The sequence below is a fragment of the Sciurus carolinensis genome, chromosome 4 (assembly GCF_902686445.1).
Source record: "Sciurus carolinensis chromosome 4, mSciCar1.2, whole genome shotgun sequence".
NCBI lineage: Eukaryota > Metazoa > Chordata > Mammalia > Rodentia > Sciuridae > Sciurus > Sciurus carolinensis.
In genome coordinates this window covers 95,602,694-96,179,409 of record NC_062216.1, presented here as the reverse complement: position 1 = coordinate 96,179,409, position 576,716 = coordinate 95,602,694, and the positions used below count along the sequence as shown (strand labels likewise).

General features: G+C 38.3%; 1 protein-coding gene, 1 long non-coding RNA gene and 1 other non-coding gene across 3 annotated transcripts; 2 read left to right on the top strand and 1 right to left on the bottom strand.

Annotated features, from left to right (window-relative positions):
- The first annotated feature begins 22,466 nt into the window (after window positions 1-22,466).
- Window positions 22,467-22,539, top strand: Trnaa-agc (transfer RNA alanine (anticodon AGC)). Its single transcript has one exon. It is a non-coding gene; the product is annotated as a tRNA-Ala (tRNA).
- A 299,520-nt stretch (window positions 22,540-322,059) lies between these two features.
- Tmtc1 (transmembrane O-mannosyltransferase targeting cadherins 1) lies at window positions 322,060-575,639 on the top strand. Its single transcript, XM_047550906.1, is given in 21 exon segments — window positions 322,060-322,563; window positions 337,305-337,482; window positions 347,598-347,671; window positions 350,145-350,321; window positions 353,838-354,041; window positions 431,860-431,941; window positions 432,683-432,786; window positions 453,027-453,216; window positions 483,245-483,366; window positions 499,117-499,284; window positions 511,355-511,468; window positions 528,853-528,996; window positions 545,502-545,554; window positions 545,557-545,609; window positions 559,006-559,108; window positions 561,503-561,638; window positions 562,194-562,338; window positions 563,327-563,464; window positions 564,791-564,913; window positions 567,422-567,499; window positions 573,006-575,639. Coding segments are annotated over 21 exon segments (2,826 nt in total). The 5' UTR covers window positions 322,060-322,264; the 3' UTR covers window positions 573,147-575,639.
- On the bottom strand, window positions 499,099-508,146 carry LOC124983544 (uncharacterized). Its single transcript, XR_007108461.1, has 4 exons — window positions 508,022-508,146; window positions 505,219-505,334; window positions 504,120-504,174; window positions 499,099-500,533 (listed from the first exon to the last, which is right to left on the bottom strand). It is a non-coding gene; the product is annotated as an uncharacterized LOC124983544 (long non-coding RNA).
- Window positions 575,640-576,716: the final 1,077 nt, after the last annotated feature.

Sequence of the window (576,716 nt, the reverse complement as noted above, 5' to 3'; positions counted from 1 at the left end):
GACTTTTCTTGGATGGTAGGTTTTTAATGGCTTCTTTTATTTCATTGCTTGATATTGATCTGTTTAAATTGTGTATGTCCTCCTGGTTCAGTTTGGGAGGAGCATATGTCTCTAGAAATTTGTCAGTGTCTTCAGTAGTTTCTATTTTGTTGAAATACAGATTTTCAAAGTAGCTTCTCATTATGTTAGGTATCTCAGTGGTGTCTGTTGTGATATTTCCTTTTTCATTACAAATTTTAGTAATTTGAGTTTTCTTTCTCCTCTTTATTAGTGTGGCTAAGGGTTTGTCTATTTTGTTTACTTTCTTAAAGAACCAACTTTTTGTTTTGTCAATTTTTTGAATTGTTTCTTTTGTTTCAATTTCATTGATTTCAACTCTGATTTTAATTATTTCCTGCCTTCTACTACTTTTGCTGTTATTCTGTTCTTCTTTTTCTAGGACTTGGAGCTGTAATGTTAGGTCATTTAGTTGTTGACTTTTCATTCTTTTTCGGAATGCGCTCCATGCAATGAATTTTCCTCTTAGTACTGCTTTCATAGTGTCCCAGAGATTTTGACATGTTGTATCGCTGTTCTCATTGACCTCTAAGAATTTTTTTATCTCCTCCCTGATGTTTTCTGTTATTCATGTTTCATTCAATAGCATATTATTTAGTCTCCAGATGTTAGAGTAATTTCTGTTTTTTATTTCGTCATTGATTTCTACTCTCAGTCCATTATGATCTGATAGAACACAAGGCAGTATCTCAATTTTTTTGCATTTCCTGCGGCATAACATATGGTCTATTTTCGAGAAGGTTCCATGTGCTGCTGAGAAGAAAGTGAGTCTGCTCGTTGATGAATGGAATATTTTATATATGTCTATTAAGTCTAGGTTATTGATTGTGTTATTAAGTTCTATGGTTTCTTTGGTTGGTTTTTGTTTGGAAGGTCTATCTAGTGGTGACAGTGGTGCGTTAAAGTCACCCAGAAGTATTGTGTTGTGGTCTATGTGATTCCCGAAATTGAGAAGGATTTGTTTGATGTACAGGGATGCACCATTGTTTGGGGCATAAATATTTACTACCATTATGTCTTCCTGATTTATGGTTCCCTTAAGCAGTATGAAATGTCCTTCTTTATCCCTTCTGACTAACTTTGGCTTGAAGTCCACTTTATCTGATATAAGGATGGAAACCCCCATGTTTTTACTGAGTCCATGTGCATGGTAGGTTTTTTCCCATCCTTTCACCTTTAGTCTGTGGATGTTTTTTTCTATGAGATGAGTCTCTTGCAGGCAGCATATTGTTGGGTCTTTCTTTTTAATCCATTCTGTCAGTCTATGTCTTTTGATTATTAAGTTTAGACCATTGACATTCTGGGTTATTACTGTGATATGATTTGTATTCCCAGTCATTTGGCTTATTTTTGGTTTTTAAGTTGGCTTGGTTTCTCCTTTGAGTGGTTTTTCTCTAAGGTAGTTCTTCCCTTTGCTGACCTACATTGTTGATTTTCATTTCCTCCTCATGGAATATTTTGTTGAGAACATTCTGTAGCTTTGGCTTTGTATTTGTAAATTCTTTTAACTTTTGTTCATCATGAAAGGATTTTATTTCATCTTCAAATCTGAAGGTTAGTTTTGCTGGGCATAGGATTCTTGGTTGGCAACCATGTTCTTTCAGAGCTTGAAATATGTTGGTCCAGGCCCTTCTAGCTTTTAGAGTCTGGGTGGAAAAGTCGGCTACTATCTGTATTGGTCTCCCCCTATATGTAATCTGATGCTTTTCTCTTGGGGCCTTCAAAATCCTATCTTTATTTTGAAAGTTAGGCATTTTCATTATAATGTGCCTTGGTGTGGACCTGTTGTAATTTTGTGCATTTGATGTTCTGTAAGCCTCTTGTATTTGATTTTCCATTTCATTCTTCAGGTTTGGGAAATTTTCTGATATTATTTCATTGAATAAGTTGTTCATTCCTTTGGTTTGTATCTCTGTGCCTTCCTCAATCCCAATAATTCTTAAATTTGGTCTTTGCATGATGTCCCATAGTTCTTAGAGATTCTGTTCATGATTTCTTACCATCTTCTCTGTTTGGGCAACTTTATTTTCAAGATTAAATATTTTGTCTTCATTGTCTGAGGTTCTGTCTTCCAAGTGGTCTAGTCTTTTGGTGATGCTTTCCATTGAGTCTTTTTATTTGGTTTATTGTTTCCTTCATTTCAAGGATTTCCGTTTGGTTTTTTTTTTTTTTTTTTTTGAGAATCTCTCTCTCTTTGTTGAAATGATCTTTTGCTTCCTGCAGTTGCTCTTTCAGCTTATAGGTATTATCATTCATTGCCTGCATTTGCTCTCTTATCTCATCCTTTGCTTCACGAATCATCTTAATCATGTATAATCTGAAGTCCTTTTCTGACATTTATTCTAACATACTGTCATTGGATTCTATTAACATAGAATCTAGATTTGTTTGGATCATTTTCTTCCCTTGTTTTTTCATGTTGTTCATGTATCTTCCCCTCTAGCAGTGCAGATCTGGGGTATTGGAGATTTCCCCTATAGGCTTATAGTGACCCTATAGGTTTCCAAAACCCTTTCTTTAAGGGGAGATCAATATTGGCAGTGCCCAATTCAGACTGCAGTCCTAGACCAAATAGCCCCGATGAGGACAATAACAAAATTGTCATAATAAACAGAATGAGTTCAAATATTATCTTCAGTAAAACAAACAGATAAGGTCTGCAGTTTTTAATGGAGGACAAAGAGGATGCAGAGGGATGTAGAATGTGGCTGTTAATGGGATAAGAAAAGAACATACAGAAGTTCTAGATAATAGAAAGGGTGAGAGTGTAATCAAAAGAAATTGGATGTTAGCATGCAAAAAAGGAAGAAAGAGACTCTGAGGGAACAGGTAAACAAAAGGAAAAGAGAGCAAGAAAAGTAAAGAAATAAAAACTTAAATTTTTTCAATAAGGAGAAAAAAGAAAATCTACAGTATAACAGTCATATAGTAATGAAACCTCCCAGTTTTCAGTAGCCTGATGCATGAGAGGTACCTGACAATGAGCTTGAAGTCTCCAGCAGGCGCCTCAGGATGGGATTTGCCCCACCTAAAGATTGGAGCTACAGCTTCCAGGATTATCCAATATGGCCGCCCTGGCTTGGAAATGTGTTGGCAAATGGGGAGGTGCACCTCAGGGTGTGGCCGTGGTCAGCAGGAGGTCCTGGAGGCGGGACGCAGTTGGTCAGGCAGGGGTCCTGGAGGTGGGGTGTGTTTGGTGTGGTTGTGGGATCCTGGAGGCCAGGTACAATCAGTTGGTCTGGGGTCCCAGTGATAGGGCGCAATCAGTTGGTCTGAGGGTCCTGGCAACAGGGAGCAGTCAGTTGATGTAAGGGCCCCAGAGGCAGGGAGTTATTGGTCGGGCTGAGGGATCCTGGAGACGGGCTCAGTCAGTCAGCCAGGAGTCCTACGTGGCCTGGCTGTTGTGTCAAAATGGCAGCAGCCACGTGTAAGCAAACCTGCAGGTACTGTAACAGTGAACTTCCAGGCAACAGCAGACAACTGGTGCTCCACTGGCCATCAGTTTGCAGACTGTTGTTGGACCATCAGGAGGTGAACTTGGTGTGTTGGGTGATGGATAGGTGTAAGGCAGGTGATGGACAGGGGAGAGGCAGGCAAATGGCGGATGATAGGCGCCTGACAGTGAGCAATCTGCACTCAAAAAAGGCATCAATGTGCTGGCCGACCGCAGGTCATCACAGCAGACAAATGAGGTAAATAGCAGGGGATCGATAAGCAGCAAAAACTGCCTCACCAAGAAACAGATATCCTCTGTGTGAAACTGGAGTTACGGAGCGACAAGGAACGCAGCCTCCCTCTAGTCTGCCATCTGGGGTCCCCCTACACACATATTTTTTTTTTTCCCCTGAAAAATGGTTCTGGAATTTCCTTTCATTTTTATTTAACCATGATGGAGGAGCATAGCGTAGGTATTGGGCACCTAGTTGCCTTTGGAGTCAGAAATACTGGGTTTGAGCCTTAGTTGTTGTTTTTTTTTTTAATTTTTACAGACTGCTTTTTGATTCACTGTACACAAATTGTGTACAACTTTTCATACATGATGTAGATTCACATGATTCATGTAATCATACATGTACACAGAGTAATGATGTCTGTGTCATTCCACCATCTTTCATACCCCTGCCCCTTCCCCCCTCATTTCCCTCTATGTAATCTAAACTTCCTCCATTCTTTTCCTACCACCCCCCAACCTCCATTATGTATCATCATTCACTTATCAGAGAAAACATCATTATCATTCAGCCTTTGGATTTTGGGGAATGGCTTATTTCACTTAGCATAATATTCCCCAATTCCATTCATTTACCAGGAAATGCCATAATTTTATTCTTCTTTATGGTTGAATAATATTCCGTTGTGTATATGTACCACAGCTTCTTTATCCATTGATCTGTTGAAGGGCATCTACGTTCATTTCACAATCTAGATATTGTGAATTGAGCTGCTATAAACATTGATGTGGCTGTGTTACTGTCGTATGCTGATTTTAAGTCCTTTGGGTATAAATCGAGGAGTGCGATAACTGGGTCAAAAGGTGGGTCTATTCCAAGTTTTCTGAGAAATCTCCATACTGCTTTCCAGAGTGGGTGCACCAATTTGCAACTCCACCAGCAATGTACTAGTGTGCCTTTTCCCCACATCCATGCCAACACCTATTATTGCTTGTGTTCTAATTGGAGTAAGATGAAATCTTAGATTTGTTTTAATTTGTATTTCTCTAATTACTAGAGATGCTGAACACTTTTTCATATATTTGTTAATTGCTTGTATATTTTCTGTGAAGTGTCTGTCCATATCCTTGGCCCATTTATTGATTGGGTTCTTTGTATTTTTGGTATAAAGTTTTGTAAGTTCTTTATAAATTTCAGAGATTAGTGCTCTATCTGAAGTGCGTGTGGAAGAGATTTTCTTCCACTCTGTAGAGCCTCAGTTTTACCAATTAGTGTAGTGTGATCTTAGGTGATTTCCTCACTCCAAAAATAAGAATAATGGAACACAGCTTCATAATGTAGCTATAAGATTTAAATGGAATAAAGTATATAAATTGTTTTAAAAGACTCAGCATAACTTAAAGCATTCAATAGACATTTATTGGTATTGTTGTTGCTATTATTATTATTCTGCACTAATCCTCATGGGTCTGACTGCTTTTTCCAGAATTGGAAATGGGAAAACAGAGCATTGGATGTGGTTCCTGCCTAATAAATCTATGAGAGTTATGAGGTTATTCTTCAATTTTTTGAGAACTTTGGATTAATGTTTCATTACCCTTAGCCATTGGGAAGGAAAAGAAATTACTACAGAGTGTCTACTTTGAGCCAGGAAATTAATTAATTTAGTTGTTACTAAGTCTTTAAAAAGACGGTCTTTTTTTCCCACATAGTTGTCTGACTTGCATAGCCTTGCATAGCTAGAAAGTGGCCCATTTAGGATTTGAACGCAGATCCTGAGACCACCATGCAGTCTGCCCATGATCTTGAGATTAAGCCCCTTGCCCTCTTCTTTGACAGTGGGCAGTGCTCCCAGTGTGTGGAGACAATTGTTCTGATATATTTTTCTCCTTATCCTTTGGGTCCCAAGTGGCTTTAGCCATTTCACACATGTTGGACATTGATAATTTGCTCTGGTGTTATCCATGTCATCAGCATGCTGGAGATAAATGAGATTTCAGTCTAGGACCTTAGGTTCAGTACTTTTCTGAAGCACCTTATTCACCTGAAATAAAATGTGAAACGTGTCACACCCCATCTCTAAGAAGCACTCTAATATGTTTTTGAACTGTAAAGTGATGACCAGCTCACTGACAATTAAAACCTGGGTCCTGATATTTTATCTGATGGGTTTTTTGTTGGATTTTGTGTCCCTTAGGTGAAATAAATTTATGGATAATATTTATGGAGGATGAAAATTTGTTTCAAGGTTATAATTGCTTTATGGGCTTTTGGCCAGGACCTTTCAAAGTGAATTCATGCCTATGCAGGCATTGTCTGTGGGCATGAAAAAGTGATGTTTCACTGTAATTGGTCATAGTTGTGCACTAAGTTTTTTAGAAAGTGTGGCAGTTACTTTAAGTAAGAGGAAAAGGTACATGTGGTCTATCATGCCTCCTTCATGAAATGAAATGTCCTGTAATCCTAATTTTGCATTTATTCCTTTATTTTTAAGTTCTTTAACCTAGAACATACTATTTCTTTTCCAATCGTATTTTAAAAATAGTTCATGCATAAAATTCTTTTCCTGAAAAGTCAAAAAATAGGTAAAAGGACATGTAGAAAAATAAAACTAACACCTGTATTCCTTCTACCCCCAAAGAATAACTTTGAGCATTTGGAATTCTTCCAGTTTTTATAGGATGAAGCAATGGAGAGAGATACATTTGTTTTCCTTAAATACATTTGAAATATTTCTATTCCTCTTTCCTTTTCTCCTGGGCAAGTATTAGGGTGAGTCCAGTGTCTCCACCTCCACTCGGAATTGTTTTTGAGACCTTGCCTATCTTCTCTAATTTACCCAAAAAACTGATTACCTTTAGGTAATCAGGTTAAGTAATCAATTTCCTCTCAGAAAGATGTGGAAGAAAACACAGTACAGGACTCCCCAGGTTTTGTCTTTTCTTGGTCTCCTAATTCTTTACGGCATTACATGGCCTAGTTTCTCTGGATCATAAACTACTCAGAGAGATCTATGCAGGAATAGCCCTAAATTCTTAATGACTGACTCAGAGTATTTTTCTCAGGTGACACTGAGATTATAAGAGTCTCAGAGTCTTTAACCTCATCCCTGAACTTCTAGTCTCTCTCAGCATCTTCCTGCAAGTATGGATGGAAGCGATTCCTAGATTTCATCTTGTCAGAGTCCCTAACGCCTAATCACCTGAGAGTCTTCCCTGGTTCCTCATCATCGTGCCGGTGGGAACCGCAGGGGAGAAGAGTTCCTGTGTCTTCTTGTGCTCCACAGGGAGACCTGTGCACTTCCACTTACATAGAATAACAGGGCCCGTGCCTCACGCACCTCATTCTGATTGGCCTCCATTGCTACAGGAAGCCCAAGCCTCCCAGGTTTTGCTGGTGCTAAGATTCTCGTCCTTATTCTGGACGTCCCCTAATCTGACATCATAGACCCATCTCAGCCTGTGGATATGCACTGGGCCTCCTCCATGTGCATCTCATTGTCTCTCCTTTGTCTTCCTTCACAAAGGGAGCACCACACAAAGCTTATTTCTGTTGCCGTCACCGTCTGCCCATGCGTCCAGTCACTGTGGCAGACTGGTTAGTTAAGAGAACATACTCTGGAGACAGAATGCCTGGGACTGAATTTCAGACTCCATACTTGTGGATGTGCCTGCTTGCTAAAGTGTTTTTGTAATGTCCGAATCAATACTCCTGGTACTTTAATGGGCAACTATGGTTATACCAGAGCAGAGAAACTTCTGAGTTGACTGGCTCGCATCTTCCCACAGGAGGTTGAGTGTGGTGACACTCTGCCTTCTGATTCCCACTCTTAAGTTTCAACAAGTGTCCTTTTCACTCTCTGTTTAGTGCCATTATTTTCTTCTCATTTTTGTGTTTTGATGTTTTCACTTGTGTTGAAGCTCTGCCTGGTGCTCCTAAATTTAAGAAGGCTGCACTGGGTGCTATGGTGCATGCCTGTAATTCCAGTGGCTCAGGGAGGCTGAAACAGGAGGATCTCAAGTTAGAGGTCAGTCTCAGCAACTTTTAGCAAGGCTCTAAGCAACTTGGCGAGACCCTGTCTCAAAATAAAAAACAAAAAAACCTGGGGATATAACTCAATGGTTAAGTGCCCCTGGATTCAATCTCCAGTACCAAATAAAAAAAAGGAAGTCTTCAAACAATAAGAAAGAAGACACTCACTGCTCACTGCTCTGAACATGAGGCCATGCAGGAAAGTACAAAAATAACATCTATGTGTTTTGAGGAAACTACAGAAAAATTAAAATGTGGTTCAATTTGAGAATTCACAAGATAATGACAGACTGGAAAAAAAAAAAGTATAGTGCACAGCAGTTTTGTGAACTGGAAATCCAAGAAATTAAAAGTACGGTCATGTTACCCAGAATCAGACAAATGTTAAGCCCTTTTTGACCAGTGCTGGCTGGCTCGCACATTTCAAAAGGCCATGTAGCATGAAAAATATGTTAACCTCCCAGGCAGGCAGGTTCTGCAAATCAGGAGACTGTAGGAAAAAATTAAATGATATCTGGCAAGGGTTACACAGAAGGGTTATGAGGAGGAGCAGCTTTTCACTGCAGATGAGACTGAATTCTTTCATAAGCACATTGGCAAATTAACCTATCCAACACAAATGGCCTCAAAGCCCCTGCTTTAAATAATTCAAAGACTGCACAATTATTTGTAATAAATATATATTAAATCAGGTGTCAAACACATATAACACAGGCATGTGTCTATCAGTTGATGAAGAGATGTGATCAGAGGATTGTTGGAACTCGGCCTTTCATCTCCCCTTGAAGCAATGGCTCTCTGTTCACTAATTCAGTGTTTTGATGATTTCATGAAACTTATGCACAGCAAAAAACGAAAATAAATTTCTTGTCAAAGAATTGAAGAGGTTTGCACAATTATAGGGTCAGGCTAGGCAAGTTGAAAATCTGTAAGGCAGACCAGCTGGCTAGAAATTCTTGGTCAAGGACTGGCAATGCAGTCTAGAGGCAAATCTCTTGTTCCTAAGGGAAGCTTCAGTTTTGCACTTGAGGCCTTTCAACTGATTGGAACAGGCTTATCCAGATTATCAAGAATAATTCCCCCAAATGACCATACTTGTACATTCCCACCAACACTGAATTCCTATCATTGGGCTTTCTCAGCAGCAACCAACATTGTCAATCTTGTAACTTTCAGCCATCATCATACATATGTAATGGTATCTCACTGGGGTTGTGATCTGCATCCCTGATGATACTGAGCATATTTTCAAATGCTTTTTCGCAAAAGAGCCTGCTAACAAATGTGACCATTTAAAATTTTTTCAGGTTTATATTTTGTAAACAATTTCTTTATTTGCTGGCTTGTCTTTTTATTCTCTTAACATTGCCTTTGGAATTCTATAAGTTTTTAAATGTGAAAAAGAATAATCTCCTTTACTTGAAGTCAACTAATTACAGGTGTTAGCCACATCTACAAAACAACTCATAGCAACACTAGAGTAATGTCTGATTGATAAGTAGGCTCTGTCGTCTGTATTAAACTAACCACAGCACTAGCTAACATTTATAGGGTCTTTATGGTGTTCAGGCACTGGTATCAAGACCTCCATGCTCTTTTAACCCTAACAACAATCTAATGTGGTTGATACTACTATTATCTGCATTTTATAGGCAATAAAACAAGACACAGTAAGCAGAAGTAACTTGCTGAGGTTGGCAGCTGGTGTGTGGTAAAGCTGTAAATCAACCCTCTGTTAATCTTCACTTTCGATCAGTTCCTTCACTTACCTTTTATAAAGACAAACTAGCTATGGCAGGAAACCTCACAACTTCAAGGATGGACAAAATTTCTACCTTAAGTACAGCATGTCCTGACCGATGTTGAAGGTTGATGTCAGGCGTCTTGAGAAGGTATCACTTTCTCCTTGTGTCACAGGCTTTACCTCTAATTTAGGCTCAGCCTGGGTGTCAGGAAACCATAGTTATTATGATATAATAGGTTATCTAATAAGTACACATTTTTTACTAGCCTGAAATAAGCTAATATGTGTGACAGAAGTAAAATATTTTCAATAAACCACATTCACACAAACAGATCCACAATATTATGTTCTGACAATGTTTACACAGGATTGAAAGAACCCTTGGGGTCTCAGGTAATCCCCATAATCACAGTACGGCTTAAAGTGGTTGTAATGAAGCCATTGCATACCCCTAAGCAGCAGGATCTATGATTGCTAGGAACAGCTATTATAACTGTTTCAGTTGTAGAAAGCAAAACAAGTCAAAAGAGAAATGCTAATCACCAACTATTGAAGTTGAAGTCAAATAAATTTAAATAAAATTGAGCTTCATAAAAAATTTGATAATGGCAGTCCAATATGAATATCACAAAGTGTCACAGCCCAAAAGATTAATTCTTCAGCTATTGACATGATGCAATTTAGAATATTTTGTTTGTTTTGTTTTGTTTGATTTGTAGAACTCCAAAAAGAAATTGTGATCTTCTAGCATTTGGATGCAGGTCACCCGTCTGCTGACTGATTCACCCACAAGAAAGAATTTGGAAATGGTGAGGGAAGTTGAAAAGGCACTGTTATCCTAGGTGGATGTGAGGGGTTCATTCATATGGAATATATACTGTGTGTGAGATGCACAGGTAAAATCAGATCAGACCACTCTGCTTCAGGTCAGCGTGTGAGCTTCAGGTCTGTCAGAAGAGCTGACCTCGCTAGATGTTGGAGAAGATACACTTCATCCCGGTGGGAATTGTACTCCCTCTCTCCCAAAGAACAGGAGGCACCTGGAAGAATAAAACAGAATGTCATCCTGGATCAGCAAAGAGTGAATCATGGTTTAAACAGATAGCTTTTGGCTGCTCAGTGAGGCAGCAGATGTTTCAACATATATTTTAAGACATGTCATATACTTAAGAGAGTAGTTGATCGTCGTACTATAAAAAAAGGTGCAAGTACTTGAGCCCTATTCTCAGAAGTAAGCTATATTTATTTTCCCCAGTAAAGTGCTGAATGCAGGTCTTCAAAGAAATGTAAGTGAGCAGTTTCAGGTACGTTAATGTTCAGTGGAAATTGCCATAAAAAGGTTAGGCCTTGTGTTGTCAACGCAGAGAAATGGGAAGCACCCAAGATAAGCAATGGAGAGAGCACAGCAAAACAGAAACAGGTGAAGAAAAGTGGAAGGTGTTGAGGATAGAAAAATCACTGTTGGCACAGACTCTGAGAGAAAGACTGATGGGGTGAAGGCTCGAATAGAAAAATAGCGCCTACTCAGTTCAGGCTCACACGGAGGCACATGGCCAAGCTGATCGCAAATTTTGTCAGATCATGCCTAGAAGGAGGCAGAATGTATTCAGAAGATGGGAATTTTAACCAAAAATGTGATTCCCTAGAAGGAAAAGGGGCATGAGGGGGGTGAACAGCTGGGACCTTATCTGACCAATGTGGCCTCTCTATACCAGTAGCAATGACTGGCAACTTCTTAAGAGTAAAACATGGAATAGTAAGTAAACAACTCCTGGGGAACACAGGATTTCCTTTTGATTGTGGCTTTTTGTCAACCAAAGGCACTGAGGTCAGAGATACCCTGGGCCTGGGGTCTTACTCCAGTCCACACCGTTACCCTCTTGGGGTTCTGAGAAGGTAGGAATGGAGAGGGTGCTGAAGAGTCTTGGAGTTAGACTGCTGGTTCAGATGCAGCTCTGCCACCCTCCCCAGGTTGACTCTGCAAGTCCCTTAACTTTTCTGTCTTGGTTTTCTCATGTATATAATGGGAATGATAACAACATCTCTCTCATAGCATTGCTATAACAATTAAACTAGCTATGTCACATTATGTTGTGCTGGTTTTTGTTATGTTATAGTTAAACTAACTCCCAAGGCCTGCCAAGAAGTGGGACTCTTAAAGTGTAGTGTGCACCACTCTCTTTTGGCTATTTCATTTAAGCCTCACAGCAGCCTATATAAGTTATATTTATTATTTATACTTTTTTCTATGTAAGAAAACTGAATTGAGAGAAAATAACTTGTTGAAATTATCACATGTAGTTACTATTTGAATCCAGGATTTTCTTGACCCAAATCTGTGTTCACATACTGTGAAGATCAACATATGTAAGAGTGGACACTGAGACATTATTGGGAACCGATAGCTGAGAACAGAAGCAAGAGTCTTAGTTCTGGAGGCCAACATGGGATGGGATGCTGTGGCTGTGTTAGAAACCATTTCAAATCCGTGGTGTTACACTAACTTCAAATGGTACCGAGAAGACTGCACAGAGAGGGTTTGGGATAAGGGACCTCCTCCCTCTGGAGAGGGCGATGGGAGTTTTTCCAGGTGAGTGATTCATTATGTAACTCTACACTGAGACCCTTCAAGAAGACCCAGACCCCTCTGTGTGGCTGATAATAAAAATTACTATATTTTGATTCCTTGATAGGTGCTCTGTGAGAGGAGTTATCTCATTTAATACTAATAGGAATCTTGGAGGAGGTTGCTATTATCATTTCTGTTTTACAGGTGAGGAAACTGAGACTTGAAGATGGCAGATCCAGAATTAGAAAGGGAATCAGTCTGGCCTCAGAGCTATGAGCTTAGTGGCTCCTATACTCTTTCTTGGGCATCCATAGACTGCCTGGTTTCATCTCCCACTGCTCCTCTGCAGTGTTTCCTCTTACCAAGTATCTCTCCTTACTGCCGTGTAAGGCACCTGTGCTTTCTGGTTGTTCTGGTTTTCATCCACCTCCATGCCTTCTGCTCCATAATTTCTTTTGGCACAAAGCAATTCATCTTTGTACTTTTTCTTGAACCACTTGCCCAGTTCATTGCAACTTCACTGAAAATCTGTGGCAGGTACTATTCACTTATTCAGCAATCCCCATTTGCTAGTTTGTATTCGTGTATCACCAAGGCCTTGAGATTCATGTCTTCTTTTTTAACTTTCAATAATCCTTACTTTGTATTTGTCCTGCATAGTAAGTAACAATTAATTGACTAATTTTAGAAAAAGAATAAACTCATCAAGAGAGATAATTTAAAAACATGAAAGAAAACAAAATTGTAAAATTATAGCACAAGTCACAGATTTTGGATATTAGAATAAAGAGTCTTTATCACTTTGATCATTTCTAAAGAAAGTGAATTTATGCAGATTGTGTAGTTAAAGAAAAAGATATTACTAGAAGACATAAAAATTGGGTGGAACGTAACAGAGTTGTATAGGACTTAGACCTCCAAATCCTTGAATGTACAACAAAATGTAGCAGTTAGACGGACAGGAAAAATATGTACCATATATATTTATTAGATATCATTTCATTTCTCTTATGTGTCTTTCTAATAACTTTCATACTGCATAAAAACTTAAAATATCATCATATTATTTGATTACCTGACTTTATTCAACTAAATAAAAGAAAATTGAGAAGTAAAATTGATATTAGATTTAGAAAGTTTTATTGTCTTCTTCCTGTTGATTGGTTACACAAGGAGTAAGCATTTTGGAAGAGTCATGTAGGTTTAAATGTTTACATAGTTTTTTAAAAATATTTTTTACAAACTTAAATTTTTTCCTTGATAATTTACCATCATGTTGTTTAGTCAGCTTTCCATTACTACAACAAAAACCTGAGACTGCCAACTTAAAAAGAGAAAACGTTTATTTTGACGTATAGTTTCAGATGTTTTAGTTCATGGTTACATTGACCCTGTTATTTGGTGCCTAAGGTAAGGCAGTACATCATGGTGGAAGCTTGTGGTGGAGCAAAAGTTCATCTCATGTCAGGGAAACAAAAGAGAAAGGAAAAGGAAGGGGTCAGGGTCTTAGAATCCACTTTGAGGACATGCCTCCCATGACCTAAGCTCTACCTCTTCCAGTTTCTGCCACCTTCCAATAACACCATGCTGGAGACCAAGCCTTTCAACCTTTGGGGAGCATTCCAGATCTAAACTATGAGGGTGTGTTTGTGTGTGTGTGACATATATATGTCCCTTGCTAGACATTTAGGCTTCTATTCACCCCATTTCTGTATTCGTTGAATTAAATCTCTTAGTAGTACATATAGTTTGCTGATAGGATATAAAAAAAAAAAAACATTTTCATTATTAGTTTTAATTCACTCTTTTAGGAATATATAGAATTCTGTTCCTATTTCATAAACAAACAGAGATGAATATTTCTTAGAAAATGTGAGATCTTCAAATGAACCATGACTTTCCTCTTTTTAAAAAATCTTTTCCCCTTTTGCTTTCAAATGTCTTTTGAGGACAGAATGTAGCATTTTGTAGCATTATTGTATCATCTTGCATAAAAGGGGGAACTTAAAAGATATTATCAGACTTTTCCCACTTTTTGAGTCAATTAAGTGGAATTTCTCAATGTGCTACCCACCTTGTTTAAACTCCAGATAGCTCTGTACAAAGTTGGTTATTAAGATGTGAGAGCATATGAATCATTATTACCCTGTTTACCAGCTCTTTTAAATGTCTACAATTTATTTTAATATGGAACAGCTGGAGAACAATCAGGTGAAACCACTGTTGGCATGGAGAAATGATTAAATCATCTTCGTGCTAATACCGTCCCCGGCTGCAGATGCCAACACTGTCACCCTCCAGTGATCTTTCTTAGAGACGGTTCTAAATGTAGAATCTCTGTTTGCAGCTAACCTGACTGTTGTAAAGGAGATGAGGAGGAAAAGACATAGTAGCATATCCTTGTCTCAGGTATGAGCATTGTTTTGTTGAAATTGAAGTGAGATGTGAAAGGATGATTTTGCAAGGTGCTTGAGTGGCCTAGGTTCCTAATAATATATTTAGCATTATCCTCTGCTGCTTAGGTGAAGAAATGTGGCTGCTTTGTACAAAATGCTTTTTGAAAAAGCACATTGGAACTTTGCATGTGGGATAATTCTTGGGACGATGAAGCTGTGTGCTGTATACCTTGGTCTGCCAGGCAAACCCCTAAAAGCCCTTTTCTGTACCCATTTAAAAAATCTCATTCAGATAAAATATTTTTAATGCCTTTGGATTTATTAGATTAGAATAAGTGAATTTAGATAGAAATATCATTTCTGTTTCAATAGTGCCCCCTTCCTGGTCCCCCTGCCACCTAGCCACTTATTCTAGGAAATCCCCCACTCTGTGACTTAGTCCCCATACTACCATTTCTTTCAAGAGGATCTGCCAATCACTTTCCATTCTGCCTGGAAAGCACTCTTAATACAGAAAAAAGAAAAAAGAAATATGAAGAATAAATTTATCTATTCGTTCAAATTGAGTAGATGCCTGCAAGGTCAAGGTCTTTTTATTTCCCCAGCAACCAAAATCATGCCTGCCACAGAAGTCACATAACTAGATAGAAACCTAGTATGTGAAACACATTGATGACAAGAAAAAGAAGGCACACTTAAACTTGGGTAATTAGAGGGAGGTTTGTTTATAAATGCATGTATAAGCTCCTCTGCAGGGTTGGTTTATTACATACCCAGGTTAGTGAGAAAGGAGTTGCTGTTACCACGCGGAGACCTGAGGAGTAGGGGGAAGAGAATAGTATCTAGACTCAGAAGGGGAAAATCTTGTGGAACTGTCCCCTGGAGAGGTACAAGGAACAACACATCTATCTTAGGGCAACCTTACAGAGGGGGCACTACAGGAATAATACCCTGACCTTCCATTCCACCCTTCCTCCCCTCTCTCAGCAGAGCTGCCCATTGAAATCACGCTGCAAGCCAGAGAACATGGGAGCAAGTTGTTGACCACCTAGGACAAGCATCTGGGCAGAAAGAACAATGAATCAGAGTGAAGAAAAGACTTTGAGGGGAAACAGATGACACCCAGCAAACCCAGATAAAATGTCCTGCCAACAAGAGCGCCCCATCTGACAGGAGACAGAGTAGTAAACATACATGGTCAACCTGGCTTGACAAATACTCCACATACTCTCAGCATGTGACTGGAGGTCTAAACACAGATACCTAACGTGGAGGGACAGGAGCTGGAGGGGTTTACAGGAAATATCACTTACTTTCGAATGATGGAGAGTTTTCCTGATGAGCAAACAAGCCCATTACAGTAAGGAATTTACCTGGCATGTACAGGTAGGCCTTGGCCTTGTACTGCACAAAAACAACCTTCCAGTACTTCAACTACAAACAATGTTGATGAATTTACGCGCTGATGCTTCAAGTAAAAAGCAATACTCTGTAATTACATCTGAATATAAATGAAAGCACGAAAATTGTCAAAACCACAAATATGGCCAAATGTTCTTCTATCTTGGATAATGACTATCTGCTTCACCTGTCGTTACAAATATTTTCCCACCCACATTCACCCAGTACCACCCCAATCCTGTAATAAGTCCTTCCTAACATTTAAACCTAGATGCCCTGGGGTTCCCCATGGTGTGTTCTTTTCTGGGCTGAATAGTAAGAGAATCAGCTGGATCAACCATAGATGAGTGCCTGCTGGTTTTTGGACATAGGATATTGACACTGGCTACAACTGAGAAAGGACATTTTAGGCTAATTGTACAGCATGTAAAAATGCACAGGATGAAGGAAAAACTGGCAAAAAGACAAGGAATTCACAGTGGTTGGACCTATTTAAGTCTATTAAAGGCTGTAAACATACCTTCATGCATATAATTAAAATACTTTTTCCTTGCTTGTTTAATTAGGTGAGGAAAAGAAATAACATATAAAATCATAAGAGAATTTTACATTTTGAAATAATCCAGAATTTACCTGTAGTTAAAATAGTTTCTTTCTAGATTTACTGATTGCAAAATTACAGTAGATTTATGGAGTTGTATTTTTCTAATTTTTTTTGTGAGGTGAGATGGAAATGTGGCTTGATTTGTGGGTATCCTAAACATACTTAATTTACCTACTGGGTGATCCAAAACCCTGTGGGCATATGGCGAAATATGAGACGAGTAGGAAGCAGGGACCAGACAATAAGTGGCCTTTTATAAAGAGCCAAGAAGTTTCTGTTGTTCTTTGCAGATGCAAGGAAATCACTAAATCAAGTCTTAAAAGCCTTGCATAATTTAATCCATTTAAAGCACACACACACACGCACACACACACACACACATATCGCGCTCCCTCTGCCCACAGAGAGAGACACGACAAACGTCTGAAGCTTTGGAAGTTTATTATGTACAGTCCCTTTCCTACACTTCCCTTACTCCTAGCTTCCGCGCACTCCCGGCTTCTCTTCTCTCAGCTTCTCCCAGCTTCCGCGCATTCTCAGCTTCCAGCTCAGCTTCAGCCTCCGCCTCCGCCTCCGCCTCCGCCTCCGCCTCCGCCTCCGCCTCCGCCTCCGCCTCCGCCTCCGCCTCCGCCTCCGCCTCCGCCTCCGCTGCTTCTTCCGCTTCTGCCCTCTCTACTCTCCCACCCACCAGGCTTATATACACTTCAACCAATCAGGGGAGAGTACACGAGGTAAACGCGGACAGCTGCAAGCATAGGATAGGTATACGAGGGGGGCATGCTCTAGTCACATCGTTAACTAGCCAATCATTGGAATTCGCTGGTTGTTTACTGTATAGCTGGCCACTTTTGGCTCAGCGTCAGGCGCCATCTTGACCATGCCCAAGGCTGGGGGTCCTGGAAACCCCGACACACACACACACACACACACACACACACACATGCTTAAAGTTAGTAACTTAATTTTATGTCTTATAAGAAAAATAAGAAAACTTATTTTGTCTTCAGATCATCATAAATAAAAGCATTAAAATAATAATGGCTAAAACATATAGAAATTTACTTTATGTCAAGCATCATGCTCATCACTTCACATACATCTATTTGTCTAAACCTGTCAAGAACCCCTTGAGGTTGGTATTCTGATGGTTTTGCAGAAGGATTGCGAGAGCGATTAGGGAATTTGCCTACACTCACCAGTTAGTAAGTAAAGGAGAGTTTGAACCCAGGAGGTCTGTCTCCAGAGTCTGCTCTGCTTGATTGGAAGAGTGACAACTGAGGGTGAAGTCGAGCTTTTTAGACCTTCATGTGCTTGGGAATCTTCTAGGTATCAAATTGAAAAGTAGTGCCTTATTCACTCCTCCCGAGATGAGTCCCCAGAGTCTGTGTTGCTGGCAACCACTGCTGCTCTGGTCTGTGTGGCAAGGGAAGGAGGGTTTGTAATTTGAAAAGTGGGGTTCAAGCCCTGAGGATGAGACTCCAGGTAGCTCAGTGCAACCAGTTGCCCAGTCTCTGTCCTTTCTTCCCTGATTTGTGACATGAGCAGAGTGGATGATTTCTGAAGTCCAGCCATGCTTGCAACCCCTGCTCTCCCCTGACTCAAGAGGAGTGGGAGGCTCCCTTTGGAGGTTGACGTTGAAGTTTTCCTGTGCAGGACATTCCAGGAGGCCCCGGGGAGGGAAGCTGGCGCAGCCCCCTCCTGGAGCCACGGGACTGGCAGGATCTGCCCTGCTGTCGGTTGTCTCCTTCCAGGTCTGAGATGTCTCCCAGCATCTGGCGCTGCTCCCTGTTGCCTCATGAATTCTCATTCCCTGTCACAGCTGATTAGAGAGCTGGGTCTAAAAGCGGAGCCCCACACTTACGGTGCCACATTGTGTCATTTATTTTGTGCTTTGAAATTTCAGCCTACAATTGTAAAATCACTGTGAAGAACCTTCTAGCATCTTACTAAAACTCTCATTTTAAAGCGTTCCTACCGCTGGATTAACAAAATAAACTTAATGCTGTGTGGCCAGTTGGTGCTGTGCTTAAATTCCTAATTTTCAAACTGCTTTGCTTTCCTAATAGCTGTGGGCCTCTATGAATAGAAAGTGATAAGCCCTCTTATTACCAAGCTTCAGAAAAAGTTTCATTATTTTTGTTCCCTAAATCTCCAAGCTTTTCTCCTCTGATTTAAGGGCTCCATCTCACTGGAATTCACAGTTCTATTCACTATGCAAATCCCAGGATTTGTGTTTCAGGTGACTGGTCTGGGTTCACAATAATGGACTCTTTTCCTTTTTCTTCCTTTCCTTTGATCATGCAAAGCTCTAGCACATGCTCAATAAATTATGCAAAGAATTTCTGCAGATGCAGTGTGCCGGTGGCATGATGTGATAAGATTTCCTTGCTCTGTTTTGACATTTTGTGCAATTTACTTGCATTTGGCAATGCTCTCAGCCTAAGCACGTGACATATGGTAGTGTGATCCCCTGCTAAGTCAGCAGTTCCTCCTGGAAGATTGTGGAGAAGGTTGTTTGCTGTCCTGACACCCTGTTTATGTAATTCATTAGCTTTTAACTACACCGAAGGCTAATTCTAAGTCATGAAGATGTTTGGAAAGGATACTCTTTTAAGTGTACATTTAATTTTCAAGTAGAAACAAATTTTTCCACCTTTGGAATGATCTCTCTATTAGGCTTTTTGAATGGCTTGGCTACCTAATTTTTCCCTATCCTGTGTTCAGGGATGTTTTTATTATGAGCTATTGATGCTCAATCTTTATGTCAGTTGTGATTTAGGGTTAGTATGTCCAAAACTTAACCTGGAATGGGACTTTTAGGATAATTAGAGATTTAAGGTGCCTCGTACCACAAATTGTTAGAAAACTGCCGATGGATGTTATAAGGGAAAAGGGTTCCAAAAGCCCTCATAAAGAACAGTCCATATCTCTCTGTTCTTATGTCTGTCTTGGCTAAGTGGTCTCCATTCCCACTTGAGCTACAGATCTAGAATAGATGAAAGGGGCTATTAAAAATCCAGGAAGCATATCTCTGATGTCGTCTTAAGATTGGGAAGATGATGGAACCTTTGTTACTAACAAAGTAAAACATTTACATATCCTGTGTGACTTTGAAAGCAGCTTTCATATTAATTGCTTTTAAATTATGGTAAAAATATCAAAGACATCTATTGAACAGGCAAAGGTCAGGACAGAATTGTGAGGTGATTTCCCTCAGGCAGGCTGCTTCTCCCCTCCCAGACTGCACCTCTTATGTTCAGCCGCCCCTTCCGTGGCAGATCCAGATAGCAGGCAGCAGCTCTCCCAGGCTGGTGGGGTCTGGTGTCCTCTGAGAACGCACTGTGTGTTTTTATGGATCAGTGTTAGATGAACCAGAACACAGTGCATGATTTTTCTCTTCCTTTTGGGCCAATAGTTGGCAGCTCAGTCAGGCTGTGGAATCCCGAGTTGGCACGGGGAAGTGTTGGGTCTTGCAAAAAGCTAAGAGGCCGCAATGGAATTTGTCTCTCTGCCAGACAGCCTGTTATTTGAATTCAGATTCCTTCCTTTGAAATATCACTTGCATGTTTAAATATGTGCATGCATTTTTGAACTTGAATATTTGCTTTAAAAAATTGGGACCCATTTATGTTGTCTCTTTCCATCAAAGTCTACCCCAGTGTACTTCTGACAACTTTGAAGTATTGTACATGGAAGATGAGGTATCTTGTTGTAGAGTAGGCTATTGTATAATAAATCAAATAAACACCTTTTCAGAAATTACAAAAATTTTAATACTGTAGCATCCAGTCTTCACAGAGCATTCAAATAATTTAAATTTGTGGGAAAATAATCATTTTATAGTACCTTGAAATTTATTTGAATGTGGTGTTTTACAAAATAGGTTATTTACTAAGAGTCTTCCTATTGTGCCTTTATTAGAAGTGTTCTTATGATTTTAAACATAAAATGATAATATTTCAACTTGGCAGAGATACCGCTGAGTTATAAAGATTTTTAGAGTTTATTTCTAATAAAAAGACATCTATAGCATTGTTTTGGGGGGTGGGATTAAACGCAGGGGCACTTAACCACTCAGTCACAGCCCCAGCCTGCTTTGTTTTATTTTGTTTATTATTCAGCCATAAAGAAGAATAATATTATGGCATTTTCAGATAAATGGATGGAATTGGAGAATATCATGTAAGTGAAATAAGCCAATCCCAAAAAACCAAAGGTCGAATGTTTTCCTTGATAAGTAGATGACGATATATAATGGGGGTGGGAATGGAGGGGTAAGAGAAGAATGGAGAACTTTAGATTACATAGAGGGAAATGGGGGGGTATGAAAGATGGTGGAATGAGACAGACATCATTACCCTACGTACATGTATGATTACACAAATGGTATGAATGTACATCGTGCACAACCATAGATATGAAAAGATGTACCCCATTCCTGTACAATGAATCAAAATACAGTCTGTAAAAATAAAAAAAAAAAAATTGAGACAGGTTCTCGCTAAGTTGCTTAGGGCCTGGCTAACTTGCTGAAACTGGCTTTGAACTTGAGATCATCCTGCCTCAGCCTCTCAAGCTGCTGGGATTATAGGCATGAACCACCACACTGGCTCTGTAGCATTTTATCTCACATGCATTCATGTGCCATTATGTATTCCAATTTCTTTCACTTAAAATATTCTGAAGTATTGAATATATAACAAAATTATGCTGGAACGCTTGATAAATTTTACATGGTCTAGAATTAATTAATGTATATCTCTATATTATATATCTCTCTTCCAATCTATTCTTTTTCAATTCCTACAGTAAAACCATAATCCTGAATTTTATGTGTATCTTTCCTCCTTTTTTCTTTATGATTTTATCATGTATGTATCTCTAACAATACATTTTTAAGTTTTATATGTTTTTGAAATTTAAGTAAATCATTATTCTGTGGGATAATTTTTGTAATTGCCTTTTTCACTCACCTTTATGTTCCTGACATTCATTCACATTTTTGACCTTAGTTATGTTAGTTTTCTTTCAATGCTCTATTTAATTATAAGATTATGCATTATGTATCTATGATGCTGTACTTATGCTACAGATATTTAGTTTTCCACTATTTATCTATCACAAGCATTTCTGTTATGAACAATTTTTGTGCTTATTGATATAAATGTATAAGAGTTTTTCTTGTTGATATTCCTAGGATTGACATTTCTATGTTGTAGGGAATGGACACCACCACAATTATTAAATGAACTACAATTTTTTTCTAAGGTCGTTATATGAATGTTTAATACTGTCAGCTGAGTATATGTAACACAGTTTATCCATATATCTTCACACTGTCAGACTTTAAAATTCTGACCAATCTGGGGTATATAAATTGTGTGTCACTATAGCTTTTCACTTATCTTTCTATGAAAACTATGAATATTCATGAGATTCAGCATATTTTCATAGTTTACTATTGATCATTTGGGTTTCCTTTGCTGTGAAGTGTCATTTTAAGCTTTTTGCTCATTTTTCTCTTGGATGGTTGTTAGAGACCGTGTGTTTCCCTAAAATTCATATATTGAAGTCTTAACCTCTAGTACTCAGAATGTGACCAAATTCGTAGGTAGGCTCTTTAAGGGGGTAATTAAATTAAAATGAGGTCAGTAGCATGAGCCCTAATCCAATATGACTGGTGTTCTTATAAAAAGGGGAGATTGGACATGGAGGGGTACAGAGGGAAGATGATTTGAAGACCAGGGGAGAAGATGAATACCTGCAAGCCAAGGAGGGACGCTTCAGATGAAGGCAACCGGGCCAGCGCCTTGATTGTGGACTTCTATCCTACAAAACTGTCAGAAAATAACTTTCCTGTTTTTTAAGCCAGCTCATCTGTACCCAGTGGTACTTTGCTATGACCCCCTGAGTAGACTAACATAGTTGTTATTTTTAACAACTTTCTCTATAATAGGTACTTATTGTGCTTATTTAAGGAACCTTCCAGGCTGGGGATATAGCTCAGTTGGTAGAGTGCTTGCCTAGCATGCACAAGGCCCTGGGTTCAATCCCCAGCACCACCAAAAAAAAAAAAAAAACTTCTCCATTCCAAAGTCATGAAAATGTCTCCCATATACTACTTCTAAAAGTTTTCAGGGGCTGGGAGTGTGGCAGTTAGGGGTATGGCTTAGTGATGGAGTGCTTCCCTAGGGTTCAATACCTATCCCCACACACAAAAAACTAATAATAGTAGTAATTTTGTTTTTCATAGCTAATTCTTTAAATCAATTGTAGTCAATTTGTGTGGGTGGGGTGTCAGTGTGTGTATTTTTCTTACTGTGAGAACAACCAATTATTAGAATATGAGAATATGATTTTAAAAAGTCCATCCTTTCCTCAACGATATTTTCATTTATTTATGAGTTTAATGCTACTTTGTTTGCTAATACCATATGGTTTTAAGCAGTATAGCCTAATTCTTAATATTTGATACAATAGCTACTCTCACCTAGTATATTTTTTATGGACTCTAAGCTATTCTTGAATGTTTATTGTTCCAAATTTAACATATTTTAATTAAAATCATATTGAACTTATAGATCCATTTTCGAGAAGAAACAGTATCCAAGCTTTCCACAGCTACTCCGTGACCTCAGACTTTCACCACTTTAAATGACAGAAGTCAATGGTTCTTGAATCAGGATGTGTGTCTTAAGCAATCATCTCATTTTGGTGACTCAGCAGGATGATTGCTTGCCAGAAAGTAAATCCTAAGTAATGTGCTCTGGCCATTCACATGTATTTCAAGATCACCTTTCATGGTGAAATAAGAGCTGTCCCATTGAGTTTTCATCCATCTTGAATTTTTAATGCTCTTTTCCTTAGATACGCCATGTGTATTTATTGTCTTAGGCTTTTGATTTAGGCACATTGGATATGTACCTGGGCACCACAGCAAGGTCGTTTCTTTTTTCCCTAAGAAGTATATCATAAATATTCTAAAATCTACCAATTTTAGATCTTAACAAGTTATTTGTATTTGTCAAGTCTAATAAAACACAAATAAATGTTACTAAAACAGTAGAATGTTTTTTGCATAGTGACAAAGGGTTTCACTGGTTTTTAAGCCTGGAGATTCATATAAGAACTGTCGCTAACACAGTGATAGCAAGCATCTCTTAACTGATTCTTATGTACCAGGGCCGTTTTGCATTTTATATATGCAAAAATCTCATTCAATTCTTTCAGTTTTTTTCAGTTCAAAAACTGTATTAGGTCTTTGACTCAGGTATTTAAAAAAAAAAAAACCATAAACTGGGTGACTTTAAACAACAGAAATGTATTGCTTACAGTTGTGGAAGCTGGTAAGTCTAAGATGAGGATGCTGGCACGCTCAGGTTCTGGTGAGGCCTTTCTGGCCTGCAGATCATTGTCTTCTGGCTGTGTTCTCAATTGGCAGAAAGAAGAGACCAAAAACTCTCTGGTGTTTCTTCTAATAAGGATACTAATCCCATGTTGAGGGCCTCACCTTCATGACCTCATCTAAACCTGGTTACCTCCCAAAGACCCATCTCCAAATACCATCACATTGAGGATTTTGGGGAGACACAAGTCAATCCATAGCTGATGGTTTCTATGTTATGGGTCAAATACTCATACCCAAGGTTACATGTCAGTAAGGGACAGAAGCCTCATTTTAGTCCAGGTCATCTGCCTCCAAACCTACCATTCTTTACCTCTATGAGATGATGCTTCATTTATAAAATAATCATATGGGCATAATCAACAATATAAAGAATTTAATTGTGTCTTTTGACTCTGAAATCTCCAAATGTTTCTAACCAGTTTGCCATATGCCTTAAAAGCAGTAAGTATTGTAAATAATAAAGAGAAACCTAGTTTCCCCCCTGAATTCTACATTTCCCCTTCTGGTAGTACTTACTGTTTCTACCCTAAAGTTGTCCTTCTTTTCCTACCTGCTCTTCCCACCATCCTTGTTTTCTCTTTGGCATTTCTGACCATTGACTACCTCTTTCTTCCCTATATTTGACTGACTTACTGATGGGTATTGAAAAAACATTGAGAAATTTCACTATAAATGTAATAGCAAGTAAATAAGAAATGTGATTTACATAATTAGTATATATTTTATTTTCCACTTTTTCATTTTATTTTTCATTTATTTTCTGGAATAGGTGATACAGGCATATGAGATTAGAAGTCAAATTCTAAGAACATTAAGTGAAAAATGAGTCTCCCTCTTGTCCTCTGTCTCCCAACTACTTAATCACGCTATGAAAGGAACCACTTAGACTATACTATGGAATATACTGGAATGCAAAAGGATTAAATTTACCATTTTGTGAAATATGTTTTTTACTTTCAAATGCTTAAGTTTTGGGTTGCTTTAAATTTTATTTTCTATTTGTTCTGATGTTTTTACAAATCTCATGCACAGTAAATATCACAACAAATGTTTATTTTTAAAGTTTTAAATCATCATAGGTTATCTGCATAGTATTATATTTATTTTGGTAAGTGCCTGTCATTGTTTCATCATAAATCTCTTGTAAAATGAAGAGGCAAATTTTGCAACTAAGGTGTAATTATTGGTCTATTAGATTATAATATAATGTGCATTTTGTGGAACTAACTATAAAATCCCCAAATAAGTTTTAGAGAATCTGAGAATAATAATTAAATGACAATACAGGTAGTCTATAAAATTCTCTAGTAGTATAATTTTCTATTTTCAAATTACAAGGGGATGTTGCACAACCATATATATATATATATATAATGAAGCTCTTTTATAACTGAACATAATTGATAGCCTAATATTAACTCTTAGAAATTGTTGAATATATTAAACATATTTAATACTTATTTATTCAGAAATTCAAGTGTGTTAAACTTTGTAAGTATTAAAACTTAAGATGGATGTAATTGGGTTGAGAACCAATGAACCGCAGTTAGAGAGAGATCTATACCTAGACACATCTTACTCAAACAGTTGAAAGCCTAAGCAAGAGAAAAATGCTCATTAGATACAGAGTAACAATGCCACCATTAGCAACTGACTTCTCATCAGAAGCAAAGGTGACCAGAAAGTACTGGAAAGATGTAATCAAAGTGCCAACAGGGGCAAAGAAAAACTATCAATGAAGAATTCTATATCCTGTGATTTTTTTAAGTGAAAATAAGATGAGATTAATTCTCAGTAAAAACTATGCTGATATTGCTCTGACCTCTGGATGGCAACTGCCTCTGATCAACATTGTTACCTTCAGCAGAAGCCCACCAGATCCCAGGAATTCTAGCAACTTAAGGCCACCCAAGATTGAGCTGGGGCAAGGGAGGTACTCTGTCAGGGAAAATGAAATTGATACATCTGGCCTGTTGTGACAGTAATTAAAAAAAAAAAAGTTTCCTCGTAAACTGAAAAGATAAGGCAAGATTAAGACATCTCCAGATGAATAGAAACAGAGACTTACCCTACAAGTGATACTATAGAAGTTAGTCCTGGTGGTGCATGCCTGTAATCCCAGCAACTCAGGAGACTGAGGGAGGAGAATTGCAAGGTCAAGACCAACCTGGGCAAATTAGAGGGACTCTGTTTCAAAATAAAAAATAAAAAATGACTGCAGATGCAACTTCGTGGTAGAGTGCCCCTGGGTTCAATCTCCAGTACAAAAAAGAAAAAAAAAAAAAAGAAAGAAAAGCAAAGAAATACTAAGGGAAGTACTTCAGGCTGAAAGGAACTTATACTATATAGTAACTATAACTAGGAATCACAATATGCAATGAAGAGGACAAGTACAGACAACGTTTTTAAGGAAAAAAGATTCATTGTGATGAAGAATGACATTTTAGACAGAAAAAGACAAAAAGATATAGTGGGATATTTTTAATTTAAAAAATAGCTAGACAGAGTTAGTAAGGATATAAAAGACTTGAACTATTCTCTTAACCTACTAGACACAACTGACATATATAGAAGACTTCACCCAACAAAGCAGAATATACTGTATTTCCAAGCACACTTTCATTACCCAGGATAGACCACATGTTAGTTCACAAAACAAATCTCAATAATTGTATCAGGAATGGCTTATAAAAAGTAAGCTCTCTGACCATAATGGAATTAAACTAATAAGCAACAATAGGAAAATACTTGTGAAATTCCTAAATATTTAGAAATTAAACAAAACATTCTCAAATAACCTATAGATCAAAGAAGAAGAAAAATAAAGGAAAGTAATGAGATCTTGAACTTAATTCAAATAAAAATATAACATTTCAAAAAATACAGGACTTGGTTAAAGAAGTGATCCGAGAGAATTTTATAGATTTAAACTATATTGGGAAGGAAGATAGATGTAAAGTCAGTAATCTAAGTAAACATCTCAAGACACTAAAAAAGGAAGAGCAATACAAACCCTACTTAAGTGGCAGGGAAGAAATACAAAAGATTAGAGTAGAAATAAATGAAATGGAAAACAAAAATATTTGTCAGTGAAAAAAAATTTTAATGAAGCTCAACAAATTTAATAAGCTTAGAATGATCAAGAAGAAAAAGAAATAGAATACAAATTTCTAAAACCAAGAATTAAAATGACATCATTGCAAAACCTAAAGAAATTAAAAGACTATAAATTCTATTAAGTATAACTTCATGCCAAAAATTAGAGAATGGAGATAAAAGGGACAAATTGCTGAAATGCACACATTATTGAAATTGACTAAACAAGAAACAGAAAACCTAAATTGGTCTCTAATAATAAAACAAATTAGATGTTACCTAAAAATCTTCTCACACAAAGAAAAGTCCAGGCATTTTATCAAACATTTAAGAGAGAGTAATAATCTTACACAAATTCTTTCAGATAATAGAAGAAATATTTTCTGAGTGACTTAAGTTCAATATCAAACTAGACCAATGAATCCTAGAAAAAGGAACTATAGATCAATATCCCTCATGAATACAAACACAGACTATTTTCATTATGAATATGTACATAAAAGGTATTAACAAAACATTCAGTTGTGTGTTGATAGAAACATCAAGGGTGGACCTTCTTATTTGTTTTTGTTGTCACTGTTGTTCTAATTAGTTATACATGACAGTAGAATGCATTTTGACACATCATACATAAATGGAGTATAACTTCTCATTCTTCTGGTCCTATGTACATGATGTAGAATCACACTAGCTGTATAATCACATATGCACATAGGGTAATAGTGTCCAATTCATTCTACTATCTTCCTACCCCCATGCCCCTTCCCCGCTTCACTTCCCTCTGTCTAATCCAAAGTACCTCTATTCTTCCCTAGCACCCCCCTTATTGTGAATTAACATCTGCATATCAGAGAAAAAATTCGGCCTTTGGTTGTTTGGTATTGGCTTATTTCACTTAGCATGATATCCTTCAGCTTCATTCATTGATCAGCAAATGCCATAATTTCATTCTTCTTTATGGTTCAGTAATATTCCATTGTGTGTATGTACCACATTTTCTTTATCCATTCATCTATTGAAGGGCACCTACGTTGGTTCCATAGTTTAGCTATTGTGAGTTGAGCTGCTATAAACATTGATGTGGCTGTGTCACTGTAGTATACTGATTTTAAGTCCCTTGGGTATATGCCATGGAGTGGGATAACTGGGTCAAATGGTGGTTCCAGTTCAGGTTTTCTGAGGAATCTCCATACTGCTTTCCATAGTGGTTGCACCAATTTGAAGTCCCACCAGCAATGTATGAGTGCACATTTTCCCCACATCCTCATCAACAGTTAGTGTTCCTTGTATTCTTGATAATTGCCATTCGGACTGGAGTGAAGTGAAATCTTAGAGTACTCTTGATTTGCCTTTCCCTAATTGCTAGAGATGTTAAACATTTTTTCATATATTTGTTGATTGATTGCATTTCTTCTTCTGTGAAGTGTCTTCTCAGTACCTTAACCCATTTATTGACTGTGTTTTGGCCATTTTGACAATATTAATTCTGCCTATCCAAGAGCATGGGAGATCTTTCCATCTTCTAAGGTCTTCTTCAGTTTTTTCTTTAGTGTTCTGTAGTTTTTTATTGTAGAGGCCCTTCAACCATTTGGTTCGAGTGATTCTCAAGGGTTTTTTGTTTGTTTGTTTGTTTTTTGCTATTTTGAATGGGGTAGTTTTCCTAATTTCTCTTTCAAAGGATTCATCACTGATGTATAGAAAAGCATTTGATTTATGAGTGTTAGTTTTATGTCCTGCTTCTTTGCTTATTTCATTTATCAGTTCTAGAAGTTTTCTGGTGGAATTTTTTGGATCTTCTAAATATAGAATCATGTCATCAGCAAATAATGATAGTTTGAGTTCTTCTTGTCCTATTTGTATTCCCTTAATTTCTTTCATTTGTCTAAATGCTCTGGCTAGAATTTCCAAGACTATGTTGAATAGAAGTGGTGAAAGAGGGCATCCCTAACTTGTTCCAGTTTTCAGAGGGTCATGGAGATCTAAGGGCATTTAATGAGTTAAAATATGTACAACAGTAGGATCCATAGTAAACAACATATATAAGTCTGCTATTATTCTCATATTGATACTTATGCACAGAAGTTAAAGTTTTATTCAAAATATCATGAATATTAGTTATTGCTAGACCGAGGTCAGCCTCCATGCTATCCCTGTTTCCATTGTGACACTGCAGAGAGAGTTTAAAGAAAAAAATAGATGAGAATGAAAGAATTATTTCCTTACTATATAACAAAATCACTTAATTTGAGTGACATGCCAAAAAATCACTTAGCAGTTTTACATCATCTATTTTTAATAGTAGATGGGGTCGCCTGACTCAATTTTATTGGAAGCAAGGACTTAGTGACCACCTTACCTGCTTAAGGTATTTTTTTTCTGCTCAGTTTTTGCAGTCATTTTCCTTTACAACCATGATACCAATTTTTTGAGTTTTTGTCTGTTTAGTGCCTCAGGAGGTGTTCTGCCCTCCAAGACAGTGGATCTTTGTGATTTTCTGGAAGAAGAAAAATCTGCCTTCCTTTTATGTGGTAGAGATAACTATTGGGGAAGGGAAACAGTACAATGCTTGGACCACTGACCTTCTCAGGAAAACTGACTTCAGAAAACAACACAGGTAGAAAGTCTCTGTGTGGGGCCTGAGGACAAGGACTCTGCTTTAGAGAACTGGCTTTAGGGGTTCTCTTTTCTCTCTGGTGTTTGAACCAGGAATAATATGTCATGCCCAGTCTTAGTTCTCTATTCTTGTCCGCATTGTGTAGGGTGCTCAGAGTGGTCCTGCTAACAAACAGAAAAAAAAAATAATATTGGGAAGACAATAATTGTTATTATGAGTGGACATATATTGTAGATTGAATTTTCTCTTCAGGGTTTAACTTGTTTGGATACTTTTATAACAAAGTAGTTTTCATACAAAGTGATATTTCAGTGGGTTTCTGTTATAAGATGAATGATCTCTTCATGTTTAGGATTCCCTCCCACATAGTTTATCTTGTTTTGTTCTGTTTTGTATCTTCATAGAAGGCATTTCTTTCTCATGAAAGAAAACTGTAGCTGTGAAAAGCGCTAGAAACAGGGCAGGTTTGTAGTGACTGTGGAAGCACCTTGCTGAGTACTTGTTGAAATTTGACAGTATTTTTTCCATGCCTCACATTTAGACCCGAAATTGCTGAGTATTAACCATATAAGCTCCAACTCTTCCATTAGTCTCCCTCATCATAGCTGTGTTATAAATATGCTCTCATTTGTAATTTACAGCATGGGTTTGAAAAAAGTTACAACTATCTTAATGCACTTAATTTTTTGGCAGAAGAACTTACAGTACAATACAAAATATTTCAATATGTTTGCGGGAATAGAAAAGCAACACGTTGAACTAAAAAACAAAAATCTGTTTGCTCTGGATGCTCCTTCATTTCCTCCCCCTCCAAATCAACCCATAAAACTAATTTCCATGTAAATTCTTTCCCCCCTTACCTTGTGAAGTATTTAACCTTTATATATTGTGCTCTGAAAATGATCTTCAAAGGGCGCCGGTAGGTTATGCCAAGGACCCTGGAGGTCCAGGTTGCAGACAAATGTTGGGCATCAGCATCATTTGGTCTCAGTCAAACGGATCCTGAAAGAGGAGTGTGGCTGTAGCCATTAGAAAGAGCAACGGGCAGGCTAATTGGTCCTCAGCAGGGAGCACTTCCTAGTGCCAAATGATTTACAAGGGATCCGCTGTGTCCTTACAGCCTTGAGGATTTTCTACAGACCCTGGCAAGGTGGTGCAGGCTGCATTTGGAGGAGCTGAGTCTGGAAGCCAGCAAGCTTTGCAGCAGCTGCTGATTGAAGAATGCTGTTGAGTAGAATCAGTGGGAATAGAAATCAAATTGAAGTCTGTCTGCTTCTCTTTAGGGGAGAAAGTATATTTGAGCACACTACACCAGTGCAGGGCCTGTCCTGTTTGATGCATGATTGCCCAAACAACCTCTTTTGGCTGATCATGTTCTACTATTGGTCTTTTTCATAGCAAATTTCATACTTGCTCAAGATAATGTGCCTCATACAGTGAGTGTCTATTTTTCTGTGCATAATTTTCTTTACATATATTTTCGTAGGATGGTGAAGCACTTGGGTAGTATTTTATGCTTTTCATTGTTATATTTTCTGTAAGTTATATCACATATCTCAGCAACCTGAAGAAACCTTTCTTACAGGTCAACATGATAAACACTGAGTTACTGTTTTTTTTTTTTTTTTTAAATAAGAAACTTAACAGCATTAAAAAAAAGGTAAAGCAACATTTATAAAGCAGACATAAAACTGGAAAGTATCATCCATGTCATCTAATCATGCCTGGTTCCATTGGTAGCAGGGAGTTGAATTCAAAATGAAGGGTAGAGAGTAACAGGTTCAGCCAGGGTGTGTAGGGGGAGGATGTTTCTGATTTTTTTTTTTTTTTTCTGTTTTGCCTTCTCCCTTTGGACATTTAGAAATCCTTCCTTTTCCATTTCAGAACATTTATTCTGATATATTGTATTTTAAAAGTATTTCAAAACAAGAGAGTTGTGCATGGAAATGCATTGTTCTGTCTTCATTCAACTTTCTTTAATGTGGAAATATTTCCTCCTTTTTTCTTTCCATATTTTTAACTTTCTTTTTTTTTCTTAAAGTGCCAATTATTCTAAATAACTTATTTAATGTTTACACAGTTCTATGAGGTTACTACTATTATCATTATTATTAGATTTTCTTCCATTTATAGAAGAGAAAGAGGCAAAAAGGTAAACATGTCAAAGGTCACTCAGTTCAGAAAGGGTTCTGACTCTTTGGAGACCAGGTGTTTTGACTCCACAGAGCATTGTCACATATTCCTGAAACCACGCTATAAAAGTCGTCCCTAAACTCTGAAACTTTTCTCTGAATTTGTAACTGCACACTTGTACTTTCTCTTCATAGATGGAATAGAAAGTGATAGTCTTTGTTATATTATGTAAAAAGCACCACAGTGTTTCTTCTCTTCCTCCCTCTGCAGTTCAAGACTTGCTTCTTTCTTGCTGATTTTCCTTCCAGTTCTCCACTAGACTGGAAGAATGAGTACATGGCAGAAACAGCACTCCATTTCATCCCCCTGTTTAAAGGAGAAATAAAATGACTTACTTTATTCGGAAGAAAACTAAAATAGCATTTTGTTTTGACTTCATCCCTGTTTAAAATACTGATTTGATTTGCAAAGATTCTAAAACATCTTGGATGTGTCTTTTTTTAAAAAAATGATTACTTCTCTTTTCATATGTCTCACAAGAAACAGGTATAGGAGAGTGTCTTCTGGATTTATCTTTGGATTCTTGGGAATTTTTTTCCAATCAAAATATCTTTTCTTTATTGAATTTATTGAATAAATTGAAATCCTTCAGAGGACCTGCTATGTCTGAAAAGCTGTGACTCTGGTTGGAAAATTCTTACATGCCTTCCCTGTACATTTTACTGTGCATTTTATATAATGTATCTAAAAGAATTGTGGGGAAAATGCTTTTAGAGCATGAATCCTTATCATCGCAATCATCTGCAATATTTGTTTGTTTGCCTAAGTTCCAGGGAATCTCTGAAATGTTAAGGGTACTGCCTTGGGGATCTCTAAAGTTCTTACAGCAAAGTTATTTATATTGTAATTTTCATTGATCACGATTGGTAGTTTCTCCATATTTCGTGTGGAGAAATATTTACTTTTAGTAAAATAAAGTATTTTCAGTTTGTCAAGTGCTTCCTTGTACAATATTTCCTCTTGGCCTTATTCCTTCACTTTACTTTATAAATTAAATTCACACTGTGTCAAAGCCAAACCATGTTCCCTCAGACTAAGTACGATGGATCAATTATAAGCTCATTGTGGTCCTCTATAGTTGCCTGTGGTAACCTCACTGCTCTACAGATAATGTATTTGTATCGTGTCGCCCTCACTGGACTAAGAGCTGTGGGAGGCCAGGGTCCTGCAGTGTTAGGAACACTGCTGGACCCATCATAGGATCTTAAAATGGAGTTATTGGATAAACACATCTCTAGGTCCCCTTAGAGTGTGTCCTACCTAAATGAGGTGAATTTTACATCTGTTGCAAACAAGCAAATATTATGGATTCAAGTACTGCAGGGAGTTACCAGTACAGCAGAGGAAAAAGAAGTACCCAGCCTAGCACTTCAGCATGAAGTGCTGTGGGAGATGGAAAAGAGGAGAAAGGAGTGGGTAGCAAAAAAGGAAGACTTCTCAGGGAAGATAGGACTTAAGGGAGGATTTCTGGGGAGAGAACATTTCAAGGGCAGCTGGAGAGCAAGACCAAAAAGAAATGTGAGGAAGACCATATGATGCAGACACCAATCCAAAGATAACATAGGTTCTGGGAAATTTTTCCAATTGCTGTGCATGCTTCTACTGCTTTTTTCTTTGGCACTAAAAACAGGTACTTTGCCTAATGTCAGCATGTGAAGGACTGGAGCTATGTCCAGGTTAGAGGGCTATTGGAAACTTTTGATAGGGAAAGGATTTTCAAAAAGAGTAAGGACAGCACTGGGAGCTATAGTAGAGATCTGAACCATGGCCTGCAGCACAGGATGCCCAAGCTGAAGAGCAGAGGAGGGTAAGACTTATGCAGAGGACACCAGGGGGAGATGCTAAAAGAAATTGCATAATGACAACAAGGCCTGTTCTTCTTGTTAACAAGAAGTCAAGAATTCCTATGAGCCAAGTAGTAACTGTGTTTTCCATGGACCTCACCATGAAATTGAGGCTGGCTAGGGCAAAAGCCAAGGAAGACCACTGCCATGCCTGTTATGGGAAAACCCTCAGGGTTTGTGTGATGTACTTATGTAGCCAGCGTTGCAGCACTTTGTAAAACCAAGAAATCCCAAAATAATTCCAAGATCCACTTTATTTTGGAGAATTTAGCCTTCTTCCCAGTAATTGTTTTCCCTGATCCCTCAGCATGTCTACCTCATAGGACCCAAGATGGCCCTAGGTGTAGCTGTGATATCTCTTTACAAATAGAAACAGGATAATCTTCAGCCAACCACTACTCCCAATCCCAGGCTTTCTCTCTTCATTGCTCCTCACAAATCGTAAATAAAGCCTGTCCTTTCATTTCCATTTCCCTGACTCTATTCTTTACTTGGCACAATTTAAAAAAAAAATAGCAGAACTAACAAAAACAATGCACCATCAATTTAAAAAAAAGGAGACACAGAGAGAGAGAGAGAGAGAGAGAGAGAGAGAGAGAGAGAGAAGAGAGAGACTTTTTAGAATGAGAAACCAAAGCATAAATACTGAAGTTTACCAAAAATGCCCTTAGACAGTGTCACCAATAGGGATTCAAGATGGTGGCTTAGAGGAAAACTTCATTTCTAGTTGCTCCATGTTCAGGATTCAAATAGTGGGAATATGCTTCTCAGTGAGGTGGGTAAATGAGAGATTTCACTAAAATTCAATATTGAACAGTGAAAGTGTCTTAGAGACTCAGAAATTTGGATACATTAAACAAAGAAGAAAGAGTACATTGGAGCTGAGCTGGTTGCAGCATTGGCAGCAGTAGTGGTATTGGTTCACCACAGAGGAAAGGAGAAGACAGAGAAGATATAGCAGACAGATTTGTTATGGAAAAACCCGAGATCAGAAAAGCAACCTGAACTTAATGAATCCAGATCTGCACTGTGAACTGATGTTTGAAAAGTGCTCCCTGTTTCTCCATTGGCCATGGAGACCAGAGGTGGGAGTCATCTTGTGGCAACCACACTGAGCTGCCACTGTGGAAGCTGAGACGTCATAGCAAACACTGCCAGACTGTCTTGGCAAGGTTCTACTGTGCAGTCCAGGATATACCTAGAAGAACATGAATGAAACAGGCTCAGAGAAGACTGTACTCAAGAAAATTCAAGTCAGAAAGGCAAAGGGGGCCCAACTAGCATTTCCTCTGAGTATGATGGCTCATTTGACCAGAATCTGAAGATGCAGTTGTGAATACACTCAGGAACTAAGCCTTGCAAGGTTATGTTCATGGACAGCAGAGTGTATGGAGGATTGACTCACCTACCCCATGAGTAGAATTCTTGGAAAATTCCCGAGATCCAGACTCCTGACAGATATCAGCAACTTCCAGGCCCTAGTGGTGCATTGATCTAATCTTTTCAGAGCAAATGCCACCCAACAAAGTCCCTGAGACCTAGTTAGACCTCAGTTCTAGCCACTGGAACTCCCCTTATAGAACTGTGCAGTAGCTCTGCTCTGGGAGTACAGACAAAACTCCAACTGAGAGCACTGCCCATTCCATTTTACCTTATACTGGTGAAAAGGGAAGCTGAGACTTATTTCAACCAGATTCAGTCTTAGGTCACTCCACTGGCAGCTCTGAGAGCAACACAAAAATAGAAAGGGCTTAACAACTTCTAGCACTTGTGTTCTCTCTCTCTCCATCTCTCTCAGTGCATAGCTCAAGAAGAAACGGAAAGGAAGACAGTAGTGCATACATGGTGACCATCCATCACCATTGACTATTTTGACAATCTCAGTGGAATGAGTGCTTCACTTTTCATTAAGAATCTTTTTCTATGTGTGTGTGTTTGTGTGTGTGTGTGTGTGTGTGTGTGTGTACACACAGGAGTACTCGTGCTGACTGGTTCATGGACATTTATACATATGCATATTTGTTTCTTTTTTCTTATTTTTAGCATTTTTTAATGTAGTTATTTTTCCCTGTCTTTGGAGGGTTAGGGTTTTTGGTTTGTATATTTTGAGTTTGTTTTGTTCTTTCTCTTGTTTCTTTTCTCTCTTCTTCTGCTAATGGCCAAATTCTATTATTCTCTCTCTCTCTCCCTTTACTTTGTTTCTCCTAATTTTTCTCCTCCTTCCTTATAATTATCACCTGATACTTCTCTTCTGCTCTTTGTTCCTCTTTTTGAAATTGTAAACACTTTTCTACCTTCCTATCACATTTTCTTTTCTCTTAATTAGCTCTACTTTTGCCATCTTTTAGAACTAATTGGTTTATATAATTCCTGCCCACACCATTTATGCTGCTGCAATTATTACTGCTGTAGATGACATAGTTGACACCTATTGTTTACTTTAATGCCAGATCTAGTTTATGGTTACTTTTTTTTATTATTGACAATTGCTGATCCCACCTGTGTGTGTGTGTGTGACAATTAATGTTCAAGATGTCATAGTAGGAACAGAGTATTTACTTTAATGCTGTACATTATTTGCATTGATTGTTACTATTGCTATTTTGCCCTATTCTATAAGATACTGAGAACCCACAGGGACACTAAGAGTTCACTGAACTAAACTCAATCAAAAGACAGCACATCTTGCTTCACACACAGATTAATGATACTTAATCTTCATGTATATTTTAATACAAAGAATAGAAGAGACAAAAACCCAAACTAATGACCAAGTTCCTGCTAGGGGTGGGCATCTAGGTCCCATCTGAAGACATCCACTGATAGAGCAAAAGCAGAGAGAATTAACACAAGGGCTGTGGACACTAAACCTATGAGGGGATCTCAATCCAGATCACTCTAGGAAACTTTGGAAAGTGAAGAATGTGCCCTAAAAAGGACCACACATTAGAGTAGAAGAGAAATCCCTTCAAATAGACACACATGAATACAAGAAATATGAAAAATCAAGTTAACACAATACCTCCTAAAGGTCATAATCCACCAGCAACTGACCCCAAAGATATTGAAATAGATGAAATATCAGATAAAATAATTCTAAAGAATCATTATATAAATGATCAATGAATTCCAAGAGAACACAGAGAAACAACTGAGTTAATTAAGGAAGTCAGTATAGGGTGTAAATGAGAAATTCAGTAAGATGATAGAAATATTGAAAAAAGAACCAAACAAATCTTGGAGATGAAAGACACAATAAATCAAATAAAATGTTCAGTTGAAAGGCTCTCTAATAGAATAGCCATGCCAAAGACAGAATCTCAGAGCTGTAAGACAAAGTAGCTACCCTTGAGCATCTGGACGCATTAAAGAAAAGAAAATAAGTAACCATGGTCAGAATAAACAAGAACTCTGGGACAACATTAAGAGACCAAACTGAAGAATCATTGGAATTGAGAAAGGTTGTGAGATGCAGGTTCATAAAATGGATAACCTCTTCAGGAAAATAATAATAGGAAAATTTCCAAAACTTTAAAATGAAATGGACATTCAGACACAGGAGGCATTCAGAACCTCAAATAGCAAAATCAAAAAAGAATTTCTCATGATAGTATACTTAAAATGACTAATATATGACAAGGATAGAATTTTAAAAGTCTCAAGAGAAAAAAGTCATTTTTACCCTTCTATACCACTCCTCAGTGTTTGTTATGAAGAATTAAGGTCATTTTACTACAGTATTACATGTATACCCATGTTCCTAACAGCACAATTCATAATAGTCAAACTATGGAACCAGCCTAGATGTGCATCAGTGGATGAATGGATAAAGAAAATGTTGTCTATATGAACAATGGAGGTTTATTCAGTCATAAATAAGAATGAAATTACATCATTTTCAGGAAAGCGAACGGAACTAGACCATCCTGTAATGTGAAATAAATCAAACTCAGAAGGTTAAGGGTCATGTGTTTTCTTCTCTTATATGTGGAAACTAGAGGGTAAAAAGGAAAATAAAGGTTGGGGGATCTCATGAAAATAAAGGGAGATCAGTAGAGGAAAGGGACTACCTCCTGGGTGGGAGGCCAGGAGGGAGAAGGAAAGTGGTAGAGAGTGATATTGGCCAAATTATATTTTTATATTGTGTGCATGTACAAATTTGTAACAATAAATTCCTTCAATATGTGCAACTATAATGCACCAATTTTAAAAAAGGTGGAAAGTGGGGAAAAAGAGCAAAAAGAAAGTGTCACAAATAGTGTCACCAATAAAATTCTAGGAAGTAGGAAACTAGTTATTTATTTGAAGAGAAATAATTGTTTTTATGGATGACTGTTCCCAAGTGGTTGACGATTCCTGGAGCCAGTGTTCCAAATGAAAGCATCTGTTTTAAAGCCTGTTAAAATACTTCCAGAATCGCTTTTTCACATTCCCACATCTCAGTGAAGAAGCCAAAATGTGGCTAGAAGTAATTACTTCAGACTAAGCCCTAATGCTAATAGTGCTACCTCATTAGTGTTGTGGCTCAGAGAGGAGCTGGAGTATATTTTTAATGGGTTTAGAATGGTGATAAAATTGAAGTGGAATTGTTGGGCAGAAGGAATATGAAATCCTATTATACTAATGTCCCAACATAAAGAGAATAGCAATGGGGATTATATTACTTATGCTTTAGTTTCTGCCTTCAATGATCCTGGCTGCTCAAGCTCTTGCCCTTTGGGAAATGCACAGCTCCCTCCCATCTAAATCATTCCTTCCTGCAGGAGCCAAAACAGATTTCAGTCTGTCCATTATGCTCTTCCCCACTACCAGATGCATCTTTCCCTGAAAGCTGGTGGTAGTGTTTGGGCACCTTAGACTCAGTTATGTGTCTCATGTTACAATTCTATCTCCCATGGCAGTGCCATACATAAAAACAACCTTAATAGATTTGTTTTATTTCTAGAAGGCACAGGAAGATGACATGTAGAGTAGAGAAGCAACCCTAAGTTTTGTTCAATAAACAGTTTTTGAGTAATTATGTAGGCCATGTTATTATTGCTTGCCAGCATCCTGTTCAGAATTATGCCATAATTTTCACAAACATCATGTGAACTCTTTATAATGAGAGACCATCAGGGAAGGAAGACCTGCAAGACATAATATCATTCGTTCATCTATTTAGTGACAGTAGATGCTGGTAGTAAGTTTGGGAACACAGAAATAAAAGATATCATACAAGGAAATCCTGTTCTCTGGAGATTCCTGCCTCCATAAATGTTGGAGACAGAAATGGGCTTAGAACCAAATAATAAAGAACTGCTATAGAAGTTATTTGAATTTTATTCAGAATTCTAAGGGGAAATGTTGAGGATGTTAATCAAAGAGTTAGTGGGAATGATTTATGCTTTAGAAAGTTCTTTCTGGAAACACGGTAGAAGATAATAGTGAACTAGTGATGTGGCAGAGTAAATTTAGATACAGGAAGAGCAGAAAAAAAGACAATCAGACATTCAAGAGAATCATTTCAAACAGAATCCTTCAAGAACAGGGATATCAACCACCAAACTGGGAATAGGAAATATTTTTGACTTAATACAATACCAGTTTAAATTTTTAAATTTGGTCACTCCCACTAAATATGAATTAAAACAAGTAGGGCTTACTTAGCTTTTGAAAAAGAATCACTTTTGAAACAAAATTTTGGTTATAATTCTATGCATTTTGTTTAGCTTAGGTTCAATGAGAAGCTTTATTTATCTATTTTTTCAATTATACATGGAACCTTTTAAAGTAAAATTCAAGGATATTCATTGAAAATATTTTATGGTTTAATGGAACTCTTTTTCCTCTCATGTAAGATTTTATTTATTAATAAGACACATCAAAGTTCAACTTAAATTGCCTTCATCTTTACTGTGTGCTCTTCTAAGAGTTGAAGTACCATTTACGTATAAAAGAATGTAACCAACTCATAAAACTCAATGAAAGCAATAAAATCTTGTCAAGACATGTAAAGGGAAGAAGTTGACACAAGCAAAGATTCTTCAGTTGACATTTGAGAGAAATTCATGGATCTTGCTCTGTGCAGCTGTTACCTGCCCTGCTGTGGAATTTTTAAAGAAAAGTAATTTCTTAATCCACTTTCATTTCCTCCATCTCCTCCTACTCCTGTGTTGGAACAAATAGAACATTCCTAGAACGAGCATCTTGTGGGGTCCATAGTTAAAGATCCTGCGTGTGCACATAAACCCAGCTGGTCCTCTCCCAGGCTTGATGGTAGATTTATAACCCCACCTATCAAAAAGTCAAAATTCTGTTGCCTATTAGTCCTAATAAAGCTGCAGGAGTTTCCTGAAAGGAATGCTGGCAATATAACTGTTCACAGCTGGAGAATATAGGGTTGCTTCCATGAGATTTTAACCCTCTTCTTGCCTTTTTCTCTTAACATTACCAATAGGACTTGGGCTCAAAGGATCTATAACAGAGATAATCAGATTTACATAAGAGTGAAGGGTTTCCAATGTCTTGATAAGACTGTGAGATGTTGGTTTCGGTTTGATGATATAGTGATGGTTAGTATCAAAGGTTTGTACAAGAGTGTCGGTATAATAGACCACAGTGTCAGTGCAGAAGTGGGTGGAGGGATCAACCAAATGAGATACTGGAATAGCCACAGACTGCATCTTTCTGGTTGACCCATGATGTTTACCTATAAAGGATTATGATAAAGAGAGTTCATTTTCAAATGTCACCAGAAAAAAATATAAGTTGTTTGTAAAAAACCAAACCCCTCAGAAATATTACAGTGGAAAAATTCATTCTTACTGTCATCCATAAATATTTTAATGTTATCTGTTGTGAGAGTGTGTCACAGTGGAGGCTGGTAATGCAAAAAGAGACTTGCAAAAGAAGCCAGGGAAGCAGTCATGTTCATGTAGAGCAAAAGGTAAGGTAGCTGCCATGTCAGGTGCTAAAAGAGTGGGAGAAAAGAGGAGAATCCATGGTAGCATTAGAGGGAATGACAGAGTACAGATCTGGAAAGCAAAGACTGACCAAAAGTACTGGTTGTTACAGTGAAGTTGAGACTAAGGATGAAAAATAAGAAAGCTAAGTGCGTTTTGCTATTTGGAGGTCATCAGTGACTGAAACATTTGGTTTCAGTTGATTGGGGAGATGAATGAGATGTGAACACAACCTGAAGTGGGACAAACTCAAGAGAATTAAATTCAGGTGTGTGTGTGTGTGTGTGTGTGTGTGTGTGTGTGTGTGTGTACGCGCACGCGTGTGTGGAGAGAGAGAAAGAGAGAGTGAGAGAGAGAGAGAGAGAGAGAGAGAGAGAGAGGGAGGGAGAGAGAGAGAGAACTCACCATGATCTTGTGATGTTTATTTCATCAAGGCAAGGCAAGTTTGTTGGTAAACACACACACACGCAAAACCCAACCATACAAAATACATATACATAGTTGGTTTATTAATCAATATAGCGCCATATTTAGAATAATTTTTAAAAATTTTTTATTTGTTCTAATTAGTTGTACATGACAGTAGAATGCATGTAGACATTTTGATAGATCATTCATAAATGGAGTATAATTCCTCATTTTTCTGATTATATATATTGTAGGATCATATTGTCATGCAGCATAATGCTTTAAAATAAAGAAAATACACATGTGTCATCTCAGATTCATAAAAACATTTGGAAAAATGCTATATCCTTTCATAATTTTTAAAAATTTTCAGCAAACTATAAATTAAAGGAAACTAACATTTTTAATGGTGAAGGCCTAAACAAAGTTGGGCAAAAGATACAAATGATGCTCTCACCATTTATATAAAGTGCTAGACTGGCAGCCCTACAAAGTATAATAAGTCAAGAAAAATACATACAATTTCATAAAAGAAGTAAAACTGAATTTACTCACAGATAACATGATCATGAACCTAAATATTCTGAAAGATTCTGTATAAAAAGTCTATGGTTAACAGGTGAGTTTAAAAAATCATGGTTATCAACTGAATGGAGAGATGTGTAGAAAATTGATAAAGGACACTTCTAGGTGTGTTTGTGAGGGTGTTTCCAGAGATGATTGGCATGTGGATCAGTGAATTGAGGAGGAAGACTCACCATAAATATGGGCAGCACTGTCCAACAGGCTGGAGGCTCGAATGGAGCAAAGAGCAGCACAAAGAAACTTGCCCACATGTGTACGCTCAACTCATCTTCAGTGGGTGTGTTTTTTGCTCTCGTCATCACTTGTGGACTCCAGATTCTAAAACAGACTTGCACCAGTAACTCTCCAAGGAGCTCTCAGGCCTTCAGCTACAGATAAGGACTGCATCATTGATCTCTTGTTCTGAGGTTTTCAGTTTCTTGGACAGAGAAATTACTGATTTCCCCGCCTCTCTAGCCTGAGGACAACCATCATGAGATTATTCAGCTTCTGATTGTGCAAGTCAGTCTAATAAATCTCCTCTTTTAATTATATATACATTCTATTGGTTCTGTTCCTCTGGTGAAACCTGACTAATGTAGAAGGTAACAGATATAAAGTTAGTATGCAAAGACTAATAGTATTTTCATATATAAGTAATGAACAAAAACTGCAAAATGAAATTAAAAGAATATGATTTGTAATAGACAAAACCACAAAAAATACTTATGATAATTTTATCTAAATATGTGCCAGGACTTTACCCTGAAAATTACAAAATACTGCTGAGAAAAACCAATAAAGACAAAATAAATGGAAAGATTTATTGCATGGTGGTATTTATGATTCCAAATATTCAATATGGTTAAGATGCTGACTCAATTCATTTTGGTCTAAAGATTCAACATCATTCTAATACATATCCAGAAGCCTTGTTTACAAACATTTCTTTTTAACATTTAAAATTGTTACTGTTTAGATATGTTGTATCCCCCAAAAGCTCGTGTGTGAGACAATGCAAGAACTTTCAGAGGCAAAAAAAATTAGATTATAATAACTGTAACCTAATCGATGGCTTAATTCCCCCCAATATGGATTAACTGTGTGACAACTGCAGGAAGGTAGGGTATGACTGGAAGAAGTAGGTCACTGGTGACGTAACTTTGATGTTTGTATTTTGTTCCTGGTGAGGGGAGCTCTCTCTCTGCTTCGTGATTGCCATGTCATGAGCTTCTCTCCTCCTCTACACCCTTGCACCATGATGTTCTGCTTCGCCTCAGGCACAGAGCAATGGGTTAGTCTTCTGTGAACTAGAAGACCTCTGAAACTATGAGTCTCAAATAAACTTTTCCTCTATATTGTTCTTGTCAGGTCTTTTGGTCACAATGACAAAAAAGCTGACTAAAACAGAAAAGTTGGAAAAACTCAAAGGACCTTAAGTAGGAAAAATGTTTTGATAAGAAGAAAAAAATCATAAACCTTATATAATTGTGATTTCAAAAGTTACCATAAAGGAACCAATGCAGTGTGATTTTGGGCACATGATACACATATAAAGCAATGCAGTGAAATAAAGAGTCTAGAAAGAGATTCACACATGATTTATCTATCGATATACCAAGATCATTTCCTGAGGGAAGGATAGATTAGTTCACAAATAGCATTGGGAGAATTGGATATCATTATAAGGGAAGAAAAATTAAGTTCAACTCTTCCCTCACATCATACTCAGAAATTAATTCTCAATGGATCATAGGCATACATGTAAAAGTAAAACCTATACAACTTTTAGAAAAATAATCTCTCTGTGACTTTAGGTAGATAAAGTTTTGTTGAACGGGACAAAGCATTGACTATGAAAAGAAATGATGATAAATTGTACTTCATCAAAATGTGAAGCACAAGAAAATAAAAATAAAAAGACAAAATTCAGACTGGAAGAAAATACCTATAGTATGTGTATCTGACATAGGACCTGCATTCAGAATTTATGAAGGAAACTTACAGTGCAATAAGTCAAACAACTAACTTGAAAAAAATGGATATAAGATTCAAATAAGCTTTTCGTAAAACTGGATCATAAATGACCAATGAGCACACAAAAGATGACATAATAAGTCATCAAGGAAACACAAGTTGAGTCCTCACAGAGAACACAGTTAATTTCTACAATGGTAAAAATTCAGGACTCATAATACCAAGAATGAGGGCATGAGATAACTGGAACTCTGACACATTTCCAGCAAAGTGTCCAATAGTGTAACTCTTTGAAAAAGAATTAGTAGTCTTTAATAAAGTTAAACACTTACCTCAAGACTCTGTAATGCCACTCCTAAATATTTATCCAAGATAAATGAAAACAGATGTTCACAAAAAAATTTGCTCATGAATGTTTACAGGAGATTTATTCAAAATACCTAAGATGGAGACAACCCAAATGACTACCCACAAGTGAGTGTATGAATAAATTATATCATATCCATACAATAAAATGGTGCTCAGCAATAAAAACCTACAGATTACTGATACACTCAATAACATGAATTAATCCTAAAGACCTAATTCTGAAAGCCAGACACAAAAGAATATATACTGTATGAATTTCTAGAACAGTCAAACCTAATCTTAAGTCATGAAAAGCAGATCTGTGTTTGCTCACTGAGGGGGAGGTTGAGAATGACTATGTAGGACCCAGGGAAATTTTGAGGGACATGAAGCTGTATCCATCTGTCAAAATTAATCTGAATGAGCACTTAAAATGTGTGTATTTTATTTTATGTAAATTATATCCAACAAAGATGATTCAAAAAGTAAAATATTGGGATATATATACAGATTTTATGGTTTTATTTTGCTTTGTCTTCTTAAATAGACAATGTTATGGGAGGCTCTGTTTCTTGTATAGTTGTAGATGGTGTAACTAAAAATTAGTGGTGGAATTATTTCAGCCAAAGTTGTAAGCTATATTTGAATTTAGTTCTTAAAATATGAACCTCTGTTGTAAATAACCAGCTGCTTTTCAGTCTACTAAATCAAATCTTGGAAACCTATTAGATCGTACACACTAGTTTATTTTGAATAGCTTCAGAAGTTATTAAATGCTGTTCCTCTCATCTCTTTTTTCTTCTTCTTGTAATTCTAATAAAATGAAAGTGTAAAAAATGTTATATTGACTGATTTCAATCTGATGAAAGAATTTGAAAGCCATAAAGGGTGAATGAGAAACTTATAGTTCTGTTTTCAGAATGAATGAGCAGAAACCAGTTAATCTTTATTTTCCACTGGAGGAACACTTGCCTTTGATTAAACTTTTTATACACAATAGATGAGTGATGGATCCTAGAGACGTTCAGAATGAGATAAAGTGGTGCCTTTTTCTTTGAATTTTTAGTTAGTCCTTATTTTTGTTTGTTTGTTTGGTGTTTTTTTTGTTTTTTGTTTTTTGTTTTTTTTTTTTTTTTGCTTTGTACCAGCTTATTGGAGAATGACAAGTTAGCCTCATATTTGTAAACCCTTTAGAACAACTTATGATGAAAATTTTTCAGAGGAGTTTGATATGGGCATGAGTTTGGGTTTAGTGTTTAGTTTAAAATATGATCGTTGTCATTAATCGGATTTTTAGAAGACAGGGCAAGATTTAAATTTTTCTTCCATAAATTCAATCTGCTGAATTAAATACACACTGTGCAAAGCCCTGTGTTGGCGATGGAGAGGAAATACAAACAAAAAAGGCACAATCCTTACATACTTAGAAAACCCAGTGACTTTCTTCATTTGAGCATTAATTTACACCTGCTTTTGTGTTTGGAAATAGAACACTATTGTGATAATACATCAATGAGAAAATGAAATTTGTTACAAATAAATTGGAAACATTAGATTAATCAAGAGCCCCTGTGAAAATGTAAGCAACATAAAACTGTCTAGTCTTTAAATGCTAAATGAAAGGAGTCAGGCACTGGTGTGTGAATGAGGCATGAGTTGGCGGGAGGGGTACTTTTGTACATCAGTACCAAGGACAGGTGCAGTCTCTAGCAAGGGCACAAGGATGGGATTTCTGATTCTATTTGTCATTTTAGCTGGGTCTCTCGGACTACCTCCTGGTGGTGGTCTGACCTCAGCATGTCAGCAGAATTAACAAGGAACATGTTGAAGGCCAAGTTAAAGTATGATCTTTCAGAAAAATACTGTTACATTTCCTTTATCTTCCAGGAAGGAGATTGACCGACATTAGATGGACTGTCCTATATCTGTACTTGTCCAGGTTGGATTCCTTCACTCCTGGGCTGAGGAAGGCAATCTTTCCCTCTCTGTGTTTTGCCCCAGGAGGCACAGAGCATAGGAGATTCGGTAAATTTACAGAGCCACAGTAATTTTACTAATAACGGTACCTTGGGTGCCTTGATGTGCTGGGCACTTTGTTGAACCACTTTATATGTCATATCATTTAATTCCTTATGATCACCTTTAAGGAAGAAATTGTGATGACCATTTACAACTGAGTCAGTTGAGATGGGGAGGTTAAATGGCTTGCCCCGTTTCTGGCTTGTCTGTAGCTGGCCATGCCAGGATGCACGGTCTATCTCCTTTCCTGGGTTGTGTGGATTCGCTACATCTAGCTGATTTTGTAGTAAGGAGGCCATCTTTTTTGACAGCTTAGAATGAGAAGATCATGAGACCACTCTGGCAACAGAGGCTCAGAAGCATCAAAAACCTTCCCAGTCACAGAGCTAAAACTAAAGGATTGGCAAGAGGAAAATGTCCTGATTCAAGTATGTTACAATCAGAACAGCCACCTCAGGAAGCCAGGCCAGTGAGCAGCTGGGACCAGTTTTTATTAGAAGCTACAAAGAGGCACCTCAGTACCTGGAATAAAGGCTTGTGCCTGAGGAGGTCATCTGGGCCTGAATGACATCCTGTGTCTGACACTTGCTCACTATGTGATTGTGGGCCGTGTGAACACCTGTTTCCCAGGCTGGAGAATGAAGATGATGCTAACAAAAGGAAAGGTCATGTGGGCTCGTCAGTATGTGATCACTACTATTATATATAGTCTGAGTAATACCGTGACCCCAAGACAATGTCTGGATGAAAAAGCAAACAGCCAAGAACAAACAAAAACCCTGTTTTTATAAGGACAGAAAAGACATTTGGGGCTCCATCTTGCCACTTTCTCCCTGCACTGTCTCCCAGAAACTTTCTCCAGGCCAGTAAGCTAGTGCAATTGCTGCCTGTCTTGTAGGGTCACTGTCCTCCATTGCCAGGTGTTTTTCATTTTGGCTTTGGTTTTGTTTATTCTTGTTCACATATTTTTCTTTAGTGTCTTGCCCTGTCTGTAGCCGCTGTACTGTTCACTCCTACCTAAGGGCCAGGGTAGATGGTCTGCAGTGGACTTTCTCATTCTCAGGGATACACTGTGGATGTGGATCAACTTAAGCTGTAGTTTTTTTTTAATTGAAATAATGATTTTTACATTGCAAATATCCTATGCTTTGGTTGAATTGATGAAAAATATAAAATAATCGGCAAATATGCATACATGTTGAATAATAAGATAGACCATAGTTTCTAGTTTTTAAAGCAACTTTCCAACTTAAACTTCCTTTATGTTTCTTTGCTACAGATGCCTAGGTTTACAGAGATATTAGAAGGTTTCAGAATTTACATAATCAAAAGAAGCATTTATTTCACTTCCGTGTAAACCATGATTATGATATACACAATGTTTCTGTAATACACAGTAATCAAACTTTAGTATCCTATAAAGAAAAAAATTTTATGTGTGTTTTGAATACACTGTGTCAGGGTCAATGTAGTTCTTATCTCTACTATAAAATCTTAGATATGGGGCTGGGGATATAGCTCAGTTGGTAGAATGCTTGCCTCACATGCACAAGGCCCCAGGTTCAATCCCAGCACCAAAAAAAAAAAAACAAAAAAAAAAACCTTAGATATGACTTTTTCCTAAAAGATTTCTCTGTGACTGAAATTCAAAATAAAACATAAAATACACATTAAATCTTTTAGAAGTAAAAGTTTAAAAAAAAATCTACAAGCTGTTTTCAACATAGCAAGACCTTTGTCCTCAAAGTAAAAATAATCAGTTCCAATTGCAGATCTACACAGTTCTTTCTCCACACTGCTCTCTCCTCTCTGTGCCCTTTGATCTCCAGTCACTGATGCCTCCCAGGACGCCCAGTGAAAGTCCAGTCAGGGACAGCATGCTCCATCTTGCTACCTTCTCTCTGCACTGTTTCCCAGAAACTTTCTCTAGACCAGTAAGCTAGTGCCATTGTTGCCTGTCATAATCCTTCATTGTTTGGTGTTTTTTTGTTTTTGTTTTGTTTTGGGTAGAAAAAGTGAATTTTAAAGGTATTTGACAAGAATATGCATGGAGTGACTTATTTCCCATTTTCTGCAGTGACAGAATTATTGACCCAATTGTAAGCACAAAACTGGGGTAAAAAGAAAGAGAGCTAGTGTTGGGAGTGTGGGCTCAGGAACCAGCCTGCACAGGTTCCAGTCTCAGTCCTCAAATACAAAGCCACTCTGGGAGCAGGAGGGAAGGATGTGACCTGCTGTTTGGATGAGTATTGTTTGGGCTAAGAAAAGATTTCTTTTGGTTTATACCACCACTGTTTACAGCCTTTAAATTTGCTGTGTTTTATTACAAGCACCTCCTATGCTGAAGAGCTTAGGCCACCACTGTGAGGTGATGTCTGTGAGGAGGAGCTGTGCTCTGCAGGAAGCCAAGGCTGCAAAACATCTTCTGGAGCTCCTGTGTGAACTCGGCATGTGAAATCTATGTATTTAAAGTTTTTAAAACTCTTTATTTTGAAATTATTTTAGACTGAGAGAAAAATTGCAAAGATCATACTAACTACAAAGTTAACCTGGATGCAATACTATCCACTAATCTAGAGATCTTATTCAAAATTTACTGGTGTTCCCACGAATGCCCTTTTTTCTGGTTCAGAATCCAATGCAGAATCCCACATAAAACACACCCATCCTATGTGTTACATTTCAGTGCATTTTGGCAAAACCACACACCAAAACTACTATCGAAATCAATATACACAACATTTTTGCCACCCCACAGGAACCCTTACATTTCAACACTCCAAAGTTTGTCACATATCTTCCTAGTGAGTCTTCCCACCCACTTCCATCTTCTACAACCACTGATCTGCTTCCTACCACTATAGACGAGCTCTTTCTTTTGTCTAGAATCAGGGTGTGCACAGTCCTTTACATCTGGCTTCTTTTATTTAACATAATTACTTAGACATTCATTCGTGCTGCATCAGTAGGGTTTTTATTTAAATTTCTGAAGAGTGTTTCATTGTATGAAAATATCTCACAGTTTATTTGTTCATCTGTTGATGAAGTCCAAGTCTGAGGTCTCCAGAGGAGGATCACAGGAAGATAAACCCATCCCTGCCTGTCTACTTATTCTTTGTCCACTTAGGGTTTTTGGCTGTGGGATGTGAATACAAGGAACAGTGGTAGAGTGGGAATCAGAATGCCATTGCAAATCCCTGGTTTGGGACCCTCCATGGAGAGTTGCACTGGTGGAATTAATTGGGGTTTAGGTGAGATTTCCTCTTTCCCCTGCATTAAGTCTGAAGTGTCTGGAACTGTAGATTTCAGCTCCAACCTAAATTATTCACTCCATTTTAAGCACAAAATTTGGATAGACAGAGCTACTGTTGAGAGGGTAGGCACAGGAAGCAGACTACACAGCTTTAAGTCTTAATTCTGCTAGATACCGGACATGTGACCCCGGACAAATTGATTGGCCTTTCTGTGCCTCAGTTATCCTCCTATAAAAAGGGGTTAATAATAGCACCTGTTTCCTAAGGTTATTATCAGGATTTGAAAAGTTTCTACATATGTTCAGAACAGTGTCTGACCCTGGTGTGTATTCACTCCTTTCTAGTATTGTTATGTAAATATTCCTGATGAGCATGTTTTTCAAGTATCCTGAATTTTCCTTGGGTCAGAGATTCACAGATATACTTTCTGTCTTTCTTTAGGTCCACCACTGAACTGGGACCAAAGTGACTGCCTAATGGTTACTTTTTAAATGGAATATTGACATCTGGATTGTTCATTGTTTTCATAGCAATGAAATCATAGACATCCTTTTGTTGATTTCCCAAATTGGGCCACAATATCCTATTATCTTAGTTACCATTCTTTCTAACGTGTCATTAAGGCATGTGTATTTCTAGGAATATTATTTGAAGTTCAAGTATCCTCCTGGGAGGATGAAGGCAGAGTTTGCTGACAGTAGTGGGAGAGGTAGCAAGAATCAGTACTTCAGAGCAAGGGTTCTGTTCAGCGTGACCTACTTTTAAATCTGACTCTACTACATAGTTACTAGTTTTGTAACCCTGGGCAAGTTACTGATCATTCAGTGCCTCAATTTTTCCTCTGTAAAATATCAAAAATAATAGTATCTGGATCATTAGAGTTATACTGAGGATTCATGTATTAATGGAAGCAAAGTCCTTCAAAAATTCCCCTGTACAATGTAAGCATTCGATAAATGTTATTTATTATTATTGTTATTATAAGGTGATATGTCCCCACTTTTCTGACACTGTCCTGATATCTAATATTCTGCTTCTAGCTTAATTGTACTATAATATATTGGCCCCTATATCCCAATTAGGAAGTCATAAAATATGATTACACCAACATTGGCTCTTTTTAATCATAGCACTAAGTTTTCTTATGCACCTTAGAATAGCAATGATATTATTTGCATGGATTCCTTGGAGTTTCTGGTATGCAATAAGTTTAGACAGATGGAGATAGAAGGAAAAAGCACACAGAGTTCTATGTTCTTATGATCATGCAGCTAAAAGAACATCAAACTTCAGAAGATTCAAATTTTGGTTTGCTATTCTTTGTCTCTGGCTGCTTTACCTCTGTGAGCCTCATCTGTAACATAGGGACAGTACTTGCTCTCCTGCTACCTTCACAAAGAACTCTCAAGGGTAAAATAAGAAAATGTACAGAAAAGTTTTATAACCTACAAAATAATATGTAAATATCTAATATGTATATTTACATGTAGTTCATGATCTAGCAAATTAAATTTTTTCTTTTATTTTGATTCATCGTACACAAATGGGGTACAACTATCGTTTCTCTGGTTGTACACGAAGTAGAGTCACATCATTTGCATAATCATACATGTACATAGGTAATGATGTTTGTCTCATTCTATTATTTTTCCTCCCTCTCACCCCCTCCCCACCCCTCTTTTTCCTCTATACAATCCATCCTTCCTCCATTCTTGCCTCCCTCCCACCCCCGGTATGTATCATCATCCATTTATCAGAGAAACCATTCGGCCTTTGGTTTTTTGGGATTGGCTTATCTCACTTAGCATGAGATTCTCCAACTCCATCCATTTACCTGCAAATGCCATAATTTTATTCATCGTTATGGGTGAATAATATTCCACCGTGTATATATACCACAGTTTCTTTATCCATTCAACTATAGAAGGGCATCTAGGTTAGTTCCACAATCTAGCTATTGTGAATTGAGCTGCTATAAACATTAATGTAGCTGTGGCACTGTAGTATGCTGATTTTAAGTCCTTTGGGTATAGGCCAAGTAGTGGGATAACTGGGTCAAATGGGTCCATTCCAAGTTTTCTAAGGAATCTCCATACTGCTTTCCAGAGTGGCTACACTAATTGCAATCCCACCAGCAATGTATAAGTGTGCCTTTTTCCCCACATCCTCAACAACACCTATTGTTAGCAAATTAAATAATAAATAGGCCATTCTCATAAGAATCTAATGACCAATTAATATGAATTAAAATACATTGAGAAATCACTTAAGTCCTATTGATAAACACATATAACATGTTTTTCTCACTTATCCTTCACCATGATTAGAGTCTCTACTTCTTCTAGAAACTTCTCAATAATTCTAGAAGTTCCTCTGACTATATCTCAGATGTTTTCCCATCTAGGTACTATTATCCACCTCTTAATCTGGGTCCTGTTACTGATGTTGCCCTCTGGTCCTTGGAGTTGATTCTATACCTAGTGATTCTCTCTGCTGTGGACCCCAGAGTGGCACCATATACATGTTATGTTCTGCCAATGCCTTTATGCTTGGAATCTGATCATGTCAGCTGTCTGCCTGAGATTCTTCCATGGATCCCCACTGCCCTCAGAAAAAAGGTCTGACTCCCTAACATTCTTCAAAAGCCCAGCTTCTGGTTGTTCCTTATTTCTCATCTAATGACAGTAGTGGAAGCTCCTGCCATGTTGAATTTCTTTCAGTTCCTCTCACATGCTTTGCCTTCTTTTAGGACTAGGCTTTTGTATATTTTCTTTCCTCTGAGTTATCTTCTGATCCTCTTGTGAAATCTTCATCTTCCTTAATGCACCTGCTGCAATTCACTCTCACTGGACATCTGTCTCTGATGCATCTCAGCTTCTGCTTGCAGCTCCTCTCTGCCTGGGATGGAGATCTACGTCCTTGGCGCTGAGTGACTGGTCCGTCTCAGAAACCACAGTGCAATGAACTGGTCTAGGGTTCATCCTCTCAGGGGTATGCACCCATGTCCTATGGTCATCTGTCTTTTGTTTAAAATTACTGAATTACTCTGCCTTACATGGTCCTCTGTTTTACCTTGCAGTACCCAATATATACATGTATCTTTAAAAACTTTGTTTTTCACAAAGTCTTCAGGATTGCATACTGCCTCAGTTCACTCTTAATTTTACAGCTATGTTTTGTGTACTGATTGTATGTTGGGGATTATTGGGAGAAACATCAAAGTTATATAAAATGATTCTTTTTTAGTAAAAATCAATAATCATTGTTTTAAAGACACAGAAAGTCCAGTAAAGAAAATATGTTATGCTGAAAACATGCTGGATAAACTGATTTTTATTTAACTTTTTTAGGGTACAGATTAGTGAATGACTCTGGATTTGGGTTGAGGTTCTACCTTTGCCACTTTCCATCTCCTAGATTAGAACCTTGCTGTGGGTGATCTGAGATGGCAAGAGTTCCCGACTCACAGGGCTATTGTGAGAATTATATGAGACAAAACACAGGATGTGTTTTACACAGGCTTCAATACATATGAAACACACTAAATGGCAGATGTTGTTCTTAAATTGAAACTTCCCTATTTATGACTGAAGTAGCTGATATCACCAAAACTAATTAAGTCTGTTAACTGTGGAGGGAATAAAAATTGCTAGTCTGGCTTTTCTCACTAATGGTTCTGTTGTGTTGAGAGAAATGCTGAACTGGCCATAAAGAATATAATCAAGTTTGATATCTGACACTTTGGCACTAAATGACTGTGTAAAGTCATTCAATACCTCTAGCTTCATTTCTCTCATACTCTACAGGAGCTTTATTGATCCCTTTTATTTATAATATACTATTCTTATTGATCCCTTTTGTTTATAACATACTAGAACTTTGACTGTTTTTTCTTTAATGATTTTCAAACATATTTGGAGAACAGAAATGATACTGCCATGTGCCTCCCATATCCTCTATTTCTATATTCCCTGCTATGATAACAGGAGATATTTTCTTTTGCACAACACTTTCTTTGTAAGTTACATGTTGGGATGAGAGTTTAATGTTTCAGGAAGAAAACCTCACTGTAGTCACGGAACAGGACATGGAAGGTTAACTTGGGCCTAGGAGGGGACATGGTGAGTGCCTTCTTTGACTGGTTGGAAGCTTCCTCCCTTCAGAATCTGCTTTTGAATATCAAAGAGACATCAAAACTTGTTCCATTCCTCTGTAGAATGCCATAGGTTATTAAGGTTTAGATGAGACACTATTTCTTCAAGGGTGTGCATTCCAGAGAAAACCCACAGACCCTCACATTCTCTTTGTTGTTTTTGTTAAGCTGTAGTCTCTCCTAACGTGAGCTGTGTCTTTGCTATTTTGTCCAGCTGAGAAGTCTTTCTTCCTACTTTTAAAAAAAGGAAATGGGTTTTGGAATTTTTTTATTCTAAAAGCTCTTAATTCCAATTCTTGTTTATTAGAAGATATTACTTTATTTTTCTCCTTTCTTGCTTTCTCTTAGGATAGCTTTAATATGATTAACATTAATACAATTAATGTTCTCAAAGAAATTTTATATAAAGCTCATTGCAATTTAAGGTATAATATATACAATACTAACAACTCTTTCAAATGAGATTTTGGTTACCAGAGCCAATATTTAGGCAAAAATTATGAAGTATTTTTACACACTGTCAAGGACTTAAGGCTCCATTAGAATATTTTCATTTGAAACAAAAGGAATTCAACAAATCATCCAAGTGATTCCTCCAGCTGTCTGTATCCCAAATTGTGAGCATTCTTTCTTTTCACTGTGGTTTAACACTGGCTAGTATGTAAAAGAACGGTGTTGGGGGGCAGGTGTGAGGGGAGAAACAGTAAAGGTATTCTAAGTTCATTTTTTTTTTATTTTTTATTTGTTCCAATTAGTTATACATGACAGTAGAATGCATTTTGATACAACATACATAAATGGAGTATAACTTCTCATTCTTCTGACTGTACATGGTGTAGAGTTACACAACTCTGTAATCATATATGCACATAGGATAATAGTGTCCTATTCATTTTACTATCCTTTCTACACCTATACCCCATCCCCTCCCTTCACTCCCCTCTGTCTAACCCAAAATACCTCTATTCTTCCCCAGCCCCCACACCCTTGTTCTGAATTAGCATCTACATATCACAGAAAACTTTGGCCTTTGGTTCTTTGGTATTGGCTTATTTCACTTAGCATGATATTCTCCAGCTACATCCATATACCAGCAAATGCCATAATTTCATTCTTTAAGGTCGAGAAATATTCCATTGTGTATATAAATACCATATTTTCTTTATCTATTCATCTGTTGAAGGGCACCTAGGTTGGTTCCAAAGTTTAGTTACTGTGAATTGAGCTGCTATAAACACTGATGTGGACGAATCACTGTAGTATGCTGATTATAAGTCCTTTGGTTATAAACCAAAGAGTGGAATAACTGAGTCAAAAGGTGGATCCATTCCAAATTTTCTGAGGAATCTCCATACTGCTTTCAAGACTGGCTGCACCAATTTTCAGTCCTACCAGCAATGTATGAGTGTACCTTTTCCCCCTCATCTCCATGAACATTTATTGTTGCTTGTATTCTTGATAACTCCCATTCTGATTGGAGTGAGATGAAATCTTAGGGTGGTTTTGATTTGCATTTCTCTAATTACAAGAGATGTTGAACATTTTTTCATATATTTGTTGTTTGATTATATATCTTCTGTGAAGTGTCTGTCCAGTTCCTTAGCCCATTTATTAATTGGGTTCTTTGTATTTTTGGTGTTGAGTTTTTTGAGTTCCTTATAAATTCTGGAGATTAGTGCTCTATCTGAAGTGTTTGTAGTAAAGATTTTCTCCCACTCTGTAGGCTCTCCCTTAACATCATTGATTGTTTCCCTTGTGGAGAAAAAGTCTTTTTAGTTTGAATCCATCCCATTTATTGATTCTTCCTTTTATTCCTTGTGCTTTGGGAGTCATGTTAAGGAAGTCTGATCCTAAGCCAACATGATATAGATTTGGGCCTACTTTGTCTTCTATTTGGTGCAAGATCTGTGGTCTAATTCCTAGGTCCTTGATCCATTTTGAGTTTTGTGCAGGGTGAGAGATAGAGGTTTAATTTCATATTGTGCCATATGGATTTCCAGTCTTCCTAGCCCCATTTGCTGAAGAAGCCGTCTTTTCTCCATTGTATGTTTTTGGCACCTTTGTCTAGTATGAGATAACTGTATTTATGTAGGTTTGTCTCTGTGTCTTCTATTCTGTACCATTGGTCTACCTGTCTATTTTGGTGCCAATACCATGACACTTTTGTTACTATAACTCTGTAGTATAATTGAAGGTCTGGTATTGTGATACCTTCTGCTTCACTCTTCCTGCTAAGGATTGCTTTGGCTATTCTGGGTATCTTATTTTTCCAAATGAATTTCAAGATTGCTTTCTCTATTTCTATGAGGTGTGTCATTGGGATTTTAATTGGAATTGCATTGAATTTGTATAGTGCTTTTGGTAGTATGGCCATTTTAATGATATTAATTCTCCTTATCCAAGAATATGGGAGATCTTTCCATCTTCTAAAGTTTTCTTTAATTTCTTCCTTTAGTGTTCTGTAGTTTTCATTGTACAGGTTTTTCACCTCTTTTGTTAGATTGATTCCCAAGTATTTTTTTTGAGTTATTGTGAATTGGATAGTTTTCCTAAATTCTCTTTCAGAGAATTCATCACTTATGAATAGAAATGCATTAGATTTATGAGTGTGGACCTTATATCCTGCTACTTTGCTGAATTCCTTTATTAGTTCTATAAATTTTCTGGTGGAACTTTTTGGATCCTCTAAATATAGAATCATGTGGTTAGCAAATAGTGCTAGTATGAGTTCTTCTTTTCCTATTTGTATCCTTTTAATTTCTTTGGTCTGTCTAATTTCTCTGGCTAGAGTTTCAAGGACGATGTTGAAGAGAAGTAGTGAAAGAGGACATCCCTTTCTTGTTTCAGTTGTTAGAGGGGATTCTCTGAAATTTTCTTCATTTAGAATGATGTTGGCCTTGGACTTAGCATAGATAGCCTTTACAATGTAGAGGTATGTCCTACTATCCCTATTTTTTTTAGTGTTTTGAGCATGAAGGGGTGCTTTTTTTTTAATCAAATGCTTTATTTGTTTTTGTTTCAATTTAATTGATTTCAGTTCTGACTTTAATTATTTCTTGTCCTCTACTGATTTGGGTTTTGATTTGTTCTTCTTTTTCTAGCTTTGAGATATAATGTTAGGTTATTTATTCATTGATTTTCTATTCTTTTAAGGGATGAACTTCAATGCAATGAACTTTCCTCTTAGCACTGCCTTCATAGTGTCCCAGAGATTTTGATATGTTGTATCACTATTCTCATATACCTCTAAGAATTTTTTATTTCATTCCTGATTTCTTCTGCTATCCATTGGTCATTAAATAGCATATTATTTAGTCTGCAGGTGTTAGAGTGGCTTCTATTTTTTATTTTATCATTGATTTCTAATTTCAATTCATTATGATCTTATAGAAGTCAGGGTATTATCTCTATATTTTGTATTTGCTAAGAATTGCTTTGTGGCATAAGATGTGATCTATTTTAGAGAATTATCCCTGTGCTACTGAAAAGAAAGTGTATTTGCTCATTGATGAATGGAATCTTCTATATATGTCCATTAAGTCTATTATTGATTGTATTATTTAGTTCTATAGTTTCTTTATTTAATTTTAGTTTGGAGGATCTATCTAATGGTGAGAGAGGTGTGTAAAAGTTACCCAGTATTATTTTGTTTGGTCTATTTGATTCTTGAAATTGAGAAAGGTTTGTTTGATGTACATAAATGCTCCATTATTCATTGTTTGGGGCATAAAAATTTATGATTGTTATGTGTTGTTGATGTATGGTTCCCTTAAGTAGTATGAAATGTCCTTCTTGTCTCTTCTGATTAACTTTGGCTTGAACGTTATCTGATATGAGGATAGAAACCCCTGCTTGTTTATTCAGTCCCTGTGAGTGATGTTTTTTTCCCATGTTTCACCTTCAGTCTGTGGATGTCTTGGTTTATGAGGTAAGTGTCTTGGAAACAGCATACTGTTGGGTCTTGGTTTTCAGTCCTATCTGCCAGTATGTGTTTTTTGATTGATGAGTTTAGGCTATTAACATTGAAGGTTATTATTGAGATCTGATTTGTATTCCCAGTCGTTTGGTTTATTTCTAGTTTTTAATTTGAATTAGCTTTTCCTTTGATTGACTATTCCTTTAGTGTAGTTCCTCCCTTTAATGCTTTTTACTTTTTTTCAACTTTCATCCTATGGAATAGTTTGTTGAGAATGTTCTGTAGTACAGTTAACTCTGAATACATTTAACTTTAGTGTTTCATGGAAGGTTTTTATTTTATCTTCAAATCTGAAACTTAATTTTGCTAGATATAGAATTCTTGGTTGGTAGCCATTTTCTTTCAGACCTTGGTGTATGTTATTCTAGGACCTCCTGGCTATGAGAGTCTGGGTTGAAAAATCAGCTGAGATTCAAATTGGTTTCCCCTAAATGTAATCTGATATTTTTCTCTCATGTCCTTTAAAATTCTATCCTTATTCTGTATAGCGAGGCATTTTCATTATAATGTGAGTTGGTGAGGATCTGTTGTAATTTTGTACACTTGGGGTCCTTTAAGCCTATTGTATTTGATTTTCTGTTTTATTCTTTAGGTTTAGGAAATTTTCTGATTTTTTTCATTGAAAAGATTGTGCATTCCTTTGTTTTGTATCTCTGCACCTTCGTCTATCTCTATAAATCTTAAATTTGGTCTTTTCATGTTATCTCATAATTCTTGGAAGTTCTGTTCCTGGTTTCTTAACATCTTCTCCCTGTGTTCAAGTCTATTTTCAAGATCATATATTTTGTCTTCATTGCCTGAGATTATGCCTTCCAAGTGGTCTAGTCTATTGGTGATGCTTTCCTTTGAGTTTTTAATTTGGTTTATTGATTCCTTCATTTCACAAATTTCTTCTTGTTTTGTTTTTCAGAATTTCTGCTTCTTTTTTGAAGTGATCTTTCACTTCTCTGATTTCACTCCCTATACCATCCTTTACTTTGCAGATCAGTTTAACTTTTTGCATTCTAAACTCCTTCTCAGACACTTATTCCACTGTCTTGTCAATGGATTCTGTCATTGGAGTATCTTGGTTTGTTTGGGGCAATTTGTTCCCTTGCACCTCATGTTATTTGTGTGTCTACTTATCTAACAGTGTGGATCTGAGGCAGTAGAGTTTCTACCCTGTGGACTTATAGTGTCCCTGAAGGTTTCCAGTACTTCACTATTTAGGGGGAGACAAATTATTACAACAACCAATGCAAATAATGTACAGCATTAAAACAAATATTTCCTATACAATGTCTATCATGTTAATTATCACAATAAACAGAAATGATATATTCAGTTATTGCCTATAATAAAAGCAGCAAGTTTGCAAAAGGGTTTATAATTTCAAGTGGCGGACAGAGAGAAAACAAAAGTGATATAAGATGTAAAGATTATGAGGGAGAAGGAGAGAAGATAGAAATAAAAGATTAAAGGAAGAGTGAAAAAGAGAACAACAGAGATTGGTTGTTAGCAGAAGAAAGAGAGAATCAAGGGAAACAGGTAGGAGAAAAAAATATATGTATAAATTAAAAACTTTAAAAATTAAAAATAAAAAGGAATATAAAACAAAAGTAAAATATACTAATCAAACATCCTAGTTCACAAAAAACTAATCCATGAAAAATAACTGACTTCAAAAATGCCAGAAAAAAGAAATAAATATGAATATGTATAAATGTCCATGTACCATTAAGCTCACAATTAAACAGAGAAAAAGAATTTTAAAAACTTGATGAAGTTAATTGTTTTTGTTGGAATTCAGAAGACTCTCAGCTTCCCTTCTCAGCAATTTCAGGCAGGGTCTTCTGGATTGCTGGAATGAGTGAGGTAAGCCTGTAGGTAGAGTTCCCAGAGGTGAGGTTTAGGCTTAGATGGGCTCCAGGCTCTTTGCTGAATGCCAGATGGTCTGGAGATTTTAAATCAGAGCACCTCCAGTGCCGGGTACTTGTTGGTCCATGCCGGAAGACTATGCCCCAGAGATCTTCCCTGGGTTCCACTTGTATGTTGGGGAGCCAATTATTAGTTCCCTATATCACCTGTGGACCCCTCCCCCCATTTCCTGGTCTCAGGTTCAGTCTCCAGACAATCTCTCCCGCCCTTGCCCTTCCAAGTTCCTGGCCAGATGTATCTCTCCAAACTGGTCCTACAAGCAGCCCAATTGGAGAGGAAGGGGTAGAACCAAGCGGTTTACACAACCAGTTGTTGCCTGTGTAAACCTCTCTCCATGTTTGATTTTCTCCTGATCATTTAAGCACACTCTATGTTGTGTAGTGTGTTTACTGGGCCTGTATTTTGAGACAAACTTGGGTTTGCCAGGAATCAGCTCCCTCAGCTGCCAGCCCCTGCACCACAGCTGCAAAATTTTTCCTTCCTTTGTCCTCTGCATGCTCCCTGGAGAGATGGTGATTTCTCCCAACACACATACATGGGTATTGTGTAGATTGTCTTTCAGGTTTATTGGGCAATGTCCTTTATCTCTAAATGCTCCATACCCAGACACACCTTGGGCCTCCCAAAAATGTGGATTCCTTTAATTCCCTCATCCCTCTACTGTGCTCATGGAGAGACCACTCTGGCTTGTGCTTCCAGCCTGACTGCAGCGGTGGCTATGCCGCTGTAGGTTTTATATTTATTTTATTATATCCAACTTCCTCCATCCCCAATCTGCTTAGAATGTCTAATTTTAAATATCAGTGAAGTCCCCCCCACATTTTTTTATTCACCCACCTTGCAGAGAAGTTGCCTGCTTGCTTTCTTGGTTTCATACCAAGGAGCAGCTAGGAAAGTGACCTCCTCTATCCAGCCATCTTGAAAAACGTTCTTTCAGTTTATTTTAGTTCAGTAAACATTTATTGGCCATCTGGTTTTATGTAAAGCATATACTATTCACTTTGTGGTAAAATGAATAAGGAATGACTTTAGTCTTCAGGAGGGCACAAATGTGAGAGAGAAAGATAAATGAATTTCTGACTACTCTGAGACTGTTTGGGGCAAGGGCTCTTATATAGACACTAAGGAGGAGTTAAGATCGAAAGCTCCTATGTGAAGTAGACTTGGCCAAGACAAGCCTTGCTCTTTACATTTTGTGTACCCTTGGGAAAGGGACTGAAGATACAGTTTCTTCTCTGTAAACAGAAGTAATGATATCTACCTACAAGGTCACTGTGAGGATTATATATATACAATTATATAATCATATGCAAAGAGAATTGTACAGTTGTGTGCATAAATAGATGTAGGCATTGACAAAATGCTTGAAATAGAGTAAAAGTCACAGACAGTAACTAAGTGATGTGAACATTCAGGAAAGTAAGAGATTAAGTTCAATTGGGTGATTGTGGGCACCTTGTGAAAGAAAGTGGGATTTTATACTGGTTTTTCTAACTAGGTCTCTAAGAGGGCCATGAAAGGGAAAGGCATTCTCATGGGAAGAGGTTATATGGTCTGAGGTTGAGAAGCACAGAAGAGGAGGACCTAGAGAACAGTATGTGTGGGGGAGGGGAGGGTTTAGGGTTTGGGGAATGTCTGAGGCAGGGGATCACATGGATACAAAGACCATGGTCATATTTTTGAGGCGTGGAATGCCAGATCAAGAAATCTGGACTTTAGTAAGAGGTACATATTCGAAGTGAATTTTATAGTTTCAAAGAAACTTTTTGTACATTATTTTTTAAGACTTCATGAAATATGAAGTAAGTCAGGCAAATATTTCATAATCTCCTTACATGCATGTAGAAATTCAGCTACAAAGAGGTTAAATAACATGTTCAAAAATCAGTAAGTAGTTAGAAAGTAAAATTGGAACTGGATTTCAAAACCTTTGACCTGGACAAATGTCCAGCCCATTATGCTACCTCCAGTTGCAGTTGTTAGCTATTACTGAAAACAGTGGCCGGGTAGGAGCTGGTTAGATCTGATTTTTAAAAAGGAGTCTCTCCTTGTGGTGCATGGAATTGAGGAAAGAGACTAAGGTTGAGAGGTCCCGTGGGGGAAACATGCAAAGTAATCAAGGTGAGAAAAAACAGGAATCCAAATTGAAGAACTTCTGTGAAAACAGTAAACAGCAACAGTCTTGGTGAGGGAGGAGTCTCAGGATTGGAGACAGAGAGTGAACTTTAAGAAGCAGCAGTGTATGGCTCTAAGGTTTGGATCCCAAGGAACTAAGAGCTCACAGAATTTGAGATGTTTTCATTGTTGAAAAATTGGTTATCTTTGAACAGCAAACCTTGGGAAACAGGAATAAAATTGCAAAGTAACTAATGACACCTAAATAGTACCTTATGTTTACACAGCACATTTGGGTTATCTCATGGTTGAATTAAGTAGTTAGGAACATATGACATAACAATTAAGTGTTTTTTCTAGTTTGTTTTTCTCATTTATAAAATGAGGATTATAAGGATTTGTTCCCTGGAATTAAATTATATAAATAAATGTATTTAAATTATCTGGCACATATAAATTATTTTTCCGCCCCTCCTCTTCCTCCTCCTCCTTCCTCTTCTTTTTCTTCTTCTTCTTCTTCTGTTGCTGTTAAATTATAGCTCTACAGACCATATATGATAGACCAATGAGGAAATTTCCACCAATTTTATAGGGATGGGTGGTGATAAGGACAGAGATTGATTTAGAGAACTCAGTCCTTGGATTTGAGTTAGCAAAGAGAAATAGAAATCTTGAAACAGAGATCATTTCTTTGGCCACAAATTTTCCCATCATAACAGTCTTCATTGGTAGGGGGAGCTAACTTTTAATTAAGAGCAAATTGTTTGGTCGTTTTAGATTTATTTCTTGAGGAATGGAATTTCAAAGCAAACATTGCAAACAAGAGAGAACCCCATACACAAAACTTATTGAAAGAGCAAACCCAATAAGCTGCCAGGAAGGCAGAATAAGAAGTTTAATTCAATTGAATATTTTAAAAGAAATCCCCAGACATGAAGTTTATTGTTGTATTACCTGGCACTTTTTTTTCATTGCTGTGATCAAAATACCCAAAAAGAATATCTTAACAGAAGAAAAGATGTCTTTTGGCTCAGTTTTGGAGAATTCAGTCTATGGTTGATTGGCTCTAGGATAGAAACATCATGGCAGAAGGGCAGAGGAAAGCGGGTCAGCTTGTGGCAAAAAGGAAGCAGAGACAGAGAGGCAGTGGTGGATACAGTCTCCAAAGCCACACCCCTGACTTACTTCCTTCACCATGACCCACCTGCCTACATTTACCACCCTGTAAAAATCATTAAGTCATCAAATGGATTAATCCACTAATGAGGTCAGAGTTCTCCTAATTAAATGTTTTCACCTCTGAACATTGCTGTATTTCCTAATATATAAGCTTTTGGGAGAACATTCCAGATTTGAACCATAAAAAGGGGAAACTCATTTTAATTTACTATGTTAAAGAAATGAGTAAAGAAGTTGAGAAAATAACCTTTCAAAGGCATTTTTCCATGCAACTGCATCCTTCCTAAGTGCCTCTTCACACAGTTATTCTCTTTCTCTTTCTTCTTTTGTTTATTTTGATCCTGTGACCAAATTTTAGAAGGACTAAGAGATTGGTCCTTTTGGTATGGAGCTCAGAAAGATCACATAGAAGAGCTAGGGCTGAGAGGAAGAAAGTACTTAATGGAGCTTTAGCATTTTAGAATAACAGATAATATTGAGACTGAAGATCAAAACTAGACTTTTACCTCAAAAAAGAAAAAATAAGGATGCAAATACATGCAAAATGTTACAATTGTAGAGGCTGAGATAGTACCTGTACCTATTTCATGAGAGCTGTAAATATCTCTGGGCTCTCTTCTTGCTAACCCATTGTTGGGAGATAACAGAGAACAGAGGGAGATGAATAATAAATATGATGCTTGGGGATGAATCAAGTTCAGAACTTGCTAAAATGTACTCGGTTTAGTGTTTCTCAGATTCTCCTCATTTTCTCCATTCCTTACGTAATCAAATAATCAGCTTTTTAGGCATGTACCTCTACTATTTGTATTGTTGATACGATTACAGGGGGCCTGATATCAGGAGTGAGAGGAAGTAGGAATGGGGAAAGAAACACAAGATCTGAGCAAGTTGGTATATCATCCTTAAAGAAAAGAGAGATAGTTAAATATCATGTCTCTGAATACCCTCTTTTTTCCCAAAAAATATTAGCCAAATTAAGGAAAAATTGAGAGTAAGGCTGGGCCAGAATGTCCAGATACATATTATCTTGAAGGACATTAACATTATCTTATACACCCTGGGAACAAGGACAAGTGTTATAGTTTGGATATGAGGTGTTCCCCCAAAAGCTTATGTGAATGTATAGGAATATCCAGAGGTGAAATGATTAAATTATGAGAGTAGTAGTCTAATCAGTGGATTAATCCCATTGATGGATGTATTAGTCAGCCTTTTCATCATTGTGAACAAAAGACCTGACAAGAAAAATTTTAGAGGAGAAAAAAATTGGCAGTTGACAGTTTTAGAGGTCTCAGTCCATACAGGGTCAACTCCATTGCTCTGCGCTTGATGTGAGACAGAATGTCATGGTAGAAGGACGTGGTGGAGGAAAACATCTGGAACATGGCACCAGGAAGCAGAGAGAGAGTTGGGGAGAAAGAGGGAGAGAGAGTGAGTTCCCCTAAACAAGGACAAAATATGTACCGCAAAGGCATTCCCCAGGGACCCACCCACCTTCTCTAGCCATACCCTACCTGCCAATTGTTATACCCAGTTAAGTCTTATCAGTGGATTAATGCACTGATTAGGTGAGAACTCTCATAACCCAATCATTTCACATCTAAACGTTCATGCATTGTCTCTCACATGAGCTTTGGATAGACACCTAATATCTAAACCATAGCATTTTGCCCTGATCCCTAAAAGTTTATGCACATCTCACAATGCAAAATATATTTAGTTCATTTTCGAGAATCCCCATAGTCTCAACAATTTCAGGATTTCCCATACAAGTCCAAAGTCTCCTCTGAGACTCAAGAGAAACTCTTCGCATGAGCCCTTGTGAAAATCAAAAGTAAGTTACATATATTCAATATAAAAAGGCACAGGGTGAATATTTCTACATAGAGAAATAGGGGCATAGAAAGAAGGAATGGAACCAAAGCAAGACTGAAATCCAGCTGGGCAAACACATCCCGTAGCTCCACTTCCAGCATCCAGGGCACAGTATTGTGATGTTCTCTCCAAAGGGTGGTGTAGATCCACCCTTACAGCTTTACCGGTTGCAACATGGTCTCTCTTGGCTTGATTCTGCTTGAGTCCTGGGGAAAAATCCTGTAGACATACTATGATACTAGCATATCTTAACCTTGGGTGTATCCACTGCAGCTTTGGCTTCCTTCTCTTATTTTCACACATTGCCCTCTTGGGGGCTGCCTGAAGGAACTCTTGCCCTGCTGCACTTTGCCTGCCTCCCAGGCCTTCCTTTGAAATCTTGGTGGAAGCCTCCATGACTTAGAAAACTCTGGCATCCTGCAATCCTTCAGAATCAGCACCATGTGGTTGATGCCAAGGTCTGTCACCATCTGGAGCAGTAGGCAAACCTCTAGGGACCATGGTTGCAGCAGACTCCCTGAGTGACTGATCATGGTGAAACAACTTCCTAGGCTACCCTTTGCAAGACCCATAGTCTCTGCTCAAAGGAATTTTTACTTTTACACCGTTAAGTGTGAGATAGGTGTAGTCTTACCAATTCCTGAGATGCCCTCCAGTCATCTTTCCTATTTTTTTCTGGGTGAAGTAATTGAATTTTCTTTAGTGGCTATAATCCCTTTAACAACCACACCTTCCTGAGCTCCAGTTTTACTTGTAGTTTTCTGGTTAAACCTCAAGTTTTTCAAATTTTTCTGCTTTGCTGTCTGCTCCTGATTATGTTGGCTAAAAGCTGCCAGCAATATCCATGCCACCACCTGAAGACTATTCTGCCTAGAAATTTCTCCCACCAAATTAAGAAGTCCATGCAGCCTCAGAAGAAAGTCTCAGGACACGGGCAAAATGTAGACAACTTCTTAGCCAGAACATCACATGGAATGCCCGATTTCCAATAGAGTCCTCCTTTTCCTCTGAAACCTCATAAGCCCGGTCTTTATCGTCCACAATCCTATCAGCATTCTAGTCTTTTGAACTCCCAGAATTGCCCATTAAGATCCAGTCAATACTCTAAAACTTTTATAGCTTACATCACTAAACTTTCCAAAGTTCTTCCTACAAATTTCCCAAAACACCAAAAGCTTCTGAACCATGTGGTCAGGTTAGTCACAGCAACAACCCCACTTCTTGGTGTCAATTTTGGTTTTAGTCAGCTTTTTCACTGCTGTGGCCGAAAGATATGACAAGAACAATTTTAGAGGAGGAATAGCTTATTTGCAGGCTCATGGTTTCAGAGGTCTCAGTTCATAGATAGCCAGTTCCATTGCTCTGGGTCCAAGGTGAGGCAGAACATCAGGGCAGAAGAGTGTGATGAAGGAAAGTGGCTCAGGATAGGGACACCAGGCAGCAGAGAGAGAACTCTGACAAGGACAAAGTATATAACCCATAGGCATACCCCCAGGGACCCATGTCCTCCAGCCACATTCCACATACCTACAGTTACCACCCAGTTAGTCACTATCAGTAGATTAATGCACAGATTAGTTTAAGACTTTGATAATTCAATCATTTAAACTCAAACTTGCTTGCATTGTTTCACACATGAGCTTTTGGAGGACAGCTAATATCTAAGCCATAACAACATAATAATAATTTGAATGGAATACTGAGTGGTAACCACAAGCAGGTAGGATGCTGCTGGAGGAAACAGGTCACTGGGGGTGTGTTCTTGAACTGTTTTGCACCTCACTCTTTCTCTGCTTCCTGGCTGCCAAGAACTGAGCAGCTTTCGTCTGCCATGCCCCTTCCACCATAATGTTCTGCCTTACCTCATGTCCAGAGCATTGGAGTCACCTACCATGAACTGAAAACTCTGAAACCATGAGCCAAAATAAACTTTTCCTCCTCTAAGTTGTTTTTGTCAGGAATTTTGGTCATAGTGATGAAACATTGACCAACACAGCATGTTAGTGTTATCTGTAGAAAGCTACTTTCTTGCACATATCCCAGAACAGTTGTTCCTTAAAATGGAGAGTAAATTTTGCCAAAATGCTGATGATGTCACTGTTTCTGCCACCTAACATAAAACCCTTCTCTCAGAGGTGATCAGGGAGAAGCTGAGTGCATTCACTGAATGAGTGACACATATCCTTTGTTTTGTCTGGCTGTCACTGGACAAAACACCATGAAGGAGAAGGGGCACTGCTTGGCAAAGCACAGTGATAATGTAGGTCCAGCTGATCAATACTGGACCTTCCCCATAAGCTTTTCTCATGAAAGCCTTATGTCTCATATGTCATCTCTTGGTATTTTCTTTGGTCTCTTAGCATTTTATCCCACTGCCCTGGAATAATTGAGCTGTGAATGTGACAGTCTGTCATCTCCTTTCAGTGCCATCTGGGTACATTTAACTGTCATAAAATACGGAAGGCCACATCTATTTTATAAACACCAAAATAGAAGTTTTATTTGGAGGTACTAACACATTCTTGCAGTGAGGTCTTATAGAAGCGTTTTCCCAGAGCTTTCATGCAACTACAAAGTTTTTGGAGAAATAAGTAGAAATCCTTGAAGGAAAAGTTGGTTGATGACTGTTGGGTTAATGTCTACCATATTTGTTAGAGAAAAATAAAACAGTAAAAGTGGTGATGGGGGAATTAAAGTGTGTGGACACTAAAAGTGAGGTGGGACATGGTTGCAGGCTTTTATGATTAGATACAACTCTCCTCTCTGCCCTTTAATATGCAGTTAATTTGATGTAGTTTGTCAATAGTAATCACCTTTGGATATAATCAAAGAATTTATGAAAAATTTGACACTGACTAAAAAGTAAACAATCACCTAATCTAAAACTTTTTATAGCCTCCTGTGTCTTCTCTTTAATTGTCCTTATTCAGTTGGCAAGCCCATGCATTGAATATGAACCAAGCTTGAGTGTATTATAGCAGACCAGGATCCAGACTTTCTACCCCTCTGGAAGGTCACATTATGGGAACAAAGTGTCATCTTGAATATCATTGCGAAAGTAAGATCACAGGATGGAAACAGGTGTGTGCTCAGCCCATCGCTGATGCTTACTCGAACTATGACTTCAGGGAAATCATGCAACCTCACTCTACCATGGGTCCTTTTTATTTAAGCATAAGAGATAGGTCTGTTTGGGTAGCATACAATAATATCAAATAATTTGTTCTTCAAGGAAGAACTATGAAATGAATACTTTTATTGTACCCATTTAGAATTGATAAACACACAGAGGTACAGAAAGGTTAAACTTGTCCAAGTTCGGCCCAGACAGTAAGGAACAGAGCGGGGCCCTGAGAGCCAGGTGGTCTGGCTCCAGAAGCCATACTTCAGCCTCAGTCCTTCACAGAAGCCCGCAATTAAAATGAGCTGAGTAAAACACTTTTCAAGGCGAGAATGTATTCCTTATGAAGGAATTATGTTATTTGTGTGGTAGATTCTTAGCACCAGTTAGAGAAATAATTTTTTCTTTCCTGTTTTAGATTTATGGCTGCAAACAGCAAAGACATTTCTACTTGCATGATGCTGTTTTTAAAAAGGAATATTTTGGTTATAAACTCTGCTAGTACATATAAGTTTCTGAGCTGTCTGGTAAGGAATATTTTTACTTCAATTTGGTTCAGAGACGTGACTTGGGGTATTTAACAGACTCTTCAATGGAGTCTAATTACATGATCTGAGAATGAATATTTGCTCAGTCACTTTGACATGCTGAATATCAATGAATAGCCTCAGAAATGTGGGCATTCTCTGGTGTTTGTTTGAGTCTGCTGATCAGCCTGTTTAGGAAGCCAGGCTTGAGTGATGTTGTTTTTGTTCTCATAAATTTCCTATCCAAAGTTACATATAAAAATGTTTTTCTTTTGATTTGTAATTTCAGCCACTAAGATAATGATGATTATTTACTCAATATTTTTCAAAAGAGCCAGCTTTTGGTTTCATTGATTTTCTCTATTGATTTCCTGTTTTAAATTCATTGATTTCTGCTCTAATTTTTATTATTTTCTTTCTTTCTTTTTTTTTTTTTTTCCTGCTGACTTTGGATTTAATTTGCTCTTCTTATTCTGGTTTCCTAAGGTAGGAGCTAGAATAATCGATTTTCAATTTCTCTTCTTTTCTACTGTATACATTTGATGTTATAAATTTCCCTTTAAACATTGCCTTTATTGTATCCCATGGAGTTTTAAGTTGTGTTTTCATTTTTATTTAGTTCCAAATATTTTTAAATTGTCTTGAAGTTTATTCTTTGACCCCTGTGTTATTTAGGAGTGTGGTGTTGACTCTCCCAGTCTTTTGAGATTTTTTTCCCACCTAGCTTTCTGCTAATTGATTTGTAACTAAATTGCATTGTGATCTTAGGGCAGGCATTATATGATCTCTACTTTCTTGATTAATTAAGGTATATTTATGATGCAAAGTATGGTTTATTTTAATGAATGGTTCATGTGAGCTTGAGAAGAATGTGTGTCCTCCTGTTATTGGGTAGTCTATACATGTCCATTATATTCAGGTGATGATGACATTGTTTTCTTCATCTTGCTATACCTTGTTAACATTCTGCCTGTTGGGTCTGTCCATTTTTGATAGATAGGGAATGAAGTCTTCAGTTCTAATGGTGGCTTCATCTGTTTCTCCTTGCAGTTCTATCAATTTTGCATACTCTATTTTGATGTTCATTGTTAGGCATATACATGTTAAGGATGTAAGATCTTTGAGAACTGAACCTCATCATTATGAAATGCCCTCTTTTTCCTAATACTTTCCTTGCTCTGAAGTCAGTTCTGTCTGAAATTAACATAGCTACTCCTGCTTTCTTTTGATTAATGTTAGCTGGTATATCTTCTATCTACTTTCTTTTCATCTTAAGGATTTCTTGTCAATAACATATGTTTGGTTCTCATTTTTCTTATAGATTCTGATAATATCTTTTAATTAGTGCTTTTAAACCATTAACAATCAGAGTGATGACTGTTGGATTAATATCTACCGTATTTGTTACTGTTTTTATCTGTCATCTGTGTTCTTTGTTCTTATTTATAACTTAGTGTTTGAATCAGTGGAGTCAGTAAAGCAGATTGTCTACACCTCAATGTGAGTGGGCATCGTCCACTCACAGAGGAAGGAGGAATTTACCCTTTTTTTCTTCTTGCCTACATGCTTGAGCCAAAACATTGGTCTTCTGCTCTTGGACAGGTTCTCAGCCTTCAAACTCAGACTGAATTACACTGTTGGTGTTCTTAAGTCTCCAATTCGCAGATGACTAATTGTGGAATTTAACCTCTGAAATTGTAAGTCAGTTCTTCAGAATAAATCTGAATCTCTTTCTCTCAACACACACACACACACACGCACACACACACACACTCACAAACATGCAATTCTTATTTTTCCTCCTCACTCTAATAGCATATTTTTGTGTGTGTGTGTGGCCTCTCACAATTTTGTCATTTTTCTTTGACTTTCTATAGCTTGAAAGTGCTACACCTAGGTATATATATATGCTGCTTGGTGTTCTCTGAGCTTCCAGCTGTGATCTGGTGTCTGAATCTAATTTGGGAAAATTCTTAAATATTATCCTCTCCAGTATTTCTTCTGTTCCTCTCTTTCTCCTCCCATAATGGTATTCCCATTCTCTGTGTGTTACACATTCTGTAGTTGTACCAGAGTTCTTGGATTTTCTGTTCTGTTTTTTATTTATTTATTTTTGTCTTGTTTCTGTCAGTTTTTCAGTTTTGGAAGTTTCTATGGAGATATCTTCAAGCTCAGGGATTCTTTCCTAAGCTGCCCAGTCTGCTAATAAGCCCATCAAAGAAAGGCATTCTTCCTTTCTGGTATAGTGCTTTTGGTCTCTGTCATTACTTTCTGATTCTTTTAAACATTTTCCCTCTCTCCGCTTACATTGTCTGTCTCTTCTTGTATGTTGTCTACTTTGACTGTGAGAACCCTTAGTATAGTAATCATAGATGTTTTAAATTCCCAGATCCAATAATTCCAACATCCTTGTCATGTCTGAGTCTGATTCTTATATTTTCTGTGTCTCTTCAAACTGTGCTGTTTTGTCTTTTGTCTGGTGATTTTTTTTTTCCTTGACAGCCTTTCAAAGTGTACGGGGTAGAATAAACTGCAATAAATAGGCCTTTAATAATGTTCTGGTAATATGGGGTAGAGGAAGTGTTCCATAGCATTATGATTAGGCCTTAGTTTTTAGCAAAGCTGTGCCTCTGGCTGTGATTTTTCACAAGTGCTTCTCAATCTATGTCCTCTCAGGTGAGACAGGTGAGTTGGTTATTTTCCTCCCCCAGGTCAGGTGAGCACAGATCAAACCCCAGCAGGTTGGGTAATGGTTTAAATAGTTTCCCTGAGGACACAATTGTTAAGAAAAGCAGTGTTCTGGCACACTTGAAAATGGTGCCTTCTTCCCTCTTAAGGGGATTTTCTCCAGTGTCCTCTGTGAAAATCTGGCACCGCTCCAAGAGGTGAGACTCAGATGTGTGGGGCCCTCTGGAGAGAAGACTCCCTGGAGTTTTTAACTCTGCATGGTTCATCCTGGGATGTTGGAATTTTGTAAATCACAGTTCAGCCCACCATTGTTCTTCCAATTTTCCACAGGGCAATAGTTTATTATAGATCTAAGAAGACCTGTTGATTTTCAGTCTGTTCAGATTTTTACTTGTTAGAACAGAGTGGCAACTTCCAAACTTTTAATGTCAGACCAGCAACTAAAAGTCTTTTTGAGTGATTTTTTAAAAGAAGCAGAAGTGTTTGTCAGGACAGTTCTGCAACACGTTGCATAGAATTAAGGTCACTGTCTTCTAGAAGTATTCCCTTGTGTGCATTAGTTGATAAATTTCAATCCATCCATTCTTTGAATAGTTAAAGGCCCATGTTACTATTTTTCTCTTCATTATTTTTATTTTTATTATCCAATTTCTTTCACACTCTTTTCAGTGGAATTATAGTCTTTCAATGTACTTTTCCTACCAGTTTTGTACTTAACAAACCACTAATATGTCTTTAAGAATTTAAATGTAGTCTGAAAATTGCCAACTACCTTGATCCCCTAAGGAAAGCTTTGTATAAGTGTGAAAATAAGATGGTGCCCAGTTGTTGATGTCCGGCATCACACTGAGGGCCTGCACTGGACTGAGGCTGTTGTGCACCAAATTGTGTAGCCTCTCAAATTCATATGTTGGGGCCCTAACCCCCATATTTAGCTTTTAAGTAGGTAATTAAGATTAAATAAGCCATAAGGGTGGGACCCTAATCCAATATGACTACTGTCCTTGTAAGAAGAGGAAGACACACAGGGATGTACACATAATGAAAAGGTCATCTATAAGACAAGGAGAGAGGCCTCAGGAGAAACCAGACCTGCTGAAACCATGTACTTGGACTTCCGATTTCCCGAGTCATGAGTAATAAACATCTATTGTTTAAGAGACTCAGTCCACGTTATTTTATTATGTCAACAATAGCAGACTAACATAGATGCACATGTTTATTGCACTTTTTGGATTTGGGTCTCTTATACAAATAAGACTGTGATAATCATTGTTAATAGTCCATCTATGACTACCTCAAAATATAATCCTTTTTCTTCGGTCAAGTAAAGAACTCCCAGTCACTTTAACAGGAACAATAGAATTGGTCCCCATTACTTTAAAAAAAAAAATATATATATATATATATACCAGACTTGTCTGTGAACAAAATTCATCACAGCAACAGTGCCACCTTGCCCTCTGCAGGTCTTTTGTCCAAGATAGCTGCAGGGTCCCAGTGGTCAACAGGACAGGGGGGAAAAAGTGCTTTCCTTAGAATCTCTTGAAATAAACCTTTGCCAGTGCTTTGTCTCAAGGCATTCAAGAATTGTCATCATTCCAGCTGTTTTCACACAAGAAACAATAGTATTATGAATCACATTAAAAATTGAGGAGCCTGCATGAGCAGAATAGGTAAGAGTTTGGGTTTGGGGCGGTAAAGACTGGTGCTTCCAACTCCCAAGCTGCATGACCCTGGACACTCAACTTGCTAAGTCTTGATGTGACGGTCAAGGGGAGGGGCGGGCAATGACATCTGCCTCCTACAGCTGTTAGGAGGATGTGCACAGCACACAGCGCTGAGCGCAGGCCCCAGTGAGGGCATGGTTACTTGTGTTCTGCTTTGCCTCTGCCTCGTGGCCTTTGTTTCTTGCTCTTCTCTCACTCCGCTGCTTCTGCTCTCCCTGCTCAGCTGGGTTAGAGCTAAATGGGTTAGAAATGTTCACCCTAAGAAGTGTGTGAAGTGCCTTGAGGTGTCCTCCAGAAGGTGGGTCACCCTGAGGAGGGGGTGCATACTCACCAAGTTCTCTGTCCTCTGAAGGTGATTGCACTTCTGCTGTATTTCTGCCTGTGGATAATGGAGGTGTCCATGCTGCTCTGATCAGAGCAAGAGAAGCAAATTTCATTTTTTTCTTACATTTTTGCAAGGTCAGTGGAAACAACATTTTGAAAACTCATCTAGGTATTTGTTGGATAGTTTTTGATAATCCTACTGTTATATTTTAGTTTTGTACTTAAAAAATCACATTCCATTCAAGGTATGGATAGGTTAGGGTAGCAAACAGAAATGAAAAGCTATTTTTACAAAGATATATTCAATTATGGTTACCATCTGTCCTCCAGAATTCTAGCAGTGATAAGAGTAGAACTAGAGATCAGCGAATCTGCTCAAATGGTAAGGTTTTCCTAGAAAGTTATGGTATTGTTATTTTGGTTAAAGGGCTGCTTAAACATTCTGATACCATAACACATATGTACATGATGCTAAATGGAATATTATGAGGACTGTGTTAAGTCATGCTACATTAGTTTATTTGGGAACACTTTTTCTTCCTTTCCATTTCTGTTCATCTTGAAGTCTACCTTTTAAAAATAAGAACACAATTTGCAGAAGGGAATTTGTGGATAATATTTAATTGTCACCATGCTATCGATAGTAATTGTTACAATAATCATAAAATGGTATTTATAAGCATTCAATAAATTCTCTTTTATATCCTTTTACAACCTCTATAACCAATTCTGAACAGCATATGGAGAGCTAGAGGCAGTTATTTGAACATGAGACGAAAGCAATGTTAGATTTCATTTGAGAAAGTGAAATATTAATGAATATCAGCATCTTAATTTCTACATCATTGAAACTATTTATTAAAATACCTGATGTCTCATGTTATATTTATAAAGTAAAAAATATGATGTCTGTCATATATAATAAAATGTTCGCACTTTAGATTCTTTCCCTTTTATCTCAAAACCAGTCAGTAGTAACAACTTCTTTTGATATTTGCTTTAGTTGCTTTAGAATGAGTTCAATGAAGTTTTCTATTTTGTCATAAAAATTTATTTACAAATTAGGCCTTTTAACAACCACCCCTGGCAGCCTTATGCCAGCTTCCAGCCTGCCCTTCTCCTATTTAGTGGGCCACCCAGTTTCTACCACTTATGACTTGGAAGCTGAGGGTAGGAAGTTGCAAAGAAGTGGAGAGTTGGCTGTCAGTGAGCTAAAACATGGCAAGTAGTGAACGCTTGCTGGTCTAGAATAAATGTTTGATTTGTGATGGAACACTTCTTATTTGTCATTTTTCTTTCTTTCTTTCTTTTTGGTCTCCAGGGAGTGTAGTTCATTTACCTTATACATTTTAACTGATGGGTTTCTACTACTGCTTTCTTTGCACTCAAAGTTTTTCTTTATTTCATTGTTTTTTTAAATTGCATTTTAGTATGATGTCACTGTAGCTGATTTTATGCTTTTCATTTCCCATTGAAAAGATTATCTATCAGTTTGATTACATATTTTTAACAATAACATGTTTTAACATAGTCAATATATTTTTAATATATTTCAATTCAATAAATTAATCTTGAATAATATAACCTTTCTGAGGTGATATGGAACTCAAATTCTCTGCTGCCATTCTCCTTTGACATAGTTTGGAACACTATAAAATATTCTTTGTATCATGTACTTCTCAAAATGTGGTCTAATTAACTATTCTATTTGGTATTTCTAATTATTCCCCTCTTTGTAGTTTAAAGATGTGTTACTCTGAGCAAATCACTCTCATACAGGTTGTTTCTTCATTTAATTATTCCTCTTACTAATCTAGCAATCTACCCGGTCCTTAAAATTTTCTTTCAATCTCCATTTATTCTCTTTGGGAAATGTGTAGCTGTGAGATATTATTGATAACATGTTCAAGTTTTATAGTTTTGGGTTTCTTTTCCACTTTAAAAAGTTACTTTTAGTCTTCAGAGGGAAAAGTTATCCCTGCTGGATTTTGTTTCTTTTCTCTTGCCTTCAGATAGATTTTCCTGGGAAATCCTGTACCTTAAGTCTGAGCGTGAGATACAGTAAGATGCAGCCTGTTCCCCAAGGCTTCCGGCATTCACGGAAACAAGGCATCAGAAAGGACAGACCCATGAGAACAAGTGTAATCTGCCACATAGACTGCACTCAGTTGACCAATTATTTCTACTCAACATTTACATATTGTCAGTAAGAAAGTGACCGCCACATGTTTTTTTGATCTCTGACTCACTGTTTTCCAAACTGTGACATTTCAGCTGCCGGAGAGTTTTTGATCGTGGTTTCTTCCCTTCCAGTGGCTTGAAAGAATAATTCTTCCCTCTCTTTGGGCAAAATTGGTAACTGGAGTCATTCATTTGCCAGGCCCTAAATTTGACTCCTAAGAATTTAGACTTATATACATTTTAGAAGTTGTAATATGACTTAACCTAGGGCTGTGGTGGAAATTTTATCCACAACCTCTCTGTAAGCCTATTTGTCTGTACTCCAGTAATACATTCTGTAGAGAGCAATCCAGATATCCCATTAAGCACACCCTCATCCACTTTTCAAGACCTCACATTATCCCAACCTTTTGTTCTTTTGTTTCCAACTTTTAAAATGTGACAAGTAGGTACTGGGATATATTTTGGTGAGCTTTGTTCCAAAATGGCTTTTCATATTTTTTCAAGATATGTGTATTAAAATTTGATATCTTGATAGTCCATAAAATTATCTTTAATTTATTCCCTAGGTAAAATTTCCATATTATTTGCATTTTTATTTCCTTTGGTACACTGCTATTCTCTATTTCCTTGTTTTCTTACCTAATTGCACAGATTTTACTCTTTATCATCAGCTGTGTAACTTCATTTGTGTGACTTCAGTTGTGTGACTTTCATTTGTTCTGTGAGTCTGTTTTTACTATCTCAGATTCATGATCTGGCTGTCAGTCTTGTTTCTATTGGTCTTATCTATTGCTTGACTTCTTTTATAGGGTTATAAATTTCATGCTTTATTTTGTTTTTTTAATTGACACAGAAATTGTACCTATTTATGGAGTACAGAGTGACATTTCAATACATGTACACGACATGTGTTATGCTTTCATTATTTCATTTAATATAATGTCCTTCAGTTCCATCATATTGCTGAAAATGTCAGGATTTCATTCTTTTTTTATGACGGAATAAAATTCTATTGTGTATATATACTACATTTTCTTTATCTATTCATCCATCTGTGGACAACTTGGTTGATTCCTTATTTTGGCTATTATGAACAGCATTGCAGTAAGCATTTGAATGCAGATGTCTCTTGGACATATTGATTTCCTTTCTTTTGTGCATATACTCCATAGTGGGATTGCTGGAAGACGGGGTCGCTGTATTTCTAGTTTTTTGAGGAAGCTCCGTACTGTTTTCTAATAATGGCTGCACTAGTTTACATTCTTACTAGCAGTGTGCAATCGTTCCCTTTTCACCACTTCCTCATCAGCACAGGTCATCTTTTTTTCCCTTTTTGATGAGAGCCATTCCAACTGGGGTGAGGTGGCATCTCATTTTGGTTTTGATTTGCATTTTTCTGATGCATTTTTTCATGTACCAGTTGGCATTTGCATGCCTTCTTTTGAGAAATGCCTATTTAAATCATTTGCCTATTTTTAAAATCAGATTGGTTTTCTTGCTGTTGTTGTTTGAATTCCTTATATGTTTTGAATATTAGTTTCTTGTTAGGTGAATAGTTTGCAAATATTTTCTCCCTTTCTGTAGGTTGTCTCAACTCTATTGAGTGTTTCCTTTGTTGTGCAGAAGGTTTTTAGTAGTTGTAGAAAACATCAATACACAGAGCGCAAATAAGATTTCTGAAAACCCAGGTTTTAGTTCAGTACTAAAGAGATAAAAGTTATAAAAAAATCTATCATCCAAAAACTATTTACATGTCTCTAGAGTAAATTACTCTGATTACTTCAAGAGATTAACAAGACAAGGTGCAAAAAATGTTTTTAATAGTATTTAAAATATAAAAGTATTAAAGGTAATAGTATGGTTTGGTAATCTCTTCTTTTAAAATAGACTAAATTATAATTATGTAAAGAAAATTTTAAATTACAAATACTTCTCGCTCTCTGTCTCTATAGTTGTTGCCCTTCTCCTAAAAATTTTCAAAAATCTTATTTGTGTTTCATGATGCTTGTGATTGGCAGTGTTTTCTTCTTTCAGACAGTATCTTCTTGTTTCTCTCTGAATTTCCTTCTCTTTTGGAGTATCTCTTTTTCTGAGTTTAGCTAAAAGGAAGTGTCCTGTCATTTGTTTGTCTAGATTACCAGAAGTTTCTTTTTCTTTTGTTTTAACTACACTGGGGTGGAGGGAGTCATTGAGATATGCTTATGTGAGAAGGCAGAAAGTACCCCCAATCTCAATTCATCTGCCCCTTATTTTCATCTCAGAAGCATTCACAGTAGCTTCCAGAATAATCCCTTGTTCCATATTAATTAACCAGAAGGATTGTAATTGTAGTAGTCATGGTAAATAGGGCATTTTGTCAACAATTAAGAGTTCTGTAACTGTAGAGTACTTTGTTGACTGTTACCCATCTGATAACTTTACAAAGACTTGGGTGGTGGTAGAATGAGCAAAAGGTTTTCAAGATTATGGGCCAGGGCACTAGGGAAGGATAGAGTTATTTTAGATTAGGTAGAGGGAAGTGAAGAAAGGGGAAGGAGTATGGGAATAGAAGGGATAGTAGAGTGAAACAGACATTAATACCTCATGTACATATATGACCACTTGACCAATGTGATCCTTCAATATGTACAATCAGATAAAGGAGAAATCATACTCCATTTATGTATGATTTATCGAAATGCATTCTACTGTCTTCTATAACTAATTAGAACAAATGAAAATATAATTAAGATTAGAGATGAGTAAACTTAGTCTGATAAGTTCAATGATTTGATCTTGGCTTTACATACAGTATGACCAGATCTTGAATTTAGGTACTCTAGCTATAAAGCTTGAAATCTTTCTACTTTGACATTCTAGTTTTTAAGTGCATTTTAGGGCTTTCATTGAAATAGAAAATATTCCACTTTATAATATAGAGATTATGCTAGTTCATCTTTCTGACCCCCAGATGTCATGCCGAGTTCCTCTCGGAGGTGCTGTGAGTTGGATGCTCTGGAGATCAGCACCATGAGCAGTAACTAAAGAGAGCTCACAGCATCACTGAGGGGTTTCTGTTCCCAAAAGTTTGGGTGACTTTTGAAACTTGACTTCTTAATTTTGATCAGTTGACCTGTCAAACCATACAGGGATCATTATTCAGGGTATGCTAGTGACAAGAACTATTTAATCTTTCACATTTCTTTTTTTATCTCAAGAAGCCAGTTGGGGAATGTCAGCATTTCTTGGTCTGATCAATAACTTTTCCAACCTGTGGTGAACAGAGTGTGCTAATCAATCGAAGGACATGACATTGAATTGTAAATGCGTCTATTTTCAAGTTGTGTAGAAAGCTGTAATTAAAAGTTAAAGGATAAAGGAGTCATTGTATTTGGATTAAAGCGAAAGCGAAAGGCAGCTTATGAGTTGGCTAGCTGTCAGGAGTGAGTGCAATCGCTGGACAACTTCCTCCTACATATCGACACCCTGGGGTTCAATCATCTTACTATTTGTACAGGTGAAAATTCTTGGCAATCATTTTGACACTTCCTGTCCTTCATGTGTCACAGTCAAGCCTGTAGTTTTGATTTTTTAATTTCTCAAGAATTTCACAACTTACCTCTTTCCCTACTGCGACCATCTTAGTGAAGGCCCTCATCTTGTGCTACCCAAGTTGCTGAAAATGACCTCCTAGCTGCCCCCATTCTCAATACCATTGTCATTTGATCCTTCCAATTAGCTCATAAAATCAATCATGTCCTATGCCCTTTAGTGTGGAAATGAATATTCCTTGATAATAGTGAAAATAGTGATCTGGACCTTGCTGATCTTCTCAGTCCCAAGTCCCCATGACTCCCCTTGCTCTTCCTCTTTAGTGTTAAACACTATTCATACCAAATTACTCAGTTCCCCAAATATACCAAACTTCATTAGGCTCAAAGCCTTTTCACTAGTTTTTTTCCTTTCCCTGAAATGTTCTTTCTTTTTGTCTTAGCAACTGTCGCTTCCTTGTTGCTTCTTGGACTTTTTGCCTGAATTTTCTTATCCCCATCTTACTTAAGTCTGCTGCCCTGGAAATTTACATATACTTACATCCGTCTTATTACATCACATATTATTATTGTTTACTTGCTAATCATTCTGCTTTACTTTGATGTGAGTCCCTTGAGGGCTGGGTCATGCCTGCCTTATATCTCCTGTGGGTTGTACAATGTTTGGCCTAGAATAGACCTACACTAAGTATTTATTGAATAAGTGAATGGATGAATTTGTTCTCATAAACCCACAACTTATATGATATCTATATTTACTTCTCTAAATTTTAATGCCATCCCTAACCATCACTATTATATCCATCTTGCTTTGTGTTCTCTTTCCAACATTTCTAGCCGGACTTCCTCTTGTTTATTCTAATATGGAGAAAGTAGTATAGATATTCGTTTCCTCATCAGAACCACCATGAGATTATCACAGTTCTATCATGAGCCCAGCCTGTACAATGTAAAACAAATGCATTTGATGATATATAATAACTGGATCTCCAAGTTCTCTGAGATCTAAATTAAGTTATCCAATTTCCCCTAATCTTGTGGGGTATTCATTATCCTCCCTAACATTTTCTGAACACTTCACAGACACAATATTCTTGTGAGCTTCTACCATTTTAATACATTTTTCCCAATGAGCTCTAGATCTCATCTAAAGCTTTCCTCTCAAAGCTCTTCATTTTCATTGTCTTGTACATATGTCCATATATCCACACATGTACATATATCAGAGTCCTGTATTCTTTCAGTTCCAGCAGGAATTTCTATAGGAAATTGTTAGAAAGTGTTCTATAGGAAAGTGTTAGAAGTTTTCACCAAAAAATAAAGGAATTAAGTAGATACAAAAACAATGAAGCAAAGTTGAAAGACAAAAAGCCAAGAAATTGACTTGGGAACTATTGAGAGTGGACAGGGTTGCAATCCACATGTGAAGGGATTAGGAATAGACTTAGGAATCCTGAACCAAAAAGATGAAACTAAATACATGTGAGCAAAGACAAAGTTGAAGGATGAACTTGAAGGTTGGGGGGTATTTAGAACAAACACTGGAGTTCTTGACTTGAAATTGGATGGGTTGGCTGGGTGGAAAGACCAGGTGGAGAGACACAGTGTACTTTATAGCCTGTCTTTCTCTGGTTTAGATGTTCTGTAATCTGCTGTCTTTTTTGTTTGCTCAGTTTATTCTGAGTAGTGAGAGTTTTCATTTCACTTCTATTTTTGTTTGAAAAATAACTTAGAAATGAGTTTCATTTGAAGGTATCTCCACCATGACCAGAAACATGATACTATGACTCTTCCTGAGTGTCACTACGTATCATGCCCTGACTGGAGCAATGCAAGACGGTATGGTTCACTTTATAGTCTCTGTAGTAGAGAGAGCTATTCTTGAACCTGCAAGGACATTGTGGGCGCATGTTAGGAATACTAGTTTTGGGGTGCTCTGCCCAGAATTCTGATTTAATATACTCAGTAGATTTGAATTTGAGGACTGATACAGATTCATATATAACTTGTTCTTTCGGAGTAATATTATTTGTATTTATGTGAATGTTGATCTTCAGAAACTAGCTACTTAGACACTTAACTATGGAAATCTGAGAAAATAATAAGTAAAAAGTTCTAGTTCATTATGACTCTGCAAAGTATTGGAGCCTGCAGCAGATAACATAAACGTGGCAGTTTCAGAGACAAACCTGGGTGTTTTTCCTGATGTGACCAACATCTACCTCCTGGTAATCGAAAGGAGAAAGTAACACAGTGTATTCTTGATGGGAGATAGAAAACCTTTATGATTCTGAAAATGTTGACTTTCATATCTAAATAAATGAATACAAGCAGACCCATAGGGAAGGCACATAAAGACCCCCTCCAAACATGATGTTATTTTCATGAGATATGGCATGAGTGGAGGAGATGAAATTGATTTGCTTAGGTGGATGAATCTGTATTTGCTACAGAGAAATATAAGAAGAGTCTTGTGTTACTTTGTAGGAAAACAACAGGATACATATGACAGAAAACACTATTTATTTCAGGCAGAATTCAACACTTTTCTTTCCAAAAAAGGTTCTTCCTGACTTTTCAATTTCTATTGATGACATCCTAGGAGCCAAAATTCTTAGATTGTTGTAACTGACCTGATTTGACTCTGGAATAGAACACTACTCACAGGACAGTGGCCTTACCTGCTTTTGTAAGGTTTCCAAAATTGTCTTTCCATTTTTAAATGGCTGAAAAATTCCAAAGAAGAATATTTTATGACATGTGAAAACTATCAAATCTAAATATTAGTACCTGAAAATGAAGTGTTTTTAGAGCACAGTCATGCGGGCTCATTTGCATCTTTTCTATGCCTGCTTCTATGATTCAGTGGCAGAGCTGAGTAGTTACAACAGAAACCACGTGCCTACAAAAAAGAAAATTTCTATTATCTGACTCTTTATAGGAAAATTTGCCAGTTTAGTAGATTATAAGCTCCTTGAGTCCCAGGAACAGTAGTTTTCTAATAATTATATCTTAAGAAAGCTCTAATAGAGTACTTAGCACATGGTAAATTCTCAATAAACGTTTGAAGAAAAGTACGTTTAAAAAAAAACATAGAGCAAAATGAGCTACTTCTTTGGCCTACATCAACTTTCACTTGGTGAGTTTCACTACATATTTTTTTTAATTGAAATTTAACTATTCTCTTGTTTAAATTGGTATTCTCAAACTTCACCATGCATCAGAATCACCCAGAGGACCTGATAAAGAACAGATTTCTGACACTTACTCTTAGGTTTTCTGTTTCAGTGGGTCTGGAGAACACTGGGAACTTGCATTTCCAAAATGGCCCCAGCTAACAGTGATGCTGCTGGTCCAGGGACTACACTTGGAAAACCACTGATTTAAGTATAAGTCCTAAACCCAAGAGAACACTGCAGTCCTTCAAGGGTTCATGTTCAAAGTACAGATTCTATACATCACTGCAGAAGTTCTGACATAGTAGGTCTGGAATTGGGAATGTGTGTGCCTAACAAGATGCCTAAATGTTTCTGGGATTTCTGGGGTCACCTCTTTGGGTATTTGTAGGTATAACTGCATTCTCTGAACTGTGAGTGCTGTTCTGTATTTATGCAGTTAGTCCTATCTTCAGAATAATAGACTCCTGGGTTTGGAGGAAGAGATCTTCTGGTTTGCTTGTTTAGTGTTCAAAATTCAAGTGATACAGTGGTTGGGCAAATCATGTAGTGTTATTATCTTGGACCCTAGAAATGACAGGAAATATAAAATAAGGTAAAGAAGAGATCAGTTGCCTCTGAGGATGGTGTCTGAGTTGGTAACTTTGGAGGTGACAAAATTTACCTCTAAACAACCAACAGTTGGAAAGTACTGACCCAATGTAATTGGTCTTAAACTTCTTGAAGAAAACTACATAATACTACATACTGTGTTTCCATTAAAATCTTCAATTACTAAGAAGCTCATGGAAGTTAAGGAAACAATCCTTTTCTTCAATTATTGGAATATAATGGCAAAAATAGTTTTCACAATGACAAAAATGCCAAGCTCCAGTGAACCTTGTATAAAGCTTTTAATTTAAAATTTTATTTCTTGCTGTGTGAGGTGATAAGTTTTTCAGCAGCATAATCATCTATTGGCTGTGCTGGTAGCAGGGATTCTACACTCCTTGTAAGCTCTTGTCAGCCCTGATTTTGTCACATGGAAGTTCAAGTTCACCTGGACTGCATTGCTGAACAAACAGCCCCAGTGCAGGCAGGTGCTCCCACAGAGGCAACATTCAATGGCAATATTTGACATAACATATCCCCCTGTCTGTTCTCCATATGAATCTAGGAATGGGAACAGTGCAGCAGAGAGAGAACCGGATTTGGAGCCAAGCAACTTAGTACCACATAGATACCTGCTGTGTGCTTGGAGTGACCTTGAGAGAATCACAATCACCTCTTTAGGCTGATTCTTTCATTGTAAAGTGAAGAGGTTTCATTGGTGTCAGATAATTCTTATATGAAAGTGCTTTGCAAACCAGGAAGAATTGAACTCTTTTATGGAATTATTCATGTGCTCATTAATAGATAAACAAGATTCATGTCTCCGAGTCTGGAAGCCCGTGCCTGGTGTAGAATGTGCAATCAGTACATGGTTGCTGAATAAAAACTGAGAGACTAAAATGAGAGAAAGAAAATGTATTAGTTTAAATATGTTGAATACTTTATAGAGCAAAACGAGACTATAGGTAAGAAATGAAACAAGGATATGTTTTGCAGAAGGACTCATTATTTTTCTCATGGCTTAGATGTGTTGCTTAGATGTAGAAATTTACTGTTTTACCTCTATGAATCTGTCTCTATTCATAATATATCTGTACTAATACCATATTACAAAATTCATAGAGTGTTAATGGCATTTCAAATTCACTTTATATTTATTCAGGGTAAGAAAAGACCTCATTTAAACTGAATTATTGTTCAATGCAAAATAAAAAACAATCTGATACAGCTTTATTTACTTATTGGCATTTCTGTGGCCTGTAAAGGGGACGTCATTCTCATTTATTTCTCACTAGCTGATTTCACTCAGAGCAGAGGGATTATCTAATGGATTTGTACACACTGATCTTCAGCATGTGCCCTCAACTAGATGCCTGAACAACTGGAAGGAGAGCAGGTGTTTTTACAGAAATCTATGCATTTATAAGGTGGCCTCAGCACAAGCAAAAAGTATGAACTTGAAATATTTCCATACTTGAAGATGTTGTTTTAATATAGGATTGATTTATTGAAGCCCATTGAGTTCATGTTCATTTATTTAAAGAGGTCTGTACTGGAAAAACAATCAATATGAAGAACTAACATGGGGGAGCTTCTGTTTTAGTGGAGAGGACAGGCACGTTAAGGGTCAGTCACAGGGTGATGTATTAAGTCCTGATGCTGCAGGTGCCAGCCTGACCTGGGGAGGAACCGTGAAAAGAGAATCTTGTCAGAGCAAGTGACTTCACTGCTGGGACCTGAAAAATCAAAGGAGAGGAGCTGGAGGCCAATGACCTGTGAGAGCTGATTCCAGAAGAGGAGGTGAGCCACTTAGGTGCTGCTCTTAAGAATGTGAAACCTTAGGGGAGGCAACTGGCCTTGAAGATGGAAGTGACAGGTATGTGAAGACAAGTGAAAAGGAGAGGGTGGATACAACCTGTGACCACTCTCCAGCCTCAGTTTAATAAGCACGAGAAGGCTATGGAGCAGAGAAAGATATACCAAGTGAAGCAAGATGGCCTGAAGGAGGTGCAGAGAGAGATGCTGTCTTGCCTCCCAGTGGCCATAGTCTGAGTCCCAAGGTCATCACTATCATTACTATTACTTCTTGTCCTTGACTTCTGTGAAATTCCTCTATTCTCAAATCGAACTCATCTTTACCTGGACTAGTCTGAAGAAATCTCTGTGCCTTCCAAGGCAGAAGATCTCTCAATGGGAGGCCAACCAGTCAATCTACCTGCACCTCTTCAGAAACAGGTTTGCCTTCAGGGCTTTAGCTCCTATTGAGTGGAAACCCTAGAATTCTCCTCTGGGTCCACCTTTTGTCTGGACATTCTACTCTGCTCCCATGGACTCCAGAGACTTCTGTGCCCTCCTGTGTTGGGGGGACAACAGATGACTGAGGAGTGACACTTTCTGGCCTATCAACTTGGCTGGTAATTGGCTGTGGTTTACTACCTCCAGCCTTGTGGTCTGGGGTTTTTAACCAGTTCCCGATCAGCCCATCCTTAGTTTTATAATACTTTCCTTAAAATGAACTTCCATTGTATCACATTCTCAACCTTTGCTCCCAGTACCTGTCAAGAGCCTTGACCTGAGCCCTTGGTCAGATCAAGAGATTGCTGGACTCTTCCATGACTCCACATGAACTTGAACTATGATTGTCAAACCCCCTCACAACATTGTTGCAGCAGTATTACCATTAGACCCTTACAAAGTCACGAGGAGGCTAAAATGAGTACCACTGTTTTCTGAGTTTAACCTTTGGATGTCAGTTGGTTGAAGTCATCAGAATAAAAATTCCCAAATATACAAAGTGCTACTTTATTTATTTATTTTTTTTCTAAAAGTAGAATTGAGTCAAAAGGTAAAAGTTTTGATGTCCATGAGTGGGATATGGATGATTGAATAGAGGTGATGCTAGCCAGTATGAGGGCTAATGGGAAACCACCAGTGGGTTCAAGATTCAAATAAAATCCTATTGTTTTCAAGAAGGGGGAACTCCTGCCCAACTGAAAATTGTAATTTGGTTCCATATTTAACTGATTTTGAAGAGTAAAGGTGACAAAAGTTAACCAGACCAGATCTCAGCTCCTCTGACTATGGAAGTGACCCAAACTCCCAAGACAATCAGGAAAAAAACTTCCTGACTCCACATAACCATCTTTCTTTATTAGAAATACAGACATTAGGCAGGACCCTAGGGCTCATTTAGTCTATTCCACCCTATGATCTGATGAAATATTCTCTGTACATCATGCTTGAGTTGCAGACTCCTTTCCAAAATCCCAAACTTAATTTACCAAAAAGTTTATTCTCTCTTTCCACAACTTGAATGCTCCTTCCGAATGTTCAGTTCTGGTAATGCACTACTAATTTTCAGTCACCTAGGTCAGGAATAGGAGCATTCTTGACAGTTCCCTTTCTGTTAGTATGAGGATCCTGGTCTGGTTTTGGAGTAGTCCTTCTTCAGTTACCACTGTATACCTCATCACGACCATCAGTATTTTGTGCTCTATTCTTAAGTTTCATACTAGATCAATCTTCTTATCTCACTGACTTTGACAGGACTCTTCTCTTCTGTCTAATATGTCCTCCATAGAACACAAAAAAGTTTTATTGTACCACTTGGGATTTAAGGTTTTCTACAGCTTGCTGCAACTGGACACCTCTCCAGCCTCATTTCATAATTATTTAACCTCTAAAGTACACAGTCTGAACTGTACTTTTATTGTTCTCTGGACATGTCATATTTGTTCATAATCCAAAGGCACTTTTATCCAGGGGCCCCTGATAGGTCTCTTTCTTACTCTTCCATCTATCTACATTCTGCCTAGATAATTGACACATCTTCCTATATTCTCATATCCTTGGTTATTCCTTATTCATTGCTCAAACTCCATTGCTGCTTGCTTTTGGCGATACAGAAACTATTCAAAACATGCAATATGAGTTTGTATGTGTGGTTATTACTGTGGAGGGTAATATACATTCTACTTCTCTTTCGAATTTAAGTTGGGGTTGTGGTTTTATTAAGAGAAGTATTAATAGTAACTCCCTTTGGTTGGTCCTAGATAAGGTTATCAATGAGAGATTGAGATGCTGCTGATGTTTATGAGCAGAGAGCAGGTGACACCTGCATTGCTAAGTAAGACCTGGAGGACTTTGAAGCACCTGTGCTACCTCTGCAGTGATGGGGGCAGAAACGGACAGCCCAGGCAGGAAGGTCAGATGGCCAACAATTGGTTATAACAGCAGAAGGAGCAGAGGCAGGAAGAACAACTATCTGCTGGTCTTAAAGCCATTCAATATTGAGGCTTGTATTCTTAACAAAGTAGGCAATGTTGTTTCACACAAAGGAGAACAGATCTTATGAAACAGATCCGTTTATTATGTCTATATAGGAACAGAGGGTTTTTGATAGAATTATAATATCTTAAAAAGAGACTATTTACTTCATCAAATACCCATCAAAATCAGAGGGATCCTTTGACTTTAATCAGTTGCATTCCAATATATGACAAACAATTGCTGCTTGATTCTGATTATTGTTTTAGGTTTCTTTTTCAACGTATGGATCACAGGAATATTCTTATGACAAGGAAGTGTTTTTGGCTCATGTTATTTTTCCACTAAAAAGTTTTCTTAAAAGCAAAGAACAGAGCTCTGATTTTCTTTTTGAACTTAATACATTCTGGGATTTTTTTTTAATCTAAATTTCTTGCCTAAATGATGATTTGAATTTAAAGGGCCAGACAATTTAGTTAAGTGCCAGCTGATGAAAGCCAACTGCCCAGCAGTCTCATCTCTCCCTTTCCTTTTCATGTATTTTTGTTATGGATCTTTTTGCTTTTTGTTGATTAACCAATGGAAATATATGACTCAATGTTTAAGCTTAATTCCTGACTTAGTTTTGCTGTATAGCCTGTTTTGTTGGCAAGATATTTTAATGGCTTTCCTCCCAGTAGTAAGATTTGTACTAGAAAATTGCTTTTGATTTTTTTAAGAGACCTGGCAGGGTAAAAATTTTAAACTGATCATTTAGTTTCTGAAATTTTAGCAAAAATAAACAAGATTATTAGTTTGAAACGTGATTTATAGTCAATGAGTTAAAAAGAAATGTTTAAGTTGCTGAATACAGCTAGTTCAAATAGACCCCCTAACATGTAACTCACTTTTGGAGTGATTCCAAATGTCTTCTGTGTTAGTCTGGGTTCTCCGGAAAAACAGAACCACTAGTTCTCTCTCTCTCTCTCTCTCTCTCTCTCTCTCTCTCTCTCTCTCTCTCTCTCTTTCTCTGTGCGTGTGTGTGTGCATGTGCATGTGTATGTGTGTGTATAGAGAAAGAAAACCATGTAAGAGGAAATTCATTCATTTATTATTTTTTGTGACTCATGCGATTTTGAGGCTGAGTTCTTCAATACACTGTCTGCAAACTGAAGAATTAGGAAAGTCAGTCTTGTACTTAAGTCCTAGTCTTAAGTCCTGAGAACTGGTGGGGGATGAGGGAGGATGCTAGGGTAAGTCTTGGAGTCTGAAGGCCTATAAACCTGGAGCAATGTCCAAAGAAGGAGAGATGATGTCCCAACTCTGAAAGAGAGTAAACTTGTCCTCCCTTTGCTATTTGGTTCTATTCAGGCCCTTAACAGATTGGACGATGCCTAGCCACATTGGTGAGGATGGATCTGATTTAAGTGCTAATATCTCTCAGAAACTCACTCACAGAAACAGAAATAATGTTTCCCAGGTAACTGGGCATCCCTTAGCCTAGTCAAGTTTACACATAAAATTAACCATTACGCTTTCTTTCTGCTTACCTTTTCAAAGATTTCCAAATGCTGTGGTAGTATTTCAAATACAAATTTGAAAGAGTGTATTGGCAACATTGACCCAATTTCAAATGCACTGAACAGTAGGTGGTGTCTTGAATTGTCTGGGCATGATACCTATAGATTGAAACGAGACACTGATTTGGATAAAAATATAGTCCTGATTCTTCCTAATGTATTTGCATGTCTATCTACCCTTTATTCTTGATTTTTTTTCTTTTTCCTTTTGGAATATTTCATTATGATAATTTCAAAGATATACAAAAGAGAGCAATACTTAGTTTTAAGAATTATGAACACACAGACAACTTTGTTTTATCTCTATTCCTGCCTAATTTCTCTTTTCCCCTACACTTGATTGTTTTGAAGCAAATTTCAGATGCTGAAGCTATTTCATGTGTAGATATTTTAGCATGATTTCTAAATTATAAGAATTCCTTTAAAATATAATTTTAGTGATATTACCATATCTGAACAATTGAGACTATTTACTTCATCAAATATCCAACTCAAATTTTCTGTTTTGTCTCATATAGTTTTTATAGATGTTTATTCAAATCAAGATGTAAACAAGGTCTGCATTATTTTATTTGGTCAACATGTCACTTAATTCTCTCTCCATCACTTGTGTAGATGTTCGGAGACAGGGGTCCACTGAGGGTGAGGACGTTGATGTCTACTTCAGTGGACTCAGACATCGGAGATCGGGCTCTGAAGGCACGGATCTGATTTTACTTAGGATTGTACAGGACATATCCAATCAGGTTAACATGCTTACTAAAGCTTAACAGAATCAGCCTATAGGCGAACTATATGTCGAGGTAATGTAAACAAACCAAGTATGCCTATGTAATTCTGCCCAGTGGCAGGTCTGAGACAAAGGACTGGGGGGGATGGTAAGCTCCTGCACACAGCATGAGGCAAGGCAGTGCGGGTGGGGCGAGCTCACATCACAGCTTGCTGGGATGCTTGACAGAGCAAGGCCTCCCTTCAGCTCCTAACTCAGCCTCAACAGCTGCAAAGACCTTCACTCCATGGCGAGTCTTTACCATTACCTCAGTTTCTCTGTCCAGACTGTTTGGCTTACTTAGACCTTGGTGTCAGTGACTGCTGTCAGATAAGCTTGAGGAATGTTCCCCACACACTTGCTTCTTCTTCTAATTAGAGAATTTTATTTGAAACACGGGGTAAACAGAGTCCACCATCCTTGTGGTCCTAGTTGCAGTGCTGACCTCAGGCTGGGGGAGACCTGGCTTCCTGGTAGAGAGAAAGCACCTCATTCCCAGGTCATCTGAGACGATTTACTTCTCTTTTAATTATAGTTTCTGCTTTCTATCACTTTTTTTTTCTCCTTACAGCACAGTTATTGGGTAAAATGGTCGTTTATTCTTTAGATTCCACTATGATCTGGATTTTGTTAATTATAGTCCTATGGTTTTATTTAGCGTGGTGCTCTCTCTTTTGTATTTCTTGAATAATCTGATAAGTAGATCAAATTCTGGTTTGATTTTGTAGATGTTGTTGTTAGCAAGACTTCTTCCTCGGTGCTGTTCTGAACTCCCACCAGTGGGTATATATACCTGGTTCTCTGTCTCACTTCCTATAATGTTAAGAATGGTCACTGAGTTCAAATATTGTCAGCCTTCTCCATCTATTTTATATCCCCCCTAAGCTTTTCACCTTAAAAATTCAGTAGCCATTAATAAAAATATTAATAGAGCTATTATTTTAAAGGAGAGATTATTTTTAAAATATAAGTTTTACAGTCATGCTATGATTTGATGACAAATTAAGTGGGTTTCCTGCAAGCTTACTAAGGTTCCCATCTTATCTTTGTGTATTTTAATGCATAGTTAAAAGGAATCTTGGATTAGCTAGTAGGCACCCAGCATTAGTATAGACACTTTGCCAAAGCGTGCCTAGGTCACCCATAAGTCAGTGAGAAAAACAGGACTAAGTCTAAAAAGGGGAAAGATAATACTTAAAAAGTAATAATAGAGCTGGAATTCATATATATTTTCCTGATCACCTAATTTTAAAATTAAACATTTAACTTAATATAGTGATAAATAACATAATTTTAAGTACTTAAATAGATGCAACTAGAGTAAAATCAGGGATTAATTTAGAACTAAGATTTGAATACAGAACATTATGTATTTCTAAAACATTTTACAAAATACTTAGATATTCTTACCAAAAAGGAACCACTGTATAAATATTTCTGCAATAAATTTTTAAATAGAATTTTACAAAAAAAAAAAAAAAAAAACCCTCTCTTCTAACAAACTCTGTCATAGGAGTTAGTTATATGACCCAAAGTCCAAGTTTTACCTTCTGGGTAATGCAGACCTTGACCAGTTTATTTAAAATACATTGTGTTCCCATCTCCCTAACTCCCCACCTTCCTTTCACAACACTTAGCATTATGAAATACCAAGTGACGCGTGTGTTGACTGCTGTCTGCTTCCTTCAGCAGGAGCCTAAGCTCTGTGAGGTCAGGATTTGTGTCTCTTTTGTTTATTTCCAAATCTCTGTCCTTTAGAACTGTACTTACCTCCCAACAAGCACTCAATATGCATTAGTTAAACAAATAAAAACATTAGTCACAAATGGATAATTCTTTCCAATTGGATTTTGACAGTCAGATCTTTTTGTTTTCATGTAACTAAATATAGGTTATAAAGCAGTGCATCAGAATCCCCTGGAAGACTCCTTAGAATATAGATTGTTGAATGACACCCCCCAATTTTCTGATTCTGTACCTCTGGAGTGGGGCTTGGGAATATGCATTTCTAACAAGTCAAATCATGCTGATGCTAATGGTAAAGGAACCACACTTTGAAATACACTGCTTTATAGAAACCCAAACTCAACAGTATCACAAAATGTTAGGGATAAGTATGAATTTTTGTCATTTGGCCTTAGCTCATGGCTTTGTACATCCATTATATTATAATTAACCTGTAGGAGCAAATGCAGTGCAGCCTGGATTGGTGTGTTTTAACTGGTTTCTTTTACTTCCTTCCAACTAGTTAAGGAGAGTGGAGACCCTCCAGAGGCTGTCCTCTTTATTCAGGTTTAAATATGGCCCTTTGAGGTGACAGGAAATTTGGGCATGACTTGACCCTTGAGAGTCCTTGTTAACATGATGGATGAATGGAAATTCCTCACTGGAGAGCTGGTAATGCTTTTCTCTTGGTAGAATCTTTTAAAAGAATCTCTAATACAGCATGAAAAAAAGAGAGAAAGAGGGAAAGAGAAAGAAAGAAAGAAAGAAAGAAAGAAAGAAAGAAAGAAAGAAAGAAAGAAAGAAAGAAAGGAAGGAAGGAAGGAAGAAGGAAGGAAGAAGGAAGGAAGGAAGGAAAAAAGTGAAGCATTCTAGTTTCTGATATGGTAAGATTTAGCCTTTCTGTGGTGACTTTCATCCTGAAAATTCTTTGCAAACATTAATGCCTCAAGCAATCCTGGAAGGCAATTTACACTGTCTTACATTTTGTTCTTTCAGAGATTGGAGACAGAGGTTTGGCTTCTATCACATGTTTTTGTGGCTTGGCCTCTCTTTCGTGATCTATTTATAAGCAGGAAAAGCAATGGGAATTAGCCCTTAAAAATCAGATTTTCCTACTAGTTAATAACCCCTTGCAGAAGGTTATTTCCTGCTCAATTGTTATGTCTGATAATTCTACTTTTTATGTTCCATGATTAGTTACTAAGGCAAAGATCTTAAGTACTCTGACTCTATTTATCATCTAGTAGGACTGGACTTAGGAGAAAACAGAGGTGCTGCCAATTGAACATTCTTCTGTGCTGGGAGAATACATACAAAATTGTCAGTGAAATAAGTACAACTCTGTTGACCTAGAAATTTTTTCAATAACATGCTCACTTTATTCAATGTGTTGGTTTAAATTTATTTTGGAACTCCTTTGTCTTTATATTCTAAGAGAGAATAAAATCCAATCACCACAGAGAATATCCTTTTTTCAATGAGAAAGCACATAAATAGAATCCTGAGGATCAAACAAGATGATTTTCATTCTTCATCCTACTGTGACCAATGAAGCAATGCTAGCCTCTCTTACCTTCTTCCTCCCTCATTGTCCTAATATTTGTTGAGTGCCTACTGTGGTCTGGGTACTTGTCCAGTTGTTAGGATTACAGCAGTGATCATGTCACAAGGACTTAGATGCTTTGCTTTTGCCTGTGAATGTCCAAAAGCAGGTATGTTACTCAGTTTTTTGTCACTGTAACCAAAATACCTGAAATAAACAACTTGGAGGAGGAGAGGTTTATTTAGGTTCACTAGTCTGTCTACATCAGGTGGTCCCAAAGCAGAAACATGGACGAGCATGGTAAAGGAAAGCTTCTCAGCTCATGGTAGCTGGGAACAGGGAGAAAGAGAACTAGGGGCCTGGGAGGAGATAAACCCTTCTAGGGAAATGCCTCTGGTGGCCTACTTCCTCCAATTAGATCCCACCTTTGAATAATCCAAATTATTAATCCATCAAATGGAGGTTAGAGCATTCGTGATCCAATCATTTTCTACAATCCTTACCTCTGGACATTATTGCATCAGGAACCAAGACTTTAAATCCAGGAGCCTTTGGAGAACATTCCAGATCTAAACAATAGTATTTTTAAAAATTGTTATATCTGCCTCCATTTTGTATCTGTCTCTCTTGCTTGGATTCCAGGAATAGCAGATCTGATTGATGACTATCTTGTGATGAATCAAAACTACCCTTCAGGCAACAGGGACTTTCTTACCACTGACAAAGCCCCACCTGACCAGGTCTCATCAAGACCACAGACTTTGCCAGCTCTGCAACATCCCCACGACCCTTGCTCTCCTCTCATTTCCCTTTCAATAAAATGTGAAAGTCATTGTCAGCCCCTCAAAGACAGGATTAAGGACCTGAGTCCCTTCCCTGCTTTTCACATTTTTTTTTATCTGCTATAGTTTAGATATAAGGTGTCCCTCAAAAGTTCACACATGAAGAAATGCAATAAAGTTTAGAGGTGAATGATTGAGTTATGACAGCCTTAACCCAATCAGTGAATTAATCCCGTGGTCGGGATTAACTGGACAGTAACTATAGTCAAGTAGGGTGTAGCTGGAGGAGGTGGCTCATTGGGGGCTCGTCTTTGGGATATATATTTTGTATGTGGTAAGTGGAGACTCTTTCTACCTCCTAGTGTATATCTTGAGCCCCTTCTTTCTGCCATACTCTTCTGCCATGATGTTTTGCCTCACCTAAGCCCTAAGGAATGGAGACAGTTATCTATGGGTTGAGACCTCTGAAACTGTGAGTCCCAAAATAAACTCTTCCTCCTAAAATTGTTCTTGTCAGGTCTTCCTGACTAAAATACCATCTGTTTGGGGTCAGGAGCTAGAGCTGATTTGTTGGACACCCCCAGAGTCAGGTCTCTGGCCTTGTACTCCAGTAATAAACAGAACAATGTTTCTGACCTGAAAGGTTATAACAGAGGAGAATAATCAATAAACAAATTCTATGTGTGTATCAGAATTTAGTGCTATCTTGATAATACTGAGTATGTGTCAAGACAGAACTACCAAGTAAGATGACACTGTCACAAGTCCAGGAGGTGACAAGGGAATGAACTGCATGGGTATTTGAGGGAAGAGATTCTAAGAAAAGGGAAAATAGGTTTCAGGATCCAAAGGAAGGAACATGGTCAATATATTCAAGGACCAATAGGGAGATGGGCAGAGGCAGAGAGTCAGGGTACCATGATATTAAAAGAAAGCAGAAAGACACAAGAGTATACAGAAAAATATATATCAGTTTGCCTCATTATCTCCCCAACTTTTCCCAAACCAGTAGGAGGATTAGCATAGGTAGGAGACTCAAAAAAATTTTAGAAGATATTGTCTATGATTGGGTAGAAGAATTTTTTTCTGGAAATAATTACAGATTAAATATAGGGATGATTTCTAATTTATATTATTTTCCATAACATTAGAAAATTAAGACCTCAAGCTTTGCTTCTTATTAACCACAAAAGAGTTCATGTTGCTCCTCTAGGGATTGTGCTCCTTAATGGGAACCACAGTGAGAATTTGTGTGTAGAACCTGGCTCATTCTATACCTCTACATCTTAACCTCCTACTGCTCCCATTCTAAATGCACCAACACTGAATTTGAGTATATATTACATCATGTAAACAGTAATTTAGGAATTAGTATTGGGTTGATACCTTTGTTAGCAATAAATTTTAAAATGAACTAATTTGCTGTTGACCATAGTGATTAGAATAATCACCCCACTGGAATGTATGTACAGTAGAGATAAAGGGAATTACAGCTCCAAAGGCTGATCATTCCATTTTCTTCTATGAATAGTTAATGTTTATATCCCAGGAGGACCATAGTCTGAACATGTACCAGGATTTCCTTTATGACTCTTGTAGATTTAAGCTGGACTCAGCATGTTGGTTTGCAATAAATAGTAACATAAATCAAGAAAATAGTCATTCTAATTTTGATTGTTTGGGAGAATTAATGTCATTGGATCTATTTTTTATAGTTAGCTATTTCCCATTTCTTCTGATGTGGTTTCCTTGCACAACAAGAAGAAACTTCATTTAATTTTATTTATGAGTAATTTATTTGGTATTGGTTTTTCACTGCAGTCTCACAGGCTGTCTTGAGGTTTGGGGGCTTTTTATTATGCATTTTACAATCACATGGCATACTTGTAAATGGAGAGCTTTGGGTGGATTTGGGGAATAGGAGAGATGACTCATCTTGCCTAATAATGACCCAAACAATGATTTGTCTTTTACTCATGGTATGAGGCAGTGGAGCCTTCTTTGGAAAGGTGATTTGAAGCCTTTTCTCCCCACTAAACATAAAAGTGACCTTCTGTCCCACACTATTCTTCCATCTATGTCCATTTTTCCCCCCATATCATTCTTCTCATAACCAGCACAAATCACAGGCTATTGGTCTGGGACCAGGGAAACAAGAACAATTTTCAGGTCCACATGGGATGAATCTGCAGCTGGCCAGTGCAGCTAACTACCCTTGACAGCTTGGTGGAAATAGAAAGGTAGAGGTGAAGCCAATGCAGCTCCTCACTTAAGGAGGTGGCTTTATTCATCTCAAGGTTGTCCTTTTGTTCCTGTTCTCGGACCTGCTCTTTTTTAGAGGTGTGTGGGGTACTGGGGATTGAACTCAGGGACACTCAATTGCTGAGTCACATCCCCAGCCCTTTTTTTGTACTTGTATTGGTCTCACTGAGTTGCTTAGCCATTGCTGAGGTTGGCTTTTAACTTGTGATCCTCCCACCTCAACCTCCTGAGCCACTGGGATTACAGGCATGTGCCACCATGCCTGGCCTCAGTCCTGATCTTAATTTGCCTCCATTCTTGTCTGTATCACTTCATCTCAGGATTCTCCTCATGAAAAGAACAGATATTTGACCAACATACAGAGATTGTCAGATAAACATCTCTCTTAACATATGCATGGATGAACAGACACCCTGCACAAGTAATGTAGTGAAATTATTTACCTTTGTATTTATAGCCCCATCTCATCACAAAATGGATTTGGAGAAGATTAGAAAAATGCCTATAGAACAATAAAATCGACCATCATATGTCCAAAAAAAACAGACATGCAGAATGAAATTGGTCATGCTTGATGTTGTCAAGAAGAAACCTTATGGAACTGAGGATGTGGCTCAGTGGTAGAGTGCTGACCTAGCATGCCTGGGATCCTGGGTTCAATCTCCTATACCACCAAAAGGGAGACAAAAAAGGCATCTTTTATCTGGTATGTTTAAGGTTTGTAAATTTTTATGGCACGTAGGCTTCTCTGGAATACTTTTGAATTCCAGAAGCAGCTGTTGTGAAACCTGATAGAATAAATACCATATTTTAAGAAAAAAAAAGTCTACCTAGAGAAAGGATAAATACATTTGATAGGATGGTTTTTTGATAAAGTTGATTATGTCCCCACCTTTCTGTCCTACATTCCTCTCCAACTCCCTTGCTATCTAGGAACCACACTTTTTATTCTGTGACATTAGTTAAGAAAAGTTATTTCCATGCTATTATATGTGGGGCTTTTATAGTCCCTATACCACTCATGTTGGTATGTTCTGCAATCAGAGCACTGCAGTAGTATAGAAGGCATGTCATGGTCAATTTATCCATGACTGCCATGCATTGGGAATGGTCACTGTCACTGTATGTCCAGATGAACTTTCAGTGAGGTCTCTCGGTTTTATACTTAGCTGGCTCACTATTGTTTTTGTCTACCTGGTCCAGATTCAGTTGACTTGTCCACTCGCCAATCTATCACTCACGTGAAGACCTTCTACTATTTCACTGTGTTCTCCTATTCATCGCTGTGGCAGACTCCAAAGCTGAGTTGATTTTTTTTTTCCCTATGTGTAGTCAACTTAGTGTTGGAAACTAGAGAACCTGAACTTGCAGCATATCCTAGAACATACTTGAAGATCTCACTGTATTGCCCTATTCCAGATAATGTCTAGGTCATGGCTTTGCTATATGATGCAAATCATCATTCTATTTTCCTTTGGTAGTTTCACTTAAAATTCATGATGCCGAGTTCAACTGGGCATGGTACTACCATGATATCCTACCCCATTAACCTGGTCTGTTCAGTCTCCCTTATTCTTAGGCAAACATTTCACACTTTCTCTCTCTGTCACATCCAATGCCTTGTACTCTTAGCTAACAATTTTTCTTTCGTTTTTAACTGAAAAATATGAACAACCAGAATAGAGTTTTCTTGCTCTCACCTCCACATCTCCCACTCACCTGCATCTGCACCACACACTCCCTCTTCTCTTTTGTGATCAAGAGTTTATTTCCTCTCACTTATTCTAATGTCATGTGTGATCACTTTTTTTTTGCACTTTGATGAATCAGTATGCAAGCAATCTGTAATATTTTACACTTGTAAAAAAACATTCCCATAACCACACATCTCCTTTCAAGTACTGCCTAATTTCTAATTTCCTTTTACAGAAAAACTTCACGTTTATTGTATATCCACATTACCTTTACACCTTTCATTTCCTTCTCTCTTGAATGTTCTGTGGGCAGGCTTCTGTTGCAGCGCTCCTCGAAACTAACTGTACTGAGGTGACCACCCATCTCATTTTCAAATCCCAAGGCCAATTCTCAGTCTCATCAGGCCCCTTCAGCATCATTTGGCTCAGTTTGTTTCTCCTTCCTCTTGGAGACACTGCTTACCCCTGTCTTACTCTATGTTTAGATTTACCTTTGCCTCTCTGGACACCTATCCTCAGTTATCTCCTCATATTCCTGACTTGTAAATGTCGAAGCACTGCAGGGCTCATTCATGAACTTTCTCTAGCTTCTCCTATCTTTGTGAAGACCTCAGGCGGCTTCATGGCTTTAGATAGCAGGTACACAGCATCAGCCTCAACATTTACTGTCTTTAGCTTATACTTCTTACCCAAACTCATATCTAACTGTCCACATTACATCTCCTGTTCATAGTACATATCTCAAATTGATAATCCAGGACAAAACTGTTGTTGTTGTTGTTGTTGTTGGACTGGAGATTGAACCCAGGACCTTCTGCATGCGGAGCAAGCACTCTACCAACTGAGCTATATCCCCAGCCCCTAGGACAAAACTTTTGATTCCATTACCCCAACCTGCACTTCCTCAACTCTTCCTTAGCTAGTAAGCACCAAACCATTGTTTCAGTTTTTCAGGCCAAAAATCTTGGATTGCCATAGACTCCTGTTGCTCTTACTTAATATATGTAATCCATCATAAATTCTGCTGATTCTTTCCTTAAAATACATTCTGTCTTTCAACCTCCATCACTGTCTCCCTAATTCAAGTCACTATTATTTCTTGTCTGAGAGTTTTCAAAGTGGTTGATTCATTTACATTTTCATGGCAATTGTAAGAATTTCTGTAAGTCCTAACCAGTGTTTACTTTCATCAGTAGTTTGTATTTTAGCTGAATTAGTGGGTATGAAGTGATCATATTATCATTTTAATTTTAACTTCCACTGTCATTATTGATGCTGATTATTGGTCATCATGTTTAACTTGCTCTTGACTGTGAAACTTCCTGTTACTGTTTATCTGTTCTACCTTTTAAAATAACACTTACTACCTTCTATTGTGAAATACATTTCAGTTGCATTTATTGTTTATCATCTGACTTCCTGATGATCTCTCTTCCAGACTGGAATTTCATCAAGGCATTTTTCTCTATCTTGCTTGTTGATCTATCATAGAGAAACTTGAAATCCAACATTTATTTGGCATTGGATGTATATTTGTTGGAAAAATGAATAACCAGAAGCTCTTTATTATTAGGAGCACCATGGTTTAGAGTGAAAAAGTTTACAAGAGGATTCACACCAAAGAAGTAAGGTGTGAGGGCTTTGTCCTTTACTGTCTTGGTCATCCATCTCCCCCTTATACTTTCTGTGTGTCTCATGGGTAGTGTGTCTGTTTCACTTAAAATTCATGATGCCAAGTTCTAGCATGACAAGCTGCAGTTAGCATCTACATCTATAGCTGTATCTGTTGAATCATACAGTGATCCTTACTACTTTGATAGCAATGAAAAATCACCTAAATCCAGTGAAGAATTCAAGTCAAACAGAACAGCTTTTATGGGAGTGGGAGAGATACATATGCAGGGCAATGCCTCTGCAGGGAAAAAAAAAAAAAAAAAACAGTGATAAAGTATAAGAAAAAATACTAGATATACTGAGTGTGGCAAATATTGATAGACTGAGATCTGATTTATGCCTTCCAGAGTTCGACTTTCTCTACTTCCATTTTATCCACCCTCCATGAATATGACCTAAACATGCCACTGTCCTGTCAAGAGCTTGTCCTGGCCTCTGCTCTAAGTCCACATCTCCTAGCAGAGCATTCAGGATCCTCTACATTCTGGCCCCAGCCATCTTTCCAGTTCCAGTTCTCGTTTCCCATCACTTGTCTGATCTTCCAGCAACACAAAGAGCTAAGTTCTGGATTGCAGGCTCATTATCATACAGACTTTTCATTCCAGGTCTGCTTGTCTTTTGTCTTGCTCCATTGGCACAAATCTTTTTCTACTTTATACGTTTACACACACACACACACACACACACACACACACACACATACACACACTTTTGTATTTAGTAAAATTCTACTGGTTTTACAAGACATGATTCAGATATCACTTCTCTGCAAAATTCTTCTATGACTTAAGCAGAATGAATTTCTTCCCTTCCTATCATACTACGATATTTAATAGAATTCTACTGGAATTTTAGCTTTGTTTATGCATGTCCCCATCAAATATAAAGTCAAAGCCCAGGAGTAGGGTCATGTTCATCTTTTTCCTAACAGTTCTTCCACTCTTTGTGCATATAGTGCTTATTTGTTTATTGAAGTGAGATAAAATAAGCTAAATAGAAAATAATGATCCCTCTTGCTTTATGCCTAGGAGTTGTTGAGTAGATTTTTTAAAAAGTCTAACTATGATGATAATAAATACATTGTGGCATATAGTGATTTCCATCATAGGCACATTTATCCGAATTCAACTGTATTAGGCCATTTGTAAGAATTAAGAGAGAGGGAGAGAGAAAGAGAGAAAGAGAGAGAAATTACAACTTAAGTAGTATGGGTAAATTTCTTGCTATTGTTCTCAGTGAGTGCAGTCTCAGAGGAGGGCAGGAAATGAGATGTGGATTTGTCCTTCTGTATGATTACACAAATGGTGTGACTCTACATCATGTACAACCAGAGAAATGAAAAGTCGTACTCCATTTATGTACAATGAATCAAAATATGTTCAGCTGCCATGTATAACTAAATAGAACAAACAATAAAAAAAGAAAAAGAAAAAGAAATTTTCAGATCCTGTGAGCCCTCATGGTGAGAGCATCTTGCTCGACCAACGAGAGTCTAACATTTAAAGAAATGCATTTTTCATATAAGACAGCCTCTGAGAAGAAAGCCATTTACTTTTTTGGTAGAGCCATCTGCCTCAGAACTGGAAGGCAAGCTATCTACTTCTTTTAGGCATCTTTAGAGATGAGAGGCTCCTCTCCACCATCCAGACTTTCTAATAGGTTTTCCAGAATAATTTTGACCCTATATGATTTTGCTTCTTTTTCTGAATTTTGAACCCAGTTCCCATACAAGGCATCACAGTTATCTGTAAGCATCATGGTACTAAATACAGGTCCAATTTCTAGTAGCATATCTAAATGTGTGGTCTATCTAACTCACAGAAAGTCAAATACTGTATGATCTCACTTATATGTGGAATCTGAAACAGTTGAGCTCAGAAACAGGGTAACAAGGTGGTTAGCAGAAGCTGAGTGAGAGGAAGGGGACAGGAGGTGGAAAGGGGAGCTGTGGATTGAAGGGTACAGAGTTTCATTAGACTTCAGGATAAGTTTTAGTGTTAGTGATTGACTGCCTGTGACCACAGTTAATAATAATGTATTGTATTTTTGAAAATTGCTAACAGATTTTGAATGTTATCACTACCAATAAATGATGAATTAGCAAAGTGATGGCAGTGCTAATTAGGGTCGATTGGCTCTTACTATGATGTATACATAAATTGAAACTTCACACTGTACTCCATGAAAACACACAGTTATTATTTGTCAATTATAAATAAATTTCTTTTAAAGAGGAAGAGTAGATGATTCCAAGTAGAGCAAAGAGATAGCTAATGCTTATGGGAGATGAATATCTAAAAAAGACTCCAACATTGCGCTTATTCCTGTTGCAGTGAAGTAGGTAGATGGATGTCCTAATAAAGGTCTCTAAATGAATAGTGATTTCTTACACAGAAAATGGTGAACGGCTGTTCTTCTTCACTAAGAACAAAACAGCAGGGAATGTTTAAAATGTAGCATGAAAGATTTATCTCAGACACAGAAAAGATTTTCTGTCTGCCAGACACTGAGCTGACTTCTTGAGAGAAGTTATAGAATCCCCTAATGTGGAAACTTTTCTTTTTAACCTCATTCTCTCTGGAATAGTTTATGTCAACATTTTTCAAAGTATGTTCTAGCAATTTATGGACTGTTAAGGCAAGTATCTCAAAACAAAGATTCTGTTATCAAATACATTTCAGAACCTCAGGGTTTAACAAAATTACACAGATTTCTTTACCAAAGACTTCAAAGGTCTTTTCTATCTCTGTGCTTCATGAGGGAGGGGCATGGATAGTGAAAGCATTTAAAAAAATTTTTATTTAGTTTTTGCAGTGTGGCAGTTGAACCCAGGGATGCTATACCACTGAGATGCATCCCCAGCCATTTTATTTTGTATTTTGAAACAGATGCTCATTAAGTTACCCAGTGTGGTCTTAAACTTGAAATCCTGTCTCAGCCTCCCAAGTCATGGGATTATAGGCATGTACCACCATGCCCAGGGCATTTATAAATTTTTTTTGATTATATAACCTTTTCTTTTAAAGACACTTCTTTTAAAATTGGTATTTTGTGTGACTTATCTGTTGAGACATGTCGTCCCAGATATTTGAAGGTGGGCTATAAATTAGTGAACTTTAGTACAGTATTTTAAAATGTGGGAGATAAATAAGTGAACTTAAGTGCAATGTTAAAAAAGTTCTCACTTGCATATTCCTACTTTCAAAAGCAACAGTACAAAACTCCACAGAGCTATCCCTTTTTAATTTTTTAAAAACAACTTCCTAAGTAAAGATTCCTTTGCAACCATTTACTTTATAGTTTTATAGAAATGTTTTCCAGTGAGCCACAGGGGAAGGACAGCAATGAGTGTCAGGAACAGAAACTAGAGGAACTGTAATCCTTTTTCTGTTTTCTGATACTTTGTCTTTGATACCATTGGTAGAGGCAGAAGCTGTCATTATGAGCAAGTGTGTTGGTTTTACTGTAGTGATGAGCGTGGTTCTGCATGCTCATAATAAAAAGACTGACAATGCCAAGGACATTCACCAGTGCTGAGATGGGAGGAGAAATGGCTTACAATACACAGTAAAGCCCAAGTATCACTTATGTAAGTGTACCTCACATACTTGTGAAGGGTTCTTGAGTGAATCTTTTGGGGCTAAATAAATATAACTGGAAAGATGTATTGGGGAGAAGTTATCTCTGCATCTGCTTAACTGTTGGTTGGAAGTGAGGCCAAAAAACAAAAACAAAAACCTAAAAAGGGACATGAGGAAAGGGACCCACAGGAGATGTGATGTATTGTCTGTGTGGTAATTTATTTAAGCATGTGTTTATGAACTCACTTGAATGCACACTTCAGTTAGCTAGCAGGTGAAGTGCTAAATCAGGAGTTCTGTGCTCTGTGTGGATACATGCTAGTCTTGGTAATTCAGAAAAAAATAGACCAATGTGTGTATGTACTTGCAATAGTTGCTTGGTAGCCATGGAGGGTTGGTGCCAGGATCCTCCTCAAACACCAAAATCAACAGATCTTCACGTTCGTTATATAAAATGATGGAGTACCGGTTCAAAACAGGGTCTTCGAACTTGTGATCTCCTGCCTCAGCCTCCTGAGTCACTGGGATAACATGGTGCAACACTGTGCTGGTGCATTTCTAAGATATATTTGATCATGTAACCCATTTTTTTAAAAGATGCTATATTTGAATATATCCTAAGCCCATTCTCCCAAGTACTTTAAATCATCTGTAGATTACTTATAATATTTTATGCAATACAAATGCTATAGAAATAGTTGTTATACTGTATTGTTTAGGGGGTAGTGACAAGAAAAAAAAAAGACCATACATGTTCAGTACAGGTGCAGAGTTTTTCAATAATATTCAATGCATGGTTGGTTGAATTTATGGAGGCAGAACCTATGGATGTGGAGGGCCAGTGTACATATGGGGGGAGGGGAGGAAAAAAGAGATTGGTTTTAAGGAAGTGGCGTGTATAATTGTGGGACTGGCAAGAATGAAATTTGTAGGATGGACTAGAAAACCAGAGGCAGGGTTTCTACACTGCAGTCTTGAGGCAGAACTACTTCTTCCTCTAGGAACTCAGGCTTTCCCTTCAAGGCTTTCAGCTGATTGGATGAGGCCCACCCACGTTATGGAGGATAATGGCCTTTCCTTAAAGTCCACTGTAAATGTTATTCACAGCTAAAAAAATAACTTCAGAGCAACATAGACTGGTGTTTGACTAAACAACCAGCACTAGCCTTGCTAAAATGAACCATGTGCACAAGCACTGCCTGTAGAGTTGTCAAAAATCCTCACTCTAGGTTTGCTCTTTATTGTGAGGGCTGCCTAACAATTCTATGTCTTTGAAATCACGTGGTTGGCTACAGAGCGTGTAAAGGCATGGTTCCGCCTACAAAGGCCCAGCTCCAGCAAGCCCAGCAGCCTCTTGGAGCCAGAACCCATGCTCTGTTTTGTTGTATATTCATGCAGGAAAGACTGTCAGCTGAACTGACTGGAAGGTGAGCCAACCTGCCTCAGTATTAATTAAGCTCCTCAGAGTGAATCTGTCATGTAGGGTTCCTGAAGCCAGAGCAGGGACTTCCTGAGCTTACAAGAGCCTGTAGGAGAAGACTCTTTTTTTATACCTACTTACCAATTAATGTTTGCATTTTAGCAGAATTTTGTCAAAGATGTGTTTTTGTTGCCACATCCCACCATCTGGCTCTCATTGTCAGAGGCTACAAGTTTTACAAAGACTCTGACCCTTTTTAGATGGCCAGATTGGCTTTTTGAGAGCAAACTAGGATTTCCTTTCTATTCCAGTTGACTACAGTCCTTTTTGATTTGGGTGACTTGGGTCAGCCTTCTGGCTCCTGTAGATTTATATCCTCACTGTGAAATAAACATTTTCACATAAGAATAACTGAATGCCAAGAGCTGTTAGAGGGACAAATTTACCTCCTGTCCCTTTCTAGTCTTAAACTCTTAAGGAATATTCCAGGAAGGAAGTAATTCTCAATTACTGTGTTGACTTTTAATTAATTAATAATTAATGTGTTGACATTTCACTCTTATCTTTACTGCAGTTTTAATATGAATTGTACAAAGCTTTCTTTGTCTTTGGACACTCAAGAGATGAACATTGATGCCATCTGATGGAAAGCGATCTTTTTAGGAAACATTTTCATGTCCTGAACCCGTGAAGATAGGTGTTATGAATTCCGAATTCAGAAAAGTTCACATATTGAGGCATTTTTAAATGCAAGACCTTTACTACATTTTAAGGCCATTAACATTTTCCTTTTAGGCTAAGGAAGGTAGGTGTTAGTTCAGTTAATAGTGGAAAAAGAGGACTATTCAATCCAGTGAGTTTTCCCTGAAAATAGTTTTTTAGTCACCTCTTAAGAAACTAAATAATCTATCATGCTTTATCACCACACACTCAGAAGTAGGAAAGTGGATCTTGTCCAAAGAGATATATTATATTTTGATTTAAAAGATATTTTGCTTTGGGATGAATACATTGATTGATAACAGGAACCAAGTACACTATTAATAGTAGCTCCCCCCAAAGCTCAGTTATACAAATAAATCTCTCACAGCTTTTCTAACTGCTAAGATAGATGCTGACTAGATTTATTATTCCTCTCATAGAATGTGGCCTTGAAGTAAGCCAGCGATCTCCCTGAAAGTTTGTTTGATAAACTATGTAGCACATTCTCATCTGTCTTTAGTAAATGCTGCCCTCAATTTTACTTGGATCTTCACTAAGGACTAAAACTAGTATTTAGGCTCTAAGTTCTGGTGAATTTTTAGAGGTTAGAATGGACACATTTTCTTTGTGCCAAAATTTAGTCACAGATGAATGAAAAATCATTCCTTAAGTTAGGTGACTAAAAATTTTGGTGACAGATGTTTTCCTAAAGCTGTGCTGAGCAGTGGTAAAAGGCTGCTTGTGCCAGGCGTGTGTGCACATTTCCATAGGAACGAAGCCATTAGTGCACACATATAATTTACACAGATATGCAATAATTTACAAGATATGCATTAGCTAGCATCTCCTTCTCTTCATTTTCTCCACTTTATTGTCACTAACTTTCCTGATGGCTTCACTTGCAAGCTGAAGCATTCTGGTCCTAGGACTCCACCACCCAGGTCTTTCTTGAGTCACACTCATCTCTTTTGCTGCCAACCAGGACTGAGGTATAGGGAATGAGGAGCAAGGCTCAAGCCTCTAAGCAGCCTCTGAACTGTGCTCTTTCTTCTTCCCATTGGGCTCTGGGTTGACTCTGAGCACAAGACTAGAATGTTGCTGCCCTATCTAATGCATGTTCCCAAGCTATAGCCCGCCCTACAGCCGGGTGGGTCTGAAGGAGGTCCTGGGACATCATCTGCTGTGGTTTAGATAAGTGTCCTCCAGAGGCCCTTGTGTTAAAGGTTTGGTGCCCAAGGTATGCTACTGGGAGGTGATGTAGCCTAGTTTGAGGTGCTTAGGTGAATGGGGGGACTGTGGGACGCTGGTCTCTTCCTTTTTATCTCCTTTTCTACCTGGTCCTGAGGCGAGTGATTTTTACTTCACCAAATTTGCTGCCTCACCATAGGCCCAAAGCAAAGGGGCCAATTAATCCTGGACTGGAACCTTTAGTGCTGTGTGGCAAAATAAATCCTTTCTAAGTTATTTATCTCAGGTATTTCATTATAGTGACAAAAAACTGACTAATGATTCTCCCATCTCCTGCTTGACCCTTAGTTTATACAGCTGCCTTTGGTCCTGCCACATATGAATGCATCTCTCTTAGAGCAATGCCACTATTTAGATTTTCCAGCTCCACCCACCTTAGTGATTACGCAGCATTGAGAAGTTCTAAAGTGGGACTGAGCACACAGCTGCCCTCACCCAAGTGTGTCTGAGGGGCTATCCCTCCCCATATCTACCTGGTTCCACTTGGGCTCCCCTCCTGTTACCTCAAAAGTCATTCTGTCTGTGGTGTTTAATTGTATATCAACTTGGAGGGTGTTTTTGAATAAGATTAACACTTAAATCAGTGAACTTTGAGTAAACCAGATTGTTCTCCATAATATGCATGTGTGTGGGGGGTCCTCATCCAATCAATTGGAGGTCTGAATAGAACAAAAAGACCAGTCTCACAGGCAAGAGGCAGTTTTCCAGAAAATACCTCCAGACTTCATATAAATCATTGGCTCTTCTGGTCTCAAGCCTGTTGGCCACACAGCAGATTTATACTTGCCAGCCTCCATAAGCACATGAACCAATTCCTTATCATCTTTCTTTCTAGTCTCTGTCTCTTTCTCTCTGTCTCTCTGTCTCTCTGTCTCTCTCTCTCTTTCTCTCTCTTTCTTTCTCTCTATCTCTCTATCTGTCTATAAATATTTCTCTGGAGATTTTGACTGACATACTGCTTTATGTTCTAGTCCCCCAGACTGCAGCAATATTATAAATGTGTGTGTTTGTATTTGCCTTTGTATATATACATGTATCCACTGTGGGAGAAGGAGGCTTCCTGTTGCCTTTGGATAAGAGCCTGAATGGGTGTTCTATTTGTACAGTCATGGGAGAGAGTTGACCAAATTGCTATCTAACAAAGAACCTCAAGCCTTTTCAGCTGTTGTTCCCTTTGCCTGGAATGCTTCTTTCTCTGATACTTGCATGAATTATTCCTACATTTTGACTGAGGTCTATACTCAATTTCCCTTCTCAAAAAAGACTCCCCCAAGCTCTTCCTAGAAAAACTCCCTCTGTCATCCTGCAGAGATTTGTCTGGATTGATGTTTCTTCATAGTACTTACCACTGCCTGACATTTTATGCAGGTGTTAGTCTGTTCTCTAGCTTCTTACCAGTATGTAAAGCCCATAGACGTTGCTTTGTTAGCCACTGTATCCCTGGTACCAGGTCAAGGACTTGCACAGACTAGATGTTTGGAAAATATTTAATGAATAAATGAATGAATGAATGATTGACACAACATTCATAAGTCAAGAGTACTGCTTAATTTTTAGCAAACTCAGAATCCTATAAAAAATGTTGTACATTTTAGTGAAAAATGCAGTTTCCTATGACAAATATGTTACCAGGTTGTAAGATCATAAGATTACATTACTGGGAAATTAATAGAAATGTTACGGTGTAAGTAACTGGGTAATCAAGAGAAACATTGTGGCTATGATGACAAGGAAGGAGAAGGTATGGACCTTTTGTTTAGGAAGCCCTCCCCCCAGCTAGCAGGTTTCCAACTGTGTTGTTGTTCCTGGGGCCTCTGGGAGGGCTGGGATGCGAATGTTTTCCAGTCTTCTCTTGTTTTCTTAATGAGAAGAGCAATTTGAACAGCATTTGAACACTTACAAACCAGTCTCACTGGTATGTAAGGAAAGGATATTGTTATGGTTTGGATGTGAGGTATCCCCCAAAAGCTCATGTGTGAAATGATGCAGGAAGGTTTGGAGGAGAAGTGATTGGGTTATAGCCTTAACCTAATCAGTGAATTAATTCCCTGATGGGATTAACTGAGTGGTGACTGGAGGCATTTGTGGTGTGGTGGGTGGAAGTGATTCATTGGGGCATGGCTATAGGGTATATATTTGTATCTGGAGCATGGGTTCTCTTTCTCTGCCTTTTGATCACCATGTGAGCTGTTTCCCTCTGCCACACTCTTCTGCCATGATGTTCTACCTCACTTCAAGCCCCAAGTAATGGAGCCTGCTGTCTATGAATTGAGACCTCTGAAACCGTAAGCCTCCAAATAAACTTTTCTTCCTCTACAATTATTTTGGTTGGGTCCTTTAGTCACAGCAGTGAAAAGCTGACTAAAACAGATATTGAGTAGGCCATTTTTTATTCTCAAAGTAAGATACCGCTAGGGCACACATATGCATCCATTCTTGTAGATGCTAGGGGTGAGCATAAGCAGGTGGTCCACATCAAATAAGGGGACAGTCTCACTGGTAAGGCTCTCTCTCATCTTCTCAACAGTCTACAGGTTATAGGGTAGCTGGGTCTGCATCATGCCCCATGTCAGAGACCCACAGAGTTAAGATGATCCTAAGACACTAGGACTGATATTTACCTGTCAGCCTCTGTGTTGTTGTGTTTCACCTGTTGGCAGAGTGCATTTCAGCTCTGTAACAGTCAGCAGTGGATGAAATGAAATTGCTTCCCGTATTTGAGAAGGGCTTTGGGGTCCATAGCCTTATGAATGTTGGGAAGAGGACTGGCCGTGGAGCCAAAGTCAAATTGAAATTGGCCTTGCCTCTCGCTATTTGGCTGAACCTGGCTAAATTATTCAGTCTTTGAGCTGTAGTTTCTTTGTCTTTAAACTAGGAATAGTTGTGTTTACCTGGTAAGTTTACCAAGAGGTTCATAATAGACATTTTGGGAGATGATTGTTTTCCTTCTTTCCACCAGTTGCAGCTTACTGGGTTTTTGTTTTGATTGTTTCTTGTCTGATTTGGTTTTTCTCGTTTGACATGTGTAACCCTCACAGTACACACAGAATTTATCATTTGGAAGGAATCTTTTATGTGCTCTAAGCCAAGCCCTTTCTGCCATCTCTTTTTTTCTATATTACTCTTAAAATACACAGATACACATCATGACAAGCACATATACACACACAAACGTACATCAACACGCACACACACACACACAAGTGTTTTCTATTTCCTTTCCCATTTCTGGCCATAACCATAGAAAACAACAATAAAAAAATTCCTTATTGTTGGACACCCCCCTGATCTTCACAAAGCCCTGACATGGTTTATTTCCAATTGGAAATAGATTTATTCATGTTTGTAATTCACTAAATCTCTCCTTCTTTCTAGGAATTGCTTAACCAACTGAGTGGAGCTGTGTGCTTGAGTTTTCTTCCCCTCCTACCTGCCCTAGAGAGGTGGAAGGGCTTCCCTTGGAACATTTGAAAACACAACACAACAGTCCTTGACTTACAATGGTTTAGCTTGTGATTGTTTTACTTTCTGATGGTGTGAAAACAATATGTATTCAGCAGAAACCATACCTCAGATTTTACATTTTGATCTTGTCCCATGATATGGTACTTTGCTGTGACACTAGGTAGTGGCAGCAAGTCACAGTTCCCAGGTCATGCAATCATGAGATGAACAACCCAAACTCTACAGAATACTATTACTAAGTTGTGGCCTCAGTAGTTGGATGTATTATATGCATTTTTGGCTTATGATATATCCAACTTAGGATGAGTTTATCAGGATGTAACCTCAACCGAAAATCAAAGAGCATCTCACATCAGAACGTACCTCACATTTCTAAATAGAACTGTTATTTTCATTATTTAGGTTTGTAGTTAAAAAAGAAAAACAAAATCCTTAGAGCTGAAGTATCCCACCCCAGTTAACACCATAAAAGTAATTATTTTTGTGCTTGTGAGATAAGAAGTTCTGTTTTTTAATCGAGGTATAATTTACTGACAATTAAATGCACTAATCATAATTTTCATGAGGAGATGAATAGTTTAATCTCATAAACCCAGTTTATGAGAAGTTCAAGACTACTGATTAAAAACTGAACCAAATCAAAAGAGTGCTATAGCGAGATCTAGTTTTGACACCTCACACCTGAAATGTATGTACATTCTGCATTTTCATCTGCCTTCAGAATACTAATCATTACTGCATGTGGTAACTTTGGAAGAAGAAATTTTGCCTCTGGAAAGGCCAAATTACAAAACTTATAAAAGTGCAAAATCTCTAAGACTGTAAAAGCTAAATGCAGTGCTAATTCACATCCTCATTGGTAGTATTAACAAGAAAGAGGATCATGGCTTCAAAGCTTTGTGATCTTTAAAATAAACCTGACCCTCTGATTTACTCAATTACAAATTCCCTTTTTAATTTCTATAAACAACAGCAAAGGCATTGGTGTGACTTTCAAATGAGAAGTGCCTGGCATATATTTACATTGCTGTGCTGCAAGATTCATGTGGAAAGTCATTTAGATAATGCCCTGAAGGTCCAGTCTCTGCCCCTCATCTCATGGAACTGGAATTCCAACCATATTTTTCATAAATGTTAAAAAAGTGTACAATCAGATGACTCATGATGGGTTCCCATTGATTAAAAATACTTAGCATTCTCTGTTTAAAAGTTCTTTAATAATGAAAACAGGAAATATCTCTGAAATACCTTGACTTCTTCTAAGCAAGTAAGTTATTATGGTCATTAGATAATTAGTACCAAAGAACAATGAATACAATTAAGAATCCAAGACAAAAACAGAGTATCCTGATTAAAAAAAAAAAAAAACTGTCACAAATGTCAATTCTTTCAGACCAAGGTATGAGAACTTGCCACCTCAACTTCATGTCTGTGCATCAGTGTGTTATTAGAGATGGAAGATGACCTTGGTGGGAATTCCTCTAAAGTTGCACTAGTGCCTAAAAACCCTAGTGAAAATATACAGCCAAACTTGTTAATTTTTCCTAGCATCACGTTTTCATTTGAGTACCTGTTACCATGTATGTGTTCCTGAGATGACAAATTTGAATATTTTCTGCATGGCACCAAAGGAATGCACAGTGTAATGAGAAAAACAGCTACATAACCAAATGATATGAAACAGTGAGTTAAAGGCAGAAGTAGAAGTTTGTGCAGGGTGTTGGAAGTACCCAGCAGAGATCGATGGTGGAGAGGAAGGTGTGTATGGACTTGTCAAGCACAGTTCCTTGGAGAAGAGAATCTCCTATGTACAGGATACATAGGGGATTCAATATGCCCTTGATCTATTTGTTCAGAGTCACCAACTCTTGTCCTATAGTATAAAAACACAAACACAGTGATGTGAACTGACTGCTCATTTAGTTCTGTATCTCCAAGCTTCATTCTTGGATTATAATTAAAGGGAAGGAGAGAAGAAGCAGCACTTGTGTAGCAGGAGAAGCAGGACGGAGGGCGCACCCCCAGGGGGACACTTGACCCCCCTCACGGCAGGCTGGGCTTGTCCTGGGGTATATTTTATGCCTGCTTGGTACCCCAATTCTGCATGGCTATGTCTAATACATGTGGGTTGGACATATTATAAATTTTTCAGAAGATATGGACTTTGATGTGAATCCAGAGGGAGACTAAGTAAGCAGAGAGTCAGCCATACCAGTTGTCAGCTTGGCAAGTATCTTAATCCAGGGCTGAGGGGGGAGCTTTACTGTCAACAGCTTCCCACAAGATTGATAAATTGGATGCAGACAGCTAGAGTCTAGAGCTGCCAAATAAATCTTTAGGATTGAAATATAACTAGGCTCTGCGTAGAACTAGGAGAAACACCCATGTGCCCAAAACACATCAGGATCCCCTGTAGAGTCTGAGCATGTCATATTAGAAATGATAATAATTAAAATTATGAGGCTTATTTTCTACCTTTATGGGAAGGCAACAGCTTGCAGGGGATGGAGTCTACATTGCGTGGGGCAGGGAGCCCCCTTCCTTTTTGCTTATTCACCCCCAACCTCTGGACATGATTCAGGTAACTGGGGAGAGTATAGGTGTGGGGGAATTGTGGATTTTTATCTGTTTCTGTCTTTGTGTAGGGGTGTGTGTGTGTGTGTGTGTGTGTGTGTGTGTGTGTGTCTTCGTGTATTTGGGTGTGTTGTGTATATCTGACCATGTCTGTCTATCTCTGTATTTTTGTGTGCATGTCTATCCTTGCATACACATGTGGGCATGTACAGGTATCTGTGTGGTGGTATGTGTGCATTTGTGAATGTGTCCCCATGTCTTTATTGTCTGTATATGTGTAGAGGGGTTGTACATGTGTGTAGATATTTGGGCCTTTGTACCTGTATGAACATATGGTGTCTGTGTTTGCCTCTGTGTGTGTGTGTGTGTATGTGAATATGTGTGCATTTCCACTGCTGTAGCCTGAGCTCTGGAAACTGGTTACACTTAAGCCTTGGGCTGGATTTCTTCTACCGTGATTTATAGCGTGAGCAGGGCTGCTGTTCGCTCAGCTGCTTGGCCAGATGTGTGGCTGTGCTGATGGCAGTTGAGCAATGCTCTGGGCTTATACCCTGTCACTTCAGAGAGTCTAACAGAAGTGTTGAGAAAAGGTATTTATCTCCCCTGCAGCTGAAGAGGACCCACCCAAGCTAGAAAATGAAATTCAAGTTCAGTAATACCTGCCACAGGCCATCTTCCGGTATTACACCACTTATTTTCACAGGATTGCTTGAGGTAAGATAGGTTGCAATTATCACCTTTTAAAATATACAGGAAATTGCCATTTGAGAAGTCTAAAATCACAGTTACCCAGAGGCAGAAATACTGTGTGTCAATGTTCATTCTATCATTAGCTGTTTTAATTCTTGTGTCTCTTCCCTTCCTAGTATAATTAGGAATTTGTACATTTCCACTGGCCTCTTTTCTCAGAAATGAATGCACTGTGTTTATTTTGGAAAATGCCACAAATGCCTTCTTTCTGGGCTCTCACATTGTGTTTGAATTTCATCTGAATTTAGTTGGCTGAAATAAGCTATAATTTTTTAGACAGTTTTGTCAAATAAGCTATAAAAATGTTTAGCCAATTTTTGATCCCCAGTTTCAAAATTGGGCTCTCCTCCCAGTCTTTCTTATCCTTGGAAATGCAGACATATCTCAGTGACATATTTTTGCCTCATTTTCCAACTTTCTCCTTGGCAGATGCATGTGCGATTTAAAGAACTATCTTAAATAACATTAAATGCAACTCGGCTGATTGGGGAGGAAGAAAGGAAAACAGTGTTATGAAAAGTAGAATTTGGTTCTAAAGAAGCATTCATGACTATTATTGTTTTCAAAGTGGTTTGCATGGAGTTTGAATATTTTGTCATGGTCTTTAATTGATATTTTAAAAGTAAAGAGAAACCTGGATCTGCTCCCTGCCTCTTCAGGCAGGTGCCCAGGAAGAAGCAGAGAGTTACCTGCACAGCTCACAGCTCACGCTGTGAATTCTACCAATCTCGTCCTACCATGGCCTCGCGTTATGGGGCGGCTTAACTGTGATGTCATGGACTTTCAGAACTGGGGAATTTTTTATCACTCAGCCCCATTGTGCCCTGAGCCTCCTCAGGTGTCTAAAGAGAGAACCGGCAAACGTCTAAAGCAGGCGCTTGGTTCTGGAGCTACTCACTCCTGACCAGCACATCTCCCTCCTTCAGCAGAGTCTCTGTGGCTTCTAGATGAAGGTCAGCTCCCACCCCCCCGACCAGGGTGTGCAAAATCCTCATTTTCTCCACTGCCCACACATCTGCTTTAATTTCCTACCATTCCTCCCTTGTCACTTTGCCCCCTCTCCCCCAACACAAAACGACCCTTAAGCACGCTGTGGCCTTTTACATCTTCTCTTGGTACCTTCTGTGCCTTCTTCCCAGAGTGCTCCCACCTGCTGGTGTCCTTGAGAGGCACTATCTTAGTTCATTTGGAATGTGATAACGAACTACCACAGGCAGGGTGACTTGAACATAGAAATTAATTTGCACAGTTCTAGAGGTTGAAATTCCGAGATCAGAGGTCTAACATGGTTGGGTTCTGGTGAGGGTCCTCTTCCAGGTGGCCGATTGTCAACTTCTCCTTATTTCTTTACAAAGTAAAAAGAGGGCAAGTGCACACTCTGAGAACTCTCTCCTAAGGACACTAATCCCATTCATGGGGATGCCTCCCTCCTGATCTAATTACCTCCCCAAGTCTTGGGGATTAGGATTTTAACATATGAAACTTAGAGGAATACAAGCATTCCGTCCATAACATAAACTCTCTACTTCCAGCAATCTCCCACACTGGCACCTATGATACCACCATTCCTATGAATTCCCTTTATGCTCAGCTTTACTTCTCCAGGGGCTTCTCCCCTTTCTCCCATATTCATCTGAGGAGACGACTTAAATATTCCAAGTCGCTTTACTACTATTGAGTTTTCTAGCTACTTTGATGCTAGGGAGAAGGTGGTACCTTGGGGACAGCAATGCTGAAAGGAGCAGCAAGTAAAGAACAATGCTGTTGAAGGCAGGGCTCCTTTGATTGGGGTTTTGTTTAGGCCCAACCCAGGGACTGCACTGCATGTATCTCAGATGTTCCTGGATGGCTCTGGCAACCTCTTGCAGAGGTACAGCATGTGAACCTTTGGTGTGCCAGGCTCTTACCCGAGGATTTTCTCTGTTAAATTCAGCACGCTGATCGAAAGGTTTACACTGGTCTAACTTATTTTTTCCTTCAATGAGAAATTTAAAAGGGCCAGAGATAGTTAGAAGCCAATAAAGTGGAATTCAGTGAAAATTAATTTATCCTAAATTCAGCAATTATAACTTTCCCAAAAATTGGATGTCCTGGTTATCTGCTGCTGACGAGCAAACTACAAATAATGGCTTTCAATGATATTATTTTGCTCATGAATCTGCAACTTAAGCTGAACTCAGTGGTGGCAGCTCTTCTCTCTTCACTTGGTGTCAACCTGGCCGGTCCAAAGACGGGATTGGGTTTGCCTCAAGGCTTCCACACTCACCTGTTAGGCAACTGATGCTGGCTGTTGGCCGAGCACTTAGCAGGAGCTGTCAGCTCATTTACAGGTGGTCTCTTCCTGAGTCTTCTACTTCCTCACTCCCTTGAGGCTGAGTCCCAGTGGTGAGCATCCTGAGAAAGAGAGTCAGAAGAAAAAGTATGTCTCTTTTAGGACCTCGCTAAAGAAACCAGGCAGAATCAGTTCTGTGACTTTCCATCAGCTGGGCACAAAGCCCCACTCAAATTCAAGAAGGAACATGTGGTACAGAAATAATGCCACGGCCATTTTTAGAAAATACAATCTGCTATACTGGAGCATAAAGAAATCTTAATTGACTTGTTAGTCCTGGTTTTCCCTTTCATTCCAGTCAACAAACTCTTCGGGGTGAGTTTGTGGTGGCCATGAGAGTCCTTTACATACCTAGGGAATTACTGCACATGATTTCCTTTTTAATGAGACCTGCCCTCCATCATCAACATTTATGCATCTGAAGAGAAAAGCTTATGTACATAAAAATTAGATCCATGTGGATTTGAGGTTTTTATTACAACAGCTTTAAAAACAACCCCACAGACTATTGTACAAGATTAAATTCAGACCCATTCACTTTAGTTTATAATGGTTTGTGCAGGAAATTTGGAATATTGATTTGAGACCATGTAGGTTCTTAGTAGCAACTGTTTTTTTTTTGCAGTCTTTGATCAAATATCTACATATGCTGGTATATAATTAAAGCAGATGTCTAGAAATGCGTTGATTTACATAAGACCATTAAGTGAGCTGAATTAAGCAGTGTGGTTTTAACTTAACTTTTCCTTTAAAAATTAAAATGTGGGAAAGGCACATTAATTTGGCCTTGAGAATAATATCATAAGAAGTTAAAATAATAAACAGCATTCAGATATTTGTGATTACACAATGCCTCTTAAGTTTTTGGTTATTTGCACTGTTTTGAAGCTTCTCTTGTTTCCATTTTGTCTACCTGAAATCATTCCAAGGCCATGTTTCTCTTCAGATGTCTGGAAAATTCCTAAATCAGGAGACAGGGCTCAGTTCTAACACTAATCATAAGGTCATAAGGAAGACACAGCTCTTCTTTGTACCTCAGTTTTAGAATGGGGTCATTTGACTATCCAGAGATGGCTAAAAACCAAAATTACAATAAGCAGAAATATCTTCCTTCGGATTTTGAATTAGAAATTATCAAAACTATATATTTTACTTAGAAATGGATTTCAAATCTTTTATTTCCCACTAAGCAGTTATTCAAACTCTCTTGAGAGATTTCAGTGTCTTATTTAAATGACTTGATTAAGGGAGTGGTTGGCCCTTACCTTGCTTTATATGACTTCATTGCAATTTGAAAAGCAAATACTATTGTTAAATACTATTCAGTGAGGGCAAAAATAGGACAAAGTTCTTGGCATCTTGAATGTCTTATGAAGCCTTGCCAATAATGAGGCCTGCACCCATAATTCTCATAGGCAAAAGGAAGCAGGAACTTTTGGTTTAAGTTGATTACTGATACCAAGGACTTCTTCGAGAGTTTTAATGATTGTGATGAATTCAATGTGGACTTCATTAAATATTCATGACCATTCTGAACACCTTTGAATTCACCTTCTATTTATAGAAGCTACTCGAAAGCAGGCACTCAGTGTTAGAATCTCAGGCTACAAAAGCAGCACTCAGTGGCTGTCCTCAAGGCATCTTATCAAAGTGTCATTGCTTGACCAGAACACTTAATAAGATATAGTGTCCTTTCAAATGTTATTATATCAGTTCTTTTTTTTTTTATTAACCAAAATGTTCTTTTAGTAGGAACAAAAATTATTAGCAAACCTTTAGTGAGCCCTTTTAAGGACTCTTCCACATATTAAATACTTTAAATATTACCCATTTTGGGTGGTGTTTGTAAAGCATGACTTCTACAGTTGGAGATTCTGAATTCAAATTCCAGTTTAACGGCTAGCTGGGAGAACCTCAGGTCTCTTTGTTTTGAAGTGTTTTGCAGATTAAATGAGATAATGTAAAATTCTTAGCACAGTGTCTGAAATAGTAAATATTGCTATGTTAATTATTTATAATAATTACTACTATGAGTTAGAGCTGATAAAACAGGTAGATAACACAGAAAAGGGTGACTTGGAATAGACCAGCCACACAGCTCTTACATAGCAGATTTGAAATTATTTAATGCCAATTTTTTAAATTTCCTAATTATTTTACAGTTGTTACATAGTCAATACATATGTGTGTGTGTGTTAATATTATAAAACTTTGTAAAATATTTTGGTTCTTTCAACTCTATTAAGCAATCAAAACTTGATCCTTCCAAGAATCCTGCAATCCAAATCTTGTTTTGTCTCATTTTTTGTGGCAAAGTTTTGCAAGTGAATAAACTCAGTTTTCTTATCTATAGTTGTGTGTGTATTCCTAAAAACAGAAAAAATATTTGTGAATGGGAAAAAAGAAAAGAGAGCAGGAATAGTTACGGGTGTTCTTTCTGAGCAGCAGTCTTTGTGGCTTGGATTATTCCTTCCAGAACTTTTGATCTCTTATTCTTAAACTAAGATTATACGTGTATAATCCTTTTTGGTCTTTTTTAAAACCCACATTAGAGTGAATCCAATGTCTAAAATTTCTTAAGATTAATGAAGTAGTAGATGAGAGCTCTCAGAGGAAAGTCTTAAAATACAGTCAGATACTCACCCACATGCCAGATGAAGGGTGATTTATGCACTTCAGTGCCAAGGAGCAAATTCCTAAGCTGTTTTAGGAAAACGAAGGAGAGGAATGGAAAACTAGGCTGGGATGAGAAAAGCTAACATAATATTTCAGGATAGGACTAACAAAAATAGCACAGAGCAGAAATTGATAATATTATAGAGAAAGAGGAAAATTTAAAATAGTTCTAAACTCAGAAAGAGGTGCTGTTTGCTCAGTTCCTAAGTTTATGTACATATGAGACATGGAAAATTATGATTTTCAGTTTTGAGTAACATCTTCAAGTCTTAGCAATCAATTTAAAAAGCAAATTAGAATTTCTGTGAAAACAATGCTGCAGTATTTATTTCTTGCAATATAAAATCAGGAGTGTTACCATTGAAGTTGTAGTACTTTTGTTATCTGATACGTGGGTCTATTTCTAGTGAGAAATCTATAGATGTGAACCTCTGATTGTTCAGAGTCATTGGAGGAGAGAGATGGCTGAGATTAAATATAGTTATTGTCAATATCACCACCACAAAGATATCATTTAACGTGACTAGAAATATAATTCATCAAATATAGTAAAAGGAGCATTGAACTAGAAATCAGTATGTACCAGTAGGCCATTGACTGGTTAGTAATCTTGGGTAAATGAGTCATTTTTTCATCTGTAAAATAAGAGGCTTGGCCTTGCTCAATGTCTCCCCAGTGCTGATTACAGAAAAACTGGGCTATGAGATTTCAGGGCTGCATGGTCAGGTTAAATAGAAGAAAAAGGACAAGGAGGAGGAAGAGGAGGAGGAAGAAGATCACAGCAGTATAGTGAGTTTTTTCCACACCATGTTTAAATTCTGAGATTATATATCCTATATCATTGTTGGGAGCAATGTCCTTTCTCTTATTAAATAATGCTGAAAGTAGATGTCCCTTGCAAAACAAATCCCCTTTTTTCCCACTTCCCTATTCCATTTGTATGGAAAATTTCAGTATCTGGGAGCCACTACTCTGTATAATTTCTCAGGCCCCTTCCATCACAGAAGTTCAATGTTATTTGAGTGTGAGTGATTCAGAATAGCACAGTAGAGATTATGTAGAAGATCTCCTCCCCTCTCTAATACTTTAGACATGCCTGCCTGTGACTGCTCAGATTCAGCAGGAGGGGCTCAGCAGGGAAGGGCAGATGGTGCCCTGAGTGAAGCAAGAAAGGTAGGAAGTCCAGGTACCATGAGAACAGGTTCTCTAAAGGGCCTGCTGGTGGCACAAGGAAGCATCAGGAGGTGTTGTGTGGGCTCCAAAAGCAGGTGAAGCTTGGGCATTCACCTGGGCAAGCAGCAAAAGGAATAGGTGTCAGGAGGAATAGAGGTCCCTGCCACCCAGGAAGGTGACATGAGCATCTCCAGCAGAGGCAGCTTGAGAACAGATCAAATGTTTGCCTGCCCATGAGAAATTCAGCAAGACCTGGAAACTGGGCTGCAGCCCAAGCATAAAGAGGGACTTCAGAGCAAGATTGTATGCAACTAGGAGCAGAGAGTTGAATTAATTCAAGTCTCTCTGCAAGCACACTTGGTGGGGACCAGGCAAGCATGAGCCTACTGATGATATGATTTCTATAAATAGCTCCAGATTTAAAAGAATTGAGTATTCTCTGGGAATAGTAGAGAGCCCAGTAATCAAGTAGATACTCCTAGCTGAATGTGTTGACATCTTGCAGTGACATTCACTAGAGGGGCAGGAAAAGCAACCTGAGTTTATCAAAGAGCCATTCTATTGAAAACACAAAGAAACAACTTGATGCACAACTTCATCGTTCTGAGTCCACCACAGTGCCCTCTGTGTCTTGCGTGCCTGCATGGATGTTTATGGCTAAATTGTAAAAGTATCCAACCATTTCCTGGTCCTCGGTCCATTTGCTATGCATTCCTTTCTGCTCAGTCTTCACCTCTGAAATTCTTCTGCATTTTATGTCATCAGACCCCTCCCTCATTGTTTCTCTTTGCTTTCTCCTACATAGAGGCTGCTACCACTGTCTTATGGCTACACATGTAGAACCACTTCAGACAGTGTTACCATTTTTGCTTCAACTGTCAAACGTAATTTAGAAAACTCCAGAAGAGTCTGGGAAATTTATTTTTGCTTTTTTTTTTTCTCCTCCCTCCCTCCCTCCCTCCCTCCCTCCCTCCCTCCCTCCCTCCCTCCCTCCCTCCCTCCCTTCCTTCCTTCCTTCCTTCCTTCCTTCCTTCCTTCCTTCCTTCCTTCCTTCCTTCCTTCCTTCCTTCCTTCCTTCCTTCCTCCCTTTCTCTTTCTTTCTTTCTTCTCAATGTTCCAGTTTTCCTTCTTCAGTCATTTTCTTCTTGTTGAGGGAACTTCCTTTAGCTATCCAGAGAGGTCAGCTGGTGACAGATTCTTAGTTTTCCTTCGTCTGGGAGTGTCTTGATTTCTATGATATCCCTGAAGGGTGGAATTTGTGCTGACAGAATTCAGACGCCCTTCTTTTTAGCACTTAAAACATATTTTGCCATTTCCTTCTCACCTATGTGGATCCTTATGACAAATCCACTGTCATTCAAATGATTTTTTTTTTCTTCAGGTAATAAATCATTTCTTTCTAGTTGGTTTCAAGATTTTTAAATTTGTTTTTAATGTTCTGAAGTTTATAATATATCTTGAGGTGAATTTCTTTGGATTTACCCTGTTTGGGATTTGCTCAGTTTCTTGAATCTATAGATTTATACCTTTTGACAAATTTGGAAAAATTCCAGCCGTACTTTCTTTCAAACCTTTTCAGTCCTACACTTTTCTTCCTCTCCTTTTGAGAATCCATTGACATAAAGTTAGATTTTTTTCCTATAATCCCACTTACCCCAAATGTCTGTCTACTTTTCAGTCTAGACCTGATGTTCAAATTTGAAAATTTATATTGTTCTATTCTCCAGTTCTCTGATGGTTTCCTGTCCCTTCCATTCTGGGGTTGAGCCCATCAGTTACAATTTATTTCTTCCTGTGAGCTATTGTATTTTTCAGTTCTAAACCTTCCACTCGGTTCTTCTTTGTATTTTTAATTTTCTAACAGAAATTTTTATTTCTTCACTGGGATTTTGTTCATTTATTTTGAGAATGTATAATTAACACATTGACACATTTTCATGATGCCTGCTTAAAAATCATTGTCAGCTACTTCTACCATTATTTCAGTGTTGTCATCTACTGATTATCATTAAGATCACTCTGATCCTTGATATGATAGATGATTTTTGATTGAAATTAATGTCTTTAGTATTTGGGGTGTTTTGTAATGAGACCCTGGATCTTATTTCAGCCTTCAGAGTTAGGTGTCTTCTTTAGTCACCTTTCCGGTAGGGGAAGCGGAGGTCCATCTTGTTAATGCCAGGTGGGATTAGAATTTCAGATATACCTGTTAGTCTGTTGACACTCAAGGTGGTGATGGTGGAAAGCCTCCTTGTTATTGCTGGGCAGGGTGGGACTTCTTTTATTCTTCATAATTAGGAAGACCCCATGACCACTCAGGGATGGTAAAAGTCTAACTCTTCATTCAGCCTCCTCTGACAACCCCCAGGGCACTGAGGGAGGGCTTCTGGGTTGGGGTGGGTGTCCAGGCTCCCTGTGGGGACTCCCCTGGCTATCAGGGTTAGAAGGAGATACAGGATTTGTTAACACCCGGTGGGGATAAAGGTCGTAAGTCCTTACTTGTACACACAGGCAAAAGTATGCCTGTTTTGTTTTCCCAGGAGTGGGAAATTTTACATGAAACTATTAGAGATTCCTCATTCTTCTTGCAGTTGTTCATCTGTGTGCTCACACACACACACACACATCCGTAGCAGCACTGGTAAGTGCCAGCCACTCACCACCTCAGTACAGACCAACTCAGAACTTCCAATGATTCATGCTGGGAGAAGAGGATCTAGCTTCTCCTTGGTGCCAGCTCTCCTCGGCCTCCTGCTAACACCTTGTCCTCCTAGTCAGGCTTCCCCAGACTCAGCTGGAACCAAGAAAGATAATAAGAAAGCAAGGAAAGTAAATATTAAGTATTTATAGGCACATAGTTCAGTTTTTGAATGCATAAAGGAATTTTTCAGAGGGTAGGATGATTCTTTTATAACATGCTATTTTAAAATGTTTCATTAGGAAATAACCCCTAATTTACCAAAAAGTTGCAAAAATAAAAATAGTAAAATGAAATCCCACATACCCCTTTATCTGGATTCACCTCTTACTAAAAGTTGACTTCACTTCTTTATCATTCATTCTCCTCTGTGTTTGCACATGTGTACACACAAACACATGTGCATGATAATTTAAAATGCCATCTACACTCCAGTTCTGTCCATTGACCCAATAATGTTCTTTAGCATTTTTTATTCTTTCCAGTACAGAATCCATTCTTGGATCAAAAATTGCATATATTTGAAGTATCTCTTTAAAGTCTCTTTAATCAGGAACAGTTCTTATGATTTTTTTTAAATAACAAAATGACAAAATAGTATCTGATTCATATCATCAATGTTCATAGGTACTTTAAGCAGATTGTGAACTCATTAACATGCAGTAAGGTAGAATGGTAGTACTCTGTAGTAGAAAAATATCTTTAGTTGCATGTAATTAAATCAGAAAGTGAAGCCAAAGCAAAACCATAAATACATAAAATGCTGAACCCAAAATTAGAAAATTGTTTATGTAAATTAGAATGGGAATATTGTTCTTTTATTACTTAGAGGCTTTGGGAGTGATTAATAAAAGCACATTTGTGTAATTTACACAGTAATTAAATGCTCACAAGTTCTAAAATGATAGGTTTTAAAGCTTAGCTAAGAAAATTAGTTTTATTCTAACTCGAATAGTCAAATATGGCTAATTTGGTAAGTCCCTTTTGGCCAGCCATGTATCATAAAAGTGTGAGTCAGAGATGCAGTCTCCTTATTTAAGTGATGTATTTTAAGTACTCTTGTCAATAAAATCATGTTCAAAATTAGATGTACCATTAGCCTGTAGATGAATGATCACCTTTGTGTTTCAAGACTCAGCTGCATTCCCTGAGGCCCAATGGTGTTTCCCAAACATGCCTTGAAAATGAATGTGAAATGTATGTTCACAGCATGGGGCAAACCAAACATTTGGCAGCTAGTGTCTGTTTTTGGATTTTGCATGTCAGTGGCTCCTTGCCCTGTGCAGAAATCTCTGGTCAGCATCCTACAGTTTTCCTCACAACCAGGACCAGCTGAATGCTGGCTTCATCTCCTTGGTGGCTGGAAAAGCAGATGTTTCTTATGGATTTGAATTTCCACTTACAAAAGGAGATCCTGCCCTGCCCCTTGAAAGGGAAAGAGATGCTTCTTTCAATACCTTGAACTAATGAAGTCTGGAATAACTCCGATATTGGAAGAGTCTTTGCATTGAGGATGCATCTTAATCTCCAGAATACTTAAGGATTTGAAATAATGTGACACTTGCCTAGATATTTTCAAATCAGAGTAGAGATTATCTGAGTTATAAACTCTTTAAACCATTTTTGATTCAGTGGTTTTGAAAAAAATTATCTCATATTTTGTTTTATAGCAATGTCTTTGAGTTACAGCATATTAGGAACATGCTCTGGAAACGGACTGCCCTGATTGGATTCACCACAGTGGACAAGTTACTGAACCCCTGTAGGTCTCAGTTTCCTCATCTGTAAAAGAAAACATTTTCTTGCCAACTCTCCACTATTCCTGGACTCCTCCTTTAGGAAACACATGAGAAAATAATTCTACTACAGGAGGGCCAGAATGGTGTCCTCTGAAGTCCAGGACCCAGTATGGGAACCTGGTGACTGGTTCTGAATTATACTAGCTTCACATACATCACCTAATTTAAAATTTTACTACTTCTGCCTGGCATGGTGGTGCACAACTGTAATTCAGTGGTTTGGGGGCTGAGACAGGAGGATTGCAAGTTCAAAGCCAGCCTCAGCAAAAGTGAGGCACTAAGCAACTCAGTGAGACCCTGTCTCTAAATGAAATAAAAATAGGGCTGGGGTTGTGGCTCAGTGGTTGAGTGCCCCTGAATTCAATCTCCAGTACCCTGCCCCCCAAATTTTATTACTCCTAAAATTGCATGAAGTTGTTAGTATTCCTGATGTCCACTTAGGCGTTTGCAGGCTCCTGTTCTGCATCTGTGCTCTGGAGGTTGAGCATACTATCAGCAGGAACATCACCCTTCCTGAGGGGTAGCCATGGAGTAACCGTTAGCAAGGGTATGGAGGAAGCTTGGATTTATAGACTTGGATGTCCATGTGTGCACATCTATGTGCCTTGAACAGTTGTACTGAGGGAGTGAGAAGGGCAGGTGCAAGCTGGGTCTGCCTTTTCCTGTACTTCTACATCCCCACACAGAACTTCAAGGGGTCTGAGAATGCTCAACTCTCAAATCTGCCACCTTCTGGTTAGTTGTGAAGGAATGTTTGTCAAATGGGAAAATGGAGCATATGCTACTTAAATCATTAGCCTACTAATGATTTTTAAATACACAGACATAGGTCATGTGTCCTCCATTCATCCTCTTGTCCCAGACCTCACAAATGCTGGGGTGAAGTGTTAAAGCAGAGAGTGACACAGAGTAAGAACTCAGTAAACGCTTGCTGCCTTCTTTCTTGTGACTGTTGGGTGTCTTCTGTCATGTGTGGCAGGCAGCCATTGCTCTGAAGTGGGCTAAAAATCAGCTTCTTCCTTGGCGTTGTCAGAGGTGGCAAATGACTGTTGAGATTTTATGGATGGAGTCTTTAGGGATGCAGTGGGGGAAGCAGAATGCTGGGGCTGGACGGTGCAGATCATTCAAGGCAACTCACCATCCCGTTGCTGTGGGCCCTGTTGAGTCTCCATCATACTGCAGGTCTCCATTCACCACAGTTCTCAAAGTCAACTCTACAGTTCCAAGGTCCTTCAGTGTGCTGACATTCAGCACTTCATCCTCCTATTTGCATCTGTTTAATTTTTTTCTTTCATTTTTAAAATGTTGGTACTTTCTTAAGAAATTTTTTGAAAGTTCTGCTTAACCAGGTTCTTATCTGATTAAAGGAACCTAGAGTCTAACCCCAGGCATGACTTGGGGACTGGATATTTGGCAAAACACAGTTTATATTAAAGATTAAAAGTTAGTGTCCACACTCTCCAAAGATGATGCCATCAATGTAAAGAAATCTTAGACGCTGCAGCTGGGATGGTTCTGTTCTTTGTGATGGAGATCATACAGCGATTCCAGAATTATTGGCAAAACCCAACCACTACATATGTGTGATTAAAGGGTATGTGTAAACTATGAGGCTATTGATGACCAAGTGGAAGAATGTTGTGCAATCAAAAAGCAAGATTATCAGCATGTTTAGACACTGGACTTAGCTTTTCTCACTCTACATTCCAGACTTGAAGTAAATTCTTATTCTCTCAAGTCGTCTGTCTATGCAGGAGGAATTACATAAGGTTCATTATACCGAGGCAGTGAAATATAATGCAGTGTGGCTTATGTGGGGAATAGAGTCAAACCTCTTGCTCTTCTAGCTTAACCAAAGTGCCTTGGTTTCTTCATCTGTAAATTGGAGTCAAATTGGCTACCTTACATAATGACAAGGTAAAATAATGCTTGGAAACTGCTACATGATAAAAATAGTGGAAGCTATTATTATTTCTATGAATTAACTACTATGACAAAAATACAAGTGAGCCATTGTTTCTGCCCTGTGGGAGCTAGAACTATGTGACATAGACCTTTGAACACATCTCAGGTAACACAACAGCAGGTCAGACGACAGGGGCAGCACAGGGTTTATGAAAGGCAGGCAGGGCCTACCAGGGTTTTTGAAGGTTATTCGTTTGCAAGCTTGAATTAAGATTTGAAGGACAAAGTAAACCTCAAATTAGCCATAATCAATAAAACCCAAGAACTCTCTGTACTATGTCGGTAATTTCATTCACTTGAATGTTTAAGATCTACCTGCCAATTTCTTCATGATTTGCTTCAGAAAAGTAGCAGAAACATCAATAGTTTGGGTGACTATAATGCTTGGCAGAGGTCTGCTTCAGCTTTCTCTTCTGTTCCAAACTATAAACCTACTCAGCCATCCCTGGGACATAAGGCTCCACCAAGGCCTCTCTAATTATGTGTGTGGGTTTGCTTGACAGCACTAGAGGCAATCTTATGGGATGCCTTAGCATAGGCTTCTGTCTTGGAGAAAGTCTAAATTTGGGCAAAGGTTCAACCTTTTTAAATAAGTTTCTTTGCGTGCGTGCACATGCACGCACACACACAAATCCCACCGTCTGATATATTTTCAGGAGAGATACCCACAAAATCCCACCTCCGCATTGTGGGGGATGTGACTCCATTGGCAAGAACTTCAAGGACCACAAGAACATGGCACTTGGGTTCATCAAGTTGTATAACGCTAATGACAGAGAGTGTTTCTGGGGATGCTTACTGTGGGCCAGCATTGTACTTGGGGATTTATTCCTATTGTAAAGTTAAACTGCAAAACCCCATAAAGAATAAGAGGCCCAATGAGGGCAACTCGTACAAATTAACACACTTAGTAAAAGATGGAGTCAAGATCAAGAATATTAAGTTTTGTTACCTCTTGTTTGGGAAAAGAAGGTACTTTTGCAACCTAAGCTCTGCCCAATGCAAATGAAAATTCATGTTAATCATCATCACTGCAAGAAGCTTTAATTTCTATTAGTAAAAATTGAATTTTGTTATGTCCCCGGAACAGTGGAGACTGCCAACTCCAGCTGGGCAAAGTTATGGTTTATATTGCCTTGCCTTTGTTTGGAGTAAAATAACAATGTAACAACATCAGTCCACACACTTTTCTCCAATCTTCCAAATACCAGGTAAACAAAACCCTCAATTTTCCTCTTTCTTATCACCTGTCCTTCTCTCATGCCTGCCTTTTTCTGCCTCGCTCCCTAAAATCTCATCAACAGCAGTTCCAAACTGTTTCCTCCCAATCGTTCTCCAAATTATCTACTTTTATATTTCCCACTATCATTACCTCAGTCCAGGATAAGGAGTCTTAATCAAATAACTCAACCTCTCTGTGCTCAGTGGTTAATCTGTTATATATGAGAGATAATACATAATTCACAGAGATGTAAAGATTAAAGAAGATAATAAATGACACAGATGAGGAACTACTGTTCTTAACCTATTATAAATTGTTTAAGAAATACAATGTTATTGAACTAACTACCATGATAATTTTATATGCCACATAAGTGGGCTAAGGGATTCTTAGATAGCTGGTAAAGCATTATTCTCTGTAGATCTATATTAATCAGCTTTCCATTGCTAGGACAAAATACCTGAGAAAGCCAACTTAGAGGAGGAATAGTTTATTTTCACTCACAATTTAGATGTTTTAAATGCTGCTCACTTGGCCCTCTTGCTTTGACCTTTGCTGAGGCAGAACGTCATTGTAGGGAAGGTGTGGTAGAGTAAAGCTGCTCACCCCAGTCAGTCAGGAAATGAGGAGGGGGGGAGTAGAAGGGAGAGGGGGAGGGGTAGGAAGAGGGAGAGAAGGAGAAAAAGAGAAGCCAGGGATCCCCAAATCCCCTTCAAGGGTATATCTCCAGTGACCTAACTTCCTTTTACTAGGTCCCATCTCCTAAAAGTTTCATCATCTCCCAATGAAGCCATAGACTGGTGACCAAGCCTTTACATATGAGCTTTTGGGGAACACTTAAGATCCAAATCATAGCAGTATCTGGGATGTCTCCAGAAGAGATTAGCAATTGAATTAGTGAGCTGAGTGAAGCATATGGCCCTCCTCACTGTCAGTGGGCATCTTCCAATCCATTGAGGGCCTGAATAGAAAAAGGGCTGGAAGGGTAACTCCTGTCTCTCTTCTTGAGCTGGGACAACCATCTTCTCTTCTTCGGTCATTGGAGCTCCTCGTTCTTCGACCTCTGGATTCTGGAGTTTGCATCAGTGCCCCCCCCACCACCACATCAGCCCAGTTCTCAGGCCTTCAGACTTGGACTGGATTATACCACCAGCTCTTTTCTCCCGTTTTCAGACAGATCATGGAATTTTTGCCTCTATATTTACATAATCCAGTTCCCATACCCATAATCATGTCTCTCCCTCCTCCTCCTTCTTCTCTCTCTCTCCACCACCACCCACCAGGTCCTTGAATCCCATGACTATGGAGAACACCTCATTCTTTGCACCAAACCAACCCACCCCAAGATGCTGGTTTTAATAGCAATTTGTGACCTGAATCTTCCCTGATCTATAGCCCCACCCTGTTTCATAAAATAAGATGAACCCAGTTCTGATTCCTTAGTTCCTTGAAACCTCAATAACTGATAACAGTTAATATGAGTCATTCATTCAAGAAAGATTATTCATTGAACTCCTGCTAAGTGTCAGGCACTGTGGTGCTTGAGATAGAAGAGTGAAGAAGACAGAGTTCATGCCCCCAAGAGTTTCCAGTCTGTTAAGGGTAATCAACAAACTAATGGTTTAGATACAGTGTGTATAGAGTCCAGCTAGGGTCAGGGCAGGAAGCTAGGGGGGTGAAAGGAGCAGTTCATAGAGGTGACAATGAGAGGATGGGAGGCATCCAGGGAAGCACAGATTCTATGGGTTGATACCCAGGATGAGGCAAGCAGGATTTCTCAAGCTGAAGAAGCTGCCATGTCCAGCCAGCTACTCTTCTCTTGCCTTCCAGGATGAAGGCCTCTGCCTGGAGGAGCAGAGCAGAAAACTTCAGCCTACTCTTTTTGTTCCTAACTCTTGTGTGCTTCCTGATAAAATTTCCATTAGAAACAGGATGAAGTGAAACACTTGCTTCTGCGAGACTTGAAGAAGGCCTGGAGAAGAGAAGTTCCTTTACTTGGACAAAGTTTTGTGTTGGCCCCACTTCCAGGAGCAGTGGGGCTGGCATTTGGGTGGCCTTTGGGTGGTTGTGTCCCATGCACCTCATCAGAGAACAGGATGCTCTTCCTAGTAATTAAGTACATGGACTTTAAAGTCTGTCAGATGAAGATTCAAGGGCTGGTTTCCAAAGGATGATGAACTTGAAAAAGTCCCTCAAACTCTCAGAAAGAAGCCTTCCTTCCTTACAGCTCAAGGGACAATTAGATCTGCATTTATCTGAGGGCTTGGCACAGTGCCTAGCACCTGAGAAGTGGTATAAGAGGCAGCAAGATTCAACCTTCTAAGAAAATCTTGTCAAGAGTCTGCAATGTCTATGATGTGTGCTGTGGCTAGTAAAGTTTTGCCTAAGCAAGCATGCAGGACCATTTTCGTATCTGCAAGTTTGTAAATATGAGGATGTTAAGTTCAAAACCATCCATCTTTGCACGGATGACAGATTCAAATGCGGTGAAGAATTTAGTGATACTGAAATATTCATGTATTGCTCCATTCAGGAGCTTTATGTCCCTTTGAAAAGTAATCATTTCTGTGGCCTCATGGGTATCTCAGCCCAGTGTACTCCTGGCGCATAGTAGAGACCATCCAGCTTGCAGCTTTCTCTAGTGCTCTTGTCAGGACTTAATCTAAAGGATAGAAGCAAAACTGTTGCAGGGCTTATATAGTTTCTTTAGGTAGAATTGTGTGGCACCTTTGTCTTTCTCTGTTTATAACTTTCCCCAACCCAAAAGGCATCACATTTTGGAATTATGCAATGTGATGATCCCCAGAGGCTATATTTACCATTTCCTGGGAATTATGAACAACTTACATGCCTTTGTAGCAATATGCCTATTCATATATTCTTGTATTTAGGAAATTCAGTTTAACCAAGTAGTGTCAGCAGCAGTGTCAGAAACAGAAAATATAAAAATGAAGAAGATATCATGTCTCTGCTCCTCCACTCCCAGAATAAAATGTTGAATAATGATCTACCCATACAGACTAATCACATGAGGATTTATTGGGAGCATTAACACTGGATCAGAGTCCAGGATGACCAATCTTCCCTGACAGGATGAGCAGGAAAGAGACATTATTGTAGTACTCACAAAAGAAACAATGTTTGGGTTGTTCCATTTGGGTTTTTTTGAGAATCTCTATCTCTTTGTTGAAATGATCTTTTGCTTCCTGCAGTTGCTCTTTCAGCTTATTGGTATTATCATTCATTGCCTGCATTTGCTCTCTTATCTCATCCTTTGCTTCGTAAATCATCTTAATCATGTATAATCTGAAGTCCTTTTCTGACATTTCTTCTAACATACTGTCATTGGATTCTATTAATATAGAATCTAGATTTGTTTGGATCATTTCCTTCCCTTGTTTTTTCATGTTGTTCATGTATCTTCCCCTCTAGCAGTGCAGATCTGGGGTATTACAGATTTTCCCCTATAGGCTTATAGTGACCCTATAGGTTTCCAAAACCCTTTATTTAAGGGGAGATCAATATTAGCAGTGCCCAATTCAGACACTATGCAATCCTAGACCAAATAGCCCCTATGAGGACAATAACAAAATTGTCATAATAAACAGAATGAGTTCAAATATTATCTTCAGTAAAACAAACAAATTTGCAATAAGGTCTGCAGTTACTAATGGAGGACAAAGAGGATGCAGAGGGATGAAGAATGTGGCTGTTAATGGGATAAGAAAAGAATATACAGAAGTTCTAGATAATAGAAAGGGTGAGAGTGTAATCAAAAGAAATTGGATGTTAGCATGCAAAAAGGGAGAAAGAGACTCTGAGGGAATAGGTAAACAAAAGGAAAAGAGAGCAAGAAAAGTAAAGAAATAAAACTTAATTTTTTTCAATAAGGAGAAAAAAGAAAATCTACAGTATAACAGTCGTATAGTAATGAAACCTCCCAGAGTTCAGTAGCCTGATGCATGAGAGGTACCTGACAATAAGCTTCAAGCCTCCAGCAGGCGACTCAGGATGGGTTTTACTCCACCTAAAGATCGGAGCTACGCCTTCCAGGATTATCCAAGATGGCCGCTCTGGCTTCCAAATGTGTTGGCAAATGGGGAGCTGCAGCTCAGGGTGTGGCCGTGGTCAGCAGGAGGTCCTGGAGGCAGGATGCGGTTGGTCAGGCAGGGGTCCTAGAGGTCGGGTGTGTTTGGTGTGGTTGTGGGATCCTGGAGGCTGGTTGCAATCAGTCGGTCTAGGGTTCCAGAGATAGGGCACAGTCAGTTGGTCCGGGGATCCTGGCGGCAGGGAGCAGTCAGTCAATGTGAGGGCCCCAGAGGCAGGGAGTGATCGGTCGGGCTGAGGGCTCCTGGAGACAGGGCTCAGTCAGTCTGGCCAGGGGTCCTATGGGGCCTGGCTGTTGTCTCAAAATGGCCTGGGTTGTTCTTTGAACAGAGAATCATTGAATGGAGATAGAGGAAGATAGTATTATCTATCATGGTGATGTTGAGACTAATAATTCCAGTAGCATTCAGAGGAGGAGCAGTAATTGAGAGTTGATTCTGGGAAAGGTAACTACTGCAGAGGGGGTTAGGGAGAAGGAAAAATAGGAGGAGTATTCCCAAGTTAGGAATCATGTACAAAATTCGTGATTCTTGCCTTCCTCTTGTAACTCTCAATAAAAAACTGTGGACACCTGTTATTATTTACTTAGCATAGCTAAGAGTATTTCCAACATAGTAGTCAGGAATGTTTCTATACATATACAAGGTTATAGACAGTCACACCCACACATAGGTTCTTATTATCGAAGATGTAAGGGAGGGGCTGACCTGATTCTCTCAGTGCCCTCATCCATGCCTCAGCTCCACCTTCCCAATGCAGTCAGGGAGAAGTCATACATTCCTATGTTTGTCTGAGATTTGCAAGACAGAAAATTCTGATTTGGCTATGTCAGTGCTTTACCTGCTACTCCCAGCCATTCCTACTTCAATTTTCCTCATTTCTAAATCCACAATAATATAGAATAAAGGGAGAAAAATCAATATTTGGATGAGGGGAAGAGCTATTAATGAGTTTAGATTTTCCTTGTTAGTGCACAGACCCAGGAGAATATCAGATATGGGACTAATAGACAACCTTTTGTGGTGAATGAGAGATAGAGGGCCGGGTGCAGCTGAACCAGGTGTAATCAATCCCTGAGTGAGCAAGGAGGATGGGTGGAGTAGTTGAGGGGATATGTGGAGGTAGATGTCCCATCTCAGTCACAGGTAAGCAGTCTCCCACTGAGAGCAGGAACATGACCGAGGTTAGGGAATTAAAGGAAAGCAATACATATTTGGAATTACTGTCCTGGAGAATTCAGTGAGAGCCGGTAAGTAGCAATTGAAGGAATAACTGAGCAGCACTCATGACTGAAAGGAAGTAGGAAACCCTGGGTGATGGAGCGTCTTGCCATTCAATTACATAGTTTTCACCAACAATGTTTGACAACCCACGAAAAAGCAAAAGGTTGGGCTGATTCACTGCTGGGGACAAGTCAGACTTGTGCTGCAGAAAATGAGGCAGGGGAGTCCACCTGCCCACACACTGAGGTCAGACACGGGTAGGTCGCTGAGTCTGCCTGCCTGCCCCCCTACTGCTGAGGGACACTGCACCTGCCTCCGTGCTGACTCATCACACCCTTGCTGGGGCCCCCTGGCTTCTTTGGAGGCTGGTGCAGGTATTTTGAATTATTCCTGAGGGCGTGGTCATCATTATTGGAAGAGTGGTTCCCTTCCTGAGATACCTACAGGAGACTGGAGGCCCTTTGACATGTACCTCTATTTACTTACTTACATCCTACACCCTTCCCCATCCTCTTGTTCACAACTAGAAATACCGTAAACAGTAATCAAACTGATCCTGTTCATTACAATAATGTTAAAATCTTTATAGGGGCTATCTGGTTCAGGGCTGCATTTTCTCTGTATTGGGTGCTACTGGTATTGATTTCTCCTTCAAAGAAGAGGTAGTGGAAAACTGCAGGGTCATAATAAACCTGCAAGGGGAGAACTTCAGTATTTCTGATCTTCACTGCTAGAGGGGAATATACAGAAACAATATGAAAAAACAAGGGAAGAAACTGTCTCTAACAAACCAAGATGCTATTGTGATAGACTCCAATGACATGATGGCAGTAGAAATGACAGAAAAAGAGTTTAGAATCTGCATACTTAAAATGGTCTTTGAAGCAAAAGATGAGATGAGAGTAAATGCAGGCAATGCATGACCATTCCAGTAAACAGTTAAAAGAGCAAATGCAGGAACCAAAAGAACACTTCAATAAAGAGATAGAGGGCTGGGGATATAGCTCAGTTGGTAGAGTGCTTGCCTTGCAAGCACAAAACCCTGGGTTCAATCCCCAGTACCGCAGAAATAAATAAATAAATATTCTAAAAAAAAAAAAAAAAAAACAGAAATACTTGAAATGAAATAAATGATAAGCCAAATTAAAAACTCAATAGAAAGCATCACCAAGAGAATAGATCTCGTGGAAGACAGAATCTCAGACAATAAAGACAATATATTTAATCTTGAAAATAAAGTTGAACAAACTGAGAAGATGTTAAGAAGTCATAAACAGAACCTCCAAGAATTATGGGATATCATGAAAAGACTGAATTTAGGAATTAGTGGGATTGAGGAAGGCACAGAGATATAAACCAAAGGCATGAACAACCTGTTCAATGAAATAATATCAGAAAATTTCCCAAACCTGAAAAATGAAATGGAAAATCAAATACAAGAGGCTTACAGAACACCAGGTGCACAAAGTTACAACAGATCCACACCAAGACACATTATAATGAAAATACCTCACATACAAAATAAAGATAGAATTTTAAAGGCTGAGAGAGAAAAGCATCAGATTGTGTATAAGGGGAAACCAATATGGATATCATCAGATTTCTCAGCCCAGACTCTAAAAGCAAGAAGGGCCTGGAACAATATATTTCAAGCTCTGAAAGTACATGGATGCCAACCAAGAATCCTATACCCAGCAAAACTAACCTTCAGATTTGACAATGAAAATCTTTCCATGATAAACAAAAGTTAAAAGAATTTACAAGTAGAAAGCCTGCCCTACAGAACATTCTCAGCAAAATATTTCATGAGGAGAAAGTGAAAAGCAACAATACAAGTCAGCATAGGGAGGAACTACCCTAAAGGAAAAGCCAATCAAAGAAGAAACCAAGTCAATTTAAAAACCAAAAATAAGCCAAAATGACCAGGAATACAAATCATATCACAATAATAACCTGGAATGTCAATGGTCTAGACTTAATAATCAAAAGACACATACTGGCAGATTGGATTAAAAAGAAAGATCCAACAATATGCTGTCTTCAAGAGACTCATCTCATAGAAAAAGACATCCACAGACTAAAGGTGAAAGGATGGGGAAAAACATACCATGCACATGGACCCAGTAAAAAAGCAGGGGTCTCCAACCTCAGATCAGATAAAGTGGACTTCAAACCTAAGTTAGTCGAAAGGGATAAAGAAGGACATTTCATACTGCTTAAGGGAAGCATAAAACAGCAAGATATAACAATTTTAAATATTTATGCCCCAAACAATGGATCATCAATGTATATCAAATGAACCCTTCTCAATTTTAAAAATCAAATAGACCAAAACACATTAATTGTGGTGGCCTTTAACACACTGTTCTCACTGGATAGATTCTCCAAACAAAAACTGAACAAAAAAACTATAGAACTAAATAATACAATCAATGATATAGACTTAATGGATATTTACAGAGTATTTCATCCATCAACAAGTGAATATACTTTCTTCTCAGCAGCTCATGGATACTTCTCCAAAATAGACCATATGCTATGCCACAAAGAAGCCATTAGTAAATACAAAAAAATAGATACTACCCTGTATCCTATCAGACAATAATGGAATGTAATTAGAAATGAACAATAAAATAACAAACAAAAACTACTCATATTCCTGGAGACTAAATAATATGCTGTTGAATGATGCAATGATAACAGAAGACATCAGGGAAGAAATAAAAAAATTCTCGAGGTAAATGAGAACAATGACACAGCATATCAAAATCTCTGGGATACTCTGAAAGCAGTACTAAGAGGAAAGTTCATTGCATTGAGCTCATACATTAAAAAGTAAAAAGCCAACAACTAAATGAGATATAACAGTATATCTCAAGGCCCTAGAAAAAGAACAGATCAACACCAAAAATAGAAGACAGAAAATAATTAAAATCAGAGCTGAAATCAATGAAATTGAAATAAGCAAAACAATTCAAAAAATCGAAAAAACAAAAAGTTGGTTCTTTGAAAATTGATAAACCCCTAGCCACACTAATGAAGAGAAAGAGAGAGAAAACTCAAATTATGAGAATTCATGATGAAAAAGGAAAGATCACGACAGACACCATTGAAATTCATAGCATAATTAGAAGCTACTTTGAAAATCTATACTCCAACACAATAGAAAATATCAAAGACATTGACAAATTTTTAAAGATGTATGATCCTCCCAAACTGAATCAGGAAGATGTACACAATCTAAACAGATCAATTTCAAGCACTGAAATAGAAGAAGCCACCAAAAGCCTACCAACAAAGAAAAGCCCAGGACCTGATGGATTTTCAGTTGAATTCTACAAGACCTTTAAAGAAGAACTGATACCAATACTCCTCAAAGTATTTCAGGAAATAGAAAAGGAGGGAACCCTTCCAAATTCATTCTATGAGGTTAGTGTCACTCTGATACCAAAACCAGACAAAGACACATCAAAGAAAGAAAACTTTAGACCAATAACCCTGATGAACATAGATGCAAAAATCCTCAACAAAATACTGGCAAATTGCGTACAAAAATGTATTAAAAAGATAGTGCACCATGATCAAGTGGGGTTTATCCCAGGGATGCAAGATTGGGTCAACATCCAGAAATCAATTAATGTAGTTCATCACATCAATAGGCTTAAAATTAAGAATCACATGATTATTTCCAAACCAAAGAAATTAAAGGGATACAAATTGGAAAAGAAGAACTCAAACTATCCCTGTTCACTGACGACATGATTATATATTTAGAGGAACCTGGAAATTCCACCAGAAAACTTTTAGAACTCATAAGTGAATTCAGTAAAGTAGCAGGTTACAAGATCAATGCTCATAAATCCAATGCATTTTTATACATAAGTGATGAATCTTCAGAAAGAGAAATTAGGAAAACTACTCCATTCACAATAGCTTCGAAAAAATAAAGTATTTGGGAATCAATCTCACAAAAGAGGTGAAAGACCTCTACAATGAGAACTACAGAACACTAAAGAAAGAAATTCAAGAAAACCTTAGAAGATGGAAAGATCTCCCATGTTCCTGGATAGGCAGAATTAATATTGTCAAAATGGCCATACTACCTAAAGTGCTATACAGATTCAATGCAATTCCAATTAAAATCCCAATGATGTACATTACAGATATAGACCAAGCAATTATGAAATTCATCTGGAAGAATAAAAAACCTAGAATAGCTAAAGCAATCCTTGGCAGAAAGAGTGAAGCAGGGGGTATCGCAATACCAGATCTTCAACTCTACTACAAAGCAATAGTAACAAAAACGGCATGGTATTGGTACCAAAATAGAAAGGTGGATCAATGGTACAGAATAGAGGACACGGACACAAACCCAAATAAATACAATTTTCTCATACTAGACAAAGGTGCCAAAAATATGCAATGGAGAAAAGATAGCCTCTTCAACAAATGGTGCTGGGAAAACTAGAAAACCATATGCAACAGAATGAAATTAAACCCCTATCTCTCACCCTACACAAAACTCAACTCAAAATGGATCAAGGACCTCAGAATCAGACCAGAGACCCTGCATCTTATAGAAGAAAAAGTAGGTCCAAATCTTCAACCTGTTGGCTTAGGATCAGACTTCCTTAACAGGACTCCCATAGCACAAGAAATAAAAGCAAGAATCAACAACTGGGATAGATTCAAACTAAAAAGCTTCCTCTCAGCAAAGGAAACTATCAGCAATGTGAAGAGAGAGCCTACAGAGTGGGAGAATATCTTTGTCAATCATACTTCAGATAGAGCGCTAATTTCCAGAATCTATAAAGAACTCAAAAAACTCTACACGAAGAATACAAATAATCCAATCAACAAATGGGCTAAGGAAATGAACAGACACTTCACAGAAGAAGATGTACAAGCAATCAACAGATAAATGAAAAAATGTTCAACATCCCTAGTAATAAGGAAAATGCAAATCAAAACTACCCTAAGATTTCATCTCACCCCTATTAGAATGGCGATAATCAAGAACACAAGCAACAATAGGTGTTGGCGAGGATGTGGTGAAAAAGGAACACTCATACATTGCTGGTGGGGTTGCAAATTAGTGCAGCCACTCTGGAAAGCAGTATGGAGATTCCTCAGAAAGCTTGGAATGGAAACACCATTTGACCCAGTTATACCACTCCTTGGCCTATACCCAAAGGACTTAAAATCAGCATACTACAGAGATACAGCCACATCAATGTTCATTGCTGCTCAATTCACCATAGCCAGATTGTGGAACCAACCTAGATGCCCTTCAGTTGATGAATGGATAAAGAAACTGTGGCATATATATACAATGGAATATTACTCCGCAATGAAGAATGATAAAATTATGGCATTTGCAGGCAAATGGATGAAATTGGAGAATATCATGCTAAGTGAGATAAGCCAATCTCAAAAAACTAAAGGACGAATGATCTCGCTGATAAGCAGATGAGGACATATATTGGGGGGTGGGAGGGGTTAGCATTAGGTTTAGGGTTAGGTTTAGGGTTAGGGATAAGGAGTGTGGTAAGAATGAAGGAAAGAAGGACTGTATAGAGGGAAAAGAGGGGTGGGAAGGGTGGGGGGGAAGGGAAAAAATAGTGAATCAAACATCATAGCCCTATGTAAACATATGATTACACAAATGGTATGCCTTGACTCCATGTACAAATAGAGAAACAACATGCATCCCATTTGTATACAATAATAATAAAAATAAAAAAAAAGAAAAAGAATCACATGATTATTTCAATAGATGCTGAGAAAGCATTTGATAAAATACAGCACTCCTTCATGCTTAAAACACTAGAATAGTAGGAACATGCCTCAACATTGTAAGGGCTGTCTATGATAAGTCTATGACCAACATCATTCTTAATGGAGAAAAACTGAAAGCATTCCCTCTAAAAACTGGAAAAAGACAGAAATGCTCTCCTTCAACACTTGCCAGAGAAATTAGACAGACCAAAGAAACTAAAGGGATACAAATAGGAAAAGAAGAACTAAAGCTGTCACTATTTGCTGAATGACATGATCCTATATTTAGAAGATCCAAAAAACTCCACTAGAAAACTTCTAGAACTAACAAATGAATTCAGCAAAGTAGTAGGATATAAAATCAATACATGTAAATCTAATGTATTTCTATTCATAAGTGATGAATCCTCTAAAAGAGAAATTAGGAAAACCACTCCATTCACAATAGCCTCAAAAAAACTAAAATATTTTGGAATTAATCTAACAAAAGAGGTGAAAGACCCCTACAATGAAAACTACAGAACATTAAAGAAAGAAATTGAAGAAAATTTTCAAAGATGGAAAGATCTCCCATGTTTTTGGATAGGAAGAACTAACATTGTCAAAATGGCCATTCTACCAAAGGCGCTATACAGATTCAATGCAATTCCTATTAAAATCCCAATGACATTCCTCATAGAAATAGAGAAAGCAATCATGAACTTCATTTGGAAGAACAAAAGACCCCGAATAGCCAAAACAATCCTGAGTAGAAAAAGTGAAAAAGGAGGTTTCACAATACCAGACATTAAACTATACTACAGAGCAATAGTAACATAAACAGCATGGTATTGGTACCAAAATAGGCAGACCAATGGTACAGAATAGAAGATACAGAGACAAAACCACATAAATATAGTCACCTCATACTAGACTAAGGAGCCAAAAACATACAATGGAGAAAAGTTAGCCTGTTCAACAAATGGTGCTGGTAAAATTGGAAATCCATATGCAGTAAAATGAAATTAAACCTCTAGCTCTCACCCTGTACAAAACTCAACTCAAAATGGATCAAGGACAAAGGAATTAGACCAGAGACCCTGCACCTAATAGAAGACAAAGTAGGCCCAAATCTTCATCGTGTTGACTTAGGATCAGACTTCCTCAACAAGACTCCCAAAGCACAAGAAATCAAGGCAAGAATCAATAAATGGGTTGGACTCAAACTAAAAAGTTTTTTTCTCAGCAAAGGATACAATCAAGAATTTGAAGAGAGAGCCTACAGAGTGGGAGAAAACCTTTTCCACACTGCACTTTAGATAGAGCACTTATCTTCAAAATTTATAAAGAACTTATAAAACTTTACACCAAAAATACAAAGAACCCAATCAATAAATGGCCAAGGAAATGGACAGGCATTTTACAGAAGACATACAGGCAGTTTATAAATATATGAAAAAGTGTTCAACATCTCTAGTAATTAGAGAAATTCAAATTAAAACAACTCTAAGATTTCATCTTACTCTAATTAGAATAGCTATTATCAAGGACACAAACAATAATAGATGTTGATGTGGATGTGGGGGAAAAGGCACACTTTTACATTGCCGGTGGGGTTGCAAATTGGTATCGCCACTCTGGAAAGCAGTGTGGAGAATCCTCAGAAAACTTGGAATGGACCCACCTTTTGACCCAGTTATCCCACTCCCAGAGGACTTAAAATGAGCATACTACAGAAACAGCCACATCAATGTTTATAGCAGCTCAATTCACAAAAGCTAGATTGTGGAACCAACCTAGATGCCCTTCAACAGATGAATGGATAAAGAAACTGTGGTATATATACACAATTGAATATTATTCAGTCATAAAGAATAATAATATTAAGGCATTTGCAAATAAATGGATGGAATTGGAGAATGTCATGCTATGTAAAATAAGCCAATCCCAAAAAAACAAAGGCTGAATGTTCTCCCTGATAATTGGAGAATGATATATAATGGGGATGGTAGGGTGGGGAGTGAGAGAAGAATGGTGGAACTTTAGATTATGTAGAAGGAAATGAGAGGGAGGGGGGTATGAAAAATGGTGGAATGAGAAGGACATCATTACCCTATATACATGTATGATTACACGAATGGTATGAATCTACGTCGTGTACAACCATACAAACGAAATGATGTACCCCATTTGTGTACAATGAATCAAAATGCAGTCTGTAAAAAATTAAAAGATAAATTTTAAAAATGATACACACACACACACACACACACACACACACAAAGAAAATGAGGCAGGGGGTTTCTGCTCATGGGACAGTGTGATCACAGTGCTTGGTGGTTTCAGGCATATCTCTCTCCACCCCCATCCCCATCCCAGATAAAGCTGTCTGGTTATGTCAGTGTGGATGTACGCGATTATAGTGACAAACAACTCCAACCAACCTGAATCAATAGAGGAATTTCATTGGTTATTGGATTCACTATTGCTAACATACTTCAAAGGACTCTTATGGAGATTAAATAAGTTAATCACATAAAGTGCATAAACTAGCTTCTGACACATGATAGGTGTTCAATGAACAATCTGGTATCTCAACATGACATGGAAATCCCTTATCTTCACGTGTCTCCTACCATGTCCTCAGTTTCTTCCTCGTTCGTATCTAGTGGGAAAAGGCCTGCCTTACAGTCTCTCTTGCAGAAGGGCAAGAAAACATTTTTTCTCAAACGTCTCACAGCTCATTTGACTGGTTTGGGTCACATTCTATACTGACATCTATGACCAAATGAAGGTCATTTGTTTATTAACGCTGTCTTAATGGGGACAGTCATTGTGGTTAGACAAATGGGTTTTACCTGGGTAAATAAGGCAGAGCTTGTTGTTGAGTTGGGGCTGAGGAGGAGGACCATTTTCCCGCCTGGATCACATGCTTTCTACATTATGAAGGTGGAGGCTGGCAGTGGAATATTGCCAGAGAGAATAGCACAGAGTTCGCTGTGATTGCTAGATTCAAAGGCGAAGAATACAAGTTACTTAACTCAAATTGAACGAAGAACAAACATTCGGGCTTCTGAATTGTTTCCTTGTCAGAAGTCAGGAAGGTCCTACTGCGTAAGTACTGTCAGGGAAACTGTCATATTAGTTTCTGTATCTGCTGTAACAAATCACCCTATGCTTGGTGGCTTAAAACAACAATATATTCTCTTATAGTTCTGTCAACCAGAAGTTTAAAATCCAAGCCTCTGGGTCAAAATCAAGGTGTAGTCAGGGTTGCACCCTCTTTGGAGTCTCAGAAGGAGACTCTGTTCTTTGCTTCTTTGAACTTCTAGTGGTTGTTGGCATTCCTTGGCTGATGGCCCCATCACTCCTCTCCTCAAGGTTGTCATCTTCAAATCTTTCCCTGCTCTGTCTTCACCTCACCTTCTCTGCATATATCAACTCTTGCTTTTATAAGGACACATAGAATTGCATTCCTAAATCCACCCTGATAATCTCCTTGCCTCAGGGCCCTGAACCCCATCACATATGTAAAGTTTTGTCACATAAACTAACAGTCACAGATTTTAGGCTGGGGGACCTGATCTCTTTGGGGTCTAGAATTCAGCTTGTTATAAGTCTATTTAGATCACTTCTAAAATAACGGTGTTTAGCTTTGGCAGAAACCCTTATATAGCCAATAGGCCAGTTCAACAGGAAAGCTTGTTAGTTAATTAGAAGTACATTTCATAATTACTATATTCTTTTGATTTCAAGATTTCATAAGCTAAAAACAACTTTTGGGAGGGAAAAAAGGACCAAACACTACATTAAATGTTCATTTCAATCCTGATTTCAGAAACATAATGTGGAGGAAATGAATGTTTAAGAATTGAAGAATTATGGTAATTTATCTTGAGGGGATCACCAGGAAGCTATACTATTTAAAATGAGATGTTTTATGGGTAATGGATTTTTACAGGAGCTTTCCAATGTGAGTGATCGTGCTGCCCTGAAAGCTTTCCAGGGTGAAATCATCATAGCTCTGTGTGAGCCACAGAGGTCACTCTCCTGCCAGAGGGCAGGCGACCTCAGAACAGTTTCTAGAGGTTAATCTTGACCGTTTCTTCAGGTGTTCACATGAGCCCCTTCTGTCCTGATCTTTTTACTTGCATTTGCCCACTTACAATTGATTTTTGTTAGCTGCCTAGATTTTTTTAATAAGAATACAAGTGAATAAAGGAAAGAAGAGGAAAAAAAAAACTGAATTTACTGAACATGCAGGGTTGTTTTCCAAGAAATTGTATATTATCAAATTTTGTTACCTCTGATTCCAGAATGTTTCCTGAATTTTTCTGTTTTTCTTTGTATCCACAGTGGGAGGCAGCATAATGATCCCCCAAAGCTGCCAGCAACTTCATCCCCAATCTGTGAACATGTTCTGTTGCATGGTAAGGGAAATTAAGGCTGAAGATGAGTTTATAGTTGCCAATAAGCTGACCCTAAAATAAGATCAGTCTCTGCACAGCACAAGAAGCACTCAGTCGAGTGGAGAGACAGCCTGAAGAATTGGAGGAAATATTTGCCAACTGTTCTTCTGACAGAGGGTTAGCATGCAGAATATGTAAGGAACTCAAAAACCTTCATCAAGGAATCCAATTTTAAAAAACGAGCAGATGATGTGAGCAGACCCTTCTAAAAAGAAGAAATACAAATGCCTGTCAAATGTATGAAAAAATGCCCAATATCATTAGTCATCAGGGAAATGCAAATCAAAAACACAATGAGATATCATCTCACCCCAGTTAGAAAGGCTATTATTAAAACAAACAAACAAATGAACAAACAAAGCAAATGCCAGTAAGGATGTGGAAAGAAAGGAACTCTAACACCCTGTGGGTGGAAATGTAAATTAGTAAAGACTTTATGGAGAACAGTGCAGAGGTTCCTCACAAAACTGAAGTACCATATGATCTCACTGTCCCATTTCTGGATATATCCAAAGTAAATGAAATAAGCATACTAAAGGATACCTGCATGACCATGTTTATTGTGGCACTATTCATAGTAGCTAAGATATGAACTCAGCCTAGATACCTGTCAACAGATGAGTGGAGTGGGTAAGAAAAAGTTATAATATATACACAATAGAGTATTATTCAACCATAAAGAAGAATGAAATCATGTCATCTGTAGTAAAATGGAAGGAACTGGAAGACATTGTGTTAAGTGACATAAGCCAGACACAGAAAGATGAGTATCATATGCCACATATTCTCTTTCATATGCAGAAGCTTTAAAAAAAACCTAGAAATAGAACAGTGATTACTAGAGATTGAGAAGCAGAAGGTAGATGGGTTTGATCAGTGCACACTATAATCCTGTATGGAAATATCACATTGTGTTCCTTTATTATGTGCAATTAACATTTGCTAATAAAATAAATACATAAAATAAAAACAAAGATTACCCTGGTTTATCCAGGTGGGCCCAGTGAAATTTTAAGGTTCCTTAAATGGGAAATAGATGAAGCAGGACCAGTCATTGAGAAAAAGTGTTGCCCAGCATTGCTGGCTTTAGGAAGGAGCCAGGAGACAAGGAATACTGCAGCCTTCAGAAGCTGGAAATGACAAGGACACAGATTCTTCCTTAGAGCTTCCATAAGGAAAGCAGCCTTGGGCTGACTTAGACCTCTGGCATAGTAGATAGTAGATTAGTAGATAGTAAATATGTGTTGTTTTTGGTCACTGAGACTGTGGTAATTCTTTACAGCAGCATTGCTGGGGTTCTGGACATCTTTCTTTCCTAGGTTACTGAAATAAGCCTTGATATAGTTTCCAGACTCGTCTTCCTCTGACCCTGTTCCACTCTGCAGTCAGAACTGACTTTCTAAAATCATATATAGTTGGTGTTGCTCATCAGCTTAACATAATCCAGCAGATCTCCTCAGCAATAAACCCCAAAGTCTTGAATGTGAGCCATAGGGCCCCTCAGGGCTGCTCTACTCCAGCCCTCTCTCTGTGATTCAGTCACCCTGAATTTCTTTTACTTCCTCAAAAGCCCCACACTTTCTTCTATCTGGACTCGGCTGAACACCCTCCTGCCTCCCAGGGTGTTCCTCCTCCTCTAGAGGCTGACTTATATTCTTGAAGTCTCAGCAGTCACTGCCTCCTGGAAGCCTTCTCTGATGCCCACTTTTGGGTTACTTATCCCCTTCTATGCTCCAGTGAGACCTGGATTACTTGCCCTCATAAACCACATCGTAGTTATCTAGGTAAGCTCCTCCAGGACAGGAACTCTCCTGATCCCAGCTCTTAGCCAGCCCTTGGTACATGTGTGGATACGGAATGGTGACTGTAACCATCACTTCAAATCAAAGAAATTAATGTCACTAAACTATCTCAGTTCAGAAATTTCCCCCTTTTACTAGTTCAGTGAGGGCTTACAGGTACCTTTACCTTTTCCCCTCTTCCTCTGACACTTAGAACTGTACTCTTCACCGGGTTCCCAGGCCAGGCATGTGACAATTACCTCACCCAGCCCTTCTCTACCACCATGATTGATCCTTGAGGTGTCTTCACAAGCCTCTAGGCCTGGAATGTGTTTTATTTTCAAACTTGAAATCTCTGAGATTTGTGCAAATCAAAGCAAAAACACAGAGGAAAGAGCTCTGGAACCTTCATATATGGCAACCAAATGGGTTCTAGTTGACAGATGAAACTAGAATGGGGGAAATGATGAAGTTAAGAAAGAAGAAAATGAAAGAGCTCTGTGTATCTGTTAGTTGCAGATGAGGTGATTACAGGCTACTCTCCTTTATAAAAATAACTTAATCCTTTGATTTGTTTTGCTTACATTTATCAACTGAGGCTAGTTCCTCAAATCCCTATGATTAAAAAGCCTACCTCATTGTTTTAGTTCACTTTTGTTCACTGTGACCAAAAGACCTGATGAGTACAATGAAGAGGAGGAAAGTTTATTTTGGCTCACAGTTTCAGGGGTTCAGTCCATGGTTAGCTGACTCTGTAGCTCTGGGCAGCACATCATGGCAGAAGGGCATGGCAGAGGAAGGTAGCTCAGGAAGTGGAACCAGGAAGCAGAGAGAGATTCGCTCCCCAGGAACAAAATATAAACCAGCAACTTACCTCCTGCAGTCACACCCTACCTGCCTACTGTTATTACCCAGTTAATCCATTTAAGTAGATTAATTCACTGATTAAGTTATAGATCTCATGATCCAATCATTTCATTTCTACACATGTCTCACACAGGAGCTTTTGGAGGACATCTCATATTCAAACCACAATACACTTTTAGATAGAAAGGCATGAAAGGAAGAAAGGAGGCACCTAACAGTGGAATTCCCTCTAGAGGGAGTGTTCACAATTATCCTCTGCAGATTCTGGCTTTGCAGCAGTGTATCTTCTACCCATCACACCCTAAATGACAGAAGCCAAAATGGCCTATTACTTAGAGAGTTCTGTGATTCCCTAATTGTTTCACGTGTCCTTAGGACAATAATTGGACCTTCTGTGCTCCTGGACATCTTTGGCTCAGTGTTCAATTTGTCATTAAATGTGGTAACTTTAGCTTGTATTTTAGTTCTTTATACATATAAGTGTCAGTAGTTATATCTTAAGAAACAAAGAAATAGCAGTCAGTTATAAACAGGAGGTAGTTGTCAAAAATATTTTGGCAAGTTCTTAGGATATTTTTAAAATAACTAATGACACAAGCTAGTGTACTCTAGGTTCCCATGGCCTGAGAAAGTCTTATCTGGAGACGTTGTGTAGCAGATAGAATGTTTATTCTTTCTCATTAGTTATATTAGATGGAAAATAAAATGAATGGTTCTTTTTTACCAGTGAAAATGTGACGCTTAAAAATTCATTGCATATTGACATTTATTAAAAATCAATTGATCTTGCCATCTTCTCATATTCTTTCACAGTAAGAAAATAAACATCCATTGCAGGGGTTGGGGGAAGCAGGCCAAAACCCTAACAGACACCTCACCAAAGAAAATACACTGAGGGAAAATAAGCTTATGAAAGGATGTGTCAAGTCATGTCCTCTCAGCAATGTGATTTAGAATATCAATGGGATAATACTATGCACCCATTAGGCTAAAATCAAGAAACTGAGGACACCAAATACTGGAGAGAATGTGGAGCAACAGGAATTCTCATTCATTACTGAGGGGAATGCAAAATGGTGCAGAGAAGTTAGTCTAGTTGGTTTCTTACAAAACTAAATACACTCAATATTCAATCTAGCATCCATGGATGCTCAAGTTCTTCAAGTCATTGTGCTACTTGATATTTACCCAAAGGAGTTGAAAAAATTATGTTCACAAAAATAAATCTGCACACAGATATTTTGAGCTGTTTTATTAATAATAGCTCATATTTGGAAGCAGTCAAGATATCTTTTAATAGGTAAATGAAAACCCAAATGGTGATACATTCAAACAATGGAATATTATATACAGCTAAAAAGAAATGGGTTATCAAGCCATGAAAAAACATGGAGGAAATTAAAATGCATATTTAAAGAAAGAAGTTAGTCTTCATAAGTTGTATGATTCTAACTGTGTACCATTCTGGAAAAGGCAAAACTATAGAGACAGTAAAAAGATGTGTGATTACCAAGGGTTAAGGGAAGGAAGGGATAAGGCTTGAGGGCAAGGAAGGTAGAACATAGACGATTTATAGGACAGTGAAACTATCCCACCATCCCTTGGTATCTGTTTGGGATTGGTTCCCCAAAGGCACCAAAATCCATGGATACTCAAGTCCCTTAAGTCAACCTGCCACTCTCTGGCTCAGTGGATTCTTATGCTCTCTATCAGAGAATCTGCTGGAGGCAGTGTAGCAGGAACAGCCTCTTTATTGACAGTTTCTGCTTGAACCAGAAGGGAGACAGCACTGATGGAGAATTTTATTGCTTTTATGCATCTGCAGAGTACAGAGTCCCAGTCTCTAGATCTCATCACTTGAGGAGGTGGAATTTTAGTTGTGCTTGGCTCTTCTCTATCCTGCTTCTTCGTGCACCCTGTGTCTCATTGTCATCTTAAATCTTCACTAGTGGTGTGTATCTTACTACACTAATAAGGTAAAGCTAACTGTGGGTTACTCCAGTCACTATTGTGTGCTTGTGTTGCCCCTTGCCACTTGGAGCCTTTCCTTATCACCTGGGAAAGACTCTACTACCATTTTTCAGATTGATCTCTCTCAGTGGCCTTGTCATGCCGATCTTGCTTTGTCTGGCTCCGGTTCTTGCCAATGCTGCTGACCCATAATATGAAAGCCTGAGCTCACTTCTCAGACTCCCATCTCTTGGGATGTCATCTTAAAACTAGCCTTGACGATTGGTTCATTTTTAACTCTGGGTGTGGCTGTTAACCCCATACGACTAAGAGCTAGTGTTTCTGTTTTACTACCCATGAGGGGTCTTTATACCTTAATTCTAAGGGGTCCTGTCTTTCAAGGGTCCCTAACTTTGTCAGGCCCTCCATAGGTGCAGGTTCTGCATCCTTGGTTTCAACCAACTGTGGATCAAAACTATGGTTTCAACTACAGGAAAAGACATTGAAGAAGACCTTAGAAGATGCAAAGATCTCCCATGTACTTGGAAAAGCAGAATAAATACTGTCAAAATGACCATACTACCAAAAGAAGCTATTCATATTCAGTGTAATTCCCATTAAAATTCCAAAGACTTTCTTCATAGAAAAAAAGAAAACAGCAGTCATGAAATTCTTTTGGAAAAATAAGAGGCCCAGAATAGGCAAAGCAATCCTTAGCAAGAAAAGCAAAGCAGGAGGTATCACAATACCAGATCTTAAATAGTATAATACTATAGAGCTATGGTAACTAAAACAGCATGGTATTGGCACCAAAATAGGCATGAAGACCAATAGAATATAATAGGAGATACAGAGACAAACCCACATAAATACAGTTATTTCTTACTAGACAAAAGCACCAAAAACTTGCACTGGAGAAAAGATAGCCTCTTCAGCAAATGGTGCTGGGAAAACTGGAAATCCACATGTAGCTGAGTGAAATTTAACCCCTATCTCTCTCCTTGCATAAAACACAACTCACAGTATATCAAGGACCTAGGAATTAGACAAGAAACTCTGCACCTACTAGAAAAAATTGTAGGCCCAACACTCCATCATGTTGACCTAGAAACTGACTTCCTCAATAAGATAGCCAAAAGCACAAGAAGTAAAATAAAAAATCAAGATATGGCTATAGCATCAAACTAAAAACCTTCTTCACAGCAAAGGAAAAACAATTGAGAACATGAAGAGAGCATACATAATGGGAAAAAAATATTTCAACCTTCACCTCAGGGCATTAATTTCTGGGATATATAAAGAACTCAAAACACTTAACACCAAAAAACAAATAACCCAATCAATAAATGGGTAAAGAAATAAAACAGACACTTCACAGAAGAAATATGAACAGTCAACACATATATGAAAAAATGTTCAACGTCTCTAGCAATTAGAGAAATGCAAATTAAAACTACACATATTTTATTTCACTTCAGCTGCAATTATTAAGAATACAAGTAACAACAAATGTTGGCAACGATGTGGGGGAAAGAGTACACTCATACATTATTGGTGGGACTACAAATTGGTGCAACCACAATGAAAAAAGTGTGGAGATTCCTCAGAAAACCTGGATTGGAACCACAATTTGACCCAGGTATCTCATTCCTTGGTGTATATTCAAAGGATTTAAAATCAGCATATTGCAGTGACACAGCCACATCAATGTTTATAGCAGCTCAATTCACAGTAACTAAGCTATGGAGTCACGTAGGTGCCTTTCAACAGATGAACAGCTTAAGAAATTTTAGTATATATACACAATGGAATATTACTCAGCCATAAAGAAGAATGACTTCATGATATTTGCTATTCAGTGGATGGATCTGGAGACTATTATGCTAAGTGAAATAAGCCAATCCCCAAAAACCAAATGTCAAATGTTTTCTCTGATATGTAGAAACTAGCCCACAGTATTAAGGGTGGGGAGAATAGAAGTTCAATGGACTAGACAAAGGAATGAAGCGGGGATAGGAAAAGGAAAGAGTGGAGTTAATCTGACATATCTTTACTATGTACATGAATGAATATACCCCAGTGAATCTCACCATCGTGTACATCCATAAGACTGGGGGCCTACTTAGAATAAGATATAGTACATGCTTGTATAATTATATCAAAATGGACTCTACTGTCATGTATAGCTTAAAAAACAATAAAAATATGTTTCATATAGACCATGTACAATTGTGTGAGGACTGTTGATATTGGGGAAGCCTATGCAAATGGTGGGGCAGGGCATATGGGGAGACCTCTGTACTTTCTGCCCAATTTTACTTCAAATTTACTCTAAAAAAATGGACTGTTTAAGAAAATAATGTCCATCAAGAAGTTTCCCAATAGTCAAAAGGAATATAAAGGGAAAATCAGATCAAAATGTTATGTTTTACTATGAAGTAGAAGATATGGTTTGGATTTATTAAAGATTCATATTCCTTCACTGGGAGACATTTTAGCAGAATTTAGAGTGACTATCTCTGTGTCATGAGATTATTCTTGATTTTTTTCCCTCTTAAGATTTTTAAATTTACTTTGCACTACTCAGGATTGAAACCGGGAGTTCTTTACTACTGAACTTGCGCTCCCAGTCCTTTTTTTTTTAACTTTTTGATTTTGAGACAGGGTCTCACTAATTTTCCCTGCCTTGCCTCAAACTCAAGATCCTCCGGCCTCAACCTCCTGAGCCACTGGGATTACAGGCATGCACAACAGCGCCTGGCTTCTTCAGATGTTCTTGTTTGCAGATGTCCTAAAGGAATGTTTTAGTTCTTTAGCTATAAAAGTCATTTTAAGTGAAGAGGACACAGATTAGATGGTGTTGACTTTAACAATTAATTAACATTTAGTAATTTTAAATGGCATTCTAAAGTGAAGAAGAAGAGCACTAGGTTTATCTGAAAACCCTAGGCTGAAAAGAAATGTTTTGACAATTTTTTTTTTTAAATCTAATCCTATTTTTCTATCAGATTCAAACAGAAAAATAAAGCAGCCCTTGAAGCAAAGCTCAGAATTAGGATATAAAATGAGCAAAAAACACTGGCAGTTAATTTTACAGTATTATTGAAGCTGGTTAGGTACTCTTAGCTTTTTTCTGCAAAAATTATAAAAATAAATCATATTTTATCAACTGTGCTTCTGGAAGAAACATGTCTCTTGAGAAATGAAAAAAAATAAAGCTCTAAATATACCGCATAGTAATTTTTGAAATATTTTATCTTCTCATACCAGGCTGAAAATATGTTCCTGCTTTGAAAATATCATTCTTCTGTGAAACTCCTTCTTGCAAATATTCAAATAATGTTGGTCAATTTGAAATAAATTGTCACTTTTCAGTTCTTTCGAGAGAGGAAAACACAAGGGCTGTTCATCATTTTGATGGTTATTTACTCAAGTAATTAGAAGACTGTCTTCACTCTGATATTGTAGGTTGTCCAAGTTCTCAGGGAGGGAGTCCTCCCCTATTCTTTTTCCCATTCCCACCCTGACTTGCAGCATTTGTGATGTTCCCCGTATTTGCACATAGCAGGGAGGAGAATAATTGGGGAGATGCAGGGCTAAGGTGAGAGTATCAGAAATAAGTTCTAACAAATGTCTGTTGTTGCTATGATGAACACATCAATTCCAAAGACAGCAGCTATTTTTCATCAGGGTTATATTTATCTATACAACCAATCTGTTTTGTCTCACTTATAAGATGGCACAATATTAAATTGGTATTCAAAGGATGTCTGAACATTCTGCTTCTTTAACTTTTTATTTTAAAATATTGCAGAATTATTGCTGCCTCTTCTCTTTTTTAGCATAGAATATTTTATTTCTGCAATATGAGCAAAAATCTCTCCTGGCAAATGCTGCTTCTAAGGGTGTAGGTTTAATTTAAAACCCGAATCAAAGAAAAAGGTCAGAATCCTTTTCTTAAAGCTTCAACAAACATGAGTGTTAGCTTTCCTTTTGTGTGTGGGACAAATTTTCTTATTTTTACTATGGCTGGTGCATTATAGCTTGTAATTACATATTTCAGGAAATCAGAGAACTGCTAGAACATGTGCCAGAGGTTTCCAAAGCTTTCTAATCATTTCATTTTATGAAAGTTACTTACTGTTGTGTGGAAAACTACCCCTCAAAATGAATGGCTTAAAATAACAACAATCATGCATTTGCTCAGAATTCTGCCGTCGGCTGGGCTTCACTGGGTGGCTCGTCTCTGCTCCCTGAGGTGTCACATGGGCACTCATGGGTCTGCAGTCAGCTGGTGTGTGTTGGAGCATCCAGATGGACTTGCTATTGTGTTTGGCACCTTGCCTGCTATGGCTGGGAAAATGGTGCTGGGTGACCTCTCTTTAAAGTGGTCTGGTCTTTTTTCCTCCATCTCTTCTCTCCTTGCACAGCATCTCAGGGCAGCAACTGAGCAAAAGCAGAAGGTCCTAGACTTCTTAAGGCCTAGGCTAGTCATTATGGAGCTTCACTTTTGCCATAGTTTGTCAGTCTAAGAAGTAAGTATTAAAAGTAGTAACCAAGGACATGAAATTAAGGAGAAGTGACTCATTTGGAGCCATTCTGTAACAACAACAACAAAAAATTCCAGTTATCCCAATAAATGTTTTTATCATTCTATCATAGCAATGCAAGTGACCATACTTTCCTCCTCCAGTGACCATTTAAAATTAGCTCACTGTACCCACAAAAGAACTTTGAAATAGTCATTCGATAAAACTGCTAGAAAAATACAATGAAACCTGCTGGAATAAAGTACAAGAGAGCCCTTCGGTGAATATATTCTTGGCTAGTAATTGGTTGATTAGTTTTCAAGTCAGTTAAAAGTGAGGGATCATCATGAGTCATGTGATCCTACAATATGTACAATCAGAAAAATGAGAAATTACACTCCATTTATGTATGATTTATCAAAATGTATAACTAAGTAGAACAAATAAAAAAATCTTTAAAAATTTTTTAAAAGTGAGGGATTATAAAATGGATTATGTGTGGTTTAAACATTTTGTTTTAACTTAAAAGTTAGAAAACATACATTCTTTCACCAATATTTTAATGTCAGGTCAAGGGTTTTTTTTAAAAAGAAGTATGAGTTTTATTTATTGCAAAGATAAATTAGGACAAACTGAGTTTACTATGGTTCAAATGTTCTGCATGACTCAATTATTGGTTGATTAATGTGGGTTGGTCATCCATAACTTTGCATCTGAGAATGTAAAAGAAAAGTCTCTATAGCCTAGTGGCAGGAAGGTCTCAGCCCCTTCCTAACAAATTGCCCACCTTCCATCGAACATTTATTTATCTAGATGCCTTTCCTCAACTTCACTGCCTTAAGTCCCTGCTCTTCCTAGTGTTCCAGGTATTTGGTTATTAGCCATGTGCAGCTTGATAAAATGTGTATGGTCCTCAGTCAACCTCGACCACCATTTTCTTCTGTGAAACTATTAGTTGCATAAAAATATAAAAATTAAAGTTGTTTGTTGTAGACAAATAAAGCATATGTACCTTATTCCAAAGGAAACCCAAATATACTTGCATATTTATGGGACTTTTGGAATTGTCTGGTCAATTCCCAATGTATTCACTAGTGACTTTTTGAACAAAACACACAAACTGAAAGAAAAATGTGTTCAAAGAGTTTGAAGTCCTTCACTTCCTAGTGGTAAACTAAAAGGAAGGACTATCCTTTTGATTAAAGAATCCTTACTCAATTTTTAATTTCTGACACATGGAAAAGGAAAGGATTGAAAATGTTTTGATTAAAATTAATTTAACATATAAGGTAGAGATTTGTCATAAGAATAGTGCCCAATAATATAGGACTTTGTCATCCTCCTGTAAGAAAATTTCATTAGGCTCAGACAAAAGGAATTAACAAGTGAATGGAAATTGAACAGGCACCATATTGTTTATATTGTAATAAAATCCAGAAAAGATAATATCTCAGTTATAAATTAACCTATTGTTCAATGATATACTGTGATAGTTAATAAGATTATTTTATTATACTCTGAAAAGTGGTCATCAATAACATTAGTAGTTTGTAAAAAAAGCTAGAATTCATTTATAATTTTTTAAAAGCCTCCATATTACTAATTTGGAAGAACATTTAAAGTAGCTCCTTCATATCCACAAGTGGCTTTGAATACCAGCTGCAGTTTATTTATGGAGGAATTAAAAAGAATATCAATGCTTTGTGTTACCTGGGCTTAAGAAGCAGAAAGAAGCTCTTCTGGAACGATGCTACTATTCTGGTACTTGCCTACAGAGCCCCCAAATATACTTTACAACATCACAGTTCAAAATGAAATTATGTCTTCCTCTTGTTGATAAAATTTACTATCCTATGGTAAATCTGGCAAAGTAACAAGTGTATGTTCCTTAAAGAGAGATTATTTTACTTTAAAATGAACTGGGACCACGTATCGTGGTGCACATCTGTAATCCCAGCAACTCAGGAAACTGAGGCAGGAGGATCGCAAATTTGAAGCTAGCCTTGGTAACTTAGTGAGACCCTATCTCAAATTTTTAAAAAAGGACTGGGGATGTAGTTCAATCCCCAATGCCAAAACAAAAACAACAACAACTGGAGATTTGGGGTTCATAATGGTCAACCTTCTAAATAAATTTCAAAATCAGAGCTCTATGTATTTTATTCAGAGTTTGTTCTGGTTTTGACCTCATATCTCTCCCACACTTCAAAAATAGTAGAGTTCATAATCCATTATATGCCCCAATCAGTAGTTGGGGAAGGACAGTCTAGATGGAAGACTAAAATGGAGTTGGTAGTGGTAACTGTTACAGGAATGAGCCATGCTACCAAGCTGAGGCAGCGGCTGCAGTCCTTTATCACCCCATTCTTGAAATCACACCAGAAAGATTTCAGACATATCACTCAAATCAGTGGCATGAGTTTTCTAAAGGAACAGAAAAAGGGAAAAGGGGACACTCTGAAGGGAGAGAGTGAGTCTTTTCAGAGAGGAGAAGGATGATGTGCCTCTCCTGCTCTTCAGTGTTGTCAGGGGTCCCAAGGAAGAGAGTCCCACCTAGTCCAACCTTTGGACTTTTGACAGCACAATGACATCCAACTTTCAAGTCTTCATTGTGCATGACAACTCTAGGTCACTTTGGCCCATGCTGACTGGTTCTAATTGGAGCCTGTTCTTATAGATTTTATGGTTAGAGGGAATTATTCTTATCTCCCGAGTTCTGGGATCTGGTCTATGTAAGGGTCTCAGGAGTCCCCCAAGCCTTCAGAGTAACTTGCATTCTTTTACTGGCATTTTGAGCCTGCATTTCTCCTTCAGATAACAGGTTGTTTGCTGAGTAATGTAACATATCCTGTCAATTTAAGCCAGATAGTGCTGCTAGTAGAGGACTTTTTTTTTTTTAAGAAAGCATGGGGGGTCAGCATGGTGAGCTCACTTTTTAGAATCATTCCATTAAGCTCAATGTCCCACAGCTCACATCTGTATGTAGCCTATTAGTAACTACCTAGCACACTTTTTGTGAGAGTTAAATGAGTTTACTCTCATACAGGGAAACTAAACGTTGAGAATAAATAACACGTTGTTGCGGTATAAAGTTTTTATACTTTGCTTGATTAAATATACTAAGATTTCACTTAGAATTTTTGTATCTACATTCAGAAGGAATTCAAGTCTTTGATTTTCTTTTCTTGTAATAACTGTGTCTGATTTTGGTATCCAGATAAAGATCTATAAAATGTGTTGGGAAAATATTCCCTTATTTTCAATTTTCTGAAAGAGCTTCTATGAAATTAGAAATATTTCTTCCTTAAATGTTTGATGGAGTATACCAGTAAAACCATCAAGGCCTGGAGTTTTCTTTGTGAGACTTTTAAATATAACTTCAAATTTGGGGTATAGATATAAAACATTTTAGGCTGTCTACTATTGAGTAAGCTTTACTAGTTTGTCTTTCAGTACTTGAATTTAAGAGAAACTTGAATTAATAATCATCCACAAATAGATTCACTTCAAAATTTTTGTCCTTTATGTTCTAGCAAAGATGTAAACATTTTTATTTGACTTGTTTCGACTATTGGATAAAGTGGAAATGGGGGGGTGTATGAAAAATGGTGGAATGAGATAGACATCATTACCCTATGTACATGTATGATTACACAAATGGTATGAATCCACATCATGCACAACCATAGAAATGAAAAGATGTACCCCATTTGTGTACAATGAATCAAAATGCAGTCTGTAAAAATAAAAATTAATTTTAAAAAACATGCTGTAATATCCACTCATGGTAGCACCTTGGGTTAAACAAAAAAGGGAAAGAAAATTTGATCTGAATATTAACAAAAAAAATGGACTTTAAACTTTGTTGCCTAAAATAATGTCACACCTATTTGATGTTTTGGTCAACATTGTACAAAATTTGTGAAAAGTTACAAAAAAAGAAGAAAGAAATTTGTACATTTCCTTTAAGTTTAAAAAATTTTTATTTTCATAAAAGTGTTTGTAATACTCCTTTATTATACTTCAAATAACTTGAGAATTACAGTAATGTCACACTATTTTTATTCCTGGTATTGGTGATTTCTGTCTTTCTTCATTTTTGTACACCAGTCTGACTAAAGGCTATTACTTTTACTGATCTCAAAGAAGCAAGTTTAGCTTCATGGATCTCCTACACTGATTTTCTTTTCCCTCAGTTTCTTTGATTTCCTTTCTGATACTTATATTTTCTTTCTTCTACTGACTTTATGTTTAATTTGTTCTCTTAAGAAGTAGAGCGAAACAGACATTATTGCCTCATGTATGTACATGACTGCATGACCAATGTGATCCTACAATATGTATTATCAGAAAAATGAAGATTACACTCCATTTATGTATGATCTATCAAAATGTATAAATGCATTCTGTCATGCACAACTAATTAGAACAAATAAAAAATTGAAAAAAACTTTCTTAAGGCAAAAGCTAAGTTCATTGATTTGAGATTTTCTTTTCTAATATTAGCATTTTGTGCTCTAAATTTCCTCCTATGTATGGATTTACTTGCATCCTACCAATTTTGGACATATTATGTTTATATTATCATTTAGTTCAAAAGATTTTCTTTTGATTTCTTCTTGATCTGTGGGTGATTTAGAAACCTGCTGTTTAATTTCCAAATATTCAGTTTTTTTTTCAGAAATATTTGTTATTGATTTTTAATTTCATTGGGGTTAGTGCACATATTTTGTACCGGTCCTTTTAAATGTATTGAGATTTATCACATAAGGATCTGGCAAACCTAGGTACCCATTCCAGGTGCACTTGAGAAGGGTGTATCTGCTGCCATTGGTTGGAGTGTCAACCAGGTGAAGCTGGTCAATAGCATTGTTCAAGATTTCTACATTTTTAGTGATTTCTGTCTGTTTGCTTAATTTAGTATTGAAAGAGGGATGTTGTGGACTTGTGTATACCTCCTTGCTGTCCTATGAATTTTATTTTAACATCTGCTACAGATTTAGGCTTGTCCTTTTTCTTTTCATGAATACTTCCCTTAATGATCATAGAATGACCTTCATTATTACTGGTATTATTCTGAATATCTCTGAAATCTACTTTATCTGCTATTAATATAGCCATTCTGGCTTTCTTTTGATTAGTGTTAATGTGACATATTTTTCCATCCTTTTACTTTTAACCTGTTTTAATTTTAATTTAGAGAGTGGCTCTGGTAGGCAGTATAATGTGGCAATTAAAATGAATTAAGGTTAAATCTACTTTTTTCCCCTTTCTGTCCCATTGGCTCTTTGTTTCATTTTCCCTCTTTTCTTCCTTCTTTTAGATCATTTGAATATTTTTATATTTTTAATATCTAGATATTTTATTTGGCTATAGAAGCAGGTATAATGACTATTTTAATGGGGTTTTCTGCTAATTCTAGAATTAATATCTAGAATAAGTTTTGGGTCAGTTTTGAATAATTTTCTTTGTGTATGGATCCTGTTTTCTTGCTTTTCATGCCCAAAAATTTTTCACTGGATTGCAGACATTGTAAATTTTGCCTTGACAGGTATTTTTGTATTCCTCTAAATCCTCTTGAGCTTTGTCACAGGGAGGTCATGTGCAAATAGTCTGATTCTTTAGGGTCTTGATTTCAAAATTGGCAGATGTGACCCAAGCTGTGCTCAGTTTATGGTGAACCATTTCCTATTACTAGGATAAAACTTTCAGAATACTTAGTCAATAGCCTATAAACTATAAGATTTCCCAGGCTGACTGGTGAGTCCATCTGTGATTTCAGGCATTGTGTTATCTCTAATTTCTTTTGGATAGCTGATCCAAAATATTCCCTACCTCAGACAGTTTTTTTCCTTTTTTTTTTATTTGATCTAATTAGCTATACATAATAGTAGAATGGATTTTGACATATTGTACATATGAAGAATGTAACTTCTTATTCTTCTGGTTGTACATGATGTAGAATTACATTGGTCATGTAATCATATATGTACATAGGATAGTAATGTCCAATTCATTCTACTATCTTTCCTGTTCCCATCCTGCCTCCTTTCCTTTACTTCCCCTTTGTCTAATCCAAAGTACTTCTAGTCTTCTCTGCAGAAAACATTTGGCCTTTGGTTCCTTGGAATTGGTTTATTTCACTTAGCTTGATATTCCCCAGCTCCATCCATTTACCGGCAAATGCTATGATTTCATCCTCCTTTCTGACTGAATAATATTCCATTGTGTTTATATACCACATTTTCTTTATTCATTCATCTGTCAAAGGGCACCTAGGTTGGTTCTATAGCTTAGCTATTGTGAATTGAGCTGCTATAAACGTTGAAGTGCTGTGTCACTATAGTGTACTGTTTTTAAGTCCTTTGGATATAAACTGAGGAGTGAGATAGCTGGGTCAAATGGTGTTTCCATTCCAAGTTTTTTGAGGAATCTCCATACTATTTTACATAGTGGTTGCATCAATGTGCAGTCCCACCAATAATGTATGAGTGTACTCTTTTCCCCACATCCTTGCCAATATTTATTGTTGCTTGTATTCTTGATAATCGCCATTCTGCCTGGAGTGAGATGAAATCTCAGTGTAATTTTAATCTGCATTTCTCTAATTACTAGAGATGTTGAACATTTTTTCATATATTTCTTCTTCTGTGAAGTGTCAGTTTTTTTCACATGCATGTGCTGATCAGTACTGTTTCAAGGTACCTCTTGCTACCTGGTCTTCCCAGACTGAGTCCCGGTCCCTCAACTCAGCATGTTTCCTGGGCTCAGCCTGGCTTCCTACTCCCTGGGTGGCAGCCTGGACACTCCCAAAGTAGATGCTGGGCAAATGGTAGTGATCACCTTGTTTATTTCCCACCTAGCAGGGAGTTCTCTCCTGTGTTGCCTGATGCCCAGCGTCTTGCAAACTTGTTCTATGAGTTTGTCCATTTGTGGAGATTTCAGGTATCCCATCCATTAGAGGCCTGATTTTGAACACCACATAGCTTTTGTTCTCCAGGCATTTTAGGCAACCCTGGGGATCCTTACTCGATACCATACTACAAACAGCGAATCTTTGTACCTGCCCCTCCTCCACATCCCCAGAATGCACAATTCACCTTTCTGCTGAGTAAATGAAGTGGGAGGGGGTTGGAGGTCTTTTCAGAGATAAGAAACTGTATCATGCCTCTTTGCAGTAGATTGATATTAAAATTTGACATCAACATTGGCATGATCTAGGTGAACTTGAAGCACAGTGGTAACACGCTGTATGCCTGACCAGTTGACCCTATTCACATCTGTCTGACTAGAGAAATGGGAGCAGGAGAGGAAATGCTAGAGGAACCAGACTGCCTAGTCAGGAGTCCTGTCAGTGCCTCTCACTCTAACCTAGCTGCCTCACATGCCTGGATTCAGACAGCGTCCCTGGTAGAGACAGGTAGAGTCAGCAAGAAACTAACCTTCTCTTGGTGTGGAATGTCTCAGGCAGTGGTGATGAGTGCCCTATCCATGGGAGGATGCACTGAATGATCCCTTAACAGGAATAGCATTGAGGGAGCCGAACAAGATTATCCTCTCTGCCCCTTCCACGTGTCATGGATTCTTTTATTATTATTATTATTATTTTGCACCAGGGATAGAACCCAGGGGCCCTCAACCACTGGGCCACATTCCCAGCACTTTTTACATTTTTATCTAGAGATAGGATCTCACTTTGAACTCGCAATTCTCCTGCCTCAGTCTCCCAAGCTGCTGGGATTGCCACCACACCTGGCTTGTGACATGGATTCTTGACCACCCTCTGCAAATGAGAGTTCAACATAGTTAATTCATAAACCTCGTTATTTTCTGGGAATAAGTTTCCATAGAAATATCAATGAAACAGAACAGGAACAAAGCAATCCTTCAGCATCTCATTGCACTGGCCCTTGAGGTACTGGGGTGGCCCTTGAAGTCCTGAATGTCCTCAGATGACACAGTTGTCCTGCAGCATCTCTCAGAATCCTCTACAGTATCAAGCCACCAAGAATTTGCCTGGGGAAGGTTATCTGAAGGTGGGTACAGCAGAAAGGGTAACTGGGGTCGGGGAGTCAGTCTCTTTTTCTCAGTTCCCCAAGACTATGTGAAGGACTAGGAGAAGAGACTCCAGACCCCATGTCCCTGGGTCCATTTGTACTCTAGTAGTACTGTGGGCACTTGGTAAAAACTCATTCTGAAAAGAGGACACCCAGCGAGAGGCATGCCCCTGCCACCTGTACTTCACACCCAGAGCTCCCCGCCAGCTTATCATGGTGTGCACAAACAACATCCTCCACTTCTCACTGGCAAAGGTGCTAAGACAAGAGTGTTCAGAGGTTCCCTTTGGTCCCAGCTGCTTCTGAAATTATGTTATTTCAAGCCTTGGAAATATTGTGCACCCTGAATCCTTGCTGTACAGTCTCCACCCCGCCCAGCAACTCCCCACCTGGACGACCCCAACTCCCCCTTCAAAACCACCCAGGTACTCCTTCTTCCTGGTAGTCTCCCAGGCCTTCCCTCTGCCTGGCATGTCCATACTCATTACCTGCTATAATGGGGACAGTGGGTTCAAATGCTGCTGCTGGTGTGTCTCCCCAGTCATGAGATGGGCTTGTGGTAGCAGGGTTCGTGGCTGACCCACGCATATCACTAGCTCCTCAGCGTGGGATTTGACACATAGTGGGGATGGAGCAGGGTCTCAAAAATGTGTCAACTAACTCCCTGGTCACTGTATTTATGAAACTTGTTTTTTATGGAAAGATGTGTAATAACAGTGAAAGTGAATTCCAGGTACCTTGAACACAGGTCAGACAATGCTTTCCTGAGTACTTCACACTTTAGCTGAGATCTCACTGGTGAGTATAGTGAACTGAGCAAGAAAGGAAAAATTGCCAAGAAAGAATCACAGGCAAATGTTCTCAGGCAGAAAGGACAATATGGATAATTTCTGAAAGGTCAGTGGACCCAAAGAGAGATAAGGCAATGAACAAGAGCTCGTAGACCATGTGTCTGCCAGTCAGCCAGAAAGTTCCTTATATTGAGGAACAAATGACCCCACATCCCATTGGTCAATAAGCAAGTAGTCTGTCTCTAATGCTACTACTACCTACTGTGGCTCTTCCCCACAGCATCTTCACCCTGGACTCAGGCCAATGAAGCAGTTTCTCCCTGGAACAGGCAGAAAACACAAGGAAAAGAAAAGCACGGCACGTGTCCACATTTTCTTCTCTTGCCCTCAGTCAATCCTTTGCCAGGTTAGAGTGTAATAAGGGGAAGGGATATATAACCCTCTGATGGTACTTCACACCCCAGAGCACTGCATGGGTGGGCAGTAGTCCACCAGCACACTGTGTTTAGATTTGGATGCTTATCTCTGGCAGCACCTGTTTCTGAATATATTCCCGGTGTCTGCAAATTCCTCTGGCCACCATGAAGAGAACAACAGGTGGTAAATAGGTAGGAGTGGGTTTGTGGAGCAAAATTAGGAGGCCATTTCAGTTTTCCTAGCAAAACAGAAAGTACTTTAAGCTAGGGTCAAGCAGTGGTCATGGAGAAGAACTAATAGATTGATAGATTGGAGGATGAGGTATGTTCAATGACAAACAGATGAGGGACTGTGTGACCCAGGGTGGTGGGAGAAATGGAGTGGATCTGACATCTGGTGCCTTGCCTTGTGTTGGTTCTAGACTTCTGGGAAGAACAGCTACTCTCTTCTCTGTTTGCTCTTCCTTTTGCTTAAAGTAGATGGAAAAAGAATGCACTAAATAAAGGAGGGAGAAAATGAATTAATAAGAAAATGAACAGTCTAGTGGACTGATGAATGAGTGACAGAATGACCAGGGAAATTGAGTCATGTTTGCAAAGGTTCAAATAGGAAGAGGAACAGGGCTTACCCAGGAGAGAATGACAGTCTTCCCTACTGGACATGCCTCAGAAGGATCCTTCACTCTATACCAATGTGTCAGAGTTCTCTGTTCCTGTGAGCCACTGCCTATTTCAACTGGGACAGAGAAAGAAGGGTGGAAGAAAGGAAGAGAAGGAGGGGAACAAGAAGGAGTTGGATTGTGGATGGGCTCAGGTGAGCATCACCTCATTCTCTTCTCCCCTCCATGGGGTCTCCCTACCTCCCACTCAGGCCCAAGCTTCACAGTGGGGAGTCTGGGATTCACAAACAACCCAATGGCAATTTTATGGGCAGTAGAAGCAGCGTTTGGCAAACCCACAGGAAACACTGTCTTGAGGGGAAAGTTCATAAACACAGAAAGCCTTGACCTCTGCCCTGGGTGCTCTGGGTAGACAACCAGGAGGAAGGACTGAGATGCATAGTGGTGTGATTATGGTCTCAGGTCAGTCCCATCCTGGGAGCATCATGTTCTCTGTCCATGGTGCTGAAGGTCAGATTCACAGCTAGAAAGATGTGTTCAAAGACCAGTAACAGCAGGTCAGAGCTGAGCAACTTCTGGGGGATCATTTCCCCTAGTGCCTCCTTTTCCTGATGAGGAAACAGAAACCCACAGAGGTGAACTTTTTTGCTAAGGTCTACACAGGGAGTGTCTGATTAGGACTAGAAGCATCCTCCAGATGCTTGCTCCCACACAGCTCATTTTCTAGAAGTATCCCTGGGTGACATTCACTACCCAGAAGCACCATAGCCCTGAAACTCCAGGAATGCTGAAGCTCACAAAGCTGGAGGATGGCCCCCAAGGCAGAGTGGGAAGTCCCCTTATTCTCTGGTCTCTTCTCTGCTTTCTTCCTCACTGTCCTGCTCCCTCTCCAGCTGCTTTTCCAATCTTCTCCAGACAGGGGTGTGCACACTGCAGCTTGTGGGCCAAATTTGACCTTCCACCTGTTTCTGAAGGGCCATCCAGGTAAGTTTTAATACATAAAATTATGGAAAAAATCAAAAGAAGAGGTCTTCTTCATGACAAATGAAAATGTATGAAATTCCTATTTCAGTGTTCATCAACCAAGTATTATTGGAGCATATCCACAACCTATCCTTTAGATGTTTTTGAGTGATGATAACAGAGTTGAGCATTGTGACAAAGGCATATGGCCTCAAAGGTCAAAACACTCACTATCTGGCTGTTGACAAGATAGGAACCGTTCACTAGCAACTCCATTCTTGTTCATACCTCAGGAGTTTTGCACATGCTACCCCCTGTCTATGACACTGTTGCTCTGAGGGCTTCATGACCTGCCCCTTACTTTCTTCTAGACTCTGCCAAACTGTCACCCCTTCATAGGGTGACAGTCCCTGCCCATCTGCCTGTATCTCCATGGATCCTCTCAGATCCATTTACCCCATTTGATTATTTCCATGTGAACTTTCCCAATTGCCTTGTTCTTCCCTATTTCTCAGTACTCTCTTTAGAGTCTCAGCACCTTGAGGACAATCATGTCATCATTCCTGATTATGCCTGGATCCAGCACCTTGCATGGACCTAGCATATAGTAGGTGTTCAGTGAGAGTTCAGTGACTGAATAACCACAGCATCAGACAAACAACAGGTCTAGAAGCTGGGAATAAAGCCCAAATCTGATCTTCACACAGGAAGTCTTGCTAATTTTTTATAGTAAAATAAGGCCTGGAAAGGGAAGAAGTGCTTCCATGATTCTTCTGTGAACAGAAGAGAGTGAGGTGTGGGAGGAGGGTATGAACAGGAACAATCCAGGAAATAAGAAATGGAGGATACAGTCACTCCACCTTGAACCCTGCTCTCAGGCATCACAGGAGCCCCCCATCTGGAAGCAGGTTGAGCAGCCCCAAGGAGAAGGGTTTCTCATTACTATAATCTGGCCAATGAACAGGGACCATCCTCCCTGGCCACACTGATTGGTTAAGGTTAGGCCTATGACCAGTTGGCTTGCAGAGGTCAGGTCTCAGAGTTGGAATCATGGAGGAGGTTGCTTAGATGGTTGGTGGCCATCTTGCCACCTTGAAGACAGCTCTCTGAATGACAGCTAAGAGGGCAGTAAGCAGTTCAGGAAATCTGATTCCTGCTGACAGCATCCAGCCCCCAGGTTTAGCCTTACCTGTTGTCCTCTGCTATTAGATGTCTTAGTTTCTTTTATCATTCTTCTTTCTTTGTTTGCATGTCTATGGAATTCAGTTCTGTTACTGTTCATCCAAAAAGTTCCAACCCAACCACTGCTACTAGCTGGCATGAAGAATTCTGAAGCTGCAAGAACAGATTTAGGCTACATTTCAGGATAAATGTCCTGGTACCTAATGAGGCTTCTAAATAGATTCCCACAGTATTCAAATCTGTAAATCCAATGGATTCAAGCAATATCTGTCATGGAAGACACAGACAAAAACACTCATGGTACTTGATCCACATCCCCACTGTAAAGAACAAAACTGAGGTTCAAAGAAAGAAGAAACAAGACCAGAGTGAGCAAGTGTGGAGCAGGAGTACCAACCCAGACATCCATACTGATGGGAGGCAGGAGGAGAGTGCCCAAGTTTCTTCCATGCATTCTTTCTTGACTTCCCTTCATGACTACCCACACCCAGCATGCTTTTCTCTTACTTTGCTTGACAATGACAGAGTTATCTCTCATATGACCTCAGAGACAGTTCCCCACTCACTGGGGAGGAAAGAGCCTTTACCTCCACCACACCTCAGGACATCTATTCCCACTGGAACTTGGAAACCCTACTTCCCACTGGTATAGCAGAGGCCTGTTCCAAACTGACCAGAGAATCTACTTGGAAAGGGGATATGCCCTCCTTGCCCTTCCAGATCTCCTTTGATAGTCAGCTTATAACTCAGGAGGAACTAAACTCCAGGTGAAGGACAGGCCTGGCCTGAGGGAAGACTCAAAACCAGCAGGGAAGAGTAGGGCTGTGAATCCTCACCAGAATCCAGAGGCCTGGCTTCCTTTTCTCGAGGCCATCAATGAAGCACAGCATCCTTTAGCAGGGCAGCATAAAAAGTATTGGTACCCTTTGTGACTTTGAGGCCACCCTTATGCACCCCAGGTAGGATGTGTGCTGACTGAGGGGTGCCCAGCCACCTGAAGGGGGAAAGAGGGACTTTATACAGGGCAATGCTCACCCATATAAAGGGATATGGGTGTGAACCTAGAGAGATGTCCTTTATCATGTTCTGGGAAACTTTGGGTGGAAAAAAGTAGTTCCCTATTGTCACCAAGATCCACACACCTCTCCCAATGCCATCACCATGGCATGTACATATGAGCAGGGGTTTAGTTGATGGACGGAGGACAGTGACCACTGTAGTGGTGCCAGGCTAGCTCAGACACAGGATAAGGATGCAGAATCAAGATTCCCAGACTCTGGGAGTTGGGTGAAAGCAGGCTTGTGGCGGACAGCCTGCAAACCCGTTTATTGCAGGAATAGCCGTACAATTTATAGGTTTCTTGCCCAATCACAATACGCCATGGGGGATCAGACCACCAGGCTCCTACACAGGTTCCCTTGGTCATCTTGGGGCAGTTGTTTACTTTCCTAGGTAGAAGTGGAACGCTCCTCCCTGCAAGTTTACACACTTGAGACATTAACTGCTGCCAGCCAAAAACTAGAATTTGTCCCAAAAGACCACCAGTTAAGGCCTCCCAGACCGACAAAATTGCCTTCTGGAATTGAGGTCAGGTTTGGCAATTCTGGTCTTAAAGGGCAAAATTATTATCCTGGGGTGAACTTGCTGTATTAAATGACATGTTTACTTCCAAACAGTTAACCCTCTCCTCTGTTCCCCTCCTGTCCTCTGTCTCTCAGCTTTCATTTCTCTCTTGGACCAAGTTCTTAGTCCCATGACATGAAGTCATCCCCTCATGGACATAAATACTCTCCTGTCATGTGTCAACCTTACCATAAGAGTTCACCCCAGACACTCTCCCAACTTCCTGTTGTGGGGGCCTCTGCATGAAGTGAGCAGGGTTTTCACTGCCGTTCTGTAGATTTAGGAGCCAATGATTAAAACAGTCAGGTTATGAGGTACCAGGAAAGGTGGCCAGGGATTGTCACAAAACCTGAGCTGGCTGAAATGTCTGGCAGCAAGGAAAACTGCAGCCGAGGGCAAGGGACACATCAGGGCAACTCCATGTCTTAGTCTACCTGCCTCTGGAATGCAGGCACCTGGAGCCTTGGCTATATGAAAAAAGCCCAAGTGTGGAAGACACAGGGACCCAGGGCCCAGACCCCCAGAAAGCAGGGTTCAGAGCAAGCTTTGAAGTTGAAGCCCTGTCATTCAGTTCTGGCTCCACCACGTGGCAAATTGCCAAAAGCAAAACAAATCAGTTTTCTCATCTGTAGTTGAGAGTACTGACACCTCCATGAGAGGAATTAATTCAAATAAATGGGGTGACACTGGGAAAGCCCAGGGACTGACTGGAGATGAGCACCCTGCGTAGGGTAGGTTATCACTACTATTATGATCACTGACTTCTAGGTCAGGGCTCCCTACTTTTCCTGGAAAGGATCAGAGAGTGACCACTTCAGGTTTTGAGGGACGCTTGGTCTCTGTCCCCACCACCGGACTCTTCTGTCAAAGGGTAAGAGAGCCAGGGAGCACAGTATTCAAGTTCATGGGGCACTTGACCCTGGACCACAGAGGGCTCACCCCTGTCTCAGGAGGTACATAGGTAGGGGTAGACACCATCTTCTGAAGTCAGGTAGCAGATGGTCCTTCAATATACACTAGCCCAAGAGGAATGAAGCAATTTGTACATGCTGTACCTATGGGTCCTTGGAGCTAAGCACAGTTAAGCAGGTATTCTGTTCCTCACTGGAAAGACCTGGAAATGGAGCTGTAAGAGGGAATTCCCCCAAGTTGGGAAGTTTAACTATGACTTCCTGGGGGTTTAAGGAGAAGTCCTCTAGACACGGGCTTGGATGCATTGTGTGATTGTTGCCTGGTGCCTCAAGGACAGCTCTAAGAGCATGGGGCCTGGAGTTTTGCTTTCCCTACCTAAGGCATATATGGATGAGCAGGTGCTTTGGGGAGGAAGCTCCTTCTGCCTACAGGCTGACTATGTACCTAGCACAGTGGCCTATGAGATGGTTGGGCAGGCTGGCACAGAGAGGTCAGGGAATTTTCCAGGAACTGGTCTGTGATTTGAGGTGGGTGTGCACCCAATGAGTATAGAGAGAGGAGAGAGAGAACACAAGGAACTCCACTGGTGGAATCATGGATTGCACATGCTTTGGAGTACTGGGATGGGGAAAGGGACTGTGCCTTGGGATTTGGATCTGGCAACTACTGGCTCCCCTCATGGAAGGTCCTGTCTGCCTCAACTCCCTCCTGTATTGGGCTCTGAGACTGGGGTCACTCTCCCTGATCATCCAAGAAATAGGACCAGATAACCAGGGACAGCCCATACACCAGGCCCATCAAAATCATTCGAACTGGCCCATCCATTTCCACTTACCCCACTTCAGGTGTTCCTTCCTAAGAGAACACAATAAAGACTCTTGCCCAAGTTTCCATTTATCTCTGTGCCTCCTGACTAATCCTGGTGCTTTGTGTGGTCCTGTGAGGCATGCTGTGTCCCCTCTTGGAACTGTGAGAAACTATGTTTCAGTGGCATCCATCTCCTGCCATGTTGGCTTAGGGAGAGCTAAATCACACCAGAATGTGACTCAGAGGAGGTGGGAAGGTCTCTAGTCTTGGACAGCTACCTGTCTGCTACAATCAGGTGGTGGGTATTTACTCTAGTTTGACCCTGAAATGTCCCTCAAAGACTCATGTGCCAAAGATGACCTCAGCTTATGGTGCTATTGGGAGATGGAGAAACTTACTGGAAGGAAATGAGGTCATTGGTGGCATTCCCCTGAAGAGTCCATTGGGACTCCAGTCCCTTTCTCTCTCTTTCTTAGCTTCCTGAAAGCTCTGAAAATGTGAGCCAAAATAAACCTGTCCTCCTCATAAGTTGTTTCTCTAAGTTATTTGTCATAGTGAGGGAAAGTTGACTAGCATGATGCTATAAGGGAGAAATGGACAATACTCTTGGGAACAGAAAGAATGTTCCCCTGGCACCCCTTTAATGTTCCCTCCCACTCTCAGTCACACTATACCAAGTTCACATTCCATGAATTTGTCCAACAGATAGATTGCATTAATTAATTTATCATTCTAAGGCCTGCTGAAAATAACAGACAAGAGAATGCCAATCATTTCAAATGTCCAGTAGAAATCCATCCCCAGTCCCAAGGTTCTGTGGCAGGAGGAGGTGACAGGTCAGAAACCTGGAGGAATAAGAGCCAAGTTTAGAATAGGAGCAAGAGGGGCCAGAGGAAGACTCCACACAGGAGACAGGTACAGTCTTGGTGGCCTCCATTCCTTTGTTCTTCCCCAAGGTAATACTCCGGGGAAGAATGTATCCACAGTTCAGGGAAATCACATTAAAGTTCATTGAGAAAATTCTCCCCATCTGTTCTTCACTAGTTAAATCCCCATGGGTACTGCATCTGATTTGGGCATTAAATAATGCTTCCTGCTTATCCACCTCCAAGGATTCAGACCAAGTTCGATAGTCCAGGTGGTGAAGATAAAACGAGATCAGCACCCTTCCACACAGCTCTTTGATGAGTATATGTGGTACCACTTTTCTGTAGTATCATTTTGTAAGAGACACTAAGAAATTGTAAAACATACATAGCATTTACCCTGGAATGCTATTAAAGGTAAAATATTCTACCCCTGGAATATTATGAAGAAAATAATCAGAGATGCTGACAAAGAATTATGTACCAAGTATTCACTGCAGCATTATTTATAGTGAACCCAAACTGGAAGCAACTTAAATGCCCCATCAGGAGGAAAGCAGTAAAAAGAAAGGCAGGTATACTATCCCATAAATCTCACATTGTTTTAAAAGTAACATGTTGAAAGGAGTTTGGATGACATGAGGAAAGGACGGAACTTTCTGCTGAGTCTCGCAGGTTTCCTGGTCCCAAGTGCCGTCCTGGTTTTCACTCTCGCAGCTGCTTCTTCCATCCTCCCCTGCTCAGTGAGAAGAAGGGCTGCCCTAACCCTCCCAGCCCTCCATGCCTCCAGTTCTTCAAGTCAAAACTCCAGAATACGTTCTGCATTGTATCCTTCCTCTCCTCTGAGGCAGCTACTCCCTTTGCCAGTCCTGCAGGGGCTTCTTTCCAGCCACTGTCCCTGGGCCATCCCACCCCATCTGCTCCCCATCCTCCCCACCTCCTCTGTACGCCTTTCCCTCTTTTCCCTAGGCTTCTCCTCTCCCTCCTTCCTCCATTGGTCCCTTATTTACCCTGTTCCTTGCCTCTCCTGCTCCCTCACCTCCCCGCTTTCCCTCTTCCTTCCCTTCCTACTGCCTCCTCTCCCTTCTCTGCCCCTCCCTTCTGCCCTCTTACCTTCCCCTCCAACCTGAGCAGCAGTCAAAGGACGCTTCAGTCACTCTGGGAACCACATCTTGCAATTTCCTGACTCCCAACACAGTCTGCTTCATGGGACTTTCTTATGCTGTTGTGGATGTCTCAGCAGAATGAAGAGGGCCACACATTCCTCTTGATCTTCTGAAAAGGATAACCAGGTACCTTCACTGTCAGGTCACACACGGGGTCTCCTTTCTGCCCCACAGGCAGCTTAGAGCCTGTCCCTTCAGAAGCACTTTGAATCATTTTTTGCTGGTGGGGTGACTTCCATAGGCCTCAGAAATCCCCTTTAGGGTTTTGGCTTAACTCCCAGGGCTACATTATCACCCACTGCTCAAACAAAGTGCACCAGATCTGACTCTATAAGGAGGAGCAAAAGAGCAAAATATCTGTGATCACCTTTGGAGCATCCATTTTACTTTAAGATTCAAGGGAAACAGGAACTTATTAAGAACCATCTCTGTTGCCCCAGAAACATGGGAGGAAGGACAGAGAAGTGCAGGGCAGGGGGAAGTGTCCAAGGAAAAACAGTCTCTGATGTCTGTTGAGACAGAAGCTTACTTATCTCCAGGTGGCTCCAGGGGCATTTGTGACTGGAATCCATGCAGTGAAGTCTGAAGGAGTGTGTACACCTCCCTCCTGCAGTCATTTGGATTCATGCCTGACCAATGCCATACCCCGATGTCAGGGTCCAAAGGGCTCAGGGTCCTCTGGTCCACTTAAGATGCAGGGAGACATATGAAGTGGACTCTTCATGATCTGAACTTCACATTGTACCACCAAAATGTCCTCAGTTATGATTCATCAGTTGAAAATAACATTAATAAAAGCATACATAAAATAAAAAGCTGGACCACCTCACCTACATGCTTTTGTCTATATCAGCTGTCCCTTTCTCTTTAATGCCACATGTATTTTATTTTATGTATTTTATTAAATGATTTTAAATGCAAGAAATATTAGCTCCTACTGACTTTAAAAATAAGGAAATTGCAGATCTTGCATAACAAAGCCAACAGACAAGGTCCCATTCAGGGTTGGTTTAGTCAGCACTTCAACCACGTCATGGGGCCCACGGTTTTCTCATCATCTCTGAACTGCCATGCACAGTGCCACATTCACCCTAAGGCTGTTCCAGGCCATGGTGCTGTAGTGATGGCTGTCAGTTATGACTGGAAAAACTTCCCTGTTCAAGTCCAGGAGGAAAGGGAACTCAAGCAGAGGCATGGAACAGTCAGTTTTATTTTTCTTTCTTTCTTTTTTTTTTTTTTTGTGATAGGAGTTAAGGTTTATTTCACAATTTACTAGGAAAGTTTATTTTCTATTTATGCTAAGCAAAATTTTCTAACTTACATGTACTTCCAATTGTAAATAGATAGGGAGAATAAAATTCTTTTTTTTTTTTTTTTTTTTTTTTTTTGTATTTTGATTCATTGTACACAAATGGGGTACCGCTCTCATTTCTCTGGTTGCACATGAAGTAGAGTCACACCATTTGCGTAATCATACATGTACATAGGGTAATGATGTCTGTCTCACTCCATTATTTTTCTTTCCCCCCACCCCCTCCCCACCCCTCATTTTCCTCTATGTAATCCATCCTTCTTGTCTCTCTCCACCCCCAAAAAAAATTTACACCAAGAATACAAATAACCCAGTCAATAAATGGGCTAAGAAATGAGCAGACACTTCACAGAGAAGATCTACAAGCAATCAACAGGTATATGAAAAAATGTTCAACATCCCTAGTAATAAGAGAAATGCAATTCAAAAATACCCTAAGATTTCATCTCACCCCAATTAAAATGTCTATTATCAAGAATACAAGCAATAATAGGGGTTGGCGTGGATGTGGGGAAAAAGGCACACTCATGCATTGATGGTGGAGTTGCAAATTGGTGCAGCCACTCTGGAAAGCAGTGTGGAGATTCCTCAGAACCCTTGGAATGGAAACACCATTTGACCCAGCTATGCCACTCCTTGCTCTATATCCAGTTGTCACTTTCATTGAAGCCTCTTTGTTTCTGAATTCAGGGCCTGTCTTTGGGGCTGGCATGTGGCAACATGGCATGCAGCAGCTATTCATAGAACACAAGGGGCACTCCTCCTAGGCACCCCTTCCAACCCTTGCTATTGTTGTGGGTACAGGCTGAGGCTCCACCATGCTGTCACCCAGGGGAGAGGGCAGATGATTCCTCATTTTAACACCAAAACCTCTGACCTCATCACAGGCTACACTGTCTCAGCAAGTTATATTAGCTTTGAACCAAAGCATTAATAATAGTGATGGCAACAAAAAATAGCAGTGCACTGAGTCCTGACCAGAAAAGCATTTTGGGTCCATCATACATGATCATCTCTTCTTCCCCAAAACTCGACCACCTGGTCATCTTACTTGCATGGCTCCTCCCCACTTCACAAATGGGAGAAGGGAGGCTTCTGAGGGGAAGGCAGTGGTTCTGCCACACAGCTAGAAGCAGCCCCAGATGCAGAATCACAGTCCTCTGTTAACAAGGTCAGTCCAGGAAGGTGGAGAGGCAAGACAGGGCAGAATGGCCATTGTCTGCTTCTTAAACTCACATGGGTTTCTTACTGCCTCAAACTGGCCACCACAAGGCCTTTGTATAGCAGGTCCTCCCCTGCTGTCATCTCCCTATAGCCTAGAGGGGCCTGCTCCTCTTCAGCCCTCAACTTAGTGAAGAATCATGGGGGCCCTGGAGACCCTGGATAAATTTCAGGACCCTCTGTTAGATTCCTGAAACCCAGTTGGGCTGTCAGTATCCAGTGCATGTGTGCTAAGCATGTGCAGGCCCATCAGGACAGCCCCTGAAGAAAAGAGGGTGGTGTGTTGGGGAGGGAGGCTGACTCAACAGGTGAGAACCCCAGAGAGTCTCCAGGGAGGGCTGGGGAGTGTGGCAGGGGAGGAAGGGCCCTTGGGATGCGCATCCATGGAAGAAACAACTGCAAGCAGTGTCACCTGAGAGAATTTCCAGACCTTGCCATTCCAAACAAGACAGAGGCAGGGAATACCGCTTCCGGTGCACAACCAAACCCACCTCTGTGACTATGCTATTTCCTGCTTCCCAGGAAACTGATGTGGGGGATACCCTGGGGAACAGTCATCACTGTGCACCTGCCAGGGATGGCTTGGGCCTGTTGATTGTCATGTCCCTTGACAGGAGTTTTAGAATCCCTCACCTTTTGGTTGCTGTGGGACTTTACGCAAATCCTACCCAGTCTGAGCAAATCTCCATTTCTGGTAAAATAAATATTTTTTGGTGAAGAAGTTGAGAGAAAGAGAATGGTCCCATTTTTCTCCTTTCTTCTTATTCTGTGAAACATTGCTCTTATGCTGTGAGACCTGACAGCCTCTGCAGCCTTTATTGACAATCATCCCCAAAGAGCTTCCTTCCTGATATCAGGGAGAAGGGAACCAGGAGCGTTGAGATCAGGAGAACACCTGTGAGAAGGATTCTTCTATACCCCACCACCAGGCTGCCTTGGCATGGGACCAGGACCACCACATGTCCTTCGGGGCAGCTGCACCTTCCCTGGAACAGCGAGGATCCTGCCCCGGATGAGAGCTCACATGGTTTCTTCTGTAAATGCTCAGGAGCTAAAGGTATTTGTGACAAATCCATCCATCCACTCTGGATCCAGCCAAAGATGGAGAGAGAAAACCCGAGAAAGAATCTGAAGTTGCCTGCCCTCTTTAAATGCATCTGGTGTCTCACTGGCAGAAATTTCAAGCTCTTTAAGACAGATGATTTTCAGAAATGGAGGATGGCTTGAGAGTGAGGACTACACATCCAACAGGATCCATCACATCCTGAGCCAGCCTCGTCTCTCCAATGGAGCAATGGCATTTGGCCTGAGGCCTCAGGGCACATCTGGGGATTCACAGTCTGGAAACTCCCTCTGCACCATGCCCGATCCAAGCAGCTGGAGTGGCCATGGTGAGGGGCACCTTGATCAATGACATCTGGAGGTTTCCTTTCCACAAGTCATATTCTTTGTCACCAAAATCAGCCCAGCACAGAGCAAATTATCTTACCTACCTGAATGAGGAGACTGGTCAGGTCTCAGGCATAGTGGTGAGGACACCATCCCAGGGGACACCCTCAGCCCATAAGGTGTAGCTGCCCCATAGCAGGGAGTGCAGGTAGAGTCAGAACCCAAGAAAGGAGTCCCCTCATGATTAGGGAAGGGACGCAGGGATTGCAGCTTAGTCACAAAAGCATTTTTCCCTTTTTCTTTTTTTGGCAGTGCTTTTTTTGAATGATATCCTGGTGGAGGGGAGCGAGTAGAAGGTGCACAGCCCCAGGGAAGAAAATCATCTTGGGGGAGACAGAAAAGGGATAGGAGAGAAGCAGAAAAGGGATAGGAGAGAAGCAGAACACCTGGCATGGGTTTCTGAGGGCTGATAAGGTAGCTGCACACCACCATCCAGAGCCCTTGCAATTTGCCTGGGCTTTGTTCCATCTCCAGGTGACAGAGCCAAGATCCACTGGCCCCCCAGGGGTCGGGTCAGAATGGAAACAACCACAACCACATTAAATGCACATATTGTAAACGTGTAGTAATGGGTGGTTTACACAAATCATTTCTTTTGTTCATATAGCAGCCCAATGAGATTTTATTGGCTGCATTTTCAGCAAAAGAGGACTAAAACACAAGATATAAATCCAGAATTATGTCAGAGTAAGAAAAGTCACCTAGGGATGTTGAATCTAAATCCAATTCTCTTTCATTTTCACCAGAGAGGTTCATTTTCCTCTCCCAAAGCCACCAAAACCAACCAAACAAACAAACAAAACACCAATTAAATTATGGCTGCCATCTTCTTTTTAAAAGAGCAGAGAAGCAATTTAGAATTAGATTCAATAACAACCCTACCCACTGGTATTTAAAGGGTTAAACCCTCAGCCATCAGGCCAATTCAGTTTTGTTGCCAAAACTCATTTTGAGAGAAACAGATAGCAATGGCCTGTCTGTAAATTGTCTTAGAAAATAAATGGAGCAGAGTCCTTCTAGGTCATTCCTCAAGGTCATCTATATCATCGTGTGAGGTCAGGTTGTTTAGAGAACCTCTCATTTGAGAATGTGTCACATTTTCCTAAACCAACACAGAGTGTTTTTTAGATCTCTCCATTATAAAGTAGAAGGTGTGCAATTAGAGCAGAAAGTGACTATCTGAAATGTTCATACCAATTCCAGATAATGAAAGATGCAGACCAGCAGGATTACCTACTTTCATGAGAAATTTGTTGGCCTAATAATTTAAGTGTTATGACAGGAACTAAGTTCAAGTTGGGATCACAGACTCAGTGCTCCCAAAAGTGAGGGTGGGTGATCTGAGCACTTGATGATGCAGAGCCTAATGTGAATATGATCATTTGTTTGGATATTTTTGAGTCTTGTGAAAGTCAGGTTTATGAATTTTCAATCTTATTTTCCCTGTGACTTTTTCCTTAAACACCTCAACTTAAACATAGTTAATTTCAAATTAGTTAATTTTAAAATGGCGATTATAAATCATGGTGTGTATACTCAGAAATTTGCAAACAGGAATGGGTGCTATAATATTATTGAAAAAAATGGCCCAAACATTTGCATGTTGTATAGATTATACAAAAATCTAAAAGAAATTACTGAAATCAAATATAAAATTAAGCTTTAATCATATGAGTTTCATCAGTGAGTTGTCTTTGTTTATTGTCTGGTATATGGTCCCATGTTAGTTTCCACATTTCAGACTGAGGACTTTTATTTGAAGTTGAGAAGAACAGAGCTGAGTACATGTTATAGTCTAATTTATATTTTCTAAAATGCTGAGGAAGCCAAGTTTTGTACACTTTCTAAATGTCATCTATTCCAAGTTGACTTTCCATAGTGCCATATTTTTCATGAATATAATGTTCATATCATTTAAGAAACAAATTTTCTACTTAAAAACTGAAATTTTGGTTTTCTGAAAATTGTGTTTGTTTGAATTCTTAAAATTCTATCTTTGAGAATTAATCCCCAAAAGTTGAATAGGTTGGCCAGGGAAACAAAATGGAGTAATCAACCCAGTGGAAAATTTAATTAGGAGGACACATTTACCATTTCCTTAGTGGAATATTATCCCTGAAATTTTAATTGAATTGTCTCTTTTGAAAACTCAGATTTACTGGAGAAATTCTCCTCTTGGTACTTTCTTTAAAAAAATTACTTCTGAATAATATGATTCATGTAATAATTATTTATAATTTTTAAATGATCCATAGTCTACCTAATTTCTTCCAGTCATAGTTTCCTCGACTGTAAACTAAGGACAATAATCATGTATTTAACTAAAGATTACATGATCTAATGAATGCAGAAAAAAAGTTCTGTAAACTATAAAATATAATACAAAGTTTCAACCTCACTACCACAGCTTCCTTGGGACCATTTTGGTGGTGGTTGTTTCTGTATCTGTCCCTTAGACACATCCTCCCAAGGACTCCATCCTATTCAGGTCTCATCGGTGCAATGAATGACCAGGGTGATAGGGAGTAACAATGTCCTTGTCTACCGTTTTCCTATTTCTGTTTAAGGAAATGACGCTACACGAAAATTATGAGCCCCTTAGGGGACCAGTTGTTTTGTTTATTAAACATTTAAGTTTTTTAATGTTTTAATTAAGAAGACTAAAATTCTCAGTGGGTTAGAGATTATTTCCATGACTACAAATATATTTCTTTTCTGATCAGCACAATGAACTACATTTTTGTATTGATTTTTGTCTTTTAAATGAAAATAAACTTCCTTTCCACCTTAGAACTATTTAAAACATTAAATATAGTATTTTATAGTAATTTTTTAAAAATTTGTATGAATTTCAATTCTGGTGAGAAGGAAAATATCGTGGCTGTCCAAGAGGATCTCCAAAAGAGAGCTTAGAAGTCAACATTCTGTTTCAGTTCAGTGAAGCATTCACTGAGTTATATCAATAGGACTCTCTCCTTTTCTTTGGGTGAATTAGGGAATAATTACTAACAGGATTTTGCATGACATTTCTGTGGAAGTCAAAATCAAAATGAACTTAAATTTGTGCTGACAGATACCTCTTGAATTATTTATCTTTTCAACATAAAATACCCTCCTTGACTCTTCTGAATGCTTCAAATCCCAATCTTGTTCAAATTCATGTTAAAAGAAGGAAAATATTGTTTCTGCATGTGTCTACAGTAAATTTAAAAAAATAAGAAACATAGAAAATCAAAATACATAGTTTTTTATTCTTTGTATTGTTTTGCCTGACTGTCAAAGAATCCTTTAAAGAAGTTGAGCTTTGTCTCCTAACTAATGCAATGCTGGCACATGATTAGGTGAAATACCTAGTGAGAGAGGATATTGCTTCCAGACATTTACCATTGCAAGGAATAAAAAATATCTACACGTTATCCAGATGGAGGGCTAGTCATGTTTGGCCACAGAATCATTATGTTGCTGTAAATAACTGGTCATCCCATTCTTTGATAAGTTGGGGACTCTTTGTTAAAGTCAATATTTGCTCTGAGTGTGACCAACCTCTCTTTGCAATTCTGCAACTGCACACACCCTGCTCATAGAGTTTATATTTCTTTCCTCTGTCTTAAGTAAAGGGTCATGCTTTAAGAAATTACCTTTCCTGTGACGAAGGGTGTAAAAGGTCCCAAGTATGCTCTGTATTACTGCATGTCACGAGAGAATCAAACAGCATGGGAATTGCTTCACCGTGTTCACTGGACACCAGTCAGATCTGTTGGTGCTAAGAGAACAGAGCTTAGCATCAATACATTCATAAATAAATAAATCAGACTTTGAATTACAGTCTTGCTGTAATGTGTTTCTATAACTACTTCCAAGAGTCAGCAAAGTAATTCTTCCACCCAACTGTTCAGAAGCCATTCTAGGGCAGGGCGTGAGAGGGCTACTATAGCGTAGCTATGATTGATACCCACCCATCTGCCTCTTAGAGATGGTTGGGATTTGCTGTCCTTTGGTCACAGCCTGCAGTGTGGTTGGAGACTAAGGAGATCCTTCAGTCAACCGTCTTGGCCAATCAAATATGTCCAGAGAGAAGCAATGGGACACTGAGGCTGCATGTTTTCTCTCTTGCCATCTCTTGTGTGTTCCTTGAAACAGCTTCCTACGCTCTTGAAAGGTCTTTTAAACTAATGCAGCTTGTCTTCACTGACCCTTCAATAGAAACTTCTTCTGCCCCCACATTAAACTGATCTTAGATGGGACAGAACGGGGAGTGCATGGCATTTATTTGTCCAGCAACTTGATGAGCATTGATCCTGTTTTTATTACTTGGGCATTAGCTTGCTTTTTCTCCATTAAAAGCCATTCCCAGAGGCTTATGTACATTGTTTGACAGAGATGTAAAGCACTTATTAAATGCCAAAAAATGTCCTCTTTAGATGCAGCAAAAACAGATAAGTCATATAGCAGTGCTGACTGGGCTGTTTTATAGTTTTGAGGGAGGTAAGAAAGCTACTTTCCTGCTTCCTCAACTGGCACAAACCTACTAAAGTACCGGCAGCCTGTCTTCCTTTGCATCTGCTCCTGAACATTGAGAGGTTTGGCCTATTTGAAGTTTGTTTCTCCTACACAGTTACATATTGTTTAAATATTTTAAACATGTTTTTCCAGGATTTCAGTGCTGAAAAAAATATGATACCAGGCGGAGAGTAGTGACCTAGAGAAATGCTACAAAAAAACCAAGAGTAAGAAGCAGACTCTTTGCACATTTTCCTTACTCTATAATGTAACTTCTTTACCCATAGAACTTCTTCCATCTTATGCAAACAGAGAGCATTATAGGAGCAGATGGTCAGTACCACCAGGCCAAAGACACAGCACCAGGGACAAGAAGGATTTTCTAATGCAAGCATTTGAAATGTATTCAATGCTAGCAGTGTGTGCCTGGAAACAATATTGCAAATCATGCAATATTAGGTAGTTATTTATTTTAATGCTTTGTGTTAATGATTTTCTTATTGAGGCCAAATTCACCAGTGTTTGAATTGGATAATGAAATATTCAGGATCAAAGAACAAGCCAGGTGTGCTTACCTTAGAGCTTTCTATACAAATGGCTTAACATTTCACTTTTTCTTCACCATTCAAGGGCCCTAAACAATATACACAATAGGAGAAAAGATGTTATCAGAGCGTTTTTCAGCTAGACCTACAATGTAAATGGCCCATTCTAAATCATGGAAATATCTTTAAGGAAGTGAAATGTCAAGAGTGTGTTAATTCCACCAGTTTTAGTTATGGTGCCACAGTCTCTTTCTTAGCAGAATAATTAGGGTTTCAAGCTTTGGAGAGGATATAGCATCCATCTGAATTAATTCTTTCCCTCGTCATTCAACTTTTCTCAAAGTGTCTTCCTGAAAATAATATTTCTGAGGGATGCCCATGACTATTCTTAAGTAAGCAAGGAGAAGATGCTGGGTTAGGCAAAGATAAGTGGATTTCTTTATTGCAGGAAACTTGATATGCTAATGTGCCTGTGAATCCTTAAAAAGGAAATGTGGGTATAGCACTGGCCAAGGAATGGCTTTTTCAGGGAAAACATTCCTCAAGACCAGGATCCTAAGAAGTATAATTTGCAGAAAAACATAAGATTAACTCAGTTGTAATACCCACTTTTCTCTCAGTAAGGAATAACTGAGATCAGTAGCAGTAGCTTTGTTTTGTATTTGGTACTTGCTTATTACTATACTGTGAGTTGATAATGCAATTAGATTGTTGGATATGAATTGGAGTCTTGCATCTTGTGTATTTATTAATATACATCTTCGACATGTGGGTGATGTCATTAGTGATAGTAGTAGTAAGAATTATACTTTACTTTTTCATATATTTATTAATCGCCTACATATCTTCTTCTGTAAAGTGTCTGTCCAGTTCCTTAGCCCATTTTTTGATTGGATTCTTTGTATTTTTGGTGTAAAGTTTTGTAAGTTCTTTATAAGTTTTGGAGATTAGTGCTCTATCTGAAATGCGTGTGGAAAAGATTTTCTCCCACTCTGTAGGCTCTCTTTTCACATTATTGATTGTATCCTTTGCTGAGAAAAAACTTTTTAGTTTGAGTCCATCCCATTTATTGATTCTTGCTTTGATTTCTTGTGCTTTGGGAGTCTTGTTAAGGAAGACTGATCCTAATCCAACATGATAAAGATTTGGGCCTATTTGTCTTCTGTTTGGTGGAGTCTGTGGTCTAATTCCTAAGTCCTTGATCCACTTTGAGTTGAGTTTTGTGCAGGGTGAGAGATGGAGGTCTAATTTCATTTTACTGCATATGGATTTCCAGTTTTCCCAGGACCATTTGTTGAACAGGCTATCTTTTCTCCATTGTATGTTTTTGGCTCCTTTGTCTAGTATGAGATAACTGTATTTATGTGGGTTTGTCTCTGTATTTCATCTTACTCCAATTAGAATGACTATTATCAAGAACACAATCATAATAGGTGTTGGTGTGAATGTGGGGAAAAAGGCACACTTGTACATTGCTGGTGGAGTTGCAACTCTGGAAAGGAGTGTGGAGATTCCTCAGAAAACTTGGAATGGACCCACCTTTTGACCCAGTTATCCCACTCTTCATTTTATACCCAAAGGACTTAAAATTAGCATACTACAGTAACGCAGCTACATCAATGTTTATAGCAGCTCAATTCACAATAGGTAGATTGTGGAACCAACTGAGATGCCCTTCAACAGATGAATGAATAAAGAAATTGTGGTATATATACACAATGGAATATTATTCAGCCATAAATAAGAATAATATTATGGCATTTGCAGATAAATGGATTGAATTGGAGAATATTTTGCTAAGTGAAATAAACCAATCCCAAAAAACCAAAGGCTGAATGTTTTCCCTGATAAGTGGATGATGATACATAATGGGAATGGGAGGGTGGGAGTGAGAGAAGAATAGAGGAACTTTATATTACGTAGAGGGAAATGAGAGGGAGGAGAGGGCAGGGGTATGAAAGATGGTGGAATGAGACAGACATCATTACCCTGTGTATATGTATGATTACATGAATGGTGTGAATCTACATTGTGCACAACCATAGAAACAAAAAAGATGTACCCCATTTGTGTACGATGAATCAAAATGCAGTCTGTAAAAATAAAATAATAATAATAAAGAATTATACTTTACTTCCAAACTATTCAGAATGAAAATAGTAACCACAAAAATAGAAACATTAAAAAATGCACTTGGAATCAAAGAACAGCAAGGGAACATTTACATATGTCTTTTCAGAAGTTGAGAGTTCACATAAATAATGAAAAAGCTTCTGTATTTATAAATTTCTTGAGAGCAAGGAATGTGCTTATTCATTTTTTTGCATCTCCTAGTACCTTCCCAGGTCCCTTGTATTTGCTAGGTAATTAACGATTGCATTCCACTGAATTAAAGTAACAACGAAATTTCAGTCACCATATATCACGCTATTGTAATGCCCTGCTTTATTCACAAAGATAAAAACCTAAAGTTACCAATAAAGTGGTCCCTAAAAATATTTCGAATGTGAAACTTCAGAAATAAAATTTAAATACTTCAAAATGTTTTCTTTTAAAATTAGAAGTTTAATAAACTAACTTTAATATAACTAACAATGATTTTTGCTTATAGTTTATAAATGTTTTTGTCCCAGAATTAACAAGTTTTCTAGAAATTCTGATTATTCTAAACACACTTAATCTTATCTCAGTCCATTTCTGTGAAGTCCTGATTGCCTTGCTGAACGTGCATAAACATTGACTGACATAGTTGCCTTCATTTCTAGCTTTCATTAATTGTTTGTCAAGGGCTCTTTCTGTGTCTCCCGTAAAGCCAGTGGGTTAACCTCTCCATTAGCGAGTGACATGATTGCCTTGGTAAAGTCATTACAGTGTACCTTCCCTATCTGTCTGATTATCCCTCATCGTTGGGTTATGTTCACAGAGAGGCCTGTGCTTGGTACTGATTATCTATGTGTGTGTTCAGGTTTTTCTTCAATTCCATTGAAGTGGAATGTTGTTGGTTAACCTCAGAATAATTTTACTATAGTTAACATTCATCATGGGTTTGAAATAAGTTATATTTTGAAAACTAGTCTCAGTTTTCATAATGGAATACAGAATGAAGGGGATGCGTGCACACATACACTTACGCACACATGCAATAAATGCCATTACCATACTATTAAAGGTTTAAAAGTATGGATCAGTAATTTTTTAAAAAAAAAGATTGAATCTGAAAACCCGCACTAGTAGAAATTAAGAAGGATAAACACCAAGGATGAATGAAGAAATACCTACTAAGTAGACATGCCATTTCAGCAGCAGAAATAAAAGGAAATTAAAAGATGAAGGAAACATGAGAGCAGTTATTGTAGTATTTATTTAGATGGTAGGACTATACAGTGTTTATTATTTTATTCTACTACTATTGGGTTTTATGACCACTTATTTCTTCATGTATAATTCTAAGGACTCATTCGTTAAAGTTATTGCTATTTCTCAACATGTTCTACTTACAGCCCAAATAACAGAAAGACTGGAAAATTTTCTTTTCATGCCTTTTTATCCCCCTTTGTCCCTGCATCAAATAATACAGTGAAAAACTGATCTTGAGTATCATGTTGATATGTGGGGTTTCTTTCTGGGCTAACTTTTTCCCAAAGAAAGCCAGTTTTAATGGCCTGGCTAAGTGATGACGTTTCACCCTTATGAAAGAGGTCCTGCAGTTATATCAGAACTTTGTGCTAAACGTGGCTTCCACAGGAGGAGGACGGCAGAGATTATTTAAAATTTCATTTTGCAAAGACCCAAAAGAGAGATCAATACTCTAATCTTCTCTTTTCAATTCATATATGTTGCTGGTAAATTTTCTTGCATTATATATGTGAGTCTAATTTAGAAAAACATTACATTTTGAAGAGTGGAAATGGCTCCTTTTGACAATAAAAGAAGTTCAAGCAAAACCAACATAAGGAATTCTTTTCTCTGATTCCATTGTGCTATAGTCAACTCTCGAAGATGATCACAGTTAATGACTGTGACTGATGTGTGTAGTACTTCATTGTTTTCAAAATGAAGTCTTGGTCTTTATCTCATGAGAACTTTACAAGTTTATAAAATAGACCAAGATGGAGAGAGGCTGAGACCTTGAGAAATGAAATGTCCCACATACATTCACATTACTAATTGTTGACAAGACATGGACTGCTACCCTGGTCATTGTTGGGTTGGTACTGTCTGTTTTTGTTTTTTGTTTTTTCAAGTAGAATGACTGCATTTCAATGTGGAAATTTCAATCCAGTAGATTAGAATAATTATAATCATTAACATCAGTATAATGTTTTCATCTTCCAAATCTCATTTCATGTCCTTTCTGTTATTTAGTTGTTAGAGTAATGTTTGTCATAGCTACAATCATCAACCTCATCCTCATTTTACAGATTTGGAAACCAAGGTTCACAGATCTCCTGTGACCTTGGCTTAGGTTGTGACTGACCCAGGATTGAATCCCTGCCCTTGAACTCCTTGTCCTGTTCACTTTCCATTACCATGAGACCCAGTAGCTTTCCAACCTGAAACTTGTTTGTGTTCAAATTTAATGATTTGATTTCCTCTTTGCAGAAAATCACCCTCATATGTCTCTCTGAAGGAAATATTAAATTTCATTTATATTCCCTTGAGCCAGCATCTCTGACAGAGAGAGGTGACCCAGAAAACAGCAGGGCTAATCCACATTTAGATAAACTCTGAGCTTTATTTCTACTTTCCTTAAGCTATTTGTACTTCCATGTAGCAGTTTGGTCAAAGACTAGAAGCAAAGAATAATATTTTAAATGGATTTTTGACTTGCTTTGTTTTTGACTTGTTCTGTCTTTCTGCCTCACAATAGAATGTTGTTTCTTTTACAATTCTGTCTTTTAAAATTATTGTGCTTTAAAAAGAAAAATGTAACCTTGGTGTTTATTCCAAAAACCAGAGCTAGCTCTTTTGATGTGAGCGGTTTAGATCAGTTTGAGCACCCCTGCAAGATTGGGACTATCATTTTTTTGTTTTGTAAGTAAGGAGACCTGCACTGAGTTCCCAGGAGAAGACCTGGTACTAGAACCCATATCCATAGCTGCTGTGTTCAAACAGCTCCACTGCTTCCCTGGGGCCACCTCAAAGCTGGGAGACCTCCCAGAACACTTGATTAATGCTTTGACTGAAATAAATATGAGGTGTTGATCAGTCCAGGAGTTCTAAGATTGTGCACTACAGACAGAGGAGTTGTGTTCCATGTGAATTATATCTCAAAAAAGCTTGTTTTTTTTTTTTTTTTAAAGAAAGAAAAAACACAAGCCATTTGCAACCTCCATTTTAGGGAGGCAGGTGAGCTTCTTAGAGGGTTAGTTTTTATTTAAATGTAAAAAGAGAAATATTTTTAAAATACAGAAAATATAAATAAATATAATGCAATTTCTTAATGTGAATGACCTATTTACTCTGACAATATAGACAACCCTGAGATGGCATCAAATAGTATTAAAACTTCCTAATTCATTTATTTTGGCTATGTAGTAAATGAATAATTTAGGGTAAACCGAAGCCAAATATTGATTTAAGTCCCATCATGTTAACCAATTTCAACTGGACTGACAGGTGTATTCAGAAGGAAAAAAATAATTATTAAAATAAAACTTCCTCTGAATTGGCCAAGTAAATGTTACAGGTAACTAAGTCCACAAGTTTTTTGTTTTGTTTTGTTTTTTTAGTATCATATTGATAAAGCCTAAAATTTCTAAGAAATACATGTTGACATAAAAGGATAAAATGAAAATGATTGAAAAAGCTGCACAGATCCTAACGCTTCAGTACCTATCCTACCTGAGAAAGTCAGGAAAGAATGACCAGAGTCCCTGATGAAACAAACCCACTAGTGAATACCTTTCATCTGTGAAAGGTATTCAGTTGGCACTAGATGGAACCAAATTATTCTGGTTAAATGAGACAATCAGTTAAAAGGGGGAAAGCTACAGGATAAAGAGATGTGATTTCCCTCCGGAAACCTGCATTTCCTTACCTATTAGATAATATGTATAAGTAAGGAACTATAATCATCTGACTTTACCCTAGATCAGCAATTATCAGGCTTTAGTGCCATACATATTACTCGCAGCACTTGTTATAAGGTGTGTCCCTGGGCTCTTTGATGCCCCAAGCTCTTTGATGCCCCAATAGGCCTGGGGCAGGGGCCCAGGCATCAGTATTCATAAGCCTGGGAGAGCCTGATGTAATTAGGCTACCCTTGAGAAATGATGTAGGATTCTCCCCATCACTTGCTGCTTTATATCAGACTGAATGTGTCACGTTGCTAAGGGCTGGCAATGATAAAAAAGACTTGTGTTGGCCAGCTTGAGCACGGGCACAGTGACTGGCTGGCTTTCCATGATATTTAACATGGTTGCCTTGGTGATGGGAGGAGGCTGGGCCGAGATGGCTCAGGGAATTGTTTCAGTGGCAACAGAAATATTTTTTTTTTCCTGTAAATATTGTGCTCTGATTGTCCACTTTGAGTTGGATGAGAAACAGCCATACCTTTGGTCTCATGAATCCAAACATTGATCACAGTGTGAATAAAATCTCCCAATTTTCCATCAGCAATGCCCCACATCCCACATTCTCATCTCCACAGGGACCTCCAAAATATCCCATCTCCAAAAAAAGAATTCTGGGACCTGGTACAGCTTCATCATAGATTTGATTTACTAGAAATTAGATCATGATCACAGGGTATAGATTTTCCCAGTAAACATTTCCTGCTGCTGGGGAATCCTCGCCTTTATTTATCAATAGTGATGCTTCTTTTCTCATGTGTCGAGTACAAACACTCACATCATCTCAGTTTCCTGGTTCTGTCTGGAGGATAAGGCATTCAGCAAAAGTAAATAAAACCTCCCCACATTTGCTCTCAGTGATTAAGGACTGATTATTGCAGATAAACTTTTTTTAGCTTTCTATTTAAAGTTTTTAACACATTTATGTAAAGTGACAGCACACACTTGTTTTGTAAAAAAATTTAAAAAATAAAAAAATAATAAAAAAATTTAACGTTGAAATTTAGGGAAATATAGGAAATGCCAGTAGCAGAAATGAGAACATTTAGGGATCCACTTGGCAGCCCCAGTCCTAGAGTGCCCTTAATCACTAGGCCCTGGTTATATCTCTTCTGTGGGGTCGGCTGGGGGCGGGGTGCAGGGGCGGAGGGTTGGATTTCAAACCAAAGTCTTTCTCAATCAAAAAAGATTACTAGGTTTAGAGTTAGGCTAAGGAGAGCGGTAAGAATGAAGGAAAGAAGGACTGTGTAGAGGGAAAAGAGGGGTGGGAGGGGTGGGAGGGGTGGGGGGGAGGGGAAAAATAAATAAACATCATTACCCTATGTAAACGTAAAAAAATAAAAAAAAATAAATAAAAAAAATATATAAAAAAAAACAATACATTTAATTTTTTTCTAAAACAATTTGCTATATTTATTAAAGTTTCTTTTAAATCTCATAAAAAAAAAGATTACTGCTTTCTTTTGTCTGACAGATGAAGTTATATAGAAAATTAGATATTACCACTTTTCTACAATACCAAGTTTTGAAATTTAAATCTAAACAGTCTGATGAAGAGCGTATATTTTTAAAGCATTCATTTTTTTTCTATGATTGTATAATGTGTGAAATCTGAGTGTGTCCTACCTTACAAAAGCAGGAAAACTGGATCATGCACTTTGTCACTTTCTTTAGGTTCAGCATTTACCAAGCACATGTCTGTCTGGGCAATACAATGGAAAGATGGTGTCTAGTTTCCTGGTTTTCTTTCTTTTTTTTTTTTTAATCTACAGAGAATTATAAGGAGAACAGATTCATATTATGTGGTGGTAAAGAATGGTCTTTTTTTCTCTCCTTAATCCAAAAATCACACTCATCATAGTTACTATCCTATGAGTAGACCACCTGCAACCACTTCCACCCCCACCTGCAGTGGGTTTGCAACATGAGAATCAGGTCACTGTCACAACAATTGGAAACAGTTGGCATGCTCACCCCAGGTGGGGTGAATGGCCAGACTTGGCTTTCCTGCTCTTCCCCAGCTGGAAGCTGAGGAGTGGACAGATGGAAAGTTCTGGCTTGTCTAGATACAGAGCTGCAGAAATGAGGACAGGCTCACATGAAGACTTTACACAGGGGCTGGCACAGAGTGGGTCCCCAGGAAATGTCCCCACTTCACTCCTTTGGAACAGACCTTGATCTCTTCATTATCAGCTTTGTGACAACACTGCTCTGCACCTAGGCTGACAGTCCTACTGTGGACTTACTCTTGCATACGTAGGGCCAGTATTGAGCCACAAGTACATGAAGGTGAACTGGGGGAAACTAGCCCTAAGATAGCGTCAATTCAAAGCACCTGAATATGTATTTGCTAAACCCTTTAGGGGCATGAAGAAAGTATTAAAAGAATTCTTCTAGGTTGGGGCCTAGAAAGCAGCTGAGAATACACTGGATTTAACCAAGATTCATTTACCCCAGTGCAAAAGGGACATTTGATGATGCAGTTTAATGCATGTCCCTAATTTTAGGCTTGGGCTGATGTCTAAGTTCCAGTTCTACCTTTTCCAGCCAAGTGGCTCAATTTAGATGGTTCACCTGTAGAAGCCTCACTGTGAAAGCTGTGAAATGTGTGCATTAGCCTTCACCTTTCCAGGTTCCTGTAAGGGTGGAATAAACCAACATGGGTGGTGTGCTTGACAATGTTTGACACCTAGGAAGATGCGATAAATGTTAGTTCTACTTGTTCCTTCCCACTTCAGTTTAGAATTTCTACCAGAAGCTCCACCAGCTGATTTCTCACCAAAAGGAAGAGGTTATTATGAGTATATGTTGCATGTGAAGAGAAATGAGGTGGATCTTCCTGTTCTTATTGTTCCTGGGCTGATAATAAAAATAAATAACAATGTTTTATTGGATCTTACCCATGTTTCTCTCCTTGTGTCAAACACTTAACATGCATTCTTTTTTTAATACAACATTTTTAGGATGCAGGAGTTATTATTCTATCTACTTTCTTTGGACTTGATTTGTTGTATCATTTTCATTTTCTTAAGATGGAATTTAAAGTAACCATTTTTCAGTCTTTTGCCTTTTCTAACATGCATTTAAAACAGAAAACTCCCACACTTCTTTAGCTGCATCTTAAGAATGTTAATATATTTTCACTTTCATTTGCTTTATAATATTTCTTGATTTCTAGTATGATCTTTATTTAAACCAATGGTGAAATTTAGATGTGTTTGCCTAATTTCTAATTGTTTGGGAATTTTTTAGTTATTAATGATATCTAGTTAAAACATAATCTGAATGGTTTTGATTTTCTAAAATTTATTAAGCTTTGCATTAAAGCCAGGCATATACACAGTTTTTCCAAGTATTTTACCCTGCACTTGTAAAGAGGATTTTCAGTCATTCTTCTTCACAGTGTTCTAAAATTTTAATAGGCAAGTTTATTATTTGTGTTTTTCCTATTACCTATATTCTTTTTTTAACCTTTATATAGTATTCCTTTTATTTGCATTTCCATAAACTCTCTTCTTTTCTCCATAGATCAATATATTATTAAAAGGAGTGACCTTTTTTTTTTTTATATTTATAGACTGCATTTTGATTCATTGTACACAAATGGGGTACAACTTTTTTGTTTCTATGGTTGTACACAATGTAGATTCACACCATTCATGTACACAGGGTAATGACGTCTGTCTCATTCCACCATCTTTCATATCCTTGCCTCCTCCTCCCTCTCAATTCCCTCTACGTAATATAAATTTCCTCCATTCTTCTCTCACTCCCACCCTCTCATTCCCATTATGTATCATCATCCACTTACTAGAGAAAACATTCAGTCTTTAGTTTTTTGGACTTGACTTATTTCACTTAGCATGATATTCTCCAATTCCATCCATTTATCTGCAAATGCCATAATATTATTCTTATTTATGGCTGAATAATATTCCACTGTGTATATATACCACAATTTCTTTATCCATTCATCTATTGAAGAGCAACTAGGTTGGTTCCACAATCTAGCTATTGTGAATTGAACTACTATAAACATTGATGTGGCTACATTACTACAGTATGCTCATTTTAAGATCTTTGGGTATAAACCAAGGAGTGGGATAGCTGGGTCAAATGCTGAGTCCATTCCAAGTTTTCTGAGGATTCTCCACACTGCTTTCCAGAGTGGCTGCACCAATTTGCAACTCCACCATCAATGTATAAGTGTGCCTTTTCACCCACATCCACGCCAACACCTATTATTGCTTGTGTTCTTGATAATAGCCATTCTAATTGGAGTAAGATGAAATCTTAGAGTTTTTTTTAATTTGCATTTCTCTAATTACTAGAGATGTTGAACACTTTTTCATATATTTATTAATTGCCTACATATCTTCTTTTTTTTTTTGTGAAAGTAAAAGGGATGATTGTTCCTTTATTTTTTTTATTTTTTTTTTTTCATTTACATAGGGTAATGATGTTTATTTTATTTTTCCCCTCCCCCCAACCCCTCCCACCCCTCTTTTCCCTCTACACAGTCCTTCTTTCCTTCATTCTTGCCGCTCTCCTTAGCCTAACTCTAAACCTAACCCTAAACCTAATGCTAGCCCCTCCCACCCCCCATTATATGTCCTCATCCACTTATCAGCGAGATCATTCGACCTTTAGTTTTTTGAGATTGGCTTATCTCACTTAGCATGATATTCTCCAATTTCGACCATTTGCCTACAAATGCCATAATTTTATCATTCTTCATTGCGGAGTAATATTCCATTGTATAAATATGCCACAGTTTCTTTATCCATTCATCAACTGAAGGGCATCTAGGTTGGTTCCACAATCTGGCTATGGTGAATTGAGCAGCAATGAACATTGATGTGGCTGTATCTCTGTAGTATGCTGATTTTAAGTCCTTTGGGTATAGGCCAAGGAGTGGGATAGCTGGGTCAAATGGTGTTTCCATTCCAAGCTTTCTGAGGAATCTCCACACTGCTTTCCAGAGTGGCTGCACTAATTTGCAACCCCACCAGCAATGTACGAGTGTTCCTTTTTCCCACATCCTCGCCAACACCTATTGTTGCTTGTATTCTTGATAATCGCCATTCTAATTGGGGTGAGATGAAATCTTAGGGTAGTTTTGATTTGCATTTCCCTTATTACTAGGAATGTTGAACATTTTTTCATATATCTGTTGATTACTTGTACATCTTCTTCTGTGAAGTGTCTGTTCATTTCCTTAGCCCATTTGTTGATTGGATTATTTGTATTCTTCGTGTAGAGTTTTTTGAGTTCTTTATAGATTCTGGAAATTAGCGCTCTATCTGAGGTATGGTTGGCAAAGATATTCTCCCACTCTGTAGGCTCTCTCTTCACATTGCTGATAGTTTCCTTTGCTGAGAGAAAGCTTTTTAGTTTGAATCTACCCAGTTGTTGATTCTTGCTTTTATTTCTTGTGCTATGGGTGTCCTGTTAAGGAAGTCTGATCCTAAGCCAACAAGTTGAAGATTTGGACCTACTTTTTCTTCTATAAGATGCAGGGTCTCTGGTCTGATTCCGAGGTCCTTGATCCATTTTGACTTGAGTTTTGTGTAGGGTGAGAAATAGGGTTTTAATTTCATTCTGTTGCATATGGTTTTCCAGTTTTCCCAGCACCATTTGTTGAAGAGGCTATCTTTTCTCCATTGCATATTTTTGGAACCTTTGTCTAGTATGAGAAAATTGTATTTATTTGGGTTTGTGTCCATGTCCTCTATTCTGTACCATTGATCTACCTGTCTATTTTGGTACCAATACCATGCCGTTTTTGTTACTATTGCTTTGTAGTAGAGTTGAAGATCTGGTATTGCGATACCAGCTGCTTCGCTCTTGCTACTGAGGATTGCTTTAGCTATTCTAGGTTTTTTATTCTTCCAGATGAATTTCATAATTGCTTACTCTATTTCTGCAAGGTACATCATTGAGATTTTAATTGGAATTGCATTGAATCTGTATAGCACTTTAGGTAGTATAGCCATTTTGACGATATTAATTCTGCCTATCCAGGAACATGGGAGATCTTTCCATCTTCTAAGGTTTTCTTGAATTTCTTTCTTTAGTGTTCTGTAGTTCTCATTGTAGAGGTCTTTCACCTCTTTTGTGAGATTGATTCCCAAGTATTTTATTTTTTTCGATGCTATTGTGAATGGGGAAGTTTTCCTAATTTCTCTTTCTGAAGATTCATCACTTATGTATAAAAATGCATTGGATTTATGAGCATTGATCTTGTAACCTGCTACTTTACTGAATTCACTTATGAGTTCTAAAAGTTTTCTGGTGGAATTTCCAGGTTCCTCTAAATATATAATCATGTCATCAGCGAACAGGGATAGTTTGAGTTCTTCTTTTCCTATTCGTATCCCTTTAATTTCTTTGGTTTGTCTGATTGCTCTGGCTAGAGTCTCAAGGACAATGTTGAATAGAAGTGGTGAAAGAGGGCATCCCTGCCTTGTTCCAGTTTTTAGGGGGAACGCTTTCAGTTTTTCACCATTTAGAATGATATTAGCCATGGGCTTAGCGTAGATTGCCTTTATAATGTTTAGGAATGTTCCCACTACCCCAATTTTTTCTAGTGTTTTGAGCATGAAGGGATGCTGTATTTTATCAAATGCTTTTTCTGCATCTATTGAAATAATCATGTGATTCTTAACTTTAAGTCTGTTGATATGGTGAATGACATTTATTGATTTCCGAATGTTGAACCAACTTTGCATCCCTGGGATAAAACCCACTTGATCGTGGTGCACTATCTTTTTAATATGTATTTGTATGCGATTTGCTAAAATTTTTTTGAGAATTTTTGCATCGATATTCATTAAGGATATTGGTCTGAAATTTTCTTTCCTCGATGTGTCTCTGTCTGGTTTAGGTATCAGGGTGATATTGGCTTCATAGAACGAGTTTGGTAGGGTTCCCTCCTCTTCTATTTCATGGAATAGTTTGAGAAGTATTGGAATGAGCTCTTCTTTAAAGGTTTTGTAGAACTCGGCTGAGAACCCATCTGGTCCTGGACTTTTCTTTATTGGTAGGTTTTTGATGACCTCTTCTATTTCATTGCTTGAAATTGGTTTATTTAAGTTGTGTATGTCCTCCTCGTTCAGTTTAGGTAGTTCATATGTCTCTAGAAATTTGTTGATGTCTTCGAGGTTTTCTGTTTTGTTGGAGTATAGATTTTCGAAATAGCTTCTAATTATGTTTTGTATTTCACTCGTGTCTGTTGTGATATTTCCTTGTTCATTCCGAATTTTAGTAATTTGAGTTTTCTCCCTCTTTCTCTTTGTTAGTGTGGCTAAGGGTTTATCAATTTTATTTATTTTTTCAAAGAACCAACTATTTATTTTGTTAATTTTTCCAATTGTTTCTTTTGTTTCGATTTCGTTGATTTCGGCTCTGATTTTAACTATTTCCTGTCTTCTACTACTTTTGGTATTGGTCTGCTCTTCTTTTTCTAGTGCTTTGAGCTGTAGTGTTAAGTCATTTATTTGTTGATTTCTACTTCTTTTTTTGAATGCACCCCATGAAATAAATCTTCCTCTAAGTACTGCTTTCATAGTGTCCCAGAGATTTTGATATGATGTGTCTTTGTTCTCGTTTACTTCTAAGAATTTTTTTATTTCCCTCCTGATGTCTTCTGTTATCCATTCATCATATAATAGTGTATTATTTAATCTCCAGGTATTGGAGAAGTTTCTGTTTTTTATTCTGTCATTTATTTCTAATTTCAATCCATTATGATCTGATAGAGTACAAGGTAGTATCTCTATCTTCTTGTATTTGCTAACAGTAGCTTTGTGGCATAAAATATGGTCTATTTTAGAGAAGGATCCATGTGCTGCTGAGAAGAAAGTGTATTCGTTCTTTGTTGGATGGTATATTCTATATATGTCCGTTAAGTCTAAATTGCTGATTGTGTTGTTGAGATCTGTAGTTTCTTTATTCAATTTTTGTTTGGACGATCTATCCAGTGGTGAGAGAGGTGTGTTAAAATCGCCTAGTATTATTGTGTTGTGGTCTATTTGATTTCTGGAATTGAGAAGGATTTGTTTGACGTGCGTGGATGAGCCAATGTTCGGGGCATAGATACTTATGATTGTTATGTCTTGCTGATTTATGCTTCCCTTAAGCAGCATGTAATGTCCTTCTTTATCCCTTCTGACTAGTTTTGGTTTGAAGTCCACATTATCTGAGATGAGGATGGATACTCCAGCTTTTTTGCTGTGTCCGTGTGCATGGTATGTTTTTCCCCATCCTTTCACCTTTAGTCTATGGGTGTCTCTTTCTATGAGGTGAGTCTCTTGCAGGCAGCATATTGTTGGATTTTTCTTTTTAATCCAATCTGCCAGTCTATGTCTTTTGATTGATGAATTCAGGCCATTAACATTCAGGGTTATTATTGTGATAGGATTTGTATTCCCAGTCAATTGACTCATATTTGTTTTTGACATGATTTGGTTTCTCCTTTATTTGGCTATTCCTTTAGGCTAGCGCCTCCTGTTGCTGATTTGCATCGTTGTTTTTCATCTCTTCCTCATGGAATATTTTGCTGAGAATGTTCTGTAATGCTGGCTTTCTTTTTGTAAATTCCTTTAGCTTTTGTTTATCATGGAAGGATCTTATTTCATCGTCAAATTTGAAGGTAAGTTTTGCTGGGTATAAGATTCTTGGTTGGCATCCATTTTCTTTCAGGGCTTGGTAAATGTTGTTCCAGGCCCTTCTAGCTTTTAGGGTCTGGATTGAAAAATCTGCTGATATTCTTATTGGCTTCTCTCTGAATGTAATTTGATTCTTTTCTCTCGCGGCCTTTAAAATTCTGTCTTTATTTTGTATGTTAGGTATTTTCATAATAATGTGCCTTGGTGTGGGTCTGTTGTAATTTTGTATGTTTGGATTCTATAAGCCTCTTGTACTTGGTTTTCCATTTCATTCTTCAGATTTGGGAAATTTTCTGATATTATTTCATTGAATAGATTGTTCATTCCTTTGGTTTGTTTCTCTAAGCCTTCCTCAATCCCAATAATTCTTAAATTTGGCTTTTTCATGATATCCCATAATTCTTGTAGATTCTGTTCATGATTTCTTACCATCTTTTCTGTTTGGCCAACTTTGCTTTCAAGATTAAATAATTTGTCTTCAATGTCTGAGGTTCTGTCTTCCAGGTGTTCTATCCTATTAGTTATGCTTTCTATGGAGTTTTTAACTTGGTTTATTGTTTCCTTCATTTCAAGTATTTCAGTTTGGTTTTTTTTTCAGTATCTCTAACTCTTTATTGAAATGATCTCTTGTTTCCCGTATTTGGTCTTTTAACTGTTGATTGGTGCGATCATTTATTGCCTGCATTTGCTCTTTCATCTCCTCCTTCAATGCCTGCATTTGCTCTTTCATCTCCTCATTAGCTTCCCTGATCGTTTTAATTACGTACATTCTGAACTCCCTTTCTGACATTTCTTCTGCTGTGCTGTCATTGGGTTTTATTGATGTAGTATCTAGGTTTGTTTGGGACATTTTCTTCCCTTGTTTTCTCATATTGGTCAGTTGTCAGTGGGACCCTGAGATATTGCAGTTTTCCGCTACTGGCTTATAGTGTTCCGGTAGATTTCCAGTGTATCACCTCCCAGCCTTCAGTAGCCTGATGTCTTGGAGGAATCTGATAAAGCAGCTCATCCGAAGAAAACTGCCCCTAGCCCCCTACTGGTTCCACAGTTTGGAACTGGCTCTGTGCTGAAATGCTCTCACTGTGGGCCTGCGCCGTGCAGCTGGCCGTGTGGGAGGAGCCCACTGCCGGAGTTTGGAAGGCTACCTTGGGAAGACTCTAGCGGCCCTGACCGGCTCCAATAAGCCACCTCTATCTGGGCCTGCCACCCGGGCCGAGCTTTACCCAGTGGGCAGACTCACCCGTGGCTCTATTTCAGTCCAAGTCTCTCAATGCCTCCCCTTCTTAACTCCAGGGTTCTGGAGCGACTGGGGGTGCAGTCTCCCTCTAGGCCGCCATCTTGGATCGCCCCGTGAAGAGAGCCTGCAGCCGGAGTGGGCAGAGCCGCCTGAAGAGGTCTCTGGCTGCCCTGCCCTAATCCCAGAGGCTGTTTGTGGATCGCGGCTCTCCGCTGGTTCGTTGCTGGAGTACGCTGCGCTGCAGGGGCTCCGGGACTCAGAGCTTGTTCTGGTCAGAAAGGCTTTCACTAGCGGGCCAGTTCCGTCCGAGAACCTGGAGAAGCTGGCTGTGTGGGCGGGGCCCACCGCCAGAGTGCGCAGGGCTGCCTGTGAATGACTCTAGCTGCCCTGCCCGGCTCCGATAAGCCACCTCTATCTGGGCCTGCCACCCGGGCCAAGCTTTACCCAGTGGGCAGACTCACCCGTGGCTCTATTTCAGTCCGAGTCTCTCAATGCCTCCCCTTCTTAACTCCAGGGTTCTGGAGCGACTGGGGGTGCAGTCTCCCTCTAGGCCGCCATCTTGGATCGCTCACCGGGACCGGGCCTATATATCTTCTTATGTAAAGTGTCTGTCCAGTTCCTTGGTCCATTTATTGATTGGGTTTTTTGTATTTTTGGTGTAAAGTTTTGTAAGTTCTTTATAAATTTTGGAGATTATTGCTGTATCTGAAGTACATGGGGAAAAGATTTTCTCCCACTCTGTAGGCTCTCTTTTCACATTATTGGTTGTATCCTTTGCTGATTAAAAACTTTTTAGTTTGAATCCATCCCAGTTATTGATTCTTGCTTTGATTTCTTATGCTTTGGGGGTCTTGTTAAGGAAGTCTGGTCCTGAGTCTACATGATAAGGATTTGTCCTACTTTTTTCTCCTATTTGGTGCAGGGTCTCTGGTCTAATTCTTAGGTCCTTGATTCTTCCTGACTCTGTGTGTGTGTGTGTGTGTGTGTGTGTGTGTGTGTGTTTACACGCGTGTGTATGATTATTCTATAAGTCATTGAAAGGAGAGTGTTAACATTTCTCATGTGAATTTAGAATATCATTTTTCCTTTCATTTTTGCCAGTTTTTCTTTTATAAATTTTGAAATTGTATTGCTATTTGCACAGAAATTAAAAGAGTGATATCATCAGGTAGATAGATCCCTTTATTATACTTAAATATCCCTCTTTCTCTCTGGTAATGATCTTGCTTTAAAGTTTATTTTGCCTGATTTCAATATAGTTATACCACCTTGATTTTGGTTCAGACTTGATATCTGTCTATCTATCTACATACTTATCTTTCCATCTATCTATACAGACAGACACACATACATGTGGTGTCTTCTTCCACTTTCTAACTTTTTGTATCCTTACATTTTTTTCTGGAATTTTTAGAAGTTTGTTGAGATACAATTTTCACACTATAAATTCTTCCATTTAAATCTATAAAGTCAATAACTTTGGCACATCTACAAAGTCGTACAGCTCTTGTCACAATTTTAGGATATTTTCATCACTTCATGAACTCCATGCCTGTGAGCTATCACTCCCCACAGTCCCCATCCCCCTAAGTCTTAGGCAACCACTGATCTTCTTTCTCTATGGATGTGTCTATTCTAGACATTTCACATGAATAGAATCTTACAATATTTGATTCTCTGTGATTGGCTCTGTAACTTGGCATCATTTGTGTTGTAGCATATGTACTGAGACTCCATTTCTTTGTGTTGCCCAATTTTATTTCATCTTACAGATACACTGGATATTTGTGTTGTTTCTATCTTTTGATCATTATAAAGACTGTTTCCACGTGCATTCATGGACCAGGTTTTATGTGGATGTATGTTTTCATTTCTCTTGTCTATGTGCCTGGGAGTATAATTGTTGGGTCAAATGATAACTTTCTATTTAACATTTTGAGGAATTGTCACACTGTTTTCCAAAGTAGGCACGTCATTTTACATTCTTAGCAAGAGTATATGAGGGTTCAATTTCTCCAATTCCTTAACAACACTTGTCATTTCCTTACCTTTGCATTGTAATTGTCTGCATGGTTATGAAGAGGTATCTCATCATAGTTTTGATTGGCATTTCCCATTGACAAATGATGCTGGGCATCCTTTTATGTGTCTGACTACTCTCTGTATATGTCCTTTGGAGAAATATCTATTCAGATCCTTTGCCTATTCAGCATCCAATTCAGATTTTTTTTAATTTATTTTTTAATTTAATAAATGGGATACATATTGTTTCTTGGTTTGTACATGAAGTAAAGGCATACCATTTGTGCAATTATACATTCACATAAGGTAATAGTGTTTGATTCATTCTGTTATTTTTTCCTTCCCTCCCACATCCCTCCTACCCCTCTGTTCCCTCTACACAGTCCCTCCTTCCTCCATTCTTGCCACCCTCCCACCCCCTACTATGTGTCATAATCCTCTTATCAGGGAGATCATTTGTCCTTTGGTTTTTTAGGATTGGCTTATCTCACTTAGCATGATATTCTCCAATTTCATCCATTTGCATGCAAATGCCATAATTTTATTTTTCTTTATGGCCGAGTAATATTCCATTGTATATATATATGCCACAGTTTCTTTATCCATTCATAAATTGAAGGACATCTAGTTTGGTTCCTCAATCTGGCAATTGTGAATTGAGCAGCTATGAACATTGATGTGGGCTGCATCTCTGTAGTTTGCTGATTTTAAGACCTTTGGGTATAGGCCAAGGAGTGGGATAGTTGGGTCAATTGTGGGTCCATTCCAAGTTTTCTAAGGAATCTCCACACTGCTTTCCAGAGTGGCTGCACTAATTTGCAACCCCACCAGCAATGTATGAGTGTACCTTTTTCCCCACATCCTCGCCAACACCTATTGTTGCTTGTGTTCTTGATAATCGCCTTTCTAATTGGGGTGAGACGGAATCTTAGGGTGGTTTTGATTTACATTTCTCTTATTACTAGAGAAGTTGAACATTTTTTCATATATCTGTTGATTGCTTGTACATCTTCTTCTGTGAAGTGTCTGTTCATTTCCTTAGCCCATTTGTTGATTGGGTTATTTGTATTCTTGGTGTAGAGTTTTTTGAGTTCTTTATATATTTTGGAAATTAGTGCTCTATCTGAAGTATAAGTGGCAAAGATTTTCTCCCACTTTGTAGGCTCTCTCTTCACATTGCTGATAGCTTAGTAAAGACTAAGAGAAAGCTTTTTAGTTTGAATCTATCCCAGTTATTGATTCTTGCTTTTATTTCTTGTGCTATGGGAGTCCTGTTAAGGAAGTCTAATCCTAAGCCGACATGAACATTGCTACAAAAATTTTCAACAAAATTTTAGCAAATCACATGCAAAAATAAATTAAAAAGATAGTGCACCACGATCAAGTGGGTTTTAATCCCAGGGATGCAAGGTCAGTTCAACATCTGGAAATCAATAAATGTAATTCACCATATCAACAGACTTAAAGTCAAGAATCACATGATTATTTCGATAGATGCAGAAAAAGCATTTGATAAAGTACAGCATCCCTTCATGCTCAAAACACTAGAAAAAACAGGGATAGTGGGAATATTCCTTAACATTGTAAAAGCCATCTATGCTAAGCCCATGGCCAATATCATTCTAAATGGTGAAAAACTGAAAGCATTCCCCCTAAAAACTGAAACAAGGCAGGGATGCCCTCTTTCACCACTTCTATTCAACATTGTCCTTGAAACTCTAGCCAGAGCAATTAGACAGACCAAAGAAATTAAAGGGATACAAATAGGAAAAGAAGAACTCAAACTATCCCTATTTGCTGATGACATCCTTATATATTGAGAGGAACCTGGAAATTCCACCAGAAAACTTTTAGAACTCAAAAGTGAATTCAGTAAAGTAACAGGATAGAAGATCAATGCTCATAAATCTAATGCATTTTTATACATAAGTGATGAATCCTCAGAAAGAGAAGTTAGGAAAACTACCCCATTCACAATAGCCTCGACAAAAAATAAAATACTTGGGAATCAATCTCACAAAAGAGGTGAAAGATCTCTACAATGAGAACTACAGAACACTAAAGAAAGAAATTCAAGAAAACCTTAGAAGATGGAAAGATCCCCCATGTTCTTGGATAGGCAGAATTAATATTGTCAAAATGGCCATACTACCAAAAGTGCTATACAGATTTAATGCAATTCCAATTAAAATCCCAAGGACGTACCTTACAGAAATAGAGCAAGCAATCATGAAATTCATCTGGAAGAATAAGAAACCCAGAATAGCTAAAGCAATCCTTAGCAGAAAGAGTGAAGCAGGGGGTATCGCAATACCAGGACTTCAACTATATTACAAAGCAATAGTAACAAAAACGGCATGGTATTGGTACCAAAATAGACAGGTAGATCAATGTACACAATAGAGGACACAGACACAAACCCAAATAAATACAATTTTCTCATACTAGACAAAGGTTCCAAAAATATGCAATGGAGAAAAGATAGCCTCTTCAACAAATGGTGCTGGGAAAACTGGAAATCCATATGCAACAGAATGAAACTAAACCCCTATCTCTCACCCTGCACAAAACTCAAGTCAAAATGGATCAAGGACCTTGGAATCAGACCAGAGACCCTTCATCTTATAGAAGAAAAAGTAGGTCCTATTCAGATATTTTAATTGTATTCTTTATCTTTTTATTGTTGCATTATAAGGTATATTTTATATGCTAGATACAAGCCCCTTATTCAATATATTATTTTTAAAAATCTTTCTTCCATTCTGTAAATTTTACTCTCTTGATAGTATTTTTTTAAGCACAAAAGTTTTAATTTTGATAAGGTCCATGATTCTTTGTATGTTTGTGTTGTTGGTATTATGTCTAAGAAACCATTGCCAAATCAAAGATCATAAAGACATGTGTTTTCTGTTTTGTAGATACAGCTTTTATATTTAAGCCTTGATCCATTTTGAGTTAATTTTTGTATTTAGTGTAAGGTAAGAGTCCGGCTTCAATCCATTTTAAGTTAAGTTTTGTATTTAGTGTAAGGTAAGCTTCATTCTTTTGCTTGTGGCTATCCAGTTGTCCTAGCACAACTTGTGGGAAAGATTATTCTTTCCATATTTAATTGTCTTGGTATCATTGTCAAACATCAATAAACTGTAAATGTGAACATTTGTTGCAGGATTCCCTATTCTATTCCTGTGATCTACATATCTATTCTTATGCCAGTCCTAGATTGTCTTGATTACTGTTGCTTTCCAGTAAGAATTGAAATTGGAAAGGGAAGAATCCTCAAACTTTGTTCTTCCTATTCATGATTGTTTTGGCTACCTTGGGTCTCTTGAATTTCCATATAAATTTTAGGTTTAGCTTTTTAGTTCCCATAAAGATTTAGCAGAAATTATGATAGAGATTATGTTGAATTTTTGATGAATTTGGGAGTATTTGCCATCTTAACAATGTGTAGTCTTATGATATATGAATATAGAGTATCTTTTCATTTATATAATTTTTTAATTTCTTTCAAGAACTTTTTGGAATTTTCAGACTATAAGTTTAGTACTTCTTTTGTTAAGTTTATTCCTAAGTTTTTTATTATTTCTGCTAGCATTTTAAATGGTGCTGTTGTCTTAATTTTGTTTTAAGTTTGATTATTGTTACTGAATAGAAATATAATTCATTTTTGTGCATTGACTTTTGTATACAGCAAAACTGTTGAACTCCTTTTATTAGTTCAAATATTTTTAGTAGTTTCCTTAAGACTTTTTTAATCTCAAGATCTTGTCATCTTAGAACAGAGATAGTTTTACTTCTTCCTTTCTCATCTGTGTACATTTTATTTTATTTTATTGCCTAATTGCCCTGATTGTCACCTTCCATAAAATGTTGAATAAGTGCTGAGAGCAAATACTAAGGGGAAGGTACTTCATTTTTTATTGGATTTTTGTTGTTGTTCTTAGTTAAATATTCACCTTTTGTAGTAATCTTACAAAGTGTAGATCTTTTCCTTAACTCTAATGTCAGCAGAATAGATTTTGGACTATTGGTTTCTCATAAACTTTCCTCACCCCAGTTTTTGCTTAGAATGAGGTTTCCAGAGATTTGACACTGTTGTTAATGATGTTATTTTACATTTAATGCAATTCTGGGATTTAGATATGTATTTTACACATAAATATATTAAGGAGATTCTGTCAAAAGTTTGTTCAGATTTCTCAAAATTCCTACACAGGGTAAAATCATCCAGAAGTCTTACCTAAATTTTCGGCAAGTCAATGTGAACCACAATATTTATCTTGATTTCAGAAAGTAATTAAGAGAAAGAAAAGATTGGTTTCAACTGGTGATTTTAAAAAGATAAACAAGGTCACAACAAAAACACCTTGTAGGGGCCAAGTCCTTGTCTAAACATGACCAAATGTTTAACTCCTATGAATTATATAGGCACTGTTGCCCCATTGCAAAGATTAAGAAATCGAAGCACAGACATCTAAAATGATTTGCCCAAGAAATACAGCTCAAAAGAAGTAGAGGTTGGATTTGAACCAAGAAGTCTATTTTTAGAGATTGTGCTTTTGACCACAATGGGATAAGGGGAATACATTATTTAGCAGAACCTGTTAAGTAGAAAAAACTCAATAATTGGAGGTTCTAACATATTTTCTTGCTATTCCAAGTGAGGATGAGATTATTTGTTTTCTGCAGGAGCAAGTCTCAGCAGTGTTCTGCCAATTCAGACCCATGAAAAGACCACTGAAATGTTTTTCCATATCACTCGAAAAGAGGAAAACTTACATAGGAAGATTTTTTTAAAAATTTAGAAAATCACAAAATTATAACACTGTGTTTTATCTCTATAGCAAACATTTATCGAATTACCACTATGTACAGATCACTGGAACAGTCTCTGGGACAAGGAGGTAAGAAATAATGATAAGTTATTGACCTCTCCCTCATCAGAGTTTATAACCTTGTAAAGATCACAGACGAGCACATACCCACCGAAGAGAGTAGATGGAAGGAAGAGAACACTGAGTGTGTTCTTCCCGTGAAAACTTGCAAATGATTCCCTGTTGCACGTGAAGTTCCTGATGCTACAGTATTGAAGACCTGACACTCTACAGTGGTTAAGGAACTGGAGTCAGACATGCCAGGTTTGAATCCCATCATTATCACTGAGTTAGCAGTTTGGTGAGTAAGCAAATGTTATGATCTCCCTAAGCATTTCCCTTTAAAAAAAAAAAAATTCAACTGAAAATACTGTTGCCTACTTCAAAATGTCTATGGAGAACAAAAACACATTATGCATCCGTGTGATACCTGGAAGAAGGAAATGGTCAATAAACAGGGACCTTTCTGGGGAGATGAAAATGATTGAGGTGATGTTCATGGGTATTATGTTTATCAAAGCTTGTTGAACTGTACATGTAACTGTGTGCATTCAACTCTCTGTAAATATTCTTAAAAGTATTTGATTAAAAAATTATCAGTTACTCCCTAGAATCTTCTGGGCTTTTGGACCTTCTTTTAAAAAAAATTTAAAACAACTTTCAAAATAGCATGAATCAAACCCATTAGCCTGAGTAATCAGTATCTAATGACTTCCCAAAAGCTTCCAATCAAAGGTACAGTCATCCTACAGTGCAGAGTTAACAGGAAGTATTCTCTGTGCCTGAAGGCTTTGCATCTTGTAATATCCCTAGACTAAGTGAAATTATGTGACAGGTTGCTTCTCTTTGTAGTGGGAGTTTTAGAAGCATAGCTTCTCATAAAGAAATCAGTTTTCAGTGAATGGCTTTGATGATACTTCTTGATATGACACATTAATTGTAAAGGAGGACCTGAAATATTTAAATTTATGATCCCTGTTAAGTGCCAGATACTCCAACAGAGGTGCTATATAAAAAGTTAATCCTGAGATAAAAATCAAGTAAACTAAATACTCTTAAATCTTTAGTATCAAATCTCTGTCTTTTTCTTTTTTTCTGCTGATTTTAAAAGTCAAATAAGTTTAATTGTTACAGAGACTTCGAATCCAAAGAATTTCCAACTTTTGTTTCCCAAGCTCCCCCACCCCCTCTCCCCTCAGGAGCTGGGGGTCAAACCTCAGGGTTTTACACATTCTAGGCAAGTGGTCTGCCACTGAGCTTCACACCCAGCCCCTAAGTCCTCTTCTCTTTGAGACAGATTTCCAAAGAAGATGTTGGTTAAACAGTTTTTGAATCCTTTAAGTGGAACAATTCTATTAACCATAAAATCCAAGATGAAATTGCCAGTGTTTAAACTGTAACAACAAAAAACTTCATTTAAAAATGTGTGCCCATTGAAGAATTACTTCAGGGTATGCTTTTGTATAAAAGCTGACTATGTGTAAACATAAAAGGCTTCTGCAGTGCCTTGTACACACTTTTTAAATGTTTGTTGACTAAATGAATGAATCAACAAAAAGCAGCAATAACAGAAGTGCAGATGCGATTTTTATCATAAACATGCAACTTAAAACCAAGAATGGAATGAATCACAATAAGCAGGGAAGAGCAGGGACAACCACTTCCCATGGGAAATCACTGCTGGTCACACAGTGCCTGGCACATGAAAGACAATGATAAATGTCTGCTAAACCAAATCATTAGATGTAAGGTCATTGGGGGAAATACAATTTTTAAAGGTCTGTTATAGCCAACTGCCTTCCAGATGAAATTGCCTGGCAACAAGCTGCTTTGGGACATTTTTAAAATGAAAACTTACGGAGTCTAAATGAGTTTTCCCTCAATGGAACTTCATCCTGCAGAGACTGAAGCTGTGGACTTTGTAGCAGGTGCTGCTCTCAGCTGCCTTTGATACTTCATGGTGCAGTTTTGCTGAAACCCAGTGTGCAAATGGCCTCTGGGGACCTTGTGGAAATGTGGGGTCTAATTTATTAGGTCTGAATGCAGCCTGCATTTGTAATGAGCTCCAGGTGATGATGAATTGGGCATCAATGGGTCACACTCTGGGCAACCAGGTCCTAGGGGAGGAAGTTGGTTTCTTAAGGATGAGCAGGTATGGGGGGATGCAGGCACTGCACCTGGAGCCAGGGGACTGCTATAAGAGCACATGAGTCACTTCACAGTTCTGAGTCCAAACTGTCACACAGGGGATGGGGCATAATAATAATGATGATAATAGAGGATAATACTCAGTTCATGAGATCCTTGTGAGAATTAAAGGAGTGTACTTTGTAGGTAGTGGTACTCAGTAATGTTGACTGTAAATAGCAAGCATAGGTTAGATGCTCTCTGTGGTTCAAAGTGCTGCACCCCTTGTTCCTTTATGTGCCAAGCACAGTGTTCAGCACTGAGCAGAGGTTCTAGCAGTATTTGTGGAGGTCAGTTAGTAACACAGCAGATCAATTCTTGTATATTTGGCTGCAACAACATTAATACCTGTACGATGATTCCCTGTGACACCAAGAGACAATCTTTTTAACAAGAGAATAGTAACTTCCAGGCACCTCTGAGACAGAACCAACTCCTCCCCATAGAAATATGCTATTAGAATAGCTGACATTTCTTTTCTACTGATGTTGCACATTCCTCACAATTATTCCATAAATTGTATATGATATCCTTCCATCATTGATGTATGGCCAGACCTGTCCTTAGAAGGGGCCTCAACCTTCCTTGGGGCACAGCCTGCAGTGAGATGGCATGTACCCACAGTCCCAACCATCCACTGAAGGATGGCAAAACCAGCTCCCAGGCCACGAACATTGTCCTAGAATCTTCTAGGACCTCTGCTGAAGGTCAAATGAAGGTCTTGTAAACAACTTGTGTACTGTTGAATAAAATGCCCAAGCAGTGTAGTAAGTGTGCAGGTAAAAAAACAGAGATTTACCTGCAGATCCACTTATGTCAAACATCCCTTTCTACTGAGGATTCAGCAGCAGAAAATCTTTAGCACCTTGACAGAGTCTAGTTTATTGAACTTTCAGTGAAAATCCATAGTAAATCACTTAGTCTTTGCAAAAGGCAAGAAGATATTGAAATCAAATCAATAAGTATTTAGATAAAGTGTTATTAATAATCTATAGATCTCAGAAGGAAAAGAAGATGCTGTCCTCTTACAGAAGGATTCCAGTAAATATGTTCCAGCATCTGCAGATGAGTGTTCAAGCTTTGCTGCTTCATTGGCTGAGCAGGTTATTGTTTCCATTTAATTCCACATAATGTTTTCTAATTCACTGTCAATTGTATCAGTCATGAAGTATAAAATTTATAATTAAGATTGTCAACTTCATAAATTAAGATTCTATATACAGATTTTCATATGTCTTTAATTTTTAAGCTCATAGTTAATGTTAATCTCCACCATCATTTTCTTTTGATAAAAAAATGTTTACCACTCCATAGTAGATAGGTTTCAGGTCAGGATAATCCATTCCGTTGATAGGTTCTCCATCACCTTGCAGAATAAATATTTCATAAACTATATAAGATTGCTTGAAGTTTTTATTAATTTTATTCAGGCCTTGCATAGGAATGAATTATATCATGATTCTAATGAATCCTATTACTGATATTCTTTAGAATTTGCAGCCCGAAACCTCTTAGAAGATCAAAGACAGTTGTGGTGACTTCTTGTGAGATATTTCTAATGACCTAAAACACAGATGTAATTTTCTCCTCCTTTCTTGCTTTTCTATAAATGAGTTGATACTGTTGTTCCATGTTCTGGATTCATAGTCTCTGCTATTGAGATTAAAAATAAAAATTGTCTTCTCAAGAATATTTTGGCAATAGCGGGAAGGGCCCCTAATGAACAATAGGCTCTCTATGTACATTTTTTTCTTTTGTTTGTTTTTGCTGAAAAGAACACCTGCAAAATCGAACTCAGTATTTTTGACTAATATCCAGTAAATGGCTTTATATTGTAGGTCAGTTACCTAAGGCTATAATTTGTAGTCAGTTAATCCGGGAAGGTTCCCTAGGAAGCAAAATTAAGGTTGTGTCTTTTGGATGTTTCAGATATTTCTATGACTCTGGTATGTGATATAAAAACATGAGAGGTGTTTTGTTTTGTTTTTTTTTTAATCTTGACTAAAATCATGTTGGCTGTGTTCTGTGGTACACAGAACTTGGTTTCCTTCACCCATTTGTTGGTGTATTGAAGTAGACATGCAACTTCTCTTTAAGGATATTGGTTCTGTCAAGTACTTAGGTCATCTGGCCTTCACTCTGTGTCCAAAAGAGGACCTCGCTCTGCCCTCCAACTGGCAGATTATCAAGAACATGAAATGTTCTTCAACTTTCAACTGAGCACATTTCCATTACAAGTCCTCACCAGAATATAACATTGGAATTCTCTTCTACCAAATTTTCTTCAGAGCCTAGTTTTGAGAAATAATTTTTACAAAGAGGTTAACCTATCGGTCTTCCTACTGTTATTTAAAGAGGCCATTATTTTAGGTTTTTGTAGTTTCATAACCTTACTTTTCTTCCAGCAAGCCCTACAGCTTCCTTCCTCATTTCACTGATGTCTCTACTCAAACATTGTGATATCTGAAAAGAGCTTTCATGAGGACTCTTTCTGGCATAGCGACACCCACCCCCATCATGTCCTCCATCGCCTTTGCTGGTTTAGATTTTGCAATGTCATGTATCATGTAACATTTATTTGCTTGTTTATTTATTTGCTATCTATATCCCCTCAGGAGATTAGCCACTGTTAGCTGTGTAGTGACTGTGGCATACTAGATGACTCAACTAAACTCAAGTGATTAATGAGTCAACATGGACTGAAGAACGTGTAGCGTACTCCTGTATATAGTGCAATTTTTACTCTTATATAGTGATATCCAGATCATCAGAGCTCTGCAGCATTTGAGACACACTATTGGGGTTCCTCATAACATTACTTTTGGGGGTTGTGCCTCAGAATAATGTTCTTGTCCTACACTGAGGGACATGGTAAGAAACACCTGTATGACTTATTCTTTATAGCCATAGGTTTGGAGATGGAACCAAGGCCACCGGCCAGTATATCATTAGGTAACTTCCTTTTGTAAAGATAAGGACAAAATTTTTCTCCCAAATTGGAGATTTGTTTTTCACTGATTCCTGAGTGTCTTTGGTAGTCACCTTTGTGCCCCTCATGGCTGGTCTTATGCACCACACTTTTCTAATGGCTGGCCCTCCATGTACTCCTGGGTTTACTATTTTCCCTCAGTGATTTATCTGGTTTATATATATATGTATATTTCACATCCTGCCTCAAGTCCTTTGCGCAAAGGAAGGACATAAGTGTAAAAGTATAGATAACTAAAGTGTTGAATTAATGGTTCCCAGTTTGTTTTCCCCTGCACTCAAGCAGAACATAAATGTGTAATTGCTTTCACTATAAATGAAAATTACTCTTATGTAATAGAAATGATAACATTTTCATGTATTTGTATTTTACAGACATGAATATGATTTATATTTATTCATACAGTTCCATCTTCCCTTGACTTTCCTGTTTTTCTCTGCTAAATCCCACCCATTCTTCAAATCCAATTCAATTTCCACTTTCTCCAAAGAACATTCTGACACCTCCCCATCTTTGCTCAGTATTCCTGAAACATTCATGGTCTACGCATCAACAAGCAACCAGTCAAGTACTTTTACTTCCTGTATTAGTATCTTGATCTGTGATTTGAGTTTCCATTGATTTTTAGGTTTGCTGACTTGCCTCCTGAGCTCCCACAGCCCATTTCTGTAAGAGAAGCACTGTACATTTTGGTTTTCCCACGTCTCCCTAGAAATTCCAGAAAGATAGCTGTATGAAATCATGGGCAAATGAGGGATCCACTGAAAAAAAATTAGGGTGTCTGGCTTTGAAAAGTCATGGTTAGAGAAGCAGTGTGACAGTCAGGCTCATATGTTCAACAGGCTGTCAAGTGGAAGGAGGACAGGGCTTCACATAGCTCACTGTGTAAACCAAGCACTCTTACCACTTCAGACTTTGTTTACTTCCCGTCTCACATACCCTCTGTATATAAAAGCATAAAAAATATAAAGACACTTGATGGTGACAGTGTCCTGGGTTCCAGACCTCAACCCCGAGGCCAGGAACTTGGATCTGGCAGGAGTTTGACCTCTGTGAGTCTCAGTTTCCAAACCTAAAGGCTAAAAAGTATTCTAAATTAATCTTTTATCTTCCAGTTCCAAAATTTCATGAATTTCTAGTGCTATTCCCTTCAGTATGAACCAACTAACCAATGTTATAATGAATGACAAATTTATATTATAATTAGTACTATCTTTTCAAATAAAGCATTACTATTTTAAGATAGCAATTATGTTTTCATTAACACCCTGATGTTCTAATTGAACCTCTTTAGAGTACAAAACTGAACCTTAACCTTGGCATGATTATGATTCAAAGTTGGTGAACTCCAGATTCCTAAAAAGTCATTATTTAAAAATGTTTCAGATGTTTAGTGACCTTAAAATTGATTTTAGTCTCTTGCTGCTGAACTTTGCATACATCATTGCTATGTATAATTTTTACAGAAGTTGGAAATTTTAAAAAGATAACAAATATATAATTTCTCTTATGTTTTGGAAATGACATGTCATTTTTTTCAAATGTCATATTTTAGAATCAATAGTATGATAGATTTAATTTGAGTGAAGTTCAAGGATAAATTGATATGAAGTTATTGAATCTCACATATTTGAAATTGTAAGCAATTTTAAAGACAAAGACAGTATTAGTTAGGCCAGGATCTGTTCTACATCCGAAGGTTGCATCCTTTGTCAGTCTTTCTTATATTAAATGAAACTCTAAAATGCTATGAGATGTGAGAAATAAATTGAAAGTTTGAAAGATGCCTTTTTAAGTTTTTTGGGCAATGAATTTTAGCACCAATCCTGGGCATAACTCAGATTCCTGGCCCCTCTTTGATTTTCATGTTTTGAATTTGATAATAACTACAATATGCTCCTGTAGCCATGCAAAGCAGAGAGAATCTGTTAATGACAAACACACAATGTTCAACATTCTTCAGCAAAATCCAGTTCTTTTTGTGACAATATCACTTTATCATCCTAGCATTTCAGGCTCCTGCACTGTATGAAATCATTGTTTTCAAACCTTCATCAATTGCTCACAACTTGTGAAATACTTTGTCAAACCACCTGTCATTTTTCAGTAACACTATCTGTCCACATGCAGCCCACGCTTACTAGATGTGTATATCCAGTTATGGGGAGGAAAGAGAATTATAAGGACAGCAGCTGTTATTTCTCTTATCTTAATCCACACTCCTACAAATTGCAGGCATCCCCATGTATAATAAACCTCAAAGGATATGATCCACTATTTGCCTGAAAACTTCCAGGAAGATGCATCTTGCTATTATTCAAAGTACCACATTCTATGTGGGATCAATTGAATGATTAGAATGCTCTTCCCTGTACTCAGCTGAAACCAGTCTCCCTATAATTTTCACTTGGTTGGTCCTGTTTCCTTCTGCCTGAAAGCCTGTTAAGCATATGGCTATAACTACTTTTTTAATTGTGTTTTTCCTAAGGTGTTATGGTTTGTATTTAAGGTGTTCCTGGAAAATTTGTATGAGACAACGCAAGAATGTTCATAGGTGAAATGATTATATTATTAGAGGTGTAACCTAATTGGTGGCTTAATAATTTAAATAGATTAAGGAGCTATAGGCAGGTAGGGTGTAGTTGGAGGAAATAGGTCACTGGGGGTGTGCACTTAACAGATTATCCCTGGCTCTTGCATTCAAACTCTGTCTGCTTCCTGGTTGTTCTCAGCAGCTATCCTCTGCCCTTCTGCCATCATGTTCTGACTCATCTCAGATCCAGAGCAACGGAGCCACTCAACCATGGACTGAAGCTCTGAATTCATGAGCTCCAAATAAACTTTTCCTCTTCTAGATTGTTCTTGTTGGGTATATTGGTCACAATGACAAAAAGCTAATGCATAAGGCAAACACCTCGTTTTTTTCAATATGTCCCTCCTTTGCCTAGGTTTCCATACATTTACATTTTTGGTAACAGTTCCTTGCCTAGCCTTCAGATAATTTAGTCCCATCAACTCCTGGTACCTGGAAAATAAAATGCCTTTCAAACTGTAATCCAGTAAGCTCAAGAAAAAAAGAAAATATTAACTTACCTGACACTCAAATGGTCTGTAAATTACCCTGAAAAACGTGCTTTTGCATTCTCATGACTATATGATTCTGATTGGTAGTGCAGCCAACATAAATGTCTGCTCTTATTTTTGTTTTAATGTTAAATGTTGTTCAGCTATGTCTCACCAGCTACTTATAAACCTAAGTGAAAGGGTTTGTATTTATTTGTTCAGATACTCTTTGATTATCATCCTGATAAACCCTTTGTAACTTGAAAATATTATAGTTGAAAATGCATTTGTATAATAAACCTCTGCTAAAACATCATGTTTTAGCCTAGCCTACCTTAAACAAGTTCCGAGGACTTACATTAGCCTATGTAAGCTAAATCATTTCACACAAAGCCTACTTTATATAATAGAGTGTTGAATAGCTCATGTAATTTATCAAAGATGATAGAGTGAGAAAGCACAGTATCCTAAAGACACAGACAGCACAGTACACTGTGGTAGTGGTTGTTTTCTTCGTGATCACGTGGGTGACTGGGAGCTCAGCTCACTGCTGCTACCTAGCATCACAAGAGAGTATCTTACTGCATATCATGCTAGCCTGGAAGAGGATCAAAATTCAAAACTCAAAGTACAGTTTCTACTGTATGCATGTTGCTTTTATACCATCTTATAGTAAATAGGTCATAAACTGAGGCCTGCTTACTTTGACTTTCTTGACTGAGAAAGTTTTCTTAGGTTTTCTGAGACTTCTTGATTTCATCTGCTATTCATAACCTTCATAAAAATTTCCAGCTATTTTAATTGACAAGTTTAATTGGAATGTCTTCTGAATATTTTTTTAAGTCATTGATGAAAGTGTTAAAGAGTGCAGTAAAGCGTATGGCATGACTGTTGAACCTTCACTTCAATTTGGCCTCTATTTTAATCCAGATGCTTGGATGCAGCTATTCAACCGCTTGAGGAGGATTTGCCTTCTGTGTTCACATTCAGCTCAGAGTTCTTAGTCCCATCTAGGATGGTGCCTTGAGACTTTTGTCAGGTGCATTGCTGAAAGCAGTTCTCTGACCTAGGCTAAAAAAGACTATCAAAAATATGATTCATTTGGAATGAACTGTTCTTATTGCTTCTACTCATCATATTTCCTATCTTAGCAGCCAAACACATCATGGGTATCATAGTCCTTTTTAGAATTTTTCCTATGACTGGTATTGTTTTCACTAATCTGTTTTTTCTAGAACTCACCCTTCTAATTTTTTAATATTGAAAAACTATGAGTTTAAGTGTTCTGGGACCTTTTCATTAACCATAATTATTTAATGATTATGCCATCCTATAATAATAGCATTACCTAATATTTGCACAATATTTTCCAGTTCCTTCTCACATTGATCCTTACTAATATCTATAGAAATTCTGTGGAAACATGTACCAAGAAGACCTGGAGTAAGTCATCAACAAATTAATAGACTTGAACAAAAGTCAGACAGTCAGACAGAAGAATGGGTACAGAGTTCTACTGGGTCAAACAGTAGTTCATTTCTAATTTTGGGGGGTTATATTTTTATTAGTGCATTCTAGTTAAGCATAATATTGGGGTTTATTTTGACATAATTGCATAAGCATGGAATATAATTTGCTACACTTCAGTCCCCAATACTTCCCCTTTCCCTCTATACCTCCCTCCCAGTTTCCCTTCCTCTACTCTACTGGTCTTCCTTCTATTTATTTATAGCTTTTTAAAAAATTAATGCTTTATAGTATACATAAAGGTGAAATTCACTGTAGTGTATTTGTATATGAATACAGCATAACTGTTCAGTTTCCTTCCACCATGTCCCTCTTTCCCTGTCCCTCCTCCCTCCCCGATTCCCCTTTCTCTGCTCCTTCTCTCTTCATGGGATTCCCCTGCTCTTTTCCCCCCTTTGTCTAGCTTTCATTTCTAATGTTTGAGGAACCTTCTCACTATTTTCCACAATGGCAATCTAATTTACATTTCCACCAACATTGTACTTATGTTTTCTTTTCTCAGAACCTTCATTGACACTCATTACCCCTTGTCTTTTTCATAATAGTTACCCTAGTAGGTGTTTGATAATATCTCTATTAGTGACATTGACACGTGTTTAAGTAACTGTTGACCTAAATGTCTTGTTTGGAAAGAAGAGAAAAGGTCTATTTTGTTCCTTCTGTCCATTTTTTAAAACATATTTATTTTGCTTTGTTTTTAATTATGTTACTGCTCTAATTAGTATTTAAATAGTTCATTATTTGTATCATACATCAGATTTAGAATAGCTGATATTTTTAGAAATGAGTTACCCCAGGAAAAAATAAAAAAGACTGGGTCTTCACATAAGGATAGAATATTTTTCAATTTAAAAATTAATGCACATGTCTAAAGGGCAGTGTTATGTTATTCCTGTTTCTTCTGCCAATTTTTTAATCAGGTTATTTTCTTTCTTTCTTTTTTCTTTTTTTTTTTTCTTTTTTTTTTTTTTTTGGTTTTTGCTATTGAGTTGCATGAGTTTCTTACACATGGTTTTACATTATATATATTTTTCCTTTCCATTATTTAGACTGACTTTTCTTTTCATTGATTATTTTCTTTTCTGTGCACATCTGAACCAAATTTTGCATGAAAAATCCATCCTCTTTTATGTCGCTTCATTGATTTCATACAGTCTCAGTGTGTACTTAGTAGTTACTGAATTCCTGTGTTAGAAGAGATTATTTAATAAGTTCCCTGTTGTTGATCCTGTAGCTTCCTTTCTATTTTTTGTGGAAACGAATACCTCCATGCATGTGACTTCTTAAAGATGGATTTTTGGTAATCAACTAAAAACATCCAGAAAATACAATTCCTGGGCCAAAAAGTAAGAGGTACTTTTTCAGAGTCACTCATATTCTGTTATATGAATAACCAAGTCAATTTAAAATAAATCTTAGCTTAAAACAAACAAACAAAAAATAAATTTTAGCTAAAGGCTGCAAGAGTACAAAGAGTTATTATGTCTGCAAGTATAGAAAATGGCGTGAGGTGAGACTGCAGAAGTAGGAAACTGTGTACAAATGCAAACTATAGGAAGTTGCTTTTGTTTTTTCCCTTTTCATGTTCTTCTGACATGTAGTCCTGTGGCTGCTGGCTTATGTCACATCTTTTCTTCAGCTTTTATTTGATAATGTTTGGCATTTCCTCTTTAAAGTGATGTTTCTCTGTTACTTAAATTGTCACAGTTTGGTATTGATCACACTCTCTTAGCTGCTGAGAAAACCTCAGATTAGAAAGAGCCAGCATTTGCTGAGCAGGGGGGTGGGAGAATGCCAGACCAAATGATTCACTTCAGCCCTATGTGAAAGATGAACAGGGGAACAGACACCGGAACTAAGTTTCTTATGGAATGTCCACATTGACAATAGATGAGTGAGAGGACGCTTTTCTAGAGGAAATAAGTGCCAAGGTAGAGGATAAGAGATTTCAGTTCTACTGGAGTTTTTGAATTATTACGTCTTGGAATAGCATGTGTCTTAAAGAAATAATTAGAATAAATCTGAATTCCCTTGGTTCCTAGTCCTAATTTCCTATGTCTGCCATAACAAATTGCTATATTCTGGTGAATTAGAACAACTGAATTTTTTATATATTTCCGAGGTCAGAATTAAAAATATAATGTTGTCAGATTCATATTCCCTCTGTGCACCATGAAAGAAACCTTCCCTTCAGGCATGGCTCAGCTTCCTGGCTTGGAACTGCACCTCTCCAGCCTGCCTTCATCCTCACATTGCCTTCTCCTCTGAGTCTGTCTTCTACTTTGTATTCCAAGAGCATTCATTATTGGATTTAGGGTTCACCCAGGTAATCCAGGATGCTCTCATTCCAAATTCTTTAACCAATTACGTCTATAAAGATTCTTTTCCAAATAAATACACATTCAAAGATTCCAGGGATTTGCAGATGACCATATATATATTTTTTGAGATTATCTCAGAAATTTTTTTTGTTTATGAGAGATCATTTATGACTCATTGTGAACTGAGGTGAAAATATTTTCAGAAAGTAGTTAAGCACATAGATAAGGTGGAGGAACAACTTTCTAGTTGCAATACTCCCTAAGTTCACCTTGATAGCTTCTTCATGAATTTAGAACTCCACCCTTACCCTTTCCTGCAGTAAGCATATGTCATTAGGGATTATTCACTAGGCAATGTTTGCATTAACATTTCTGAATGTAGCATCTGCTAATTTCCATGGTATCTATGCTCCCCTATAGTTGATTTCAAGATACCAACATGTGAAGTGTGACTGCTGATCCAGCACACTGTGAACAGGAGACAAATTGTATTACATCAGAATCATTCCTGATGTCATGTGCATTTTTAATTAAAGTTGCCCTTTAGGGGCCAGGCATGATGGTACATGCCTGTAATCTCAGCTTCTTGGGAGGCTAAGGCAGGAGGATCTCAAGTTCAAGGCCAACCAGGGAAACTTAGCAAGACCCTGTCTCAAAACAAAACAAAAAAGGTTGGTGTTAGGGGCAGTTGTGGCTCGCGATAGCTCTCAGAAAAAATGCTCTGCAGACACGAGATCTCACGCAAGAGACTTTACGCGGAAGATCTGTGTGTCCGCTCAGGGTGAAAAGAAGGGGCAAAAGAGTAAGATGGCGTGTGGCTTTTCCCAGTTATTGGAATCTCCCAGGCTGGAAGGAACCAATAGCAGAGGAGAATTCTTGCAAGCTAACGATGAACCAATAGCATGTTAGGACGTAAAGTGGGAAGCAGGAAAATGGCGGCAGCACAAGCCGGAAATTCCTGTAATGTAAGAGGCGGGCAGAGCGCAGATTGACAGGTGGTGGGGAGGCCGGAAATTCCTCTAAGGAAGAGGCAGGCGGAGTGCAGGTTGACAAGCAGTTGGGAGGCGGGAAATTCCTCTAACAGGAGAGGCGGGCGGCTTTATACCTTATAGTTGGGACTATAGCTCAGAGGTAGGGTGTTTTCTTAGCATGCTCAAAGTCTGGGTTCAATCCTTAACACTGCACAGTAAAATAAAATTTTGAAAGTGACTTATAAGTATTTAATCTTCTTTTCCTTTTGAACTCAATGCCTGTGAACACCAAGAATGCCAAGTTTAATTCAGGAACTTCTGACTTGTTAAATTAAATGGAAGAGCAACTGCCTGAAATTAACCTTCAGTACATAAATAATGCTATTATTTGGGATAAATTCCCTAAATATATTAAGAACAAAAAAAACAATAAATTGACTTTAAATATCACATATGTCATGTATTTTCTTCCTTTGGTGATTTTTTTCTTCATATTTTTAAAAGTGCAGTCTTAATTCTTCCTTGAAATTCAGAGTCATGAGTGAAAGGAAAATAAATATAAAGGACATTTTCCTCTGAACCACAATCTTAAAATGCTCTTGGGTGGATAAGGGTGCTAATTTGAACTCCCCTGTTAAGATTTTGGGCTTCAAAATCGCATTTGTAGTTGAAATCTAGCTAAGTAATCCAGTAGAGGAGGGAGAGGTTTTAGATTAAAAAAAAAAAAAAATGCTATCTGTGCTGGTTTTAGAGCAGCTAAAAAAGAGAGAGAGAGAGAGAGAGAGAGAGAGAGAGAGAGAGAGAGTGGTGAGTAAGATTAATTCCAGTACAATAATTGTCAAATTGTTATTGCTACATTTTGTTTCAGAAAGTTCCTTTGTGAGAGAGTTGATTTAATTCTTTCAGAAAAATACTTCCCTGAGTTTTCTCATAAGGGTGCTTTTGAGAGCTAAAGTATGCTTGGACTTTTAAAAGCACACATTTACACTACAAACAATGCTGGGATTTATGCAGGGGAGAAAGGAGAGATGGGTCTTGGAGGAGTTTGGGTGGTATCCTGTCCCTTCCCCTCATTGGTCTGGGCAGATATTGGCAATGGCTGCTGGATTTCCCAGGCAACAATTGTTAGGTTAGAAACTTCCTTAGGTTTCTCCACAAGCTTGTCTAGGTAATAAAACTGAAAATCCCACATCCCATGATCCCTTTCAATCCCAGTTAAATTGGAACCTGGAGTTTGGTAATCCTAGAGACTGATGGGGCTCCAGGACAATCCAGCAAGGACATGGTCCCCAGGGACTTTGCCCTCTCCTGGCTGGTTTACACTCAGTCTTTAGCAATTTATTAACATTCCTGACTCAATCTTCCTGCTAGTTTATAAGGCCTCTGGTAGCTACTGCCCAGTAAGCAAATGCTCAGGTTCTGTTTCTCCCTGTGGGCATCTTTGTCTGGAGCTGGTTGTTTGCCCTGTGACCTTAATTATCTGATGGAATCAAAAGAATTAATGGGCAGTTTTCCCAGCTTTGTTCCCATTGTAAGAATGGAAGCAATGTTCCTTCCAGTTCTCCAGGTCTTCCATCTGAACCCGGAAGTCATCCTAACCTGAAGCTAAAGTAAATAAACATGAATAGGAATTGTAGATATACTGCCTGGTTGATATCAACATTAAGCATTCAACATATTTGAAGAGTACCTGGCATATAGTGGATGAGTGGACACTGAGCAAATTTTGTTCTTTTTCCATTTTACCCTTCTGCCCACAGTATATTGTGGTGTTGATTTTCTTTTCTTTCATGTATTTCCTTTTTCATTCTTATTAATGAAGTAATTTAAGGGAGATGAAGAAATAAATTAGGGTAGAATAAATACTTTTCTCCAGCATTCACTCTTACATAACTGTGATGAATTTTCTCAGCTGACCCTGCAGGGGAGACTAAGGAGAAGCTGTTTTCTTGAGATTGGATAATACTGATCAGGTCTGTCTATCAAACAAATGGCAATGACCCAAATAATGCCTCAGAAATAAAATCCCCAGGGTTTGTAGGAAACTCAGGATGTTGACAGGGATATTGTACCTTGGGCTATGATTTCCTAGCTCTCCAAACTGAGCTTAGTAAATTTTCCCCCTTCTTATAATCAGATCTCTAAGGAAAACTCTCCAAACTAAAGGAAGTAGTATGGATGGTTTACTGAGAAGTAGACATTTTTACATAATTTATGCAAGATTTTATAAATCCACAATTCAATAATGTTTTTCTAATTGATTCAGAAACTTCATTGAAATCTAGACACAGTTGCAGAGGACAGGGTAGATACTAACCTTCTCCAAATGACACAGACTTCTGGTATGGTTCTTATTTTCCTCACTTAATCTGCATTATAGAACTATATTTATCTTAAAATTGATAAATGCTCCTATATATCAGGCATTCTATAAAATGCTCTTATTGCCTTTTATTTAAAGCAATATGAGATGGGAAGAGATTCTACTTTCCTTGTGATCTAGGAAGAACCACACATACTCTTGGCACATAATGAATACTTATAAATAATGAAAAGAAAAATTCAGGTTTGATGCAAAAATATCACATCATTCTCATGGCCCAGTAGGTTACCTGCCCAGTAAAATTCTACTTTAATTATTTTTCCAAACTGAAATGCACACAAGTATTTTTATTATCTGGTAATTTTGAAGGTCTTGTTTTTGAGACTATGTATTTATATTTTGAATTTATTTATTATTGATCTGCCCAAGAAGTTTGATTAATTTACATTTTTAATTGCTGTATATTCCTATGTGCTGTTCTGTTAGCAACACAATACAAATTGGGAGTAACACTATGAAGAAATAAAAAACCAGGAATCAAGGAAATTACTAACTGAGGCTTCTATTTCAATAACAAACAAACCCCTAAGGCAGCTCACTAACTGCTCTATTTATCTTTCAACAATATGCTTTCTCTCTGCCTTTGTGGTTTCACACTCAGAAGTTCTCCCAAGCTCCTCCCCTTCCACCTGCTGCATATCTGTATGTCGAGCTGTCTTTTGTCACCGTCCATTCAAACCTGCATTATAAAATAGCATGCCTGAAAAGATTACTGTGCAGAAAATGCTCATCCCAAGGAGAAAATGTATACCAGCTTCAGTTATCTACACATAATCTCACCAGAAAGCTACTTGGGAGAAAGTAATCTAGACTAGAGAGAAATGATTCTCTTTCTCTCACTGAACCTTATTGCCCTGAGATCTTTGTCAAGGCTTTTAAACTCCTTGTGCTTTAGCTTCTGTGATTATAAAATGGTATTTTTGTCTATTTCTTTGTATCTCTTACATTCCCAGAGAATTTCAGGCAGCTAAGTGATATTTTTTAAAAAGATCATTAGGATTGTATGAGATCATGCAAGTGGAAGTTTTCTAATCTATTTACTTTTCTAGATAAATGCAAGGTAGCCCTATTATATGGTTAAAAGTCCTAATTAAATTAAATAGCGGTTTTCTATCTTGGTGATAATGAGGAAGAAAATCAGACACCATTCTATATTTCATTTCCATTCATTTTTTTTTTTGCATCCTTAACAAAAAAATAGCATTTTTTTTAAATGGCAGTATGTAAAAGACTGCATTATTAGCAGCAAGAGAACATAATGAGAACAACCCTGGGACTTTGGTTCCACGTTGGTAACTCAGTAGAGGAGGCTGTCCTTATATCCAGAAAGTAGTGATATCATTATAATTTTTTTACTCTTTGCTAGATATAATCTCAAATATCCTATTAAAACATAGTTTCAGTCTAAAGACAGTCCTCCTCAAATGGTTAAATGTCCTGTAGGAATAAAAAAGTATTGGTGGTCCTTTCTGAAAACTTAGTGCACTGCAGGTGACATGAAGTGGGCAGCATTGTCTTTGGGAGTGAATGCTACATTTCAACACAAACAATATGTGGAAGCTTTGCAGATTTACTGAGAGTCTGCAGCACACACAGAATTTCATCTGGTCCTGGTAAGCAGCCACTGCAAAAAATGAAGCTGGGCAGATGAGTACAATGTGCAATATAGAGAGACTTTGATGAACTTCAGAACCGGAACGAGAATGTGGGTATTTTATGTATTTTATAAACACTAATGGGAAGGTTACACTAGCATAAGATTCTTTCATGAAAAACATAGATATCAAAATTGCTTTTTATCTCAACTTTCAGTTGCATTTACTTCCTTCTCATTAAATATGCAATCAATGAATTTTTTTTCCTACAAATATGCTCTTCTTTTTAAGCTGTATGAAAAATTAAACATTGCTACTCTGGGTCATGTTTTAACATGCTTAATCAACTTATTTTTTAAAAGCACAAATAACCTGTCTGGACCTCTTTGGGCATCCTTGTGGGTCACATTTACACACGAAATAACACATATGCATAGGCACAATATACAGCCCTTTCTGGGAGTCAGGAAATGCATACTGACCCTTTTTTTCAGAAATATTTTTTGAGTGCTTCTATTCAGGATTGCTTCAGATGATAATGTAATGACTGACTTTCTAAGCCAAGGTCAGTGTGGTTTTGCAGGCTCAGTTTTGATCATGATGGTTCAGACAAAAGAAGCTGAAAAGAGGACAAATCATTGTGTCAGGATACCTTGAATGTTACCTCCCTTGACCAACAGGCTACAGCAGGCAGGCAACCACTGCAAGGTGGAGAAGGGAATTGTTGGGAGTAATTTGGATTCATGCATAGAAAGTGGTGAGCACCCAAATGATCCTCCAATTTGCATATTTACAACGCTGAGAAGTCTTTATTATCATTAGTTGGTGCATCCTATCTTACAGGCACGTTTCAGAGACACAAACTTATTCCTTAGATTTCCATCTTGAAATAAAATTTCCTAGGCTCATACTTGGTGTAAACATGTTATGGGTTATTATTTCAGTTTGTTTTTAGCTGTTTCTATTCTGAGGAATACTCATATTTCTGTGCTTTATTGTTTGTCATGTTCCTCCTAATATATTGTCTCATATTTTCCTTGTAAAAGACTTGTAAAAATGCTGGGAGGCAGCTGAACCATCCCATGTGGCAGCTATTATCATTATCTCCATTTAAAAGTTATACCATCATTAAATTTATGAACTAATTCACCCAATATCTGTTGAATGCCTGTTATGTGCTAGATATTGTGGGAGTCGATAGGAATAGAGGCGTGGTAATAGAAACCACAAACAAAAGTCCCCGTATTGGGCTTCACAGAACGTGCAGCCCAGATGGGGGCAGGTATTCATCAAACACTCACACCATAACTTAGGGAAAATTGAAACCACTCAATCGTGACTTGAAGGCTGACGGGGTCTGAAAAGAAAACTCTAGGCAAAAAAGCACACATGCAAAATTCCTATAAAGGTGAGGATATAGCCCATTGAAGGACCTGAGACGGAAGGAATAGGATGTGAGAAGCCAATGTAGGGCCCAGCCAGTTAATTTGTTATCCTGAGAACAATGGAGTGTTTGGGAATTTTAAGCAGAAGAAAAATGTGGTCAGATTTGTGCTTTGTGCTTAGAAGGGATCTCTGGCTCTGGGGGGCAGTGGGTGCTGAGGACAGAGCAGCACCAGAACCTGACAAGAGGCAACCAGATGGTGCAAATGGATGAGTGGTCCAGGTAGACACATGGCCCCGGAAAACAGCTGACCCCAAATCTTGTTTTCTTCCCAGTGTAACACTTGACTTCCCTGAAAAGTGATCAGGGACATTTCATTGTCACTCTTTCATAGATGGGAAATTTGTAAATTTGTCATAATCACATTATTTCTTCATGAGAAAGTTAGGAATAATATGGATGTTTTCATTCTCACCGCTGCATTTGTGTCTTACCCATACCAGCTAACACAAGAAATCTAACTTTTACTATTGAAGCAAGATTTTCATTACTGAATCTGCTTTCATTCTGTCATAATTTTAAGCCTCTTCAGATTCTTTATGCTAGAAGAAAAACAAAGAACCTGAAAGTCATACATGAATTTTTTCATGCTCACATACAAAAATAAACTAAGAAAATAGAACCTTCTTTGTAAAGCTTTTGAGATATAAAAGATCAATAAAATCAAGACTTTAAGCTTAAACAAAATTAGTATTCTATTAGTCTTTATGTACATTTATACAGTAGAATCTAAGACTGTTGGCATGTCTGTGGATGAATCTTTTGAAACTGAGATCATTTAATTTTATAAATGAGCCTCTTATTTATTTTTGTTTTGTTTTTCCTTGTTTTACCTTTAACTTAGTATTCACAGCATCCTACATTCTGGCCTTGAATCAGTCACTCTGTCTCTCTCTGCCTGTCTGCAAGAAGGCTCTATTCCAACTGAACTATTCCTGAGTAGCTATGGACGTTTCCACATCTGCTTGCATGAGTGTCCTTGGAATTGCCAACCTCACCCTGGTCTGATTCCCATTCATCCAGCCTCAGGATAACACAGTTGGATCCTCAACACTCAGGAAGCCCTCTTGAGCATTCCTGTTTTCTGAATGACTCCCGTACTTGTAAAACACTTTCTGTCTACACGTTTTTGAAGGCCATCATGATTGTTTATAATTGGACAGGACTGATGTTCCTCGAGCACTGGGACTGTTTCTTCTGCGATGGCATCACTGCCTCTAGCATCTAGTAGCTTAGGCCCAACATGGACAGCGTTCAAATAAAGTCCACACAGTCTGCACATTAATAAGGCATTTACGAATAAATATAAATGTAGAAACTTCTTATCTTTTCCATTTTCCTACTAAAGCATCTCTTGAAGGTATTAAAGCCATGAGAACACACAATTATATTATGAGCAAAATTCCAAATTAAAAAACTGTATCAAAAATTAGATACTGAGATACTTTTAAAATAATACTAATATTATTAATAATAATATTTAAAAAATAAGTACAAAGACATGGTGAACTGTATTTTTAAAATTTATTTATTTTGATTCACTGTACACAAATGGGGTACAACTGTTGTTTCTCTGGTTGTACACAAAGTAGAGTCGCACCATTTGTGTAATCAAGCATGTACATAGGGTAATGATGTTTGTCTCATTCTGTTATTTTCCCTTCCCACCACCCCCTCCCCACCCCTCATTTTCCTCTATACAATCCATCCTTCGTCCATTCTTGCCTCCCTCTCACCCTCCGTTATGTATCATCATCTGCTTATCAGAGAGATCATTCGGCCTTTGGTTTTTTGGGATTGGCTTATCTCACTTAGCATGATATTCTCTAACTACATCTATTTACCTGCAAATGCCATGATTTTATTCTTCTTTATGACTGAGTAATATTCCATTGTGTATATATACCATAATTTCTCTATCCATTCACCTATTGAAGGGCATCTAGGTTGGTTCCACAATCTAGCTATTGTGAATTGAGCAGCTATGAACATTGATGTGGCTGCATCAGTGTAGTATGCTGATTTTAATCCTTTGGGTATAGGGCAAGGAGTGGGATAGCTGGGTCAAATGGTGGTTCCATTCCAAGCTTTCTAAGGAATCTCCACACTGCTTTCCAGAGTGGCTGCACTAATTTGCAATCCCACCAGCAATGTATGAGGGTGCCTTTTCCCCCACATCCTCGCCAACACCTATCGTTGCTTGTATTCTTAATGATCACCATTCTAATTGGGGTGAGATGGAATCTTAGGGTGGTTTTGATTTACATTTCTCTTATTAATAGAGATGTTTAACATTTGGTAAACTGTATTTCAACTAGAATCCCCAACACAAAACATGACAAATTTGAATCAGAAATTATCTGAATATTAATTACCTGAAATATGTTTTTTTAATGGTATATTTTTAATTAATATTACTTCTAGGTGAAAAATAATGACCGTATACATTTATGGGTATATTGTGATATTTTGATATATGTACTCAATGTGGAATGGTGAAGCTAATTAACATAAGCTTCGTCTCACTTATCATTCTGTGATGAAACACTTGACGTTTACTCTCTTGGTTATTCTGAGGTATATAATACATTATTGTTGATTATAGTCACCCTGCTGTGCAATAAATCCCAAAACTTATTCCTCCTGTCTAACTGAAGTTTCATGCCCTTTGGCTAACAATTCCCAAACCTTCCCCCTTCCTACCCGCAGCCTCTGGTAGCCTTCATACTGCTCTCTGCTTCTTTGAGTTCAACTTTCTTAAATGAGTAACATCATGTGATATTTGTCTTTCATTTAGCACAATGGCTTTCAGGTACATCCACATCATCACAAATGAAAAGATCCCTTTCGTTTTTAAGGCAAAATAGTATTTTATTGTGTACATATATACCACATTTGAAAAATGTTTTTTAACACCTGCTTGTTTGTGTTTGTTCTGATTTTTGAGTTTTGGTGGTGGGAGGACGCATGGGCACAGTATTTGAGATTAAGCCCAGGGTTGCTGTACCACTGAGTTATACCCTCAACCATTTTTATTTTTGTATAGGATCCTACTGAGTTGCCCCAACTGACCTTGAACTTGCAATCCCCTTGTCTTAGCCTCCTGGGTAATTGGGTATATGCCATTGCATAACACCTGCCTCCTTAAGTGATTTGTATAATCAATAACATAATTTTCTTTATAAACATATATACATATACATATATATATATACTCATATTACTAAACACATGAATACATTACTTTGAAAAATAAAGGTATTAATGATCATTGGGAACATCATAGGTACATAAAGAGTTAGCATATTGTTCTTTAGGCAAAAAACATCAGAAAAAGAAATAATGCACATTTCAAACATCTAAGTATCTTTCATATTGCAGGAGAAAATTATCCTGTGTTGCCCAAGACAGCAAATTATTATCTTAAAATAAAGATAGTCTAGTCATTAAAACTCTTCGCCAGTGAAATAGGCTTCCTTAAGGAGTAAAGAGCATCTGGACCTGGAGATATTTAAACTCAGAATGGATATCCATGTCGGTAATTTTGTAAAAGGCATGACTGCAGTGAGTGTTGGGCTGGGTTAGGCAGCTACTCTGAGAGTCTATGGTAATAAGAAAATTTTATTACAAACCCCCCATTTATACTGAAAACAGCTGAAAACCACAATTTTCTTACAGGTCATAGCCAGTGGGAAATGATGCTCTATAATAGAAATCCCCTGGATCCCCTGCAGACATCTGCAGCCCCTTTTCATCCACAAGGTTAGCTCTGCAGGGAAATTACACAGTGCAGTTTCCTCCACTTTGGAATCAGCAACTTACGCCCTGTGCGAAACTTTAAAAAATAATAGGAAATGGGTCATTGGTGGGCTAGTCCTGGCTGGTTCCTGATGTTGAATATTGCATATAACATTTAAACTCTTAAATATGAAGAGAATGCTTTCCACCAACCTGGTGGGATCTAGTTTTGTGACATGAAGATACATATGTTTTTAAATTTTTATTTATTTAGAGCTATGGAACAGTCTTGGAAATAAACTAAAATCAACAAAGACCTGGACACCAACACAAAATGGCCTGGGAAGTAAATAATTTTTGTATGGACTGCGCTTTCTTGGTTTTTCTCCTTATATTTTTCTTCTCCCCCATAATTGAACACCTGTAGATTATTTTGTTTGAGTTATGTGAAGATAAAAAACTGAATTCACAATTAAGTGCAATTGCTGCAATGTATGCTTTGCCATGTTTGTTAGACATGGAATAGCAAGAAACTCTTGTCTTGGTTTGTTTCATTTTTAATATGCCTGTGTAAATTGGATACTAGGATTTCACTGATCATAAAGAGAACCATATGTACTTATGGGAAGTATCATTTAACATCAACGTAGATCTTTTTTGATGAACTAAGGTACTGTTAGGGCAATAGCTCTCAACTGAGATTTTGTCCCTTGCAGGAACATTTGGCAATATTTTAAAAATCAATTTATTGAAGTATAATTGAGATTAAAAAGCTGTACATATTTAATGTATATAACTGTTTTCTTCACAACCTTACTTAAATCAAGACTAAAGTATTACCTCAAATATTAGGTTCTTATTTCTTCTGTACAGAATACTCATTCTTACTGGCAAACAAACTCATTTTGTTCTATATTAAAAACTACTCTTAATGAATTGTCTTATTCAGAACTGAAAATAGGGGGATCCTATTGGTTATATTTAATAAAAGCAAAGATTCACCATACTTCATCTATTTATCTATTTATTAAACCAAAGGTATTCTGTGTGTCAGGTACTTTTCATGAGAATACAGCAATGAACAAAATTCTGCCTTCATGGGGCCTTCATAGTAAGGAAGGGTCCATCAATTAATACATACGTGTGCATAGGTAGACATACGCAGAGAAGCATAAATGAATGTTACAGGGAAACACAGGAAAGGTAGGAACGAGGTGCTAGAGGTAGAAATTGTCATTATAAATTAGTGTGGTCAGAGCAGCCTTGTGAAAAGCACATTTGAGTGAAGACCATGAGGGAGCAAGCCACCTAGCAATCTAGGAGAAGAGCATCCCAGCCGAAGCAGGCAGTAAGTGCAAAGGCCCTTTTACAGTCAGGCGCCTGAACTAAAGCAGAGCAGTTCCCACTTACTCAGGATTGTGTTAATCTTCCTCATCAGAGTTAGTGTTTATAACAAACATAATGTGGGGGCTGAGGATGTTGCTTAGTGGTAGAGCTGTTGCCTAGCATGCATATGACCTTGGATTTGATCCCCAGCACTGCAGATAACAATCATCATCATCGCAATTTTAAAAGAACTTTGCTACTTGGGTTTGTGCATGTGGAGAGCCTGAACATTTCACCCATCCACAAGACACAGTTCTTTTTTCATTCTTCATTCCAATTTTCCTTCTTCAACTTCCTAATGAATGTCGCTATATGGAACAGAAAGTTTATACCGTTCCTGGGTAGTAGTAACAGAAACCACAACCACAGCAGAACATTCAGTGTTCACTGGGGGTCGGGCTCTGTTCTGGCTTTCACCCAGGTGCAACTTTGGAACACAGTAAGCAGTCAATTAATGTGAGTGATTACTTGTACCCAACAGTCACCCCTTGGCATCTGCAAGGCATTGACTCCAGCACTACTCACAGATAATGAAATGCATGGATGCTCATGTTCTTTATATAAAATGGCATAGCATTTGCATAAATCTCTGTACATCCTCCTCAACATTTTCAATAATCCCTATATTACTTATAGTATCTAATAAAATGTAGACACTATGTAAATATTGTGATGCTATATAGTTTATGAAATAATAGCAAGAAAGGTGTCTGTGCATGTTCAGTACAGATGTGAGTTTTTTCCCGAATATTTTCAGTGTGCAGTTGGCTGAATCAACAGATGCAGAAACCATGGATATGAGGGGCAGTTGTGCTTGCTTTCCAAGAAATACTGTTTTAGTTTATTATTGAAAACTAAGGGATAACAATTCCTCAACTATACATGAGATTTAAACAGAGTAATGGAGAAAACTCATGCTTTTTGGAAGAGGGGAAAACTGAACAACTTTGCTCTGAGACTGATAGGAAATTGATTCAAAAGTAAGGTGTATCAGATAAAGAAGAAAAAGGATTTCTAGCTGGAAAGGGTCAGGAGGAAGTTGGTAGCTGTGACTGAATGGCAATGACCTAGAATGAGGCAGCTCTAAGGATGCCTAGTTAGGAGTGTGAAGTAGAACACAATCTGGTCATCAGGTCCTTCCCTCCTGCATTAAGGTGTCCAGCAGGTAGGTGCTGCCACACATCATGGGGGCTGGGTAAATTTGAAACTGGTACCTGTTCTTTTCATTTTAAAACATTTATATTTTTAATTTAGCCTATGCTATGTAAAAACTATTTAAGTGCATATATTTTTAAGTTAAAAATTAGAATAACTCCAATTAGAAACAAACAAACTCTGGGAAACAAACTCTGTTATCATTTCTCTTGCAGTTTCAGAAAGCTATTTTCTTCCTCTCTCACTCCCTTCCTTACTTTCTTCCTTTCCTCTTTCCTTCCTTCCCATAACATGGACTCCAGCCAAGACTCTAATTGATGGGAGCACTATGAAATGATGATATCCCAGCCATTACTTCCACAAGGTTCAAATGATGTCCTCAGACCTTTCATTAGCTGAATTGAAAAATCTGCTTTTTTGCTGCTTAACCCTGTGTTATGATACTTTTCCTTCACATTCTTCAGCTGGACAAGTACTTAAAGATAACAATGAGTTCTTGAAGGCATGACACAACAAGGAAAACGTTACACACGCAAGTAGTGTTGGCTCAGTTTCCTTCTGAGAGCAGTCTGATGGATCAAAATATAACTGTTCTCTTTTCTTCCACAAAGGGACTGGGTATCTGCAAGGGATTAGTATGAGAAAAATCTTACCACTGGTTTCAACTAGCAAAGAAAGGAAAACCTATCCAAACTAGAATGTCTGCAAAAAATAATTGTAGAAAGTACAAGAAAAGGCTCAGACATAGCAGTGCTTGTACCAACCCCATGAGGGCATGATGCTGGTGCCTCCAGGAGAGAAGAGAGGGGTGGGAGGCCTAGTCTCATGGTAGATGGAAGAGCCCAGTGATCACTCCTCCTCACTCTGAATTCAGGATGCCATATTTTTGAACACGTGTATGTCACTCTTGGCGCAGGGTGGTATATTTTGGACCCTTGGTGCTGAGAGCTTTACATTTCCACAGAAGAATATACAAAAGGCAAAAAAAGACAAGGAGGGAGAAAGGGGAGAAAATCAAAACTGATCATTCCAATTTATGCTTGATTAAGCTCCAAATCTACCTTGGTATGTTGCTTTGTACTTGTGAATGGCAGAGGTATTGCCTTTCTTAATCATCTACCTGCAAAAACCTAGAGGACTATGGAAGCAGAGCCTTTGTTCTTTACGAAGGGAGAGATTTCAAAAATGGCAAATCCTTCAGGAGTGAGTCACTTGAGGAATGCTATCAGAAGAAGCCTCCTGTGATCCTCCAGAGCTGAAAGTAAAGCAACCCAGTCTTTGTAACACCACAGATGCAGGTATTTCTGCAGCTTCTGTACTTGCCCTCCTGTAATCATAGGAGGAATCTGAGGCCTTTTCTGCAGTAGAGACATAAAGCTGGTAGAAACTGACTTAGAAACTTGTCTTACTTCTGTTCATTTTTAGTCAATTTTTCCACATTCAACACTGAAATATGCCAGTAAGACATTCATTTCTACTTTAGAGTATTGCCACTTTGGTAGGAACAGGGAAATTTTTTATTTCACCTATTAAATAAGAGTTATATTTGAAAATATGAGTTAACTAACAGTGTATTTCCAAAGTGAAGATAAAAATAACCTTTAGACTCTTTTCTTATTAGTACCTTGGCCACTCCCCAGTTGGCCAGACTTTTAATTTGTCTGTAATTGACCCTTTAAACTCTCCATCATTAAGAGGTAGCAGAGCATTTCTGAAGGCAGAAAAAAGTAAGTGAACCCAGTATAAACACACATTAAAAAGCAAGTGTCTCCTCTTTTTACCCATAAAATGAGATCTCCTAAACCAGCAGTACCTAAAGGAGATGCTGTCTCACTCACTCAATCCCAGGACTCGCTGCTTCTCACTGGTGGTGTCCTTTGTCTGCTGTTGTGCTGTAGACCTTGGCAAGGTAGGACATTGTACCTTTAAATAAAATCTGAAGCATTGGCTAATATTGGACCAGATTTCTTATTTATGAATCAGGATTATGTTTTTCAAATTAAAGGATTGGCTACTACATTAAGAATGACCCGTTTTTTTTCAAGATGGCGGACTAGAGGGCGGCTGCATTTCACGTTGCTCCAGGACGCAGGATTCAAAAGAGGAGATAGTGAGAGGCTTGGGACCAACTCAAAGCCGCCGGGTGAGTCTCTCCAGTTGGGGAAGCGTCCCGGATGGGGCGGTAGCCCCGGAACGCAGGGAACTTTGTGAAGTAGAGTTGCTCGGTGAGACGCCCCTCCCCCCTAGGAGCGGTAAACACGGACAACTGAGATCATCGTAGAGGAGGCGGCTCAGCACAGCGCTTGGACTCGGAGCAACCACTGGGGCTCCGGGCGGCTGCCTGAGGAGGAGCTGCGTGGTGAACTGTTTAGACCCAGAACGACTGCTTCTGAACACCGGGGAGTTGCCCGGAGGAAGAGGAGGAGCGTGGCGGGTCGCTTGGTCTAGGAGTGACTGCATCAGAGCCACAGGCGGTTGCCAGAGGAGGAGCTGCGTGACGAGCTGTTTGAACTCAGAGCAAGTGCTCCTGAACACCGGGAGGTTGCCTGGAGGAAGAGGAGGAGCCCGGCGGGTTGCTTGACCTAGGAGTGACTGCATCAGAGCCACAGGCAGTTCCCAGAGGAGGAAGCGAGTGGTGAGTTGATTGGACTCAAAGCGACCGCTCCTGAACACCGGTGGCCTGCCTGGAGGAGGAGCATGGTGGGTCACTTGGTCTCGGAGCCATCGCTTCTGAACACCCGGGGGGCTACCCCGAGGAGGAGGAGGAGGAACAGAGCGGGTCACCTGGACTCGGAGTGACTGCCTAGGGCTACGGGCGGTTGGCAGGAGGAGGAGACGCAAAATGAGTTGCTTGGACTCCTAGTGACTGCGTCGGAAACCGGGCCACTGTCCAGAGGAGGAGGTGTGTGGCGGGTCTCTGGGTATCAGAGCTATTGTACAGGGCTCCAGGTGGCGTCTCAGAGGAGGGGCCGCATAGCCAGGCGATTAGGTGCAGAGCAGGGTCCCAGGAGCTAGGTGGCTTCTTGCTGGAAGAGCCACACAGAGACACGCCTAGGGGTGGAGCGAAGATTCCAGGACTGCAGGCAGATTCTCTGGGAGAGGCAGCCTAAGGAGACTCGCCTGCGAAGGTTGAGGCTCCCAGGCCCAGGAGGTAGGCCCGGGCCCCTGGGAACGTTGCAGAGGAAGACAGCCCAGCCCAGGCGGTAGTTGTAGATTGAGGGGAACCTCTAGGAGGGCAACTGACCAGCGAGACATCCCCACCGAATGACTCTTCCCTGCCGGGGGAGGTTTTCCCACAGGGACGGTAAAACCAGAGACACAGGCACAAACAGGACTTGCCTCAGCCAACAGCCTAGTTCCCCATTGGATGACCATTGATCAACAAGTGGAGGCACCTCTGCCCACTACCAGGGAATATACACCACCTGAGGGTCACCACCCCTAGAGAGGCAGCTTCTTCGTGGAGCTCTGCATTATCAACTTCCTCCAAGACTTCAGGCTACTGAAGGATAAGAGGGGATATACTAGCAATCTTCAGGGACATTATAAGTTGATAGAGGAAATCTGCAATATCTTAATGACCCACTGATTCCTGAACAATATGAGAAAACAAGGGAAGAAAATGCCCCAAACAAATCTAGATGTTACATCAATAAAATCCAGCGACAGCATGGCAGAAGAAATGACAGAAAGGGAGTTCAGAATGTACATAATTATAATGATCAGGGAAGCAAACGATGAGATGAAAGAGCAAATGCAGGCATTGAATGATCGCACCAATCAACAGTTAACAGAGCAAATTCAGGAAGCAAAGGATCATTTCAATAAAGAGTTAGAGATATTGAAAAAAAACCAAACAGAAATCCTTGAAATGAAGGAAACAATAAACCAAATTAAGAACTCCATAGGAAGCATAACCAATAGGATAGAACACCTGGAAGACAGAACTTCAGATATTGAAGACAAAATATTTAACCTCGAAAACAAAGTTGAACAAACAGAGAAGATGGTAAGAAATCATGAACAGAATCTCCAAGAACTATGGGATATCATGAAAAGGCCAAATTTGAGAATTATTGGGATTGAGGAAGGCTTAGAGAAACAAACCAAAGGAATGAACAATCTATTTGGTGAAATAATATCAGAAAATTTCCCAAATCTGAAGAATGAAATGGAAAATCAAGTTCAAGAGGCTTATAGGACTCCAAATACACAAAATTACAACAGACCCACACCAAGGCACATTATAATGAAAATACCTAACATACAAAATAAAGACAGAATTTTAAAGGCTGTGAGAGAAAAGAACCAAATTACATTCAGGGGGAAACCAATACAGATATCAGCAGATTTTTCAATTCAGACCCTAAAAGCTAGAAGGGCCTGGAACAACATTTTTCAAGCTCTGAAAGAAAATGGATGCCAACCAAGAATCTTAAACCCAGCAAAACTTACCTTCAAATTTGACGATGAAATAAAATCATTCCATGATAAACAAAAGCTAAAAGAATTTACAAAAAGATAGCCAGCATTACAGAACATTCTCAGCAAAATATTCCATGAGGAAGAGATAAAAAACAAAGAAGCAAATCAGCAAAGGGAAGAATTATCCTAAAGGAACTGTCAAATAAAGGAGGAACCAAGATGTGTCAAAAATTTTAAATATGAACCAAATGACCGGGAATACAAATCATATCTCAATAATAACCCTGAATGTTAATGGCCTGAATTCATCAATCAAAAGACATTGACTGGCAGATTGGATTAAAAAGAAAGATTCAACAATATGTTGCCTGCAAGAGACTCACCTCATAGAAAGAGATACCCATAGACTAAAGGTGAAAGGATGGGGAAAAACATACCATGCACATGGACTCAGCAAAAAAGCTGGAATATCCATCCTCATTTCAGATAATGTGGACTTCAAGCCAATGTTAGTCAGAAGGGATAAAGAAGGACATTTCATACTGCTTAAGGGAAGCATAAATCAGCAAGATATAACAATCATAAACATCTATGCCCCAAACAGTGGCTCATCCATGTATGTTAAACAAATCCTTCTCAATTTTAGAAACCAAATAGACCATAACACAATAATACTAGGTGATTTTAACACGTCTCTCTCACCACTGGACAGATCTTCCAAACAAAAATTGAACAAAGAAACCATAGATCTCAATAACACAATCAATAATTTAGACTTAACAGACATTTATAGAATATACCATCCAACCAAGAGCGAATACACTTTCTTCTCAGCAGCACATGGATCCTTCTCTAAAATAGACCATATATTATGCCACAAAGCTAATGTCAGCAAATACAAGAAGATAGAGACACTACCTTGTATTCTATCAGATCATAATGGATTGAAGTTACAAATTAATGAAAGAGTAAAAAACAGAAACTACTCCAACACCTGGAGATTAAACAATATGCTATTATATGATGAATGGGTAACAGAAGATATTAGGAAGGAAATTAAAAAATTCTTAGAGGTAAACGAGAACAAAGAAACATCATATCAAAATCTGTGGGACACTATGAAAGCAGTACTTAGAGGAAGATTTATTTCATGGAGCGCATTTAATAAAAGAAGTAAAACTCAAAAAATAAATGACCTAACACTACAGCTCAAAGCCTTAGAAAAAGAAGAACAGACCAACACCAAAAGTAGTAGAAGACAGGAAATAGTTAAACTCAGAGCTGAAATCAACGAAATTGAAACGAAAGAAACAATACAAAAAATTGACAAAATAAATAGTTGGTTCTTCGAAAAAATAAACAAAATTGATAAACCTTTAGCCACACTAACAAAGAGAAGACGAGAGAAAACCCAAATCACTAAAATTCAGAATGAACAAGGAAATATCACAACAGACACGACTGAAATATAAAACATAATTAGAAGCTATTTTGAAAATCTATACTCCAACAAAATAGAAAATTTCGAAGACATCAACAGGTTTCTAGAGACATATGAATTGCCTAAACTGAACGAGGAGGACATACACAATTTAAATAGACCAATTTCAAGTAATGAAATAGAAGAAGTCATCAAAAGCCTACCAACAAAGAAAAGTCCAGGACCAGATGGGTTCTCAGCCAAGTTCTACAAAACCTTTAAAGAAGAGCTCATTCCAATACTTCTCAAAGTATTCCATAGAATAGAAGAGGAGGGAACCCTCCCAAACTCATTCTATGAAGCCAATATTACCCTGATACCTAAACCGGACAGAGACACATCAAGGAAAGAAAATTTCAGACCAATATCCTTAATGAACATCGACACAAAAATTCTCAACAAAATTTTAGCAAATCGCATACAAAAACATATTAAAAAGATAGTGCACCATGATCAAGTGGGTTTCATCCCAGGGATGCAAAGTTGGTTCAACATCTGGAAATCAATAAATGTAATTCACCATATCAATAGACTTAAAGTCAAGAATCACATGATTATTTCGATAGATGCAGAAAAAGCATTTGATAAAATACAGCACCCCTTCATGCTCAAAACACTAGAAAAAATAGGGATAGTGGGAACATTCCTTAACATTGTAAAGTCCATCTACGCTAAGCCCATGGCTAATATCATTCTAAATGGTGAAAAACTGAAAGCATTCCCTCTAAAAACTGGAACAAGGCAGGGATGCCCTCTTTCACCACTTCTATTCAATATCGTCCTTGAAACTCTAGCCAGAGCAATTAGACAGACCAAAGAAATTAAAGGGATACGAATAGGAAAAGAAGAACTCAAACTATCCCTATTTGCTGATGATATGATTGTATACTTAGAGGAACCAGGAAATTCCACCAGAAAACTTTTAGATCTCATAAGTGAATTCAGTAAAGTAGCGGGATATAAGATCAATGCACATAAATCTAAGGCATTTTTATACATAAGCGATGAATCTTCAGAAAGAGAAATTAGGAAAACTACCCCATTCACAATAGCTTCGAAAAAAATAAAGTATTTGGGAATCAATCTCACAAAAGAGGTGAAAGACCTCTACAATGAGAACTACAGAACACTAAAGAAAGAAATTCAAGAAAACCTTAGAAGATGGAAAGATCTCCCATGTTCTTGGATAGGCAGAATTAATATTGTCAATATGGCCATACTACCAAAAGTGCTATACAGATTCAATGAAATTCCAATGAAAATCCCAATGATGTACCTTACAGAAATAGAGCAAGCAATTATGAAATTCATCTGGAAGAATAAAAAACCCAGAATAGCTAAAGCAATCCTTGGCAGAAAGAGTGAAGCAGGGGGTATCGCAATACCTGAACTTCAACTCTACTACAAAGCAATAGTAACAAAAACGGCATGGTATTGGTACCAAAATAGAAAGGTGGATCAATGGTACAGAATAGAGGACACGGACACAAACCCAAATAAATACAATTTTCTCATACTAGACAAAGGTGCCAAAAATATGCAATGGAGAAAAGATAGCCTCTTCAACAAATGGTGCTGGGAGAATTGGAAATCCATATGCAACAGAATGAAACTAAACCCATATCTCTCACCATGCACGAAACTAAACTCAAAATGGATTAAGGATCTCGGAATCAGATCAGAGACCTTGCATCTTATAGAAGAAAAAGTAGGTCCAGAGCTTCAACATGTCGGCTTAGGACCAGACTTCCTCAACAGGACTCCAATAGCACAAGAAATAAAAGCAAGAATTAATAACTGGGATAGATTCAAACTAAAAAGTTTTCTCTCAGCAAAGGAAACTATCAGCAATGCGAAGAAAGAGCCTACAGAGTGGGAGAAAATCTTTGCCAATCATACTTCAGATAGAGCACTAATCTCCAGAATCTATAAAGAACTCAAAAAACTCTACACCAAGAATTCAAATAATCCAATCGACAAATGGGCTAAGGAAATGAATAGACACTTCACAGAAGAAGATCTACAAGCAATCAACAAACATATGGAAAAATGTTCAACATCTCTAGTAATAAGAGAAATGCAAATCGAAACCACCCTAAGATTCCATCTCACCCCAATTAGAATGGCGATTATCAAGAATACAAGCAACAACAGGTGTTGGCGAGGATGTGGGGAGAAAGGTACACTCATACATTGCTGGTGGGGCTGCAAATTAGTGCAGCCACTCTGGAAAGCAGTATGGAGACTCCTTAGAAAACTTGGAATGGAACCACCATTTGACCCAGCTACAAAGGACTTAAAATCAGCATATTACAGAGATACAGTCACATTAATGTTCATAGCTGCTCAGTTCACAATAGCCAGATTGTGGAACCAACCTAGATGTCCTTCAATTGATGAATGGATAAAGAAAATGTGGTATATATATACAATGGAATATTACTCAGCCATAAAAATGATAAAATTATGGCATTTGCAGGCAAATGGATGAAACTGGAGAATATCATGCTAAGTGAGATAAGCCAATCTCAAAAAAACAAAGGAAGAGTGATGTCTCTAATAAGTGGATGATGACACATAATGGGGGGTGGGAGGGGTTAGTGTTGGGGTTGGAGTTGGGTTTAGGGAGGGGGGCAGGAATGGAGGAAGGAAGGACTGTATAGAGGGAAAAGAGGGGTGGGAAGGGTGGGGGAGAAGGGAAAAAAATGGCAGAATGAATCAAACAACATTACCCTATGTAAATTTATGATTACACAAATGGTATGCCTTTACACCATGTACAGGCAGAGAAACAACATGTATCCCATTTGTTTACAATAAAAAAAAAAAAGAAAAAGAAAAAAAGAATAACCCGCATAGGCGATGAGCCTGCCAGGGATTTTATCCAATAGAAAAGGGAAAAAATAATTCCAGTAAGTAAATATTAATCAGAAGATAAAACTTAAGTTGCATGTTGAATACATCCCAGGAGTTGTACTTGTCTAATGTGCCCTTTCATGACAATATCTATTGCAAAACTACAAGTTGTTATTTCAATTAGTGTATTATTCAACAAATATGTACTGCTCTTTGCTTAGTACTACGTTAGAAACTGAAGGTACCATTTTGAACTAAACAGACATTGTGCCTACCTTGAAGTATTTTATGTGTTCAGAGTTGACACCTAGGTGTGCTGCCACCTAAGAAAATTTGAGAATCACCATGCTCAGATAAAAAGGGTATTGTTCACAAGTCCCACTTGTCTAGACTTGGGACATGAATGAGAACAGAAGTGGTCATTCTAGTCCAAGAGTTCAGAGAGAGCTGACTGTCTAAATACTGATGACCTGTCATCTCTAGAGGAGACAGTAATAACTGCAGTTTTCTCCTATTCAGGGAGGTTTCCTTAAAACTAGTATTTCCTCACTTAGTTATTTATTATGTGAAAGTCATCGAGGGGAAGCAGATGTCATTTGCCATTTTCATAACCAAAAAATCTGAACCCAAAGGGAATGTATCAAGAATTCAAGCCTCATTAGAAGTTATCCATGGCAGCAGCATCGAGAATCAAGCAGGGGGATCTAGAGAAGGTGGCATCCACTGCAGGGTAGTATCAAGTGCCCTGTGGCAAAGGTGATTGATGGCAGCAGGGGAGACTCTAACCCTAGCAGTTTCCAGTGGCACAAGTTCAGGGCTGGTTCCTGCACCTAGCTCTCTTATTTCCTGTATTTCCCAAGCCTGGTTTCCCACCTTCCTTTTAGTTCTGTAAGCAATCTAGAATATTTCTAATAAATTCCTGAAGTTGGTTTCTTTTACTTGCAATCAAGAAGACCAGGTGATACAGGGAACACGCTGGCTCTTTGCTCCTAGATAGATGAGTGGCATCCAGATGCATTATTATTTTCTGTCCTTAAACCCAATTTGGATTGAGATAGATGGAAGCATTTTCTCCTTTTCGTACTTTTGAGGGGCAATTTGTTAGGTATGCTGAGCTTAAAGAGAACAGAGTTGAACCATTCACTCTCATTTAGGGTACATTATTACAGAGACTGGTCTATCTGACCATTTAAGAAGGGCACCTGGAATTTTTTGAGCACCATCTTAAAGGAAGAACTTTATTACATATTATCTCACATCTGCTAAATTCCTGACATCTTTATACACTAAGCATAGTTATACCCATTTTACAAAGGCTTTGAGAGATTAAGGTACTTAAGTAAAATCATGTAACTAGCATGTAATGGAGAATAACTACCAAGTTCATTTTTCACTCCGCCTGTGTATCTTGGGTACAGGGAACCAGGCTTGCTTAATGCAGAAACTGATGTGATCGGATGCATCAGAGCTACTGCTCCAAAGTTAATGTTCCAGCTGCTGCTGAGTTGGAATTTCAGGGAAGGAAGGGTGGGGTTGGGAACCGAGGAAACAGTTTTCATGATCTGCTAAAAATCACAATATCATACCTATATAGTACAGAAATCATATTATGGATGATTATAGCAGCTAACCTAGGAGGATCTGGTCCTTAGAACCTGTAAATAACTGTGGTCTACTTCACCTTTCGAATATAGCCCTTTGTGCTTATTTTAAAAGGGACATGTCTTTCTTTTCCTCTTCTCCCTCTTCCCCTCCCTAACCTGGTGTGGGGGGAACAAGATTACTTTGAGTTATCCATCCTTGAGCACACACTCCACAGGAAGGAGATATCACTGGAAGACATAGGAAGTAACTATCTCCTAGATTAACAAGTGAATTTCAATACACTATGAAGGTACACCTGGGACCCCCTGTCAGGGCACACCTGGAGTGTAGCACTTAAAGAACTGCTGCTCCTCTTTTTTCTTTCTTTTTCTTTTCTTTCTTTCTTTTCTTTTCTTTTTTTTTTTTTTTTTGTTGTTGTTGTAGGTAGACACAATGCCTTTATTTTATTTATTAATTTTTATGTGGTGCTAAGGATTGAACCCAGTGCCTCACATATGCTAGGCAAGCACTCAAACACTGAGCTACAACCTCAGCCCTGAAGAGTTTTTTTAAAAGCCCTCTGTTCTCCGTGATAGGGAGTATCACAACCTCTGGGACAGGAGTCCCCTGTGCTTCTCCTTTGCTAGCAAAGCATAAACCTTCTTTTTCCTTTTTCTCAAAACCATGTTCTCCTTATTAAATTTCTATTGGGGACAAGGCCTAAGCTTTTAGTAACAAACCTACATTTAGGACAACCTCCTTCCCTGCTCCCCTTCCCATTTCCTGGGGTATAATTCTGTAGTTAAACAAAAGTTCTGGTATTTTTCTGCCTCTGTCCTTGCTATTTATTTTCTTGTGGAATATGACCTACTATAAGGGTTCCTATTCAGTGTTAATGAGCTGTGACATTGATTAAAATGTCCTATAAAATTCTAAAATATTCAACATTCTTCAGTAACTTGTGAATGTGTGGTGATCTGGGAGAAATATGGAGGTGTGAATACTGAAAACATAATGAGTCAGATTATTTTCTTCTGAAAGAGGGAAGTTGTGACAAAGATCATTTGGAACAGAAGGTGAATGGGAAAATGATGAATTATACATTCTATGCATGCCTAGTGTGATTTTCATTTCGATAAGTCAGAGAGGAGTGTTACCTTTCATTTTGTTTATTGAGAACTACAGAATGGTTTACTTACACTGCTTGAAATTGTGTCACCCTTCTAAATGAGGGTCACCAAACCTCTCCTACACCTTGTAACATAAATGAAGTCATCCAGACCCTGAGCTATGAATAAAACGACAGATATTACCCAAATGGCATCATTAAAGAAGAAAAGTCAGCCCTGGGATGAGGAGAAAATAGATAATATAGGTATCTAGGGATTCTCCTCTCCCCACGATTCTAGGACAGGCTGAAATTGAAGAGTAATATGATAACTAAATCTTCCTGAAATGGTGTAACATTTATTTTCAGACTATTAGGTCTAAAAATAGGTATGACATGAACTCAATAACTTAGATTTACATGTGTTAGGCATTTGTTCTTAGGTACATCCTCCCACCCCCTTTTGTTTATTAAATCATGTGTATTCTTAATATGCAAAACTTTCTGCAAGTGAGAGGCCAAATCTGAATTTGTGGGTTACATTACTTGACCACAGAGCCCTCTTTAGAACTATGAGTGATTCTTTTTAAACATATTCAGACATTATCCTGAGTTAATCCTTGTTGATACATTCATTCACAGTCATAAATGTGTATGTTGTTTTCTTGATGGGTCGCTTTCACCACAAGGGATTGACTTTGTTAACTGCAAAAGTTTATAAATGCAGAGTAAAGAGAGATCCTCAATAAGTCAGTTTGATGTGCATGGGGGACTTAAAATACTGCAGAACTGTTCCTCCGAGTCATGCAAGAGTGTTTTTTTATTTCTGGACATGTCTCTCTGCCCTTGGGTTCTATTTTCAATATTTCATGTTTATAGTCAACTTGAAATCCAATTTTTTAGAAATGCAGGTTTGAAATAGACTATGGAGTAGAAAAACAAACCCAGAATTGTTCCTATAACATCATACACAGGTTTTGGATCCCCAGGTCTTTTGTTGAGCTGTCACTTCATGTTAGTTATTTAGTGACATTTCTAATTTTATTCCGTCATGCAAAGAACCACTAAATTAGAATAATGGATCATGCTTTCAATTTGACTCCAAATACTCTTACATACCTCAATAACTGAATAGATGAGAAAATGCTATAAAGTGCAGTTCTTTATAATGGATCTATTTTCCCACTATATGCTTTCATAATAGTAAATGTGATCCCAGGGGAACATATTTAACTCCATGATATTAGTAGCATTATACTTTTATGTGTTGGACTTTTAAATATTTCTTATTAACAAAAATATAAAATCATGAGGGAAGATCTTGGGGTGTTTGTATTTTTGTTGAACTCTGTCTTTTGTAATGTATAACCAAGAACAAAGTCACTAGACACAAAGATTCATTATTAAAGAATAATGTACAAAAGTTATAGGTAAGAATATGGAAGGGTTCTTGGCCAGCTCCAGATTCTGTTCCTTTCCCATGTATAGGAGGTGGGCCAAGAAGAGGCTGACAAGCCTTTATCTTCGACCTTCCCCAACCCAGGGCAGAAGAAGACAGCTTCCTTGTACCCAGAATGGACATAAAGTATTTTTTACTGGCACATATTTCTTGTTACTCTGTAAAATTTTAGATGGGTCTTTAAAATTTTATTATATTCAGTCATCTATAAAAATACATTAAAATGAGACAGCATGTCATTGTAAAGGCTGTTCACACTAGTTCAAAGTTCATCATGATCATTCATTTCCCCTCAAATTTCCAAGGCATTTTCAACTTCCTTCACTATTTGAAAATTCAGTCATATTAACAGACTTGCTATTCATTACAAACTAATTAAACACCAATTTAGACTTTTGGAGATGGAAATCTGATGCATTCTAAATATTAGCACTTTTGAGGCAAAATGAGGACAAATCAAGTGGGAAAAGTTAAATGTGTAAACAAAGATGTTATGGTGATAGATATGAACACACAGTTAGTCAGCTTTCCATTGCTATAAAAAATGCCTGAGATAAATCAACTTAGAAGGAGAAAAGGTGTATTTCAGGTAAGTTTTGGAGGCTTCAGCCCATGGTTACTTTGCCCTGTTGTTTGGGGCTTCTGGTAGCCCAGTGCATCCTGATGGGAGCTCTAGCAGAGGAGGACTGCTGACCTCACGATCAATGGGAAGCAAAAAGAGACAGGAAGTGTGTGGGGTCCAAGTGACCTACCTTCCTCCCACTAAGCACCACCTCCCAATGCTTCCTCCTTCTCCTAATAGAGCTGTGGGCTGGTGACCAAGCCTTTAGCACATATAGATCTTTGGGGGACACTTCAGATAATACATACTTTTAGGAGACCAAGACTTTGATTTAGATTAAGCTATGATGATAATGATGATGATGGTGATGATGACAAATTATTTTGAAGGTTCTTCACTGTAGGGGGCTCTAAACAAGCATGCTCTATAATCACATTAAATTTTATATGTAAGGGGGAAATGACCTTGATGCTCAAATGTAATAGTAAAGGACCATAAAGATATATAGATGATTAAATACAGATACATAATCTTTGTGCCTGTTCCTAATTCCTCCCTCCACTCCAATATTTAACACTGAACTGGACACATAATCTCAGAATTTAGTCAGTACTTGCTGATTTCTGAGTTATTGATGCTCTTCTTACTCTTCTCAGTAGTAGAGAGCACAGCCAAGAAAATGATAATTCCTATTTCCCTAAAGGGCATGAAATGTAACTGACTTCATCATCCATTCCTTATGCACCCTACTCTTTTTGAAGCTGAAAATAAACCAGAGGGAATGGAAGAGTTTTGTCCATGGTGAACATACTAGAAATGCTACAGGTTTTCTTTTTTATTATTATTTATTTAACTATTTCAGATGACAAAAATACTGAAGGTGACAGATTGTAAAGAGTAATCAGACTTCTCATATTCCTTTAAAAGATCAACCTCCTCTTATTTCAACCCTTCTCAGCAGGAATCGACAGAATATGTGTGGTGCCAAACTTCAGGTAGACACTGAAAACTCAGTTATTAACCAATGACACGATTGCCAAAAATTAAATATTTTTAAAAGTAATTTATATGTAAAGTAAAAATTAAAAGTCACTATTAACTTTGTGTAATTACACTACAAAACGTAACTTTTTCCATTTTAAGTTCAGAATTAAGTTTTCTTGTGTCCTACATTAGGTCCCGTATACCTTTTACAGAAAGAGTTGGTCCCAGGAGATGAAAACTTGAATATGAATTTGAAATGATATTCCCTCTAAGCATGCTGGTCTTATTTTGTTTTCTTCATTCTGCAATTCCTTATGTATCCTATCTATGGGTTCTTAATAAGCACTAATTGAGTCTACCAAAATCATGATGTTAAAAGCAGCAATTAAAAGAATCAGGCTAAAAATTGCACCCCAATCTTTGTGGGGTAAGTGCTATTTTGAGTAGGTGATAGTTTGACAATAAAATCAAGTCAGAAGACATCACACCAAGTCAATTTTATTTGCTGTCTTCTGACATTAGAAAATTTCCAGTGATTCATCTGAACAATATTTCTCCTTTTTTCACAGCTCTGATGATTGACAGTTTCTATTTATAACTGGTTTTGATCTCCTCACTTAAGCAGTAGTGTGTTCTCAGATAGAATGTTATCAAAGGTGTACAATTTCACAGTGTAGTACTTTCATCCACCCATCAGCATTACGACAATTTTTCTGACTCCTATTATCAATTTTAAAAGACATGAATGGAAATTGTCTAATTCAGAATAAAATCCCCTAGGGAACTAAAGAAAGAGTCCTGTGTTTTTGCAAATTTTATAAAGAAAAAATAACTCAGGGCAGGGAAGATTCATTTATTCATTCATTCATTCAACATAGTTTCACAGAGGTTATGAAGAACCTAACAGAAAGATGATTCATTATTCTAACTCAAGGATTCTTAGCACAGCATAATAAATGAATGACTATGTGCCAAGGATTGTACTAAGCACTGGGGCTATAGTAGTGATCAAAACAAACAAAAATCCTGCCTTATTTAAGCTTGCATTTTCATTTAGGGAGACAAGTAATAAACAAGTAACCAAATTCCCTAATTCATTCATTCTGAGATACACATTTTTGCACATCTTAAGACCTCAGAGACTTGCACATGTCTTTTAGTGCTATTGGCCAGGTACTAGTCAAGAGACAGACTATGCAAAACACAAGACCTATACATGCACATTAATACCTGTACAGAGATGTCAGCAGTTTGGAGAAAATTCTGGAGACACCACCAGAGTGCTCTTGGAAAAGGCTACATCGCTACAGCTCTTGATGACACTATGCTTGGTGGCAGGTAGAACAACACCCAAGTCAACAAATTCAAACCTCGTGATCTACACAGTGAATTCCAAACATGATGAATTTTTAGTATTAACTTAAGCAATTTATTTTGCTGATATTTTCCTCTTGGGTTTGTACAATAGTGACATAAAATAAAAACCAATGTTGAAATAAATCTAAAATAGCTCTTTCAATGAGTACAAAATAATTTCAGAGTAATGAGAAAGCAATATGTCAGTCTTATTGGCAGAAATTCTTAATTGATTTCTTAGTGGTGCATAAAATGATAGTGTTTTCTATAATTGATGGTTTCTTAAATTTGATGAAATACAATACCTGAATATTAGATGGAATAAGTACTTTAGAGAACACTAAAACATTGAAGTATGAATAAAGAATGAAACTGAATAAGACATAGAAGGGTGAATAAGGCTTCCAATTTAAATCAGGGTAGGAAGGGAAGTTCACTGAGAATGTGACATTCACATTAAAATGAAGAAAGACTAAGGTGTGCAGACAACTGAGAGTATTCTGTGCAGAGTATACTTGTTTTTCTGCACCTGGATTATTTCACTTAATATAATGACCTCTAGTTCCATTCATGTTGCTAGAAATGACAGTTTTTCATTTCTTTTTAATGGTCGAATAGTATTCCATTGTGTATATGAACCACTTTTTCTTTATCCATTCATCAATTGATGGACACTTAGCTATTTCCATTTCTGGGCTGTTGTGAAGAGTGCTGCAATGAACATGGGTGTGCCAATGTCTCCTTGACATACTGATTTCATCATATATATATATATGTATATATATATATATGAATAATGAATAATGCATATATAGATAACACGTGTGTGTGTGAGAGTAAGTTTCTTGATCATATGGCAGCTCTATTAGTTTTTTGAGGAACTTCCATACCATTTTCCCTCATGGCTGTGCTAATTTACATCCCCACCAACAGTGTACAAGGGCTCCTGTTTCTCCATATTCTCAGCAGCACTTGTTGTCTTTAGTCTCTTTGATATTAACCATTTTTAATGGGGTGAGTTAATACTTCATTGTGGTTTTGATCTGCATTTCCCTGATGATTAACAATGCTGAAAAGTTTTTCATTTATCTGTTGACCAATTTTTTTTAATTGGCTCTTTGTGGTCTATATTTTGCTGTTGAGTTGTTGGAGTTCCTTATGTGTTGTGGATATCAACCCCTTGCCTGAGGTATGACTCACATTTTTAAAGGATCATCTCAGTTATTAGATGAAGAAAAAGACTGATGGGCAACAAAGAGAGAATCATGGAGTATGGTTAGGAGGTTGTCATCATAATGCAGGTGGAAAATGACGGTGACCTGAACCATCGTGTTGTGAACTTCATGAGAAGTGATTGGATTGTGACTCACTGGATTGGATCATGACTCTCGAAGGACACTCCAGGTGATTCCCAGCTTTTTCATCTTAGCTATTCAGGAGATAAAAATGGCATTAACTGAAATGGGAAGAACCAGAGTACAGATTTAATGGGATTATCAGGAATTCATTTTCACATTGGTTAAGTTTGAAATGTCTGGAAGACATCCAGAGAGAGAAGCTATGGAGATCATTGGACACATGAAACTGGAGTTCTTACAGCCAGTCCTTTGCCAAAACTGCCCCAGAAATTTGATGGAGTGTGTCCTTTTGTAGTTTCCTCAAAGGAGAAACTTTCCACTGGGTTCCATGTTCGTGAACAATGTTCCCTATGTTCTTACGTGTCCAAAGTGATCTAAGAATACCAAGCCCTGGAAAGAAAGCCTTCAACAGACTATCAATTATAGGTTGCCATATAAATTGGTACAACTACCATGGAAAAATAGTTTTGCAACATATTTTAGAGCTCAACATTTATAAACCCTGTGAGCCAGCAATTCCACACCTACATTTATATTCAAGAAAATCTTAACAAATATATCAGAGGACATGAACAAGAATATTCACAACAGCATTGTTATGGGAACAAAAACTGGAAATAATCCAAAAGCATTTCAGCAAAAGAATAGATAAATTGAGGTATACTCCCACAATGGAATTTTATATAGCAATCAAAATGAATGTTTTACAGCTAAATCCAACAATAAAAACCAATCAACAATGTACCATATTTCATCTATTCTAAAATGCAACTTTTCATATAACATCTCAGAAATCTCAGCTTCCTTGTCCAAACTCTTTGTTATTAGTGGTTATGCCAGTTATTAAGATACTGCCTCTCGGCTACAAGTTCACACTTCCGTAATGTGCTTCGTAATATAGGGAGGGAGACCGCAAATCACACTGGGTTTTGCCAGCTGGCTCCATGGAAAGTCCACCCCACCCCAGGAGGCTGCAGTGCAAGAGGAAGTAGGACTGGCACCTCCTGTTGGCTGCCTGGCTGTTCCTGTGGTCCCACCCTTTCTCTACAACAGCAGTGGCAGCACATTCCTGCAGTAGTAACTAAAGGCAGCTTGTCATTTTTCCATCCCGGTTTGCACACCAGTTTGGTAACACCCTTCCCCACAGATAGCCACCCACTCCTCAGAGGCCAGGTTGTAGCCCCAGGTCTTAAGTCCCCTCCTCTGGGTTCAGAGACACCAGCACCAACTGGGTGTGCCTCCTCCTCAGAGGTCCCACAGAATCCCATTTTCAAGTCTGTTCCTTAGTTTTCTTTGTTCTGTGAGACACAGGGAATGACAGCTTTTCTAGCAGTTTCTACTGCCGTGATAACTTAAGAGTTGTCTCTTTCCCCTTCCAGTGGAAAACAACACCATAGCTGGCACCAGAGCTTTATATCAAATTCTTCTGGACAAGTAACTTGTTTCTGTCTGATTAATACAATGGTACACAAGACAATTGTGCCACTTATAATTCATGGAGTTTTAGATTTGAAGTCTCAGAAGGTCATGTACAGCAAAATACTATTCCCACAAAGTTGAAAATTTAAAAACCAAAGAATATTTTAATAATACACATTCATGTGCGTACATGCACACACATACACAATTCAGGATATTGCTTATTCCTGTTTCAGGGAGATAAAGATGTGGCATGACAGCGAAACCCACAAGTGGGCATGTTACCTACTATAATGTTCTTGTTCTCATAGTTGGGTTCATGAGTTTATTATGTTACTGCATTAATAACATCTAAACACCTGCATAGAAATATTGCAAATTATATTCATTTTTCACACACAAATATATACATGTGTATATGCATACATGTATCCATAAAATAAGACAATGTGTTGAACAATGATAAGACTATAAAAAGAACTCTAATTAATCTAATTCTCTAAACATAACATCAAAACAAAATGTTTTCCTTGTTTATTTAAAGTAAGGTTTCAACAAATAAAAAATTCTAGACTTTCTTATCCTGTGTGTACTGTGGCTGTTTCTTTACTGTCTTTTGGTACTGAATGTTTTTGTGTGTGCTGCAATCCTGATTTTCTTTTCCTTAAAAATGAGTTCATGATCCAGGGCAGTAGACACCTATAATCCCAGCTACTTAATAGTACCACTATTTCAAAGTCAGCCTCAGCAACTTAGTGAGACCCTGTCTCAAAATAAAAGGGAAAATGGACCAATAATGCTAAGTGGAGGAGTTTCACTGGATTTAACTGCCAGTATCAAAAAAGAAAAAAAGAAAATGAGTTCATTCTATTGCTTCTCTACATCTTTAAAGGACCCCAAAAAGAATTTGTTCTACATTTTCAAAGGAAGCAACTCTACCAAAATGTGACTCAGGATGGATGTCCCTGGGACCAATTCTGTTGCTTCCTGTCCCGAGTATTCTTTACTTACATGTGAAAATATTTTTCTCTTTCTTGCATTTTTTTCTTTTGAAATTTCAATTAAGCATATATGGGCTATGCTTTGTCTATAATCCTCTCTATTTCCCTTTTATTTTGTTTTGTCTTTATTTCAATCCTCTATGTCCTTTACTGAGGTCTCCATGGTGTCCAATCTCCCTTAAGAGCTTTCTAATTTTTTTTAATCTCTGTAATTTTTTCCCTTGATTTCTTTCCTGAGTTCTGCCATTATCTTCTGTTTTGTTTTCTTCTCCTCCCTGAGTTTATTTGTCTTGGTTTTCATATTTGGGACTCAAATTGTTTTCAATCAATAATAGACTATTTGATTAGAGTTTTCATCTGCACTATGGCAATTTTTCCTTAAAACTTTTCTGTGTAGAAATGTCTTGCTGTTCTTTCCTACATACTAGAATATTTTGGGGGCTAAAACTATATATTTGATACATGGCATAACATGTGCCTCTCTGAACTCACCCTAGTTCAAGGTAACTTCTCCAGACGCCCCCACACTCCCCTCCTTCATTCACCTGTTACTAGAACCAGGGGATAGAACTGATCTCCCAGGGTGATTCCGTGATTTTGGATGGTGTATTTTGTGGGTACTTTCCAAGCTGTGCCCCTCCAGATGCCCTGAAACCTTGCCCCCATTTTTTTCTCATCCTTCCCATCCTTCCAACTTCTTTGATCTAACCCTTGCTTGCAGCAGTTCTCTGAGGGGTGGAACATTCCCCTTCTGAGAAAATAATTTTCTGGAGGTTTCTGAAATGCAGCTCCTTGGATACTCTTAAAAGTTCCTACAGGTAAATGAAGCTAGCAGAATTTCTGTTTCCTGGTTTCACTGTAAACAAGTTATGCACTCCTTTAAAAATTCTCTGTGTTTCTCTCTGTTCTCTCCAAGAGGAATAGAGGCAAGTTTCAGAATTAAGCAGGCATCAAATCCCTACTAGAAGTCCTACAAGTGTGTTTAAAGAAAAAGAAGAAAAACTGCCATTGTATTGTCCTCAAAATCTCTTTTCAATCTTTCAAAGGAAAGAGGTGAGAAATGAGGTTGGCCTGAGATTTGAGACAGATGTTTTGAGGGATGGGTGTTCATCTTAGTCGACTGTTTTCTCCAGGATTTGGGGAGCAGCAGAGTGTAGCGTGAAGGGAACACACATGGCAAGCTGGATATTGAGGATGAATGGGCACAGGGTTTCACAGGACCAGATGTGGTACATAATTATCTTGATTTCTTGGTGGATTTCTTCATTATTTAGGGCAAGAAAAGTCAAAGGGGCAGAGAAAGAGAAGAAAGGACACTGGAACTTGGTCATTAAGCTTGTGAAAATGAATAGAAGGTGCCAAGGGAGACTGAGTTCTAAGCCTAAGTAGAGCCAGAAATTAAAAAAAAAAAAAAAAAAAAAACTCCCTCTGCCAAGAAAAGCAAGGACATAAAAGTTGGTTCAGAAATACAGCTTCAGAGTGGTGCAATAGGAAGAAAAATTTTGCTATAATTTTGGGAGCCAAGCTTAAATAAAACTATAATTGATAAGAAATCTTACTGTAGAGAAGTGTCATGTCATTCATTTATATCTTGCTAAATGTAGTAGCTCTTGCATTTGGCTAGAAAGTAGTTTTCAAAAATATGATTATGGAAAAGGGTTAACTGCTGGGAGTGTTCATGTCATCACATCTCTGGGTTGTTTTTGCTTAACTGAGTCTCCAAATGTCTAGTGACAGTGGCCAGAACTGCAAGTCTAATGCTTGAAAAGAATCAACATGTCTCTTTGGCAACAGATAGGTCAGGAAGTCTGGGAAAACCTTAAGGTCTATAGCCATGGTGGCTAGATTTCAGACATCCTGACAGAGTACAGACAATATTATATTATTTTGGACAAGATCTTTTCAGAATCCCTCAAATTCCACTGTGGTTAGGTGATCATTCACTTGCTTTGTGCCACTAAGTATGGCCACACTGATCTTGAGGTCCTTGGCCAGAAGTGTTATTAACACATTTTCCAGAGTACCTGAGTTTTGTGGTATCAACTCCACAAGAAAGTGCACCAGAATTGGAACTCCCCGGTCCTGGGATCTTGTTCTGCTTTGCAAACACAGAATACTTGACTTTATTCTAGGGCTTAAGACCTATGGTTTAAATGATGTAACACCAACAATCCTCTATTAATCCGATAATGATGCAAAAACTGCTCTTTACATCCTTTGACTTAGTGAAATGTACTGGAGTAGTTTTTGGATTCCTGGATTCAAACCACATTAATTGCTATACTTAGAGTGCAGCTGTCAAGCCTTTAATCCCTCTTTACTGCAGCAATATTTAATTGAATAGAATTATATTAAATTACTCTGAATGTAGTAGTAACTGTTCACTCGCTTGTACTGTATTAATTTTAGAGTGTTTTTTCTTTAATTTTGAAAGCAGTTAAACTTTGAGGTACAGACCAGATTGATTTCTGTTTTCTCACAAAAACTTAAAATATAGGAAATAAAGTAACACTCTGGCGAGGTCAATAGTGGCAGTTTCTAGCATTTTTCTTTCAGGGGCATTTGTTACTCCTAAATGGTGATACAGTTGTATGTGTGCTGCTTTTTAATTGCATCCATAATAATTTAAAATTAAAGAGCATATTGTTCGTTCATTACTAAGTGGAATCTATAGCAACGCATGTAAGCAAAGCAGAGGGACAGAAAAATGGAAATAATGACTAAAAATAAATGCTGCTTGGAAGGGGAAAATGGAAGAGAACACGAAGTAGCGAGCTTCTATTGTGACTAGAAAACACTAAGGATAATACATTTATTATTTCTTATAGCATAGCAGAAAGGCAGGCCCTGGGCTGCCCCTCCACCTCTGAGTCACAGGGTTTCCTTCCCTGCATCTCATTAGTCAGCCCTTAGAGAATTTTACATGAGGCCACCTGCGTGGCGTGTGCCAAGCCCTCTTCTTAAGAAAAGAGCTCTAGGAATTCTTCATGTGCCAAGTTGTTATTTCTTGAGCTACATTCAGGGAATGAAACCCCCACTGAGTGACCAGGAACTGCTGCCTAAACCAGCATCACCTATGGGACAGTTGGACACAAGGAAAAGAGGCCAAAACCCTCCACTGGGTTTTAATCAAACTTTGCCCCATAGAGGAGATCCTCAAGGAATGGCAACAGCCTGGCTCCGTCAGAGCCCCTTGCTTATAAGGAAGGTGTGCCCAGCTTCACAGGAATGCAAATTATAACCCACAGCTGGTAGAAGTTCTCCACTGGTCCTGTTCTCTAGCCCAGTGCTGACGAATGTGCCTCCAAGAATGACTATATATCCAAGAAAGAGACTATAAGCTCTGTGACCCAGCCTGGTTCCAAATCACGAATCTTTATCACAAAGATAACCTAGGCACATCTCCTTCATTTAATCTTTTTTTGATTTTTTAAAAGTTTTGTGTTTTTATTGTAAATTGACCTTTCATCATGGTATAAATTTATGGGATGCAAAATGATGTAATGGTTTATGACCTTCACTTAATCTTAAAAACCCCATCTTATACAACAGAATTTGAATCTCTGCATTGGGGTCTTGGTCTGCTGACCTGTTTTGCCTCTCAGGCCATAGGTAGCATGAGAAAGCATAAAGAGGACAAGGGTTGGAGGTCCAGGGAGCAGCGTGGTGGTAGAACCCTTGCCTAGAATGTACAAGGCCATGGGTTCAATGCCCAGTGCGGCAGGGTGGGGAAAAGAAGTGTTGTTCTCCACAGACACGGGCTCACCTACCTCGACTACTTACTAGTTGACAGCCCACTTTCAAATCCTCTCTGAGTTCCTTATTTCTAAGATGGGAATAACCTATATTTAACCAGCGCTACCTGGTTCCCCATCCACATTCCTCAATGTAATGAACAATTTTGTAGGTATTAACTAAAGTACAAGTATTACCTTTTTATCCCTTAGCTAAACTACAAGTGTTCCCAATATAGTCTTTTTTTTTTAAATTTTTTTAGTGGTAGATGGACACAATATCTTTATTTTATTTATTAACTTTTGTGTGTTGCTGAGGATTGAATCATGGGCCTCACACGTGCTAGACCAACTCTCTACCGCTGAATTATAACCCCAGCCCTGTCATTTATTTTTATCCCCTGAGTTGCATGATAAGGTTTGGAACCACTAGGCAAGTTAGATAAATGCTTGTTGCATATGTGACTACATTAAAACTATGACCCACAGTCATTTGGGAATGTGCCACATTCAGAGGAGGAGAATCCAATAGGAATTCAAACCTTCTTAAAGAAAGTAAAACACAAAGGCAACACTTGATAAAATTCCCTTCCTCTCATACTACTTACATAACGCCCCACTCCTCTCCTTTCATTCAACCCCTGACCTTTCCCAGTCACCTCTCCTTTTCTCCCTTCCCAACCCCTCAGCCCCTCAGCCCTTCACACCCTCCAAGGGCCAGCTTCTTCCCCAAAAGCCTCTGGGAGAGAAAGTTCCACACTTCTCTTCACTACTGTTTGTAGGACTGGGACTTTTACTCCTTGGACCATTTTCCTGATTCTGACTCACAGCAACTCATAGCACCAACCAATAAATTCTTCTTGTGCCTGTGTGTTGGGGGTGCGGGGAGAAATGAACAGTGGTAAAAAACAAACAAACAAACAAAAAAAAAACAGTATTTAATTTATTGGCAGAAAGAAAAATTGGGAACCCACCATATGTTTGTCATTTTTATCCTGTCCCACATAGACTGATGGGATGAAGAAAAGGAAAGTCACAAGTATGTATTATGTTCCTACTGGGAGCAAGGCTCTGGTAACACTATGACAGAATCAAGCTACTTTGTTCCTGTCCTTGAAAGCTTTGAACTTCAGCGATCTGCAGCGTGCCTCATACATGGCCCAGAAGGTGTTGCAGATGCTCAAAGGAGTCATGATAATGAGGTGATTTTGCAATCTGTAAAGGGTAACAGGGGACAGGAATTGCTGAGTTCACAATGATCTCAGGGTGTCTTTAGGGAATTGACGATGCTTGTAACAATAAAGTTTACATTGGGGTAAAGAGAATCTGCCTTATGTTTGGCAAGCAGAGGTAAGAGAAACTAATTTGATGGGACTAAAAAATCTATAAAAGGTTGGCATCTGGCCCTCTACAATTTGATGGGTGGAGAAATGTAAATTTTTTGGACTAAAACCTGCTGAACTATCATTTCTTTTTTATTCTATTTAAATCAGTGTTGCAGTTTCCTGATAGGTAGTGTTCATGGAGACAACTTTCAGAATTAAAGAAGAAAGTGCTAAGTGAACAAAGGCCATAGGCTGGGTACCTGTGTGGAACCTTCCTTCAAGCCAATCATTCTTGTAACATGTTCAAATCATGTTAATTCCACTAGAATTCATGGAGATTTCACTTTATCCCCAGCACTATGGGAGATTCTGAAAAAGTATTTTTTCATGTTAATTGGGTATAATTATGCCATAATAAGGCAATTAGGAGCATTAAAAAGGATAATGAGTGGGAAATGATAAACCCAGTACCTGATGGTGCTGGAGTAGGAAGGAGCTCAATGAATATTTGGGGATGAGTAAATGAATGAACAATCTCTAGAAGTGGGTCAGTGCTGATGCTAAGCTATATAATAATTGTTTTTATATTATTGTCATTATTTTCTCTCTAAAATAAACATGGGAGACACGAGTCAAGGAAATTAGTTCTAAGCTGTGATGAGGTCCTGAGACTGAGTTGTCAAAAGAAGGGCCCCAAACTCAGGTGGTCTGGCCTGAATCTAGGACCCAATACTTATGAGTTTTATGATCTGGGGCAAATTACCTTATCCCTTTATTGTCACCCCAAAATAGCGATGAGAACAGAGTCCACCTGATAGGTGTTATTAAAAGCATTTGGAATTTCCATCATCATCAAAAATCCTCTCCACTTGGAGGAATTGCAGTTCCACCTAATCAGGTTGCTTTCTTTTCCCTCTCAGGTCCACTTACCTGCCCTTCCATCATCAAAGTGCCATGTTCATAGTCCTAGCCGGTCCCCTCTCCTGCCGTCATATTTGGCCTTTCATCAGAGGTTTGAACCAGTGGCCTGGCCTCATGGTCCCTGGTCTCTTCCACTCTACTCCCTTGGCTTCATGTCAGCCGTCCATTGCTGAGTCATAACGTGCACATTTTTATTTCCCAAACCCTTTCCTCTGAAGCTTTGAATTCCCACAGTGCCCCTTAGTCTATAGCACATTACTTTCCCAGATCTTTTTTGTTTTTTTAATGTGTTCATTTTTTTAATTATTTTTTTATTTTTACAAACTGCATTTTGACTCATTGTACACAAATGGGGTACATGATTTTGTTTCTATGGTTGTATACAATGTAGATTCATACCATTCATAATCATACATGTACATGTCTGTCTCACTCCACCATCTTACATACCCCCACTCCCTCCTCCCTCTCATTTCCCTCTACATAATCTAAAGTTCCTCTGTCATTCTCTCACCCCCAACCCCCATCCCCATTATATATCATCATCCACTTATCAGGAAAAATATTCAGCCTTTGGTTTTTTGGGATTGACTTATTTCACTTAGCATGATATTCTCCAATTCCATCCATTTATTTGTAAATGCCATAATATTATTATTCTTTATGGCTGAATAATATTCCATTGTGTATATATACCACATTTTCTTTATCCATTCATCTGTTGAAGAGGATCTAGGTTGGTTCCACAATCTAGCTATTGTGAACTGAGCTGCTATAAACATTGATGTGGCTGTGTTTCTATAGTATGCTGATTTTAAATCCCTTGGGTATAAACCAAGGAGTGGGATAACTGGGCCAAAAAGTGGGTCTGTTCCAAGTTTTCTGAGGATTCTCCACACTGCTTTCCAGAGTGGTTGCACCAATTTGTACCAGCAATGTAAAAGTGTGCCTTTTCACCCACATCCACACCAACACCTATTATTGCTTACGTTCTTGATAATAGCCATTCTAATTGGAGTAAGATGAAATCTTAGAGTTGTTTTAGTTTGCATTTCTCTAATTACTAAAGATGTTTAACACTTTTTCATATATTTTTTAATTGACTGTATATCTTCTGTAAAGTGTCTGTCCAGTTCCTTGGCCCATTTATTGATTGGGTTCTTTGTATTTTTGCTGTAAAGTTTTGAAAGTTCTTTATAAATTTTGGAGATTATTGCTCTATCTGAAGTGCATATGGAAAAGATTTTCTCCCATTCTGTAGGCTCTCTTTTTCACATTATTGATTGTATCCTTTGCTGAGAAAACACTTTTTAGTTTGAATCCATCCCATTACTTGGGAATCAATCTAACAAAAGAGGTGAAAGACCTCTACAATGAAAACTACAAAACACTAAAGAAAGAAATTAAAAGAAACCATAGAAGATGGAAAGACCTCCCGTGTTCTTGGATTGTCAAAATGGCCAAACTACCAAATGTCCTATACAGATTCAATGCAATTCCTATTAAAATCACAGTGACATTCCTCATAGAAATAGAGAAAGCAATCATGAACTTCATCTAGAAGAACAAGAGACCTCGAATAGCCAAAAATTTCTGAGCAGAAAAAGTGAAGCAGGAGGTATCACAATACTAGACCTTAAACTATACAACAGAGCAATAGTAACAAAAACGTCATGGTATTGGTACCAAAATAGACAGGCAGACCAATGGTACAGAATAGAAGACACAGAGACAAACCCACATAAATACAGTCACCTCATATTAGACAAAGGAATCAAAAACATACAATGGAGAAAATATATCCTGTTCAACAAATTGTACTGGGAAAACTGGAAATCCATATGCAGTAAAGTAAAATTGAACCTCTATCTCTCACCCTGCACAAAACTCAACTCAAAATGGATCAAGGACTTAGGAATTAGACCAGAGACCCTGCACCTAATAGAAGACAAAGTAGTCCCAAATCTTCATTATGTTGGCTTAGAATCAGACTTCCTTAACAAGACTCCCAAAGCACAAGAAATCAAAGCAAGAATCAATAAATGGGATGTGTTCATCTTTTTATTTCCCTTTTAACCGCTCTCTTTTAAAATTTGTTCTAATTAGTTATACATGACAGTAGAATGCATTTTGACACATTGTACACAAATGGAATACAGCTTCTCATTCTTTTGGTTGTACATGGTACAGAATTACACTGGTAATGTAATCATACATGCATATAGGGTAATAATGTGCATCTCATTTCACTGTCCTTCCATTCAAACACCCTCTCCCCTCCCCTCACTCCCTTCTGCACAATCCAAAGTTCTTTCATTCTTCCCTATCCCCCACCCTCTGTCACATTATGGATCAGCATCTACTTATCAGAGAAAATATTTAGTCTTTGGTTTTGGGGGATTGGCTTATTTTGCTTAGCATGATATTCTCTAGCTCCATCCATTTACCTGCAAATACTATCATTTCATTCTTCCTTGTGGCTGAGTAATATTCCACTGTGTATAAGTACCAGAGTTTCTCTAACCATTCATCTGTTGAAGGGCATCTAGGTTGGTTCCATAGTTAGGCTATTGTGAATTGAGCTGCTATAAACATTGATGTGACTGTGTCACTGTAGTATGCTGATTTTAAGTCTTTTGGGTATAAACTAAGGAGTGGGGAGAAAAGATAGCATATTCAAAAAATAATGCTGGGAAAACTGGAAATCTTTAAGTAGCAAAATGAAATTAACCCCATATCTCTCACCCGGCACAAAAATCAACTCAAAGTGGATCAAAGACTTAGGCACTAGAACAGAGATGCTCCCAGATCTTTTACATGCTCACTCCACTTCACTTGCCATCTGACCACTGAGATACCTCACTACCTTGGTGCTTCATTTGTTTTAGTCAATCACTCAACCTAACGCATTGGATCCTTACTACAAATCATTGTTCTTGGCCCTGGGCTTACAGAGAGGACAACACACACACGCACAAAAAAAAAGGGGCTCTGGACTCAAAGAGTTTAAATCACTAACAAGGAAAAATAACCCAAGTAAACCAGTAATGCAATATCCAGATAAGTCTGGCTAGTGATAAGTGGTATGTGGTATGGTGGAGAACAGTAAGACCCAAGAGAGGAACAGCAGGTAGCCATGAGGTTTCTAGGAATGGTTTCCAAGAGGATTCTAGGAATGAGAGCAGCAAGTGAAAGGCTGTGAAGTGGAATAAATTTGATGTGTCCTAGATGTAGATGTAAGGAGAGGTAATTAGAGTGGAGTGGATCAGGGGCAGAGAGCTACAAGAGGAGCCCAGCCTGTCAGTCCTGGGGAGTCACCTTTGGCTAGTCTGTCTTCCCCACCACCAGCAATGAATCAACAAATCCTGCCAAGTGTACCAAAATACCCAGTTTTTCTTATATGTCCCCTCCACTCCAGCCTTTATATCATTGTCCTACTTCAGTCCCTCTTCATATCTCATCTGGACTCTCCTAACTGGGCAGGTTGATGCTTATAATCTGAGCTACTAGGGAGGTTGAGGCAGGAGAATCACAAGTTTAAAGCCAAATTGAGAAATTTAGCAAGAGCCCATCTAAATAATTTAAGACTTTAATTTTTGAATTCAATTGTTTATATATTTGGTACTGGGGTTTGAAGCCAGGGATACTTTACCACTGAGCTACATCCCCAGTATGTTTTTTATTTTTATCTTGAGACAAGGTCTTGCTAAGCTGCTGAGGGTCTCATTGAGTTGCTAAGACTGAATTCAGACTTGTGATCCTTCTGCCTCAACCTTTCAAGTTGCTGAGATTGCAAGTATGCACCACAGTGCCTAGTTCAAAATTTTTGTATTTTTTATATTTATATATGGTGCTGAGAATCAAACTCAGTGCCTCATACATGTTAGGCAACTGCTCTACCACTGAGCTATAACCCCAGCCCAAAATTTTTAATTTTTAAAAAGGACTGGGATGTAGCTCAGTGGTAGAGCATCCCTGGGTTCAATCTCCAGTACTGAAAAAAAAAAATGCCTTCGAAATTACCTTTTATCTTTAGTCTTACCTTTTCAAATCCAATTCAAATATTCAGTTGATCTATCAAACAAGAAAATGTGATTCTGTTACTTCCAACCAACCACAAAATATAAAATCTAACCTTCTTATCACAACTACAACTTTGTAGTCTGGTAGTACAGTGTAATGGTTTAAAATACAGATTTTAAAATAAAATGAACCAGAATTCCAGTTTTATTCCTCGTTTGTTGTAAGGTTTTAGACAAATCATTCATCTCCCTTTTCCCCAATTTTCTTTTTTGAAAAATAGGGATGTAATAATAGTACTGTGGTGAACAGAGTCTAAGATCACTCCCAACTGTCCCTATCTTCTGATACTCCCAACCTTGTATTAGCCCCTTCCCCTGAATGTGGGCAAGATCTGTAATTTACTTCTAATCAACAGAACATGGCAAAGATGATGGGCTATGATCACCATGATTACATTACATAAGACTGTGACATTGGTCTTGCTTGGAGATAATCCTTTGCTTGACTTGAAAAAGGAAAGAAAGCTACCATTTTAAAAGGGCTCATGTGAGAAGACACTACTGGTGACTGCCAGTAGATAGTCAGCAAGAAATTGAGGATCTCAGCCTAACAGCTCACAAACAACAAAATGCTGCCAACAACAGCTGAGCTTGGAAACAGATCTTACTGCAATCGGAAGTTCCATGAGATCACTATCTCAGCCAAGTCCTTGACGGCAGACTTCCAATACTCAGCAATAGGATCCAGGTCAGCTGTTCCTGACTCCTGACCCATAGAAAGTGAGATGGTAAATGTGGGTTGTTTTAAACCACTAAGTTTGTGATACTATTATTATGCAGGAATAAATAACTAGTGCAAGTACCTATGCAGAACAGAGATTGGTACTGCTCACCAAACATGCCTGTGCTTCCCTGCATTTTCTGGTCTGTCTTGCAATGAAGTTGGAACATGTGATGAGTTCAGGCCCATATATAGGCTGCCTGACTCTTACCAGACATTATGAGATGGAAATTATACCTTTGTTGGGATAAGCAACTGAAAACTCAGGGTCTGTGTCTTAACCTCACATTAAAAATCTTGATTAACAAGACTGCTCCCGCCAGGGTTATTACAGGATTAACCAACGATTACATACAAAAGCAAATAGCCCAAGTCATAAAGATAAAAATTCAATAAATGATGCTATTCTAACTGTATCCATTCTCATATTCTACACACCTGCACTTTTGAGCTATTTTTCAGTTCTCCAATCTCAGGCTTCATGCTGTTCCCTCTGCTGGACATGCTTTTCCCTGGCTCATACTTCCTTTAAACTTGGACGAAGCCCCTTTCCTGGGTTAGGTGTATTTGCCTTTTCTTTCCACAGCACAAAGTTTGTTCCCCCTGCTCCCCAGATCCCCTCCGCTGGAGAGACTGTGAGCACCTTAAAGGAGGGATCAGAGGCAAGGTCACATTTTAGGTACTTGATAAATGATAAATGTTTATTATTTACCATAGCAGATTTACATCTTTCCTTATTTGTCGTTGATTTTCATTTTTTTTAAATTTAAAATAAGTTTCTTTCAAGGATTTCCCTTAAAAACCCCCAGGCACTATTCTCAGGACAAGAGTTCTTTACTCATGTGAAGAGTATTAACTTTCCATTATCTTCCATTGCTCTCTGGTTCAGTCCAAGTCCCTGTATTCTTTTTAATCTTTTTGTCAAAGGGTCCCATCATGTCCAGGGGGAATGACTGACCTTGTAGTCTCTGCTCTGTGACATTTTGTTCTTGAACTCCTGACGTTGCTTATCTCTGGGACACCAGCACCTATCCATTTGTGTACTCTTTTATCTCTTCTCCCTCTAACTTCCCAAGGAACTTGTGGAGAGAAGCCTGCCTTAGTCTCTGCCTTTTCTCTAGTCGAAATTTGTAATTCAAAATTCTACTTTCAAACATTAGTGTGTTCCTTACATATTTTAATGGAACCTGACAGAAACAGAATTGCTCTTCTAGACTAAAAAAGTAAAAAAAAGTAAAAAAAAGATTTACCAAGCTAAGCTCAGCAACCTCTTTGTATCTGACTTTGCACCTCTGATTCCCAGGCACAGTAGTAATTATGAACCCCTGTATATAAAACAAAGTGTTGTCAGGTTCTTGAGAGATTTGCAAATGAACCATATGAGCTTATGCATGTGTTTGCTACAGAGTCACAGGCAGAAATATCAGACAGCTATTCTAATTTTCTTTCTTTTTTTTTGCTGCATTTCATTTTGGCCTTCAACGTGTCAGTAGTTTTTTCCTTAAGATGTATTCATTTTCTTAGGTACTATTTACATCAGCTGTGCATTTGGAATAGAGTTCTCTGTAGACATCTCATAATCAGTGACCAGGGAAGACAGAAAGTATCTCTCATTTAGAAAACTGCTCTTGAGATATGATAAATGTTTCCCAAGTATCCATTATCCCAAGAGCTCCCAAGTTTTTAAAAGCATCTACATCATTCCCCAGGAGGTTAATAATGGTATGAAATTATCTTTAATAATATTAATGAAAACCATACCTTGAAATAGTCCTTTCCAATTTGCCAAGCATTTTCACATATATTATTGCATTATATCATTGCAGAAATTCTGTGCTTAGGTGTATAGCGTAATTCCTCTTTTAAGATGGGACCTCAGAGAGGACTTTCTTATGTTCTCAGGGACAGAGCAAAGAGCAGAGTTGGAAAGAGTTCTTACCCACCCCAAACCACTGCTCTTTTCACACAGTATAGTATTTTGTTCACTATCTTCTCTACAGTCTTGTTACTCATGAGTCTTAAAATCCTTTCCAAGTTGTGTTTAATTTTATTGTTCTAGATTCTGGCCACATAAACATCTCAGTATTGATATCTCATTAACCAGTTGTTCATTTGGGAACAAATCCTCCTAGCTTCAGATTGTCTGAAAAAAGACTTTATTTCACTCATTTTTGAAAGACGTTTTCTTTGTATATGGAACTCCAGGATAGCTTTTTTTTTTCTTTCAGTACTTTACAGATGTTATTCCATTGTCTTCTGGTGCACATTGTTTTAATAAATTTCATTTCTTTTTAAACTATGCTTATGCCTTTCTTTAGTCATTTGATGATATTTATAAACACTATTTCAAACTCTTTCTTCACCAATCCTATAATCTGTGTTATTTCAGGACCTCTTTGTATTGACTGGTGATTTTCTTATTGGTTAAAGATTACAATTTGCTGCTTTTTACCTAAGAAGCTTTTATTGTATTCTGTGAACTGTGTGTTAAGCCATATATATATATATATATATATATATATATATATATATATATATGTATGTATATATGTGTGTTTGTGTGTGTTGAATTTAGTTTTTCTTCTTCAAATCACCCTGAATTTGTTTTGGCAATCTCAGGTTTGCCAACAGTCACTTATGGGTCAGTTCAATCTTTTTGAGACTTGTTTTTTTCATTTTATTGGGACCAGCCTGGGGTAACTTTGACTCTAGAACTCGCATAACCTTTTGTTTTGATGGGGTGACTGTCGAACTGATTGCCCCAAGCTTTCCGTGATGAACAGAATTTGAATGTTTAGCAGTCTTGTGGGAGCATTGGAATTTGTTCAATTTTTAGCCTCCGGTATTTGTTTTCAGCCCTTGGTCTCATGGATTCTCACCCTATTCATATGTTGATGTAAGATAACGACTTTGCCTTAAAGGCTATAAGAAAATAGCTTATTCTGAGCCAAATATGAGTAACCATAATTCAGGAACACAGAGTCAGGTTACCTTAAATAGTATGCTCCACCATGGAAGATGTTACATAAACTTAAATGGTCATAGAACAAAAGAAAGTCATAAATCAATACATTCACCAAATACATCAGTGGGGCATCAGACAGGGGAGCTACAGCAGAGCTGGGACATTTCTTGTGTAGATTTCAGGTCTATAGAATAGTATTCTTAGCTTCAGGGTTGGAGGAGGCTGGAGGTATTTGCTCAGCATAGTGATACATTCTTAGAGTTTTATCCAAACATCATAGAAAGTTAGGGCAGATACAACGTTAAAAGTAAATGACTCTTCAAGGGACTGAGATAGCCTAAAATCATGTCAGCTCTCAATCTACATTTTCCATCTTATGCATAATCACAACATTCTAGTCAGCCAAGGTGGAAGAGTCCACAGGATCTTTGATACAGATGCAGCTTCTTCACACAGCCTTAGTTCACACATGCAAAGATTAGGTTGAGTGTGAGATTCAGTGTAACTACTATGCAGATTTCAGGAATTTTTTCTTTCCTTGCTGCTGCTTTGCCAATATTCTTCCCTTCAAATTCCAATGTATTTACCAGATGTGTACCTGAGGCTCCCATACCCTGATCTCTGTCTCCCCTCAATTTAACAAAACCACTAGGATGTACCTGTCTTGGGTTTCAGAAATGGCCTCCATGTAGGAAGTTTTGGTGATGATGAGGCTCACCTTGCTTGTTTTCCTTCTCTTAGGAACACCATCCCGTACATCCTGTGGTGCTGAGGTTTGGGAAAAATTGTTTCTTACATTTTTCCACTTTCTAGATATTTAGTGAGGGAGTTCCCTATAGTTCCTCCTCCAGGGTTGCAAAAATTCTGCCTACTTACCTAGCTAAGTTACCTTTCATCTCCTCAATGTGCCGAGTCATTTACACATGCTTTCCCCTCTGCCTAGAATATATCTCTCCTCTTCTTTTCCACCTGGTAAACGCCTACCTATCCAGTCATTTCACATCTGTAAAAGATCAACTCTTGAATTGCCTTAATCTTTCCTTTGTAGGACTTCTTTGTGGCCTTATTATCCCATTCAACACAATTTATGATTTTCGTTTAATTACAAATCGTCAGGGTCTCCCACTGAACCTAAAGATGTGTGACACAGTGCTCCCTGGTGTCTCTGGTACTGTCACAGTGCCCTTCCATGGTAGTGATCATCAACGATTGCTGATGAATCAACATGGCCACCTGGACTTTAAAGAAAGGACCACCCTTTTCTTTAGAAATGCATGTAAATAGATTCATGGCACACCTGGTAAATACGTTGCAAACAACTCATGGATCTGAAAGTTTTTAGCCTATAAAAAGAAACGACTTTGCAATATGAATAATATGATTGACAAAGGAGAGTAAAGTTTATTGCTCTGGTACCATGTATGAAGGAGTTTCTTATACGTATGAACATATAGCCCCAAAATAGCCAACCTTTAGTAACCACTTACTCTGAGTCAGGTACTGTGCTCATTATCACAGTTTCAGTACACATTGTGTATCCCTGATTGGGAATGCTTGGGATCAGAAGTTTCTCAAATTTTGGAATATTCACGTTTACATAATGAGATATCTTGGGGATGGGGCCTAAGTCTAAACACGAAATGCATTTACGTTTTATAAACATATCTATAGTCTGAACGTAATTTAATATAATATTTTTGGCACATCTGCATTTTGACTAAGAACAGCATGTAAGGTTAGGTGTGGGATTTTCCATTTGTGGTATCATGTTGTGGCTCAAAAAGTTATGAATCTTTGAAGAATTTTGGATTTCAGATTAAGGATGCTTAATTTTTATTCTAAATTCTCATAAAAATATTTTGGATAAATATCCTAATCGCTATTTAACAGATAGGAAAGTTAAGTTTGGAAAGTTTAGTAATTGGCCTGTGGTCATACAGCTTAACAGCAGAACTGAAATCTGAACACACATGATCTGGCCACGAGTTCACAAGTGTCTGTGCTCTTAACTGTATGACACACTAGCTTTCCCACTATCTCATTTAATGCCTACAAATGCCCTGTGTGTTATTATATCGTTTTTATTTAATGATAATAGAAAACACTCAAGTGGTGATCTTTGACTTGCCAGGCAGTATTTTAAACACTGAACAGGGTTTGAATCATTTCATCTTCAAACAACCCTAAGAAGTAGGTAATGTGGTTACTTTACAATTAAGGAAGTTGAAGCACATGGAGGTTAAGTAACTTTCTCAAGATCATACAGCATGGAGGTGGCAAAGGAAGACTTTGTTGTCTAGGTCCAGAGGCTGTGATCTGAAGTACCGCTCTGTTCCTCTTACAGCTGAGGCTAAATAACTTGGCCAAAGTCATACTACTGGGATAGGACAACACTGAGATTTGAACGTGGGTCCCTCTGACTGAGGTCTTCACATGTCCCCTCTATGCCAGCACTCTGCCCCATCCACCTATACCTTACCCATACTTTGTTTATCTGCACGTAGTTGGTAATGTAAACAGGTCTCCAGTTTGTAATTCTGAAAAAACAAGGACTGGGGAGTGCTATTTTGCAATGCTATTGAAGTAAACTCTGTTTTTCCTTAGATTGATTAGCTGCAGGTTTAAAATTTCCAAACATAATTGCCTTTAAAAATTGGTTAAATCTGGAAGGCGGTGGGAGTTTTCAGCAGGCTGGCAGTTGTGTGCAGATTATTTGAGTTTAATATATTTATAGAAGTTGTGTCTGTCACCAGCCCTCTGGGAATACTTGAACTATTTAAAATATAAATTAAAAAAATATGCTGATGTAATTGTCTGCCCTAAGGAATTTTCCCCTAATCATAGCCTTAATGCCAAAGTAAAAATTCCCATTTGGCTATCCCTCCCTAGGCAGAAGTTAGAGTATGCAGACGAAACTTAGGCATTAACATTAAAATTGCTTTAAAGTTAGCAAGAAATGCTTTGTATCAACACAAATTCATTTCAGACCAGGATTCTCCATAGACACCATCCATATATATAAATATATATATATATATATTTTTTTTTTTTTTTTTCTGGAGAGTCAAGAGTCTGGATATGAGACATAGCAGTGGTATGGAACCTGTTAAAATGTAAATCAGATCATGATTAATTTTAACCTGAGAACTAGCCAGTGGCTCCACATTCTCACAGTGCCTACAGGTCCTGCATGGTCCAGACCCCAACCTCCAACCTCATCTCCTGCTGCCACACTCTGTCAGTTCTTGAGATTCCCTCAACATGGTAGGCATGGTTCTGCTTCAGGGCCCCTGCACATTCTGCTCTGTCTGGAGTACTCTCCCCTAACAAGGCTATATGGCTCTTTCCCTGCTCTCATTCAAGTCTCTCAACCTCATTCTCTCAGTGAGGTCTTTCTTGACTATCCCATTTTAAATTGTGCATATACACCAAGTCTTTATCCCTCCTTCCAGGCTCCTTCTCCCAAAGCCATTATTACCTTCTAATGTACTATACTATATATTATATTTTTTTCTCTACTTTCCCTCTAGTACTATGAAAGCTTTCTGAGAGCATTGACTTTTTCCCCCCATTTTATTATTTTCTGTATCTCTTGTCTAGACCAGTGCTTAGAATATAGCAGGTCTTCCTTCACATATATTTATTGCACTAATTAATGAAAGCAATCAATTGGTGAGATATCAATTTCCTCTAGTTCTCTAAGGAGACCCCCTTTCATTTATGGCCTTCTCTGTGTGGCTACAGTAGTCTCCAAATTACATTGACTAATAAGCTGAGTTTACACTGCATTAAAAGAAATACTTTCTCTGTTTGCCTGTGTCTAAAACATTGTTACTGAATTTTATCATTATAATAATAACTGCTGAGATAGAAAGCTGGAAAATTTTTACTGACTTTGTGTAAATAGTTAATAATTCAAGGGAGGTCATGAGGACATAAAGTCAATGAAATTTATATTATTTAAAAAACACTCTTGGGCTGGGGATATAGCTCAGCTGGTAGAGTGCTTGCCTTGCAAGCACAAGGCCCTGGGTTCAAATCCCCAGCACCACACACACACACACACACACATACACACACACAAAAAAAAACCTCTTATTCATTCTTTTTACTTATTTATTTTAATTTTCTGAGAATCCATCAAGTTCCAGGCCCAGTTCTAAGAACTGGAGTCACTATGGTAAACAAAAGCAATCTCTGTCTTCATGGACTATATCCACAGACAATTAACCAATGAACACACAATTCAGGTTAAGGTAAAGGTTGAAAGTAAAATCAATGTGATGTAGGTAGATGGAAAGCGATGGGCTCTATTTACACAGGGAAGACAGGAGAGACAAAGTAGGGAGAATTTGAGCAGTGATCTATCTAAAGGAAGTAAGGGAGAACGTTGTATGACTCTAAAGACAGCATTTTTGGGTAAAGAAGCAAGGAGTACAAGGTCCTTGAGATAAAAATGACCTTGGTGCATTTGCCAACCTCATCTCATTCAATGCTACTAATAGTTTTCTGAGGTAGACACAAAAGGTTAAGTGAATCTGTACTTGTTCAGGGTAGAAATGAGGAAAAGCAGCAGAAGTCTGAGCAGGTCTCAGTCCCTCATCTTTAAAATGGATGAAATCCGTGCCTTTCAAATGGAGTTCTGGTATTCAAAGCATCAGGATCCCCTGTGCATTTGTTAGAATGCAGATTCTTGGACTTTACTCCAGACCTACCAAATCAGGTATTCTGGGGATAGACCTTCACAGTTTGCAACTGTGCAGCAAGTCTTCCAAGTGATTTTGTTGCCCAAAAGTTTGAGAAGTATTGTAATAAATGATCTCAAATATCTACTCTTTAGTTTTTTATTAAAATTGATTAAAGATGATAAACTAGATTGAGGCAACCTACAGACTGAGATGACAAAAAACAGAAAACAGAAAGCATAATGGATTCCATTCCTCTTTAGCATTTCTCCCCTTTTCTTCTTAAGAAACATTCTTTAAATCATTCAATAGGCAGCGCACCTCTAGTGGTATACTTCCAGGAACCCTCTCTAAAATGCACGAAATATGCAAAGATCTATAAATGCTTAGAAGCAGAGTTAGAATTTTTTTTTTTTTAATTTAAAGGGTCATGGAAAATGGTATCAGTGGAATTAGATGTTCTGTTGAATAACCCAGTGCATCTGCTTTGGCATCTCAGAACCTAGAGTTTTCATTTTGTTTTGTTTTGTTAATTTGAGTCCATGGCAGATCAGGGACCTGATAAACTCCTTGAAGTTTTATGCAAAAAATTAAGCTTTATATAAAAATTAAGTTTTATACAAAATTTGTGTGTATACATTCACTCCTTGGAGCAGTCAGTAGTTTTCATAAAATATTGCACAAGGTCCATGACTCTGAAAAGATTAAGAACTACTGCATAAAAAGGATGGGTGTCCAACTCTGGCCAAATGTTAAATACAATCTGAAAACCAACAAGATTGTCTTTCTTGCCCTAGAGCTTCTCAGTCTAAATTCAGACATGGAAAAGAATTAGCTTAGTGGGTGGCATTTTTCTTTGTATATATAAAATACTCTTTTAGGTCTTAGAACCTCATAAATAGCAATTTTATGCCTGTCAGTATTATTTCGTCTTGAGAGGGTGGGGTTATAGACTCTGCTGGCCTCACTCCAGACTGATCATCTTACTTCTCTGGGCTCTGCTGATGACAATGGGCCTTTAGATTCTAACACCACCACAAAAAATCTACAAAAGTCTATATAAGGATGTATGTATACATACGAAGTACAAGTTACTTTAGTCCTAAATGCTCTTTTCTTTCTCTTTTCTTCGTATACTAAAGCCCCATCTTCTTTTATTTCATTGACTTCCCAACTGTTCTAATTCTGTTTACAGTGTGGCTGTTTTCACCCTAAAAAAGTCCAGGAGTCATAAGCAGCCTTGGTGCTACATTGTGGTCATTTAAAAATTCTATTTGAGGTCCTAGAGTCAGGCTGCCTGAGAGGACTTAACTAGGGAAGTAGTAATGAATATATTTTTTTTAGCTTTTAATTTTTTACAGATTGCATTTTGATTCATTGTACACAATGGGGTACATAATTTCGTTTCTATGGTTGTACACAATGTAGATTCATACCATTCATTTAATCACACATGTACATAGGGTAATGATGTCTGTCTCATTCCACCATTTTAGTAGTAATGAACTTTTAAGAGGAACGATCTGTACTGTTCGGGGAAGACCTAGGTGTCTCTCATCTTATGCCTTCCCATTGTGTCAGATTGCTGAGAAGAGAGACATGGTTAGGTTATCTCAGCTAATGGGGATTTGTGGCAGGAATAGATGAAAAGAAGAAGGAAAAGAAAGCTGAGCAGTTTCATGCATGCCTAGTTAACCAGTTCTCCATTGTACTAGTTCAGTTGCAATGGTAGATCTAACAGTTCAACAACAGTCACTGGCCTGGCTATGGATGAAGTGAGGAGCTACAATACCGTTCCTTGGTGGAGTCCAGAGTGGTCTCCCTGGTGCTTGCAGCAGCCTATTACCTGGACTTCTGCTTCTGCCATTGCCCCTCTTCACTCTACTCTCAGTCCAGCAGCCAGATGATACTCTCCAAATGAATCTCTGATCACATTACTCCTCCTTGATCTCACCATTTTACTCAGAGTAAAACCAAACCCTTTGTAGTGTTCCATGGGGCCCCATGTCATTGACCCTCCCTGGACTTCACACCCTCCTCTTACCACCTGGACTTCACACCCTCCACATCTTCTCTCAGTTGTCATCTATTCAGGGAGACCTTCTCTAGATGTTCGTTCTGCCTCCTGCTGGGTCTTTCCTCCCAGTCCTGTCATGACCTAATATGCTCTGTATTTTGTTCTATGTCCTTTGAACTGCCTGTCACCACATTTGGTGTTTTACCACAAGTTACAAAACAGTGCCCTCTCCTCTAGGCTATCAGTGCTGCTCACTGGGACTTGATGCTTGGTTGTGGAGTTCAGATCTGATCCCAGCCCCTGTGGACCTTCTCATGTGGATGCTTGCTATTGAGCTTTGCACAGACTATAATCCATGCATATGGTAGCACTGTATTACCCCCCAGAATATACACTCTATGAGGTCACAGATTTTTTTTTCTATTTTGTGAACTGCTGTATCCTCAGTATCTAGGATACTACATAATAGGAGCTCAAAAAAATGTTTGTGAAAATAATTTTGTAATTTACCTTTTTTGCTTCAGTTAGCATGAGTTTTGTTGTTGTTACAATCACACAAGTCCCAATATACCCAAAAAATGCTCAAAAAGTTAAGTTGAATAGGACTAGTGACATAAGTTTCTATCCTCCTGGATAATTCATCTTGCGTTTGGATATTCATGTATCTTTGAAAATTCTTTGTGATATCAAGCAGAAAATTCCATAAATTCCACCTCCCTGAAAATTCTATATATTTCTCAGTTTTAATTTATGCAACACAGATGATTTTTAATTCTACCAATGATCACTTCTCAAATATTTGAAGGCAGTTGTTATTTCCCTCAAATCTTCTCTTAAAATTCCCCAATTTTGTTTTATTTCTCATGCAATGCTGTTTTAAGAAATCTCACTGGTTTGGGTACCCTCCTCTAAATGTTTCAGGTTTTTTTTTTTTTTTTTTTTTCATGTTTCTCCAAAATCAGAACTGAATACTTAGAGCAGACATTAAGCAAAATTATCATCTCTGCTCTTTAAGGTATTCATTGATGTAAACCATGGTTGAATTCACGGTTTTGGAAAGTCAAAATATAGTATTGATTTATGGTGAGCCTGTCATTGGTGGAATCCCAAAAGTCTTTATCATGAAGGCTCTTATATTACATCAAACTGCATCATATAAAGGGGCTAACTGGCACATGGACCAAAATTGCCAAACTCAGATACTTGAGCTTTATATGTGTCTTTGTTCTTTATAGCTTTATATTGGCTTCAGATTTTATAAAAATTTTTCTGTTATCTTCATCCACATATCTCCCTCCCATTGTCTCTTACCTGGGTTTCTGAGTTAGAAGATGCCAAAGCTGTTCTGAATGTGTCTGGCAAGTCCCTCTTGCCCATTCTGGTGCCCATCACATGTCTAAAGTCCAGTGTGCTTCAGACACCAGAAGACATTTGATTTCCTACCTTACTATATTTCCTATTCCAGAATCCTCCTAGAGTCCCAGTCTTATCCTGATTCTGGCTCTGGCTCTGACCTTTCTAGGCTATTAGAGCTTTTTCACTGATGCCTCTCCAGTGAAAGAAACCTAGTCCACAGTGGTAAATCAGGAGATGCCAATGCCTGCTTGCCAAGACCTCCTAACATTAGCTAGTCCTAGTGGTCCATAACAATATTCTGCCTTCCTATTGATATATTCACTATTTCTACTGAGAATCACATTTAAAACCATAATCTGACATTTTCTCATTTATTACAACACGCTAAGTGCATGAATAAATGGAAAATACAGAGAAGACCCAACCAGAAAAGTAGAAGAAGGGTATGTTAGGCTGGGTGTGGTGGCATACACCTGTACTCCCAGCTGAAGCAGGAGGATCGAGAGTTCAAAGCCAGCCTCAGCAACAGTGAGGTACTAAGCAACTCAGTGAGACCCTGTCTCTAAATAAAATACAAAATAGGACTGGGGATGTAGTTCAGTGGTTGAATACCCCTAAGTTCAATCCCCAATACAAAAGGAAAAAAAAAAGCAAGACTATGTTAGGACCAGGAAGGAAAAAAAGTTTCAAACAGAAAAATTGGCAACACTTCCAAATGTTGCAGAGGTCAAAGAATGTGAGCCCCCAAAAAAACTACTGTATTTGGCAGATTGTCTCTGATAATTTCAGAGAGAAGCTTTTAATCCCTATTTTCAGTCCATTAGCACACAACTGCTGCACATCCTGAATACCAATTCAAAGCTGTTACCTTTATCTTGTTGAGTGGATCTGTCCTTGTTATACAACTGCATTGACCTAACCTAGAGCATCACATGCATGCCTCTCAAAGCAAGAGAATGCACTAAAAAGTTAGAAATATTTATTTGTGCTAGCTACCAATAAATGACAGAATGAGTAGATTCCACTGCTTGCAGGAGAAAAAAATTCAGACTTTTACTCCTTATTTCACAGAACCAGGACAGTCATGGGATTGCAAGAGATACAAAGGGTCCTCAGGACATCTCAGATTTACGTGCAGAGGAAAAGTCAGAGTAGGAGCCCCTACCTGAACATCGAGCATCATGGGCTCTGGTCTCTGGAAGGTGCCTCTGGGAATAGCAACTCCAGATTGAGTCATCAGGGGAACTAGGCAGGAGATAGGAGGTAGTTGATATTTATCACTTTCCTATTGGGCAGCGTCTGTTCTCTTTTTATGATAGCAATGATGGTTTTTGTTTGCTTATTTTTGTTTTTGTTTGCGGTCCTCCCTGGGCTGGGCCTCTTGTATGATAAGCAAGGGCTCTACCTATGAGCCATACCCCAGCCCATGATTGTCTTTTAAATAAAAGTACCCTGTTCTCACATAGCAAAGGGTACAAGAGTAACTCAAATGGAACAATATGACTTTTTCGTAGCATATAAAATCTTGAGCCCCCACTATTGTAAAGACAGAAAAACAAAAAGCAGCTGAAGTTAAATCATTGCTGTGTTAGACTCAGGGTCATCTTTACTTCTGTCCCTTTCTATGGTTCCCTCTTTAGTTCTCTGTTTATTCCAGGAGCTTCCCACTGTTCTATCAATATACTTGTGCATGATTTCTGCATGATAGTCAGAGTTGGTTCTGTTGATTGCAACCAAACAACCCTGATGGCAAACACCTGTCCAAGAAGTGGACAAGCTCCTTATTCACCCCACCGCCCACAACAACAATCCTACATTTCTTAAGGACATCCGGGGAATTCCTAAGCGGACAGCCTTCTTTTCTGTGGTGCCAGGATTACGGTAATTGCTTCTCCTCTGATGCTGAATCTCTTTAAGCCCTCCTCACCCTCTTCTCTCACATGTCAAGGCCAATGCCACAGCAGAAAAGGGAAAATTTGAAAATTATTTGTGTGTAAATTGAACTGAATTTGTAATGAGACAAAATTAGACATATGCATGCTATCTACGAAGTTTGGTAACAAAGTAAGATTAGATCTCATGAATCAAAAAACAACATAATGTGTTCCAGAAAGAAATGTGGTGACATATTTGCCAGAAAGTCTGGCTATAATGAACTCCTCTTCATTGTCATTTTTCTGGCCATCACTGAAACAAACTCTGAGTAAATGCTGGGATATATTACATTACTTTCTTTTTGGATTGTAGTTGGACATTGTTTCTGTTTACAATTATATATTTTGGCAGACTGTATTAATTAACACTGCCAAAACCAATCATCTAACCCCAAATCTGATCAAGTTGCAGTCTACAATTGTGGTAGGTCCTGGGGCATACTGACTTTCCATCCAAGCTTTGCCCTAAACTCAAATGGTATCTGTTTGATCAGTGAACATCCAGAGGGCATAACCAATTCTTGAGTTAATTAATGTTTGTATGTTTCATCCTCCCAACAAATTTGTAAGCTTTGAGAAGACAGAACCATGGATTGGTGGAAGAAGCACGGACTTAGGAGCCAGATAAGACCTGAGTGTGAGAACATGCTCCATGCTCATCCGTTGACCACGCGTGTAAACTCTTACTGAACGATCTGAACCTTTGCTTCTTCGTCAGAAAATAAAGAAATTAGCCACTCCCTGGTTATCAAACATGTTACTATATGTAGTTCCCATCTCCATGCCTTCTGTTGCTTTCTCATAAGGCCTGCCAGGATCGCATGCAATGAACATTAAATAAATATCAGGCACCTTCTAGCCAACAAATATTTCTGACTATGATCTGCCAGGAGCTATAATTGATCCTGGGGATGCTCTCATAAAAATAGCTGTCTTGATCAGTCTGCATTCTCCATCATGAAAAAATGTGGCTGCTGAAGGCTCTTTATGCAAGGCCTTACATACACAATGTTTCCACCAGAATTAACTAAAACTTGTTCTCTGAGGTGAGACTCCAATCATCCAAGAAGGACCCCAACTGATCACACTTGAGGGAGATGTGCACCCTGTCACAATTAACTGTAGGATTTAAATTTGCTTACTGTGATTGTCTCATCTTCAATCTGGGCTGTACCCTATGACCTGTCAGAGCTTATAATATAGGAAATAATCAGACACATTGGTTATACTACCAAGGCATTGACAGGAATGCCGTATGTTCAGATATGACCAGACTTTTTTCAAAAACTAAGGTTGACTCTACAGAGACAGTAAAGTCCCTTGAGAAATAGGTCTAATATCTGGCTGTAAGGGTTTCTTGGCCTTGCAATGGGGACCCAAAAAGAGGCCCTGAAAGAGTACATTAGACAGAAATTATTGGTTTTGTGGTGGATTAGATATAGAAACACTATTATTTCAGCAATGAGAAATTTTAGAGTAACATTGAGGTTTTTATAATAATGGTGATACAACTGGAATATATTGGATGGCAGGGAAGGTAGCCAGATTGATTTGGGCTTGTGAGAGAGAGAAAATTCATTTTGGCATGTTTTCTCAGAGATGGCAGAATATCTAAGTGGAGATGATAAGTAGACAGTTAGAAGTACCACTCTGAATTTTAGGTAAAAATCTCAATTATATTGATTCTTTTCATTTTAAAAGATGTGTTGAGTCTTCACTAAATGGAAAATCTGAATTTGTCAATACAAAGGATATATTCTCTGCCTTTTAGCCCCTTGCCTTTAGTTGGGGGACGTAACAAGAAAAGGCAAGACTATAAAAATAATCAGTATTCAACTTGCTTCTCTTTAACTTTTTCAAAGCGGAAAGTGGAATTTTACACCAAAAATGACATTAGAAAGTGTTCTTTAAAATTATGGGGTAGCTGGGAGTGATAGCACATGCTTATCATCCCAGCAACTCACAAAACTGAGGCAGGGGGATCACAAGTTCGAGGCTAGCCGCAGCAATTTAACAAGGTTCTCAAAAACCTACTGAGACCCTGTCTCCAAAGTAAAAAATTAAAAGGACTGGGAATGTAGCTCAGTGGTAAGCATTCATGGGTTCAGTCCCCAGTACTAAACAAACAAACAAACAAAAAGTCAAAAAAAAAAAACAACAAAACTCTGGGGTAGCAACATTTGTTTTCTTTGTTTGTCATGACAATTGAACTTGGCAAATCCTGGAGAAATGTGTACTAAAGACTCTGTGAGTTTGGCATTTTGAAGTGGCCCCTGTTTGGCTCCAACAGCATCTTAGATTTGCTATAATTTTTCATATCATGGCCCAAAATGTACGTATTTCTCCAATAAAGATAGCTTCCATTCATGAAGATCCTAAGTTTTAGAATTAAACGTTCTATGTACATCATCTCTTAATTCATAGGGGAGCCTACATGAAGTAAGTCTCAAAGTGATGAACCACTAGGCTTAGATGACACCAAGAGCCATGCATTCATCCATTCATTCAGCAGATACTGCGTTCCAGGCACCATACTATGGCTTAGGGATCAAAGGTTCAAAGCCCACACAGGCTTACAACCTGATAGGTAAAGACTTTAAAGAAATTAATTATAATACAATATTATATTTGTTTTTGTAGGACAGGGAAGTATGAAAATACATATCAGAGGAATCTAATCTAGTGGGCACAGGAAGCCTCACCTAAGAGGCAAATGACCTTTAAGACTGGAAGGACAGGCAGTACTACTTCAGCTCAAAGGGCACAGAGTGTTCTAGGCAAGTAAGCAAGATACAGGCCTGCAAGACTAGAAGGGAGCAGGAAAATGGGAAGAGTTCTGTGAATTTGGACTGTGGTTTTGAAGGAAAGAGTGGGCCAGCCAACAAGTTACTGAGCCAGGATTAGAATTTAGGCCTGTCGGATGCCAATGCCTGCTCCTGACACCTCTCTCCAAAGCCTGTTGAAGCTTGTGAAAAAGAAATCCAGACTGGTTTGGTTTTTGGATGTTTCAAACGCCAGAAAGACTGAGTTTTTCCTTCCAGGATGACAGTGTAGTCCCACTCCTTAGAGGTGTAGTTTTGAAGAGTAAGAATGAGTTTTTGAATATTGCTATTCTGAAAAGTTAAGACTTTCCATCAGCAACTAGACATTAAGATTCAGAGAAGTGAATTCCAGTGGTTATAAGGAAATTCTGAGGGAAATTGTCCGGTGGTTTCTCAGGTTGATTATTCAAAAAAAACTTACTGTCAATGTTTGCCATCTAAACAATTAAAGATTAGAGTTCTAATTTGTATTTTTCTACCTTGTGAACATTATTCTCATTTTCAGAAGTAGCTTAAGAATTGTGGGTACATATAAGTAGAAAGATAATATTCAGCCATTCTGGCATCTTTTATTTAGATTAAAAAATCTAATGGTCACTTACTTCAGAAAGATTCTCTACCCAGTAGATTACACTTCTCTGAAATTCCCATAGCCCCCCTCCCTATAAAAACAAGCATAATTTTAATTTTTTATTAATTTGTAATATTAATCTTATATTTTTCACAAACAGTATTTTTATCACAAAAGTATATGTACAAATCATATATACCATGTATATTTGTTCTATACATTATCATCAAAAAAGATTAAAACATCATTAATGATGAATATCTGTGCTTTTTAAATAAAGAGCAATATTCACATTCAAGATTGCATCTTTGTTTTGTATTGATTGTAAGTGAATAAATCTAATATTTTAAGTTCTCAAGGCAACTCTGGGGAAGACATGGAAAGTTCAGTCATTAATCATATTGTGGAACTAGACACAGCAGAAAAAGAATTGAAACAAAACTCAGTGAACCAAAAATAATCCATATGGGAAAGTGTAGATTTGCCTAGTCAGATGTAAGATTGAAGTAATATTTGTTTTTCTGAGTTGTTTCTTGACCTAAAATAGATAGTAGTATTGAACAAAACATTATGTATCTCCTTTCTGGGTCAAGTAAATTGGAAATTAAAAGAATATGCTTCATGTATTAGAAGCACTTTTCCAAAAATTCTTACATAAATCAAGAATTTAAAGTGAAGTGATTGTTCCTATAGGCATAAATACTTCATTTTGAGGATTAAAGGCAATGATTTATACTGAGGATATGTAGAATATAAAATAAAATAATATATAACCTGAGATTATTGGAATAATAAAACATGTGATAAATGGATTTTTCAAAGATTTTCACCACTAATCAGCTCTAGAAAATTTATCTTTAAAGTTTCTTTTGTTTCCAAGAAAAGAATTTCCAGTTGAATATTTGGGTTATGTTAGAAAAATCATAAATATGGAAGAGCTTGATATAATAGAGACCTGCCACAAATAGATTTCCTTTGCAGTTTCTAAGAGTTACACCGTTGAAGGAATAACGCACCAAGACCACTTGACTTTCTTCTCCCATCTGTGATGGTTCCCAAGATTTATGAACTCATGGTTAATCTTTTCACTCCTTTCCCTCCATTGAGCCTTTCCCCAGTTCGTGGATCTTCTACCCAGGAGTGTTTCCCTGCTGTAGCCCTCTGCCTGGCTGGGACCCCCTCCCAGCTCTCTCATCAACCCCACCCTGTAGGTGAACTCCCCACCTCTGCTCTCCATGCTCCATGTGCAAGGCTTCTGAGTCCAGAGGTTTTTATAATGTCATTTCCTTCACCATTCTCATTCTCTCTCTTTGATCCCCTTCTCCCTCCCTCTCCCACAATCTCCCTTCTTCCCTCCCACCTTTTTACCAACAATCAATCCTCCAACATAAATGGATTCCATTGTATCTTTCCTGTTGTCATTTATCAAACATTTATCAAAAAAATTGGCAAAAATTGCATGACTTTTCAAAAGACCATCTGGAAGGTCACAGTGTGATCAATGGATGTGGGCATGGCAAGAGACCCTTCTCCCCCCAAGCTTCTTTTAGAGTTAGTGCAGCAAAAGATGGAGGGAAATAAATGGTCTTGCAATCCAAGGGATGTGTGTGCATCCTCCACTCCAATCTTTTCCCAGACTTTCGATAATCATCTTCGCCTTCTAAAATACCTCAGAGTGTTTAGAAAACACCCCTACTAGATACAGAAACCACTACTCTAGCTCTATAACATGTGGAAAGGACTTAAACATACCAGCCTTAGTTTTTTCTGTGAAGTGAGTCTACGGATATGATTTGCTTAATAGGATTGTTTTAAGGATTAAATGAAATATGATTTAAAGTTTTAAGTGCAACGCTTGGTCCCAGTAAGGGTACAATAAATGTTCATCACTGTACTGCTGCTACTGTGGATTCTATGACTGAGTTTTTCCTGATTCATCCACAGTTCTGAACACCGTTTTTATGCCTTCAGCTCTATTTACTCTGCCTTCTGGAATTCCTTTTTACTTTTTCAGTCTTACCTAATCTTTGCTTCGTTGTCTTTTTTTTCTAATCACATAAAACAAAGCATCCCTCTACATTGGAAGGAAGCAAAATCAGTATCTTGAAGGTACATCTGTATTCCCATGTTCATTGCAGCATTATGCATAATTGCAGAGATATGGAATCAAACAGATGAACAGTTAAAGCGGGGGTTGGGGGGAAGGTGTGTTGGATATACACAATGGGATATTCCCAGACTTGAAAAGGAGGAAATCCTGTTCTTTGCAACGACATCATGGATGACCTCTAGAATATTCTGCCTAGTAAAATAAATGAGAAAGACAAATATTTTAAGATCTAACATGTGGAATCTAAAATAATTGAAACAGAAACTGAGTAGAACAGATGTTGCCAGGGGCTGGAATATGAGGAGAATTAAGGGCATTGGTTGCAGGATAAAGTTTCAGTTGTAAGTTGAGTAAGCTGTAAGGATCTAATGTATAGCATGATGACTATTGTTAATAATGCTGTAATGTATACTTGAGATATGCTCAGGGAGTACATCTCAAATGTCCTCACCACAAACAAAGGCATGTGAGGTGATTCTCCAAAAGGAGGTATGCTACCTAGCTAACTTGATCAATTGCGGCAATCATTACTATATATATATGCATATATATACCGTATATATATATATGTATATATATACATGTGCATCTCTATGTACATGTATGATTACACAAATGGTATATATATATATTACTCCAATCATCACATTGGACTCCTTAAATTTATATAATTTTGTTTATCAATCATACCTTAATAAGACTGGGAAATTTTTTAAAATGAAAATTTAAAACTTTTAAGATATAAGGATTCATCTCAAGTAACTCAGTTGGAATCTTGAAATATTTACTTTCCCACTTATCCCAGTCAAGAAGGTGAAGTTTGCTGCTTTTAACTTAGGACCCTGCAACACTGAGTTGATAGTGTTGAGATTCTCAGTAAGGAAGTAAACATATCATGGTGTCTACTTAGCCCACTTGGGACCACAGCCTACTGTGTGATTTTTTTAAAGTATTACCAGTATATCTAACCCTTGACATCTGTCTTTCTCATTTACATGTTCTCCATTTTTAATTTAATTCTTCTTTATTTCTTTTTATCACCTGTTTTTAATAATTTCCCTGATAAAATATTTATTGATTTATTTTTGTGCAGTTTTGGGATTTTTTTTTTTTTGAGCTAGGGTCTCTGCAAGTTGCCAAGCTGAGATCTAAGTTGCAATTCTCTGCCTCACACTCTCAGTATCTGAAAGTATAGGTGTGTACCACCATGCTAGGCTTCTCCTAATATACAATTTTGTTAAAAATTTCCCCCTTGAACCCCAAAATTATAATACCAACTAAAACAGGAAAATAAAGTTACTACCATCTTAGTCTTACCAAATCTTACTCATAGAATATTCTATTTTTTTAGGATCATAGAAATTCAGAATAGGAAATATCCTTAGTTTAATCCTGATCAGTTTTAAGTACCTAAGACCTTTTATGAATAGCTTATTTTAATTCAATAAATGGATGGAATCAGAGAATATCATGGTAAGTGAAATAAGCCAATCCCAAAAAACCAAAGGATGAATGTTTTCCCTGATAAGTGGAGGATGATATATAATGGGGGTGGGGAGTGAGAGAAGAATGGAGGAACTTTAGATTATGCAGAAGGAAATGAGAGGGAAGGGGGTATGAAAAATCGTGGAATGAGACAGTCATCATTACCCTATGTACATGTATGATTACACAAATGGTATGAATCTACATCATGCATAACCATAGAAATGAAAAGATGTACCCCATTTGTGTACAATGAATTAAAATGCTATCTGTAAAAAATTTTTTAAAAATAATTTTTTAAAAAAGAAATTTTATTTTATTTTATTTGTTGGAAAAAGTTGTTGAAGTCTTGAAATGAGCAAAAACGATCACTGAGTGTTCATTAAATCAATACTTGAATTGTCTAGCAGAATTCCAGGAAATCATCTGATTCTAATGGGGTGTACACACTTGATCTTTGAGAAGGCCATTTTATAAGTCTGTAGCAATAGAGTTTTACTCTTGTAGAAAACTGATGATAATGCAAATGTTTCTTTTCCACAGCAAAGCAAATGATTCCTGTTCATGATGATTGCAAACGAATTTGTCCAGTAGAAAATGTAAATATCTATAAGTCCATTTCTCATTTGTATCAGTATTAATATCTTATTGATACCCTTATTAATCAATGAATTAAAATTTATTACAGGTATTCATTTTGCGTTTTTGTGGGAATTAGCATTTTGCCGTTTTGAAAAACATGCTTTAACACAACTTCATTCTGAAAAATCTGTTTTAACATTATCGTTTGTTATTTTACCTTTATTAAATAGAATTTAGTATACTGTATCAGATTTCAAAGGACTTTTCAGTGTTTTAGGGTTTTTATTATGCACAGCAGTTTACAGCTATATAACTATCTAGGAGAAGCAGTAGCATAAGAGTTAAACACAAGAGTTTAGAACCAGATGCTTAGGTTAAAATCCCAGTTCTGTATTCTGTCAGCTGTGTGCTCTGGGACTGGTTACTTAACTCCTTTGTATTACAGTTTCTTCATGTTTAATATAAGTGTGATGTGAGAATTAAGTGTAAAGCATTTGGGACAATTATATACTATTTTATTGTGATTTATATTGTCATTTTCAAAAGCAATGTCTTATCACACACCATAGATGCTTTAATTTCTGAACACTCTGCTTGCCATGTAGAAAGACAAAATTATTTAAACCATGTGAGCAATTTTTTCTATCCAGGGCTGGGTGAGCAATCTGCTTAAATCAGAGGTTCTGTAAGCAGGCAACCCATTGGGTTCTCACCTTGTGCCAGATTCCAACATGGCCTCTGTGACAGCTTTGCAATGTGTCACCTTAGCTAGTCTGAACTTCATTTCCAAAGTTTCTTGTATATTTTTGATTAGGATGGTTCAAAGGGAGATTTTTGCAAGTTTGGGAAGGCAAAGGGAGATCACATCCTTTTGGCAATTGACACACACTGTTGCTGATCTGCTGACTCACCTTTTTATCCTGAGGCAGCGGCTAGCCTGCAGACCCTCTGCCTCCCCTGAATCATCCTTTAGTCTTTCTGAAGACACATGCATTCATCTCTGTGACAAAGGACCCAGCTTTTACAGGATACCCTCATCACCAAGAACAGTCACAGGTTGCAGTCCATCCTAGTGGGGTTCCAGCCTGTTTGCGTGAGTTTTCCTTCCTGCCTGTCTACCCTGTGAGTGTCAAGATCCAGCATCACAGATACATAAACTACAGAGACTTGCCTACCCATTCCTTTTAACTGCATACACCAATCCCCTGTAACAAATACCTTCATGTACATGTAGCATGGGTGTGTATGTGTATGCGTGTGTGTGCGCACGCACGTGTGTGTATGTGTGTAAAATCTCTTACCAGTTCCTACTTCTCACGTTGGACTGTACAAAGTTTGGTGCCAGGAGAACGGAAGTAAAGAAGAATACTTATATATCCCCCCAACTCAATTTGACTCATACTACACATATAATTACATAATCTGCCTTTATCACCTAAAAATGTATCACAAACATCTTGGTGTTCATGTGAGCACCTCGTCCATTTGTAATGACTGGAGAGTCCCTTTTAATTATGTGCCATAACTTATTTAGTAAAATACCTAATATGAACGTTCAGTTTGCTTCCAGTGATAGTACTACAACAAACACTTCTATACATAGGTGTCTGCATACTTTTTTGATTATACTTTTAAGAAAAATTCCCAAAAGAGAAATTGTTTAATCAAATGATACACACAATTAATTTTTTGGTATTTTAAATCACTTAGGGCATATCCTCTGTATTTCAGTGCTTTGTTCTGGAAACAGATTTAGGTTTATGGTTGCCCTTAGAGATTTTTAGTAGCCAAAGTCTCTCTCTTAAGCCATTTGGCTGCTTTCTACTTCAAGTGACATTTCCGTAACTGACCTATGAATTCTGGGTCATGAACTGAAGTCAAAACTACTTTAATTCCATTTCCCCTGCTCACTTCCTTGAAGCACCCTTGGCCCATCATTAACCCATCAAGACCATACTTCACTGAGGAAGGAGCCCAATGCTGGTTGGGGAGGTTTTCTGCAAGCAGCTTGCTTGTGGGCAGTGCGGATGTGCTTCATTCACCACTGTTTGCTAAGTGCTAAAGTAATTGGAGATCTTCAGCAGAAATTTCCTGCTAACTGAGAAGATTAGTTACTGAAATCCTTGGAATTCCCACCACACTTACTCAGAACTATCTCAATGCATTTAAACTATCTTTCAGAGGAGGCAAAGGGGAGTTTGGAAATTGTTACCCAAGCCTATGCAGATGACAGTTCTCCCATATTGATTCCTTTTCATCCTGTTGAAAATGTTGTCCTCACAATGCAGGTTTAAAAGTTATAAGGGGTCTTAGTAGGACATAGTCCATTTTAATTATAAATCATAAATATCCATGATAATCTTATCTCACCCATATTCTCCTTGTCTTTTCAAATGTAAAAAAACAACTCTCCTCTTTCAAGTAACTATTACATTTATTCTACTGCAAGTGTAACAGTTGAATGGCTTTGATTGATAACCCATGGCCCTTTTCTCTTAATCTATATGTTTTGATTCATGGTTCAGGTGAAGAAACTAACTCCTTTCCACAGATACTCTCATACATGAGAAACTTAGAGTTGATAGAATTTCAGAGAGTGGGGAACTCGGGAGGTACTGGTTTACCCCTGAGTACAGTGAAGCAGTGCACTGCAGTTCCACTGCTAATATCACCTCAACAGGTTTAGGAGGTTTTATGTCTGACTTAGAGATCACAAAGCCTACAAGAACTGGTGAACTAGAAGACTGGAAGTTAATTAAAATAATCAATATATGACAAGTAACTTTATTTCAGAATTGTGAAACAGAGGTTTTGCAAATGAGACATTTAAAAGACTTGGGAAATGCACAGTTTTGAGTAATATTTTGGATGCGAGGTTACTGTCTAATTAGTAAAATAAATTTTAGGACATTCAACTGTGTGGAAGTGTTTGTGTGCTGGCAGCCAGTTAGGTGAAAGTGCCTCTTCTTATTAATAAGAAAAGCTTCTCTCTCATCCAGAGTCACTCATAACACTCTTTGGTTTCCTGAAAATTTTCTGGTTGCTAGTATCCAAATGATCTAGAAATGAAGTGCTGTTTATCCCTAATTGCTTTCCCACTAAGCAGAGGCATTACAAGTTGCAGTCTGTCAACAATAGCTAGCAATTATTTTTAAGAGAGAAAAACATTGTCCATAGAAATAAAGAGTACCTCTCATTTTCAGACATACTGTGCCAGGCAGCTGGTGGTCAGCTCTGGTGACAAAGCAGGTTCTCTGTCACATTGCTTTGGTTTCTTGGATGCTTGTGGGTGCTGTTGTTTGGATTTCGAGTGTCCCCAGAGGTCTGTGTGTTAAAGGCCAGTTCCCCAGAGTGGCCTTACTAGAAGTTGGTGGAATCTTAGGAGGCAGACCTAGTGGGAGGTCTTCCAGTAACTGGGGATGTGCTCTTGAAGGTGATTGTGGCACCCAGGTCTCTTTCTCTCTCTTTTCTTTCATGTTATGTCCATGAAAGTGAATGGCTCTACTCTGCTATGCATTCCCCACCATGATTAAACTTCCTCACCTCAGATCCCAAAGCAACTGACCAAATGACCATGGACTAAAACCTCCAAAACTGTGTGAACTGAGATAAACCTTTCCTATTTTATAAGTTAGGTATCTCAGGTATTTATTAAAATAAGTGAAAGCTAGCTAACACAATAGGTAATGATCAGTTAAACTCTTCAGAATCTGGAGCCAATAACTTTTTTAAAAAGGGAGACTTGATCAGTAATAAAGGATTGGGTAGAGAGGAAGGAGGCTTTAGATTTTTATATTTGAGAGATTAGGATCAATGTTAGAAAGGCAACTCTGGATGCTTAGGGTGCATTACTTAATACAGACTAATTCTATTAAAGAGATTTCAGAGGTCATGGTTCAGTTCCATCATTTTGTAAATAAGAAAGGTGAGGACTTTGACATTTTCTTCATCTGTCTCTTTGCTGAGTCTGTTCACTTTATATGTGTTCAGTAAATACATGGGCAGTGAAATAGGACACAGATAGAGGAATCAGAGGGTTGATTAAACAAAAGAATACAATAACTATTTGTTGTCAGGCCTGGCCAAAGAAGTACTGAAGTCAGTAAAATATTTTTTTTTTTCTAATGGAATTCCACCAAGAATACACAAAACTGAGCATAAATTATAGTCTTCTAGGTTGATTGGGGGAAGTATACTATCCTTGTATAATCCTTCAGAACTTGTGTGATCATCAGTTGTCATTATTTTGGGGATCTCTGAAGTGTTGTTTGTAGACATTTCCACTACACAGAACATGGGAATTAAAGTGAGCTATAAGCTGACTAGGTCAATGCCCTAGGAGTCTATTGACTAAGCTCAGTGAACTAAATAGATGCATAAGCACTGGCTTCCAGATATGATACCAATGGTGGGTATTCATCATTTAAGTAGAAGGTGTAGTCTACAAGGCACCTCAATTTCAGATCTGGTGCCATATGCAAGATGGTACTGAATGTATGAGGGGGCATGGCCTGTGACTTTGGAATAGAGAGGCCCCTTTGCAAAACTCAGTAGCCCATACATAGGTAGCAAAACTATATCTCTGATCTCTAGAACTTTATGCTCTAACCTCTTATTCTTCAAATGGTTTTTGGTCATGTATCCCCATTATGCTTTTTTAGCTTGCACTCCTGATGTATGGCTATTTATCTATGCATAAATTATTTGTGTGTTCTACCAGTATATAACATGCTTGCAAAATAGACATTTAAAATATAGATAAAAACACATATAAATTGGTATCTGATGGTTTCTTCCTTCCCAAAATGAGGTTGGTAAAACCCACACCATAAAATATTTCTAGCTGTCTCCAGACTATTAATTATACCCCACTTTCAAATCCAGTCCCATCTGAATGTTATGTTTCCTAACTACTAAAATATAGAACTAACATTCAATAAAACATGTTAAATAATAAGGGAAAGAGAATTAAAAATAATAAAATAGATCATTTAAACACATACACTGGTATACACACAGATGAACAACAGCAGATGCCAACAAGAAACTGTGGCAGTACATGTTTCTGCAACCTGTCACAGGACGGTGGCTGGTATTTATAATTTACTCCTTCCATTACACATTACATGTGTCCTTTTCCATCAACCAAACCTTTAGCCAGCCAGAGTTCTTTATGTGAAAAGTCTAAATCTTTAGTGGCTCTTTCCTTTATCTGTTGCTGTCAGTTTCAGTTAATTTTTACTATTGGAAAAGGAGCTAGTAAGAGTCATCTCAAAGAATCCCTTGTCCCAGAAATAGTCCTCCCTGTCTACATTTTCGGGCACCAATCTCATTTACTCTAGGTAACAGAATCAACTACTCCATTAGCAGAGTATCCCTCCTTCTTCGCCTCTGTTTTAGTAATATAAAGAACCCAATAATGACTTGGTAGCAGTCTCAAACACCAGTCCCATGGAATAATTGTTGTAAGGACTTTTCTTTTGTGAACAAGATCTCCAAACATCAGAACTTAATGTGTTAGAGATAGATTCAAAACCTCTGCAGGTAGATTATTGGGTGTGATTATGAGAGGAGCTACATCCACTGCAACCTGCACTTTCTCAGACCATGTATTCTGGCTGCAGAAGAGACAATGCCATATATTATTCTCTGAATATATACTAAATCCTGGACAACAGAACCATATCTTCTCAGGTTTTAATATTTTTTGATGCTTTTATATATGGAAATGTTTTAGTCAGTTTTGTCACTGCTGTGACTAAAGGACCTGACCAGCACAACTGTCGAGGAGGAACGATTTTTCAGAGGGCTCATGGTGTCAGAGGTCTTAGTCCATAGAAGGGTGACTCCATTCTTTGAGGCTTGAGGTGAAGCTGAACATCATGGTGGAGTGTTTTGGCAGAGGGAAGCAGCTCACATGAGATCAGGAAGCAGACTCCACTCACCAGATATAAATATATACCCTAAAACCACGACCCAATTCCACCTCTTCTAGCCACATCCTACCACTTCAGTTACCACTCAGTTAATCCCTATCAGGGGATTAAATCACTGATTGGGTTAAAACTCCCACAACCCAATCATTTCTCCTCCAGTCCTTCTTGCATTTTCTCACACATGAGCTTTGGGGGACACCTCACATACAAACCATAACAGGAAGTTCAAAATTTTCATTTTCATGTTGTCTGCTGTGGAAAATAATATGAAGCTGATTTCCTTATTTCCTATATTCCTTATTGAAATGCTTTGGACCAGAGTGCTTCAGACTTTGGTTTTATTTTTTTCTTTTATTTTGGAATATTTACACATACATAATGAGATCTCTTGGGAATGGGATCTGAGTTTAAACACAAAATTCATTTATGTTTCATTTATTTCTTATACACATAGCCTGAGTATTAGTTTATGTAGCATTTTCAGCACATCTACATTTTGACTGAAACCCATCACATGAGGTCAGGTGTGGAATTTTCCACTTGTAATGTGTTGGCTTTTACAAAGGCTTGAGTTTGGAGCATTTCAGATTTAAGATTTTTGGATTAGTGACACTCAACCTGTATTAACCTCCATCCTGTGACATTGATAATTTCATTTATTAGTTCTAGCAGTTTCTTTATGAAATTCTTAGAAATTTCTATGTAAATAATCATGCTCTCTGCAAAGAGTAAACATTTTACTTCTTGCTTCCTGATGTTTTAAAATTTCTTTTTCTATCTTTGCATTACCACAATGGCCAAGACCTGTATCACAGTGTTGAAGAGAAGTTGTGGGAACATCCTCTAAGGAGGGCACACTGGACAGCACTCAGCTGGTTCTGGGCCCTTGAGCTGGCAGACCCTAAGGAGGATGGGATATTGGCTAACTGGAGCAGGTGTCTCCTAAACTTGGATCTACAAGTCTTAGAGAAATCTCAATCCACATTTCATTTAACTGATGCTACAAGAAAGAAAAGTCACAGCAAAGGTGAAGAAGTATTGCTAGGGTGAGAAGCAAAGGAATAAGACAACAGACAGGAAGTCCATGGGAAGCAAACAGGGAGGAGCCCTATTTTCTTCCTTCTCAATCTTCCAGTTTCTCTGTAGTGTTCCTGTGGCAAACAGAGTCTACTATAGAATCAGTTGGCAAAAGAGAAATGCAGTTTGCATAATCCCATACACAACATCACAAGGCTGAGTACTGAAGGGTGGTTTGGAACCAAGAGACAGCAGCTTAATAACAGACACTCCAGAAGTAAACGTTATGGACTTAAATTAGACTCAGGCATGTCTTTGCTTGGATGCTGGAGTGAGTCCTAGAAGTCATTAGAACTTTACCTCTGTTTGGTTTTGTTTTGTTTTCTTAATTTGGAGATTTGTTTGGCAAAGACCATCATGCTCAAAGATCTGAAGTCAACTGAGATGCTGGGAGCCCAGCTCTAGGGATCCAAGTTGGCTTCTAGAAATTTCTTTCCAGTTTCACTTCTATCCAAACTCAGCCCATTCCAGATTTTCTTTTACTCTATTTCCCACTTTCCTTATTCATTGTAACTTTCCTCCACAAAAGTATTTAATTCTTGGCCCTAAGAAATGAAAACTTTCTTCATAGTGTCTTCTAAGTTAAATGGTATTTTGGTCAGTTATTCCATCACTGTGATCAAAGGACCTGACAAGAGCAATTTTAGGAGCAAAAGTTTATTTGGTGATCATAGTTTCAGAAGCCTCAGTTCATAGATGACAAACTCCATTGTTCTAGACCCAAGGTGAGGCAGAACATCTTGGTGAAAGCATGTGGCAGAGGAAACCAGGTCAGGATGTGGTACCAGGAAGCAGAGAGAGAGTGAGAGCTCTGCCCACCAGGAACAAAATAAAAACCCCAAAGGCACACCCCCAGTGACCCACCTCCTCCAGCTACATCCTACCTGCCTATAGTTACCACCCAGTTAATCCATTCAAGTGGATTGATAACCTAATCGTTTCAGCTCTAAACTTTCTTACAATGTCTCACACATGAGCCTTTGGGGGACACCTTATATCTAAACCATAACAAACAGCATGCTTCGGTTCAAGGTACCATGAAGTGTAGAAATTTCATATCCACCTTCCTCTTACATATTGCACACACACACATGCACACATAAACACACACACACACACACACAATTGTACAGACACCTGGAAACTTCAGTATGAAAAACCTGACATTTTGTGTTGTTGTTGTTGTTGTTCAAGGAAGGTAAGGGGATTTCTTGCAATCACAAAAAGAAAGAAGAGGCAGAATTGCTATTCAGCCTTCACACTGGCTTATTCAGAAGTTCTTAGCTTTCCTGTTTTCCCACACTGTCACTCTTCCCTCCTTTTTAATACTAACAATAATGACTCCACTTATATCACTTCATTTTTCAAAGTGTTTTCACATATGGAGGCTGTATGTGTTAAAAGCAACTCCTCTAAAGAGCAGACAGATCATTATTACTTTTTCTGTGTTACAAGACAGGAAGTTGGCTTAGAATATTTTCTAATAGAAGGAGGAAAACATTTCCAAAGGGAGCAACCGATGAGTAGATGATTGTCACCATTATCAGTGTACTTTCCATTAAAGTTCATTTTTAAAAACATTTTAAAACTAATTCTTCATGTATAATACCTGGAGTCTCTTTCATTTCCATAGCCTGTGTACTATGAAGCATTATTTGTATTTTTATGGATAGTTTTATTTTCCAGGAGGACAGTGTAAGGATAAGCTGTCTTTGTTGAGAACTTGTAAGTCTGAGACATATCAGATCCAGGCAAGGTCATGATTAGTAATTAAGTCAGAATAAAAGTTGTGTTGAATATACACGTAGGAAACTTTTTAAAAAAAATTGTTCCCCACAGTATTTATCAGTACATTTATGTTTTATTCTGTCTCTACTTATTTGGGGAGTGCTGTGGTTTGTGTATTTGTTCCTTCCAAAATTCACTTGTTGAATTTGACCTTTGACATGAGGACTCCAGCCCCATGAATCAATCACACCAGTGTCCTTCTAAAAAGAGATTTGAAGACGCTGTCTTACCCTTCTTCATGAGAGACCACATCTAGAAGCCACAGTCTTTGAAGCAGAGAGCAAGCCTTCCACGGATATTAGATCTCCTGGAACCTTAATCTTGGACTTTTCAGTCTCCAGAAGTGTGAGCAACAAGTCTCTAGTTTTTATAGATTACCCAGCTGTTACAGTTTGGATATAAGCTCACATGTGAGACAATATAAGGAAGTTTAGTATTGAAATGACTGGGTTATGAGAACCTTCATCTAATCAGTGTAGTAATTCATCGATGTGGATCACCTGAGTGGTAACTATAGGCAGGTATGGCATGGCTAGAGGAGTGGTCCCTGGGGGGCATGCCTTTGGGGTATACATCTTGTCTCTGGTAAGCAGAGTCTCCCTGCCCCCCACCTTCCTGGTGCCACATCCTGAGCTGCCTTCCTCTGCCATGCCTTTCTGCCATGATATTCTACCTCATCTTAGGCTCGGAGCAATGGAGCCATCCATCTACAGACTGAGGCCTCTAAACCACGAGTGCCAAATTTTCTTCCTCTAAAATTGTTCTTTTCAGGTCTCTTTATCATAGTGGTGAAAAGCTGACTAAAACGCCAGTCTATGGTATTTTGTTATAACAGCCTGAACAAACTAAATAGGTGGCATATCTTTTAGAACAATATATTTCTGCAAGTTGGTATGGTTTAGAAGAGAACAATTAAAAATGAAGTGTTTGTGCTTATTTCTTACTACAATGTTGGTCTTGCATTACCCAAGAGCAAGGAGAGTGCAGCTATTTATCATTTATTAATCACCCTAAAAATATCCTCTGGTTTACATCAGTGGTGTGAGTTTGTAGCTCCATATTTTTCCAGGGTCTTCTTTATTTGGGAAGTAGAGTAGCCAATTTGCAGGGTCATTTATGACTCTAGTCTTGAACCAGAATTGACAATTATCCACCACTCCTTAGCTACGTTGCAGTTAATCCTTATCAGAAACTTTCAGCAAAAAACAACTTAAAACCAACAACTTCATCCTCATCCCCAGTGCCTCTAGAATGCATAATGGAATAAGAAGTTTTTATTGAATGCTTCCTGCTCTTAGCTTCTTTCTCTTTACATACTTTATCTCACTGTGATGGTTAATTTTACATGTCAACTTGACTTAGCCACAGCATCCCCAGATAATTGGTCAGACTGTGTTCTAGATATTTCTATTGATGATATCTTTGAATGAGACTAATGTTTAAATGGGTGGATTTTGAGTAAAGTTACTCTCTGTAATGTGACAGGCTTTGACAGAATAAAGACTGACCTCTGAGAAAGAAGGAATTCTGACAGCAAACTGACTTTGGACTAGAACTACAACTCTTCTCTGGGGAATTCTGACAAAAATACATACTTAATCCTCACAATTCATAGTTATTATTATCATATTTTTAGATGGTGATACCAGTGTTCACAGAGATTAAATAATAGTCCCACAATCACATAGTTAATATATGACAGGATCAGGATTTGAACCTGTGCAGTTTCCACAGTGTTCTCACCACTGTGCTATATGTTTGTCTACAGAGCTGTGCTGTGCCATACTATATTACCAGATAATCCTCACTAAAACTTGGAAGAGCATGCAAAGACCCCAGTGGCATTGTACCTTCCAGAATAGTTTTTGAGTTATATGTTATACCTCATATGATATTTGGCATGAAGTCATGTATTAGTAATACCAAAGATCCCTTTGCCTGGGAAATGTAGAAAAACTGTTGCTCACGAAATGCCACATCACTTGGTAAATGGGAGATCCACTTTCATCTTGGACTCCAAGCAAAGAGAAACTGCTTTCCTCAAGGCTTTTAACATTTCTTTTCTTCACAGCTTTGAATCAACACTTATAACCAGACTTATAAAAAAGTATAATGCAGATTACATTATGTTAATCATGTGAGACAAAATTATAATAAAATGCAGAAAAATTTATCTTCGATTTTGCCATTCTAACTATCCAAAGGCTTTGCTTTTTAGTTTTCTTTTCAGTATGCCTCAGTATTTTATTTGCAGTTGTAATTATAGTAGAGATACCATTTTACATTTTATCTTCTTTTTTTTTTAAGTATTTTAATACAGAGAAGAAAAAATGCTTTTCCTTTCTGAATTTCAAAGAAAAATTCCAGGGCAAAGAGGAAAAAGTTGGCTTTGAGGCATACCTGAATTTGAATATTCTGTTTAACCAGGCACCTAAGGATAAAAATAAAAACAAATTGTCTTGATCAACTAGATCATTTTCTTTGATTCAGTTCACATAATTAGAACCTGGTTTGTACTGGAAGTGGGTAAAAGAAGGTCAGGGAAACAATACCTGCTCTCCACTCCACTGAGAATATCATCTTCTCTAAACTTAAATGTTAACCACCTGTGTGAGCTTCCCAGCCAACCAGTAACCTGCGGATTTGCATAAGCACCCAAAGAGTAATGAGAGGAACTGAAATTAAATTTTCTGTCAAAGAGAAGAGGCAAATCAATATAAAAGTGAGATTCTGGAAAGGCATAAAAAGTGAGGATTGTAGCAGAAGAATATAATCCTTTTTTGGTTCTTCCGCTGACAAAAATGAATGAATGAGCCTGCATTATCTGGCTAGCAGAGGCTGAGATTTCATGGCTGCTTAGAGTGTGCTGTATCGTGTGGCCATCTGTTCTGGTCCTGTGAAAATTAGGAGTTCCTGGGGAAAGCATTAATTTTCATAACTTCCTAGGAAGTGTTTCTGGCAAAATAGGTTAAAATTGGTTTGGAATAATGAAGGCACATGTGAGAGAATGATGAATGCCTCCTTCAGGAGATGTCAAGGCAGCCAGCAGCAAGCCATGGGAACTGGTATTATGTCTGGTCAGAATCTGACATCTTCACTAACGATCTGGAAGAGGGCATCCATGGCCCATTAATGAAATCCACAGATGAAGTGGAATGATTGATTGGATGCAAGAAAGCAAAGAAATTAGTGATATTAGTAAAATGAGATGCAACTTGTGGAAATGCTCACTCATCCTTGAAACAGAAAATTACCATCTGAAAGTCATTTAATGGGACCAATCAGTCCAGAAAGCACCAGTGCCAGCAGAGACCTGGAGGTGGTACAGGGGAGAAGATTAGAGAGAGATGGGAGGCTGAGCCAGAACAATTGGAGCTTCTCTCTGGAAAGATCTCTCAACGTTTGGCCAGTGTTCATGTGCTTCCCCCAGCTCTTGACACCTAGCCAGAGTCCCTGAAATCCATTCTGCTTCTGCCTGGTGGTCAGCCTGTCCTCTCACTTCTAGCTCTGGCTGGGGAAGAAGGCTCCAGATGGCCTTCCCATTAGTGTTTCAACAAGGCAAAGTTGATGATGTTCAACACTGCTCCTTTGAGGCCAATAACTGGGTGAAGGAGAGAAGCATTGTTCTAACATCCTTTTGGAGGATTGGATAGTGGTCCATCTTGGGTCAGGAAGTATCATCTTCGTCTTTGACCTACACCTCCATTCTACTACAGGTGTGTGCTCTATTTAAAGTTGCTCTGGCCATGTTACCACACAGCTTGGCCACTTGGCTTGCTGAAGCTGTCAAGGCAGCAGTATTTTGAATTCCTTTCCCCAGCATCCATGTGCCACCCTTTCAATGTCAATGTCCCATGTCCTTTTGAGGCACCTGGGTGGAACTGAAAAATTTAAGTGTCCACCAGTGAAAACTTGTGTCTTAGAAATGCCATGCTTTTCAAACATCTGTTTCCTCCAGTCTCAGGAAAACCCAATTCTCCCCTCAAGGTCTGACTGAACTCTTCCCTCTCATCTCTGATCTCTGCTACCATCTTGACTGTGAGCTTAACCAAACTTCCTAAGCTCCCTCCAAGAGAAAAGGAGCTCAGGGTCTCTGGGACTGATAATCCTCTTTCCATCTTTAGTGGTGCGCCTATCCTGTGTAAGGAATTAAGACACAGTCAATGTCTCTATCACTTCATATCATATAAGGTAGTGCTACATTAGGTTTCTAAACTTGGGGTAATGAGGATTGTTTTTTTTTTTTTTTTCTTCTTCCTTTTTTTTTTTTTTTTTTTTTTTTTGTGAGAGCCCAAAAGACCAATAAATGAAACTTTTGCAATATTATTTTCTTATGTCTAGAGAACTTATTTTAAGTTTATGGGGATTTAATAAAGAGTTATGGGAGTGAACTGCTACATGATTCTTAGGTTACCAGAAGAAATGGCTTTGGTAGGCAGAATTGACACTGTTTTGTGTATTTTAAATAACAATGTGTCCTGTGGACTGGGGACTGGGATGAGCACATTAGGCCAAGGCTAAACAATCACTATTTCACGGCTGACTTGCAGACCCAGGATTCAAATGGTACCCTCTCACATCCTTCAGTCCAGATCTCCTTACTCCAAAGCTCTCTTGCAGGCACCAGTTCTAGGACACTCATTCCATCCTCATCTGTGACATGAAGACCCAGTTTCAAGACACGGCCTGAGGATGCAGTGGGGTGGGCTGTATCCAATGTGAATTTTAGACCATTTGGCCCAGCCCTGATGGACTCCGCTGAGGAAAAGTCTTCCCTTGGTCCACAACCACTGCTGGAGCCTGAACCATGACTTGTCAAATGTCAACTGGATGTCTCGAGCATTCAAGAGAAAAGATCTGACATCTCCTAACCCCTGTGGCCTTTGCCTCTGCTGTTCCTGACGTGAAGCCTCCACCTGCTCCACTGGTCTTTTCCTTGGAGCCATTACAGCAGCCGCTGCTGAGATTACATTTAATGTCACCCTCAATTAACCTGACAGGATACAGTCCTCCCAAACCCCTCCCGGGAATAGGAGAAAAGAACAGGCTCAGGGTGGGAAACTGAAAAAGGCTTTTATGTTCCTGGCTCTTCTGCAGGTAAATCTCTCAGAAAATTGCTGTTTTATTGTTTCCAGGCACTGAGCTCACATTACCCCAGCCCAGGCCTGGAAGCTCTGTCAGTCCATCCATCAGCTTTTACAGGGTGAAAACCTCTGGGAAGCATGGAAACCACTCAGCAAACTGGAAACATTAATGACATGGTCCAAGTAAACACCAAATCTTCATGCCTGGATATTACCTTCCAATTTCTTCTCTCAGATAAAAATAGCATGGAACTTGATCGCAACAGAAATCAACAGAACATGTGTGTGTGTGTGTGTGTGTACACACACATGCACAAGATGGTATCAGAGCCAAGTGCATGAGGAATTTTTCAGAGGAAATTAAAATGTAATTCCTGTCAACCTTTCTCAGAGAAACCATTATTTTCTCTCTGGCAGTTGGACTATACACAATCCAGAAGTTTATAGTCTACTGACGTAATTGGGTATTGACTATTCTCTTTATATACATATGGTGTTATAATTAATTATTTTATCCATACATTTGAGTAGCATTAATTATTTTAAAAAACAGTATTGGCAGTTTAATTGAAAGATAAGAAAGGAATCTTCCAGTTAGTTCAATCCCTTTTTAATTTTGGAATATTCCAAGTATATTTTATAAAACATAATGGATTATGGGCTATTATTTCACTGAATTATATTAATCATTACATGATCAAGAATTGACAGATTAGCAAATAAAAATACCAGACACTCAGTTCATTTTGATTTTCAGATAAAAACCAAATATTACCTGGAACATACTTAAGTAAAAAGAATCATCTGAAATTTGAATTCAACTAGCCATACCTTACTCCGTCTGTCTTACCACAAGACCGGTTTCACTCTGGGTACACTGGCATGCACCTGTCATCCAACCACTGAGCAGGCTGAGGTAGGAGGACACTTGAGTCTGGGAGTTTGGGGTCAGCCTGGGCATCATAGGGAGATCCCATTCCAAACACACAAAAAGAACCATTTCACCTAAAATGTTTCCAACATATGTGGCACATCAAAACAAACTGACTTGTCCTTTGAAGACCAACTACTACCAGACAGTTGTAACCATTCAGATATCAGCAGAGTACATGTTAAGAAAAAACTGAGGCAGGATGAAGACTGACTATGCTGTGGTTGCTGTTCCAAGTGCTACTCATTATTCTTTATTCTATTTTTGCAATAACATGCCTTAATAGGTTTTTTCTAAGTCTCTGTTACCACAGCCAATTTCTTAATTATTCAGAAGCAAAAACATGAACATATCTGAAAAAACTACATAGAAAAAAAAAAAAGAAAAATGGTTATTAGAACCTGGGGAAGGAGAGAAGGAGAGGGAGATGTTAGTGGGTACAGGGGTACAGCTGGGCTGGAGGTACGAGTTCTAATCTTCTATAGCACAGTAACTCGGTAATGCCTGGCAACAATTAATTGAATATTTCAAAATAGCTGTAAGGATTTTGAATGATCCCAACACAAAGAAATGAAAAATGTCAGAAGAGGCAGACAGGACCTTGATCTAAGCATTACACATTGTGTATATGCATTGAAAAGTCACACTGTACCCCATAAATATGTATAATTACTATGTATCAATTAAAAATTAAAATATATAAAATAAAATTATCAAGAAGGAAAATGAGAATTTAATTGATTATATTATTCTAATTTTGTCTGGAAATTTGTTGCTTTTAAAAAATAAGCTTCTTGGGCTGGGTTGTGGCTCAGTGGTAGAGTGCTTGCCTAGCATGTGTCAGATACTGGGTTTGATTCTCAGCACCACATATAAATAAATAAAAATAAAGGTCCATTGACAACTAAAAAAAAAAAAAAAAAAGAATACGGGTGAAGATGGGGCCTCTGTGGCTGCCTCAGTTAAATAAAAAAAAAAAAAGTTAAAAAATAAGCTTCTTGAATCAGGCAAGTGACATTGCTCCACTTAATATTAAGGTGAGCATCTTGAATTTGGTTTTTAATTTTTTTTCACTCTTGTTAATTTTTCTAAAGATTGCCTTCATTCAAAGAAATTAGTATTTCTAGCGTCCCATTAAGAAGGAAAGAAAAATGCAATTTTGACTTGTAAAAATTTTATCATTTTTAAAAAGCGACTTCCAAAATTTTCCTAATAGTATTATGCTTCACAGAGTGAAATCTGAGGTGGATAGGGCTTTAGCACTCTTAATTATGGTTAATCAACTTGATATAGGAGATCCTATAATTTACAATGAAAATAGCACTCAATGATGTTTTTATTCTAGCCAGTTCCAATTATGCATCAACAATAGTGGCCCTCTATTGGTGATTTATAAAGGGGAAGGGATGTATATGTTTTTCATTTTTTTAAGGTACACCCCTTATGAATCAAGTATAATTCATGGTGAAAGCATCTTTCAAAATTCAATTCGAGTTAATTACAGTAATGGCTTTGCTTATTTATAAAATATTAAACTGTAAAATGTATGTTTTTATGTGTCAAAATTGGCTGAATATCTGCAATTTTCCCTGGTTCAACCAAGTAATTAATTATTTTTCAAACTAGTTTTATTGAGCTACATATAAGTTACATACTATAAAATGCTCCCATTTCAAGAGTACAGTTCCAAGACCAGTTTATATGTCCTATAATTACCACGTGATCAAGACAGCATTTGCAGCTCCTGAAACCTTCATTTTTAAAAAATTTTTATTTGTCCTTTTTAGTTATACATGACAATAGAATGTATTTTGATGTATTATACATTCATGGAGTAAAATTTCCTATCCTTGTAGTTGTACATGATTGTTTTGGTTACACTGGTCATATATTCATATATGAACATAGGAAAGTAATGTCCAATTAAGTCTAATGTCTTTCCTATTCCCATCCACCCCTCCCTTCCCTTTCATTCCCCTTTGTCTAATTCAAAATACTTCTATTCTTCCCTACTCCCCGATTATTGTGCGTTAGCATCTGCATATCAGAGAGTACACTCAGACTTAGGTTTTGGGGGGGATTAGCTTATTTCACTTAGCATGATGGTCTCCAGTTCTATCCATTTACTGGCAAATGCCATAATTTTATTTTTCTTTATGATTGAGTAATAGTCCATTGTGTATATGTACCAAATTTTCTTTATTCATTCATTTGTTGAAGGGCTCCTAGGTTAGTTCCATAGTTTAGCTATTGTGAATCCAGCTGCTATAAACATCGATGTGGCCATGTCACTATAGTTATGCTGATTTTAAGTCCTTGGAGTATACACTAATGAGTGGAACGACTGGGTCAAATGGTTGTTCCATTCCAAGTTCTGAAACATTTCTTTATATCCCTTCCCAGTCAATCTCTGCTTCCCATTCCCTTGCCCTAAGCAACCATCCACTGATTGCCTTTTTAATCACTATACACTAGCTTTGTCTTCTCTAAAATTTTATGTAATTTAAGTAACGACATGTATTTTTTGGTGTCTTGCTTGTTTTACTCAGAATAGTGTGTCCAGTATTCACCCATGTTGTTACATTCATCAGTGATTTATTTCTCTTTATCGCTGAGTGGTATGAATATATGACATTTTGTTTACCCATTAGATGTTTGGATTGCTTTCACTTGTGGTGTATTACAAAGAAGAATATTTGTGCACAAATCTTTGTGTGAATATATGATTTCATTTCATTTGAGTAAATACCTAGGAGTGGAATTGCTAGATCATATTTAAATTCATAAGAAACTGACAAACTATTTTACAATGTGTTTTTACCATTTCACATTGCAATCAGCAATGTATGAGAGTCCTACATGCTCTACCCTTGCCATACTTAATAAAACACTTTTTAATTTTAGCTTTTCTAGTGAGTATACACTAATGAGTGGAATGTAGTACCTCATTATGGTTTTGATTTACATTTTCTGATGAATCAGATACTTAGTACTTTTCCATGTTCTTACTGGTCATGCAAACCTTTGGTGACGTATACATTCAAATATTTTTCCAAATTTTAATTGCATTAGTTGTATTATTATGAGTAATAGTAGTATTAATATTATATATTTTATAAAGGAACACTTGGTCAATATATGTATTCAAAATATTTTCTTCAAGTCCGCAACTGGTCTTCTCATTTTTTAAGAGATGTTTTCCAAAGACCAGGAGTTAATGTTGATAAAGTCCATATACCAAACTTTTTATTTTATAATTCATGCTTTTCATGTTATAAGAAAGCTTTACACAGCCAGAGTCAGAAAATTGTTCTCCCTTGTTTTCTTGTAGACTTTCAAAGTTTCAGTTTTATGGTTAAGTCTCTGATCAATTTGAAATTATTTTTGTTATGGTATCATTTTTATTCTATATGTGTATCAAGTTATTCCAGCACTATTTGTTGAAAAGACAACCTGTTCCTATTAAATTATTTTGGCACCTTTTTCAAAGATCAATTGCCCATCTGTATGGATTTATTTCAGGACTCTTTATTTTGCTTCATTGATCTACAGGTTTATCTTTAAGCCAACACCACCTGTATGTTAATAACTATTGCTTTATGGCAAGTCTTGAATTCAAGTAGTAGAATTCCTGCAACTTTGTTCATTATTTTCAAAATTGTTTGATTTTTCTTGATTTTTATATATCTGCATACATTTTAAAATCAGTTTGTCAAATTCTACCCTTTCATCTCAAAAGGAAAGTCTTCTAATAGTTTAATTAGAGTCATGTGAAAACTATTGGTCAGGGCTAGGGTTGTGGTTCCGTGGTAGAGGACTTGCCTAGTATGTGTGAGGCCCTGAGTTTGAGTCCCAGCACTGGGGGAAAAAAAGAAAAGGTAAAATAAAAAGGAAAAACACTAGTGGTCAATTTGTGAAGATTACTATCTTACCATTAATGAATCTGCCAGTTCATGAACATAATTTATGTCTCCATTTTTTTATTTATATCTTTAGTTTCTCTCCACAATGTTTTCTGGGTGTTTTTTATTTGTTTGTTTGTTTTGGTATAGATTTAGAATACATTGTGTTAAATTTATCACTATTTTGTGTCATTTGATGTCATTGTAACTGTTATCTTTTCTCTTAATTACTTTTCCAATTTTTTTGCTACTAGTATTTAGAAATAATCTTTTTAGGTTGGTTCAACATTCGGAAATCAATAAATGTCATTCACCATATCAATAGACTTAAAGTTAAGAATCACATGATTATTTCAATAGATGCAGAAAAAGCATTCGATAAAATACAGCACCCCTTCATGCTCAAAACACTAGAAAAAATAGGGATAGTGGGAACATTCCTTAACATTGTAAAGGCAATCTACGCTAAGCCCATGGCCAATATCATTCTAAATGGTGAAAAACTGAAAGTGTTCCCCCTAAAAACTGGAACAAGGCAGGGATGCCCTCTTTCACCACTTCTATTCAACATCGTCCTTGAGACTCTAGACAGAGCAATTAGACAAACCAAAGAAATTAAAGGGATATGAATTGGAAAAGAAGAACTCAAACTATTCCTGTTCACTGATGATATGATTATATATTTAGAGGAACCTGGAAATTCCACCAGAAAACTTTTAGAACTCATAAGTGAATTCAGTAAAGTAGCAGGTTACAAGATCAATGCTCATAAATCCAATGCATTTTTGTACATAAGTGATGAATCCTCAGAAAGAGAATTTAGGAAAACTACCCCATTCACAATAGCATTGAAAAAAATAAAATACTTGGGAATCAATCTCACAAAAGAGGTGAAAGACCTCTACAATGAGAACTACAGAAAACTAAAGAAAGAAATTAAAGAAAACCTTAGAAGATGGAAAGATCTCCCATGTTCCTGGATAGGCAGAATTAATATTGTCAAAATGGCCATACCACCTAAAGTGCTATACAGATTCAATGCAATTCCAATTAAAATCTCAATGATGTACCTTGCAGAAATAGAGTAAGCAATTATGAAATTCATCTGGAAGAATAAAAAACCTAGAATAGCTAAAGCAATCCTAAGTAGCAAGAACGAAGCAGGGGGTATTGCAATACCAGATCTTCAACTCTACTACAAAGCAATAGTAACAAAAACGGCATGGTATTGGTACCAAAATAGACAGGTAGATCAATGGTACAGAATAGAGGACATGGACACAAACCCAAATATACAATTTTCTCATACTAGACAAAGGTTCCAAAAATATGCAATGGAGAAAAGATAGCCTCTTCAACAAATGGTGCTGGGAAAACTAGAAAACCATATGCAACAGAATGAAATTAAACCCCTATCTCTCACCCTACACAAAACGCAACTCAAAATGGATCAAGGACCTCGGAATCAGACCAGAGACCCTGCATCTTATAGAAGAAAAAGTAGGTCCAAATCTTCAACTTGTTGGCTTAGGATCAGACTTCCTTAACAGGACTCCCATAGCACAAGAAATAAAAGCAAGAATCAACAACTGGGATAGATTCAAACTAAAAAGCTTTCTCTCAGCAAAGGAAACTATCAGCAATGTGAAGAGAGAGCCTACAGAGTGGGAGAATATCTTTGCTAACCATACTTCAGATAGAGCGCTAATTTCCAGAATCTATAAAGAACTCAAAAAATTCTACACGAAGAATACAAATAATCCAATCAACAAATGGGCTAAGGAAATGAACAGACACTTCACAGAAGAAGATGTACAAGCAATCAACAGATATATGAAAAAATGTTCAACATCCCTAGTAATAAGGGAAATGCAAATCAAAACTACCCTAAGATTTCATCTCACCCCAATTAGAATGGCGATTATCAAGAACACAAGCAACAATAGGTGTTGGAGAGGATGTGGTGAAAAATGAACACTCATACATTGCTGGTGGGGTTGCAAATTAGTGCAGCCACTCTGGAAAGCAGTATGGAGATTCCTCAGAAAGCTCGGAATGGAAACGCCATTTGACCCAGCTATCCCACTCCTTGGCCTATATACCCAAAGGACTTAAAATCAGCATACTATAGAGATACAGCCACATCAATGTTCATTGCTGCTCAATTCACCATAGCCAGATTGTGGAACCAACCTAGATGCCCATCAGTTGATGAATGGATAAAGAAACTGTGGCATATATATACAATGGAATATTACTCCGCAATGAAGAATGATAAAATTATGGCATTTGCAGGCAAATGGATGAAATTGGAGAATATCATGCTAAGTGAGATAAGCCAATCTCAAAAAACTAAAGGTCGAATGATCTCGCTGATAAGCGGATGAGGACATATATTGGGGGGTGGGAAGGGATAGCATTAGGTTTAGGGTTAGGTTTAGTGTTAGGGATAAGGAGTGTGGTAAGAATGAAGGAAAGAAGGACTGTATAGAGGGAAAAGAGGGGTGGGAGGGGTGGGGGGGAAGGGAAAAAAAATAATGAATCAAACATCATTGCCCTATGTAAACGTATGATTACACAAATGGTATGCCTTGACTCCATGTACAAATAGAGAAACAACATGTATCCCATTTGTATACAATAATAATAAAAATAAATAAATAAATAAATAAATAAATAAATAAATAAAAAAGAAATAATCTTTTTAAAAAAAATTGGCCTGTAGAATGTTATCTTGCTAAATTCACTTATTTTTTTAACAGCTTTTTGAAGATTTTTAAGGATATTCTACATATAAGACCTGGTAATATGCTAATGAAGACACTTCTACTTCATCTTTTCCAATGCACTTGCATGTAATTTCTTTTATTGCCTTATTGCAATGGTTATGACAATGTTAAAAAAGAAAATGAGAAAGAGAGAGAGTCTCCATGATTTGTGCCCAAATTTAGGAAGGAAATAATCATTAACCAATGAACATGATGCTAATAGTGATTTTTACATAGGCACCCTATATCAGGTTCAAGGAAATTCCCCTCTAGACCTAATTTATTGATATCTTGAATGGGTCTTAAATTTTTCAAATAGTTTTTTCTGCATCTTTGAGATGATGATTCTTTTTTCTTCTTTTATGATAATACAGTGAACTATGTTAACTGAATGATTTCTAAGGCTTGAATTCACCTTGAATTCTGGAATAAATATTAAATGATCATATTTTACTTTCATATATGTATATTTACATACATATATGAAACTGATTTTAAAATATTTCATTTGGAATGTTTGCATCTCTGTGTGAGATATGGATCTGTAGCTTTTTGTTTCTGTTTTACTTTGTTTTTCATATGCAATGTCTTTGATTTTGGTAATAATATAATTCTAGACTTAGAGAAGTGTTGAGAAGTATACTTTCCTCTTCTGCTTTCTGAAAGGTTTTTTCAGTGTTGCTGTTATGTCTTCCATAAATATTTGATAGATTTCAGTAGCGAAATACTTTGGGCCAGGAGTTCTCTTCGTAGAAATGTTTTAAATTATAGATTCAAGTTAATCTATTCAATTTATTTCAAACTACTTAATTCATTTCTGCTCTTTATTTCTATCTACCAACCCAGGACTTAATTTGCTTTGGGTTTGGTCAAAAAGTTCTTAAGGAAAGCTAAAGAAACAGTTGGGCACGAAGGTGCATACCTATAGTCTCAGCGACTGGGGAGGTTGAGGCAAGAGAATCACAAGTACAAGTCCAACCAGGACAATTTAGAGAAACACCGTCTCAAAATAAAATAAAAGTTCTGCAGTGGGATCTGATACCAATGAAGAATCACGACTTATCTCACTCCCTTGTAACCATTATTTGAGTTTTCTTCAGCCTACAATTACTTTATACCTGTTTTTGAAACTGGTCCTTTTGTCATTTGTCATGCTGCCATTCCAGGGTATCTTGATCTGGGAACAGCAGAGGTGATCCATTGCCCAATGTAAATCTGGGCCCTATCTTCACATAGAACAAGGGCTTCTGGTCTGGTCCCATCCTTAGAAACTTACTGCCTTCTGGCTGACCACTTTAAAGTAATCTGATCTCAAGATGTTGGGCCCATCAGCTCCCCTTTAAAATGCAAAGATCTGCTTCCACTTCAGTAAAAGCCCATCTCCAAGCAAAGACTCCTCTATTCCAGTTGTCCTGAACCAGGTGGGCAGTGGTGTCAGGGGTTTTCTCTTGCCCAGTCTCCACCTAATAAAGTTCTGAGAGCATGAAAAAAAGAAAAATAATAATAAAATAAAATAAAAAGGGCTGGGATATGGCCCAGTGGTAGAGCACTTGCTTAGCATGTGCAAGGCCCTGGGTTTAATCCCTAGTACCACACGCACACACACCAAAAAAAAAAAAAAAAAAAAAAAAGACAACAACAAAACGATAGATGACAGAAACAATGCAAGTCTTCAGCTTGAGTGGCATCTTAAAGTAAAGGTCAAGGTAGGCAAGACAAGGCTCTAAGTGAAGGGGAAGGGTTATGTGAGTCCCAGGACATCCTAAGGTTGCAACTGAATGATGGATGGGGATAATACTGTGGCTCTAAAGTCCTTTTGCTGACCATCCTTTGACTAGTGTAGAGGTTGGCTACAGAAGCAATCTTGCTCCAGATCACTGTCATGCTGTCTAGATGATTTTGTCATCTCAAAATAAGCGTTTGGACACAGACCAAAATCTGACCCTGTTGCTCCTTCTGTCAAATGACAGTGACTGCACAGCAGCACTTGAAACCCTGGGGGTTCTGCACTTGACAACTACAGTGCACACCAAGAATAGGATCAGGAAGATGAGCAGCCTGTGTAGAACGCTTCCAAGACATAATCCCAAATCAGTGGAACCGTTCTCAGAACTCCTTCCTCCAAGTCCATTTGGGCCTCACTTCAGAGATCCAGATGCCACCTCCTTCTATTGTGAGATGGAGTTTGGTACCTGAGCGGTGCATCCCAAATGGTCCGCAATGGCACTGGCACTGCCTTGGCTGGTTAATGGGAAGTCTAAAGCTATTTGATTGTCCGATGTCACTTATTTAGCTGTGGAAATATCTTTTAGAACTTTGGCCAAGTTATCTATTTCTGACAGTATTTTAAATAGCATTCCCACTATGGAATGGTTCCATGACAACAAGGTACATCTTCAGAGTCTAATTCATTCTTCATTTTGTAGTTCCTAGACACATACTTCAGTGAGGTGTGGTTCACAGGGAATGTAGAAATCTGGAATAAATGAAAATTTCCAATATTATCCAATAGTAATAAATCGTGTTTGTGTGTAATCAACAAGTAAAGACCTGGTGTTCACGTTGCAGATAGTACTCTAGAGTGTATAGACAGGTACCCTCTAGAGGATACTTAACAGAAGCTTGCCAGTTGTCTGTCCCTTGAGGAGGGCAGAGTTCTTACTGAAGTGTGAAAACTCCGAGAAGAATGAGGCCTATCTCTAGGCCTCAGAGATAGTACTGTAATTATTTTTGCAAAACTATTTTACTGTTCTGTGTCAGGATCCAGAATTTATATGAATGGAGGATAGAGTTAAAGACATGGGAGACAGAAGTTTCTAAGGGCAGTTAGAGATGCTTATTATTTGAATCTTTGATTTACTTTTATGGAAATGAATGAACATTGTAGAAAGGTTTATTATTAACAGTGTAGCACTCATATCTATAAGAAAACTGTAAGTTTCTCCTTAATAATTAGTGATAATTCTTATGAGAAAAATAATAGTTACATGCTATCTTATTTAATTTATAAAACTATTACCTGTTTGCAACTCCACCAGCAATGTAAGTGCGCCTTTTCCCCACATCCACACCAACATCTATTATTGTTTGTGTTCTTGATAATAGCCTTTCTAATTGGAGTAAGATGAAATCTTAGAGTTGTTTTAATTTATATTTCTCTAATTACTAGAGATGTGAACACTTTTACATATATTTATTAATCGCCTATATGTTTTTTTCTGTAAAGTGTCTGTCCAGTTCCTTGAACCATTTATTGATTGGGTTCTTTGTATTTTGGGTTTAAAGTTTTGTAAGTTATTTATAAATTTTAGAGATAAGTGCTCTATCTGAAGTGTGTGTGGAAAAGATTTTCTCCCACTCTGTAGGCTCTCTTTTCACATTCTTGATTGTATCCTTTGCTGAGAAAATGTTTTAGTTTGAATTCATTCCATTTATTGATTCTTGCTTTGATCTCTTGTGTTTTGGGAGTCTTGTTAAGGAAGTCTGATTCTAAACCAACATGATGAAGATTCAGGCCTAATTTGTCTTTTATTTGGTGCAGGGTCTCTGGTCTAATTCCTAAGTCCTTGATCCATTTTAAGTTGAGTTTTGTGCAAGGTGAGAGATAGAGGTTTAATTTCATTTTACTGTATATGGATTTCCAGTTTTCCCAGGACCATTTGTCGAACAGGCTATCTTTTCTCCATTGTATGTTTTTGACTCCTTTGTCTAGTAAGAGGTAACTGTATTTATGTGAGTTTGTCTCTGTGTCTTCTATTCTGTACCATTGGTCTGCCTGTCTATTTTGGTGCCAATACCATGCTGTTTTTGTTACTGTTGCTCTGTAGTATAGTTTAAGGTCTGGTATTGTGATACCTCCTGCTTCACTTTTCCTGCTCAGGATTGTTTTGGCTATACGAGGTCTCTTATTCTTGCAGATGAAGCTCATGATTGCTTTCTCTATGGACCCACCTTTTGACCCAGTTATCCCACTCCTCAGTTTATACCCAAAGGACCTAAAATTAGCATACTACAATAACACAGCCACATCAATTTTTATAGCAGCTCAATTCACGATAGCTAGATTGTGGAACCAACCTAGATGCCCTTCAACAGATGAATGGATAAAGAAACTGTGGTATATATAGACAATGAAATATTATACAGTCATAAAGAAGAATAATATGGCATTTGCAGATAAATGGATGGAATTGGAGAATATCATGCTAAGTGAAATAAGCCAATCCCCAAAATCCAAAGACCAAATGTTTTCCCTGTTAATTGGATCATTATGCATAATGGGGGTGGAGGGGTGGCAGATGAGAGAAGAATGGAAGAACTTTAGATTATGTGGAGGGAAATGAGAGGGAGGGGGGATGAAAAATGATGAAATGAGATGGACAACATTACCCTATGTACATGTATGATTACATGAATAGTGTGAATTTACATTGTGCACAATCACAGAAACAAAAAGTTGTACCCCATTTGTGTACAATGAATCGAAATGCAGTCTGTAAAAATTAAAAAAGAAAAAAAAAGGAAAAAGAAACAAAACTATTACCTGTTTTTCTTTTGTTATAAAAATATCTCAAAGAATTTGACAAATCTGGTAGGTGTACCAGGGAAACTATTTCCATTTCTAGCCCTAGTTTATAAACCATATCTCCTATTTTTATCTTAAAGTCACACACAAATATGAGGATAATAAAGTAAAAATCTCTGCCTGTGGGGTTACCCAGAATGTTGTCAGAAGAAATTAAAAAGATGATTTTCAATATCTCCCAATTGGATAAGTCAGTCTTTAATGTAAATGCAACAAATATGGCCCCAGTAAACTAGCCTGTCCCACATCTTGCTTTGTTGTGTATTCTGTTCAAAGGAATCAGAAATAGTTATATTATTTTCTGATCCTTTTACTGAACATTTTAGAATCAGACCTTAACAGAAGGATCTACTAACATGGTCAAGTTGATTTAGAATCTGTGATTCTAGATTCTTGGTGGTATTCCAAATTCCTGATAAGTGTCTGTCTTTTCTCTCAGGGTTTGTGGAAAAATTTTGCTGCTTAAACTCTAATCCATTCTATCTTGATGGACTCTTTTGTAGAAGAACTTGCACTTTGAGGATGGAAGCAAAGCAGGAGAATGTGTCAGGATGGAGGGAATTTTAGGGAAAGGAAAGAGAATCTTGGAGAGAATAGGAAACAGAAGAAACTGGCAGCCAATGGGAAGGGATGTATTTAAAAGAGAAGAGTTAAGAGGTAAAAGAAATAACAAGTTATCAGTGGAATCAAAAGACCTTAAGTTTTTCCACATTTTTCACTAATTTTGGAAAAAGAACACTTTAGTGAAACTATTTTGATGTCAGAATTTTGGTTAGAAGTTTTTTCTTACTAAGAGAAAACTATTAAATATTAGAAATTTCCTTGCCTCTTCACTCCAAGTTATCTCTAAGATAAATTATGTCAATCATATTGAAAGTTCAGCAAAGTGGTCACTTGCATGCCATATTCAGTGAAATTGTGCCATTTTGTAGGTAAGCATAAGGATTTAGATTATAGTGAAAATACATATCAGAGGAAGATGTCTGATTTGGGAGGCATTACTATGGCATGGAACCACAGTTACATGTGTTGTTTTTTACCTCTTGTCCCAAGACCCCAACCAGAATACAGTGGTCACTAACAACAGACCCAACAATTGTCAACCTCCATTAGATAAGGTTTCTGAGAGATTTGCTTCTGGTACCAACTGTCAGGAACACAAAGAGAGAGGGGGAAAAATAGAACTTGTAATGCTTCCAGATGGTCATCCAAGGCAAAGTGTATTTACTGAGACATAGTGACCTAAGAAGATCTTAAACTTGTCTATCATCAGGACTTGGATTGAAAAATAGTGACTAATATACAGATTTATGATTCTAGGTATAAACTAAACAAAAGGGGCTTGTAAGAATTCTCCCTTTTGTTTATCATTGATGTCATGATGCTGCTAATAATGTTTTAAGGTTGGACTATAATTGGTAAATCTATGGCATTTGTTACTACCATTAAAAGTTCCCTAGCCAGAGTGTTCCCAAGAATTACTACCAATAGATAATACTGGCTAAAAACTGTGTCAGACCCTCTTCTAAGCACTTCACAGAAGTGAACTCATGTAATCCTCACATCAATGCTTTTTACATATGACAAAAACTTTCCCAAGGTCATACATCTAGTAAATCTCAAGTCTGGGATTTAGTCCCCAGTATTCTAGCTAAAGAGCCACCATGCATTTCACCACTATGCTTTCAGACCTCTGGTCAGAGTGAGCACACGTTGTAACCAGAGCCAATACTCATCAGTGTGCACTGTAAAACAGGTTGTTAACATAATGAAATACTTCTATAAAGTACTGACGGAAAGTACCCCTCTAATGCCTCAGCCTGCCCCCTCCCTCCTAAATTCCTAGCAATAAAGGGTTAATGCCCAATACAGCTAGGAGCTTCGAGAAACCAGCTGGAGAACCAAGGTCAAGTTCTTTTCTGATTGGTCCACTTCAGTCAATGTCCATGCCATATGAGTTGCTGGATATAGAATTTTCAATATCACCCCAAGAATTCACCCATTTATATCTTGACTGTAGATGTATATAGTATCAGTATTGTTTATATAAAACAGTATTTTAAAATAACATTAACTCACATTTTATATTATAATAAATAAAATTATATCAAAATGTAGAAAAATGCTTTTCTAAAATAATATGGGACAACATCATTTTCTTCTAATGAACACGTGTTATGTTTTTCTAAACCCTTTTCTCATCACTAGCCAAAGCTGATTTTCCATTGATGATATCATGCTGATGTTGCTTTCCTACTCACGTCTCAAGAGTGATGAAATTTGGCATTTCTGTTTAAATTTTTTTAAGACCAACCATCTGATTCCAATTCCTCAGGGTATGAAATCTCCTTCTTAGGACTCCTATTTCTGGTGCAGACTTGCCTGTTCAGAACAATTTCCCCATCTATCTCTGATTTGTGTCTCACTGCTTATCAGAAGCTGCTGGGCTCCCTATTCAGAGCTACTAACCTCACCCCAGCCCCAGGAAGAGAGCTTTGTCCTGATGGTGATCTTGGAAACCCTTCTGCTTTTGTCTGTATGTACAGGTATTCAACTCTCTCTGTTCTAAGATCCTTTTATTCGAAGACTCTGATTTTCTGGCTCTTGTATTTGAAGGACCACTAGCATTTTTCTCCTGTGAACTCTGTCTTAATTCCTTATTCCTCTCTCTGCTGCAGACTCTCCTTGGCGGGTGGAAGATTCCATCATGGTACTCCATTTTTGCCAAATCCTGTGGGGCAGAACCAACATTTTCCATGCTAGTTTCTTCTGAAATGCAACTTAGATACTGTGAAATCTCCACCCAGTACAGTTAAACCCCTCAAATGGAAGCTGGTAGATTGAATTTTAGAAGAGCCAAGTTCATCTTCAAATTGAATTGATGTTAGTATATGAAAAGATAAATGTTGCAACGGGGGAAAGGATTTGTTAGCTCTCCATTCACTTGAAGAGTAAAGAGAATTGATTTTAAACTATAGTTAGTTTTAGTCAGCTTTTTGCTGCTGTGACTAGAAGACCCAACCAGAAGACCTTCTCTGTAGTGAAGGAACCGTTTATTTGGGGGCTTATGGTTTCAGAGGTCCCAGTTCACAGGCAGCCAGCTCCATTCCTCCTGGCTGGAGGTATGGCAGAAGAGTGTGGCAGAGGGAAGCAGTTTACATGATGATCAGAAAGCAGAGAGAGACTCTGGTTCACTAGGTACAAAATACACACCCCAAAGGCACGCTCCCATGGACCTACCTCCCCCACCCACAACCTACCTGCCTACACTTACCACTCAGTTAATTTCATCAGGAGATTAAGTCACTGATTAGGTTAAGACGCTCATAACCCAATCATTTCTCCTTTAAATCTTCTTGCATTGTCTCACAATGAGCTTTTGGGGGACACATAATATCTAAATCATAACAGTTATAGATTAGTGTTAAGAGAAAAACTCAGGAAAGAGAAACTTTAAAGAAACCTCTTTCTTTGGAGCTTTTAGAAGATTCTCAACTTTTAGACAAGGCTGTCCAAAGGAAAAGTAGTAACCCAAGATTCCTTCCAAAAGGAAAGAAAGTGAAAATGGTTCTGTCAGAAGTCAGGGTCCATAGCACTCAGCAGAAAAACAATGCAAAGAGTGAATCCTATGCCTAATGATAACTCATGCATGCCTCCTGGGTATAAATCTATTCAACTTTACACAGAAAGTTATAAGATTCTATATATATATAGTTTTTAAGCTTTGAAGATAATTATAATATACATTGTAATAAGGGGAAAAAGTAGATTTTCCATCCTGCCTCCAGGAGATCCTAAACATTCAGTTTCCAGAAATCCTGTCTTCTGTCCATTTATGAATACATTCACACACTTATTCATCCCATGATTAACAGTTATACTGTTTATTACTGCATGCTGGAAATCTGCTCAGCTGTAGGGTATACCGAATAGTGCTAGTAGTTCAAGCCTACAGAAAATTTTAGCAACAATTAGCATTTATAAAGTAGAAAAGTATTTGTGAAGTCATAGCATTACGACTTTATGTCAGTTGTATTATTTAAAACTTTACATTTTCATTGCCTGAGGTGATTTTTATTTATTGTGTTTACTAAGTTTATTCAGATTTATTTCATTACTCCCTTTATGTATATCATTTAAGCAAAAAAACCGTAAGAGTTTTATCTTTCCTTCTCTGTCTACTTGAAAACTGCATCACTACTTTGTTAGGAGACTTTAAGAAGGAACTGGCTAGGAAAATGGAGTATTGGTTGGCACTAACCCTTCTGATTGCCTCTCATTCTTTTTAAAAAAATTTGTATGTATATGAGAGATAACATACCTATACAAGGTACATAAGATATAATTGTATAGCCTAACAACTAATTCTTAATTTGTCCTCTTCCCAAATCTTCATTGATTCCAGAACACTTTGTGAAAAAACAAAATTACAATACATTTAGTTCAAAGACCCTAACTTTATTTTGCAATTCTAGAATGGGGCAACACTTCATTCCACAAAATAGAATACATTTTCCAATGAGCCGAGCAGAAGAGATTGATTTCATGAACATGGAAAGGCTGGTGATAGTAGAAACAAAATAACAGAAAGCAGAACATTTTAACAACAATTAGCATTTCAAAGCTCCTCTCCTTGGAAGGCAGGAATGGGAGATAGAACCACTGAAAAATAACTGATTTGTTAATATCAGGTTTCTTCAGGTTATCTTTTTTGGTAAGGATTTAAAAGATGGGAACATCATTTTCATACCAATTGAAAACTGTTCAATTTGGGAAATTTGTTTATTACCTCTCTCAATTAAATATAGTTTGGGTTTGGTGACAAGAGCATGAGTGACTACATCTTGAATTTTAGTCTTGTCTACTGGGACCTTATGCAGGAGCTTAACCAAGAACTATGGCCTCCTGGAATTTTTATTTAAACAACTTTAACTCCATGTATGCTCTCTTGCTTTACTTAATATTTTCATAAATTTTGTCTCTCTTTCTTAAAAATCTTCAATAGTTAATTCACATACTATAAAATTCATATTTTTGTATGATTCAATGGATTTTTGTGTACTCAGAATTGTACAACCATCTCCATAATTTAATGTTAGAACATTTTTTTCTCTGTAGAATGAAATCCTGTGCTTATTAGCAGTCACTTCCTTTCTCCCTCCCAGTCCCTGGCAATTGGCAATCTGCTTTCTGTTTTTACTGATTTGTAAGAAGGTAATTTCTAACTAGAGTCCATCATAAAACTTCATATCTACCATTTAACTTTGCATTCTACTACATCCTCTATCTCTATGATTTCCTCCAAATCATTTTCATTCTGTTTGGAAGTCCACTTAGTATTGGTCTTCTGGTGAGAAATTATGCTTCTCTTAGTAAAACTGTATATATATATATATATATATATATTATTATTATTTTTTTTTTCCCCATTTATCAATCTTGTCTAGACCCTGGAAGCTGGGCTGGAGCTAGTAGAAATGGTGACCAACTTTTAGTTTCTCTTCACTTCTAGGGGGCCAGTTTTCAGAGTGCTGCCCTACTATAGTTTGGTTCCGGAATGTCCCCCAAAGGCCCATGAGTTAAAGATTTGATCCCCAGCTTGGTGCTCTTGAGAGCTGAGAAAAACTTTAAGAGGTGGGGTATGGTGGGAGGTCATTGGAGGTATGCCCTCAAAAGAGGTTGTGAGACCCTGGTCTCTTCCTCTTTCTCTCCTTGACTTCCCAGTCATGGGTAAGCGATTTGGCTCTACCATGCATTCCCACCATGATGTGCCACCACAGACCTAAAGCTACAAGGCCAACTAATCATGGACTGAGACCTCTAAAACTGTGAGCCAAAATAACCCTTTTGTTTTTATAAGTTGATGATTCACTGAGGTACTTTTTTTTTTTAACATAAATGGAAACCTAATACACACTACTATGCACATGGTCAGTTACCAGGGTAGCATCTTTGGTAGACCTGGGCTCCTACTCTTTTGTTCTTGATGGTCCTCAGAGACTGTCAGGGGTCTACTCAGCTTCTCACTTGTCTCTGGGGCAGAAGTCTCCAAATGTTAGGCTTGGGCTTTATTGTCTTCTGGTCAGACATTTCTCTATGATTATTGTTAATAATCTGATTTAATGAAGCAAATGTTATCATTATTGTTATTTACTGATATCTTTTTTTATGAATATTAAGTTGGGGAGTTGACTGGAATTATCTAGTCCTTCTGTTGTAGGAAGGAATAGTCTCCCTCACTTTTTCTTAGGTCCATGACATTTCCATTTTCTATGAGGAAATCAGTGCACTCTCTCCAACCTTTGAGTTACTAAACATAAAACAAAGGAGATTCAGCCCAAGGCTTGCAATTTTAAAGGAAAAAAAAAAAGTCCCAAGATTTCCTTGAAAATCTTAGAAGAAAATCTTTGGAAAAATATCATTTTTTATGACATCTTCCTATTTTTTTGCTAGTTCATATTCACCACACACTCAGATTCATAAGGAAAATTGATTTTAAATTAAGCAGATTGAGGAAGGGGAATAAACATAAGGGATAAAATAGCCAAATACCTCTGCTTGTTACGTATAGTATAGTACATGGTTCCTTTGTAACCATGGTGAACTATTAATACTTGTCTCTGAAGTTAATCATTTGAAATGTAAGCTATGTGAAAATAAAGGTTAACATTTTGGAAAGAAAAATTATTAACATTTTGTCAAGAAATGATTTGATGCCATCAGTCAAACTGGATAAAACAGAGAAGCTGGGTAGCTCATTGGTAAGGGAGGCATTCTTTGGCACCAGGAGTAGAGAAGGTTTATGATCTTGGACTCACAACTGTGATGAGACAGTGGCAAGGACAATAGATTATGGTTGTCCAAAGTAAATGCAGGTGAAATGTTCTCATTCAAAGTAAATGGATATAGGACTGAGGATGTAACTCCATGGTGGAGTGCTTGTCTAGCATGAGCAAGGCCCTGGGTTTGATTCCCAGCACCACAACAAAATAAAATAAAATAATGACATAAATTAAAATGGTCAGGAATTGGGAAGGAGATACCTAATAGTTGCTTGGTAGCAGGATTTCCATTTTACTATAGTGGAAAAGAAGAGAAGTAGCAAGAAAATTACTGAGAGAAAAGACAGAGGAACATCAGCATCACCGTCACAATCTTTCATCAAAGCTTGGCTTTACTGAGCAAACCCTGTTATTCGTCAGGCATTCTTCAAAGCTCTCGACTTTGTTTATTTAATCTTCACCATCGCCCTCCAAGTTTTTAACAGTTTAAAAAACTGGAATGCAGTCTGGTGCTGATCATGTAGTGAAAGGCCTATTTCTCTGTGTACAACTTGCCCAGAAACCATTTGAAGCAAAAGAAAGCAATTAGTTCAGGAACAGGTGTGAGGAGGTGGAGGATTGAAATTTTGCTACTACTAATGAGACAGAATGAGATCCTCCTTTATCTGTAAATGAATAATTTTTAATTTTAGGGCGCAAAAATTCAGTAATAGATTTAGTGATGATGAATTATAGCTAAAACTATGTTAGCTATATGGGCATTTATTTGTACCTAAATTTCTTTTAAAATGGCTCTTAATAGTATTTGTCCATGAATTTTTCACATTTCCTAAGCCTTTTATTCATAGAAATACTCTGACAATTTAATCCTGTGTGGTAATTTTCACTTATCTGATACTACATTTGCAGAACAGTAAAAATTCTTATGGAAACTTCCTTTTAAAATATCCCAGAGTACAAGAGGTATAATCTTTTAGTCCTGCTTTAAAAATGATCAGAAATACATTTATTCAAAAGAAAGAGATAATATCTAAAGCTTAAGAAAATGAAAGATAGATGGTTCACAGTGGATAGGCAGACAGATTGATAGGAAAATATTTTTTTGTTGTTTTTTGCTTTTTTGGTGCTGGAGATCGAACCAGGGGCTTCAAGCACGTGCAAACACTTTGTGACAAGCTCACCTTTCACGTGGTAGGTGCACTATTAGAGCCCGTGCCTCCTTGCAGCATATTCTACCAGTTCAGGTAAAGAGGTTTCTATTCACAGGCCAACCTCTGGCCATAGAGGGCCATCCAGATGGCAAGGTAGGGAGGGATTCTAAGGTTGCCTCTGGAATTAAGGAGAAAGACAATCACAATTGACTAGTCCAGTTTTTTAATGGGTACAGAAATTCAGAGGGTTTATGGCACACTCCCAGGGTTTGCGCCACAGTCATTTGTGGTACCACCACTATATAGGTATCTGAATTTTGGGCAAAGTATAAGTGGAAAAATTAACATTTGGATGTTTCCATAAATACAAGTGGGTCAGCAATAGTAGCATTACAATGATGTTTCTTAGAAGGTGGGTATAATACTCATTCTTTGAAAACAGGTTGTCAAACTACATCACAGGGAAAGATGAAATCACTGAACAAATAGGAAATGAAAGAACAGAGTATGTGAAACTGACCTTGAAGCAAAACTCGGTTACTACCTAACTGGAAAGGGCACACTATTCTGCCCTTATCTAAGATGTGAGACTTACAATTATTTTAAAACAACATCGCTACCACAAAAACCTGACTACCTTATTCACAATAACATGGCCCCAAAAATGAAATCTGAAAGACATTTTTCATCTTTTTGTAAGCTACAGTGGAGTCTGAAAAGATTCACTTGTACCCCTTTAGATTAAGTAGCATATGAAAAAATAAACTAAGAAATAAGACTTAGCAGCATAGTGAGAAAAGATGGGAGCTTGTTATTTCTCAAGGAAAATTATTTATCTCCAGTTATAATCTTTTTTTCTGGGCAAAGGAAACCTAATGTGATAGGACCTCCAGAGTCTTTAATAACATGGGAAGCAAGCTATGTCATGGACTTGGTGGCAGGTATTTTATTAGGGCCTTTGTGCCCTGTGCCCACTAATTCTGGCTGTCCCAAAACAGGAAGTTTAAGATATCTAGTTTGAGTCTCTTGTTTGTCAAAACTAGCTAGAGAGAGTTATGTGAACAGGGTTGTCCCTCAGAAGCAGGACAAGCCTTGTGGATGTGCAACCTATGCAGTCACAGATGGAACTGTACTTATACAGACCCAACACTCGGAAGGACTCTGCTTTTGGTACACATGAGCACACTCTTGGTTTGAAGATATGCCATCACAGTCTTGAAATTCTTAATAAGTTTGGAACAAGAGTTCCTTTATTTAATTTTAACATTGGGCCCCACAAATGATATAGGTGAACAGAAAGGGTACAGGAATGGGGCAGAGTGGACCTCAGAATCATCTGTGAGATGGTGATTTCCTTAACAAGGTCATTTTTATAATTCAGCAGACTGTAAAGAAGTGCAAAATTAAATTAAGCACATTAAAACATAGTGTACAGCAGAGGACATAAAACACTTAATATTGATGAGTGTCATCAATATTTTATGTAGACAAATCATACTTTTAGATTTTCCTCGTTATTTGTTCTCTCTTTTCTAAAACGGCCTTGAGTACTAAGTTTCATCATCTACAAACTCACAATCACACGTGAGTTCTTGATGTTAACTCCCCAGCAGCTCTCGTGCAGCGGTTTTAGATTTTTGGGTTTTACTACTTATTTATTTCTGGTTTTGTTCATTTGTTTTGGTAACCTTTCCTGAAGACTCTAAATGGAGAAAAGGATTTAACTTTACAGCTCTGGGAGTGCCTTTGCTGCTTCCATTCTTCTTGGGGAGCTGCTATTTATTAAAAAAAAAAAACAATAAACTTTATATTGTAGAAAAATTTTAAAGTAGGATGGTAGCATTAAGGAGAGGTTTGGGCAGAGTTCCCACAAAACTTCCTTCATTTCTGACAATAGTTGCTAGTTTGGAGGGTCCCTGAAACCATTCTCAGTTTTGATTATTTGCTAAAAGTGCTCATAGAATTCACTGAAATCTTTTATACTCACAGTATGGATTTACAGGGAAGAGACACAGGGAAGGGACATAGATGAAAATCAGCCAAGGGAAGTGATGCATAGGGCAGAGTCCAGAAGTACTAGGCAGACTTCCTGTTGTCCTCTCCCATGGAGTTGGGGCACATTAGTCTCCAACAAAATGTTACTCTTCATATGTGACAATATGCAGGGCCTATGCCAACTAAGGTAACTCACCCAAGGCTTTGGTACTAAGAGATGTTATTGGGGCCCATTATATACTGCCTACATAGATGATTTTGGTCTTCAAACCCTCCAGGGGTCAGGCTAATACCTGCAGAGGAAAAAAGCCCTTTTCCCCTGTTCTCTTAGGTTCAGTGAATTAAACTAAAGAAAGACAGGTTAACAGGAGAAAAAACAGATTGAATTACATATAAATGCATGGTAGCTCTGGAAGAATTGTGGCTCAAAGAGAAAGTTAAATTTGGAGATTATATACCATCTTAAACTAGAAAATAAAAAAAGGAATTATTTGCTTTGGGGGAAAGAGGTCAAGTTATGAGAATGAGGCAAGGAAATATATAGTAAATAAGGGTTGTGTTATACTTTGGATACGTGGTATCTCCCAAAAGTTCATGTGTGAGACACTAAAAGAATGTTCAGAGATGAAATGGTTCGATCACTAAGCAATAATCACTGAGTCAATCCACTTGGATGTATTAACTGGGTGTTAACTGTAGGCAAGTAGGGTATGGCTGAAGGAAGTAAATCACAGGGGGTGTGCCTTTGGGGTTTATATTTGTCCTGGTGAGTGAAGCTCACTCTCTCTCTCTCTTTCTCTCTCTCTGCCCCCTCTCCCCCTCCCTCTCTCTTCCCTCCTCCCTCTCCCTCTCTCTCCCCCTCTTCCTCTCCTTCTCCTTCTCCCTCTCCCTCTAGCACACAGATGAAATAAGGTTGGCCAGTATTACTTTTATTTTTTAATTTGATTGATAAATATTAGGGTGGGGGGTCATTACATGTGTAGTGAAAAATTCTTACATTGTTTGCTAGTCATTTGGACCACTGGACATGCTAACACTACACTTTATGATGGAGATTTTGGGTCATTGTATTATTTCTGCCCCTGGAAAAACTGGTGACTAAAGATGTCAAGGGGATCAGAGTGTGCCACCTGAAAATATACCACTTTGGCATCAGGATTATTTTGAGCTGAAAGTGATTAGCTCTCTGTCTTCAACGATCTAAAATTAAGACATAAATGTCCATTTATGAAGACATCTCCTCCTGAACCAAGAAGGGAACCACTCCAGATAGAACTCTTGGCATCTGACATGACTCTTATCTGCACAATACACCTTACCAACCAAACGGTTTTATTTAGTTTTGCATCATTGTGACTAAAAGACCCAACAAGAACAACTTAGAGAAGAAAAGTTTATTTTGGCTCACATTTTCAGAGGTTCAGTCCATGGTTGACTGAATCCATTGCTCTGGACCTGAGATGAGGCAAGACATCATGGTGGAAGGAAGTGGTGAAAGAAAACAACTCAGGACATGACTTCCAGGAAGAAGAGAGAGAGAGAGAGAGAGAGAGAAAGGGAGAGAGGGAGAAATGAGGGGAGAGAGGAGGGGAGGGAAGGAAGAAGGGGGAGCACACTTGCTTCACTCATCAGAGAAAAAAATATTACCCCCAAAGTCATGCCCCCAGTAATCTACTTCTTCCAGGCACATTAACTGGTTACCACCCAGTTAATCCATTCAAATGGATTAATTCACAAATTAAGTTCCAGTTCTCAAAACCTATCTTTGTATCTCAGAATACTCTTGCATTGTTTCACACATGAGCCTTTGGGGGACACCACATATCCAAATCATAACATTCTACCTTTGGCCCCTGAAATCTTGTGCCCATTTCACAATGAAAAAATGAATTTAATTCATTTCAAAGAATTCTCATAGTTTTAAACAGTTCCAGCATTGCCCAAAAGTCCAATTCCAAAATCTCTTCTGGGACTCAAGGCAAATTTTCAGCCATGGGCTTCTATAAAAATAAAAAGTAAGTTATATATATCCAATATATAATGACAAAAAGTGAACATTTCCATTATAAAAGGGAGAAATAGTAGCATAGAAAGAAGGGATAGAACCAAACAAAAATAAAATCCAGCTGGACAAATAAGGCCTGTAGTTACACATCTAGCATCAGGAGCACATGGCATCATGTTCTCTTCAAAGGGCTTATGTAGCTCCACTCCTGTGGCCTTGCTGATTGGCACCCACATGACCTCTTTCAGCTTGTTTCTGCTCAATTTTTGCAGTTTTCCCTGTCAGACATTCCATGTTACTGGCATCCCTTAATACCAGGGGTCTCCACTTCAGTTTCAGTGTCCTTCTTACTCCCTCAAACATCACTCTCCCTCTCAGGGGCTGCCTACCAGGATTCCAACCCTGTTGAATTTTGTCTGGTCTCAAAAACCTTCTTCTGAAATCTCAGTGGAAACCTCCATGATCCCCTAACTCCAGTACCCTGCATTCCTGTAGAACCAGCACCAGCCTCCTGGGACCATGGCTACAGGACCCTCTGAATTCTTGGGTTGCTGAGCATGGTAAAACAACTTCCTAGGCCCCCTGTGCAAGCAGAGTACTCCCATGGCCCCTTCTCAAAGGAATTTTTACTTTTATATCCTTGAGCCTAACATGAGTATGGTATTGTTAATTCCTCAGATGCCCTAAAGCCATATTTCCTATTGTTTCTGAGTAAAGTACTTAGCATCTCTTTAGTTGAAGTAATCTGTTTAACAACCACATCATTCTTTTCCCCAGTTTTACTTGTACTTTTATGGCAAAACTGCAAGTTTTCATATCTTTACACTCTGCTTTCTGCGACATAAAGTTGGCTAAAAGCCTCCAGCAATATCCATGCCACCACCTAAATGCTGTGCTGCCTTGAAGATTTCTTTGCCAAATTAATTAGTTCATAACATTTAAACTCAACCTCACAGAAAGTATCAGGACATGGGCAAAATGAAGACAACTTTTTTTGCTAATATTTAACACAAATGGCCTCCAGTACAGTTTCTAAAAGAGTCCTCCCTCCCCCTGAAGCCTCATGAACCTAGTCTTTACTGTCCCCAGTACTATCCGCATTCTGGTTTTCTGAGTTCCCACCAGAGCTTAATGGTCCATTAAGCTCCAGTTAGAATATTCTAAAGCCTTCTCAAATTGTGTCTCTAAAATTTTAAGAATTCCTTTCACAAACCATTTCAAAAGGCTTCTGAACCACGGGGTCAGGTTAGTCAAAACAACCACCCCACTTCTTGGTACCAATTTCTGTTTAATAGGCTTTATGCTGCTGTGACCAAAAGACTTAACAGGAAAAACTTACAATAGGAAAAAAAACCAAAAAAACAAAAAACAAAAAAGTTCACAAAAACTGTTAAATATCTAGGAATTTTGTAAGCCAGTTGTTAAACAACCATTATAAAAAATTAAATTATATGAATTAATAATGATGTTATCAATTAGATAAAATAACAATGCTCAAAACCTATAATTTTTATAATATTTTACTGTTAGCATGTTCTTGATCTTATTTGCACCCACTTTATCTGGTTGATGAAAATTCTGTAGATCCACATGCTACTATACATCTGTTATGATTTAGATAAGAGGTTTCCCCCAAAAGCTCATGTGTAGGACAATGCAAGAAAGTTTAGAGGTGAAATGATTGTGTTATGAGAGTTTTAACCCAATCAGTGAATTAATTCCTTAATAGGAATTAACTGAGTGGTAATTGTAGGCAGTAGGATGTGGAGGTTAGTCATCCTTTGGGGTTCTTGGTGAATACATGATCTTCTGCCTCATCTTGGGCCCAGAGCAATGGAGCCAGTCCTCTATGAACTGAAGCCTCTGAAACTGTAAGCCCCAAATAAACTATTCTTTCTCTAAAATTGTTCTTGTCACATCTTTTGGTCAAAGCAGTGAAAAAGCTGACTAAAACAGCATCTCTTCCCATTTTTATGTTCAGTGATATCATCTTGGTAGCATCTTGTGGCAAGAATAGTTATACCATGGAAATCAGCAAATGCTATGAATGAGAACATTTTTGATGTGCTTTGATTTTGAGAAGGATTTTTCTGCTGATTCAGTTGTTACTAGAGCTGTTAATAGTATTTTATAAGTTATGGCAACATTGGGTTAAATGAACGATGCATTATTTTAAAATAGAAAGTACATTTAGAACTCATGAATCTGATGGAAACATTCTTCTAAAAAATTTAACTCTTCATACAAATCAGTTTTGTGTAAGTCTGAATTTAATTTTAAATTTAAATTTATACAATGGCACTCTAGTGTTTCTTCTGACATTTCATGTAAATTATGGAGATTGTACAAGAAACTAAAAGTAGATTTTGGATTTATTTGTAATAAAACATAAAATATAAATAAAAATAAAAATATGTCATTAAAAATTCATCATAGGAAAGTAGTGTTCTTCACTATTATGCATAATAATGCTGAAACTTAATTTCTAATATTGTGTATATTTACTTTGTAATGTTACAGCAGTTTTCAAAACCAGAGATTCTAAACTCCTTGGAGCATTTCAATAAGTCCTTTTCATTCATGGGATTTAGGACATATATCCTCAAAATATGGTAACTTGGGACATTGAATATTTTAAACTAAAGGAATTCAAGAAATAGTAGGTGCTAAAAGGACTTTCTGATGTTTCCTTGAAGCAGGTCAGAAAGACCAGTGTGTTATTAAGATTTCTATAACAAATACCCAACTTAATCAACTTTAAAGAGAAAAGGTTTATTTTGGTTCCTAGTTTTGGAGGTTCTGGTCCATGATCAATAAACCCTTCTGCTTTGGGCCTGTGACAAGGCAGCACATCATGGTGGGCAGTATCTGAAGGAGCACAACTGCTCACTTCATAGCTGAGAAGCCTTAGACAGGAAGAGGGAGGAACTGGGTTCCCATTAGCCCCTTCAATGACATACCCACTGTGACCTATAACCTCCCACTAGGCCCCACCACCTCTCAATAGCATCGATCTGGGAAGCAAGCCTCTGCCACATAGACCTTTGGGAGACAATTAAGATTCAAACTATTTCAAGAAGAATATGAAGGGTGACCTCTGTATACCTAGAGGAAATGAACAGCCCTAATCTTCAAAATTGGAGGGTATTAGGGTGATTCAAGGTGTCTGGATGGGGGCAGGGCATCAAGCAGCTTGCACATGCTCAGAAAAACAGTGTAACCTGCGCATGCCAAAGGAGCAACCAATCAGGCGCTGCCAAACAACCCCAGCTAATCCCAGGAAGACACAAAGTCCTCAAGCTTCCCCTCCCCCACCCCGGGTTATAAAAGAGCCCATTCCATAAGGGCTACGTGTGACTTCTCCGGGCCCCATTCTGTTGGACAGGGGCACCTCGTCAGAGAACCATCCCAATAAAGTTTTTGATTCACATTTGGCCTGTCTGTTCTTGGGTTACCATCATCTGATCAGGGTACCTCAGTCTGATCTTACAGAGGGAACCAAAAGGAATCTGTATCAGGCCTAGCTAAGTCTCCCCAGTTCACTCCTCTCAGTTCGTACCCTTTTTTATGCTATCACGTTTTCCCATGACTCTCTACCCTTCACCAAACCTGGTATAAAAGCTATCAGGTTTAACTGTTTCCTTCCAACATCATTTCCTTGTGAAGTCTCCTTCATCTTGTAAAACTTACAAGATACAGGAGAATGTATTAAACACATTTATATGCTTTTCTTGTTATTCTCTGTTTTGTGACAGAGACCCAGCCAAGAATCAACAAAGGGTAGCAGGAAAAAAAATACCCCAACACGCAATATGCTTTCTTTAAACATATACATGTATGCCTCTATCTTACACTAATCTGCTAACAGAGTTCATTGTCTGGGAGACAGGAGATGCAAGATCACAAATACTTTTGATACTGAAAAGTGAAAAGGCATCCAGACAAACCACTCCAGATGCGGGAACTCACACAAGAGATTTTATTAGGCAGATGATCAGTGTCTGCCCTGAAGAGAGCAAGTGTGAGAGAGCATGGTGGGGGAGCTTCCCTTAAGTAGTTGAATTTCCCCGGCTAAGGACAATCGGGCCACTTGCTGGGCAGTTAAAATTCGCTGGCTACGGATTAAGCCAATGGCTGCAGAGCACAAGCTGACAGGTGGACCAATGGCTGGCTAGGATGGCAGACTGACAGCTGGGAGTGCGGTCATACCTCCTTGCCTTTCCCCACAGGTGTGTCCTGAACCTGGCCTTCCAGGAAAGAGCCCCAGGAGGTCGTAGGGTGTGCTGGTCATAAGCAGCCCAAGGCCCAAGGGAGAACCAGACTGCAGGGCAACCTAGCGCCTGCCGGCTGCCAGCCACAGCCAGGTGACACGTGGCGGGTTCACGGGTGCAGAGCGTTGTGTCGGCAGCTGTGGACATGCCGCACCACGTTCGCTTGCCGGGCAGCCCACTGAGCACCACAGATACTCTTTATTCTGTGAAGATGTCAAAGATGAGCTCCAGGGATAGGAGAATCCAGTTTTCTCCTTCATTAAGTCACCTCTGTCTCTTCCTGGGCTGCAACCTCTACTGCCACATTTCTGCCACAAGTCTGGGCCCAGGGCCCAGTCACACCCTCCAACCATGTGGCACACCAAACTATCCCACACCTGCCCTGTCAGATGTTGGGTCAGAGTATTTGAGCACGTGCTGCCTGTTGTACTATGGGTCTGGCAGAAGTGTGGTGTGGTAATTTGGATGTTCTTATTCTTACTTCTGTTTATATTTTTTTAAAGAATAGTCGATATTTAAATAGACAACAAAAATTATTTTTAATATAAATTTTTCCTAATAATTTTGCTGAATTTGTACCTTAGTTACATTGCACTTGATCATTTACATAGGATACACCTGAACCCGGTGTATGTATCATTAGGCTCAAAAAAGTACAGTGAAAATGCTAAAGAAAAAAATTATTCAGTGATACTTGTTAAAGCATAGTAAGGAAGACTTTACTCAGGACTACTACAATCTTGAAGTGGAAGCGAGAGTGGGCTCAATTCTGAATTAGGCATGGGGAAGTAGAAATTTACAACCAAGGAACAAAGTGGGAGTCAGTGGATGGAAATTACTAAAAGAAAACATTAGGGATAAGGAAGATTCTGGTTAAACTAACGTAACATAATTCTTCCTTAAGACAGGCTAGGGTGACCAGACATCACCTAGGGGATGGTGGAGGATGAAAGAATCCTACCCAACACTGACCAGATAACGAAGGTGGAAGGTTCTTTGCTAAAACTGAATTTTACCAGGAAGGTTAACTTCTCCAAGAACCTAGGAGAAGGTTAAGAAGCCCAAATAAAGTCTGGCCAAGAAAAGAATCTTTGTCTTCAGTTATTTGAAATTTGTTTTATTAAAATACCTACTTGCCCTTGATTTATTTTTAGTTGTGTCCTAATCTCTTTCAGGAATATGGTCCATTTAATTTGCATGAGTGACTTAATCTGTATGAGCCTCAGAGAAGCACTTCTGTAATAATTTATGTTTTAAATTTCTCTGAGTGGACAAAGGTGTCTTATAAGGTAGTATTCCTCTAATTACCAATCCTTTAAAAATAATCAGAGACTAAGTAACAAGAATTAAATCTAATTTCCTTTTGGGCTCCTTTATTAGCCAAGATGAGTACTTTACTACTTTAAGAGAGAAGTAGATGTCTTCATGGGCTGGCATATCAATGTAAACCTGTCTCTGATACAGTACTTTTACATTTTTTTCTGTTAACACAGAGCAGTGTTGAATGAAGATAGATGGGGTTGCAAAATAACTGTTTGATTTTTTAAAAAAGTATTTATTTGTTTGTCCTTGAGAAGACTTGAGGCATCTCTCTATGGATGTTCCTTGACCGACACTGAGCTATGTCCCAATCAGTGCACAAATTGAAGATTTAAGTTGAAGCACAACTAACAGGCTCAAACTACCAAACATCACAGTTTAGATGCAAATACACTTTAGAATATTAGTTGCTCACCCATGTGACTATGCAGTTCATAGGGATCAAAAATCAAAATCAAAATTCAAAGTATGATTTCTACTGAATATGTATTGCTTTTGCACTAACTTCAAGTTGAAATGTTTTAAGTAGAACCATCGTAAATCAGGGAGCATCTACATCTTGAGTTTATCCAAAATTCATCATCTGAACTGAATAGACTAGAGACGCCACTGAACCTGGAGGAAAGCTTCAGGCAACTGTGGTCAGAAACCTGGAACAGGACTTGGAGGATCCCTCTCTGCCTTCCCTTTTCTCAGCTCTCAGTGTTTCTTCACTACTCTCCATTGTCATGGACATCTCTGATACTGCTTTCAATTAAAAAAGAATACAACTCAGATTAAGAGAGTGGGCAAGTATGTGACTTCTATAAAGGTGACTTAAGGATGATTTGAAGAGGAGAAAAAGTTGGCTTTCTAAAAAAACTGTATTAGGGTCACTCTTTAGGTTTAAGATATTGTCTCTAGAAGTTCCCTGTTAATTCTAGGCAAGACTGATAGCTTGGCCGATTATACCTAATACCATTTCTGCCAGAACAACTTCACTATTTTGCTTAGTTTTAACTTAGAAAGCTCCACTTTTATGGTGTTAACAGACCCCCACTCCATATTTGAGCAGCTTTGGTCATCCAGCCCTACAGTAATAGCACATTGCAGCACAAATATAATTTTGAGGGTGTAAATATATTTTCATTAAGTGAAAGTGAAGATCTGCCTTGCATTATGTGGGGAAAATACAAGACTCAGGTGTGTGTGGTCTGGATGTTTAAGCTCACAAGGGTCCAAAGGTTTTGATGAAAGGATGAAAGTATCAAAGCTCAGGATTTCTCAGTCACTCATTTTAAGTAACCAAAACCCAAACCAAACCAAACAAAAAACCAAAAAACAAAGTGAAAGGGGCAAACCATATTTTGCCTTGGAATGTTTGTCCTAATTCACTGAGTTTTCATCATTCAGATAGATCTTAAAAGTTTTAAAAAACAAGCTGGTGTAGTAAAGAGCCACCAAATGCTCAGATAGAAGAACAGTTTGTGCTTTGTATTTTACTGTTATTAGTTTCAGATCAATAAGATTTTAAAGGATTTCGGAAGGAAAGGAATGAAATGGTGACATTTTGTTTTAGTATTTTCTGTCTGGATGTGATGTCAATAGTAAAACAGCACGTTTATAAGGGGCCTGAAAGAATCAACAGAAAATTCAACCTTGTAGAAATTCTAGTAATCATCACTCTGGGATATCAAATTTATTTATGTATTATAATTAGTATTTTTAAAAAAGAGAAAAATTATTCAGAAAGGCAGTTTAGGAGCTAATGTCAAAGTCCTTATACACACAGTGTGTGCTTCTAGTTTTTAAAAATTCATATCGTCTGAGCATTTCAAACACGCCCACAGCCCAGGAAATAATCAGATCCAAGAGGTTCAGTTAGAAAGGAAGAAAAAGTAATTTGCTCGGCAACTCCCGAATTATCTTAAGAGTTTAAGTAAAATACAAAGCGAGGAGAAATGTTCCAGAAGCCAAGTCATCTCCCAAACCCAAATCAAAAATCGAACCTAAGTCTTTTTATAAACACGGACAGAGAAATGGGCGGTAAAGAAAACACACCGCGTGGCGCCTCGGAAAAAACCCGGGCAGGGGGGGCAGGAAGTCCTTGGCCAGGGACACCCTTTCTGCTGGCTTTCGGGAAGGTGTTTTTGGAAGCTGTTTCCCGGAGGGTGGGACTGCAGGACCGAGCGCCGGGCGGGAGAGGAAAGCCCGGGCGGGGGATGACCGAGAGGACAGCGGGAAGCGGGCGCTGGGCGGGCCCGGGAGCGTTTCTCCGGCGCCGCAGCTGTTGTCCTGGGTGCTGAAAAGCCGGGAAGTTCCCAGGAAGCGGCAGCCACTTTTTTTTCGCGGAGGGTGGGTGTGGGGTTGCAGGCTGCGCACCTGCTAAGCTCGCTGGTCCCTGGTCTGCCCTCCCCAATCCCATTCGGGAGAGATGGATGGGGCAGGGGAACTGTAGGCGTAGCTGGGATCACCAGGAGGTTCCCGAGCGTGCCTTTCCCTGCCTCTCCCCTGTACCCCGGCGTCGCGACCTCAGCTCACCTACGCGCGAACTCTCGCTGTCAGGGACGCGCGCGCCAGAGGGCTGAGTGCGGCGGAGAGCCGGGGAGGGGGCCGAAGGTGCCAGGTGTTGGGGGAAATCGGCTCCAGTCCCGGGATTGGGGGGGCGGAGGCGAGAGCGAGCGGGCATGCGCAGTGGGGCGGAGGAGGTGGCGATGGCCCGGGGAGGCGGGGGGACTGCTGTTTATTTGCAGCTGGGCCAACTCCGCGGCGCAGGCGGCGGCGGAGCGCGGGGCGCCCGCGGCGGGTCCAGCTGCCGCCGCACCATGCCGGAGCCCACCTCCAGGCAGCAGCCGCACGCCGCCCGGGCCCCCTCAGGGGAGGATGCCAGACGCCCGGGAGAGGCCAGGGCAGCGGCGGCGGCGGCGCGATGGTGGTGACCACCTCTGCCCGAGGCGGCGGGGACCGCGCGCCCTCCCGGCAGCCGGGCTCCGGGCTTGCGCCGGCCGGGGCCGCGGCGTTGCTGGCGGGGGCCAGCTGCTTGTGCTACGGCCGCTCCCTGCAGGGCGAGTTCGTGCACGACGACGTGTGGGCGATCGTGAACAACCCCGACGTGCGGCCGGGTGCCCCGCTCCGCTGGGGCATCTTCACAAACGACTTCTGGGGCAAGGGCATGGCCGAGAACACCAGCCACAAGTCCTACCGGCCGCTCTGCGTCCTCACCTTCAAGTGAGTCCCTCACCTCGCGCTCGCCGCCGCCGCCTTCCCCTGTTCTCCACCGCTCCTCCGGGCTAGAAGTTACAAGACTGGCGAGGCGGGAGCTTCTTTTTTTGCCGCCCTTTCCCTCCACGCCTCGGTCTTCTCCAGCCTGTCCACACCACTCTTCTCTCGGGTCCTGCTTTCGCTTCTCTGGGCTCCTGCGGCGGTTCGGGAGGCTCCAGCTGGGGAGTTGGGATTGAGTTTCTCAAGTGTCTGCGCTCTCGGCGGGCTTCTCGGGGCTGGGCTGGGAGCCAACTGATGAGGCCCCATTGCACCCCAGACCTTGCCCTGTGGCGGCCAAATGGGACCAGCGCGGGTCCAGTGGATTCTGGAAAGGTGGAGGTGGTGGCGACGCTTCCAAGTTGGGAATTTCTCTGAGGCTGTTGGGTAGTTTTGCAGATGAGGAGTATATCAGCCCCTTTGGGAACGCCTTAAGATGAGAGGAGGAGAGAGCCTTGAGCCTTGCTAGTACTGCGTAGGTTTTGGGGAGAAGCTGGGTAGAGAGAAATTCCCCTCACGCCTCCTCATCCCCGACCTTCTCCCCTTGTCTACTCCCAGAGCCTCTCCATTTTGCCACACCGCTCTGAATATAGACTTGAAAAGGTGCAAAGCAAAGGAATGCAGAAACGTGGAACCCTCAGGGGATCTTGGGGTCCCAGCTGAAATAGTTTTTCTTTTACAACCCGGAGTCATGATTCAGCATTTCTAGTGTGAAAAGTGTAAGGGGAACCGAGAGTACGCCAGGGTTTTGTAGGGTAGAGTATTTTCTTGAATATAAAAAGAGGGCTAGTACAGGCGAAAGGAGAGAAGAGCTGATTTGAAAGAAGTGCTATCTTATACATCTCTAACTATGACTCCACCCCTTATAATTTGGCTCAGCATTTAGGCTTATTTTAATGCGCCGGACAGAAACTGTTGAAATAATATTGTTTCGGTATTATCAGCGTTTTAAGTGTTTTCCAACGAGTGTAATAGGAACTGGGGTTTATGGTAATGATCATTTGAGACTGGGTTGGCAGTTTGAAAAGCCTGCTCTGGCCTGCCGGTCTAGGTCTCTTGACAGGTGGCTCTGATGACTTAGAAAAGGAAACCATGGCAATTGGCAACAATTCCTGGGCTTTTGACTTAATCCTTCCAACTGACAGTTTAATGTTTTAAAGAGGGTGAGAAAATTACACATTTGACTCCCAAGAGAATATTTTATAAACATTGTCCTCTTGGAAAGTTGTACTGGTTTTCAATGGAAAGATTACTTTAGCTACTGAGTTTGTTCCTCCTTTCCGTTTTCCAAATAGTTCTTAATATTTCCTTAGATAGCCCAAATATAAATGTTTTCCTTTTAGATGAGCCTGAATTTTACTGTGTGGGCATTGTTGATTGATTTTAAGTATGAGGTATGCTAGACTTATAAAAACCACCGTCCTGGTTCCTGGGCTGAATATTTTCCATTAAAAAACCCGAAGGTTTAAATCCCTACTTGTTGGAGGTGGGGAAAAATGTTTGCAGGTCTTCCTAAAAATTTTAAATTCACAGTGGAGATGGCAGGGACAGAAGAGAGAGGGATGGAGGAAGGGAGTAGGCAAGAGGGCAAAGCCATTGATAAAGAGAAGTAATGGGGTTGGCAGAATAGGGGCAAAGGAGGGCAAGAGTTGAAGAAACTTTTCCTTTGTAGTACTCATTGATTGTAAAAAGCAGCTTGGTATGTAAGCTTTATTGCTCTTTGTTTAATGTTACTTGCTATGAAGTATATATTTTTTATTTTTGCAAGGGCTGAGTTGCAAATCTAGAGAGCAGCATAGTACTAGTTGGAAACAGATAGGTGCCTATTCAGAAAAAGAAAATTAACTAGTCTTTGTTCACATGCGTTGATTTAAATAACACAAGACGGCTTTCTTTACACAGTCACCTGAGGGGAAACTGCATCTCCTCGTGCAACAGCATAAAACTGGAGAGCATCAGTAACTTTAGAGTCATACAGCTATTAATGCTGCAAGGAAGGGCAGAAAGTCACATTTATTAGCTATTCAATATGAACCAAGCATTCACCTTGACACTACATCAATGATGTTTTTGTGATTTTTATTTTAGGTAGATGATGAAAACACAATTCAGGTGGCTCTTTAAGTATGTGCAAACCATTTTAACCATATCTTAAATTATGCTTGTTTGAGCAAAAATCTTTGAGACTTCAAACTCATTAAGAAAACCTTTTCATTTTAAGAAAATTCTACATTCCTATGCAGCTGTAAGTAGTAATATAGAGATCCCATATACTTCTTATCCATTTTCTCTCAATGATATCATCTTGCATCACTATAGTGTAATGTCACAACCAGGAAATTGACACTGATGCCATCTACTTTTATTTGACTTTCACCAGTTTTACATGTACTCTTTATTTTGTTAAGTGTTAAGTACTATGCAGTTTTTTCAGATGTGTACATTCTGCGAGTACCATCACAGCCAAGATACAGAACAGTTCCATCACAAGGATTCCCTACTTTAGCTGTGAACCCCTAATCTATAACAGCCAACAAATCCAAAGCCCCCCACTTAATCCATAATAACACATAGTTTTCTACCTCCATAATTTTGCCATTTCAATAATGTTTATATAAGTTGAATCATATAGTATATAATTTATAGAGATTGACTTTCTTTCACTCAACATGCCTCTGGAACTTCATTCAGATTGTTGCTTATGTTCCTAGTTTATTCCATTTTTATTGTCAAGTAGTAGTCCATTGTAAAGATATACCAGAGTTTATTTAACCATTCACTTGTTGAGGACATCTAAGTTGTTTCCAGTTTTGGGATATTAAAAATAAAGTTGCTTTTTACATTCATTTATAGGTTTTGGTGTGAACATAAATTTTTATTTCTCTGGGGGAAATGTGTAGGAGTATAATTGCTGGATCATATGGTGGTTGCATGTTTAGTTCCTTATGAAACTACCAAACTGTCTTCCAAACATTCCTACCAGCAGTGTATGACTAAGCCCGTTGCTCTGCTTCCTTGCCAGCACTTGATATTGTTGCTCCATTTTTTTTTATTAGTGAATAGTAGTATATCACTACATTTAGTTTTTATTTCTTTAGTGACTGATACTATTAAATATCTTTTTTTGTGCTTGTTTGCCCTTTGTATTCCCTCTTTGACAAAAGTACCTTGTGTCCTCTGCCCATTTTCTAAGTGAATTCTTTTCATGCTGTGTTTTAAACTTCTTTATATATTCTAGGTACATGTTCTTTGTCAGGTATGTTGTTGATGCATGTTTTTTCCTACTATGTAACTTATATTTTTGTCTTCACAGTCATTCCTAGCATAGAATTTAAATGTATTTTTTATTAAAAGTAAGTTTATTACCTTTGCTTCATTGAATGTATCTCACACATACTGAGAGCTAGAAATTCACTTAAGGATAAACATAATCCATAGGTGCATCATGCTTTTGCTAAGAAGTGTTTATGTACTAATGAATAAGAAGGGTACTTATGTAGTAAAGATACCAATCATAATTTTTCTCATATAAGAAATGAGCTACAGTTGAAATGAGGAAATGGGTTATGAGAACATCTGCCATTACTAGTTTTGTAGGTATAGGACAGTGAAACATGAAAAAAGTTTACCAAGATTTGGTGGCTTTGTACTACATCAGTTTAGCTAAATTAGCATTGTTTCCCAGAATTCCCTTCCCAGGTTGATTCTGCATTAATGGATGCCCACAGGAGACAGTTCTGTGGGAATTGGAAGATGGAAGTGAAGCGGCCATGATTATACTGAGAAGGTTCATGCACATGAGGTTTTGGTGCTGGGAGGCCTTGTGCAGATTGTAGCAGAAATGCTGGCTGCCCTCTTGGTGGTGTTCAGCTGCAGCCAGGCCCACAGCACCTCCAGCACTCTCCGGAGCTCCTTCAGCTACTTGCAGTCATGGAACAGGTGTCTGTGCAGCCTTTCCTTGCAGGGAAGAGAGCCAGCCTTTCTGCAAGCCCTTCACATCATTAAGCTTGAGCCTTAATGGTAACAGATGTGCATCCCAATTTATCCTGTGTGTTCCAGCTCATTCTTGTTTTTCCTACTTCTGGTGTACCCATCTGCCTTTCCAGAGTAGCCTCCTTGCTGACTTGCAGCCTCCATTTTAGATGCAGAAGCATCAAACTTCCTTGGGTTATTTAACCTGCTCGCACCATTGTGAAAGGTCAGATCCCTATAGTAAATCCCTTCTTCAGGATCACTTCTGGTGGTTCTTCTTTTCTTGTGAAACCCTAACAGATAAAAGTGGCTGGTCATCTCTTTGTATTCCTTCAGGTGAATTTAGAATTCTGATGAATTTGTATTTCTAGTTAAACCTCATATTCAATATTTTCTTAAGAGTATGTCTGAGGGCATGCAGGAATATTTTTAGACCATAGTAGAGCAGAATCAAAACATCTGTGAAACTTAATCTGCAGCAGTAATCGTTCTTTATTTTGTTTCTTTATCCCTCACTGGCCATGACCTGTTTGGAGCTTTGAAATCAGGAGGAATGTATTAAGTTACTCTGTGGATACTGAATTGACACAGAACCAAACCCCGTGATGCCCATAACTGTCCCTTGAAAAATGGCCTTGGCTGATTTAAAAGGTGCTTAGATTTTTAATTTTATCCTCCTTCTTTCCTTTGCAAAGAAGCTCCTGTGGAATTGTTAACTGTATCATTCTGTTCTCTAAGAGAGTGGAGGTTGGTTTCAACAAGAAAGAACTAATGATTTCCCAGTGTTAAGATGGGAAACCCAAGGCAAATTAAGGGACCTTAAACTCATGATTCTCTTTCCATGTTTAGGCTATTAGATCATAGTTTGCTATAAAGTTTTATTTTATTGAAGGCTTCTGATGGTAATATAAACCGTAAGAGTGAAGTGGGTGGTTTAAAATGTCAGAGCTAAAAAATAGAATATCTTAATATGTGCAGCTGTAAGAGTTTGCAGCATTTTAATGTTTGATCTTGAGTTTTTTTCACAGTAGTTTGCATCTTTTAGTCACAAGCGTTATACCAACCATGAAAATAAGCACTAGTCTCCATGCCCCAAACCTTAAAGAAATAGTGAAATGTTCCTTTTGGTTCTGTTCCTTTTGATTGACCTCTGTGGAATTTCATTTTGAGACAGTCTGTCGCTCCAAGGCTGATAAGTTGATTTTCTAAGTCTATCATAGGAGACAAGTGAAGGTGGTCTAGGATGTTTGCCTAGGCAGTCTGGGATATTCAGTGATGGAAACAGCAAAGGAAAAATAGGTTTGGAGGCAATATTTTATAGAGAAAAATGAAAAAAATGGCTTTGAAAATTGTATATCAAACTGAGGTTATCCTAGAAACCCCAGAGGAGGAGGCTGTGATTACTGCCTGATAGGATGTGCTGTAGATGCAAGATAAGCTCAGCTTCCAGTCTAGTAGTATAGGAAGGATGGAAAATAAGAGGACTGTATTTTTGGATCCTGGGGGTTTTTATGAGTCCCTGAATGGAGGCTTGGAAGTCACCTTCTGAAGCAATTTATTCTTATCAACAAATGTCTTCTCCGTCTTACTTTGGAGCCACATTCATATTTTTCCAGACTTTTTAGTATGTAGTCATTCCACTTCATTTAATTTATTTTTATTTTTTTGTTACTGGGGATTCAACCTAGGGGTACTAAACCACTGAGCCACATCCTCAGCCCTTTTTATATTTTGTATTTAGAGATAGGGTCTCACTGAGTTGCTTAGGGCCTTGCTATGTTGCTTAGGCTGGTTTAGAACTCATGATCCTCCTGCCTCAGCCTCCTGAGCCTCTGGGATTATAGGCTTGCACCACTGTGTTCAGTGTCATCCCATTTTAAAAGAGGGATGAGGAATGCTTGGTTATGCCAAAGTAATGGCCATGCTCCTTTTCCAGATGGTAAAATTGGGATTCTGTTCTACAGAGCCCTGTTTACTCCGACCCCTGGCTACTTCTCTGCCCTCTGGGCTGTCATTCTCCAGCTGGGCATTCTGGAGCCTTTGTTCCTTTACAGGCTAGACCTTCTGCCGCCAGCAGTCTTTGCACTTGTGGTTTCTTCTTCCTGAATGCTCTTCCCTGTCCACCCGTGGATGGCCTGCTCTCTCACTGCCTCATGGGTTTTCTGCTTATGTCACTTCATCATGGAGCCTTTCCCTGATCTAAAGCAGCAAACATTCCCTCATGTTTCACCCTTACCTTTTCACCTGCTTCCCTTCATGTCCCTATTGCTGCCTGGCACTGTTTTTCTGTTGTTGGTTTTAATGTCCTGTCATTACAGTGTGCACTCTGCCTGGTGTATCTCTAGCACCTAGGACTTTGCCTGGCTTGCACAGTAGGGGCTCAAGAATTACTGCTGAAAGAAAGAATGAGTATTTTATTGACAATTTGAATTCATTTAACATGAAACAATGCTCAACATTTTTAGCCAGTAGGGCCTTGCAAATCAAAACTTCACTGAGATTCCATCTTACCCCAGTTAGAATGGCTAAAAAACCCTCAAAATAAATAAATAAATAAATATCAATGAGAATGTGAACCTTCAGACAGTGTCGATGAGAATGTGAATTCCCAGCCACTCTGGAAAATAGTATGGAGGTTCCTCAAAAAACTAGATAGACCTGTCATAGGATCCAACTCTACCACTCTTGGCTATATACCTAGAGGAAATGAAGTCAGCACACAAATGAGATACCTTCGTGCCCATGTTTACTGTGGTACTATTCACAGTAGCTAAGAAATGGAATCAGTCTAGGTGCCCATCAACAGATGAATGAATAAAGAAAATACTCTGTGTATATTATATATATACAGAAGAAGAGGGAAATAATGTCATTGGCAAAAAAAGGTCATAACTGGAAGTCATCTTGTTAATCATAAGCCAAATTATTGCATGTTTTCTCTCATATAGGAAAACTTAAAAAAAAAAAAAAAACTAAAGAAGAGGGACTGTTAAGGAAGGTGAAGCAAATGGCAGAGGGGAAAGGGTCGAGAAAGGGAGAATAGTTGGGAGAAGCATGATATATACTTCTATGGAGATGTCAAGGGAATTAGTGGAATTACAAATTAAAATGCACTAACTCTACAATTTTTGTTGTCTTTTTAGACAATTTAAATAGACGCATAAACCATTTTTTATGAATGCCCCTTTTTAGGTAAATATTGAGGTAGGACTCCTTTTCAAATGTAGAAAAGTTTGATTTATTTCTTAATTTACCTTTTTACTTCTTCTCTCTAAGAGAAGTAGAGGCGGACTAGGACTTTCCTCTGACACACACACAGGATTCCTTGGGTTCTGTTAACGGGGAGGTTAAGGGCAGCTTGGATTTTGAAAGGTGTGATCATGGATCATGGCTCTCTTGAAACCTGCTGGGACTGTGACTCATTGGAGATAATGAGTGTCTTAGAACCTTGGGATCTTCTTCCTGTTGGATGACAATGAAGCATTAATGGTTAGTGGATGCTTGCCACAAAGTTCCAGGCTTGAGATAGCAGTTGTAGTTCTAAGACAAAACTCAAAATTGCATGGGTTCTCTCTACACCCTGCTTTTAGGGCCCTAAAATTAATCTATCTTCTATAAAAAATTGGCCTTTTTTTTTTTTTTTCTTTCAGTCAATGACATATATATGAAATACCATTTTCTGTTGAGTCACATGGAGTACAAGGACCTCAAACTACTTCATCAAAGGAATTAATGTGACTGTCACTTCCTCTCTCCCATTGTTGTATACTAAAGAATTTGTCTGGTCTTTGTCTTAGGTTCCTGGGAGAGAACTTATGAAGCCTTGGAATTTCCCAAGAGATAGAAATGGAACCACATGCCTAAATATGTGAAGGAGTGGTGACTCACTCCTAGATGATTTCAGGATGAGGACTGGCCATGCTGGAAAGGCCAATCATATGACTAGAGAATTGGGGTTTCGAGCCATGTGTTATCAGCTATCTCCCAACCTGAGAGGGAAAGGGGGCTGGAGATTGAGTTCAGTCATGGAGCTAATGATGTAATCAATCATGTATACATAATGAAACCTCAGTAGGAATACTGGACCCCAAAGCTTGCTTGAACTTCCCTGATAGGTAATCTTATACTGATGTATTGGAGAGAGACACATCCTGAAGATACACAATGTTTGTATTTAGGAGTCTCCCAGACCTTCTGCCTTGATCTCTTCTTTGGTCCTGATTTGTGTCCTTTATAATCAAACTATAATGAGTATAGTGATTTCCTTGTGAGTCATTCTAGTGAAGTATGGAATTTGAGAGAGTTGTGGGAAGCCCCCACTTTGCAGCCAATTGATCAGAAGTACAATTGGCTTGGGGACCCCTGAACTTGTGGCTAATATCTAAAGTGCCAGAGTTTTGTAGAGGACTTTGTCCTCAATCTTGAATGTCCCTATTAACTCTGGATAGTTGATTTCAGAATTGCACTACAATTCTGAGAGAGAGAAGGAAAAAAAAAAATTGCTAAAAATCAACAGCTCAGTTGTAGTTACAACTAAGATATTTGATGCTGGGCTAATTATTTGCTGATTTTCTTTTGAGGATCTTCTTCTAGGACTTGCTACCTTCCAGGTATTACTACTGATCTTCCTGTCCTCAGTTTCTCCCCCTTCTTTGGGACAGTCATTATTCTAAATGTGGATGAGACCATAATGACACCTGCTGCCTTTCCTGGGCAGGTGAGGCTGTGGTGCACTGATCTCAAATCAACATGGATTTTGCTTTTCCTCTGTGCTGTTGTCTGCATTGGTGCCTGTGAACTGCATCCTTTGGTACTTTAGGTACATTAAGTGATGATGATTTGCTGATTTAGTTCTGGTACTGGAGGGAATTCAAAAGGAGAGCAACCAAAATGATTGAGGGCCAAAGGGATTCGCCTAAGAGGATAATGGAGCAGAACCAGATGTTGTTATTTATTGGTTGAATGATCTAAGAAGACTATGGAAACCACTTATAAGCATTTGAGAATTATAATGATAGCAAGAGGTGGGGAAGAAGAAAGATGCACAGCAATAGAAGAAAATAGGAGAATGCGATGTGTACTAGTACTGGGCTGTGAAAATCTACCAGCAAAGTTTGCAGAAGCCATCATTTAGACCCCAGAAACATGATAAAGGGGATTCATTTAATTTTTCCTTTGCCCTGGTTTTTAGTTCTTTAAAGAGACTGTGTGTTGTGTTACTGCCGAGAAAACAATTTTTCTGGTAAGCTTGTCACCCCTACCCAGCTTCCAGAGCTTTGAGATCTATGTCTCAGTGTTCTGAGACTCTCTTGCCTTGAATTACTTGGATTACCTGGGACTGATCTCCTGGTTCCATTTCAGATCTACTGTCTTTGAGTAACTTGAGATGAAATCAGGAAATTAGCAGCATAATTAGTGCATAAGGTGATTAAGAAGCTTGGGAACCATGGAGATTCCGTGGGGGCCTGTTTAATGAGATTGAGATGCCACGGTCTCCCTGGCATAATGTACAGAAAGGAATCTAAAGGCTCACTGAGATAGCAATGTTGGGAAGGATTTAGTGCAAGCAACCCACACATACCCTTTTACCCCTCCATGATATTCCTAGAGAGGGCAGATGGCTTGGCCTTCAGGGAAGCATTGAGAATGACATTATTGGGAGCACCTGCAGCTCGGGGACGCTCTTTGATGGGCTCTGACATCCGTGGAGTGATGAGATCCTGGAGTGCCAGAGACCAGTTGGGTGCCCATGATGAGCAGTGGGATGCATTGGTCTTCAGAAGGTTTTGACCTGAAGGCATCAAGGGTGATGGGCAATGAATAAAATAGGTAGGCCTCTAAAATGTTGCTTGATCTATGTGCTGTGGAAAACTGGTGAAGGACCAGGAACAGGCTCAAGTTGCCACAGTGGAGATTTCTGACCTCTTAGCCAGTTTCCAGACTTGTGCCAACTTGTGAAGGTGGAGCCATTTGATTGAAGTGGAATTGGAGTCCTCCTGAGGAACGCACCCGCCCCCACCCCACCCCCGCCGGCAGTATAAGTCTCTCTTTCCGGGATACAGTCTGTGTGTGTGTGTCTAAACCAGAACCATTTTCAAAGCAGAGAATTAAACAAGAATGATGGAGTTTATCTCAGGCTCCTGACTGTGAGAGTCTGGAGGCAGAGAGCTCCGGGCCCTTCTTCCCTGGCTTCCCCTTTGGTTGCAGATTCTGTGACCTTTCCTGGGAATGGATGTGGCCATGCTGTAAAACAGCTAATCTGATTTCTATGAGCTTACTGCCCCACCGTTCTGGGCAGTTTTACAAGAAGGCAGAGGGAGTTCAGATGGAGAAGGGTCCATTTGTGCTCATATTTTCCAAACTCTGGAAGGTTTGCAGACAGAGATAGTTGTTAGGATTATTTCAGAAAAAAAAAATTATTTACTACTGTTTGGCCTAATTTTTAATAAAAAAAAATGACAAAGCCAAATAAAATGAGAGATTGAAAAGGAATGATGATCTTCTCAGCTTCCAACATTATATAAATTCATCTGTTCATTCAGTAAATTTTCATTTAGGATCTAGTGTGTGCTGAGTGGGTTGGATATGTTAATGGAAAGAAATCAGCTTCTTATAATATATAAAAAATGCTCATAACTTTTGAGTAATATAGCTATTTTGAATTTTAGGTAAGTGGTTAAATGCCATCATGGAGGCACCTTCAGGGTGAAGTGCAACTTGAGATACTGCTCTGTTGAGAATTGTTCCAGGTGGGCTGTCATTCTCCCTGGAACTTCTGTGTGAATATTTCTAGTTATTGAAGCAGTTGATCTAGTTGAATTGTTACTACCTTATATTTTTGGTAGTACTGGGGTGGGGATTGAACCCAGGGGTGCTTTACCACTGAAGACAGGGTCTAGGTTGCTGAGGCTGACCTCTGTATCCTCCTGCCTTAGCCTCTGAGTCACTGGGATTATGAGTGTGTACTGCCGTGCCCCACTTGATATATTTTAAATGCATAGATGCTTACTAGTTTAAGTGCTCTTTCTTTCTTTGAGCTGAAGTCCTCTTAGTACTTTGTATACTAATAGTTGACAACTCAAATCCTGAAAGGGTCAGCTGATGCAGTAATTGAATGAATTGAGCTGGATGGGAGATTATATTCTTTGATATATAGAACTTTGCATAGGAGGCATTTGGGTATATCCTCCTCTCCAGAAATAGACTTTTTTCCATTTTTCTTCAAACAAGCAGTCATTTTGACTGTCTTTTGATTTCCCATTCGTGATAGTAATATAGGCCCAAGAAACATTGTACTCTCCTTTTACTAAAAGAAAAATTGTGTGTGTGTGATGATAGATAAATGGCATCAGGTTAGGAATACAGTAGAAATTGGCAGAGACTATGGCAAATTGTGAACATTTGTCCTATTGAAATGGGTACCCAAATATTTCCATGTAGCCACATAGGCCCAGAGTTGCCAGGTCTAATACTGTTTCAAGATGAACTGGAAAATTTTCTATAAAACCATTTGTTTTTAAAATATTGGCAAATTTTAGAAAGAAAAAAGGTATAAAGGTGAAATGAAACAATTTACAGGCTAAACCTGGCTCTGGGACAGCCTGTTTACAATGTTGTTATTAGATCTTACTTTCCTCTTGGGGAGATAGTTGGAGTAAGTGCCTTGCTTCAGTATTTCATTTGTTCATGTTTATTCATTCAAAAATCTATTGTGCTATAACCACGAAGGAGGCATTGCGCTAGACACTGGGGATCCAGCCATAAATACAACCAAGGTCCTTTCCCCCACTGAACTTGGTATCATTTCTGCCATCATCCTCAGGTTGAACATCCCCTTCCACAAACCTACTCTCCATTTCAGAGAGCCTCCCCCTCCCGTACTCTAGAGCCCTCTTGTGAAGGTGCTCTGGGGGTCTCCTTTTCCACACTGGATTCAGTCTGCCTTGCTTCTCCTGCCCATAGGTACAATGTTACCTTCTCCAAAATCTTTGTGCATGATAGTTTCTCCATTGCTAGAATTCTGTCACTGTTACTTATTTGACTGACTGCCTCCCTTGCTTCTAGTGTGTGGTCAACCATTTAAAAACAAATACCCTATCTTTTCTTTGTGTCTGAGCCTTGAACCATTCCTGATGTACAAATAGGTGTTCGATAAGTCCTGTTGGAGCACACTGAAATGAAAAAAGAGTTTGACTTGGGCAGTTCCCTGTCTTTTTGTTGGTCTTTTGGTCTGTTTTGATACTCAGGACACATTGAGGCCTTGAGTTGAGGGGAACTAAAAACTCCTGGATAATACCAGGTACACAGTTGTAATCTGAATTGCAAGTATTTTGTTCTGTTTTACATCCCAACGTGAGTCTTTATTCTTACCACTATTCCATTGAATTGTATTAAAATTCACACTTTCAGCCATTGAAACTCTGTGAATCTCAATTAGTCTTCTAGCACATTAACTCTGCTTCCTACATACAGATTTTTTTATAATCTTTATAAGCATACACTCTATAGTTTCACTTAAATATTTGATAAAAATATTGGACAGAGCAGAGATAATATTGGAGTGCTATGACTTACAGTGGAGGTCTCAGTCCAAGAAGACATTGATTTATTACTCACCATTCTTTGTGTTTGCTACAGATCCATCTTAGGCTATCTTGTGTGCAAGGAGATTGCAAGAGATTTTGATAAATGCCTTTGTTAAAAAAAAGATGTGATGTATCTATCACATTCCTGCTCCTATAAAATGAGGAGGTTCATCGGTTAACCCCTCTTTTTGTGAACCCATGTTGACTCCCAAAATCAGAGATTCTTTTTTCTATTCTTGTAAATAGGCTATGTCCTAAAATTTTGTTAGCATCTTGTCTCAAGGTAACTTGACTGACGTTTGAAGAATTCATTCCTTATCATTTCAAACTTTTTAATAGACATTGCCATTTTTTATAATTAGCATGGTGAGATGCATTCTTGCACACACACAATCTTTGAATACTTTTTTAGTTATTCCCTCACGAAAATTTCCTAGAAGTGAAAATTTTTGTCAAAATGTGCACTTTTTAAAAACTTTGATGCATATTGCCATTCAGCGCTTCCAACTTAAACACCCACCAGATACCAGTTATATGCTGTTTTCTCTCATCATCACTGATGTGAATGAATTTTAAATGGATAGTTTAGTTGTTCTAGAAGTTTCAGTGTGAGATCAACCTCAGGAGGATGGACTTAAAAGGAAACTGTATCCAGTTCTCTGAGAACCATACCTTGGTCTTACCTTCTTACATCTCCAGACTGGAGCTTTCTGATTTAAAGCAACTTTACCACCACCATATGTGAGTCTTCCTGCACTGGAATGTGGTACTGTTCTTGCTTTATTTGAACCTTCTTGTTTCCCAGTTTACTGCCCATTCCTCTTCCCCTCATATGGGTTATTTCCCACCATACTCCTGTAGGAAGGATGTTAGGTATGCGCAGGCTCAAGGATCTGCCTACACACAGCTGGGTTGAACCTTGCATCGATGCCCTGAGTTGGATCCCATATAACAACCCATTTTTCTAGGTTTGGTTTTGAATCATGCTTTGTTGGAAGTGGGAGTGAAAGAAGAGCTGATTAGTAACTATGACATTTGGATTCCTATGCCCAAATAAAGCTTGAAATGATTAAAATTCTGTAGGTAAAAGCTGTGCATGAATCAAGAATTTAGAATATGCATATGTCATCTCTAGATCTGACTGGTACATTCTGGGTGACTTTGGCAAAGAAGAGTTGTTTCTGTAAGAGAAGATCAAGGGCATGTGGAGAATGACCTAGGATTACTTTTGTAAGATGGACTGGAGACTAGGTAGCTCCACTAAGGGTGTATGCTCCTCTAAAACAGCCAGACCCTGACCAGTGCAGCATTTTTTTCCCCTATAATCCCATAGACTCAATCAGGGACATTATGTTCTGTTACTAAATTTAAAGCAACCTTCAGATGTCTCTGTTCTGCATTTCTATCTCATAAATGTATTTTTTATGATGTTCAACAACTGACTTCCCTTCTCTTTGTGGTTCTTATTTTTTTCTTTGTCATATTCTTAATAATAAGATTCTGAGATTTGAGAATCTACATTAAAAACATTTAATACAGATAGATATTATGGTTTTGCTCATTTTTAAGAAATTTCAGCTGCAGCTGGTAATAGCATATAATGCCCTAAAGATTCCCTTATGGGGTAGTAATTAGATGATGCCATCAGATGCATAATCTGGAAATGTGGCTCCTGGTGGGACCACTCGTGAGAGAACAGGTTCATGCCTGGTTTGTCCTAACTGTGTCCACAGTCACAGGCTCATGGTTTCTGTTCATCTTCAGCGACTGTGGCTCTGACCCACAGCACTGTGAACTTGAGTTTGGACACTTGACTGCTTTGGAGTAGCTGGCAGTGAAAGCAAGAATATTATGAGAGGAGTTCATATGATCCATGGGGGGAAGGAAAAACAGGTTCAGCATTGCTTGCTGCCTCAGTGATTCTTGCAATGATATTATATATACATTGATTTCTGCAGATACAACAATTCTGAGATAGTAAAAACAAGTGGTTCATGCTCAAATCTATAAAATAATGCAGTGTTGGGAGTCACTTAAAAATAATTACTCAAATAACTTATCTGTATAAATAATAGAGTCTCTCTGCTTTCTTTGTGTGTATGTAGTATTTGAAGTTAGTACAGGTTTTTATTCTTTCTTTTTTTTTTTTTACAGGCTAAACATATTTTTGACTGGCATGAACCCATTTTACTTTCATGCAGTAAATGTAATTTTACACTGCTTAGTGACCCTCGTGCTGATGTACACCTGTGATAAAACCGTGTTCAAGAACCGCGGACTTGCTTTTGTTACAGCATTACTTTTTGCTGTGCATCCTGTTCACACGGAGGCGGTGAGTATAATTGGAACTCAATGAAATAACAACCAAAACAAATGTATTTGTATGTATCAGCTAAACTGATCTTTTTTTTTCTTCCTTTCAAAACCAAGTGAATTCAAAGCTCCTCTGAAGTGTTTATATAAAAATTCTGCTTGACAACTTTTCTGTTTGAATGTTCTAATTGGCTTTTTTTGCACCTCGAGGATTTAACTACTTTTTAAAATAGCCAACTGTTTTGACTCCAGGTAATAATAAATGGTCAGAGTTTTTTTTCATTTGCAGAAAATTTAAATCCTAATGTGTCTCTAAACAGCAAGGGGCATGTTGAGATAATTGTCATGGTAAGTCATTGTTCCTGCTCTAGATGTGTTTTACCTTTAATCACTGTGCTTTATATTTATAATATTTGTGATGCAGAACTATAGGTGCTGGAGAAGGACAAAAACAGATTGACTTTCTTCAAGTTAGAAAGAGATTTAGGAGACTTACAAATTGTTTTCCAAGTTATTTAATAAGAGATGTAGTTGTTTTTGTGGGTGATGAAAAATTTTGTTTTGAAAGCATTGATAGTTTGAATCTATGGCCCCTTTAAAATATTTCTTAATTATGCACTAAATGAGGTGGCATTGTTAAGTTACCTCATTCCACATATTATTAACCACAGCTGAGTTATTTCACGTGCATTGCTAGAGGTAGAGGAAGTCTTTCCAAGCAGTTCATGGGCCTCACAGTTTTAAAAGAATCTTTTGCAGAACCTTTGCCTGCATTTAGACTCTTTCCGGAAGTTGATCTGTGTAAGAAGAACACAGCAGGAGGAAAGATGGCACGTTGGTTCTCTTTTCTTAACTTACTCTCTCAGCTGCCCTTCTCTCATTTGAACAAAAATAAGGGCTGGGCTTGGTGGCACACACCTGTTATCCCAGCAGCTTGGGAAGCTGAGGCAGGAGAATTGAAAGTCCAAAGCCAGCTTCCACAACTTAGCGAGGCCCTAAGCAACTTAGTGAGACCCTGTCTCAAAATTAAAAAGTTTAAAAGAACAGACTGGGGATGTGGTTCAATGGTTAAGTGCCCCTGGGTTCAATCCCTGGTACCAAAAACAAAAACAAAAACAAAACAAAACAAAAAACCCAAAATGGAATACCTGTCATACATCAGAATCTATCATACTGAGGCCTGCACACCTCTGAGGTTCCATATAAAGGAACAAGCTGATCTTTTGAGGTCAGGAAACTACCTTCAATTGAGGCATAATACACTGAGGAGAGAACTTAAGCTCTCTCCTTGTCTTACATGTTGTTTTTATCAGCTTTTTTGCTGCTGTGACTGAAAGACCTGACGTGAGCAATTCTGGAGGAGGAAAAGTTTACTTGGGGGCTCACAGTTTCAGAGGTCTCAATCCGTAGACAGAGGACACCATTCCTCAGGGCTCAAGCTGAAGCAGAAACATCATGGCAGAAGAGTGTGGTGAAGGGAAGCAGCTCACAGGATGATCAGGAAGCAGAGAGAGAGATCTCCACTTGCTGGATACAAAAATATACCCTAAGTGCAGGCCATATAGCCCACCTCGTAGAGTGCCTGCCTCTCATGCTGGAGGCCCGGGTTCAAGTCCCCAGCACTGTGTGATTGTGGAAATAACAAACAAACAAAAATATACCCTAAGGCCCCACCCCCATGCCCCACCTCCTCCAGCCACACCCAACCTGCCTTCAGTTACCACTCAATTCATCCCATCAGGTGATTAATTCACTGATTGGGTTAAGGCTCTCATAACCCAATCATTTCTCCTCTAAACCTTCTTGCATTGTCTCATACATGAGCTTTTGGGGGATACCTCACATAGGAACTATAACTTGTATATTTCTGTGAAGAATCCAGATGGTATTAGAAATGTGGAGTGGTGGCTTGTGTTGATGTTCTGAGTTCAGAAGTGAAACAGTTGTAGAGATGCATGGTAGTATGCTTACTTGAACTGACCTAAGACATCTGATTTGACTAATTGGTTTGATAGTAAGAACTGGTTTTGGCAATGAGGTTATATGATGGCAATTTTCCACAAACAGAATTCTAGATCTTTAAGCCCAAGATTTTGATAGAAATCACCCCCTCCCCTGCAAACCCCCCCCCCCCATACACACAGACTGATGAAAATCAGCTTGGGAGGCTGAGACAGGAGGATGGAGATTTCAGAGCCAGCCTCAGCAAAAGCAAGGCACTAAGCAACTCAATGAGACCCTGTCTCTAAATAAAATACAAAATAGGGCTGGGGATGTGGCTTAGTGGTCGAGTGCCCCGAGTTCAATCCCCAGTAAAATTATATTATTAAGGTAATTTTCCCTACTCTGAGTACAGTAAACTGTACAAGCTGCCTCTAAGTGGAAGAGTGTGGGGTATAGGTAATGGTCCTTTGGTAACTGTAGAGAATTTTTACTGTACTTCTACAAAACTGTGAAAGTAAATGACTCTAATGACAGTTAACCCTAATGATGGATGTGTTTAAAGTCTTAGCTTTTGACAAAATTAGGGGAGGACCTGGTTGATTTGTCAGTTGGTAGATCACTAAAAAATTATATAAGATGATAGATCCCTTTGTGATAATTACTAATAACTTCAGAGTTCCAAGAATTGTCATTGCTGTAACAGATACTTCATTCTCATTTATGTGGATAATCTATAAAGATGATAGCTAGGAACAGAATTGGTGCTTCCTGCTCTAAACAAAAGGTAAGATTCAGCCACAGAAAGCTGAACACAGATAACTGAAACTGGCTGCACTTATCTTATTAAAATATAAGTTTATATATTTAATAATTATGTTTTCTATTTTAGTTATGATATATTGTACAATTGTGAATTAACAATATTGGGCACAGTAACACAGAGTTAAAAATTTAACACTTAAGAGGCTTTGGGCCTTAGGAAATTTAAAAAATAAATTTAATTAGGGTTTGGGGGACATAGCTCAGTGGTGAAGTGCTGACCTAGAATGTACAAGGTTCTGGGCCTGGGTTCAATCCTTAGTGCTGCAAAAAAGTTTTTTTTTTTTTTTAAAATTATATAGGTATTTTTATTATAGAGAGATAAGATAATAAAATATTTTTAAGCATAACTATGTAATACATTAAAAAGTGTTGAAGGAAAAATAAAATGGAAGTATAAGTTCCAGGAGACAGGGTATCAAATGTCCACCATTCAAAGAAGAGTCTGTTTGTGTTCCTGTAAATGGTAGAGAAGGTGCTTTGAGTTGCTTTCTTGTCCAGATTCCACTGGGTACATTTAGAACAGTAGTACAACCTTATTTTAGAACACCTGGGAAGTTAGATCCTTTTAAATATTGAAAATTATGATGACAGACTTTAAATATGAACTTAATGAGAGAGATACCTGAATTTTAATGTTCTTTCTGGTCTTAACATGAAGAAAAATAATGCTATTCCTAGAATGCTCAAAGAATGCTACTCCTAGCTGTATAGAATATACGATGCTGGGTCAGTGTCCTGTTTTAATCTAAGACCACAGACAGTACTTTGTTTCTGACAAATAATATTTGAAGTACAGCTGAAAATCTACACTTAGAGTGTCTTTGAGTCAGTTGTCACAGGAAAGATCAAACAAGTAGGGTAACAGCAGGTGCGATTCAGTGGTTGCAGAGGGAAAGCAGAAAGTAGGGGCAGCTTTGGTCAGTGTGATCCTGAGCTGATAGCATTTAGCCTGGATTTGAAGCAAAAAGGCAAATCCTATTAGCAAATTGACCTTTAAAGAAAGGTTTCAATAGACTTTTGTGGTAATAAAAATAAAATCCATAGTAACAAAATTAAAGGTGCAAAGTCCTCATGAGCTGGACATGTCAGGGAAAATATTTACATTTGAAAGAAGATGAGGGAGGTGTAAAGAAGAAGAGGAAGAAATTTGACCTATAAAACAATGTACACTACAAAGTAAAATAGACTGCTATTTCATTATAGATTTCTGTTCAGGTTTCTAAGGGGAAGGTCAGAGAAATAGAAAGATGTACTTGATAGAAGATATAGTGATAAATTATTTAAAGCAAAATAAGACCTTGTTGTGGTGGGGGAGGGAGTTACTGGGAAATATCTCTCTTTTGTTAAAACAGAACAAAAGCAGGACCATAGGTTATCTTGGGAAGGATGGAGAATTTAAAATTTGGGAGTAGGATTGAGTTTAAACACATTGATGATTATATATAAATATGCTGATAAGATTAAAGGCTTTCTTTCTTAATTGTGAGATCAACAAATAGTTAATGAGTATGTGCTTGGTGTAGGGCCACCTTCTATATGCTGGGGGAATAAGTGAATGGATAGCAGGGACCCCATCCCAAGCTCATAGGAAAGCAAAAAAGAAAAAAAAATAGACACATAAATAGATACAAGACAAAGCAACATGTAATAACACAAGAACCCTGGAGGAGAGAAGCATTATTTCCAATGTTAAATAGGTAGGGATGAATTCATTTATTTATTCACCTTTAACAAATATTGGAGTGGTATAATACACTGACTATAGAATAGTCACTCTGTTGGAGAATTGAAAAAAAAAAAAATTGGAGGCAGACTTCTCACTTCAGTCCTTGAGATTCTTGGAAAGTTTTCCTGACATGGTATTTCTTGGGAAATGCTGTTTTTCTGAATCCTGAATCATGAGAAAAATCAGCAGAGAAACTGGGAAAATCATAATTGTCTTATGAGAAAATTCCATCATCACAGAGACATTACTGGTTTGAATGAATGTACGTAAGTTAGTTGGAAGCAAGAGCATGGAATTCCAAGATCAAGGCCATTTCCAGAATGAGCAGGAGGACATAAGAGAAAATTAGTTGTGTTCTGATTAGATCAAGCTGGCATGTATCCGTTGCCGCATGTTAAGTATGTGTTTCTGGCCCTGTTTGATGGTAATGGAACTCCTTCTTACAAATAAAATAAATATTAACAACTCTATAAAAATGGTTATACTTTATACAAATCATATAAGTGGTAGTCAAGAAACTGCAAGTTTTGAGAGCAAATTAAGTCCTAGTTAGCAGTTTCCACACACGATTCTTCTAGGGAATCTGTATTTTACCTAATAGGTTAAGCATCCCCAATCCAAAGTTTCCAATTCCAAGTGCTCCAGGTTCCAAATTCTGACACTTTTTGGGTACTAACATGATGCTGCAAGTGGAAAATTCCACACCAGATCTCATGTGGCAGGTCACAGTCAAAACACAGGTGCACTAAAAATATTGCATAAAATTACCTTTAGGTTGCACATATAAAATATATATGGAAACATAGATGAATCTTGTGTTTAGGTTCCATCCCTAAGATATCTCATTATGTTATGCAGATATTCCAAAATCTGAAAAGAATTCAAACTCTAAAACACTTGTGGTTCCAAGCATTACAGATGAAAGATACCCAGCCTGTTTTGAATTCTACCCAGTTATGTTCACTGATGTTTTCTCAGTGTTTGAACTTTCGTTGAAGGCTACACTTTCCAGGTTACAGCTACCCTCTTGGTGATAATAGACCTGCAACTTGGGGCCAGAATGCATGCTGTCTTTTTGCTTGTTTTTTAGTTGCCAAGAATTGACCAGTTGCTTTTTCATTTTCTGACAAACTGTCCAATCTAACCACATTGTCATAGCATCAGGTCCAACTTCACATTCCCTCTACGCTCCCCACAGACCCCCCCTTCTTTTCAAGTACTCCATGCCCTTCATCACTTTCTGCTCCTCCTTCCAGAAGCACTCCACGTATCCTCAGACCTCTTTCCCCAGTCCTATCCTTTAACTGGAATGCATCTCTGTTCCCTTCCTGGCTGAGATTTTTGCATTCCGCAGTCTTGAGCTTTCTGAAATCCTCCTTGTCCATCCTTTGAGTGTCAGATTGCAAAACTAGTCCCCTGTAACGCCTTCCCAGATCCTATAGTCAAAATTAAAACCTCCAGTCTTTTCCTGGCAATGATTTTTCTTCTTGTGTTGCATGTGGTTTCCTTGTATCATATTTTATACCCTCTTCTAATGCCACCAGATGTTGAAGTCCTTGAGGAAGGATGTACCCCTCCATTTGGCACAGTCCTTGGAAAATTGGCATTTGGAAATTTCTTGTTAACTGGAATAAAGCAGTTATTTAGCATGATGATATTGACTAATTGAATCACAAGAGTGGCTACTCTAGGAGTTGATGATGAACTCTTTGCTTTTAGTTATCTATCCCTTTGCCCCAAAGACCCTAGCTCAAGGGTGTATATATAGAGAAGGCATTTAATGAGTGCTTAGTGGTTTGGTCTGGCAAAGGAGCCTATTAGTGTCAGCACCAATATTTCAGCATCCTCTCTGAGCTTCTGCTCAGAGAGTTACTATGTTCTTTATATCTGGGTACCTGGAGCTGGTGAGTTGTTGCTGCTGCTTCCAAACTGGCTGAAGGGCTTAAGGACACCTTTAATGCATTAGGTATGCCTGCCTAGCTTGTGATTGCCTCACTCCAACTTGCTACTCCTGATACCAGCATGCAAGTCTTGTCTTTGGCCACATTGGTTGTGTTGTGGTGAGCATTACCCTGGGCCCAGGCTCTAGGCTTTCTCTCAAGATTGTAGCAGGCTAGATGGACTGTCTGTTGAACCTTCAGGAAGCCTCCCAGTGTTGCTCAGCCAAATGCTCAAGGCGGCAGTGGTGCAGACTAAGTGGATCTGGGCTTCACACATGACCTGGGCCCAATTGTTGCTTTACAGACTGATTTTGAGCTAAGCCTTGACATATGGTGATACCATACTGCCTCTGCCGACCTCCCTGAGTCATGCAGTCTACTGATTTGTCACTCAGTTTCCTTTAGATTAAGCAAAAAATCAATGAACAGGTGTGGCCCAAGCAACCACCTGAGGTAATAGCTTTAGGCTCTGTGCTGCCAATGCAATTCTTTGGCCATTTTTAGGTTTCTCTTGGTGTAGATTGGACTAGAATTTTTCTTAATATGTGACTTGCTGTCAATTAGTATGTATAGTATGTACAATATACTAATTGTACAGTCAGTATATTAATAGAACTTTTAACTAATCTATGTATTAGGCTGCCTAATAAAGTTAGATTAAGATATTATATGTTTACATCTTAAAGTGAAAAGGTTATTTCCATAATCCATACAGGCAAACCTTTGTTAAGAGTTCTACTCCCTTCTCAGAAAAGGAGGAAAGTCACTGGTGTTCACCAGGCTGGCAGTTTTCACATGTCAGTGACAGCAATCACATGAGGGGGGGTTGTTCCACTCATATAAAGATAAAGCTAAATCTCAGAAATTGAACTAACAAAATCAGATCTCACTCAGATAGCAGAAGTCGTCTGTGCTGCTGGTGGATGGGCCACCTGTCTGCAGTGCCATCGCTTCTAGCTTCTACCTGTGACCACAAAGTGTGCTCAAGCTATGAGGCTATTCATGGGTCTGTATCCCAGAAAATTATTTTCTGCTCTTGCTGATGGAATCTCCAACACACCGTGGGCCTCAGATGCTCTCTGATAAGGGCGAGGTTGTTTTTGGTGCCTAAAATGTCACCCTTCCTCATTTCCCTTATAAACTGCTCATCCAGCTCTTTGGGGACCTTTTCTTAGAAGCATTTAAAAATATGAACCCCATTTTTTCCTTTACAGTTTTATTTCTTTGAATTTAAAATATGAGGAGAAATACACACATCTTATGTAGCAGAATAATATGAAGATTTATAGAGTCATCTGTCTCCCATTTCACTTCCATTTCAGTCCCCTTTTGAAGTAACATATTTAAAAAATAATTTTAAACTTAATATGCAGAATGACTATTTTTTTCCAGACTCACTAATTTTTGATATTTTGCCACATTTGTTTTTTCACTCTTCCTCTCTCTCCCTCTATATAAAAATATTGTTTTTTGAAACATTTGGAAGATGTTGCATAATTTATACTCCTTTATACATTAATAATTTAGTTGCGTATTTTCTAAAACTGAGTGTACTGGTCATAATTTACCCGTAGTCTCCTTTAGTTTGGAATAATTACTAGTCTTCATTGTCTTTCTGTAATAAAATTTATAGATTTCAGTATGATTTAGAATTTAGATTACAGTGTATATACTATAAAATATTTAAAATATATTAGTGTAATATATAAATGTTATATATTGTACAACTATAATATAAATATACCTATTATGTTATATGATTCATAAAATTACTTAGAGGTATAGTATATTAAAATGAGTAATATAAATAAAATATTATAAATATAGAATATATTGGGTGTAAATACATAATACATAATATATAACTATTTAAAATGTATGAAATTTAATATATAACATGCATGCATATAGCATGCATGTTATATACTTGTATATATACTTACATATATGCAATGTTATGTAAGATTATAAAAAGTTGTAATGTAATTAAAAATCATGATGTAATATAAGCCAGAATAAATTAAACTGTAATAAAAGTTTAATGTTATAAAATGCCAATATAAAATTATTATATAAATTTAATGTTATAATATATGTACATATTATATATGATCATATATTATCATTATATTATTATATTTAATAGCATATTTATATCTGTATTTTAATTGAATGCTCCTGGGAGTTTGCCTGATTTTTTTCACGATTTTATTCAGGTTATATACCCTTGGCTAGAATAATGTATAAATGATGCATCCTTCTCAGGGGATGGTGATTTTGATTCCCCAGTGAAGGTGTAATGCAATGTAACACATGATCTCCATAATGTAATTAATTCTTTTTATTTTTCTAAAGAAGTGGTTGGTGAGGAAACACTTTGAAGTCATGCAAATACTTGCTTCAGAAAATTTTCATGCCCTAGTTTTAGCATCTACTGTTTTATTTGTTTTTGTTTTTGTGTTTTGTGGTGCTGGGGATCAAACGCAGGGCTGTGCATATGCTCAGCAAGTGCTCTACCACTGAGCTACACCCCCCTATTGATATTTTTGATATTTCTTGCTCTATCTAGCCTTTAATTTTCTGGGAGCAAAATTTTTTTTCCACTTCCCATGTTTCCCCCACATTCATTAGCTTTTCAGTGAAGCGAGAGCTCTCCTTTCCTGTCTTCTTGCTCACTCTGTGTAGGTGTGCATCTGTATATGTATCCATTCTTTCATCATTTGTATATTATCCATATGGACTCATGGGTTTCTGTTTTCAGTGGTTTATAATAAATCATGATCCTTTCTTATTTTGATATTCAAATTGTCTCAGGTTTGGTCAGTGGGAGCCCCTTGTTGCTGATTTCTGTGACCTTTCAACTTTAATTTTTTGAGCCCTTTCTTACTCACATAAGAAGATGATATAAACTCCTCTTGACCTCTCTCCACCCTCATCCCTGGAGTCAGCCTTTTTCCCAAGGAGCCAGTCTTCTCCTTGGCTTGTGGTCATTGCCAGGACTGCACTTTGCTACTTAACTGTTAAGTGTCTTGCGTTTTAGCTGGTTCAGTGGCAGATCTTAGAAATACACAAACACATACGCACACACAAACCCACAGAAGCACATATACAAACATGCATATGCACATATGCACACTTGCATGAACACACTGGTGAAACAATTGTGAATTTAAACTTACTCCCTTTCTTGCCAAAAATATTGATTCCTCAGCTTACTTTTTCCTTCTATTCTGTGTCCTCTGCTCCATTAACACTCTAGTATTCAAAGATCAGCCCAGTGTCGGACACTCAATGACTCCTGAAATAATATTTATTTTTTATGGTACTAGGGATTGAACCTGGGGCCTTGTACATGCTAGGCAAGTGTTCTACCCCTGAACTATACCCCAGCCCTTTTTAAAAAAATTTTTTAAAAAAATAATAAATGAATAAATTTTGATGCTATGAATTGACCCTCAGTAGAAGAAAATTTAATAATAAAGTTAAGCATGAAAATCTTGCCCCATCCTCTCTTTCTCCTTCTGTAAGCTTATTATTAATTCATAGTAATCAGAGGTGGTTTATAATGTTAAAATTTGAAGAATAATATGTATTCGATTTTATTATGCTTTTCATTCATCTAGAAAAGGAAGATATTTTGGTAAGATTTTCTGACAATAATTTTCTGAGTTTTTGAATTTCTCATTGTGTTAAACTTCCTAGGTGGCTGGTATTGTTGGCAGAGCTGACGTGTTAGCGTGTCTCCTGTTCCTGCTGGCCTTTCTCTCCTACAATAGGTAGGTATGGCTCAATAAGCCCTCCTCTGTGATTACAGCCATGCAAGCTGTGTAGATTGAGCGTTTTCTTGGAGAGAAGGGAGGCTTCAGGGCGGTGCCATGCTCAGTGAGCTCCAGGGATAAGAACCCTCTTTTCACCCAATACTGGGCTGTAGTTTCTTCCAACCCCATGCTGAACCATATCCTATCATTTTTAAAAGACTACTTTCCCCCCAGTTTTAGGAATCCATGCTCTTGCTTCTTGATTCCTTTTACTTCTAGTTTCTGGCTGAGAGTGGAATTCAGAATCTTATCTCTGAGCCAAAATATACTGGGCACAGTACTCTATTCTATTTCCTTATGATTTGCTTAATTTCTCCTTTTCATTTTGGTCCTGATTGTTTTTGCTCTTTATCATTCTCACCAAAGTAGCTCAAAGCTTAAAATAACAAGGCTAAGCAGAAAGTAGTGTTTTTCAACTATAATTTTACATTTTATAATCCTTTCTTTGAAATACAAATGTTCTTTGCTTTGGGAGAACAAAAACCAATAAAATAATTTTTTGTTCTATTGTGCCTTTACTCCCAAAGCCATAAGATTCTTGCTTGAGTTGTGACATATCTACAAAGGGCAGGATTTGAGAAGAGAATGTGGATAAGGGTAGAGGGCTCAGAGTGTGACCCAGGAAAGCAGGTGGGTTAGTCATGTCACCCTACTTGGGGAGGGAGGCCTGGTGAAGGATTGTGTGAACTGTGAACTTTGAATCCCTTCATTGACCTGTGATATTGCAGAGTCCAGTGACTGAGGAACACTGTCCTAAACCTGTGATTCTTAAAATTGGGAACGATTTCTCTGCACTCCCCAGCCACTATTCCCCTTCTCCCCACAGAAACATTTGGCAATGTCTGGAAACATTTTTGCTTGTCATAACCCAGGAAGTACTCCTGGCACCTAGAGGTAGAGGCCAAGAATGCTGTTAAGTAAGCATCCTACAATGCACAGGACAGGCCCTGCAGCACAGAATTATCTGACTGAAAAATGCCCCTGGTGCTGAGACAGAGGAACCCTGTTATAAACAAATTCAAACCTTGAATCAAGAAAGAAATGAATCAGCTTTGTTTTACAGGTGGAGCATTTTCTTAGTGCAGTATCTGTCTTCAGGTCCTGGCTTTGTGATCTCTTACTGCGTTCACCATCATCAGAACAGTTAGATGATATCTTAAAACTTAAGCCCAAATTTAGCAACAAATTATTTCTTGTTTACTCTGGTGTTAAACAAGAATTACTCACTTTAATTTAAACCTGTTTCTAGGACTTTTTTTGTGTGCTGGATATTTTTTTTTTGTGTTGGATACATTTGAGAACAGGATTAGCTCTGCAGTCCATCTGTATTGGTGTGATAATAAGCCTTATTATTACAGGTTGGATGTGCATGCCCTGCTAACCTTTAGAAATTTGAACTGTAGACCAACTCCACAGAAAAATGCACAATTACTATAAAATTTGCATAAATTTTATGTAATTATTCCAAGACACAACAATAAGGAGAAGATATCATAAGAGAAGTATTGGCCTTTACTTCAAAGGAATAGGAGCCCAGGGGTGGCACCTGTTAAAGAGAACAATGCTGTTCCTGGGGTCAATTCTATTTTGTAAGGTAGAAAGAAAGACTATAACACTGCAGAGTTTTTGAAAATTTCTATTGGAGATTTAACTGAGAAAAAAAATAGCTTCATCTAACACATGCTCATGGAAAATAAATTTAAAAATACAGATTAACAGAAAGAAAATTAAAATGTGAAGAATGTTTGTTTTTCCTTTCCAGAGAAAAATGCTACTATATTTTGGTATAATTATTTACTGACTGCTTTGTGTATGGAAGCACATCAAAACACTTCACTCATAATAAAGTGATGATAAACACTTGACATGTAATAAGTCATTTCTTCCATCCCCCCTGCAATGCTCAACTCTCATTTCACACATAAGGGAACTGAAGCACAGGGGGCAAAGTACTTGCTTCCTCGCCTGTTTGTTAACTGCAGAGCTGTGATTTGAGCCAGGTGAGCTCACGCAGGTGGTTGTGTAACCTGTATTATCCACTTAACAATATATTCACTTAAATATCTTCCTACCTCTAACTATATCTTTACGATGGCATTTTAAGTGACTTTTGAATGTTCATTTGTGACATACCATATTTTATTGTAATTTACATCCATATTTACATACTATTACATGTCATTTTATCATAATTTGTATCTACAAATAATTTGTATAATAATATAATTTGTATAATTTAAGTACCAAGTTGAGAATCATTAACTTTTTTTTCATGTTAGCAATTTTAATTCTACAACGAGCACTCTGGAAGAAATCTTGACTCACTACTTGCTTAGGATGCAAAGAAATGGACTACCTTTTATCTTTTAAGGTAATATTTCTTAGTGACTCACATTTCTTAATTTAAAAGAACCTTCAATTTGTTTTCCAGGAGTCTGGATCAGTGTTGTGCTGGGGACTGTTTCCCTCCCACTGCTTCTCCCTTCTTCTTGCTGCTGAGTTTGTTTCTGGGGACCTGCGCGATGCTGGTGAAAGAGACGGGAATCACCGTGTTTGGAGTGTGCTTGGTTTATGACCTTTTTTCCCTCTCCCACAAGCAAGACATGTCGTAAGTCATTTTAAAGTCTTGCCATCGGACACTGGCTAAGGAGAGAATGACTTAAAATGATGGTTTCCCACTTCCATTGAAAAAAAATATATAAGTACAATACTTTGTTAAACGATGTCTTATCTTAGACAATAACATAATAAACATGATATTTCATTAAGATAAATGCACTGTATCTGTTTAGACTTTTCACACTTTACAAAGTTCAATAAAGACTCTGAAGTTTTGGGCAGCCTCAAACTTGGAATTGAAAAGTAGCTTTGTTAACTGCAAGTTCATACTGCTGGGTTGTTTTTGTTGCATCCTATCGAGAAAATCTTGATTCACACAGGGAAGTTGCAAATGCTAACAGTTTTGACAGCTTGCTTTGAATCTGAATTCAAATGAGTGTTATCCACCTAAGAGCATTGCTCACTTGGAGCCTGTTTTCTCCCACTAGTAGTGAAGTTGCCTAAGAGTTTTAGGAAGTGCCTCTTAGAATTCCATGAAGAGCAAGTCAAAACCATACAGGAATACTTACATGTCATTTTTCAGTTACAGAACAAGCTTACCTAGTAACCCATTTTCATTTAACAACTTGAAGGCACATTCATTTCATTCAGGGTCTTATAGAATCACTAAGGCATATTAAAACTTCAAGCACATACCATAATTTTCTTTCTCTATCAATTTATAATTACTAACAATTTTACACATAGATCCTATTTTTCAGTAATTATAAGTCCCTTATTTTTGAACTTCTAAAAATGTGGCTGGTTTATTCTTCTTCCTTGCCAAATGAAGAATTTTATTTAAAAAAAAAAAAGTTATGCCCCTTTGTGCCAATCCTTACCTCTTTATACTTCTTGACATAAAGATATGAGCAACGCTATTGAGTGGCAGTGGGCTGGGGTGAGTCATTTAATTCTGATCACCTTTCTGCCTGACAGTGTGAAACTTGGAGGTAATTTAAATAGAGTTTTGCTGTCTGTTGGCGCTCTGCAAATCTCAGAGACATATAAAAGGAAGGAGCCCAGTGATCCCTTTGTGCCAAGCTCCCACCAAGAAAACCCAGAGCCATAGGACCTCTGCTTGGTTTATGTGAGGATGCCTTTCCTCTGCCTTCCCAGCTGATGGGAGTAATCTCATTATCTACCCTACGTTTTAGAGAACAACTTATAGATTCCTCTTGCTTCCCACTTCTTGCATCACCTCATCCTTGTCTCCTAACTTCTTTCTGCTTTGCCTCACTGACAATATAGGAATGTAACAACTGATCACAGATGCACCCTCTCCTGTGGGCTAGTCCAGAGCTGTTTGAATGCCGTCACTGAAGTCACAGCTCTGGTCTTGGGATTCTCCAGCCCTCTGTTGCCTGCCTTCTTTCTCCCTCTTGTCATTGTTGAGTCAGACTTTTCTCAAAAGGGATAATTGTCTCTTTTATTTCTTTAATAATCTGCTTTCATCATACTAACTTGCTAGAGGTTCCATGGAAGGAATAAAATTAATGCTATATAGTTTAGAAGTCACACAGCATGTTTTTAGGAACTTTAACCCTCAAACCCAGCAGCACTACATAATTGGAGGCATTTATTCTTTCCTTCATCCTTTTGCCCACCCATTCAACACATAGTTTCTTTCTGTGCTGGAATAAGAACAAGACAGTTAGGGTTCCTTCCCTCAAAGAGCTTAGGAGGATGCTGGGGAGACAGGCCTCACTTAAACAATTACACAGGTGATTGACTACAGTCTTGAAAGGTGGTAGGCAGGAACCAGTTGCATATGACAGGAAAATTTGGCCCTGGATGGTTCACATGCCTTGTGTGCTGGCTGGGTGCTGGGCGCTGTGCCACACCATTTACTCACAGCAAATGTGGTCTTCATTTCACAGAGGAGAAAGCAGGCTCAGAAAGCACCTCCCCACTGCCACTCAGCCCAGGGGCAACCAGGATTGGACCCACATCTGTTGTGTGACCCTTGAGCTGCTCAGTGACCTCCAAGCACCACTGCCCCTGTGGAAAGAACACAGGACAGGGACTTGGGAGACTGTAGGGTGTCCTTGCTCAGGCATCATGAGACACTTAATGCCAGCTCAGAGGTTGTGAGCATTTGGGGGTTATGAACCCCTTTGAGAATTTCACAAAGTTGTAACCCCATGGTACACATGCACCAAGTTGCACAAACTCTTAGGAGTCTACCCCCCTCCACTCTGTATGTGCTCATTTATAATCAGCATCTTAGTGCTCAGTGGACTTTCCTTGTGTGATCCAGCAGCAGGAAAGAAGTGGTCACAGAAACAAACGGAATCAGAAGCGTAATTTATTCCTAAACTTAGGTTTGGGCTACATGAATGGAGTAGTATATTTTTTATTTGACATCACCTTTAGGAGGAAACATTTAAAGGAAAAGTTCAACCCCTGAAAGTTAGCTTTTCTTATATTTATTTTTTAAATGAGGATGTAATTTCTAACATGTAGAAAATGACATTCTCTGACCTCAGTCCCTACCCTCCTTCTGTAAGGATAAACATAATCCTGAATTTGGCACTTTGCATTTCTTATATATATATATACCAAGTAGTAGTATCTTATGTATTTTGAAACTTTTCATTAATGTTATCACTTTTTTTCCCATTTAACATCAGGCTTTTGAGATGCATCAGTTGATATATGTAGCTGTATTTCATCCATTTTTACTTCTCTATAATATTTAGTTATAATGTAGCCATCATTCTAGGTTTGGAGTTTAGGGTGTTTTCACATTAATTCTATTATAAACTGTAGTGAGATTTTTTGTGCATGTGTTCTTGTGCAAATACATGAAGGTTTCTCTCTGACATTACTGTTGAAGTGGAGCTGCTAGGTCAGAAGCATGTTCACTGGGTCACATCCTGAATCATTGCTCATGAAATGACTATAGCAGTCATGGAGAATCACCTTTGTTTCATATTCTCAGCATCATTTGCAGGTATCATACTTTTAAAGTTTTGTCCTGGTGATTATGAATTTTATGTCAGAGGAATCATAATAGAAAATGTAATAAGAGTACATTGGATTGCTCAGTTATGAACACTCTTTGACAGATCATCATAATGTCTCATCCTGAATACCACCAAAATCAAATATTATGAGAAGACCATAGTTGGAATGTGAGGGGTAAAGTGAAATGTGTGTGTCTGTGGGTGCCTTGGTGACCACCTAAGGAGGACTGAGTTCTGATCTGTATTAGGAAATCAACATGATAAGTTACAAAACTGATAAAAAGAAATAATTATGTAATTATGTTTAAAATATATATACATATATATATTTATATTATAGTATGAAATATATATATACATATAATAATATATATATATATATATATATATATATATATATATATATATATTATGGTAACTACCAGAACAAAGGGCTCAGAGACTTGGGAATGGTTGCTTCTAGGGAGCAGGACCTGGGGGTTGGGACAGGGTGCTGGTGTTTCTGTGCCTGCTCTTTCTGTTTGACTTTGTTTCCCTTCCATTCTGTGCACAATTAGGAGCAACGGGGTCATCCATCGGCACAGCCCACAGCAGCCTCGGAGTCCCCAGCCCTCCTCACTGCCAGCCCACCCTCACCCGGAGAACGGGAAGCAGCGGTTCCCTCACAAAGGAGCTTGGAGTGGCTGTCATTCCCCACTGCCACCAGAACCCAAGAGCAGTGGATTCCCGGTATCTCCGCGAGCTGTGTGGTCTCTAATGAGGTACGGGGCTGCATTTCTTGGCTGTGTGTGTTTTTGATGTTCAGTATCATGTAGTGCCACCTGTGATGCTGGGAAATTAAAGCATCGAATCAGCTCTTTGTGACCTACCTCTCTCCACCTTTCCCTCCTTTCCCTTTCCTTCTTTCCCTCCCTCTCTTCCTTCCTATATTAGATTGGATGAGAAAGGAGTAGCTAGAAGATGCAGGGCAATGACCTGTGGTCTTTTATACCTCAGGCATCAGAAGACAGGCACCCACCTTTTCTGGGGAAGGAGAGGGCTCTCCCACCACTGCCTCTCTTCCCTGCTCTTTGTGTTTGCTATGATGTTATTACAGCCCAAGTATGAGAGGAAGTCCAGGGGACTCTACCTCTCTATAGAGTTTATGAAATGTTCATTTTTTTTCTTTCTTTTTTTGAATATTTTGACTTAGCTATGAAAATTAGCAGTTTTTTTTTTTTTTTTTTTTTTTTTTTTCCAGCACAGGTGTGCTCACTAAATTACATTGCTTCACGGGCAAGTCAGAATTTAGTACACATTTGTTAAAAGATATATAGGCATTTCACAGTTTTAAAGGATTTCTTTGAGCAGTGATTAGTGAATTGGCAGCTCCAAACCACAGCTGGTCTGAGGTGCTAATGCAGGGGCATGAAGGGGAGGCCTTTAAAGGGTGAAATACAGAAGTAGAGCAGAGAAATATTTGATTGGTTAAAGTGGAGCAGTAACCTTATTTCGATCATTCCAGTGGAAAGTTTCTAGTTAGAGATCAGTTGACAATTTCTGATTGGTTAAGCTTGAGTTTCATTTTGCCATTTCCTCTGAGTTGAATTTTGGTTTCCTTATGTAGAGCCCAGGGTACTGGAGCAACCTCAGCCTAATGGCCTCCCAATTATTTTGACGTATGGTACTACTGTTCATGGTGTTAGCACTTTACTACTTCAGTTTGCTGTTCTTATTGTTCTGTGTGGTCTATTAAAACTTTCTCCTTTCGGGGTCTTTGTTTCTAATAATTCTCATTTTGGTGATCCCTCCGCTCCCGTAGGACTGGGGACAGAACCCAGGGCTTTACACATGCGAGGCAAGCTCTTTACTTAGGAGCTACAGCCCCTGCCTGCTTTGCTGTTTTTTTTTTTTTTTTTTTTTTAATATTTATTTTTCTGTGGTGCAGAGGATCGAACCCAGTGCCTCGCATGTGCTAGGCAAGCACTCTGCCACTGAACCACAACCCAGCCCTGCTGTTTTTAATACCTTGCTCCATTGCTTGAGTGTTTGCTTGCTGGATTTGTCAATATCTGTTGAGTGTCTGACAGGGGTAAGGCAAGTTCTAGGCACCAGAAATGTCCTAGCAAATATGGAGAACTACGTGCTTGCTTTTGTGTGGCCTTCTTCTGGAGAGAAAGACATACAGTAAACATTCAACAGTGAATAAGCGATGTGAATGCTAAGTAGATAGTGAACTGGAGGTGATGAAGAATGACTGGTAGGCCTGGTGGAACTGGGTTGGCTAGTCAGGGAATGCCCCCTGAATGCTGAATGAGGTGAGGAACCAACCCTGCAAAGATCTGGGTAGAGAGGTTTTGGTTTGAGAATGATGAGAAAGTGGGAAATGTAAGGGGTATTGTCAGGGCATGGGCAGGGACCAGGAAATGAGGGGCCATATTTGTCATAAAAGCAAATGTGCATTGTATTCTGAATGAAATGGTAAGATGTGTTAGTCAGTTGTTAGTTGCCATGACCAAAATATCTGACAAGAACAGCTTAGAGGAGGAAAGGTTAATTCTGGCTCATGGTTTCAGAGGTTCAGTCCTTGATTGGCTGACTCCATTGCACTATGCCTGAAGTGAGACAGAACATCATGGCAGCAAGGCATGGTGGAAGAAAGCTACATCAACTCACGGCAGCCACAAAGCAAATAGAGAAGAGAGAGAGAGAGGGAGGGAGAGGAACCAGGACAAGATATAGTTCATGCCATGCCACCTGTGACCAGCTTCCTCCAGCAACCCCCACCTGCCTACAGTTACCATTCCAATTATTAATTCAAATGGAATTAATCCACCAGCGAGGTTATAGCCTCTATGATTTAACCATTGTCTTAAAAGTTCACCTCTGAACCTTGCTGTACTGGGACCATTGCTTTAAAAACCTGAGCTTTTCCAGGAACATTTCTAGATCCAAATCATAACAGAAAACATTGGAGGTTTTATTTTAAAAGTGTGGAGAGACCTGATTATATTTCCTTTCAAAAGGTTTTCTGTAGCATCTCTGTGGTGCATGGTCTTGGGAGGCAAGAGGAAAGGAAAAGACTTGGGAGGCTGTCTATTGCTTGGGTGAGGAAAGAAAGGGTCTTAACTAAAGGAGGCAGAGAATGAGATGAAGAATGGTGAACTTAGGATGTATTTTGAATATGGGATGTGCTGATGTTTGGGATGGAAGAAAGAGGGAAAGAAAGGAAACAAGGGTTTTTAGATTTCTGGCTTGAACAGTTGGGTGGATGGGGGTCTAACTTACTGAGAAGGGAAAGCTAGGAAAGAACTGAATTGGGGTTTCTAAGAATTGGAAGCAGATAAAATCATAGTAGTGCATGAAATTCCTGAGGAAGAGGAAAGTGGGATGAACAATCAAAATGTCGAGAAAATCTTGACCTGTTGTGGAGCACCATGGAGGAAAGGAATACAAAGCAATTGGAAAATTGTCATTTTCCTTTCTTTCCATTCCTTTCTTTCTTTTATTTTAAACAGAAGGCAAAAGAGGAGGAAAAAGGAGTTAGGAGAGGCTTGGAGATTGTCAGGGTGGAGCAGAGGTTAGACTGCAGTGTGCCTGTGAACTTCATGAGGGTAGAACCATGTTGTGTTTGCTTACACTTCGCATGCAGGGTCTATCTAATAGCAGTTGCTTAGATATTTTTGAAACCAATAAATTAATGAGTGTATTATGGTTTAGATATGAGGTGTCCCCCAAAAGCTCATGTATAAGACAACACAAGAAAATTTAGAAGTGAAATGATTGGGTTATAAGAGCCTTAACCTAATCAGTGCATTAATCCTCCGATAGGGGTTAACTGGGCAGTAACTGTAGGCAGGTAGGAAGAAGTAGGTCATTGGAGTGTGGGGTTTATATTTTGTCCCTGTTGAGCTGAGCTCTCTCTCTGCTTCCTGATTGCTATATAGTGAGCTGCTTTCCTCCTCCACACCCTTCTGCCAAAGATGTTGTTGTGCCTCACCTTGGGACGCAGAGCAGTGGGGTCAGCTCTCTGTGGACTGAGACCTTTGAAACCTTGAGTGCTGAATAAACTTAAACTTTTCTTCCTCTAAAATCGTTCTTTTCATGCCTTTTGGTTTCAGTGGTGAAAAAGTTTGAGTGGACCATGAGAAAGTATTGGAATTCAGCATAGATGAAACATTTTTTAATAAATTTGAAAATGAAGGAATAAGGAAAGACATGTTAGAGGAATGTTAGGTTTTTGTTTTAAATTTCGTGTGTGTGTGTGTGTGCGCGCGCGCGTGCGTGTGTGTGTTATTACCTGTAGAGAGGAGAAATAAAAGATGCTGGAACAGAAAGGGATACAATGACATATAAATACCAGTGGGGTGCTATTTACTGTTTAATAAATGACCTTCTAAAGAGGAATTCTAACTTACAGTGTTTACCAATTTACATATAAATGTTTCTAGCATGACTAATTTCAAGCACAAGTGTGACATCACTGCTGGGGTTGGGTTTGCCTGCCATAATCCAGTGTTTCTACCAGACAGATTCAGTAGTTGTAAATAGTCTCAAGAGCACAGGTAACAGTAAAGTGAAGTGACAAGCTTTGAGTCCTTACTATCTTTGCTTTGAGTGCAATTTATTGAAGTTTATATAATTTAATTTTTAATAATAGTTGTTTTTAATAATCACCTTACAAAATTCCTGAAAATGTAATGGCATACCTATGAAGAGGGTCTTTCAGGGGGTGGGAGAAGATTTTATACATCTACTGTATGGCTGGCTCTTCCCTTGGTTATCCCATGCACCATCACTGTGTCCACTGAGTGTTGAAATTGTAATTCCCCCTATTGTGAGGAAACTGAGAATCTTAGAGATTCACAAACCGTGTTGAAATTCACAGAGTTAGTACATGGTAGAGTTGGGATTAGAACCACTGCTACTTGACTCCTATACCTGTGCTTTGCCACTTGCCAACCTCTGAAGATCACAATCCTGGTTGAGAACTTAGCTCTGAAGTGGAAATAGACTCTGGTATTCTGTGGGTGCTGTTCCCTGTTGAACTCTCTTGGGTAGAAAGATTCTTGCAGTCATCCATGTGTCCACAAATGAGACACCTCTTGATTTGCTTGGATATGGGTGGTGGTACATTTGAGTTTGGGGAGAGTTTGGGTGCTAACACATGGAGTTAGGTGACATGCTTTTGTTGGTTACTTTTTATTTTTTCAACTCTAAGCACCAGGCTATTTTGGAAAGGGCAGTGGAGAACTGTAGATTACACATCCAGATTCTTACCAAGTTAATGTATTTCTGGGCAAGGACTGTTTCCCCTCCTTGAGAATGAAAGTTGTCATGTATTTTCCCTTTGGAAAAGAAAAGTGTCATATATTTAGGTATAAATGTGATTAGTATTAAAACATTTTTTGAACCCTATGTTTATGCCTTTGTCAGAAAGTGTAAAGCAAAAATAAGTTCATATAGGAAGTCCCATTCTAAGATCTCTGATTCTATAGATGGAGTATTTAAATCATGGCTCTGTCACTTGATCCTGAACAAGTTATTTTATCTCTGTGAGCATAAACGTAGCACACTACTCTCAGATTGGTTGTCAGGACCCAAAGTAGTAGTGTATATCATAAGCATGTAAATCCATCCCTAGTATGCTGTGGCCCTCCATTGAGCAGACAGCATGTTGTTATTATTAGCTTAGTTTTGTGAATACTGTTTTATTACTCCATGTGGGTTTCTGATCACCAGGATGTATTGTGGGAGTGGTGAACCTGTAGGGAATGAGTTTGTATGGGAGTTTTCTTTCTTGGTTGAACTTCCAGTATTTTTATTGCATGCATTGGTATGGGTCAGACTAAAAATTGGACTAACCGCTATCAGGTAAAGTGTTGTTTTCAGAAATTACCTAACACAGGAAAACTTCAAACTCGGGGAAATTCTAATGCAAGCAATTTATTTAGTTGCCTGTTTTTATGTGTGACTTAGTAATTGTCTTATGAGTAGAAAGTATAATGAAAAAATCTGTAACTGAGGATACACACTCTGGAATCAGATGGCATTTCAGTTGATACTACTTTTTACTGAATCATTCTGTGTTAAAAGAGAATGTTTTGTATGTAAACATTCCTCCCTACCCCACCCTCTTCAGAATATCAAATTCATATGCTTGGACATACTTCCCTTTCACATTAGAAAGCTCAGTGGATTCTAAGTGTTATCTTGGACTGGAGGTGTGCTCAGTAATAGAGTTCTTGCATAACCCATATGAGGCCCTGAGTTTCTGCCCCAGCACTGCAAAAAAAAAAAAAATCTCATGTTCATTCTTCACATATAGTCTTGATTTCATATGTAAATGACCACTACATGCATTGAAGAAGACAAATTCTTGAATATTTCCTCTTTTCACTCTGACCCTGCAAGTTTGTTATAGGCCATTCATCAGTAATATTTACTAAGCACCTACTATGTGTGCCAGCACTATTTTGGTGCTGGGAACTTAACAGTGAAATAAAACTGCCCTTGTAGCACTTAACTGAATGATGATCGTGACAGTTTTACTCTAAAATGGGCTTGTTTTCTACCTTTGTGGGTGAGACTGTAGTTATATTTTCACTTTAGTGAATCTTAAAATTTTTTCTTGTAAATACCTTGTACATAAGGATGCAAACAAAAGAACCAATAAAGATTTAGGACTAGAGAAGAGTTTGGCACTATAGTGAAATCGTAATTAAATTCAAGGGACTTAGGCATAGAAATACTATGACCTTCACTAATGAAATGGGTAACTGATCTTTTAAGTGTCCTTTGTCGTGATTTATTTCTGTAGGCTTTCATTGTACTCTTCTCCCCCAAAGTAAGAAATGCTGTACAAATTAAACTCCTGAGATAGGATTCTGAACTTTTATGCCACACACACATGATCCTGGGAGGAGGGTAAAAGTGTTTCATATCATCATTAACAGCCTTGCGTTGTCCAGGAGAGTAGCTCGGTGAGATAGTGAAGTGAGATTTGCAGGTGACAGGAAAGAAAAAATCTGTACTAAAAGCCTGTAATATTGATGAGTAATAACTGGATTCTCTTCCTCTTCCTCCTGTACACTGTTACCATTGATTGATTTCAGATGAGCCATTTTCAATCTCATTCAGCTTCTGCTTTCATAAGTGGAATGACGGTATGAAAAAGATGTGGAGTTAACTAATGGGTCTACACAGAAATTACATCCAACAGTTAAAAGTGGAGTGTATGTTTACTTAATAGATCTCCCCTCCCTTGCTTTCAAATCTCTTTATAAAAGTGTAAACCTCAGAGATCAGTACATGTTAAGAACACAAACCACCTCATAGAAGTAGATGATAACCTAGATTCACTTTAAAGAGGTTTCGCAAGTTCTTTAATTGCTACTTTGTTTAAAGAGCTGGGCCACATTTTGCCATGGAATTAACGTTCTTCTATGGTATAAACACTTCATTCTTTAGATGGTGCAGCCAGATAACTGTGCTGTATTTGGGGGAGGTAGGAGTTTGGTGGTGGCAGACCCAAGAAAGCAATGACTTTCAGACTGCATTACATAATGATGGTGACCAAACCAACTGGCATAATTAAAGTTATTTATTGCCAAACAACATTATAATAGTTTATGACTGAGGTGCTATCATATGGACATAAGATCAAAATGAAATCCTGTTCTGATCTTTGCTGCTTACGAACCCCAAGCTTTTTAATCGTTTGTTGACAATAGTTTTGCAAAGACTTTGCACCCTCTGATGAGTCTGGGCTGCAGGTGTGCTCAGGGAATGTTAAGGCACTGCAGGAGGAAAGTGAGTGGTTATTGCAGACAATTATCCTTTTATGGAGAAGGAAATATTTTACTGGCAAGGATGAGCAAATGATGATGTCTGCTATAGGATTAATAGAAATGCTGAGAAACTTATTTTGAAAAATAAATTAGGTAAAGCACTTACTTTAAAAAATAATCTGAGTTTATCAGTTAGGGTTACAAAGCTTCTTAATTGGGATCTGTGTTTTTTGGGATAGTGTCATTAGTGTGTGTTTAGTGTTCTTTGGTGGGTTGACATATACAAGCTGGTTTCCCAAATTCCTTTAGTCATTTTTTTTCCCCTCAAATATGAAACTTAGCAGAAAAGTATTTTCTTTGGTGGAGAAAGAATTTGAAGATAAGTTTTTTTTTTCTTTTTCCTATTCTCACTATTAGTTGAGAGTGATACTGTGATGGGCTGACAGATCTGGCTCCATGAGAATGTTATAGGCCAGACTCTAAGGGAAATGGCCAAACAGACTCCATTTTGCTCTGAGACTCCATGTTATGTAGGAAATAAGCTTCTCCCATGGGAACACCCCACCTCTGTACCCATCATCAGTTGCTTAGTGTGACATGTTTAACAATACAGAATGTCAATTCCTATGTAAAGAAAAGTTGCTCTCTTGATTCCTATTGCTTCTAAACAATGTACCATGTGAACAGTGATTGTGTGGATGTTCATAACCATTCTTTAGTTTGTACCTAGGTAAGGGTCATTTTGACCCACTTCTCCCTCTGTTGATGATCTCATGATGTTAGTCTGTAATTTCAAATCATAGCCATAGACACTTATGATTGATGTGATTTTGGTTTAAGAACCCCTACAACCCCATGGTTGGGGCTGTTCTCCCAATAGCCATTTTTTGTGGAACTGTGTGAGACAGTCAGCCGGCTGACTTAATAAAATCTCTCAAATTTGGACTTGTCAGTGGTGATCGGTCTGTTTTTAAGTTGTGCCCCATAACAATTCGATTCCTTCTGAATCAGACCTAGAGTATGTGCTAAGGCCAGAATTACCTTGCTGAATTCATCCAGAAGTTTATTGCATTCTGCTTTGATTCTTGACTGAACTTAGCACAAAAGCAGATCATTTCAATAAAGTGTTTCTTGGCTACATTCAGAAGTTAACACTAGAAGCTTCTTCCAAATAAATCACATGCTAAGGAGGCAAAATTCCTTTTAATTTATGGATTGCAGTCGGTGGAGTTTCTAACTGCTGACATTTCCTGGTTTGTGGTTCATTCTGCTTAATCTTGATTGGGTACTGTTTCTTGGCAATCTTGAAACCCCTGTGAATTTCAGTCAGTGAATGATATGTGCTTTCCTTCCTCAGTATAGAGCAATCATGCTTAGGCATTTACTTCCAATGGGATGCACAGGGCATATGTTGAAAGAGAAAGCTATTAGGTTGTAGGCATTTGTGGTTGGCATGAGATTCCCTCAGTGTCACAGTAGGCTCTTGGAACGGACCTCAGGTCTCCTGTGTTTCCATCAGCTCAACAAACACCATCTGGAATCCTGAACTTCTGGTCCATGCTGCTTGGAGGGTGACAGCTGTAACTTCAAGGCCACCATCAAGCTCTCCTCTCTTTTGCAGAACAGCCAGAACTTTAGGGCGTTGTTGAGAATGTACTGCATTTCTTTGCTCTTTTGGGTAATGCTACTGTCACCCAGTTTAATTTCTTTTCTCTTTCTCTATTTTAATGTCACCGGCTGAGAATTTGGAGTGATCTTGTAAACATTCAGGGAATATATAAATAAATCCTTCAGAAGAATGTTATTCTATGCTGGGTAATAAATACTGTGGTTTCAGATAATTTGATGGGATTTCTAATTTGTTGTCCTGAAAATTGGCACACATTTTAATCTAGAACTGTGTATTGTAGATCCAGTGTGGCAGATTTTAATAATATACACAGCTTGAAAGAAACATTTAAAAAATTTCAAGAAGAGTTTGGAGGGACATTTTGTTCAGCAGAAGGTAAACAGAATTGTAGAAATGCAAATGATTTGAAAATTCTCATACAGTTCTGAAGCTAGCATCCTGATAGTGATTTCCATTATGATCAACACTGCAAAGTACCACTGTAGCACTTACCAGTGGCCAGAACCATGTTACAAGTGTTACCTATACCTGACAGTATTAATTTTTACAAAAATTTTGAGATAAGCAGCTTACATAGCAATAAAGAACGTGAATTTCTATCATAGTGCCAGGGTTCTGACTTTCCTCCACTGCTTACCAGGTGTATGAGCTTTTGCAAATTGCTTAAACCTTCTTTCCCAGCTTCCTCCTATGTAAAAACAGTAATACTAGTACCTACCCCATGGGATTATGGTGACAAACAAATGAGTTAATACAAATGAGTTAATATGTGAAAATAGCTTGTAATTGTGACTTTTCATAAATGCTAAGACTTGACCGCCCCATGTTTATTTTATGCAGAAGCCACTGTGGAAGAATTATTTAAAAATCATTTCCTTTCATAATCTTCACTTTTTTTTTTTGCTGTATTTATGATGGAGAGTTGTATAGTCTTGGTTAGACTTGTTTATAGTGCTTGGCTACTTTCCTTTTATGAGTTTACAGTATTTTAGAGGAAAATAGATTATAAAGGGAAAGCAATCCTGTAGCAATGATGGAAAGTCCATCAAAGTTTGGCAAGGTAATGGAGTACCTGTGATTGTCATTTTGACCTGATGAATGCCATCCTCATTATAAGTTGTCCAAAAATCCATACCTATTCTTTGCTTCTGAGACTGTTGACTTCTTTTTAATGAAATTTTTGATGTATGTAGAATGACTATCAAATAAAACATTATTTCAATAAACAAGTCATTATTTCAAAAATCAAGTAATAAAAGACTTACTTCAGTAGCTTTTCAGACAGATAACCTTGTAACAATATAGGAAGATATTATTCATGTTACAGATTTATGAATTTTTAATGCTATTTATATTATTCAAACCATGGTCTTTATTACTTCATAAACTGGAAATGCTATTGATTTTGAAATCACCCTAAGCTACTGTCCCCACGAGGGGCCCAGCATTTAAGATTTGCACTTAATGACTTAACTTATACAATATTGGTCAAATGTTTAAAGGGAACATAAGTATGGATTTTTAGGGATGAAGGCAATTAACATACCATAATTGAAAAATAAGTCAATAAATCCACCAATCCTAAACAACCAGCAGAATGGCATGGAGGGAAGGAGTTGCCTTTGTGTTTTATGTTAAGAGCTGGACATGCCCTGGGTAGGTAATGAATAACTGATGTATTTCAGTGTTTGAGTGCTGGAGTGTTTTGTTCCTGACAGTTAAGTTTTCATCATAGAATTTTTTTTCATACTTTTGCATTTGGGCTCTCTTAAGTGATTTTTCTTTGTGACTGTGAAAGGAATGTGACTTTGTAAAAGGAATAATGATCCATACTGCAATTATGATGAAAAAAGATTTGATTAAAAAAAGCAGTCTCTTTAATTATAAAACTGCAGTTTGGGTTGTCTTGCTAAGTTGAGGAGAGCTCGTTGATTTTTCCCTGGTGCAATTTGTTTCTCCCTTCTTTACAGCTGCAGAGGACAGGTAAACTTTCAGATACGTGGAGCTTGGCAGCTAATCTCCAGCCATTTATAAGCAGACAATAGCATTGTGATTATGGTTGATGACCAAGAGAACAGAATGTTGTGAGCATTAAGCTCTCATTATTGCTCCTCTCTTGTAGTTTATGAAAAACCTGAACAATGCAGCATTGCTGATTAGGTTTTGAGTTTTTTTTTTTCGTTTTTTTTTTTCTTGTTTTTGGAGGAGAATATTTGTTTCCTGACTTGCCCTGGAGATAAAGAAATGAGAAGACAGCATGGAGAGGAGCCCAGCTGATGGAAAACTGGGTTTTACTTGGCTTCTAAGTTGTAATTCTTGGGCCAGTTACTTACCTCCCTGGATCTTGGTTTTTCTTATCTGTGAAATGTCACAGAGGAGACAGGGTAGGGTGGTCCCATGTCACTTGATATTCTATGGTCTCTTTTCTTCAAACTCTTATGATACTGCACTGTCATGTTTCCTCTTATTTAATTACCATAATCCATTGGCATGTGTGTAGTTGGAAGTTGTGTGGAAGTTGAAGGTTGACTCTAAAATGAGATATCATAATGACAGGTTCTCATGAGAGACTAAACAGATTGTGGAGGACATTTTGCTAGTATGTCATTTTTCTCTTTTCCTTTTCCGTTCTAGATTCTTGACTGCTTGAATGTTTGGAACTTAGGTCAAATATATTGATGGAAAATGTCAATATTTATTAAGATTAAATGTATGTTGTCTTCAACCATCCCAGGAGTAGTTAAAACTGTACATTTGCAAACTGACTCTTGTTGATTCTTAAAGGGAAGTTCATTGATACATTTAATTGACATTTACTAACCAGTTATGATATACAGATGTTTTAAGGATCATTTGTTTGCAAACCGCAAGACTTTAAAAAAGACATGTTTAGGCAAATTGGGTTATTTGTTGGGAGGACACACTGAAATCTCTAGCACCCAAGGGCATATATTGAGCCTGGTTTCTGGTCTCAGAACTAGCCAAGTCAACACATTTACTTTTTTTTTTTTTTTTTTCTTTTCTGGTCACTTCAGGGCTTCATAGGTTCTCTTGTGCTTCTTTAAAAAAATTTAAAATTCATATTGTTTTTCCTTTCTCCTCTTTTAAAAGACTGAATGAGGCAGAACTGCCTCGACTCCAGCTTCACACAGTCATTCAGTTCAGTTCTCTGCAAGAGATGAACTAGAGTTCCTGTGTCCTCACTTCAAATTCTCAGTAAGAGATTCCGATTGGTCCAGCAAGGATTAGCTTACATCTGAACAGCAAGGAAATAATACAAATAAAAGAAGAATTTCTCTGGCAAATGCAAAGATAGACTTATGAGAGGTTATTTTAGCCAATCTGGTAACTTTGGCTCAAACTGAGTCTTCACAGATGAGACAGTGAGCTGAAAGAGGTGGAACCATCTGCAGGCAGAGAACCCAGCACAAGCGAAGGCACAGAGGTATGTGACCGCAGAACGTGTGTGTGCACACGTGTGTGTGTATGTGTATTTGTGAGTGTGTGCAACTACAGTAGCTCAGGACATGAGTGGTGGGAGATAAGACTGAGGAGGTCAGCAGGAGTGGAGGAGGTTGGGAGTTATGCCCAGGGACTTTGATCCTGTAGAGGAAGAGCGACAGTGCAGTGGCATGCTTATCTGATTTAGATTCCTCTGTAGGAAAGTCTGCTCATAAGGCCAGATGGAGCATATTATTTAAGTGTGATAATTAGAAAATTCAAACCATTTGGTTCTGTTTTGTTTTTGAGAATGACATAATGGTAGTAGTTCTGAGATTTTTCCCATAATCAAATCCTGCATATTTGTGAAAGCTCAATATTTCCTGTTAAGATAGACTCTTATATAGAAGTTTCTTTATACATTTTTATAGTTTTGTAATTTTGTAGTTTTCATGTTTAAGAAAAGTTAACAGGAACCTCAAGGGTGTGTTTTCTTAGCCCTCTGCAGGGAGAAACCTAGTCATTTATCCACACCTGCTAATTGGTTTAAGCCTTTTCAATTTACAATTGTCTTCCAAAAAAAAAAAAAAAACAAAAAAACAGAAAATAATTGCAACCTCAGACGACTGCTAATACCTTCCTATTACTCATTCAGTATGCTGTTTATAATTTTGATTTCCACTTTCTGATTAAAATAATCATTTCTTTTTATGTGTATTGTGTCCAGGCAGTTGTTGTGTTTTGTACTGGAACAGATGATTGCTTTTCTACATGGCAAAGAAAATGAGCAGATGCAAAGTAAATATCTTTTTCTGGTTTGATTGATTGGAAGCTCTGCAACCTAATATTGACTACATTTTCCTAAGCGATGCAGCAAGTGTAGCTCAACATCAGACGGCAGCTACTAACTGCCAGTGATTCACTTTGGCCAACATAAATTCTGACCTAGTCTGTGTCTCACATTCTGAGTTCTAGAACATAAATAGTAATAAGCAGTTTAATGTTCGCATGAGGAAAATAGTATGTTGATTCAGAGTGCCCCAGGATGCCATTTTCTCCAAAAGTGATTGTAGAGTTTCCCTCCTTGTTTACCTTTAATGACAGTGGAGTGGTGGCATGCTCAGTGGCTGGGTACCTGGATCCTGGGAGTCACACAGAGGGGCTTTAGGTCTAAGATTTCTCACCGAGTAGCAGTGAAAACTTGAATTAACTGATTTCCAGATCAATAAAATATAATAATTATTATTATAAATGACATGAATTGGGTAAAGGACACGATTGGCACTTATTGCACACCAATCTGGAGATGTCTAGTTATTCTGCAGTTGAAAAAGGTCAGTGGGTAGATAAGCCACTGTTTAATACATCTGTGTTGCTACTTTTCAGTGTTTTGAAAGTTTGGGCTTTGTTATTCATTATTTCTCTCCCATTGGGAGGTGAGAGGGAGCCAATGTGGAATGTCAGGAAATGATCATGACTCAGATTATTTAACTGTCACCATGTCCTTGGGAAGTTGGTCTTCCACCATATTTATGCACATGAAAAGCAGAGCTCAGAAAGGTTGCATATTTTGTATAGCATCACACAGCTTAGAAAGTGGGAGATCCTGGATTTGAACCTACGTTTATCTGATCTGCCGTGTAGAACTTCCAGGATGTGGAGGTCAAGCCTTTTACAATATTTTTCTGGATTTATTAACAACTTCTAGAAAGGTCTGTTGTGAGGAAAGCAGGAATATCCTAGGAGCATTCATCTGTTCCCTGTGTCTCTGACTCTTTTGGGTTCCAAGTGGCTTTCACCCGCTTTCCATGTTGGGTGCTGATACTCTGCCTGAGTCTCAGACTTGTCATCTTCATACTGTAGGTGAGTGGGCTTCTCTATTCACAGCACTCGACTTAGCACTTTTCAGAAAGACATTCTTCACCTTAAGGTGAAGGGGGATGTGTCAATTTCATCTGTAAGCAGTCTTTAATACAGTTCTTAAAAATCCCTGTAAAGTAGCAGTGAGGTAGCTATTCAATGATATGCAGTCCTGGGCCCTTGAATGCTACCCACTGAGTTTCATGTTGAATGGTGTCCTGCTCTGTTATGGAACTTTTCTGTGTGTGACATTTCTGAGTGTTTGTGTGTGTGTGTGTGTGTGTGTGTGTGTGTGTTGCTTTGTGGTTCAAAGTTAATGTGTATCTCTGAAAGCATTCACCATGGATATGCCAAAGCAGTGTTTTCTTTGGTATACTAGCATGTCATTAGTTTTTTATTTTTATTTTGTAAGAGAAACAATCAGTGAGGAAAAGATTGCTTTTCTGGTTTTATATTGATTTTCTTTGGTCTGAGAAATTAAAAATATTGAGAAAATATGAAAAATACAATAATGAACATCTATGTTCCCTTTTAGTCATATGTTTTCCAGCCCATTTTTGTTTTCCCTGAGGAATGAAGCAGTATTGGTACAGCTAGAGGTCTGTCTACCTAAATGTTGCTGTTGGTCTCTTTCCCTTGGTGTCTCCCGGGAGTAGGCCTGTCCTAGGTTTCCTAGAGAGAGGCTGCTTTCTGATGCCGTATTTATCCCACATAAACTGTGCTTCCACTCCTGGTTAATCTGGTCACATGATCAATTTCCACATGAGAAATGGATTAGAATATCTATGAAGCAGGAAGAAAATGTACTAGGGTAATCTTGAGATTTCTTCTTGTCTTGATCTCCTTAACCCACTACAGGCTGAGGGATAACCCACTATATACCTGAGAGATATCTTTGAATCTGAGATAACAAAGAGAGAGCTAGTCTGGGAAAACTAAATTATATGAAACTATTTGTCATATTTTTCTCTTGCCTTCTTGTCACTTGCTGCCCAGCTGATGCTTAGCCAGGGAGAGGTGGTTATGGCTCTGTTGACCTCCTGGTCCTGAATCCCGTCTGAGCCAATAGTGACTCTTAGCCATGCTCACCTCACCTTGGGAGGGTTTTTTTTTTTTTTTTTTGCCCTGAGGTACAAGTCAGCTTTCTTTCCTCTCCTCTGACTTTTATGCTGGTTCTATAAAATCTCACTACCTCAGTGAGTGTATTTTCATAAGTATTTATTAAACACCTACTAGAAAATGAGGTAATCTTTCTTTTATTGGATATAATGAAGAATCCCATTAAGTAACCCCCAAAATATATTGACCATAATTTGTAATAATAGCTAAAATTTGTTTACTATATTTGCACACTGTTTTAAACATTTTACATACATTAATTTACTTACTCTCCTAACGACTCCAAGTGTTTGACACCATTATTACCCGGATTTTACAGATTCAGTAACGGAGACCAGGGGGATAGTAGACCAGCTAGAGGTCTGTCTACCTAAATGTTGCTGTTGCTAAATGTCCTGCAAAAATTCAGGTAATAATGGAGAACTGAAAAATCACATCCCTGTAGCCTGGATTCTGAGTCTTTGCTTTTAAAATCAATTCACTATAGGACAAGACTGATTTTGATGGGAAATCTCATAACTTTCAGTAATTGACCAAGTTGTCAGTTAAGGATAGCCCCTCCCTGAAGAACTGAAGAACGCTGAGGGTTAGATGCCTTTAAAGAGTTCAGCTTTCTGAGCAGGTGTTACTGTTTCCTTCTGTCATAGGTTTTATCTCTGCTTAACCAATCCAGGTCAGTTCGGTTCTCAAGTTGAATGAGAACACGGTTGGTATGTGATTGGTTGTTTAGAACTGTTAGATATTTTTAACCTGCAAGAGGCTAATGTTTATAACAGGAGCCAAATACTGTCATGAAGCACAGCTCACAGAAACAGATATTCACCAAATTATGTTTTGACTATGTTTACAGAGTTGGAATAGCCCCAGAGGTCTCAGGCAATCTCCTTAAACACACTACAGTTTAAAATGGCAATAAATATCTTGAGGCAGAAGGATTCATGCCTCCTAGAAATATCTACCATGATGACTTCTGTTCTAAAATACAGAAGAAGAAAATAAAAAGTTCAAAAAATTAGTTACTGAAACTAAGGAAAATAAAGTGGTATCATAAAACAAAATGAAACAAAACAAAAAATTAGTTTTGCAAACAATTGCTCATGGGGCAGCCCCGTATCAAGTACATGGGAAATGTGGTACATTCTGAAAGCTTTTTGTTCAGATATAAAATCTGTTTTGTTTGTAGAACTTATGATCCTCCAGCTTATTTATACAGGTCACCCATCTGCATACCATGACAGCCCAAAGGAAGGGTATGTCAAATGTTAGGACATGCAGGAGGAAGGACGGACTGGTGTCCGGGGAAGGGGTCAGAGGTTCATGCACAGGAGAAATTATTGCATTTCTTACATCCCACTTGGAAAAAATCAGAGCATGCCAGTTCTTCCTCAGGTTGGTGAGAACATGCAGTGCCTTACTAGAGAGGCAAACTCAGAAAGGCATCTCAGAAGAAATATGATATGTATATCACTTGTGTTTTCCTGATGTTTAAGAGACATGTGGAAACATAAGAAAAAAGGCAGGATTTCATTAGGAAAGAAGGAGTCGTAATTTAAATCGATGCTTTTTGTCTGCTCAGTGAAAAAGCAGATGCCCCAACATTCATTTTAGGGCACATTCTGTACCTGAGCAAAATAAAAGAGAACAGAAGATCATTGCATTATGAAAGGTGCAAACACTCAAGCAGTACTAGCAGAAGCAAGTTATTTTTCCCAGTGAAGTGTTGAATGCTGGTCTTTAAAGAACAGTAAGTAAACAGCTTAAAGTGCATTAATGTGCTGTGGAAACTGCTGTGAAAAAAAAAATGGCCTTGTGTTGTCAAAACAAAGAAATAGGAAGCTTCCCAAGCAAAACAATAGAGGGAGCAGAACAATATTGAAACAGGTGAAGAAAAGAGCACGATGTGTTGAGTACAGGAAAATTATTGATGGCATAGAAACAGAGAGACTGACGAGGAATGAATAAAGAAGTAGCTCATAAGAAATTCAAACTCACAGTGAGGCATGGAGCCAACCTGATTGCAAATTTTGTCAAGTTGCATCTGGGAGAGGGAGAAGGCAGAATGTGTTCAGAAGATGGAAATTTTTATTAAAATGTGTTAATTCTGGAAGGAAAAGAGGTGTGGTGTGGTGAGCAGCTGGACCTTAGCCTGACTTTTTTGGCTTTCCTCTGCCATTGAAATGGCTACCAGTTCTTTTGCATTAGGGATTAAAAACTTGATAGTAAATAAACACCATTATAGAAGATATTAAGGATTTTCTGCTGATTATGTTTTTCTGTCAACCAAAGTCATTCTCACAGGTAAGGCACTGAGGTCAGGATGCCCCAGGCCTGGGGACTGACCTTGGCCCTGGCCCATTCTGTTACCCTGTTGGGGTTATGAGATCATGGGGATGGAGAGGGTGATGAAGAGTCTTGGCGTCACTCTGCTGGTTCAGACGCAGCTCTGCCACCCTCCCCAGGGTGACTCTGCAAGTTCTTTTATCTTTCTAAACCTCAGTTTCCTTATAGTAAAATTGGAGTGAAAACAACATCTACCTCACAGAGTTGCTTCCCGGGTTAATTAGATAACTCCCAGTGCCTAGCGTTCTGTGTTGAATTGCTGATGGCTTTTCCTCTATCTCTAAACCTTATACCAACACATTCAGATTGATTTTATTGTTTCCATGTTTTACATGTCAAAAAATTGAGCTCAGAGAAAATAACTTGTCAAGAGTATAACATGGAATAAATATTGGAATGTGTTGACCTAATTCCTGTTCACTGTACTATGAAGTTCAGCATATATAAGAAAAGATACTGGAGCATTATTGGTGATCTGTTGGTGAGTACAGATATGAGGGGCTTGGTTCTGGAGGGTCTCAGGTATCATGGAATGATGTGACTGGGGAAGAAGCCGGTTCAAATCCATGCTGTTGGGCTGACTTTAAGCTGCATTGAGGTGTCTTCATGAAGGGATGTGGGAAGAGTTGGCTTCTCTCTGGACACAGTAATGAATGTTGTTTTCCAGATGAATAATTTGTTATGTTACTCTGCACCAATGGTGACCCAACAAAACCTAGACCCCTCAGGGTGGCTCATAATGAAAACAAACTAAAAAAAATTGTTTCTTATCATGTGGTATATACTAAGTACTGTGATAATACTTAAATGCTTAAAGGATCTCTTTGAGATGGCTAGTGTTATTTTAAACCTAGGCTAGTAGGCAGGTTCCAGGTAGACAGATCTAGGACCAGGCTTAGAACAGGCATTGTCTGTCCTTACAGGCAGTCTCTGAACTGTGGTCCCATAGAGCTTTTCTCTTGGCACTTATAGACTGATTGACTTTGAGGCCTTTCTTTGTCCACCTGTCTAGTGCCTTCTAACAACTGTGAGATTACTCCAACCAAATGGCTCTGTGTGCTTCCCCTGGAATGTACCTTGTGTTTCTGGTTGCCATGATTTTCCTTTCTTGTCATGCATCTCCATGCCTTCACCTTATCCACTTACTTAGCCATTTCTTCCTGCCTAAAGCCGATTCCTGGGCACCCAGCTAGTCTAGTTCCCTTCATCTGAGGGCCTGTTGCATTAACTGTTGCTTTACTGATTTGTAGCTATCAGTTGCTACCCCTTGTTTGTAACCTTTATTATGTGAACTTCAAAATTTTTTTAAAGTCTTCATGGTATCTTTTCTTTTTCATCCTGACAGTACTTACTATAGCATATTACATATCATTTTAAAGTTCATACATATTCTTCAATTGACTAACTCCAAGAAGACAATATTCTAATCAGAAGAAATAATCATCATACATATCCTCACTTATGGGAATTAGAATAAACTTGTTTAAATGTTGTAGTAGAGAAAAAATGATCAGGAGACAATTATAGCCAAGAAAAACTGTACAATAATAGAAAGAGTATTCTGAAACCACATGGGAACTGATATTCTGGCTTAGAAGAATTAGGTCAATTTGTACTAAAAATCTTTTTTAAGTGTATGCCCAAATGTGGTAACTATGGTGGCTAGAATAATCCGTGGGCATTAGTGTATCCAAACACAGCATTTCATTCTCTTTTTGAGTGTTTAAATGCATCCAACAGCCCTGGGTTCGATCCTCAGCACCGCAAAAAAAAAAAAAAAAAAAAAAAGGTGCATCCAACACATGAAAATATTTTTATATTGATCTCCCTTGGTTATCTGACTTTTATCAAGTAAATGAGGGGAGAAAATGAGATTAATATTGAAGCCAGAGACTTCACATTTTCTTATACTTACTTAAAAAGTAGCAGGCAGTTTCAGTTTGTTTTTTAAAATTTTTGTTCCAAGAGCATAATGTTTACTTTGCTTTTATGTTGTTAAAAAATTCACTTTGCTAGAATTTTAGACTCTTTTTCTGTCCATTTCTTTGCTGAATTAAATTGTCTTTTAGTAAGAATTAGATTTCACTGGGAAAAAACTGCAAAAAAATAGATTGTTATTGATTTGACTTTATTCTTAACTGGTCACCACTCCCCAAATTCCAGTATGTGGTTCGCTCCTGCTTCACTTAGTATTAATGGACTGGGCCTTGAAGGAAGACTTACTGTACCCATTGTACCTTGCATAAAGCAGGCAATAAAACAACTCATGCTTAATGCTAACAAATACTAACAGAAATATCAACATTCTGAGGGTCTTTCTCCACTTTTAAACACATACTAGGTGTACTTTCTCATTGTGATTCCTCTCCCTTTTTGTACTCCAAATAAATTACTACTGAATTAACCATTATGTTTTGGGAATTTAAGGACCTTTATGACCGGGTTTACTGGCTTACTTTCTAATTGGGAACAGCTGAAGAAGGAGCAGGTGAATACCTTTGCTGGCATCAGGAAATAATTAAATCGTCTTACTGCTAATACGCGCCATCTCTACCGCAGATGGTAACACTGTCGTCCTCTGGTGATCCTTCTTGGGGATGATTCTAAATGTAGAAAGAATCTCTGCTTGCTTGCAGTAAATCTGACATTTTGGGAAGAGTGGAAGAAAAGAATCAATAACATTTTCTGGTCTCTAGGCACTGGTAATATTTTGATGAAACTTTCAAGCAGATGTGGAAAGATGATTTTGAAAAGCCTCAAGCTCAGAATTTTAAGTGACACATATTACTAATATATTTAGCTTAATCCATCTGCCTCTTTAGAAGTATGGCTGGTTTCTACAAAATACATAAAAAGTAAAAATCTTTTAAAAAATTAGCCCGAATTTTTGTTGGTGGGCGTTTGCTTTGGTTGGTGTATGCATGGGGATGGGGTGGGGGGGCTAATTAGGCTATACAGTGGTTTGATTTCATGGAAATACTTCAGAACTCACCTTCCCACGTTTATTTTTAAAATCTCACTCTCAGTAAAATATTTTCAAGTTCTTGATTTTATTGGATGAAGATGAGTAGGTTTTCATTAAAATTCACATAATGTGTTTTTCAGCTGTACCCATCCACAAGACTCAGAGTCCCTTGTGTGGCTTGTTCCCTAAGCCCCCTGACTCTCCGTTGGCATATCTGCTGTATATAAATGACCTGTCTCTTGGTGTACCTGATGACAAGTTCTTTTGATCCAGCATTGGGGAGTAATTTTAATGAAAAGAGGAAATTACGTTTAACCAGTTGGAAGGATGTCTGTTCTGTGCCAGACTGGGCGTTAGATCCAGAATATGAATTCTGTGGGTGCAGGGACTTTGTCATTTCTATTTTACCTTTGTACCCTTAGCACCTAGCATAGTAACAATGCACATTGCAGGAAATGTGTAGTGAATGCATGGAAGGAGACCTAGTAAGTCACAAAAGAAGCACATTCACATTAGAATAATGGGGGGGAATTATTTACAAAGGGACTGTACACAGGTAGCAGGGCACTGTTTTTAGTAACAGCAGAGAAAGAAGAGGTCCAGCAGGAGAGGTCACCTTGAGAGGAATCTTTGGTCCAGCCTGCTTGAATTGACCCATCAGGGAGGGAGTCTGGGCAGTATATTCTGTGACCTCTAGTTCCTCCCATTCTCTGCTTTAGGGCCAGGGCTCCCCATTTGGAATGAAACCAGAAGCTACAGGGTGGGACAGCTCATTGATGGAGACCACACAGGACAGCCTTCTGGTAAAGAAGAAGGTGCCAATGGCATCCGGATGGCAAATGGAAGAGATGCACAATACAGTTGAAATTCCTTGCTGCTAAGGAACTTGCAGCCTAGCAGAAGAGTGAGCAGATATTCCAACATAGTTTGAACAATAATTAGAAATTACGAAAGACCCTCACAGAAACCCTGTGAGATAAACATGATGATTTTACAGATGAAAACGGAGAAACAGAAAGCTTAGGGAATTTGCCTAGGGTCACATAGCTAGTAAGAAAAGAAGCAGAGGTTTGAACCCAGGAGGTTTGTCTCTAGAGTCTGCTCTGCTTGATTGGAAGAGTGACAACTAAGGGTGGAACAGAGCTTTTTTAGACCTTCATGTGCTCGGATATCTTCTGGGTATTGTGTTAAAAAGTAGTGCCTAGTTTAGTCCTCCCCAGATGGGTCCCAAGATGGGTCCTAAGAGTCTGCTTTGCTGCCAGCTGCTGCTGCTCTGCTTTGTGTGGCAAGGAAAAGAGGGTTTGGAGTTCACAGAGTGGGGTAGCTCCAGGTAGCTCAGTGCAACCAATCACCCAGTCTCTCTGTCATCTCTTCCCTGATTTATGACCAGAGCAGAGCGGATGGTTTCTAAGGCCCATCAATGCTTGCAAACCCCTGCTCTCCCCTGACTTGAGAGATAGTGGAAGGCTCCCTTTGGAGGTCCATGTTGGAGTTTTCCTGTGCAGGACATTCCAGGAGGCCCCAGGGAGGGAAGCTGGTGTAGCCCCCTCCTTCCCAAGTTCTGAACTCAGAGTCCAACCCTGGAGCCACGGGACTGACAGGGTCTGCCCTGCTATTGGCTGTCTCCTTCCAGGTCCGAAACCTCTCCCAGCATCTGGTGCTGCTCCCTGTTGCCTCATGAATTATCATTCCCTGTCACAGCTGAGTAGAGAGCTGGATCTAAAAATGGAACCCAATACTTAGTGCCACATTGTGTCATTTATTTTGTGTCTTGAAATTTCAGCCCCCAATTTTTAATATTGTTGTGAAGAAGCCTCTTGGATCTTAATAAAGCTTCTTTTTCTTTTAAAGGGCTTTCTACTATTGGACCAACAGAATATACTTAATGTGATGTGACTGGTCACTGCTCTGCTTAAATTCAAATTTAAATTATTTTTCAAATCTTTTCTCACATGCAATAACTGGAAAAAGCTATTGCTGCCGTGAGCAACTGTGAATGGAAAGTGATAAACCCTCTTATTACTTAACATTCAAAACAGATTTCGTTGTTTTGGTCTTCCCAAGCTTTCCACCTGTGATCCGAGGTTTCTGTTTCACTGTTATCCTTAGCAATATGCAAAATCTCAGACTTCATGTTTCAGAAAACCAGTCAGGACCATAATACTGAGTCTCTCTTTTTCTTTCTTTTTCTTCCTTCTGCTTTGATCATGTGGAGCTCTAGCACAGACTCAATCAATCACAGTGAATCTTTCCAGATGCGGAGCTCCTGTGCCATTCGGCATTATGGTTTCTTTGCTGTATTTTGACATTTGGGGAGATTTAATTGCATTAGAGGATGCTCTTGGCCTAATCAGGACAGAGCAGCAGAGTTACACCCCTGCTGTGCTCAGCAGAACCTCCTGGAAGGTTGAGGAGAAGGTTGTTTGCTGTCTTGTTACCCTATTTACATAATTCATTATCTCCTAACTACATCTTGTACTGCACATAAGTCATGTAGATACAATATTTGGAAGGGAGAGTCTTTGTGTGTACACTCATGTCTCAATCTAAACAAGTCTTTGTAACTTTAGAATAGTCTGTATGTTGAGGGTATTGCCTTGTCTCATTTTTCCTGATCTGTTCTCAGGAGTGTTTTATTTATATGCCAGTGATATCTGTTAAGGTTTGAGAGAACTGCATTGGTATAGCAAGCATTTAAACAGGGATGGCATTTTGGGACTGTTAAAGGATGAGAGCTGCAGCAGTGTCAGATATTATTATAAAGCTGGCCATGAGTCTGAAGAGAAGACAGGAAGGATTACAAAAACAGTTGAAGTCCCAGGTTGATTGCCCTCCTGCAAGTGCACAGTTGGTCTGTTCCTCTGTTTCTGTGCTTGTCTTGGCCACATGCCTTATTTCCCATTGAACTCATGGATTCAGGAGATTGAAGAGGACTTTATCTAGGGAGTTTCTTGGGGGTTATATTAAGATTGGGACCTATCCTGGGATCTGTAACTAACAGAGTAAATATTGTGTTTAAACATCCCTGGTGACTATGAAGGGAAACCTTCATGTTAATTGCTTTTGTCTTAGAGTAAAGATGTCAGATACAGCTAGTGAGCAGAAACCTGGGATGTTTTCATGAGACAGTGTGCTTCCATTTTGCCCCTTTTTAATTCTCTGCATCTCTGGCTCGGAAGCCCAGCAGCATAGGCTGTATTTCTCCCAGGCTCTTGGGATTGGGCTGTGTCCCCTAAGCCTACATTGTTGTTTCCCAGAGCAGTGTTGAACCACAACACCAGATGTGTTTTTATTTTATTAAAAAAATTTCTTTTGATACTGGAAATTGAACCAAATAGAGCTTAACCACTGAGCCACATCCCCATCCCTTTAAAAAACTTAAAAAAAAATTGTTTTTAGACAGTGTCTCACTAAGTTGCTTACAGCCTTGCTAAATTGCTGAGGCTGGCTTAGAACCTGCGATTCTCCTGCCTCAGCCTCCCAAGTTGCTGTGATTACAGGTGCATACCCATACCACCACGCCTGACCTTGGGTGTGTTTTTTAATTCTGCTCAGACCAAGTACTTGGCAACCAACTCGGCTGAGCTGTGGACTCCTGGGCTTAGGTCTTAAATGTGTCTGTATAGAAAGGCTTAGATCTTAAAAAAGTTAGGAGATGAGCAGGATGTGGTGGTGCATGCCTGTAAATCCAGCTACTTGGGAGGCTGAGGAAGGAAGGTTGAAGTTCTAGGACAACCTTAGCAATTTAGGGAGAGGAAACCCTGTCTCAAAATAAAATATAAAAAGGATCATGGATAAAGTGCTTGCCTAGCGTGTGCAAGACCCTGGGTTCAATACCCAGTGTTGAAGGAAAAAACAAAAGGTAAGAAACCAGATTGGAATCCTACTTCCAGCAGGCAGCCTGTTTTTCAGATTCATATGTGCTTCTTTGAAATATTATTGGATTAATGAAGCCAAAATTATAGGTGATTGAATTAAATCCAGGAAATGGAGGCCAGTTTGTATCCTGGAAGTTGGAGACCGCTCCTGGGAGATTGGAATGTCAATGTCTCCAGAGCCCTTTTGATGACCAAGTTTACCTGCCTCTACTACCTCTTCCCAAAAGACTGCAGTCAGGGAATTGCTAATTAATGCCCCCTGGGCCCCTACCTGCCTGAATCACTCCATTTGGCCCTTCCCCCTGCCCAGCTGCATCTCACCTTTTTGCCATCTCACCAGCATCTCCTGGGCCTAGTCACCTAGGCACGAAGGAGAGAGGTAAGTGGGGAGAGAGCAGGAGACAAAGGAAACTCTAGTCTATAAGAGGGGCAGGGTGCTGTCACTTCTTGGAATACCAGAATACCAGCCATGGCCCCCTTCTCCCTCCTGGGAGAAGTCTGTGTTACTACCTTTAAATAAAACCTACTTTATATGTTTGCCTCCATGTGCTTCTCTAATGTTCAGATTTCAACATTTGAGGAAGCAGAACTTGTCACCAGTAACCAGTGGTATCATTATTGGCAGAGGGAAAAGATAAGTTTTGAATTTGATTAATAGGTTTAAACAATTGGAGGTCTTCAATGTCATTGTTTTCACTGTGGAAGTCCAGTGATGACTTTGAAAGGCTATTTATGGAAAATTGAATGTTGTAGCAGATGATAGGCTTTTTTGAAAGAGCTGATCAAATAAATAACTTTCCCCAAATTATAAAAACTTTATTGCTACTGAAGCATCTTGTCTCTATAGGGCATCTAATTAATTGTGAACCAAAAATAAATAACATAGTATTTTCATCATTTTTCTGGAGCAGTGTTTCATAAACACAATTATTCACTGGGACAGTCTGTCTTTATAACATGATGATCTGATAAGTCAGAATGAGAAATTGCTACATGAAGAACTTGGCAGAGATACAGCCAAGTTTTATAATGAATTTGAGATTTTTGAAATAAAAAGCTTGAACCCTATGACTTTTTAGCTCATGTTCGTTGGTTCACTTTTACATAATATATTTGTTTTACCTCAAAAGGTAAAAGAAAATAAAAAAGTTACTGAAATTTATGTGAAGTTTTAAGTTGTCTGTCCACCAACCCACTCTGCTCTCCACATCCTCAGAGGTAACAGTATTATGAATTTTTTGTTTTTCTCTTACTTTTTTATCACATCTCTATCCCTAAATGATAAATTTGTATAAATTAGTCAGGACTATTTGGTGATTTGCTTTTCATTCAACACTGTTTCTGAGATTCATCTATGTTATTGCTGGTTTCTATGTTCCATTCATTTTTCTGCTATATGATACTCTGCCTACTGCTGTGTCAGATGTATAGTTGTTTTATCATTTATTATCCAGGATAACATGGAAAGAAAATTGTTTTTCATTTTTGCTATCACAAGTAATTCTTTTGTAAGTATTCTTTACATGTCTAATATATATATGTGTGTGAATTGCCCTAAGTTACATTTTTATAAATGACATTTTTCAGATCATAGATCATATATATTTTCATCATTATTAATTAGACCAAAAAATTGTTTTCCTTTAAACTGGTTGTGACAGTGTACACTATAGTCACCAGAGAATACATAATGTTCTTGTTAGCATTTGATATGGTTAGGCCAACATTTGGCAAATTTGGTGTGCATGAAATATTTTTCTCCCTGTGTTTTAGTTTGTTTTTCCCCTAAGTACTAATGATTTATCATGTATTCATATAATTATTATTAGCCACTTAGGGATTTTTTTCTGCCAAGTACTTGTTCAAGTCATTTGCTGACTTTTCTATAGCACTGTAATTTTAATGTAGTAGAATTTATCAATCTTTACCTTTATGGTTTGTACCTTTGGTGTCTTCTCTATTTTGAAGTCATGAGATGTTTCATATTGCTTTCTAAACCTTTCTAAAACATAGATTTGACCTTTATATTTAAGTCTCACTTACCTTAGTCCTCCTTTCTTACTTTTTTTCTTGTTTCTAACATGAATAAGCAAGTATCTCAGTCTACGATTTGTTGTGCAGTACAGTCCTCTACCATTGAATAAATTAAATCTCTATGTATATGAATCAGCTCTGGTTTCTCTATTATGTTCATTTGTCTTCCATGCTGCTCTCTAGTCTTACTTGTTATGGTCTTAAAATATTTCTAATATCCGTCATAACTATTCTGTAATTCTTTGTAGTTGTCTTGGTTATTTTATGAACCTTTACTGTTCTATTAATGTTTTAGAAGGTTCTGAGTGGAATTATATTGAGAGTCTAGATCAATGTTAGGAGAATTGACATCCCGATATGGATTTTTCTTATCATAGATAAGAAATTATATCTATTTGTCCAATTACCAGGGTCTCCTTTAATATCTTTACATAATCATTCATTCATTCATTCATTCGTTCATTCATGTATTTTGTGGTGCTGGGGTTTGAACCCAGGACCTTATACATGTACTCTATGACTGAGCTGTATCTCCCAGTCCTCTTTTGATTTTATTTTGAGATAGTGTCACTACATTGCCCAGGCTGACCTGAAAGTTATGATGCTTCTACCTCAGCCTACCAGCTAGCTGGGACCATAGGTGTGTGTCACCATACTTATCCTATGTTACAGTTTTCTATGTAACGGTTCACATCTTCTTAGACTCTTCATTGTTTGATGCTCTTACAAAAGACGTTATTTAAAAATTGCATTTTCAACATTTTTATGCTAGTTAGTGTATAAAAATAAAATTAATTTTTGTATTTTTTCATATTTAGCACTATTGCTAAATTTTCTAGTTGTAATTGTTTCTGTGTAGAATCTTTTAGGTTGTCTACATATACAGTAATATCAACTGCATCTACTTCTTACTTTCTCACCTTTGTATGTTTTGCTTATTTTTTCTGCCTTAGATTTCTGTCCTATGATACACTGTTGAAAAGAAGTGGCGGAACAGGCCCTTTCATAATTCCCCAGCCTTCTAGAGGTGGTGTTATCACCAACTCAGTTGCACTGTTGTCACACAACATGGCTTTTCACATGCATATCCTTTAAAATTTACTTACTTTATGTATGGCCCAATATGGAGATGTAAAAGCCAATAGGTCACCATACTACTATGTAGTCTTAATATTTTTAGAAGTTTCTGAGTGGAATTATATTGAGAGTCTGCAACTCTTTTGTATATAATACTTATGAAAACTTAATGCATTTTTTTTGCATTGTGGTTGCAAATTATTTCATATGAATATTAGCCATTGTCTAAATATTGTGTACCCATTCAAAGGCTCCTCAAGGTCCATATTATTCTTCTAATAATACCAAAATATTGTTTGCTTTTCTATCTCATTCTCTCATGAGCGTGCAGTAGTTTTTTTCAAGAGACTACATATTGCAACAAAATTAATACAGAAGCAGATAAAAGAATACAGCAGTCATCTGTTCAACCAGATGTTAAGCAGATTTACAAAAATGGAGAACAAAGCCCCTTCATCACCGAATTTATTTTTTTGTTTTGGTCTTAGGTATGTTTCATGCAAGTTAGATTACATATAAGTTAGTATGCAGTGGCCTCTTTATTTTCTGAAAAATTATTAAATGAATATTTTAAATTCTCACCTTCCATTTCTTATATAGTAAATATCAACACATATAAACAAAACTGTTTGAGGATATTCAGTAATTGTTCAGTGTGAGGTATAAAGGGAGCTAGAGGAGTGGAAAGAAGCCTGGGTTTGTGCCATCAGACTTGTCCGTTGCATCATTTGGATGTTTTGTCATTATTATTTCTCTTCTGGTGACTTTTTTCAATTTCTTATCAATTACTGAAAGAAGTGTGTTAGAATTTCTGCTGTCAGTGTTGATTATTTCTCCTTGTAGTTCCTTTCGTTTGCTCTCTCTATACTCTCTAAACTATTTGCTATCGGGAACAAGTAGTTTAATAAGAGTGTAATGTGTGAATCTACATTGTGTGTAACCATAGAAATGAAAAGTTGTACCCCATTTGTGTACAATGAATCAAAATGCAGTCTGTAAAAATAAAAAAAGATTTTAATAAAAACAAGAGTGTAATGTGTTGATGGTTTGACTTTTTTGGCCATGTAGCAGTGATTTTTTCTCTTAAAGTATCTTGTGTCTAAAATTTTTATAGCTAGTCAGGCTTTCTTTGGGTTATTAACCTGATGTATCTCTCTAAAGTTTAGTTCGTATTTCAGGTATGGCTCTTATAAACAAAAGTTGAAAGTTTTACTCAATGTGTGAAAAATGCAGTCACTCTCATGACATATATTTTGTTATCACACATTTTATTTTCATCTTTTTAGTATTTTTCAAGCTTTCTACACACACACACACACACACACACACACACACACGCACCCTCTACTTTTTGATGTTATTTCTTTTCTTTTGGACCTCAGTCCTCTTATCAATAACCACTTTTCCTTCTAAGAAAATCTTTATTAGAATATACTTCCTTAAATGAATGTGTGATGGTGGTACACACAGTTGGTTTTGTATGTCTGAAAGATCTTTTCTTCAGTTTAATTTTTGAAAGATTGTTTTTGGCATGTATTTCTGGCTTCCCAGTTATTTTTTACCAGTTCATTGTATACAATGTCTGACTTCAGCTTCTGTGATTGATTTCAGTGGATACCAGTCTGCCACACCTTGGTATAAAATCTGTGTTTTCTCTTTGAGTGCTTTTAAGATCTTGTCTTTGACTTTGGTTTTCTATGTAACATTTACATTCTTTGACTTTGGTCAAAGACAAGATCTTAAAAACTATCTCTTGATAGTTGAGATGTGGATTCCTTTTTAGTTGTTCTGCTTGGGATACGTTAGGAGTCCTGAACCTGTGGATTGGGCTTCTTACTAATCTGGAAAATCTATAACCTTTATCTGTTACAATATTACCTCTAATTTATTTTTCTTGACTTTCCCTCTTGATCTTCTGAAATGTGTTAAGCCTTCTCATGTTTAATCCCGCTTTCATGTTCCTTCTGTCCCTTTTGTATTATGTTCTGGATAATTACTGTAAGGAATCCCATGAAAACCACGTCGGACATGGGAAATCACATAAGGGAATTTATTAAGCAAACAGAGTGTCTCCCTGCAGGGTAAGAGAGAAAATGAGAGGAAAAGAGAAAGGAAAGAGAAAGGGTGCACGCTAGAGAGAGTGGAAAGCGAGGAGGAGGAAAAGCAAGTGTGTAGGAGAGAAAAGCAAGAAGGGAAAGATGGCGGTTGAATTCCGCTGGGCTAACAGGGGACCGACCAATAATGGAGAAGGATACTTGCAAGCTGACTGATGAACCAATAGCTAGCTCGGATGTTCACAGATTGACAAGTGGTTGGGAGGCGGGGAAAATGACTGCAACGGAATAGGCGGGGGAGCAGCTTTATACATTACAATTACTTAGATCTAACTCCACTTCACCAGTTCTTCCATCAGTTTTTATATGTAATGTTCACAAACCTATCCATGGAGTTTAACTCTTTTGTCCTGCTCCTTATTTCTAGTACTCTTTGCTTTTTATTCTAATCTTCTTTTATATGATTTTTCCCTCTTATGCTTATTTACTAATTGTTGAAGCATTATGGGACAATTAGATATGAAATATCTAAGAGCATACTCATTGACTCCCTGGCACCATATTTGTTGGGGGAAGCACACAAAAACAGCATTCTACATAGATGTGCTCACCTACCTCATCCATCAGTTATGCACAGGAATTTAGCATGGAAAATTGTAAGATACCCAGGGAAAAAGTAAGAATCTAGGCTGTGAAAAGTTTAAGCTGCAAGAGTGGGCAACACCACTTTGTTCCTAGCAGGATTAATGAATGGAGCTCACACATCTTTGTATTATGATGTAACAAAACCTGGCCTTATCTCTGTTCTGCCACCTCACTATTCATGGTCAGGGGAACACAGACTCTTCATTGGCAAGAAAAGAAGTCTTGTGTCCATACCTTGTGGATACAGCTCAATTATGTAGTACATCAGTAATTTGGATTTGTTGCCTCAGCACATTGTGAGAATTGGTTGGGGAAAGCATTCAGCCTTAGAAGGATTTCATTGAAATTTCCCAGCCCTCAGAAAATCAGTCCTAGACAGGATAATTCTTGATGCTCAGTCATTTTAATATATTAACTGAATATCACTTGTTCTAAAATAAACATTTTCCCCCACTTTGGCTTCTCTGAAATTGGTGTGCAGCTTACAATTGCAATTGTCATTTTTCCTTCTTGTGTTAAAATAATGGTGCATTTAAAAATCAATGGCATTGAAGAATTAATAGAATTTGGGAATTGTGTTTCAGATAATGCCTATTTATGAAGTGTTCATGGGTCTAATTTTGGCATCTGGTTTGTGTTTTGTTTTGATTTTTAACTGTTGGCTCTCTTGTGGTGCTTTGTTTACTTGTGTATTTTTTTTTTTATTATTAGCTCTGAATTCATATAGTCTTGGAACTTTGTGAATACTTAGATGCTGGGCGGCATAATCTGCATGTGTTGCACTTGCCTGGGGATAGTCTAACCCCAGGAGTATGTTAAATTTCCACTCAAAGTGTTTTGGAGAACATAGTTGTTATGGTTTGGATCTGGAATGTCCCCCAAAGGCTCATGTGTTGAAGGCATGGTCCCTATTTTAGTAAGCCTGGTGTCACTGTGATCAATATACCCAACAAGAACAACTTAGAGGAGGAAAAGTTTAGTTCATCCCACAGTTTCAGAGATTTAGTCCCTGATTGGTCAACTCCATAGTTCTGGGCCCAAGATGAGGTAGAACACCATGGTGGAAGTGAATGGAAGCTGCTCCATTCTTCCACTGGGAAAAAGAGAGAGAGAGCTTCACATACTAGGGACAGAATATAAACCACATGCAGTCCCAGTGGCCTACTTCCTCTAGCCACACCCTACCTGCCTGTAGTCATCACTCAGTATAGTAGTTCTTTCAAATCATTAACCCATCAAATTGATTAATCCACTGATTATGTTACAACTCTCATAATCTAATCATATCACTTCTGAACATTCCTGCCTTACCTTGCCATGGCTTTTGGAGGATACTTCAAATCCAAACCATAACAGTCCCCATTGCAATGTTGATATGTGGGGCTTTTGGAAAGTATTATATCATGAGGGCTCACCCATTTATAGCTTAATGAACTACTGAGAGTTGGTGGGAACTCTAGGCGGGTGGGGCATGACTGGAGGAAAGAGGCCACTAGTGTATGCCTTGGGGATTATATCTTCTCCCTGGACTCTTCCTCCCCACCCACCAACTCTGCTGCCCAGCTGCCATGAGCTGAGCAGCTTTTCTGTCACATTCTTTCACTGGAATGTTCTGCCTTACCTCAAGCCCAAAGCAATGGAGCCAGCTAACCATAGACTGAAAGCTCTAAAACCATGAGCCAAAATAAATCTTTGCTCCTCTAAGTTGTTCTTGTCAGGTATTTGGGTCATAGCAACAAAAAGCTGACCAACACAACAGAGGTATGAATTTAAGCTGAAATCCTTTTATGGACAGTCTGGTTGTAAGTTCTCAAGGAAGATTTATTTCCCTCCCCTAGTCCATGTCAGTGTTTAGGGCAGTGAAATTCCCTGGCATATGCCCTTACAGTAAGGGTGGAACCCTTTGGAATACTAGCTTTATGCAGAAGACAGGGTGGCTCTATCTTGGGTGGTCTCTGGGCTTTGTTCTATTCTTCAACATGTGCAGGGCCATAGACAGGAAAGATTAATCACAACTTTGTTTAGCCAATATTTTTTTTTTTTGTAATACATTTTGGGTATCCTACTTTTATCAATATATTTACAAAATGGATTTTAAAGAAATGTTTTTTCTAGCAGTTTTAGTTGTTTGTCCTGGGGAAGATTCAGTTGAAAAACTGCCAGAACACAAAATTCACCACTGTCTTTTCCTGGGTCTAACTACAGACATCATGTGAATTACCACCTGTGCTTCTTCATGACGGCCTTTTGAGCCAAGGTAGCATGTCTTAAGGAAACTTCCCATCTTGTGGACTTTGTAGTCTAAAAATCCACATCACAGTCCGTGATTGTTCATAGGGAATTTCAGGGTCATGTCTATCCCACTCATCCTGTTAGCAATCATAGCATCCTGTATTTTAGTATTGCCTTTTCTGCAGGTTGTTATGTAACAAATCACAGTTATGCAATGACACCCAGCCAGGCCACATGAAGTAAACATCTGTTTGTCGGTTAAACTTTTCTGAAACAAGGTAAACTGTCCAGTCAAGTTATTATCTACATCTAGCTTCTGATGGGAAATATTATTTTTAAAAAATTAATTTCAGGTTACATACATATTTGAAGAGAAGAATGAGGGCATGACAGTAAAGTACAAAATATCAAGATCCAGAGCCAAGCACAGGCAGCTGAGGCAGGAGGACTGCTTGAGCCCACAAGTTCAGTAGGAAGCTTAGGGAGACCTTGTCTCAAAACAGAGTGAAACAAAAAAAAAAAAAAACAGATACAAGTCTCTGGGGAAAATAGAATGAAAATATAAAAACAAGAAGAAAAGCAAATATTTCAAAATTCATAATAGCTTTCTTTGGGAATATAATCTTTCATTTTCCTTTCCTTGTACACTGTGTTCATTTACAGGTGAGTAGCCTTGGTGGAGCCTTTGCATGGCTCCGTGGCAGGGTGCTTTCTTCTCCAGAGCAGCAGATGATAACCCTTCTAAAAGTAAAAATATTGGCACCTTATCTAATAGCTTACATTTATCAAGAATAATCATGTAAGATGAATATTAAAAATTATTGAATATTTCTGCACAAAGAGTGGTTTTTATGTAACAGAATTTATAATGACACTGGTAATGCTTAATTAAAAATGACATAAATATTTGAAAACATATTCAAGTATATATTGAATGTTTATTATCAGTAAAATACTATTCTAAGCAGGTCAGTACTGTGTCATTTGATCCTTATTACAACTACATCACGTAAGTACTCTTATTGTTTCCAGTTTCCAGATGAGGAAACAGTCACGTATCCAAGTTGATATAACTAGTAAGTGGCATGATTTGAAGCCTCATAGGTCCCCTCAAGGCTTCTCTCAACCATTAAGCTAAACTGCTTCTCTGCAAAACAGTACAGAGAATTAAATTATGGCTTTTAAATACAAAATCTATTCCATTTGGCTCATAGAATCTTATTCTAATCTTATACAGTCTTATGTGTTTTATTGGCCATTGCATATATCATATTCACAATAAAAATCTGCAAATAAATTGTATGATCTTTAAATTTATCCTGTTCTTAGGCTTTAAATACTAAAATTTCTTCTGCATTAATTGTCAATATTACTAACAAATTTTCCAAAATGGTATTAATATATTATTATAATGTTATTGTATTTTTTATACTTTTATTTCATTTATTTATTTTTATGTGGTGCTGAGGATCGAAACCTGTGCCTCACACCTGCTAGCTAAGTGAGTGCTTGACCAATGAACCACAAACTCAGCCTGGTATTAATATTTTTAAAATGTATGGAGGCAGCATAATGTAATTGTTAAAAATTAAGACTCTGGAGCCTGAATAAATGGGTTCAAATCCCAACTCTAACTATAGTTGTTCTAGAGCTTTTAGGTACCTTATCTATAAACTAGAGATTTTAAAAAATGATATTAACCTAAAAGGAATAGTATGAGGAATAAATGAGTTAATATATGTAAAGCACTTGGTTAGTTGTTAGGCCATAATAATACCATAGAAGTGTTTGCTTTATTGTCTTATTAAATAATTATTAAAAATTAAAAATAAAATCATTGAAATTTATCTCTTAATGAGATGGATATATAATTTAAAAAAAATTAGTTCATGTATTAAATGAAGAATATTATTTATTGCTAGAATGAATCTGGGTTCCATTGTGATTGTCCCAGTTTTTCATCTACATTTTTATGATGACAAACCTTTTTATAGAGACAAGTAGATGACAAAGTAAAAATTCATTCTTTGAATTCCTTTTGGATTATGTGCCCCAAATCACTTACTCATATTTTATTGGTATCATTTTTAATGATCTTTCAGTGAATGACTTCATTATATTCTGCTTCAATTTTGTTGAAAGTATTAAATTGGAAATCACCTCACTTGGAAAATGATTTTTGTCCAGTCTTTATAGTCATTTTCTTTTGTGAAAACAATACGAGCACTTCAGATTATCACTTTTTGGGTGATCTAAGAGGACTTACCATGCGTGACAGTAGGCCGTTGTAAAACAAGGTAAAAGATTTATTTTTAAAAACGGGTAGTAAGAGCTAATATGAAAGGAAAGGGAGAGAGAGAGAGAAAACTAAGTAGTGGCGTGTAGATGGCACTCTGTCCTAAGCAAATCCATTTTGAAAAGTCTCTATGTACCTCTAGTGCATATCTCTCCCAAGCCCACATGCCAACAAGGTCAGAACACAAATCTATTTTATAGATAAGGGGACTACTGGTTCAGATGGCAAAGCCATTTGGGGCCATTCTTTTTCCCTTTGCCATCTGAGCCAGTAGTCCCCTTATCTATAAAATAGATTTGTGTTCTGATCCTTATTGGCATGTAGGCTTAGGAGAGAGCCCTTCCAGTTGTGGTTCTTATACTGGTTCACAGGTCCATGGGGTGTCCCAGGTCCTTTTTTGGGTAGTCTGTGAAAAGCTGTTTTTATAGTACTACAAAGACATTTTCCATTTCCACTGTTTTTATTATTCGCACGGAGTGCAATAGCAATGGTGAATAAAACTGGCCCTTAATTGTGAATCATTGTGGCAGCACTAATTGTACTAGTAGTTGTTGTATATACTGGTACTTGTGGTTAAAAAAAACAACCTCCTTTTTTCTTATTTTGGTACTGGGGATTGAACCCAAGGATGTTTTTTGAGCTACATCCCCAGGTATTGTTTGTTTGTTTGTTTCGAGGTGGGGAGTTGCTAAGTTACTGAGGATCTTTCTAAGTTGCTGAGGCTAGCCTTGAACTTGGAATCCTCCTTTCTAAGTTGCTGAGGCTAGCCTTGAACTTGGAATCCTCCTGCCTCAGCTTCCTTGGAAGTAGGAATTACAAGCCACTGCACCTGGTGGGAATATCCTTAATGAATCAGTAAGGTTTATTTTTTATTAAATACCAATGCTTCAGTAGATGTGTTTTCAACATTCTGTGTTGAAATGAGCAGTATGCACAAAGAACTTGTCTTGAGGAAGAGCACTTGAGGGATTGAGTTGCAAACTGAACTAGCTGTATTTTTCTGTATTTTTAAAAAGTTTAACATCACTTTTGGTTGAAAAATTTACTCACAAACTATTTTCCTAGTTTTGTGTGGCGATAGGAGGATATAAATACCACTCTTGGTAATTTATAAAAGTAGAAATGAGGTTTTTTCAACTTGATCATGAGCTGGAAAGTTCACAATCAAGTTGCCAGTAGGTTAGGAACTCCTTTTAGTTAGCTTTTTTTGCCACTGTGACCAAAACACCTGAAAAGAACAATTAGAGGAGGACGAGTTTGTTTTGGAGCTCCTGGTTTCAGAGGTCTCAGTCCAAAGCCAGCCAGCTCTCTTCCTGAGGACCTGAAATGAGGCAGAATGTCACGATGGAAGGGTGTGATGGAGGAAAGCAGTTCAGGACATGATGATCAGGAGACAGAGAGAGCTCTGCTTAACAAGGACAAAATATAAAGCCCAAAGGCATGTCCCCCACATCCTACTGCCTACAGTTACCACTCAGTTAATCCCTATCAGGGGATTAAATCACCGATGAGGTTAGGACTCTCACAACCCAATCATTTCACCTCTAATCCTTCTTGCATGGTCTCACATGTGAGCTTTTGGGGAAAACCTCACATCTAACTCATAACAAGACTAGTCTCTTTGCTTCCAAGGTAGTGCCTTGAACATTGTGTCCTGCAGAGAGAGGAATGTTGTGTCCTATGTGGCAGAAGAGCGAGAGAGTGAGAACCTTCTTGTAGGGGCATTAATTCATTCATCAGGGCTCTGCCCTCATGACCTAAACTCCTTTCATTAGCCACACTTCTCAACAGTGGGGCATTGGGGATGAAATTCCCAGCACATGAATTTTGGGGGATGCATTCAGTCACAACAACTATGATTATTCAAACTTGTTTATTTGCAATAAACATTAACCTCAAAGTGAGCAATGCTCTTGTTATTTCAAGGAAGACAATTGGAAGTATTTATTGCTAGTGTTAAAATTCAAGTTTCCAGCAAAAACTAGAATTTTGGAAAACTTGTAACTACCATTGTGAGTCTGACGGCTTCTCAATACCAAAAGACTTTTGGTGAGGTCAGTGATGATATTAACAAATAAGGTTTTCAAAATATTGTGTAATAAAGTATATATACATTTTGAGAATTTGTGTAATTTAAGACCTAATGTTTTTCACATGACCAGTACATGATTTTACAAAATCATGCATGAATATATTGATTCAGATTCTGTTAATCAGCTTTTAACTGTGACAAAATACTTGGAAAAATCAACTTAGAGGAGGAAGGATTCATTTTGGCTCACGGTTTCAGAGATTTCAGTCATGGTCACTTGACTTTGTTGATTCTGATCTGTGGTGAGGCAGAACATCATGGCAGGAAGGACACAGCAGAGCAAAGCTGCTCATCTTATGGTAGCTAGGACATAGAGAATGAACAAGGAACCAGGGACAAGATATACCCCTCAAGGACATGCCCCCAGTGATTGACTTCCTCCAACTAGGCCATACCTTCTAATATTTCCACCACCTTCTAGTAGTGCCACTGGCTGGGGACCAAGCCTGTAACACATGAACCTTTGGGGGACATTTCAGTTTCAGACTCTTAACAGCTTCTCCAGAAAACTGAACTGAGATATATCTACATCTCTATCTCCTGTGTAGACAGATTTATTTTAAGGAATTGGCTCATATAATTGTGGAGGCTAGCAAGTCTTAAATCTGCAGGGCAGGCAGTCAGGCTAGAAATCCAAGCAACAGTTGATGTTGTGATCCTGAGTCTAAATGCTGGTAAGACAGGCAAAATTGCCATGTTGTAGTCAGGAGGCAGAATTCCTTCTTTGTTAAAATTTCTTCTTTCTTCCTTGGGGGATCTGAGTCTTTTTCTCTTAAGGCCTTCAATTGGTTGGATAAGGCCCACTCACATTATTAAGGGTGGTCTAATTCACTTAAAATCCACTGATTTAAATATTAGTCACCCTTAAAAAGTACCTTCAAAACACCATATAGATTATTGTTTGACTAAACAGTTGAACACCATAACCTAACTAAAGTTAAACAAAATTAGCCATCACAGAGGTAAAAGATTTATTTAGTGTTGAAGATAGACCAGTGGATTCTACATTGTAGTGAAGCTTTTAAGAAACTACCGCGTGCACCACCAACCCTCTAGGACTTCCAGACCCTCAGCCTAGGATGGGGACTGTATCATTGGTCTCTCTTGTTCTAATGCTTCTGATTTTTTGGGCTGAGTAGTTGCTGGTTTTCCTAGGTTTCTAGCCTATGAAATCATTTTGGAACTATTCAGGCTCTGATTGTGTAAGTCAATGTAATCTCATCTTATAGTTAACATAATTAATATAATACAGTTAAGCTATAGATGTGTCTATATACATATATATAGTCTGTAAATGTATGTATGTAAATGTATGTGTGTGTATATATATCCATCTACATATATGTACATATATACATATACACACGTGCATACTATATATATATTATATGGTTCTGTTCTTCTGCAGAATCCTAACACGACAATTATCTGAAAAGTTATTAACATGGTCCTTCCAGCTACAACTAAGCAAAGGTAGATTTTCTTCAAATATTTCAACTGAAACAACATATAGCAACAGATTGAATGTGAAAGGAAATAGGGTAATTTGATTTCTATTCTCTTTTATGAAACCACATATTTAAAGAGATCTGCAAAATATTGTTTAAAAATTCAGTTTTTCACCAAATTATTTTGGTTTTAGGAAATCTAGATTTTTAAATGCAATGTTTATTATTAGGCAATTGACTTCTTATTTTAATGAATTAATAAATTAAAAATCTTTCCCCCTCTTTTATATATAACACACTTAAAAATTATTTTCCTCAGTATAATTTTTAAATGTAAAGAAATCCTTAGTACAATTGTTTTGTTTTATTTTTTAGGTTAATGAATTTTATTTATTCATATCATTGACATGTACTAATTGTTCATATTATTGGGGTTCAGTGTGATATTTCTGTATATGCAAACAGTGTGCACTGATCATATGTAACCATCTGTTCTGATACCTGTTATCCCTGCATCCTTCCCAGTTCCTGATACCACTATTCTTAGTTTTTGGGTTGACTTTTTTAGTTTTCACGTATGAAAGAGGACATGCAATACTTGTCTTCTTGTATCTGTCTTATTTCACTTAACATAATGTTTTCTGGTTCCATCCATGTTGCTGAAAATGATAGGATTTTATTCTTTATGGCTGAGTAATACTCCATTATGTATGCTTACCACCTTTTCTTTATCCATTCATCTGATGATGGTCACCCGGGCTGATTTCCTGTCTTAGCTATTGTGACTGGTATTGCAATAAACATGGACATGCAAGTATCTCTTTTGATAGGCTGATTTCATTTCATTAGGTTATATAATGAGATTATGAATCACAAGATAGTTCTATTCTTAGTTTTTTGAAGAACCTCCCTATGGTTATGACTGTATTAATCTGCATTCCCATCTAACATGTGCCCACATGCTTGTCAACATTTTTTTTTTATTTGTTTGTTTTGTTTTTGTTTTTTGATAATAGCCATTCTAAATGAGGTGAGATTGTATCTTGTAGTTTTGAATTGCACTTCCCTAATTTCTAATGATTTGGGGCATTTTTTTTTTTTAATATTTGTTGGCTATTTCTTCTTTCGAGAAGTATCTATTAAGATCTTTTGCCCAGTTTTTAATTGTATTACTTGGGTTTTGTTGTGGTTTTATTGTTAAGTTTTTTGAGTTCCTTGTATACTCTGTTACATATGTAGCTGGCAGATATTTTCTCCCATTTTGTGGGCAGTTTGTTTCAGTTGTTTCCTTCGCTGTACAGAAGTTTTTTGTTTGATGGAATTCCATTGGTCAAGTTTTGCTTTGTTTCCTGTGCTTTGGGGTCCAATCCAGAAAATCTTGGCCTGTACCAATGTCTTGAAGCTTTCTCTTAGTGGTTTCAGAGTCTCAGATCGTAGGTCTTTGATCCATCTTTAGTTGATTTTTCTACAGTGTGGAGATAGGAGTTGAGTTCTAGTCTTCTGCACATGGATCTAGTTTTCCCAGCACCATTTATTCAGACTGCGTTTTCTCCAGTGTAAGTTTTTGGCACCGTTATTGAGTATCAGTTGGCTAGAAGTGTATGGGTTTATTTCTGGGATCTCCATTCTGTTACATTTGTCTGTGTGTCCGTCTTGCCATGCTGTTTTGGTTACTATGGCTATTGTAATATGTTGTGAAATCAGTTATGGTTATATAGTTAGCTTTGCTTTTTTTGCTCAAGTTTGCTTTGGCTCCTGAGTTTCTTTTGGACTTGCTGTGAATAATGCCACTGATATTTTGGTGAGAATTGCATTGAATCTGTAGATTGCTTTGGGTGATATAAACACTTAACAATATTGATTCTTCCAATCCACTAACATGGGAGGTCTTTCCATATTTTGTGTTCAGTTACTTTTAGTGTTTTGTAAATTTCACATCCTTGGTTAAGTTTATTCCTGGATTATTTATTAATTTATTGTAGTTACTGTGAATGAATTGCTTTCATGAGCACAGTTGACTGATCATTGCTGCATTAGTAAACTGGAGGTGATAGACTAGAAAATAATCAATTCTTACTAAGACAGCACATGTTGAGGTTAAAGGTTTTCTTAAGGTATTAACCTAAACTATGGTGAAGTATTTACTCCTGCACAGAATAGTTTTGGTAGTGGTTTCACCTGTTATAAGATGAATGGTATGAAATGAAGGAGCCGGTTAATTTGGGGGATTTTCTACATGGGATTTGTTGAAGGGGAAGTTCGTGATATGTTGGAGGACAGTGTCTTCCAGACCTGAGTTGCTGATGTAGAGCTTCTTTGTATAGTGACTGAGAATTCTGCCCAGTGCTTGAGGAATTTCAGCAGCTCTTTTAACATTCTGCCTCAGGACTCCACATCTCTTTACCTCTCCCAAATCTGCTTCAGCTGTTCAGTGCTCCCCCTTCATAATGGCAGTGTTTGCAATGCAGTGCTGTTTGCAGCTTGAGTTAAGCCGGTGACATCGATATCCTGGTTCAGTGTCTTTTGATTTTTGGTTTTGAAACTGAGGGATAATGTACACAGTATGTGTATGTTTGAGAGGAAGGGTGCTCTCAAACATAACATTGTGCAGCACTAATGCACAAATTGAACCTATAAAGATCTTTTTAATTTCATAAGTCCTTTTACTCTCCAAGTCATCATATAAAACTAGTTCCTGAATAAATCCTTTCCCTTCTTGTTAAAAATACTTGTATATTTCCTCCCTTAAAAATGTTCTAAGAGTTCAGGTAGATTGTGCCAAGGACATTTGAGGTCCAGGTTGATGACAAATACTGGGCATTTGTACCATTTGGTTCCTCTGCCACATGGTTCCTGAGATCCCTGAAATAGGAACACAGTTCCAGTGATGGCAGAGAAAGCAGCCAGCAGACTAATTGGTAGGCAGCAGGGAGCAGGAGCAGCCACAGTGACTACAAGGGATCCGCTGTGTCCTCACAAGCATGAAGATTTTCTGCAGACCCTGGCAAGGTGCAGGCCATGTTGGAGGAGCTCAGTCAGAAGCCAGCGAGCCTTGTGGCAGCTGGTGACTGAAGAATGCTGTTCAGTGGAAATTAGGAAAGTGAATGAGAGAACAGAAATAGAAGCTAAATCCTGTTTGAGTAGATAGAGACCTGTTATACCAGCAAGTGTAACAGGGTTAACAGCATCAGAACAGGCTACCATGGCTCGTCATTCCCCTCTATTTCAAGGTATTTTTCCCTCATGCTGTGGATTGTCTCTCAGCATTGTTTTCTTTTTGTCTGCAGTGCTGATGAGACTTGTGTTTTGCAACAGGAAAGTATTCTAAGCTTGTCAGTGTATTTTATCTGCATTCTATCATTAAGCCTCTATAACAACCTCAAGGAAACCGTTTCACAGGTTAGTGGAAAGCATATGACTGAAATGATTAAAAATCTGTTAAAATAAACAAATAAAAAGATATGATAAAAATTTCTGCTGGGCACGGTGGTACCTATCTATCATCCCAGCAACTTGGAAGGCTGAGGCAGGAGGATCACAAATTCGAGGCCAGCCTCAGCAACTTAGGAAGACCCTGCCTCAATGTAACAAAGCAACGAAGGCAAAAAGATGGAGATGTAGGTCAGTGGTAAAGCACTCCTGGGTTCAATTCCCAGTGCAGAAAAAGAAAGAGTCAAATCACGCCAGGTGTGGTGGCACACACCTGTAATCCCAGCGACTCTGGAGGCTGAGGCAGGAGGACTGCAAGTTCAAGACCAGGTTGGGCAATTTAGTGAGAACTTGTCCTAAAATAAAAAATAAAAGGGGCTGGAGATGTAGCTCAGTGGTAGAGCATCTCTGACATCAGTCCCTGGAGCCACCTACCCTACCTGCCCCCCCCAAAATTCTAAGCACATTTTGGAGAGCAGTTGTTTATCTGAAAACGTGTTTTCCATTTGTGGTTGGCTTTATTACTGTTTGACATCTAGTGCCTACTGAGAAAAGAAGGGCAGAAAAAGAAGAGAGACTCAGGAAAGGAGGGATTTTCTTTGATTTTCAGTTCTTTGAAACTCTGTGATATTTTTCATTTAAAAATTTTCATCTAGATGCACTTGTATTTTGAAAAGTGAAACATGAAAGTTTATTATTCTGTTTTTATTTGTGTTTAATGAGGAAATATTCTTTTTTTTTTTTTTCCTTTTCACTCTCCTATCTACATTGTTTTTGTTTTGTTTTGTTTTGTGAAAACTCTGGGTATTGCACTAAATTCTTTTACATGGATTATTTCATTTAATATATGTACAACCCTGAAACATTGCAAGGTTTTTACTCTTTCTATTTTACATAAGATAAATTGAGGCTCTGAGGATGAATACCATTAACTCAAGGTCACACTTGTTAACATCAGTATTTGAATTCAAGCAGTCTGACTGAATCTCCCATGTTCTTAAAACTACTGTGCAAAATTGTTTTTTAATCTCTGAAACTTTTATTCAAATATTGAAAATAGATCGCTTCCTTCACATTGCATTTTATGTGTCACAGATGGAATAGAAATTTTTATTTTCTGATAGTGCAAAAAGAAACAAATGACATTTAAAAATGTATTTTTCTCATATTGCCTTTTAACACTTGTTCAATATTCTTCTTGTTGTTTTTTCCATAGTTGTAGAACTAGTGTGATAGGATATGCTCTTGGCAAAACGATACTCGCTTATATCCCTATGTTTACAAGAAAAATCCCTTCCCTCTCTTGGGGAAAAATGTACATAAAATTTTGTTGGGACTTGGTTTTTGGTCTAAGATGCAGACTTAAATTCCAGAGGTCCAGAATTTGAGAACTCTGTTGTTGTAGAGGCTGTGTCTTCTATTATGTGCCTCCTGAGAATAGGTATTAGTCTAAGGGCTCAAAAGAGTACATTCCAGGTTTATATTTGGGCTTGTTTGTGTATTTTTGACATGGAAACTACCTTGTCTTTAGAATGTTCTGAACAAACCCAAGTTTTCCAAAGGGCCTGCCAACCTGAATCTATTAGAGACCTGCTTGGAAATGTTTAATGTGGTTCTGTCCAGAAGTGAACCTTGTGGGTAAGATGCCTCTAAATTAGGAGACCTTAACCTGGGGTCCATAGGCTTTAGAGTCCTCTCACAACTGTGTGGAACATTTAGGGTTTCGTTGTTGTTGTTTTGTTTTTGTTTTTACCTTTCTTTTTTTAATTTTCAGAGGGGATTCAGTGTTTAACAACTGTTTTTAGGTGATCTCTATGGTGGTTTCCAACCAAATTGTTCCTATAATTTTTAGTAGCTATTATAATTGCATTTTTCTCTGTGCTGTTCATATACATTTGTTTAATAAAGTATGTTAAGTTTTTGGTAGCTTTCATAATTTTAATTTCTTCTTAAGTGTATTCATTCATCCACTCATTTGCTTATTAAATCTGTATTGTGCCGGGCACAGTCCTAAAGCAGGCTATGTCCCCTCAGAGTAAATCAGATCACCTCATTATGCACTCATTACACCGTCCGGCGCCTTCTCATTTAACTGTCATCACGTTTTATAATTATATATTGTGTGTTGTCTGCCTCAGAAGGTCAGGGCTTGCGTGTGTTTTCCTGCCTAATGGATCCCACAGTGCTGGACACACTGCCTGGTGTGTAAAGGATCTTGGGCAGTATTTGTTGAATGAACACATGTCGCCTTAGAAGACCTTGTGTCTCAGAAGAGGGTGGTTTTGTGAACAAGTAATCACCCAAGGAGTTTGAGTGTTCGACTTGGTTTTGAAAGCTGAGAATCAGAAGGTACTGTGTGGTCCCCAACCTGGGATGACCTTGTTTGTATTTGTAGCACAGCAGGGTTGAGTGGACTATTTTGGAAGCCTCAATTTTAATTGCTGTGGAAGGTCAAAAACAGTGAGAGGGAGTGGACAGCAGCAAGGGAAGCCTCATAGAAAAGAGATGGGGGGAGGATTTGAGGGAAGGAGAATGGGAGAGAGAACATTTCAGAGCCAGCGGGAAGGAGTTTTCAGAAGGGAGAAAGACAAATACTGGGGGTAATAAGAGCCCTCTGAACATTGTCACCTTTTAGCAGGACTGTCTGGAGCTGGAGAGCAGAGGAGGATAAGAGAAAGGGGTGGAGGTTTGCAGGGAATGGGAACAAAGGTGGGAAAAAGTAAGATTTGGAAATAAATTGCACATAGCCACGCAAGCCCTTTTCCAGAAGGAAATGTGGGATACAGTTTAGCCATGACTTTGGGACTAAATGAAGACCAGAGTGATGATGGCTGTGACAGGAGCGGGTCCAAGGAAGGGGCTCGATGATGCCTGTGATGAGGATTGGGGTGGGCTGCTGATACAGAGGACCCAGTAGCATGGTCGTAAAACCGAGAGGGTCTCAGTGTATTCCCAAGTCACTGCTCAAAATCCACCAAGTCAAAAGGAACAAATCCGCTGGGAGTTATCACCTACTTAGTCATTGTTTGCCATGAGGTCTGACACTCCCACAGGACCAAGGTTTCCAGGCTGAACGAATTCTCTTCTTCAGGGTTTGAAACTGTACCTTCTGCCATCACCAAAAGCCCATGTTTCTCACCTGTGATGAAGCACATTTTCCCACTGGGTGCTTTCCATCCTCTTTCCACTGCCAGCTCTCCTCCCCTTGCCAGCTGTTTTTTAAATCTGATTTTACCTTACTCTGTTCTCCTAAACACACACAAATCCATCATCATCGACAATGAAATGTTGTCATAGAAATTGCAACACAGAAACCAAGTTTTACTAAAAAATACTCACATGAAATATCATTGATAAAATTAACAGTAGACAGAGAACTGATTCTAGCTTTTCAGTATTAAAATAATTGTATCTACCAATGTCTGTTCCCAGGTGGCTGAAGATTCTTGGAGTTAGTGTTCCAGATGAAAGCATCTGCACCAAGCCCTGTTAGGGTATTTCCATAATCACCTCTTCACATTCCCACATTTCAGCAAAAAAGTCAAAATGTAGATGGAAGTAATTACCTCCCAGTCCTGATGCTAGTGGTGCTATCCCATTAGCATTGTGGCTCATTCAAAAGCCAAGATATACTTTTAATTAGTTTAGATCAGAGATAAAATGAGAGTGCAGTGGTTGGGCAGGAGGAAAATGCAATTCCTTTGTGTCTCAACACAAAGAGGTAGTGATGGGGATTCCATTGCTTTTGCTCGTCTTTGTCTTTGATGTTCTTTGCTGCTAAAACACTTGCCCTTTGGGAATGCACACCTCCTCTAAACCTTTCCCTTCTTTGATGAATTCAGAATTCAACCTCTCTTTGATGCTTTATCTGACTACTCCAGTGCATCTTTCTCTGAAATGTGGTAGCATTACTGTTTAGATACCATATACTGATTTAGTATGTGTCACAATGAAAGTATTTGTTTCCCTTTGCATAATGTGCCACTCGTACCAACACTTTAGTAGATTTATTTTATTTCCAGTAAGCATTTTCAGGGGGAATCCATGCTGATGGGGCAAGAAATAAATTAGAATTACAGTATTGATTGATTGTATTGAGGTTTGAACCAGTGCCTTGCAAAGACTAAACAAAAGCTCTACTGCTGAGCTATATCCCTACCTCCTTTCATTGTATTTTGAGAGATATGATTTTGTTAAATTGCCTAGGCTGACTTTGAACTTGCAATCTTCCTGTCTTGGCCCCTTGGGTGTGCACCACTGTATCTGGCACGACTTTCCTGGCACAAACTATTATAGTTTATATAATGGTGCTTTTTTCCCCCCCAGCCTAAAGCAAAAGTTTCTTGGGGATTAGAAAGCTTCAGTTATGTAAGAAGTAGAACATATGATTTGGAGGGATCAACATGCACATCCTGAAGGTGTCTCTAGAGTAGGCTAGACCTAGAATAGGAGAGGAAAAATGGTTTTCTATCCTTCATAATTCTTAGCACAAACTCCTCTAACAAAAGGCAGATTAACAAGAGAAAAACAAACGGAAGTTGGATAATATGTATATACAGGAAATACCCTGAGAAATGAGTGACTCTCAAAAAGGTGACTTTGAATTCAGGTTTAAATCCCACAGTCCATTGAATCAAGAAGTGTGTGGGAAAGCCCAGATAACCAACACAGATCAGGAAAAGCCAGTCAGCAGGGGCTAAGGGTTGTCATGCAGACGTAAGTGGGTGCTTTCTCCTTTGATAAGAGTCTCTAGTGATTTAGTCATCCTCCGCTTCCTGGTACAGAGAGAGAGACACCCTTACAAACAGATTTCTTTCATAAAAGGGTTATTTTTATTTTTAGAGTTTTCCCCTGTGTCTATGGTTTCTAAAAATAATCAGCTCAGAATAATCCTTAGGCCAAGGAGGCATAGTTTGGGGTGGCACATCCTAGTCTCTTACAACTGATGGTGGTCCAAAAGCTCTCCGAACTTGAACAGTGAACCACCTTGGACTCGGGCTTTGAAAAGGCCTTGGTGGTCATCATTAATTGTCCCCATGGCACCTGTGTTTGCCTCTACTCTGAACTCTGAGCGCTGGAGCTCACTGCTTCCTGGGGATCCCATTCCTCTCGGGTGAGGAATACCTTCCTGCCCCTTTTCCAGCTGTAGTTGCGCAGATACTTTCAGGTATAATTTATCCTCCTAAAATATTTCTTTCCCATGATGAACACCCTCACATTCTTTAGCTTTCCTTTGTATAACACAGTTTTGAGTTTTCTTATTAGTCTGGTTTCTCCTCCTTAGATAGAAGGTGATTAATCAGTGTGTCTAAGAAGTTGAATCTGCTTGAAGTGGAGTAGAAACAGCACTTTCCTTCTTATGTACTGGGTTCTGTTCATGAATTCTTGTCAAATCTTGTGAAGCAGAAAGATTAACCCTTGTATTGCAGTACTTGTATTGTCAGCACACTCCCCAAGATCTGTTATTCCTCTTTAGCTTCATTTTCGTTCACTTCTACCCTCTACCATTGATGACGGAAAGTCTTAAATTTTGATGTTAAAAAAATTGTCTAATTGATTTCAGTGTACCAGATTTGGTCTCTTGTTCTTGTCTGAGATCTCTTTGGGTTTTGATTGTGCTCCTCATCCTAGGAACTACTGTCACCTCCCCTCCTACCTCCAAAGTTGTAACTTCCCTAATAGCTTCAGATGTTGACATAGCCAGGTAGGCCATTCCCTTATGAAATGACATCATGCCCCAGATATCCATTCCTTTCCATACTGACTTTCTTAAGTTCCTTAAGTTGCCCAGGCTGACCTTGAACTTGCACTCCTCCTGTCTCAACCTCCTGGGTTGCTGAGATTACATGTGTGTGCCACTGCACGTGGCACAACTTTCCTGCCATGAGCTATTTTTAAATAACTTATTTTAGTTTATATCATGGTGCCTTGCCCCGCCACCCCCCCAGCCCAAAGTAAGTTTCTTGGGGATTAAAAAACTTCAATAATGTAAGAAGTAAAACACATGATTTTAAACAACATGCACATCCTGAAGGTGTCTCTGGAGTGAATGATTTTCTGTCATTACTTATGTATTCATTTGTTTATTACAACTTCTAGGGTGCATGGCTTATAATCGAGCCATGTTGTTTTTTATGCTACAAAGCCAGACTTGGCATAATGTTGTTCTATTTTAATAAGCACATCACTAGTTTGTACAAATTTATGAATGTTTGAACCATGAAAGTTGGATGGGTAGTTGGACTAAGGTGAGGCCAAGGTAACCTTTAGGATTGATAACCCAGAGTAAAAAGCAACAAGGATGTGTCCTAAAATTCTTCTCAGCAGAATAACTTTATAATTTTATAGTTCTAATTGTTACATTTTGGTTGTCTTTGTTCAAAAAAAAATTGACATCAGGCATACTCTTTTCACGCTAGTAATATCTTTAAAAAACCAATTATATTTTCCTTAAAATTATTCTAAATCAACAATGAATGAAGTTTATAGTATTTTTCAGGCTGAATTAGATTCTGCCAAAAATAAAGTGCTGTGAGAATTTCCAATCATGGAAACCAGTGATAAACTAAACTATTGTTTTTAAACCCTTCTCTTATTACTAACATACTTCAAACTTTTTCTGAGCTTGATCATTTAAAATTCTTCCCTTTTGAAGGAGAATTTTCTAGATTGATACTATGAACAAAGCACTATTTTTTTGAGCTCCTCCACATGGTTCTTTCATGCTTTCAAAAGACAAATTTCCTTACTTTGATTTTCCTCTCCCACCTGTTCATTCTATGCATCCCAGAACACTGACCATTTTTTTTCAGTTCATTTTAATTTTTTTTAACTGAAAAAAGGCCATATTCCTCAGTTGTTTGTTATGATTTTTTTCCCCTTATTTCGATGAGTCCTTCTATAAGCTTTTGAGGAAAACATTTCCTAAATGAGTTTTTACAGTCATGGTGTGGTGGGCATACTTTGAAGATTGGTCCTTGTTTGTTAGTATTCACGCACTTGTGCGATCTTTAGTTTGGGCTGAATTTAGTGACTTGTGGAAGAGAGGTGATAGAGGTCATTTCTGAGATTAGGTTATACAGGCTGCAACTTTTGTCTTAGCTATCCTCTTACTTTCTTGCTTGCTCACTTGTTCTTCGGGATGCCGGCTGCCTTAAAGAGAGGCCCATGTGACAAGGAATGAGGGAGGCCTTCATTGAACAGCTGGTAGGGAGCTGAGACACAAGTCCAGCAGTCTCAGGGGAATGCATTCAGCTGTGGTCCACATGAATGAACTGAGAACCCACCCTTCCCCTTCTGAGCCAGACAGATTTTGGAGTAATTTGTTATACACAAATAGATAATAAAAATTTTCAGTGAATAACATGTTCCTGTGTCTGGATATTGCTGTTATCAAGTGATCAAATTTTAAAAGTTCAAAAAAGGTGCTTGGGTGATTATCATATCAGAAAAATCACACAAACAATATTCATGTTAGCAACAGGACTGTCTTAATGAAGGAAGAGATTAGAAAAGATTTGTAATCAATCTATAGTTTGATTTAGGTTTCTGGCACATCTGCCTCCTTTGAAAGTGAAAGAGAATGTATATTTCATATCATTCTAATATATTGTTTTCAAAATGAATGTGATGAAAATAGTTAACTCAACATTATTGTCCTAAACAAGATCTGTGGTTATGTTAGGGGAAAAAACATTCAATATGGCACATAGTTCAACCAAATTTGAGAACTGGCATTAGGTCTATTAAAATTTTCCTGAGACTTTTTTACTTTATTTTTATTTTTGTGCCTTAAGAATCTATTTTCTTGTCCTGAAGTTATTGATGTGGTGGATTTAATTGTACTGTTGCCCTGTTAAGGCCTCTCTTATGTCATGTCTCATACAGTGCAGAAGGGTTTCCACATTGCCTACTGGGGTTACCAGAGCCTATAGTCAGTTGACAAGGAGCACAAGCATTTGATAAGATATTACTTTTCAAAATTCTAGTGTTGGTTTGGGTTTTCAAGGTGGGATTAAACATAAAGGGGATTTATTGGGGAAAAGTTTTTGAGGGTAGAAAAGAGAGGAGGTGGATAGAATCTTAAGACTATGGGGGTCTGATCTCTGTGAAGGAGAGAGGGGAGGATGGGTTAAGTTAGAAATGAGTCTCAGGCTTTAGGGGCATATAGTTCTAACAGTTTTGTGCCCAGGCTGATGGTGATTCCTGAAGTCAAAATTGCCTGTTAGGGAAGCCCCACCTCTTAGAGGAATGGACCCATGGTTAATTTTGAAGCCTTGCTTAGTCATTAACTGAGAACAGCCCCATGGGAAATGTGACCTAATTAAGGAAAACCAGGTCATGCACTCAGAGAAAGCAGGAGGTCTCAGTGGCACATTTCCATGGCCTCCCCAGTTGTTTTTTTTTGAGCATAGTTTTATTTATTTATCTATTTTTATGATGTGGAGGAATCAAACCCAGGCAAGCATGTGTCCTACCACCAGGCCACACCCAACCCTTAAAAACACACACACACACACACACACACACAAATCAAGATGAAATCTGCATGAGATTATTTGGGTGGGCTGGTGTTTTATTTGCACCCCTGTCTCCCATGCTGGGGATCAAGCCCAGGGCTTCCACATGCTAGGCAAGCAACTCGTATCACAGAGCCACACCCTTGGTCCTGTACTGTATTTTAAATAGTTGAACTTTTCCATAAAGAATTTCTTTAATTTTAAAGTGTAGCTGAGAATTGGGAAGTTTGCTTAAAATAATTTTTAAAAAGCCCCCAAACTTGTAAAGTATCTGAGCCTTACTTAATGTATTTGTATGTTTTATCACTTTCTCCTCAAGACTATGAATAATGAAAGTTTGTTTAAAAATAACCTTTACTGAGACTGGGCATGGTGGCACTTGCCTATAAGGTGAGCTACTTGGAGGCTGAGGCAAGAGAATTTCAAGTTTCAGACCAGCTTGGGCAACTTAGCATAGACCCTATCCATTAAAAGCAAACAATTAAAAAGGTGGAAAATGTAGGTCAGGGATAGAGTGCTTGCCTGGCATGAGCAAGGCCCTGGGTTTGATTTCCAGTACTTAAATAAACGAATAAATGAAAAAATAATTAAAAACCTTTACTGAATGCTAACTATGTACCTGGTATTGAGTTTAATATGTCACATCTTTTGGCCCAGTATCTTTATTCCCATTGTACAGAAGAGAAAAAGGAGGTATAGAAAGGTTATGTGATTGTCTTAAGTATCTCAGTGGGCACTGGATTCTGTTTAATGAAAGACTTTGAATTTAATGCAGTGAACACTTTTTGAGGACTTCTGTGAATAGGGTACTGTGAGGAATACAGTATTAATAAACCATGCTGTCATCCAAAATGTCCAAAAAATTACATGTTTAATCATCTTTGCATTTGCTATTTGACTAGAAGGGTGAGGGGCAAGCTGAATTTAAGGAGACCAGATAAAACATTGTCAGATGTAGAGTGAATTTTACTAAACGGAAATGTATGTCTCTTGAAGAAAAAGTATCAAAGCCACCAGATGAGCAACTGGAAATGGTTTTTACCAAATATTTTACTGATTTAAAATTTTTCATCGTACATTCCAAAAATGAGTTATATTGAGCAGGGAGGTCTTGTAGGTTGGTGAAAGGACTGACTTAAAAAACAACCTTTTGAGTATTATTTTGTAAGTTTTCTACTCTACCTTATGTGAAATCAGTTAAAATTTTCCAATTAAATTTGGAATCCTTAAAAAGTGGCATTCAAATTAGAGACTTTTTTTGTTTTTTGCTTTTTGCCTAGTGGAACTTTTTATTCTATTATATAGTTTGCGCGTGTGTGTGTGTGTGTGTGTGTGAGTGTGTGTGCACGCGTTCAATAATACACACCAAAATTCAATTTTAAGTTGCCTTCCTCTGAAGGCAGAACTGGATTATCCATTTTTATATCAAAGGTTATTTTAAAATTAAACTTGAAATTCAGAGAAAGTCATAAAATTGTGACTAGCCATGGAAAGAATTGTATGTAGTAAACATTTTCAAGTTGACACACCAGCGATATTCAGGGACTTTGCTCTGCACAGCTGTTACCTGCTCTTCTGTATAGTTCCATTAAAATAAAGTAAATCCTTAGACACAATCCTGGTTCCTCCATCTCTTTCCACTTCTGCCTGGAACATTATAGGGCATTCCGAAGTTGAACATCTTGTGGGGTCCATAATTAAAGATTCAGCTTGTGCACATAAACCCAGCTGGTTTTTTCCCAGTCTTGATAGTAGATTTATAACCTCACCTATCGAAAAGTCAAAATCCTGTTTCCCATTCATCCTAATAAAGCAGCAGGAGTTTCCTGGAGGGAATGCTGACAAGCCTAATTGTTCACAGCTGGAGAGTGGAGGGTTGATTTCAGCAAAGTGATGTTAACCCTCTCCTTCCCCATCTCTCTTTGACTTTAAAAATCAGAATTGGGCTCAGGAATCCTTACAGAGACTCAAATTGGTAGCATAGTGAAGATCTGTTCATATTCTGGCAAGACCGAAACAGAGACTTAGAGTCTGCTTTTGCTGAAAACATTAACTCTTTCACTTGGGCTCTTGATGCCTGATGATGGACTAAAAGCAGGATAAAGGCTTGACATCTTGTTTATTACCTTAAACTTAAGGTCAGATTCCTGCTTGGCTCTACACAGTGAACAAATTAATCACTTAGGAAGTGTCTGTCTACAAGACAAGGTTGCTTACTCCTATATTTACCTTACCTGACTCTTTTCCCTTCAAGGCTGAAGCCACCAAGATGAGTAACTAAGTTATTTTCAAGATTTGCAGGATCATAATAATCAACAGATTGTCATTGCCAGCTTTTACAACATCCTGTTCAAGACCCCTGGTATAGCATCTGAAAGTCCTCAGTCATTGTCCTAAATCTTCCAGAGACTGAGCCTTGTAGACACATCAGCCCATGATGAAGTACCCTGCTAAGCAGGGATAATCATCTCATGATGGAAATAGGATGGCTTCTTCAAGTGATAAAGGATGGTCTCAGAACCAGAACTGAGATAATGATCAACCAGACAACAATTTGACAGAGACTGATTAATTACGCAGACCTTTGCCCCCTCCCCCAGTTCTTCCCTGTTTAAACTTGAAGGTCACAATAGTACCCACAGAGACAGGGCTGATGACACTAGTCCATAGTCTTCCCAATATAGCTATATTAGGTAAATTCTTTTCCTACTTCATCATTATTTTTTCACTTGATGTTTGGGGGCAAGTGGCTAGACCCTAGTTTGTTGGGACTCTCTAAAACCAACCCCCACACTCCACCCCTGTCCTCAGGTGCCCCAGCCTAGAACTCAGGCAAAAAGACTAGTAAAGACATTGACTTAGATTTGATGATATAGTAATGAATAATTGCAGGGGTCCATGTTTAAAGCAAGAGTATTAGGTACTGAAATGTGCCTATGTTCTAGGGAGTCAGTCAAATAATATAATGGAGCAACTAAAGAACAAAAAAATCTCTTCTTGCTGCTCTATGAAGTTATTCTGTCACTCAGAAACATGGAAATGATGGATACAGTTTATTTATATACATCTCTAGAGCAAACATGATGGGACCCATATAATAGGTGTGATGGTTAATTTGCTTATTAACTTGACTGGGCCCAGGATAATATCTGGTTAAACATTATTCTGGATGTTTCTAAAGGGTGTCTTTGGATGATATTAATTTTTAAGTTGGTAAATTTGTGTAAAGCAGTTTGTTGTCTGAATGCATGTGGGCCTCATCAGTCAGTTGAGGGACTGCATAGAAGAAAAAGACTGGCCTCCCTTGAGCAAGAAAGAATTACCAAAGTCAACTCTTCCTGCCTTCAGACTCAAATTGGAACATTGACTCCCCTATCTTTAGCTTGCTCACCCACCTGCAGATTTTGGGTTTGTCAACCTCCATAACCATATGAGTGAATTTCTTATAATAAATCTCCTTGTGTGTGTGCCCACGTGTTCTCTTTTGTTTCTCTGGAGAACACTAGTGAATACACTAGGTCAGTTGTAAAGGTAGTTACTTCAGACTTTATAGCCCTTAAATATTAGACAAGACTGCTGCCCAATCATCCGTCATCATCCTCAGACACTTTCAGAATTGTGAGTCTCATGGGGATAGACACTGAGGATGTAGAAAGAGGCCTACAGAATAACTGAGGGAAGTGGGGCACACTGTGGGAAGGTAAAAGAGCTTTCAGGGCCGATGCTATGTCAGGTGCCAAGTGGCTGAGACAGATGTGAGGTTAGCTTGCATGCAGTGGGACCTATATTCAGAGTTAGGTCTGCACAGCTACAGTCTTGGTCTCTTTCATTTGTTTATTCATTCCTTCGACAAATAGGTTTTGAGAATCTGCTCTATGCCTGGAACGCTTGAAGTTCTAAGAATAAATTGGTAAACAAAGCTAGTAAAGTCTCTTGCTCTCATGGGGCTTACAAATCTACTTTTTACAGTGAATGGGGATGATTTATCAGAGTACATTTCTATAGACTTTGATGGTTTCCAAGAACCCTTTTACATCCTGTCATTTCATTTTTCATTAAATAAGAATTTCTCTTCCCTGCCAGTTATTAAGTTCTTCATATTTTATCCTAATATAAATTATAAATAAGAAAATGAAAAAAATTGTATATTTAAAAATAAGTAATCCTAATTTCTACAAAATACCTCCTTCATAAATTACAGTTTCTTCTTCTTTTTATTGCCTTACTCCACCCCAATAAAACTTGAGAATCTAGTGTAACATTTTAATAGTCCTAGGAAAACATCAGCATATGTATTTCTTAAACTTTAAAAATTAAAGCCATAGCTTGATGAAACACTTATAAGCCTTCAGATTTTAAATCCTGTTTAGTAAGAAAAGAAAATAAGCAAAAACTGTGGGTTTTAAAACTGATGCTTATTAATTCTTAGGTTTATTTACATCTTCCATCTCAATGTACAATATTTGGATCATGTAAATTGGGATGAAGCCACATGCTTATCTTTGAAAAAAATGAGGCAGAAACTATAAAAGAAATACTCATTGCCCTTTCTTTTTGTTTTCTCGGAAAGTGTGCATTACAGGAAGGTTCAAGACCACGTGGAAATAGAGACACAGTGGGGTGTAACTGGGGAAAAGAATAATGCTGGCATTAATTAGGCTGCCTCAAATCTTTGTAGATCAGAAAATTCCTTTTCATTTTCTGTGAATTTCTTAGTATACCATTGAAAATCAGCCTGAGAAATAGGTAGCAAACATATGACAATACGGTGATGTTCCCAGGTCACAGGTGGGATAGTTGGGGTTTACTGCTTTTAAATTCTAGTCACATCTAGAAGTTAGGTTTCAAAGGAACCTGGTCTTTTGTGTTCTCATTTTTGAAACACTTAAGAATATGTTGTTTTCTCTCCCCTTCTTCCTAATCATAGCAGTAGAATTGGATTCTGTCTTCAGGTAGCCTACAGTGACTCAGAACCAGATGAGCATGGCTGGTTACATCCTTTCCCCAGACACAAACTAATGCCTGTGTATATGATGGAGTAGGTTATAGTGCTTCTGATACTGGAGGCTGTGATGAAATGTTGAGATAAAGTGCAAAATGTCTTTTTATATTCTTTCACAATCCATGAAAATACATTATTCTAGGCCAAGATGTATTAAAATATACCTCCTTTGGAAAAACACTATTAGAAAGTAACAGTAGTTATGGAAAATAACTGCTATCTTTCAAGAGGAGAAATTTGGAAAAATCTGAAACCTTGGGAGCACAATGTGAAGCTGGCTCATGCTGCAGTGAATAAGATTTATTTTAGTGATGGAAAAGTTTGCTTCCTATTTCCCCAATAGACCACGGTCAGATACATCACAAAATCTGCTTCTGTAATTTAAGTTGAAGACATAAGTTAAAAAAAAAGAAAAAAGAAAGAAGTATTTTTCCCAATCAAAAGTACAAAAGTAAATCAGCAAGGTGGCAAAGCTGCTTAATATTTTTGTTTTTATTTTTTGGCGCTAAATGCTAAACTGGAGCTTTACCACTGTTTAATTTCCAGCCCAACTGTTTAATTTTGAAATGGTTATTGTCAAGCCCTTTAAAATGATTTGTTTAACTTCCAGATTATATAGTATAGTGGATTAAATGGTGCCTTCCAGAAAGGCCCACATTCAAATCTCTGGGATTTGTGAATATAATCTCATTTGGGAAAAGGGTTTTTGCAGGTGTAATTAAGTTAAGAATTTTGACGTGAGATCATCTTGGGTTACTCTAGTGTTCCCTAACTCCAATCAAGAGTGTCCTTTTGAAAGATAGAAAACCGACACACAGAGGGGGAGACAGTGTACAGATTGGAGTTATGTGGCCACAAGCCAAGGAAGCCAGGGAGTGCCTGGAGCCACCAGAAGCTGGAAGAGGCAAGGAAGGAGTGTTCTCCAGGGCTTTCCGTGGGAGTGTGGCCCTGTTGGCAACTTGGAACTTCTGGCTTTCAGAAATTTGAAAAAATAGATTGCTATGTTTTTAGTTCACCATGTGTTTGGTAATTTATTATAGCAGCCAAAGGGCACGAACATGTGTAACGTCTCAGCTAAGATTCATTGAACAACAATTACAAGATAGTTGTGAACAAGTCATTGAAGAATATCTCTTCTCCCTACAAGAAGCTTACACAAATGTAGTGAGTCAGACATGGAGAGGGACTAGTATGGTACAGTGTGCAAAGGTCTGTTAAAGGTTTATGGAGAGATATAAACAATGGGAATGTGGGGAAAATACCACTTTTCTTAACAATGCCCATGTTAGGTAAACTACAAGTCATTGTTGATTTATAATTTAAAACATTTATGTGAAATAAGCTATTTTTGATATACCCATAAATATATAAAAAGAATATAATGACTTAAAGCTTTAAATTTGATGAATTTTTAACCTGGTGCATACTACATGAAGGGCATATTTCAGTCTGCTGTATGAATACTAAGAGAACTAAAGTATAACATTTAACATGTTATGAATCTACCTGGGCATTTTGATAAGCTTTTTCTGTCCAGGCTGTCAGATTTTTCTTTTGTGAAAATATTTCTCTAATTTTACAATGGTATCTGTAGAATAGATACTTGTCATACTAATATTTATCACTACCATATAAAAATGATAGTAATAGAATATCTTATTTTTTAGACTTTATTGAGGTATAATTTATGTGCTATATAATCTACCCATTTAAAATGTACAAGACGGTGTTTTAAAATAGATTTATAAAGTCCCGCAAATTTTACTACAGTGTAGAGTTAGAACAGTCCCCCATCCCCCAAAGGCCCCTGTGGGCATTTGTACTCAATTCTCACTTCCAGGCTCAGCCCCAGGCAACCACTCATCTGCTTTCTGTCTTTGTAGATTGCCTTATCTAGACACTTCACATAAATGTAATAATAAAATGTGTGCTCTTTTGTGTCAGGATTAATTTAGCATAATGTTTTTGAAGTTTGTTCTTGTTATTGTATGTATAAGTACTTTATATTTTTGATACTGTATAGTATTCACTAGTCTTTTGTTTATAAATGTTTTGCTTATGGACATTTGGATGGTTTTCATTTGGGGTATTTTGAATAATCCTGCTATATACATTCCCATACAAGTGCTTTAGGAGGGAGGGATATTAGATTATATGCTGAGCATAAATTTGGTTTTTTTCTGAATTCTTTTCCCTACTGGCTGGACTAGTTGACATATCCTACCAGCAACATAGGAATGTTCCAGGACATTTTCACCAGTAACCTTACTGTCAATTTTTTTGATTATGACTGGACTAGGGGATGTAAAGTGGTTATGTCATCTTGACCAATGACTGATGATGATGACTGTGTCCTTGGAATCTGTTTAGGTGGACTTCACCTATTAACTCATTTCATTGATCCTCAAGACTCAAGTGTATGTGTGAGTGTTTGTGCGAGTGTGTATTTTTTCCTAAGAATGATGTAAAACACACAACAGAAGATGGAAAAGGTTTTGAGGAGTTGAGGACAAAGGTGAAATGAAGAGGATGTTGAGGGAAAGAAATAATAAAATGGACATGATTATAGGAAAGGAAGGAAAAAGGAGAATTATTAAAAAAGAATAAATTGTCTTGCTTTGAAAGCCAGGTCATATCCTTGTAAAGATTTAATCAGTGGGAATGAAAAAGACATGAGCACAACAATTGATAACAATTTGAATATTTTCTGTAGAGAGTACAGAAGGTGTACACCAAGGTCATTGATTTACATGAGAACATGCTCATGAACTGAGAGTACTTTTGAGTTGTTACACTTGACTCATCTCTGTCATCCATGCATAGGTTCTTTCTTCTTTCTGGCACACTTTCATGTGTGCAGCCCATTCAGAGTTACCCTTTGTCCACTCTGTTCTCTTCATCTCAAATCCCTGTGTGTCATCTTGTGGGTTGGTTCTTTTTTTCCCTTTTTCTTCCTTTTGAGCACATATTTTCATTGTACCATGTTATGAAACACCCTAAGCCGTTTTCCCTATATGTACTAATACCCAAGCAATGGAGAACTGCTTTTTCAGTTTTGGCTTTAGGTGATGATCAGTCTGACAGTCACTGTAAAGAATCCAAAACTTAGAGTTTTCGTCTTAAGCTGTCTGTTTAATCCTGAGCTCAAAGGGTAATGTACAGATTTTCCCCAATATAATAAAATATGATGTATGTTCACATTTGGAGGACTTTCTTATAAAATGCCAAAAGGAGAACAAATATTCCTTAGTGTTTAATTCTGTTATCTCAAAGTTAACGTGTGTATATATGTGTTGTGAAGACATGGGACTCTGGCTATCATTTTAATAAAGAGACCTGGGGTTACATATAAAAGTGAATGTTATATCATTTGAAATGATCTTGGCCATAAACTTACTCTATCCATTTTGCAGTTCTCAATTTTGTTTAGAAACTCTTATTTTGAAATTCCCATTGGTGCCAGTTTATGAACTAAACAAAAGAACTGATCTCATTACTTTTTTGTCACACTTCATATATAAGATGCTAAGGCAATATGCCTTAGTAATTGAGATTATAAATAAATTGAGATTCCTATCTCATATATTGCCTGGTGCTTGGTTTAGCCTGGTTTAAGATACGAATAGCATGTTTTCCTTTCATCTCATCTCATAAGAAAAGCAATATGTTTAAGACAGAGAATGCACTGATTACAGCAGTTCCTTCCTCTTGAGTCCATTACTCTGTTTCACTGAATTTACTACTAAGTCCCCCCTTTTACCATAGATTATGAAAAATTCTCTAAGAGGCTGTGCAATGAATCAACTTTCTTTACAGTGATAGTTACTTGTGTAAATTATGTTATGGGAGGGACTTTTTAAAAAGGTATTTTGAGTTCCATTCACTTCATTATCTGCCTGGAATACCAAACAGAATCAACTGAGAAATACAAAAATGTGCATATGGCTGTTGGTGAATGCAGTCTTGTTCGAGCAAAAGGGTTTAGTCTACCCCATAATAATGAACATTTTCAGGAACAACAGTTGCTAAAATTCAATAGAGTTGTGAATATTCCAGTAGTTCAATCCCATTTATTTTGAGGATTGATTAAGGACTGTCTTCTAGAGGAACGAAATCCTCTCCAGAGGATGAGAGGAAAAATTACCGAGACACAGAAGGAGGCACATTTATTCATTAATTTATCTTAACAGTCCTGGAAGGTGATTATTTTTAATTTTAAAACATCCTGACTTACATCATAAATTGAAGTTCTGAATGTTTAGTAAAGTATTAAAAGTCTCTGTCTCTCCGTCTTCTTATCTGAGTTCTTTATGAAAGTTGTAAAAGAAAGAGTCAAGATAAGTTCAGAGTCCAGAACCAGCCTAGATATTTTACTGGAAAAAGGGCGCCTTTGGTAGGATTTAGGTTTAGCTGTTATGTTAAAACAAAACAAAAGTAGTAGGTTAAACAAGATAGTGGTTTACTTTTCTGTCTTTTAAATGAGGTCTGGAGGTGCACACTGCAGGGTGGATGTGGTAGCTCCACAGAGTTTGTCTTGCTCTTTGTTCTTCTGGTCTATAGCTTTGGATTGAGCGATTGACCTTGATATCTGGTTAGGACAATTTTTTCCCAGAGTTGAAATATGTATCATTTAAAATGACTGTGAATATATTTTAGTTATATAAATAAAACACAACCTTACATCCTATGCCCAATTACTCCTTTTAAAAAGTAGTTTTTTTTTTTTTTAAGATTGGCAGTAGAAAACCCTGTTTATAATAGAAAGAAAAGTGTTGCTAGAAGTTTTTTTAAACATAGCATACCACATCTGAACAAGAGACATTTTGCCACATTTTCTGTACAACTACTAAATTGGAAAAAAATTCACTATGTTCATCATAACCAGTCATTTGCAGAAACAGTGTTCGAAAATGATAATGATAATCTGCTGTGTATGTGCATGCATGTATCCCTGTTCTGTGCAGTGTTCTCACTGTTTATTTAATCCTCACTACAACTTATAGCTCATAGGTAGGTAGTACCAGAGTCAGTATTTGGATCCAGTTTTATTAGATGGTAGAACCATAGTTTTTTGTTTGTTTGTTTGTTTGTTTTTCGAGGTGCTTCTGAGAATTGAACCCAGGGTGTTGTGTATGCTAGGCAAGTGTTCAGTCCCTGAACTACACCTCCAGCCCTAGAACCAGAGATCCTATATGTCATTACACATTAAGATCTGATCAGTATATTTTCAAAAGAGTAAGAAAGAGGATAAAAGCAAACCTAAGAAGACAAAAACAAAAAGCAAGAAACAAACGAAAAAAAAAAAAAAAAGGAAAGAGAAGAAAAAGAACCATTTGGCAGTGACCCTAGTTTAGTTTTTCTTTTGAAATTTGTCAAAATAGTCCAATGAAATAAGTAGAATATATAGCCTTCAAAATGCAGACATCTCTCTGAACTTATTCACTATTAGGTTGATACAAGCTTTTAGGAGCTCACAAACATTTGAGGTCCAAATACTCTGGTTAGCCTCCTTTTTCTCTAGTCAGCATCAAAACTACTCTGGAAATCCCATGTTTTACTCAGAGAAAGAGTAAGTGGAAAATTAATTGGTTATTTTTTAACCCTTCTGTCCCATCAACACTTTTCTTTAATTTTTTATTTTTTCTATTCAAAATGATGAGAAATGACTGTTTTCAGGATAGTTGTTCACTGCCTTGCTGTGAAGACATCTCAACTCTTTAATGATTAGCAGAGGCTGTTTGCAAGCTTTGTTTTTTTCAGTATGTTAACCTTTTGATTTCTCCTTTTGGATTTTCTGCTTTCTGTAAACCTTCAAATTGTCTAAAAGAAAAATTATAGAGTTATATTTAGCAGCATTTTTCAGAAATACCCTGGAAAGAGAGACCATAAGTTAGTTTTGTGTTGCACAGAATTGACTCATATATACACACATGTATATAAAAGCATATTTAGCTCTTGAGGTTTATGTGGAGTTTTGATGAGTATGATTTAGGTTTGGATGCTTAAGGGCTTTCTCTAAATTACTTCTCTCTGTGCTAGAATAATAATGTTTATCCCAATTTTATACATCTTTTTTCTTCTAATTTTGGGTGTTCTATGTTAAGTCTCTGGATGCTTTTGGGGGAAGAGTGATGCAAAGGAGTTTGACTTTGCTTTTTAAAAGTCAAAGTTTCTACTGATAGAAAATGACCTCTGGGCAGTTGAATCCCAAACTTGATATATTAAAGAAATGAAGCCAGAATTTCTGATAATTGAGTTGCTAATAAGGGACACCAAATCTTGCCTGTACTGTCTTTCAAAATAAGATAATTTCAGGTGTTGAATCCATGGGTTTTCATATCTGTTCATGCTTTGAATTTAGTGTTCTTCAATAATGAGGCTTTAGAATTAGATTAACTTGATTTAACAAAAAAGGACAACTTGATTATTTAAAAATACTTAATAGGCTCACAGGAAAATGTAAAAATAGTGCAGAGGGTTTCTTTGCACCTTTCACCTCGTTGCCCCCAGTGCTTAAATTGTATGTAACTACAGTACAACTTCAAAACCAGGAAGTTGTGTACAGGTGAGTGTGATTGTTCAAGACTGAGGAATTGTGGTGTTTTAATGCATATTACCCATTTCTATTAAAAAAATTACAGTTACACAAATTTCACTCCCATGAACAGTCCATGATATTGGACATCATTTTCAATTACAATGGTATTTTTTAAATGTAGCATTTTAAAATAACATGACACTAATGTTGCTTATGTAAATTCTTTAGGGCATTTCAGATTTATTTCCAGAAGTTGAAATTGTAGATCTCCCCTTACTTTTAGGTGCCACTTCTCACTGCCTTCACCATCTCTGATTAGTGGAGATAATCATACTCATGAACATAGACTTGTTTGCCATAGAAGTTTCTTTCTTATGACATCATGTCTGAAATAAATGTTCCTGGTTGGTGAGCAGGTCATCCTCCACCCTGTGATTCACAAATGCATTTTCCCTTCATCCTTGTGGCCCTGCAGTGGCTCCAGGTTACCATGCTTGTCTTCATCAAGCAGGAAGAGAGAAATGCTTGAACATTTAAATGTTACGGGACGATTGAATGGACCAGGCTGGCTGTGGTGCCTGTCACTTCCTTAGTTAGGATTGTATCACTTCTGCAGAATTTAATTTTGCCTTAGGGATGAAAACCAGATCATTTTGGGTTAGAAACATTAGTTTTAGTTACTCAAAAGCAATTTTTGTTCATCTGTGATTCTTGTTTTTATAACTAATAGATGAGATTGTTTAATTGATGAGATTCAAAGAATTGTAGAAATAATGGGTTATTAAATTTCTAGAATAGTGTAAGGATAGAAATAGTTGCCTTGTAATAAATAAAGAAATTAATTGTCTAGTTTTGTGAGGATGGCTCACACAATTAGGATTAATTCACGTACCATATTTGGATGCTAGTGGTTCTGTGCATGTTTTATGGCCCTTGTTAAATATGGGAAGAACTGCAGAGTAATGTTCTGTTGGTGAGTAGGCTCACTGGCCCTGTTTGGATATGGTAAAAACAAAAATAAACAAAAACAACAACAAAATCACAGTGAATTTAACAGCCATTTAGAAATAGGGTTCTTCACGCTGCAAATTTTATTTTATGTTTATTTGTAATAACCTCAATTCTGAAGTCCATTAGATTGATTAGCTAAGAAAGAAAAACATGGGAAAATTAGAGACAGTAATTGGTGCTCTTTTCTTGAAGGTAGAACTGAAAATCATTAGGTCCCAGAATGGAAAATGGTAACTGTTTTTAGACGAAGGGATGTATGTGTTCCTGTCAGCTCTTCTGTTTTCACAGAAGAACTGGACTTGGTTCTTGTCTGCAACACATCTTGAGGGCCTGATGTGAATTATATTATTCTGGTCCTCAACCAAATTTGGTATACTAGGCAAGATGTTTGAATATTTGGTTTTTGGTTATTTATGCCTAAGATTAATTATTTTGGTACAGTTGTGCCCATCATTTATAGATATGGTGTGTTTTAAAATCAAGACCCATCAAGTTCCTTATAATTAATGGTATAAGCTTGATTCAAATTTAGCTTTTGAAATATCAGTCTCTACTACAATGAATCATGCAGATTCACAGTTCATTAAATCTACTCTTTACAGTTCCACTGGTTGTACATAGAGGGGACTCTGTGTAGTCTTGAATGTTTATTAAACTCTGGTTGTTCCCTTTTCTCCTTTCCCTTTTGCTACTTCAATAAAATGATGTTATAAAGGATACCTTATATAGGTTCATCCAAGTTAGTTGAAAAGATTTTTCTGAGATCTGAAAAGCATGAATGAGAAAATACTAGTTTTCATATGTTCAGAATTAACAAGCTGAACCAATTAATAGATGTGTTCTACCAGAGAAGCACTTGTTTCGGATTACACCCTTCTATCAGGAACAGAGTCATGAATCAAGAGAGAGCATGTGTCCAGGGCAAAGAAGAAGAATAAATTAAATTTTTGTTTTAATTTTGTAGAGTTTATGGTTCCTCAGCAGTTTATTTCACTGTGTAGTACTAACTGCTAGAAGATGGCACTCAAGGTCACTGTCTCATCCTCATCTTGGTTTTCCCAGGATCTTCTAAGTTCTAGTACTCAAAAGTTCCGTTATTAGCCATATTTTCCTGGTTGGTCACCCTTGAGGACTATCTAGTCACATGCATGAAAATCTAAACTTTACATTGGAAAATGTTCAGAATGCTTTTTGCTAAATTTAGAATGAGAAAAACATTTTTTAAAATAAGAGTCTCAAATTGGGTCCTGATATCAGCAGAGTTTGTAAAGGTAGAGTTAAGACTTGCATGCATAGGATTTTTAAAAATTTGGTTTGTTGACTTAAATGCCTACTGAACAGAGCACTGTGCTGAATGTGCAAGGGAAACTCAGCTGAGTTAAGACACAAACCGATGCTATTCTTCATTTGAACATTAAGTTACTTTGAACATGGTCTGGTAGCTGGAAATACAGCAACATGTGGTAATATGTCAGTAAGCAAATGAAACTGGCTGCAAAGAAAATGGAAAGATTAGATTAAGCAAGTCTGTGAAAGTCATTAGGACAATGAAATTATTGGGTGAGACATCGTAATAGATCAGGGCCACTACTGGTCAACAGGGGATCTTTATGAGACATAGGAAAAGTTGTGGGCATGAGGCATGGTGGAGTTCAACTCAACTGATGTTTGAGTTGAAGGCACCTTTTGTCCTTTGGGGTAATCAGGCAGGCTCAGCCTGTGCCTCCTCACACTGGTGGTTCAACAGAGTCCAGGCTGTTTTTCAGCCCTGACAGGCCACCTCAGCAGCCTCTCCTCAGCCTGCTCCATGTGTACTCACAAGCCTCACACACCTTTGGGTGTATGATTCTGTATTTGAACAGAATTAAAGGAATGGGGTGAATAAGAATGTGGAAAGCCACATGGAGGCTTTGTCTTTTGGGGAAATACTTTATTCTTTTCCCTTCTCCTTCCAGGAAGAAGGGAGCTGACAGACCTTGAGAGAGATGGAAGCCTTTTCTGTACAATTCCTTTCCTTGAGTTCCTTATTTTTTTGTGATCATGAAGGACAGGCCATAGCATTCGACCATTTTCTGCTGAATTATGGTCACTCTTCTAATAATGGCCACTTCAGTTGCTATTTTGTGCTGGACACTGTCTTGAGCCTTTTGCATATGTCATCTCATTGAGATCCTTTCAACAACCTTATAAGGTGCAAATTATGACCATTTTCCAGAGAAGGCTCATGAGACCGCCTCTTGCCTACTCTCCAAGTTTGCAACTGAGTGAGTCAAGATTCAGATCCAGGTCCCTGTGACTCCATGGCCTGTGGTGCTTTCACTGTACCCAGCTGTCCTTGTAATATCAAGTGCTGACTTTTGAGAGCATAGCATGAGGGACCCTTAGAAACCCCCCTGAAAACCAAGGCATCAGACATGGAGATACAGAAAACTTAGCTTACTGCAATATTATAAAATTATGTTCCAAATTTTTCTTCAACAAATATAAGTAAAATATAAATGAATATAATTAAATATGTAAATAATAATATGATTGAGGCTGGAATTTCTAGTTTCTTGGAAAACTTTTCTACTTAGATTTTTTATATTATGGTTACTTATATTTTTTATATTATGTTTTTAATTTGGCTTCTTAAGTTTAGCAGGAAATTAGAAAGGAAGTTTACCTTTTAAAAAAAAATCTTGTAGACTGTGAATGTCTAACTTCCACAATACTGATAGATATATTATGTAAGCAGTAAAACCCTGACATTATGAATAACAATTGTTTGTATGCTGTGTGTTCTCTGTGTTAAGAGTCACTATGATTCTTATTTTTACTCTGAAATCTTAGTTATAGATTTCTCCTCAGGAGCTTTCAATGTGAGTGAGAATTGGAATTTAAAAATAAAACCTGACAAGAGTTGAAGTCTCACAATTTTCACTTTTTTTTTTTCCCTTAATGTATTTGCCTTTGATGGAAAATATAGAGTTCTGAGTGAAATAAAACTTGAATCCCTTCAAGGTAGGAGGTGTGCACCTATGATTCCAGTGACTTGAGACACTGAGGCAGGTGGATCGCAAGTTGAAGACCTGCCTGGGCAATTTAGCATGACCTTCTCTTAAAAGAAAAGATAAAAAGGACTGAGAATATAGTGCAGTAGTAAAGCGCCCCTGGGCTCAATCCCTAGAATAATAATAGTAAATTTAAAAGGCTTGATTCTTGTAAGAAAGTGAATGTTACAGGTGTTTGTTAAGCTTGCGCAAGGAATGATTTGATTCTCCCACTTTTTAGTCCCTGCAGCTCTGACAGTCAGTTTGAGGGTGTTAGCAGTGGCCATGGAAATTCTCTGGTCTCTGAGTGTGTCTCTTTAGACCAAGAAAAGGTTTCTTTTCTTCCACATTGATTACTTCCTGTGAGTGGTGCTGGGTTATAAGGCAGCCACTCTACTGTGGGCTCTGAGCATAGTGCAGTGAGGTCATCTATTTCTGGAGGAGCCGTGGTTTGCAGCAAGCCCAGGCTGCCAAATGTCCTGCTTGGCCCATGAGTGAACTCAGTGCATGAAGCCAGGAGTGTGTGAAAGCCTCTGCTGTCAGCTACCATGAAGTTGCTTCAGAGTCTGTGGATGAGGATGTTGGGAATGGGGAGGGAACTGGGGATCCCTAACAGAAAGCTGGATTGGAGAAAGTGGCTTGGTTAAAGGTTGAAGTGAGACTGCCCCACCTCTCTGCCCTAAATCTAAGTTGCCTGGATCTGTAACACAGACCCAAGTCTAAGTTCAAGCATAAAAGTTGGGTAGAGAGAGAGAGAGAGAGAGAGAGACCAACAGACTGGCCTGGCCTGCATTCCACACAGGTGCAACAAGTGGAAGAGAGACCAGTGCTGGCTGCTAACACAGAGCGACCTCTCCTGACTGCAGTGGTGTCCAGTTAGTGTTGTGCGGAGTAACCACTAGGTTTGAAACTCTTCAGGAGTGGGTCTGTGTCCAGAATGTGGGACGAGGTGTAGTAGAAGCATTTCCTTCTCTATTTCCCCCTGTAGGAACTTAGTAACTCGAGTGACAGAGTTAGGACTGGCTTAGGGGACAGAGCTGTCAGGTTGAGAACACTTTGATCACTGAGCAAAAGGGAGATGGAATCATCAGTCATTTAGGAATATCACGCTGCTATTCAAGCTTTCAGGATTTGAACCTCCATTTTAACATCCATTTATTCACAATTTAGACTCTTGACTTGGAGACATTTTCAGGAGTACACAGGTGCAGGAGCGGGGGGCTGCCCAGGCTGTGTTCACAGGCAGCTCTTCTTGTCCTCTTTGCTCATTTGCCCTCAGGCAGCTACCGGGGGAGTGCTCCTCTTGGTCCCTCCTGCTTCCCCAGACTCAAATCTTCTCTTCCCCTGAGGCCATCTCATCTCTTTCTTCAGATCCCCTTCCTTTCCCAGTCCATGTTGATTTCGTCCTTCTCTGAACTCCTTTGGTCCTGGGGCAGCGCAGTCAGTACAGAGAGGTGCTGTGGGTGTTGAGAGTGTGGGCTGAGACAGAGTGCACAGGTTCAGGCTCCAGTCCTGCTTATTACTGGCTTTGCGATCCCAGGGAAGCTGTTCACTTTTTAATGCCTCAGTTTCCCCATCTATGAAATAAACAAAGCAATAACACCTGCTTCATTGTTGTTGTATTATGTATTTAAAGGGTTAACACGTATTTGGCAAAGTTTCTAGCCCACAGTGTGCACTCAGTAAATGTTAGCTATCATTTTGATGTCAAATGTATGCCTTTATTCCTTGCATATATTGCTTCTAGGACCTCACTCAGTTCCCAATACTGTTCTTGTCAAGTCAAAAGTCGTCTGAATAGCTTATCACTTTTCCTGGTGATGCAATTATGGCAGGCTTTTGTTAATTAGAAATTAACACATTGATCACTTATTTCTTGATATCGTGAATTCCTGTCTCTTCAGATGTGTCATTGATGTGTATGCTCCTGAAAGTAGTATTTGCATTTCCAACATTCCCCCTGGGAAGGTGCAGATTTTGCTGTCAATGATGTGAGACATAGAAGAACATTTGTGGGCAAGGGCACAGGCTATATTTATATTCTGACTCTGTTGTCTTACTATCTGTGGGACCTTGGGGCAAGTTATTGGGCCATTAATGCTTCCATTTTCCCCCTGCAAATAGAAGACATTGACATCTCTCATCTTATAGAAGTGTGCTAAGGGAACACATACATTAATTAGAACCATGCCTGGGATGCTTGGAAGGCAATCACTAAATGGTAGCTGCTATTATTATTGTTGTTGACCTGAAATGTTTTTTTCTATTTTACTCAATTTCAATATTGAATATTCTTTTTCACTAGCTTAATTGTACTTGAGTTTATGAACTCATATATTCCAATGAGGCCCAGAAAATGTTATTATATTATTATTTGCTATTTTCATTCTTTCTCTTACTGCTAAGGTTTACCTGTATGCCTGTACAAATGTATGTTGCAAGTATCAGTGATTTTATTGCATGGATTTCGCAGAGCCTCTGATGTGCAGTATGTTTGGATAGATAAAAATAAGGGAAAACAAGTGAATACATTGTCAAAGAGGAGACTGTGGTGCAGCTCAAAAAATATTGGATTGTCCATCAGGAGTCTCAACTTTGGTTCCATACACACTGCTCACAGGGGTTAGATCTGTGACACAGTGACAGTGCTCCCTTTTCTGCCACCTCTGAGGATCTTTCAAGGATTAATGTTAGAATGAATTGAAGGCTTTTTGACATGTAAATGCCACAGGATTGCATGACAATATGTATCCTTTTGCAGAAGTTTCTTCTTTTGGCAAATTAAGTATTCTGTTCAGAAGAAAACTTTTATATATTCAGAACTAATGACCAATTAACAAAAGATTAAAGTAGATAAGAAATTATTTAACAACTACATCATTCTGCTAAATAAATGTAACAATGCTTTTCTTACTTATTCTTGTAACATCTTTTCAACTACTTGGGCTAAAACCTTTCATCTATTTCTGGATCTGATATCTCAGAAATTTCCAGAATTACCATTCTTCCTGGTATCCACCATTGGTACCGCTGGGCCATTCTTTGCTGTTGACTTTAGAGCAGTCACTGTACCAGTGTCAGACAGTGCTGACTCTCAGCCATTGGAAATCAGCTCAGATTCTCTTTGTGCTGAAGGCCCTTCACTGACTGTTCATTGCCATCAAAGTATATCCAAACTCCACAATGGGCCGCAGAAATGCGTTGTATTTCTGCTTTCCTCACCCGACTCACTTGTCATCTTCCCAGTTGTCAGCGTCATTGTCACTTGGGGCATTCTTACCTGTCCACTGTCCATTTCTCTTTATACTTAGGAAGCTGAGGCAGAAGGATTACAAGTTCAAGTCCAGCCAGGGCAACTTAGCAAAACCCTAACTCAAAATAAAAAAATAAGAAGGACTTGAAATGTAGCTCAGTAGTAGAGCACTCCTGGGTTCAATCTCCATTACCACAAGAACAACAACAACAACAACAAAAGAGCTCCAAAGTTTACCTCTTTTCGTCTCCTGCTTTCATGCCATGTGAGGATACAGTAAGAAGGTGCTCACCAGACAGTAAAGGACAGTGTCTTGATCTTGGACCCCCTAGACTCCAGAACTGTAAAAAGTTAAATTCCTGTTCTTTAAAAGCTATCCAGTTTGTGATATTGTTCACAGATGCACTGAGACAGATGTAACGATGCTGTTACTACACAGAGATGCCATTTAATACTATAGATGCTCCTCAGCTTACAATGGAGTTGTGTCCTGATGAATCCATTGGAAACTGAAAATATCCTAAGTTGAAAATGTGTGCAGTGCACGTAACCTTCAGAGCATTGCACCTTAGCAATTTAGTAGGGTATTGGTTGTTTGCTCTCATGATAATGTGATTTCCTGGGAATTGTGGTGGGTGGCTGCCATCCAACATTATGAGAGTGTATTGTACTAGCTCAGGGAAAGATCAACGTTCAAAATTCAAAGTATGGTTTCTGCTCAGTGCCTATTGCTTTTGCACCATTGTAAACTATCATAAATTGAACCACTGTAAATCGGGGATCATCCGTAATCTGTGTTGAAAATGTGCAGCCTAGTTTCATTTTAGTTTTGGGCTGTAATTGTAACAAGTCCTCATTCTTGTCACGTGGGCCTGAGAATGTCCAATGGGTAGCTCGAAGCTCAAAGCAGGATAGAAACTTGGTATTATCTCCCTCCATTTTGCATCTGTCTCCATTTTGCTCTGAATCACTTTGAATTTCAGAAACACCAGGTCTGATAGATAAACATTTTGTGATGAGTTCAAACTACCACTCAGGCAACAAAAACTTTCTTATCCCTGACAAGTCACTGGCTGACCAATCTTGGTAAGATAACAGATCAGACCTGGCCTGCTGATCACCTGCTTTGGCAACTGTGCTGTGCCTCTAACTATACAATTCCCCAACCCTTGCCCTCAATCTTCTTTTTGTAAAGCTTCAAAGTCATTGTCAGCTGGAAACAATGTTCCCCTTTGTCCTTCCATTATGGCCACATTGGCTAAAGTTTCTTTTCTGCTGTTCACAATTTTCCCATTTGATTTTTGGTGCAAGTGACAAGATCTGATGTGTTGGCACCCCCAGAGTCAGGTCTGTGGCCTCGGACTCTAGTGAACATATAGAATAGTGAATACTTTGGTTTTAGATGTATGTTTGGGTTTTACTACTGCCTCTTGTCAGCTATGAGACCCTGAATAAGTAGCAGCTTTATTTGGATGGGGGCAAGTGTGGACTCAAAGGGCTAATATGAAATAACAAGGGCAGGGTGCTGAGCACAATTACTGGCACATAGTAGTGCATTAAGTACTCCCTATTACTAATGAGTTGAAACTGCCCTGGAACTGTTAATGAGAGATAAGGCCGATATTACCAAAGCTGAATTTTTGCTATTACTTGTAGAAAGAATTAAAATCAGGACTGTTGACCAAATTAATTGTAGAGGGACTATAAATTGGATCCTCTGACTTAATTAATGAGGTTTGACCTCTTTGACCTTTGACAGCGAAGGGCCATGACCTTTTCCAATTCAGTTAACATTTTCTCGACTTCATCTTTTTTCCTCTCCCATAACACTCCCAAGCTCTTCTGTTCCCTTCCAGTACCCTTCTAATACTATCTTCAGTTTTGGGGATGGTTAAGAGAACTGAAACCACATTCCCCTGTCTTCTAGGCTTTATTTCCATATTTTATGCATGATAATCTAATTACATGTTTCTTTGTAAATAACATGACAAGTTAAGAGTTTTAAATTTCTCTAAGAACAGTTTACCAGAGCTTTGGAGTTGGGCATGGAAGGTCAATTTGGTCTTCTGAGTAGACAAGTCTGAGAAAGGCAATTGTCTTAGGATAGTAGCTCTTTCCCTTCAGAATATGCATTTGAATATCAAAGGAGACATCAAAGGTTGGCGGCTCCTCTGTAGAATGCCTTTGTCTATTTAGATGTAAAGAAGGTCCTTCTGGGTTCAAGCAAGTGTGTTAAAGAGGAAACCCAGAGACACTTAAGTTTCTTCTGTTGTTTTTGCTAAGCTTGTAATCTTTTCTAATGTGAGCTTTATCTTTGTTAAATTTTGTTCCATTGAGAAATCTTTTGTGTTTCAAAGAAAAGCAGCATTTTTGAATTCCTGTTCTAAAAGCTCTGAGTTCAAATTATTTTCAGAGTCTGTGAGACTTTATTAATATCCTTCATTATCTTGAAAGAGCAAAGGGAATTTAATAGTTGTGATTGGTGTTCTAGAAGGAATTCCATATATAGCAATATTATTATTTATTGGTATAATTTTGCACCCTAGTCTAGTACTGAAGGGTAGGGATAACAGAGAACACAAAAAGAGGTTGAAAGGAGGCAGGATAAATTTTTTTTTTTTACTTTTTAAAATTGTGAACAAATGGGATACATCTTGTTTCTCTGTTTGTACATGAAGTAGAGGCATACCATTTGTGCAATCATACATTTACATAGGGTAATAGTTTTTGACTCGTTCTGTTATTTTTCCCTTCCCCCCACCCCTCCCACCCCTCTTTTCCCTCTATACAGTCCCTCCTTCTTTCTTGCCCCCTCCTACCCCCCATTATGTGTCATCATCTGCTTATCAGTGAGATCATTTGTCCTTTGGTTTTTTGAGATTGACTTATCTCACTTAGCATGATATTCTCCAATTCATCCATTTTCCTGCAAATGCCATAATTTTATTATGCTTTATGACTGAGTAATATTCCATTGTATATATATACCACAGTTTCTTTATCCATTCGTCAATTGAGGGGCATCTAGGTTGGTTCCACAGTCTGGCTATTGTGAATTGAGCAACTATGAACATTGATGTGGCTGTATCACTGTAGTATGCTGATTTTAAGTTCTTTGGGTATAGGCCAAGGAGTGGGATAGCTGGGTCAAATGGTAGTTCCATTCCAAGTTTTCTACGGAATCTCCACATTGCTTTCCAGAGTGGTTGCACTAATTGGCAGCCCCACCAGCAATGTATGAGTGTACCTTTTTCCCCACATCCTCGCCAGCACCTATTGTTGCTTGTATTCTTGATAATCACCATTCTAATTGGGGTGAGATGGAATCTTAGGGTAGTTTTGATTTGCATTTCTCTTATTACTAGAGATGTTGAACATTTTTTCATATATCTGTTGATTGCTTGTAGATCTTCTGTGAAATGTCTGTTCTTTTGCTTTGCCCATTTGTCGATTGGATTATTTGTATTCTTGGTGTAGAGTTTTTTGTGCTAAGCCCTTGGCCAATATCATTCTAAATGGTGAAAAACTGAAAGCATTCCCCCTAAAAACTGGAACAAGGCAGGGATGCCCTCTTTCACTACTTGTATTCAACATTGTTCTTGAAACTCTAGTCAGAACAATTAGACAGACCAAAGAAATTAAAGGGATACGAATAGGAAAAGAAGAACTCAAACTATCCTGATTTGCTGACGACATGATTATATATTTAGAGGAACCGGGAAATTCCACCAGAAAACTTTTAGAACTCAAAAGTGAATTCAGTAAAGTAGCAGGATATAGAATCAGTGCTCATAAATCTAATGCTTTTTTTTTCATAAGTGATGAATCCTCAGAAAGAGAAGTTAGGAAAACCACCCCATTTACAATAACCTCGAAAAAAATAAAATACTTGGGAATCAATCTAACAAAAGAGGTGAAAGACTTCTACAATGAGAACTACAGAATACTAAAGAAAGAAATTAAAGAAAACCTTAGAAGATGGAAAGATCTCCCATGTTCTTGGATAGGAAGAATTAATATTGTCAAAATGGCCATACTACCAAAAGTGCTATACAGATTCAATGCAATTCCAATTAAAATCCCAATGACGTACTTCACAGAAATAGAGCAAGCGATCATGAAATTCATCTGGAAGAATAAGAAACCCAGAATAGTTAAAGCAGTTCTTAGCAGGAAGAGTGAAGCAGGGGGTATCACAATACCAGAACTTCAACTATACTACAAAGCAATAGTAACAAAAATGGCATGGTATTGGTACCAAAATAGACAGGTAGATCAATGGTACAGAATAGAGGACACAGACACAAACCCAAATAAATACAATTTTCTCATACTAGACAAAGGTGCCAAAAATATGTAATGGAGAAAAGATAGTCTCTTCAACAAATGGTACTGGGAAAACTGGAAATCCATATGCAACAGAATGAAACTAAACCCCTATCTCTCACCCTGCACAAAACTCAAGTCAAAATGGATCAAGGACCCTGGAATCAGACCAGAGACCCTGCATCTTATAGAAGAAAAAGTAGTTCCAAATCTTCCACATGTTGACTTAGGACCAGACTTCCTCAACAGGACTCCCATAGCACAAGAAATAAAAGCAAGAATCAATAACTGTGATAGATTCAAACTAAAAAGCTTTCTCTCAGCAAAGGAAACTATCAGCAATGTGAAGAAAGAGCCTACAGAGTGGGAGAAAATCTTTGCCACTCATACTTCAGATGGAGCACTATTTCCAGAATATATAAAGAACTCAAAAAACTCTACACCAAGATAAAAATTTTTAAACTGTTCAGGTCACTAAGCATTTGTTGATCTTTGATCATCTTGCTATATGTGTGAAAAACATATTCAAACCACACTTGTTAAAACATGGTTATAATGATTTTATTCAAGGTGGAGGGAGCCTGTGGCAATAGGTACAGGGGTCACTGTTGTAGAATTTTGCAACAAAGGAGAGAGTTTGGGCCTAACCCTGAATATAGCATGGGCAAGTAGATATTTATAGCCAGGGAGCAGGATGGAGGGTCACTGGAAGGCAGATTACTAAAAGAAGTTCCCCCTTATGTTTAAGGGGGGATTTTGGCTAACCTCACCTAACAGGATTCTTGTAAAGGCAAGGGTGGTCAGACATCACTCCTTGGGGATGATGGAGAGCGAAGGATACGATCAGACATGTAAGGTGGTCAGATATCAAGTGTGGATGGTTGTTTTTTTGTTTTGTTTTGTTTTGTTTTTGTTTGATTTAGTTCTTGTCGAAACTGGATTTTATGGGAAAATGCACAGGTGGACTTAGAAGAAGGTTCAGGAGCCTGAATAAAGTGTGATCAAACAAAGAATTTTTGTCATATGTATGGAGTATGTATTGGCACGATAATTATGTGTTAATAAAGGACAGCAACTTATAATAATAGATACTCATTTATCTGGGCAGTGGTGCATACCTGAAATCTCAGATACTGTGGGGACTGAAGCAGGTGGATCCCAAGTTCAAGGCCATCCTGGGCAATTGAGTGAGACCCTGTCTCGCTACAGAAAATAAAAAGAACTGGAGAGGTAGCTCAGTGGTAGGGTGCCCCAGGATGCAGTTCTTTAATACAACAAAAGAAAAAAAAAACAAAAAACAGTTTCCCCCAAGCATTCATTGAACTCTTAAGATTATGGGTGGATGATTTAGGGTGGCAGTTGTTCTGATCTCTGCTAAGATCTTTAGTAGGCATTGAGGACTAAGTAACTATGGAGAATGAACTCAAGAAGCAGTCACATTTTAGCTCTGAAGATTTGCATAGAATCAACTGGGAAAGTAGAAGTTAGTAATCAGAAAATGTGGCATGTGTAGAAGCATAAATTAGAGAATTTACTTTGAATAATCTTGATTTCTTGTTTTTATTTAATAAAAATCAGTTAAAATGCATACTTTGTCAATACCAATAAGCTATACTAAACTATTTGTATATGCAACTGCAAATTATATTGAGATCTACTCAAAGTGGAGGATCAACTAATCCTTGCTTTCCTTCTGATCCTTTGATATTCAATTTTCTTGAAATGTAGCAGGTTTTTTTTAAAATCTTCATTCATTTGTAATGTCATCAGTTGGTGAGAACATCCAATGACCACAATCTTTTTGACCTGAAAGGGACCTTGAAACCATTTGCCCCAATTCTCATTGATAAAGGAAGAAAATGAAACATCTGTAAGTTTGTTCCAAGTCATGCAACAAATTGGATGAAAGCAAAGAAATAGAACTCTGGACCTTTGTTCTCTTTCTAGTGGTTTCGTCAGTGGTTTGGTGTTTGGGTTGGCATGCTCTCTGACTTTGTAAGGAAAACTGTGGAGAATTTGAATGAAATCAGAAAATATTAATGATAATATTTTTTATCTTATGATTGAAATATGTAGCTGAGAAAATTAGATATAATATTCAATTATCACTTCTTGTTAGGCAAGTGCTCTACCCTGAGCTACATCTCAAGCCCACGTTATTACATTTGAGCCACTTAGTGTCTGGCACATATTAATTGTTAGCTGTTTTATTATTATTGCTAATAATAATATCATTACTATTCATTATTTTTCATTTCTGCCTCACTGACCATATTACTGGGCATATGGGGGACATTCCTCTGTTCAGTTTTATCATGGGAGTGGAAAGGAGTAAAGGATTCAGAGAAATGAGCTCGTGGCATACACTCTGTTGAGATTAGGAATCTTATCCCTGTCCTAGTATTTATCAAAAAAGGATGCCATGTCCTTTTTCTTATTTTCTCATTTAATATTGGTTCAACAGCTAGAAATAGAAATCTTGAAAAGAAGTCTTAGTTTTCGTTCACTGATCCTTTGTACCACTTTGGGCTCTCATTGATTGCTTTGGATGTTACATTTTAAGAATGACTCATTTGGAAACTTCAGCTTGACTTTTTAAGGAAGTGGAATTTCTCCAAGAATTTCTAAACCAGAGGATACTGGTAAGAATAACTTACTGAAATAACCATAGCAAGCTTTTAGTGAAACAATATATGGTGAATTCACCTAAATTTAACATTGAAAAAATCCTAAACTCTGTGGTTTGTTGTTCTATAGAAAGGAACACCACTTCTAATTTTTCCACTATGTTAAAAATAAACAAGCAACAAAGGGAACTTGAGAAATAATACTTCCATAAGCAGACTACCCCAGGAAGTCCTTTTTTTTTCCTTCCTAAGTATTGTGATTCTTGCCCTCCCCAGCACCTTCTTCAGCCATCTGTCATTCATCCCCTTTGCCTTCCTGCTGCCATTTATCTTACCCCTTGTAAAGGAATAGCAAAAATTTCCAGTGTTGTTTGACTTGGACTGGAAATGATAATCATAGTAGTAGCAAAGCTGAGAGATGGACTCTTAGCAGTGCTTTTTCTTTTTAGGATTTCAGACTTTAGAGACATTGAACATCAAAGCCAAGGACTTTGCTTAGAAAGATGCACAGATGCAAATACACACAAAACCTCATGTACAATGTCAGGGCACCCTTTGGCACATTTGAGGTAACTGCTGACGGTACCTGGTCTTCCTCCTTGCCAAGCACTATGTTGGTGCCTCAGGGAGAAGAAAGGGATTTAAATGCAGTATCTGAGGATGGATCCAGTGCAAAGTTTGTTAGTAACTGACTTTATTCTGTGTTTTGGGTACCTCACTTTCTCTATTAAGTACTCCATAAGTCACATCAGAGCATATATTACTTCCAAAGTTATTTATGAACCAGGAAGAGGAAAAGGAAAGTGTAAAGGAAGAGATTTGACTTTAAGTAAGGCTGTCATTGTACAGTTTTGAAACATTTATTACACAGCCAAGGATGCACATATATTTTGTAAGAAGCCCTCCAGGTGAATGTTTATTTGTGAAATACTAACCCATTTGGGTCTTACAAAATGATTACAAAATGATTTCTCTCCTTAAAGAATATTCTCCTTATGTGAAGAGACCTCGTTCAAATGCAAATTTTAAGCTATGCTGGGGAGAAATCCTTTGAGGAAAAATAGAACTAAGAGCAGTAGAAGAAAACAATGAAAATAAGTAGGGGGAATAAGGATGAAGCGGGAAATGCTTGTTCAATTATGTGATTTGATTTGTTTTCTCCACTCTGTACTTTAATATGTAGAAATTTCTTTGTGGGTGGACACAACTTGCTGTGTGTTTTCAGCTGGGGCTTTTGATAGCTGTTCTTGCTTCCCTTTCATTGTCTTTATTAAAGCTATTCAATCACATATCTTACATGTACATACTCACAGCTCCCACTTTGTAAGATTGAACGGTCTGTGGTAGATGCAGGGTCTACATAAGTTCCTGCCCCTCCAGAAGTTGACATTCTTGTAAACTAGTTTGATTCCAAGGACCATAGCAAGGTGAGAAAATTGTTCTTCATATGTAGGTGACTGATTCTACCACTGATGCTCACTAATTCTGCAACCTTGCAAAAACTTCTAAACTTCATGTAACCTTAGCACTGTCTTTAGGGGTAAGACATTGGTGAAGTATTTTGCGGGTGAAAGACATTACTATGAATAGGTAAATGAACCCTGTGACTGAGTAACCACATAGTTGTCAGAATGACTGGGTTCTTTGAAGTTAGATGGGATGTAATTGTCAGTGCTTGGTTCCCTTCCATATTGGCTCATTGACAACTTTCCTGTGAGGTAGGTGTTATCATCCTCCCAAGTGAGAAGGAGTGCTGTGCAGAGAAGGGAAGAGACTTTCCCGGTCTCATGGGTAGCAAGCAGCAGAACTGCAGTGTTGAAACCTAGGTGTGCTGGCTCAGAGGCCACACTCAGCTTGGGGCCTTCACAGCCTTTCTCAGAGCTGCAGCATATTCATTGTAAAGGGAATATTATGCAGGAGACTTTAACACTTACTTAAGATTTATTTCCTTTCCTGTTTCAGGCATCTGACAACAAGCAGCAATAGAAATTTCCTGCTTACCATGAGACCATTTTTAAAAAGGGCTGTTTTGGTCATAAGTTATGTAAGTATATATCTGATCAAGAATTTTTCATTTTAACTCAGCTCAGAGACACAATCCAGTTTATTTGACAGAATCGACAGTAGATTCCAGCATTGCAATCTTGTTATCAAACAGTTTATATGCCATAAGTGTTGCAGAGCATTCAAAGGTATGTTTTGTTCTAGGTATATGTGAGACACACAGTATTTTACAAGTCATTTTTCAAGGATGTTAATGCTCCTTTTTGTCTAGAGGTGGTGGCAGAAGCTCTATCAGTTATCTATTATTGCATAACAAATGGCCCCCAAATTTAGTAGCCTAAATACCACAACTATATATCTGCTCTAAGTGCTTTAGTTTGGGAGGGTGATTATCCTAATCATCATAATTTTTGGTTGAGGTCTCAGGCAAGTTCATTCAACTATCATAAGGGCTAGGACACCTCCATTCTCTTCCAAATGGCTTCTTTCTATAATATCTCATCTTCTGAAGCATTGCTTAGAAGGATAGTTAGAACTTCCTTACAACATGGCAACTGGGTTCTGCAAGAATTGACCAAAAACTGCAGGACCTCACCAGGGAGGGTTAGACTTAGAATGGACACAGAGTGTCTTCTACCACATTCTGTTGATCAGTATAAGTCATGAAACCAAGCCAGATTTAAGGAAAGGGCCTTTTCTTGATGGGAGGGGCAGAACACACATAAAAAGAGAGAGGAGATTATTGGTGGCCCTCGTAACCAAACCTTCTTGTTTTCTGAAGGTGGTTGTCATTTTGTACTTCCGTCTGTGGATAATGGGAGGATCCATGCCCCTATTTTCAGAGCAGGATAATCCAGCTTCATTTTCGCCTTATATTCTTACAAGGTTAGTAGAAATAATTTTTTTAACTTTATTTGGTATGAATTAGGTAGTTTTAAATTGTATTAAATTATAGGTGGACTTTGCATTTGATTAAAGAAAGATTGTGTTCTATCCAGCTTGTGGATAGAAAGGAAATTACTATTCATACATTTGGATTTTTTTTTTTTTTTCAACAAATGTGACTGTTTTGGCTTATTATTTTGTTATTGCTGTTGTTCTCTTTGGTATATTTGTTTATTCAACAAATATTTTACTAGATACTGTTATCAATAATACATGTCTGTATAGTGGCTCATCTGACAAATGTTATAGAACAAAGCCCAGAGAGGAGCCCAGAGGTTTTTGGACACCATAACCTTTGGTAAGACACCATAACCTTTGGTAAGACTAAAATTGTTGGGGAGGTTCTAAGTGACCAACAGAAATGAACACTGGTTTTTGCCAAGATATGGATAGTTATATTTTATCATTTGTCCTTAAAAGTTCTAGAGATAGTCAAGAAGTGATCAGTGTTTCTGCTTCATTGAGAAGATGTTTAATTCCTCATCTATTCATCTGCTGTGATATACTGCTGAGGCTTTCAGATATAATTTAACAATTTTAATAACTTCTTCAGAATATATGGTTGCCATAATGTTTTAAACATTAAGATGCACTGTTCTTAAATGTTCATCCTTATATGTACCTTTAATATTATCTCATACAATTTTATGACAGTAACCTTCATTTTTTGTTTGCAACACATGAAAAATCTCAGATTAAAACTTGATCAGTAATCTGTTTATATTTTAGCTTATTTGTATCCCTCAGAGACAATAGATTTTTGTCTTTTCTTTTCATGCTAGTTAGCAATCTTTCCTTTCATTTACCTTATATAGTTTAATTGGTAAATTTCTATGACTTTTTATGCCTTACATATTTTTCTTTATAGTTTTTAGTTTTTCTTTTTATATTTATATATGTATTTACATGTTTATGTTCTTATTTATTTATTTTGTGGTACTAGAGATTGGACTGGGGGCACTTAACCACTGAGCACCATTCCGAACCCTTTTTTAAATTTATCTTTTGAGACAGGATCTCATTTAATTTGTCCAGGCTGGCCTTGAACTTGAGGTTCTTATAACCTCCTAAGTACCTGGGATTATAGGTGTATACCACTGTGCCTAACTTATTTATTTTTTAGTTAATTTTCACTTTTTGTGCGAAGGGTGGAACCCAGGACCTATTCAGGACTCTAGAGTAGCTACACCCCTAGCCTCTCTTCCCTTCATTTAGACTCTGTTTTCCATTAAAAAATGAAATCTGATTTGATTAACACATTTTTTATAATAAATATTGTATCACAATTATTCTCATTATTTCAAAACATATATTTGTAGTAATTAAATCTTGAGTATGCATCCAGAAATCATTTGATATCTGAACTCTAGTTTTGGCTTACCTCTTAGGCAGTCTAAAAACTTTATAAATTTTTGTTAGTGTCCTAGGTTTTTCAAAATGTTGAAATATTCTCTACATTTGACATCTCCAATTCAGCTTTTTGTTAATGTTGCAATCTACTTTTCTTTTCTTCTTCTTCTTTTTTTTTTTTTTTTTTTGAGATGTCTTTACTGGCTTTCAAAATCTCTAGGGCTCCTTGTCTGTATATTTTTAACTGAGGCAATTCATTGATAAATTTCTTCAATTCTATAGCTTCTTAAATAGCTACTTTCTGCCTTTACGATAAAAAGGAACTTTGCTAGATTCTGTTCTCCCCCAATGGCCCCAATTCATTTAACTTTGGATTGGTTTCCCTCCAAACATTCCTGTCTTCCTAATTTGAGCATTTGTTCTTTTTGATTAGATGGAGCCTGCTCCCTGAGCTTCCCAGCATCTAAAACCCAAAATGCATAGATAAAAGAGGCAGAAGGAGAGGGACAAGAATACCCACTATCAGTTCACCAACCAATTATTTCATTCATATCTTACACCATCAGTAAACCAGTCCTAGGTCCTTGGTGTCAGGGCAAGTTGACTTTGATCTCTGACTCACTGCTCTCCTGATGTACTTTCTCAGCCACCCAGAGAGTTAAGTTGTATTTTTCTTCTGGTTGGTGACCAAAAAGAAAGGAAGGAAGGAAGGAAGGAAGGATGGATGGACAAACCATGGTGGAATTCCTGGCAAAATTAGGATTTTTTTTTCACTTCCAAGGCACATGTTCATTTTCAGAGTTGCCAGACTCACATTTCTGCCAGAACTGTCTATGAATCCATGCATGTGTATGAATCCTAGTGATGATGTGTGGGAAATTCAGTCAATAGAAGGTGATTAAATATCATAATCACTATAACCTTTATAATCTCCTTTCCTTTAAATGATGTGTCTTTCTGTTCTTCAGGTTCAAACTTAAAATATATAGTTACCCAGGGACATTCCAGTGACAGTTGTTGAGAATGAGTTTTCACATTCCAGTAGAATGGCTGCATTAGAACAGACGTTTTTCAGAGGGATGGTGGTGGTGGGTGGGGGAAGGTCTTTAATCCCTTTGCTGAGAAGGGTTTCTGCTCTGCTTGCATACTTTGCCTCTGGCAGGCTGATGATTCTCAAATTGGGTTATCTTGGTCTGTTTCCTTCTTCTGCTGAGCTTTATCTCCTGATTTGTGTGACTTAGCTGTGATGAGGCTGACTCGGAGTCTGTACTGATTCCAAGTTTGTCATTTGGCTGTGTCAGTCTGCCTCATTGAACATTTTCTTCTGCATTCATCTGCTGGGGCTGCCACAGCAGAATATCACAGATTGTGCAGGTTAAGCCACAGAAATTGATTCCCTCCCAGTGCTGTAGGCTGGAAGTACAAGATAAAGGTGCTGTCAAAGTTGGCATGTGGTGAGGCCTCTCTTCCTGGCCAGTAGATGGCCCTTCTCACTGTGTCCTCACCTGGCCTTTTTCCTGTGTCCTTTTTAAAAATCATTTTTAAAAATTTAAACATTTTTTAATTGTTCTTTTTAGATTCTCCTATGGCCTTGAAGAGAGATTTCTGATGTCTCTTTTTCTTAAAAGGACATCAAAAGATTTATGTGGATTAGGGCCCCACCCTTAAGACCTCTGTTAACCTGTATTACCTTCCTATAGGCATATCTTCAAATAGTCACATTATAGAGCAAGTTTTTTTTTTTTTTACTTTTATTTATTTATTTATTTTTCATTATCTTTTTAGACAGTGATAATTTTTTTAAAAAAATTTCCACACATGTATATAGGGTAATGTCTGTCTCAATCCCCATCCCCACCTGCCCCACCCCTCCCTTCACTCCCCTCTGTACAATCCAAAGTTCCTTCATTCTTCCCTACCTACCCTTGACTATGGATCAGCATCCACTTAATCAGAGAAAACATTTGGACTTTGGTTTTTTGGGTTTGGCTTATTTCACTTAGCATGATATTCTCCTGTTGTATCCATTTACCTGCAAATGCCATAATTTCATTCTTCTTTAAGGCTGAGTAATATTCCATAGTGTATATGTACCACATTTTCTTTATCCTTTCATCTGTTGAAGGGCATCTATGTTGGTTCCATGGTTTAGCTATCGTGAATTGAGCTGCTATAAATATTAATGTGGCTGTGTCACTGTAGTATGCTGATTTTAAGTCCTTTAGGTATAAAACAAGGAGTGGGATAGCTGGGTCAAATGGTGGTTCCATTCCATGTTTTCTAAGCAATCTCTATACTGCTTTCCAAAGTGGTTGCACCAATCTGCAGTTCCACCAGCAAGAGTGTACCTTTTTCCCCACCTCCTTGCCAACACTTATTATTACTTGTATTCTTGATCATTGCCATTCTGACTGGAGTGAGATGAAATATTAGAGTAGTTTTGATTTGTATTTCTCTAATTGCTAGAGATATTGAACAGTTTTTCATATGTTTGTTGATGGATTGTGTTTCTTCTGTGAAGTGTCTGTTCAATTCCTTAACCCATTCATTGATTGGGTTATTTGGTTTTTGGTGTTAAGTTTTTTGAGTTCTTTATATATCTTTGAAATTAGTGCTCTATCTGAGGTGTGGGTGGTAAAATTTTTTTGCCATTCTGTAGGCTCTGTCTTCAAATTATTGATTGTTTCCTTCGCTGAGAAGAAACTTTTTAATTTGAATCCATCCCATTTATTGATTCTTAATTTTACTTCTTGCTCTTTAGGAGTCTTGTTAAGAAAGTTAGGTCCTAAGCTGACATGAGAAAGATTTGGGCCTACTTTTTCTTCTATTAGGAGTAGGGTCTCTGTTTTAGTGCCTAAGCCTTTGATCCACTTTGAGTTATAAAATAAAATACTTGGGAGTCAATCTAATAAAAGAGGTGAAAGACCTCTACAATGAAAACTATAGAACCTAAAGAAAGAAATTGAAGGTGCTCTTAGAAGATGGAAAAATCTCCCATGCTCTTGGATAGGCAGAATTAATATTGTCAAAATGGCCATACTACCAAAAGTGTTATACAGATTCAATGCAATTCCTATTAAAATTCAAATGACATTCTTCATACAAATAGAAAATGCAATCATGAAATTCATTTGGAAAAATAAGAGACCCAGAATAGCCAAGGCAGCCCTTAGCAAGAAGAAGGAAGCAGGAGGCATCATACTAACAGACCTTAAACTGTCCTACAGAGCAATAGTAACAAAAACAGCATGGTATTGGCACCAAAATAGACATGTAAACCAATGGTACAAAATGAAAGACACAGAGACATACCCACATAAATACAGTTATCTCATAGTAGACAAAGGTGCCAAAAAAAGGTAACCTATTCAACAAGGTGCTGGGAAAGCTGGAAATCCATATGTAACAAAATGAAATTAAGCCTCTACCTCTCACCCTGCACAAAATCAACTCAAAGTAGATCAAAGACTTAGATTAGGAATTTTGAAAGGTAGACTTCAGTCCAAAACCACTTCCTTTACTGGATTTACAAAGTTTGTGCAACTTTCATAGCATCTTTGCTTTCTTATTGCAAGTATTATTTCTTCTCTTAAAGTAAATATAGTAAATTACTATCAGGTGAGAATGTTAACTTTCCATTTAGTAATTGCTATAGTTACATGTACTAAAAAACCTAGTACCTTTTAAGAGTAGCTTGATCAAGTTTTCCTTTGTTTCAAGAGGTCTTATAGCTTTAATTCTGAGATGCCCTTTTAGATTATCTTATTTCCATGTGTTTAGCTCAGAGGAAATATTGCCCTTGTCATTTTCTGCTTAACTAAACTGAGATGAAAAATTACTGTGGTATCCTCATGGGAAAACTTTTAAGAAAAATTAAGGCATGGGAATAAGACAAAATAAGCCACATGACCTTTGCTGTAATATGAGCAATTGACTTGTTATGTCCTTATCATTACTGTTTTCTGTATTTTACAACTCTGTCATCTTAGAATTTAACATATGGAAACTGGATAGTTGTGGTGATGATTTCTCTCTAGTAGAAAAATAAAACTTCTAATGTTACAGTTTTATTACCTTGCAAGATATTGAATGCATATGTATTTGATTTGCTAATCTTACTGCTTTCTATTTTCATCATAAAAATTAGTTTCAAAAATTCAATTTATATGTAGATATGTACATATTTTTGTACATATTCAATTAATTTAATTTTAAATAAAAAGTTTACTGAGATATAAATTGTATATCATACAACTCATTTATTAACCTGGATGATGATACAATAGTGCTTTTTAGTATACTTATAGAGCTGTGTAACGTCACCATTATTGATTTAAAATATTTCCATCTTCCCCAAAAGAAAGCCCATTAGCAGGCACTCTGTATTTTACCCTAGTTCCCCAGCCCCAGGCAGCCTTGGATCTCATTTCTGTCCTTCTAGATTTACTGATTCTGTGTATGTTATCTCAGTGGTGATTAGCTTCATGTTTTCAGACTTCATCCATATTGAAGCAGGTATCAATATTTCATTCCCTTTTACTTCCTGATTGTATTTCAGTGTGTGGATATATCATAATACATTTTATTTTTCCATAAAAATGGATATTTTGGGTTTGTTTCTCCTTTTGGCTATTTTAAATACTGCTGCTGTGAGCTTCCATGTACAAGTTTTTTGGGGTACATGTTTTCTTTCCTTGTTAGTCTGTATGTAGGAGTGGGACTGCTGGGTCAGAGAAGTGAACTCATGTGTTTAACTCTGAGGAACTGCCAGAATGTTTGCCAAGGCAGCTGTACCAGCAGCACAGGAGGCTTCCAGTTACTCTATATTCTTGCCAACACTTGTCTTTTTGACAATCTTTGTATTTTTCTTATGGCCATACCAGTCTGTGTAAAGTGCTATCTCATTGCCAGTTTGATTTATATTTCACTGATGGCTCTTGATGGTGAACATCTTTTCTTATGAGTATTGACCATTTTCCTGTCTTTGGAGAAATGTTTTCAGATCTTTGTCTACATTTTGATTGGGTTATTTATCTTTTAATTATTGAGTTGTAACAGTTCTTTTTATATATTCTAGATGCAAGTCCCTTATCAGATTTTTGATTTATAAATGTTTTTTCCTATGTGGTGTTGTTTCACTTCCTTGATGATATCCTTTGAGGTAAAAAGTTTTTAATTTTGATGAAGTCCAATCTATTTACTGTTGTCATTGTTGCTTGTGCTTTTGGTATTATATCTAAGAAAACTTTGCCTATCTGAAAGTCTCTTTTGAACTGCCTTTGTCAAGTGTCTGTCTGCCTCCCTTACTAATGAGTGATATAAATTTTTAGTTTCTACTGTGTATTTATATGAGGATTATGTTTTAATTATTTTATTTATTTACTTTTTCTGGTACAGTGGATTGAATGCAGGACCTCACATAGACTAGGCAAATGCCACTGCCGAGCTACATTCCAGCCCTTTTTATTTTGGAACAGGTTCTAAGATGCTCACACTGGGTTTAAACTTGGGATCCTCCTGCTTCAGCCTCCTCAGCGGCTGGGATCATAGGTGTGTGCTACCACGCCAGTCTTTTGATATTTTTTTAAGTGGTACTTTGAATAGTTTATGTTATCATGAGTTTATAGAATTTAGAATTTGACCTCTTATTCCTGACCGTTGGTCATGTCAAGCCTCATTTATTCAAGATCCTCTGATGACAGGGTACTTCATCTTTTACCTTTTCACTTTTACCCACACTTTCAGATAGTATCAGCAGCCAGCCGATCCCTTGTAATGGAAGAAAAACTTTCCCAACCTATAATTAATTGAGATTGTGTGGATCAATTGATGACATGACACTGAATTATAAATGTATCTACTTTCCATTTGAGAGGAGTTGTGTAATTAGAAGCCAAAGAACAAAACATACATTGCTTTTTGATTGCACAACTTTCTCTTGTCAAGCAAGATCCCCTAGGCCCAGTTGTCTTCCCAGCTGTGGAAGCCAAATAACCTGGCAATCATTACTGATGCCTAATCTCCTTCATTCCTCACATCCATGCAGTCCTGTGACTCTGATCTTCTTAATCCTAGTATTTGTTCACTTGTGGTCATCCCTACTGCTGCCATCTTTGTGACCCTCATGGTCTCTGCCTGCATTACTGAGAGAATTTTCTAACTTATCTCTTGCATCTTTTGCTCTCCCTCAGATGCATCTTCCACACCCTTCCCAGTTGGTATTTCTAACTCTTAATATTTAAAAAGTTGGTAGTTTCCTGTTTTCTTTAGGATAAAGAATAAGGGATCTGGCCGCTGCTGCTTTCTTCATCTCTCTTCCTCCCTCACTCCCTCCTCCCACCTCTCTCTCTCTCTCTCTCTCTCTCTCTCTCTCTCTCTCTCTCTCTCTCTCTCTCTCTCGGTATGGGTATGGGAGTTGAACTTAGGGGAGCTTAACCACTGAGTAACATCCCCAGTCCTTTTTCTTTCTTTCTTTTTTTAAATTTATTTTAAGACAGGGTCTCACTAAGTAGCTCAGGGCTTTACTAAGTTGTTGGTCCTCCTGTCTCAGTCTCCTAAGTTGCCAGAATTATAGGCGTGTGCCACCAGCCTGGGTACATTCATCTCTTGACTTCTCTCTTCCCTTCCTCCCTAACTTTGGACATTAGCTAGAGTTTACTGCTTTAGTTCCTTAAATTCATCTCTGCCTTTTTTTTTTTTTACCTCAGACCCTATTTGCATGCTGCTTCCAGTTCTGTAATGGCCTTTCCTTCCCCCTTTAGCTGTTGTTGCTTCTTGCTTGAAATCTTGTTTGAGATTTCTTAACTCAATTTTGAGGCTATCTTTTTTTTTTTTTTTCCTGTTACGTGCTATTCTCATGAACTCTTTGCCAATTTTTCTCTTTTTTTAAAAAATTATTTTATGTAGTTGTATTTTATTTTATTTTTCCATGAAGTTATGGCTTTCTCAAGGGTAGAGTCCATATCTTAGATTCCTTTGCATTGCTGGCAGGTTATACAGGTTGTATAGTCTTACGCAGGACCTACTGCAATATTTATCATATGATGGATGAATGGATAATGGCTCCACTCTCGTATATCGGATGCTTCTATGGACATGACATCTACGTTTACCTTTCTGTTTCTGAAGCCATTTCTCTGCCCTCTCTAGATGAGATCTATCCTTGTTCTGCTCTTTGTCATTAAGACATTTTCAGCTGGGCAGATGTTTTTCTGCTCTTCATCCCGTGCTGAGCCAGGTGAGAATGGGTGCTCCGTCATGAGGATGGCCTGCAGAATGCATGGACTTGTGGAGCCCAGTGCTGTTTTAGGTCTTGCTTTTTGAGATTTAAAGAAAATTGACTCAAATCCTTTCCCACATGCTGGGGTGTCCTGCCGTCCTAGGCTTTTTGTTCCATTGGGGTCTAACATTCTCGTGGGCACCTGCCATTTCATGTTCCCTCTTCTCCTGAACTCTTCATCTCACTCATCTGTCCATTGCTATTGTCATTTCCTCTTGTGCCACTGAAGATACAGGACACAGACTTTTCACATTAAAAACCCCTAAAGTATCACTCAATTAAGGTGTTTGTGTATAAGCAACCAGACTCTGGACTGGAGCAGAGCTGTGTTGTAGACCCATGCCACCGTTAGTTTACATTAATCACCACCCGCCAAGCCCTGCAGCGACTCTGCCCCTGGGGATTTGTCATGGACTGACCTATCTTTGGCTAGTCTCTTTACTCAGTTAGTTGCTTAGTCCTACCTCCTCCTGTTCTTCCTCCTTATCTTTTCCTCCTCCTGACAAATTCCTACTAATTTTTTACACAACCCCAAGTGATCCAATCCATCCAAGGCTAAATTATCTCCCAAACCAGAGGTATTTACATCCTACTTAAGTGTGACTCAGCTATGCTGAGGTGATGGCAGACTCTGAAGTTGAAAATGGCTTAACCCATTAATTCCCATCATCCTATATTTTCAACACCTATAAAAACTTAAATTGAGCCATTTTATAGGAATCCTACAAAATTTTGTAGTTTTTAATAGGTGATATATTTATATATTTTATAGTGATATATATATATGTAACATACACACACACATGACAATAGGGCATAATTTATTAACATGAAGACATTTAATTTTTGCTCACAGAAAGATGGCTGTGAATCCTGCCATGTTCCAGGTGGTGGCTCTGAGCTTTGAGCTGTTTCATGGTCCTACAATCCAGAGTAGCTAAGTAGTAGAGGAAGTAAAACTGGAGAGGCCCACCCTTCTCTATCGAAACTTTCACATACATATTATGAACGTGTAGAGAATATAATAATGAACTCCTTGTTTGTCCCTCTCCCCCAGTTTCAGCATTTATCAGCTGTGCTCAGTCTTGTTTCATCGACAACCCCACCCACTTCCAATCTCTTTGTTTTACCTACCAGTAAACCATTTTGAAACCAGTTGCAAATATGGTATCAATTAACTTATTATTTCTCTTTTTAAAAATATAACCACAATGTCTTCAGGATACCTAAATAATAAAAAAAAAAATGTCAGTAATTCTTAATACCATCAAGTATTTCACCACAGACCCACATCACCTCTGCCCAGACTGCTAGTCAGAAGTTGTTGTCTGCTCCACTCAAGTGCAGGGGCTAGGGAATGCAGGCTCCTGTGTGCCTCAGAGGAAAGTTGAACAGACTTAATGAATGCTTAGCTTTGTGCCCTGTGTCTGACATGACCTATAAGGTGTTTGTCTTTAAAATAAAAACAACTACAACAACTGAAATGATTGTTTCCTCCCTGAGAGAAATTCCAGAAATTTTTTGTTATTTATTTATTTATTTATTTATTTATTTTGTTGTTGTTGTTTTGGGGGACTGGGGATGTAACCCAGGGGTGTCTGACCCCCTGAGCTACATCCTAGCCTTTTTTACTTTTTATTTGGATCTTACTAAGTTGCTGAGGCTGGCTTCAAACCTGAGATCCTCCTGCCTTAGCCTCCCTAGTCACTGCATTTACAGGTGTGTGCCACCACACCCAGCCAGGTCAAGTTTTTATAATAATAAAATTTTCTCCCTATGTAATTATTGTTAGTAAAGATCCTCAAGCCTCTGTCATGAACCACCAGAACAGAGCCCCTCAGAATCCTGGGGACTCCCAGATCTCTATCTATCCATTAGACATTGAGTGTGAGGATGCTCTGTGCTGACTTGAAATATTGAATAGTTTTGCTAATAGCCCTGTGGGTGAGAACTGCTCTGCTGGCCCTTACAATTTGTCTCTTGGTCTTATGAGGCTTTGACTCAGAGCCTGCAACAAAATAAACCCTAGAAACACTGTTGGCTGAATGAATGATAATCCTGGTTATCCTGAAATAAGCCTCAGATATCATCAACTACCCTTCTGAGGAGTGTAACACACCTGATATTCTATTCTGAGTAACAGAAATTTGATTGTAATTATCACTTGTCCACCATCCCCATATCCCCCATGCCTTGTCCAATTCTGTCTTGAAAAATATCTGCAAAGGTCTGTTTACTTATAATTTCATATAGGCAATAAAATATTTCCTTGTGAATCATGGAATTCATACAATGGAATGTCTGGTTAACTTGCATAATTACATATACAACAAAATACAAAGTCCATACAGTGTGGTTCTTGGTATTAATTTCTGATTTGTCCTCTAGAAGAGTGATAGAGCCCCTTAACCAGGGGTACCTAAGGGAACTCTGCCTGGACCAGCCAGGTTCTTTCTGTGTGTCAGCTGGCTCTCTCTTTTACCTCCTGCATCCTTCATGGTTCTCAAACCATGAAAGTCTGAATGACCACAGCTGTAGCTACATTTCTATTAATCATGAAGACTTCTCTGTCACCTTTTTTGTTTTTTAAGTTGCTCTAAGTTTAGATATCATTACGTCTTTTTTTTTTTAAACAACTAAGAAAATTTTGCCATCACAGCTTCAATTACCCCCATCTCTCTCACCCTATATGGAATTTCTATAGGAACAACAGAATAGAAATTTTCACCAGAGGTTACAGGGAAGGAGTAGAGACAGATGACATGTTGAGTGAAATGAAAAGAAATGAAATGAAACAAAACCTGATTGCAACAACAGGACAATAATTTGGGACTACAACCAAGCATAGTGGAATAGGTGTGGAATAGAAATACTGAACCAAAAAGATAAAGCCAAGGACACATGCATGTAGGAGAGGGTAGGTGGGGCAGCAGTGGGGCAACCGTCTAGATCACCACAGGAGCCCTGCGTTCCATGTGGCAGTCCAAATCAAGATGTGCTGTAAGTGTAAAGGACGCACTGAATTTTAAAGACTTGCTAAGAAAAAAAAAAGTGAAATATACCATTAATAATTGTTATATTAATTATATATTTAATGACTTTTGGATATAGTCATTAAAATAAGTTATTAAAATTAATTTATTGTTTCATTTTATTCTTTTTTTAGTCTTCAACTTTAATTCTATAGAAATTTTACCTGTGAAGTAGCAATAATGCCTTGCCCCAGAGGTAACAAGTTTACCTGTGAACTAGGGACCAGTTGTTAGAAACTGCTGATCTGGATCACTTACTAGTTTTTACTTCTTGAAGAAGCCTGTCTGATCCTTTAAATCTACATGTTGTATTTTCATTGCAGTCTTAAATCTTTGAGAAGCTGAGGAAAGTTAAAGGAGCAGTTCTTTTATTTTCTGCTAACAGTAAAACATAAAAGCAAGAATTGCTTTTCATAATGAATAAAACGCCAAGCCCAAACTTTGATTCAAAGTTTCTATTTCTTGTTATGGGATGTTCTAACAAACATGTCAGCAGTGCAGTCATCTGCTGGATAGTGTTGGAGAGGTTGTGCCCTGATTTTGAGTGTATGTCAGTCCTACTTTAACTGCATGAAAGCTCAAGTTCATCTGAGCTGCACTAGTCAAGGCGTAGTCTGGGTCTCCAGCGAGTGCAGTTCCACTGAACTCCAGTATTTCATTCATCATATTTCCTTTCAGTTCTCCATATGAATAAACAAAATGCTGATAGAAGACCATTTGACACAGTAGGTTGTTGTATTTGGAGTCAGAAAACCCTATTGTGTGTGCAAGTTCTGCCATGTGCTTGCTGTAGGACATGGAATGGATCACAGTCTCTTTAAGGCTGTGTCTTTTGCTACAGGAATGAGAGTCGTGCTCGCTTTGTAGAGGTTTTGTTGTTATCAGATAAACCCAATATGCAATGCCTTATAAAATAGAAAATGTGGTACATGTTAGCAGGATTTTTAATGTATTTGGCAAGGGTTCATTAACAGTCCAACAGGACTTCCCTGTAGAAACCTGAGCCTGCTGCATAGTGAGCAGTCAGACCATGTCTGCTCAATGGATGTTGAAGCTGTGCTCAATGAGAGAAGTATAATGGTTTGAAATAAAGATGCCATTATGTGCTGTAGAGAAAAAAAGAGATCACAAGTAAGAAATGAACAATGCATTTACTTTGCAGAAGCTCTGTTTGCTCTTTTGCAGATGTGTGGGTCTGGAGTTGCTAGCAATCTTTGATGGTAAACTTCTTTTTTTTCTGTTTTGATCAAACTGTTTCTATTAACAAGATTACTTATTAGTGACACATATCAAAGGTCAGAAAAATTTAATGACAGTTCAGTTCACTTTATAGTTTATCCACAGTAACAAGTTTTCATTTAAACTATATTCATTGCAGTTCATTTTAATTTTATTTATTGTTTTAATATTCTTACTCTGCTATCAATATACTTTTGGGTGCCTGTTTTAAATAATAAGCATCTATAAGGCAGAGACAAATTCTACATAATTATTCTCACATGCAGCAAAACAGGGTAGTAAGTTAAAGGTTTAAAATTATTTTGCATAATGCAAATTTTGACATAAATAAGCAAGAAAAATTTCTCTTCTATTATCATTAAAACAAAATATAGTCACATATTGAATTAAAATATGGAAGGGAGCACAAAAGTATATGTTTGCACAATCTAATCTGAAAACAATTTCACTCTCCAGGGAATAGAGTGATAGAAATGGCCAGAAGGCACACACTGGCTCTTTTTTTTTTAATTTTTAAAATTTGTTCTTTTTAGATATACATGAAAGTAGACTGCATTTTGACCTACATGCATGGAATATAACTTATTCTAATTAGGGTCCTATTCTTGTGGTTGTACATGATGTGGAGTTACGCTGGTCATGTATTCATATATGAACATAGGAAAGTTATGTCTGATTCATTACTGTCTTTCCTGTGTCCATCCCCTTCCCTTCCCTTCATTCCCCTTTGTCTAATCCAATGAACTTCTATTCTTCCTTCCCCCTCCTGTGACATGTGTTAGTATCCACATAACAGAGAGAATATTCAGCCTTTGATTCTTTGAGATTGGCTTTCTTCACTTAGCATGATAGAAGAAAACATGGCATAGTTTTATGAAGATGTTTCTATGAATGGGAGTACCTTTACTGCCATGATCCTCAGTATTCCATGGTATGGTCCTCAGTATTCCATGGCATTAAGAGCTGAGAAGGCTACTGAAATCCAGAATCTTCTGACTGTGCCCATCAGCCACATGCCTGGACAACTGGAAAAATATATAGTTGTTTCAGGCTAAAATAAAAGTATAAAAACCAAATATTTCCAGACTTTTAGGCCTTATTTTAATGTGAAGTTGATTTCCATTTATTTAAGGAGCCATTTTAGTAGGCAAGGCAGGCACATTAATGGACAGGTACAAATCAGGATGATAAACCCTGATGCTAGAGGATACCAGCCTGGCATGGAGAGGGACTGTGACAGGGGAGGCTTATCAGAGGAAGTGACATCTATGCTGGGACCTGAAGGATCAGTAGAGTTCAAGTTCTGTCATCTGTGAGAATTGACTCCATAAAATGGGTGAGCCAATCAGGCACTGCTCCCAGGAATGTGAAATCTGAAGATGAAGTGTATGAAGACAACAGAAAAGTGGAGGCTGCGATAGCCCCACTGACAATGCTTCAGCCTGTCACTGTATGAGAAGCCCAGAACAGAGAGGAGGTGGAGCAAACACCAAGACAAGCAGGGCAGCCATGAAGGAGGCCTGGAGCCCCAGTGGCGGGTACTACCTTTCTTTCTTGTCACTGCTTGTTTGTGGTTCCTAAGGAGATGGGGTTTCTGTCTTTGTATTCTGGGAAATTAAAAATAGCCCTACCTTTAATTGAGCTGGTGCAATTGGACCATTGGTCCTTATAAGCCAGAACTTGAATAAGATGCAGTGAGAAGCTGGTCAGAGAGTTGTTTGGATCTCTTTTCCTGATTCATTTCAATGTTTGGAAATGGTCTTGCCATCTCAGGTCCCACATGCTGAGACAGAAAGCATGCTGAGACAGAAACCACATGCTGATGGTTCATGATCCTGGAATGTCCCCAGGGTGAGTCATAGCATTTGCCCGGCACTTCTGTCGCCATGGAGGAGCAAGGTGATGAGGGCGACAAACCACCTTCTGTATCATGGGTGGGATGGATGGGAATTGCCTATGACTTCTTGCTGCCAGCCCTGATTTTGGGGGATTAGATCCAGTTTCTAGTCATCCTGTCCTTATCTGTAGTTTTCCTCTTTTCTGTCTTCTGTTTTTGTCCCACATGATCATTATGAGGTTCATGCATATTGTTGTATTCACTCTCATTGCTGAATAGACTTTCTATTGATAGATATTCTATAATATATGTATTCCTTTTATTGTACATGGGCATCAGGGCTGTCTATAGATTTTGGCTGTTAAGAATAGTATTGTCTTGAACAATCTTATGTCTTTTGGTAAACATGTGTGCAGTGCTGCCTGGTATAAACTTAGGAGTAGAATTGCTAGGTCATAAAGTATGTATTCATTTTGCTTTCTCAAAACTGCCTACAGTTCTCCAAAGCAGTTTAATCAATTTATAGTGATGTTCTGAAGTTCCAAGTGCTCTATATCTTCACCAACACTCAATAAGATTGACTGTTGAGACATTTTTATGGGAGTCATTTTACTATATATTTTTGTGGTAATGGGGATTGAACCCTAGTGTCACTTTATGACAGCTGTATCCCCAGCCCTTCTTATTTTTTATTTTGAGACAGAATCTTGCTAGGTTTCCTAGGCTGGCCTCAAACTTGAGATCTTCTTGACTCAGCCTCCCCAGTAGTTAGGATTATAGGTATGTGCCACAATACCTGGCCATTTTATAATTTTAATATCATACATTTTTATTCCTATACATTTAACTGTTCTTAGAAAGTGCCACGTTCATTTATAGTTTAAAGCCTTCCTTATTTGGTGGCCCTGCCTATACAGTCTGTCTTCCATCTTTCCGCCTATTTACATTCTGTGAAGATTTGAGGCCCTCTTCCCTTAATTCTTCACTTCTCCTCACTAGTCTATGAGTTCTTAAAATGCCATTGAAATTTGATGTTAATATTATACCATACCCAACCATGTAATGTATGAATCTGTTCTCACCACCAATTCAGTGAAAATACCCTTGTAGAGAGCAGGGGGGCTAGATCTTCATACCCTTCAGCACCTAGAAAAAAGCAGATAAGTAATCAATATTTACTGAATTCAAGTGATGATTTTGTCTTTTAAGAAGGGTAATGCAGGAAGTAGCTATACCCTGGAGAAGGTTATAGGCAGGGGAAGAAGTTGCTACATACTGATAAGCAGATGATGCCTGCATATTCCTGTCATTCCTGGGACATGGCAAGGCTGTGGATATGCTTTGAAGCATGAGGGGTAATTGAGGAGTTGTGAGAATGAAAATAGGCAACCACCTGGGAAGGGACAGCACAGATCACCACGCCTAGTGGGTATACTAGAGTCGGGGCAGGACAGGGTGTTTCATTCTGGTAGTAAGAGCATCTTACACTGAGGTTAATATTTTGATAGTGTTGGCAGTGCCCTGCCAAGAGGAGGCAAGTGTGATCAGTGACCCTAGACCCTGCCTTTATGAAGCAATAAAGGTTTTTTTTTTTTTTTATAAGTGAAAGAAAAAGAATGCTTCTTCGAGCAGTATCATTTTATGTAAAATAAGCAAGGACTGTATGTTTCTGCATGTAACATGATTTTTTAATATTCATCTACTGGAGGCATCTGCATAGGATAAGGAAATATATTAGGGTAATGTGATTTCTTAGCAAAAAAATTTTTGCAAAGGCAAAGAACAGAATCTGTGTATATTTTTTTCACTTTAAGTACTCTTGTTTTTCTTGATTAAAAATGTAGATTTCGATTTACAGAAATCTACTGTTTCACCAGGTCCCACTCAATGGACGCCACGTGCCCACAGCCTTCGCTTCCCCTTTCCCTTTCACATATGTCTGTCATGAAACCTCTTTAGTATTTCCTGACTTATCAGTGAAAATGCATGACTAAATTGTTTAAGTTGAATTCCCGCCTCTCTGTGCTGTATATTTCATTTTGTTGGCAAGATGTTCTAACAGTTTTCCTCCTGTTAGCAGAATTTATAGTAGTAAATTGGTAAATAATTCATTTTGGCTTTGCTCTGGCTTTAAAAAAAGAACCCGGCAGGGCAGAGATATTCCACAGATTATTTGGTTTCTGAAATTTTAGCAGAAATAAACAAGATGATTAGCTTGAATGTAATGCATAGTCAAGGAGTTAAAAAGAAATATTCTAGTTGTTGATTACAGCTAGCTCTACTAGCCCTCCCTAAAATGTAATTAGCTTTTGGAGTGATTCCAAATGGCTTCTTTATGCTTAAACTTGCAAAATTTTCCAGTGCTATGTCAATATTTCAGATAGTACTTAAAGAGTTTATTAGCAACATGATCTGAATCCATATGCACTAGAAGATAGAGACTCTGGGTCTGTAGATGTAACACATATTTTTTTAAGAGGGAACCTTGGGGTAAGTTAATAGTCTTGACCTTCCTCGTATTATAGCAATTGCTTTGAGTTCTCTGGTTTACTTCACTTTTTAAACATATTTGAGTTACAGACTGTGTAAAATGTCATAATCAACTTTCAAAAAAATTTATATAGCTACATTGAAATTATACATTTAAAATATATTCTTCATTTTTGCTTTTTGCCAATACAACACAAGTGTAGAAAACATAAGAAACTGAGGACAACTTTCAAGGCAAAGCTTAAATATTAATTAAAAATTAAAATAAGATATTCTGTGTAACACTGGCAGATATGCCATTGTCAAGCTGCAAGCTAGAAATAAAAAAAATTTTTAAAAAATTCTTTAGCCCTTTTCCCCCCATTTAAGGTTTTTATTAAATGAAAACAAATGAAATATGCACAAAAGTAAAGACAGTGGCATAAAGAGCTTCCACATACTCTTCATTCATAACAATCATAACCATGGCCATCATGTTTCATCCATATCCTATGTTCTCATCTTCTCTCTCCTCCCCAGTTAATTATTTCAGAGCAAATCCCAAATCTTGATTTTGTTAAAATCAACTTACTTCTTATGTGTGTGTTTTTTTATATGTTTCCAAAAGACAAGCAATGGTACTATAACCACAATACCATTATCACTCTTTGAAAATTGATGATTCTCTATATCCAATTCTGTTGCCAGTCAACATTTCATTTTTTCTAATGTCCATAAATGATTAATTTTAATAATAATTTGCTTGAATTAGCATCTACACAAAATCTGCACCTTCTTTGGTGTCAAGTCATTTTTAACTTATAGATGCTTATTATAAAGTATTTGCTTAAGAAATTGGGTCATTTGTCCTATGGTGTTTCCTGCTTTTTGGATCCCCACATTGCATCCCTGGGAGTCTTATGACATGTACTATCATTTGCTGTATGTGCAGTGAATGCAGTTAGTTTTAGGACTTGATAAAAGTCAGGATTTGGGTTTTGTTTTTGAAAAGACTACTTTGTATATATTTCTATCAGAAGGACATTAGGTTCTTCATCTCCCCTTTTGTGATGTTAAAATTGTTTAGTCATTTCTGGGCACCTGATTTAGTCCAATCCATCCATTATAAAGTACATAATCTTAATAATTTTAGCAACCATTGATGATCATTGCCTAGATCTATTACTCCAAAAGGAATAATTTTTTTAAAGTAATTTTTAAGGGCCGGGGTGTAACTGTGCAACAGGGCTGCTTTATTTTCCCAAGGAGTTTGGTGGTTCAGCTTTTGCCTGTAAAGCCCAATCCCAGAGAATCTTCTGGAAGATGAAGAACATCACCTGGAAGCTCTGTAAGGAGAGGAGCCCAAAGTGATGCCACCAGCTTTCTGTGGGGAAGACTTTTTTATGTGACAGTTTCACAGGTACAAGCCTAAAAAGGAAAAGGCAATTTTCATTTTTGTTAAATGACAAAGCCTGTATTTCATCTCAATTTTAGTTTTATTAAAAATTATAGCAGAGAGGAAAGTGTTGAGAAACCCCACTGAATTATCCCCACTCCTTCTCAGTTCTCTGTTGGAACTTGTGGGTACAGGCAGTGAAACATGATCTACAGTAACTGTCCCCTTGATGGTGGTGGATGATTTTCTGTGGCCAACCTTCAAGGAAAAGGAAGAAAGGGAAGGTTGGAAGGTCTGGGAAAGGCAGCTACATTGACAGGAATTCAAGCTGCATTGACCCTGAATGCTGGACAGTAACTTAGAAAACATCTGATCTAACCTCTGTCAAACCAAGATTCCCTCCAGGAGTCTGACGAGTGGGGGATGGTCTGTCTTCCACTGTGTGTACTTACTGTATTCATCTTATATGCCTTTTCTATTTAGTGTGTTCCATTTTTACTACTGGGTAATACATTCCAAGAGGACAAGGAATTATCTATTTTTTCCATTTAATCCCATATAGGAGGCAGAAATAAACTTATTTGGACATCAGCTTAAGTGGTGAAAATAGCTTTCTCTCTGTGACTGTTGACATAGGGGAAGAAGCTGAGCCTTCTGGTTTGTGCAGGGAGGTGGACCTTTTAAAAGGAGGTTGGACAAGAGCTGGGACCTGAGCTTAGCAGAGTCCCGATAGTGAAAACTAGAGAGTTGGTCTGTGTAAATGCCATTGAACCAGCTGTTAAGTTAGGAGCCTGACTGGCAGTTGTTAAGTTAGGATCCTGTCCTCTCACAGAGACTGAATGATCAAGGCTGGGACCTTCCTGATGTTTGCATTTCCAAGGAATGGCTCTTGGATCCTGAGAGAGATGTTTCTGAGTTGTAAGAGATATATATTCACAATCCTAAGCTCTTTTTCATAAATGCTCTAAGAAAAGGAAGTGAGGAGCCTATTGTTAGGTGTTGACTAGACCAAAGAATAAATTCTTCTGGCAGCTTTGTGATTTCTCATGCAGGTGTTTTAGTGGGGGAGTGTCTGTATCAATTTCTTATAAAAATGCTGAAATATTTTCACATCTATTGCAAGATTCTGGGTACTGTTAAGAAGGGACATTTTTTTAGCTGGGTTTGGTGGTGTATGCCTATAATCCTAGCTACTCAGCTAATTTTTCCAGCTATGTTTGGCTCAAGAGCGCCCCCAAGTTCAATCCCCAGTATTTGGGGAGAGCCGGTCATATGCTTTCATCAAACTCTTCCTTGCTGGCATTTATCTAGGTCATAATGTACTTATTTATTTGCATGGGAACCGTCTTCATTTGTTCACTATCAAAAGGTCAGCATCTGACCCAGTGGCTGGAAGCAATTTCATCTATCCTGAGATGATCACGTCAATGAAAAAATGAATGGCTTAACATCTTATCTTGTCTTCTCCTATAAAATAAAAATGACAGAGCAGAAATACAGTTTAATAAAAACATAGTAAATGTTTGCAATATGTCATGAATCTGAGTTGTGTTTTAGTAATTTTTTTTTTCTTTGTAGATTCCTTACTTATTCCTACCTCTTGGCCTTCAATGTGTGGCTTCTGCTTGCACCTGTTACCCTGTGCTATGACTGGCAGGTGGGCAGTATTCCTCTAGTAGAGACCATCTGGGACATGAGGAACTTAGCCACCATCCTTCTGGCAGTTGTGATGACCTTGTTGAGCTTACACTGCCTAACTGCCTTCAAGGTAATTTTCTCAAAAATCAAATGGACCTTGTGTATGAAGATGGATATTCTATGTTCATTAATGTTCTTTTTTAACAGAGGTCTGGGTCTAAAATCTGGTTGTTCTTACCTACAAAACTTTGTGTATTTAAAGTTTTCCTAATGGGTAATTTATATTTTAAAGACCTTAGCAGTGTTAGCAGATCATGCCCACCTTAGTTTTATTTTTGCTACCCACTTCATAGAAATTGAATCTGAAGTTTTGCAAACAAGTTTTCTCCTAGCTATGATTTAATTTTTGAAGTAATTTGTTTGATTTCATGTAATTTAATTGATAAATCACGATAAATAATATATTTACAAATACTTAAAATACGACTAAGTTTCTACTTACACAAAATGACTGACTAGTTGGGTGATTATTTATTTTCCTCTTCTTCACACTAAAAAGATATAAAACTGTACAAAATTATTAAATGCAGCTATTTCAAAAATGACCAAAAGTAGTAAAGAACTGAAAAATGTTCACTTACCAAAAAACTGCTATCACACTGGTGAAAAATGCCTCTTGCTTAAGGGTATTCCCATCCTCCCAGATCTGGTGGTAGAGATTCACAGGTTTACTATTTGGAAGTGGCTGATTTGGTTTGGGAGGGAAGCAGGACGGCTAGAGATTTCAGGGGGAGATTTTGCAAGCAAGAAAACCATGGGGGGACTGAGATAATATATACTCCGTGCTTTCACGGCTAACTGCTAAGCAACGTGTGCACATGTAACTCCCTAGGGAACCTAAGCTGAATTAAAAGCTGGGAGACTTACTTAATTACTTCAAGTCTGAATGAAGTCTTGAACCCATACCCAGATCAGGTAGCAGAGAGTGAAAGCTTTACTTATTTGAGTCATCTCTGTATAACCATTGTCCAAATCCTTGACTGATCACAAGCCATGAAGGCAAAAAAAGATCCCCAGACATCCAGGTAGAAGAAAAAAATAAATAAACCGAACAAAAATTTAAGCACTTGGCAGAGAAACATATTTTCCAGTTTGAGTCCTGACAAGTTCATCAATTATTTTAAAAACAGTAAAATCAACAATTTATAAGAACAAATAGAATCCAGAGTTACTACAGTGTATGACTTACAGTGCCTAATTTTAATCAGAGATTACTAAATATGAGAAAAAATGGGAGAGTGTCACTCAAACTCAGTGGATAAACAAGAAAAGAGAAAAGAAGCATTAGGAAATGGAATAGAAATGAAATTCCAGATTTATGCGTTTGATTTTTCTTTTTGGACAAATTGCCAAGGTAATTCAAAGGAGGAAAGAATACTCTTGAAATAAAAGATGTGAAAATAACTGAATATGTATAAGGAAAAACCTTAACTTCACTTTATACTGTACACAGAAATTAATTCTAAGTGGATTTGTAGTGTTAAATAGAAGAACTAAATAAGACCAAAAATTCCAAAGAACCAAGAGCAGGAAAATCTTTGGAAATTTGGGTTAAACAAAGATTTCTTAGAACACATAAACTAAAAACTGTAAAAGAAGAAGTTCATAAATTGGACATCATCAAAATTAAAAGTTTTGTTCATCAAATGATAATGTTAATCAAATGAAGAGGCAAGCCACATATTAGGAGAAAATATTTTAAGACATATATCTGTGAAGAACTTGTATCTGGAATATTTAAAGTGCTCAATACTAAACAAAATAAACCTTATTAAAATGGGTTTCAAGTGAGAGGGTTAAAATATTCTATTCTGGTATATTAAGGTACAACCACTTGAAAAACTGCAGGTGCAAAAAGGTCATTCTGACCTTCATGATTTCTCTTAAAAGCAGAAGTTCCTATGGGAAAGACATTCTACCTATACTACAGGGAAAAGCAATGTCTTTATCTTCTAAGAATGAGAAGGCAGAACTGAAAATTCTTTTTAATTATTGCTTAAATAACTCTTCTCCTTTAAGTCTCCTTACATACCTTAGTCACATTCTCATCTTTTACTCTTCTTTGTCCAATCCAACATATACGTAACTGACTTTAATTGCTTCTGTGGGCTCCTATACCACATGAAACTTGTAGTCTTTTCTCCTGATAATCTTTGTTATTTTAATATAAGTCTTGGATGCAGACTTTAATATTTTAATGTAAGAAGATGGAGTTGGAGTTTTGCTGCCCCTATAAGACACTTCACAAAAGAAGATACACAGAGATCAATAAATATATGAAAAAAATGCTCATCATCATTTGTCTTTAGGAAAATTCAAATGAAAACCAGAAAAAGATACCATTAGAATGAATGTCATTAGCAAGACTCGCAGTACTGTGTTGAGCAGTGTGCAGTGATTGGAACCCTCATACTTGGCTGGTAGGAATAAAAACACTTCAGCCATTTTGGAAACTTTGGCAGTTTCTTAAAAAGTTAAACATAACTTTAAGCAATTTTACCCACCAGTATTTACTAAGAAGAAATGAAAACATATGCCCATACAAATGTTTTATATGTGACTCGTCTTGGCAGCTTTATTAACAATAGCTGAAAATAAAAATGAAAACACTCTAATGATCTCAATTTGTAAATGCACAAACTCAGTGTCATAAATTGCTCAGAAATTTAAACAACTGAGTCATAAAACAACGTGGATAAACCTCATACCGATTATGCTAAGTCAAAGAGCTTTGCCAGACACAGAAGACTGCATCCTGAGAAACTTCCTTAAACCAAACCCGACTCCATCTTATCTCACTGTCATTTTGAAAAGTGCATTGGCTGGATGTGCATGACTAAACTGTCTCCCTGATTCTGTCCAGACAAGTCTTTTGACTGCCACAAAATGACCCAACAATTCTCCATCCTCATCAGCCAGTCCAAAATTTTTCCTAACAAGGGACCCAAGATCAGAGGACTTCTAAATTTTTTTTCGTTTTTCATATTTCTTTATTATACTTACCCCTGCCTCCCAAGCAATGGCTTTTTAAAAGAAATTTTTAAATTTTATTTGTACTAATTAGTTGTACATGACAGTAGAATGCATTTATACATTTTGATAGATCTCGATTCCTTAAAAAAGGTTTTCCCTCCATAGTGCCTTGCTGGAACACACATTGTGTCCATTTGCCCTTGGTTGCATGTAAAAAAGTATGATTCCTCTTCTTGAATAAACACTTTCCCTGCTTATATTGTAGCGTGGTTCCATGATACCAAATGATTGCACTGGTATGAAAGTCTGGAAAAGGCAGAATTATAGTGACAGACATGTGGCAGTAGGAATTAACTGTGAAGAGTCTTGAAAGGGCTTTTGGAAATTTTTGCATGCTTTTTGTTGCTGGACCCACCTGTATATATCAAAATCCATTAACATGAGCAGTAAAAATGGGTGAATCCTATTGTATGTGAACTGTATCTCAATAAAGCTATTAATGCTTAAAAATGTTACAAATAGATTAAACACTAGAATGAACATAGAACTGAAATTTAAGTAAAGAGTGTAAGATCTGATCCTGAAAATTTAGTGAAAAATATTTCAAATGATTGAAACATCCTATTTTTTTTATTAATGTAAAAGTCACATAATACATAATTAACCATTTAAAAAGTACAACTTAGTGGTCTTAGTATATTCATAGCATTATGCAACTCCTAGTTTTTTCTAGTTTCAGAGCTTCATCATCCCATAAAACATTTCCATGCCCATTAAGTAATCCCATCCAGCTGTTACCCTCTCATCTGCTTCCTGTCCCTATGGATTTGCCTATTGTGGATATGTTGTATAAAAGGAATTTTATACAGTATGTGACCTTTTGTGTCTGGCTTCTTACACTTAACATAATATTCTTGAAGCTCATCAAAGTTGAAGCATGCATCAATACTTTGTTCCTTTTAAGGGTAAATAGTATTTCTTTACACTTATATGCTATAATTTGTTTACCCTGTCCTTCAGTGATGGATTGCTTTTTTTTTTTTTTTTTCTACCTTTGGGCTATTAAATATAGTGCTGCTGTACACATTTGTGTGCACATTTCTCTGTGGACATGGGTATATAACTAAAGCAGGAATTGCTGAGTCATATAATAATTCTATTGTTAACTTTTTGAGAAATTGCCAAACTGTCCTCTTTCCTACTGCCCACAGTGGCTGCCCAATGTAGAAGGGTTTCCCCTTTCTCTAAATTCTTGCCAACACTTATTTGTTGTTATTTATTTATTTATTTATTTATTATTTTTTGTTGTTGTTTTTTGTGGTGCTGGGGATTGAACCCAGGGCCTTGTGCATGGGAGGCAAGCACTCTACCAACTGAGCTGTATCCCCAGCCCTACTTTTATTTTGACTGAGGACATCCTAGTGAATATGAAGAGATATTTCACTGTGGTTCTGACCTGCACTTCCTTGGTGATCAGTGAACATTTTTTTATATGACTACTGGCCATCTCTTTATCTTCAGAGGAATGACTTTTCAAGTCCTTTGCCCTTCTTTTAATTAGGTTGTTCATCCTTCTGTTGTTGAGTTGTAAGAATTCTTTTTATGTCTAGTATATTAAACCCCTAAAAGAGATTTTATTTCCTAATATTTTCTCTCATTCTGTAGGTTGTCTTTTCACATTCTTTTGATGTCTTTTGATGCCCAGAAGTTTTCAGTTTTTATGAAGTTCACATTACCTGTTTTCTTTCAGAGATCATGAAGGTTTACCACTGTGTTTTCTTATGAGAGTTTTATGACTGTTGCCCACATTTAGGTAATTGTTCCATTTTAAATTAAAATTGTTTTGTATGTGGAGTGAAGTAGGGATCCATCTTCATTCTTTTGCATATAGTTATCCAGTTTCCTTCTGTACTGTTTTCTAAGAGTTTATTCTTTTCCCCAAATGCCTTGTCTTAAAGTAAACATCGCTGTTGCATTTTTGTCAATCAGTTGTATGTATAAAGGAAGGATGATGTGAAAAACCATTCTGGAGAAATTGTGGCCTGCCAACTGGTTAACTAAACTTGGACTCAAATTTCACCTTTTTAGTCTACCTTCACTGCCCAACTTAAAATGAAGCCACATACTCTCCACTCCTTTCCTCATCTCCCTTTCACTTTTCAACTTTCCTTCACTATTGTTTCTGAAATGTTGTATGATTTGGTTATTTTATTAATTGTCTGTTTCCACCAAGAGGACAGAAATTTTGTTTACAGCCTTGTTCACTGTCATGTGTCTAGCATGAAGTTGTGCCACATGCAGTGTTCATGACCTATATCTTACTGATTGCTGTCCAGTGTTAAGTAAAATGTAAGAAGTTATCATTTCTCTTCAATTAGATATTTCTATGCAGTATGCAGAGTATGTAGAATTTTGTTATTTGTAGTATTTATTTATTTAAGTAATCTGTATCTAAGACCCATAAGAGCATCATGCCCAATAAAACTATGCAGTGTTTGGGGTGAATATGAGGTTTGTTTTATTAGGATCTGACCTTAGCCCATGGCTTGGCTTGCCTGCTGGATTGTTAACTGATCTTCAGGAACAGATGCAGTGAAGGCTGAATTGGAATGTCAGTAAGGGTTTTCCTTGACTCCTTCTTAACTAATTAAAGAAAATGGTGAGTCCCACAGGCTGTCAACTCCATCAGATGTGTTAAATAGGAACATTTATGATGGCAATAGACCCCACACACAGGCAAGCCTTGATCCTCCCCAGGGTCTTTGGTAACATGAATGAATGGCAACTTCCTCCTAGGAAGGCTCTTCATCCTTTTCTTTCATGGAATTTGTTTCAAAGTTACTTCAACTTATGGTGAAAAAATTACTGCATTTCAGCTATGAAGATAGTAAGACTTGGGTCTTCTGTGGTAGCTTTTATCTTGAAAATTCTTTGCAAACATTAACTAGAGCCTTCAGTAGTTCTTGAAGGCCATTTAACATATTCTTCATTTTTTTCTTTGAGAGGTTGGAGACAGAGGTTTAGCTTCTAGCTTCTGTTTCTGTGGCCTGGCTACTCTTTTCTTGATTTCCTTACACACTACAAGGGAGATGGGAATCAGGTCTTAAAAATCAGGGTCTCCTGCTAGTTAGCAACCTTCTAAAGTGGGACTAATACTGGTTTTTTCTGTGCGATGGTTAAGGACTTTGACTCCCATGAAAAATAAGATTCGACTTCAATGAAAATAGAGCTCTTCCTTTTTTTGGATATTCTTCTGTGTTAAAAAGAATGGGTGAAATGTTTGTAATAATGTCAGCAAAATAAGCACAGGTGTGCCTAACTAGAGTACTTACAAAGAATAGTATATGAATAAGCCTTGAGTTGAAATTATTTTATAATCCCTGGCAATGTTCTTAAATTTTGAACTAGCGAGACTATATAACACATTGTCAGGGGAAAACATTATTGGAAAAACAAGCATATGCACTGAGGCCAAAGAACCATGGAAAATATTTCTTGTTTCCACTTTGGATTGATCCTCAGTCATACCCAATCAACCTTGGCTTATATGGAGGGGAGAATATATTCTCATTAGCCTCACCACTTCTTCTCATCGTGTCAGTATTGAACAAATGCCTCATAGTTGCTGGGTTTAGAACAGTGAACAGAATGAAGGTCCTGCTGCAGGGAGCTTACGCTTAAACACTTTAAATTGTCTCTGTGTGTCACGTGTTAAGTCGTGTCAAGAGACTTCACACAGGCAGTGAAATTTGAGCAGAGGCATGAAAGACGTGCAAGTGTGTGTGGGGAAGAACATTCCATGTAGAAGGAAAACAGTAATCAAGCTCCTAAGGCAGGAAGGAACTGGAACATTTGCAGATGGCAAGGGGGCTAATGTGACCGAAACAGAGCGAGCTGGGGTAGAGTGTATGAAATGACGGATGGTTTCAAGGAGTTGAAGGAGTGTGTGTGTGTTTGTGTGTGTGTGTGTGTACATAGGCATACACACATGCACATAGGATTGAGACTGTATTGTTTTAAGCCATTGCCTGTCTTCCCTTCTCCAACCATGGCCCTTGCCAGGCTATGGAGGGTAGGAAACAAGATTAGGGCAAAGAATTTAGGTCCTGTTTCTGCTCCAGTGTGTGCTTGTAGAGAATAGGAAATGGGGATTGAAGAGAAAGGACAGCTTTAGAGTTCAGTAAGTGATCTAAAAAATACAGAAATCTTTCCTTTGCTGATATTAGCCAGGGTTGTTTTTGTTTTGTTTTGTTTTGTTTTTGTTGTTTTTTTTTTTTTGCTTTGTTTTGTTTTGTTTTGTTTTTAGTATCACTTTGGGCAATGTTTATGTTCACAATCTTTGTTTCTTCTCCAACTGATCCCAGAACCCACCTTCTGACTTCTTATCTTGTTATCAACCAGGACACTGGAAGGGTTATGCATACTCTGTTCTGTAATAATTTTATTTATACTTATTAGGATTTATATTAATAGTTTAAGTTTGCAAAACTACAAATGAATAACATGGAAGAGATAAAATAACAAATGTATTATCACCCCCAATGCCCACCCTTCATAGGCTTCCATTGAATATTTGTTTTTGTTCATTTTTACACTTACTGAAAACAAGAATAAGTTCTTTCTTTTATAGAATTAAGTTAGACACTATTACAAATTGCAGGGAGTTCTGGGCTTCTTCTATATCCAGCTGACTGTTTGTATAGGTCAGCCACGTAGGGGATAGATATTTGACCTTTGATGAGATCTTGTGCAGAATTGTATGGGAAAACTAAGATACAGAATGTAAATGTTCCCTTTCCCTCAAAATAGCTCACAGAATGAATTTAGAGATTGTTTTTAGTTTGTTCTATTTTCATAGCATAAGAAATTTAAGACCCCCAGTAGTAATTTTTTTATTTATCACAGAAAATCTCACTTGGCATCTTTGAGAATTTTAAAGTAGAATTCGTCCTGCTCCATGGCTTTTTTCCATCTTCTCTTCCTACCCACGCCTTTATTCTCTAGGCATATATTTGAGCTTATGTGATGTAACGTTGAGAACAATCTAGAAATTCATTATTGCACTGAGTTCTTTTTAACAGTGAATTTTGAAGTGAGCTCATTTTTTCTCAAACTCTGTGTTAAGGGTCATCACTCTCTGGGAATGTATGGACAGCAGACAGGGTAGTAGCGATGAGGGCTGTCGCTTTAGTATTTTCTACGAACAGTGAGTGCTTATACACCAGGAGAACCATAGGTCGAAAATACACTGGGGTTTTTCTTTATGACTCTTACAGACTTTATGTCAGATTGGTGACTTGCAATAAAAAGTGACACATATCAGGAAAGTAGCCAGTCTAATTTGGATTGTTTAGGGGAGTTAATACCTTTGGGCTTTCTCTTTATAGTTCCTCATTTCCCGTGTTCTCTAATGTGGTTTCACTGCATTACAGAGGAAATGCCACTAAATTATATTTAAGAGTAATTTATTTGGTATCAGTTTTTTATTGCATTCTCACAGGGTGTCTTGAGAATTTAGCGTATTTTTATACCTTTTATAATCTTGTAGCATGCCCGTAAGTGGAAAACTTAAGAAGGAGGAGGGAGGCTGATGACATCTGATCTTCCTAATAATGGCTTCAACAATGACATGGGTGTCTTTTGAGAACAGACATTAGGCAGTGGAGGTCTCTCCTGCCCCGCCCTAAGTATCTCCTCACTTCATGCCTATCCCCAGCCTTGCTCTCAATTTGCTTTCATGCTCAGCCTTATCACATCCCCCCATCTCCCTACTCACCAAAAGAGCAGACATCTAATTGAACAGAGATAGTCAACTTGAGTCTCGCTTTTAAAAATATGCTCATACCCATTCCAACAAAGAGGTTAAGTTAAAAGGAGAGTCACCATTGGAAAATGATTATTTGTACATTGATATCCCAGCACCTCATTCCAAAAAGAACTGGGAAAAGCTTATGGTAATTGATCCAATACAATGGGATTGACCAAGGCATGGCAAACTTTGTTTTGTTTTCAAAAGAACAAGATAGTAAATACTGAAACTTTGCTGCCCAAGCAATGTCACAACTATTCAATTTTATCATTGTAGCAGAAATTAGAAAACCCCTGGAGTAGAATATTGTAGTACCATGTACTCATACATTTGAGCTAAGCATACCTTCAGATTTCTGGAAATTATTTTACATGTAGTTCAGCCAAATAGTAGGTTATATTATTATTACAGCACCAAGATCATTAAATTCTAGAAGAGCCACTATGAAATCTGGTAAAATAAGCATCATGTTTTAATATACTGAATAGTAAAGTAAAATTGAACTTAGGGAATGAAGATTACATTTAACACTAAATGGCTCTAGGCCAATGCTGATTTTCCCCCCCTTTTGGCTAACATTTTTCTTTTTAGTTCCCATTCTTTGCAGAGAGTACTTTCTCTATTCCTTTTCTAACCTCAATTCATGAAAATCCTCCACAGGCTATTGTATGTCCAATATTTCTGGCCCATTTATAGCCCATCTTTTATGTTGTGCTTGGACCCATCAGTAGATGAGGCCCTGATAGATGGCTTGCCATGGTCCATCTATCCGCGCCTACCAATGCCTTGAGAATAGCCACTGTGTAAGATCAGCTCTGTATGGGACTTGGCCAGCCCAGTTGTTCCAGCCTCTTCTTACTGCATTCAGTAGGCTTCTCCACCTGCCCTCTTACCTGATGGTGCCCTACAACATGGGTCACATTTTTCCAGCTCAGTAGCTATAGTATATGTTGGTCCTTGGGCCGTGCTCCAAAGCTGAAATTTTTGCCTATACCAATATTCTGATGAGAGTCTGAAAATGAACTTACCATTTCATCTGATTCAGTGCTGGAAAATAGAGAAATTGGATTTGCACTCTATTTTAAAAGTGGAACCTATTTAAAGATCCATTGCTACTGTCTCTTCTCACATATTTCTTTGCCATTGCTTTGCTATATGTGATACAAACGGTATTGTGACTTGGGTTCCATGATTCTTATTTCATTTGTTAGTGTCACTTTAAATTCATGACCACTGTCCCCAAGTGGCAGCCAGTCCCCTCCATGTTGGAGGTGGCCCCAGAGTGTGTGAGGAGGACAACCCAGAGTTCCAGATCAAGAGCCCCGAGGCTGTGAGGTGGGGAGTTGTGAGGTAGAGTCTAACCACCTGTGTAGCGTTACCTCCATGAGCCCCATTAGCGTGAGGTCAGCCCAGGGCAAGCCATGTGAAAGTACAGTGGCAGGCATACAGGGAGGACTGGAGACCTAATGAGACCTAATGGCTGTTTTCATTGTCTTTGTCATTGTCATCACCAACACTGTGAAATTTTCACAGCATAATTCCAGGAGAGCAATGTGGGCTTTTGTGTCCATTTTGTAGAAATATCAAACTAAAAATAAACAAAAGAAATCCAGTGGACCGCCTTTGTCAAGTCTGTGTATTTCAAGGTCCAGGCACACTTGCCTAATCAGAATCCATGTGTTGTTACTATTGCTTATGAAAATTAGCCCGCCCCTCTTCCCCTCATCCTCTATCTCAGGTGACAGGGAGCTTTCTAAAATTCACGTTGCAAGAGCTAATGCTAGTAATGTACTTCCAAATTTTTAATGTTAAAGCATAATGTGAGAAGGTAGTGTGTTCAAATGTAACAGACACAGTATATCTTAAAACAACTCTGTTAAAATTGAATGTTTATCAAAAGAAAGAAAATAGTGGCAAACGCCACCAACATGTGTGTATAAATATGAACACTGAGGTCATCATCTCTAAACCTCCAAGCTTTAGAGATATTCTGGATGTCTTTAAAGATATTCGAAAATTTAGCAAAAGAAGATTTAAGAATGAACTTTTTTTCCCCCTTGGTGGTGCTGGGATTTAACCCAGGGCCTGGTGCATGCTAAGCAAGCTCCCTACCACCAAGTCACAACCACAACCCTTATTTTGTTATTTTTTTAAATGTTGTTTTTCTTAAAATCTCTTGCTGAATTTCTCCCTTTCTCTCAGTGATGAATGTTGGAAGACAGTAGACACTAGAAATGCAACTTTTTACTCAGTGGCCCTCTGAAAATCAGAAGCCCTGGAGCCAAGGATTTACTTTTTGTCCGTGATTAACATGTCACCTGTGAAGTTTTTCTCCTTGTTCTGGAACTGAAACTTTTACAAATCCTTTTTGCTGATTTCTCTGTAACATACAATTCCCTTGTACCTGGAGTGCTCTGCTTGGCTTTTGATCTAGGCCTGCAGGAGTTTTTCCACATCATTAAATAATTTGTTTTATTCTTTGCCTTCACAGGGCAATTACATTTTCACAAGTCACACTACTTAATAAGAAAATGACTTATCTACCCCTCTGGTGTTTATACCTCAGTTGGAAGACTCACTGGATTTATTAATGAAAGAATTAGATAGTTGTGTAATGGGAAAAGAAGTTTTCAGACATCACTAACAGCTTTATTTCTTTTTGCTGATTTGTGTGCTTTGTGGTTCTCAGCATGAGTTCATATAGTCTATAGTAAATGCTTTTACTCAGAAAATGCCACATTTTGAGAGGTAATTTTAAGTTTTAACACTTGCTATTTCTCTTAATTCAATGATTCAGACTCCCATAAAAGCAACCTATTACCACTCAGCTTTACAAAGCTTCTGATTGTTTTTAAATTTAGAAAAGGTCAGAAGGTATTTTTGTAACTCCTGAAGCCATTTTGTCCTTTCTATTTCCATGAGAACATAAAAGCTGTATTTAAAGGAGCACATTTTCCCCATCTTGTTCTGAAAAGTTATGAAATATGTAATTAGCACTCTCAGAGATAAAAGTAGTAAAAACAAGTCCCTCTAAGCTGAAAGCCCATTGGATTTCTTATTAAATTGGAAAATACAAAGGAGATGATGACTGACTGCCAGATTTAGATGGTGAACTAAATTCAGTACAACACCCAGCAAACCCACAAAGGAACGATAAATGAAATAAATATAGCATGGAGGGAATTCCCACCCCCCATTATATAACACCTAAAAACCCTTATTTTTTTGTGTACATATCTAAAAAGGTAGGATAGAGTATTAGAAAGAGAGAAACTGGGGTATATATACACAATGGAATATTATTCAACCATAAAGAAGAATAAAATCATGTCATTTGCAGGTAAATGAATGGAATTGGAGAATATCATGCTAATTGAAATAAGCCGATCCCAAAAAACCAAAGGCTGAATGTTTTCCTTGATTAGTGGATTATGATACATAATGGGGGTGGTAGGGTGGGGTGTAAGAGAAGAATGGAGGAACTTTAGATTATGTGGAGGGAAATGAGAGGGAGGAGTGGGTGGGGGTACGAAAGATGGTGGAATGAGTCAGACATCATTACCCTATGTATATGTACAATTACACAAATGATGTCAATCTACATCATGTACAACCATAGAAACAAAAAGTTGTACCCCATTTGTGTACAGTGAATCAAAATGCTGTCAGTAAACATAAATAAATAAATAAAAAAGAAAGCTGGTTTGTAATATGAGACTTAATTCTTTACCTTATTAAACATCCGAATTTTGATAAGGTCTTCAGAGCCTCTTTCTCACCTGTAACATAATAAGAAATAGTACAGATAGTGCACCTCGCCGTGGTCACTTAATTGTAAGTGCTGTCTGTATTCAGTGTCTGTGTAGATCTTTGTGGACATCTCAGATACAGCATTCAGAAATAACTCCTGAGTTTACCCATCAGCCTGTTTCTTCAACAGTTTTCGGTCTCAGTGAGTTCTACTATTTGCCTGAGCCAAAACTCTGAGAGTTTCCTTGTTCCCTTGCTTTCTCTTAAATATCTATTCAGTCCATTGAACTATCCTGCCATACTTTGACACCATCCCTGCTATTTCCCAGCCAGAGTCACTGTCTCCCCTGACTGGATATTGCCATGGCCGCCCAACCAGCCTCCCTGCTTCTCCCCTTGTGCCAGTGGGCCAGTCTGTTCTCAACACTGTGGCTGGAAGGATTGCTTTAAGACATAGGTCAGACTGTATCGCTCTTCTCTGTCAAATTGGTTGGTTCCTTCTTTCTTCCATCCTGACCTTTACAATGGGCTGAAATATTCTATGTACTCTGGCCCATCCTACCCCCACCCCATTCTCTCTTTTGTTTCTGCCTCAACTCATTTCCTACCATAAAATGTGTATCATGACTGACGCCGTAGTCCTCTTCAAATCTTGATTAATTGGCATCTTCTCAAGGAGGCCTTCTCTGACCACCGTGTTAGACTTGCAATCACTTTTTGCCCAGCTTCTTGAGGTGCCCCTCACCAGCCTTGCTTTTGTGCATAGGATTTGTGGGTAGGGATTTGTTTGTGCATAGGATTTGTGGGTAGGGGATCTATTTTACACACTAATGTATATCAAAGAGCCTAGACTGGTACCTGGGGGGGAAAAAACCAAAAGTGATTGATTACTGAATTCTTTGTGTCGACCTCTTAAGTACAATGCCCACAGAGACTGTTTTGATGGTAACAAGGCATATTGTTAATGATTGAGTAATCTGTGTCCATATTTTACCAAGAAAACCACTGTTGAGGAAGGGGAAGTTTCCAGGAGTACTGTGGCAATGCTGGTGACTAGAGTGAATTCTTCATTACCGCTGGGTCTCAGGCAGAGGCCAGGAGTCTGAGTAGCATGACTAGTTGCAGCCTACAGCCACATGCATAGCTCTGTGATAAAGGCAGAAATGGTCTTGAAATCTGGCAAGGTATTCAGAGAAAAGATGAATATATTAATAGGGACTATGTAACTGAAGGACAGTGTGTTTGGAGAGGGAAACAATAAGGTGAAATATTACATATTTCATTGATTTCCCTGGTTCTAAACAACATTCTGAGGGGGAGTAAAGATAGAATAAGACCCAGGAGCTGCCTCACTGTTTCTCTACTTCCATTGCATCCACCCCACCTCTGAGAGAATCCTCCTTGTAAACTCAGATACAATCTAATCATGACTCCTACCAAGAAGCCTTCCTGCTTACAGGACTTATCCTGGCTGGTACCTAGACTGTGCAGTGGTCCCGAGGTCCACACCTAGGATCTTGCACAGGCTAGGCAAGCACTCTATGACGGAGCTACATCCCCAGCCCTTCCTTGTTTTTTATTTTGAGACAGAATCTTACTCGACAGTTTGCCCTGGCTAACCTGGAACTTGCAATGCTCCTGCCTCAGACTTCAGAGTTAACTGCAATTACAGGCATGCAGTCATCGTGCCTGGTATATAGTGCTTTTTTGCATAGCAAAGGATGATCGGCTGTGTTCTATCCCTACCAAGAACAGAACAGCAGAAAACATGTCTCAATCGTAGCATGAAAGCTTTCACTGAGATGTAATAAAAAATGTTGTCAGACAGTGAGATGATTTTTTTTAGGATAGATTATAGAAACTCCCAAGGTAGAAACTTCTTTAATTTCATTCTGCTGCAGCAATTTATACCAAAATTCCTCAAATATGTTGTAGCATCATTCTGGCCTATAGGTAAGGTTGCTTTAAATAAAAATTTTATAGTTAAATGCATTTCAGAAGCATTAGGTTTAAAAAGTCAAACAACTTCTGTACTGGAGGACTTCATAAAACCCTTTCTGTGCTTTAAGTCTTGTGACTTTCCAAAAGCAGTCGTTGGTAAATGGTATTTTTAAAATTAATTTGAATTTGGAACCACTTTCAGGGTCTTCTTATAGACTAGAGTTCTAGTAACATGTTTTGAGAATCATTGATTTGGGCCAATACAGAGGGCTGGGTGTGTATACCTTGAGAATTCATTCCTGGGCAACATTTGAACACTTCTATGCTTGCCTTCTTTGAACCTTCAAAAACAGAAATCACAATAGCATCAATAAAAGAATTTTCTTGTTATCTCTTTAGCAATGCCACCTGCAAAGGGATGCCTTTGAAACCAATTCTTTGTGAAAGTTGAAACCTTGAGACCGATTCATGGAATTTTGTTTTCCATTCTGGTGAGGCTGTCATTAGAAATGCATATGTGCATTCAGTACATGTTTGTGACTGCTGAGACTGGCATGAGGAACATTGCAAAAATGCATAAAACGTCATAGGCTGGGGAGGCAGGTGTCACCTACAATAGCTGATTTCAAAGTAAGACCAAAGTGACACCCCATAAATCTCTCCACATGCAGTTTTCCTTTTAGCTGGAATTAGTAAAACATTGTAACTTCGCCTGCTTAACTTCTGATTTAAATGAAAGGGCTTAGCAGAGGTCTCTGTGCCTTGTCTGAGTGGAGGAGGGAGCTCTTCCTGCTTCACAGCTTAGTTCCTCCCCCGAGGGCACCGTTGTGGAAGGTTTTTGGAGGAGAGCTGGAAAGAAGAGTAGAGACTCCCTCAAGCTTCTTGATAAGCCAGTGTGTGACTGCAAATAAATGGTTGCATTTTTGGCAGAAATTCATCTAAGTCTTGCTTTCATCCCATCTGACTCCAATTGCCAGAGGCCACCAATATTTACAAAAGGACCTGGCAACTTTAAATGATCAAATTGGTTCTGTCAGCTTATAACCCAGGACTTTGGCATTTGGTATTAAAAAGTGATTAATTGGGAAGAAAATTTATTAATGTCAGGCTCCCTGGCATCGCCTTGAAAATTCTCTCTATTCATTGCACCATAGTTCCTTCTGCTATGAGTAGCTTTGCCAAATGAATTTTAGTTTTCGCTTATTATAGATTCAGGTCCTCACTATACCAGTGTTTTGGTTTTTATTTGTGTGTATGATCCTGGGAATCAAACCGAGGAACATTCTACCTCTGAGCTATATCTCCAGACCCCTTTATTAACTTTTATCTTGAGGCAGGTCTTGCTAAGTTGATCGCTGGCCTGGAACTTGTGATCTTCCTGCCTCAGCCTCCTGAATAGCTGGGGTTACAGGCCTACGCCACCATGCCTGGAAATACCAGTGTTTTCACTCAAGAACAATTTAATGCCAACACTTGTTGGACAAACTCTTTCACCCTTTGTTTTTCTATCTAAAAGATTGTTTTTCCTATTACCTTGTAAGCATTTCCCGAGGAAAAGGTAACTTCTATGTAGTGATCATTGAGTCGTGTTCTTTCTTTTATCTTATGTCAAGCCATGTGTCACTTCCTTTCTCTTACATACACCTTAGAGATTTAGGCTGCTGCCATTGGATGGAAAGGACCCTTTTATGTATGCATCGTCCATGTTCTGAAACGATGAAAAGAGGTGTGTACGTGTCTGAACTTGGAATATTACAAGTATTTGATACCATTTTAAAACTTTCATTTACATCCTCCGCTCCATTTCATTAGTCCATTAAATTTGCCCTTTTAAGCTGTGGTAGGTAGGTTGTTTCAATCCATAGTTAAAGGTGAGGGAAGAGCATTATTCAGTCACGTCAGTAATTTGTGAAAAGAACCTTTTAACCATCTCTGTATAAACAAAATTATCCATCAGCCTTTTATCATCATCCTTTTCAGAGACAGGAAAATGGGTCCTGTACAATACATTATAACACATTTTGATTATAGAAGATATTTGGACTTTGGATGAGTACATGAACAGGTAACAGGAATCAAATCCACTTCAGTGGTAGTTCCTCTAGAAGTTTAATTACACAAGTGAAGCTCCCTTTTTTTTTTTTTTCATTTTAGCTTTGAGAGAATATTACTTAACCCCTTGTCACTTTCTTTTTTTTTTTTTTTTTTTTTTTGCGGTACTGGGGATCGAACTCAGGGCCTTGTGCTTGCGAGGCAAGCACTCTACCAGCTGAGCTATCTCCCCAGCCCCTCCTTGTCACTTTCATATAGAGTAACCTCATGTGAGCCGGACATCTCTGCAGTTTACTTGGTAAAGTGGGGCTAAATCATTGTCTTTAGAAGTTGCTGCTCTAACATATGTAGATATTCACTAGGTGAGTGAATCTGTGTGTATTTTTGTGACTCCTTCTCTATATTAATTTTAGATTATAGAACAAGTGATCTATCTTCTGTGTGATGATTCCAAGTGGGTAGATGAGTCATGCCTTTTGGTTAGTGTGACTTGCTGTGTGAAGAAGTGAAGCATCTTGTCTCTTTCTTAACAGGATGTCTATAGTATCCTGCTTTGGGAGAGGGATATCTCAACAGAAATCCTTAAGCAGTAGTCACAGGTAGAAGACCACTCGTGCCAGGCACGTGCATTTCTGCAAGAACTGATTCTTTTGAAAATGTATCTGATTTATCTTCTGCCCCTGTTTCTTCTACTTCATTAACGATAGATTCACTCATGACTCTATTTGTTTCAATCTATCTTGGATCCTAACTGAACCCTTACAGAGGGGGAAAAAATGGTTAATTGTTCTTTTCTCTCTTCTTTCCATCCCTGAGTCATCTTATTAAGTTAAAGTTTTTGACCTAGGATTTTGTGGTTGTTGTATTTTGGACCTGGGATGCCACCCGAAGGTCTGTGTGTTGAAGTTTTGATCTCCAGCCTAGGTGCTATTGGAAGGTAAAAGAACCTTTAAGGGGTGGGAACTAGTGGGAGGAAGTTAGGCGATTGTGGGTATGCCCTTGAGGGACTATTGGAACCTGGTCCTTTCTTGTCTCTTTTTGCTTCCTAGTCACCATGATCTGAGCGGCTTTGCTCTGCCACATGCTCCTCACCATGATGTGCTGCCTTAACACAGGCCCATAAGCAGTGGTCAAGCCACTGTGGACAAAGTGCTCCAAAATTTTGGACCAGAATAAATCTTTCTTCCTTTAAGTTGGTTTTCTCAGGTATTGTGTCACAGCAATAGGAAGCTGACTAACGCAGTGGACTTATTTGTGTCACATTTAATCCTATTTTGCTAGTTGAGCATGATGCCAAGCCTGGGTACCTGAGCTACATTTTCTCTTCCTACCTCACCTACAGACAGGTTCCTGGTGCAAGTTGGGGCTTCTCTTGTTTCTCCTGGGCACCACTGACCCTCTTTAGGACAGGGCTTCCCTGTATCCAGGGGTAGTGGATGGGGTCCCTGGTATACTCCCCCAACCTTCTCCTTTCTCTTAAATTCACTGAGCTCCCTTCATTCTCAACACATATGAACACAAATCTCTTAGAGACATACCACCCTTTTGATTTTGCAAATCCATCTGCCTAATGAATGCTATGATAGATATGTTACAAGAATAAGTGATCAACACAGCGTTAACATTCCTGGAAGATCCATTCACAAATGGTTCACATATAAACAATTGAATGTTAAAGAGAGAAACTTAGAACAATGACAAGATAAAATGCAGAAGGCTTTTGTCTCCCTGAGCTGTCCATTTAGCTGATTCTTTATATCTCTGTGGTCACTAGAATGTGGACTTCTTTCACTTTCCTTACCCAGAAGGATAATTACATCACAGTGTTTGATTTCTTATGTCGAAAGTGATCATTATCTTCTTCTCAGTGCTTCTCAAATATAATACTGATTCATAATTTCATATCCCAGATCTGTCAGCTAAATCATGTCACATCCTGTTGTGGTCAGTGGTCCTGGATGTGTGTCATCTATCAGAAGTTGTGTTGGAAGTAGGACTGCCTCAAACCATTCACAAATTCATTCAAATAGAATGCCTGACCAGAGCACATGCTGTGTGCCACAAACCTCTCTCCAGATTGTAGAACACTTGTGCTTACATCTGTCTGGCAAAGCAAGTCAGTGGTACCTTCCTTTAGAGACCATCAGGGTTGAGATTTTCCACAATGTCTCAGCAGCATCTCCCCTGGCTACCTCCAGATTGTGGGACCTTCTTCCATCATATTATGTTAAAATCAAAGTGGTAAAGGATCGAAATTCATCCTCACACCTGACATTGGCTTTAGATTCCTAAGCTGCCTGGGCTACATGGGAAGAAGACAGGTATGGGAATAGGTCAGACTTGTTTAAAACTCTTGCTTCTCACTGGATGGATCAGCTTCGGTAAATGTCATAAGCTCTGGGAGCTTCCGTTTCCTGTGCTACAGAAAGGAGGACTCTTGTACCCACCTTGTGGGTATGATCATGAGATTTCAGTAGAACAGTTTGGCATGTGATGTGTGCTTTTGCTTTTCTTCTGTCCTCTACGAATAGCATCCTACCAAGGTGTTTTTGCCTTTGGAAGACTCTGGCAGAGGGACATCTCCTGGTGTGATTGTCATTGGTCGAAGACCTATGGCCCTTGGGATGCCTCATTTCCCGGCTCACATGTAATAGTTTATAAGTTGGACGGAACTGTAGAAGATGCCTTGTCTTATCACTCCTTTCCATCTCTCCAGTCTCCTTTTAAAATGTGTGTAGCTTTCTTGTGCCTTTTCTGTTTTTATTCAGAACAAAAACTGGAGATGAAGAAAGTTCTTCTCTGATTTCCCCTGTGTCTCCATAAATTCCTGTAGTAGTCTCCTTCTAATCAGAAAAAGACTTATTTAGAAACATTTTTCTCATTTACTTATTTCCCTTAACTTCTTACTAGTGCTTACTTAAAATGAATGATGTTTTTATTATATTTTTTTACTTGACTAATATTTTCTAATAAGGTGCCTTCTAAAATACATTTGCTTTTATTTTTCTTAAAACATTTAAAAGTGTGCTTAAGGAAAATGCAACTTACGTTCCTGAATGAAGTTACAAATTAGCTTCTAACTGAGTAAAGTAATCTCAGAGCTTCAGTATTTCACCTCATTTAATGCTACAGAGTAACTTGGTGTTCTTATGAGATAGGAGGTGTCCATCTTAGGAACTGGTATTTATAAGAGCGTTCAGATTATTGATTAAAAACAAATCAAACAAAAAGGTCTATGCAAAAAAAAAAAAAGGGTCCAGAACCAAAGAGCAGAAATATAAAATGTCAATTTATGAATACTCTGACTTTAATCTGCCTTCAGCTCTCTGTTCATTAGTGCATCTGGCACTGTCTCCTGGCGACGAAAGTTTGGCATGGGAAGAAGTAGTGTTTAACTTGGCTGAGAGAAGACCTGGACTATACAAGTCTCCTTTTGTCTCTGAGGGGGTATAATTTCTTCATTCATTTCCCCTTTTAAATTTTTACTCCCTGTGCATTTATGAGCAAATGTTAGAGCTCATGAAAGCGAGGAAATGATATCACCAGCTTGAGCCAAGGAGAGTGTGGGTTGGCAATTTTGCTCTTGAGATCCTGAACCTGAGCCATCTACTGTCACAGTTCAGCTTATCCTGCTGATTCAGACTAGTGGGAAAAAGAAAAAAAGAAAAAAAAAAAAACAAAAAAAAACCCAAAGAAACGCAAGTGGCACCTTTCCATGTCTACATTTGAAATGTGAGTTGTGCCCATATCTTGAGAGAACTGTCCTTAAACCTTTGGCATCATGGCATCGTGGCTCTTTGGTCTCCAGTTAAATGTGTGATCACCAAGGCATGTGGCACGTGTACATGAGCCTCTGAGAATCAGCTTTTAACTTTTCTTCCTTTGTCTATGGAAGTGGGCCCACCATTCTACTTGCCCTGGCATTGGTGTAGTGGAATTTTAGATTCTAGATCTTATTTGAGTCATAAGTGGTGTGGCATGTGATATTGTGATACCAGTGAAAATTCAAAACTTCCTCTTCTTCAACTCTTGAGAGACTGATCTCAATCTCATTTGTTGGGTAAAAAAGCTGTCTCAGATTGGTGTTTGTCTTTATTGCTTTTACACAACATTTTAAAATTTTCATAGCCTCACTGGCCCTTAAAAAAGTAGTTTACCCAAGGGCTAAAACCTAATGGAAAGACAATGATCAAGACCATGTAAAAACAGGACCAAATCAGGGGTGTGGAGCAGGCTTCCATGAACTCACCTGTGCCAGAGTTTTGACCCTTCTTTAGAATCCATAGTTCTCCTTCTATTCCCTTATTCTTACTCTGCTGACCTCTCAGCCAGAGTCCTGGCAGTAAACATAGGTCAAGACCAGCAGGTGACTGAAGAGACTTTATGAAGGAACTATATGTAGTGATATGGGCAGAGTTTGCAAAATACACAAGCAATGTGACACCTGACAGATAGATGGTCGTTAGAGTGAAAGGAGAATAACAGTCCCCAGGTACCTAGTGAGAGCTATAGTCATGAAGAGTATTAATCTTATTTTTTTAAATATGATAATGGAATACCAGAGGCAGGCTACTTTGTAAAGAAAATAGGTTTATTTAGCATAGAGCTTTGGAGGCTGGACCTCCAAACAGGATAGCACCGGCTCTGACATGAGACCCACATAGCTACATCACATCATGTTCATATCATGATCTGTCTGTCTCTTTCATCTTTCTCCCCCTCCTTGTAAAGCCACTGGTATTCAGTCATGGGGGCTCCACCCTAATGACCTAATCAAATCTAATCACTTCCCAAAGACTCCACATTAAACACCATAGTCACATTTGATTCCCACACTCTTAATACCATGAACATAGGACTTTGGGAATTAAACTCCTGTCTGAGTTTGGAGGAATAAACTATATTCAAACCATAATGAAGGAGACCCCAGACAGGAGCTGTGCCTGAGAGAGGCAAATCAGCTACTGCTTGACAGAGGTTGAGGTGGGAGAAGCTGTTAAAATCAAAATGAAAACAGACTCATCAGTGAAGGCCAGGTAGGCAAGAGGGCAGCACAGGGCTCACTCTGGCATCCCAGGAGGAATGAGCTAAAGGTATGTTTGTGCAGAGCTCAAAATCATTGTCCAAATAGTCAAACTCCTTCTGTGCATTTTACTCTAGTTTGGTATTGCCTGTTCTGGTCTTGAAAGTGTCCTGTTTGGCTTCTGAGTTAAGGGTTGAGGACATGATAAGTTTACAGCCACCTGATGCAGTCTATATTATCTTCATCCTTGATAGCATCAGTAAACATAAAGGCTTTTGTGGATTCAAAGTTCAAAGTTCATGATTTCTTAAATCAACTACAGACTTGGATTTGCCAAAGTGGAGGCTCACAAATACACTGTGGACAGAAGGGTGTTGGGCTGCAAAACAAGTCTTAAAACATACAGAAGCAGCACTGGAAGAGCCAGATTCTCAAGTTTTGCATGAAGAAGGCCTGAATGCTTTGCACCCTTGAGAAAGACTCCTCACAGGAATAATGTGATCACCTCCTGGCATTTTTGCTGATTATAGTTTCATCTATTTGGAAAGGACCCAGAAATCTAAGACATGAAAGATTTTTAAAGAGGAGTAATAAATTAGAATTTAAACTTGCACAGATTTGGATTGCCATACTACAGGGCTGCTGTTTGGGGCAGTCATATGGCCAGAGAATGAGTGGAGCTGTCGACCCAGTACCTCGCTCTCAACCAATGGAATTCAGAACAAACGCCTGGGTGAGGTAGAGGTAGTAGATGCTGTCAAGTGGAACCATGGTGGATTTCAGTTGGTTAAAGTATTATGGCTTCCTTGGTTTAAAAGAACTTCCTTAATAATAACTCATTGAATACTTCAGTTAAGGTGAAATATTCCCAAAGTTGAAATTGAATTCCCATAAATTCCATGTTTTTTTTCCCCTGGGTGAGAAGGTTATATTGCCATTCGAGCATCAGCAATAGTATGGAGCAGTGGATAAATCAGCTTTACAGAAGGCACATGAGCATCAGTGTGAGCAGCATCTCAGTGGTGTGGACCAACTGCCTGACCCTGACGAGCTACTTTTCCAAGTTCAAGGACCAAGGACTTTTCACCCAAAATTAATGTTGCAGATACAGTGTTCCAGAGTATTACCAAACAAAGGGCCTTAGTTGGGAGTCCCTAAAATGGGTATGTAAGTGCTTGAGGAGCCCCAGTGATAGCTGTGCAGCTTTCATTGTTACTGATCTTCACTAGCGGGACACGTATTTGTTGAGCACCTGTTAGGTATGTGCCAGGTATCTAGATACATTAAACTATGCATGGGGACTGCCGTTGAGGAATCCGTAGTCTGATGGAAGAACGTATAAACGGAGCTTAATGAGCATTCAGCCATAATAGTTGTCAGCTTGGCAGATGCCTTAATCTCAGGGCTAAAGAAAAGAGGTTTGTTGTCATCAGATTCCCTGAGGATTGATCAATTGGATGCAGACATTAGAGCCTAGAGCAGCAAAATAAATTCTCAGGATTGAAATATAATCACAATTCATTGAACACACTCATGCCCTAAATGCGCTGAACCATTTCTCTGAAACCTCTTCAGAGGCCAGAGAAAATATACTAGTCATGGTGATGACAGTGCTTCTCTCCAAGGGAAGAGCCCACAGTGGATGAACTGGGCAGGGAGAACTGCTTGCCAGAGTGCAGTCATGTGGATCTGTGTGTGTCTTTACCTATGCTTTGAAAGGTGAACTGGGAACCCAAATGGGAGAGCAAACCAGAAACTACCGAGCTCGACTCAGGTCATGGAACTGGGTTTTCTTTGTACCAGTTTATGGATTTGAGAAAGGCCTTGCTCTTCCCTTAGCCATTTGGCCAGATGTGTGTCTGCACGGATGGTGGCTGAGCAAGCCTCCGGGCACTCTAAGCAGGGTGTTAAGATGAGATTTTTACCTCTTTGCAGCTCAGAGGGAGGCTTCTCTGTATTCCTCCAAAACCAGAAAAAGAAAAATCAAACCTAACACCTATCTCCATGAATTTATCACACATTTTTTCTACAGATAGAGTAGGTATCAATACTTTTTTAAGAATCTAACTCATCATCAAACTAAAGCTCTGAGAGATGTAAATTAAGTTGTCTGAAGTTGCAGAATTAAGTAGACCAGATGAATAGTATGTATTGTTATGGCTTCATTTTTTAGTTCTTTTATTCTCATGTCTCTTCCTTCTCTAATATAATTTAGAATAAATAAGTGTTCTTTCACCTCTTTTCCTAGAAATGAATGCACTATGTGTACCCTGAAAAATTTCACAAAATTTCTTTTTTTCCCTTATATTCTATTGAGTTTCATCTGATACTATTGGTTGAAATATGCTGTACCATCTTTAGTCAAATTTTGTCATGTCCATGATACATGAGATACAAATTGGGCTCCCTCCTGGTCTTCCTCAATCTAGGAAGTTCAGCAATGTCTGTGATGGATTTTTTTCCCTAACTCTAGAATGTTCTACTTGTCAGATTGGCTTGTTGTTTAAAGAAATTTGTTCTTGAATATTTTTAATCTCTCTTGACGGGGACAAGGAAGACAGAGAGTATTATCATCAGTTTAATATGAAGATAAGGAATTTTTCATAAACATTATTTTTCTCTAAATGAAAGTAAAATGTCACACTGAGTTTGGGCACTGTGCCACTGTCTTCAATGGAATGTTTTAAAAACAAAGACGCCTGAGAAGCCCAGCCCACCTGGTGGCAGCACTGACTGGTGACCAGGAAGTTCACAGCTCATGACGCTGATGACATGCATTTTTGATGCTCAAGAAATCCGTGTATTGACCCAGCCCACCACCCCAGAGCCTTACTTGTTCATCTGTGGTCAAGGCACCTTGAGGATGGAAAGACTCACATGTGCCCAAGACAACTAATGCTGTATTGGCTACAGGGCCTCAGCCTGAGTCTAGACATCAACCCAAACACTCACTTTTCTTTCTGTGCATGAGGGACACAGTAGTATCTCCCCGTAGCCTCCCTGTCAATTCTACTACAGGGAATGCATAAGCTGTCATCTGCCAACATGTCTAGTATGATTCCTGCTTCGTACATTCTGAACCTTCTTCCTGGAATGTGCCCTGCCCCCATTTGTCTGCCTTGAAAGCACTTATTAATATTTCAAGTCCAGATTATCATTCCCACGAGGAATCCCTCTCTACCCACCCCTCACCTTCTACCAGTTTCTCTTTTGCCTGCTACATCTATTCACTTGATTCAGCAGATAGTGATTTATTCAGAGATAATGGCACCAGGCACCGAGGTAAACACAAGTCCTGTACCAGTGAACGTGGCTGAGGAACTCCCTGCCCGTGTGGAGTTTGTGGTCTGTTGGGGGAAGGCAGCCATTGAAGACAGCAGACCCAGAGCTGCATGTGTGGTTACCACTGGGATGACTTACGATGAAAACAGTGATGTGCCTGGCTCCCGCAGGACCTGGTGGAGGAACAAGTGAACCCACACGTTGTGATGCTCGGCTCTCCTTGACTCTCCCCATCTCTGTGTCCCTGGCATTGTGAGCACCTTGGGCTCATGAGTGAGGAGGAGGCAGGAGGTTGGCCTCTGCTCTCACCTGACCCCACCTCAAGGATGAAGAGCCTCCCATTCTGGTGGCTGCACAGGCTCTTGGAGTTCTTTGGAAGTAACTGAAGGTCCACCAGAGTGAGGAAGGAGGCTTTGATCAGGCAGAATATGAGATCCTGGGATGTAAATGTGATGTGCCTTTCAGGTCCCCGGTGGGGACTGTCCTCAGATAACCTCAATGAGGGGCAGGGCAGTGGCTCTTTGGGGAGACATTACCCAGGGACAGGGGCAATGACCTGATTTGAAAGTGTTTATACCTACACTCTTCATTCTTCTTGGAATGAATTGATAGGTGTATTGCATTCTCTTTAGAATTCTCTTTGGAAAGACATGAATACCTCTGTAAAAAGCTTATACCCAAATACTTAAAATCAGCATACTATAGTGACACAGCCACATCAATGTTTTTAGCAACTCAATTCACAATAGCCAAGCTATGGAACCAACCTAGATACCCTTCAACAGATGAATGGGTAAAGAAAATGTGGTATATATACACATGGAATATTACTCAACCATAAAGAAGAATGACATTATGGCATTTGCTGGTAAATGGATGGAACTGGAGAATGTCATGCTAAGTGAAATAAGCCAGTCCCAAATAAACAAAGGCTTAATGTTTTTTCTGATATGTGGATGCTAATCCATAACAAGAGAGGGTAGGGAGGGGAATTATAGAAGTTCATTGGATAAGACAAAGAGTAATGAAGGAAAGGGAGGAGAAATGGGAATAGGAAAGATAGTAGCGTAAATCAGATATTATTTTTCTATGCTCATACCATGACCAGTGTAACTCCACATTATGTACAACCACAAGAATGAGAAGTTATACTCTATGTATGCATGATATGTCAAAATACACCCTACTGTCATGTATATCTAAAAACAACGAATTTTTAAAAAGACAAATAAGATTGACAAACCCTTAACCAAACTTACCAAAAGTAACAGAGAAGGCCCAAATCAACAAAATTAGAGATGAAAAAGGAGATATAAGCACCAACACTTCTGAATCCAGAGGATCTTTAGACACCTTTGAAATATTTCACTCCAATAAAATAGAAGATATTAACAAATTTCTACTCACATATGACCTGCCCAAATTGAACCAGGAAGACACAGAAAACATAAACATACCAACACCAAGTAATTACATTGAAATAGCAATTAAAAACCTTCCAATAAAGAAAAGCCCAATACCACATGAATTCTCAGCTGAGTTTTACCAGACCATCAAACTGTAACAATTCTAGTCCTCCTCAAAATATACCGTGAAATTGAAAGAGAAGGAAGATGTACAGATACATTCTATGAAGCCAGTATAAGCATGATACTGAAAGCAGACAAAGACATATCAAGGAAAGAAAACTACGGAACAATATCCATGATGAAAAAAGATGCAAAAATCCTTAATAGAATAGTAGCAAACCACATTCAAAAGCACATTAAGAAGATAATGCACCATGACCAAGTGGGTTTCATTTTAGGGATGCAAAATTGGTTCAGCATGTTCAAATCAATAACAAAATTCCCCACATAAATAGAATTAAGGACAAGAATCAAGTGATCATCTCAATAGATGCAGAAAAGGTCTTTGATAAAATCCAGCACCCAGAAACAATTAATAATGTAAAGAGAGAACCTACAGAATGGGAGAATATCTTTACCACACACACCTCAGGTAGAGCACTAATCTCCAAGATATATAAAGACTCAAAAAACTTAATACTAGCAAAACAAATAACCCAATCAATAAATGGGCTGTGGAACTGAATAAGACACTTCACAGAAAAAGAAATGCAATCTATCAACAAACATGAAAAAATGTTCATCATCTCTAGGAATCAGAGAAATGCAAATCAAAACTACTCTAAGATTTCATCTTCAGTCAGAATAGCAATAATCAAGAATGCAAGCAATAATAAGTGTTGACAAGGATGTAGGGAAAAGGTACACTCGTACATTGCTGGTGGGACTGCAAATTATTGCAGCTGCTATGGAAAGAAGTATGGAGATTCCTCACAAAACTTGGAATGGACCCACCATTTGACCCAGCCATCCCACTCCTTGGTTTATACCCAAAGGACTTAAAATCAGCATACTACAGTGATGCAGGCACATCAGTGTTTATAGCAGCTCAATTCATTATAGCTAAACTATGGAACCAACCTAGATGTCCTTCAATAGATGAATGGATAAAGAAAATGTGGTACATATACACAATAGAATATTACTCAGCCTTAAAGAAGAATGAAGTTATGGCATTTGCAGGTAAACAGATGGAGTTGGAGAATATCATGCTAAGTGAGATAAACCAATCCCAGAAAACTAAAGGCCGAATGTTTTCTCTGGTAAGTGACTGTTGATCCATAGTGGGGCAGGTGCAGGGGAACAATTAAGGAAGAATGAAGGAACTTTGGATTGTGCAGAGGTGAGTGAGGGGAGGGTTGGGTGGTGGGGATGGGAAGGATGGTAGAATGAGACGACATTATTACCCTGTATACATGTGCAATTATATTACTGGTGTGACTCGGCACCATGTACAGCCAGAGGAATGAGAAGTTATGCTCCATTTGTGTACAACATGTCAAAATATATTCTACTGTCATATATAATTAATTATACATTAATTATAAAAAAAAACCACTGGCAAAAAGCCAGTGATACAAGGAATTTACCTCAACATTGTAAAGGCCATATATTACAAACTCAAAGCCAACATCACACTGAACAGAGAAAAAGTGAATGCATTTCCTCTACAAATAGGGACAAGAAAAGCAGTATGGAGATTCCTCAAAAAACTAAGAATGGAACCACTATATGACCCAAATATCCCACTCCATGGTATTTTTCCAAAAGAGCTAATAAAAGCCCACTATATGAATACAGACACCTCAATGTTTATACAGCACAATTTGCAATAGCCAAATTAAGAAATCATCCAAGATGCCCCTCCATAGATGAATGGATTAAGAAATTGTGGCATGTATGCACAATGGTGATTTATTTAACCAATAAAAATAATGAAATTATGACACTTACTGGCAAATGAATGAAAATGGAGAATATCATGCTAAGTGGAATTAAGTGAGTCTCAGAAAATCAAGGGTCAAATATTTTACATGTGGAAGTTAGAGCAAAATAAAGGAAATTCAGAGGGCCGAATTAAAAAACAGTATATCAGCTTTTGGAAAGAGTCAAGAGGTGATCAGCTATTGTAAAAACTAAAAATGCTACTCTACAAAGAGAATATCAATGAGCTGTTCAACCATAGGCTCAGAGTTAAGGAGGAACACATGATAAGACACTCGCTCACAGGTTTATTTTCAATGTTAGCAAGAAATACATGCTTTATTCTGAAAACGTTCTTTGTTAAATTACATCCTTTAAGTTCTTGAACTGAAATGTACATTGTAAAGTTTAAGTATAATTTAAGCTTCAAAGATAATTTGCAGCTTTTAAATAAAATAAACTTGCTACTCTTTTTTATTTTTCTTTTACCTTTTTTTTTTTGTCAATTTTGGCACAACCTTAGAAATATAACATTCTTTTGTATCCACGTGAATTGAAACCTTGTAAAATAATTCATTTTTTTCCTTTTTATTCTATGTGGTTTCTTTAAGTAAAAAATGAGATCATTAGTAATGGAATTATTAATTATTTAAGGGAAACTGTCCAAAATATATGGAATCACTCTTAGAAATTTTATTACTCTATATTTTTATAGTTAGACAAACAAAGATTTTAATAGAATCCAGATGACAAATACCCAGGATCTTTAAAATCTTTTACTTTGCATACTTAAAGTATTTGTAATTTCCATTAGGAAGTTTTATTTATATTTGTCAATTTTTAAAAATTTATTCTTTTTTAATTATTAAAAGTAATAGACTATTTCAACTGTTTATGTGTATAGGAACCATTTGATCTTGTAAAATGGCAAGTTCTGTTTGGTCTTCTTAAACTTTTAAAAGATAATAATAACATCAGTAAATTAATGTCTGTTTTAAATAGAATTCTCTTCAAATGCATCTATCTATATTATATATACATATGGAAATATAAATTGTTTTTTACAGTTTTCATTACAACATTATTGTACCAAAGAAACTTTAACTTTATTTAAAATTTTAATTAAAATCCATAAAAATTAATTTATACATGAATGGTGTGAATCTACATTGTGTACAACCGTAGAAACAAAAAGTTGTACCCCATTTGTTTACAATGAATCAAATGCAGTCTGTAAAAATTAAAAAAACAAATTTTAATTCTATAAAGATTAAGAAAAATTTTTATAAATATTGGAGAAAGAGCCTTTGTCAATTTAATGAATTTTTGTAGTGATTTTTTAATTATAAAAAAAATTATGGAACAGAAGCTTAAATACTTCCTTTATTGGCTTCATTTGAGAGGTGGGAAAGAAATTTGGGGGCTCTGTGGATTCCCCCACATCAGTGTTATAAAGTTTACTCTCAAAATCTCTATTCCTTTTCCTGGTGAGGATTTTTTCTTTTCTTTAAAGTGTTCTCTTTTAGAGAGGAGACATCATTAAACTCTCTCTGGTGCCTGTGTGCTGCAGTCTACCCAGCAGCTCTGCTCCCTGGACTGCCCAAGGTGCCTGCGGGGACAGGGATCTGAAAAGGGCCAGAGCCAAGAACCAGGGTTGCTGGAGGGCCCACACAGAGCAAGGAGCAGCGATCACCCACCACACTGTGCCAACATCAGATGTTTCTGGTGGCACCTGTGTGTCAGGCTCCTGCGGGTGATTTGACAGGCCAGCTGTCCAGCCTGGGGCTTTGTGTGATAAACTCGGCTCACTCTTCAGAAGGTTCACATGCTGGGGTTTATTTACTCCTTCACTGAGCATTGAAGTTGAAAGAGATGGTTGCTGACCGAAGTGGAATTAAACCAAAATTGACTTGTCCTTCACTGTTGTGTGTTTCAGAGACTGGAGCACAAGGAAGTTTTAGTGGGCTTGTTGTTCCTGGTGTTCCCGTTCATTCCAGCCAGCAATCTCTTCTTCAGGGTGGGTTTTGTGGTGGCGGAGAGAGTCCTTTACACGCCTAGGTAATTATTGCAGCGATTTCCTCTTTACCAGCCCTGCCCTCCCACCCTCCACCAGCAACACCGATTCCAGAGAGACCATCCCTTGGGTGATGAGAGTTATGTCCTCATGGAGCTCAGACTTTACCACCTGAGCCTTCAGACAGCCACACAGATGACTGGGCGAGACCACGCTGGTGACATTCACTCTAGTTCCCAGTGTCCACCCCCCATCGCAACTTCACAGTTGAATGGGAATACTGACTTCAGTATGTTCAGGACACTAGCTGCAGTTGCTTCCACACCATCTTGTCCAAATGTTTTGTTAAATATAGTTATAATTTTTCAGAAATATTTGTTGATTTGCATAAAATTCATGTTTATAATCTTCCTTTGCCCTCCTTTTTCTTTAATTCAAAAAAGTGAGAATGATCTCAAGAAAACTTATCCTCAAGAAAATCTGTGTGAAATAAAAGTGATTTAAAAATCACAAAGGATGTTCAGATACGTGTGCATCTATAATGTACTCAGCTCTGAGCATGTGAGCTGTGCTGAAGCTGGTCTGCTTTCTTAACAATCAAGTGTCATCGTTCCAAGGCCACTTTTCAGATGCCCAGAAATATCACTAAAGCAGGAAAAAGGCTTGGTTCTTCCTTTACCAGTTGTGTGACCTTGATCGAGATATACAGTTTTTCTGCACCAAATTTTCTCATTTCTAAAATTGAGATTTTAGTAAACTACATAAATTTAGTACTTTCATCTATGATGTTGCCTTTTTGAACAGTTCATTTTTATGTAAGTTCAATAATAACTTCTATAAGTTCTATAAGATTGGATTTTTCTAAAAGGCAATATCGTAATCCAAGATATTTTAAGAAAATCATTATTTTTGATTATGATATTGCACTAGGAATTTAAAAACACTTTTAATTAGAAATGAGATTTATAATCTCCAATTCTCCCAAGCCAAAACTATAGTATTCCTAAGTCTTTGCAGCATTATATTTAGATTTGGCTAGGGCTTAGTCCAGGGTAGCCTTTACTTTGTTTTATTTGTCCTCAGAACAATTTGGAAAGAAAGTTATTGCTTGATAAGTACTATTTGATAAGGACAAAAGTACAACACAATTCTTTGTATTTTGTATTACCTACAGGTAAGAGTCTTTTGAGAAGACACCAACACTAACCTATAGAAGGGTAAAATCTGTGTGATTTTTTTTTTTTTTTTCTTAAACCCCTTTGGTGGTACTGGGGGTTGACCCAGGTCCTTGCTCATGGTAAGCAAGTGCTCTACTACAGAGCTACAACTTCAGCTCTTTAAATTTTGTTCTGAGACAGGGTCTCATTCAGTTGCTGAGGCTGACCTCAAACTTGTGATCCTCCTGTTTCAGCCTCCCAGTAGCTGGGACTATAGACATGTGTCACTGTGCCCTTTCAGCTGAGATCAGTTGAAAGTGTCTGAAGTCAGCTTTCTTCTAGAGTACTGATGATTCCAAGTTTTTCATTTATCGATTTTACCGGGTATCTTTATTATAAATGCTATACTAGAATCTGAGGCTACAAAAACAAGAAAATTCAGTATCTATCTTGAAAGAGTTGTACTTGAAGTGTTTCATAATACTTGATATTCTTTAAAATACTGTTATACTCCTTAATGCCTACCATTTTTCCATTAATTATATTCAAGCATTTATTGAGCTTTTATTGTATTTCACTCTCCATGCTAAGGAGACTGCCTTCAAATTCCTGCTTAGATATCAGTGTGATTTCTCCAACCTTCAGTTTCTCAATTACATGAAATGGAAATAATGGGAACATACAACTCGGTCAGATAGTGTGATCATTAGTGAGATAACCATATACGGAACTTAGGAAGTGTTTTGATTGTGGTCAATGAATATTAAGTAGTAGTATTGTTGATAAAAGCTGATACCACAATCATTATGCTATAGATATGAATCCTGGTCTCTGAGAGGGTTAGTAACTCACCCAAGGTGACACAGCTAGTAAGCAGCAGAGCTGGAATGTTGATCTTCTCTAGTCTCACCTTCCAGACCTTATTTCTTTTTTGATAGAAAGAAAGAGAAGAAACTGGAAACATAGTAAAGCAATTTCAGCCCAACTCCATTTGGTGATAGAGACTTGATACTGCCAAGAATCCTGAGATCTGAATCCTCAGGAGTTTGGGGTTCTAGGTGATAGAGAATTACAAATGCAAGGAACTGCCTTCTGAGTCCAGACAACAGGAGATAATTGGTGAAGGGAAATGAAGGCTCTCATGTTCTAGAAGCCTACAGTAGCACCATCAGTCATTTGCAGGGTGTCTTCTTTAAAGTCAGGGCTTCCTCTTCCCAGGCAGGTATGTCCTCCGCACACACCCCAGGCTCACGCAAGCTCAGTCTTCCCGTGCTGCCATGTCTCCGATGGCCCTTTCTGTGACACCATATATTTCATGTAGGAATAAAATGCCCATTTCCCCTAGTAGTCTGACTTGGGTTACAATAAAATTGTTGCTTATGAAGAAAGCCTTAGTTTTACCGAGAGTAAGTGCCTGCCTCTGGGAACCAGTTTGGATTTGCTCTATTTGGCAAACACAGTAAAGGCATCCAAAATCAATTTCAGTAAGCTAGTCTTCATTAAGAAGATAATTGTCCTTTTCTGTCCAAGTTCCTGCATCCACATATTGCAGCGTTGTTGCCAGGTTGTCATTTCTGAGGGTTTCTCTTTGCTGCCCCGTGACTTCTGGATTCACATCCACGACACCAAGATGCCCAGCGTGGCTGCTGCCCCCTTGCAGTAGTGTAGTCTCAGCAGATGTCAAGCCGTGTCATCAAGGAGGCGGAGGGCTTTCCTGTTTCTGAGTCATGGTCCTGGGGACCAGTGATGAGATCAAGTCTATCCTCTAGGTCCACAGTCCTGACCACATTTAGGAGTATAACCTGCATGTTGTGAAACTTGGGGTGAGAGGAAGCCTAGGAATATTTGAATGGGATGTTACATCTCTAGTGAATCCCAGCCTTTTCCACAGTCATGGTTGAAACTGAACTTGCAAGGGAGCTGCTTTACTTATGGCACTGGATTCCTTTTCATCAAAAGTTGTACAAGTAAAGTGGCCTAGGCTGTCAGAAGTTGAAGCCCATGTGAGCACACTGCTGTGGCTTCACAGTTTCTAGTGACTTCACCAGAACCATTTTGTAAATATTGAGCTATCTTTAAAAATGACAGACTTTTTCAAAAACAGATTTTAGCCAGCAGTGACCAGGTGCCCTGTCACAGGGGAGAATGGTAGATAATTGGGGATAGAACAGTTGAAGTCCTCTCCGGGGCCAAGCAGAGTCAGGTGGATGCTGTGGGTGTCTCTTGGACATGTCAAAGCACTAGGTAATACCTGCTTCATTTAATAAAGCTGAAGATAGACTTCAGCCACAGTCAGAATGTCCCCCCAAACCAAATTATTTCTTCTTTCCTTATTTTTTCCTTTTCCAGTTTGGGGATCAAACCAAGGACCTTGTGCATGCTAGGCAAGCGCTTCTACCAGGCTGAGATCTCTTCTACCACCCCCAGGTCTCCCAAACCTTTTATACAATTAGAAATCTTCTCTTTGTGAATCTCCTTCTGTTGTTGACCTTGACATGAAATAGCCACTTTTCTACATCATTAGTATCCAGGCTCTTTGAGGAAAATATATACCAAGTACTCAGTGACATTCCTGAAAATGTAGGTCATCTTTATGCAGAAATTATGTGTTGGCTCACAAACTTTAGGGAATAATAGGAAGATGAACTAAAAGCTCAGCTGGTAGGGCATGGGGATGTAGCTCAGTGGTAGAGAATGTGCTTGGTATGCGCGAGGCCCTCAGTTCAATTCCCAGCACCAAAAAAAAAGGCGGGGGGGTTGGCAGGAGGAAAGTGAGCTCCGCCTCATTATACGTTTGTTTCAATCTATTATGAAACTAAATCCTGGCCGCTGGCCTAAGTCATTCAAACCTGACTGTCATAGAAGTCATTTCCAGCCCTACTGAAGCCTAGGTGAGTCCCCCAATCCCAGGAGGCTGATCTGGCCATTTCACAAGAAGGGCCTAGTATGGATCAGAATGAATGGCGCCCTTCCACCTCCTGCCTTTATCCTTAACTAGGAACAAACCACGTAAATCTCCTGACTTCTCTTCTTCCTCCAGCCTAACCCAGAAAATACCCAAAATATCATCCTCCTCTCATTTGCACTTGGAAGTCTAGATAAAAAGAACACAAATCAGCTCTTTGCATAGCACTCCCTGGCGCTTAGGGTCAGAGTTTTGCCATCAAAATAAATTGAAATAATATTTTCTTTTGGTGATAAATGCCCACTTGGCAGATGCCCTTTTTGAACAGGCAGGAGAGTTTGGGGTTGAAATCATTCTTAAACAGAGATTTTGTTCTCTTATTCTTATCCCAAGAGAAACATATAACTTTATGGCTATCTTTCTTGTATTTTGTAAAAACCGTAGTAGAAAACTCCAAAGGACTGAAATTTCTTAAAATTGATGAAGCAGAAATAGTTGATGAAAGCTCTCAAATAAAGTTATAGAAAGTAATTGAATATTCACCCACATGTCAGATTAAGGGTGATTTATTCACTTCAAAGAGCAAATTCCTAAGCTACTTTAGGAAAATTTGAATGAGTAGAGAAGGAAAAGAAATAGGCAGGAATTGAAGGCAGAAACAATATTTTGGGATAGAAGCAATCAAGAATAACTCGGGCGACACAAGAAATTGGATGACATGAATCTGAGGGGAAAAAATGAAGTAAAAAGTGCCCCATACTCTTAGACAGGGATGCCATTTGTATTGTATAGCCCTGAGCTATGGACACAGTAGACAAGGAAAAAGGGTGAGCCTCACTTATTTTTAAGTTTGAGAAATCTCTTCAAATCATACCTATCAATTCAAAGCAAAATTTTTTAAATTTTACACAAGTAACTATTGAAACAATACTCAGGGGACAAAATGAGAAGGGTCATCTCTGAAGTTACCTCTAATATCTGATGACCTGGCCCTTCCATGTCCATCTATCTATACATATGGTCTTTTAGAGGGTCAGACAAGAATCATGATTATTTAACAGTGAATCTAAATTTGACCAAGTAATAGTATCAGTAGGGAAATCTCAGAATTTACTTGAGCAAATCCAGAAGCAAGAAGGTTGAAGTGGGAATCAGTGTAGCCCCGTGTCACCCACTGCCAAGCCATTTTGGGAGTCATTGAATGGGTGAGGCTACTAGTTTTCTGAGATAACCAGGTGGATAGTTCCCGAATACTCCATAGTTTCCAAATGCTGATTAAAGCTGGCTGGTAAGTTTTCACTGTTTAAGGCTAAATTGGGGAGGGGAATGAAAAGAGAAAGAAAGTCAATGCAGTGAATTTCCATAAAGTTAGAATATTGTGAAATATTATCTTTCCTATCCTTGTCATGCTGATGAGAATAGCAGGGCATAGACAATCCACTACCAGTCCCTCTTCTCCCACCCACCCCACTTTTTTAGTATTTACTGGTTTTAGAAATCTGAAACTGCTATAACCACAGTGCTGCATGATCTTTAAGGTCCCTTACACCTCCTATAGGAAGCTTGACTCAGGTAACTATGGAAAATCTTGATTTTTTCCCCCCTTAGGCCTTATGTACTGTTTTGTTTGTTTGTCTGGGGGTTTGTTGTTGTTTTATCTTTTCACACACATCTGCCCATGTCTGCTGAAATTCCTCAGGAGGGATCCAGCAGGGAAGGGCAATCACAGCCCTGGGTGAAGCAGGAAAGGGAGGAAGTCCACGTGCCAAGGTCAGGCCCTCTGAGGGGCCTGGTGGTGGCACAAGGAGGCACCAGGAGGTGTTGTCGTGAGCTCTGCTGTGAGGGAATGGGGAGCCCTGCTAGGCAGCATCAGGTGAAGTTCAGGCATTCATGTAGGCAAGCAGCAAGAGGAGTGGGTGTGGGAGGAAAGGGGCCCTGCCTCTGAGAAAGGAGACGTGAGCACTGCCAGCCTCTGCTCTTCACGGGACGACGGCACAGATGGCCAGCAGGACACAGTGCAGCCATGAGACTGGGTCAGGTGTTTTTCTCTCCACCTTGTTTTAGTCAGCTTTTTCACTGCCGTGACTGAAAGGATCTGAGCAGTACAACTGTAGAGGAGGAAGAGTTTATTTGAGGGCTCGCAGTTTCAGAGGTCTAGTCCATAGACAGCTGGTGCCATTCCTCAGGCTCAGGGTGAGGCCAAACATCATGGCAGAAGAGTGTGGCAGAAGGAGGGGGAAGAGAGAGAGAGTGAGAGAGACTCCACGCTCCAGGTACACAGTATGTACCCCCAAGCCACACCTAAATTCCCACCTCTTCCAGCCACACCCCACCGCTTCAGTTAGCACTCAGTTAATCCCTATCAGGGGATTAATTCACTGATTGGGTTAAGACTCTTAAAACCCAATCATTTCTCTCTGAATCTTCTTACGTTATCTCATGCCTCTTGATTTTTTGGGGATACATCACATCCAAATTATAACACCCATGAAGTCCAGTGAGACTTGCAAAGTGGCTGAAGCCTAGTGTCTCAGCAAGACCCTGAAGTCAGGGTGACTGTCCCTAAAGGGTGAGTGATGCTTAGACTATGGTCTAATGCCCTGACTGGTAAGGATGAGACAAAGTTGAACCACAAGTAATATGACACTAGATTTTGTGGAGACCAGGTCACAAGAATGGTAGAATGTTCTGGAATTAGGCAAAACTAGGTATTCAGATATTCACCTTTTAAGATTTATTGTTTGAAATTCTCATAGTACAATACATTAGAGGGTTAGGCAAACAAGTTGGGTATCAATGAGCCACTCAACTAAAAACCTAGGAAGTGGATTAAAGATTTTATGGTTATAAAGTCAGGCATACCTGTCCTCTAAGAATATGTATACATTCTAAGTATAAGAAAACATAAGCATTGGCTAAATTTCCTAAGTTCACTCAGTTATTCTTTAGATTTGGCTATGAATCCATTTTTTATGCATGCCAATCATGATCATCTTAAAACAAAAGGGTTCTTTTGTCCTAAAAAGGATGAAACATAACAAAGAAATGCTGTATACAGATACTGGGAAACCATAAGTCAGGTGACCGTATGATCTGAAGAGGAAGAGAGAAATGAAGCTTAATGATACCACTGGAGGAGAATTAGTGGGAAAATCCAAAATTTGAACAATGAAAAGAAGAAATCTTTTTACCTTAGAGAAGTATTCTAATTCTTTTAAACTGGTGTCTCTCATGTTTGTCAGTATATTTCAAAAGAAACCTGAGTCTTCCTCACTAAGTTCCTCCCATGACTCCAACCCCTATTAGGACACAGCTCCAGCATCAAGCAGCCAGAGGCTCCCTGCTGATTTACTAGCCTACTTAGGGGTTTGAAAGTTGATTTAAGTTTTCCTTCAGGACACCATCAGCTAAGAATGAACAGATTTTGTCCTTTGCTCTTGCTATGGCATCAGGATCTGATCCATCCAATCCTTTGAGACCTGAACTCAGGGGAGGGTGTGAGATCTAGGAATGCAAACTTGTTCAGTGAGGTCTTTTCTGGAGGGTAGGGAGGCACCTGGGGGTGACCCAGACTCAGGTCACCAAGGCATCTGGGGATAAGTGCTGTGAGCAGGTCATGACCAGGAAGAGAGGCAGGAAGACTTTGCTGAGAGACCCAGCTGAATGTGCTAGAGATCGTAGACCACAGACAAATATAAGATTAGAACAGCAGTGGCCAGAATGAAGTGATCAGAGAGGAGATACAGATGCTTGTGGGCTGAAGATCAATTAGCCAATCTGTTGTGCTCAATCAATTGTTCTGAGCTTAGGGCACAAGGTGTAGATAAGTTTGAACATTTATTTACTGGAGTGGAATAATGACCTTAATTTTGTGAAACTCTGTTATAAAAGAGGAATGTTTATGTCTGTTATGTCTTAAATGGTAGAGAGTAAATACATTGAAAACCAAGATTTGAAAGTAAAATTTGGACAGTGTAATTTAGATTCAGACAAGACTAAACAGGATAACATACGTGAGAAATGTTGTAAGCTGTGCTAGGTAATTGCAAGTCATTATTTCAATCTACCCTTTACAAATGAGGAGATTGGGTGAATCAAAGTCAAAGGAAATCAAAGTAAATAGCCGTAGACCTGTCCTTCTCCCGCTTCCCCTATCTTCTTTTTCTTCCTTTGTTTTCTAACCTCATGTGCTCAAAGTGAGAAATTCAAAGGGAACTCTGGAATGAACAATGCTAGCTTAGCAGGGTAGCGTCCTGAATCACTCTGGCATTTGGAATTATGAAATATGCCTCTGTAGGTGGAGCAAGAGACAGTCAACTGCTGATGTCCAACCAGGTCCAACCAGGTCCAACATGGTCAGCTCTGACTTTGCCTGGAGCATTTGTTTGGACCTAAGTGTTACCATTGCTGCCTTTCTTGCATCAAGATCCCTTATTATTGATGAATTTATTTCTTTCATTTTTGGTTTCTGTACAGGAAAATACATTTCAAACACAGACTTCTTATGGAAATATTATAACCTTCCAAAATCCTTCTTACTCTTTTGGAAACCTCCATTGTCTTGCTCTTAGGAGAACTAGGATCAGTATTTTATAAGTTTTTATTTTCCCATAACACTCAGCACAATAGATGCTGGGTTAAAAAGAATTTATGTATATATGTATGTATATATACATATACATATGAATGTATATATATATGATATATATGTGTATATATATGATATATATTATAGATAGGAGGAATTAGACATGTGATAGGGCATATACCTGACCAGTCAGATATGTCAGTGGAGTAGAAGAGAGGACAGCAACAAATAATGGATTGTCATGTCTTTGATTTCAGAGTGAAGAGGCTGGATTGCAGAATATAGTAGTTTATGGAAGAAGACATGATAAAATTCAGGTTCTAGAGATGAATATGCTATAGGATGGTAGAGAAGGTAGTTTTTCAAATTTTTTCCAAGTAGCTTCAGAGTCATTTGGCTTTTGGCCAAAGGCTTTTTTTTTTTTTTTTTTTTGTAGTGGAGAAGTGAACCCAGGCATGTACCATTGAGCATCTCTAAGTGTTTTTATTTTTAAATTGAGACAGTGCTTCACTAAGTTGCATGGTGCCACACTAAGTTGCCAAGGCTGGCCAGGAATTTGCAATCCTCCTGCCTCAGCCCCCTGAGTCACTGGGATTACAGGCATATGCCACTGTACCAAAAGGCCTTTTCGGCCTACTTGGAAAACTTAGTTGATACTGTGGCAGGAAGGGAAGCCAGCCAGTCCTGGAGTGAAAACACTAGCAAGGAGACAGGACCAGGTTCTGCACAGGAACAGTTCTTCTGGTAATAATCATGGGTCTCATTATCTTCGGGCCCAGCTTGGACGGGTTGGTTTCTAAGTCAACCTTTGCTTCCATGTTAGTTTCTGACACTATCACCTGCAGTGGCTCAACTATACTTATGAAGCAGTCCCTGTTTGTTGCTGGATGCTTAGGAGACAAAATATATCAAAGACAAAGATTTTCCTTACACCAGAGTCCTGCTGTATTTGCCAATAGAGGTCTCCTAACTTTTAGAACTGGTAGGTAAACTGTAAGATTGAGAGGAAGCATCACATTTTCAAAGAGTTAAAAGAGAATCAGATTCTCAGAAGATGAAAGCATTGGTGTTTTTCCTCCAGTTGTTCCATAGATACACTGGAAAAGAGCAGGAGAAACCTATTCATGGAACACAACACATAAAAAAGTTTTCATACCTACCCTAGAACACAGCATCTAGCACAGGAGCTAGGAAATGTTCAAAGATGCCTTCGACCATTCTTTTCTTGGAATGTGAAAAGCCCTCCCTTCTAGATACGTTCAGTCTTCTGGAAAGTGTCTCCATCCATCAAATATTTCAGGTAAAGAACAGGGCAGAGATGGGAACGCTAATGAGTCTTGGCTCATAGCAGCCAGCAGCTTCCACGTTCAGCTTGCTCTGGGGAGTCACCACTGACTTTCGGGTTATTTCCTGTGTTGCAAACACCTGCTCTCAGCTCCAGGGCTTTACTGTTTAACCATTTCATATCAGTATCAATAAGACTGGAATAAGATCTTAGCCTTCAGATAATTTGCAAGGTGAAGATTCAGCAGACTGAAATGAAACTAATTAGGGACATGGTTCATTTAGATTTCCAGAACTTTTTAAAGAAATAAAATGGTAAGATTGTGTCTGTTTTTATTTAGAAATAGTCTCCATGGGTTGTTTGAGCCTGTTGACAAATTCAAACGTAGAATTTCAGCTCTACTTAGTAGCAAAAGAGTCTTGGTTGTGGATAACTAAACACAAAGTGAAGCTGTAACAAACAAAATGCTTGTGCAAGAGGTAGGAAGTTGTCATTTTTTCCATTTGGTGTAAATGGGAAGCGTTCTTTTGTCATCTGAAAACTTCTGGGTAAGGTACATTTGTATTATGTAGACAATGATGAGCTGTCAACAAAATTCTCAAACAGAAGATTTAAAACATTTGTTATTCCAATGCAAAAGAACAAATATTATTGGTTTGCAGTTCTTACTGAGTTCTCTTTGAATGTACATCATAAAAGTCTAAGGGAGAAACATAAGGCAAGTGTCTTTAGTCACCGACATGCTGCACACAGAGCAGCTCATTGATAAAATTCTGTTCCAGATTGGAGATGCTCTCTCCTGTGAAGGTGAGATGGTGTTTGTAGAAGGGGTGAAGGCAGAGAGGGCCTTGGCACTTCTCAAAATGCATTCTTATACTGAGATAAACCCTTGATTTTTGGTTCTCCAGGTTTTGATTTTGTTCAGTGTTAGTGGTTTGCACTGACTCTGCTCTGTCCTCAGCCTAGTTTCCTTAATGCAGCTAACCAGAGCAAGTTAGACTGGTTTCATTTCCCTGCGGGGCAGAAAAGCATGCAGTTTCTCTTTTGCTTCATTTTCCATTTTGAATAGGAGGCCTTGTCCTGCCCCTAGCAATGTAGAGAGTGTTTCCCTCCCCTGCTGCTAAGAACTGCATTAAAGCAGATGTTGAAAGATGGAGTCTCATAATGGAGAAGCATCTTGATCTCTGAAATATTCGTGTCAGGTTTTTAAGAATGTGATACTCTCTAAGAAATTTGCAAAGCTAAATAGAAATTATTTTCTATGGCTTAACATTTCTTTAAGCCATATGTCACTGCAAGGAATTTTGGGGGGAAAAATGATTCTGTTACTTGATACAGATGCCTGTGCTGAGTGGAGAGGAATGGGGCTCACCTTCATTTGGTCAAGCAGGGCCAACAAACTGTATGTCCCATGAGTCAAACTGCCTGTTTCTATAAATGACTTTTATTAAAACACCATTCTTTTTTGTTGTGTGATGGCTGCTTTCCTACTAGTGTGGAGCATAAATGACAAAAGCTTCATGGCCTATATGAGGGTGAAAGGAACTTCCCTGCCACCCTCTGCAGGTCTAAATATTTAAGTCTGCTGAAATGAACTGACAATAGATGAACAGGAGAAAAGGCATACATGTGTATATACGAGTATATAGGAACCACATATGATCTGAAGCTCAGAGAAGGACAGATGGGTGAAGCTTAGATTCCCTCTTCATAGGGGAGAGGGAAACAGGGCAGGTAGGAGTTGTAGAGGGTATTCGGTGATTGTTAGGGGAGCTGAATGGGCCTAAGGACTGACAGTGGTCTGGGACAAAGCTCTCTGGACTCTACATGTACTTCAGTTTCTGATCTTCAATTTTTGATCTTCAGTTTCTCCTCCGGTGATATGGGTTACGTCTTCCTCCATTAATGACATTTTTGTAAGAGGATTAAAGGCATTCATGTTCCTCTTTGTTGGATCAATCTTTATATAGATAAGGGAACTTCAGAGAAAGACCTTCCCAGTGTTTCAGGAAAGAAAAGAGGATTGAGAGACATTGAGATGGGAAAAGGCTTCTTCAGTTCAGCCTATGAAAGCACCAAACTTTGGGGTATCATTTTGTGAGCCTCAGCACCAAAAAAGTCTGAAATATTTACTATCTGGCCCTTTCTAGAATGAGTTTACTAACTGGTAGTTCATAGTGTAGTGTTTACATTGTCAGGTCTGGTTTATCACTAGCATTTGGAGGGTGAAATTTGTGGGTGAATTTTTAACTCTTTTAAGCTTTAGTTTCCTCAGGTATGAAATGGAAGATACTGAGGATAAAATGTTTAAGTTAGATAGTATATGAAAAGCACTAGTCTTGCCTTAGGCCCTACAAATATTGTGAAAGGCCCATAAAAGTACTGAGCATGGTGTTTGGCACATAGAACATGCTCAGTAACATGCAAACATACGAAACAGCTAATTATATTTGTTGTCGTCTTCTGCCACTTTGCAGCCATCACTGTGAACTGTTGGAATCCCACTGATCTCCTTCCCTCCTGTTTCTTCACATGGCAGCTCTGATTCCCACAGGAAGGCAATCAACAACTATCAAGATGCCATGAATGGAGTGGGTGGGAGGAAAATAGGTGGCATTCTGTGATAAGCTGTGAGGAATACAGGATCGATCTATCAAATCAAAACTCCTGTGGCAGGATAGCAGATAGGGTGTGACCCTGGAATATGAAATTCCTGGGTTTGCATTTTTGCTCTGCTATTTACTAGATATGTTCTCAGGTTAAACATTAATGTGATCAATAGGGTTGTGAAGGTGTACTGAAATAAAATATGGAAAGTACTTGGTACTTGTAAAGATTGCTTCCATTAGTAGCTCAGGAGGCTGAGGCAGGAGGATCACAAGTTCAAAGCTAGCCTCAGCAATTTAGTGAGGCCCTCAGAAACTTAGCAAGACCCTGTCTCAAAATAAAAAATAAAAAGGGCTGGGGACATGGCTCAGTGGTTAAGTGACCTTGGGTTCAATCCCTAGTACCAAAAAAGAAGGATTGATTCCATAACTGTTGACTCTTAGCTATGTGGCATTATATGGGCAAGAGTGGGAAGACAGCCAATGTTGGAAATGCGGGTATCTGTATGGCAAGCTTTCCATGAGTTTCAATGTCCATGAGGCCTTCTTTGACCACCCATATCAAAATCTTAACCTCTTCCCTGCTTAATTTCTTTTCTCCATGTAATGTGTAATTACATGCATGCTCTGTATTTATTTGTCTGTTTGATTAACTATTTCTTCCCACCCATGTGCATTCCATAAGGATAAAGATCATAGTCTTATTCCCTGATATGTCCTTGATGTCTGCAATACTTTTTGTACATGGTGGATGTGTTTTAACTATCTGATGAATGACAGAATGGAGCCCAGAGGACCTTCATATGGCCCTAGAAGCATCCTGCTTAGTCTGGGGGATCTGACTAGGGCTGCAGGAACAGGTGGCCAGCAACCTTATGAACTTGAGTAGCCATTGTGGTCAGGCAAGTTAGTAACACTAATGTGGTCAATTGTGCAGCAACAGAAGATTGGTAGAAAAGCTCCACACTCTTAAGACTGAAGCTGTGAAAGCAGGGAGAAGTTTTGGGGATTTGGTTTTTGGGATTGTTTTGTCCTAGGGACTCTGTTCTGATATATGTCAGAGGCTTCTGCAAGGTACTGTGGCAATCAAATCTAGTGCTTGTGTCGGGTGGTGGGCATGGACCTCCTTAGCTCAAGTCATTATCCTCAGAGGTTAGCTGGGACTCCCTTTGGCCAAACAGTGAGTCCTAAAACTTTAGGGAGCTGAACCAACTGACTTACAGGACTTAAAGTAAGGAAATGGAGCTCTAACTTGACTTCCAAGATCTCCAACTCAGAGATCTCAATGCCTTCTCCACTTTTCTACTTTTGATACCAAAGCACATTTGAAAAGGAGAACCAAAGGAAGAGAGATGTTTTTTTCAAAGAAGATGTATTTAGGAATGAGAATATTTTGTTGTTTCCCTTTATAAGACCAACCCAATTCACTTGATTGGAGTTCTTTGAGAGGAAGCCTGTGTTTTATTCTTCATTGTGTTTTTAGTGCCTAGAATATTGGCAGCTCACATAAGAGAAAGAAAATGAATAAATAATTGAACAAGTATATGGGCTATATTTATTTTAGGTTTCTAGTTGTATTAGTTTCTAAGGTGGAATTTCTTTGTGCAAGATTGCTTCATTCTTTTTAAGCTGATTCTTTTTAGTTATATATAACATTAGGATACATTTTGATATAATCACTAAAGCACAAGTGTAATTTTCTCTAATTTGTTTTCAGCACTACTGATTGTTTTGTATTTGTTTTTGTATTTTGGTAGGAGGGGTTGAACTCAGGGGTGCTTAACCACTGAGCCACACCCTAAGCCCTTTTTATTTTTTATTTTGAGACAGGTCTCACTCAGTTTCTGAGGGCTTCGCTAAGTTGCTGAAGCTGGTATTGAACTTGAGATCCTTTTGCCTTAGTCATCTGAGTCACTGGGATTAGAGGCATGTGCCACCATGCCTGGCTACTCTACTGACCGTTAGGCAATTTATTTATAGTTTGTTTGCTTTTTTAATTAGTGTTTTGTGGATACACTTGATGTTGGCATTCACTGTGGTATATTCATGTATGTGTATATGAAAGTTCGTCAGATTCATTCCACTGTTCTTCCCTTTTCCTGTCCCCCTTTCCTCCCCACTCCTCCTCAGTTCCCTTCATCTATTCCACTGATCTTTCCTCTATTTTTTTATTATTGTAAACAAATGGGATACATGTTGTTTCTCTATTTGTACATGGAGTCAAGGGATACCATTTATGTAATCATAAATTTACATAGGGGTAATGTTGTTTGATTCATTCTGTTATTTTTTTTCCCTTCCCCCCCACCCCTCCCACCCCTCCCACCCCTCTTCCCTCTATGCAGTCCTTCCTTCCTCCATTCTTACCACCCTCCTTATCCCTAACCCTAAACCTAACCCTAACCCTAATGCTAACCCCTCCCACCCCCCATTATATGTCCTCATCTGCTTATCAGCGAGATCATTCATCCTTTCATTTTTTGAGATTGGCTTATCTCACTTAGCATGATATTTTTCCTCTATTTTTGATGAAATTTCCTATCCTATCCTGTTTTTGTTTTCCCTTTCTCTCTCTCTCTCTCTTTTAATCCCTCCCCTTCTCCTTATTTTGGATTAGCTTCCTCATATCAGGAAAAAAGTTCATTCTTTGACTTTTGGGGAATGCTTTATTTCACTTAGCATGATAGTCTCCGGTTCAATCCATTTATTGGAAAATGCCATAATTTCATTCTTCTTCATGATTTAAGATGTTCTGTAATAACTAGTAGTCATCATCTATGAATAGAAACACATTTCAACTAAAATGCACACAGCAATAATAGATACAGACTAATTTTATGTTCTGAGTCTAACCAGCAGGCTGGAAAAGTCCGTGGGTGCACTGTCAGTGTGAGAGACCATTTTCTACAAGGCAAAAGAGTTTTGGAGAGACTATATTGAAATGCCAAAGTCCCACTCAAATAACATGTGAACTCTTTGTGCCTGTTGGGAAATTTGGAACAGAGGCAGTGAGAGAATCCCATCAATACAGCTTATCTGTCATGAGCCTACAACAGAAACCTGTACCACACTAATACCAAAGCACTAGCCTTAGAAAACCAACATGAAACTGTTGTTTAAGACAGGGGACTTGATATTTGTTTCTCTGGCGTAGAATGAACTTTATTGGAAAACTGGTTACATGGGATAGAATGCTCACGAGGAATATGCTGCATCCCCCACGTAACCCTGTTCCTTCCACCTTGTTTTCCAGCATGGGATACTGCATCCTTTTTGTGCATGGATTGAGCAAGCTCTGCACTTGGCTAAATCGATGTGGGGCCACCACCCTAATTGTGTCCACAGTGTTGCTGCTGTTGCTTTTCTCTTGGAAAACTGTGAAACAGAATGAAATTTGGCTATCAAGAGAGTCCCTATTCAGGTATGATTAGACAGGTAAATGTGTACTACTTCCCATTTATTTGTTTGCTTACAAATTTGAGTTACAGACAAATGAGATAACATGGGTCTGGTAGTATTTATTAATCCAGAAAATTATTTTTAGTAAAACTTCAATGGAAGATATAATTTTATTTTAGGTTTTAACTTTAGGTTTTTAAAATGACATTGTATAAAATTTAACATGAGCTCATTCCAAGTGAATTTATGAAAGTAAGACTCATGGAAGGGTTTTGAGTCCGTGAATTCAGATGGAAAGAGTCCTAATGATGAGTTAGGCCCGTAAAATCAACCATAAGCAAAATGAAACTGGTAAGCCTAATTTCCTTGTACAGGCAAGTCAGTGGAAAAGGTGAGCACATGGCAAGAGACAAGAGAAAAGCTTTGTACTTCTTCAGAATGTTCCAGCACATTACTTTGTGATCTATAATCTAATTGTTTTATTTTAAGCATTGATTTTGAAGAAGGAGGTAAAAGACTCTTTCATCTCCTGGTAGTGTTTTCTGTGGTATGGAAGCTGTTTCAGGATATACCAGTGTCAGTCCACAGCCCTGAACCTGTCAGGAAGTACGAACATTCTTTGGGATTGTCACTCATCATACTGTGTCTCTGGGGCCTAGTCTGTCTCACTTGTGCTGTAGCCCTGGTGACCTGTACCTGGCTCTCTTGCTACTGTCACACCAGCTGCACAGTGTTTCCCTGCTTCCCAGCGATCTCCAACCCGTGTTCTCTCCTCCTTCTGTCCTTTCATAACCCAGTTGGCCAATTTAATCACCATAGTTCCCTCAGTTTCCTGCTCAACTGGTACCCAACACTTTTGGGGGCGGGGGGGGCGGGAGAACAAACAACTGAAACAGAGTTGGGACCACTTGAGAAAAGGGAAACTATTGGAAGAGCATAGGAAAGCACTCAGAATTAAGAGGAAGTTCAAGAACCTGACCTGTCAACAGACAGGAAACAGGAACCCAGACAGTCTATGTTGAGTATCCTTTCAGTAATGGGAAGGAACGGTAAACTCATTCTATCTTCACATCAAAGTCCTAGAAAAGAAAGTTCTTTTGACTGAACTTGATCTTAGTCTCAGTGCCTGCCAGTGTTCTAAGATGACAGACCTGGCCAAAGAAACTTCTGCTGACTTCCATGGTGGAATCAGGGCAAGCAGAGCTCTTGAGCTTCCACAAGGACTTCACAAAGTCAAGCAAGAGGGAAGTTCCCAGCAGGAAGTCCAAGTGCTATGAGAAGGGGAACAAGAAATGAATAAGTGAATGAATGAATAAATAAGTAAAACTAAAGTTGACTGCACTCCTCTAATATTTTTCAAATAATGTGTTTGATTTTACTACTTGGCAACTTAACTCTTTTAAATAGAAAAAATTATTGTGTTATGCATGTCTGATTATTTTATCTTTTTTATTCCTATATCATCTTCATCATCATCATTTCAGTGGGTACTTTAGGGAACTGTTGCAATGTAAAGTTCTTTTTGTTTTCTTTTGCTTTTTGCTGTGCTGGGTATCAAACGTGGGGCCTCACACATGCTAGGCAAGCACTCTATCTCTAAGCTATACCCCAGTGTTTTGTTTGTTGTTTTTTCTAGGAGTTAGCTTTTCCTCCACTCAGGCCTACAGAAGGACTCTCAGGCTTCTGAGTCTGTTCAGCCTCTGTCATACCCCTCCACATTAAACCCAGTTCTCACAGAACACAGTAGACTCCTTCCCGGTCATTCTGCAAACACAGGGCTACTAACGTTCAGTAATAAAACTTCTTTCTGGTCTCTGTTGCTTAGTTTTGTTTCTTTCAGTTTCAATAGTCAGTGCTTTCATGAGAAACTGAAACAGTTCTGCCCTGTCTTAAGCCTGCGTCTGGGTAAAGAAACTAACTGTGCTTGTGTTTTCTGGTGATGTTTATTGCTTAAGCAGAGCAGCTTTGGGGATGACTTTTGGCAGGCAGTAGTTTATTTTAAGGACAATAAGTTAGTGCTTAGATCCCGTACAGCTGACCCAGTGATCTAAGAAAAGAAAAACAAGAAGTACATTGACTTTGCATCCAGAAGCTTCTGTTCTTTTAGGTGGAAGTACGTAAGAAGTGAACTGCTGATTACTAAAACACAACCATTCCATGTTTGTCCTTAAAGGGACTTTGGATTGGCAGGGGGCTTTGGTGGTCAATGGAATTTTGTGTCATGTATAAATTAAAGCTATTGTTTTGTTTTGTTTTGTTTTTAGAAAATTTCACCTTTTATCTAAGTCTTGAGAAACCTATTAAGAATCTGAGACTTTAAAATTATTCTCTGTCCTTCAAGTCCAGATTTTTGTGTAGATTCATCTGTGAGGAATAATGCTTGGATCAGATGAATGAGCGTTTGCTAGTAATATGTGCAGCAGGATAGGGTAAGGGGTTGACTGTGGGGTTTGGAGTTCGACATTCTGGCTGGACATCAAACATTGCCATTTTATGACTATATGAGTCTAGGCAAGTTATTGAACTGCTTTGTGCCTTAGCTTCTTCATTATAAAATTTAGGATAGTAGTGCTTGTCTCCAGGACACAACATAAGAATAAAATAATCAGTGAAAGATGCATAAGGCAGTGTCTAACATGTGGTAGACACTGTGTAAGGTTTTCAAAATACTACTCTGCAGTGTGTTCTAGGATATGGAGGGAGGATGTCCATAGAAGAGCTGGAAGTCGACATGGGAGTCAGACACGTGAACATATTTCAATCTACTATAATGTTAGACAGAAAGCACTCTATAAGTGCAGGGGATGAGGACTATACTGACTTAGGCCTTCAGAGATCTTTCTACTATAGATCTGAGCTTACTATTAGGAAAACCTAAACTAGCCACAGTGGCCAAACCCAAGGTCTGGCTGTATTAAGAAACAGTTGCAGTGGTTCCAGAGATAGCAGTGCCCTTGGCAGAGGTCCAGCTCCTGTTCCTCCTCAGTTCAAGACAATAAACCCATCGACCATCCCTAGGATATATGACCTGCCTGAGGCCTCTAATTATATGGGATGGTTTTGCTTGGCAATATTCTGAAAAGTCTTTACAGAATAACCTAAGACGGACCTTTGTGTAGAGAAAACACAAACATTGGCCAAGCTCCAGCCTTCCAGCTCAATCCTCCTCTCACCCAGACGATCCCACTGTATGATGTATTTTTAGGAGATACAAATGGAGCATCCCCTCACAGCTTTGTTCTCCTATTGGCAAGAACCTTACACACAAAAGACAGAAAGAACTCAGCACTTGTGGCTCATCAGAGGCTTGGGGAGGGTAAGTTTTCCGTGCTGCAGTAGCTGGTCAGAGGCAGAGCCAGAGTTTGAACTCACATCTGGTCTAAAAGCCAAGGGAACATAAACTGCCACACCTTTTTTAGAAATCTTGCTTTCTAACCTAAGTGAGTTCAGTATAAACACACACACACACACACACACACACTTAATCACAGCTGGAAGGTATTTTTTCTTTAATTTTAAAATAAGAAACTGTTCTCTTTCCTTTCCTGAGAAAAGGATAACTACATAATTCCAGTTGGGCCTAGTAACAGCCAAGAACCTTAGATTTATTTGGACTAAATGATACTATGGTAACATAATTTGATTAGATTAAGTCCATCCTCAAAATACCTGGGAAGACAGAGACAAGCATATTTTCTTTTGCATGCACTTCAGGGTCTCTGAATTGCATTCCCAAACTGCTTCAGTGATCCACTGGCTGCTGATGAACACTTATGGCCTAGTTCATTCTCCCACTCTGTAGGAAGTAACTTTCTCTCTCTTCTTCTCAGAACAACCATGCCAAAGGAATCTGCAGCCCTCCCAGGTCAAATAAAACCAGATGCTGAACAAATTCTTCTTAAGGACTGGGCAGTAGACACATTTTAGGCTTTGGGGGTCGTATAGTTCCTTTTGCAACTACTATATTCACTTCTGCCATTGTCCCAGGAAAGAGGCCAAAGACAGGTGTGGGAACACATTGGCTCCTTTGTGGCTGACAGACTGGGGTTTGCTTATCAATGATGAGAACATTCTGATAGTGAAGTGTTACTAAGCTCACTTTCCTTCTGATGTTACTAGTATCCTGTGGGTCTGTTTTGTTTAGTGTCAGATGTTGACCAACCTCAGGAATGATTGTGACCATTTCCTGTCCTTGGTTGAAATTTCTACCTAACTAAGCACTCAATCTACAGCCTTCGATTTCTTCATCTGTCTGAGCTTAAATCTCCTCGTCTACATTGAGAGATATAATAACACAACTTAGCTGACAGATTCTTGAGAGGAGGCAATCCATGGGACACGGGTGTTTAGCCCAGTGCTTGACTTAAAATGAGCATGCCCTAAATGCTACCATCCTATGTGTGACAGTACAAAGCCCCAGGTCAAAGCAGCGTTCAAAATCGAGAAGAGCCACAAATTCTTATTATTCCTTTTCTGTTAACCTCTGGCAGAACACAACTAATTAAAAAAAAAAAAAAAAAAGTGGATGTTAAAAAAATTTGGAAATATGCCAGATAAAATGGCTATTTTTATTACTTCTGTTATTTCTCCAATTTTCTGCAAATAAGAAGTATGAAGGAGAAATGTGAAATGTGAAGTGCACACATTTTAATTCCATGAGTTGATAAATCCTGCTTTATGGAGAGGGGGACTTTTTCAAATAATCATTGTCCTAATTAATAACAGGAGTTTGGATCCAGCCATATAATTGATGAACAAGACATTTTTGTGGAGTAAATATGTATAAAGCTGAATGTTTCCATTAAAGCAACTGAGAGTACTAAATCAGATCTTCAAGGAAGAGATGGGGAGACTGACCTGGCCAGTTATGCTTTCCAGGGAAAGTTCCCTTGGCTAGTTGTTTATCGAGAACCTGGAAAAACAGCAGAAAAATATCACAGCAAGAACATAATGGTCAAAACAACAATGGGAAAAGCAGACAGTTCTTAGAATTGTAGCTACTCCACCCACTCCGCCGGCTGTTGTGGATATTATTGCTTCCTCCTGAACAATGTCCTGATCGTAGCCAGGACTGTGTTTCCGCAGGCCTGATTGTCCCTTCCTTGGGTGAAATGTGAATTAGAGTAACTGTGCTAATCACAGACGGAAAGATCAGTTTCATAAAGGTTCCCATTACATCCAGGCCATAATCAAAGTTGTGTGCAAAACCTATCTGTTTCCATGCATTATTTAGTTCTGGATAGAAAATTGGAAGTTTTCCCAGTTATAAATTTGATCTTTTTAAACTATTACTGTCACTCTGACCCAGAGCCTATCTACACAATGAAACTCATACTATTAATTAAAAAAAAATTTTTTTTTTATTTTTACAGACTGCATTTTGATTCATTGTACACAAATGGGGTACATCTTTTCATTTCTGTGGTTGTGCACCATGTAGATTCATACCATTCATGTACATAGGGTAATGATGTCTGTCTCATTCCACCATTTTTCATACCCCCCCCCTCCCTCTCATTTCCCTCTACATATTCTAAAGTTCCTCCATTCTTCTCTCACTCCCCACCCCTATTATATATCATCATCCACTTATCAGGGAAAACATTCGGCCTTTGGTTTTTGGGGGATTGGCTTATTTCACTTGGCATGATATTCTCCAATTCCATCCATTTATCTGCAAATGCCATAATATTATTCTACTTTATGGCTGAATACTATTCCATTGTGTATATATATATATATATACCACAGTTTCTTTATCCATTCATCTGTTGAAGGGCATCTAGGTTGGTTCCACAACCTAGCTATTGTGAATTGAGCTGCTATAAACATTGATGTGACTGCGTTTTAAATGATTATATTTTTATGTATTTAATATTTGACAAGTAAATGAAAGTATTTCATAAACTATAATGTGTATTAGAGTGAAAGGTAGTGTTGGTATTTAAGCACCCACCTCCAAATAGAGCTGTCTGTCATACACACAGGAAGTGCCTGTAGCCTTTACCCTGCAGATAATAGCAGTTGGTTACCTCTGACCAACAGCCCTTCTCTGAGGCTCAACTTTCTCTCCTGTAAAATGAAGGGAGAGTGGAGATGAAACTGTCACCAGCATTCCTTTGGGTCCTCCCATTCTGAGCAGTGAGGAAGTTCTGACTCTTTCCACCATCAACGACAAGTTCTTATAAGGCTCACAGGAGGCCTTTCTTCTTGGCTACTGGACTCCTCCATCCATCCATCTTTAAGGGGGACGAGGGGCTCCTTCTAGTGCATGAGCCCTTCCCTTTGTCTACAGCAGCTTTTCTTTAGAGACTAGGACATGCATTGATCCCATCTGATCTCAGCCCCTGGGCAGCCAGTTCAGAGAGCTACCTTGCCATCGAGTTTCATTGAGTGAACCCAGAGGAAAGTACTTCATAAACGGTGAAGTTCAAGGTGCCTATTTCTGTTTCAAATGAGTTCTGGGGTTGGTTTCCTTCTTGGGAGAATATATCCTTCACTAGAGAGGCCTTTAAAAAAAATCTGTACTTCTGTCCATTGTGAACGATGCAGTCCTCAGCTGTCTTAGCACTCTCAGCTGGTGCCAGCATTGCTGCTGCCTGCTGGTCTCAGCTCTTCTCCAGGGAGCCGGAGCCACATCAACATTGTGATATTTATTTCTACCTCTTTTGACCACAGTATAAAATAAAGAAAGAGAAAAAGGAAGTAAACTTCTTTCATCAATTTGCCTTTCTTTTTTTCTTTTCTAATTGTATAAATTTAAGGAGTACAGCATGAAGATTTGCTAAATGTATGCATGGAGAAATGATTGCTGTAGGCAAGTAATTTCATATAACCATCACATCCCATAATCACCTCCTATTGTTATCCTTTGAGGAGTGGGGTACCAGGGAATGAACTCAGGGGCACTTATCCACTGAGCCGCATCTCCAGTCCTTTTTAATATTTCATTTTAAGACAGGATTTCACTGAGTTGCTTAGGGCCTTTTTAAGTTGCTGAGGCTGACTTTGAACTTGTGATCCTCCTGCCTCAACCTCCTGAGCCTCTCTGGGTTATAGGTGTACACCACTGTGCCCAGTTATTATTACCTTTTTTTTATAGTAATAGCACCTAAAATTTGTTCTCTCTATAAATTCTCAATCTATAACACAATATGATAGTCCTCTTGCTGTACATTGTATCTCTAGACTTATCCCACATAACTGCAAGTTTGTGCCTTAAACCTATACCTTCCCATTTCCTTCCCCTCCTGCCCCTGGTAACCATCATACTACTATCTGTTTCTATGGGTTTGATTTTCTTTGTAGGTTCTACAGATAAATTAGATCATGCATTATTTGTCTTTCCATGTCTGACTTATTTAATTAAGCACAGCGTCTTCCAGGTTCATCCACACTGTCACAAATGGCACCATCTCCTTTTGTAAAGCTGGGTAATTGTCCATTGTGTGTATGTAGCACAATTTCTTTATCCATTCATCTATTCTTGGACACTTACATTGTTATCCTGTCTTGGTTATTGTGAATAAGGGGAAAATAACTTGATACTGGCCTTGGCTATGATTTCTTAGATTTCTTAGATATCATATTTCTTAAATATGAAAGGAGAACTTAAGTAACAAAATCAAAAGTAAATAAGTGGGACCAAATCAAACCATAAAGCTTCTGTACCACAGAAGAAACAAGAACATGAAAAAGCATTGTCAGCACTGGGATAAAATATTTGCCAACTATATAACCAATTAAGGTTAATATCCAAAATATATAAGGAACTCATACAACTCAATAGAAAAAAAATTTTTTTTGGATACTTTTCCAAAGACTTAAAAATAGCCAAGAGGTATATGTGTGTGTGTGTGTGTGTGTGTGTGTGTGTGTACAAACATATATATAAAGGTGCTCAATATCACCTAATCCTCTGGGGAATGCAAATCAAAACCACAATGAGTTATCACCTTCCACATCTGTTAAAATATCTATTATCAAAAAGTCAAACCAGGCACTATGGTGCATGCCTGTAAGGCACGCTTGGGAGACTGAGGCAGGAGGATTGCCAGTTCAAGACCAGCTGTAGCAACTTAGCAAGGCCCTAAGTAACTTAGGGAGATCCTGTCTCAAAATAAAAAATAAAAGCACTGGGGTTAAGTGCCTCTGGATTAAATCTCCCAAACCAAAAAAAAAAAAGTCAAGAGATAACTGCTGGGAAGCATGTGGAAGAAAGGGAACCTTTGCACATTGTTGGTGAGAATGTAAACTAGTGCAATCATTATGAAAAGCAGTGTAAAGATTCCTCTAAAAAACTTTAACCAAAATTCAACAGTTACACCGCCCTAACATATTTCCTTAGTAAGTTTTAACCCATTACATGGAATTTCCCTATTGATCTTACCTTTAAGCTAACAACTAAATGAAAGTCTGTTATCTGAGAGAGGCAGTACATTCAAGTACAATTGCCGAGAAACTTGGTTCTCACCCCTGAGTCCTTCCTCATGCTCAACTGTTCCCTTTCGTTTTTATCACAGTAAGTTTCAGGATTTTTCTTTCCACATAGCCCCCAAACCCTTCTATTTTTCATCATCCCCTTCTACCATCTCCCTCCAGACAAGGGAGCAAAATCTAGAACCAAACTCCTGGAATCTGCATTGCATCCCTGCCCCTCACCAGCTGCATCCTCCTATGCAGGTTAATTTCATGAGGCACCTGCAGATGTCACACTGATCCTCTTCTGCCCCACACCTTCCTCAGAGCTTCAGTCTTACCCTGTGGGGTTCTCTGTGCAAACTCAGTTGTAGTCAAGCTTCGGAGGAAAGTAAAACCTTTAGGCACAGCCACTTGGCACTTGGACAGCTTCAGTTCTTGCTGCTGATGGGCAAGCACAATGCCCTCCCTCGTGGTTAAGAGCTAGGGCTTTGGTGATTGTTACAGACCAAATGTTTGTGTCCTCCAAAATTCATATGTTGGAGCCTCACCTCCCATTTTTCTATATTTGGGGATAGAATCTGTGAGGGAAGTGATAAAGTGAATGAAATCATAGGATGGGGCTCCAATAGGGCTGGTTCCCTTCTGAGATGAGGAAGGTACACCAGAGCTGGCTCTGTGCACACACACCTCCCTCCCCGAAGAAAGGCCATGCAAGGACATAACTAGAAGGTGATTATCTACAAGCCAGGAAGAGAGTTCACATAGAAACTGAATCCACCAGGATCTTAATCTTAGACTTCCACTCCAGAATTGTGAAAAATAAATTGCTATTGTTTAAACCACCCAGTCTATGGAGTTTTGTTATAATAGACTGAGCAGACTAATCCAGTGCCCATTTAAGCAGGGTTTTTAATGTTTCTGAGCAAAGCCTCATTTCCTGATCTGTAGAATAACTTTATCTGCATTTATTATAATTTCTGCATTTTCACTCTGCACCCACTGCTGTCCTTCTCAGATGCATTTATTTTTTTTTTTTTAATTAGCCCAGATTTAGTGCAGGGATGTGTTACTTTTCAATAAAACTTGTCAGTAGGAAGCCCAACCCCAGCCCACAGTCATCTCTCTTGTATTGATTCACTTTTGCAGATAATTTCCAATTATTTGCAGGGAGGGGTGCAGGGAGAAAGCTATAAGTGAATGAAGGAAGAAAAATTCTGAATCATCCTCAACATTCTCCAAGGGTTTTTCTCCAAAGAGTCATCTGCCATCACATTTTGCCACCTGCCACCTGTGCTTCTGGAACATCTTCCATAGCCATGGTTGAAATTCTGCCCACCCTCCCTTCCTCCCTCCGTCCTTTCCTCCATTCTCTCTCTCCCCCACCCTCCTCTTCTTCTCTCCCCTCGCTGCTGCTCTGTGCAGCACCCTGAAGGGGTCTCCATGCCTCTGGTCTTTCCTCCACCCAATCCATTTTCACTCTGTAGCCATTGTAGTCCTCAGATGTTCCACCGTTGGCCTCATTTCTATGCTTTCAACCCTGCCCTGATTCCCCGGTGCTCTTGGAACAAACCCAGAGCCCCTTGGGGTCTCACCACTCTCAGACTTACCTTCTCTAACCCAGCAGCTCTGAGTTGCTTTCAGTCCCTCAGAAGACCCTGCTCACCTTTCTCTGGGTCCTCTGCCTAGGACATTCTGCTGTCTCTCTCTCTGGAGCCTATTTACTTCTCCTTATCCCCAGTCTCAGCTCTGTTGTGACTGTTCTGGAAGTCTCCCCTGATCCCCATTCTGGAATAAGCCTACTATACTGTGTTGACACTCAGTTCACCTGCTGTTACACACTTTTCTGTCACCACCCACATTTCCTGACTGCCCAGATATCCTCACCCCAGTAAAGCTTCCCAAGGGCAGCGACTCCGGCCACCTTTAATCTCCAGCATCGGTAACAGTGTGTGACACTGAATGGACTTTAAATAGATATCAAACAACTGTGTCATTTATCACAGTCCAAAGAAATGCTTGCAAGCTAATTTTATCAAACCGTCCAAGCTCTGGAATGTGTCCCCTTTTAATGATTCTGCATGGGCCTACATGTACTTTCAACTTTTGTTTTCATTCACTCCAGACATACATACGAGGCTTGCAATAATTATCTCAAATAAGCTCGAATTTACTACCCTCTTGATGAGCAATGAAGGGCCCCCCTGAGTCCCTGGGCACACTCCTGGGTCTGAAAAGGCTTTTCCTTACAAAATGGCCCTCCTGAGAACGCACATGCCCAGGAGAAGCAGTGGCTTTGTGGACTTGCAGGGAGGCGGGAGAGAACCTTTCAGCTAGCCTGGATTCCAGCATCAAAGGGAACTGGAATGGTGGGAAAGAACAAAGGAGAGGAGGCAGAGGACAAAGGGTACCACCTGTCAGATCTCACCTCCCCTCCCAAAGAGGAGGTTGTGGTTATGGGCTGTGGGTTCTCATTTTATGAAATCCATTTAATCTTTTCTTCCTTTGGTTCTTCATTGTGTGCACGGGGATCACTTAGGCTTTTCCACTTAGTCTCCTGAATAAAATACTGGTCCCTGAGGTAGACGTGAGAGGAAGAATGGCTTTGCCTCATACTTGAATTCCTGCTGGAAGTGATACTGCTGGTTATTGGTGACAAGTTCTGCTTCCTCAAATATTGAAATCTGAACATTAGAGAAGCACGCTGAGGCAAACATATAAAGTAGGTTTTATTTAAAGGTAGTAACACAGACTTCTCCCAGGAGGGAGAAGAAGGCCTTGACTGGGTATCCTGGTATCCCAAGAAGTGACAGCACCCTGCCCCTCTTATAGACTAAAGTTTCCTTTGTTTCCTGCTCTCTCCCCACTTACCTTTCTCCTTCGTGCCTAGGTGACTAGGCCCAGGAGATGCTGGTAAGGTGGCAAAAAGGTGAGAAGCAGCTGGGCAGGGGGAAGAGCCAAATGGCGTGAGTGATTCAGGCAGGTAGGGGCCCAGGGGGCATTAATTAGCAATTCCCTGCCTGCAGTCTTTTGGGAAGAGGTAGTAGAGGCAGGTAAACCTGGTGATCAAAGGGCTCTGGAGACCTTGACATTCCAATCTCCAGGGGCAGTCTCCCAACTTCCAGGATTCAAACTGGCCTCCATTTCCTGGTTTTAACCCTATCACCTGTAATTTTGACTTCAGAAGGACCCGTACTTGTCGTCATTCTCCACAGGTCTTCACTCCCAGCAGCCCCGGGAGTGTCACATCTTCTGCCGACTGCACCCTAGTTAGTGTGGCAGGGCAAAGTTACCTTCTGCCCTTGCTGTCTGATGTGCCCTTGGGCATGTCGTTGGGCCCTGCTGTGCTCCCAGAAGAAAGCCCAGGGAGAGATGGCAGGGCTTGCCAGGCCTTAGGTGTGCCTCTAGCTGGTGGAAAGGTCCTGTGTTTACCTGCTGGGAACGTTGTATTTGTGCCCAGTTAGCAGGTTTGTTCACTTGAGCACGACTGTTGTTTTTCTTCGAGAATAATATTGAGTAAATCATATAATTCACAAATTTTGGAAGCCTTATTTTAGATGAATTCAACAGATGTTTCAAATACATTCATGAAACCATGAGTGAAAGGTGAAGGAGTCTAACAACAGTATTCTTGGTTGCCTTTTTAAAAAATTTGTTTTTAATGTATGTTTTAGGTCGGGAGTTCAGACTCTGCCCCACAATGCCAAGGTTCATTACAACTATGCCAATTTCCTGAAGGACCAAGGTCGGAACCGGGAAGCCATCTACCACTACAGAACAGCCCTCAAGTAAGCGCCTTGCAGGGAGAGCACTGGCTGTTGTGCTGTGAAGACCCAGGTTTATTTCACTTATGCCCTCCCATACACGAGGGGCTGGGGGTTTCTACTGAGGGTGCACATATCCTTGGAGCTAGGATGGTTCTTCAGAGGAAATCTTTCAGCTCAATGTTCAGTTCTGTTGTAAATGTGGTAATTCTATCTTGGTTCTAAAATGTTTTCTTTTAAATTTTCATTGCTGCACATTATTCAGTAAAGTAACAGTCAAATACATTTGTACAAATAGAAGTTGGCTATTAAAAATATATACTGGTCATTTTATAGGATATGTATTCCAGTGAATTCTTAATGGTATGTATGTGGACAGCTCCCAGCGTCCCATATCTGAAAGAATTTGTAGGAAGATAATTTGAGTATAGAAATGAAAACACTGGTGGTTGTTTTAAATTTAAAAAAAAAAATAGAAAAAATACTTGATCACCCTATTAGGAATATGTTAATTCTGTGTGTGTTTGTGTACATGTGTGTGTCTGTGTATATGTTCTCTTTTTTTTTATTTTTATTTTTATTATTATTGTATACAAATGGGATACATGTTGTTTCTCTATTTGTACATGGAGTCAAGGCATACCATTTGTGTAATCATATGTTTACATAGGGCAATGATGTTTGATTCATTACTTTTTTTCCCTTCCCCCCCACCCCCCACCCCTCTTTTCCCTCTATACAGTCCTTCTTTCCTTCATTCTTACCACACTCCTTATCCCTAACCCTAAACCTAACCCTAAACCTAATGCTAACCCCTCCCACCCCCCATTATATGTCCTCATCCGCTTATCAGTGAGATCATTCGTCCTTTAGTTTTTTGAGATTGACTTATCTCACTTAGCATGATATTCTCCAATTTCATCCATTTGCCTGCAAATGCCATAATTTTATCATTCTTCATTGCAGAGTAATATTCCATTGTATATATATGCCACAGTTTCTTTATCCATTCATCAACTGAAGGGCATCTAGGTTGGTTCCACAATCTGGCTATGGTGAATTGAGCAGCAATGAACATTGATGTGGCTGTATCTCTGTAGTATGCTGATTTTAAGTCCTTTGGGTATAGGCCAAGGAGTGGGATAGCTGGGTCAAATGGTGTTTCCATTCCAAGCTTTCTGAGGAATCTCCATACTGCTTTCCAGAGTGGCTGCACTAATTTGCAACCCCACCAGCAATGTATGAGTGTTCCTTTTTCACCACATCCTCGCCAACACCTATTGTTGCTTGGGTTCTTGATAATCGCCATTCTAATTGGGGTGAGATGAAATCTTAGGGTAGTTTTGATTTGTATTTCCCTGATTACTAGAGATGTTGAACATTTTTTCATATATCTGTTGATTGCTTGTATATCTTCTTCTGTGAAGTGTCTGTTCATTTCCTTAGCCCATTTGTTGATTGGATTATTTGTATTCTTGGTGTAGAGTTTTTTGAGTTCTTTATAGATTCTGGAAATTAGCGCTCTATCTGAAGTATGGTTGGCAAAGATATTCTCCCACTCTGTAGGCTCTCTCTTCACATTGCTGATAGTTTCCTTTGCTGAGAGAAAGCTTTTTAGTTTGAATCTATCCCAGTTGTTGATTCTTGCTTTTATTTCTTGTGCTATGGGAGTCCTGTTGAGGAAGTCTAATCCTAAGTCAACAAGTTGAAGATTTGGACCTACTTTTTCTTCTATAAGATGCAGGGTCTCTGGTCTGATTCAGAGGTCCTTGATCCATTTTGAGTTGAGTTTTGTGTAGGGTGAGAGATAGGGGTTTAATTTCATTCTGTTGCATATGGATTTCCAATTCTCCCAGCACCATTTGTTGAAGAGGCTATCTTTTCTCCATTGCATATTTTTGGAACCTTTGTCTAGTATGAGAAAATTGTATTTATTTGGGTTTGTGTCCATGTCCTCTATTCTGTACCATTGATCTACCTGTCTATTTTGGTACCAATACCATGCCATTTTTGTTACTATTGCTTTGTAGTAGAGTTGAAGATCTGGTATTACAATACCCCCTGCTTTGTTCTTGCTACTTAGGATTGCTTTAGCTATTCTAGGTTTTTTATTCTTCCAGATGAATTTCATAATTGCTTACTCTATTTCTGCAAGGTACATCATTGGGATTTTAATTGGAATTGCATTGAATCTGTATAGCACTTTTGGTAGTATGGCCATTTTGACAATATTAATTCTGCCTATCCAGGAACATGGGAGATCTTTCCATCTTCTAAGGTTTTCTTTAACTTCTTTCTTTAGTGTTCTGTAGTTCTCATTGTAGAGGTCTTTCACCTCTTTTGTGAGATTGATTCCCAAGTATTTCATTTTTTTCGATGCTATTGTGAATGGGGTAGTTTTCCTAATTTCTCTTTCTGAAGATTCATCCCTTATGTATAAGAATGCATTGGATTTATGAGCATTGATCTTGTAACCTGCTACTTTACTGAATTCACTTATGAGATCTAAAAGTTTTCTGGTGGAATTTCCAGATTCCTCTAAATATATAATCATGTCATCAGCGAACAGGGATAGTTTGAGTTCTTCTTTTCCTATTCGTATCCCTTTAATTTCTTTGGTTTGTCTAATTGCTCTGGCTAGAGTCTCAAGGACGATGTTGAATAGAAGCGGTGAAAGAGGGCATCCCTGCCGTGTTCCAGTTTTTAGGGGGAACGCTTTCAGTTTTTCACCATTTAGAATGATATTAGCCATGGGCTTAGCGTAGATGGCCTTTATAATGTTAAGGAATGTTCCCACTACCCCAATTTTTTCTAGTGTTTTGAACATGAAGGGATGCTGTATTTTATCGAATGCTTTTTCTGCATCTATTGAAATAATCATGTGATTCTTAACTTTAAGTCTGTTGATATGGTGAATGACATTTATTGATTTCCAAATGTTGAACCAACCTTGCATCCCTGGGATAAAACCCACTTGATCGTGGTGCACTATTTTTTTAATATATATTTGTATGCAATTTGACACTCTTCTTGTGTTTTCCATTGGGAAAAAGAATACCTTAGATATGACTTTAAGGGCAAAGTGAAACTTTTAAGTTTTATGTAACTAGCAGCGGTCTGTGGGTACTCAGTTGAACTGAACCTGTGACTTTACAGATGGCTTACTCTTAAAAATCCCAGATAATAAATGTATTTAACTTTCAACGTGTGGAGACATGATGTTATAGTTTGGATCTGGAATGTCCCCAAAGGCTCATGTACTAAAGCCTTGATCCCCAACCTGTGGTGCTCTGTAATACATATCCTTTAGAAGGTGGGGTGCATGCTTTTGCAGGAAATAGTGGCACCCTGGCCCCTTCTTTCACTTTTTCACCAGATATGAGCTGAATAGTTTGTTCTATTCTATCTCCCATCATGATGTGTTGCCTCATCACAGGCCCATAGCAATGGGGCCAATCAGTGAAGGACTGAAACCTCTAAATTTGTGAGCCAATATAAACCTTTTGTCTTTATAAAGTGATTATCTCAGGTGTTTTGTCACTAATACACATAATTAAGCATAGCCTTGGGATCTTCAATTGTTAGTTAAATAAAGCAAGGTGAATTCTCTCTTTTATTGAATACTACTGATGCTCACAGAAACTTCTAGAAGAGAAAGATTAGTTTATATTTTATTAAATTTTCTGAGACTGCTCCACTTTGGGACATGATTAAAATTTATATGCCAAACAAATCATATTAAAGTGCCCACTAGAATTGTCTCAGAGTTTAGTTTGCAAATCATCATCATTATATTTTATACAAGCATATTGTTTATCAATCCAAATTTTTTGGGCTTTAGGACCTGCTTACTTAATATTCAATATGGCAAAAGTTTTAAATCATATGTATCAAGATTGTGATTAAATACTTTTTTCAAGTATTACAAGAAATGTGAGTCCCAGGGAATAATTGTAACCAAACTTTTTGTTGAGGAATACAACTTATTCATTGTGAAATAGAAGGTAATCTGTAAGATCTAATAAAGAATTATATTCTTTCACTGGAAGACAGTTTTCAAGACATTTGCAATACTTATCTCAGTTGGTGAGATTGTGGTTTATATTTTTGCCTTTATATTTTCTGGTGTATTCCAGACATTCCACAGTGAGCATGTATTACTTTTGCAATGAAGCAATGTCATTTTCAAAAAGACATAGTCCTTCCAAGGGTGTATATAAAGTATATTGTGCCTTTCATAAGTAAATAATGTTTAATGATTTTAGATGGTATTCTGGAAGGTAGGAAAAGAAAACAAGTTTGTCTAAAAAATACTGATTAGAAGGAACTGTATCAGTCTCATAAATTTGTTTCAATATAATAGACTATTTCCTATCAAATTCAAATGGAAAAATATGGTAGACACTGAGGCACAGCGTGGGCAGAGGTGTAAATTACACAAAATTTTCTGGCAATTGATTTTATAGAATTATAATAGTTGGTTGGGTATTTCTGCTTCTTTCCTGTGAAACAATAAAAATAAGTGTTTGCTCCAGCACTGTGCTGCTAGAAGAAATATGTCCCTGGAGAAATGGGGAAAAGCAATTAAGGCTATAAATGTACTGTCAAGTAATTAGTGAATTATTCAATGCTCTCAGACCAGGTCCAAAATACTTCTGATCTAAAATATCATTGTTTTTGTGTGGTTACCCCTGTGATAAATTTTCAGTAGAGGTGAATAGTTTTTCCCCTTTTCTTTTTAAATAAATTTCCATTCTTCGTGTTAGAGAGTAAAGGAAAAGTACCAGGACTGCCTATCATTCTGATGGTTATTTATCCTTGGAGACTGGAAGATTGCCCTTATTTTCATATTGCTATTTCTTTGTGGAAGTTGCTGAGTCAGGAATTCTTCTCCCTCCCAACTGCTCCACCCCTACTTCATTTTTGTGTATCCAATGTTTTCCATATTTCCACACAGTAAGAAAGAGAGTGATTAGGGAAGTTTAAGGTGAAAGGTAAAATGACCTGGGACTAGGGTGGTGGCTCAGGGGTAGAGCACTTGCCTGGCATGTGTGAGACCCTGGGTTTGATCCTCAGCACCACATATAAATAAATAAATAAATAAATAAATAAAACCTTTAAAAAAAAAAGGTGAAAGGGTCTGAAATCAGTTCTAGCAATTATCTATGACTGTTGAAATGACTGTACAGATCCCAAAGGCAATGGTAAAATGAGCCATCAGGGTTGTGTCTATACAGATCTCTTTCTGACTGACTTACAATTCTAAAAATAACACTGTATTAAGTTGGTGATTATATACAACATAAACATTATGCATCTTTTAAACTTTATATTTAGATAATATAGTGCTAATTCTGACTTCTCTCTCCATATACTTCATTTATTTCATTTCATTAGTGCTAGAAAAATCTCCCCTGGAAAATGCTGCAGCCAAGACCCAAACCATGAAAAAAGCACGTGGTGTTGGTGGGGTCAGAAACCTTTCTTTAAATCCTAAACAAACATTAATGTTAACTTTGCCTTACTATGAGGAGTAGCTCTCATGTTTAGACCTACTACAGTACTGTAACGCTTCAGATTCTCTGTGTAGGAGAATCAGATCACCACACTGACGTATGTGCCATCTGCCTCCAGAGCTTTCTGACCATTCAGTTACTGTGGGGCAGGTTCCTGCCATTTCACCTCATGTGATGGAGGTAGAAAGTCCAGCGACTACCCAACGATTCAGCTCTTCATGCACAAGATTTCCCAAGAAATGTTTATCGAATAAATCCTAAGTAAAATGCAGAAATTATTGAATGTGTACTTAACCACATGTGTACTTGTTGATTAGGTTAAAAATTCACTTAAAAGTGCAGAATCTCTAAAGCAAATTATGTACGACGTTGAGCATTTTATTTTACCCTGAAATTTCGAATGTACCTTCACTTACCAATCTTCTGTTGTCAAAACAAGTCCTTTTCTTTGAGTAAGAAACTACTGATTAAAATCTGCAAAAACCACATACGTAGTTTATTACTATCATTACCAGTTTTATTAGTTTAAAGTGTAATAAAATTTAGAAGTACTTGCTGGGGGTACTGTAGCCTGTACCTGTAATTCCAGCTACTCAGGTGGTTGAAGCAGGAGATTCATAAGTTTAAGGCCAACCTGGGCAACTGGCAAAAAGTCCCAAAATATAAAACAAAAACCACGGAGGAGGTAGATGTGTCGGCACTTGCCTAGCATAGGTAAGGCCCTGGGTTCAATCTCTAGTGCTACAATTTAAACATACTTAATTTGCAAAGTGATTTATCTATCTCAGATTTTTTGGATCTTTGTCCTTCAGTCCTTTACGGCTCTCACATCAAATTCAACAAGAATATTTTGAACAACTTTTCTTTCTTTATTATTTCAAGTCTTATTTTGCAGACCTCTTTTTTTCTCACATATGTTGTCTGTCTGTAAAATATTCCATTGTACTGTGCAATTATAGTGAATACTACAACTGAAAAAAGTTAACAAACACAACTGACTTTTTAGCAGTCATCCATTCAATGCATGGTAGTCGAAGACCCAGACTCATAGAGAAAGTTTATGAAGTTCTATCCACCAGTATATTTTACAGGAACTAGGGGACATCTGGAAATCTGATGACACAACCGACACACTGTTTGCAGTTTTTACTATAGGTGATAGAGTCATGTAATCTGTTTTTCAGCGACCATTTGATTCCCCTGCATGATTCTATTACTGGTTGGTTAAAATAGGTTGGCTATTAAGAACCCTGGGATGGAGAATAAAGTTTGCCTTTGTGCAGCACATCAGAAAGGCCTGTCCACTGTCTGCAGCAAACTCACATGTTCCACTGAACATTTGCTCACTTAAATGCCCTCTTCTTCCTACCCCACTTCAATAAGCCCACACCCAGGTGTGCCGATGTGTCCCAGGTGGGTGAGCATCAGATGTGCACTATTCCAGCCTCAGACCAAGGCTGTGATTCTCGGTCACCCTTCTTTTTACAAGGATGGTTTCGGTGTGCAATATGCAGTTAAGACTTCCCTGGCACCACCACCCCAATAATGCTGTGAAGATGTATTGCCTACCCTAAAGGTGGCTTGGAAGTGCTGGGGCAACCATCTGATCCTTAGAGGATGGCCTTGTCCACACCTAACATAGCTGTAATTGATGTTTTAAACAGAAAAACCAAAAACCAAAAGAGGACTATTTCCAAAGGTATTCAAAATCTCTTTCCCAACTATCTTCTGTTGGCATAGCTAAATATTTTAGTTATTATTTCCTCTTTCATTTTTTGATATTTCTATTGGCGCATTATACCTGTACATAATGGTGGGATTCATTGTTACATATTTATATGTGTGGCAACATAACTAAATTTTCTTTTGTGTTTTTAATGCTCCCGTACAAAAGAAATCTTCACTTACTGTTTGACACATGGGAAAGGATAGAACTAAAATCTTCCTGACTGGAATGTGTTAAGTATATAAAATAGAGACTTGTCATGCTAACAGTGCTTATTGATCTAATTCTTTGTATTCCTTCCTGGATGGATAACTAGAATTCTATAAGGAGATGCCATTAGACTAAGATAAGTGTGTGTAGAAACCAGAAGTAATAAAGAAATGAGTATTGAAAAAACACCATTATCATTAGAGTCTAAAGAAATCTACCATGTCTAATTAACTACTGTTCCCTGATGTTTTAGGTATATCAAAATTACGTTTTTCCTTTAAAAATTGCTGTATAAAGCTGGTGGGGTTTGAACATGTCTTTAAAATTAAGAGTCAATGAGTATTTTAAAAATCCTTCTTTGCACAGCCTATTTTGAATGAATATTTAAAATAACTTCTCTCCTGACTACAAGTGGCCTTGGATACCAGCTGCCATGTATTTCTGGAAAGAATTAAAATTCCAGTAACATTTGTTAGTCAGTTTTAACAAGTAGAGATTTTTTTTTTTTTTTTTTTTTTTTTTTTTGGTCTGGTGGGTTTCTTCTTTTCTTTTTATCCATTTATAAAAGTCTAGATTTGCTTTCCAATATCAATAAGTACTTGAAATTATTTTTTTTCTTGTTGAAATTACGTTCTCAGTACTCTACACACACACACACACACATATATATATTTGTGCTAATTAGATTTGACAGGTTTATTCATTAAATTTAAGAAATTAACTATTATTTAGGAAAAATAGAATTTTAGTCACATTGTAGCCACACATATGAACTGAATTTCAAAGTGAAAGTTCCCTAATTTATCTTCAGAAATGTTTCACGCTGTCTTTTTTCTTTTTTTCTGTCTTGTACCCTTTTTTTACGTAACTCGCTTAGGTATGGTTTCCCCATACAGGATCCAAGGCAGAGATTTTCAGGCAGGAAGTTTATTAAGAATGTTCTCAGAAACAACAGGGAAGGAGGCCAGGGAAAAGGAAGGACAGAGAGGAAGTTGAGATGCCATTGCATCAGAGGCCTCTGCTGATCCTGTGGGGAGCCCTGGACCCAGGATGGCCCCTAAGATCATCATGAGTGGAGGTCAGAGACGAACCTTTACAGCCTCTTAGCAGCCAGGCACTGCACCAAGGATGCAAGTGCCAAAGAGGAGCTGAACTGAGAGCTGTCAGCAGCCAACTCTCCTGGCACCTGGGGGAATAAGTGCCTTTAACCTGAAGGGGACATCTGACTGGCACAAGACAACATCTAGTACATAAGACTTAATTTATGACCTCTTGTGCAGTTTGAGTATCCATTTTCCAAAATGCTTGGGACCAGAAGTGTTTTAGATTTCAGACTTCATATTTTTGGAATTGGAATGTTCAACTTATATGAATAAATATGACAATTTTACCAGAATATGATTTAGATATTCTGTTAAAATGAGAATAGTGATGTTCTCTGCCCCCATAGGGTTGGAGCATTACAAGATAATTCATATAAAATGGTTAAAACGATATGTGAACAGCTTGGGAGGCTGAGGCAAGAGGGTTGCAAGTTCAAAGCCAGCCTTAGCAGCTTAGCAAGATCCTGTCTCAAAATAGAAAATAAAAAGGGTCGGGATGTGGCTCGGTGATTAAGTCCCCGTGGGTTCAATCCCTGGTACCCACCCAACAACAACAAACAAAAAATGATATGTGAAGACCTGAAAATGATATACCCAGTAAATGTTATTAACCTAACCTAAATCTGACCGCTGCTCTTCACTTCCACCGTCCCATCACCTCTCATCTAAAATACTGGAGTAGTCTCCAGACTGGTTTCCCATTTTCTCTGTTGTCAGTCTCTGCTCAGCCCAGCGGGCATGGAGAGGTCCCGTTGCTAGCAGCGATACCCATCCGTCTCACAGCCATCTCTGTGTCCTGCAGTGTCTGATCCCTCACTTCCCTTACTTGCTTCCTACTACCTTCCTGTCCCCTCAGCTCCCATGCTGGCCCTAGGCACAGGCCAGTCATATCATGTTCCTGTCTCTGGTTGGCAGTTCCTTCTTCCCAAAACACTCTGCCCCATGTCTAAGTGGCTGCCTCCTTCACTTCTTTCACAAGTGTTATCTTCTCTGTGAGGCCTTCCTGGCCACCCTACTTAAAAGTCTAAGGACCTCAAACATACTCCATTCCCCTTTGTTGCATTTATTTCCATTTATGACCCTCTCCCTACTTACCTGTTAATATGTTGTGTGTGTTGGACTTACAAGGTGAACCCCATGAGGGAAGAAATCGGTGTCCTTATCCCCAGAATGAAGGACAGTGCCAAGAATATGGCATTTTGTAAATATTTGTTGAATGAAACAAAGCTACCCATAAATGTTTGTGTTTTTAAAGTATCTGAATTGTCTAATAATTTTTTAAAAGTTTGTGCGATATAAAAACTAAAACCATCAAAAGTAGAAGATCCTAAATTACATCTGTCAAACATATATCCACTATTGAATCTATCTTTTCCCTTTTTCTGGGTGCCCCAGGGACAAAGGGTGGGCTTACGATGTTAATTTCTAAAAATCCTTTCCTTCACGCCCATCAACTGGTACTTTCCTGCTAATTCTTAAACACACTTTAGTTGCTGCCATCTTTATTTACTTTTTTTGATATTTTATTGATACATTGTAATTGTTTGTAGAGGTGGGATTTGTTGTTGCACATTTGTACATGCAAACAATATGACAATATAATTTAAGTTGCTTCTGTCTTTAAATAAACATACACACCAGCCTCTCTGTATCTCTCCTTCCCCTCTCCTGCCATTCAGACTTTCTTCTTATCTCCTTCCCATCTTTCAAGTGGCAAAATTTCCCCAGAAGTCACAATGTCTTCTTCCTTTTATGTCCCTCTCCTTACTCACCCAGCTCCCACCCCACCCTTGATACTGCTCTCTTCAAGGTCACCAGCCACCTCCATGCAGATAAAGTCAATGGACCCTGTTGTTCACTCCCTTCCCTTGAAGTAGTCGTTGTTTAGTGTCTTGTGTTTCAGCGTGGTGGCACTGTGCCTTGCTGATTTTTCTGCTATTTCTTTAGTCTACCAAGCACACAATAGAGCAGTTTCTTGCCCCTCCACACCTTCAGTGGGCCTTCTTTTCATCCCAATCTTTCCTTCTAAGGAGTTTTTTCCATTCCAAAAGCTGTGATTGGCGTCTCCAATCTACCACTTCACCATGTGTCTGTCCCCAACTCCCACAGCTGTCCACCCAGCAGACTGCTGACCATTTCCACAAATCCCCCTCTGCTCTTCATCTCAATGGATCGACTCTCCTGAGTTCTTCCTGGCCCTTTATTTTTCTCCTTTCCATTCTGTGCTGTTGTCAGAATGAAATCTTTTCATTGGCCGAGTTCTCTTTGCTTTTGCCTTTCTTCTTTGGAGTACCTTCCTCCCTCTTCCTGCTTTTGCCCCTCTGTCCTGGTGACTGGTCTCCACCCGTGGCTGTCCCTCCAGAAAGTCTCCTCTGCTCTGGAAACCTGGCCAGTGCTGAGGGCCCTGTTCATGTTTCCTCTGTCTGTTCCTCTCAGCTTATGCTCCCCTCTTTTCTGCTCTGTCTGCTCTCATAGCAACACATTAAAGGCAGTTGGTTCTCTTGTGTCTCTTCCACCCCAGGCCACTCTTTAGAGCAAGGACAGTTTTCCCTTTACTGCTGTGGACCCTCAGTAGAGGGCCTGGCTTATTGTAGGTACTTCATAAATGTTTGTGGCAAGAGTGAATGAATGTAATACATAAATCTCTGTCACAGAACCCTTAGTTTCAGAAGACAGCTCCACAGAAGTGTTTCTCCTTGAAAGAACAGTCCACTTGTGGATTGGAACATTTCTGCATTATACAGGACTGTCCTGTGCATTGCAAGGTGTACAGCACTCCTAGCTCCTGCCCATTATATGCCAATAATGACCCCCAATTTTTGAGGTAGATATTCAGAATATGTGCTGTCTGTCCTTCCCCCCCCACCCCATCTCCTTGGCGGGCAGGTATTGATTAGCAATAGGGACATTCTTATCTTGCCCACTATTGTGTCTTTTCTAGATTAACCTATCCATCAGTGCCCTCATGCTAGGAAATGTTATTACAACGAGGATCCCAGGAGCACATTGATCTGATACTCAGGAACCACACAGGACTTTGAGTCTCCTCATGACCTTGGATGTTTTAAAATTGCACGTGTCTGGAATTCCATTTGGTGTTGAGCATATTGGAAAAACTTGGAAAAAAATCGCTGTGGTACCTATGGGGATCATTTGCTTCAGTTGATGCAGGACTGCTTTGGAGTTGACACAGAATTTTCCTGCATTCTCAGAATGGAGGGTTACTTGACCTTCACATCCAAGGACCCACACAGTATAGGAGAAACCGATGGGTATAAGATGGATTGACTGTTCACTGGGTTAGCAATGAAGGAATAATGGATGTTATTTTGACAGATGGGAGCAAGTCGAAGGCCATTGGCAGCAGAGAAGAGAATGATGTTTTGTTTGGAGGATGAAAAATCTATAGACGGGAAGCAAGGCTGGCTGCTCCGTCTGGCATGGACTCAGTGGGGCTGTGGGGGCGCCAAATCAAGCCACCCGTAGGTCCTGCCTCTGGCCCCAAAGCAGAAAATGTGTGCAGAGTAACAGGTGTGATGATGGATATTTTATACCCACCATCCCATTTGTTCACAGAGGTCAATGTGTTATTGCCCTTATTTTTATAGAGAAAGCAACCAAAGCACGGGACAGCTAGAAAGTCACCCCAGGCTTGTAACTCCAAGTTCAGTTATTCTTCCACTCCAGCAGGGCAGTTTCTTATCCATCCTGCCCTGGTTACCGCACCTCTGAGAAAGACTGATTACGTTTACAATTGCTATGTAAAAGAGTAGAGAATTACTTTGCTCAGTAAATTTCCCAACCACTAAGTTCTCAGGAATCAGGAAAATTCAGCCATTTAAAATGACTCATTTCCTGAGGACATCCGAAAGCCACAGTTTTATGCTACATGGTCTTGGAAAATCAGCAGGGTGGAGTTCTTCCGGATCATTCTTAGAGATCATCCCTTGGGAGAGGTCAGACAAATTAGGTGGCCCCTGGTTGGAGAATGTGTCCTGTTCCCCTAAATTACACTTGAGGTTTTATCCCCAAGGCTGTCCTTAATGGATCAGCAGGAGTACAGTGAAGGGGGAGTGGGTGGATTTATTTTCTAAACTTTAGTGGCAGTTTCAAGCAATTAAAGAAGTAAACCAATAAAATGATCAGTCTTGGACTGGGGTTGTGGCTCTGTGGTAGAGCACTTGCCTAGCATGTGTGAGGCACTGGGTTCGATTCTCAGCACCACATATAAATAATGAATAAAATAAAGGTCTATCAACACTAAAAAATAAATAAATAAATAAAACGATCAGTCTTACCCACATGCAATTAAATGACACAATGATTTGAATTTTATCACATGAAGGAACCAGGGACTTAAAACATAACAGAGACTAATACAGTTGAAAATATGCCATCAACTTCTGAAAAAGTTTACTTTGTGTATATTTATATAGTCCAGTGACATTTAGCTTTTCTGGTTGAATTTTCCTCCTAGTCATGTTTTTCTTTTGGATTCTTTTTTTCCTCAACAGGAAATAGAAAATAAACATCTGACCTTAGCATAGTTAACCTCAAATAAATTAATGGGTGGAATGAAAATCAGACAAATAAATCAGGGTGTGTATACTCTGAAAGGAAATTGCAAAATGTAGCACATGATTCAATATTATTTGAACAATGAAATGCCTTCCAGGCCACTCAGACAGTGAAAAATTAACAGCATCCTTAACTTTGGAACAGATCACAAAATTTAAATGACTTAAATAAAATATAAAACCAAACTTTAGTCATATACATCTTCTGTCTGTGGATCTTTAGTTGAGGTTAAAACTTAAAAACACTAAACCAGAAAGCACAGTCTTACACATTTACTGAGTGTTGTTAACTCTGTAAGTATTTTCCATAATACTATACTTCCAAAGATGCCATGACTGTTTTGTACAGCCGTAGACAATTTTTCCCGGTGGATAAGAATCTCTGTAGCTAAACTTCCTGAGCTCTGAGTTTATTTCGCTTCTATTACTGAGAACTATTTCATATAATTGGTCAGTTAAACAAAAAGTAGAAATTATTCCAAATGAAAGCTCTAACACGTAGCAATATATTTGTTTGCAAAAGGTTGAATGACTCACGTATCATTTGAGAAAAGCAAATAGATATACAGTGATCATTCACCTTCCTAACATTTAAGAACACAGTGTTTCTGAGATACCTTTGTTAAAAACTATAAGCTAATATTTACTTAATTTTTCCCAGTCTCCCTTTCTTAAACTATAAAAGAGTAGACTAGTTCTGCTTAAGGAATTTTGAAGGTTAAATACAATAACTGTCGAGAAAGTCTTTTCAAATGTAAAGTAGCATTAACTCACCCTGGAGCCTATTTTCTTTTATCCTTGCCTTCCATTTTTGACCGAGGCAACTAACTACTTCCTTCCAGCCGCTATTTCCTATTAACATGTTGTTGATGTTCATTTCTCAGAGATAAGATGACTGAGAATGAAGGGGGCATAATGTCCTGAATACCTACTTTATTAGTTTTTTAAAATATTTATTTAGTTGTCAATGGACCTTTATTTTATTTTATTATTTATATGTGGTGTTGAGAATCAAATCCAGTGCCTCACACATATTAGGTAAGCACTACTTCCAATGAGCCACAACCCCAGTTCTGAATACCTACTTTATTAATTCTGCTTCAAGAAATGTCACTTGATTAAAATTTAGAACCCCTTAAATGCTTAAATGGCTGTTGTTTCTCAGGAACCAAAATTACCCAACACTAGAAAAAAATTCTCTTTAGCTCTTAGAACCAGATCTCTATGTATCTTTTTCAAAGGGGAAAAAATAAATTTCCCCATGCCCCAGAACTATATGACAACATAACATTGTTTCTCCATAATAAAATTTTAAATTTAACTCATCGAAGTAATACTAATAAAGAAGTAGCCAGATAATCCCCCATAAAAAATACAAAAGACTAAGACTGTGGGAAAGAAATCCAGTGAATACTCACATTGGTCTTAAAAAATAGACCTGAAAAATTACTACTCTGCTCCAGTTCCGTGAACCTTGAGGTTTTTTTGGGTGGGGATGGGAATAATATTCAACAGGACTTTTGTAAAACATACCTGTAGAAGTAAGTCAAGAAGGACTTAATTTATTCTGACAGTCGATCTGGCAACATAGACATCGCTTAAATTATTCATCTTTCCTATAGAAAATTCCCCTCCTGGAGATCTCAGGATTGTATTAGACCCAAGCTAATTCAAACATGAATTGATTTTAAAAGTAAACACAAAAAATAAAATTTGTCCTTGCACAGGTCTGCAGTAAATAGCAGTGGAATTTGTACTTTTAAAAAAAATCTACATCTAATTTTCTAGATAATTTTTCCCGACTTGTTAAGAATCCTTTTAATGAAATTCTGCTTTGTTTCATAAATAATGCAATGCTTGCTTATGACTAGGTGAACCTAATTAGCTCATGAGAGGATATTGCTATTGCCATGAATAAACAGTGTCTACGCCTTTTCCAGGTGGAGGTCTCTTATTGGTGCTCACAGTGACTGACTTAGAGTACCAGCAGTGTCCTTCCTGGAGGAGGTGGGCTCTGTTAACATGCAGCCTCTTCCCTAACTCTAGCTGGCTATGAAGCCCTCTCCTCCTAAGCCTCAGCTTTCTGAACTACAGACTTATTCTTATGACACAAAGCATATTAAAGGCCTCAAAATGCCTCTCTCTTGCTCCTTACTTCACTTTTCAATACTTGCTTTTGATTTTGAGAGTTCAGTATGGACTTGTATTCTGTTTCTGATTTGAAAAAGAGAGAAAGTCATTTCTGTAGTCACTGAAATCTGAAAACACAGAGCTGCTCATTTAAATGGCAGCGGGATCCTGGGTGAGTATGAAGTCAGTGGAGGTGGGCTGAGAACCAGGTGGAGAGGACCAGCTGCTTGACTGAGCAAGCAGGCCCCTTAGTACACAGGCGAGCCCATCACGGAAAGGTAGATTGTCCTTTTCCTTAGTGTTTTCACTTCAGACATTTATCTTGAAGGCTCCAAAGCCTAAACAAATCAGGGAAAGAGAAAGCCTTAAGAAATTACCTCTTCTGAGATAAAGGAGGGCACATGTCCCAAACAGACTATTGTTGCTTCTCACAGAAGTGAGAAGTTGGAAATTGCTCTCACTGTGCTCACCAGACATGCCTTAAATCTTTCAGAGGTCAAAGTGCCTTGCTCAACATCAAAAACAAAAGTTTCTTTGGAAGAGTTGGAGTGCTGGCCGTGATGCGCTCTGCAGTCAATTCTCAAAGTAATTCTTGGGCACAGGCTTCCCAGAATACTTTCCTGAGCCTGGTGCTTCTTCTGCCTTTGATTATAGCTCTGATCCCCTCTGATGGGATCTCAGAGAGAGTGCCAGGCACTTGTCTCCAGGATGGGTGAAGCTGCAGCAGCTGGTATCAGGGCCCCTAAAGTTTTTTGTGCTAATTAATGTGCCCAGAGAGAAGCCAACAGCAGCACCCTTGCTGGCTCAGTGTTTTTCTTTTGCCTGACTTCCTCTAAGTATATTTCTCAAACAGTCTCCAGAGCCAGTGTGAATAATTAGGGATTTCAAACTTTAAGAGGATGTATTTGAACTGATTCTGTCCCTTATCCTTTGTCAGCCCAGAAAAGTCTGACAGAGTGTCCTTCCTAGGAGCACTAGTACTAAGAGTTGTTCATAGCTGTTCAGTGAGGAGTAGGGAGGGGTCAAAGGAACAGGAAACTTCAAATTGAGCAGAGAGGGGGAAAAAAGCGCTATTCAACTTGCCTTCCTTCACCTTTTAATAAGAGGCCCTTCTGTCCCCAAATTAAATTGACTTTCTTAGTAGGTACAGAGCAGGGAGGCCAGAGTGGCATTGGATTATCAAGGAAGTTGGCAAGTACAGATCCCAGTTTTATTACAAGGGTATTATCTCAGCTTTTCTACATGTAAGCCAACTCCACAGGCTTATTCAGAGCCCTTTAGGGACAGCAGTGGAACAAACCTATTAGGCTGCTAACTCTGTCCATCCCGAATGTATCAGAAGCCACTGGATTCAATAGCCACTCTGACCTGGCTTCTTTATAATTTTGAATTAAATAAGTACATTGATTCCCTTCCTTCCTTCCCATCAGCATGGAGTTGGTCTACTTACCTCTTGGCATTAACTTTTGCATTTTAGAATGCTGGTTTTCACTTAATTGTGCATTATTTAATTTTTTGATTTTGTATATTTTAAGTGCTCACGATTTTCATCCCAAAAACTGTGTCAAGTCAGGTGGAACCAAATTGTATTAGGAGAAAGGAAATGAAAGAAAATAGAAAAAGAAAGTCAAGATGGAGAGCTAGTTTGGAGAGTTTGTTTTTATGGGGAGACTTTCTGCATCATCCTTTCTCAGCCCTGGCAGTCTTGCTAATGCTCCAATCCAGAGATGTTCATGAAGATCCCTCCCTAAAGAACTCCCACATCTGTGCAAACAGCAGGCATTACAGAGGCAGCTGGTCAGCAGTGCCACCAGCCAGAAACTCAGCACCTGAGCCAAGGAAGTTGAAAGTGACTGTAGGCTTCTGAAGGACTAAAATTTATTTATCCCTGCTAGATTTGCATACTGTTTATTCTTGCTCTATGTGGGAGTTATTTATTTATGCCTCTACATTTTAAATATCTGCTCCCCTGCCATATTTAGATGCCTTCAGCTGCAAAAATCATTGACCATGGAGATTTGACACAGACTCACCATTAAAATAAAAGAATTCAGGGTTTCACTGTGGTTGTGGCATACCTGGGGAGGGGGGAGAAGGAAACCGTGCCCAACTTAGGAATCATGGTTTCATATTTGTACTTTTTCAGGTTGTATCCACGGCATGCAAGTGCCCTGAACAACCTTGGAACACTGACGAGAGACACAGCAGAGGCAAAGATGTACTATCAGAGGGCTCTCCAGCTCCACCCGCAGCACAACCGGGCTCTTTTCAATCTTGGGAATCTCCTTAAGTAAGTGGAACATGCCACAGTCATCAGGTGGCCTTGTGATTTCAAGAAACCCTTTCTTGCTGGTTGTGGTTCAGGCCTGTAATCCCAGCAGTTTAGGAGCCTGAGGCAGGAGGATCCCAAATTTGAGGCCCACCTCAGCAACAAAGCCAGGCTCTACATGATTTAGGGAGACCCTGTCTTCCAAAAATAAGGGGCTGGAAGCTGGAGATGTGACTCAGTGGTTAAGTGCCTCGGGGTTCAATCCCTGGGAACCAAAAATAATAATAATAATAATAAAAATAGAAACTTTCCTTCTTAACACTCAGGTCTTTTCCTAGAGATGAACAATTAGGGTTTTTTAACTTTGAGGAATTAATTCTGTTTCCCAGAGTGCCTTTCTGGAAATATTGGTTCTAGGAGATGTTTGTCGAGTGTAAAGGAATAGGAATGGGAAAGGGTTATATGGCCGAATAAATTTGGGATCTGCTGAATTCAGCAAGATAGTTGCTTTATTGCAAGAAGCAGTCCTGTGCTGATATGTCTTGTGAATCTTCAAGAGGGAAACTGGAATAGACACAGCATTTTTCAAAGTTTTTTTCTTTTTTTCCTGATAAGACATTTCCCAAGATACATATTCCATAATATGCTTTGGGTAAAGCACTGTTCTCTTAACATGTAACTTAATGGCATAACCACAATCCTAGAGGCTTGTCTGGGATTAGTAGAGGTGACTTTTGCTCTTAGGAGCAGCTCTCAGGCGTGAGATTTGCTTTTCACTCATTGCCCTTATAAAGATCAGCAGTGTGATTAGTGTAACTGCAGACTGAAGTTAAGGAATACTTTTGCATCTTGTGTTTTATTAAGGTGAACTCTAGGCATATGGGTAGTGGTCTTGGCAATGCTAGTAGAAATAATAGTAATAATGTAATAGTAATAATGGTGGTGGTTATAGAATTTAGCTTCTAAACTTTAAAAGAAGAAAAACAAATTGCGAACATCAGAAATTGAAATTTAAAAGGTAAAAATGGCCAGAATCAGAGGTAGTAATGTATTTACCTGTGCTGTCAGAAAGCTGTCACTTCACGTGCTTACTGAATAGGTTTCTGAGCATGCCAGACTGCCTCTCCAGTACTGTACAGGCTCTTGGTAACTTTTTTCTTTTATCTTCCTCCTAATAGGATTGTCTTCAGTGTCTCAGTAGCTCAGTATGATGTATCATCCTTACCTTCCTGTTTACCTGTTGACTTCAACATGTTTATGCACATATTGGTCCTTCTGACTAATGTGTGCATTAATGCATATTTTTATTTAATCTCATTTGAACAGAAGCATGGGGTTGAATTAATCACAAAATAATCTAATATAATATGAACTGATAGGTGCCATCCTAGGTCTGAAGGTTTTTTGCCTAAGAATAGCTTTATCCACCTATTAGAGCACAAAATCAAGAGAATACTGTTAATAAAATGAAAGAAATAAAATATAGATCAGCAAAAAATAAATAAGCTTGGCTTTTCAAATTAGTTGACATTGTCAAAGTTGGACAAAAACTGAGAATGATAACAACCAACTGAGAATGAAGAGAGGCGCAGATGCAGCAGGAGAAAAAAAAGAAAAAAATCACTGCTGCTAGGAGGCTCCCTTTAAAATAACAACAAATCAGGCCAGGCACAGAGAGGCACACCTGCAATCCCAAAGCTTCAGATTAATCTCAGTGGATTAAAATAATGCTAACAGCTACTATTTGTGTATTACCTTCATTCTACATAGTATTATCATCCTCATCCCTGTTTTACACGTTAAAAAAACAAGCCTCTCTAGAGAAATCTAGAGACGTTTATCTAGACTATGGCCAACCTAGGGTTGAATCCCTGTCCTTGTTCTATTTTTCTATTACCTGCACTTCCCAAATAGTTCTACAACCCCAAACTACACAATATTAAACTATTTAATGGCATTCAATTACCTTTTGGGAGAAAAGACGATCCTAACTGTGTCTTTCTTAAAGAAACAGTAAAGTTGGTTTATGATGCTGAAGTTGCATTGCCAAGTGACAGAAAAAGGTGACCCAGAAAAGAGCAGGGCTAATCTACATTTAGATAGCTCTGAACTTTACTTATATGTGCCTTAATGTATCTCTGCACCAATAGCAATGGGTCAAAAGCAAGAAAAGGATAAGAATACTGTAAATGTGTGTGACATGATTTGTTTTACTCTTTAAGATTTATGCCCCTTTTGTCTCTTGAGTTAACTTTGGAGTTATTATAATTCATTGTTTAAAACTATGCCTTTTCTTTTTAATACTCTAGAAGTTAGTGCTCATTCTAAGAACCTAAGTTATCTCTATAGATATAAGCAGCTTAGATTTGCTCATGTCTGAGAGGAAAGCAATGCCATTATTCCTGTTTTATAAACAAACCTTAAGATTGGAAGAAGATCATGTGACAAGGTTCCTCCATAAGGCAGAAGACTTGGGAATGGAACCTGGATCTGTCTGTCAGACCTGGTACCCCTGACCTTAACCACCATACTTGAGTGCCTCCTTGTGGCCGAGTTCAGAACTGCAGACAGCTTAGAGCTGCTCAGTAGAAATACAAGGAGAGTCATGCAAGTAATTTAAAATTCTCAAGAAACCACATTTTAAAGCATAAAAAAGTAAGAGGAAATTTAATAATATATTTTTATTTAACCCCAATTGTTATTTTATCATATAATTAATATTTCTAAAAAAATTTATTATAAGATTTAAAACATTAATACGTTCTTTTTTATATTAAATCTTTGAACTCTAGTTACTTATAGTCTATCTCAGACTAACTGTATTTCAAGTGTGCAACAGCAACATATGGTCAGTGGCTTTTATATTGGATGGCACAGACATTTAATAACCTTGACTTTGTTCAGGCCAGGAGGTGTAAATAAGATGTACTTCTGTCAGAGAATCCTGGCAATAGTGCAGCAACTCATTTGGATTCTTGGAATTACATGACAGATAGCTATTCACAGCAGTAGACTTCACTGAGTGTTATCCAAATACATTTGGCCTCTTTCGGGCCTTTTCATGGGACTTTGAAGCTAACTGGTTATGATTCTGTGCAGCACATTTACAGTGTGAGAGATTGATAAGGACCAGCTTTCCATGCCAGCATTCTTAATTTCTATTAATTATTGTTGGCTTTGCTTGGAACCTAAAACATCAAAAAAAGAGGGAAAAAAAGCCAAGAGAAAAGAAAGAAAATAATTTGCAAGATTAGCATGAAAATTTTATAGAAGAACAAAGCAGAAGTCCCTGATGGCTCAAGAGAATGTAATAGAATATTTAAATTAGAGGTATGGGAAAATATTCCTGTGAGTGATTAAATAGTTGCTTATGTTTGTTACTAAAGCAGAAGATGAAAAGAACTTCTTAAAGAATCAGGTCATACCTCCCCCATTACCACCATTACCTGCTGTTCACCTTCAAGGATAGGGGTGTTGCACTAAACCTATTAATCAAAACTAAGAGGGAAAAATGTAATAGAATATCCAATAATTGAACTGTATAAATGAATTTGACAACAGCATACATTTTTGCCCTGTTCTTAAAGAAAATAGAACTTCCAAAGAAGCCTAGGGTACAAAAAGAAGGGTACTATTATCTTTATAATAAATTTGAATGTTCGGGATATATTTCTTCACAGTGTTGGCATTAGCTGCACAATTTTTTTTTCATAAAAAGGGAGGGGTTTATACATTCAAGATAATTCTATCCTCCACTTTTTAACTGCAGCTCCTAAGTGCACAAAATGCCAGTTCGATGGATAAAGAAATGCTTTACAAGGTCTTTACTGATCCCTGAGAACGTCATGGTGACCTGGTAGTTGTTAGGTTACTTCCCACTTATCTCTGGTCCCAACCCACTACACTTTCTTCTCCTCATCTTTGTTGGACTTATAACTGTCTCCACCTCTTGCAGGTTTTTAAAAGTTTAGTTCAGCATCTTGTGACGCCACATTTATCCTCATTGCTGGCAATCATCAATACTTTGTACATTCTTCTAGGATTATCAGACCCTGGAGCTCCAAGACAGTGATTTTGCACCGCTCGCCAACCTACACTACCATCTTTCGTCAGTTCAGTAATTCTGTCAATCACCCAGTTCCTCTCCTTCCTTCTCTTCAACACACTCCATTTCTGTTCCACAGTGGGCAGTCGCTGACATGGCCCTGCCACTTTCTAATCATTCAGACCTTTTGGTACTATAGTACCTGAGTTCTGAAATATTCCTCTTTGACCTTGATCTCTTACCTCTGCCCACCCTCTCTTTCTCCTCCTCTCTCCTTACTACTGACCTTTTAAAGGGGTTGTAATTTTGACCTGTCACCTAGCTCTTCTCTGTGCTCAATTGCCTTCTTTGAAGACCTTAATATATTGTTACCTTCTGTGGTGTTTTTCTCCTCTTATTTTCTCAATCCTGCTGACCTGTTTTGTATTGTCATTCGAATCTCTGTTCTCTGATTTTATGTTCATAATTTATAATCCCATCTCTGATACATGTGGTATATTTTAGGAATACATGCAACATGAATTCTTACATGCCTTGATTATCATTGGCTTGCCTGATCAGACGAACCTAAATGCCCCATTGTCTGTATTTGCTTTCCCTTGACCAATATTGCTCAATGTGCTTTTTTCTCATGATCACCCCCTCCCCAATATCCCCCTCCCCAATATGACACTGTAAAAAAATATTATTCCTAATCCCCCTTCTGCCCGATTACTGCATAATAAGATTTGTTAGTTAGGGTTGAGCTTTGGAGAGACATCTTATGATGTTTAAGACAATTTTTCACCACCACCACCGCCATGCCCAAGAAGCAGTGTTTACTTCTGTGGAAAGTACACCTCAGACCATCATCCAGTCTGTCACTTGTGGGAGGAGAAAAAACACAAATATGAACTGCACATGATCCTTAGAAAACTCTGGTGAGAGCATCATGGAAAAAATCCATAACCAAAGGCAGAATGGGGGTTAAGTGCTATTAGATATTCCCCCCCTGTGGTCTTTTATGAAAAAGTCTGTTTCCCTGTTGCTTCGCCCTTTGTCCCTTCCTTGGTGCCCTATGCACACACATTCAGAAAGCCGCATCATCCCTTAACTTGGACTGAGAATGTTCAAGTTGTTCAAGGTGAATTATCATAGCTTCTCCTTTTCTACCTTAAAATATTTTGCATATTCACATTTGCTTTTCCCTGGGGAAAAGAATTATCTTACCCCTAATGAGGCTAGTGTTTATACTTGTAGTCTTTGTGGGTTTATTATTTTTTTAATTGAGACATACCTAGCAGGCAATAAAATGCACACATCTTAAGTGTCGGGACAAAGAGTTTTGCAATTACCCCCCAAATAGCATGAGTAATTTCTACCACCCCAGAGAGACCCTCAAATCTCTTTCCAGTAAATCTCCTTTCCCCCAAGGCAATCACTGTTCTGATTTTTTCCACCCTACATTAATTTGGTCTGTTTTAGAACTTCTTCCGTAGGTAATTGTTAATACGCACTTATTGACATCTCAGAATTTTTTCACATAGCATAGTTTTTGAGTCTTACTCAAAAACTTTTTATTGCTGAGTAGCATTCAACCGTACTGATGTGTCATAATTTGTTCATCCATATTCCTGTATGTGGATACTTGGTTTATTGTTGGTGTTGGTTTTAGGAGTGAAACTTATGAATATTCATGTCCCATTCTGTGTACCTTCATTTTGGGAGAGGGTAATACACAGGAATAGAATTGTGGGTAGACATTCTTTCATATTTTAAGAGGTTGCTAAGAGTTCTCCAAAGTACTTGTCACATTTTCTTTCCATAGGACACACGGTGAGAGACCCATTTGCTCCATATCCTTGTTAACAGATGGTGCTGTTATCTTCTTTATTTCCGCCATTAGTAGTCATTGCTGTAAATCCATGTGTGTTCTCATTTCTATTTTTCTCTCCTTCCCCAGCCATTGTCAAGGGCTCGCTCTTAGGTCCACAAATTCTCCCCATTCCACAAACTTTCGCATGCCCAGATGCCCTGGAAATCCTCCTCAGAGAAGCTAATCCCTCAAGTTTTCTCTGAACTCTGAGCAGATTAGCAAGAGGAACCATTGGCACCTGGTGCTTCTCTTCCTCCCGACCTGTTCACACAGCTCTCTGGTGGGGCTGCTCTTCAGCTCTTCCTGCCCTACTTCCTGTGATGTGAAGAATCTAATACTGTTGGCCTCCTTCTGTTTGAAGCTCTGTATTTCATTGCTTGTGTTACAGTGCGTTATTTCATTCTTCTGTATCAACCTCTCCTTCTCTTCCCTCCTCCCTATAAACTTTGGGACGCCTGAGAAATTCATTTTGTGCCCGTCCTCTATGCACACGTCTTAGCGTTCAGAACTTCCCAAAACCCTGTCACTGTCCTTTTTCATTTCTGCTCTTCTCACATCTGTGTAAACCCAAACACCAGCTACACTGACCATTTGTCAACGTGTGAGAGACACTAAACCACCGAACTACATTTACAAAGACTGTTACTGAGTTTGTAAAATTAGACTTATTTAAATGTGGTTTCATTTACAGTTTTATCTGACTATAAAATGTCCTGATGATTACGATGTTTACCTACTTCCCCACAATTTGAGAGTTATTTTATATATAAACAGATGGCTAATTGTTCAAATATTTTTGTGTCTCTCCCCCACCACGGCTGTACTCATTCATACCATGATTACTAATAAATTGAGGCTGAGTGGTTTTAAACCCATTGCAGGGTTTGCAAGGAAAGCATTCTTTCCTGTCTTTCTTTGCTCCGATGGCTGCCATAAACCCTGCTGCAGGAGGACAGCTACACAGGAAGCACTGTGGGTAAAGCAAACTTTAAGGGACCCCCGGTTTGTTTACATTCTCTTGAAGGATTGGAATGTCATTTTCTTTCTGTGCATAAATATTTCTAGCAGGAGATAATTAAACGGGCCAGACTACTTTGTCAGTTACAAGAATTTTCCGTCATCTCCTGTGTCCTGAAAATCTTCTTCCCTGCCTCTCTGCTCACCTAATCTTTCCCGGATTCGTTTGTAGTTTAGTCCCCTTACTTTAAGCTCCTGTGCTGCAGAATTACTAGAGATATAAGCTAAAGAAGGAATCATTCAATTAAAGTGTAAGAGTAGTGTGGATAATCATTAGAAATTTCTTTCTGCACACAATGTCTTACTTTAGAATTTCAGGCACCTCGACTATTTATCTTAAACCCAGTAGGAGATCAACTTTGCCCTTACACGGAAGCTAAATTTGGTATCTAGGTTGTTGGAGATGATCAAAGGACTTTCAAGTCTAAAAATGCTCTATGTAGGCCAGGAGAGAAGCCAGAAGGGCCCAGGGAGGAATGTGCTCTTTCTTTATTTCCTCAGTTCAGGTCCACGCCTGCCTGTGCCTGCAGGGTCTGTCCCAGGAAACACCTAGGAGGTGAAGCATGCCCTGTGGAACCCCATTCTTGGGCACTTCTTCCCAAGTCTGCTAGCCTCGTCCTATCTCCACCTCCTGCAGACAGCCCCTATCCCCCAGCCTAGTGCTCTCGGGCCATCTCACGTACCTGACAGGAAGCATTACAGAGTCCTCTGCCTCACCTTCCTGCCATCCTCCCACTCCCAAGGAACGACCCGTACCTGACACTTGAAAGACAGTGGACACAGCACTTCCTCATGTCTCATGAACTGTCCACCTAGAACAGTTGAAGGACAGAGACTGTCACTCTCCTATTACACAGGGAATTGGCTAGGAGGTCAGATGCCACTAAGCTGTGAGGTGGGACCTCTCTGCAGTCTGTGCTGTCTCACATCACAGCTGCTGCATTTCCTGTCCCCTGTGTGCCCTTTCAGGACTAGCAAGCCGATAGAAGTTGGTGAGTTTGAATCTCAGCTGTGTGCATATTCATGTGTGACCTTGGGGAAACAGTTTTATCTTTCAGTGCCTCCAATTATCCACGTGTATACTGGAAATATACCAGTAACTACATCCTTCGTGAGTCCAAGTATTATATGCCACATAACAGAGGACCTACACCCACTAAAGATGAAGTAAGACTTAGCTAGTCTTAATTATTTTTAAACCAGGAACATAATTTTTCACTTCCAATTGGAAGCCCAGCTTCTGGTGTAAAATTAATAATGAGTCAGTTAGGTAAAGCATTTCTTACCCATGCAGTTGAACCGTTTAGGCAGTTGTCAACTTCTTTGAGTGTCAGTTCTTCTCTTTAAGATGAGAGGACCAGGTGATTCCACAGAGCTCTCTAGCTACAAGACTGTGGCTCCTATTGATGACTACAGGTTTCTAGTCTCCTGACTGAAGTGTAAATAGAGACAACCAGAGAACTTGAAAGTTCCTTTTCTCTTCAGAGGCAGGTGTTATGTGTAACGGCACTCATGCTTTTGCTGAGAAATCAGTCGGTGGAGCTTCTGGTTGAAAATGCAGGTGGGAAGGAGCAAGTGAAGCTCCATTATTGCATCCTCCTCTGTGAAGCACACCACCCATGTTTTTAATTCCTCCCTCACAAGGACTTGGAGTAATAGAGATTTATATGCACCATTTCACAAACTCCACCAAAGAGGCTCCTAGGGATGAAGCATCTGATCCAAGTCTATCAGCTGGTGAGGCAGAACTGAGGGTTAGATGGCAGTTCACCTGAGCCTGAAACCCAGGATGTTCATTAAACCACATCATCAATGCATCCCTTCAGCTAAGGGGTAAATGATTCTGGCTAAACTGGGACCTTCTCAGCTACCTTCTTCAGGTCAAAACTGGGGAACATTGTTTTTATGTTTTCTTCAAATCTTTTCCTAGGTTTAGCAGATCAATCTGTGTGTACTTAAAAATAATGCTGACTTAGAAATAGTTTTGTACTTGGAAGTGAGGCTGTCTTGGACTAATTTCGAGTTTGGGAGTGACACTGGTTTGGAGCTGGTTTTCTCCAGCCCACTTCTGTGCCCCTGTGGCACAGAACTAGCTCTGCACACGTAGGACAAAAAGCCATAGTGCAGAGCGGACATGGAGATGTCAAGAGAGGTTCCAAAGGAGTGAAGAAGAGTCAGGACTAGCATTTCCTGGGACCCACTCTGTACCAGACCATGTGAGGTCTTTATGAGAGTCCACTTCTGTGGCTCTATGACTAGATGGTCCAGAATTTTCCATCTGTTCACTTCTCAGCTTCCAGCTTGTGGGGGGGGGGGAGTTAGGGGGATAGTGATCTGCTCCCTGAATTTTATCTATAATGAGTATGATTTTGAATTGGAAAGATTCTTTTTCCATTCCTCACCATCCCATAGCATGAATGAGTTTTCCAGACCATTGTGGGTTCACATCTGTGAAAAATCCAGCAGAAAACTAGGATGACCCCAGTAAACTAGTTGCTGTGTGTCTGCTGAACTGTCCAGGATGTGTTCAGGATACTTGAACCTAAAGCTACACAGAGTGTACCCCATTTTCTTCTCTTTATTGTGTAGGAAGCACACTAGGGCCATAGAAAATGTGTGCTTTGAAAAGATCATCTCAGTCAGACATTTACAACTTGACTTTCACAATTCAGTTCTTTGGAAGAGCTAGTAAAATCTGTCTGCCAAAAAAGAAAAAGAAAGAAAGAAAGAAAAAGAAAGTCATAAGCTTTTTCATTTGTGAGAGGCATCATTTCTGACTCCAATAACACAACAACAAAATACCCCAACAAAGGAATAGTAAATAAGAGGCTGCCCAGCACTCCAAGTTCACACTGTGGTTAATGAGAAGTTTTATTGCTGCCAAGTGAATCGCCAAATCCATTTATTTCTGTTACTGGCATTTCCTAAATTCTCCCCAAATGTCAATACTTTTTTAAAGCAAGCATCTGCTTTCAGTTTAAAGGAATGTGTCATAAGATTCTAGACAGGAATCACAAAGTTTCTGAATTGACAAACTTAACAGGTCCTTAATTACTGAAAGAAAATGTGGCAAAGCCTTATTTGCTTTTGCTAAATATCTGTCATTGAGATAGAGCCAGGAAAGTGAGGCAATGCAAATGTTTTACTTAAACACACAGGAAAAACAGTTGCACTGCTGTATAACCAAAGAGAAAATTCACCTGTGAACTACAAATGTTTAATGTCAGAATTTGCACGTTTCGAACAAGATCTAATTTCTGCTTAATGTTCTTTCATGAAATCAATGACAAAGATGTTACTGGTCCCAGGAACCCATTCTCGGGAATTTTAGCCTTTTGGCAGTTCCTCGGGGAAACTTAAAAAGAGTTGAGTTTTGCAGCAAAATATTAGAAGATTTTTATTTCCATTATGATGCTTACATGGGTAACAGGATATATAGGACATGTGTCCATAGTGTACATTCACAATAGAGCTTCTGTGAGAGAAAAATGCCTCTTCCAATTGCAGAGTCCCCCACTGCCCCCATCCAGCCTCCACACCTTACTTGGCAGGCAAAAGTGTTTCTTGGGGGGCAGTCCAGCCCTTGGGCTCAGGCAGTCCCATGGGCCTCTTTATCCTTCTTGAGCATCCTGTTACATTTAGCCTCATATTGATCAGGTAAATCCCACATACAAGTCAGAGTAAACGTGTTCTTAAGGCACATCCTAAAAGACCATCTTTCACAGATTTCCTGAGGGGCTTACTAAGAAAATGATTCCTGGGTTCCACCTAAGACCTGCTAAGTCTTAGAAGATCTGAGATTTCTATGTTTTACTAAACACCTAGGAATTTTAAACACTAAACTTCCAGCAACATTAATCAAAGGGAGAAGTACCGATAAATATTTAGGTCATGGATGATTACCATTCATCAACCAATGACCGCATTTGGTGAACAAAGAAGTTCAGGGTGTTCTGAGAGGCAATGATATTGCCTAAACCTGGTGCAGCCTTCCTCTTACTCCTATCTTACTTATATGGGTCCCTAATAGTTCCATTGGTGCCATTTAAACCTCCTAACAGAAGCTCCGAAAGGTCTTCATGTCATATTGAATTCCCAAAGGAATTCAGAGTGTTCCTTTCATGACTCTGTACTCAAAGTGTGTCATGGCTCGTTGCACAGGGTGTGTACTGAGGTTTGAGTTTATCTGTTGTTCACAGATTATAACCTGTTTAATTCAGGTGTTTTCTAAAGAATTCTGAGAACAACACCTGTAGACATGGCAGCCCTATATTACATGCTTGGTGAGTTCAGACAAAAATGTTATCTTAATATTTTTCCTCTTTTGAATTGACCCATCAATTCATTTTAAATGGCTAAGAGGGTAGTCCCATATAGATAAGGCTTATACTGATAATGGGCTGCTGATATTCCTAAATTACTTCTTATAGAGCCAAAATGAACACATTAGGAAATTTCAGTACTGTCTAATGCTGGCCTAGGGTGATCTGTACAATTCAAATACATTGGTAATTCCCATTATTAAGAAAGTTCACACTATTTGAAAATTTCTGCCTCTCCTGTGATGCCCACCTCCTTTTTACATGGAATAATTGTTTAACTCTTTCTTTTGGAATAAACTTCCTGGCTGGCTAAGGAGATTCAACATGCTCTTGGTTCTTTCTTGCTTGAATATTCATCTGTGATCATCACCCTGCAAAATGCAGATCTGATCCTTTTTGTGGCCCTCATGGCAGCTAAGTGGATTCTGAGTCCCTTTAGGATTGCTCACCTCGCTGTTTGCCTCTGAGTAAAGCTGCCCGGGGGAATGACTCCTTACTGGTGTCACTTTCCATTCAATAGACGCAAAAAAGGAAGGGATAATGTACCTCCTGGGTTGTGGTAACAAGCACAAAGAAAAGTTACTGTGATGTTTAATGTTTTCTCTGTATAGTTTTGAAATGTGAAAGTATATAGTTATGAGAGAATTTTCAAAAAAAATCACATTCTTCCTGATTTTTTAAATAACAAAAAGGGGGAGGAAGTAGTTTTCAGTGGGTGGTTTTAGAAGCATTAAAAGAACTAATAAAAGCTAACAGTGGTTAAGCACCCCTGGGTTCAATCCCTGGTACAAAAAAAAGAAAAGAAAAAAGCCAAAAGCCAAAACATATATAGTACCTACCTGGACACAGGGAAGTCAGATAATTTGCCTAGGGAAATATAACTAGTATAGTAAATGGTAGAAGTAGAGTCAGAGCCCAGTCCTGGTTCTTGAGCTTGTGCTTTTAACTGCTGAATAATCTGGGTAGATAAACTGTTTCAGAGCCTGGAAGGACCTGACTGTTCGATAAATGGACACCCTGCTTATAATTTTCTGATGATTCCAAGTGAGGCTTGGTGCTCTCATCTTTCTTTCATCTTTCTGTAATACTTAAAGAGCTGTAGAAACACAGATATAAAATGGTAATTATATTGTCCCACTCTGTCAAATGTTGTCTGACAGAGTATCAGGAACATCATTTTAAGGAGATTTACAAAGATTTGGAAGTAAAATTTTTAAAAGATTCTTTTCAAAAAGTAAATTGAGCAATTATCATTATTTACTACATGGAGATTTTTTTATTAGTTTCTGGGATTAAAAAAATAAAATGCCAATGTAGGAACTTAAAACCTGGTAATAGTCACACAGAGAGTGTGCCTGCCATTTGAGTTAATGCAGACCTGCCGAGTGTGCCTATCAGTGGAATGGATTAGATTTAGAGTTCTAATTAGGATCCCGATAAAGTGACTTTGTGATGGGAATAACCACTGGAGGTCTCTAAATCTCAGTTTGTAATATTTGTTGGGGTAGTGATATTGGAAATCTTAAAAGGAGATGACATTGCCTATCTCATAATGTTTAATGAACATTAAAATAATAACATAGGACATGGCTCAGTGTGCTCCTTGGCAAGGAGTGAATGTTCAGGAGACAACTATTGTGCATCTTGCAACTTTCTGCATGGCACATTCACTGATAGATAGGACCTGCACGTCTGCAGGAGCAGCAAGGGGTGCGCTTCACGTGCTGTGCCAGGGCTGTAGAGAAAAAGGTGCTTGCTTACTAAGAATGTGGAGTGAAGAGAAAAGGAGAGCTGCCCTCTTGGGCCAGAAAGGGCTTCTAGATGGCAATTCCCTACCATATTTTTGTTTAATGGCAATAAATATATATATATATACATTATATGTATATATGTTTTCATATACATATTATACATATACATATATGTATATGTATATGAAAAATATATACATATTATATAATATATTACATATGTGTACATAAAATATACATATTTTTTCATATATATATACATTAGAGCCTTATATATAGAAGGTGATATGTATGTACATATGAATAACATAGATATAGAATAAAGATACAGGTTGAGTATCCCTTGTCCAAATTCTTGGAATGGGAAGAAGTATATTGGGTTTTCTAGTTCTTAGGATTTTTGGAATACTTGCATAGGCTTTATAGGTTAAGAATTTGTCATTTGAACATCTGAAAATCAAAAAGTTTATGACTTTGCAGCGTTTTGGATTTCAGGTTTTAGATTTAGAAATACTTGACTTGTGTAGATATAGAGATAGATAGAAAAAAGATAGACACACATACAAAGATCTTATTTCTTTTTTTCTTTTTTTTTTTTTTTTTCAAATTATGTTATGTACTTAGGAGCTTTGATGAGAGAACAGTGCTCTGAGCCAGGCAAGTCAGGGAAGGCTTCCCTGGGAACCACAAGTTGAGTGGGCAGGAGGGGAAGGCCCTCTGTGAAGTGCCATGATAAAAATACCAGGCAGAGAGGCACAAGACCTAGGGCAAGTCCTTCCTCTTTACTTGGCACCAGGCAAATCACTGAGGCTCCCTGAGTCTCACTTGCCATACTGTAAATGAGGGAGGTTGGAATATCCATAATACTCAAATCTGGATGGTGGTCATGTTCATATGGAGGGCTTTCTTTTACAAGACCCAACCTCAGAACATGGAAAGTCTGTTTAAAGCACACCCTGCTGACTTTAAGGTACTTTGAGCACAGAGAATCAGTGGAGCAGGTGATCTCTTAGGTTTTGTAGAACAGATACCAACACCTACCCAGTCTGGCTGGAATAGTGGGCCCCAGGGTGTGTGGAATGTTGGTCAGGACCAGATTGTAGAGTTTTAGACTAAGTCTATCCATAGGCAGTTGAGCCATTATTGAAGATTTTTACCTAAGGGACAATGTTGAAAGCAGTGCTCTAGAAAATTTTCTTTCAATTGTTTGCATATAGTAAAAAGAGAAGAAAAAGGAACTAGAAGGTAATGTGTAACATAAAAGTGTGAACTGAGGTGTTAACAAGCAGACTGAGGTGCACTATTGATGGCAGCAATCTGACAGTACTGTAGGAATCTCGCCTCTGTTTAAATATGGGATAATTATCAGAGCAATGTGTGCTACTAGGCACATATGAAAAAGAATGCTACTAAAATCTGAAACAGTTTGAAATTAAGTTGAATTTTCACAAGGTAATCATGTTATTAATATAACCAAGGAAAGTTCCATTTGGATGAATTAACTTCTTTACTTTTTACACCAAAACCATACCTATGATATAAGCTTCCACCAGATTGTAAGAGGAACTGTAGAAGAAATACCCTCTCAATTCATCTCCCTTGTAGAAACAGAAACAAAATTACTGTTTATCAATTGTTTGGACTTTCTTTAAAAAGCATTGCAAAATATCTGCCAAAGTGGCATGTGACACTTTGTCTGACCCTTGGTGTCTAGTGATTCTCAAAAGCTCCCAGGCAAACCAGAATCATCCAGAAGTACAGAGCCAAGAGAAGAGTTCTCTTTGCCTGAGTTTTTGCATCTTTTAAAACTTACTGAGCTGACCACATGATGGAATATTTTTCTGAAAGCAATAAGTCAGTTCCTCAAGGAATTTTCAAAGATACCATTTTTCACAAAGACTCTGAGTTCCCTGTGAGTAACTGTGATGATAACTTTTCCATTGTGTCACATAAATGTTAATGGACAGCCTCAAGTATTTACATTCATAGGCCATGTTAAGTGGTAATCTTGCTGAGTTCATTTGTAAAAAGTCTCAGTTTTCATTTAACTGATATAAGTTATGACAAATGAAAACCATTAAATCTTTACTATCAAATTGTTGTTTTTTTTCCCCTCTTCTTATTTTGAAGATATCTGACTAAATAATGCCCTTTGGGACTTAATTTCAGCCTTCATTTCCTAAGTCTGTATCTTCCTTGGGACTTTGGGAGGATTTCCAAATTAATTTTTGTAAAGATTTATGAAATTCTCAGAGGAAGAGTTCTGCTAACCATATAATCAATGGTCAGATTACCAGGATTAAAAAATACATTTTCATTTAAAAAGAAAAAAACATGAGCCAATGGAAGAATTACTTCAAGGTGTATTTTAGAACAGAAACCTATATGTAATCCTAATGGACTTCCATAGACTTATAGACAATTTTGAATTTTTTGTTGACTGGTGAATCAACAAGAAAGCCCTAAGAAAGTTGTAATACAAATTTTATAATCCTGCACCTTTAAAGCCACATCCCAAGGACCATTCACTTAAGGATACAGTGCTAAATAACTTGTTTTCAAAGATAGGACTGTGTATCAGAGGATCCTATTAGGAGTTAGCTAGATCCCAAGAAGGAATAGATAGTATGGAAAGCCAACTCCCTTGGGAAATAGCTAAGTACCTGGCACATGGCAGACAATGGTAAATGTTTAATAAGTTGAACCCATAAAACTAAGGTCTGTATTAGAATCATGAATTTTAACCCTCAAGATCTGTGATAGGAAGCTCCCTTCCAGGTGAAATCGACTCATAGCAAGCTGCTCCTAACACTTAAGAACTCAGACGTGTGGAGTCAGTATTAGCTTCCCTCTATATAACTTCATCCTACAGAGACTGAACCTGTAGGGGTTTGTAGCAGGAGCCACTGTCCTGGCTTTGATACCCTGTGGAGGAGTTCTGCTGAAGTTGCAGTGTATGTACACACTTTTGACTGAATCAGTCCTGATTTTCAATAAAAATGTGATAAAATAGCTTTTATTGTTTGCAGACCAGTGATCACGGTATTTTCTAATTTCATAAATTTATTCTTCCCTTAGATATAAACCAAAGATTAACACTGGCAGTCTGGCCTGTCTTGTCCCTGGTGGGTAGTTCAGCTACTGCTAGGAGAAATAGGTGCCCATATCATCTTCCACATCATGGTAAACTGGCTTCCATGCCACCCAGGCAATGGCCCCAAAGTTTACCGTTCTGAGGGTCAGCATTCCTTGTAAACAAATGTAAACTATTAAATGAAACTCCCAAAAAGTTGCATCATAGGAATAGAAAGTAGAAAAATCAGTGAATAACTTGTCTTCATATCACTTCCCAAGGAAAATTTCAGAGACAGAAAGAAGCTCTTAGCATCTTGAGACAGCCAAGTTTGATTCATTTGCTATAAAAATCCAGAATAATGGACAATTTTTGCTAAAAGGAAATGAGATGTTAAAGTCTAATCAGAGGATTTAAACAAAGTATTAATAAAGATGCCCCTGCCCCCACTTATTATCTATAGGTCCCCGGAGAAGAAAGAAGAAGCTATCACTCTTCTGAAGGATTCCATTAAATACGGCCAGAGTTTGCAGATGCATATTCAAGCTTAGCTTCGTTATTGGCTGAGCAGGTAATTATTTCCATTTAATTTCACACAATATTTTTTTAAATGTGACTGTTAAGTGCAATAAATTAATGTTACACAGATTGTTGTAATAATGATTTGACTAATGGTTAGTAAACTTACAATGGACATCTAATCTCTATGTCAGTTTTCTTCTTGACAGACATTAGAAGCCTAGTTTTCTCATTCCAATATTTTCTTCATAGTGTAGGTGACCTTTAGACAAACATGGTGTGTTACTATCGATATTATGTTTTCTATCACTTTGGGACTTGCTATTTTTATTGCTATTTACTTATCATATTTTTTCTGGGGAATTGCCAATGGACTAAGGTCAATAGGGAACAAATTACTTATAATCTTGTAGACCCTGTGTCTCAATACCTGTTAGAAGATAGCAGGTTGATGGCCTCCTAAGAGAAAGTTTTTATGGCATAAAACAGGTTTGTGTTGAATCCCCTCCCCTTCTCGTGTCAAAATAATTTGATACCACTTTTCAGAGTCCTGGGACACATGCCCCCTTGCTATGGGAAAGCAGACAGAAGTTATCTTCTCTCTAAATTGATGAAATAGTTTTGTTGACACACAGAGGTGCCCTTGATAGACTGTGGATTATGCTGCCACACAATTGCCAGATTGTCTTTAAAATCATGCACAACATTCTTTGCTAGACGCCTTGCAGCAATTCATTTGGCTTAAACATAAGAAATTATTTTGATGAGACATGTCAGTTACTTGGGGTACAATTTGCATTTAAAAAAAAACTTCAAAAGTTCTACCGAGAAGCAAAATTAGGACATTCTATGAGTAGTTAAGTCATAGAATTATGAAACTAGTTTTCTTGCTTTAATAAAACCATCCTCAGTATCCCCCTCAGATACCAACTCTGTGGATGCTCAGGGTTCGTAATATAAAATGTTATAGTACTTGCATACAACACATACACATCTCTAGATTAGTTATATTACCTAATACATTGTCAATATATGCAAATACTTGTTATACTGTACTATTTTGGAATTAAAAAATTCAGTACAAGCCAGATGCAGTGGTGCACACCTGTAATCCCAGGGACTCTGGAGGGCCTAGGCAGAAAGATCTCAAGTTTCAAGCCAGCAGGCCCAACTTAAATGAAAAATAAGAAGGCTGAGGAATGGCTCAGTGGTTAAGGGCTCTTGGTTTCAATTTCTGGTACAAAAAAAAAAAAAAAGAAATCAGTACAAACACAATTTTTCTAAGAGTATATTTTATCTGAGGTGGTTGAATTCATGAATGGGGAACCCTAGATGCAGAGGGCCACTTTATTCTCTTTGTAGTATAGGTGGACTTTAGAGAAATTCTTCATCTGTGTGGAGGTTTTTCTTGCATGTTTTAGTACAGCATCTAAGCTGAAAGGATCGTGGTCATGTTCCATGGTGGACACTACAGTCCTCAGCTGCCTTTGGTTTGTGTGAAGTTAACACAGGAGGGTTTTCTAAAGTAAAGATTGGTTCCATCATCAGCATCCCTCTTTTTACCTCTCCTTGGCTCCTTCATTTTCCTAAGAACTTCATCCTGCCTTTCTCTGGCTGGTGGTATTGCAGTTGCTCAACATGCCAAGCACGCTTCTCTCTTGGGACCCTTGCAGGATCTGTTCACTCTGCCTGCCACATTTCTCTCCAGATAGCTCAGAGATTCTTTCTTCACATTGTATCAGTAAAACTGATGCCCTTGTGGCACCATGTCAAAGATGTCTCTGTGATGACTCTGTAAATAGCAACTGTCCCAATGCCACAGTATTCTCCGTCACTTTTGTCCTGCTTTACTTTCCCATAGTATTTATCATCATCTAACATACATTGTGTGTTCATGGTCTTTATGAGAATTGCCATTTTATTCATGACAGTATTCCCATGCCTGTCACATGGTATGCGACCAATAGTTTTCTGTCAAGTGAAAAAATGAGTGACATGGGGTCCTCCTTGACAATAGATATCTGAATTTACTATTATATTGCAAGTGGAGCTGGGCATGTGGAAACAGTTTGATAATGGAATTGTGCCTCCATGTGATGATCCTGTCCAGCCCTGAGAGCCGGCAAAACACGGCCATGAGAAATTACCCATTATAACCAACCATAGGCCATCACCCAAGACATCTTTCAGTAACTTTTTTTTAACACAGTTATATTTCAGTGACTTCTTTATGAACACTCAAGGACAGATTTTCTCATATTTTAGTATTAGGGAAGGTTAAGCTTCTCATAAATTACAAAGGTTTATTTGTTTTTGTGATTTTGAAACAAATGCATGAAAAGCCCTGAAATTGCTACAAAGGTTCACTCTTCCCACCTCCATCTTGCCTGGACTCACTTGCACCTGACAACTTCTGGACTGAGTGGTCTGCTTTGCTCTGTGTGCATTTTTACTCATGGGTTTGTCATTTTAAAATATTTATATGTTGTATATTTTTTTAAAGGTGGACTCAGTTTCTTTGTGGAATAATGAGGGATAACTAAATGAATCAAGCATTATATTAATAGTTCCTAATTCATTTCTTTTTCCCCGACTTGTCAGGTCAGATAAACATTTAATTGCTGTTTTTAATGAAAATTACCCTGATGTTAAGTGACAACATCACTTACTTATACCAGTGACAATATGTTGTCTTTTTTATGAGTTTTGTATGGATATGAATGGTAGAATTTCTATCTCTTCACACAGTTTATAACATCATCATTTCTTTTTTTTTTTTTTTCCAATACCAGGATTGAACCCAGGGGCATTTAACCATTGAGCCACATCCTCAGCCATTTTTATATTTTATTTAGACACAGGGTTTTGCTGAGTTGCTTAGGGCCTCACTGAGTGCTGAGGCTGGCTTTGAATTCGCATCCTGCCCCAGCCTGGGCGTCATTTCTTTCTCTTCTTCCTTCTAAACTCTCCCGTGCTTCAGAAATAATTCAAATTCACTCCTCCCTATTTTATGGTGAGTTATCTTCCAAAGAGTTCCATTTATGGGAACCCATAGCAACATGTAAAACTAATCATGTAGTTTTATTTCTTGATTTAATATCTTACATTTAAATTTAAGCCTTGTTTTGACTTCTAATGATTTAGGTTTATCTTCCTCACTATAATAAGCTTAAGAAAACTCGTGACTTTTTTCCTACACCTGCTCCCTCTCAGGGCTTAATGTAGTGACACAGGCTTTCATGCAGCATCTCCTGACTTAATTTGCTTTGAGATTCAGTTTCCTGTGGTGTGATATTGACAGCATTTAAACAATGAACTGAGAGAACTGTATTAGAATTCACCTCACAGTAACAACAGCAGAGGGTGGGCAAAGTCTGTACCTCTCTGGGTCTCAGTTTCAAAGTCTGAAAATTGATAAATTTTCTGAATTATCTTCATGTATCTAATGCTCTAACATTTTAGGAATATTTAAGATTATCTTCTTGAATATCAACTTAGTGCTAAGGAATATTTAATGAAAAACAAGTATTTAATAACTATTAATGCCATAATTAGTGTAATTGTTTCTATACAAATAAAGTATTAATATATGAAAATAATTTGCCTTAATAAATATCCTGTTTCAGTTGTATTCCTTTTGTAAATTGATGAGCTCTAAGTTCATGAAAAGTTACTATTTTAAATGATCCTGATATTTAGTGACCCTGAAATTTATTTTAGCCCATCTTTCAGGGTCTTTACATTCATTCTATTTTAACAAATATAGCAGATAGAAGTTGCTTAGGTTTTGTTTTTATTCATTAAATAAAAGCAAAAGCATTTTTCAGTAGAATTTTAAATAGTTCAACATATATTTTTCTTCAGCTTTGTTTTAAAAAGTGCTAGATGACTGATTTAAAATTGATTTCTTGATAAATTTCATTTTTGTGAACTGTGATGGCAAATTGATGTCAAGTTATTGCATTTCACATAGTGGAATTTCTGAACAATCATTAAGAAAAACAAATTCTGACTAAGACCAGGATCTTTTCTTACTTAAAAAGGTCATACCTTTTGGCAGTTTTTCCTACTCTAGATGTGATACACTGTGAGATCTAAGAATCTAACTGAAAGATTGAAGGGTTCTTTCTTCTGCCCCTTCGGGCAACTGATTTCAACATCAAAGAGATGGAGCACCTGTTGAGTGTAACCCAGGGTGGCCTCCCCTTTTCTGACGTGCACCATCTCCTCTTCACGTTTTGGATTCTTTCGTCATGAAGGAATGCTTCAGGGAGACAAGCAAGGCACAGAGAAACTGCTAAGGAAGATCCACCTGGCTTAACATTCCTTGGGTAGCAAAGGAATCCATTCTTGATGGAGTGGCACCACTTTATTAACAGCCTCCCAGCATTTCAGATATCCAGAGAATATGGAAGCAACACTCACAAACCTAAGTCAACCTGTGACTTATGAAACCCTCCCCTCCCTGAGCCCGTCATCTTCCAGAGCCACCATCTGTCCACATGCATGGCCCATGATTATTATGGTTGTGGACCTGTCTAATGCTAAAATGATTCCTGAAATGAAATCACTCATTGTGCTGGCAAGTTTTCAGGATGTATGTGAAAGGTTTCACCTTCTGTATTTAATTTCAAGTTCTTTATATCATCCTATAGTTTCTAATTCTCTAGCACTTTTTTTTTTCCTGTCATTCACATATTGTCTTCCTTTTCCAGGAATTTCAACTGGAAGATTTGATAAAAATAGCTATTAATTATTTATTTTATGTCTCTAATTTTTTTTTTTTTTAAGTGTTGTGGAGCTCAGAAGCAGATAGAAAGTCAGACAGCCTATCTGTAGAAACTTCTCTCCAGGTTGGCCTTTCTTGTACCCAGGAATCTTTGGGTAGACTTATTCAACATTTGGTGAATTATTGATTATATTATCATTTAGCTCACCTCTCTCAGTCTTAAGATGTCTATAAGGATGTTTCAAAACACTTTGTCAGACACCTGCTAAAATCCTTGCCCTGATGTCAGGTTGTGATTCTATCAAAAAAGAAGCAAGGTATATTAGTTGTTCCTGGTCTTCGTTGCAAACATGCTATCCACTGACACTCTTCCCATCCATCTGTATAATAATCCCATCTAGGATTTATCTGGAACTAAATATTGTGGTCCTTGTTCTGTTTGAACCTAAAGACAGCAAGTAAATCTACTTGAGCAAAGTAGACGATTTGACAAGGGAAATCTGAAAAATAGGTAATAAACTGGAAAGACATTTCATGGTTAAAGCCTATTAAGGCCCAAGATGCAGCCCAGGCCTGAAATTGATAGATAATAGAAAGTAAAGCTAAGTATCTGAAGAGAGGGTTTTCAGACTTGGGAGGCTGAAAACCTTGTGGAAATACATGGGTTATTTGGGATGAAGTTTAAAACTGCATTCTGGTGTGAGTAACTAAGAGCCTTATTTAGGTGGTGAGGGAATGGATAGACGGTTGTGGAGAAAGGTACTGTCAGCATGTGCAGGTTGAAAGAAAATGAAAAGACCATTGAGAACTCCAGAGTGAGCAGAGATCTAAAGGACTCATGGCCCCTTTTAGCCATTGGAGACTAAAGGAAAACAAGACTTTAGGAAGGAAATGAGATCAGTTTTTAGGAAGAAAATGAGATTATTTTTTTTTTCAATTACAGTCATATAGACATATAAGTATGAAAAATCAGAAAAAATAAAATACACCTTTTACCCTTAATAAAGCATCTAAAAACAACAAATATCATTTTTTATATCACACAGGTCTTTTAAATATATTTATGTTGTTTTCCTACTTATATTTACATATATTTCAGGTCCTGTTCTTTTCACTTGACATTAAATTATGCATAATATTATACGTTTTTTCACAGTACAAGATAGCCCTTTTAAAAATACCATTTTAATGGCTATTACTAGTTCAAAAGAAGGCACTGTAGTTTACATAATAATTTGCTAATTGTTTATGATTTAGGTTATGTCTTCCTTTTTTCTTTTTTTTATAACAGTGAACTTTTCCTTTCTAGGGGCTTTTTTAAAAACAATATTTTGAATCATTTTCAAATGATACACTCCTAGAAGTAGAATTCTTATGCCCAAAAATATACCACTTATTTCATGACTCTTGAGACATGTAACTAAATTGCTTTCTGAAAGAGTGGTACCAATTTCCTCTGCCACCAGCAGTGTACCACGGTTATGTCTTGAATGGTATTGGAACATTTAAATGAAAATGACACATGGACAATGACACATAAAGACAACAGGGCTAGGAAGATAGTTTTAGGACTTCAAGTAAATGAAACATATTATGTGCAGGTAATTTTGCAGAGGGGAAAATGAAGAACAGTATAGGGGAGGTCTTCTCATTTTATAGATAAAATGTAAGGTACATAGAACTAAGTGTCTGCCCACAGTCATACAAATAGGTAGTGCCGGACTGGCCTGAAATCTGGTCTCTGTTCTTTCACAGCGTGGCACTGGGGTCCCATGACTAGAATGTGTAATGGGCCATGGTTAATAGAGGTGGATGCAGAGGGGGTGGAAAGGGAGAAGAGATGTGATCGAGAAACCAGGGCCTAGAAGTCAGATACAGAGGCTTCCAGAAGAAAGGTAATGCCCTCTGTGTCTACTGCAACAAAAACATCTAGAAATTTGAGGACAGAAGATAAATTCTTGGATCTGATGCCAGGGTGGTCTCTAGCTTATCATTCTCTTCCAGTTCTCCATTAGCATTCAGTGCTGGCTGCACTCCAGCATTGCAGATACGATTGTAAATATTTACAAGCCCTCCATCACTTTTAACCAGTCTACTCTTACTGTAGATGATACAGCTTTGCAGTCCACTAGCAGTAAAGAAATAAAATTAACATTGTTTATGACTCTGACCCCCACTGTAAATGATTACTAGCCCCAGGTTTATGGCCTATTGAAAACTCAATTAATTAACATGGTAACACTTAAAATAAAATATTTTCCTTTCATGTATTTTGGGATGTGACTTCACCTCAGAGTGAAAAGAAAATTAGAACAATAAAATATAAGTTAGAACTGGATGTCAAAGAAAAATGAGGTCCAGCTTCAATTTTTCTCTTTCAACAAATGCCATCTTTTTGGTGGATGCTGCATGCAGACCACTGCCCGTGTGGCTAAGTCAACTTGGAACTAGATCCTGGTGTAAGAGCGTGTTGAATTTCATCATTCAACACATATTTATTGAGCACCTAGATACTACTAAGCACTGCAGATTTTTGAAGTAGCGAAGTCTGTGCCTTGCCTTCAGGGAATGTGGAATCCCAAAGGGAATACTACCCTTAAGTGAGGAACTATGGCCCCTCCCCAGCAGCAGACACAAGTCGAAAACATGCAGAGAGCAAGTAGCAGCAAGAATATTAATCCCTTTTGTTCCGTCATCCTAGATGAACACCAATAAAAAATCGAGCAACAAACCTACCACTTATGGTAACTTTGAAATAATGTCTGAATCTTTGTTATGTTCGCAGAATGGCAAAACTTGGGACGTAATAGGTCCTTGGGACTTAAGGAGGCCTAACCTAATGTGGGAAAGAGGTATAGGGGATAGTGGGGCTGTTGATAAAGTAGGATATCTAATCTGATTCCTGAAGACCTGAAACCTAGTCAGCTAAGTTAAAATAAAAAGGAAACTTTCCAGGCCAGAAGAAATAAACCATGTGAGTCGTGCAGCGGAACTGTAAAGAATGGGGCAAAACGACAAGAAGAAAAGCCTCCAGAAGCAGGAAGGTGCGAGTTCATGCAGTGTGGCTCCCCCCTTTCTCCTGGGCTCACCAAGGCATCGCTGCTCCAGGTGCTCACTGTTACCCTGCTTTCTCTTGAGCCTTTATTTTCCTCTGCTCTGGCATTTGCTCTATAAAGTGGTTATTTCTCTTTTGCCTAAACTGTCACAGAGTGGTGTTGATCACACTCTACTGGGGATGAGAAAATCCAGGATTAGAAAATATCTGACATTTCCTTGGTGGACTGCCAAATGAGTTGATTCATTTCAGTCAGATGAGAAAGATAATTAGACATCAAATATTGATAGAATGTTCTCATAAAGTCCTTGTGATGACTTATGGGTAGAGGAACAATTTTGTAAAGAAAATAAAAACAAGAGAGTGAGAAAGTAGGAGTCTCTGCTTCATCATTGGAACCACTGTTTCACAGTTAGTTTTTGGCAAAGCCATTGACATGAGTTTAAAGATCCATTGGTCCTTAACTTCTCAGGTTCATAATCATAAGTCCTCATTTGGCTAATGGGAAAGTGCCTCCTGGCTCCGTGTCTTTACATCATGGATTAGACCAGAAGCACAGAAGCATTTGTAGAAAGCAGACCAGCCATGATGTTGCAGCACTAGGGAACCTTTTTTTTTTCTATTGGTCCTTTTCCACTCTGGGACACCCGACTCCTCACCTTGTAAACAGTAAGTACATATTGCTGTGGACTGTCCATTAAACCAGCTGCTCCAAGAAGGGGTCCAAGAAGGTCTGTGCAGTTTTCCTGAGGACTTTTCACTTCTGGTCTCTCCTGACTGTACTCTAGTATTCTCCATGCTGTGTGACGCATCTGCAAGTATGGAAAGGTATTTAAATACTCTCCCCTTTTCCAACTAAATACCTATGTGAAACCATGTTTTCCTCACATACTTCACCAGGATCAACAACAAAAAACCGTATAAAAGTTACTGACACAAAAGCAGATACAAGAATCCAGATCTCTGCTACTAAGTCAAACATTAAGGAGATTTGTAAAAATGTAAATTAATAAATATTCATGATCTTTATAAATGCTAAAATCATAATGGTAAATATAAAAGATATGTATGTTGTTTACTTTTTTATTATTTTAAATAAGCTAATAAATATATTTTAATTCTCAGCTTCTTTTCTAATATGATAATATTGATTGATGTAGTCCACATAAACAAAACCCTCTTTGGCACCCCCAGTAATTTTTAAAGTTCAAAAGGGTTCTAAAACCAAGAAGCTTGAGAGTTGCTACATTAAGCTGTAAGCCAGTGCCTGTCTGCTGGTTGCTGCAATCTGAACTTAAATAAAGAAGATGTTCCAAATATATCATTTGGCCAAAAAGAGTAAATTACAGTCAGGGGTCCTTTTTCAGAACCTCCGCTTTCTGCTTTCCCTTCCTCGAGGTGAAACACATGCCATCTTGGGTAATTACAGCATGTACAGAGTGGGATGTTGACCAGGTTTAATCTCTCCCAAGCCCCATTTTCTTTCCACCCCACTGAAAATACTTTTGAGCATTGAAGAGGATACCCATGGCACAGGCCATTCATTTTTTAACTACTGCCCTGGAAGGCTGACTTCGTGCTGTGTTTGGTAGAGGTCTCAGGTGTATAGCACACAATGTCACCTGTCAGAACCCTTCTCTGGATCACACACTTTTTTAATTAAAGTTGTCCTGTAAATAGCTTATTTTCTTTTCCTTTGGAGCTCTCAGGCCCATAGAATCAGGAGCAATCAGGTGTAATTCAGGACTTCTAGCCAGATGAGGTAAATGAAAGTGAGGTCTTGAAATTGAGCTTCAAGGATTAAATAATACCACTACGTAAGATAAATGCATTGTCCTTCCAGGGAAGGTAAAACTCATTTTAAGCACCTATAAGATATTTTTTCTCCTGTAGTGGTGTTCCCCTTGTTCTTTTCTTAAGTGGGGTTAATCATTCCCTGAAATTTAGAGTCCAGTGAATGGAAAAGAAAGACAAATATTGAAGACATTTTTCACAGAGCCTCGTCACTGCGTTGGGGACCACAGAGGGCACAGGGATGTGATTACTTGCTCTTGACAGCGTGGTCTTTTAAATCCCATTACTCCTTGGACTTTGAAAATTACTTTTCTAGTAGAAACTCAACTCATAAACCCTAAAACAATAGAGAAGTTTCCGATGAAAAGTAGTCTCTGCCTATTTTGAAGCAGTAGGAAAGTGACAGGGGTGGTGGGGGTGTGTGTAAAATTAAATCAGGCAAAACAGTACTTGCTCTTGAAAACTGCTATTTACTGTTATATTTGACTTGAGCCAGTGAGACTATGAGGACATCAATTTATTCTTTTTAGGAAAAACACCTTCCCACTAACCTAGTTTGGTTGTGAAGATTTTTTTTAAGGTCTAATAGCAGCAGATTTTTTTCAGGCACATGTTTATGTTTGATAGCTGCTGAAATGAATGGTAACCAGAACCCTCAGACTTTTGGATAATGACAGATGTACAGTCTTTCTAATTCCAGGTCTAGGTGCCTCTCCTGGCTGATTCACCAGCACCTTGGGCTCCTCCTTCCTGACCCTGACAAGCTTAGTTACAATCCTCCTTGTTGGCTGAATCCCCATCGCTTATGTATGAGGACGGGAAAGTGACTGTGTGGTACCTTGTTGCATTTCTACTTGTACACAGCACATGGATGGTGCTCACAAAGTACCTGTTAGGTGACAGATGCATGGATAGATGTATATCCAAAAGTAAAACTGTTCCTTTTGAGCAATTACTTTTGAGTCATTCTTGTTTATTTTCAGAAATCCTGTTTCTATTCAGGGGTCACCAATTGCCTATATGTCCACTTAGTACCTAGGTTCTATGCTCTGTCCCCAGGTAGCTATGAGATTTTAGCTAAATATCTTAATCTCTGAATACCCCTGTTTTTTCATTTGTTTAAAATTGTGGTAACCTAGTGTCCATTAATATTCTTGCCAGTTCTAATCTGTGCTCTCATTTTGTTTGCTGCAAATTTCACCCATTGTAGTTTTAATCATTGATTGTGAAATTAGTATTTTACCATGTTAGTGCATCCTAAAAGTGTCATGTAAAATCTAAAATGTAATCCTTTTAAACAAAGATGGCAGTTTCAAACCCTGACATGGGATCAAATAATAACATAGGCAAGTCAAGATTTTCAGTTTTGGTTTACCCAGGCTATTCTTCTCTGATTGCTGCTAAGATGTTAAGTGTTCCTTGTCTTCTGTATCAAAAGGTGATTAAGAAAAGTTCTAAGAAAAAACACCTGAGTTCATTCATTATTTCTCATGCAGAGTTATTTGCACAGGAACTTGAAACTGTTGGCTAAAGATGCCTCTTGGAAATGGTTGTGACGTCTGACATGGCTGCATTAACTACTGTAGGCCACCCAAACTCAAGAGCATCTTGTGCTTATCTCATTTGTCAACTGATCACATTACATTGTGTTTGTTAGTTCATTGTTCTTTGACTTCTTGAGTAGAAATACTGTGTTGTTGTCATCTCTGTCTTTGGCATCTATCTTCTTGCACTGTAAGTGGTAAGACCAGCACTAGTAGTCCTTCTAGTGATCAGATTAAGAATCATAACTATACGTAGGGCTGGGGAGATAGCTCAGTTGGTAGAGTGCTTGCCTTACATGCATAAGGCCCTGAGTTCAATCCCCAGCACCACAAAAAAAATAAAAATTGTGGTGGCAGAGCAGCAAGGGCTACATTAAAGCATAAAGTGGACCACTGTTACACTAGGATTACAGGTGTGCACCACCCCTGGCTCTCTGATCTCCTTTATTAAAGAGTAAAAAAATAATAACTACAGACAAAGGGTTGAATATGTAGTACACCTTGTTCAAAGTGTTTCACATGTTTTAACCCATTTAATTCTCACAAAACCCTGTGAGAGAGATACTACACTTATTCCTGTTTTACATTTAATGCACAAAGAGAGTGAGGTCTCACAGATGTAAACAGTAGGAACAGGATGCTAATCCAATGTAGTCAAGTACCAAGAGCCCAATTCCTAATTACTGCGCTTGTGTTTCTGGAGAGATTGCAGCTAACCTGTACTGAACATATGGATAAATGAATAATTACCCAGTGCTACTCTCTAAATATCAATTTTATTAGAATCTTATGTAATTTACATTCTGCCTATCATCTTTTCATAGACACACACCCAGTTGTCAGCCTTTCCTTGGACAATATATTCGTAAAGCTCTTCCCTTCTTCAGAAGATTGAAAGGAAATATTTAAGATTTTCGTTCATCTTTGACTTTTTTTGAGTTTGGTAATTTGTTGAGTTTGGCAGTAATAAAGAAAATATTTTTAGAAGCATGGATCCCCATTTTTGCCAATAAAACTCTCACCTTTTCCCTAAAGGTATTTAAATATGTGAATTCAAGCAGATGACATTGGTCATTCTACAGAGGACGAAGTGTCTATTACCTTTCTAGGTTAAATCAGATCTCAGAGTCCTGACCTATTGCTCAGCACTTTGTGTGAACATACAACATTTTATTCACAGACTTAAGGTGTCATATCTGAGAAACTTGTGCTCTGCCTTCCCTTTCCTGGCTAAGTACTCAGAAGTAGTAATTTGCAGTAGTTCTGGAAACTGTTCATATAGAGAACATCTTAAAGAAACAGTTTTTTTGAGCATTATTCTGCATCATTTTCTGTTACCTGTACTTCACAATAGTACTAGGAAATGAAATTATTTCTTGGTGGATAATTCATAAAAACTCAGGTTAATTTGATTTTAAGTACTATATTGTAAAAGAAAGCGTGATCTCAGATGTTGTGAAAGATGTGCCTGAAAGTTAATTTGTAATTATTAAAGTGTGTTAGGGTGATCTTTAGCTGAATAGAACATGAGGGCAATTAGAAAATGATCCGTTGGAGGTATGGCCAGTGAGCTTGGCCTGGCCACACAGGCTGGAGGGATGCCCTTGAATAGACCCAATACTCTTGCAGGGGACAGCTCAGAGATAAGCATAGATGTAATAAGGGAAGTAGCAAGTAGTTAGGTGAACTGTAGAACTAGTTCAAGGAAAGAAAGGATGAGGCCAAGCCCTCCCCATAATCTGCAACAGTCTCCCCTCGCTACTTCCCTTAAAAACTTCCCAATACACACCTTACAATATAGATTTGAGAGAGAGAGAGAGAGAGGAGAGAGAGAGAGAGAGAGAGAGAGAGAGGGAGAGAGAGAGAGAGAGAGAGAGAGAGAGAGAGAGAGAGAACTGTCTATGCAGATACAGTCATCAAAACAAAATCCCCCAGGACTCCCTGCCTCCCAGCCAGATCTCCGTCTCTAAGTGCATTCTGATATTGCTGTATCACCCATTTACTAAGAATTACAGAGGTGAAGTACATCTCATTCAAACACAGTTTTCAAGCCTTTTCCACAGTCCATTCAGAGGTTCCATTTTATGAGACATCAGCTTGTTTGCCCTAAAGGAACTAAGCACAGATGTGAATTGTAGGTAATCGTACACAGTTAGTAATTGACTTCAATTCAAGCAAAGTTCATGTTTTATCTTAATGTTTATTGTGTAGTAGGTGCTCAGTAAATTTGTTCTGCTTTTTCCACTCCCAGTACTCAGTTTACGTTCATGTTTAAAGCACTTTTTCATGGTTCTTTCTTTTTTTTTTTTTTTGTCCCCTTTTAAAGGAAAGATTTAAGGAAGCTGAAGAAATATACCAGGCAGGAATAAAGAACTGTCCAGACAGCTCAGACTTACACAACAACTATGGAGTTTTCTTAGTTGACTCTGGTAAGTAAAATTAAAAGAAAACCTGCTGTGTGGAGATTAGATAATACTATCTGTCAAGCAAAAGGGGAGTGATCCACACAATCTCTCAGAAATAAAATCCAGTCACATCTTGGCAGGATGCTCGCTGTGCTGCCAGTCACATCGTACCGTGGCGCTGTCATGTCAGTAAGCTTGGTGAACTCTGCCCCTTCTTATGATCATGTCTCTGAGGACATGATCCTCAGGTGGTGGCAAGTATTCTCCAGAAGTTAATGAGGCCCAGCCTTTGAATATCATTTATACAAGTTTATAAATCTGATGATGAAATGCTCCTCTACAATGATATAGTGCCAGTCTCTGGATCAAGTTACCAGTAGATTCTTTTGTATAACTGATTTAAAAAGAAAAAAAGCCTCCAGAATTGTTTCATTGTTCCCTCTTTGACATATATTACAGAAAGTACATTATGATCATTGATGCAATATTCTCCTATGACAGGTATAAAATAAATATACTCATTTAATACCAAAGGTCACCGGGCATGGATTCCAATTCATGATTTGTGCCAGGCCCCATATACTATTGGCATGTAATGAATACTTACAAGTAATGAAAGGATATTTGAATTGAGTGCAGAACACCACTTTGTTCTTGTTGACTGCTGGACTGGATGCCCTGCAGTAAAATTCAGTTTTAATTATTTTTTCCCATATGAAATGCTTGAAAGGGTTTTTATTTTCTAGAATATATGAAGCTCTTCTGTTTTACAGAATATAAATTTACATTCTGATATATCTAGGAAAAACCTTATTTTTGCAAGTAAAATTGTTGTAGAGTGCCACCTGCTGGTTCATCAGTCACATGATAAATTGTCCCAAGATACAAAGACGCAGAGACCTCTTGTTGGCTTAATCTAACCCTCTTCCTTTTATTTCAACAAGAAACAGTCTCACCCAGTGTTAATCAGCTTTTTCTCCATTGTGACCAAACCGCCTGACAAGAACAATTTTAGAGAAGGAGGAGTTTTTGAGGGGCTCATGGTTTCAGAGTTCTCAGTCCATACATGGCCAGCGCCATTGCTCTATGCCTGAGATGAGGCAGAAAAGTGTGGTGAAGGAAGGCAGCTCAGGACACAGCCACCAGGAAGCAGAAGGAGAGCTCCGCTCACCAGGGACAAAATATGTGCCCAAAGGCACACCCCCAGTGACCCATTTCCTGCAGCCATATCCTACCTGCCTACAGCTACCACCCAGTTAATCCATATCAGCAGGTTAATGCCCTGATTAGGTTAAGGCTCTCATAACCCAGTCATTAGATCTCAACTTTCTTGCATTATTTCACATGAGTTTTGGGGGGATACCACATATCTAAACTCTACTTACACTATAAATGACAATGACAGCTCACGGGCCACCCTATGATATGATGTCTTTTGGACAAAGAGGGTGTACTTGAAAAGATTTCTGTGTAGATAATAAAGGTTCATTTCCATTTAGAACCTCAGGCTATTCTGAAGTTTATCCATTTAGCTAAAGTTTCACTAGGAATCTTCTTTGGGGAACCTTATCAAACCAGAGAGACTTGCTTCTCATTCTGGCCTTTATTCTTGCCATAGGATCTTAGTCAAGTCTCTTAGTGTCTTTGCACTTTAATGTCTACATTTGTAAAGTAGTACTTTTGTTTTTGTTTTAAATATCTTTTAAATCCCACAAGGCAGCTAAATGATATCAAAAGGCAGCTAAACAATATCCAAAATACCTGCAAAGATCATATAACTAGAAGTATATTAAAATGCATAAATAATAAATTAAAATATATAATGTCTCAGGCAAATATAAGGTGGCATTATTATTATGTCTAAAATCACATTAAACAAATACCATTTAAATAAAAATATATGATTTAAAAAGAGATTTTCAAGATAGAGCTGATTTATATAGTGCCTCAGTGACTGTCTGTCTCAGTATAGTATTTGAAACAGACCCTTGGAAATTGCCTCAGGACAGTTTTCTTTCCATATTTTCCAATTCTAACTTTTGTACAATTGGATAAATAACAGTCAATGATAATGTCAAAACCTCATATTAATAAGAGTAGTGACCAAAAAACACTTTGACTAATGTAATACAAATAGGAAAAAACTTTGACTAAGGTAGTACATATATATGTATGCATACATACATACATACATTAGTTTTGCTACTCTTTAGTTATTAATTTTTTAGAAGTATGAATGAAGAAGGAAATTGTCCAATATTAAAATAAGGAGAAGGCAAAATGCAAGCTAAATTACAAACTTAATTGGTGTGACTGTAATACTGAGGAAGAATTATGTAACTCTAAAAAGAAATTTAAGAACTCATGTATCTTATAATTGAGACACGTTCTGCTCTTACGAATCCTCACTGGTTGCAGGCTCTCCAGAGAAAGCAGTGGCCCATTACCAACAGGCCATTAGACTTAGCCCAAGTCATCATGTGGCCATGGTGAACCTGGGCAGACTCTACAGGTCACTGGGAGAGAACGGCATGGCCGAAGAATGGTACAAACGGTATAGTTCCCCTTCTTTGCTTTTGGGTTACCCAGAAACCTCAGCAATTGCCACCAACTTTTTAGTTAATTGGAACCAACAGGCTCTCAGAAGAGTATCAAATTTTGCCAGTTCAGGTGATACACATTCTTATTTCCAAAGAGACCGGTACAGCAGTAAAAATGGTATCCTTAGTGACTTTTTCCCTGCTGGTTAGGCCATGGCATTTAGCCAGGGTTCGAATCTAATTTCCATAATTTAACCCATAGTTTTCTAAAACCTATGGACTGCAATCTAAACCACAAATAACAATTTCAGAAATGGGGATGGATGAAAGACTGCACAAACATCAGAACAAGAACAGACCTATCTGTCAACAGTAATGGAAAAGACCCTTGGGGCTCAGTTGCCATGTTTAGCAGGTCACCAGATACATTTTTATGTTCAGAGGGTGATCCTTTTTTTTTTAATCTTGATCATCTCAAACCATAGACAGCCCTCCCAAAATCTGAGTTTAGGCCTTCATAAATGTGCCTGTTGGAAGGAAAGTGTCAATCTGCCTTTCTCCAAACTCAGTGCTCTGCAGGTGGCACGCAAAACTGAGATACTGTCGCCTCTGGGAGCACTCTACTACAACACTGGCCGCTATGAGGAGGCTTTGCAGATTTACCGGGAAGCTGCAGCACTTCAGCCTTCGCAGAGGGAGCTCCGTCTGGCACTGGTGAGCAGGAGGAGGAGAGCAGGTGAAGCTGGGAACACAAGCTCAGTGCGCATCAGAGCGTGCTGTAGTCACCAAGCCAGAACTGGAGCCCGTTGCATGCGTATTCATAGAATCAGTGCCATCACCATTCACAGAGGACAGGAGTGCCAAAAATACTGGTGTTTTTGCTTCAAAATAACCTCAGACTTACAAAATGGTTGCAAGGCTGCAGACATAGCTTGGTAGCAGAGATTTGTCTATTATGGGTAATGCCCTGGGTTCCATCAGAACCACCAGAAAATAAAAAAGTTACAAAAATAGTTTTAAAATTCCCATGGACCTATTTACCCAGATCCATCAATTTTAACAGTTATGTATGCATGTGTGTATATACACGTGTGTGTACATATGTATATGTAGATGTGTGTGAATGTTACTGTACAATTATTAATACATGGTATAATTTTTTCCAACCCATGTTTGTTAGTTACAGATATCAAACCCCTTTATCCCTGGGTGCTTTTGCATATAGTTTCTAAGAACAAGAACCTTCTACAGTATAACTGCAGTCCAGCCACCAAACTCAGGAAAATCAACATGAATATCAGTATTTTTATTTGGAATTTTGTTTTTTCTTTTTCTTAGTTGTACTATGTCAAACTTGTTATTACAAAGAGAAATTATTAAAACAGATGATTTCTGTTGGAATCATAGGAAATTATGTATCTTCAGACATAGTCACTCATTATTTTGTAAGAAGCATTTCATTGGTTATCTTTGGCATTTCTGTGATTTAGACACAGATAGATGCACATACCTAAATAAATAAAGGAACAAAGAACCAAAAAACTAAAACCTGTAAGTTGGTAGCTCCACCTTCTCTGTGAGTCACTAAATAGATGCTGAGTGTTTTTGTCAAGATTTTTTTCTGAATGCCTCCATTTAGGGTGCTTCATTTAACAAGGGTTAACAAACTCTCTTCTAAGCCAAGGTCCATGTGGTTTTGCAGGCTCAGGTTTTGGCTGTGATGGGTCAGACGAAAGAAGCTGAAAAGATGACCAGTCACATAGTGTCAGAAGAGACCGGATGCCTTGAGTGCTACCGCCTCTTGTCAGCAATCTACAGCAAGCAGGAGCACCACGACAAGGTAGAGGAGGTCACTGCTGAGAGTTGGTTGGACACGAGTAGAAAGTGTGTTCACCTGAATGATTCTCCAGCTTGCACATTTACAAGGCTGAGAAATCTTGACTATCCCCAGTGGGCATGTCCTAGCTCATGCAAGCTTTTCATGAATATCCCCTTAACTCCTAAGATGTCACTTTGAAATAGTATATTCTTGGGTCCTCCTCATTCTAAATATATTGTGTGCTCTTATCTCTGCTTTTAGCTAGCTCTAAAAAGTCTGACATTTGTATACTTTATCATTTTCCATGTTTCTTCTAATACACTGTTTTATGCAATCCTCTTAACAACCCTGGAAGGCAGAGCAGTGTTGCAAATGCTACTGATTATTTCAATTTTAAAAGTCACATGACCAGGAAATTCTTGAGCTGACTCAATACAGTATTTGTTGAATGCCCACTATGTGCCAGACTCTGTGGTTGGCTCTACCAAAAAAAGTGGTATGAAGAAAACAAAACCAAAAAAAATCACTGCTCTGTCCTCATGGAACTGACTAAGTAGAGAAGATAAGACAGAGATTAAACAAGTAATCACAAAACAAATGTGGTTATAACTCTGCTCAGTGATATCATAGATGTGGTGTCCCACAGAACATACCTCGGGGTCTCCTTACTATATATACTGGTCTAGGAGGTCAGTAGGTTAGGATTGGATGATAAGTAGCAGTTATTAAGGAAAAGGGGCAGCAGGGGAGAAAAATGTGGCAGGGAACAGCAGCAGCAAGGGGCCTGTCTTGAGAAATGGGCCTGAGCCAGCAGGGACACAGCATGAGATGCAAACAGGTTGCTGGAACTAGGCCCCTTGGGGCAAGGCTCAAGGCTTTATTTCTCATCCTGGGAGAAGCTTCAGGGTTTTGAGGAGAAAAGCAACATGATGAGATATGTGCAGTGAAGGGATTTACCACTATAGGGCTATGGTGCTGGTGCTGAGGGGACCAGAGAGGAGGCTGTTGAAAGGTCCACATAGACATGTGGTCAGGGCAAACGTCTGACCCGAGATCTTGCTTGCTTTCAACTGGATTACACCACTTCCCTGTAAAGCGATCAGGGGTATGTTGGTGTCACTGGTTTATGAATGGGAAACCTGGGGTATAAGGAAGTTATTTTGTTAGGGCCATTAAATCTCAAGGAGAAAATCAGAAAGAATGAAGAATGTATTTTGATTGTTGTACCTAATCCCTACACACCAACCAACGCATCTGAACAAAGGGTTTCACAAATTTTATTATTCAAGTAAGATTTGCTTTGTCCAATCTGCATTTATTTCTGCCCTTTATTTCCCATCTGTGTAGGCACTCGATGCTATAGACAAGGCTCTCCAGCTGAAACCAAAGGACCCAAAAGTTGTATCTGAACTTTTTTTCACAAAAGGAAACCAACTAAGAGAGCAGAACCTTCTTGACAAAGCTTTTGAGGTAAAAACACCTAAAGTTATGTCATTAAATTCATAGATTAAAATGAATACTCCTGCAGTCTTTAATGAAGACTCTACAGTAGACTCTAAGATCCTGCAGAGAATTTTCTGATATTGATACAATGTTGTGAATTGATTTTTTAATATTCAAGCCTCTGGTTTTTGACTACTTATACAGTTGCTCTGCATTATTTTCTGAACTATCACCTTTAACAACATTCAAAGCTTTCTGCATTTTGGTATCAAAATAGCTTTCCCTTTCCTCACACCCCTCCCTTTGTGTGTGTGGGTCTGCAAGAGACCACCAATGCAGCTGCACTGGTACCCAAATAGCTATCCTTGATAGACACCTATCCTTGACACCCACCACCTCTAGATTTCTACTCATCCACCAAGGCACAGTCTTTGTCCTCCTCTCTCAGGAAGCCTCTTCTGCCCATTCTTACTCCCAGTGATCTTGCTTCTTCGGAACTCTTAAAAACCACTGTCATTAAGGTACTCATCATTTGAAAGTGTCATATTACACTATTGTTGGATCTCTCCCTCTGTGCCCATGTACCTGCCCACACTTATCTCCCAAATAGATGGGACTTTCCTTATGCAGAGGAACTGCTTCCTTCTTCATTCTAAAACATAGTGTCTTACAGTCTATGGGTGTTCAATATCTTTGTTTTAGAATAAAATTTATGCACAGTACAAAATCAAGAAGATACAAATGAACATCCATACAAGTATTACTGAAATATCATACTTTTCCTTATATCCAGCTACCAGCTAGATTAATGAGGTTGCAAAAATTACACCCATGTATATTGTAGGGAAAATCTCAAATGATGTAATTGTGTTGAAAAATAAACAAATGAGTGGCTTTTAAAATATTATTGAAAACATGTAAAGGTATGTGGGCAGCTAATGTGAGCCCTTAAGATAAAAACAGAAATGGTGGCATTTTTCTCAGAAACATGGCTAACATTTTTCTCAGAAATTGTGAATTTTCTTTGCCTTTTGAATACTTCTAGTACCTTCATTCCTAATTTATGTATAACTAATGTTATAATATCATTATTAGTAATTTAACTAGGGATATTTATATTATACAATGAGTATTTATATCTATTTATCTGTGTCTTAATAGCATGGTATTGAAAGCAAAAGTAATTTCATAGTTTGCTTTTCCAGTGGCTTAGATAGTCATTATCTGGAGTGGTTAGATTCAAAGAAGAGTGGTAGTAGGTTTAAGACCAATAGTAGTTAAAATGTATTAACATTTCTGTGTATGATTCATTTGTATGAAGTAACAGTCTTCACATCATATAAGAAAAACTGATTGTCACCACTTTATTTTTTTGTAAACTGAGACTCAGAGGTCATATAATTTGCTTAAGGTCACACCAGGTGTAAGAGATGGAGCCATGGTTTGAACCTAGGTCTTAGCTTCTATTCTGCACTTCCATCTCTGCTGATATAAATTAATCCAAGAGACATGCCTTTAGTTTTATTTTAGTGGCTTCTAAAAACATATAATTTCTCATCATTTACTTCTTTCTCCTAAAATTGGTATAGAGAAAAATGGACTAGATTTTATTTGATGGACTTGTTTGGTTGTAGTCTTGCTAATGAAAATAGCATTAAATTGCAGCTAGATCCTTAGGTTTGTAAAGCCTCTGGCTTTATTTAAGGTGAGCACTCCTAAAGTCAGGACTTCATGGGAGCATACTTTGGATGTAAAACAATTCATATAATGTCAAAAAGAGACCTCACTGATACTGCATTTTGTAGAATGTATGTTATTCAGACAAAAGAACATGATTAAGAGATACCTCTTTTGAAATATATGAAGATCGTTTACATGGCAGAATAAAAAGAAAAACTTTGTAATGTTTAAAACTATCTCCTAGTAAAATAGATGCAATAAGCATCCATTTTAAAAATTTAAGTACAGGCTAGATAGGCAGGTCAGTGATATTGTAGAAGGGAGTGCTACACTGGAATTAAGCTATTTAGGAAAATATTCTAAAATTTGATGACTTGTATTTTTTATTGTTTTGAGTGCTAGGCATTGAACCCATAGACACATGAGTGCTAAGCACATACTTGACCATAGAGTTACATTCCCAGCCCCCAGATGGGATTCTATGACTTTGAAAAGGCTTTTTCTTTCCAATGGCATTATCATGAGGAGACCAAGAGTACAGTTTTCTTGCAGATCAAGGCCAGTGGGAAATGATGCACTGTTCTAGAAATCACCTGGATTTCCTGTACTTGTCCTCATTCTCTAGGTACACGGGTTAGCTCTGCTGGGAAATTACACATTTCAGTTTCCTTCACTTTAGAATCATCAATTTTGAAAAATAGCATAAATCAAGGGGGCCTCTCCTGAATCAGTAGTGGTGACTGGATTCATTATATTAACCATGTAAATTTGCACTTGTGCAGGAAGGGGTTCTGTAATCCTATAACGTAGAAGGTGGGGTCTCGTTTCCTAACCTTCTATTTCTCATTTATTTAGAGCTATAGAGCAGCCGTGGCACTAAATCCAGATCAAGCACAGGCCTGGATGAACATGGGTGGAATTCAGCACATCAAGGTAGGAGCATTATTCACTTCATGAGGCCTGGGTTTTCCCTGTTTCATCATTCAATCTTCCCTCTCTCCAAGGGTTGCAGAAACTATTAATTTCCCTTTGAAATTATTTGAAGACCAAAAACATAGGAATTTAAAAGTGAAATTCACAGTTTATGTTCACTTGATATTTTCTAGATACTAAATATCATGAAGAAATTTTTAACATATATGTGATGTATAAATTAGATTTTGTTTTACTAATCCTAAAAAATCAAATATACTTAAAAGAAGTGTCATTAGACAGTAGTTAGAATCGTCTCTGTGAACTGAATCCCTGTTGAGGCCTAATGTGGTTTATTTTCCTTATTAACTCCATCAACGTTAAAATATGACTTTAAATACTACTTTCCTATTTCTTATATCCAAGGCATTGTTTACTCCTTAAACTTTTACTGAAAAACATATTTGTATGTTTTGTTTCATTTTGCTTCTCCAAAAGAAAGCTAACTCTGGGCGAATTTGCCAAAGATAATTGAAAATGACCCTTAGGAGGAATTAGTATAATTAACGAAATCAAAGATTCACCACCATCATTCATTCATTCATTCATTCATTCATCTAACTTATAAGCATCTGTAGAGAGAGCAGCCTACATGCCGGGTGCCCTTACACTTTGGGAACACGTCAGTGAACAAACAAGTCTTTTGAAAGCTCCTGTCCTTATGCGGCTAACATTCTAGGAGAGGGCAGCAGGCTATTCCCCAGCTATGTGTGCATATATACTTTCCTGAAATGTACCAGATGACCAGAAGTGCTATGGACAAAGAAGACAGGGAGTGCTGGGGCCTGAAATTTAAAATGCAGGTGAGATTATAAATAAGGGATATCTTAAAGGGAGCATGCCATCCAGCCAGATAGGGTAAAAACGTACGCAAAGATTCTGAGGTACGAACATGACTGCTGTGCTTGAAGAACAGTGAGGAGGCAGAGTGACTGGGGCAGAGAAGTGGGGAAACAGTAGAAGCTGAGATCCGAGCCTTCTCAGGGCCACATCACGCAGGGCCTTAAATGGAATGTGTAGACTTTGTTTTTATGTCAAATAAATTGGGGTCTTTTAAGGACTTTGAGCAGAGAAATACCATGGTCTGTCATGTTTTTGAAGAATCACTCTTGTTTAGCTAACTTGTTCTCAGGCTTCTAATGGTCTCTGCACTGATTAAATAACAGGGTAGTGATTAGAGTTTAAGCAAAAGCGTAATGGGGCTGACAGTTAAGTTGAACTAACTACCCTCAGAAACCCAAAAAAGACAAAAGGTGGCTTTTGACTACATAGAGGAGACTGCCAGCCTTGGCCTAACAGATGACAAATCCAGACATGACCTTTATCCTAGTCAAGGAACTGAAGTTCTGGTCTTAATGATATTCAAGTGTGTCCAGCAGTATCTGGTTGGGAAATAGAATGAGCTTTCTTGAAAGTAGTAAAATAATAAGTTTAAATATTTTAAATTGTATATTAAATAGTTTTATTTCAAAACAATGTGCTCTGTATTTTTTCAGGTGGAATATGGTGGCAGTTAAAGCTATGGGTTCAATTGTTAATTGGAAAAAGTTTGACAGATACACTCAAGAGTATCCTAGAAGTCTAGAAATGCAGATAAAATAGTGTATTTACTGTGCATTTGAACGTAGTGCTTTAAATTTAGAGGCACTTCCTCTGGAAAGGGTTCAACATATTCAATAGATCCTTCTCCAAGGATCTATTCATCTATATATATTGGAGAAGGATCTATTGAGAATGTTGTTTTAAAATGTAACCAATAGTAATTAAAAATTAACCTATCCTTAACCTTGCCAACTGAGTGCTTTGTCAAACTTTTTAAAATTTTTGCTCATCTGATGATATATTAATGCAGTTTTTAAAATGTATATATATTAAAACTTTTGTGTGTATAATTCCATGAGTTTTAACATATGTATAGATTTGTGTAACCACAGTTAGGCTATAGAACAGTCCCTCACACACACGTCCCCAAAATATTACCTCCTGCTGCCCCCTTTTAATCAAATACTCTTCCCACCCTAAGCCCTCACCACCACTGATCTGTTCTCCATCCCCATGGTTGTGATGTGTCCGGTATTATGAAGGTGGAATCATACAGCATATAACCTCCTGAGACTTGCTTATTACACTCAGCACATCTTTGAGATTCACCCATGTTGCTATATATGCCAATAATTTGTTTCTTTTTATTGCTGGGTAGTGAGCTTCTCATTGTAGGAATATTTGACAGTTTGTTTACCGCTCATCTATTGTTTCCAGTTTTTGTTGATTATGAATAGAACTGCTATAAACACTTGTTTAAAAAGAATAAAGAAACTTAGCCTATCCTTTGTTTTGGTGTTGTTACTGTGGACATCATGTGTGAGGTTGAGACATTGTCATATTCCTAGTTTTAAAATGGTCCATCAGTGAATTCACATGATACAATCTAACTTCTATATATAGCGCAGACCTGTGGTTTGGATGTGGTCATGTCGATGCTGTCAGGCTGCGGGATTATCATTATGGAGCCTTAAAAAACAGTCCCAATCTTTCTGCGTCCTTTTTTTTTTTTTTCTATTTTGTATTCTTTAATTTCTTTAAATAGTATTTTATAGTTTTAGGTGTACAAGTCTGATGCTTCTTTGGTGAATTTTTTTTATTTTTACAGACTACATTTTGATTCATTATACACAAATGGGGTCCAAAGTCTTTTGCACTGCAGAACGGTGTGTGCAGTGGGCAGGGTCATCTCATTCCTGGGCCTCACTCCTTCTCTGTGCCTGTGGGGAGCTGGGGCAGGCCTAAGCTGGGAAGGTGGAGATTTGGAATAAGGCTTCCTGAGGTAACACAGGAGAAAGGGAGAAGGCCATGAGTTCCATGATTGTCTCTTGCTCATACTACTTAGTAATAAAAGACACAATTTAAATATTTCTTATTTTAAACGCTTAGTACCAGAAGTGTTTCTTATTTTTTTGAAGGGGGTAGAATTTTCTCACACACATAGTGAGATATATTGGGAATGGGACCCAAGACCAAATATGAAATTTCTTTATGTTTTATATAAGTCTTTTTATACACATAACCTAAAGGTAGTTTTAGACAATATTTACAGTGCACCTAGAGTTTGACAGGTGACCTATCATATCAAGTCAGGTGTGGCATTTTCTACTGTGACAACATGTTGATACTCAAAAAGATTCAGAGCTTGGAGTGCTTTGCATTTTCTCATTAGGGATGCTCAACCTATAATACTTCACCTGAAGTTTTATGTAAGATGAAATATACAGACCAAAAAAATACTATATTACATTTCCTTGTAATCAGAGAATTCCATCAGCCAGATCATATTACTGTTTTCAGTACTGCCTCATAACAGTAATATGCAATTTCTAGAATGGCATGTTGTCCAGTAGAACTTTCTGTGATGATTGACATGTTCTGTATCTTCATTGACTAGGGAAGTAGTGACCAGCCACATGTGGCTTTTGAGCAGGTGAAATGTGGCTGATGCAACTGAAGAATTGAATTCTTAATTTATTGTCACCCAAGTTCAAATAACCACAGGTGGCTAGTGGTTATCACATTAGCACCATTCTAGAAACTGGACAATTCAAACTCCCTACCTAATATGGAATTGGAAATACTGAATTAAGGATATAATTTTTTAAAAATGTGGCTTCCATTTTAATCAAGAATACAACAATTTGAGGGAGAGAGAAACCTGGTGATCAGAGAAGATGCCAAGGCACCAGTGTAAGACCTGTATTAAGGATATAATTTTTTAAAAATGTGGCTTCCATTTTAATCAAGAATACAACAATTTGAGGGAGAGAGAAACCTGGTGATCAGAGAAGATGCCAAGGCACCAGTGTAAGACCTAAGTTCAGGGAAACCTCCTGAAAGAACAAGTTCAAACTCAACTGCAATAAAACATATTTTGAAAACCTTGTAACAGCTACAAACATGTGGTTGTCAGCATGTGTATGCCAAGCTTGATAAAAATCAAAAGCCTTGCAAGATCGAAGCTTGAGTTGAAAAAATAATAATTGAATGTAGCAAATCTAAGATCCCACTTGTCAGCAATCTGTTTAGCTTCTTTTCAGAGTGAGTGTTAATAATCAGAAATACTTTCATTCATTGCACATGCCAGGGCCTGGATTCCATGTACAATTTCTTATTCTGTCATTTCCACTCCCTTTCATGAGTATACAAGTGAATGCTATGAGAAACAAGCAACATTTACAGCCTGGAGAGTCATTCAATAACAGTAATGATGATATCACATGGAGAGTTCACTATACCAGGCAGCTGCTAAACTTTTGACACACAGCAACTTATTTGGAAGATGGTTAAGCATTCAATAAATATTAGTCGTTAGTTGCTACCTAGTACTTCTACTACAAAAGATACAATTTTAAATTGTGATGGAAATTTAGATTGCTAGACTGTTCATCCACTCGGACGTTGTAACTGAGAATAAGGTACAGCAAATTCATGTTTTTTAGAATGGGGAGAACTCTACCATTCCTAGTTCTGAGATTTTGCAGGACACAGATATGAAAGGGTGGACCAAATAAGGGAGGCAATACATGTAATAGCAGAAAAGGGCTGAAAAAAAGCTAATGACTGTGACTAATTTGCCAGAGACCATCTGGGACCAGGCACATATGGTTGCTAGATGGGGAGTCACTAAACAAAACAGATGGGTGCCAACAGAGGATGGGGACAGTTTTGTTTAGCTGGTCAGAGAAACATATCCTCCCTCCTGCACTGAGTGTGTAGTGGTTAAGTATCACCGCCCACCTAGGGTGGTAGATAAATGTAACCCCATAGTCTCATCAGTTTTCATTGTGTAAAATCTTTATTAGGCAAAAGTCACTTTGATGTTTTAATTTGAAAATTAGAATAACTTCTACCACTAAGTAGCCACAGTCATTAAGTAAACCATTTAATCATTATTCTTGGAGTTTACAAAACACCCTGCCTCCTTCTTCTCTCTCTCTCTCTCTCTCTCTGTTTTCTAAATGAGGCTCCATTTTATTTTATGAAGGAACAGGGCACCTACATTGGTTTCATAGATATATTCCATGCTTGTATAATTGTACTGAAGTGAATTCTACTGCCATGTATAACTGAAAAGAACCAATTTAGGGAAAAAAAAAAAAAAAGGAACAGAGCTAACCCCTTGGAAACACTATGAAATGATAGCCTCATGCCCTACATTAGTAGAACTGAAAATCAGTTTTTTTTCCCATTTAACCTTACAATATAACTCTTATCATTCACATTCTCCAGCTGGTCTGGTACTTAAAACAAATGGATTCTCCAAAAGCACCAATAGATAACAATAAAATGCACATGCAGACAAGGTTTCCTTATGAAAACACTAATGTTAAACTGGGCAGACAGTTTCTCTGTCTCCCCATACTCTGAAAACTGTTGTGATGGAACTGAGGATAACTGTTCTCTTTCTTTTTCCCCACAGGGAAACTATGTGTCTGCAAGAGCTTATTATGAGAGAGCTTTACAGCTGGTTCCAGACAGCAAACTGCTGAAGGAAAATCTCGCCAAATTGGATCGCCTAGAAAAACGATTACAGGAAGTTCGAGAAAAGGATCAAACGTAGCACTATTAGACCCTTCTCACGGGACAATGTTGGTGCCCCTGGAAGAGGACAAGTGATGGGGGCCATGCTTTCACATCCACAGGGGCACAACCAGTCATGCATTCCTCTCAAGACTGAGTTTGGGGTGGCAGATCTTGGGGTGTCTGCTGGTAGCCCTGTGCTGAAGGACTTGTGTTTCCGTGAGAAAAAAAAGACAAAAACAGCAAGGGCAGGAAGATCTGAGAGGGAAGGAAAACAGCAGCTACACGTTTTACAGATTTTTGTTTGGTTTAACTCCAGATTTCCCTTCATACATTTCTCTGTGTATTTGCAACCTGGAGATCTAATTCACTTTCTCAGTTTAGACATTTATGTCTCCAGAAATACAGAAGCTCGAAATGCTATAAAGGCAGAGCATCTATTCTTCATGGGATGAGCTATTTCAAAGAGGATAAATCCTCTGGTGTAAGCCATTTGGGAAAGTCTACCAAGTGGAGGCTCAGTTAATTCTCCAGACCCTGAAATGAGTATGTAATAGCTTTTGTAGAACCTTCTAGAATATATGGGGAAAAGGGCTATTGTTAAGTGAGCTTTATCTAATATCCCCCTAAGGATATTACTAGAGATCTTTTGAGGAGTAAATTCAGTTCCACTCCGAGGCAAGTTTTTCCATTGCCTAATATATCAAAAGGGAAGCTTCTAGAATTGTATGGGGGTATCTCTATCCCTACAGGAAAATCAAGGAGAATGATGCCCCTAATTCTTTATGGACATGTTTAAAATTATTTTAATTTTATTACTAGAGTAGTAGTTATTTCTACTCCAAGATTTCAAAAGTGCATTTAAAATCTTAAACGTTCCCACCTTCAAATATATTGTTATTTTGGTGGAGAAAAAAAATAGTATATTCTACATAGAAAATATTAAAGATATTAACTGAGAGAAATGTCCTACTTTATTATCGTAATGTTCAGACATCTTAAGATTTATTATTTTTTGAAAAATATATTTAACCATTGAAAAATATTTACAATATATAACAGAAATCTTCATAGACTCTAACTAGATGGAAAAATAGCTCTATTTATTTCTCTTCCTAGGCTTCATTGAGAATTCTGTGCTTAAAACATGAATGATTGAAACCCAGACTTTGTCCTACATTTATAATTTTGAAGATTTCATGGAGAATACTCTAAAAATCTAGGGGAAAAGTCTAAACTTATAATTTTAAAAATATATATTTATATTTAAAAGGAAGGCAAAGTTGAACTCACAATCTGACATTTATTTTTAGTGTTATTTATTTCATAACTTATAAAGTATTTAATATATATACATACATACTTTTTTCTCTGTACATAATGGTTTTAATAGCATCTTTCAAAACTGATCATATAAAAATATAAATCTGAATTATAAAATAGCTAAACTTGAGCAGTCCCTCAAAAATTTTTTTATTGATTATCCACATGCTCAAGTGAACAGAATGTTTAGGTGGTCATATATTTTGGAAATGAAGAAATTGGAATACCTGGTTCCAACTGGGTCATCATTATTAAAAACAAAAACACTCCAGGAAGTACTAATCATGGTACTGAGCCAGGTATCACACAGATGTAACTGCTTGGAGGTGCACATATTTCACCTGCTCAGGCCAGGACAGGGTAAAAAATCCTTCTGCTTACCACCCAAGATCAGGAAGTACTGCCCCTATATGTTACTCTTTCATCTAGGTAAGTCTAAATAAGGGGAAGTAAATTCTTTGGGGATAAAGGGGAGGATGTTTTAAATACAGATGATGACATTTTAAATTAGCATGTACCTTTTCGAACATATCAGTAATCTGATAATGTATATATTACCACTATAACCTTCTGTTTCTAATGGTCTTTCAGTGCTATATGTCATAAATTTATCTAAAATTTTAAAAAGTATTTTCTCCCCCTTCCCATATAATACTTCTATAGCCCTTAGGCCAATAAGCGTATGACAAAATTTATTGCAAAATAACCCCTCACCCCCAAATTGAAAACAGGAAGTTTCTGCTCAACTAGGACTTTATCACAACTTTTCAGGATAGTCTGTAACCAAAACTTATGCTTAGAGAGTTAATGGAAAAGCTCACACCCCAAATTTTGAAGTAATCATACCTTATTTAAAGACCCACTAAAGGTATGAGTGTACATTTGTTGGAGTAATTAAAATGCAATTACAGTTTGAAAATTTCTGAGGGAAAAAAGTCACATGGCCTTTGGAAGACTTTCCTCTGCTGTTTTTCGTGTTCCCTCTGCCCCCAACCCCTCTTTCTCTATTCTCTGTTTCATCTGTCTGCACACATCTGCATCTCTTTGGACATTAAAACCAAGCACTGTTGAAAGGTTGGGGGGAATAAGCATTGTTTTTTCAGTCAGTTATTTTTTATCCTTCACTGAAATGTGGCCAGTGAAATAGTTTCCTCAGTAGAAATGGTGCCTGTAAGAAAAAAAAATCACACATATTTTTCAAAGGTATTAAGTCCCTGTAACATGAAATAATAAGTAGAATTCATCCTTATTAAAAAAAAAAAAAAATGGAGAGCCCTGGCTAGTCAAGGAGATGTGCATCTGGTTTGCCCTTAATGAAAACATGCTTGGCATGTGAATCTAGAGCCCATTCTGAAGTGGAGGAGCAGAACTGGCTTCATGAATATGCAGTCCATTCTGTCTCCAAGGGTCTCACACTCAGAAGCATCCTCTCTTGGTTGAATACTCTGCTTAAAATTCTTAATTACTTTTAAACAATGGACTCCCTGATTTCATTTTGCACTGAGTCCCAGAATTAGGTAGCAAGTCCTGGGTAGGAAGGAAGGACAAGACAGGAGTTGCTTTAACCTGGCTGAATACTTGATCTTATCATTTCCTTTGTGACTTTGTTGCTTGGAGCAGGATTTGTTGTTATTTTCTTGGCTACATTTTGAATTTGCCATGCACATTTTCCTCCTTTACTCTGAGTCTGTCTGACCTGTTCTTCAGTTCTCCCTGGAACCAGTTCTTCTCATCTTCAAAATACACACAAATGGCAATTCTTTAACGTACCCTTTGACATAGAAGCAGTGAGAATGGTTTAAGCATTATTATTTTGATCTTAGAATTATTCAATATTTTGAAAATGATTCAAGTATTTTTTATTTATTAACAGCATAAAACATGGTGCAGTAATGTAACATAGGTGAATAAAACCAAAGATGTAGATACCTTGGAAGAAAACAAGTTTTATTTTAGGGAAACCCGAGACATATTCTTTTTTCTTTCTTTTTTTTTTTGTAAACAAAAGGGATACATGTTGTTTCTCTGTTTGTACATGGAGTAAAGGCATACCATTTGTGTAATCATACATTTACATAGGGTAATGTTGTTTGATTCATTCTGTTATTTTTTCCCTTCCACCCCACCCCTCCCACCCCTCTTTTCTCTCTATACAGTCCTTCCTTCCTCCATTCTTGCCCCGCTCCCTAACCCTAACCCTAACCCTAAACCTAACCCTAACCCTAACACTAACCCCTCCCACCCCCATTATGTGTCATCATCTGCTTATCAGCAAGATCATTTGTCC